Source organism: Corythoichthys intestinalis, chromosome 13, assembly GCF_030265065.1.
Source record: "Corythoichthys intestinalis isolate RoL2023-P3 chromosome 13, ASM3026506v1, whole genome shotgun sequence".
Classification (NCBI taxonomy): Eukaryota; Metazoa; Chordata; class Actinopteri; order Syngnathiformes; family Syngnathidae; genus Corythoichthys; species Corythoichthys intestinalis.
The window spans coordinates 5,937,461-6,483,794 of record NC_080407.1 but is presented as its reverse complement, the minus strand read 5'-3'; the positions used below and the strand labels follow the sequence as shown (position 1 = coordinate 6,483,794).

The window sequence follows — 546,334 nt, the reverse complement described above, 5'->3', positions numbered from 1 at the left end:
GCTCAGATATTTTAATATTTCATGTTCCTTATCCGATTACTCGATTATTCGAACTGAGTAGTAGACCATCGATTAATCGACTACTAAAATATTCGATAGCTGCAGCCCTAGCTAAGATTACACGGACGATACGCAGCAAGAAATTGAAGAAATTGAAGGAACTTGAAGCTAGTTAAATTTCACAGCAGCTGTATTTCGCAAGAGCCCGAGAGTCAAAAGAGAACGCCACAAAGGCTAGTTGCGAGATTGTTGAAATTATTAATTAAAAACAATAATAAAGAAAATGTGACACACAGAATGGCTTGCTAAAATTTGCTTAAATATGTTGTTCTACGTAAAGGATGTCAGCCAGGATCGGCCCCCCACATTTTTACCGCACCAAATCTGGCCCCATTTGCAAAAAGTTTGGACACCCCTGCCTTACGGGTTTTACTTGTGACCTGACACAAGCCTGCCCATTTGGAAAAGCAAAATAAAAAGTATGATCGAGGGAAGTTTATCTTCTTGAAAACGACTTTTCAACTCCACCGCAACAGTGATCAAACCACTATATCGAAATTCAGCAGTTGCTCCCCCTTACATGCATAATACATGAAGCCATTAGTCGAGAATAAATTGAACAATTATTACACACAACCATAACAGGAATCCCATTCATCTTGAGACCCGCCACGGGAGTGAGCGAACATTTACTTGTAATGTGTTTGAATATTTGAAGAGGGCAGCAGCTGCTTTCGTTTTTACACGTGAAGTGCTTTTTCATTCATGTGTATAGGACTTACAGTTAAACCTTGGCAATGATTCAAAAAGTAAAGGAAAACTCCTTAAATGGGTTCATCGCAAAGAGACGTCCAGCCCATTTGAACTTGGAGGGTTCGCAGCAAATGAACGTTCACATTAAGTTGTACTGCAAGTACGTTTACTTGTAGAAATACTAGTACGAAAAGTACATGTATTTGAGTGCACTTGTACTACAAGTACATATTTGCATGGACTTGTACGACAAGTACGTGTACTTACGTGTACTTATACATGTGTACAGCACAGCACAGCAAAGCAACCCATGCAATTTCTCCGGAAATATTATATAGTGAAGGAATCTGACCTTCTAGGCAGAGCGCCAGAGCCGTGCCAGCCAAATCGCCGGACCAGCGCTGGCGCAGCTCCAACGACCCGGGCCGGCGGGACTCCGGCAATTCGGCCAAAAGGCCAAACTCCACGCATTCACCCTAGTCTTAAAACCCTTTGTAATGACTCGATTTTGAAAGGTTTAAAGAGGCTCACACAAAACAAGTTGGCAATTTATTCAGGTCGACAGCGATTGAAACGGCAAGACGAAACAGACTCAGGGCAAACTCGTTCCAAGGTCACCATATCAGAAGTCAGCAAAAAGTTCCCGAGAAAAATGACAATTAATTAAACATTGTCTTTTGAAGGCTCTCGTGGGGCGGGCCTTAGGCAGGAAAAAGGGTGTGCTTGGGATTATTGTCTGTTTGTGGATTGGACAGGAGGATTCGGGAGTTACTGTTGTCCGGACAACGAGGATTGTGGATTTTGCCACCTCAACGTCAAAGGGGCTCTTGGAATCTTATCAGTTGGATATCGGGCGTTCTCCGTTGTTCCTTGTGTTGAGACAGAGCGTCCCGCCATTTGTTCTGGACAGTCCGGGAGAACTGATTATGAGAGTTGGTGCTTCAGTCTTGCTCAGTCAGTTGTAAGACGCATGCGCTGGGCTTCCGTGATAAGAATGTGTTGTTTATCTCTTATGTCCTATATTCTGCTTATTTTACTTAAACTATGGTATAAGTGCACTTTATTTTATATTGGGTGTGTTAGAGAACGACAAAGTTAGACGGTGCCTACGAGAAAAGGTACCATCTCCTTTAATAGTATAAGTATATGCATGTACGTGCACTTGTCCTGTAGTGCAAGTAATTTTAGTAGATTGCTCAGGCTATTTGCCAATGAATCAGTTAGCTCAGCATCTCATATTCAGAGCATTGACTGGCAATCATGTGCCAAGCAACTTAACATATGCTCTAAACCCAAAAAAAAAAAAACAATACATACTGGTAGTTGTGCTTAAACCACCCAAATTCCATTACTTGATCGACAGTGTCATTGACCTCAGGTCAAAGCCATTATTACAGTTACCTTGGACATGACCTGCACTTTTATTGAAAGTATGGTGGATATTTGCTCCAGCTAAATAGGTTTGTATTCCCCAAATGATTCTTGCAATGAGGCACAGATGTCATTTCTTTAAGGGCAACTATCCTGTCATTTCCAAGGTAAACAGCTTTTCAACAGGCGTATCAAAAACATCACTCCTTCCAATAAGTGTGATGATCCGCCGGAGGGGAACACGGTTAGCTGCGAGCGCATTAAATGAGCAAGCTGCACTATCACGGCTCATCAGTTCTGGTCATAAAGCAGCAGCATTGGTATTTTTAGCTGCAGGATTCACTCAGTTGAGAGACGGTTGGATATTGACCTGGTCCACCTCAACCATGCTGCTCGCATCAATTAGCTGGCCCTTAATGGGATGTTTGTGTTCTTCACGTACTTTCGGTCTCACTTTTGTCCTAATAATTCTTTCACTGCCAGCCAACGTATCGTTACTGTAAACGTCCACAAAAGACTGGCTGCAAACAGTGCCATTGACAGCGGTAGACGTCCAGTTCAGTCAAAATGAATTGGACGTCTAGCGCTGTCAAGTAAACTAATGTAGACACTATTCTAATGGAAGATTTTGGTAGCAACCACTTGGTTCCTTTTTTTAAACAGTGACACCTTTTGAAAACAATATATCGATTTTTGGCGGGATTTTTGATATATTGTCACACTCCTATTGAATATGTAGTATTCACAGAGTATGTATTGTAGTACTTGAGTCAAGATGTACTCTACCCACATCTGCTCACGAGTACACGCAAATACCTGTTTTGGAATCTGAACACAGTACTATTATGAAAAAGCAGTTGAACTTTGTTGCCATCATGTGGCCATTTCGTATTAATACAATTTCATTTTTTTTTTTTTAAATCTTAACAGTACTTGGTAGTTTATTCTGACACTGCAGCAGGAAGACAGCGGCAATATTTACAGTCAACACATTTACACGAGGTTAATTTCAGCTCAGTCAAATGTACAATTACAGTCACAATCTCAGTCATCGAACTCACATTTTCAGGACATATGAAGGTAAGAAATGTTTCATTTACCAAGATGAGGACAAACAGTCAGCAGCAAATGGTGCACGACACAAACTGATTTGTCTATTGTTGCTGTATTAGTAAAGCCTTAAGGCTACAGGTATTTTATGGAAAAATACACAAACCTGATGCCTAATAAAGTGTCTTGATTGGCAAAGTATAGGAAAAAAATAACTAACTCAAGGCCGGTCCTGGGTGACTAGGTTCTCAATGTAAATGTGTAGCTAGGAGCACCAACACGACCCCTCAAAATGACTATATATGTATATTTATTATATATTTTGTAAATTTTGTATTTCTAAAATTAAAAGGTGTAGTTTAATAGTTGTAGAGCAAATGAACCACCATGAAGCTTTGAACCAATTGGTTGGAAAGTTTCATTGCTAAAAGAAGCTTCATTTTGCCATCAATATTCCCTAGGGGCTGCGGCAAACGCCTCATGCCTCCCAGCATGCAATGCGGCGCTGTAAATAACATTCAAAGTTCATGTTCTGTGCTAATTTTTCTTCAGTTACCATTCCAGTTGTTTCATTCATTTCAAGTTATGCCGTTTAGTTTGTTGTTATGTGTTCATTTTAGTATTTTTTCTGAAATCTTGAGGTCGAATGAACTGTGCCACAAAATAGCAGGTGGCTCATCCGATCCAGGGCGCAAATTGCAAATATTTTTTTTAACTGTAGCCTATTAAAAAGTACTTGATATGTTAGAAAAAGTTCAGGAAATGTAAAATGAGAACTATTTTCAGAGGTGGGTAGAGTAGCCAAAAATTTGACTTAATTAAGAGTAGCATTACTTCAAAATAATATCACTCGTGTATAAGTAATCATCCAAAAACTGTCCAAGTTAAAAAATAAATTTTTTTTAAAAACAAATTTTGTGAGTAACTGCTTACAGCGTGTTTTTCAAAAAAAAAAAAAATCCCTCTGCACAACATCATTTATATAAACTTATCTTTTTACTACATTATAGCCTATTACATATCTATATTAGGTCAAAATAATGAACAAAAATCAATACTAGAAAAATGAAACATACGTGCCAAGAGCAAGCGTGCCCTCTGGTGGAGGAACAACATATTTCCTACCATGAATTTTTACGGTGCTTTAAAGACGCCAGGTGAACATGCCAGCATGATCATAGGACTTTCGACTGCAAACCTGCATCTGGTCATGTAACTGTATTGTTAGGTCTGATTGGTATATCGGAGTCATTTGATTTTTGATGCGACATCTCATTGGTGAAACTGGTAGAGCCACTGTCGGAATCTCTGGCGAAAATAAAGTCAAATCTGTTATGTAGAAAAGGGGAAAAATGTAACGACTTCTACTCAAGTTACTCTAAAAAGTACATTTTTCTCCAAAACTTGAGTCAATGTAATGCGTTACTACCCACCTCTAGTTTAATGGTGTTTTTCCATCAAAGCAATTGAAACCCCCTACCCTAGACGGCGCCCTAGGCAACAGCCTAGCTCGCCTATACCCAGGGCCGGCCCTGTAAATTTTGACCTTTGTTCTGACAGAGTGTAGTAGCTAGGTAGCAAAAGAGCACAATGCAGCTTCAGTAGTATTTTGGTCCTTGGATTCACACGAACACGACTAGAAAGAGGCAGACAAGGCCAAAAGTGTTGCTGGGGTAGAGAGAAGTCCAATATGAAAGTTCCGGCAAAAACTTTTTTTGGGGAAAATATCAATACACTCCATCCTCGAGAGATCCTTTGGCTTCCCAAATCTTCACTGTGCGATCACTGCGTACGAAGAAATAAAAAAACAACCATAAGTGAAGTGTCAAAAAATGATGAGGCAACCAGTGCTGCAACGAATAATCGATTAAATCAAGTAATTTGATGGGAAAATTGCGTCAAATCAAACTTGGCTGCTTCGATGATTCGTTTAATTAGAGTTCTGTTGTAAGGATTTGTTTGTGTTGCATTTAATTGTATTGATTTGGGAGGATTCAACACCCTCGAGTGGCAAAAGTTAATATGACATCACTCGTCGAACCCGGCTGAATCCAGATGCTCCCTGTTAAGACCAACATGAGGTTTAAGTTTTTGTTTGAGCTAACATGATTGTTTATGCATCCGTAATTTAGTTCAGAGCAGTGGTGTCAAATGTACGCCCCGCGGGCTAGAAGCGGCCTGCCAGGGAGTCCATTTCGGCCTGCAGGATTGCTTTAGTGGATAGGCACGTTGTAGCTCATTCACACAGTACACAGGGTTCGTACATCTTTTTCATGTCCAAATTTAAGCACGTTTTAAGGACTTTCAAAACCAATATTTTTCCAGTACCTTTTAACATGGGCGTTGCCAGACATATATTACAGGAGCATGTGCCCCTGAATTGATCTGAGGTGCCTCAGTATAAATTTCACTCGTAAAAAAAATAAATAAAATACTTTGTGGAGTTTTATGTTCAGAATGTGCATATTTAATATGGTAATTAGGGTTGTTCCGATCATGTTTTTTTTGCTCCCGATCCGATCCCGATCGTTTTGACTGTGCGTAGTGGCACCGATTGATATATCTTCTCTGCGTTGGGAAGTAACATAGGGTGTTAAGGAAAAGATCAACCACTACCGTTCTTCCCCACATTCTTCCCACGATATTTCATATTGTTGAGAGAGGGATTTTAAGGCTTTAGCCAATTAAAAAGAGGCTCCAAAGACTGCCAAAATTCTCTCTACTCATTTTACGCTGCCTGTTAGCTCTATATATAAGTAAAACACCGCCATTATAGATTCAACGCGACATTGCGTGAGTGGGTCGTGCAGCGCATGCATTAATTGCATTAAATATTTTAACGTGATTTATTTTTAAATAATTCATTACCGCCGTTTATGCGATAAATTTGATAGCCCTACTTTAAGCCAAAACTAAAGCTTCTGGATGAATGTAAGACATTTTGTCTGTAACGTTAAATACAATTAGAAAACGATTTAATAAAAAAAATATATATATATATATTTAAAAAAGGCATGTCCGATATTTTTTTGCCGATTCCGATACTTTGAAAATGACGTGATCGGACCCGATCGATTAATGGTAATATTACTCTATTCACCCCGTATACACAATCCGCACAAGACTCCTTAATATGGTATGCACGTAGCTTTGGCTGGGATAGGCGTATGAGTTGATACTTCCGCGAAGCACTTTCGGGAGATATTCTGCGTTCAAGTGTATCGGGAGATCTGAGTTGGAAAATCGTTGTTAAGTCGTAATATGGGAGAAAAACATGGTTGCTACAAAGAAGGGCAGCCTATTTTAATGCTCCAACGATAAATCACAACTTGAGTGACTGTTTGGCAGTTTTCATAGACACCATGGAATGAGATATTAAATTCGAGTGATGACGTGAGCGGGTACCATTTGTTTGTGCTACATTTGCGCTAGTGTTTGTTTGGGACACACCTCTGTTATTGAGACAGTTGATCCGCTCAGCCAGCCATGACGGAGGGGCTGCGATTGACGTCATCGCTCGAAATTAATACCCCAAAAACTATAGCAGTACAAACGAAACTTTCTACAGCAAAAACGATTGACGTAATTTTTATATAAATTTGAGTGTGATGGGGGCCAACTTCACGGAGCATAAACACTTGTTTCTTTGTTTTACATCTCCTTAAAATGTCTTCTGCAACGCATTCAATGTTTGTAATCCAATTACCAGATTATTCGAACTAACTAATCGATGACTTAAATAATGGATAGCTGCAACCCTGACGTCAACGTGTGACTTACTCCGAGGCGGTGAACAGATGACTGTTGTTGGTCGCCAGGTTGTTAATCGGACTGTCGTGGCCTTGCACGTCACCTAGAGGCGCTAGTGAGTCGGCGTGCCACAGGCGGAGGAGTCCTCCTCTGCAAGCGCTTAGAAGTGCAGAAGAGCCCGGAACCACACCCAAAGCGCTGGACCAATCCGTCTGCGCGCTGACTGACTGTTAAACAAACGTTTTCCCATAAAATACAGCAAAAAATGTGACTCATAATTTCCGCAAAATACAGCGGTCGCTTCACCTGCAGCAGTCGCTTATTGGCCAAGTCCCACTTTTTGATGACGTGATCTCTAGAACTGCTGTAGGCAAAGTCCCCATACAATGCTAAGGACTCCACGTTATCCAGATGAGAGGGATCCAACGTGTGGCAGGAGCTGATGCTCCCCTGAGCACCTTCCACCACCTCGAACATCTAGAAATTTGGAGTATTTTGAATTAAAACTCTGATTAATATCACGTCTTCTTCTGCGCGTCGCTCACTTTGACGTGATGGTCTTTGGAGCCGGTGAGCACGAGATCTTGTCCGTGACCGTATTTATCGACTGTCAGACACGTGACCGCTCCTAAATGCCCGGTGAGTTTCCCCGTGGACGCAAACCTTAGACAAGTTTTCCATCAATTTTCCAACTTATTCACAATACAAATGTGACGGACTTACTTCCGGAGATCCCACATGCGCACGGCGTTCCCGGCGGCGGCGTATAGGAAAGAACCGGCGGGATTGATGGCGATTTGGTTGATCTGACATTCTCCTGGAGGGATGGAGAAACTGCTGGTCGAGGAACAGGCGTCGCCTGTGCCGACTTGACCCGAAGCCCTTGAGGAACGGCTAATTTTATGAGCGACTCGTTCGTCAACTTGACGGCTACTGTAGCGTGCGGACTTACGTGAGCGTTCGGATACATTTTGCACAATCCCGAATGTCCCACACTTTGATGTATGCGGTTGAAACAGTAAAAACAAGGCTGGATGTGTACCTGTCGTATTAGAAAAAAAAAAAAAAACATCAGACTAGCGCTTTGTAATTGAGCAAAAGAGAGATTGAAAACCTGACTGAGACGACGCTACTGGGGTGATCCGCTAATGACATGATCTCCTGTCCGGTTACCAAATTCCACACTTTACACGTTCGATCTGAGGGGAAATTTGCCGTTAGAAAGGATGAGGTAAATTTCCGATTTTTGAACATTTACCTTTGGATCCCGTGAAGAGAAGATCTTCCGTGACGTCCACGCTGAGAACGGGCTTAGTGTGACCTTCGGCGACGTGGACACATTGGAGTTTGGACGCACGGTTGGTCTTGGGGGGCGTCACGGGGTTAATAATGCCTCTGGAATATCAATAGGTGAATACATTTTTCAATTAAGTCTACAGAGTGGTTTCAAATTTTCATTCAAATCCAGTACAATTCAGTTGTACTTCAATTTATTTGTATTAAACTGTCATAAACAGCTATTACAGTTTGTCTAAAACATTCTGAATCATTTTGTTTTCCAATTTTTCATATTTGAGTATTGATGTCAAGTTTTAGGGAGCATTTAAGTACATAGAGGTGTATTAAGGTAACTTTTAGGATAATTAGAGTATATATTGGTGTGTTTAACCAACCTTTCGGGCTAACTTGAGTACATTTAAGTGTATTTACAGTGCCCTCCATAATTATTGGCACCCCTAAAAAAGATGTGTTTTTAGCTTCTAATATTTTTTTTGATTCAAATAATATGGGACATTAATGGAAAAAAAGAGAAAAATCAACCCCCTTTTGCCAACAAAACAAGGTCTGGGGACTGAGATGGCCATGGGAGGAGCTTGATTTTGTGTCTGGTGAACCATCTCTGTGTAGATTTGGCCATATGTTTAGGGTCATTGTCTTGCTGAAAGACCCAGTGATGACCCAGCTTCAGCTTTTGGGCAACAGATTTTGATTTAAAATGTCCTGGTTATTTCAAAGCATTCATGATGCCATATACCCTAACAAGGTTCCCAGGGCCTTTGGAAGCGAAACAGCCCCACAGCATCACTGACCCACCCCCATACTTCACAGTGGGTATGAGGTGCTTTTCAGCATGCGCATCTTTCGTGGCACGCCAGACCCACTTAGAGTTTTTGTTGCTTTTTGGCAACAAACACTCTAGTGGGTCTGGGGTGCTAATACTGTAATTGTGACACACATTATTTGATGTCAAATCAATTTTTCTTTATGTGGGATTTTTTCCCCAATGAATGAATGCATTTGTATTGAAGGTTGGATTTTTCTCTTTTTTTCCATTAAGGTCCCATATTATTTGAATAAAAAAATATATATTAGAAACTAAAAAACACATCTTTTTCAGGGGTGCCAATAATTATGGAGGGCACTGTAGGTAACTTTCAGGGAGTATTTGACTACACATAGGTGTGTTTAAGTTTTACGGAGCATATGAATACTGCATTTAAGTACATTCAAGGTGTATTTTTACATTTATATGTTTTGAGGTAACTTTTAGGGAGTATTTGAGTACATTTAGGTGTATTGAGGTTACTTAGGGTGTATTTTAGTACTTCTAAACGTTATATTTAGGTGTATTTTGGAATTTTTATGTGTATTTAAGTGACTTTTAGAGCGTATTTGAGTACATTTAGGTGTATTGAGGTAACTTTTATGGTGGACTCAAGTATATTTAGGTGTAGTTTGGTGTATGTATGTTTATTGATGTAACTTTTAGTGACCATTCGAGTACATTTAAGCGTATTTAAGTAACTCTTAGGGATCATTTAAATACATTTAAGAGTAATTAGGTGGCTTTTAGTCAGGTTTTGAGTACATTAAGTTGTACAGTATTATGTAACTAATAATACTATAAAAGGTACTTGAGTACATCTAAAATTGTTTAGGAGGGTATTTCAGTAAATCCTGTAGTATGTTGCTTGCATTGGTTATGAAATAAGATGGTTATGACAATTTTAATGTCAGTACATTGACCATGTTGGTATGGGTGATGAAAGGTGAAAACATGCTTCTGCCGTGATTTGAAATAAGTTTATCGCTAGTAGATGTCCAATCCATTTGAAGTGGGAGGGTAGCAACGGATAAACAAACCATGTCAGACCAAGCCATAATTGCAATTACTTTACAGAAGTGAGTATGCAATAATTTAGTATTAAAAGAAAGAAAATGTGTATTTGTTTAAAAAAAAAAAAAAAAAAAAAAAAGCAGTATTGGTACACATAGGAGAGCTATAAAATAGTAAAACACTATTGAATATGTCAGAATATTTTGTGATCATCAAGTTACATAATAAAAAAAAAATCCAATTAGATAAACAAAAGCGTCCAAAAGTAGATTTTAACCATTTTGCTGTTGCTAAAGTGTAATGTATATATTATGTATATAGCACAAAAACTGTTATAAAAGAGTACTTGTACCTATGGCTGTCAAAAACAGGAGACTCGTCCGAACTGAAATTAACAAAAACAAAGCAAAAATATTAAAGAAAATAACCATGATGTAATGTTTATAGCAGATATTCTTACAGTGTTTTCGCGTCACTTCGAGTTTGAACAGCTGTTTGTCCCTTTTCTTGCAACCTTCTCCGCATCAACGGCGAGCGCTCGAGCTGCTCCCTCTCGGCGCCGCTTGTCGGTGACATGGCTCGCGAGCTGCGGGAAATTTTGAGTTCAACTTGTGAGGTATTAAAGTTAAACTAGCGAAGATTAGCTAAGCTTAGCTAAGGAGCTAGAGTCTCTGGCTAAGCTAGCTAAGTTTCTTACATGCCAGATGAACTACCCCAGAGAGAAATCGGGGATTTGCGACCCGGGTCCAAAGGCTCGTCGATGGCAAGCAAAGGCCCCGAGAAGTCTCCTACAGGCGAATCTCCTGAAGTGGCGTAGAGAAGCTCCATCTGTGTGGTAGTTCTCCTGCGTGCCTGACGAATCAGCGGTAGCAGCAGTAATTTAAAAAACTAAATTAATTCAATACTGCGTGATGACGTGCAGAACAGTACCTTACTTCTCGGACGGGAGTCGCCACATAACTTCAACATATCTGATGGTGGTGTGCTGAAACATCACGAGATGCCATTTAAGAAATACACATTTTACTGACTAAATGCCTATTAATGTCTTACGTGTATTCAGTTTTTGTGGGTGTGAGACTCGATTTGACTTATGAGGCACTAACTCGAGACTCGACTCGAGACTCAAGTCAATATCGTTCTTGTGATGTAGCCTTTCCTATATGCCTTGGTCTGAATGATGAAATGTAATGTTGGAATAGATCATTAACACCGTAATGCTAGTTTATTCCCTGCAGGCTATACAGCATAGATTTTTTTTACATTGATTTACAGTAAGTTTTCCCTCAAAGATAAACCTAGTGCTTTGTGGGTGGGCTGGGGAACAATTTTGAAGGCCTTGACTAACCTGTGACTTTTACATGACTCGTCTTTACAACCTTGTGTCTTGGTTTGACTTGACATGACATCAAGATTCGACATGACTCCACATAACCTTATAACTCGACTCGACTTCACATAACCTTGTGACTTGACTTGACTTGACTAGACAATCTCGTGACTTGACAACCTTTTGACTTGACAACCTTACAACTATGGGTGCACGATATCCATTTTTGAAACCGATACCGATAACTTCCTGCTCCTCAAAGCCGATACCGATAATAAAAATATAATGTTTTAAATATATAACCTGAGTTTTTGAACACCTGGAGGTTTAAAAAAAAAATAAAAAAATAGTGGTGGATTCAACATAGATTTGCCTTTGATCTCACCAGATTTTTTATAATGACAGGAACAAAACAGTGCGTTTCACTTCTGCACTGCCCGACAGCCAGCTAAGAATTAATGCACTTCCATAAACCACAAGACTTGGTCTTTTCTTGCTTTTATGGGAAGACACTCGTCTTAATATTGTGAAAGTACAACAGAAAAATACACATATTCAATATACAACAAACTGCAAAATACACTTATATACACACGACTATTATATGTATAGCATTGCACACTAGCTTGAGCTACTAAAGCATTGGCTGGCTTCTATAACACAACTTATGAAGTTCTGTACATATGACCCTTCACCACAGAAATAAACATATTTTGCACATCCATGTTATAGTAAACATAAAATACTTACATATATTTCCGAGGCGGAAACGTAACAGAAAGCATTCACGACTGTCAATGCTACCGCTAGACACCGCAATGTGTAAGTGAACCAAACTACTGTAACAAAAAATAGATGCAGTGAATTATTCTGACCAGCAGGTGGGAGCAATGCCCCGCAAATGGTCAACTGATTTCCCATACAAATGTGTAAACTGTAAAGCCAGAACAGTACATATTATCGGTCCCATTATAAATGTTATTGGAATTATCGGGATGACGTCATAATTCCTATTATCGGACCGATAATTATCGGACCAATACTTATCGTGCACCAGTACTAACAACCTTGTGTCTCGGCTCGACCTTATGACTCGACATATCCTCACGACTCGACTCGACAACCTCGCGACTCGACTCAACCTCGCGACATGACTCGACATATCTTCGCGATACGGCTCGACATATCCTCGTGACACTAATCGACGTATACTCGCAACTCGACTCGACATAACCTTGCGACTCGACATATCCTCCGACTCGACTTGCCTACAACAGGTAAGACTCGGGACTTAGTTGTGACTCACATCATAGTGACTCGTGCAATTTTCTGTGTAATACTACCTGCCCTCTGCAGTTGGGCTGGAGGTCGACTCATCGCTGCTGCTTTCATCCCCGTTTTCTACAAAATAAAAACTCACATAAACACACATTTTTAGCCATGAAGTGAAGGTTTGTTAGTTGGTTTCTTAGCATGGAAGAAACTACGGTAGGTCCAAAACACAATAGGTTACAAAGGGAGATAAAAACCCTGTGTGACAAGAAACACTGATACACAACTATAAAGGCGAAAGGGTTTGTCAATAAAAGGGTCAGGCCAAACACACTTGAAGATTTCTTCCGGGAAATCTTAAAGTGAGAACCTCTCGAAAAATCTTACTCACCTGGAGACAGGTAACCTAACTCTTGAGTTCACACAAAAACACCAAAGAGGACAAGAAGAAATCAAAACCCCATCGACAAGAGTCCAACCACACGTTACACCGCAGAAGGTTCCGACCTTGAAGAGCGCTCCCGAGCAGAGCGTCCAGCTCCGGGTTGATCTCGGCTTTCTCCTTCAACATGTGGAAGAGCAACTGGTTCTGCGTGGCGCTGTTGATCTCCGTCTGCTTCAGCCGACCTTCCATCACCTTCAACTGGGAGTCTTTCTGAGCTGCCTGCAGGCCCTAAAGATTCACAGGAGGCCAGTTCTCACATCCAAGGAACATTTCTCCAGCTCGCATACGTCACCTTATTGATGGCCATCGTCATGAAATGATCCAAAAGGAAACGGGCCTCTGATAAGCTACACGAGCTGACCACCGCTGTTAAGTCCACGGTGTCTCCTTCCTCCTGCGACCCAAAATCAATCGAGCATGTATTTTTGGGAAAATGTTTCAAAACTCGTTTACTGTACCTTGGCTTCCTCCATCTGCATAATGTTGGCTTGGCAGTCGGCGATGCCATCATTGATGTAGTCGATGTTAGCGCCCAGAGATTCTAACTCTTCGTTGAAGGAAGCTAGCGAGCGCTCAGTGTCTGTTGCCCCCTCCGCTAACATTTTGGTCTTCTTCCTAGTTACCCGCTCCCTCCGCTTGGTGAGCTCTTCTCTTTGCTAGAATGGAAGCAGAGGTGACAATACGTACTTACAAAACGTTTTGAAAAACATTACCTTCATGAGGCGATTCATATCCGTTTCCATGTTGGAGATGGTCATCCGCTGCATGATGATGTCACTGACGCGCCGCTCCAATGACTGCCATTTGACCCTGGCGGCTCGGGTAAGGTAGCGACTTCCCAGCCGCACTGGAGAACTCCTAGCGCCGTTGGACGTCGACGTTCCCGAGGAATAGGACCTTCCCGGAGCGTTACGAAGGAGTGGATCGGGAAGGGTTTCGGGTACGCTAACTTTTCTGCTCATCTTGCCGGACACTGGCCTCACCTGGCGTCTCAGAGCTGTTACCTGTAGTTCAGTTGAGTTCAATTAAATGAAAGGGATTTATACAAAAAATAATATCAATCACCTCTTCGTTCTTCCGCCGTAGGATCAACTCTTGCTGTCTTTTTTGCGCTTCGAGCTGCTTCACTTGATGCTGGAAGAAAGTTTTATTTTATTTCACAGAATGTTTTTCAGATCCTGTGAGAACTTGACACTTTTCACACCTCAGCTCGACGCTGGTCTTTCTTCAAGGAGGCTATCTCCCGGTTCCTCTTGCACTCGGTAGCCCTGTTACGCTCCTGCTGTTCTTTCATCTGACGCATCAGCGCTACCTACAGTTAGGGATGGGACCATACACTTAAAGTCACGATACGAAGGACATTGATTTGGCGAAGTCACGATACGATACGATATCAATTTTTCAAAAAGTACTACAGAGCTGAAACGAATACTCCAGCAACTCGAGTGACTCGAGTTTAAAAACTGATCCGAGTAATTTTATTCACCTCGAGGAATCGTTTAATTTTGCCAGCTCTAAGCATCACGTTTTGCCCGGACTACATTTAATGCGGGACAACGCGCTGACGTCACGTGCGCAGAGGAAGAAGCAATTTAAAAAAAAAACTTACTGCAGCTGACAGCTGCTACAAACTACGCCGACGATGCTAAAAACTACGCCCGCATGATGCTAGTGTGGTAGCAGGTAGTGTCCGATGCGTCTCATAGATATCGCATGCATTTAGAACTAGATGCGAAATAACAGACTCGGCCGTGTCTGGGCAGCGTTAGTAAACAGCCGCCATCTTTAAGCAGTAGACCTCTCAGCGCTAATAAATGTAAAGTTACTGTCACTCGCACACGTAACGTCAGCCCTTCGGAGGGCTAGGTTTCTTTTGATTATGACCACTGTCGATGCGTGGCTAACGTGTCTTACATACAGGCTTTATCTGTAAAAACACAGTGCTGTAGAGTGATGAAGGTGTAAAATTAAAACATAATAAAGCTAACTGTCAGTTTTAGCTCAGTAGTCATTGCTGAATAAAACACTAAGTAGCACTGGTCCCTAATGTGCTCCAATACAGTAGGTATCATACATTTATTTTGAACACTGCAAAAACTCAAAATCCGATCAGTACTTACAGTTTAGACTAACTTAAAATTTAACTACAACTTAAAAATAGCTTGACACAAATGGAAATTCAATTGAAACACGTGGGAAAAACGCGTAGCTTTCAAGTGATGTGTGTTATCAAGCGTAATTACATTTTTTGGTAAGAAATATGTTTTTTTTTTTTTTTATAAGATCTAGAAGTTTTTTGAGTGAAAGCAGTGATTTTTTTTTTGTCACATCTGAGATGCAATTGTTGGCTGTTTTCAACAATGTACATCGAAAATAAAGACATTGATTGAATGAAAATGGTTCAATATTGGATTAAATGTCTTTTTTTTTCATGTATATTTATAATTGCTCTTTACTTAAAAAAAAAAAAAGTTTTATCCGATAACTCAATTACTCGAGAGAATTTGAATAGTTGAAAGTCCGTGTTGCCCAACGACAGCCCCAAAACATCACTGCTCTAGAGCAGATCTGCACGGAGGAATGGGCCAAAATACCAGCAACAGTGTGTGAAAAGCTTGTGAAGAGTTGAAGAAAACGTTTGGCCTCCGTTATTGCCAGCAAAGGGGTAGGCTACATAACAAAGTATTGAGATGAACTTTTGGTATTGACCAAATACTTATTTTCCACCATGATTTGCAAATAAACTATTAAAAAATCAAACTGTGATTTTCTGTCCCCCCCCCACATTCTGTCTCTCATGGTTGAGGTTTAACCATGTTGACAATTACAGGCCTCTCGAATATTTTCGAGTGGGAGAACTTGCACAATTAGTGTTTGACTAAATACTTATTTGCCCCACTGTATATCGAGTAGAACATAATATTTAATCAGACAATTATTTAAATAAAAAAGAAATATGTGAAAGTAAAGTAAAATAAATTAAGGGTCATTCAGGGGCCACTATGGTCCTGAGACCCGGGACAACAAACCCGGTTGCACCCCCCCGTCGACGGGCTTGCTCATTAGGCAGTCACATGGCAATACATTTCATGTATTTTCCAATTGGATGCGTATCATGACATCTTGTATCGCTATACTAGTATATCGCCAAATTATATTTTGTCCCAAATCTAGAACCTAGAAGACCAACATAGTACTATATTCATAGACATGTATTTTTAAAAATGCCAAACCTTAGTTTTCTTCATCTCAGTGACGTCGAGCTGCAGTTTCTTGAGCTGCTTCTCGTACTGCGACTGGTTCTTGAGCAGCCTCGCGTGCTCCTTCTGGGCTGACTGGAGTTTCTGCAGCTCCTTGTTCATGGAGTTCAGCTTTCTCTCATACTCGGCCTTGATCCGCTTCGCCTTCTCTTCCGTGCCTGACTCAACTGAACCTGCGAAGAGTCAGATATGAAATGTAATGGAAACCAAAGTGGTGCTGGATTCTTTTTGTCCCCCCTCTCACCCATATTATGTAGCACTTTATCCCTCTCTTGCTGCGTGTCTCGGATTTTGTTCTGCAGCATCACCAACTTGTGCTCGTACTGCTGCTTGAGCGTATGGAGGCGCCGCTGGCTGTTCTCCAGCTCGTCGATCAGCTTCTGCTTGATCGCGATCTCGCACGTAATGTTGGCCAGGTCGGCCTGGACGTCGTCTGCCACCAAAAGACTCGTAGAATCTTTCTTTGCATAAATTAGCGTCTCTTTTTTTCTTTACCTTTTTCATCTAGCTCCTCCAATTCAGAGTCCTCGGACGTCTCCTCCCCCGCCGTGTCCGAGTCCTGTTCCTCACCATCGCCGTCTTCGCCTTCTTCGTGGTCACTGCCCTCCTTGTTAAATGGAAGAAAAATTATTTCGTATCAAAATATATAGATAAGTAAGCCATTTCCATCCTTCCATTGTGGATTGGAATGGCTTTATCACGAGTAAACGTCCAATCTTTTTGAAGTGGGAGGACGGCTGTGAAGTTTAGGACCATCAGTGGCAGCCAAAGCCAGGCAACAAGTTCATTCTGGGGTATTTCATGTGTATTGAGGTAACTTAGGGAGTATTTGAGTACATTTAGGTGTACGTTGGTACATTTAGGTGCATTTAAGTAACTTTTAGGGAGTATTTAAGTACATTTTAAAGTGTTGAGGTAGCTTTTCTGGAGCATTACAGTACATACAGTACAGAGTACATTTACAGGCATGGTAATGGGTCAGGGGTTAAAAAGGTGAGAAGGGTGTGGAGGAAATATGTTCCGATACACTGTATAACTCGGGCTGTCCCAAACGACTGATTTTCTCCTGATTAGTCAGCAGACTATTTTTACGATTAGTCGACAAATCTAATAATTTAGGTTTTCCTTTTTTTTTTTTACTAATTTAGCAATGACATTTTTGATGAAGCTTATTAATCCACAAAAACATTTTGGAACACTCAAATTCTTTATGAAAGTACAAATAAACACGTAAATAACAACAATAAATCACAAACAATGAGGTCAAATGCTGATAGCATTAACTAGTGCTAAAGAATGGAATGTAAACAGATTCAGAACACTGACTTCGCCTTTCCATCATGATTCAAAACAGTTCTTAAAAATATCTAGCATTAATATTATAGTATACTACTATATATAATAGTATTATAATCATTGCCAATCAGATTTTTCATAAAGGCCGTCATTTTAAAGCTATTCTTGGTGTAGAATCTGAATTCTTAAGTATGTGGGATTAACTCCAGAAATCGTTATTTATATGATGAACATGACATGCTTTTATTCTGAAATGTTCACCGGAAGTACGTTCGCTAACCGGCTAACCATAAGCTTTACACTCAGCAAAAAAAGCTTTTTGTCATTGCATGTGGTGTCAGTAATTAATTAATTTTCATTTTTTTCATTTGCAAATGCTGTTAAGCAGCGATTTTTCATGTTTGAAGTGTCACCTTTTAACCGCAAGTTTGCGTTTTGGAGAAGACTGCCTATGTTTCATAGCAAACTAATGTAAGTGGTCTTTTTTGCCCCATGAGCCTCAATGTAGCAATGCTAAGGTTTATAGTGTTTAATATAGATGTGGTTTCTTATTTTGTATGTCTGAACTTTAATTCTACAGTGCGTTGATGACCAATAAACATCCGTGAAAGGAACTGAAGTCTCATATGCCATCAGCACGCATGCACAAATGTATGCATGCGAAACGCAGCCGTGAAAATGACCGCATTCATTTTTATTTGCCGTGCGATTAACGGACTCATTGCATCAGGCATAGCAACTTCAATAAAACATGCCGTTAGTTAGATGGACTTACGATCTGCCATCTTGTAATTGTCTTCTTTCGTCCACCCCCCCTTTAAAAATTTCTCCTCGGATCTACACAATTCACGTAGGTCACACGTTTTTACTTCAAAACGGCAAATTTCGCCGAAAGGTGAGATTTTCATGCCTGCATTTAGGTGTATTGAGTTAACCTAGGGACATCTAGTACATCTCAAAGTGTTTAGGTGGCTTTTAGGAAGCATTTAAGTACGGAATTTAAAAACGTGTAGTATCTTGGTAATGTTTAGGAAGTATTTGAGTATATTTACGTGTATTTAGGAAACCTAGGGTGTATTTGAGTACATCTAAAAGTGTTTAGTTTGCTTTTAGAAGGCATTTAAGTACATTAGCTTAAAGATAGCAAAAAAAGATTTTTGTAAGCTTTATTTTTTTTGGACCCTTTTTAAAACGATACATCGATTCTTAGCAAGGAACATATCGATCATCTTTTGGGAAACAAAGTGATTACTGCGTACCTCTGCTTCAGTGCCGCCTCGCTCCTGGTCATTGTCTGGCACTTCTTCCTTTATAACACTTGGGGGAAAAAAAAAAGACTGTTTTAATTCAGATTAATCGGTGTTTAATCATTTTAGGACACAAGGAAAGTAAAAGGTACATGCAATGATACTAACACGTTAATCGGTAACACATAAGAGTGATAATGAGTAATATTACAACCCCTAGCAAAAAGTATGGAATCACCAGTCTCGAACAAGCACTCACTCAGACATTTTATCGTGTAGAACAAGCAAAGATAAAAAGCTTGAAAAAATAATGAATTAGTTCAAAAGTGCAACTGTATAGCATTCAGAAACACTGAAAGAAATGAACAAAAAACATTGTGGTGGTCAGTAAATGTTATTTTTATAGAGCAAGTGCAGGGAAATCACTCCATTCTGAGGAAAAAAAATATGGAATCATGAGAAACAAACAAAGAAATAGCAATCAAAACACATCTCTAGTATTTAGTAGCACCACGTCTGGCTTTTTTGCAGTCTCTGAGGCATGGACTTGATGAGTATTCTTCATCTATTTGGTGCCAACTCTCTTTGATTGCAGTTGCCAGATCATCCTTGCAGGTCGGAGCCTTGCTGTGGCCCATTTTTTTCAATTTCCACCACAGGTTATTAATAAGGTTGAGATCTGGGCTATTTGCAAGCCATGACCTTGACTGGATGAGTCTTTCTCCAATGAATGCTTTAACAGTTTTAGCTCTGTGGCATGATGCATTGTCATCTTGGAAAATGACAAACATATTTTCAATTGAAGGGATAAAAAAGCTGTCTAAAATTTCAATGTAAACTTGTGCATTTATTGAAGATTTACCCACAGCCATTTCTCCAGTGCCTTTGCCTGACATGAAGCCCCATATCATCAAGGACTGGGGGAAATTTTGATGTCTTCTTCAGAGAGTCATCTTGGTAAGTCTCAATGGAACGGCGCCAAACAAAAGTTCCAGCATCATCACCTTGTCCAATGCAGATTCTTGACTCTTGACAAGGTGATTGGACTCATCAAGTCAATCCCTCAGAGACTGCAAGCTGTCATACAAACCAGAGGTGGTGCTACTAAATACTAGAGATGTGTTTTGATTGTTATTTCTTTGTTTCTCATGATTCCATATTTTTTTCCCTTCAGAATGGAGTGATTCCATTACATTTCCCTGCACTTGCTCTAGAAAAATAACATTTACTGACCACCACAATGTTTTTTATTCATTTCTTTTAGTGTTTCTGAATGCTAAAGAGTTGCACTTTTGAACCAGTTCATTATTTTTTTCAAGCTTTTTATCTGAGTTTTTTCTACATGATAAAATGTCTGAGTGAGTGTTCGTCCGAGACTGGTGATTCCATACTTTTTGCTAGGGGTTGTATAAGGTAGCCACACACGAAAAACGATGAAAGAGGGATTAGACACAGGATTTTCCCCTTCCAGGAGAGCAAAGCCACCTATGATTGGGTATCGGAAAAGTCTGGGATTAGCAGTCGTACATTTGTCAAACGGGGGAAATCCCCTGAAATCCTTCAATTCAATTACTCGGTGCATTATTACTCAAGATTACATTTGTTGTTTGCTAACAAAGGGTGGGTAGAGTAGCCAGAAATTTGACAGAAGTAGCGTTACTTCAAAATAATAGTCTTAAATTAAGTCATGCAAAAAAATGTATTCAATTACAAGTAAAGAAGTATTCGGTGAAAAGAATACTCAAGTAACAATGTGAGTAACTGCTTAAAATGTCAGATTTTTCCTCTCTGCACAACGTCATTTATATGAACTGTTATTATTAGAGATGTCGATTGATCGGGTGCAATCACATACGCAGAATATCTCCCAAAAGTGCTTCGCGGAAGTATCAACTCATACGCCTATCCCAGCCAAAGCTACGTGCATACCATATTAAGGAGTCTTGTGCAGATTTTGTATATGGGGTGAATAGAGTAATATTACCATTAATCGATCGGGTCCGATCACGTCATTTTCAAAGTATCGGAATCGGCAAAAAAATATCGGACATGCCTTTTTTTAATATATATATTTTTTAATTAAATCGTTTTCTAATTGTATTTAACGTTACAGACATAATATGTTACACTCATCCAGAGTCTTTAGTTTAGGCCAAAGGTAGGGTTATCAAATTTATCCCGTTAACGGCGGTAATGAATTTTTTAAAAAATTCATCACATTAAAATATTTAACGCAATTAAAGCATGCGCTGCACAACCCACTCACGCATTGTCGCGCTCAATCTGTAATGTAACCTATATATAGAGCTAAATGGCACAGTATAATGAGTAGAGTGAATTTTAACAGCCTTTGGAGCCTTTTTTAAATTGGCTAAAGCCTTACAATCCCTCTCCCTACGATTAGAAATATCGTGGGAAGCAATGTGGGGAAGAAAGGTTGTAATTGATCTTTTTCTGAACACCTTATGTTATTTCCCAACGCAGAGAAGGTATATCAATTGGTACCACTACGCACAGTCATGGTTGCACTTCCCATCATGCATTTGGGCAGAACAGTTAAATGGCTACAGTATCATTTACTGAAAGCTCAACAAATACACTAGATGGTAATATTTAGTCATAATATACAAAGTCACATTTATCCTTTAAGAATTACAAGTCTTTCTATCCGTGGATCCCTCTCACAGAAAGAATGCTAATAATGTTAATGCCATCTTGAGGATTTATTGTCATAATAAACAAATACAGTACTTATGTACTGTATGTTGAATGTATATATTCGTCCGAGTTTTATTCATTTTTTTTCTTAATGCATTGCCAAAATGTATATGAAAAATTATCGGGAATGATTGGAACTGAATCGGGAGCAAAAAAAAAAAAAAGCAATCGGATCGGGAAATATCGGGATCGGCAGATACTCAAACTAAAATGATCGGGATCGGGTCGGGAGTAAAAAAACATGATCGGAACAACCCTAGTTATTATTATTTATACTGCACTATAATTGTAACTTCCTGTTGGTCTTATTTGTCTGAATTTTCAGAGGTGTTGGCTTGTAATTGAAATGAGGTTCAGGTATTTGTTCCCCCGTTTCCTGAAGCGAACCTGGCATCGTGGTAGCGACCGTCGTTGTGGTACTGCATCAGTCTTCGAAGAGAAGGATGTGAGGATGAGAGGTTTAAGTGAGGGGAGTGTGCAACAGTAAAGAGGAGGAGAGTGTTGAAGAGTACTGATGGCAAATAATATCCAAAAATAAATAAGCAGTTTTCATTAGCAACTCCCAGATTCATCTCAATACCTCTTTTTCTTCTTCCTCTTCTTCTTCTTGAGCTTCTCCAGATCTTTTTTGGCCATCTCGATGACATCGTTGGCCTCTTTGTCAGGCGCGAAGAGCGCCGCTGAGAAGGCGGCGGGGCCGGCGTACAGCGAGGAACGAGTGGACGCTCGCGAGAGGTTCTTCCTGAGGTTTTCGTTGAGGGCCTCACTTTCAAGGAGTTTGGCTCTGTGAAGAATGGGAATCTAAGTGTCTTTAATGGCTGAACGGTTATAATGCGCCTCATGGGAGTGGTGAAAATAGAGAACCTGAGTTCCTCGATTTCCTTGATGTAGTTGTGGATCATGTTGCCGATTTCATCGTCGCCTTCGCCTGAAAGCAGACACGTTTTTTTTTAACAATGTACATTTGCTGTTGATTTTCAGTCACTTCCTGTTGATTTGCGGCCCGAAATCAATAGGAAGTGACTTTTTAAAACGATGCATCGATTCTTGTCGGGTGCTTTTGGGATACGACGTATCACGATCTGTCACCATTTTGATATTTTTTCAATTTCCGAGTGTACCATATTTTTCGGACTATAAGTCGCACATGAGGATAAGTCACACCAGCCATAAAATGCCCAACAGAGAGGAAAAAAACATATATAAGTCGCACTGGAGTATAAGTCGCATTTTTGGGGGAAATTTACTTGATAAAATCCAACACATAGAACAGATATGTCATCTTGAAAGGCAATTCAAGATAAAAATACAATAGAGAACAACATGCTGAATAAGTGTACAGTATGATAATGTTACATGATGCATGAACAACGAACCACTATGTTAACGTAACATAGCTATTAAGAGTTATTCAGATAACTATAGCGTAAAGAACATGCTAACAAGTTTACCAAACCATCAGTGTCACTCCAAAACACCAACATAACATGTGAAATGATATAATAATGTGTTAATAATGTCACACATAAGTTTCTCCAGAGTGTAAGTCGCACCCCCAGCCAAACTATTTAAAAAAACTGCGGTACATATCAGCAAACCTGTTTTAGCTAGCGCTTGGTTAGCTCCATCGCTGAGGATTTGAGTAAGTCGGGCTCGCTGGGCGTCGATAGTCTCCTGCATGGCCTTCACCCTCATCCTCAGATTGTTGTTGTCCGTCTGCAGCATGGCGTTTTCGTGAACCAAGTCGTTGATGCCCTCCATGCCATCCTCGCCCACCATGCGCTTTCCCTAAATGTGAAAGCCTACCGTAAGTACCCCCGATTGTGACTTGGGCGCAGATTTTGTACCGTTTTGTACTCCATCAGCTCCATCTGCAAGCGCGCCATCTCCGTTCTCAGAGCGCTAATCTGCTGACTGGCTCGATCCTGGTTCACCACGACCTTATTTTTTATATTCCGTGCCCGGTTGGCGTACTTGAGGGTGTTGAGGGTCTCCATGAAGTCGCGGTCTGATGGGCTGATGCACGCAATCATCATTGTTTGACTGGAAGAAATTGAACAATGGCACGATGGGTTAGATTGTACACAAAAAGGATCTAAAAATGTAGTTCGTTCCAAACCTGTTGCCGCCGAGCGAATCCTGGAGAAGGCGGGTGAGTTTAGAGTCTCGGTAAGGCACGTGCGTGGAGCGTTTACTCCTGTCGCCCAGGGCGCTGATGACGTTCCCCAAGGCCAGCTGAGGAATACAAAAATAGAACGTTAAGTTTGCTGCTGTATACAAGTAGGTGTCCAATGCAATTGAAATAGGAGGCTCGACCCAACAAATTGGACGTCTATCACTGTCAGTGGCAGTCAAGGGTCATTTTACCAATAAAAGTGTTACATTTTGGTCAAATTGAAGAAGATTTGACGATTACAGGAGCTTTTTTTCTATATTAAAAAGTATTTAACAACATTTTTAAGTCCAATAACGGTAGCTTTGCTGTGATGGTCGGTTAACAATTGGACTCGGGTCACTGGGACTCGGGACTCGTCATTGGCATGGACGTACATTTAAAATCAATCAATCATGTATGAATTCATTCTGCTATCTTTTTATTAGGGCTGTCAAAATTACCGCGTTAACAGGCGGTAATTAATTTTTTAAATTAATCACGTTAAAATATTTGACGCATTTAACACATATGCCCCGCTCAAAAAGATTAAAATGACAGCACAGTGTAACGTCCACTTGTTACTTGGGTTTTTTTGGGTTTTGTCGCCCTCTGCTGGCGCTTGGGTGCGACTGATTTTATGGGTTTCAGCACCATGAGCATTGTGTAATTATTGACAACATCAACACTGGTGAGCTACTAGTTTATTTTTTGATTGAAAATTTTACAAATTTTATTTAAAACAAAAACATTAAGAGGGGTTTTAATATAACTTGTACTAATATTTATCTTTTAAGAACTACAAGTCTTTCTATCCATGGATCGCTTTAACACAATGTTAATAATGTTAATGCCGTCTTGTTGATTTATTGTTATAATAAACAAATACAGTACCTATGTACTGTAGGTTGAATGTATATATCCGTCTTGTGTCTTATCTTTCCATTCCAACAATAATTTACAGAAAAATATGGCATATTTTATAGAGGGTTTGAATTGCGATTAATTACAATTAATTCATTTTTAAGCTGTAATTAACTCGATTAAAAAATGTAATGGTTTGACAGCCCCACTTTTTACCATTTGGGAGGAAAAACATGTAATATAATAACATTCAGGAAAAATAATTGTAGGTGTGACATTGTGCCACACGGTGGCGTCTTGATCTCCAGAACGCATTAAAACCTTGCTTGAGTGAAGAAAATTAAAAAATAAAATGCTTTGTTTTACCAGTCCACAGTTGATGGAGATGCCTTCCTTGGCCCGGTCTCCCGTGGCTCCAGTTCTCTTCAACCTCTCAGAACCTGCCAGGTCTACAAAGTGAAACTTGGCCGACAGAGTCTCAAACTCGTCTATGTCCGAATTCCCCACCAGACGGTTGTCCGTGGCGTTATCCTGGACCCGAGACGTTAAAAAAACCCTGCGTTAATGTTGGACTGGTAGTCAATTGAGACGTGCTGCGCTTACATTGTCAGGTGAACACATTCGAACTTGGCACAGGTGGATAGTGAAGATGGCGTGCGAACGAGAACTCTGTACGTTCATCTGGGTGCTGGCCGTGGTTCTAGACAAAGCGCCGAGCTTCAGACACTGCATCATCTAGGAGACGAGGCGGCATTTTGGGCAATACAAAACATCTCTCGAGGAGCGAGCTTTTTACTTGCTCTACACGTGTACTTGTAGTTCAAGTACACGTGCTTGTAGTCTAAGTATACGGAAGTATGTGTGCTTCAAATACAAGTAACCATAGTGGAGTACAAGTACACAACAGATACAGTGGGGCAAATAAGTATTTAGTCAACCACTAATTGTGCAAGTTCTTCTACTTGACAATATTAGAGAGGCCTGTCATACTCAACATGGGTAAACCTCAACCATGAGAGACAGAATGTGGGAAAAAAACAAACAGAAAATCTCATTGTTTGATTTTTAAAGAATTTATTTCCAAATTAGTTCATCCCAGATCAAGGGAGATTATCAGTGGTCTTGTACGTCTTCCATTTCCTAATAATTGCTCACACAGTTGATTTCTTTACACAAAGCGTTTTACCTATTGTAGATTCAGTCTTCCCAGCCTGGTGCAGGTCTACAATTTTGTCTCTGGTGTCCTTCGACAGCTCTTTGGTCTTGGCCATAGTGGAGTTTGGAGTGTGACTGACTGAAGTTGTGGACAGGTGTCTTTTATACTGATAATGAGTTAAAACAGGTGCCATTAATACAGGTAACGAGTAAGCCTGTCGCAATATGCAATAATTCCATTGATCGCACGGTAAATGAAAATGAAGGCGGTAATTTTCCCGCTGCGATTTATCGCCTCACGTGCGTGCGTACGTGCGTGCGCGTGCAGATGTGCGGCGGACGTGCTGTTAAAAGATTGGCTTCCTTGTTACAAACAGCGCAATATGCTGTGATGAGGATTCATTCTGTTTTATTGACTTCTGGGTATGTTCGTTTTACACATTTGAATCTAGCCTATAGGCTACGTTCATACTACAGGTCTTAATGCATGAATCCGATTTTTTCGTGTTTTTCCGACTCCAGTGATGTATTAACTTGACGGCCTGAACGTGACAAGTCGCATAGAGGTGGACCATTTCAAATCCGATCTGGGTCACTTTCGTATGTGGTCTAAATCTGATCTGGGCCACATTTTTCCAGAATGTGGCAGGCGGTCTGAACTTTCAAGTTTCCCAAATTGGATTCAATTCATGCAGCAATGACATCAGCAAAGCGAAACCGGCAGGCAGGACGGGAGCGATGTTGTTGTTGTTGTTTACTGTCATCATCATCATCGGTATCATTGATATTTACAAGATAGCATTGTGATAAGATTAATTTACCCGAAGATTCAAAGACAAGGGCTGACGGGAAAAGCTTGCCTTTTTAAATCCTGTCGCTACCCGATGTAGCTGTGCATTAGCGTCTAGCTTGAACTCTGCTTTTATGCACGAAACGGGCTTGAACACAGTCATAAAAAAAATAAAGAAAAGCATAAGCCTGACAATTTTCGGGCTCCATGGACAAAGGCAGTCGGAACGGGCACGCTAAAAAAACGAGATATGACAAAAAATCGGATTTGTGCATTAAGACCTGCAGTATGAACCTAGCCTTAGTGAAGCCAAATTTTTGTTACAGCTACTTAATTCATCTATTTTTGTTGAAGTGCAATTGTTTGTGTTACTAAAATTTTATACCTCTGTGCCTAAATGCTTAAGTTATTGAAGTGCAATATTTAACTTTCCTTGAAAAAGACATTTATTTTGTCTTTCTGTGCGGTATTGATATGGTTGTATTTTACCTGAAAGAGGCATGGTCTATTGTTTTTAGTTGTGATTTCTTAAAAAGTATTTTTGAATTTAAGAGTAAACGTTTATTGCATTTAAATGGGTGTGCTTGATACTACTAGTATTATTAATATATACTGTATTCTTACTGTGTTATTGTAAATTGGTTAAAACAACTTTTTGGGGAGGGCGCAATAATATCGCATATCGCAATAATTTATGAGAGAATTTATCGCCCACTAAAATTTGTTATCGCGACAGGCCTGGTAACGAGTGGAGCCTCGTTAGAACTCGTTAGAAGAAGTTAGACCTCTTTGACAGCCAGAAATCTTGCTTGTTTGTAGGTGACCAAATACTTATTTTCCACTCTAATCTGGAAATAAATTCTTTAAAATTCAAATGTGATTTTTTTTTTTTTTTTTCACATTCTGTCTCTCATGGTTGAGGTTTACCCATGTTTACAATTAATGGCCTCTCTAATCTTTTCAAGTGGGAGAACTTGCACAATTGGTTGTTGACTACGGTAAATACTTATTTGCCCCACTGTATGCATGTCCTTGTCTTGTACTACAAGTGCGTGTGCTTGTACTGCAAGTGCTTGTACCGGTGCTAACAGTACATGTACCTACTACCAGTACTATAAGCATGCGTACTTGCACTACAAGTAAGTGTACTTGTACTACTCTCCCGCTTACCTCTGCCGCAGATGTGACGCTTCTTGTAGTGACGCCGACCGTGTAGATGCCGCCGCTGGCGTCCTCGTGGATGCGGACGCTGGCCTTCTGCCGCCTGACATCTACGTCCCGTGTTGCGTCGAACAGGTCCACCACCTCCTCGTTGTACAGCTGCCAGTTCAAACAAGAGTCTGACTACTTCCTGGCATCTCTCATTTTTCACCCTCAGCTGTTTTCACAGTTGTTCAAGCTACTTTTCAATGCTCATAAATTAAGCCAGTTGACCGAGGAACCTCCGGGTGACTGTTTAATGGTCCGTAAACTAACTGAAGGAGCATTTGCACTTCAATTATTCATGAAATGGCCCTAATATTTCAATAGACATTAAAGTAACATGTTTTTTGGGAAATACGTCAAACAGTTCTCAATGGTTAAGCTGAGATTTTTTTCAATATTCATATTTTCAAATTTTAAAAGTCAATGTCAACCCTTAAAAGATCCTGTGTTTACAACTCGCATAATTACGAGATATATCTTTGTCTTTGTCCTGATTGCCAGAGTTCTGAAAGCTTCTTAAACTGAAGTTGCAGAAATATGCATATTTGACGTGTACTTTTACTCCACTATGGTTACTTGTACTACAACCGCTTGCACTTGAATGCACTTGCATTACGAGCGCGTGGACTTGCAGTACGAGTGTGTGCACTTGTAGTACAAGTATACGCAAGTACACGTGCACTTTTAGAAGTAATTATCGTAAACTACAAGTAAACAACATATATGCATATTAGGGTTGTTCCGATCATGTTTTTTTGCTCCTGATCCGATCCCGATCGTTTTAGTTTGAGTATCTGCCGATCCTGATATTTCCCGATCCGATTGCTTTTTTTTTTTGCTCCCGATTCAATTCCAATCATTCCCGATAATTTTTCCCGATCATATACATTTTGGCAATGCATTAAGAAAAAAAATGAATAAAACTCGGATGAATATATACATTCAACATACAGTACATAAGTACTGTATTTGTTTATTATGACAATAAATCCTCAAGATGGCATTTACATTATTAACATTCTTTCTGTGAGAGGGATCCACAGATAGAAAGACTTGTAATTCTTAAAGAATAGATGTGACTTTGTATATTGTGACTAAATATTACCATCTAGTGTATTTGTTGAGCTTTCAGTAAATGATACTGTAGCCATTTACCTTCTGCCCAAATGCATGATGGGAAGTGCCACCATGACTGTGCGTCGTGGTACCAGAAATAGCATAGGGTGTTAAGAAAAAGATCAATTACTACCTTTCTTCCCCACATTGTTTCCCGCGATTATGCTAATCGTTGAGAGAGGGATCGTAAGGCTTTAGCCATTTAAAAAAAGGCTCCAAAGGCTGCCAAAATTCACTTTACTCATTTTACGCTGCCCTTTAGCTCTATATACTGTAGAGGTAAAACGGCGCCATTATAGATTGAACGCGACAATGCGTGAGTGGGTCGTGCAGCGCATGCGTTAATTGCGTTCAATATTGTAACGTGATAAATGTAAAAAATATTCACGCCGTTAACGCGATAAATTTGATAACCCTACCTTAAGCTTAAACTAAAGACTCTGGAAGAGTGTAACACATTATGTCTGTAATTTTAAATACAATTAGAAAACGATTTAATAAAAAAAAAAATATATATATATATATATATTAAAAAAAGGCATGTCCGATATTTTTTTAACGATTCCGATACTTTGAAAATGACGTGATCAGACCCGATCGATCGATCTAATGCATATCCTTGTCTTATTTCTTATATAAGACAAGGATATGCATATATGTCGTGGACCTGTGCTGTACTATGGTTACTTGCACTACAAGTGCTTGTACTTGTACTATGTATTACGTACTAAGTACGTGCACTTTTGGTACAAGTACACGAGTACTTGTATCCAAGTATATGCAAGTACACATGCTTGTAGTAGAAGTAATTATAGTGGAGTACAAGTACACAACATATATGCATATCCTTGTCTTCTTTATTTAAGAAAAGGAGCAAGTGAATGTTGTGCGCTTCAGTATGTTGGACCTGGTTGCAGTACCATGTTTTGGCCACCAAGCTTACAGATCGCTCCTTCTGTGTGGTTTTGTACCTCTAAGAACTGAGCGTTGATCTTAAACTCCGGAACTGGCTTTCCCTGCTCGGTGGCGGCCTCGCGGCGCTCCTCGATGCCCCGGAACAGATGGTTGACGGCCCTGGGGATGATTCCCAGCTCGTCCTCACCGATGTTGACATCGAAGCCGGTTCCCATCGTGTACGTCTTCCCTGAACCCGTCTTTGGGGAGGACACGGTATATCTTGTAAAAGCTTTCAACTACCGTAAATTTGGCACTATAGGGTGCACCTGACTATAAGCCGCCACCCACCAAATATGACACAAAAACGGCATTTGTTCATAGACAAGCCGCACTGGACTATAAACCGCAGCTGTCCTCACATATTATTGGATATTTATACCAAAAGACACTAACTGGTAACACATTATTTGACAGCGACATCATAAGACAAGTTAACAAATATACATAAAGCATTCGAAGAATACTAAGACCAAATTAATCACCATGAAGCATTGCTTCAAGAAGCTTCATTTGGCCATGACTCTTCCTTTGGGGGAGACAGTGAACCTCTGCTGCCACCTGCTGTCAACACTGTTGTTGTCCAACATGCCTCCTAGCATGCATTGCAGATGTAAATAACAATCTAAATTCATGTTCTGTGCTAATTATTTCTTCAGTTACTGTTCCAGTTGTTTCACTAATTGCTTGTTTAGGTATTTGGTAACATTTTTTGACAGTAGCACCATAAGACTGTCATTTGACAATCATAATTATGACATGATACTGTAATTAGCATTAATGAATGCTCATAACAGATGTCATTTAGCGTTATCCCGCAAATTATCTCCCTTTTGAATGGATATAAAAGATCCGAGCTGGACATAAATAGATTTAGTGACATAATTTGCCGGAAGAAAATTAATGACATCTGTCATAAGCCTTCACTAATGCTCATATTAGTGTCATGTCATAGTTATGACGGTCTTATGACAGTCTATGATGCCGCTGTCAAATAAAGTGTTACCTAGTAACTCAAATAAATCAACAAATACGCCGCACTGGACTATAAGCCGCAGGATTCATACTGATGGAAAAAAGTAGCAGCTTATAGCCCGAAAATTAAGGTAAATACATTATTTTCTGGGCTATAAGTCACACTTTATATTTCAAAAAAATACTGCGGTAAAAGTACCAATATCTCTGCCTTGAATACATAAAAGCAGGCAGTTAGCGACTGGGAAGATCTATAATAGTACAGAGGGGGGATCAGTGGGAACGGCGTGGTTATCATGGTGATTTCAATGGAATGCGACAAGGGGGCTACTCCCTGCTGGATCCCCTGAAAGAGACGCTGACAGGAGTGTGAGTGTGCGTCGTTGTCAAAACCACACCTGTGTGAACGGATCATTTGTCGGCATGTGAATGCCTATTGAACAGGGTTCAATAAAGGAAAAACATGAACAAAAGGGAGCAATTCTTTTGGTTTAAAAAGCTTCAGCTGGAACAAAAGATTTTAGCTTAGAATTACTTTCAATGAAAACTTTCTCGGGAGAAAACAAATACTGGTATATAAGTTCAAATCAAGATGATGAAAAATAAAAGTAAAAACACACCTGCCCGTATGCAAATATGGTGGCGTTGTAGCCCTCAAAGCAACCCTCAATGAGACTTTCAGTGCAGCGGCTGTAAATGGCGTCCTGCTGGGCGTCCATGTCGAAGACATAGTCATACGTGAAGGCTTTATCCTTGCCCAAAACCACCTGCGGTTCCCCGGGCATCACGTACGTGCAAATGTGGCAGCCCTCGATCTTCTCGCGGGCCAACTGAGGGCGAATCCTGTTACAAATAAGTTTTTTGTTAGGATCACTAGTGTGCTTTTGTGAAAATAACTCAAATTGACTCACAATTTAGGAAACTGAAGGAGATAGTACCTTTTCTCGTAGGCACCGTCTAACTGTTTGCATTATTCTAACACACTCCAGAACAAATGGCAGGACGCGCTGTCCCAACACAAGGAAAACCGGAGAACGCCCGATATCCAACTGATAACATGACTGACAGGACTCCAAGAGCCCCTTTAACACCGAGTTGGAAAAATCTACAACCCTCATTGCCCTGACAACAATAACTCCCGAATCCTCCTGTCCAATCCACAAACGGACAATAATCCTAAACAACGCCTAAACACACCTTTCTTTCTGCCCACAGCCCGCCCGGCGAGAGCCTTCAAAAGACTGATTGTTTAACTAATCGCAGTCATTTTTCTTGGGAACCTTTTGTTGACATGTGATAGGGTGACCTTTCCTTCCTGCCTGAGTGTTTCTATTTCACCTTGCTGTTTTGATCGCTGTCGACCTAAATAAATTGTCAACTTGTTTTCGGTGAGTCTTCTTTAAACCTTTCAAAATGGAGTCAGTACATTGATTCAATAATGCTTGTCGTACAACGTTTCGTCCTAAAATGGCCCTTTCAAAACTGCTTGCAAGCCTTTTCAATGCCACGGACACAAGAGCGTCTATGCAAAGCACACAAACGCACAGTATTTTGGATACAAAGCTTTCATGGAACATGCTACTTTCCAAATCTGCACCATGCAAGTTCCAGTATGTCCAAATAATAATGGTCAAGTCGTTCCACTTTCTCTTTAGGTGACTTCTGTCGTGAGAGGCAAAGCGTTTTCCAGGCAGGAAATGAAGTCAAATGCGACATTTATTCAAGGAGGAGAAATGGGGATTCTTCATGAAATCCAGGGCGGGTTGTGTTTACTCTGTTGAACAGCGAGTGCACTGTGCTGACAAGTTGAAGTACAGTACACACTTGCTGAAGGCTGTGTTTTGAAAACACAATTTACAGACTTTGATCACTCTGAGTTGGAATGAAAGAAGAAGGCAGACTGGTTTGACACATTGATTTCTCCCCGATTCCTCCTGTGCAATATGATGTGCTACAAGGCAACAACTGGATAATTGTCAACCTTTTGCTGTGAATTGGAAAGAATTTAGTACTAGATTGGACATCTATGGCTGTCAGTGGCAATGAGTTCAGTTTGGAGCATTTCAAGTCATTTCCTGTTGATTTTCGCTTACTTCTTGAACATTTTGAGGAATTCATGGGTTACTTTCTGTTGATTTTGGGGCATTTACAGGTCATTTTAAGTCACTTCCTTTTCATGTTGGTGTATTTAGGGGTAACTTATTCATAAATTATATTTGCACATACTGAAACTTGTGGATTTAGATCGTAGCCATGTTCCACGAATGTTTTGAATCCGAAATATTGTGTGTTATGACATTTTAGGACAGCATGTTGTACTACAAGTAGGGTTGTTCCGATCATGTTTTTTTGCTCCCGATCTGATCCCGATCGTTTTAGTTTGAGTGTCTGCCGATCCCGATATTTCCCGATCCGATTGCTTTTTTTTGCTCCCGATTCAATTCCAATCATTCCCGATAATTTTTCCCAATTGTATACATTTTGGCAATGCATTAAGAAAAAAAATGAATAAAACTCGGACAAATATATATATTCAACATACAGTACATAAGTACTGTATTTGTTTATTATGACAATAAATCCTCAAGATAGCATTTACATTATTAACATTCTTTCTGTGAGAGAGATCCACGGATAGAAAGACTTGTGACTTTGTATATTGTGACTAATTATTGCCATCTAGTGTATTTGTTGAGCTTTCAGTAAATGATACTGTGGCCATCCCAAATGCATGATGGGAAGTGGAACCATCCTTTATTCTTAAAGGATAAATGTGACTTTGTATATTGTGACTAAATATTGCCATCTAGTGTATTTGTTGAGCTTTCAGTAAATGATACTGTAGCCATTTAACGATTCTACCCAAATGCATGATGGGAAGTGCAACCATGACTGTGCGTAGTGGCACAAATTGATATATCTTCTCTGCGTTGGGATATAATACAGGGTGTAAAGAAAAAGATCAATTACTACCTTTCTTTCCCACATTGCCTTCCCACGATATTACTAATTGTTGAGAGAGGGATTTGAAGACTTAAGCCAATTAAAAAAAGGCTCCAAAGACTGCCATAAGTCACTCTACTCATTTTACACTGCCTTTTAGCCCTTTATATAGATAAATCAACGCCATTATAGAATGAACGTGACAATGCATGAGTGGGTCGTGCAGCGCTTGCATAAATTGCGTTAAATATTTTAACGTGATTAATAGAAAAAAATTAATTACCGCCGTTAACGTGATAAATTTCATAGCCCTACTTTAAAAACTAAAGACTCTGGATGAGTGTAAGACATTTTCTCTGTAATGTTAAATACAATTAGAAAACGATTTAATTAAAAAGAATATATATATTGAAAAAAGGCATGACCGATATTTTTTTGCCGATTCCGATACTTTGAAAATGACGTGATCGGACCCGATCGATCGGATGACATCTTTAACTACAAGCATTATTGGCTCAAACTTTGGTCAAATCTGATAAATTCTCTTTTTTTCAGGCTTGTCCTTCATGCACTAATCCGCCTTCTAGGGCACACACAAGCTCCTTGTCCAATGTTTTCCCTTCAGAAATCCAACACTGCTGCACCCATAACGCTAACCCCTGGCCGTTGCATGCGCTGTCACAGCCCACAAAGCTACCTGACACATTAATTTGATGGTCTCACTCACGAGCAGAAGATTAAAAGAATACTTTTACTTTCAACAATTGAGGTTCCAGCTCTCAGGCTCATTACTGCGATTATAGAGACGCGCTCACGAGATGAAAGCCCGGCAGAGAACAAGCCAACAAAATCCTTCACCATGACAAAAACGAGGAGTTGCCGGGAAACCAGAGGAAACACGGTGACGTCATCTTTCTGGAAATTGGTGCTGCAATATGTCATCACAGGGACCGAAGTCTCCGGATACCATATTTAATTAAAGTTTCATAGTAATGGAGGATTTTTCAGATTCAATGGCTGTTACTGACAGTGCTAAACGTCTATTTTATTTTGACTGGGAGATGGAACATTCAACGGCAGGCAATGAGTTAAATTTGGGTCACTTTTGGTACATTTTGAGGCATACACTTACTGTACATTTTGGGTCATTTACTTCCTTTTCATTAATCACTTACTGTTGATTTCAGGGTATTTACGGATCACTTCCTATTTATCTCTGGTCATTTCCTGTACACTTTGGGTCCTCTTGATTTGGGGGCATTCACGAGTCTCTTCCTATTAATTATGGGTGATTCCTATTTATTTTGGGTTATTTCCTGTTTATTATTTCGGCATATCCGCGTCACTTCCTGTTCATCAGTCACTCCCTGTTGATTTCGGAGTCGATTCAGATTGATTTCGGGTCACCTTCTATTGATTTTGGGGCGTCAGTTCCAATGTATGGACACAGGATAACTGTTATGTTCACTGTTTGGGCGATGATCTTTGTTAGTTGTAATTTTGCAACACTTACTTGCCAGTGTTACAAAATAAAATTAGAACTTCTAATGTACACTTTTATATAATGAGTGCTTCAATTGCTTTTCCTAATCAACGTGCTTTAAAAAATATCAGCTTACAAAAACGGCTTGAAAGATGGGAGAATTTTAAAATATATATACAGTGCTGGCCAAAAGTATGGGCACCCCCGCAACTCTGTCAGCTAATGCTCAATTTCTCTCAGAAAATAATTGCAATTACAAATGCTTTGGTAGCAATTTCTTCATTTATTTTGCTTGGAATGAAAAAACTCAAAAGAGAATGAATTTTTTTTTTTTTTTTAATCATTATCATTTTACGCAAAACTCCAAAATGGGCCATACAAAAGTATTGGCACCCTCAGCTTAATACTTTGGAGCACAACTTTATAACAAAATAACTGCGAACAACTGCTTCCGGTATCCATCTATGAGATTCTTACAATGCTCTGCAGGAATTTCAGACCATTCTTCTTTGGCCAACTGCTCCAGGTCTCTGAGATTTGAAGTGTGCCATTTTCAGATCTCTCCACAGGTGTTCTATGGGATTCGGGTCTGGACTCATTGCTGGCCACTTTAGAAATCTCCAGTGCTTTCTGTAAAACCATTTTCTAGTGCTTTTTGAAGTGTGTTTTGGGTCATTGTCCTGCTGGAAGACCCGTGACCTCTGAGGGAGACCCAGCTTTCTCACACTGGGCCCTACATTAAGCTGCAAAATTGTTGGTAGTGTTCAGACTTCATAATGGTATGCACATGGTCAAGCAGTCCAGTGCCAGATGTAGCAAAGCAACCCCAAAACATCAGAGAACCTCCACCATGTTCAACTGTGGGGACCGTGTTCTTTTCTTTGAAGGCCTCGTTTTTTGCCTGTAAACTCTATGTTGATGCCTTTTCCCAAAAAGCTCTACTTTTGTTTCATCTGACCAGAGAACATTCTTCCAAAACGTTTTTGGCTTTCTCGGGTAAGTTTTGGCAAAATCCAGCCTGGCTTTTATTATGTTTCTGGGTCAGAAGTGGGGTCTTCCTGGGTATCCTACCATAGAGTTCCTTTTCATTCAGATGCCGACGTATGGTACGGGTTGACACTGTTGTACCCTCAGACTGCAGGACAGCTTGAATTTGTTTGGATGTTAGTCGAGGTTCTTTATCCACCATCCGTACAATCTTTCATTGAAATCTCTCGTCAATTTTTCTTTTCCGTCCACATATAGGGAGGTTAGCCACAGTGCCATGGGCTTTTCACTTATTGATGACACTGCGCACGGTAGACACAGGAACATTCAGCTCTTTGGAGATGGACTTGTGGCCTTGAGATTGCCCATGCTTTCCCCTAATTTTGTTTCTCGAGTCCTCAGACAGTTCTCTGGTCTTCTGTCTCTTCTCCATGCTCAATATGGTACACACAAGGACAAAGGACAGAGATTGAGTCAACTTTAATACATTTTAACTGGCTGCAAGTGTGATTTAGTTATTGCCACCACCTGTTACATGCCACAGGTTAGTAAAAGGTGCTGTTAATTACACAAGTTAGAGAAGCATCACATGATTATTGAAATGTTGCCAATACTTTTGTCTGGCCCATTTTTGGAGTTTTGTGTAGAATGATAATGATTTAATTTTTTCCCCTTTCTCTTTTGTGTTTTTCATTGCAGGCAAAATTAATGAAGATATTACTACCAAAGCATTTGTAATTGCTATCATTTTCTGGCCGAAATTGAGCATTATCTGACAGAATTGCAGGGGTGCCTACACTTTTGGCCAGCAGTGTTTAAAACTGTTATTAACATCCACTGCTATTTTGAGCACTGCCCGCGGGGCTGAGTGCAACTTTTTTACATGATGACACACACCTTGTGTATTAAAAAAACGCCTTTTGGTCCAACACAATGTTGCCAGTATGTAATAACGCCGCATGACTAGAGAGGTACTTTCATTGAGGAGCAACATTTGCTGCTGACACAAAGTCTTTAGTGCAAAACATGTCTAGAAAGATAGGAAGGAAGTACTGTTCTGACTCAGCTGTTTTTTTTTTTTTTTTACTGTCCTTCCATCAAAAGGTCATTTGGAAGTAAACGCAGCGTGAAAACACTAAATAATCACGATTATTGCGAGCTGGGTGATCACATGACGGCCGCTGGCAGATGGCGGGCGGCCTGCTTCGCTTCAGTTCGCTTGGCTGATCATGAATATTCACCGGGGATGACAAATACGCACGTGCTCGCTCGTTGATCTCAAGCACGATGCTTCAATTTGGGAGGGACAAACAACCTCCGCTGTCAACGCTGTTGTCGTACAACGTATTGCTACTGTGCCTCATGCCTCCGAGCATGCAATGCGGTGCTACAGCTCTAACTAAAGTTTAAAGTTTTGTGCTCATCATTTTTTTCTGTTACAGTTCGATTAACTGCTAGTTTTGCATTAAGTTTATTGTTATGTGAGCAGTTTCGTTTGTTGTACTGTCTGTCTACACGTGTTGCGCAACCATTGACCAAGATTGATTATTTTTAGGACGTCTGTTACCATTGCCGGCTTTCGGGTCAGACAAGCTCCCATCTCAAACAACAGAAACGCGATACATTTTCCGACAGAGGACACTCGAATCCGGCTGCTCAATTATTAAAAGCTCGGCTGCTTGCAAGTTTGGACTATGGACGGATTGTTAAATACCATAAGGATGTAAACGCACAGGTAATAAGTGACACGTTTACTCCACTTAAGACATCATTCATAATAAAAGCAAATAAGCTTCAATGCGCCTTTTTGCGGTAATATATATTATGTAATTTGGATTAGACTTTGCAGGTTGTAGCAGGTGCTGACAGGCAACACACACACATACACGCCTAACTTAACTATTAAAAGCTAGGGAGAGGCTTTCACGTGTTGTCAGGCTAGACAGCCTATTAGAATGTCAAAATGTTAAGCACAGCACATAATAGGGCTTGATCACGTTAGCATCCGTGGGAAAGTGTCTTTGAATTAGGGGTGGGAACTTCTCAGTGATACGATTTGTGATACAAGGCTAACGATAACGATGTTCTCAGGATATGGCGAGACAACAATTATCGGTACATTGGTCAGGAATATTACTACTACTAATAAACAGAAAAACAAGTTATTTTCTTCCTTCTACTGTGAGTTTATCACTAGTAGACGTCCACGTCATCGGTCACTGTTGATTTGGGGGCATTTCCGGGTCACTCCCTGTTGATTTTGGGGAATTTACAGGTCACGTTCTGTTGACTTGGGGTTGCTGAAAAGAAAGTGACTCAAGAATGTCCCCAAATCAACAGGAAGTAACCTGTAAATGCCCTAAATTAACGGGAAGTGACCTGTAAATGCCCACAAAAGCCATTGAGGGCGCTAGACGTCCAATTCCGTCAAAATGAGTTGGGCTTTTAGCCCCGGCAATGGCAATGAGCTAACGTAGACACCATTCTAATGGAAGATTTTGGTAGCAACCTATTGGGTCCTTTATTAAACAGTCCCACCTTTTAAAAATTAAATATCGATTCTCGGTATCACGATATATCACCTTTTCGCTATATTTTCACACCCCTACTTTAAATATGCTAATTAGGTAACATAAGAGGTAGTTTGGGGTTTAAACATGTGACTTTGAATCACACCCTCACCCTCAGCGAAACATTGTTGAACAGAATTATATGTCATTGTATTTCTGAGGCTTTTTTTACCTGGTAAAATGACTCCCAGTGGAACTACATTGCTACTAAGGCTATTTCATGAGAACAAAGGAAGCAGTAAATATGGAAACCTGATCCTCTCTCTGCCTTGAAAAAACAAACAAAAAATACTGTCAAACTTCTAGCCAAGTAAGAAGTAGGTACATTTAGATTTGAACAAGGCATACATTCAAATCAATGAAAATAAATGAATAAGAGTAGTAGAGAAGTTGCTAGAACACGAAATCAAAATTCACATTTAAGGAAACTGAAAAAAAATCAGTAATATATTCAAATGAAGATTTTTTTTTTTTTTTTTTTTTTAATCCATTCATCTATAGAACAGGTTATCTGAAAAGTAATCTGGATCACATGACACATCAACATGGCTGCCACCCTGATTACCATCATCACACCCCAGTTCAGGGTATTCATTGACACTATTGTTAGGACCAAGTCTCACCACTGACATCAGATTTGTTGTTTTTCCATTTGGGCTCAATCTTCAGACATCTCTATGCAAAAATCCACTGTCAAGCAATACAACTAACACACATATTCAAGTGAAAGATGCATTTCTATATCTGACTGCTTTTGTGTTTGCAGGTACTTGAAGCATCCTTACCTCAGCGCCACACGCACCGAGCTCTCATCCGGCCCGCCGCTCATTGTGCCCCGGGGAAGAGAATGCACAGTCCGGTTAAAAATAACCCCTTTCGCCCCGTTATCCTCTTATGAGACACTGGAGCGACGTCTTTCCCCTCCTCCTCCGTCGCGTCTCCTTGGAGCTTCCATTGGAGAAACGGTCCACTTAGTCGGAGTTTTTCCACTAAACACCAAGGCGAGGACTACGGTCCATTGTGAAGCTTCATGTCAGCTCTCTTACCGGTTCCTTTGAGATCAGCGTGCAAGAGTACTAATCGACGTGCGAGCGAGGGAGGGCGAAATTGTGACGTCTGCGGACACGCCCACTTTCCTGCAATTAAACGGGGATGACACCTTGAAAGGGAAATAAAACATCATTATCACCATCATGACGTGGAAATCTCTTCATTAGGACACTACAGTGCCCCCAAAACTAATTGGACAGACATAAGAAAATCATTTTCAAATCAATATCAACAAATTTGTGACCTATGTTTACTTCCCGCACGTCATTTAAATATCAAATCATGTTTTTGGTAGTTTGGCTCCGTCTAGCGGTACAGCTAAGGAACGACAGTCTGCTTAAAAACGAATCACGCGTAAAAGCGACATTAAATAAATAAGTGCACCACCATTTTTTGGGGAAAAAAGGCTTAATTGAGCATCACGTGTTACTTTAACACGATAATTCTCATTCAATAAAACAAAGCAGCCTGATAACATCACTTGAGATCATTTTGGAGGACTACCTTTACTTATTCTTTTGAATTAACGCTTGAGTAAAATTTTGGGCAACTCGACCCACCTTTGCCATTGTGATTGCCACGACTATTTGTCTGATTAATATTCTATTTTTACCGATTTATATATGTTTTGTATGTATTATTATACTTTCACCCTCTAATGTAGCTCAATATCTGAACATGTTTTACTGCAAATGAGTTTTATTACAGTTCGAAGGTTGATTTGAGCTACTTTCACACTGGGTAAAATACGTCCCTCAGTGGTTGTTTCAGGTACTTTAGTACTAGTAAGAACAGCGGAACTGTAACTTTGATGTTTTAAAAATGTGTTTTATTCCTTTTTTTTTTTTTAATTCATCACAACAATGATAGGAAGACTGACTGTAAAAATGTGTTTTACTCATTGGCCGACATTGACGGCGATAGACGTCCAATCCCGCGAGTTCATGGGATTGGCGATTACACACAGTATATGCAGGAAATGCATCGACAAACAATTGGAAAAAATGAAAGGATGTTTTCATTTACGCAGTACACAAAAAAACATTTGGTTGACATAGTCATATTCAAATAAATTACATTGTTGTCATTTACCACATGAACCTCTGCGTGGCGGCGCTGTCCGGCCAGCGGAACGTTTTGGTGACAAAGATGTAAAGCGTGGCGGCGTTGACGGCCGTGTACAGCAGGAACTCCAGTACAAGTCTGGGCGTCGACGGAAGCGGCATGTGCAAGCGGTACATCAAGTACGGGATGATGAAGTAACGGAACTCCAGGAGCTTCTGAGGGACGGTGGCGGCCGCGACGCAAGCTAGGAACGCTAACGTCCAGAAGAGCGAGCGTGACTTAAGAGAGTCTTGAAAGTGCCAGGCGGCGAATATGTAGATAGGAATCAGGAGGAAACGCAGTACTTCGTGCCTCTGGAAGAACCGCTTCCAAACGTAGAAGGTGAAGTGACGGTTATCTGCTAGAAGGTACTTGTGGACGGCGGTGAACTTCCACACCAGGAGGACGGAGACGATCGTGGCGAGGAGGAATAGGACGGGTTGCCTTTTCATGGCTTGGAGGAAGCGTCGAACGCGGTGGTGACATAGAGAGACGGGTAATGAGAAGAAGAAGGAGAAGCAGAAGAAGTAGAAAATCTGCGGGAAATTGAGGCAAGCTTCGTGGTTGGCGCGGTCGCCTACGACTACTCCGCCGTTCTGCCATATGAAAACCAAAAACCCGGCGGCGACTGCGGCATACGGCCACGTGACTGATAACACCGACTTCAGGTGTCCGGCAGATGTGAAAAACTCAAGAGTGAAGAACGCAACTCGTTTGAATCCAATCAACGATATCGGAACCTGTAGCTTGGCAGACCTGTCGTCAGTCTTTTTAGAATGCGCCGCCCTCCACGCGTCGTCCATCTGGTTGGCCACTAGCGTCCCGGCGCAGAACGCAACCCACACGATGTTAGTCTGACGGAAGAAGACGGCGCAGGCGGCGAGCAGCGCCGAAGCTTTGTGGCAGCCGTGGAGCGTCATGACGTACGTGAAGAGGGTAAAAAAAGTGGAACCGGCGTCTGTGTAGTACAGGAAGTTGAAGAAGTACAGCACGGGGAAGGTGGAGAGAGACAGCGCCGAGAGAATCCGCCGAGCTGTCGTTCGCGTCTGGGGGGAAAAAAACACATGCAGCCAATCAGCTAACAGACACGATTCAAATGGAGCAATGTTTTTTAACAATGACACTTTCTAAAAATGATACATCCATTCTCGGATAACCTTTCGTGCTACAAAGAATCACAAGATGTCACCTTTTCAAGATATTGTCACACCCTTATTGTCTACTAGGGATAAAGTCATTTCTAGCATGACCCCTACTAAAGGCGACCATGTCAGTAGGGGCATGACACATTAAAGGGTATGAAAACGCAAAGGGGATGTGAGACATCAATAGAACCGTTATGTGCCAAGATAACCAATATTGATAAAGTTAACAAAAAAATCAATCACATTAATGAGCAATTATCGAAAATGACGAACATTTCCGAAAGTGTTCCGGAAACAGCCGAATGGGGCGGAGACGTCATAACAAGGAAACAAAAGGTCGAGGCAGGTGCCATTGTTGTTTATCGACGAGAGAGTTGCGTTCGTGTTTTATCAAAAAATTGCTAAAATGGTTCAAACCTGTCATGCTATGTGGTTTACAAATAGCCATTTGTCGCGAGTTCCCGAACATGAGAAAAAGAGCTGGACTACGCAGACAATGAGTAAAGTTCGTCAGTGCTAAGAGGGCTAATTTTGCAGACCCAACCTCCGGCACGGTTTTGTGTGGTGCGCATTTTACACCTGAAAGCTATACGAACTATGGGCAAATGAAAGCAGGTTTTGCTAAGAAATTGCTGCTGAAAGCAGATGCGGTGCCCCGTGAAAGAGGACGATGACTGGCTCTGATGAGACCACCCCAGGCAAAGCAAAGGAGGGAAATGGACAGAGTGAGTACTCTTTTATAATGAAAAAACATATCACGCATTGGATATAGGATAAATAAATATATATATATATATATAGAACAAATCCTCTAATCCCATTCATATTTGTGTCGGTTGGCAGAGCGAAACCGATGATAGCATATTAAATGATAATTATTCTATACATTACTTTATTTTGCGGTCACGGTGTATCAGCTTCACAAAAAGAAATGCAAAACAAACCATTCGGTGATTCTGTTGCCGCCGGTGTTTCATCAGTGTGATTGCTCCCCTCAATGATCCTTTCATTAGGCTGCATTGGCTTTCGTTTGGGCTCAAATTGATAACCCAAAACACCAAAGAAAGGTTCATAACTCTCCTCGGGTCCTTTTAGCTTGACAATCGACCTAATTTCTATCATTTTCTTGGTGTTGCGATGTGTGTAATTACACGAAGCGGCATGATATGAATTCAAAAGGCATGCGTTGATGGATAAATGATGGAATATTAGCATTTCCACAGGTGTTGTCATACCCTTTAAATATAAGCAATATCTTAAACGCTAACGTCACTACTATCAAGTCAATTTCTCATCACCCGTACCTTGTCCTTTGGGTGCAACCTACAAACAAGCCGGTAGAGCAGGTAGAGGTTGCCACAGTTGAAGAGGAGGTTGATGAAACGCAGCATGGCTGTGGAACACACCACGTCGCCCGTCATGTTGGCGAGGCGCACCACAGGTTTGATGATACCCACGGACACCAAGTAAAGACCAGGGAGGGTCGTAATCATTGGGTCCCACTGCGAAAATGGAGACACTTATTAATAATAAAGTCATTTTTCCAAAATTATTGCACGATGGGAAACGTAGTATCAACTACCAAATATGAGATTATTGTGCGTGATCGCGATGTAATAACATATCACACAAAATTACAGTATAAATAGTTTCTACACGGCATTAAAAGTCAAATATCATAGAGTTGAACGATTTTCGGATTAGCTAATCTGCTAGTCCCAGCTAATCCGCTAGTCCCAACGTTATTAATGAGTCGATCTACCTGGTTGAATTTCCCGTGGCAGTATTTTTGAGCTTGAGGAACATGGAAAATCTCGTCCATGTAAGGTTCTCTTTGCTCCCTGGTGACTTTAGAAAAGATCAGGCAGGACACCAGAAAGTTGGTGCTGCACAACGCGGTGAAGATGTAGCCTTCAAATTTATCCATTATTTTCTTCACGCGATGTTGTCTAAAAAAATGTTGTCGGAAACTAATTTAAATTCCTAACCAGTCGTTTCAATTGCATTACTACCGGATTGAAAAGCAGTATATAATACTACATGGGTGGGCTTTTGTTCAGAATGCAGAAATAAACCGGAAGCGCTACTATCATTGAAAGCGAGTGTTTCGCTTCAAAAATAAAACCGGTAAAATACGTATTGGGAATTAGTTCCTAGGTTAATACTTAAAAATAAAAGCGTAAATTCACTCTAGAATAATAACCGAACGTTATAACACCAACTTAATACATTTGAAAATATTTAAAATACAATTTATAGTCTCGTAAAATCTTTCGTGTTATTAGTCTCCATAAATACGTCAAACTAAAAGCATAAATTTAATCTATAAGAATAAACAAACGCTATAAATCCCATTTAATAAATTTTAAAATATTTAAAATATAATTTATTGTCTCGTAAAATGTTTCGTATAGCGTAACTCTGGTTTCCGGTGTTACAGTGTTATTAGTCCCCCGCACTGTCGCGTTTTCTCCAGTAAATGTGCTCATTTTTTTGTTTCAAAATGCATTCATCTCACACGCTGGAACTCTTCCCCGAGCTCAACGTGACGCAAATTCTTTTTAAAGAAGTCCAAAATGCAGCCGAACTGAGGAAAAACGCAATAGATGGGAAAATCCAGGGCGCTCTGATCAACCCAACTATGGTGAGTTAAATGGTTCTGAATTCAATGCTATCCAATAAACATTATGAATTGAATTTTAACTCTTTTGTAGCTAGTGAGTCCCTTCCAAATGTTGGTGGCTGCTAATAAGGCCGTCCACTTGCAGAAAACGAATAAAATGAAGACGAGAAGCTTGTTTTCGGAAATCATCTTCAATCTGTCACCGACTAATAATGTAAGTTTGCCTTTCTTAATTGATCCTTTCAACCGTAACAAATAATTACTTGACAGATCTCAGAAGCCTTTAAAAGATTCGGTATTTCTGACGGCGACGACTCCGTCCTGGTTGTTCTGATCCATGACAAAGATGAATCCCCACTCGTGACCGACATCGCAACTAAAGTGGATGGACTGCAAATTCCAGTGGATGAGATGTGCTCATTATCAAACTTTGAAAAAATTAAAAAGGTACTCTTGGATAACAGACATTTTATCTTGATTGAACCTTTATATTTTTATTATTGTTTTTTTTTTTAGCTGTACAAAGTAACTCCTCAGGAGGAGAAGTGTGGAACACTCCAGGACGCAGTCATATGCAGAATGGCCACTAAAGATGTTATGTAGCTCTGATAAGTATTTTTTTTAAATCTCAACTACACAGAAATAATACAATAAAAACACATCATACCACTAGATTTCATTTCTATTAATCTGGAAAGTTTGCGAGCTCGTCCTTGCCGAGGTTCCCCCCACTGAGGATGCAAACGACCTTCCTCCCTTCGAGTCGGGGTATTTTTCCGAAAGCCACGGCAGCGAAGGCGGCCGAACCGGACGGCTCCACCACCAAGCCCGCTCGGTACAGCGTCGACACGGCCGCCTTGATTTGGTCGTCGCTCACCAGCACGATTTCCTCAACGTGGCGTCGGCACAGCTCGTAGGGGAGCGCGCCTGTTGAAAAATTGGCGTGAAAACGGCTGTTATTAGCAAACGACGAGGTTTAGCAGTACCTGCAAATGGTGGCGCAAGCCCAGATGCAATGCTGTTTGCGTCCATCCCCATTGGCTTCCTCTCAATGAAACTTTTGTACATGGTGCACGCTGTAGTAAAGCGTGGTGTCAGTTGGGTCATTGAAAAACTAGAAAATGTTGTTTTACCTCCTTCTGGTTCCACACCATAGATTCTGGTTTTCCCACATCCTGACAGCTTGATAGCAGCAGCTACGGCAGCCAGTAGCCCACCTCCTCCACAGCATACCACTACCACATCAGGGTCAGGCACGACCTCCAGGACCTCCAAACCTAAACTGCACAGATAGAAGACTGCAGAGGGTGACAAAAACCGCACAAAAGGTCATCCGTTGGCTACCTTGTCCACCATCTACAACTCTCGGTGCCTAGAAAACGGGATTGTCATTGTGCGTTTCGTGCATGTTGATGAACTCATTTCCTGCCATTGACAACGATAGAGTCATTTAAATTATTCATTTTGAATAGAAGAGGTAGATAAATGAGTGTCCCTGTTGATTTTGTGACATTTGTAGGTCACTTCCTGTTGGTTTGAGGCACTTGCATGTACATTTGTTGAAACATGAATGCCCCAAAATGATCAGGAAGTGACCTGTGAGTACCCGAAATGATATCCTGCAAGGAGGATCATAAAAGACTATACACACCCACCTCTTCAACTCCTTGCCCTACGGCAGCTGCTACAAGGCAATACCAACCAAAACAAACGTAATGAGAGACAGTTTCTTTCCAAGAGCTTTCAACATACTTAAGATTGCACTGAAATGTCACTGTCATTGCACTGCTAATGCCACAACATTGTCATATGCATCTCACTCAGTAATACGTTCTCAGACACGTGTCTCAATCTGGCGTACCGCATAATCTGGGCACAGTAGATGCAATATTTGCACGGCTACATTATAGCATTTTTGCACCGTTATGTCAATATCTATGCCAAAACTGTTATTTGCACTATGATATCAGGATTGTACGAGTACTGTAAATTGTCATACACGCACTGTTGCTCTCTGGTATATTACCATTATTCCCAATGTGTCCCACAGTGTTTAGCATTATTGTGATTTTCTTTTTGGTTTCGTTTGTTATTCTATGCTCACCAAATGATGTTCTAATTTACCTTGCATGTCCCGCTATGAGATCCAAATCGTCATAAGAGTGCAAGAATGTCATGTCTTCGTCCTGAACGCAACGGTTCACCACATTCATCAGACAGGAAGTCGGAACTCGCTCCACGTCAATTCCAAAACTCTTAAAATGAACAAAAAAATGACTAAGTCATGATTTTCGCTTTAATGTACATAACTTCTTACCTGTATGAGGACTGATCTGGACAAAGGCGCAGTTTCCGGCATCACCACTTTGCCTTTGGACCCGTAGTGTTTTGACGCGAACGCAAAGGACTTCCCGTAATTCCCTGCAGACATGGTGACAAAATGGCCACCCTCGGGCCTCCTGGCAAACTGATTGGCGACACCTCGAATTTTGAAAGATCCTGTGGTTAAAAAACATGAAGCCGACATAAAATGATGCGGTGATCCAGATCTGACCCCCGGACCACGGGTTTGACACCCCTGCTCTACGGTTGTACCTGTTCTCTGCATGTTCTCCAGTTTAATATAGATACTTCGAGCCTTGTTGACAGGTAAAGTGGTTTGGCTCCAGAGGATCATGGGAGTGTTGATGACACCCAATGGGCTTCTCCTCACCATCTCCTTGGCTTCTTGTAGAAGCTCCAGGGTTACACAATCTGCAGAAACTTCAGCCATCTATGGAAAAACACTGCAAATATTTGTCTGATTTTTTAAATTGCTTTTTGTTTTTTCTTATTTTCTTCATCAGGTATGTTAGCGATTATGCTAGCAAAGCTCTGAGTTAGTGTCCACTCTGATACGTCTAAATGGCACACTATTAATTAAAAAAAAAAAAAGACCCAAATATTAAAAGTACACTTACGATTGTCGTTATGCGTACTCCCTCTTGTTTTTGAAGTATTTTACTAGCAGTTTACATACAATTTGAGAGGGGTCTGGCTGCTTGGACTTTTCCGGTCTGTTTTACTTCCGGGTCGCAAACTTTCTTAACATTTACGCTGAGGATGAAGTGGCATTGTGAATATGTATCATCTTGAGCTATGAAGGTTAAAACTACTCATAGAAAAGAAAGCACCGCATATATAGAGTCTACCCACGTACCACGTGTTCGCTGTAGGGTTCCGCCCACTTGTCCGTCATTTTGACTCTGTATTTGCATTGTTTTCAATTGATGGCGGAATTTAAAATGCATTTCATGGAAGACCCGGTGCTTTCTGATGCCGCAAACTCACTGGATATGTTGCATAAAAGGCGTTATGAGGAAAAGCTTCGTTCTATACAGTCGCCAGATCCATATTTGATGCCCAAATCGATGTTTTTCGACCCACTGTCTTCGTCCTGTCTGCCTGACATCTGCTACGCTGATATTTACAATGATCTTGTCCACACAAAATCAGCCTATTCTCACGAAAAACTTCAAGAGCTTGGACACTTATAAATACTTCGTTGCTGGTTGGGTGAAACAGGTCCTCGTTTGGCAGGAATCTATCTTGTGCTTGGAAAGGTGAGTTACGAAATTTTCAATTCGAATTATTTTGTTATTGCTAACATCCACTGTCAAGTCTAATGTATTTCATGTCGTTTGTCAATGGAGTTAAGGCTTTTAATGTTTATATGGTTTAGCGATAGCACTCACTACATACATACGTGTATGTTGTCGGCGATTAGCCTAGCAATGATCTTAATTGTGGTTATTTGTCAGCCCCGTAGACGAGGCCAGTTTCTTTTACTTGGTACCAGCTAAATATTATTCAAAAAATAACGATGGTGAAAGAAAGGGAAGTCACAAACATCTTGAATTTGAAACTATGTCGTACTACGTCGTATGTTGTCGGCGATTAGCCTAGCAATGATCTTAATTGTGGTTGTCAGGCCAAAACCCTCTAAATATATATTAAATGCATCTTACCGGATATAAAATGACTACTACATAGTCTGTGGTGATTTTTTGGTGTCCAGTTTTCACGTCGAATTGCAGCCGTCCATTTCGCTCTTCTCTTTGGATCCCTCGGAATACGGTAAAACTTCAAGTCTCTCCTTCCATCTTCTCTGTTAGTGCAACCAACAGCCACACACGCCTTCACCATTTTGATTATTAATGTTAAGGAGCAGAAAACCACGCCGTAAATAGGAGAAATGTACGTAGCCGTAATAGGTTAACACTATGTTTTGACGGACAAGTGGGCGGAACCCTACAGCGAACACGTGGTACGTGGGTAGGCTCTATTAACTGACGTTCTGAGAACGCACACAGTTACTTGAAGGAAAACCAGTTGCAGTTTCACCAAATCCCCACAGGAGGGCAGCTTTGAAACAAATATTGTGCTATCATTTATTTGTAAATATTTTAAGATTTCTATTTTCTACTAGAGTACTTTGCAATTTTACGATTTGGGAAAAGCAGAAAGGAAAAGAAGAAGAAGCACTGTAAAGCATTTTATTCATTAGTTGTCGAATAAAGTTGTCTATTTTATAATCATATTGCTGTGACACCGTTAAAACCCTGTGACCTCTATGGGACGCATCAGACGCGACCATATGGGCGTAGTTTGTAGGAACGTCGCATCATGTGGGCGTAGTTTGTATCGACGTGGCGTGGTTCGGAGCGGCTGCAGTCAGGTTTTATCGTGAAGAGAGTGACGTGAACGCCCCCCAGAACAGGTCGCTCGTCTCGCTTCTCCTCAATTTGAGTTTCTTAACTAAAGTGAAGCCTCGAAGACGAGTCCAGCATAAGCGACTTGATGGACTAAACCATCACTCTGTCAATCCTGAAGTCATTTCGCCGCTCCTTGAAGCTTTGCGGCCTATTTTAGCTTAGCATAGCCTAGCCTAGCCACATCTTCGTTCGTTGCGAAAATGTCCAGAACGACGCAGGAGCAACTTTAATACACACGAGAACCCACAGGGAGAAATCGTTTGTCTGCTCATACGTCATCACTTCTCTACTGTTTGCAAAACAATGCAAGCAAAAGCTGTTCTTCAGAGACTAGAAGGTTCGTTCACTTGGGATTTCTTTATAGTAGTGATGTGGATTCAAACATTCAATGAAATGGGTATATTTTAGGTGCATTTAAGTAACGTTTCGGGAGCATTTGAGTACATCTAAAAGTGTTTAGTTATCTTTTCGGAAGCATTGAAGTACATTTAGATGTATTAAGGTAAGGGATTCAAGAGTGTCCTCAAATGAATAGGAAGTAACTCAAAATCTGGCTGCGAATGCTCTGCTTTCAGTGCCATTGACGGCGCTCCACGTCCAATCCAGTCCAAATGAATTGGATGTCGAGTGCCGGTGTTGAACCGAAAAATGCCCCCCCCCTGCGTGAAATGCCCCCCCTGACGGGAACGCTTATTTATAACGCTTTATTGAGGTGAAAACATCAAATGTTTTCATGGACGCATTACAGTAATGGGTTTACGACTGTAAAATCGGTTTTAAATAAATAAATTACACAAAATAGTAGTAATGTATTTTAGTAAAAAATAGTGGACTGGGCCACATAACCATCTTTGAACAGAAATGTATTCGTCTTCAGGTTTTCACGACCATATCCCAATGACAATCACAAAGGTATGACATTTATTAGTAAAATAGCAGAGTAAAATAATACATATTCACAGTACAAGAAAATCGTTTCCATGTCCGTCGTTTGGTAAGAAAAAGCTGTATGAGTGACATGTGGGCGCTCAATAATCAAATAAATAAGTAAATAAAAAACGCTCAATAAAGCGTTATAAATAAGCGTTCACGCAGGGGCGGCTATTTTTCGGCACAACGCCGGCAAGTGAGCTAACGTAGACACTATTGTAATAGAAGATTTTGGTAACAGTGACACGAGATATCGATTCTTTGTGACAGCATATCGATAACCTTTTGGGCTACAAAGTATCGCGATATATCACCTGTTCCGTATCTTGTCACGCTCTTATTTTACACTGTGATCGGGTTGGGCTTTACCATCTGGCAACTCTGCTAGTCAATTGAAAATGTATGGCTCGTAATGATGCGTAAAGTACGACAACTAGCTGAAGCTGTACAACAAGCAAAAATGGGAAAGAATTCCACCTAGGAAAAGCTTCAACATTCAAAAACAACAACCTCAATTTTTCATAAAGTATATCATTTTTGTGGTGACTTGCAGGTATCAGAAAATATCCTGATCCCGAGCAACTGGAGCTAGGGATTCCTGGCATTCAAGACGAAACGCCGGTTCCCCAAATCAAACAGGAGGAGCCTGAACCCCCTCAGCAGCAAAGGAGAGAAAAGCAGCTCCCAATCAAAAAGGAGAAGGAAGAGCCGCCGTATGTCGAAGAGGCGGAAGATATTAAGTCGACTCGTGAATCCCAAGCAAACCTCCTCATCCCTCCACTCTCAGATAGTGACGATGCCACGTCACCATCCCCTTACACCAAAGATCACGCTGACAAAAGCTGGGAATGTGTTCAGTGTGGAAAAACTTATGGTAAAAAGTCAACTTTGACAAAGCATATGAGAACCCACACTGGGGAGAAAGCTTTTGCCTGCACAGTTTGTGAGAAAAGATTTACTCAGAAGGGTGATTTGAAAATACACACAGTGACCCACACTGGTGAGAAACCATTCTCCTGCTTAGTTTGCAGTCAAAGATTCTCTGTAAAAGCAAAATTAGAAACACATGCAAGAACCCACACGGCAGAAAAACTTTTTTCCTGCTCGTTGTGCGGCAAAGGATTCCCCGCAAAGGCCGATTTAACAAATCACACGAGAACCCACACCGGGGAGAAACCTTTTGTCTGCTCGTTTTGCGGCAAAAGATTCACGCAAAGGGGACAGTTAACGCAACACACGAGAACCCACACTGGAGAGAAACCTTTTTCCTGCTTAATTTGCGGTCGAGCATTTTCCAAAAAGCAAACATTAGCAAGCCACACGAGAATCCACACTGGCGAGAAACCCTTTTCTTGTTCAATTTGCGGTCAAAGATTCACTCAGAACGCAAACTTGAAAATGCACTCGAGAAGCCACACCGGCGAGAAACCTTTTTCCTGCTTGCTTTGTGGTCAAAAATTCACTAAAAAGGCCAGCTTACAAACACACAACAGAACCCACACTGGCGAGAAACCATTCACCTGCTCAGACTGTGGCCAAAGATTCACTCGGAGTGACAGCTTAAAAGTTCATAAGAGAATTCACACAGGAGAAAAACCTTTCTCCTGCTCAGATTGTGGCCAAACATTCACCCAGAAGGAAAGCTTAAAAATACATCAAAGAACCCACACGGGTGAGAAGCCTTTTTCCTGCTCACTTTGTAATCAAAGGTTCACACAGAAGGGAAATTTAGAAATACATAGGAGAATACATAGTAGTCAGTAACCTTATTTTCACTGATTTTTTGTATGCTGTAGACATGTTATTAGATAAATCATAATTTTGAACTGCTGTTCTGTAATGTTGAAATTTGACTTTCAAATTTTTTTTGTTGAATTATAATAAAGTTCTGCTTTTGGGGAAAAAAAAAAGTTTTTAGGAGGGCTATTTCTTGATGTAACTACATAATACGGGTTGAAATCGACCCTAACAACATAATTACCACTAACTTACTACTACAACACATTTTGCATAGCAACCTTGTTGTCAAAATAAAAAAATAATAAAGATTAAGATTAAAAGCATACTTTTAAAAAATTTCAAACAGATGCTAAATCAAGTTGTGAAAGTTAAAATACATATAAGATAATACTGTACAGATCATTTCATTTATGGTGCAAATTACTGATCACAGGCATCGAAGGCAAAAAAAATTTAGTCTCTTTTGTGTACTACTGCTGAAATTAATCCATTTAAAATGTCTGCCTCTACTAGTGACAAAACACAAAATAATAATAATAATTCAAATTCACCATAAATGTAGCAGAAGTTGTCTGGCTAATCACAAATAGTTCATTATTCACAAAGGTACGTGTCAACTGAAGGAAAACACTTAGAAAATTAGTAGTTTATCAAAATAGCTGTCGTGTAACTAATTTTAATGGTAGTTTTGAAAGAAATGACTACATTTTTAGACTTGTTTTACTGAATGAACTCGTTCTAAACCAATTTTGGTTGTTGATTTTAAATCTGCCATTTTTTTCTCAGTATGCTTTTGAATAGTTTGTTAAACAGATTTTTTGGAATATTGTCACCAAATAACATTTTAACTTTTGCATGATTACATCCATTTTACTGATTATATTAGCTACAAAAACCGGTCCCCTGTTGGTGGCAGTATGACGCAAAAATGTCAAAATTCCAAAAGAAGAAGAAAGACTCGCTAAGCCGGACATTTTTCCCTCACACAGTTCTCTTGGCACGCGTCGTTTCTCCTCAGTTTCCATCGTTTTACCTGACCTGAATTCTCGATTATTATTTTACATAGTCAAACATTTTACAATCGGCGCTTGTTGAAGCTTGGCGGCCTTCTTTAGCAAACCTAGCTTAGCTTAACACGTCGTCAAGAAAGCGTCTGACGCGACGTAGTGTCAACATGAGTCCAAAAACAATTAGTCCTGACATCGTGGATCTACGGAAATCACTAAATGGCATGAGAGAAGAAATGAGGAAATTATCTAAACAACAAGAGGAGCTACTACTGACAGTACGACAGCTGAAAGAACAAAATGAGGAAAAAGACAAAGAAATTGCGGCCCTGGCCGGCCGTGTGGCAAATTTGGAGCAGTACTCCAGCATCAATAATGTGATGATTTCGGGATCACCAAGCAAAGGGATCAGTGGTAGGTATTTAGGACATTTTTGTTGTCGTTTCATTAAAACCCATCTCGCTTGAAAGGCCCTTTAAAGTTCAAAATTACAAGCCATAACCCTTTAATCAGCTGTAGATAATGTCCCGCCCTCGACCCCACCAATTGTGTCTTGGTCCAGATTGCTGTAGGCTTCGTAAACTAAGGTTGGAGAAATAAGACTATGCTTAAATGTCGTGCACTTGTACTACATGGTTTTTTTTTTTAACTTATTCAACAAGCACGTATACTTAAAAAAGGGGAACGCGTACATAATATTACTCAACTATGGTGACTTGTACTACAACTTTGTGCACTTTTACCAAAAGTACATGTTTTTGCGTTTACTTGTACTAGAAGCGCGTGTACTTGTACTACAAGTGTGTGTACTTGCATGTACTAGTAGGCATCCTCCAAGCGCGTGTACTTGCGTATACTGGTTCGGGAAGTAGCATGGAAGTACCCTAAATGTACAGGAAGTGACCTAAAATGAACTCTATGGCTTCCATCGACAATGACAGACATCCAATTCACTTAAAATGGTAGGACTGCTCATCTTTCACTGCTTCAGTATGGCGGCTGTTTGATCTTGTTTTGCAGGCATCAGACAATGTCTTGACCCAGAGTCTCCCGGCGTTAAAGAGGAAGTGGAGCTCATCCAAATCAAACAGGAGGAACCTGAGCCCCCTCGCCAGCAAAAAAGAGAGGAGCAACTCCCCGTCGAAAAGGTGGAGGAAGAGACGCAGTCCATTAAAATGGAGAAAGAGGAGCAAGATATCACCAGTTGGACTGGTGAATCCCAAGCAGACAGCCTCATCCCTCCGCTATCAGATAGCGACAACACGTCGTCACACTTGCCTAACAACGAAGATTTGGAAAAGCATATGAAGAGCCTCACCGGAGGAAAACCATTTCCCTGCTCATTTTGTGGCCAAAGTTTCCGTAAAAAGGGACACTTAACAGAACACACGAGAATCCACACTGGAGAGAAACCATTCGCCTGCTCAGATTGTGGCCAAAGATTCGATCGGAGTTTAAAATTACAAAGACACATAAGAAAGCACACGGGAGAAAAACCTTTTACCTGCTCAGCTTGCGGTAAAGGATTCGCTAATAAGTCGGATTTAATAAAGCACGCAAGAACGCACACGGGGGAAAAACCTTTTGCCTGCTCTGTTTGCGGTCGAAAATTCACTTGGGAGGCCAACTTAAGAATGCACGTGAGAATTCACTCTGGTGAGAAACCTTACGCCTGCTCAGTTTGTGGTCGAAAATTCCTTCGGAAGTACGCCTTGAAAATACACACGAGAACCCACGCTGCCGTGTTTGCTGTGTAAATCCCGCTTGTGGCATTACGGTATTCTCGACCACTATACACTGCGAGCTCGTCACATTGCTTTTATGACATTCAAGTCTCGTTTCTCCAGTTGACATTGCTTTTTGAGATACTACGGCGCTGGAAACGAGACGGTAATGCGGAATAAATCAAGTTTGTCAAATGCTGAAACTCCGAAAGGCTTTTTTTTTTTTGCTCAGAAGAACAATTATTTTCGTCAAGATGTGTTTTTATTTGTTATGCTTTTGTCAAATTATTACATAGATTTTAAACATCTCTAGTGTTTGACTTGCACTGTCATTTTTTGTAGTTTTAATAAAATTGAAGCAGAAATAATTTAATTTTATGGCTGATTTAAAATTCCATGGAAAAGAAGAGAAACTGCATGCTGCTGCTAAATGTAATCCACTTAAAATGGCGCTATCTAACGGCAACATGAGGTTCAGTCTTGGCAAGCTTTTAACTGGCCAGAAATGTAGCATGAGTTGTCTGACTCCAGCACCCCCCTCCAAGGACTCTTAAGTGTGGTGAAATACTTTTTTTTTTTTTAATGAACTTATTTCACGATGCACTTGACGGCGCAATGTACGTCATCTCTCGATCGACACCCTCATAGCTAGAGAGCGGGAACGTTAGGAACTAAAACTTCAAGATTTCATACAAGTTGTGTGGAAAAAAAATACTCCCAGATAATTACTAAGGAAGAAGTGTGCCTCCACCTCTGAGTCCTACAACAAATTAGGGGCATGTGTCAATGGCTACATCTTGTCAGAAAACATAGTAATGAAGAACAAATAGGTAAAACACAACTACTGCTATTAGTACTGCAAATAAATCGCTGTATTTAAGTACTGTAGTAGACCAAGGGCGTCCAAACTTTATTTATCAAAGTTCTAACTGTAAGGCCTAATTTTCTATAAAAATGAAGCCAGCTTGATGGGAAAATAAAACATGTGAGTTGTAGTAAACAATCATGCAATCTGTGTAACAGGGCAGTCTTCCGGCTGGTCCAAGAACAGTGTCTGGAACATGTGGTTGTAGAAGTCAGGGTGGTATTTACAAGCCCGTTCGCAGTCTGGGCTGAAGTTAAACTCTAGAATCTGAGGAATCATGATACGATCGCCTGTTGGGTATTACAAAAAAAATACATTATACATACTCTCACTAGAGTAATATGACTAACCATGGTCCAAGATCCTACTTAATGAACAGCAGTCAACAATAATGTCAGCTTTTTTAGAATACTTGCCATTTTCCTCCGTTCTCCACTTCAGCATGAGGTCGACAGCATAGATTGCTCGGGAAGGCGGGTATGGACAAACACCATACGGGGCAGGTCGAGATGAATAAGCCTGGAAGAGCCTCTTGAAAGCTTCAAACAATTGTGCCTAAAAGAAAAAAAATATGACGGCAATTGTCAAAACCCCATGTTTAAAAAAAATAATAAAACTGCCACGCTGCCACACACGCATCTCCAATAAGAACAATCTACTAAAGTCATATTTTACAGACACAAGTGTTAACAACAAGCCCAATAAAGAGCTTGTGTAGCGTCATCCATTTCCACAGATATTTATTATTCATTTATTATGCGTAGTTCTTCCCAGCTTCTCTCTGTATCTGACAAGTAGGGGTCTAAAAAAATCCAGCGCGACCCGGGCCGATCAATTAACTTGATTTGGAGGCCCGAACCAGAAAAAAAAACAAAAAAAAACAGGATTTTATATTTTATTTGTTTGGACTCAAGTGGAGGAGGAAAAGCAGGGATGCGATGCGTGGTTGCGTTTTGTGTGATCACATTTGTGATAATGCCTGTTCATAATGATAACAAATTAAAGCATGTCTTTTGTAACGAATTCTCCCAGCTTTTGTATTTGTGTGTCTATTCTATCGGACAGATATAGTGGATTTGACATTTATTTTAATTTCTTCGAGTTGGCAGAAAAAAACGCAAGTATTTTTAATGTTTAAATAGTCTATATATTTTTATGATCATTATAAATGCATTCACACAACGAAATAACGCTGGAAAAGTTGGTTAAATATATTTCTCGTATGAGAGCAAAGCGTCACATTCGTTTACATTCAGCAAAGCCGACACAGGTTTCTTTATCGCATCTTCAACAATCAATTTGAAGCCTTTCCATGCCCCACTCTCCTTTTCCTACCGTATATGCCGTCTTCAGTTTGTTTTTCACTTCTTATATATTGAAAAGGAAGTACCAGGATGCGGACTCGAAGGGCACCGGGGCGGGATTAAAAAGATTAAAAGATTAAAAAGAGGGCGAAGCCACGGCATTCACGTCTCTCTCCGTTTTATCCAAATTATTTATTTTATAAAAAGTATTCCTTAGTTTAACACCTATACATCGTTTTAGTATACATATATGAATATATATTTACTAAAAAAAAAAAAAGCGAGAGAGAAGTCTGGCGCGACCCGAACGAAAATAATTGACATTTTGGCGCCACCCGGGTAGGATCTATTCTCTACAAAAAAAAAAGCTAGTTGAATTAAAGGTGCAATGCAAAGGAAAATTGATCAGATCTTTAAAAGAAAGGAAAGAGTTGATTTTATTTGGGTGGTTCAGAACACGTTCCATGTTAATGTGTACTTATTTTTGTAAGGCTACTTATTTATTTCCTTAAAATTAAAAAGTCAGTTTGCTTTTTCTTCAAAATATATCCCATTTCACTGTGCATAATATAAGTCATTTCTACTTTTTTTTTTTTTTTTTAAGGAATTTTACTTACATATTTATTATTAAAAAAACAAAAGTCAGTGTTTACAGTATATTATCTTCAATTTTAAAGTATATCCTATGTTCTTGAATACCGGGAGTTAAAATTGTTTCGCTTTTAAATTTGAGGAAATATAAAAATTGGAGTTTTAGATGGAATTTTGTAAATCAGTGAAAAAATACAATTTTGAATGGAAATCGGTTTCTCATTTATGCCTTGTTCCAGTGTAATGCAGTAGCCTAATGCATGTATGAGACCTATTAATTCATTCATTCATTTTCTAAGACGCTAAAGCTCACGAAGTTCACGAGGGTGCTGGAGCCAAGTGAGGTCCGGCAAGAAATTTTAGCCACTTTCACCTCTGGTTAAGAGACACTATTTTTGACAGAGCAGGTGAGCCTGACACAAAGAGGCGCTTTAGTATCTTGGAAAACAAAAAAGCAGCCTACTCTCGCACTATCCACATGCGTGGCGGAGTATATTGCTGTCGCTGCAACTATTCAAGAGTGTTTATATCTTACACAGCTTTTGAGTGGCATTGATGGACATGTATATGGACTGCTCAGATTGTATGAGGACAACCAAGGTACAATTGATTTGACTAAGAGCCTAGTCACTAGACAGCTATGCAAACATGTTGACATTGAGTACCACTTCATTCGTCCCACTCTAACTGGGGGAAAATTATTGTTAGAATATTGTCCAACTGACCAGATGTTAGCAGATGTGATAACCAAGCCTGAAACAAACATGTTCGAGGAATGATTGAAATCTTAGTGATGCAATATGACAAAGAAGCAACTTAGTAAAGGTCGCAGACCCAGCCAAACAATGAAAAAAGTTTGACTTATACATCAGAAAAGTGTGGAACACAAATGTTGTTAGGATAGAATCTCAAACTTTGACGTTGCTCACCTCTACGTCTTTCCATGTATGCTGAGGGTACTGTTTTTCAAACATGGGAATAAACTCATCAAAGTGAACCTGGTAAGAGAGAAATCGATTGTTCAATTCGATATCACCTCATATTAGTGGTTAAATGAACGTTCAAGAAATGGAAATATGATGATCATAATTAAAAATCAGTGCAAAAGCCCAGCAAAATGCATCTCCGGAACTGTCACTGCATTGGCATGTCCTATGATGGCAAATACAAATATGTTTGGTCCACGACCACATATTATGCTCCTTTCATGTGGTGTCGCAGTTATGGTAAATAGCATAGTTGTCCGATGTCGGCCGATAAATCAAATGTTTAAATGCAATTCCACATCATAGCATTCTGCTTCTTTTCAAATCTTACGCAACATCCCAACATCATTTGATTTGATAGTTCAAAATGTATTCATTGTACCTGCTTTAGCTCCACGCCCTCTGTATAGTTCATAACCGTAAAATGTTTCTGGTAGTCATCAAAATGGTCCAGGGAGAAAGGTCTGAACATGTTGATTTGAGTGAAGACATGACAAAATGTTGTATCAGGGTTATTTTGTGATGATGATTACACACCATGAAATTAGGAAGTATTTTATTGAAGTAAAAATAAGGAATAATCATGCAATACCTATTTGCAAAGCGCAACCAGAAGACATTGTAGGCATAGAGACGTAGCGGCTTTACAGAACGCAACATCAACATGTATCGGAAGTCAAACTTCACCGGTCCAATGTCCTCCCTCTCAAACAGCACTGGATCCTCCAGGTATTTACAGACAACCTGAAGTACCCCCCAAAAAACAAATTCTGCATGAAATAGTTACCATCATTGCAAGTTAATGTACACATGCAATGTTAAAACACTTGCTAGTTCAAAAAACATTACCTTTGGTGTACTCTCTCTCTGTCGGATGATGTAGTTCAGATTGTTAGTGATGTGTATGTCCATCCCACGTGCCAAATTCCACGGCTTACATATCCAGTGATTATCTTGACCCCTACATTATAAAAACAATTCTTTTCAGGTTGGTTGTAACAAAAAAAAAAAAAAAAAAAAAAGTTATAAGGGGTTCAACTTTCGATTATTCAAGTAATCGCCACCAGAAGGCAGTGTATCGCCCCAAGTCAATAAAACAAAATTCAACAATTTCATAACAAACCTTTACAACGCCACTCTAATTAAACGAATCATCGAAGCAGAAAAATCTAATTCAAAGTCTTCCCAAAAAATGATGTGATATCCGTTAGGGGTGTGACAAAATATCGAAATGGTGATATATCGTGATACTTTGTATCCCAAAAGGTTATCGATATGCTCCTGTCAAGAATCGAGATATCGTTTTGAAAAGGTGTCAATTAAAAAAAAGAATTCTTAAAAAGGCTGCCATTAACGGTCCTCGAAGCCCAATCCATTTAGACTGGGAACGTTCGTTCATTCAAAACCAGAGTATTCACATTCATTCGGTACGATTTTCGGGGCATTTAAAGGTCACTTGCTGTTCATTTTAGGGCAGACATGTCCAAAGTCCGGCCCGGGGGCCAAATGCGGCCCATGGTCAAATTTCATCCGGCCCCCAGCCTCTGTCATAAAATCAATAACGTCTAGCCCGCACACAGACTTAATAAATTGGTCAGCAGTACTGCAACCAGCATATGAAGTAGCTTACACACGAAATGCTGCTCCTCATCTACCCACTAAATGGCAGCAGCACTTTAACCCTTTATTGCCAAATGTATCACATTTGATACACTTAAATTTAATTTACACTACACTTAAATAATTTAAAGATTTTGAGACTTTTTTAGAATTTTGACATTTCTTTTTGAAAAAAAAAATGATGGATGCAAGTCAACACATGCATCTGCAGGTTCCATGAGAAAAAAACATGATTTAGCATGGGTTATAGATATTAGAGCACTTATTGCACATATTCATTTTGACTTTTCTTTTTACAAATTTGAAAAATAGGTTTCATTAGGACCTTTTTTTCAAATTTTGGGATTCTCTGATAATTGCTTCATGTTGCAGGTATTTAAGGGCTAAGCAACATTACTCTGTGTGACCCATTACTTCCATTTTCTAAAATGGCGACAATCAACAAAAAAAAAGAAAGTTTACTGTGACGGCCGACGCTTCAAGGATAGGTGGAAATTGGACTATTTCTTCACAAAAATACGCAACAACTGTGTCTTGCCTCATTTGTAAAGAGACAGTGGCTGTTTTTAAAGATTTCAATGTGAGGCGATATTACCAAACAAGACACGCTGACATGTACGACAAGATTACAGGGAATATACACAGCGAGAAATTGAAGCAACTTGAAGCTAGTTTAATTTCACAGCAGTCGTGTTTTGCAAGAGCCCGAGAGTCGAAAGAGAATGCCACAAAGGCTAGTTGCAAGATTGTTGAAATTATTCATTAAAAAAATAATAAAGCAAATGTGACACACTGAGTGGCTTGTCAAATTTTGCTTAAATATATTGTTCTACGTAAAAACGACGTGAGCCAAGGTCGGCCCCCCACATTTTTACTACGCCAAATCTGGCCACCTTTGCAAAAAGTTGGGACACCCCTGTTTTAGAGCATTTACAGGTCATTTCCTGTTGAGTTTGAGTCACTGCCTATTCATTTGGGTGATTCCCAGGTCACTTCCTGTTCTGTAACGCATAATAAACAGCAAGTGACCCATAAAATACCCCAAAATTAACAGGAAGCAACTGAAAATCAACAGGTAAATGACCTTAAATGGCCCAAAATTACTCATTGCCTGGCATTGGCTGCCACTGACGGCCATAGACGTTCAATCCGTTTGAAGTGGGAGGGATGGCAGCGAATGAACGAATGTTCATTCGCTGCCACCCTCCCAGTTCAAATGGATTGGACGTCTACTAGTGATAAACTCATTCCAATTCACAGCCGAGGCTTGTTTTTCTGTTTATTAGCTTTTTGTAGAATATCCTAGAATGATTTCCTGCCCAATGTATTGATAATCGTTCTAGCTCTATATCATCAGATCTTTATCGTGAGCTTAGTATCGCAAATCGTATCGTATCGTGAGGTACCAAGAGGTTCCCACTCCTAATATCCGTACCTCTGCTGTCTCTCTTGATAGTGTCTTATAAACTGTGGAAGCTCTGTCTGGAGGTTGAAAGTCTTTGGTATCACATCCAAACCGCTCTGAACTCTTCGGGCCACAGCGGCAAGGCAGTCCTTCACGGTGATGAGGTTCTCACAGGGAAATTGGTTCAGCATGACGTGAGGTCGCTCCACGCTCAGCTTTCTGTCAGAGCAAAGGTAAGCGACATTTTTGGACACGAACATTTATAAACTATTCCCGTTGAACTCAAAACTCACCTGTAGTCTTTGATGTGGTTGTAGCTCCAAATGATATCCGCCTCCTCCTCGTTTTCCGTCAACTCAAAACGCTTGTGCGTCAAATTGTTCGCCACTTGTGACATTTCAGAGTACACCCTGGAAACAAATTTGAAAACATTAATAAAAAGAAAAGTTAATCACCTTGAGTTTTACTAACTGTCGAAGGAATGTTGTAAAAATACAAGACATACTTGAGTATTCTGTCATTGGATAGTGGTGAGGGGTTAATTTCCACAGGAAGCTGCTCTTTGTTCTCCTGCCAAACTGCCTGTATCGATCACAGACACAATACTGAGACCAAATGCATTGAATGATAAAAAGTAGGGTATTTTCCAGACTGTAAGTCGCACTTTTTTTCGTACTTTGGCTGAGTCTGCAACTTCTATAATGTTAAAAAATAGAATTTGGCATCTGAAATGTTATACTGGCTGACCATGGAGTAAACATTTGCCAAAACCTGCCGGGATAGGGCGCTCTTGGCCTGTGATTAAGAAGCCAAGAAAAGTTCTGACAGTATTGACTTTATTTACTAGCTATCAAACCAAACCAGTATCATGATTACATTTGATTTAATTAATAAAGTTCTATGTTCGTAAGTCTGCGAACGTTGTTTATTTCGGACAGAAATATAAGCAGACTAATGTTCGTCATGACTCTTTTTGACAAGAGTTGAAGCTACAAAAAGTAGCTACATAAATATGGACAGTCTAAAATTGTCTCTCCAGCCACGTGAGGAAAGATATGTGGTCTGACATGCGAACGTAATATACACAAAATGTTTTGGAGGCTAGATGGATGACAGCTTGACACTGGAAACGAGTAATTGAAGCCAGGAGTTAATGCAGAGTGTGGGAAGCTGCTACAGCTAGGTAAGCTAAGCTAAGGGGGCAGTAGGTGAGCTGAGTGTTAGCCAAAGACATGGAATATAAGGCTGTATGAATGCTTCAAAAATTGAAAAAAGTTGACAAAGTGGCCATTACTGAGCTAAAGTGCGACAATGTTATAGATTGCTAAGCTAAAGAGTGCTAACATCAGCACTAGCAGCACCACTGCTATTCGTTACAGTGTGCAAGACGGCGGCAACAGTTTTGGAAACTCTTTTTGTGCTGAAGTAATACTGCGTTTCAACTACTTGCCAACAAATTGGCACATTTTTTTGACGCGCTCGACTTACAGTCCACAGCGACTTATAGTCCGGAAAATACGGGAATGGAAATTTGAGGGGGAAAAAAACATTGCTATTTAGAACTCATGCTGCACTTTAACTAGTTTTTTTCAAAATCATAATTTGCATTAATGTTATTGTCCCCACCTCATAGTATGAATCTGGCGGTTCTGTAGTTTTTGGACAAACTGCTTGTAGATCAGCAGGTGTCCATGGTAACAAACGGCACTGTCTAACCAGATGATCAGTCTCGCCGTATGCAAAGTCACGGGTTATTTCATCTGTGCAAATAAATCATTCAAATTGAAAAAAGCACTTTTTTGATCAAAAATATATCATTTATGAATCCGATCTCTGCCAATAGCTGCCATCGCGATATTGGTAAATTGCTATTACATACAGGGGTGTAACGGTACACAAAAATCTCGGTACGTACCTCGGTTTTGAGGTCACTGTTCGGTTCATTTTCAGTTCAGTATAAAACAAAATGCAAAATATAAATGTGCTAGTTGTTTATTACACACCTTTGTGCTTTCAACAATAGGAACATTAGCCTATACAAAGCTAAAATTCTGCTCAAAAAGTAGCGGCTATTTTAAGATAATCCAACAACAATTTGCCTTTCAGACCCCGCGTATTTCTGAAAGAAAGAAGAAAAAAGAAGTCCTGTGCTAAAGAGAAAAGCAATCCCAATGACAAAGATTTTAACATGTAATTTACAAATGAAATGCCTCAATGAATCATTTTTTTCTAATGAACTGTTTTCAAACGCTTTATTGGTGGATTTTTGGTGGAAGTTAAAGCGGCACACAGAAATTAATAAATTTAATTGTGTAAGCTGGATCTGGATTCTTATTATTTAATTACAGGTGTTTTAGCTCATTTCAATTTATTTTATTTAAATGGGCTATTATTTATTTTATTATGTGTTTATATTTTACAAATGTGATGTAGTATTCATTTAAATTGTATGTTTTATGTTGTATAACTTTAGTTCCTATGTGAATATTAGTTCCTACTTTTTTTGTTGTGGTAGGAGGGTTTTGTATTGAACACGGGGCCTTGTTGGTTATTATTATAGCAGAGAAGACAGCAGTAAATCAACAAAGATAAGTCAACTGTGCCCCGATCTACCACTCAAGAGATCTGATGGACTCAAAAAGTGGGTTACGATTGCATATTAGTTTGAAAATCGACCGGATCCACCATATTTTTACACGAGCGACTTCCAGTCTGCCCGATCCTAGCTACCGGTAGTAGCATTGACGCAGGAGGGTGGCGTCTCGCGTCAAATAATAAACTCTGCCGTTCTTTTCGCGTGCGTCGTGTTGAGCCGCTTCTGGGACTCGTCTAACACGCGGCCGCACTACGAATGGTGTGCATCGGCTGATTGACTTTAACGCCCGCATTTCGTTGTCGCGCCGATGACGTTTCTGGGTTATATTGTCCTACCATGTTGGTCCTCATCATAGTAGAGAAGACAGAGTAAATATAATCAACACAAAGAAACTGTAACCCGATCGACTCACAGCCTCAAAAAGTAAGGATTACATTACGTCAGAAACTCGTTCGGTATGCCTCCGTTCCGAACCGAGCACCACGTACCGAAACGGTTCAATACAAATACATGTACCGTTACACCCTTAATTACATATCATAAGAAAAGGTCGTTAACATGTTGATAATGATTAATTAATTCCATTGTGTGAGTGCTTTTTGTAAATTATAAAATTTCATATTTTTCATCCCTAATCTGTAAGGTGAGGAATGCGTGTTTGCCATCACCTTCCACTTGCAAATCTCGAAGAGGCCAGAGTACGGTGAAAGCCACCTGGGCTTCGGCAAAGAAGAATGGAGCCATGCCACAGGTGGGCCGGTCAGAGTGCTGTACTGAACAACCAAACTCATCCATGATGTACCACACTGGAATCTTCTCCTCTGCAGACTGAATATTATATTATATGAAGAATCGGAAAACAAGTGCATGTCATTCAATCCAGGTCATTGTCTTTCTACCCCTTGAGAAAGCTGATAAGTCTGGTTGTAGAGCCACATGTGCTCCATCACGAGCTCGACTGCATTAGCATCACCATTCTTTCCACTAATGTCCAACCCCATGAGAGAGGCCATTCTGCTCAACAGTCCAGGAATCTGCTCCAGGTGCTGACGGGCTTGATCGACACGATATGTCCAAGCGTGGTCTATTAGAAAAATACTGCAAACACCAGTGATTACATGCGTTTCAGTTGAAAGCTAATTTTGAAAAAAAGTATTATCTCAGACTACCTTGTCGGCTGTGAAGCTTGCAATCCACTTTCGCAAGTAACAACCACTTTGGAGCGTATCACTGTGCCAGGCTTGTCCTTGAGCTCACCATTTGTTCCATCATCATTCTCATCATCATTTTGTTGAAACTGGATTATTCCAAACACCTCCCCAGCATCATAAATCTGTCGAAAAATAAAGGGGTGACATTTCTGTGAACAAATTCGACATCTTTAAAGAGTAATTTTTTTAAACAGTAAATGAAGTAAGCTCTAAAAATCGCTTGGACTATGCAGATGTATTTGTGAATCCAAAAACACGTGAAAATTGAATCTTACGTGACAAATCTCTTTACGTATGAGTCTACATTTTACCATCGAATCACCGAAGTTTAAAATATCAGAAATATGACATTAAATATGTCTTTGTTACAAAAAAAATTATAGGCCACTATTATTGAGAACAAAAAAATAACGTTCTGAAATGTGGTCGGATATACACAGTAAGTTGATTAACTTGTTATACAGGTTTAATTAAGGTGACACCTTACATTGCAAAAAACAAAACAAAAAAACTTAAAATGCACTTTTGTTCTGCGAAGTAAATTAGACGAAGTGTAGCTTGTTTTATTTTACAGTATCTTAGAAAGCTATATTTGGTACGTGGCTAGTTAAAGATAGCATGTTATGTGTACTGTATGTCGTCTCTTTTCATTCAGCACCTTCCATTTTAAAAAATATCCAGTAAATATTTCTGCATTATTTATTTTAATGGGCTGTTGCTAGGCATAGTCGTATCGTTAATTATTGAGCGTTAACGTTGCGTTATGGAGTCGAAACTAGTTTAGCATAGCACACTGACCTCATGGGTGAGTTTATGGTGTAGGCTCCTCCAATACGTTTCAGGTATACCCGACCCTTGCAATGCGTTGAGGTAGAAAAGTACGAAGTTCTTGAATTCTTCATCTTCGTCCTTTTTTAACAATTCTCCAGAAATTGCTGACATTTTTATGTCGTTATGTGTTGCTAGGTGTTGCAGTTCAACTGGTTTCCAAATGATTAAACCGCAAATTCCAGATGCGGCCGATATGTCAATGTTTGGCTAGTCCTGTTTCTCGTTCTTGCCGATTCGACAAAACACTACGTCAGTATTGTTCAACCGTAAACAAATTCATAGATATATAAATAAATTAAAATAAACTGGTTGAAGCTGAGAAAGGCTCCAGTTTCAGAAAGTTGTTTCTTAGTTTCAAAAATCAATATTATTTTCTGATGTGAGCTTTCAATTTTTTATTTTATTTTATTTTATCCAGGGCCATTTGTTCTATTTTAAATTCACAGCATACTTAAAATTATACTTTTTAGCACACAGCCTGAATCACAGTAACATTAATACAGTTTGATCCAAATCCGTCCAAAAATAAACAAGATAAGCGTATTTAGTGGATAAAAATCACTCACCTTACGCCCTCCGACGCAAGATGTTCGCCAGTTTCTTACGCCGCCGATGCCACTTTAGCCATCTAGACTTATATGTATGATATCTATGGGAACGAGGCTCCGCAGCATCCCATGCACCACTCGTTTCCATTTGAAATTGGGATTTTTATTTAGAGACAATTTTGCCCTACGATGGCAGAAAGCGAGGTGGATACACCAAGTACACCAATTGAATTTGAGAGCAAATATTTTGAGTGTGATGGGATTCGGTTGCCACCTTTCTGCAAAGGAAAGATGGAGGATATTGCCAATTTCTCCCTAAGGGGTAGCGACATCTGGATTATAACCTATCCAAAATCAGGTACACACGTCTCTTTCATTAGTATGCAAATCGTATTTTTACATATTTTGTGGAAGGATGTCAATAATTTTACATCTTTTGGTTTGTTCATTCTAGGCACCAGTCTTCTTCAAGAGGTGGTCTACCTTGTGAGTCAAGGAGCAGACCCAGATGAAATTGGCCTTATGAACATTGATGAACAGTTACCTGTCTTAGAGTACCCTCAACCAGGCTTGGACATCATTAAGGTATGGTTGGATCAGAGGTGGGTTGGGCCGCTGGCCGGTGCGCCAAGTTCATATGGGGAAATGAGTCAAATTACTGACCAAACAACTTTACTATGAGTAGACACCAGAAGTCAGGGGTCAGAATCATTCAAGTCACGGTTTGAATGAAAATTATGCTATTTTGTCTATTGTTATGTGATGACTAGCAATCAATGTAACAATTCGAACAGTAACTGAAGAAATAATTACTATGTTATTTAAACCTGTAGCGCCGCAACGCGTGCTGGGAGGCATGAGGAATCTGTGTTGTGTTGACAGCAGGTGGCAACAGAAGTTGTCTGTCTGTCTGTTTGAGCAATTACATTGATCTGTGATGGCCAAATGAATTCTTGCAGCCAATTGGTTTGTACATGGTTCAAAGCTACGTGGTGGTTTATTTGCTCTCAAGTACTCTTGAATCCCAAGAGCTCAATAGTGAGAATTCTATGGGTATTTGTTTCAGAAAATGATATGAATGTGCTTGTGTTGTTATATGAATAAAATAAAATAGTTGGGTGTCTTGTATTATTTTCCAACATTATTTGAAAATACACTTCCAGACCTACAGACACTGCATGTAAAAAGTAAGGAACAGTGTTCTTTTATTCCTGCAGGAGCTTACATCCCCACGTCTCATCAAAAGTCATCTACCCTACCGATTCCTTCCCAGAGGAATGCACAACGGAGAGGCTAAGGTTAGCTTCAAATTTGTTTTTAGTAATAAAATATATACAGAGTATGAAGTAGCTAGGCTAGCTTCTGCCAGTCTAGCTGTCAGAACCTCCTCTGTGGTTTTCCACCAGATAATATACATGGCCCGCAATCCCAAAGATCTGGTAGTATCCTACTTTGAGTTCCACCGATCTCTTAGGACCATGAGCTACCGAGGAACCTTTCAGGAGTTCTGCCAACGTTTTATGAATGACAAACGTAAGAATGTTGTTTCCTCGATGAGATTAATTTTCAATTTATCAGCCTAGTTATCTGCAATGCACTCATATAAGATTGTTTTTCATTGCTGTAGTTGGATATGGTTCCTGGTTTGAACATGTTTTAGAATTCTGGGATCATCGAATGGACTCAAACATTCTCTTCTTGAAATACGAGGACATGTATAAGGTAAGATTGACATATTTTCTAAATGTAGCACAGACAAAATGACTGTTTTAGAGTAATTGGCTTCTCTTAGGATCTCGGGGCATTGGTGGAGCAGTTAGCCAGGTTTCTAGGTGTAACTTGTGACAAGCTTCAGCATGAAGCTACGGTGGAAAGCTGCAACCAGCTCATAGAACAGTGCTGCAGCTCAGAGGCGCTGTCAATTTGTAGAGGTGAGTAATGTGGAATGAAAATTTCACTCCGATATACACATTTGAAATACTATGTCCATCATATGCTCCCTGCAGGTCGTGTCGGACTGTGGAAAGACATTTTCACTGTGTCAATGAATGAAAAGTTCGATGCTGTTTACGAACAGAAGATGGGCAAATCCACCCTGAACTTTGATTTCTGTCTTGGAGAAAAATCTGATCCTGCACTTAAGTACCGTAAACAATGAGTGAATTCATTCTACATTCAATGAATACTTTGGTGTGTTTCAAAAATGTAATAATGATATGTATAGTGACATAATAAAAGTATTTATTCCTTTTCTCAAGTTTCTTTCTGTTGCGCCTCCAGAAATTTCAAAGTTGGGGTGGCACTGGCACACTAAATCTAAAAGCCATAATTTCAAATGACTGTTGTCGTAAACCAGGCTGTAGAAAACTATCTGAAATACTTAAACGGACTGACAAAACCTTTATCATCCCAGTTTTTTTTTTAATAAATCGAAAGAACTAATTTTATTTTCCTGATGTGTTTTAGTCATGAACTATGTAAATAAAAGATTGTATTCCGCTAAGTAGCCGTCATTTTATTAAAGTCGGTACTATTCTAGCCAATCAAGTGCGAGTATCCTCGTGACGTCCCATTTTAATATGTAACAGAGTTTTAATATAGACATATTTAAATTTATTTTTCTTTGTGGTTTGCTATTGAGTGTGTAGTTTTATGTATTTGTGAATTTTATCTGTCTGACATATATTTTTTATTCGTTATTTTGTTACTTGTTTTGGACCTGTGCCTTTTACTTCCGGTGCTCCATACAATTTGAGGGTAAGTCGTCCCACTACAGTTGCGATATATTTTAATTGTTTTCTCGGTATATTTAACTTTTTGAGTGCCAACACCAATTGTGTATTGTTCTTGGTGACACGATTTAGCGATGTAGCTGTTTTTATGTTGTAAATACTTTGTGAATTAAATTGATAAGCGTTTTTCCTTGTCGCCGTTTTGGCGCGAACCGTCTTTTGTTTAGTGAGCAACAATGAGAAACAGTCATTTCGTGTTTTAAATACATTTATTATACTCGTTTAGGAAGCAGAGGTGTATGACAATAGAATCAAGGAGACATTTGAAACTTTCTCTCTTCTTTGGGTATGTCTGTTTGATGTTATTTTGGCTTTGTAATTGTGTGACTATTAGGCACTGTCTCATTTTGGCCACATGATGGCGTTGTTGTCCTGCTTATAAGTTCGTTTTTCTAATATGTTCAAACTAAATGCAAAAATGCTGTCTTTTCTTTTTACAATTTTGTTTTAGGGATTTGAAATTCTACTGTATCTATAGGGATATATTTCATTAGAAATGAATGGAATTCATTTTATGTAAATATATGTCAATTTACACATTGTCATACTGCAAAGTGAGGGAAGCCGATGCAGGACAATGGAATGTCGAAGATTTGTCTTGTACAGTGAATCCCTCGATGAATAAAGACTTGGTAAACAGCAAGCTAAAGTTTCCTTTTCTTCACCATTACACATGCTTTAATACTTTGAGCAACTGTCTTTCAAATGAATTTCATTTATAATGTTGTCTGTCCCGTTAAAGAAATGCCTACTGATATAATTTGGCTTATTATGTATTGTATTTAATGTTACTATGGTCTAAAGTGCAATACTAATCATTTTTCTGTACCAGGCAATGTTTAAAACTTTAGAACAATTTTATTCGCCTGTTGCTGTGTTTCGATACTGTTTTTATACTAGTGTATGTAATTTATAAAAGGGGTGAACGGGACCACCTCCTAGTGGCTGATAGTGAATTTTAAAATGGACAGTTTTCCATTAATAATCGACATACAGTATTAATGTGAAATTTTGAAGAAGCAAATCCGCTCAAGCTGCTTTCGTTAAAAAAACGGAAATATAATAATGATTTTTAAGTACAACAACATTTTAAAAATCCGCGTGCCCGAGCAAGAGGATGGGAGCGCGCACGCACGCTGCATAGCACACTACGTCAGTCTCCTCGGTGCTACGTAGTGACTGGCTGACACGTAAAAGGTAGTAAATGTATTTACAGTCCGGGCATTTGTAGGAAGCCAATTCAAATCCGGATTCATTTTGTCTCGTTCAAATATCTATGAACGCGCAGCGCCATTATGTTGTGGACAGCAAACCGTTTTTTCAGGAAATTTTCAACCTCGACGGTGAGTAAAACGTTCCACTTGCTTCTGCGGTATTCATTCATACAAATGAAAACTTCATCGGTTTTTGCCAAGTTTATGTTATTTTCGATTTTTGAAAAATCACTGTGTCTGCATTCGTATTGCTTTGCATTACAGTCGGTGCTTTGCACAGTTCAAAAGGTTGAGGAGTTGCATCAGCACGGTCTTTTTTTTTTTATGTTTTTTTTTTTTTTTTTTAATCGCAACGGCCGAGTTGTCACTGTGCACGTCCATACTAGAATCGTGGAATTACTTTGAAATGGTCATTTTAAGCGATCGCCGCTTTAATATCCGATGGTACTGAAATTCGTTGGTAATAATGTATAGTAACGGTGGATTTAAATGGTACCTGCCTCGTGCACTTGACAGGACCGACTCATGCACTGGAAACTCGAATCCTCCTTTCCCTTTACACGTGTCGGGAACAGATGGGGAGGGTCTATGCGTCAGTGTCATTCAGCCAATAGAGGGCCTTGGCTCTGCTGCTAGCCAATGGGATATTCGGAATTATTTGTACAACGTGTAAGGCAAGAATCTCGCTTCTTGGAAATGTAGTGAAGGGAACCGGTTTAAGGGAGCTGCCTAACAAAAAATATTCACTTTAAGGAAAAGTAATTATACAATGCTGTATAATTTCAGACACATCTTAATGGTGTCATGTTCGTATCAGGTTTACCAATTCATCTTGATTGATTTTACTGGATGAAAAAATCATATAGTATACTCTGGAAAAGGGAATAACTATTTTCCGGCCTATAGGTCGCACTGGAGTGGAGGTCGACCAACCGATACCGAATTTTGAAAAATAAATTAATCCGATTTTGTGAGATGATTTTTTATGCCAATATGCTTTTTTTGTTTTAAAAAAAGCAGGTCGATTATGGCTAGGTTCCTACCACAGGTCTTAATGCACAAATTCAATTTTTTCGTGTTTTCCGACCGGAGTGAGGCATTAACTTGACAGTCTGAAAGGGAAGAGCTGCGTAAAAGTGGACCATTTCAAATCCGATCTAGGTCACTTTCATCCGGGCAGCATTTTTCAAGAATGTGGCTGCGTTCTGAACTCTGAAGTCTCCCAAATCGGAGTTCAGGCGACCGCTGATGACATTAATTTGTATTGCCTAGCAACGGGTGAATTCACGCGATGAAGTAGTGCAGCCATTGCTCCACAAAATGATCAGAGAACCAGAACAAATATATATATAATATATCAATAAAACTGAGAACAATGGACTAAATAGGTATCTGTTAACATAAAATATTAACGGTTATCGCGGCTGCCAGTGTAAAAAAAACAAGTCATACCTGAGTATAAGTTGCATGACCAGCCAAACTGGGGGGGGGGGAGTGCGCCTTATAGTCCGGAAAATACATTCTCTGAAGTTAAAGTGCCATTTAAACATTAAAAAAATAACTATGCGGACATATCTCTTTTCTATATTAAAAGAGAGTAGAAAGCTAATTGATAGCATGCCAGCAGACTGCAAAAATGCTGCAGCTCATTCAGGGTGTGACATCATCATCTGTGTGGAGATTTCTAGTGGGCGCTATTAACCCACCATGAGTTTTAAGTTTCGCTGATGGTGTAGTGGTACATTGAATTGTGTCTTGCCCAGAACTAATATACTGGTATTTGTAATTACAGTATAACTTCCAGAATAAACTGAAAGTGGCTATAATTGGTCAGAGCCTGTTTGGGAAGGAGGTATACAGCAACCTGAGAAAACAAGGTCACAAGGTGGTAGGTGTGTTCACTGTACCTGACAAAGATGGCAAGGCTGACCCCCTAGGTAAGAAAATACATTATTTTTCATGTTTATATAAGTTAGGAGAGAATACAAGCGCCCCTATTTAGGTTATCAAATGCAAAATCTGATAGCGATAGGTCAGACAAGGATGCGAACCTGACACAAAGAGATACCAAATAGAATGAAGCACTGGCACAAAAAGAATGCCTCTAGAATAGTGTTGCACTCAGGGTTTGGTGATTTGTACATCTGAGATGCTGGTAGGTTTTTAGCCTGCTAACACTAACCTTCATGAAGAAGTAATTTGGCAAATAATTAGCTATGTCAAGACCTTTAATAAGATTGTAGGGCTGTAGTAAACTGTGTTCCACATGTTATGGTATCTGTTGACTGTGGTCATGTCACACTGACTGGTCATATCATGTTGACTAACCAATATAACTGATAAGACCCCTCACCAGTTGGTGCACTGGCTCATTAGAAAATACAATTGACCAAGTGATTCCCACAAATTCAGATTAAGTTCTCACTCTTTCAGCCTTGGTGGCAGAGAATGATGGCACACCAGTGTTCAAGTTCCCACGGTGGAGAGTGAAAGGAAAGCCCATCCCAGAGGCAGTCGAGGCCTACATGGCGGTGGATGCTGAGATCAATGTAATGCCTTTCTGCTCTCAATTTATCCCCATGAACGTCATTGATTATCCCAAGCACGGCTCCATCATTTACCATCCCTCCATCCTTCCCCTGCACAGAGGAGCTTCAGCCATCAACTGGTAAGAAGTAGACAATATCTGTCTACTTTGTGAACAAACACTCCACATGAATTGAATACCTATTTAAAAAAAACACCAGTAAAAATGAATTGTCCCGGAGTGACATTTTTTCCCCATTACAAGCTTTCAATCAGTAAAAAACAAAAATATCTTAAATCAATAGGAAGTGACCCAGAATTGCCCTATTTGACTCCAAGAACACTAACTCTGATAATCTGAAGGAAAGCACTAATAACGAATTTCCAAAATGTTGACAAATTATTCCAAGTGGAGAAGTCCAAATTGACAAGAAAAAAGCAACAAAAATGCATGAGTCTCAGATTGGGCAAAAGAGTTTGTGTGTCTCTGGCCAGGGAAATGCTGATTAGCTTCTCTCAGCCGGGAGTTGGGCACGACTGGCTGTCTGGGTGCATGACGTCACCTTAGAGAGTTATGTCCATCAGTTATCATATGGCGACGGTGTGACGTGGTTCGTCAACTGTCTGAATACTGGCCTATTCTTATCACTTACTCATTTTTTGCATACACGGGCTCTTTTTTCTGTCCACACAGATATTCTTTCTCATGCGATCATATTTTATATGTATTTTATTGTTCAATCAATCAACCAATCAAAGTTATTTAAATAGATCGTAGTAACACCATATATTGATGAAAGTTCTAAAAGTGCACTGCCTCCTACAGCATAGCATGAATATTACATCAGAGATCGAAATGGAGCTCCAGTCGTATAAACGCAAACACTCTTAACGCTTAATCGATTTACCGTATTGGCCCGAATATAAGACGGTGTTTTTTTGCATTGAAATAAGATTGAAAAAGAGGGGCTCGTTTTATATTCGCGGTCTAGACATTATACCCATTCTCGACGCTAGATGACGCCAGATATCATTGAAGTGATGTTCTCTTATGACAGATCTCAGCTACTCTCCCCATTTACGACGCGAGATGACGCCAGATATCATTGAAGCGATGTTCTGACGCCAGATATCATTGAAGTGATGTTCTGTCATGACAGATCTCAGCTACTAGTTTAACTAGTTTTAATGTTTTTCCTTATTCAGATTTGTTTCAATACTACAGTTACAGTTAGAGTTTACTTTGATGGTTATTGCAGTTATTGCAATTTTGTTGTTTTATCACAATAGATTGGTTTATTTACATTTCAAAAACCAGAAGCCATTCATTTACGAATGTGATTGCACTTTAGTTTACATATTTAAATGTTCAGATATTAAGATCTGAATGAGGCAAAATAACATGATTTTTCTCTCAAATATATTGTTATAATCATTTCTTTCAGATGTAATTATTTTCTGTATAGAAATTAATTTGGTGTTCAAAAAGTATTTTTTTTTTTCAAACTTGAGTCTTGAACGTCTTATATTCGGGCCAATTCGGTATTTGTTTTATTCTTTGGTTATTTGTCCTTGTGTCATCAGGTCTTTGATCCACGGTGATAAGAAAGCTGGCTTCACAGTATTTTGGGCCGATGACGGTCTGGATACCGGACCGATCCTTTTGCAACGGGAGTGCGCTGTTGAACCCAATGACACTGTGGACACACTTTACAACCGTTTCCTCTTTCCAGAAGGCATCAAGGCAATGGTAATTGTGCAAAGATTATTGTTGTTATTCTGTTCCTTCTGTCAAGCCACGTTATTTTGTTTGTTGTGCTTATATTTACCACCATTGTCGCAGTCAATGAATTAAATACTTTGGGTTTTCCAATGTAGGTGGAGTCAGTTCAGCTTGTTGCTGATGGAAAGGCCCCACGAATTCCCCAGCCAGAGGAGGGCGCAAGCTATGAAGGCATTCAGAAGAAATCCAATGCTCAGGTAAGGTATCACATTTCGTGGACACGTACTTGTCTACTACCTACTTTGTGTATGTTTATTGAAGTACTTTATCGCTATCAGATCAATCTGGCTCAGCCAGCTGAGGCACTCCACAACTGGATACGTGGCCATGACAAAATTCCCGGAGCATGGACAGTTATTGACGGCAAGGTACGTTTCTAACATTCAGTTATGAGATTCTGTAACACTAGTTGTTGTCCATGTTTTTTAATTTCTGAACATATTTACCTGTTTGCTCGTATTTTCAGCAAAAAAAGGGACAAAATATAATTTGACGAGAGATCGCGATACGAAACGTCACGTAACGCATCGAGTTTGGAAAAATTGGATTGCGATACATAGACTAGATGCACATGACATTGGCAATGTAGCTTGTAAATATTTTAATCAATTAGCTGGCCGATCTCGTCACCTGTACCACAAGTGGCCACTGATAATTTAGTGGCGCTCATATGGCAGGGTGGATCAATTTCCACTCACATTATAGTAAGCAGAAGAAAAGGCTTCCACCCTATTCACAAACTGTAACAAGTAATAGCAAGTCATTAACTCAAGGTCATTCAAACTCATGGCTTCAAAACGAAACTAAAATGATCATATAACAACAAACTAAATAGCATAACTAGCAGTAAACGAAAGAACTGAAACAGTAACGGAAGACAGAATTTGCACAGATATGAATGTTGAACTCTTTGGATCTGTAGTGATGCATTGCATGCTGGGAGGCAGAAAGCACGGTCGCAATATATTGTACAACAACAGTGGTTTAAAGCTTCATGTTTTTTTATTTGTATTTTGCTGGCTCTAGATAACATTTGTTCACAGCCCAAAATATTCAAACAAAAAATAAGTATTAATGACATTTTTAAAAATGTTTATTTTATTGTTACATTTTTTATATCGTATCGTGACTGTAGCATATCGAGATGCATCGTATCATAAATTTCAGTGTATTGTTCCATCCGTATTTGGGAGTCACTTATAATATGCCTTTTGCACTTCACGGTATTGTGATATTTTAACCTAACTTGTAATAAACTTTGAACGTGTAAACACGGGTGGACCCTCATGCCACAGTGGTTAAGTATCTGCAACAGAGCGTGGGCAGTAAACCTTTTCGGCCCGGAATAGCTCATAAACCAAGGTAATAAATGACAAATACCATTGAGAAATGTTAAGTACCGTATTTTCCGGATAATTCGTCACTCCGGAGTAGAGGTTTTTGAAATGTTGTTGAGTTAAATGTTTTTCTTCTCACAGCCTGTTACACTGTATGGTTCATCCATTTTGCAAGGGTCAGTGCCAACTGGCCAGCCACTGGACATCGAAGGAGCATCCAGCCAAAGCATGGTTACAAAAAATGGGCTTGTCTTACACGGAACTGATGGAAAAGCAGTGAGTATGACTGCCTCTAGTACATATGTACTTTATTCATGTCCTGGCTGCTGAACTCCAACTGAACATTTTTTAAATCAAGGTTCTGGTGAAAAATCTGCAATTTGAAGATGGAAAAATGATTCCGGCTTCAAAGTACTTTTCCACTGGGGAAACTCACACAGTGGAATTAACTGACAGTGAGAAGGAAATAGTGAAGGAGATGAGGGCAAGTTTTTTGTAAATCCCCATTTTGTCCACACATCCATTTTGTTGCATCTGATTTTTTTCTTCTTTTAATTACAGGATGTATGGAAAGGCATTCTCAGCAACCTCCCAGCCATTGAAGACAGCACAGACTTTTTCAAATCTGGAGCTGCTTCCATGGATGTGGTCAGGTAAGGAGACCAGGATTTCGTGAGTACATTTACCCTTGAAAGACCGCAAAATGACCTGTGACCGACAATAAGTGGCGGTACATCTTTCCAGATTGGTAGAGGAGGTAAAGCAGCGTGCCGGTGTAGTCCTGCAGAATGAGGACATTTACATGGCTACCACTTTCCAAGACTTCATCCAGATGTTTGTCCGTAAAATGAGAGGGGAAGATCAGGAGGATGAACTGGTGATTGACCACGTATGTCAAAGTATTTTCTTACAGTATTCATTACTAATCAATTGTGATGTTCAACTGCTTATAACTACCGGATTTGTTTGACTGATATTAGAAGATCAATTTTCCACCAGGTTATCAAGGAAGTTAACAACATGACAGTGAAAATGCCGAATCAGTGTTTTATCGACGGCAAATTTGTGGATGCTGAAAATGGCAAGACATATGACACTATTAATCCAACTGATGGAACGGTAAGAAATCTGAGATGCTTGAACTAGTTGTTCTCCGTTTGGATTCCAAGTGTTGATCGACCATTTACGCAGATCACAATTTTTACTAGGTAATCTGTAAGGTGTCTTATGCTTCAGTGGGGGATGTGGACCAAGCGGTGGCAGCTGCGAAAGAAGCTTTTGAGCACGGGCCCTGGGGCAGGATGAACCCAAGAGACAGAGGGAGTTTACTTTATAAGTAAGTAGGATATTTTAAAAGTGATATTCTATTACCAGAACAAAATAGAACTTTTGGCATTTGACATACCTTAAAGACTTGCAGATCTGATGGAGGAACATCAAGAGGAGCTGGCCACTATTGAAGCAATTGACTCAGGAGCTGTGTACACGCTGGCCCTGAAGACACATGTGGGCATGTCTATTCAGACGTTTCGCTACTTTGCCGGCTGGTGCGACAAGATACAGGTAGAGTTATTTTCACAATGTTTATGTGAGTTAAGTGGCTGCAACATTTGGGCAAGTTTGGAAAAATCAAATGAAAAACTTCAGACTTTTTTGGAATTGTCCACAACATGTACTGATTTGAACAAAAATGAATAGGTCGCCCCTCGCCACATGGTGTCCCCTTAGTAAGAGTAGACAGCAATGCTACTAGTACGAGGTAGCATCTATAGAATACAGTGGCGGAAGCTGGTCTTTCAGTTAGGGGACGCTCAAAGTGTGTCCGCCAACGACTCGTCTCGTTTCTCTGTCGTGGAATATTGCACTCTCAACTCCAGAGCCTCAGCGGAGTCCGCACTGTTTCAAGGACTGTGAAGCTGGGCGAATGAATGAAAAGCAAGCCCATCGCAACCGATGATAAGAAGCTAATTCTGAATAAAAGTTGAGTGCATTGCAGCGCATATTTAGTCAAAGACAGGCACACACATCAATGTACATTTTAATCACTTATTTTTGGGCTTCCCTTTCAGTGTTAGAGCAATCACCACTTATAGAGTATTTAATGATGTTTTTTCTTTTCTTTGTAACGTACTTGCCTAGTATAAAAATGATTCATATGAAGCCATGCGAATGTTTTTTGCAGGGCAAGACAATTCCCATAAACCAGGCCAGGCCCAACCGGAACCTGACCTTTACTAAAAGAGAACCAATCGGGTAAGAGTGATGGATTATTAACAATTTCGCAGAAATTCTACTGTATTTGTACAGATTATTCTTGCTCTCTGATTGATTTTCCCCTCTTAGTGTTTGTGCTATCGTCATCCCGTGGAACTACCCCCTCATGATGTTGGCGTGGAAAAGCGCAGCCTGCCTTGCAGCTGGAAACACACTGGTTCTAAAACCGGCACAGGTGGTTCATTCACACAATAAAAACTATTCCACATTTAATACAAATTTCAACAGAATGATAAAGATTTGATTACTGTTGCTTAATTTACAAAACACTGAGTAAATAACACCGTATTTTCCGGACTATAGGTCCCTCCAGACTTTAAGTTGAATTTTTGAAGGAAAACGTACCGCGTGTTGTCACAAACGCAGGATCTAGTATTACTTCAGCAACAAAAGAGCAGTTCAAACAATTGGAATCGTTGCCAAAACTACAGCATTGTCATGACAGTGCTGCTGCTAGTGCTGACAGAAGCACGCTTTAGCTTAGCGAACTACTAAATTGCAGCACATAAGCTCAACAACCGCCAGTTCAACAGCTTTCTTTAACTAGGCTTGGTTAATACTCAGCTTACCGACTGACCGGTTAGCTTAGTTTAGCTGTAGCGGCTTTCCATTCTCCGCATTATCTCCCAGCTTCAGTTACTAGTTTCCAGTGACCAAGTTGTTGTCCAGCTTGAACTCTGAACACTTGTCAAAAATAGTCAGAACACTACAACTCCAGCCTGCTTATATTTCCATCCAAATCAAACAAAGTTCCAGACTAGTTGATAGAAACATAGCCAATAATTTAAGACCATTAACATTTCTTGGCTTCTAAATCACAAGCCAAGAGCGCCTTCTGGCGGCCAGTTATGGTTAATGTTTTCTTCATGGTCTGCCAGTTTTACATTTCAGATGTTAAATTCTACATTTTAACATGAAAAAAGTCGCAGGCGCAGCCAAAGTATAACAAAAGTGGGACATATAGTCTGGAAAATATGGTAGTTATCTCACAGTTAAGATAGCAAAGAGAAGTGCAGTCAAAGTTAGCTTGTCTTATTAGCAATGGTTGCTAACACTCCGAACTCAAGACGTTATGGGATTACATCAACAGAACAAGATGGACTTTAGCAAATTACCTACAAATATACAAAATTCAAAACGCTTTTGATTTAAAAGCAACTTTTGAATTGTAGTCTGTATAAAAACATCTTGTATGTCTCACATGTACAGGTAACGCCTTTAACTGCCTTAAAATTTGCTGAGTTGTCAGTCAAAGCTGGTATTCCAAAAGGAGTCATCAACATATTACCAGGCTCAGGTAAAACCGACACACAGAACATTCTCACACGTCATTTTAGCAATTGTTTTTGAATTTCCCATCTAATTGAATTTTCTAGGAGGAATGGTGGGACAGCGTTTGGCTGATCACCCAGATATTCGTAAACTGGGTTTTACTGGTTCGACTCCTATTGGCAAACAAATTATGAAAAGGTGCGGCTTAATAAAAGCATGACTGCAAGATTATAGATTATACCTTACTTGTTCTGCTTTCCCCTTGAAGCTGTGCACTCAGTAATCTAAAGAAGGTTTCTCTAGAACTGGGAGGGAAATCGCCTCTCATCATTTTTAATGATTGTGACATGGACAAAGCTGTTCGTATGGTAAGAAAATCATTTTTAGAAATTAGTTTTTGATTTAAGATGTTGTTGTTTTTTTAAAAAACAGCTAAAAAATTAACTCTTTAAGTCACTGCTTTATTAAATGTTATGATATTTTCATTTATGTTTTCATCCTAGGGTATGAGCTCTGTGTATTTCAACAAAGGGGAAAACTGCATTGCTGCTGGACGTCTTTTTGTGGAGGAGTCAATTCATGATGAATTCATCAGCCGTGTGGTTAGTTTTCTAATTGGTCTTGTTTAAAATCAAGTTTAAAAGTTAAAAAAATCCTTTGAAAACATCAGAAAAAACTAAAAAAAAAACAGGCAAAACTGAAAAAAATGGTACAAAATGGCAAAAAACTGCAAAAACCAGAAACACCGTGGAAATCACAAAAAAACCCTGATTAAAGTAAAAAAAAAAATCTGGCCTAAACACCAGAAGAAACACAAAAGTACAGAAAAAAAATTGCAAAACCGCAAAAGACAAAAAATGGAAAAACAGTTAAAAAAAAAAAAAAAAATCCTGCGGAAAAAAAACAATAACTGAAAAATCAATCAATTTTGCTTAAAAATAAAAGTGTATGTGTACCACAAAATCCTGTGAAAAACACACAAAAACCAGGCATAACTGCAGAAATTTGCCAAAAACTGTAACAAAATATAAAATAAAAAAAAAACCTTCCTCCAAAACAAAACAGCCCTGCCAAAATCACCCAAAGAATCCTGTAAAAATGAGAAAAACACACAAAACAAGACATAATTGCTAAACAGCGAAAATCAGCAAAAAACACAAAAACTGCAAAAAAGTAAATTAAGAAGATAAAACTCTTCCAAACAAAAATAAAACACCCAAATAACCCCGAAAATCATGACAAATCAAAAAATCATGGAAAACTTTATAAGGCACTCAATGGCTGCCATTGACGACAGTAGACGTCCAAACCCTTTGATTGGGAGGGGCGTTCATTTGTCCAATGGCAGTCAATAAGTTACCAAAGAAGTGAACCGAAAAGCTACAGGAACTAGCAAAGCATACCCAGGCAACTTCTCCAGAAATTGGGAATGAGCCAACATTAGTTGGTTGTCTGTTGGTTTAGTTGTTTTTGTCTGTTTTTCCTTTTTTCTTCTTTTCATTGTGTGGACATGAGTATCCCACGAGTAAGGATGCTGGACAATGAGATCAGGGGTGGGACAAAATAAGTTTTTCTTCTTCCCACTCCCTTTCGAGTACAATTATTTTTGTTGAATTATATTGTATGTTTTTTGTTTCTTTTGTGTGTGCATGCTCGAAATAAAAAAGTTTCATCATCATCATCTTCATCATCAATGTCATTTTCTAGTCAAAACCGAATTTTGAAAAATATTATTATGATATATATATATATTTAATTTTTTCTGTCCATTTAAGGTAGAAGAATTGAAAAAGATGAAAATCGGCGACCCGTTGGATCGATCCACAGACCACGGTCCACAGAATCACAAAGCACACTTAGACAAACTGCTGGAGTACTGCGACGTTGGAATTAAAGAAGGAGCGACGTTAGTTTACGGCGGCAAACAAGTGGACAGGCCAGGTAAAATGAAAAAGTGTTTTTACTACTAACAGTGGGAAACTCAAGGTACCTCACGATACGAGTTACGATAACGATTATGAGCTATACAACAAATATCAGGAAATTATTGTAGGATATTCTAAAATCATTTAAGTACATTTAGGTGTATTCTGGTGGATTTGGGTAACTTTAAGGGAGCATTTGAGTGAATTTAGTTGTATTTGGGTAACATTACGGGAGTATTTGAATTGGGGAATGTCCTAAAATGAATAGGAAGTAACCTGTAAATGCCCTAAAATGAACAGAAAAACCTGTAAAAGCCCACAAAAGACTGGCTGTGAATGCTCTGGTTTCAGTGACGTCCAATCAAGTGGAAATGAATTTGGATGTCTTGTGCTGTCAGTGGCACCCACCTAGCTAATGTAAACACTATTCTAAAAAAGGATTTTGGTAGCAACCTGTTTTTTTGTTTTTTTAAACAGTGACACCTTTTTAAAACGATATATCGATTCTTTGTGGGAGCATAACGATAACCTTTTGTGCTACAAAGTATCAAGATATATCACCATTTTGATATATTATCCCACCTTTAGTTACTATGCTACACATGCGAGCTAGCACTATCTTCCCTCTTCTCATTGGTTATTATATGTATCCCCGCCCCACATGGTGTCCCCTTGGAAGAGCGAGTCCTAGCAAAGCTTGCAAAATTACTGACCTTAGCTAAGCTAGCTTGTTCTGCTATGTTATTCACTTTTTTCCTGACAGGTTTTTTCATGGAACCCACTGTGCTCACTGACGTGGAGGACCACATGTTCATCGCCAAAGAGGAGTCCTTCGGGCCTGTCATGGTCGTGTCCAAATTTAAAGACGGGTTAGTGATGAAATCATATCTAGTTGCGAGGTGTGTTGTTTTTGGCATCCTTTTTAATTTTCGTATTAGTTTTATTATTCGTATTTTAGTCATTGCAAAGCGGGTTCGTCTAGTTTTCGTCGACGAACGCTCAAGCAGTTTTCATTTACTTGTAGTCCACAAATACTCAAAACTCGGCGGGAAAAACGGTGCATTATTTACAACTAATGACACTTCCCTGGACCTCACAGACTGTTAACTTTAAGAGGACGCTCGCCACGCTGAAGCTAATGCTAACGCGAATTCTATGCTAATGCTACAAGGAGGACCAAATAGGACAGAATGAAATTAAAAACATCTTTAAATGAATACTTAAATGCATTATTAATTCATTCAATTGGAAATTAAACAAATAAAAGTGTCATTAATTCATTAAAATCCTAGTCCATTTAATGTTAAAAAAAACCAATGAATTCACTATTCAATGAATTATTTCATAGAAGTGTGTTGCAGCACTTCATGAATTTATTTGATCTGTCAATCTCACCCATCAAAGTCAGTGGGAGGAACTAACACTTGATTGGTTGCCCAACACATCGAGTAGCCAAGACGGGTCGATTTTAGATACGTGATATCATGTGTTTCAAAACAAGCAAACACGACAGAAACGCTGTTGCATTTTTGTCTTGTTCGTCGACTGAATGTTTTCGTTTTCATCACCGTTGACGAAAACCACAATGGTGGCAGGTATTGTCAATTTTGTGTCCAATTTGAGCTAAATGAGTCACATTTTCAATGTTTCATCTTCACAATGAGGTATGTGTTACTCTACTATTGTACACTGGCAAATTCCAGGGAGGTGGACGCTGTGCTGCAGCGAGCCAATGACACAGAGTACGGCTTGGCTTCTGGTGTGTTTACCCGTGACATAAACAAAGCCATGTATGTGAGCGAACACCTGGAAGCTGGGACAGTATTCATCAATACGTATAACAAGACCGATGTGGCTTCACCTTTTGGAGGCTTCAAACAGTCCGGCTTTGGTAAAGACTTAGGTGAGTCATTTCATTTATTGATGGTAGCTTTGCCGGTAAGGCAAAAGTTATCTTTGACACCCCAAATATACTGTATCTGTTTGCCCAAAAATGCGGGTTTTTGGGGAGAAAAAAAGGACATTTCAAAACGCTGCTTATCCTAGTTTTTGTCCAAATTATTATATAATTATCATTTACACGTCAAAACTTCTGGATGCTAAGGGACAAAAAAAATTGTATAGTTTTTACCAAAAACCTACGGTTCGGCCATAATTTGCCAAAAGCCTTCCCATTCTTTTCTAATGGCCAAAATTTCTCATTCATTACCCGCCATTCATTTCAATGGCACAAAAACCTTTAACTCTTATTGATTTCCAATCCATACCAGCAAAAATCTGCAATGGCACACCCAAAAATCAATAGGCAGTGACTGTATCAACAGTAAGTGACTCCACAATGCGCCCAAATCAATAGGATGTGGTGCGAAATGCCTCAAAATCAACAGGAAGTGACCCGAGATACCTACCATGGCAGAAATGGCCTTTCCTAGTTAATAAGACTGTAAAATCTGTAAGAATGGATGATTGTTTTATCTTTGTCATTGACAGGAGAGGACGCGCTGATGGAATACCTCAAGACCAAAGCAGTGACTGTGGAATATTGAAAGCCCTCCCAGTACTTTGTTCCACCAGCTTCTAGTCTGTTTTAAACAATACTGCTAATCTGGCTGCTATCTTGGCTCATTTTCTTACTTTCCCAACACATTTTAAATGCATTAGCATCATGAAAAAAATGGTGGATTTTCCAAACATGCTTTCAATCCGAAAAATGGCCAAAATCGTAATGTGAATTTGTGCATTTATGGACGTGTACTCAACATTTTCCTGTCTTTCAAGACGCTGCATTTTGAATACAAATTGTTTTGGAGATTTTTAGAAATAAAAGTTTGCACATCATCCGTTTATTCATTATTGGGAGGAATAGTTCCATATAAGGTTAGCGTAGCGATCATTCAAGTGCATTTTGAACAATTCATCTTCAAACATGTATTTATTTCAATAACCATTGAAGTATTTCCATTTTTATGTCAACATTTATCAGTTTACTTATTTACTCATTGATTTCAATTTTTCATTCAAAAATTTCATTACTTATGCATTTCATTCATTTATGACTTTCTATTTCATCACTTCAATAAGCAGTTCCATTTTTATGCATTTCAACATTTATTTCATTTTTTTATTGCTTGATTTCCTTTTTTTTTTAAATTTCAAAAGGTATTTCCATCTTTATTTGATTTATTTTCAAATCTTATTTATTTTAACATTTAAATTGTTATGTATGGATTAAAAATTTTAAGCATTGTCATTTTATTTAATTTAATTTTTTATTTACTGATTTCAAATTTTATTATTTCAATATGTGTTTCAACTTCATTTATTAATATTTATATAAATGCATTGAATTACAATAATTATTTAATAACTTGAAGATTTATTTCCATTTTTATATATTTCAAACTTTATTTCAAATGTTATTAATTTTTTTCAAGATGCATTTCCATTCTTATATCCATTTTTATTTGAATTTCAATTTTTATTTATTTCAACATTATGTGAATTTTTATTTCAATTTTCATTTAATCATTTCAAGATGTATTTCCTTTTTTCTTTATTCCAACATTTATTTCTATTTTTATTATTTCCATATGTATTTCAGTTTTTATAACTATGTCATTTTTTTTTTGTATATTATAAATCTATGCATTATTATATATTTGTATACATTTATTTGGATTTTTACTCATGAATTTTTAAACTTATTTTTATGGATTAATTTCTATTTTTATTTTAACATAGATTTATGTCAATTTTTTATTGATTTCAATTTATATTCAATCATTTCAACATGTATTTCTAGTTTTATTTCAATTTTTATTGATTTATGTCAATTATTCTTGAAATTGTATTGTATTTTTATTTCATTATATATTGCATTACTTCAACATCTGTTTATTTAACTTCCAAATCTTTTCAATGTGGCGCTCTCGGTTACCTCAAATAAATATTGAAATAAAAAAAATTAAAAAATATATTTTTGCAGATAAATATGGACCTAGAAATTGACCTGGATACTGAAATAGAAGCATTTTAATGACACATGCATTTATTGATGTCATTTTTGTTGTATCCACTCCAAGAACACTCACTCGATTCTATGATTGTTGATTAGCATGTTAGCAAAAATACTTTTTCACTTTAGGCCAGAGTGACGAGGTGAGCGGGCCACTTTCTACCAGCGGACCATTGTTGGACACCATTGATATATAGCCAAAAAAAAAAAAAAAAAAGTCCGAGCTGACCTCTAGCCAAGAGTGTCGCCGGTGGACTTGACGCCTAAAACAAAACCACGAGGTCAGTTGCTTTTAACTAAATTTCTTGTTAGTTGTTAAGCAATCAGCTTTGCAATCTGTCGAAGATTGACGAACAATCCGCTCGTTCATTTGCTGTGCGTTCAACGCTAATTAGTAAATTAGCTGTCAAATTAAGCTACGTTTCAAAGTAGCTGCCGTTATGAATACTTAAGTTTGTGCTTTTCGAAAAGTTGACAAAAGGGCTCTTTTGGGATTCTGCTAGCGGTTGAAATTTCAAAATGTATCTTGTCATAGTTTTTTTTGTCTGAATTACATCATAGATATATGTCAAATACAAAAAAAAAAAAATCAAGGTAAGGCCGTTTATTGTTTCGTTTTCCGGAGGAACGTATACTTCTGGCAAAAATAATAAAGATTATCAAACTATCATTCTTTTCCTATAGGCAAAGTTTAAAAAAAAAACAAACAAACAAACTTGTTTTAACGTTTTTTATTTTGTCAGTTGTCCTGCTCCGACAAAATTATATTTTGCGGTTATTTTTCGGTTTGTTTTTCTGTTTTTTTTTTTTTTTTTTTAACAGTCGTTGCTTAAGTCAAAATTAAAGTGTATAAAAACGGAAATACAGTATACTCACGCATACTCAATAACACTAACGTTTCAAGGGATAAATTCCTTAGTCGTAATGACGGAAATCTGCTAGCAGGGGGCGCTAGAGGTCAATAACGAGATTGGAAAACGGGGAAATTGCTGAACATTTTGTGTCAATTTTAAAGCAATTCAAGGGAGTTTTCTTTTTTTTGTCAAAAGCACCAAGATTTTTTTTTCTGGACTGTTTAAAAAAAAAAAAATGGGTGCTTACAGGTCATGTGTTGATATCAGGTCATTTTTCCCCATTGGATTTGAATGCATCCATTGGAAATATTTGGGAAATTTTGGTAGAACTGCACATTTTCTACATTTGAAAATATATATTTTTTTAACAATATTTTCCCCTCTTTTCATCGTGGACCCTAGCAATGGTGCAGCTTCCTCCTTCCCCAACAATGGGTGTCACCATCACTGGTGAGCTGTCAGAGGACAGGAAGGAAACCCAGGATGGTACTTGCTTTGAATTCCCCACTGCATATTATGAGTACGAAAGCTACATTGAAAACGGACTCATCTGCCTCAAACACAAAGTTCGCAACTTGGAGAAAAAGAAGGTAGGAAGACAAAACTGTGCTGGACGAGATATGTTTTTGTTGTTGTTGTCTTTGCGATAGTTAAAACTGGAACACTACAAGAGACGCCTGGACAGGGGTGAAGCTCTTAATAAAGACCAAGTGGTGAGTTCGGGTTAAACCAAATGAAATTACTATCATTATTAAATGTTTTCTGTTGTTGTGCCTTTTAGGCTGCTGTTGCTACATATGAGCAAGTCGTACACAACTTGGAATTTGCCAGGGAGCTCCATAAAGTTCTGGATAGTTTGACTCAAAGCGTAAGCAGTACGAAATACTACAACAGTACAGTACTTTGCTTTTCAAGTACAAATATCGTGAGCAACGTGAAAATGTGTCCTAAAAGTGACCTAAATATTCTTCAATACTCGCTAAAAGTTATTTGAATACTGCTTCAATAATGTTCTTTTTAAAATAATTGTGTATACTGCATTTACAAGGAACAAATATATTTACCTTGAATAAATATATATATTTAAAAAATATTGGGTGAATAAGTAAGTACATGGAAATATAAATTATATTAAATTGAAAAAAGATAGTAAATATTGGAAAATTCTAAATTAAAAGAAATAAAAATATTTTTATGAATTGAAAAGAATTAAAGAAAATATAGAAGGTTGATTAAAACTTTTTTTTTCCTTTTCGATTTATCATCACATCCCTATTCCAATTTGTCTTTTTCCCACCAGCTTCTGAGATCCCAGAAGAAGGCCTTGAAGAAGGAGCAGCTTGTAAAGATGGAGGCGGACAGGAGACGGCTAAGCACTGTGCTCAAAGTGCAACAAATCCTAACAGTCATCCAAGAGGAGCACGTCCAAAAAGACCTGCTGAACGGACGTAACCAAGCACCTTACTTACCAGAACATCGCTTGAACAGCCTGAGCCAGCTGGCCAATTTGCTCGGAGCGAGGCAAGACGACAGACTCGGGTGATTTACAATATTGAAAAAATGAAAATGACCACACGAATAATTCATTGAATTCTCGGCCGGGGTTTAAGTTCACAGCAACGGATGGAGCGAGCGGCTGGGATATACATGGACCTTTTGGAGGGAAAAGAAGAAGCGGTGGCTGGATCCACATGTACGTGTCAGCGTGGGAAACGTCACGGGAGAAATCGAGATCTCATTTGTTTGTTTTTCCAGTCAAATCCCTGAAAGAAGAGCTTACCAAATTATTCAACTACAATTACTTCTTTCGTCTTCCACCCAAAGCAACTCAAGGTATGTTCAAGCAGTTACAGCGGTGATATTGGAGTATTAGGCCCACAAAACTAGGACTACGAGAACAAAGTTGCAGTATTTTGAGAAAAAAGGTGCAGTAACGCGAGAACAGTCGCAGTATTACGTACTGAGGGGTTTAAGTACAAATCGCACAGAGAAAATAATAGAACTATGAGGTTAAAGTAATGTTACGAGAATGTCGTACGTTGTAATCCAACCAGGGAAAAAATGCAGTATCATGAGAAAAAAATTGTCGTGACATTACGAGAAAAAAGTTGGAACGTTGCATAATACGAGAAAAAGTAATGTTGCGTAATATTACGAAGAAAAGTCGTTATGCTGCGTAATAGAACGAAGAAAAGTCATCACGATAGGTAATATGTGTAAAAGGAATGTGTAAAAGTTGAAACATTTCAAGAATAAAGTCATACTTTGTAATACTACGATAATAAAGTTGGAGTACTGTAATCTTACAACATTGAAGTCGCAGTATTACGACACGAGAGTCGCTGTAATATGTAAAATTACGAGAAGTAATGTTACGTGGTATTACGAGAATGAATTTATAATATTTACGAGATTATTTATATTACTTTCCCTAATATATATGGATGCAGTATTGATAAATGAGGTAAATTATAGGGCTAAATATTATGTTAATTCTATAAAGCTAGGTTATTTTACCTAGGCTGCATAATGGTTCATTTTAATGGAGGTGGTGAAGCATTAGCTAATTTAGCTAAATTAACAAAATGATATGTTAAGTACTTAAAGGTACGTTAGTTATTTTAGCATGACTGCAATATGTTTCATTTTAATGGAGGTGGCGAAGCACTGCCACTAACTAATTTAGCTAAATTAGTCGCACTGCAGCCATACATATTACGATAAAATACGCTATATAATGACTATGATCTCGTAATTTTACAATGTATGACTTAATTCTTGTAATCAAAGTTGGTTTTAAAAATGACTAAAAACTTGTAATTATCTTCTTGTGTATCTTTGTTAGCAATAGTAAAAGTGACACACACTGCAATTTCCAAGGAGGTAAGATCATTTGTTTTTATCAGCTTTTTCAACTGTTTAACTGAACTTCCTACAGTGGAAGTGAAATGTATTCTGTTCTGTAAACATTTTTAACTGAATTGTGTCTAAATATGTTGAAATCATTTGTTTTCGGAGAAAGGCTAGTAAAGCTAAAAGACAGCCATATCCCAAAAGCGTGAGTACAAAATTATTGAAATGGAAAAGAAAAAAAAGAATGACTATTGATACATTTTCTGATATTTTTTTTTTTAGCTGGATGTTCAAAAGGGATTCCCTGGAATTCTGTTCAATTCTTCCACATTACCCAAAGACCCGACCATGAGAAAGAAACACTTGGAGGACTTGATGACAGAGATCCACGGCTCGTTCAATTTCATACAGGTAGCAATTGAACAACTTGGCTCGCTTCTCTAATTTACAGATTTGAAGTTCTAAAGCGTTGCTCCCTAGGATTCTCTTCTCGATTATGATTCGTCTTCAGAAAACGGACATTACAGTTTTACAAGGGAGCCGTCGGAGTTGTCTTCACCTCCAGGTTAGAACTAATCCAATGGAAATGTTCAATCATATTTTTCTACTAAAACTACCCAGGTATGTTCTTTGTCCCAACCAGGAGCTTTAAGAAACTCTATTGATGTTTTGCCCAAAGAAATGCATGTAAGCCGTCTTTCACTCGACAACAACTTGGTCAGTGGAAACGCCTAGCTAAACTGCTTCCTCTGAGAAAAAGCTAGCAACAGCAAAGATTTAAGCCAAATATTCAATCATCAGATATAAAAAAATAGAATTTTGGACTGTTGACACTGCATGAAAACAAATCTGCAGTGCCGAAGATGCATTTCAAAATGTTCTGACTTGTTTCTTTTCCCTTCCGTTCAAAGTCTACCCCGCTCCCTGCCAGGATACTGGACTCTAAAACCGCTCTGACAAATGTGGACCAGTGCCTAAAAAACTACAGGGTGGAGATTTCTTCAAATGTGAGAATCCGTAATACTCCAGTTTCTTCGTGTAACCCTTTATGTTGAACTGTATTTTTCTTAAGGAGTCCCTGCATTTGCCTGAACAGAAAACATTATCATCCCCGTTGTTTTGTACCCAAGAGCCGGCAATCACTGTCAGTTTGAAGTCTCATTTGAAGTCTGATTTTCCGATGCAAAAGATCCATTGAACTCATGTTTCAGTTACTTCAGGTAGAGCCTAAGTGTGCTAATTCCAGCACCCAAACACCACCTGAGTTTGCGGCCTTTGAAGATGACGCGCAAACATGCGTTTTCCAGAGCAATTTCGGGCCGCTATGCGTTTCCAAGGTGAGTAAATGTATGTTTTGTGACGTCATCTATCATAATCCACTGTCTTATACTTTTATATGTTCACAGGACTCTCAGTCTCAACATGTCTGTGGGTGTGGAGGACAGCATCATTCCAGTGGTATGTTTACCATTTGAAATATTTATTTTATTATTTTTATGTACATTTCTTCATTTGCTGTCATCCCTCCCACTTCAAATGGATTGGACGTCTAGCGTTGTCAACGTTTTGGGGCATTTATTGGTTATATCCTATTGATTTGGGAGGATTCAAGTGCACTTCCTGTTCATGTTGTATCACTTCCTGTTCATTTTGGGTCATTCTGTTGATTGTCAGCCACTTCCTTCTGATTTTAGGGCATTTTCATGTCACCTCCTGCTCATTTTGGGTCATCCTGTTCACTTTGAATCTCTTTGTGTTTGTTTTGGGGCGTTTCCAGGTCACTTCCAGGCGTTTCTCGGGCAATTTAAACGCTTTCTTTAAAAAAGACCTTTCTTATCCCCTACTAAAATGCCCTCAGGGCGGCCATGTTGGCACCATTCCCATTGAAAGTCAGTGCGTTGACAGTAAAATGAAGTCATGGCTACTGTATTTCCACAGCTCCTGCAATTTTCCCCCCCCCGTTTGCTCTTGCAGTCTGGCGTAACGCCTCGCAAGTAAGCAGCCCAGACCAGGAAGAAGAATTCACAGCGGTGGATTCAGGACACGGAGATTCCCTTCCAGTCTCCCTCATGGAGGTTCCACACAGTCCTCACAGACACGATCACGCTTCCGTACTTCCCGTGCATCTCTACCCTCTTTCCCAGCCACTTCGAGTTGCTTTCACAGCCTCCCGCACAGCTAATTTTGCGCCGGCCAACCTCGACCAGCCTATAATTTTCGATCAGCTACACAGCAACCTCGGAGAGATGTTCGATACCCACATCGGTCGCTTCACCTGCCCCGTTAACGGAATATACGTTTTCATGTTCCACATCCTGAAGCTGGCTATTAACGTGCCACTTTACATCAACCTCATGTGCAATGAAGAGGTCATGGTGTCGGCGTACGCCAACGATGGCGCGCCGGATCACGAGACTGCGAGCAACCACGCCATCCTGCCGCTCTTCCAAGGAGATCAGGTTTGGTTGAGGTTGCATCGTGGCGCTATATACGGAAGCACCTGGAAGTATAGTACATTTTCAGGTTTTTTACTTTACCAAGACTGAGATTTGTCAAGTAAAGGGCTGGAAATGTTTGGGTGGTGGGTTTGACGTTGACACGAAGAACCGGTTTTTGGAAAATCTGGACCGGGAAGGTCAATTTGATCTCTTGATGTGGTGGAATACAACATGAGCAGTGATTTGCGTGCTTGTTTTCATTTCAAACTTTACTTTTTTAAAGTGTTGCTTTCAAATGAATTTGAATTTACAGTATGCCTACTGTTTGGTCATTATAAACCCTTGATAACTGAATTTACTTTCAACAAATATGTTTAAATACGTAAGTACATAGCAATAGTATTAATACCAAAATAGTAAATTTAGAAAGTCATCTGAAAAAATATAGTTCACTAAAATATATATTTTTCATTCTTATTAAGAATTTTTACTTTTAATTTTAGTTTTTTCCTATTTTTAGTTTAACATTTTTGATATATAATATTTTTTATTTTTCTCTGTCATGTTCCTTCCCACCTAAAAGCATTTGAGCCATCAAAATGACCAAAATTCTAATGTGACTTTCTTTTGACAAACAAAAAATGACCATTCCTCCAAAAGCATGATTTTTTTTTTTTTTTAATTTGAAATTTCAAACTGGCATTTGTCATACGATTTTCATTTATACATCAAAAATTTCAGGACGCGAAGGGGCATAAGGTTTTTATTTTCGCTAAAAATGTAAGGTTCGGCCAAAATTTGAAATGCCTCAAATTAGCAGGAAGGGAACCTGAAATGCCTCCAAATCAGCAGGAAGTCACTCCGGTTTTGCATATGCATTTACAGGTATGTACAATTAGGACATGGAAGTTGGGGTTACTGCTGTTTTTGTTTCTGCTAATCATTGGGGGGGGGGGAATCTGGCTCTGTGGCAACCGTCATGTCAGGGAGTTACGGCAAGAAATTCTAGCCACTTTCTCCCCTGCGTCTATTGCTGTCAATAAAAGACAGAGTTAATGCTTGTGTGTATTAATACTTATGACATTAATTGCATTATGTATAATATATTCAAAAGTATTCCGCACTATTAATAGTCATCTATATTAACTCTCAATGAGACAGTGAGTTAATGCACAGTTAATTCATTAAGAATTGATGCAAATAAAGTTAAGCATTTATAAATGAAGGCAGGGGAATTTATCTTTTTAAGGTTTTTAAATGACCAAAAGTAGTCACATGCTTTATGAAAGGGATAAAGGTCAACTTTGGATAACAGTAAGGGAATCAAAATATATTTTTAATACAAAAATATTGAATAAAAAAAACGAGTGTATTTTTGACATTGATCGAATACATTTAAAACATTTTCAAACATATTAATTTTGTTCTTCTCCAAGACTCAAGATGGCAGCAAACCCCAATAACTACTAGTAAATAAAGCCGTGAATTGTTCGCTCCCCCCCCCCCCCCCCTGGTTTTTTTTTTTTTTTACGTCTGTCGGTGACTGCTTTCCGGCATAGTTTTGCTTGTTGGAATTTTCATGAACCACCGCATTATTTCCTCAATAGATCAGTAGTTCTCGCCAAAACAAGTATTTATTCAAGTCCTTCGTGGAAAATTCAGTCTCTGCATGGGCGACATTTAATGCACGTCCGCGACGTTCATCAGAATAAAGTGAATAGCGTTTGCATGCACTATTTTGGGACCCCGAATTATTAACGACATGGATCCCAACCGAATAATTCAGGCTCTAAGAGGGACTATCGATCCAAATATGAGAAGAAGGGCCGAAGATGAACTCAATCAGGTAGGTGCTGAAAATGGAATGATGACATTTTGGGTCGTGGAGGAGTTGAATGTAGCGCTAAAGCTGTCGAATATTGTTTATCATTGAAGTATTCTTCTTGTTTACCGCTGTTTCAGTCCTACAAGATCATCAATTTTGCACCAACTCTGCTTCAGATCATCACATCAGAGCAGGTGGAGTTTCCAGTTCGGCAGGCAGGTGTGGTAATGTTTATTAGTTCCTTGAAAACTTGTCAAAAATCTATTTTGAAATGACTAAAGAGTTTGTTTTCCCACAGCGGCTATCTATCTGAAGAACATGATTAGCCAGTACTGGCAGGACAGAGAGCCTTCCCTGGGAAAAGTAGTGTTTCCTTTCAATATTCATGAAAATGACCGCCAGCAGATTAGAAACAACATTGTTGAGGGGGTTATCCGTTGTCCTGACTCCATACGGTAAGGAAAATTAATTTTTGTAGTACAATTCAACAAGCTGTAATTTTGCATAACATTACGAGGAAAAATAATTCATTCCGTAATTTTACGAAAAGTTGTCATGTAATTTTACAAGAAAAATGATGTAATATTACAAGCTCAAACTCGGTAGCTCAATGTAATATGCAGTGCTGTTAATTAGCTAAATATTAACGTACCTAAAGCTACGTAAATGACCTTGGCTGGGTAATTTGATTTTCTTATTTGTGAAGACTATTCTTAAATACATTTTACCAGAGGTGGCCAAATACTACATAAAAGACGCAGTAGCTAATTTTGCTCCTACGTAAAACTTTAAACCGATAATGTTATGACTTCATTCTCATAGGCCTGTGTTTTTTACTTAGCCATCTCCACCTAATCTTACACCGGTTATCCCTTGCGTACACTTTATACAGAGCCCAGCTGACCATGTGTCTTCGAACGATCATCAAACACGATTTCCCAGGACGCTGGACTAACATAGTGGACAAGTTAAACTTGTACTTGCAGTCGAACAACAGTGCTAGCTGGTATGGTAGCCTGCTCGCGCTTTACCAACTGGTCAAAACATATGAGTGAGTCACCTATCAGTCAGTGGAATTATTAACCGATCCATTTACCAATGATCCACTTAACTGTGATCTTTCACTACCTGCAGGTACAGGAAAGCTGACGAGAGGGAGCCGTTGCTTACGGCAATGCAGATATTTCTCCCAAGGATGCAGCAACTCATCATCCAGCTGCTAGCAGATGCGACAGTCTTCTCGGTTCTAATTCAAAAACAGATTGTTAAAATATTCCATTCTCTCATACAGGTACGTAGCAGCTAAATTATTACGCTTTATTAGCGCGACTTTTCCTCATACTAATAATAAAAGAGTAACGTTGTTTTATTACTTCATTCTGGGGCTAATGCTAAGATTTTAAACACGTAATACTACGACTTATGTCTTGTACTAACACTATGACTTTGAAGTCGGAATTCTTGTATGGACTGCTGTTAATACTGAAAGTGATTTTCTACCTGCAGTACTCGCTGCCTCTTCAGCTGATCAACAATACAGTGATGACACAATGGATGGAAATCTTTCGAGCTATAATGGACCGTGATGTTCCTGTTGTAAGACTGCTAATACTTGGTGTATTATGAACAAAATTGGAGCATATTTAAAAAAAAAAAAAAAACTTGTATTTTACTAGGTTTGACTTGTATTGTATTTCACTTGACTTGTTAGGAAACTTTGAAACTGGATGAAGATGACCGTCCAGAATTATCATGGTGGAAATGTAAGAAATGGGCACTGCGCGTTATTACCAGACTGTTCAAGCGGTAAGTATTGACTTTTAAAAAGATATATATTTACATATTGCTACTCCATGAAGACAACTAGAAAATGACATTTCTGGTGAAATGGAATTGAATTTTGGGCTATATATTGGTCAATTTCTTGTCAACTTGTTTGATATCCTGCACAGTCAATGGGAATGAAAGATGAGCATTCACAGCCTAACCCTCCCAGTCAACATGGATTGGACATTTACCACTGTCAATGGCCACCAATAAGTGCACTATAACCACTGAAATGAAAATATCTACAAAAATTTTTTTTTTTTTTTTTTTTTTTTTTTTGTAGTTTGGTTGGTTTTGGTGTGTTTTTTCCCTCCTGCACTTTACACAGTTTATCAGGGTTTTTATCCATTATTTTTTGCTGCGCAGCACATACATTGGTGACACAACCAGACACCGCTAAGATGCAGGCTAACTACACATCAAATGAACACGAGACGGAAACTTGCACATTTTCGTCTTGTCTCATCAGACGAAAACTGGCATTAGGCTTGTTATATTTTAGTCTCGCAAAACACAATTTGGCCTTGTTTTTTTTATCTCGTCATCGCCATGATAAAAGTGTTGGTTGACAAAATATTTTCGTTCTCATCATTGACGAAAACAACCCTGCCCACAATGAACAGCAAATGACCGAAAGTCTCCAGGAAGTGACTTATGTTTCAGAGAAATGGCATTTTCTAGTAGTAATAGTTTTATTTAGGTCTGATTTTATGATTCCTTTTGTTTTTTCAGGTATGGAAGTCCGGGCAATGTGACAAAAGAGTACTTGGAGTTTGCAGATTTCTTCTTGACGACATATGCAGTGGGCTTACAGCAAGTAATTATTTGCCATCTGGGATTCAAGTCAAAGTATTTCGTCTGTTGATTTGTCTTTTTCTGTCTTCCCCAGGTCTTGTTGAAAGTATTGGATCAATACAGACAGAAACAGTACGTTACTCCTCGAGTCCTCCAGCAGTCTCTTAACTACCTCAACCAGGGGCTTTCCCATTCTCTGACATGGAAACAGATGAAGCCCAACATGCAGGTAAGAATAGGTCGTTTTTGATCGAAGACTTACAAATATAAACTGATTTTGGTCCTTTACAGACTATTTGCCAGGAGGTGATATTCCCTCTTATGTGTTATAAAGATGAGGACGAGCGTTTGTGGCAAGAAGACCCGTTTGAATACATCCGCATGAAGTTTTGTGAGTATTTTAATCGCAGCAATATGGATTTGTTGTGACTTGGAATGCCTTTTTTTTTTTTTTTTTTTTTTTAAATTAATTTACTTATTTATTTATTTATTTGTAGACCTCTACGACGATCACGCCCTTCCAGCCACCGCTGCGCAGAGCCTTTTGTGCAATGCTGCGAGAAAGAGAAAGGAGGTGAGGTGAAGAATAGACTTTATTCTGTGATTTAAGGGCATTCGCTGACCAATTACTATGGATTTGCAGTCGATATCTGCTGGTTTTAGGGCATTTTTGGGTCACTAGCTGTTCAGTTTGGGCCGTCGTGATCATATCAAGAGTGGGAGGGTTCGTTCATTTCCTGCCAGCCCTCCTACATCTAATGGATCGGATGTCTACTCGTGATCAATTCATTTCCATTCACGGCAGGAGCACGAAAAGACATTTCATCGGCCCTACCAACATGGCCGCCCTGTGGCACATTTCCTATTAAAGTCAAAGCATTAAAAATAACATGAAGTCAAAACTAGCTTATTTCTCAACCCATTTATAAAAGATTTCAACAATGTCAAAGCATTTTACTATTTACTCATCGGATGCCATTGACATGATGTCCAATCCATTGGAACTTTTTTTTTTCTATTTCAAGGTTTTGCCTCAAATGATGGAGTTCTGCTGTCAAATACTGATGGATCCCACATGTGACTGCCGAAGGAAAGACGGAGCATTGCACTGCATCGGAGCACTCGCCGACCTACTACTCAAGGTCATCATACAAATATCCTGCATATAGTGTACAATTTTGTTTTCCGTTCCCAGCTTGTTCATGAAGGCATCTGTGGTAGAGCCTAGTTCGGGCCTAAAAAATCCAGCCCGACCCGACACGGCCCGCTGGTATTGAGGCCCGACCCGGCCCGAGCTCGATCACTTAACTAGATTTGCAGGCCCGAGCCCGAAAAACCCGATTTTTTTTTTTTTTTTTTTTTTTTTTTTTTTGAGTGACGCGGAAAAAACGCAGCAGCAGCAATTTATTTTCATTTCTTCGAGTTGGCAGAAAAAAACGCAAGTTTTCTTAATGTTTAAATAATCTACATATTTTTTTGAGAATTATCAAAGCATTCACACAACGAAATAACGCTGGGAAAGTTTGTTAAATATATTTCTGAGTGTGTGGGATATTGTTCTCACATGGACGCGCCTCTCTGACAAGGAAATGAAAAAGCGGCCGGCGCCACGCCGTTCGTGCACACGCAAAAGCGCAATACAGAGAGCCTGCTCTCCATTTATTTATTTTTTTGGAGTGACGCGGAAAAAAACGCAGCAGCAGCAATTTATTTTCATTTCTTCGAGTTGGCAGAAAAAAACGCAAGTTTTCTTAATGTTTAAATAATCTACATATTTTTTTGAGAATTATCAAAGCATTCACACAACGAAATAACGCTGGGAAAGTTTGTTAAACATATTTCTGAGTGTGTGGGATATTGTTCTCACATGGACGCGCCTCTCTGACAAGGAAATGAAAAAGCGGCCGGCGCCACGGCGTTCGTGCACACGCACAAGCAGAAGTGCAATACAGAGAGCCTGCTCTCCAATTTTTTTTTTTTTTTTTTTTTTAAATAATTTATTAGTCCGGCATGGCAGCCCGACCCGAACTGACCCGAACGTGAATGCTTAAAATGTGGGCCCGACCCGACCCGACATTCGGGTCGGGTCGGGTCGGGTTCGGGTTCGGGCACAAAATCTAACCTCTAATCTGTGGGGCTTTTCTACAGAAGCAGATTTACAAGGAGCAGTTGGAGTTGATGCTGCAAAACTATGTCTTCCCATTGCTCAACTCTCGATTGGGTTACTTGCGAGCCAGGGTAAGTAAAGAGCGAGTGAAGGTCAAAGGTTAGAATATCTATAAGGTCAAATTTGACGCCAGAAATGGAATCTTTGTCGTCCAACGACATTCATTTTGGATGAACAGGACCAGGCGTTGCCGAGATATTTGAGAAGAAAATTGGCAGGAAAGGTCAAAAGGTCACCATGTCATATCTTTATAACTCCTGACCTGATTTTGCAGAAATTTTTGGTGGGGCATTTCTGGGTCACATCTTTTTTAACACATTGGCTGCTATTGACAACTGTAGGCGAAAGTTGGTTCATTCGCTCTTTCTAGTCGACATGGATTGGAATTCTGTTGCCGTCAATGGCAGCCAATAATGACTCAAACTGTAATATCGACTTAATGTAGCAATCGTTTATCGTGTTATTTGTGTTTTTTGCAATTTTTCACAGCTTTGCCAATTTTGGGGTGTTTTTTTTTTTTTTTTTTTGCGATTGGACATCTAGTGCCGTCAATGGCAGTCAGTGAGTGCCCTGTAACCAGTAAAATAACTAAATCAGCTTTTTAGGGGGGTGGGGGATTCAGTTTTACCAATGTCTTGTGGACTTTTTTTTTTTTTTTTTTTTCCCCCAAGGTTTTAGACGTTCTTTTTAGCTATTTTGGCGTTTTTTTCTGTTTTTGCAGGTTATCTGCCTTTCTAGTGCAGTTTTTTTTTTTTGTAGTTTTGTGGGGGGGTTTTGGGCGGGGATTGTTTTTTACCTTTTTTTTTTTTTTGTGGCAAAGCATCCCCACATTTACATGTTTTTGTTTTCCAGTCGTGCTGGGTCCTCCACTGTTTCAGTCAGTTGAGTTTCCACAACGCGGTGGCTTTGAGGAACGCCGTGGAGTTAGTCCGGAAGGACCTGGTGGACGAAAATGAAATGCCAGTCAAGGTGGAGGCGGCCATTGCTTTACAGTTGTTGGTCAGCAATCAGGAAGAGGGTACGTCGAGAAATATCCGCTTACAAAATACTTTTAATATAACAGAAAAAACTATTGTGCGCTCAGCAAAGCTATACATCCGGCCGTACGTCCGAGCCGTTATGCAGGAGCTGCTACGCGTCGTCAAAGAGACGGAGAGTGACGATTTGACAAACGTCATTCAGAAAATGATCTGCGAGTACAGCGAAGATGTTGCAGTCATCGCTGTTGACATGACACAGAACCTGGTAAGATGTGGCGAGACTAAATGGCCACCGAATGACTTCAAATTGTTTTAAAATATTGACCTTCCTAGGCGGAGATCTTTAACAGGGTTCTTCAGAGCGATGAATATGAGGAGGACGAGGACAAGACGGTCACGGCTCTTGGCATTCTGAGCACCATCGACACCATTCTCACGGTTGCTGTGGACCACAAAGAGGTGGCTCATGCACTTCTGTTGTAATGAGAGAAATACGTCGTTGTTGGAGACGCAGATCAAATGGCAACAAACAATGCACTGCAATAACTGAAAAAAATGGGCAAAAATATGAAAAAAAAATTGGGAAAATAAAATGACTGTGAAAAACCCCCAGATTTGGCAAAACTGCAACAAAAAAAGTAGAAAAAATTTGAAAATAATACATAGAGAACGTGAAGAAAACGCCAAACTGAAGAAAAGAAAAATTGCATTGTAAAAAATGCACACAAAAACTGGCAAAAAAACAAAACAAATCGATTATCAAATTTGTTGCCAACTAAATTATTAATCGATTAGTTGATGCAACCTTGGTGTGGATGTCTGAGCGTCAGTTTCAAACAAGTGGACCTGAAAATCTCCCGAAATTAATAGGAAGCGACAAAAAATCGACACAAAACTAAATCTAGAACAATAAATGTATTGTGCAAAGCAATTTATAGTATAAGTCGATTATTGTTTCTCTCCCTTAGATCACTCAACAACTGGAAGTTATCTGTTTGCAGTTGATTGGACTTGTCTTGCAGAAATCTATCATAGGTATGTCTATGCACCCCCCCCCCTCAAATGTCACTACTATGCAAAAAGTTTGTCTTGTTGACAGAATTCTATGAGGAGATTTTTTCTCTGGCATTTGGACTTACGTGCCAGACCATCTCCCCCCAGATGTGGCAGCTGCTCAGCGTTCTATATGAGGTCTTTCAGCACGACTGCTTTGACTACTTCACTGGTTGGTTGGTTGGTTGTTCTCGCCTAACTACACGATAGAAATGAAAACAGAGTTTATAAATGGTGATTTTAGTCAACAAACAAGTTCAAAATGAACTACCAATGAAAAATATGTCCTAAATTCCACTTCAAACATGTAGGAACCCTGTTTTATACATATCCTAGTATATTGTTTGACCAAAAAAAAAAAGCCCAATTAATTTTATAGCGAATTCATATTATTTACAGATTTAAAAAAAAAAAAGGTATTTCAAGGCACACAACATTTGTCAAGTAATAGTAAAAAATTCAACAAAATTTGATGAAAAGATTCCCATTTCTTTCCAATGCAGGAAAAAAAATAACCCAATATCAAGGAGGTGACCTGAAAAAGCCCCAAAATATAGAAAGAAGTGACCCAGAAATGCCCCAAAAATAGCAGGAAATGACAACTGAAGAGGAAGTTACTCTGGAAAAATTCCTAACAATTCTTATATTTGCGATCCAGATATGATGCCACTTTTACATAACTACGTCACAGTGGACACAGATGTCTTCTTATCCAACCCCAAGAACTTGGAGATAATCTTCAGGATGTGCAAAAAGGTATCTCATTTCTAAAAGCAAACTGTCTGTGGTTTGCAACTTCATCTGCTCGCTTATCCGTTGTAGGTTCTGATTGCAGATTCGGATGAAGAAGCAGAGTGTCATGCTGCTAAACTCTTGGAAGTGATTATACTGCAGTGCAAAGGAAGAGGAATAGACCAGGTACTGAGCTTTCATGTCTTATTCAATGCATCTAATCGTTCCAAATACAATATAATATGTCTGACAGACAGTTTTCTTTTGCAGTGCATCCCTCTGTTTGTGGAGGCGGTACTAGAGCGTTTGACACGCGGCGTCAAATCCAACAAGCTTCGGATCGTGTGCCTGGAAGTGGCGATCGCTGCTCTTTACTACAGTCCGGCTCTTCTCATGCACACTTTGGAGAACGCGCACCTCTCCCAAAATCAAAAGTCCGTCACCGCCCACTTCATCAACCAGTGGATGAACGACACAGAGTTCTTCCTCGGGTGAGTGATTACAATGAATCTCGTCGTCTAGTCTTGTCATTTTGATGCAATCGCAGGCTCCATGACCGTAAGCTGTGCATCATCGGCTTGACCGTGCTGATGGAGCTTCCGAGCCGTCCGACGGCGCTGGAGAGTGTCGTCGATCAAATCCTTCCTTCAGTACTGCTGCTCTTTTTGGGCCTCAAACACTTGTCCGCTTCGCATCACATCAACAGAGCGGACCGGCTAACCCACTCGAAGGCTATGGATGAAGATCAAATCCGTGAGTTGGCACAAGTTCCCCTTTCTTGCTTGTGTTTGCTACCAACATGGCGTGAACTTTCCCCAGCACTTGTAAAAACAATTTGTACAACACGGTGAAGTCGAGATTTGCCCGTTGCAAAATTCAATTATCATCACGGAAAAGTTATTGTTTCGATTCTGTTTATAAGGGATGTCCCGCCCTCCGTCCACTAATCGGCCAATTACGAGATTAATATTTTGGTCCAGCTGTGTACATGTCCTACAGTGCATCAGCACAATGCAGCAAAGCTTCTCACGCAATATCTCCAGAAATCTCCTTTTCTAGTTTCTGATTGAAATGCAACATCGATATAATGCAACTTCATTCTCCATTGCGAAGCACTTATCTGGTAGCCCAAAGTTGGCACTTTTAATATTTTCATCTTGGTTGCAGTACCATTTTTGGACACTCCTCTTTTTGAGCTAACCTGGGTAGTTGATGGCACTGTGTCAGTGTGTTTCAAACTCGTACTTCATGTTGTACCTTTAAAAAATTGGGTCGCAAATGATCATGTTTTTCATCTCCAGAGGAGATTCCCAGCGATGAGGATGAGGTGAATGAGGAATGCGGTGTCACGCAGCAGCAGTCCAGCGAGCCAATGGGTCTCGGAGATGAGAGTAATGATGATGATGACGAAGACTGGGATGAGGGGAATTGCTTTGAAGGAACACCACTGGAAGAATACAGCACTCCCCTCGACTATGACAACGGAGAAGACGAATATCAGTTCTTTGCATCTGCTCTGCTAAGTAAGTCTTATGTCGTGTCCTGTAACGATACAAGGTCACGAGTCGACTGTTGAATCTCTCCGACAGGGGTGCAGAATACAGATGCGGCTTGGTACCAGTCTCTGACTGCCACCCTCAGTCATGACCAGAAAGCCCAACTGCAGGAGATTTACAGCATCTCACAACAAAGAAGGAGTAATGCCAGCAAAGGTCAATAATAAGGAACATAGCTTTTTTCTGCTCAATTTTTTAATTGTGTATACATTCAAAGTAATATTGCCAAGTGAATAAGAAAATGACTGAATTTTGAATTGAGCAGGAAAATGACTGCATTTTGAACTGAGCAGGAGAAAGGTTTCTCAACAGTATGTATTCTAATGTGTATTAATAAACAAGCTTCAAAACTTGTTCCTTTGTTAGCTGTTAGGCTATGCTAGACTAAAGTAACGAGCGCCAAGACAGTTTAAAGATTATTAGTTTGATATGCCGGACATGTCGTCAAAGCTTCGGTTTGGTTAAGTGACTGAAATTGAGGAAAAATAAGACTCATAAAAAAAGAAACCTAAATCAGTGAGATACTGCACTTTTTAACTTTTGTGACCAATCAAAAGGTGGCAAAGTTTAGGCCACCCCTAGAATACGTCGCGAGTTGCTAATCACTCACTGTTGCCGTGATCGACCCGTCCTCCCAAAACCTGTCCCTTATTTCTCCAATTTTACTTTGTTCCTCAGCTTTTCTGTTAAATACCCCAAAATCAACTGGACGTGACCAGTAAATGCCCCTAAGGGATAAGGAAGTGGGCGAAAGTAAAAACGAATTGACCTGTAAATGCCTCGAAATCAATAGGAAGTGACCCATAAATCAACAGGAAATGGTGTGAAATGCCCCAAAATGAACTCGATTCCCAGCATTGGCTGCCACTGAACGTCAGAGGTCCAAATGCGATCGAAGTGGGAGGGATGGCAGTGAATGAACGAACGTTCGTTTTCAAGTGCACCATGAAATTCGGCGGCTTATTAGCCTAGCTGCTAACAAAGAGAACAAACGAATTTTTGGGGAGCAAGAAACTATCAATGTCAGGTGCGGTTTGCTACATAAGAACACATACTGGAGGGGGGGAGCCTTAATCTTGATCAGATGACAAATGTCCTCCAAATTTATACACAAAACAATAATGAATACAACTTGAACACAAATGGAAAGTTAGTGTTTCTAATTGGTTGAAAAAAAGTTTGTATGCTTTTGTCTTATTAGATAAATGAACTGCTGTACTTTAGTGTTGAAATTGTGTTGTCATGAAATATTTTGGTCACGTTTTGTCATCTGGCAAAATAATACAAAAATATGGATTAGGCCGAATGTTGAAAAATATTTTAAATATACAGTTCATTGACTGCAACATAGTTAACATTAACAAATATTGAGGAAAATAGGATTTTATCATGTATATGTCTGTGCTAACGGTTAGCTTAGCTTGAACGATACAGTATTTATGAAGACTTACCGCTATTATGTTCCGCTATTAATTTGGAGTTATTTTATATATGTGTACAGTATATTCATCTATTTTTTGCCATAAATATTTCCGACGTGAAAAGTTGTAGCGTCATTTCACCACTAGATGACGATCTTGTACTTTGAACATGCGCAAGACGTGTCATTAAAATTTTTTTATGTGATCAAATTACTGGCAAACGTGTTTTACTGCTCAATTGCTGTTTGTATTAGCAAGCTAGCTGTTCTTCGTTAAACGTTTTAGACTCAGCAGTTGAACTCATTTGATTTTTTTTTGGGGGGGGGGAGTTTGGGGGTATAGTAAATATCTGCTCTGTATTAAAAAATAAAAACTTGAGTGTTGTAGTTTTAATCATGTTTTTCACTTTAATATGGACTTATTTTATGGCGTTTAAAATTGATAAGATTTGTATTTTTCAACTTTTTACCAATTTAGCACATTTAATTGCATTAATATGTGTGTATATTCAAATACGTATTCTTTTGTAAATTTCTATCTTTGTAAATATTTTTTTCACAGTATTTTAATTAAATTTCTAGCATTTTTTTTCTAAAATTAATACTGTTTTAATGTATTTATTTCTCCAATACTTTTTACACGCAAATTTAGGCATTTTTAGCATCTGCTAATAGACTGGGATTTGCGCATGCGCGTAAAAGCGGAATTTTAGCTCTCTTCCCGAACATAGTTTAAACTCGTACATACAAACATTTTGTTCGTCATTTACGGGTTAGTTCAACTATTTTTGAAGGGTGGCAGTCGTTCCCCTTTACCTTTTTTGTGAATTAATAAATTGATTGAGTAAACGCATTTCAGTCATAAAATCTTTTCGTTCCTTACTTTCTTCGCGTACTGAAGGATGTTTTCCGATAGTACCTGAAGGCAGCACAAACCAACGAACTGTCCTCTTAAAATTCACCTCTCTTATGGACACTCCCTCGGCTAGCGGAATGGCCGAATTCTTTCGTTTCCACTTATTTATTTGGCTTCTGGAGAAACCAGGGCTGACATGACAGCCCCGGGAAGAGAGAGAAGCTCCCCGCAGCATCCCGTTCGACAAGCGAAGGGATGCACGGCGAGTCTGTATGCGGTTTTGGTCGCACTATGTGTGTTATGCTACAGCAACTCTATCCATGGCGAGTTGGTGCACGACGATGTTTGGGCTATTATCAACAACCCAGACGTCCGACCGACTTCAAGTCTCCAAAACATCTTCCGGAACGATTTTTGGGGCAAGAGGATGTCTGATAATTCCAGCCATAAATCCTACAGGCCGTTTTGCATCCTGACCTTTAAGTAAGTTCTTCTTTGGAAGCCGATACTAGCGTAAATTCATCATAAGTGGACACTCAGGATACACCAATTGTGGTGAACAATGAGCATTCACCACTAGTCCTCGCAGTAAGAGTAAATTGGACGTCTATCGTTGTCAATGGATGCCAAAGCGTTAATTCCGAGTCATTTCCTTGTAATTTATAGGTACTTTGAGGTCACTTCCTGTACATTTATTTTCTAGGCATTCCGGGTTGACATCCTGTATATTTTCTGTTGGTTTGGGAGCATTCCCATGTCTCTTCCGGTTGATTTTGGACCATCCTGTTCATTTTGAATCCCTTCCTGTTGATATTGGGGCATTCCCGGGTCACTTCCTGTTGATTTTGGCCCATTCTGTTCATTTGGAATCCCTTCCTGTTGATTTTGGGGCATTCTAAGGTCACTTCCTGCTCATTTTACAGCCATCCTGTTTACTATTAATCCCTTCCTGTTGATTTTGGTGCATTCCCTGCTGATTTTAGGGCATTCCAGGTCACTTCCTGCTGATTTTGGGGCATTTCACGTCACTTCTTGTTGATTTTGGGCTGCAAAGCTACAGAAAAATATAGAATTTGTACCCCCTCAACATTTGAAGTAAACACTGCCGGTAGGAGAATTTTATGCTAGGTGTTGTGGGAAGCTTACGGTTAGTTAGAACCATGCAAACACTCCTCCATAATGCTAACTACACGTAACTGCTTTCTCTCAGATTGGTGAAGTCCTAAGACTCCTAACCAATAAATGAACCAGCTAACATATCTGTCATCATCAGGTTGAATATCCTTCTGGGTGGAATGACACCGGTGTACTTCCACATGGTCAACGTGTGTCTGCACTGCGCTGTAACCTGCTTGCTGATGCGCACCTGTAAGCTGTGTGTGTTTGAAGAATCACATCTGGCCTTCATCACAGCCGTCCTGTTTGCAGTACACCCTGTCCACACAGAGGCGGTAAGTTCATGACACTCAAAAGAACATTCAACATGCTTAGTTTAGCTTTTTTTTTATTTTCTTAAACATCACCTTTTGCTTTGCAGGTCTCCGGCATCGTGGGTAGAGCTGACGTATTAGCTTGTCTTCTCTTCTTGCTAGCTTTTCTTTCCTATATAAGGTAATAGATAGTAAATTAGCATAGAGCACATGTTATTAAACCAGGACTAATGGCTATCAGAGCTAGCATAGTGGCTAGCCGTCCTATTTAAATGTCAAAGCACCCACGGCTAGGCTTGAACTGTTATTCTACAATAGCATTAAGCATTGGCCAGCTAATCGACACTAGCATACAGAGCAATACTAAATTAAAAGTTGATATCAAAATGATTTCTGCCTACTTCTCCTCATCTCAGAAGTGTTGGTGTGATGACGTCTGAAGACTCGACACCCTGTACGGCGTCAGCAGGGTCTTTGCTCATCAGTTTGCTCCTGGGGACCTGCGCCATGTTGGTGAAGGAAACTGGCATTACTGTGTTCGGCGTGTGCATGTTCTACGACGCCCTCGTGCTCTGCGGCAAGCAGCTTTTCAGGTAAGCACTGAGGAACTGTCTAGGAACTGTGACAACAGCCTTGCAAGTGTTCTGTGCCCACTATCAATACTTGACTCTTGCTGGAAATAGTTTGTTATAGCTAGCTAGCTATAAAAAAGGTAGATTAGCTTTTGTTTAAAAAACCCTTGCATTATTTTTGGCTAGCCCATGAAAATGACTCTAACTAAAAAACAAAAATAAAATAGGCTAGTTACTTTTTAGACAGTCCAAATACAGGTTACAACACTTGCTGCGTGAACACAAATCCACATATGTTCTACACGCAAGCTAACACGCTGAAGCTAGCAGTGCAAAAAAGCTAAAATTGTCACCTAACATGATTAGCTCGTTATTAGAAAAAATGGTCGCTAACCAAATTTTTTCTTCATCCTAAACGACAAAACACTAAAGCATCATTCTATATTTTCCTCAGTCACCTGTCTGGATCTGGCGTTAGACAACTTGTTCATATCTGGAAACCCTTCTTTAAGCGAGCCTTTGTGGTGACTACTTATGTGAGTATTAATTCTCATTCTTATCCATGTTTGTTCTTCTAACTTAGTAATTTTGCCCATTTTAGGTATTGGCCATTTTATCAATCAGACTGTGGTTAATGGGAGGTTCGATGCCTCTTTTCTCTGAACAGGACAATCCTGCATCCTTTGCACCTTACTTGCTTACTAGGTCAGTGGTACAGGGACTCATTTTTTTCCAAGTTGCATTTCGTTGAACTCATTCCATTCATTATCTCCCTGTCAGAGTTTTGACATACTCTTACCTACTGTACTTCAACACCTGTTTGCTGCTGGCCCCCATTGTACTGTGCTACGACTGGCAAGTGGGTAGTATCCCTCTTGTTGAGTCACTGACAGACATTCGCAATCTGGCCACCGTGTTGCTCTCTGTGGTGATGTTTGCCCTCTGCCGCCATTGCGTCCATTCGCTGAAGGTAAATATATATTTTTACTTCATATTATATGATACCGACACCGCAGAAATGTAAAGGTCATTGACCTTATCGTCAGGAAATGTGTCCCGTTGAAAACGATGATATTTAAACTAAATTCTCCCAGGGTCAAACTCTTTTTCACTCATCATATAACCACCAAATATGCAAATTTCACTGTCAGAATGACAATTTTTCCTTTTCTTGCATTCTCAAGACCTCATGACCCCAAAATTTACACATCTCTTCTGTTTCGTATTACAAACATATCCTGCTAGCTTGCCAATAATCTCTATTCGTTCTTGAGTTATCCTTAAATTTCTTTTCTGACCGCTGACATTTGCCTCATTACTCCAAAGTACAATCATGCTTTCTAATACAAAATATACTGCAAGCTTGATCTTCATCCCTTCTTCATTCTTGAGTTATCGCAAAATTAATTTTTTTCGGGCCTCTGTGACCTTTGACATCTGACCTCACTACTCTAAAATTTAACTTTATCCTGAAAGATTGATAATAATAGTTATCCCTGAAACTACTTTTCGCAAACCTCGACCTCTGTGACCTTTGACCTCATTATTTTCAAAATATATTCACCTCTTCCACTTCGTAATACAAAATATCCTGCGGGTTCTCGAGTATCAGCAAAATTTCTTTCCTGAATTCTGTGACCTTTGACCTCATTGCTCCAACTTTAACAACCTCTTCAAATTCATAAAACAAAATGTTTTCTAATAATCCCTTAATTTGTTTTTTTGTGTTCTCAAACACTTGACTTCTGTGACCTTTGACCTCATTAGCTCAAAATGTAATCTCTAATGTTTCATATTGGAAAAAAAATATCTTGCAAGTTTGATATGAATCATTTTATTAATTCTTGGGTTATATTGGAAACAAACTTCTGACATTTTACCTAATGGTGGCGTAAAAAAATGCTTTAAGTACTTTCTCTATGGAGTAATTCAGTAAAGTAAGGCATTACGGTGGAAAATATGACTTTTTTGAGTTACGAGCCTCAATACTATTTGTGACAGTGTTTTTATTAAACCAGAAACTTAACACTATGCTAGCATGCAGCTAGCTGGATGCTTTCACGAACGTGAATTGTTGAAATTCCTCCTCTATTTGGATCCATTTTGGTGGTGTTCATTTCCCAGAATATGGGAATTTTCTCCAAATATTTTTTCTTTTATTCCAGAAACGAAAGAACGAAGTGTTGATGGGAATCTTGTTTTTAGTATTTCCTTTCATTCCTGCAAGTAATCTATTCTTCAGAGTGGGATTTGTTGTGGCTGAAAGGGTCCTCTACATGCCAAGGTTAGTATCTTAAGTTGTAAGGTGTGTGATATTTTTCTAAGAACTGCTTCAACTTCAAATCCTGTAGTATGGGTTACTGTATCCTGGTGGTTCATGGATTTAGTCGGCTGGTTTCTTTGGCTGGCCGTTGGGGCACCACGTTCCTCAGTGCCTCAATGCTGTTGCTGCTGCTGCTCTTCTCCTGCAAGACTGTTCAGCAGAACAAAGTCTGGCTTTCCAGGGAAGCCCTCTTCAGGTGAATATGAGGCACTGACAGTTTCCAATTGGTTTAAATGCATAGCTTATGACTGAATTTGTTTCAGTTCTGGTATCTGGACTCTGCCACATAACGCCAAAGTCCATTACAACTACGCCAACTACCTGAAGGACAACACTCGACACCAAGAAGCCATTTACCACTACAGCATCGCTCTCAGGTCTGATTCAGACTGTTGAAAGTTCAAAGTATCGCGATATTTCACCTTTTCTAATTGTCACTCCCCTATTCCCTATCACAATGAATTCAAAAGTAGTAATTAGAATTTTCATTTAAATGTACTGCAGCATTGGCCGCCATTGATGGCGATAAACCTCCGATCCATTTGAACTCAGAAAATGATCGCTGCCATCCCTCCTACTTGAAATGGATTGGACATCTAATCGCCATCACTGGCAGAGATTAATAGCGCTTAATCGCATTTAGCATGAAGACTAAGTGGACAGGTTTTTAGAACAAAAGGAAGTGCCATGTTTTGTATTTTTATACACAGTATTTGTAAAGTTCTCCGGGCCTGATTTTTAAAATTTATTTTTTGACACACGATCAGATCAGGACACCCCGAATTCCTATAATCCACTACTATAGTTGAACATCATCAACAGTTAAAAAGCATTGTTTTGCTTTCCTGTCACATGTTCTGATTGAATTTAAAATGACTCTACCAGGTTGTACCCCCGCCATGCCAGTGCGATGAACAATCTTGGCACTCTGACGCACAATCCAGAGGAGGCTGAGCGCTACTACAGGAGAGCACTGGATATCAATCCTCAGCATAATCGAGCACTCTTCAACCTGGGAAATCTTCTCAAGTCAGTTGCAAAATGAAAGGATGTGCCCATATATATGTGAATGTTCTGTTGTGTTCCTAGTTTTTGCCTTAAACTCCATAGCATTTGTGATAGTTGTTAGTTTAAATGGAGCATTTAGAATGGCGTGGATGTTGGCTAAAGACGTTTTTAATCCAGGTTACAGGGGAAGGAGAAGGAAGCGGAGACATTGTTGTTGGACTCTATACACTATGGTCCACATTTTGCAGATGCTTATTCCAGTCTTGCTTCACTCTATGCTGACCAGGTAAATTTTTACCTCGCATACAAATATTTATTAAGTGAATTCTGAGCTGTATTAGATAGGTGTTAACATAATAATGTCACTGCAGCATAGTAACTGAAGCCTGGAGCTAAAACAGCCCGCGAAGCCACTACAACTAAGCTAAGCCACTACAACTAAGCTAAGCTAACGGCGCCATCATTGAGCTGATATCCAAAACTGGGGGGAAAAATGCTATGCTAGGAAGTTTCAAGAAAGCTGACTAAAGTGGTCGCTGTTTTGCTAAAATTCTGTAGCTTGCTAAGCTAATGGAAGCGTATGTTAGTACTAGCCTTCTTCAAAGTATTAAATCTGATTTTTTTTAATTTTTTTTAGAAACGCTATCCCGAAGCCCATGAAATGTATCTAAAAGGTATAGAGAATTGTCCTGACAACTCAGACCTGCATAACAACTATGGTGTATTTCTGGTGGATACTGGTAAGTTAACCATTGTTGGTTTATACATTCAAAAACCTGTTGCTTCCTTTTTACACTTCTTTTCCATAGGAAAGGAGGAGCTGGCAGCTGCTCACTATCAGCAAGCAATACAACTCAAACCATCTCACTACGTTGCCATGGTGAACTTGGGCCGTCTTCTCCGCTCCTCCAATTTGAACAAAGAGGCCGAGTTCTGGTATAAGAGGTGAATTTTGTTTTGTCAGAACATCTTGCTAGGTTCTGCACAATTCATTTCAATCCCAACAAAATCAAAAATATGTATTTTAGCATGGTTGTAAATTTCAGGAACAGTTTGAGGGCTATGTTAACGAATGAGGGTATTTACGAGTCACTTCCTATTGATTTTGGCTTTCTGCGTGTACATTTTGGGTCACTTCGGGTTGATTTTGAGGCATTTTTGGGTAACTTTTTGTTTGTCCGTCACTTCCTATTGATTTTTGGGCATTTCATCTTAACTACCTATTGATTTTGGGTCACTTCGTCTTGATTTTGAGTTACTGAAAAGGAAGTGACTCAAGAATGTCCCTAAATGAATAGGTAGTGATCCAAAATCAACAGGAGGTAACATGTAAAAGCCCCTAGTTTGATTTTGGGGCATTTCACGTCATTTGCTGTTAATTTCTGGTCACTTCTTTTTCCTTTTGGGAGATTTACGGGTCAGTTCCTGTTGATTTGGGGACATTTCACGTCATTTCCTGTTGATATTGGGTCACTTTTTTTTCCCCTTCCGGGGCATTTACGGGTCACCCCCTGTTGGTGTTGAGTTACTGAAAAGGAAGTGACTCAAGAATGTCTCTAAATGAATAGGTAGTGATCCAAAATCAACAGGTGGTAACCTGTAAAAGCCCGTAAATTGATTTTGGGGCATTTCACGTCATTTGCTGTTAATTTCTGGTCCCTTTTTTTCCTTCTGGGGCATTTACGGGTCACCCCCTATTGGTGTTGGGGAAGTTGCAATCGCGCCAAATAGCCTCTGACAGTGTTTTACATTAAAATAATTTGGAAAAATTAGAAATAAACTTTTTCCCATAGAGCACTTCAAGTGACAAGAACGGTGGAGATCCTCGCACCACTTGGGGCACTTTACTACAACACGGGGCGCTACGATGCAGCGCTGCGTGTTTACAGAGAGGCTGTTAGCCTACAGCCGGAAAACACCGACATATGGCTAGCACTGGTTAGCATACACAATTAAATTTGTACAGCATGCCCACATACCGGAATGCAATTTTTCCAACCAGGCACAGGTGTTGACTATGGCCGGTCATACGAACGAATCGGAGAAAATGACCCGTGACATAATTTCTAGAGGGAACAGCTGCATTGAATGTTACCGCCTCCTGTCTTCCATCTATAGCAAACATGGCAACCATGCCGAGGTGAGTACTGTATTAGTCAACTGTTAGCGTCGATTTTGAAAATATGTTTGCATCAGGCTCTTGAAGCTCTGAACGGGGCTCTCCAGCTGAATCCTAATGATCTCGCAGTGAAAGCGGAGTTATATTTCTCCAAAGGGAACCAGCTACGAGAGATGAACCAGTTGGACCTAGCTTTTGAGGTACTGTCTGTGAACAGCATATGTTTTGAGCTATTAACTATATTGTTTACTTCAACAGAGCTATAAATTAGCTGTGGAGCTCAAACCTGATCAATCACAAGCCTGGATGAACATGGGAGGGATTCAACATATTAAGGTATCTCTCTAAAAATCAAAATGGCCAGATTTGAACGGTAGCCTTATCATAGCAGCATCGACGTAGCAACTTTTGCATGTCCGTTCTTTTTAAATCTGCCTAACCAATCGTGGCTAGCATGAAAATGTGTGCTTGTTTGCGCAGGGAGACTATGCAGCAGCTCGGATGTACTACCAGAGAGCCTTGAATCTAAATCCCGGTTCCAAACTACTAAAAGAGAATCTGGAGAAGCTGGATCGGCTCGAGAAGAGGATAACAGGGGTGCCGTAGTCAGACCACGGGACTTTGCCATGAATTGCCCTAATGTCCTTTTTCATACCCGGATGTACTACCAGAGAGCTTTGAATCTAAATCCCGGTTCCAAACTACTAAAAGAGAATCTGGAGAAGCTGGATCGGCTCGAGAAGAGGATAACAGGGGTGCCGTAGTCAGACCACGGGACTTTGCCATGAATTGCCCTAATGTCCTTTTGCATACCCTAAGCAAATCTGTTTCCTTACTATGTTTCTCACAGTGGAAATGGACCGCTTAAATCTTTAAGAGGGATTGTTTTTACCCCTTCCTTAAATAATGTTTTGTCAGACCACGGAACATTGCTATGAATGTCCGAAATCCAAACGTGCTTTTGCATATCTTATGCACGTCTGGTTCCTTACTATGTTCCTCTAATTGGAATCTTGCAGCTGAAATCCGGTTAGATGGATGTTTTTTCTCCCTTCCCTTAAATTATGACGTTGAACTATCTTTGCTTTCAGGTCATTTGAGAAGTGTTTTAAAGCCCTACTCCTCACTGGAGATTCAAAGAGAAACATTTAATTGGCTTGCTAAGCTTACGAGTCAATTTGGTTTCCAATGCTAAAGGTATTCAAATCAAAATGACTTTTTCATACCACTGTATTATTACCTGCAAATATCTACTGTATTATACATTATAATGTACTTATAATAAAATATTTGGGAGTACTTTTATTAACATTTCAGAGGACAAATAAATGTGTTGGGGATGGGTAATACGACACTGAAAGGATTCAATACAATACAGATGAGATTAGTTGCTGGCGAGGCATGAAGTGTAACTATAGTTACCAATTTCTAAGACAAAGTGGTGTATTTTTTTTCCCAATAAAGTCCTAATAAAATTAAAAAATTTTAGAACCATTCTTGTACAAGTTTTTTATCACAATGTATGATTATGTGAAATGAGAATTTTTGCCACATCCAATATGGAAGACGCACTGGCGTATTAAACCGACATGGATGTTTGGGAGGGTACGCTTAATTTTAAGTATGGATATAGTTTACTGTATCCCTGACGTTTATAAAAGTAAAACCAATTTATAACTCTTCAAAGTACACGCTCCATTGACCGTAATGTGTTTATCTAATAGCACCGACACAAAATGGATGAAAACCATCGGATCTATTATTTTTTTTGTCTACGTCTGTCGCGAAGGCGAAAATATACCCGTAGAAGAAGAGTCATCCTGACTTCAGTCGTTTACGGAAGTCGAGTCAACATGGATAATTTGCTTTACAGCAATAATTCATCGATTAATTCATCACTAAAAGACGGTAAATTAGGTCATGCAGCAGCTACTATTTTAGAATAATATGTTAGGCATATTTCTGCTATTTTGGAATAGTTTACTTGATAGATATTTTGCTCTATTTGCAGAGTTCTATGCAGATTTCCTTGCTAAGGATTTTGATGTTAAGATATACACTGCCCAAGCTATCCATCATGCTGTTATTGCTGAACAGCTAGCAAAACTGGCACAAGGAATCAGTCAACTTGACAAAGAGCTTCACAGCCAGGTATGAACGCAACGCGCACTACAACACGGTGATTTTACGCTGTACAATCTGCTAGCATGGCACATTACGTTTTAAATTCTCTTGCCAGATATATGTCCATACTACAGGATTTCCAATTTAATAATCAAAGCCCCAAGTTCATCATTTCTTTAAATTAGAATGTCATATCACATTAATACATACGCTTACTTTAGTGTTAACACGTATGCTAGCAGGGGCTTTCCGTTTTCACATTTTAAAAAGATGTTCATAAGAACATAAGAAAATTCACCGTTACAAGAGTAGGGCAACTGGAAATGAACTCTCGACTATTGCTAAGCATCGAAATCAACGGGAAGCGACCTGTAAATGCCCCAATATGTACAGGAAAGGACTCAAAATCAATAGGAAGTCGCCTGGAAAATTGAAAAGTTCTGGAAGAGACCCAATATCAAAAGAAAGTGACCCGGAATGCCCCAAAATCCAGAGGCAGTAACTCCTAAATACCCCAGACTTAATAGGAAGTGAAACGATATTAGGAAGTGACCCAAAATAAAAAAATGCAATCGCACAGGAAGTGACCTGATGTCAACAGGAACTGACCAGGAAATGTCCCGTCATTGTTGACTGCACTAGACGTCCAATTTATTTTGATCGTATTGTTTTCCGTAGGTGGTTGCCAGACATGAAGACTTGTTGGCTCAGGCAACCGGAATAGAGTCTCTTGAAGGTATTATACTAAAAACATCATCATTTTGGATAAACTAATGATAGTATCTTTGTTTTCAGGGGTCCTCCAGATGATGCAGACGAGGATTAGCGCGCTACAAGCCGCAGTCGACAGGTTAGCATGAGTTCGGAGTGGCTTTTCATCACAGATTGCAAGCGTGTCCTGATTTTTTTACGTTTATTTTCAGGATAAGAACCAAAATAGTTGACCCGTACAATAAGATCACAGCCAGGATCACCCAATTGAGCAGATTACAGGTACATTCTCAAATAGATTCAGAGGTTCGCCGAAACATGGCAACGCTTTCCGTCCCTTCAGGTGGCTTGCGATCTTCTGCGGAGAATTATTCGAATCTTGCACCTCAGCAAAAGGCTTCAAGTTCAACTGCAGGGCGGCAGTCGGGAAATAACCAAGGCTGCACACAGTCTCAACGAGCTAGGTCAGAACATGCGTTGATTCATTTTATTTATTTGCAATGTTTGTGTATAGAGTAGACGCTCAGTGGTCCGTTTAAGGACACTGCCAAAAATAGGGACATTTTGGACTGAACAATTGACCCGTTTTGTTAGACTTGACCATTGATGTTGACATTTCCTGGTCCTCTGACAGCAAAAGCTTTATAAATGCATACATTTTATTCCCATTTTAGATTATCTGTCTCAAGGAGTCGATTTGAGTGGCATTGAGGTGATTGAGAATGACCTGGTACTGATCAGTAGAGCAAGGCTGGAGGTGGAGAACCAGGCCAAACGATTACTGGAGCAGGGCATGGAAATTCAGGTTCCATTCAACCCAAATATCCTAGTGTTAAGCTAATTCAAAGATACTGAAATTCCATTGAAAGTAATGAAGCTAATTTATGAGCAACTTCATCTTGAATTCCTCCTAATTAAAAAAAAAAAGCATTTTATTATTTTAAATTTTTATGTATTTTATTATATATATTTTAGGGCTGTCAAACGATATAAATTTTTAATCGAGTTAATCACAGCTTAAAAAATAATCGTAATTAGTCGCAATTCAAGCCATCTATAAAATATGCCATATTTTTCTGTAAATTATTGTTGGAATGGAAAGATAAGACACAAGACTGATATATACATTCAACATATGGTACATAAGTACTGTATTTGTTTACTATAACAATAAATCAACAAGATGGCATTAACATTATTAACACTCTTAAAGCGATCCATGGATAGAAAGACTTGTAGTTCTTAAAAGATAAATGTTAGTACAAGTTATAGAAATTTTATATTAAAACCCCTCTTGATGTTTTTGTTTTATTAAAATTTGTAAAATTTTCAATCAAAAAATAAACTAGTAGCTCGCCATTGTTGATGTCAATAATTACACCATGCTCACTCAATGTAAAATAAAATCATTTGGACCCAAGCGCCAGCAGAGGGCGCCAAACACAAAAAAACAAGTAACAAGCAGACATTACACTGCTGTCATTTTAATCTGAGCAGGGCATGTGCGGTAATTGCGTCAAATATTTTAACGTGATTAATTTAAAAAATTAATTACTGCCCGTTAACGTGATAATTTTGACAGCCCTAATATATTTACATTTTTTTTTCTATTGAATTTAATCATTTTACATTCATACACACTAACTGAGCAGAGGTGCATGTAGTAATGAGTTTTAACAACCTAATAAGGAAGGGCAGGAAATTTGGGATACTTAGACTTGATTGGCTTAAATATTACAAACAATGACAGGTCTAGCGCTACTTGATGCTAATATTGGCTTTTTAATAATGTTTTTTTTCCTCCTATTACACATTAGAAATATGAAATTATTTTCCTTGTGTCAGAATCCAACGCAGGTTGGCACAGCCTTGCAGGTTTTCTACAACCTCGGTAGTCTGAGGGAGACCATCAGCGCTGTTGTGGGCTCTTACCAGAATAGCATACAAGACAACATCGTCAGTGCTCTGGACATCAAGGGTCTGACGCAATCAACAAACCCCAGAGGTAAACTTAAATCAATAAATACGTATATATCTACTGTATGTGTATTTGTAATGTGACCCAAAAATGCCCCAAATCAACAAAAAGTGATGCGGATACTTCTTTAAAGTAATTTAACTGAATGTGTTTCCTCAGGCGCCCCTGGAAGAGCAGTTCTCCCAACCCCAGGCAGCACGGCAACTTTTCGCGCTGCTCTTTGGACAAACTTGGAGAAACTCATGGACCAGATATGCGCCGCGTGCAAACAAGTGAGGACCTTCCAATGCCATTGACGGCGCAGGACATCCATTTTCAAGCACCCAGTTACTAAACAAGACCTAAAAATCTTCTTAGGTGCAACATCTTCAAAAAGTCCTCATGAAGAAGCGAGACCCCGTCACTCATAGGTGTTTCATCGATGAGCTTATTAAGGTGCAATAAATAATGCATCCAAAATTAAACACTAAATCACACACTAAAGTATTTCATTTCAGGATGGCGACCATGATATCCTCTACACCTTTTGGACTGACGTAACCACCAAACTAAGAGAAGAATTTCACGCAGCAACTCAAGGTATTTTCAGTTTTTTAAAAAAAATTTATTTAATGGACTTGTTTCAAGATCGGCTGATAAATAGCCAATATAGACATCGACAATCGGCTGAATATTTTTTTTTTTTTTAATTGGTTTCGGCATTGGCCTTTAAAAAAAAATCCATCATCGGTAGACCCCTAATCATAGGAGCAAAAAGAAAACTAGTTCATTTTCTGGATAACAGCCTCGTCATTCCTGAAGCAAGCGTTTGAAGGAGAGTATCCCAAATTGTTGCGACTCTACAACGAGCTTTGGCGCCGTCTCCAGCAGTATAGCGCTAGCTTGCACAGCTCGCTGATGAACACTAGCGGTACAGATGCTACTCTGGAGCCAGAAACGGACAACTTTGATTTGTTCTCTCAGGGTAAACCAGACTACAAGTAAGTGTTTTTTATCAATATGAAAAACAACTTTCTGATCGCGGTTTAATAATGTCAATTGCTTCATCGTCGTCTTGGTCTGTGTAGCCCGGAGAAGGTTCTGAAGGATTCTCTTCATCCGTATGAAGCGGCATACTTGTCCAAGTCTCTTTCTCGTCTGTTTGATCCTATAAATCTCGTATTCCCAATGGGTGGGCGCAACCCACCTTCCAACGATGAGTTGGAGAGCATCATCAAGACCATCAGTAGGTAAGTACCATAATTTACACTATAAAGCGCACTTGACTATGCGTAAATACATCCCACTCATGTTCTGTCAGGTAGTCTGAAAGCTTAAAAGCACTTACGAAAAACATGTCACTAGATTTTCAAAGAAAACAAAATCCACTTTACTCTCAAAAATACTCGAGGCTAACAGCTATCAGTGCTAGCGCGAGCTGTGTTGTAGCACACTGCGGCTATCCTATTCAAATCTGTCAAAACACTTATATATCCTTAAAGGCACTATGAAATACTGCAGCAAGGAACTTTAAAATGGTAGCATAGCATATTTTAGCACTAATCCATCCAAAAAAAAGTGACATAATAATGAAATTGGATGCTAATTAGTCTTCTTTTCTCAGCTCACCTAGCCCCGCCCACTAAAAACTAACAGAAGATGTCACACCCAGAATGAGCAGCAGATTTTTGCTAGCATGCTATCCATAGGGTTGCTATTCTTATTTGCTGTCATTCTGTTAAAGATGTACTAGCTTGTAACGCAGTACTAGAAAGCTAAAAATCATCATCAGTTCTGGATGTGCTGTCACAACCAGAATTGCTGAACAAAAAGGGACATTCTCCTATCAAATAGTAAACAAACAGCTAGATTTGAGTGCCACATTAGTTTTCTTCATGTAAAATAACATTGGTGCAGTCATGTTTTGACAGGTTATCATTTCATAGCACTTTAAACTATTCTTCTGTCATGGCATCAAGTCAAAACAGCTAATCTGCGCTATTATAGCATCCACTCGTCATAGCAAATCACCTCAAATAAGTTACTCATCCTTTTTGTAGCATTTTCTCTGGGATGAAGCCATATTCAACGTCAGCTGGCAAGCTTTGTCGATGCTAGTAGCAGCCAAGATGTCTAACAATTCAAGTAGCATCAAACATCTTCTCTATTGGAATGCTAACTAGGGCGGCGGCCGGCCCCGGTACCAATCAGAACTTCCCAATTTCTGGGTTGTCCCGGGCAATCCGGGACTGTTAGCAACCCTAATGCTAACGCAATGCTGACGATGCATTTGCGTCGGCGTGTGTGAGAGTGCAAGAATGTTGCACTAGTTGTTAGGTACTTGACATAGCGCTTGATTTTAAGATGGCGGTAACTGTTAAATACAACCTACATAATTTTTCCAACATCCATTAGCTCAATGCTAATAGACAATTGAAGACTGCATTTATGCACCGTTGGAAATTAGCTTGATTTTCCCGTTTTTGAATAAAATGCTAAAAAACTCTCTAGTTTCTTATACATTCATAGCTGATTCTTCAAAAAAAAAAAATTTAAAAAAGAAACGGTGAGTACAATTGAGTTGTGTTTGTTTACAGCGAATTAAATGTAGCATCTATAGATTCCGATCTCTCGCTTGCTGTTGCCAAGAACGCGGCCAAGACCGTGCAGCTCTTCTGCGTCAAGTCTGAACAACTGGTACGTTTCTTTTTTAATACTTTTCAACATTCTGTGATTGCTAGAACGATAATTACTTTCATGTTTGTCTACTTTTATAGTTGTGTACTCAGAGTGATGCCAGTCAGGTGATCGCGCCATTAACTGAAGGTCAGAGACGGAACACTGCAGTGGTCAACTCACTTTACCGTCTACAGCAGGCTGTTGCCAAGGTAAAGGGAGCTTTCTGAAGTTCCTGCATTATGGGATATAGTCTGACATGACACTTTTGGCTTTCGTTTTTAGATTATTTCAGGTTTGGGGTCAAATCTGGTAGCTCCAACAGAGGCTCTTTCTTCTTCTTTGGAGGTAAATGAAACTTAATTTGGAGGTAAATGAAACTTAATTTGACCCTGAAAATTGCTTTAGAATTGTAAATGACAAAATAAAATCTGGATTCACTAACACAGGGGGTCTGCAAGTCCTGTCCTCGAGAGAGATTTGATAAAATAATCTTTTAATGCCACCCCCCATTAAAATTCAGATTACAGGTAATATCATTTTGAGGTTAATTTGTGCATTCTAATGTCAGCAGCGGCATTGAAACAGAAAATTAGTTCATAATAGATTATTAAATTTTACATGTAATCAATAGCTTGCTAATAAATGACTGAGATTAATCAAAGGATTTATTATAATATTTTGCTCCTTCTCATTTTTTTTGTGTATTCCAACTCACCCAGTGACGTGAAACGTGATTGGCAGTGATTTAAAATGCAATTTATATTCCGGTATGATATACCTTTTTTTTCCCTCTTCATTGTGCTTTTTTGGGCTGGTGCAATTTATACTCAGGCGCCACTTTGTCCGAAAAAAATGGTCATTGATGGATTCTGTCAACACATTTACGATTAATCAAACTCTTGACATGTCAGTGGCACTAAAATGTGATCATCGTGTGATCATTTGCATACAGTTAAGCCTGAAATTGGCACAATTTTCCGAGAGCGTGTTAAAAAAGTGCAGCAATCTAATTTATAATTGTTTTCAGGAAGTGCAGTCCTTGATGAACAGCGCAGTCCATCCTCTATTGCAGTCAGTAAGCGATTCCATAGAGGCCATAATTATCACGTTACACCAGGAGGACTTCTCAGGGTCAGCCATTTTTATAGCTAGCTAAAATCTAGCCATGTTTTTTTTTAAACCGTGAAATAATTTGAATTGTTTTTGGTTTTGTTGATTTCAGAAAGCTGCCAGAGTCGGATAAGCCTGATGTCCTCTGCTCCCTCTACATGAAGGAGTTACAGGGCTTTATTTCAAGAGTCATGACAGACTACTTCAGACATTTCGAGTGTATAGATTTCATCTACGAAAGCACGGAATCCATAGCTCAGCGTGCCATCGAGCTGTTCGTACGACATGCTAGCTTGCTCCGCCCACTGGGCGAAGGTGGGAAGATGCGGTTGGCGGCTGACTTTGCACAGGTTAGGGCTTCAATATTTTAGTAAAACTATTGTGGGAGAAAAAAAATCCTGCAATGGGACTTTGATCTGCAACTGTTATTAATGAGATTAAAATGCAATTCATCTGGTTTATTTCATTGCAAAGTTGCTACTTTTGGGGGCGAATACTGTATTTGTATGCCATTTTTTTCCCCAGATGGAGATGGCTGTCGCTCCACTATGCAGACGAGTGTCTGATTTGGGCAAACCTTACAGAGTGCTTCGGTCCTTTAGGTATGTCACAGTTTGGGTGCTTTAACTTCCACTCAAATTTGGAAAAAAATGATGATGTATGGTCAAAAAAAAAAAAAAAAAATTGGGGGGGGGGGGTTAAAATGTGGTAAAGCAGCTTCATAGTCTCAAAATACTGTACTAAAATTGTCCACTCAATACATAATTTTTTTGTTAATGATTTCAGTGTAAATTCATTGGTGGTCATTATTTTGGACAAAAAAAAAAAAATCCATGATTTTTCCCAAAATGAAGTGACCCAGGCAATGCTAATGTAAGCCTCCTTTAGCATAACAAGCTACGACGTTATACTTCAGCTAAACAATGGCTTCTTGGCTAGCAGTTATGACTAATACTTAGCTCCCTGACAGTTAGCTTAGAGAATTGACCCAGCTCATGTTCAATAAACTTCCTTTAGCATAGCAAGTGATGATGTTACACTTCAATTACACACCAATAGACTTATACGTAGCTCAGCGAATTGCCCGAAAATTTAAAGTGACCCGGGTAGTGCTAATATAAGCGCCCTTTAGCATAACAAGCTACAATAATGACTCCTTAGCTATCTTACTTCAACTTTCCTAGCATGTTAAGTATCTTTTTATCAGTTTTGGCTAATACTTAGCGACTCTGTGGTTCTTTCAGACCGCTGCTGTTTCAGGCGAGCAATCTGATTGTCAAGAGTCCAGCTGTGGGTGACTTGATCCCTTACAGCACCGTGCTTCACTTCCTGTTCTCAAGAGCGCCACCTGAACTTAAATCGCCTCACCAGGTATGGAAAAGAAAAGTTTAGAAGAGCCTTTTTTAATTTTTGAAATTTGTCACACACAGAGAGCAGAGTGGTCCATCGCACGCTACTCCCAGTGGATGGACGATCATCCCTCAGAGAGGGATCGTCTCGCGCTTATGAAGTAATCAGATTAATCACTCTGGACATGATCGTGTTTGGAGGAAAAAATAAAAGTAAATAAATCTTCTCTTTCGAAGGGGAGCTTTGGAGGCGTACGTCCAGTCCGTAAGGGCTCGCCAGGGAAAGGAATTTGCGCCGATATATCCCATAATGCTCCAGTTGTTGCAGAAAGCTACTTCATCGGAAGCACATGGATAACAAAATTAACAACCAGTCAGTGTGGTTGATAATAATGTTATGGTCATTTCTGTTGCTATGCTACATTTGGAATGAATTAAAAATACTGTACAACTAAGGGAAATGAGCATGCTAGCACACTTCGAATGAAGGTACAAATGTGAGGAATAGTTTTGCGTATTTATTAGCGATTTGTTTTTGTTTTTTCAAATAAGTGTTTTCAGATGGGCCATTTCCATTGGTTGGGAGGTGGCTCTTCAATCAGTGGCTCCCATGATTTCCACTCGGCCATCTTTCTTGACAAAGCCAACTCGCACTCCGCCTGTAAACATCACATTCATGGTTACACTCATTCATAACTGTTAGCACCACTGTTAGTATTACCTGGAATATCACTTCTTCAATCTGTCCACCATTGATCTTCTTCTCCAACTTCTCCACATCAGTTTCCTGTTTGGGAAAGCGTTAGTATTGTCAAGGCAATCGCACCTAAAGTTCAGACTTACAGTTTTGACATGGTTAAACCGCTCGTTGACCAACTGTTCCGTATACTTCCTGTATGCGGCGTCTGGCGGAATGGCCTGCAAGGATGTCAGGATTTTGGAGTACAGAATCCTCAGTCGCTAAAACACAGAAGTGTAGTTTTAGAGGAATCTAGATGTCACTCATTCTGGTTCACAAGTCACAATTGCAATTGGATCTCATTAACAAATAAAACAAGCGTATGCGGTTTTTACTAGACACAATCAAGTTGTAGCGCATCAACAATTTTCTAATTAAACGTATATTCATGCATGTGTATATTTGATTTGAATCGTTCTGACAAAAATGTTAAAAAATTGGGGACTGAGGTTAAAATGCGATTAATCAGGATTAATTAGAAAGTCCAGTAATTCGATTTCTTAAAATCAATTACCAACACTATTAATAATAGTATGTTAGCATTTTTAAAAAGATATGTTCTTCTCGACTATGTCACGCAACGTCTTCTTACCTCATGTGGATTGTGGGAGACTGCCAAACCAACTAGGCCGGTTGTCTACAAAAAAAGCATTTGAGATATTTTGAAACGACTCGTGCAGCTAAATAACAAACAAGCTAATCTCCACGCTCGCTTTTAACTATGCAAACGGACTTTTAGGTAGCAATGCAACAAAACACACAATTCAAGCTTTAAAGTTACTCGTTTTTATCAAAACCACAAACATTGACCTTTATTTGTACCTTTTTCAAGAGTCCGGCCATCGCGTATCAACACAGGACGGCGTTAGCTGCAATATCCGGCCACTGATTTTGACGTCACGTGGATTCGCGGCACGTTTTCATTTTTTTTTTTTTAAACTGAACAATATACATACAAAACAAAGCACTCAAGTATCTACAGCAAATACAATATTACAGATTGAGCATAACCGAACAACCAATAGAAACGACAACAACAACAAACACAAAAGTAAACAAATTAACTTTTTTCTTTTGAGAGAGGACTTACTAAACCAACTTAAAATGTTTGAATAAAGAAAACAAATGATGGGCCTTCCCATCGATCACATCCAAGACTTTGCAATATATAGAGAACTCATTTCTCCAGTAAGCCATACACGGTTTGGTTTTAAAAAACCTACACTTATGGACAAAAGAATTCCTCATTAGCAATATTACATTTAAAACAAATTCTAAATTTTTATCCTTTAGATAAACACCAAATAAAATTGTGTCCTCTGTCAGGGGTACATCGATATTCTTAGATTGCAGCCAATCGTTTAATTGACTCCAGAAGGAATGAACAGCATTGCAGTGAAAAAATATGACTTAAAATTTCTAAATCCACATCGCAAAAAGTACAGTTATTGGCTTCAAAACCAAATTTCAATCTTAAAAATTCTTTCGTTGGGTAAATTTCGTTCAAAGCTTTTAATTTGACCTCCTTAGCTTTAGGAGGTACTAGAAATGAAAATAATTTCCCCATATACTTTTAATCTTATCGATCTCAAATAATTTCAAAATATGTATCTTCTTAATTGGATTCGGATACGTTTTCATTCTTGATTGTTCGTTTTTGTGATCATGTTCATAAAAAAATGAAATTCTCCGTTATGCCAAATTTTTCATTCACAAACAAAAGTAATTTAAAGAAACTTCCTAAATTTGCATTTTTCCAATGAGTAATAGTTAGTAAACGGGTGAAAATATGCCATTTTCCCCCCTGAAGCCTCTGGTCGAAAATTCGATATCATTTTTACATGTTAAACTGTATGTATGTGTTTTTTGTTGTTGTTTTTTTTTTTGTTTTTTTTACTGTCTTTTATAGTGCAAGGATAATGTAACCGTCTTGATTGCATCTGTATGTGTCATTTTTGTTGTCAACTGTTTTGTGAAGCAGATGTTTATGTATGCTTGTATGTTCGAGGGAAAACAAATAAATACCTGACTGCAGCTGCTACAAACCACGCCACGACGTGGTGGCGTCTGATGCGTCTCATTGATATCATTAACTTTACCAACTATATTTTTAACAGGGTGTCACAGAACAACTCCATTCAACAGCTGATAAAATGCTTATAACTGAAAACCTTTGTCTTTTCTATGGCTGTATCTTACTATGAAAATGCATTGTAAGTGGAAAAACCATTCAACATGGATACGTTGTTTTCACTCCAGATGAGATGTGAAACGTTTCAATTTAAATGTGAAAAAAACAAGTCTGCTTTTATTTTGAATTCATAACTTCATTGCGACTCATAAAACTTGATAGTTTCATTTTAGACAGTATGTTGATGGATTTTAACATTTCTATATTTAAATAATACGGGACTTTGGTCTTTTCAGTAAAGAAAATAGTTTTTGCTCTCTAATATACGGCGAAAAACACGGCGAAACGCTTAGGCGCGAGGAGAAAACTGAAGTCGTTAGTGTAGTGAAAGGGTTGCGTCATCAACTAGCGTCTGCATGATGACGGCAAACTGACGGTCAGCACTGTGGATGCAATTACTAAAAATCCCCACAGGAGGGCAACCGTGAGACATTTCGTGTTTGTTAATATTTAAGACATTCCTCGCCATTAATACAAAACGAATTTTAAACTTTTTACAAACTTTTTAAATGAGTATATATCATATTTAAGTACTACACCGGTATAGGGCAAAAATGGCATGTTATAATCCGTTACGAACGCCGAAAACAAACCGCAAAACGCATCTCTCCCCCATATTAGATATCTTTATTTGTCTCAATAAACGGCTGTTACAAACAAAACGAATTTTTTTGGCCCCAAATATTAGGCAGTACTTTAGTATGGCTTGTGATGAATCCCAGGTGTAATTCGTATTGAGAATTGGAGCAAATTGCTTTTAAAATTGACGAAATACGAATTTTTCGTCTCAGGGTTGCTTTCCTGTGGAGACTTTGTGCAACTGCATCCACTGTCGTGGCAGTAAGCGCACTACCGTTTCGAAACGGTGGATGGAAAGACGTTGTGGCGCCAAGAGGGGCACCTGACGTTGTGCCGAAACTAATCACAAAGTGGAAGTGGAGACATTGAGCACACAATTTGAATCTGGTGTACCAAATGAATTAACATGTGAGATGATGACATGATATGATATTATTAGATCTGATAAAGTCAGTGTTCTCATCACTTCACTTTCATGGGACAAGCCTAGGGGGAAAGTGGTTATTCATAGAAAGAATGCACTTTATGAGTGAATGCCTTTACTGTCATTGAACAATTGTATTTAAAAAAAAAAAACAAAAAAAACGGAGGTGCACTTTACACTGCAGACAGTAAAAGTTCAAATGAAATATAGTAATCTTGAAAATTTTACGAAAAAATGATAGTAGTGATTTGTTGGAACTGTAAATGGTTATTTCGCAAGTACATTACCGTGCTTTAACTACATAAACACAATACGTTACAATGCTGCCCTCGTGTGGGAATAATTTGAACGACAATACGTTTTTCTAAGAGAAAATGCGCTTTATGAATGAATGCCGTTGTTGCCATTGGACAATTGTACCAAAAAACAAAAACAAACGTGCTCTTAACATTGATTCTTATTTTCCTTTCGGCTTTTCCCAAATCAAAAAATTGCAAAGTATTGTAGTAGAAAACAGAAATCCTGAAATATTTACCACACACAAAAAAAAATGATAGCACAATATTTGTTTCAAAGCTTCCTTCCTGTGGGGATTTGATGGAACTGCAACTGCTTTTCCGACAAGTTTATTTATTTATTTATTTATTATTACCACTATTATACAGTATACAAAGAAAAAACGGTCTCTTGACAGTATTATAACAAGTAACAACAAATAACACTACATCACATCCTGCAAAATACTACTTGCTTGCCATATGTACTGCACATTGCATGCGTTCTCAGAACGTCAGTTAGTATCTGCGATGATTTTGCTTTTCGATGAGTGGTTTTAAGCTTCATATCGCAAGATGATACGTTTGACACATTTTCACAATGACACTTTATCCGCGGCGGAGATATCAGGAAGTTTGCGACCTGGAAGTAAAACACAGACCGGAAAAGGAAACGAGTAACAGTTTTGTTTGGCGTGTTGTGTAAACAGTTTTGTTTGGCGTTTTGTTGATTTGTACACGTTCATTTTCCGTGCTTTTACACATGATCTGAAACTGTGATTATTCCTTTTTGATGGATTACGAGGGCGGATGTCCAAAAACAAGGAGTTACTACCACGTCGTCGGCTGCCGTCCGTCAACCTGGACAACAAAAGGTAAGAATCGCTGCAGTTTTCTACTCCATGACCGTTTGAATGTATGTTTCTGATAGAAAAGACCCATCGTCGTCCCTTGAGCTTGTTCCTCGGTGGTCTTGATCCCATCAAAGCGTGATCTATTCAGTAATCCAAACCACGCTTCCATCAAACCATAAGTCATGTTGTTTTCCAGTTATTCAACCACCTGGCAAAAAACTGACAACCTATTTGGAGTCATCTCAGATATTTACATTGAAATGTTTTTAAGATCACACTACGAGGACAAGGGCTGAAGAAAAGACGATGGGATGAAATGCTTGAAAACTGAAGTGTTTTGACCGGCGTTCTATTCACGTGTGGGTTGAAGTTGTGCAAAGTAGTTCGTTTGTGGCGCTGTCGCGTGGGCGCGTTTGTAGTGTTTTTAGGGCGCTGTTTTTGTGCAACTGGGCGGAGCTATACCCATCGAAGGCAGTCGAGTGGGCGCGGCTACCGCAGCGCTCTCGGCGCATGGCTTGGAAGGCAAGCGGATTGTAAGGGTTTGAGTCGAAGTTTGGTCTCTGGTCCGAGTTGGAGAGCTCAGCTCATGCTGACGGCTAAAGTGGCGACTTGGAAAATGCATGAAATGACGGAAACTGCTTGGATTTAAAGGCCAAACTGCTTCTCCACACGCTCAACTGTCACTTGCCATGCATTTGACGCCTGAAAGTTGGACAACTTTATTTTATAATATGCTAAGGGATTGCTTAGCTCCTCCCACCAGAAAACATTCTCTCCATTTCATGCATTTTCATTCTCAAATATGTTATTGGAGTGCAAAATTGTATGCAAGCTTTGTGTCCCTATTGTCCACTTTGAGCCCCATGTGTACTTTTTGAAATAGTCCAAATTTGATGTACAAAATTGGCCATGTGTACATAGTCAGTTGGCTTCAGTAGCCAGATGTCATGACTCATGGATGGTCCATCGATATCTACCCAATGTACATAAACGGGAGTCACAATTTAGTGCCCCCAAAGTGTACAGAGTGAATTGTTCTGCCGTCAGAGATTAACTGCCCACTTATTATGTCATGTGTGGCGATGAGAGTGCCCCCCGCCCAAGTATAACTAATGACATGACCAAATTGGTCAAAATATTAGGTATATACTGATTGTTTATTTTCTTACTTATGTGTTCAGGCTATCATATTGTGGATGGAAAATTCATGTGTTATCAGCCCCCCCCCTCCCCCCCCCAAGTGTAACTAATGATATGACCAAATTGGTCAAAATATTAGGTACATACTGATTGTTATTTATTTTTTACTTATGAGTGGAGGCACTTATGAGTGCAGGCTATCATATTGTGGATGGAAAATAATTCATGATGTGTTATCAGTTTGCCCCCCCACACACACACACACACTTACACCCCAAGTGTGACAAATGATGGTTCCCATTTGTCCAAAATATTAGGTAACCCTCGGTCTTGTTACAGCTTCGCAGATATTGTCATGTGTGGATAATTATATGAGTGGTCTGTCCCAAAAGTCTCAAAATTTTAAAAATGGACAAAATGTTAAGTGCACCAAAGGTCTTGCGTCATGAAATGTGCAACAGTTAATGGTGTATAGTAGTGATGCACGATAATACATTTTTCAACCGATATCGATAACCGATAATTTCCTGCCCCATCCACCCGATAACCGATAATGTCACGCCGATAATTCTATTCAAATATGTATGTAAAATTTTAAAGTATACAAAGATCAAATGTTACTGTGCAAAAATGTAATTTAGTGCTGTTTTTTTCCACATCAAATGTGAACAAGTAGTAAATTCCAACAACTAAACAATGGCAATGACGTTGTGTAATGGTAAGCTTTTGGCAATAATTACTTAGAGAGTAAACACACAAGTTGCACAAAAATGCCTTTAAAAGTAAGCCATTCCTAACATATATCACATTACTACACAGCAAAAACACCTCCTTAAAACTAGCAGAATTGGACAAAACTGTTGATTGCGCACATTTGGAGGCTAAATCAAGTATATAATTATCGAATTGCATTATCGGTTGAATTTCGTTTTATCTGGATTATCTGTGTGACGTCATGATTGCCATTATCGGCCGATAATTATCGGTGACCGATATTATCGTGCATCTGTAGTATATACGCTTACTTGTTATTGTCTGGAAAGCTATGTTGTTTTCTATCATGTGATACAGACACAGAGAACATCACTGACTGCTCTTCTTTTTGTTTTCATAGCAGGACCGGAGAGGTTTCGGATGAGCACGCGGCCGCCAGAAGCGGCGTCGGGTCCGCTTCAGGAAAAATGCGAACGCACTCACCTGGTATGTGATGGCACACATCTCCTACAGCAACGTAACATTGGCGTCTACTGCGGTTCTGGTCATGTACGGCATGTGAAATTCTCAAAAAAGCTGCTGTTTTTGTACAATATATTGTTCAACTTTAATTGGAGTCTTTGTCTTTTCTTGCTTAATGCACCCCTACTAAGTTTAAAATAGATTTTGTTAGTGAAAATGGGTCTTTTTTGGGTCTAAAATGCATTGAAAGCGGAGCTCTCAGAAGGCTGAGAAAAACTGGCCTCGGAGAGCCCAAAAATCTGCCCGGCAACCCAAGCTGTCAGAATTTTGTCAACCAATCAGCGCGCTTAAAAATTTTTGTGTAGCCACACCCAAGGCATTTCTTAGGCCCGCCCAAGCCACGCCCACCATATGAGAACCAATTAGAGAACAGTATTTGCTTAGCCACACCCCTCCTCCGAAATTAACCAATCAGAAAAGAGTAGCTTTCATAACCACGCCCACTTCACGCTTAAAATATCGATTTTTTGACATAACCACACCCACTTTCCCCCCAAACCACGCCCACAAAAGTTAATTCTAATGTAGCCCCGCCCATCAACTGAGAACCAATCGGATTGCGGCCAGGTTCGTTATTTGCAACACCTCACCCAATCATAATTTTCTATTTATGTAACTCCACCCACTTTTCCTGAAACCCACCAATCAGCTTGCTACTTGCTAACTCATTTGCATAGCCACACCTCCCATTCGTAGATTTTTTTTTTAAAGCATTCATTTAAAACATTTAGATTTTTTTCGTATTTTAGAATTTTTTTGTGATGCGTTTGAAAAATGAGAGCTCAGATGAGTTTTTTTTAATCTTTTATTTTTCATTTCAGACAAGCACACAAGGAAAAATACAATTCTTTCTCGTCGGCAAATGGTAAGATCAGACCAGCGTGGGGATCTAAAGACAAAAAAAAAAAAAAAAAAAATTGGTAAGTCAAAAGTCAGTGATTTTTTTGTGCAGCAAATGAAGTCTTCAGCCGATATGAAACTCACCTGTGAGGAAGACGAGAGGACACGTTTGCCTGCGGAAGAAAATTTGAAGTCATGAGGATTGTGGGCTCAACAACTTTTCATGAGGTGAACACACGTTTCCTTCTCCAATAGGCTCTTTGATAGCAGTCGATGCCTGGATCAGATCATTGAGTCGTGTGGAACTAAAAACAAAGACCACGGTGAGTGAAGTTCATATTTGTGCAGCAGATGTGTTTGACGAGCGACTGAACTCACATGATCTCAATGGCGTCAATTTCTCGATCCCCAACAGGTTGAATCAAGGCAACCTTTCTGGAAGCGGTAATTGAACTGGATGCGGACGTCCGCCTGAAAAGAGAACATTCAGTGTAAGCAGTCTGCAGGCAAAAATAGTTTTGTCATTTCTTTTAGATCTTGTATGTCTCACAGGAGGAGGATTTGACGGTCCGCTCCATGACAGCAAGACGCCCTGCACACAGAAGAAGCAGGTGAGCGTAATGCAAATGAAGGGGAAATTACCCACTTACTTGAATGAAACTTTGAGTGGCCTGGGGGAAAAAAAGCTCCAAGTCCATGGTAAAAAATGTTCACATCAGCCATTTTGTTTTGCAGCGTGCTCAAACCTAGTGGACGAGGCCTCCCACGTTGATCTTGATGAAATCTAACAAGTCCGCTCTCGTGACTGCACACAAGGGGAAGATTATTATTATTTTTTTCTAGAAATGGCCATTGCAAATCATTCCAGGCGTCCTTACCTTGGACATTGTAGCTCCTCGACATATGCTGAAACAAATTAAAAGACAAAATGAGATTTGCACGTGTTAGTGTTTGCTTGGCTCACCTGTGATAAGAGGCGGACATTTTGACAGTGGCCTGCAACAGAAAAGGTAAAACAATTGGTAAGCTAATTCGATCGATTAAGGTCAATTTTCCCATTCGCTTTAAGACGTGAACCTGCGGAAAAAAATAAGACAATCCTGAGTTTCCCTCCGTAGTTTACCTCTTGTTAAACGGCGCTCTTTTCCACAGTAGTCAAAATGTTGGCGTCATTTCACGCACAGATTCGATGCATTTCAGTTTACCTCATTTAGTTAAACGCTTGCATTTGTTTGTGGTCGTCGAATGAATGTCTTTTTAGCACGCGCTCCCTCGACGTCGACGGCCGCCGTCCTGCAAAGAAACATTTTTAAGAAAACGCAGGCAAGCTTTTAGCACGCTCTAAACATGAATTAGTGTGAAATAAAAGTGAAAAAAGTTGCAGTCAGGAGGTTAAAGAATTATTTTGATGACTTTGTGGTAAAGTGCGGAGCGCAGCAATCAGGTGGCGACGGGAGCTGGCAGCAGCTTTGAAAAGAACGATTGCTCAATTTCTTGCTGTTTAAATAAGTTTCCGGTAATTACGTCATCGTTTATGAGGGGGAAAAAAGGTAAAAGGTGAATTCAGCAATGACGACATCGAGTGGAAAAGAGGTGAGGAAATTAAAGAGATCATGTAAGTTTCGAACTTAGCTCTTCCGCTTCAGAGGTATTGTCACGAACCGCTGATCTACTGGTCTAGATGACGTCAGCAGCCCCTTTTTAAGTATTAGTACCACTCATTAGTTAAGCCACATCACCAGGGGACTTAGAAAAGAATGAATATGACTTCAGATATAAGATTGGCAACTAAGTGATGGCCTAATGGTTAAATTTTTCGTTTTAATCGTCTATGTATCCGGGTACGAATCCTAACAGCTCTGACTGGCGACTATTTTCTGTACCTACACTTATCTTGACCGATGCAAGACTATATAGGAATCGAACACGGGTCGCCTCAGTGGTAGTCAATGTTTTTAACCATTAGGCCATCAGAGATGGAGCCTCGTGACAAAATTATTTCAGATTCATGGAATAAACTACCCCTATGGCACATACACTAGATCCGATGTTACAATTCATGAATTGACGATAGATCACCTTTTGCCTCAACTCCTTCGGCCATGTTACACTCAACCAGTGCATACAACCGAGTCTCTCGCTCCTCCCTTAACTCATGAAACTCCACTTTAGTGAAGGACCTCATCCCTGACATGGATAGGGCATGACACCCTATTCCCATTGAGGACGATACGCTCATATTGGAGGTGTTCATTCTCAGCCCAAGCGCTTCATAACTGTATACATATGGAGTGTCTCAATAAATTGTCTCTTCCCCATTAGTATGTGTGTTGTGTTTGTGATGTGGACTCTTCACTTGTTGGCAGTATATGTAGCGCTCAATCCTTAAACAGACACGCCATTGTAATTTATCCTCATGTGTCTGTGGTGAACTCAGACGCACGTCCAAGGTATAAATATTTTTCTTCCCCTTTTGGGCGGATGCGATTTATTTCTCCTGACAACACGGTGTCGGGCGCCAAAAGTCCGAAAACCAGAAAAGCCGCGTGTGCTTGTTGTGAACCCCATTGTCGACGGTCTGGAATAATAGGTGTCGAGCTGAGCTGATGTCGCAATGATGCGGTTTGTTTGGATTGCGAACGCCATCGTCTCAGTGGTCGATGAGGAAAAGTTACGGATTAGCCGCGGGAAGTCCATGTTTTCCATGTCTCCCTCCTCTAACAAACGTGAATCAACTAATCAGGATCGTTATCAGGCTGCTGCAGAGCTTGCTGATGAGCCGATCATTTGATTCAGGCGTGTCAAAGGAGGGAGACATGGAAAACAAGCTGGGTAAGGGCTCTCGAGGACCGGGATTGGGCACCCCTGGGCTACGGCATCTATTTATGGTACAGTACACTTTAATATTTTTTCATCTTTAGATTTCACTACCATTGATGACGGCAGATCGACGTACGGGCTCACCGTCGATGGCAATGAAACATCAAAAGTGGGATTTCCATCAAAAAGCGTTGCCTCAAAGACCGAACATTTGGCAATCCCTCAACAGCAGAAACGAACAACCTGAAGGCATTGGACGTCTATCGCCCTCAAACGTCACGATTTGGAGTTCTGTCAAGAAGAACAGCCTCAAAGATCAAACATTTTGCAATGCCTCCAAAGCAAAAGAACAATGTTAAGGCATTGGAAGTCTATGGCAGAGAACATGTGAAAATAATGGAAATGTTTTGTGTCAGGTTGTGAAAGAATGAAATTGTTTTGTGTCAGGTGTTATTAGGATAAAGACCAGACGCTGATGAAATCTCATCACGCAGCGTGGCAATGTCTCATGAAAGCCAGGCATTGCCTTTGTAATGTCATGTTGGCCATGTGATTTCAACAACCAAGGTTTTTCCAAACAAACCTGTGCATTGAACCTTCTCATTTGTTCTCTCTCCATAACCCTCCGTTCCCCAAAACTGGAGTCAGCTGTCGTCAAACCGGTGCTCTAATTGCATACCGACAGTTGACTGCATGGGACTTTCAGCAACTTGTGTTATCCAAAGAGGCATTCTTTCCTCTGTTTCTCGACCTTGAAAATCCATACAACGGTCAGAATGTGCAAAAAACATAAACACACAGTATGTTCTCAAACCTTCAGATAGTCGGCCATCTTGGATGTATCCCACAATGCACTGTAGGTATAAATAGACCAATCTGAGTCTGGAACTTTCAGATTTAAATGACTTATATATGAGCCCAATTTAGTGGCTCTATTAATCAATCTGCTGAGAATATACATCGATGGGGGACAGTCAATCCATTTGAAGTGGGAGTGTGGCAGCAAATAAACCCTCCCACTTTAAATTGTTGTTAAAACGTCTATGTCTGCCGATGGCAGATCTAGCCAGATATAACATTTTAGTCGCATAAATGATGTGTTAAGATAAAATCAATACAGATTGACTCAACATTTATTGAAAGATTTTAAATTCTTCTGCAATAAGATTTTTTTGTTTCATTGTTGCCCTCCTGTGGGATATTTGCGCAATTGCATCCAATTAGCTATACTGGTAGGCGGAATGACTTCTTTGCCTTCAAAAACTTTGGCTGTAGTCAATTTTCCGCCCTTTATAGCAACTGGTGAATATTTCACATTATCGTTTGGTTGTATTACAAAATGAAAACAAAAATAAGAGCAACTATATTTTAACAGGGTGTCATAGCCATATGGTTATGAAATAGACAACTTTAGCCTATTCTGACAATTAATGAATAAAATGCTTCAAACATTTTCTTTGGCTGTGCCTTACTAGTGGAAAAACATCCTACGTGGACACAAAACATTGTTTCCGCTCCAGATGACATGCGAAACATATTTTAATCTATATGTGAAAAAACAAATCATCTGCTTTCTTCATTTTGAAGTCATAACTTCATTTTAATTTGATTCATACTTAATTCAGTTTTCTTCATTTTAAACAGTACGGTGATGATGGATTTAATTTTTTTTATAGTTAAATGAGGAAGAATAATGCAGGACATTGGGCTCTTGAGTAAAGAAAATAGTTGTTGAAACGCTTTTGGCGCGAGGAGAGAACTTATAAAGTCGTTAGTGTAGTGAAAGAGTTGAACTTTTACTGGCTGTGTTATCAGTACCCGTGTATCATTCGTCCATCTGTTTTAGAATCCAAAATCGGAAAACGGATAACGACTTGTTATTTCATTCCTGATATTGTTTCTTTGAAAAGAAGAAATGAAATAACAAGCCGTTATCCGTTTTCCGGTTTTGGATTCTAAAACAAGAAATGAAATAAGTCGCATGGCTGCATGCTGACGGCAAGCTTACTGTCACCTCAGTGGATGCACTTACTAAAAATCCCCACAGGAGGGCGGCAGTGAGACAAAGATTTTGTGTTTTGTCATTTTTTAAAGAAATTCCTCACCGTTAATCCAAAACAAAGGTACTATTACAAATGAATATTGATCATATTTAAGTACTACCCGGTATGAGGGCAAAAATAGCATGTTATAATCCGTTACGAACGCCGAAAACAAACAGCGAGAGGCTTCTCCTCCTTTTATAAGATATCTTAATTTGTGTAAATAAACGGCTTTGTTACAAACAAAACGACTTTTTTGGCCCCCATTATTATGCAGTACTTTAGTATGGTTTGTGATTAATCCTAGGTGTAATTCTTAATGAGAACGAGCGAGGAATTTCTTTTAAAAAAGACGAAATACGATTTTCGTCTCACGGTTGCCCTCCTGTGGATACTTTGTGCAACTGCATACACTGTCGTGGCAGAAAGCTAGCTGTTACCAACTACTGGTGGGCGCAGGGACGTTGTGGCCCCAAGAGGCCACCAGACGTTGTACCGAAACCAATCACAAAGTGGAAGTGAAAACATTGAGCACATAATATAAATCTGGTGTCAAATTAATTGTTAAATCATGATAAGACTCGATAAAATGGCAACACTTTCACACGTCTGAAAAAGCCCGTTTTCTCGTGACGTCACATTCATGACACGCCGAGGGATAAAGTGGTTATTCATAGAAAGAATTCACTTTATGAGTGAGTGCCTTTACTGTCAGTGCACAGTTGTATTAAATAAAATGAGTTGTTCTTTACAGTGAAAATAGTAAGATTGCAAAGTAATAGAATACAGAGATGTACACAAAAAATGAAAGCAGTATCTTTCTCAAAGCTGCCCTCCTGTGGGGATCTGATGAAACTGCAACTGGTTTTCCGGCAAGTAACTGCATAAAAGTGAATGCGTTAAATGCCTTCTCAGAACGTCTGTTAATATCTTCGATGCTTTTGCTTTTACCTGAGTAGTTTTAACCTTCACCGTGAAAGATAATACGCTTGACACGTATTCACTAAAATGACACTTTACCCGCCGCGTACATATAATTTTAGGAAAGTTTGCGACCCGGAAGTAAAACACGGACCGGAAAATGAAATGAGCATCTGTTTTGTTTGGCGTGTTGTGTAAACAACTTTATTTGGCGTGTTGTTGATTTGTACACGTTCTTTTGGGGTTGCTTTTACACATGATCTAAAACAGTGTTGTTACGTTTGGCGTTATCTTTTACTGGCTGTGTCGTCAACTAGCCTCTGCATGATAACGGCAAGTTTACGGTCACCACAGTGGATGCAGTTACGAAAACTCTCCACAGGAGGGCAACCGTGAGACAATTATTTCGTGTTTTGTCAATTTTTAAGAAATTCCTCACCGTTAGTAAAAAACAAATGTAATCTAAGAAATGAAAATTGATCATATTTAAGTACTACATTGGCATGAGGGCAAAAATAGCATTTTATAATCCGTTACGGACGTCAAAAACAAACCGCGTTAGGCATCTCTTCCTCTTTTAAGAGATCTTAATTTCTCTAAATAAACGGCTCTGTTTCGAACTAAACGACTTTTTATGTCCCCGTTATTATGCAGTACTTGAGTATGGTTTGTGATGAATCCCATGTGTAATTGTTATTGAGAACGAGCGAGGAATTCTTTAGAAAATTGACGAAATACGAATTTTTTGTCTCACGGTTGCCCTCCTGTGGGGACTTTGTGCAACTACATCCACTTTCGTGGCTTGTTAATAGTGGGTGTATGGAGCTAGAACTTTAAGAAGGTAGCTATAATAAAGTGGACATCCAGAAAAACATGATGCTGATTTTGTATTTATTCCAAACAGCACTAACAAACCACAATATCGAAACAATATGTTTCACAACAATCCAACCACAATCCATTTGCACAAGCTGCAGAGATATAAAAGCTTGGCTTTCCTTCTCAAATTAAGCAGGACTTGCGTGACTATATATCAATTTGTGCGCATATATATATTGTATGGCGGAAAACACAAACGAGGCTGAAAAAGCAGTTTCTGCTCTTTCACCCCTCTAAAATAAACTGTATTTTAAGCCAAAAGAACAGTTGTGTTTGATAGAACAATATGTCTACATGCTGCCATAGCAGATTCATGGCGCATTAAGTCCCCGAAATATTTTTAATTTGTCCTTTTTACCCTGGAAGCCCACGTTTACAGACGTCGTGCAACCGCTTTTGTTTCAACCTAGCCATAAAAAGAAGGTAGGTAATCGTATTTATTATTCGAAATGTCTGTCATTTTTAGCTTGGAATCATAAATTGATATCTAATATTTAGTTAAAAAAAAAAAAAAAAAACGACTTAAAAAAATTATTCACTTGCATATTTTAAACTTTTAAACAAATTGCAATGAAAAAATGCGTCTGTAAATAAGTCACGGATATCTACCTCCTGTCGCTTAATTGTATTTTTTTTCTGTTACTGTCGTATTTTCCCCAATATTTTATATGATAAATACCGTTTTGGCCCGAATATAAGACAGTGTTTTTTGCATTGAAATAAGACTGAAAAAGTGGGGGTCGTCTTATATTCGCGGTCCGGACATTACACCCATTCACGACGCTAGATGGCGCCAGATATCATTGAAGCGATGTTCTGTCATGACAGATCTCAGCTACTCTCAAGTTTAACCAGTTTGTATTATTTTATTGCAATGTTTTTCCTTATTCAGATTTGTTTCAAGACTACAGTTAGTCAGACCTCACTTTGATGATTAATGCAGTTATTGCAATTTTGTTGTTTTATCACAATATATTGGTTTATTTACATTTCAGAAACCAGAAGCCATTCATTTACGAATGTGATTGCACTTTATTTAAATGTTCAGATATCAAGATTTGAATGAGGCAAAATAACATGCTTTTCCTCTCAAATATATTGTTATAGTCATTTGTTTCAGATGTACTGTGATTATTTTCTGTATAAAAAATAATTTAGTGTTCAAAAAGTCTTTTTTTCAAACTTGAGTCTTGAAAAAGATGGTGTCGTCTAATAATCAGGGCTGTCTTATATTCAGGCCAATTGATTGGAAAAAGATTGGGAAAAAAAAAAAAACGTTTGAAAGGGTAAATATATGAAAAAGAAAATCTCGACCACTCCTTGATCTCTGCAATTTCTGCATCGTGACCCTGTTATATTACCATGTTTCACCCATAAAATTCCCCCAAAAATCTGGTTGTGGCCATTCACAGCTGTGTCTTGACACTCGGTGATAGATGCTACATAGAGTTTTTGGATTGAAAAGAGGTAAGTACGCGATAATATCTCGTTAAAATCATGGCGTCTTTAATTATGCTCTTGCGTGCTCTCACTTCCAGTTAGGGTTTTGTGGTTTATTTTTTTAAAGGCCCCCGCTCACAATTTTTCTTCCCAAAGAAAATTGAGATTTTAAGCTTTCCAATGATGTATCACACATGCATATAGGGAAAATTTTAAAATTTGGCCAAATCGGGGGTCTCAGAACGGAACTTCAAGTCACCTGAGTGTTTTCCGCCATAGACATATAAGCAAACACACCTATTTCTTGTGCGTGCACGTATACATAGAGTGTGCCTCTATATAGTGCGTGTATATATACAGCAAGCGGTTTCACTCTATAAAATACTGTATATACATACAGTATATGTATATCGCGTTCTTGCCCTATAAACTAGCTGTATTTGTAGATGTGCTCAGTAGATATAATAACGCTTGCTCTATATATACTGTACATATACATGCACAAGGTTAGGTTATGCATACATATTAGGGCAGTCAACATTATCGCGTTAACGGGCGTTAATTAATTTTTTAAATTAATCACGTTAAAATATTTGACGCAATTAACGCAGATGCCCCGCTCAGACAGATTTAAATGAAAGTACAGTGAAACGCTCACTTGTTAATTGTGTTTTATGGAGTTTTGCCGCCCTCTGCTGGCGCTTGGGTGCGACTGATTTTATCAGCTTCAGCACCCATGAGCATTGCGTAAGTAATTATTGACATCAACAATGGCGTGCTACTAGTTTATTTTTTGATTGAAAATTTTACAAATTTCATCAAAACGAAAACATTAAGAGGGATTTTAATATAAAATTTCTATAACTTGCACTAACATTTTTCTTTTAAGAACTACAAGTCTTTCTATCCATGGATCGCTTTAACAGAATGTTAATAATGTTAATGCCATCTTGTTGATTTATTGTTATAATAAACAAATACAGTCCCTATGTACTGTATGTTGAATGTATATATCCATCTTATCTTTCCATTCCAACAATAATTTACAGAAAAATATGGCATATTTTATAGATGGTATGAATTGCGATTAATTATGATTAATTAATTTTGAAGCTGTAATTAACTAAATTTTAATCGTTTGACAGCCCTAATATATATATATATATATATATATATATATATATATATACATGCTTGCACAAGTCCATCTTCATCTAGGTCCTTTTGGACCTGCAATATTTGGCAAATTGTTTCTCGTTACTATACAGAATGTGTTCATTTTGTGCATAAATAGCAAAATAAAGGCATAAATACTGTATAAAACCCCACAATTGACCATGTTTTGAAGATTTCAGCAGAACAGCAAATACAGCATGTAAACCAGTCTTACAGATTTTGCTCGGGGGTGACAGTTTAACTGTTGTTGTTTTTTTTCTTTTGTGCAGACGGCAGAGTTGAGAAGCCAAAATAAAGTTGATTATATCCATTTTGAGGATTGGGGATGATCTCTTTACCTGGATGTCCCTCTTTCTCACTATAGCGGGAGCATGCAGATTGGAGGCCTCTATAATGAGCCAGGTTAAGGGCTCTCTAGGGAAAGGTTGAAAAATGTTTTAAAAACTGGCATGGTCACACCTCATCTTTCCAAGTGGCATCAGCACATCACCAAAAGCAGCTGAGGGCATTTTTGTGGTGAACCATGCTGAGAATACAGCCGTAGGAAGATGACCATTTCAAAGGAATAACAATTGAAGAAATTGTGTCCATCTAGTCCCACTTGAAAGTCACATGGAAGTGTTTGAATGCTTTCTATTTACAATCTTTTTGAGTCAGGGTTCCAGCACTTACGTTACACTGGGCGTTCCCTTCCCGCAGATTTACAGACATTCCATTTACAGTACCTGTACAGCAGCATGACATGACCTTATTTGTGTCATCAAAATCTTCAACAATGTGCATATTTTTGTTTTGATTTCTAGGCATGGCATGTGTTTCTATATGTTTTCATAGTACTAGGAAGGATTCTACAGTGGGGAGAACAAGTATTTGATACACTGCCGATTTTGCTGGTTTTCCCACTTGCAGGCCATGTAGAGGTCTGTAATTTGTATCAAAAGTTCTCTTCAACTGTGAGGGACGGAATCTAATACAAAAAAAAAAACAACAACAGAAAATCACGTTGTATGATTTTCAAATAATAAATTTGCATTTAATTGCATGAAATAAGTATTTGATACATCACAAAAATCGAACTTAATATTTGGTACAGAAACCTTTGTTTGATTTTACAGATACCAAACGTTTCCTGTAGTCCTTGACAAGGTTTGCACACACTGCAGCAGGGATTTTGGCCCACTCCTCCATGCAGATCTTCTCCAGAGCCTTCAGGTTTCGGGGTTGCTGCCGGGTAACACTGACTTTCGGCTCCCTCCATAGATTTTCTATCGGGTTCAGATCTGGTGACTGGCTAGGCCACTCAAGGACCTTAAGATGCTTCTTACGGAGCCACTCTTTAGTTGCTTTGGCTGTGTGCTTTAGGTCGTTGTCATGCTGGAAGACCCAGCCACGACCCATCTTCAGGGCTCTCACTGAAGGAAGGAGGATGTCAGCCAAGATCCGTCCTCCCCTCAATACGGTGCAGTCGTCCTGTACCCTTGGCAGAGAAGCGGCCCCAAAAAATGATGTTTCCTCCTCCATGTTTCACAGTTGGGATGGTGTTCTTGGGGTTGTACTCATCCTCCTTTTTCCTCCAAACACAACGAGCCGAATTTAAACCAAAAAGTTCCATTTTGGTCTCATCCGACCACATGACCTTCTCCCATTGCTCCTCTGGATCATCCAGATGGTCAGTGGCAAACTTCAGACGTGTCTGGACATGCACTGGCTTCAGCAGCGGGACCTTGCGTGCGCTGTAGGATTTTAATCCATGACGTGTTTCCGATGGTTTTCTTCAAGATTGTGGTTCCAGCTCTCTTCAGGTCATTGACCGGGTCCTGCCGTGTAGTTCTGGGCTGATCCCTCACCTTCCTCATGATCTGTGATGCCCCACGAGGTGAGATCTTGCATGGAGCCCAAGAACGAGGCAGATTGACCGTCAACTTGAACTTCTTCCATTTTCTAATAATCGCTCCAACAGTTGTTACCTTCTCACCAAGCTGCTTGCTTATTTTCCTGTAGCCCATCCCAGCCTTGTGCAGGTCTATTATTTTATCCGTGATGTCCTTACACAGCTCTTTGGTCTTGGCCATTGTGGAGAGGTTGGAGTTTGTTTGTTTGAGCATGTGAACAGGTGTCTTTTATACAGGTAACAAGTTCAAACAGGTGCAGTTACTTCCGGTAATGACTGGAGAACAGGAGGGGTTCTTAAAAAAGAACTAAGAGCCGAAATATTTACTAGTTGGTAATGTATGAAATACTTATTTCATGCAGTTAAATACAAATTTATTATTTAAAAATTATACAATGCGATTTTCTGGATTTTTGTATTAGATTCCGTCCCTCACAGTTGAAGAGAACTTATGATATAAATTACAGACCTCTACATGGCTTGCAAGTGGGAAAACCAGCAAAATCGGCAGTGTATCAAATACTTGTTCTCCCCACTGTATATTAGGGCCACACTGTAAAAAAAAAGGGGGGCAAAATTTCATGGATTGAGTTCTAGAGGAAAAGTCAAAAATAGGGGACATAAAAAAGTCATAATTTGACAATAAATTAAAAATCAAATAAACTATGACCAGCAAACATGATTGATGTTATTTAATGTCTCTAGTCAATGACTATTTTCACTTTATTGCTCGACTGTGGCGCTAATCTTCCTCCGCATAATATCAAAAGAAAGCCTGAATATTGGACCACCTCGGAAGCAGCTCGCACTGTGGTGTTCCTACAAATCCATCAGAAGAACATTCATTCAGATAGGAGAGAGCTGACTCTGTACATCATTGCTAATTGAAAATAATGACCTCTATTGGAAGGTCAAGTGCAAAAAAACACTAATATCCTTTACTTTGAAGCTGGAGTGGTTGCAAATGTACAAAGAAGTGTCAGACCTACCATCTGCAAAGAATGCTCACGTAAGAGCATGTAATGCACGTCACAGTTTGATGGAGTGCAGGGCTGCCACGATTCGTCGACAATTTCCTGCAAGTCTGTCGGAGAGCGCTGTTATTACCGTCGCATCTACAAGCGGAAGAATGAAGATAAAACTAGTGTTACTTGTCAAGAAGTCCATCCAGTCAAAAGAAAATCAAATGAAATGCTCTCTTTCATTGGAATGGACAAAGCAGTTGAAATCATTCTTGCCGTCTCGCGGCAATGTTTTGAAGACAGTGAACTAGAAAATAAGGAAGGAATTCCGGGCGAGCCCACGGGTGGCGCCGATGAGCTCCAGTGTTTTGAAATCCGGCGCGCCCGAGTCTCGTTCCTTCCGCCCGAAGACCTGCTTCGGCCAAAAACGACTTGACATTCTTCCGAGTTTGCTTGATAAACGAAGCCCGTTGGCCGGCTAGCTAATCCAGCCGCAAGTAGGCGGGTGTGGAGTAGTTGAACATGAGGAAGTCCAGCTTGTACAACTGGTAGAGCCGCTGCCGCTGCTCAGTGCTGACGTTGGCGAAGAACTGAGCCGTCATGGCGTCGGTGGTGCGGGTGGATTTGGCGTAGCTGGGGAAGCGCAGCGCCTCGCCCGCTAACCGAAGCACGTAGTTAGCGTCGTCCTCCAGGGTTTCGTACTTGCCCACCAGGTCGTAGCGGATGTGGCACGGGTGGCACAGCTGGTAGACGGTCTGCCAGTGCTCGTTGAGCGGGCCGTCGCGGCGCGTGGCCGGGTCGGCCAGGTACTCGGCGAACTCCTTGAACGTGACGTCGGCGCCGTTGGCCAGCGCCTCTGCCGTGGCGTTCTTGCGGTAGCGCCTCACGATGCGTGTGCCGAAGCGCTTGTGGAAGGACGAGTTGTACTTGAGGGTGAATTTGTTGCGGTAGGCAGACACCAGACGCTCGAAGGGCTCGCGCACAAACAGGAACTTTAGGTAGGTCTTCAGACGCCGGTTGATCTCGGCGATGCTGTACTGGTTCAGGGTCTTCAGGTTGGACGGCACGTGGGCTTCGTTGGACGGGATTTCCATGGGGTCGCTAGAAATAACCGGAAAAGGGTCATTCGTCCGACGTGGAGCATTTCTCCACGTCATTCTCACCTGTATTTCCCGTGACCCGTCAGCACCATCATGACCCGCTTCCAGTTGGTGCAGGCCACTTTCGGGACGTAGCAGTAAAGGAGCTCGTGCTCCTCGTCCACCACCAGATGTTTGAGATCTCCGGGCGTCAGGACTCTTCGCTTTCGGCTGGACGCGCTGTTCGCCCGACACGCGTCGGCCACCCGGTCTCGTCGGCTCTGGTGGAGGACGGCCGGTCCGGACAGCTCCGGCTGCGGGGCGATTTGGAAAATGTCATCAATAGCTTTTGACAGACATCGCTCTATGGGCGCTAAGTCCGAAACACCAACGCATTATCTCCGTCGTCGACTAATCACCACGTAATTAACTCTTAATCGCTCTCGTTGTCTCCCAAAGCAGGGCCGGCCCAGGCCATTTGGGGGCCCGAAGCAAAATAATGCCAAGGGGCCCATATTTTTGGCCCACCATTTCGTCACAGTGTACTGTGAAACCCATACATGCAATCCAACCTATATGTCCATATTTTGTATATTAATCAGATTTTGTTGCACTGCATTCTTCAAACTTCTCACCAGTGGCGCCTCCAGAAATTTTTCATGGGGGTGGCCAGATGGGGCCACTTAAAATCTTGGGGTGGCCAAAACTAAAAGCCATAATTTTAGGTTTTCATTATATTATTGCAGTAAAAAGATCAGGGGAAAACTATCAGAAAGACTTAAGGACACGGCTACTGATATACTTTGGTGTATTGTGTAATATTTGATGTTACTAACGATTTAATGTGCATAGTCCATAACTGTCCAGTCAATATTTTGAGTTCCACAACAATTCTGTTTTATTGTGTTATGTATATATTAGGCATAAGGTGTACATTTAACTAGGGCTGTCAATAATCGAGTTAACCACAGCTTAAAAATTAATTAATCGCAATTAATCGCAATTCAAACCATCTCTAAAATATGCCATATTTTTCTGTAAATCATTGTTGGAATGGAAAGATATATATATCAACATACATATATACATTCAACATACTGTACATAAGTACTGTATTTATTATAACAAATCCACAAGATGGCATTAACTTTATTAACATTCTTTCTGTGAAAGTAATCCACGGATAGAAAGACTTGTAATTCTTAAAGGATAAATGTGAGTTTGTATATTGTGACTAAATATTGCCATCTAGTGTATTTGTTGAGCTTTCAGTAAATGAGACTGTAGCGACTTAACTGTTTTGCCCAAATGCATAATGGGAAGTGGTGCAACCATGACTGTGTGTGGTGGCTGCAAATGCTATATATTCTCTGCGTTGGGTACACTACAGGGTGTTTAGAAAAAGATCAACTCCTGTCATTCTTCCCCACGTCGCTTCCCACAATATTTATAGTTGCTGTGGGAGAGATGACAAAGCTTTTGCTAATTAAAAGTACGGCCCCACTCACTTGACACTGCCTCTTATCTCTGTATATAAGTAAAACAGCGCCATTGTCGGCTGTTTGCGGCAATGCACGAGTGAGTCGTACCGTGACTGCGTGATTAATTTTAAAAATTAATTACCGCCCGTTAACGCGATAAATTTGACAGCCCTACATTTAACAAAACAAAATAAACGCATTCATTTGGGATGAAATGCATAACTGATGCTGCAACAATCTAACGATATACTGGCAAGCAAGGTGGCCAGTGAAGTGGCCAACCAATTTATAGGGGTGGCCGTGGCCACCCCTGGCCACCCCATGGTGGCGCCACTGCTTCTCACCCCAAATGATTGTCAGTACTTACAGTAGATAACGCCAAACCTTTTTCTAAAAGAGGAAAGAAAGAAGGAAGAACTTTTATTTTTTAAGCTTGTAATCAAGTATCAAAACGCAATCAATCAATCAATCAAATTTATTTATATAGCCCTTTACAAAACCCGAAAGGCCCTCAAAGTTCTTTACAACAAAACATGGTTCAAGATAAATAAAAGGCAGGAAAATATTATACAATGACATTTTAAAAAATAAAACAAGAAATAAAACAAAAAATAAAACAAAGACGGCGCATCGCGATAAAAGTCCAACAAATAAAACAATAAAACCGATAAAATCCAAAGACATTAAAAAGACCCTTAAGCAAATAAAACAAACAAAGCAAAACTCACAAAAGTCAAACAAAGCAAACTGTAGTAAACAAAATTGAATATAAATTAAACAATTGCCAGATTGCCCCCTATCTGGGCCCCCTAGTGGTCAGGGGCCCTAAGCAGCTGCATAGTCCGCGTATAGGCTGGGCTGCCCAAAGCGAATGTATCATTTTGCTTAGCTGCCTTTCGCGAGGGTAGACGTCCAATCCATTTGAACCGTGAGGGACTGGAAACGTGATCGCTTTCCTCGATTATCACTCGGCAATTTTTTTCATGTGTTTCAGAATAGAACCGGGCGGTCGCCAAAAGCGTTAAATGACAAACCTCCCAAATTCTTTGGGGCCATCTTCGCCCTACCGCATGACAAAAGCGGCGCCGGGAGGTCACCAAAGAGAAGCGAGACTTTGATACTCCTGCTGTAATGACATCTTCCATCTACGCGCGGGCTACAAACACGGCTGGCATGTGAAGCCCTCGCGTGCACGCCCACATCCGCAAGTGCGCTGTGGTACAACAGATGTTCAAACACAACTTTATTCTTTCATATATTACTCAAATGTACAGTAATATGCACCTTCTTCTTTCATGAAATATTTTCCAAAACTTGAAAGTTGCAGCTTCTACAACCCCTAGCAAAAAGTATGGAATCACCAGTCTCGGACGAGCACTCACTCAGACATTTTATCATATAGAACAAACTCAGATAAAAAGCTTGAAAAAAATGAATTAGTTCAAAAGTGCAACTATTTAGCATTCAGAAACGCTAAAAGAAATGAATAAAAACATTGTGGTGGTCAGTAAATGTTAATTTTCTAGAGCAAGTGCAGGGAAATATATATAGAATCACTCCATTCTGAGGAAAAAAATATGCAATCATGAGAAACAAACAAAGAAATAACAATCAAAACACACCTTTAGTATTTAGTAGCACCACCTCTGGCTTTTTTGCAGTCTCTGAGGCATGGACTTGATGAGTCCAATCAAGTGTCAAGAGTCAAAAATCTGCATTGAACTAGGTGATGATGCTGGAATTTTTGTTTGGTGCCGTTCCAGTGAGATTTACAAAGATGATTGCCTGAAGAAGACTTCAGAATTCCCTCAGTCCTTGATGATATGGGGCTGCATGTCAGGCAAAGGCACTAGGGAGATGGCTGTGGTGAAATCTTCAATAAATGCACCAGTTTACATTGAAATTTTAGACAGCTTTCTTATCCCCTCAATTTAAAATGTTTGTCATTTTCCAAGATGACAATACATCATGCCACAGAGCTAAATCTGTTAAAGCATTCCTTGGAGAAAGACTCATCCAGTCAATGTCATGGCTTGCAGATAGCCCAGATCTCAACCCTATTGATAACCTGAGGTGGAAATTGAAAATAATGGTCCCGAGTGTGATCTGGCAACTGCAATCAAAGAGAGTTGGCACCAAATTGATGAAGAATACTCAAGTCCATGCCTCAGAGACTGAAAGCTTTCATAAAAGCCAGAGGTGGTGCTACTAAATCCTAGAGATGTGTTTTGATTGTTATTTCTTTGTTTGTTTCTCACGATTCCATTTTTTCCCCCTCAGAATGGAGTAATTCCATGTATATTTCCCTGCACTTGCTCTAGATAATTAACATTTACTGACCACCACAATGTCTTTATTCATTTCTTTTAGCGTTTCTGAATGCTAAATAGTTGCACTTTTGAACTAATTCATTATTTTTTTCAAGCTTTTTATCGGAGTTTGTTCTACATAATAAAATGTCTGAGTGAGCGCTCGTCCGAGACTGGTGATTCCATATTTTTTGCTAGGGCTTATACACTCACCGGCCACTTTATAAGGTATAACTGTCCAACTGCTCGTAAACGCTTAATTTCTAATCAGCCAATCACATGGCGGCAACTCAGTGCATTTAGGCATGTAGACATGGTTTAAGACAATCTCCTGCAGTTCAAACCGAGCATCAGTATGGGGAAGAAAGGTGATTTGAGTGACTTTGAACGTGGCATGGTTGTCGGTGCCAGAAGGGCTGGTCTGAGTATTTCAGAAACTGCTGATCTACTGGGATTTTCACGCACAACCATCTCTAGGGTTTACAGAGAATGGTCCGAAAAAGAAATATATCCAGTGAGCGGCAGTTCTGTGGGCGGAAATGCCTTGTTGATGACAGATGTCAGAGGAGCATGGCCAGACTGGTTCGAGCTGATAGAAAGGCAACAGTGACTCAAATAACCACCCGTTACAACCAAGGTAGGCAGAAGAGCATCTCTGAACGCACAGTACGTCGAACTTTGAGGCAGATGGGCTACAGCAGCAGAAGACCACGCCGGGTGCCACTCCTTTCAGCTAAGAACAGGAAACTGAGGCTACAATTTGCACAAGCTCATCAAAATTGGACAATAGAAGATAGGAAAAACGTTGCCTGGTCTGACGAGTCTCCATTTCTGCTGCGACATTCGGATGGTAGGGTCAGAATTAGCATGGATCCATCCTGCCTTGTATCAACGGTTCAGGCTGGTGGTGGTGGTGTAATCGTGTGGGGAATATTTTCTTGGCACTCTTTGGGCCCCTTGGTACCAATTGAGCATCGCTGGAACGCCACAGCCTACCTGAGTATTGTTGCTGACCATGTCAGTCCCTTTATGACCACAATGTACCCAACTTCTGATGGCTACTTTCAGCAGGATAATGCGCCATGTCATAAAGCTGGAATCATCTCAGACTGGTTTCTTGAACATGACAATGAGTTCACTGTACTCACAGTCACCAGATCTCAATCCAATAGAGCATGTTTGGGATGTCGTGGAAAGGGAGATTCGCATCATGGATGTGCAGCCGACAAATCTGCACCAACTGTGTGATGCCATCATGTCAATATGGACCAAACTCTTCGAGGAATGCTTCCAGCACCTTGTTGAATCTATGCCACAAAGAATTGAGGCAGTTCTGAAGGCAAAAGGGGGGTCCAACCCGTTACTAGCATGGTGTACCTAATAAAGTCACCGGTGAGTGTACGAGCTCTAGTTTGTATCATTAGATGCATTGCGGGTTTGAAGCCAGCCCATTTGGAGTCCGACAGTGACGGAGTGTGCATTTTTGCAATTCCGTGCGGCCTCCATTAACTTGAAAAGCATTCCCTTACAGACTCCACTCGAAGCCGAGTGCGCTCCGGAGACGTTCAGGTTTGAATAAGAAACAGGACAGTTTGCTATCTTGCCGCTGAGATGAAGGCAAATAGTGTCAGGGGAATTGAGGTGGACTTTTAGACAATATAGGAAGGACTTGTGTGCTGTATTGTTCAACTTTTGACTGTGTGTGTTTGTGGGCATCTGTAATTCCCCGCTTGTTCTCGTTAATGGCAGCTTGTGAAGAAAGCACAGCACAAAGACTCAAGATCTTATTATTTTTTGGGGGAAAATATTTATATCCAGAACTTATCAAGTTGAGTGTCGCTACGGATAAGCCAACAAGGTGCACACTAGCATTGCCACGATTTGATTTGGTAGCGGGTAGAGATGTCCAGATCGATCGGTATCCCGATCAATCGGGTCCAATCACGTCATTTTCAAAGTATCGGAATCGGCAAAAAAATATCGGCCATGCCTTTTTTAATATATATATATATATTTTTTTTTTTTTTTATTAAATCGTTTTCTAATTGTATTTAACGTTACAGACATAATATGTTACACTCATCCAGAGTCTTTAGTTTAGGCTTAAGGTAGGGTTATCAAATTTATCCCGATAACGGCGGTAATTAATTTTTAAAAAAATTTATCACGTTAAAATATTTAACGCAAGTAATGCATGCACTGCACGACCCACTCACGCATTGTCGCGCTCAATCTGTAATGGCGCCGTTTTACCTATATAGAGAGATAAAAGGCAGCGTAAAATGAGTAGAGTGAATTTTGGCAGCCTTTGAAGCCTTTTTTTAATTGGCTAAAGCCTTACACTCCTTCTCCCTACTATTAGAAATATCATGGGAAGCAATGTGGGGACGCAAGGTCGCAATTGATATTATTCTTAACACCTTATGTTATTTCCCAACGCAGAGAAGATATATCAATTGGTAGCACTACGCACAGTCATGGTTCCACTTCCCATCATGCATTTGGGCATGGCTACAGTATCATTTACTGAAAGCTCAACAAATACACTAGATGGCAATATTTAGTCACAATATACAAAGTCACAAGTCTTCCTATCCGTGGATCCCTCTCACAGAAAGAATGTTAATAATGTAAATGCCATCTTGAGGATTTATTGTCATAATAAACAAATACAGTACTTATGTACTGTATGTGGAATGTATATATTCGTCCGAGTTTTATTCATTTTTTTCTTAATGCATTGCCAAAATGTATATGACCGGGAAAAATTATCGGGAATGATTGGAATTGAATCGGGAGCAAAAACAAGTAATTGAATCAGGAAATATCGGGATCGGCAGATACTCAAACTAAAACGATCGGGAGCAAAAAAACATGATCGGAACAACCCTAGTAGCGGGTGAATGGTTTCGAGACCATTGCCGACCTAAAAATTTGCATTGGCATTCACTGAGCTCATTTTGACAGCAGAGATTCAAGCAGAATGCACTCAGACGTTAATTAAGAGCCACACTTTTAGGCGTTAAAAACTTTCATCGGCGAAGTCTCCTACCACCGGCAGCTATTTTGGTACATTTAAATCTGCTTTATAGAAAGATGACTCATGAGAGAAGGAAGGCTCTCCGGGGAAAACAACAAAACGCGCAATTCAAGGCAAATGAGATTGGCCACGCGCCAAAATCAAGATGCGCTGGGTTAATTAGGAGACACTGTTTAGCGGGGGAGGAAAATTTCAACGCGGGCATGGCCGTACGTTTCACCGAGCGGCCGTCAAAGTCAGCCGTCACTTAAGAGATGTATCTGAAGGCTAAACAGTCAGCATTGTTCCTCGTCCTTAAATCTGCAGATGTTTTTCACCGCTTGGCGCTGCAGCGAGGAAATGAAAAAATGGGACATATGGAGCCAACTTGCCTTGGATTTTGAACTGGAAATGAAATAGTCTTTGTTGCTAAAGGAGGGCGAGCAAATCGGGCCCTAATTGTTTTCCGCCGGCCGGTGGGAACAACTTGACCGGGCCCAAGGTCGGCGACCTCTATCAAGGCTTCCCCGGCCGCCGTATCGACCCGTCACACTCATTCTCTTCACGAGAGGAGATAATACCATTTTCCCCTTTCTCGTTAATTACGACGTTTGCCCTCCTTCCGTGCTCGCGGCTCCTTTTGTGTGAATTATAGTGTCACGTGAAAGCAAGAGAGAGACGAGAAGGAGAAAAAAAAGGGAGATTTTTCATCTAGGCTCTTTGTGGCATGAATAGGAAGACGTTCGCAAAAGCTTTGAACGGGCTCGTTTGATGTGATATGACAGCGAAAGCAGAGCAAAAAAAAAAAAAACTAGTTTATTTCAGGTTTAATGGGATTTGGACACAAGTTGGACCCAATTTGTACTTCACTATTTGACTAAGACGTCCGTAAACCATGCTATCCAGCTAAAGCTATAGAGAGGATTATAAATACAGTGGGGCAAATAAGTATTTAGTCAACCACTAATTGTGCAAGTTCTCCCACTTGAAAACATTAGAGAGGCCTGTAATTGTCAACATGGGTAAACCTCAACCATGAGAGACAGAATGTGGAAAAAATGCTGAGAAAATCACATTGTTTGATTTTTAAATAATTTATTTGCAAATCATGGTGGAAAATAAGTATTTGGTCAATACCAAAAGTTCATCTCAATACTTTGTTATGTACCCTTTTGTTGGCAATAACGGAGGCCAAACGTTTTCTGTAACTCTTCACAAGCTTTTCACACACTGTTGCTGATATATTGGCCCATTCCTCCATGCAGATCTCCTCTAGAGCAGTGATGTTTGGGGGCTGTCGTTGGGCAACATGGACTTTCAACTCCCTCCTCACCCCGTGGCGTCAAAATGATAACAAGAACGGTGAGCAAAAATCCCAGAACCACACGGGGGGACCTAGAGAATGACCTACAGAGAGCTGGGACCACAGTAACAAAGGCTACTATCAGTAACACAATGCGCCGCCAGGGACTCAAATCCTGCAACGCTAGACATGTCCCCCTGCTGAAGAAAGTACACGTCCAGGCCTGTCTGCGGTTCGCTAGAGAGCATTTGGATGATCCAGAAGAGGACTGGGAGAATGTGTTACGGTCGGATGAAACCAAAATAGAACTTTTTGGGTGAAACGCAGGTTCTCGTGTTTGGAGGAAAAAGAATACTGAATTGCACCATACCCACTGTGAAGCATGGGAGTGGAAACATCATGCTTTGAGGCTGTTTTTTGGCATAGGGATCTGGATGACTGATCGGTGTAAAGCAGTGCTTCTCAATTATTTTCTGTTACGCCCCCCCCAAGGAAGACGTAAATGTTTCGCGCCCCCCCAAACTCTGTAAATAGTATCATTTGTCTATAATATTACTATTAAAAGTACGCCTCTGCCTCACATTGTATCCTTTTTTTCTACTGGAGAAAATAACAGAGATCAACTTATAAAGTATAACTTTATTAACATTGTTTTGTTTGTAACAGAAAAGACTTAATGCGCATCAATTTGCCTGAATTAAAAAAAAAAAAAAGTCACATCCAAACTGTAAAAATACACTCAAGGTACATTTTTGACCATTTGATACTGAAAAATAAAATCAGTAAATAATAACAAATTCAAATTGATTAGAAACATTAACTCATATGACAGCACACCCTGTGGCGAAACAATGTAGTACAGTTCCAATCAGTCGTACAATAACACTCAACAGCTGGTTAACAGCAAAAAGCACGTCATGTTCGTCATATAAATAATGATTTCTGGAGTTAATCCCACATACTTCAGAATTAATATTATAATATGTTGAGTAAATACTACATAATACAGATTCTACACTAAGAATAGCTTTCAAATGACACACTTCATGACAAATATGATTGGCAATGAATAATTATTATACTACTATTATATATAGTAGTATACTATAATAATATTGCTAGAATTTTTTAAAGAATTGTTTTGAATGTTGGAAAGGCAAAGTCAGTGTTCTGAATTTGTTTACTTTCCATTGTTTTGCACTAGTAAATGCTATCAGCATTTAACCTCATTGTTTATTTGTGATTAATTATTGTTATTTACACGATTATTTGCACTTTAATAAAGAATTTAAGTGTTCCATAATAGTTTTGTGAATTAATAAGCGTCAACAAAAATTTCATTGATAAATTAGTAAAAAAAAGAAAATTATTAGATTAGTCAATTAATCGTAAAACTAGTCGGTTGACTAATCAGGAGAAAATTTGTCGTTTAGGACAGCCCTAGTGTACCAGAACATATTTCCTGCACACCCTTCTCACCTTTTTAACCCCTGACCCATGAAGAGGGCCCCTGGATATGTTCGCCTTAGGCCCCAAAATTGCCAAGTCCACCACTGGTGACAGGGCATTATATTTTCAAACAAACTGAGCGTTTATCCCCGTCACTTGCCGTTGATTTATCATCAAATCTTAGCACTAAGTTCTCCCTCTGGCCTTTTCCCAGTCAAAGTGATTCTCACAAAAGACACACAGATACACCTCTTTCCTGACCTCAAGTTTACTCTAGCTGCGGCCAAATTCACCCCTCCCGCGCACCTATCAATGGGACTTCACATGAGCGCGGACGTGTGGAAAAAACCCAGCCTCGCGCCATGACGAAGCAGAAAAAAAGATCCAATCCATCACTGTGATAGCATCACCTTGGGCCGTTTGCCCATCAGACACTCTGCCGAACGAGCTGCCACTTAACTGGGTGTCTGACGAAGCCGCAAAATACGGGCAAAGTGAATTCTATCATAAAGCGTTTATCGCCTAGCGTGAGAGCGTTACGGGTTTGGACAATTAGTTAGGATGAAAAACGGCCTACCTGGGAGGGGTCGTAGAGTTCCCGAAGGGCGCTACGGGTGCCTTTTCCGCAGCAGCCTTCTGCCACAAAGGGATTCCGGCGCATGACTGCAAAACAGACAGAAATGCAGATGTAAGGACACAAAAATTCAGGCTGAAAAAAAAAAAATGCAAAGTTGGATAGTCAGCAAATAAGTCGACAACACGTGTCCTCATCTTACTTTAAATGAAAAATCTTTGCTTTGTGAGGCAAAAGGAAAGAACATAATCCGCTAATGAGAATCCTCATGTTCATGGATGAGCATATGCGGCTTCCAACAAGACACCTGCATTATAAATGATGCGCTTTCACATTTCTGGATGAAGTTCCTTGAACTCATTCACCGCAATACACGACTAATCCACCCGGGGAGGCCGGCAGTGTGTGATCGCTGCCATCCCTCCCAGTCGTCTATCGCCGTCATACGCGTGCACACATAGATGCCAGGTGGTGCTCAGGACCTCTTAACCGAGCAAGTGCCCTTATTAAGGTTATTAAGTCAATATCATGATTGTTAGTAATGCGTGTGACCTCCCAAGCACCACAGCCAGAATTACTGTGAGAGCGCCCTCTGTCCTCCAATCCCGCAAACACACTCCCTCCTGTGAACGCACAGCGCGGACACGGATGCGGCACATTAATCGAAACAGAAGCAACATAAACAATTAACAGCTACCATTCACGCCCTCTCCTTGCCCCAGCCTGCAGCCCCTACGAAGAGGTAACACATAATAAGTCAGATCTCGAGTGTATGTGTGTGCCCCCTAAACCTGAAGTAGCCTTTGTCTCTGTGCAATTCTCTAAATTAGCCTGCTGCACAGTCCCACCTGTTAAACAAGCTAGGCTAACCGCTCGTTGTAATTCAATTAATAGATCTAACGTAACGACCAGTTTTCTACCAAGTGTCGGTAGAAAAAATAAATAAAATCATACATTATAGCTCAATATTTAGCAATGTGTTTGCATGTTTACTACAAGTACTGCTACTTTGTGAAAAGGTTGCTGCTTAACCAAAGACTAATAAGAATCAAAATAGACACACACACAAAATATATATATACCGTAATTTTCGGACTATAAGCCGCTACTTTTTTCCTTCATTTTGAATCCTGCGACTTATAGTCCAACGCGGCCTATTTGTTGATTTATTTGGGTTAATAGGTAACACTTTATTTGACAGCGGTTTCATAAGACCGTAATAATAATGACATGACTCTATCATGGGCGTTACTGAATGCTTATGTTATTAAGTATCATCCAGCAAATTATGTCGCTAACACCATTTATGTCCAGCTCTGATCTTTTACATCCATTCAAAAGTGAGATCATTTGCCGGTTAACACTAAATGACATCTGTTATAAGCCTTCATAAATGCTCATGACAGTGTTATGTGATCATTATGAAATTGTTTTTGGTTTAGGTGTTACCTGTGGTAACTTCATCACAAGGGACAAAATTTGTTATAAAAATGTATATGTGTAAAACTGTTTGGACTGATTTTTTGGTGGCCTACATTCTGGAAGGAAGTAGCAAGAACTTTTTATTCTTAATTAGATAAGAATAGGTGTAGGATTAAATAAGTTTTCTTCTTCCCACTCCTTTTCAGGCATGTAGTTGATGTCGCAATGTTACTTAGCTTTGCTGCTCTTTTTTGTTACTTGATTATATGAGCTGTATATATTTGTTGTCTTGACAAGGAATAATGGCCTGAAATAAACGAATGAAATGAAATGAATGAAATGATTGTCTAATGACAGTCTGATGGTGCCACTGTCAAATAAAGTGTTACCAAATACCATAACTAGCAAATAATGAAACAACTGGAACAGTAACTGAAGAAATAATTAGCACAGAACATGAATTTTGATTGTTATGTACATCTGTAGCGCTGCAGTGCATGCTAAGAGGAATGTTGGACAACAACAGTGCTAACAGCAGGTGGCAGCAGAGGTGGACTGTCTCACCCAAGGGAGCAGTGATGACCAAATGAAGCTTCTTGAAGCAATGAACCAATTGGCTGTTAAGCTTTATGGTGGTGGTTCATTTGGTCTTATGACAGTCGTGTGATGCCGCTGTCAAAAGAAGTGCTGTATCCCAAAATACAATGAGGACAGCTGCGGCTTACAGTCCAGTGCGGCTTATCTATGAACAAATGCCATTTTCGTGCCAAATTTGGTGGGAAGCAGCTTATAATCAGGCGTGCCTAATAGTGCGAAAATTACGGTAATTGACTGGAGGAACTGAAACTGAGTGTGTGCAGTAGAAAGTGAATAAGCTCCAAGAAAACTGTAGGCTCCCTCGTTTGAGCACCGGCACACAGATACACTGTTATTATAACAACAATGCAGGTTTAAAGCAGGCTACAAGCATCTTTTATTTGCTAAATTCCAAAGTTAAAATTAGCGGTGTAGTGTGTGTGCCCTGCTGTAAAGTCACTAAGCAGGCTTATTCATATTTGTATATATACAGTGGTATGAAAAAGTAGCTGAACCTTTTGGAATTTCTCATATTTCTGCATAAAATCACCATCAAATGTGATCTTGTCAAAACCACACGGATGAAAAAACAGTCTGCTTTAACTAAAACCACACAAACATTTATAGGTTTTCATGTTTCAATGAGGATAGTATGCAAAGAATGACAGAAGGGTGGAAAATAAGTAAGTGAACCATCATATTTAATATGTTGTGGGCCCAAACAACTTTGGTTTCATCAGTCCACAAAATATTTTGCCAAAACTTCTGTGGCGTGTCCAAGTGCCTTTTTGCTAACATGAAACGAGCAACAATGTTTTTTAGACAGCAGTGGCTTCCTCTGTGAAGTCCTCCCATGAACACCATTCTTGGCCATAGTTTTACATATAGTTAATGTGTGCACAGAGATGTTTGACTGTGCCAGTCATTTCTGTAAGTCTTTAGCAGACACCCTAGGGTTCTTTTTTACCTGTCTGAGTATTCTGCGCTGAACTCTTGGCGTCATCTTTGGTGGACAGCCACTCCTTAGGAGAGAAGCAACAATGCCAAACTCTCTCCATTTGTAGACAACTTCTCTGACTGTCGATTGATGAACATCCAGACTTTTAGAGATGGTTTTGTATCCTTTCCCAGCTTTATACAAATCAACAATCCTTGATCGCAGGTCTTCAGACAGCTCTTTTGACCGAGCCATGATACACATCAGACAATGCTTTTCATCAAGACAATTCTTACTGAGTGTGTGTTTTACAGTGGGCCGGGCAGCTTTAAACCACTCATAAGTGATCGTACACACACCTGACTTAAATTGGTTGGTAAAAATTGGTTTCAATTGCTCTTTAAGTCTCCTTAGGCAGATGGTTTATTTACTTATTTTCCCCTTTCTGTCATTGTTTGCACGCTATCATCATTAAAATATGAAAACCTATAAATGCTTAGGTGGTTTTAGGTAAAGCAGACACTGTTTTCACATCTGTGTGATTTTGACAAAGATCAGATCACATTTGATGGTGATTTTATGCAGAAATGTGAGAAATTCCAAAAGGTTCAGATACATAGTGTTTTGTTGACCCTTGCAAGTTTGGAAAAGGTTGCTATTTATTTCAATATATAAATAAATACGTAATCACGCAAGACAGCTGAAATGTTTTTTCTTTTGAAGGGAAAAGGTACCGTAATCGCACACACCATATAATTATTTGCATTAGTCTAACACATTCATCTAACTATTGTTTAAGCAGACTCCACTACATGCCCTTTGACACAGTAAAGTGAATCACCTTATCCGGGCTAATGAGGGGGAGATGAGAAAAATGGTACAGTTTCTCGTAGGCACCGTCTAACTGTTTGCATTACTCTAACACATGTAATATAATTAATCAGGAAATAGTATCATTTTCATATTTACGGTAGGACTGCACTACTAATATAAAATAAATAGCACACCATAGTTTAATGAGAAGAAATAGAAGAGATACACAATGCCGTCTTATCACAGAAGCCCCATGCGTGCGTCACGAACAAGATTGACGCACCAACTCTTGCAATCAGCTCTCCCAGCAAACTCCAAGGACAAAGCGCTTTGTCCTAAAACAAGTAGAGACAGCCCGGACAACAAGGTTGATAGCGGGCGTCCCATCCGCGCACGAACCTAAGCCGCCCAAAACCGGCCACAGAGGGGAAGACCCAAAAGCAACGCCCAGACACACCTTCGGACACACCTTCGACACGGCCCGCTTCACCAAGGACTTTAAAAAGACTAGACACTGAGATAACACAGATTTTGCTGCTCGGAAACATGTAGCCTTGTTTTGGATCCGTCGTCTGTTTTGGCCTTGTTTTTGACCATTGTCGACGAATAAATTGTCAACCTGCTTTCGGCGAGTCTTTTTCAAACTTTTGGAGCATAGAGTCAGTACAAAGGGTTAATATCAGAGGTGGACGCGCGAAGTTCTGCCTTCCCGGTTGGCGCGCGCGGGGGCAGCATCGGCAGAGCGACACTTTGTTCGGCTGTCGCTCTTTCCGTGCGCCTTGGCCGGGGGGGGGGCGAATTTCAACAGTTGGTGACCCTGACGTGATAGACCCAGACGACGGAGGGGATGGACGAGGTAAAAAGACGTTTGGTTGACGTTTAAAAAATTCCCATTGTTCTAACGAGGCAGCCGCCCCCCCAACCCCCCGAGCACCTGCCCCCAAATTGTCTGTGCACGCCACTGATCAACGTCGATGGCATGCTTTGTATTCATTCATGATACAACAGTAGTGTTGTGTTTCCTTAGTTTTGGTGTCATACGTGGTAGTATGCCAAAGTTACTGTGTGGTCAATGTGAAAACTATTACCGTCATTGGCAGCCAATGAGTTAACTTGAAACTTTTTCCTTTGGTTTGCGGGAGCATGAAGCAAAAGGCTTTACAGAAAAGGCTGCGGCGTTCAGCCAAACTTAATTATAGGCTTCGACTGAATATGAGCACCTTCATTTTATTGCCACCGCACTCTACATATGTTGGACAAATGTCATTAAAGTCCACCCTGGTCATAAATAACACAGGCAAATATGAACGCAAGCCAATTTGAAATGCCGGCGAGAGTCAAAAAGCAATTAAAGGAAGCGGGACACGCTCTCAATTCAAATGCGCATCTGCCACGTCACGCTGCCGGAATCTATATTTGCTCTCTCTGCACACCTGCTGGTGCGTTTGGCTGTCAATTTACAAATCTGTTGACTGCAAACACGCAAATCTGGCTCGCTATTGGCACACTAAGGCTGTGAAATTCCACATTTCGCTTTGACGCAAGGCTTGGAAATTTGAAGAATAGCAAATGAAGGTGAGGATGCTGGCGTGTCCAAGCGTCTTAAAAAAATGGAAGCTTCCAATAAATAACACACTGAGCTGTTGAATCACCGGTGAAAAGACAAGTTGTATAATGAGTATTCCTGCCAATATGGGTCACGTAGCGACGTTGACGCTTATCTGTTCGCAACAGCCAGTCCGCTGCTAATGATGATGGATGTCAAAATAAATCAAGATAACACTCATTTCACTCAATCGCACTACATTTTTGATGCTTTGCTGACCAAAACTGTGAAACGGCAGCTCAGTACAAAAGATTCTAAAGCTGTTCTTATTAGATATTAATTTATGTTGTTTTCCACCAACATCTATGTCAAAACGAATTCCTAGGTGGGCATGTGTTGCCTGTAAACGTGACCAAGAAGCAGGGAGGGACACACGCTACAAAAAAAAAAAAAAAAAAAAAAAAAAAAAAAAAAGCTCATCTTTGTAATCCCTTTGTTCTCAAAGCATGCATAGCAACACTGCTTAGGCACACACCGGCATCCAAATAATTGAAATATGTCCACACACAATGCGTCACGATGCTTTCAGGAGCAACACCACACACAAACACAAGATTGGAGAATACTAATCTACACTCACCTGTCCAACTGCTCGTTAACACTTAATTTCTAATTACATGGCGGCAACTCAGCGCATTTAGGCATGTAGACATGGTTTAAGACAATCTCCTGCAGTTCAAACCGAGCATCAGTATGGGGAAGAAAGGTGATTTGAGTGACGTTGAACGTGGCATAGTTGTCGGTGCCAGAAGGCCTGGTCTGAGTACTTCAGAAACTGCTGATCTACTGGGATTTTCACTCACAACCATCTCAGAGAATGGTCCGAAAAAGAAAAAACATCCAGTGAGCGGCAGTTCTGTGGGTGGAAATGCCTTGTTGATGCCAGAGGTCAGAGAATGGCCAGACTGGTTCCAGCTGATAGAAAGGTAACAGTGACTCAAATAACCAACTGTTACAACCAAGGTAGGCAGAAGAGCATCTCTGAACGCACAGTACGTCGAACTTTGAGGCAGATGGGCTACAGCAGCAGAAGACCACGCCGGGTGCCACTCCTTTCAGCTAACAACAGGAAACTGAGGCTACAATTTGCACAAGCTCATCGAAATTGGACAATAGAAGATTGGAAAAACGTTGCCTGGTCTGATGAGTCTCCATTTCTGCTGCGACATTCAGATGGTAGGGTCAGAATTTGGCGTCAACAACATGAAAGCATGGATCCATCCTGCCTTGTATCAACGGTTCAGGATGGTGGTGGTGGTGTAATTTTCTTGGCACTCTTTGGGCCCCTTGGTACCAATTGAGCATCGTTGGAACGCCACAACCTGCCTGAGTATTGTTGCTGACCATGTCCAACCCTTTATGACCACAATGTACCCAAGTTCTGATGGCTACTTTCAGCAGGATAATGCGCCATGTCATAAAGCTGGAATCATCTCAGACTGGTTTCTTGAACATGACAATGAGTTCACTGTAATCAAATGACCTCCACAGTCACCAGATCTCAATCCAAAAGAGCATCTTTGGGATGTGGTGGAACGGGAGATTCGCATCATGGATGTGCAGCCAACAAATCTGCACCAACTGTGTGATGCCATCATGTCAATATGGACCAAACTCTCTGACGAATGCTTCCAGTACCTTGTTGAATCTATGCCACGAAGAATTGAGGCAGTTCTGAAGGCAAAAGGGGGTCGTTACTAGCATGGTGTAGCTAATAAGTGTATATTGCATTAGTACTGATTTCACAAAAAACTAGTGCAACCATGGAAACCTGATCACATCCATTGGCTAAAATACAGATAGTCCCCAGGTCACGAACAAGTTCCCTTCTTATGCTGGTGATGTAACCCAAATTTCCGCGTAAGTCGAAAGTAACCCTTTAAGTACCCCTACAATATAAAGTCCCAAAGTTTTTTGTTTAATAATGGAGGATACTCTGCCCTGTGGTGGAAGAGTTGGGTCTGGCTGGACTGTCGCCTTGTATGACTGAGAAGCAGACACAGATGTCTGACATGGATGAAGAATAGCTGCTCTCTGCTTTGGCCCACATAAAGCTGTAAGTTGTTTGTGTAGGCATTTGTAATTAAGTTTACGCTAGAGTTTGTTGAGTTACGTGTGAGCGATTTGCTATGAGAATTTAAATACTTTTTAGCATTCGTCGCATTTAAGATAGCAGACTTTTGTTAGGCAATTAGGCTAATTTCATCTACTAAATTTTCATATTGATCAGACTAGATGGACATTTCAACACCAATTGTTTTGTGTCAGATCGCGTCGTTTTGAACAGAAGTGTACATATGTGTGTTACAGCTTTAAAAATTGTCAAAAGCAATGGAAGTCAAAAGCTACAAAAAGCACAATATCCTTGTTTGCTGTCTGTAAAGCTGAGCAACTTCACGTTTAGTGAAGACAGAATATGTCAAAGTAAAAAATAAGATACTGTGAGGTACAATAAGGTACTGTTTATGCAACAACAACAAAAAAAAAGACTGGAGACAAAATGGCGGATGAGAATCTGGCGTCATAAAGTCGAAATCGCATAAATTGAGTACGTCGTAACCCGGGGACTACCTGTAGTACCAGCACTGATCACCGCTTTCTCCAAATACAAAAAAATGAAATTCTGTGATTTTTCAATTTAGTTCGCCCAGATGATAAAGCTGTCGTCTGTTGCTTTAAATCAGGGCAATTGGCACATGTGATGTTCGCACTTAGATCATAGTAGAAAACCCCCTCGAAAACATGCTCAGTCAGAAGTCTGCAATCACGCGCCACATCTGCCACCATCTATCAGAGGGGGATTATGGGACTCTGCGGGGAGATTAATTTGGGACTAATCTTACCTACGCAGGGCGGAGAGCCACTTCAAGTGAGCCACACGCACATCAAAATGATGATTGGGATTAAACGCCGGTTTACTACTTGCAGTATACCCCGATTGCCATTAGCTGCTTTCGCACTATAGGAACTATCCGACGTTCCTCGAACCTTTTGGGGGACGATGACAACATTCAGGTTATTCACACATGAAGGAAGTGTGGACCAAGCACCCGAACAGTTTTAGTTCCTACTCTGAGGTAGGGACTTTCAGTTCGGCCATAGGAAGTGAATCACGTAGGATACTACGGCCCTTCCATAATCGCGCATCTCGAGGAGCCGCCATATTTAAAAAAACTACCCTGTGCTTGTGTGCTCTTCCAGTCTCGTCGTTAGAAGCTAAATTTGCCGCTGATGGACTATTCCCTCCAACCATGCAAGAATTGTCGCCGTGTCCTTGAAGGTCTCCATTTCGTTGTTTAGCGTTCATCTTAGTTTTCGTGGTTTTATTTTGCCAGAGGTGAGTGTGGCGAGTAAATAATGCGTCACTGGCGCAGACTACAATGTCAGTTGGTATCAGGTGCAGTACCCATGTTCGAACTCGACAGGCCTATAGTTATAGGTACTAAGTACAGGTAGTCTCCAGGTTACGACGAACCCGACTTACGTGATTTCGAGTTTTCGACACTGGAGTCTCGTCCATCCTTTTTTTCTCCAGTCGGTTAAAATAAAAAAAAATTTTTTTAATCCATCCACAGAGGCAACGCCTGCCTATAACACTTTTTATCGTGTTTATTGTGCGTTTTCAATTGTGGTCGAACACTTGGGGCGAGTTTGTGTAATTGTTTTTGATGATGTGCGGACGTTAATTGATACATGCTAATCGTTTGTGTGGATGGCTATTGCTGTATCAGTAGCAATTTACAAACGCAAATTTGAATTGCTCGTATTGAAGAGAAGACTGATTCCATTTCATTTTTATTTTAGTTCCATTCTGCAAGTGTTGATGTCACGAGCAGCTGAATAAAGTCAGCAAACCACACGGACGTCTGACATTCTCATTTCGGAGCTTAGCTCATTGTCTAGATAGGACTTAGCTCCAAAGTCCTGGCAAGGACAGTACAGTGACATACACTCACCGGCCACTTTATAAGGTATACCTGTCCAACTGCTCGTTAACACTTAATTTCTAATCAGCCAATCACATGGCGGCAACTCCGTGCATTTAGGCATGTAGACATGGTTTAAGACAATCTCCTGCAGTTCAAACCGAGCATCAGTATGGGGAAGAAAGGTGATTTGAGTGACTTTGAACGTGGCTTGATTGTCGGTGCCAAAAGGGCTGGTCTGAGTATTTCAGAAACTGCTGATCTACTGGGATTTTCACGCACAACCATCTCTAGGGTTTACAGAGAATGGTCCGAAAAAGAAAAAATGTCCAGTGAGCGGCAGTTCTATAGGCGGAAATGCCTTGTTGATGCCAGAGGTCAGAGGAGAATGGCCGAGCGGTTCGAGCTGATAGAAAGGCAACAGAGACTCAAATAACCACCCGTTACAACCAAGGTCGGCAGAAGAGCATCTCTGAACGCACAGTACGTTGAATTTTGAGGCAGCAGGAGAAGACCACGCCGGGTGCCACTCCTTTCAGCTAAAAACAGGAAACTGAGGCTACAATTTGCACAAGCTAATCGAAATTGGAAAATAGAAGATTGGAAAAACGTTGCCTGGTCTGATGAGTCTCCATTTCTGCTGCGACATTCGGATGTCAAGAAACCATGGATCAATCCTGCCTTGTATCAACGGTGGTGAAGTAACGGTGTGGGGAATATTTTCTTGGCAATCTTCGGGCCCCTTGGTACCAATTGAGCATCGTTGGAACGCCACAGCCTACCTGAGTATTGTTGCTGACCATGTCCATCCCTTTATGACCACAATGTACCCAACTTCTGATGGCTACTTTCAGCAGGATAATGCGCCATGTCATAAAGCTGGAATCATCTCAGACTGGTTTCTTGAACATGAGTTAACTGGACTCAAATGGCCTCCACAGTCACCAGATCTCAATCCAATAGAGCATCTTTGGGAAGTGGTGGAACGGGAGATTCGCATCATGGACTTGCAGCCGACAAATCTGCACCAACTGTGTGATGCCATCATGTCAATATGGACCATACTCTCTTAGGAATACTTCCAGCACCTTGTTGAATCTATTCCACGAAGAACTGAGGCAGTTCTGAAGGCAAAAGGCGGTCCAACCCGTTACTAGCATGGTGTACCTAATAAAGTGGCCAGTGAATGTATAATGCATCTTTTTGGATCGGTATTTTGAGATTTAGGGGTACTTGAAGAGTTAATTCCGATTCACGTGGAAATTCAGGTAGCGTAGGAACGGAACTCGTTCGCAATCCGGGGACTACCTGTACTCAGATTCCTACAGTCTGAAAGCGGTTATTGATAGCGAGAGACGTCTGATCCATTTCAACTGGGAGGTCTTGTTGCATTCTCACTACCCGTAAAATGATGAGCCACCTGCGCCATCAGCGCTGGTTGGATACAACACCAAGTGAGTAAGCACATCGCACATCTGTTCTTCTCATTGGCATCTTTTTTTCAAAAACCTCTGTCTGGTCTCGAAAGTGACGTCAGGCAGGGCCCGCTTTTCCCAGGACTCCAAAGCTGCCCACTCACCGCCTGACTCACTGAATCCCAGCCAATCGTCAGCACTACAGTACCGCAGATGTTTGGAAAACTCGCACAAGCGGTAGACGCGTTGACGAGCGCGCAATTATTGGATTTTGACAAGGAAAATTGCTTTCATAGAAGCCATTTTAGTCATCTAACAGCAATGGAGGAGCGGTCAAAGTCGGTCAAGCGTGAGTCCACTCAAGCGTGGAAGGGTCCCGGTCACATGAGACGCGTCGGCTAGAGGGAAACGGAGCAGACGGCACCGAAGAGAAAAAAAATAACACGAGACGGCGTGATGCAGTCGCCGCGGGGGTCACGAGAAAAGAAGGAGTGCCCCCACTGAAGTCACTCAGCCGTTTTTAGTCACGGCGAAGGGGTGCGAAAAGTGCAGTAACACTTAATTCAACTCAAAGGGAAAATCATTTGAGTTCTCCCCGGTGCTCTGCGTCGCCACTCGGGGCTCCTTATGCATAAAACATCTAAAGCGGGATTGAAAAAAGAAAAAGAAAAAAAACGCTCTCAGTAGCAGAGAGAATGTGAGTAATTCATGAGCTCTAAGACCTGAGATTCCTTTAAGGAAGGCTTTCTATATTGAGTCGGCGAGGATGATGCTAAAAGGACCTTAGCAAATCAAAAACATATTTAGTTGTCGCCAAATATCCTATAATGGCTTCTGTTCAAGTCAACATTGCCCAAAACACTTCTCATCATTTTACAGTCATCCAGCCTTAGATTCAGGGTGGATTTTATTTTATATTTAAGACAATGCGTTGATTCAATCGGAAAGTTTCTGAAAGTTTTCTCTAGTTTTTATTTCACCCTTTATTTGGCAAAAATGATCAATTCTGCCAAACAAAAATTGGCTACACATATACCAAAGGCATTTGACCACAAAAATGAACTTGCAAAATACATATTGACCTACTTTTTCTTTTTTGTGTGTGTAAGTTTTAGTCTCTTGTGAAGTTTTATAAGCAATTCACATCCTTTGTTGTAAGATTTAGAACATTGCCGCTGGTGCTGGATTGAAAAACACAAAAAAAAAAACAGTGAAAAACATGATCATCCATAATAAGAAAAACTTTTGAATTCTCAGTGAGTCATCCCAAGTTTGTTGGTACTCTGGCAGCCTCTTTCAGTCATAATGGATTGGACGTCTATCGCCGTCAATGTCAAATGAATATTTGTTCCTTCGCCCTTCCCGGTCAAAATGAATTGGACGTCTACAGTGGTATGAAAAAGTATCTGAACCTTTTGGAATTTCTCACATTTCTGCATAAACTCACTATCAAATGTGATCTGCTGTTTGTCAAAATCACACAGATGAAAAACTGCTTTAAGTAAAACCACCAAAACATTTATAGTTTTTCATATTTTAATAGGACAGCATGCAAACAATGATAAAAGGGGGGAAATAAGTAAGTGAACCCTCTGCCTAAGGAGACTTAAAGAGCAATTGAAACCTATTTTTACCAAACATTTTAAGTCAGGTGTGTGACACGACACATGACTAACCCTCAGCCAATCACGATCACTTCCATCGCATCTCTCGAGGGGCTGCATTCAGGTAGGTTCGTTTCCCGACAATTCACGTCACCTTCAAAGCGTCTGCCGTCTTCAAGATGGAAGCATAATTATTGCTGGCTGACAGTGGGAGATGGGAACGAGGCTAGCATCAGGTGTAGCAAACACAGAAACGTTATCAAACTTTGGAAAGCATTGTCTAATTCAGTACTTCTCAAATAGTGGGGCGCGCCCCCCTGGGGGGGCGCAGAGCGATACCAGGTTTTTTTTTTTTTTGCCGTACTGGAATAAAGTGTACTTGCACATCCACTCAGTAGGTGGCAGTGGCGCTCTCATTTTCAGAGTGCGCGCAGTATTTTTGAACTAAGGAAGAGCACTCAGCACACACAGACAACAGATAATGAAGAGCAGTGTGCTACCGCCGTTTTCGAAAGCCGTTTTCCGACCGGACTCACTCACGCAGCGACCCACTGTCTTGTCCGGTTCTCACGTCGCCGCCCGAGAAGTGCCATTTTCGGCTTGGGATCGGCACGACGACCGCCCTCACCTACGGTTCTACCTCGGCCGCCGTGAATGCGCTTTTTTCGTGCCGTTTGCCTTTTAGCTTTGACTTTTAATACAGTGGGTGATGATGGAAAAACTACTGTTTACTGTGTCTAAAAATAATTATAGCAGACAACCAGAAGCCAAATCAATTAAGACGCCACTTAAAGACATTAGACCCCAATCTCATTGTTAAGCCGCTTGGTTTTTTCAGTGAAAACGTGCCGAATATTGCCAACAATCGTCCTGCTTTGTCAGTGTCCCATCAGTAAACCAGTGAGCATTGTTAGCATGCTCATTGCAAAATAACTCCACACCATTGCAAAGGAGGTAAATACTGTGAGCAGCAAAAATAAAAACTGTCCTGTCCAAGGACACTTTTTTTTTCTTCTTTTATTCAGTTTTGTTTTTTTCGGTCAAATTTTTTGGCATATTGTCCTCATGAGTGAATGTTTCTAATCAATTTTAATTTGTTATTATTTACTGATTTTATTACATTTTATTTTTCTGTATCAAATGGTCAAAAATGTACCTTGAGTGTATTTTTTAGTTTGGATGTGAATTTAAAAAAAAAAAAATTCAGGCAAATTGATGCACGTCAAGTCTTCTCTGTTACAAACAAAACAATGTTAATTAAGTTATACTTTATTATAAGTTGATCTATGTTACTTTTTTTCTTTATTAGAAAAAAAGGACAATGTTAGGCAGATGCGGATTTATAACAGTAATTTTATAGACAAATGATACTATTTACAGTGGCGGCAGAGAGTTTGGGGGGGCGCGAAACATTTACGTCTTCTTTGGGGGGGGGCGTGACAGAAAATAATTGAGAAGCACTGGTCTAATTGAATGAGCAGGGACAAACAGCTTGGAGTCAGAAGTACGTGCGCTAATCTCGAACCTGAACACACCCCAAGTCTTGGACGACAAATCAACAGAGCAGAGAGTCGACTCGACACGGCTGGTAGTTTCTTCAATTTATTCAGAGTAAGTAACGCACCGCTTTTGACAGTCAGTAATGGTAACGGCGTTGTAACGGCGGAAAAAGTAATTAGTTAGATTACCCCGTTACTGAAAAAATAACGCCGTTACGTAATGGCGTTATTTATAACGGCGTTACTCCCAACACTAAATATTTTAACGTGATTAATTTAAAAAATTAATTACCCCCTGTTAACGCGATAATTTTGACAGCCCTAATCAAAATCTATAAATGTTTGGTAGGTTTTACTTATAGCAAGTTTTTTCATCTGTGTGATTTTGACAAAGATCAGAGCACATTTGATGGTGATTTTATGCACAAATGTGAGAAATTCATAAGGGTTCAGATACTTTTTCATACCACTGTAAGTTAAATATGAAATGGCTTTCAAATTGTATGAGGCCATTAGCGAAAACTTTAATAAAATATTTTCAAGATGAGACCAGCATTCCAAATGGCATCAAATGATGAAACAAAGGAATGCAGCCTATTTGTGAAAAACCTCCTGATTGTCTCTGCAATTACTCATGCTTGTATTTATGGATACGGGCGCGACAGTTTTCGTTTCCCTGACAAACTCGTCATTCTCATCCGAATGCATCGCACTTATCTGGAAACGTTGAGACTTAGTCAACGAGGGGGAGAAAAAATGAAGCATTTTACGACACTCCTGACCTCTGAGCCCCGATTGGGGTTTTATTGTCGCTAATTAGACACAGTGATTGGAGGATAATTAAAAAAGCACTGCGCTTAATACCCAGACGGTTGCAGACTCCCGCTCATAATCACGGCGACATTTTCCAGCACAAAGCTTTGTAATAACCCAAATGGTTTTCAACGACTTAATGAGACAGGAGTGCTCCCCTACACAACAACGCCGCCGCCGCTTTAGCAACGACGCTTTTCTCGGGAGAGATAAACAAGCATAATACCAGACTTAATGATGTACTTACATGAGGAATCTGGATTAAAAAACAAACACAAGCGCAAAAGAAATCTGCATTAGCGAGGTTACACAAGGCTAACATTTTGGTAAGTCAGTTTCAGCGATCATCCGCTGCCAGCCTCTCCCAGTCAAAATGGATTGGACGTCTTATCACTGTCAGCAGAGGCGTCGCATCCCATTAGGCAAACCAGGCATTTGCTTAGGGCCCCCAGGCAGATGGGACCCCCAGAGGACCAACAGATTAAGTACACGCAGCTTGACTGTACTGTCACAGTGACAAGTGTAAGGAGAGTTTCAATACAATGGAATCATTTACTAGATTATCTAACAATTATGTTGTCAATCCCAATCAGCACTAACCATGTCACATAGATTATATATGTTAAAGAAAGTCCAATCAGCTATTAATACCACATGACATGATTGTTTAAAGAGTGACTCACCAAGTACTCTCTGGAAAATCCTTGCCGAGTTGTTTTACATTGAGTTTCATAGGCCACCTTATTATTCATGTGACTACTGTACTTAAAGAAATGGTGATTTTTCCAAAAAAGTCTATTAATGCGTCTATCGTATTCCTCGTCGAATACTCTATAAGAAAAATATAACATATATGCATCTAAAATGATCCAAAACGATTTTTATTAGCAATTTTAATACTCCTTTTAGCAAGGTTTCTTGGGTATGCGTACGTTCCCGTTGCAACCAGTCCTGTTATTGTCCTACATCCCAATAATGCAATGGGGGGCACTTTGAGTGTTCTAAAAGGTGCTCTATGAGAGTGAGGCGTTATTAGACTTCTATTAAATATGCTATTGCTCCAAGTCCAACTGTCCCCCTTACTAGCACACGCTTGAAGAGCCCCATGTTGCTTGTTGCCTGGGGCCCCCGGGGACCCTTGCTACACCTCTGGCTGTCAGTGACAGTCAATGAGGGGAATATTCTGCCTCTTTCTGAAATATTATTAATTAGACTTCCATTGAATCAATGAATTGTGTTCCACAGGGATCCCCCGTAGGGCCTATTTGTTTTTTTTTTTTGTCTTTCGTCGTACATTGAAATGTAACACTACATCGATGTGGATCGATAGATTGATTGGTTAAGCCCGATCCGATTAAACTTAAAAAAAATAAATAAATAAAGCCTCTTTTAATTAGCTGTTAAAACGCACCACTGGTCATCAGAGGCGTAGCAAGGGTCCCTGGGGGCCCCAGGCAACAACCAACATGGGGCCCTTCGAGCGTGTGCTAGTAAGGGGGACTTGGAGCAATAGAAGAAAGAGTAGCAACTCAAAAATACCACCACCGGATGCGGAGGTACACACCTTTGTGTGAAATCAGTAGTGAGTTTGGCCCTACGACCCACCAAATTCAAATTATTCCGTAAAAAACACTGACTGGTTGAATACCGACCGAAATGAGTATTAAATTTGCTAATAAAATTGTTTAGGATTATTTTAGATGCATATATGTTATATTTTTCTTATAGAGTATTCAACGAGGAATACGATAGACCCATTAATACACTTTTTTGGAAAAAAAATCACCATTTCTGTAAGTAGTCACATGAATAATGAGGTGGCCTGTGAAAATCAACATAAAACAACTCAGCAGGGACTTTCCAGCCAGTACTTGGTGAGCCACTCTTTAAACAATCATGTGGTATTAATTGTTGATTGGTCTTTCTTAAACATGTAAAATCTATGTGACATGGTTAGTGCTGATTGGGAATGATAACAGTCGTTAGATAATCTGCCAAATGATTCCATGGTATTGAAACACTCCCTATACTTATCGCTGCGACAGTGCAATAAAGCTGCGTGTGCTAAATCTGTCGTCCCCCTGGGGGCCCCTGCTGGCTGGGGGCCCTAGGCAATTGACTGGTTTGCCTAATGGGACGTGGCGCCTCTGCTCGGCATCTTATTTGGCCAACTTTCACAAAATGGATTGGATGTCTTATCGCTGTCAGTGACAGTCAATGAGTGGAATATTTTGCCTTTCTGAAATATTAATTAGACTTCCATTGAATCAATGAATTGTGTTCCACAGGGATCCCTCGTAGGGCCTATTTGTTTTATTTTTGTCTTTCGTCGTACATTGAAATGTAACACTACATCGATGCGGATTGATAGATTGATAGGTTAAACCCAATCCGATTAAACTTAAAAAAATAAAAATAAATAAAGCCTCTTCTAATTAGCTGTTAAAACCCACCACTCGGCATCTTATTTGGCCAACTCTCACAAAATGGTTTATGTGGGCTGCCATTACCTTGAATTGCTTTTTACAATGCATCCTGTGGAGATGCGAATTGTCTTTATAGACTTCCTGGGGTGCTCCGGAGCCACATTTTGTACTAAAGGAGAGTCAGCATGTTCAATTTCCCTTGCAAAGCATAAATGTCTCATTCAAGGCGAGTCAGAAAAGGTGAATGATCCTGAAAAAAGCAACTTGTTTAATGAAAATTATTTGGATTTAGGTATCCCGTGTGTTTTGCGGCTTTCCTTTAGGCCGGCGTCATGGCTATAGCCCCACGTGTTGACACAACGCCTTCATGTACGTCAGCCGGTGCGCGTCTACAGAGAGCCTTTCAAGAAGAGCGAGCACCGACCGGGTGCGAGTGGAAAGCCCGAGTCAGCAGAAAAAGGCAGGGTGTAAAATATCTGACGACATTCTGACAAAGTAGAAGAGTGTGTAAGCGGAGCCGTATTTCAGACACTCTCTCACACTTGGAAAGACACCTGAGGACTTCACCTACTATTTTTTTTTTAAAATTATATTTGGATGGATGATAATGAAGGTAATAATGGTAATATTTTTCAGCAACAGGGGCTGCCACAAACGATTATTTTGATAGTTATAAAGTACACTACTAAGCCGAAAATCTCATTTTGATTAATCACAAAGATATTCACCTGTTTTGTATTGAGGACTACATACAGAAATCACTTTAGGAAAGTTAAAGTGACTCTCTTTCGTTTTTTATAACACATGTGCTAACACTAATGTAGCATATCATTATTTTTATATTTTTTATCTTTTATTTTGCAATGATAATATAAACATGCATCTGTATGTGTCAGGTTTTTGTGAAGTATTTTATGAAGCAAAAGTTTCTATGCCCCTAAGTTAAAAACACTAATGTAGCAGAGCATAGCCGCTCGGCCAAGGGCGGGGTCGCTCCCTCGCAACTCAATGCCGAGCAAACTGGAGTATTTAAAATTCACAGGGAAAAATAAATCATGAAAGGGAACCGCGTGGCATTCCAAGTCACACAGGAGTGCTATCGCTCTCACTTTCGTAACTTTTTGGACTGTCGAATTGTCTACACTTCTAGTACAGCGAGACTCATGAAACAGCTGCCCCAAGAGGCTCCGCCTGTCTCGGCCAGTCACTCTCACATGATTCGTTTAGTAACAGCATGCAAAACACAATCGTCAGATTAGAACCCGATTCTGTGTATTAAATGCAACTGCTCAGTGCAGCACAACAACATTTGGACATAACTAATCGTCTGTCATCTTGCCATTGTTGATGCTGCTTCCAAGGATACCCTGCGTGTATCGTTACAGCCGAGAGCATCACAGCTCCACAATCTGATGCTGCTCATAAAGTGGTAAAAGCGCACCCTGCTCCGGTTGCATTCAGAAGCGAAGCAGGGTGGGCTTAAAGCGGACCGAGACCCACAATTTTTGAGCAGACCAGAGTTCGGTTGTTTAGTCCGAACTAAAGTTCGGATGTGCGTTTACATTTACAAAACAAAGCGGACTATCTGGGAAAAAGAACTCTGGTCAATTTAAACAGTGCTACTGTGAAAGTGCCCTAAGATGATAGTCACCGCGCTACATACTAATGAGAACGTGAATGCTAAGCTAACGCTCCTAGCCAGTTATCATCCTGTTTCAACGGCGTCACCATCCCTTTCCTTCCTATCCCTCCCAGCTATGATATCTTCCAGGCAGCTGTGATAAAATCAGACAACTTGCACCTCATTCAACCAAATTGTAGTAACACGCCCCCTTCACCTATTCAGTAACGGTAATGGCTTTGCAAAGATGGGAAAAGTAATTAATTACATTACTAATTAGCAGGGCTGTCAAAATTATCGCGCTAACGGGCGTTAATTTTTTTTTTTTTAAATTAATCGTGTTAAAATATTTGACGCATTTAACGCACATGCCCCGCGCAAACAGATTAAAATGACAGCAAAGTGTCATTTCCACTTGTTACTTGTGTTTTTTTGGTGTTTTGCCACCCTCTGCTGGCGCTTGGGTGTGACTGATTTTATGGGTTTCAGCACCATAATTATAATTGACATCAACCATGGCGAGCGGCTAGTTTTTTTTTGATTGAAAATTTTACAAACTTTATTAAAACCAAAACATTAAGAGGGGTTTTAATAAAAAATTCTATAACTTGTACTAACATTTATCTTTTAAGAACTACAAGTCTTTCTATCCATGGATTGCTTTAACAGAATGTTAATGTTAATGCCATCTTGTTGATTTATTGTTATAATAAACAAATACAGTACTTATGTACAGTATGTTGAATGTATATATCCTTCTTGTGTCTTATCTTTCCATTCCAACAATTTACAGAAAAATATGGCATACTGTATTTTATAGATGGTTTGAAAAGCGATTAATTACGATTAGTTAATTTTTAAGATGTGATTAATTCGATTAGAAATTTTAATCGTTTGAAAGCCCAACTAATTAGTAGAGGTGTGCGAAATTTACAATTCTTAGATTATTCGCGATTCGGCCAAGGAAGATTTGAGAAAGATTCACAAACATCCAAATTCCAATTATTTAATTATACCAGGTAAAGCGGAAGTAAAACACAGTAGGCGTGGTCTTTGGGACGCAATGAAGAACGGACCGAGAGTAGATATCATGTTCAACTCATGCCACTTGATAAAAAAAAAAAACAATCATACCTGAATGCGGCCGACAGCCGCTACAAACAACGCCCAGTTGCTAGTTGCTAAAAACATACGGCTACAGTAGATATCATATATATGTAGAACTAGATGCAAACTGACAGACGACGGCGGTGTTAGAACATGTATTATTGAACAGAGATGCTAAATGACAGACTTGCCGGCGTTAGTAAACAGCCGCCATCTTAAAGCAGTAGACTTCTCTAGAAGGCTCTTTTGTAGTGAACCTAATGAACTTTTTATCTAAAATACTCCTAAATCGGCAAAATCTTGTCTTGAATCTATCTTTAAATGATGAAGCAGTTTTAAAACTTTGACATGTCAAAAGTAGACAGGAGGGAAATTATGGAATAACACAACATTAAATTCATTGAATGTAGTTTAAAGCTGCTGATACAGAATGGGAACTGGAGTATTTTATTTATTGTTATTTTTGTATATTTGTTTACTGTTATATGTTAACTTGATACTGAAATAGTGGTTTGGTTTAGCCTGAGAGGATTTTTTAACAATTTTGGAACTAACGTACAAATCATTAAAAAAAAAAAAAAAAAAAGGGGGGGTGCATCAATAATCGTTTCATAATCGAATCGGAGCCTCTGAATCGTAATTGTAATCGAATCGTTAGGTGCCCAAAGATTTCCAGCTCTACTAAGGGTTAGGGTTAACGTCGTTATTAACATCACTGTTCATGATAGCTGTCATAAGCATACATTAATACTTATGACAGTATCATGTCATCATTGACGGTCTTATGATAGTCATATGACGCCACTGTCAAAGTGTTCCCTAATATGTTTTCACAGTCAAATATATACTATGAAGAGGCTCAAAAAAAACCCAATTTGGATCCTTTTTAGACGAACAATTGCTACCGACTAATTTGATCTGTGGTCATCCATAGTAGCAACAATGGTTGAACTGTATCACAAATCCATAAACAAAGGTTATACTGTTTGGCTCCCATTTGATTTCTTGGATACACACTTGTTTGCCTATAGCATTCTGTGGGGTGCGGCCCGTGGCGCGCAAGCGATAAAGGGGGTTTTGACAGGAGAAGGAGGAGTAGAGTCAAACCTCCAGAGGCGCAGCTGGCCTCAGGGACTAAATTTAGAGGTGGAGAGAGGGAAAAAAAAGTCAAAGGGCTTTGCAAAGCAGAAGCGAAAAACACGCCGTGAAAGGGAGAAGAGATTGATTTAGATAAACCACAAAGGCAGAAACCCAACAGAGAAAAAAGATAGTTATGAGTATTTTTTTTTTTTTTTTAATCAACACAGTCAAGTAGGGGAGAATTACAGCTCTGCTACCGTCAATCTTTTCAATCTCACAACACTTCAATTGACTTAGTTTCACTTATTCAATGTCAAAAACCATCCAAATGAGAAGATACTTCATCACTCAGGCGGATTACATAGAGGGCAAAACTCCATTCCGCTAAGCAAACGGGCTCACCTGTACATCAATGCAGTTGACGTTATTGATTTTACTCAAGCGCACTCTCCCCGAGCCTTTGAATACCATCAAAGGGTCAAGCCAATGACGTTGGAGTATTGAGGTCGCGAATGGAAAAGCCGAGCGACAGAATGAATCGGCCGCCAAAGCCGCGCTCGACTTTGCTTTTGCCCACTTTACAGGGTCAATTTACCCGTTTTATGAAACTGGAACTTTTTGATTTTCCTCTTTTAAAGTTGCAGCTGGAGCTTTGCGCTTGTGTGTAATTAGCTGGCCTTTTGTGCAGAGACGCCCATCCATTTCTATTCGTTTCTTTACTAATAATGCGAGTTGGAGCAAGTGGGAGCTTTGTCATCTTGCATTGTGTGATCAGAGGCCGTTTTGTTTGAATCAACGTCGCATAAACAAAGCCGACTCATGTAAAATGCATGAGCTCCTCCAGCGAGAACAAAGTTCCCAATTTAGCACTAAAAATCAACTTTTACATCCCAAATAACCTCTTAAAGAGAACGTACGCTACTCACGAGTCACTTCAAGATGAAAAGTTGAGGTCTGTGTGACCATTGCGCTTGACTTTCTATATTTTGACAACACGCTGTAATTACTCAGAGCAAAAAATAAGCAGGAATGAGGATGATGATGATGTCACACTAAATGACTTGGAGCCAGGCTGCAATTATAGAAAACCCTAATAGGCAAGTGCATGAATATACATTAAACAGTATATGGAACATGATTTAATGGCAATAACTTACACTTACAATGGGTTTAAAAGCAGAGCATGTGGTTTGGCCTTGTAAAATTAGTATGTGTACTTGAGGAAAGCGGGTGTGTACACTTGCACATATGATGGGATAGAATGGGGGTCAATTGCAGTGTTGTCAGTAACGCGTTACTGTAATCTGATTACTTTCGTTCAGTAACGAGTAATCTAACGCGTTCAATTTTTTGAAGCCAGTAATCTGATTAAAGTTTGTTTCCTTAGTGTCTGTGCGTTACTATTTTGTTTTTTCCTCATAATGTATGTAGAATAAAGAATACTGTAGTCATGTACGAAGAGAATCTAAATAGGAAATATTGCTCGAGTTTGGCAGTGACATCGGATGTCACGTTTTCTCATCGGGGGGAAAAAAACGGGTCACGTGTATTACCATGCTATGAGCGCTGTTGGCGGCTAACAAACAACTGGCTACCTCTCAGGATGCTAACAGTGGAAGACGTAGGAGAAGAACCACAAACGGCTGCATTTGCTTATTGGACATACAGCCATGACTTCACATTTCTCTCCAATAAAGATGACCAAAAATATTTCTGTGCGTCGCAAACTTTGCACTGGCTCAAAAAGGCAGTCGACCGCTAATAACTCTACATCTAATTCAAGGAACCACTCGGAATTATAGCACAACGCGACAAAAATCGAAATAAAGCCATCAGGTAACGAGACAGCCAGCACTTTTACAGTTTGTAACCAGCCTTTACGTACATTTTATAGTTATAGTTTGTAACCATAGGCGGAGTGCGACTTTGTGTGTGTGTGTGTGTGTGTGTGTGTGTGGTGGTGGGGGGACAAAACAGCGAGTCAAAAGTCTGGACACGCCTCATCATTTGTGCTTTTTATATATTTTCACTACTATTGTAAATTCTCACTGAAAATATCAAAACTATGAATGAACATGAGGAATTATGTACTTGAAAACAGGTTTTTATATTCTACATTCTTCAAAGTATCCACCCTTGAGGTGTCTCCAAACTTTTGGCCGATACTGCATGTATTATGAAATACTTTATGAATTGTTTTTGTTGTTTGTTTTATTGCTTTACAACTTTTATAGACAGCATTTTAACGGCTAGGTCTTTATCTTAAAGCAGATATGTCCAAAGTCCGGCCCGGGGGCCAAATGCGGCCCGTGGTCAAATTTCATCCGGCCCCCAGCCTCTGTCCTAAAATCAATAATGTCTGGCCCACATACAGACTTAATAAGTTGGTCAGCAGTACTGCTACCAGCATATGAAGTAGCTTACACACTAAATGCTACTCATCATTTACCCACTAAAAGGCAGCAGCACTCTAAGCAACATTTCCCCATGTGACCCTTTACTCCCAATTTTCTAAAATGACGACAATCAACAACAACAAAAAGCTGTCTGTGACGGCCGACGCTTCAAGGGTAGGTGGAAATTGGACTATTTCTTCACTAAAATCCGCAACAACTGTGTCCGCCTCATTTGCAAAGAGACAGTCACTGTTTTTAAAGAGTTCAATGTGAGGCGATATTACCAAACAAGACACACTGACATGTACGACAAGATTACAGGGAAGATACGTTGTGAGAAATTGAAGCAACTTGAAGCTAGTTTATTTCACAGTAGTATTTCGCAAGAGCCCGAGAGTCGAAAGAGAACGCCACAACGGCTAGTTGTGAGATTGTTGAAATTATTAATTAAATAATAAAAAAATAATAATAAAGCAAATGTGACGCACAGGATGGCTTGCTAAAATTTGCTTAAATATATTGTTCTTAGGGCTGTCAAACGATTAAAATTTTTAATCGAGTTAATCACAGCTTAAAAATTAATCATAAATAATCGCAATTCAAACCATTTATAAAATATGCAATTTTTTCTGTAAATTATTGTTGGAATGGAAAGATAAGACACGAGACCGATATATACATTCAACATACTGTACATAAGTACTGTATTTATTATAACAATAAATCAACAAGATGGCATTAACATTATTAACATTCTGTCAAAGCGATCCATGGATAGAAAGACTTGTAGTTCTTAAAAGATAAATGTTAGTACAAGTCATAGAAACTTTATATTAAAACCCCTCTTAATGTTTTCGTTTTAATAAAGTTTGTAAAATTTTCAATAAACTAGTAGCTCGCCATTGTTGATGTCAATAATAATTATGGTGCTGAAGCCTGAAAGTGCTGAAACCCATAAAATCAGTCGCACCCAAGCGCCAGCAGAGGGCGGGAAAACACCAAAAAACACAAGTAACACGTGAAAATGACATTTTGCTGTCATTTTAATCTGTTTGAGCGGGGCATGTGCGCTAAATGCGTCAAATATTTTAACGTGATTAATTCTAAAAAATTAATTAACGCCAGTTAACGCGATGATTTTGACAGCCCTAATTGTTCTACGTAAAAAACGTCAGCCAAGGTCGGCCCCCCCAAATTTTTACGACACCAAATCTGGCCCCCTTTGCAAAAAGTTTGGACACCCCTGTCTTAAAGGGAGAGTTCAGAAATTTTGACATTAGGCTTAATCTTCGAGTTAGCGGGGGTTTAATTAGTCGTTGGAGTTGTTTTGAACAAATTCCGTGCAGTTTGTCAGTTATTTGTTAGTTTCAGGGCTCCGGAGTGGCTGAGCTAGCGCAAGTCAATGGTGGTTGAAATCAACTCCATCGACTAACATTTCCATTTTAACATTCCATCGACAACATACCCTGCTAACTCGAGGATAAAGCCTTATCTGAAAAATTAAATTACATGCGATGAAATTTTTCTGTTGAGGCAGCAAAAAGAGAAAAATTGGGAAAAGGAACTGACAAATTACTTTTAAAGTAACTTAGTTACTTTGATAATAAAGTAATCAGTAAAGTAACTAAATTACTTTTTTGAGGAGTAATCAGTAATTAAATTACTTTTTCAAGTAATCTGTGACAACACTGGTCAATTGTAGTTGGCTTCAAAATTAAAACACGATTTGATCATTCGATGAATTGTTGATTCGTCGATGAATGCCTACTTTAAACTGTTAGTGTGAATATGTTTTCTAACATTCTCATTTATTTAAATCTTTTGAGCTAACATTCTTAATTGCCTTATCACCTTTTAACAGGGTCATTTTAAACATCTCAGAAATGTGCTCACACATAACCAAACCAAGATTTCAGTTTTCTCCGCCGTCTCATGGTCTCTCGCTCGGATACCCTTAGCGATGCCTGCTGCAGCTCAAATTTATGCACTTTTAAATTATAGCGTGTCCGTGTTTTTTCCAGTTGCCTCCTAAAATAGACAGCGCTGGAAATTATAGGTCTTGAGTGTCCGCGGGTTGGCGTCTGTATGTGTGCGCGCGCCAGCTTGTAGAAACGCAAAATGTAGCTTACCTCTTGTCTTTAACTCACTTTCTGCCATTGATGACAATAGTAGCCCTTCCCCCAATCGCCATGGCAACCCTAACCGTTCCCCAGCCTTCCATCATCCCACCTTGGTGGTAGTAAATATTTCCCGAAACAGGTGAACATCCTGCACGTGTAGAGTATAAAAATGCGAGCGTATGCAGGGAAGACAGATGGGCCCTCTTAGATGTCGAATGACAGATGAGCCTCTCCAGGGGCCCGCCTGGCCGAGGCGCCGACGCCAAGAAATGAGTGATTACAGGAAAGATGTAATATCCGCTCCGAGACATTTGTACGTCAGAAACATGTTTTTTTTTGGTGGTATAGACATCACTTGGACAACCGGCGTTAAGAAACCTTTATCTGCGGAGCACATGGCGGGAGGAGTGTTAGCCGGTAGCGATTGTTTCCGTCACATTCATCTGTCTGTAGTCAAGAGGAAGCGATGGTTCTTTGCAACACAAAGGCAAAACGTGTTCTTGGCAGGAAGGAGCGACAGGCATCATTAATCGTCTCAAACGGCAACAAGATTTAAGACCGACTGAGATACATTCATGAATCTTGTAGAGGTAGCAAAATAGCTGCAAAAATCCATCTCATTAATATTACATAAATTCACTTTTGACTTGAAATAAGTGAATTCATCAGCCAATAAAATAAGATGGGGAAAATATTTGGACTACATTTAAAAGAAAATAAACCTTTTTAAGATGTCATGAATTTGCAGTGCATGCCCAGAATATCAAGTGTGTCATTGTCAAGCGCTAATTTAACGCAGCTAATTTCGTTTATGAAATATAAATAGATCCACTTCATTACGGCACTGTGTTAATGTGGAGCTACTACTCGCTGAGTCAGTTTGTCTCCTGCCAACACGTCCGCTCCAACCCCATTTGGAGGACGACGCGTCCAGCCGGGCCTGACTGCGGCGCGGAATCTTCAGGGAGGATGGCGGCGGTCGGGAAAAAAAAGAAACCATTGGACAGATGGACACGCAGTAATAAGAAGAGATGAAAAGGAATAGGGTAGGTTTATGGGAAGCATTTAATCCAGGCGTGTTAATCAACAGTTTTTTCCAACATTTTAAAATGGCGCAATAAAAGTAATGTGTCACATTATGAGATACTAAAAATAGGAGCAATCACATTGGCTCTATTGGTCTGTTAACCCATTTGGAAAAGATAGTTGAACTTTATAAGTTTTAAATATATATATATATGTTTGTATGTAAAGCATGTGACACTAAAACCACATATATGATCCTTAGTAAATTTGTACAAATGAAACTTGATGAGCGCCCCCCTTGCTGGAGCTGCACTGGCTCACCCCCGATTGACTGGGGAGGGGCCATGGCCCTGGGGTGGTCCCCGCGAAGAATTTCAACTTTTCTGCAGGACTATCACACGTCAGATGGGATTTACGCATGACTGGGTGCAATTAGACACACTCAAGTAGAGAAAATATCGGTGCCAGGATTAGCGATCAGTCAGCATAGAATAGGATGTCAACATATTGACACTGACAAGTGATTCACATACTACTGGGTTCCACACCTCACATTGCTGATTGTTGTAAGCTCCACCCCAACTAATCACATCTCTTTCTAACCCCCCCCCTCCATTTTCCCCTCGGTCATCAGGCCCCCCACATGGTTTCAACCGGAAATACAATTGGCTAACGAAAGCACTACTATATGTATAGTTAGCATAAGCGTTGAAGGTATTTCTTGTCGTTGTTTGTTCTTCTTTTCTGTCTCTCTCTCCTTATATATACATATATATATATATATATATATATATATATATATATATATATATATATATATATATATATATATATATATATATATATATATATATGAGTCTGGATAGCTCAGTCGATAAAGCATAATCTCCCTGCAAAATATATACACGTCAAAAAGTTTTAAACTTTTTTTTTTTTTTTTTAAAGTGGAAAAACTTTTGGACGCAGTTTTTTTTTTTGAAGTGGAAAAAGTTTTGAAGGCACTTTTTTTCGATTGAATCATTTTGACACAAAGATGCAATTTTGACACAAAGATGCAACTTCAACGCTACTTCCGGCATGTTTGAGTGGCAAGTGACTACGCCAATTACATTAAAACATGAAGCAAGAATCATGGCCATCAGGGCTCCATCCAGCCATCGGACTCTGCTACTCGAGTCTAAGCCGAAAATAGGGCACCGGTACGAGGGTGCTACAGCATGGCCTCACTGGAGTGCCCGCGACGGTTCGGTGGCAAGAGGGGACGCACCACCAACCCCACGCCCATCCCTAACCCGTCCACCCACCCGGGCCACAAGCCGCCGCCGCAGCCCCCCAGCCGGCGCAGCACGCCACGGGGCCCCCAGCGGCCCACCAAGCCCAGGGCAGGGCAGGGTCCCCCGCCGTTGCAGGCAACATCCAGCCAATAAGTTGCCGACCAGCCAGCGATCTGCGGCGGAGCACAGGGCGGATACCCAGTTAGAGAAGAGAAGGGAAGGCGGAGGCAGGAGAACGCCGAGGAGCCACCGAGGAGCCGCCGTGGGGCGACGCGAGACCGGAGCCCCGACCTCCCCCCACTCCCACGGCCGGCAGCCCGGGCAGAGAGGAGGCCACGCCTCGGGAGCCATACAAAAAAAAAAAGTGTGGGACCCACCTACCACCCTATTACTGTGGCTGTCAGGTTCCCAGCACCGTGATGGGATTGTGATATACACGTCATATGTGAAACTTCAACTTCAAAACTTATGAAACATCAACGCAAAATATAATTTCGCCATATATTTTCCTTTTATACCACATATACAATTTTTACTTGTTTCATACTCAAATTCTTTAACTATTTTGTATGAAAAGAATGCAAAAGTAGCCACTTTCAAGAATAAATCACAGTATGAGACTTACTACTAAAGATTTATTTCTGGAATTGATGTAAAATGTTTTTTCGATTTCTTTTCCGTATGGAAAAGCCAACGGTAAGTGACCCAGAAATGCACCAAAATCAATAGGGAGTGACCCAGATTTTTTTTTTTTTTTTTAAATGAGAAGAAACACAAGTATGAAGAATGAGTTAACATTATTAGGACCTAAGATTGATCCCTGTGGAACACCATTTATCCAACAGGGAAGGTTGGCAGCGCACTCCCAGTCACAATAGATTGGAAGGACGTCCATCACTGTCTATGGCACTGAAGCATAATCTATCACTGCCAGCCTCGGATGAATTTTGTCACATTTTAAAACTGCCTCAACGTCATAATATGAACAGACCTCACACTCAGTGTCACTTCCTGCCTAACGGAAAGTTTCCATGTGTCGTATAACCTTTAATGTAGAAAAAAAGTAGGCCACAACGCAAGTGGAAATTGCGACACACAAAAAAATCCTGAAGTGCCTTGAATACCAAAGCCTGGTAGCATTTATCAGAATTTAAAGAGCATCTTAGGGTCTATTCAATTCTGTCCTTAGTGGGAAAAGTCCAATATTTAGAGTGGAAAATCAGTTCTGCTTCCCAGTAGCCAGCTACTGTAGTTTGAATGTTCCTCAGGCAGACGTTTAATGAGTCGTGGCTTGGCGCACGTCCTCTTAATTAAAGCTATGATTCACTTCTCTTGCACCATGCTGTCTACATGTGGCAGCTAAGGACACGCGCTGTCAACACGCAACACTTGCAGCGTCGCTCAGTTTTCAGAATACTACCGCCAAGGCTAAACGCGAGGATGTAAACGTGCAAGATTTCAAAAAGTCTGCGGAAACACCCTCCATATCTACACCCTAATTTAACAAATGGGTCTGTTAGCATCGGTCGTAGCAACATCATGTATCTTGGGAGCTCATTAGTTTTTGTGTGGTCACTATTGCTCGTTTAAAAAAAAAAAACACATAATGAGGTTTGCGAGTTTCCCGCGGAGATTCGAGGAGAGATGTCCAGCCTTTCCCCTCTGTGTGCAGAAACACACAAATGCAACATTTATCAGGCTTCAAGGAGACGCAGTCACAGGCGGGTGCGAGCAGAGAGAGCAAGGTAAGCGTAAAAAAGCCACCGCAAGGACTTAACAATCGCTCGTGAAAAAAAACTACCCGCCTAAACTGAAATAGAAAAATGGTTCGACACGATACAGAACATTTACAACTCACCTTTTACTATAAAACATGTTTTTTATGACTACGACAGAGCAAGAACAAACAGCAAAAGCAAGTCAAATGCGCTTATGTCTGTCCACTGTTTGGGAAAATAAGCATTAAACGACCTAATCTGCATTTTATGATGTTTTGGGGGCAGATGCGGAGCAGCAGACTGCACATTGCTGACTCGCCAAGTTGCCATCATTAATGTCAGCGCCTCTGATGCATTGGAGACCACCCGTACAATATGTCACACATGAGTGCACCTGAGGAGGAAATCGATATGTCTCTACACTTTTGATCATTTCACTTACCAGCAGTGCTGTTTTTGGCAGCCCTTTTAAGTTTCGTCTTAGTCTTTGGGACGATAATAGTTATTTGGACGCTCGCCGTTAGCATTAGGCTAATGCTATGCTAACGCTACGAGTTACATTTAGTGTGTGATGATTACCCAGCACAGACCTTTAAAGGCAAAAGCAACATTCTCTCTGGCCAAAAAAAAACAAATCTTACCGTGCCTGCAAGCCTTGAGAAGCGAGTACAAGGGATGGGGGGGGCGTAGCACGTCAAATGAGTGACACAACCAGACACTGCTACGATGCAGGCTAACTACATATAAAATGTCATTCATTGTGAACATGTGACGGAAACTATTGCGCATTTTTGCCTCGTTCTTGTCTCGTCAGACTAAAACTGGCATTCGTCTGGTTATGTTTTAGTCTCCCGAAACACGTTTTTAGCTCGTTATTGTCTCGTCGTCGTCATGAAAAAAAGTGTTCGTTGATGAAATATTTTTGTTATCGTCATCGTTGACGAAAACAACACTGCTGACTAAGGGAGTGCCAAAGAATAGATTATTAGATGCATCGCTATTCGACAAGTGACGATTCGATTAAGATTCACAAATGTTCAAAAACAATTATTTTGCCTATTAACTTTATGACAGCCGCTCGTAGCGGAACGAAATTCAAGACACGTCTGCCGCCCGGAAACCATTAACGGACGCACGCACAACGTGATGAATGCTACCGGTTACTGAGTGAGAGATTTACTCCTTTTCAAAAGACTGGAAATAAATTTGTGTATGAGACAGGCAGGGACCTGGCGGTTGCGCTTCTGTGCGCAAGTTATTTTTAGAGCGAGAGGGGGAGATAGTTTGTTGCTCCTAGTCTTTCAGTTGTCCAGCAGTAGTTTCAAGTCATGTCAATTGAAAAATGTCCTGCGTGTGTTGCTGAGTCCCATGCGCGTCTACAAGAGGTAAGTACACGAACCCACTTGTACTGTTTAGCCTTTATTGTTGTTTTTAAGATGTTAACAGTTAGCGCCGAGCGCTAAGCTAGTTAGCGAATCATCTAAATTTGATGTCCATTTGTTCTTTGTTGGTGAACGCAAGTTACTCTAAATGCAGAACGTGAAAAACCATGATTTAAGTACAGCAATAACATTACAAACACGTGAAATAGTACAGAAATCTGTGAAAACAAAGTATATTGGTTCAAAGAAGTCCTTTTTCTAAAAGTCATTTTGTTTCCAGAAAATGTGGAATTCATTCCACCTGTATAGGTTTTATTGTATTGTTGAGAGAAATAAGTACTGCCTTTGAAATAGCTAATGTTTTTGCACCTTTTTGTGAAAAAGAGCATCTCAAGGTCAGCTGTGTGTTGTATGGACATGTTGAGAAATACGTACTGCCTTTCCATCGTTCCTGTTGAATCATTAAGATATTTTAAATAAATAATGGACATAAATTTGCTAGGCTACTTGATTAATTAGTAATGTACAATGCATCGATAATCGAGATAATCGAGATAAGTAAAGACCCGATCGATCGGGTCCGATCACGTCATTTTCTAAGTATCGGAATCGGCAAAAAAATATCGGACATGCCTTTTTTTAATATATATATACATATATATATATATATATACACACATATATATATATATATATATATATATATATATATACATATATATATACATATATACATATATATATACATATATATATCTTAATCAAATCGTTTTCTAATTGTATTTAACGTTACAGACAAAATGTCTTACATTCATCCAGAGTCTTTAGTTTTGGCTTAAAGTAGGGCTATCAAATTTATCGCGTTAACGGCAATAATTAATTTTTAAAAAATTAATCACGTTAACGCATGCCCTGCACTACCCACTCACGCATTGTTGCATTCAATCTATAATGGCGCCATTTTCCCTGTATATAGAGCTGAAAGGCAGCGTAAAATGAGTAGAGAGAATTTTGGCAGCCTTTGGAGCTTTTTTATAATTGGCTAAAGCCTTACAATCCCTCTCTCAACAATTAGCAATATAGTGGGAAGCAATGTGGGGAAGAAAGGTAGTAGTTGATCTTTTTCTTAACACCCTATGTTATTTCCCAACGCGGAGAAGATGTATCAATTGGTGCCAATATGCACAGTCATGGTTGCACTTCCCATCATGCATTTGGGCAGAACAGTTAAATGGTGACAGTATCATTTACTGAAAGCTCAACAAATACACTAGATGGCATTATTTAGTCACAATATACAAAGTCACATTTATCCTTTAAGAATTACAAGTCTTTCTATCCGTGGATCCCTCTCACAGAAATAATGTTAAGAATGTAAATGCCATCTTGAGGATTTATTGTCATAATAAACAAATACAGTACTTATGTACTGTATGTTGAATGTATATATTCGTCCGAGTTTTATTCATTTTTTTCTTAATGCATTGCCAAAATGTATATGATCGGTAAAAATGATCGGGAATGATTGGAATTGAATCGGGAGAAGAAAAAAAAAATCGGATCGGGAAATATCGGGATCGGCAAATACTCAAACTAAAACTATCGGGATCGGATCGGGAGCAAAAAAACATGATCGGAACAACCCTAATCAAAACAAACCTCTAGTATTTAGTAGCACCACCTCTAGCTTTTTTGCAGTCTCTGAGGCATGGACTTGATGAGTCCAATCAAGTGTCAAGAGTCAATAATCTGCATTGGACAAGGTGTCAAGGGTAGGTTTAGGGTTAGGGTTGGCAGATGCTCAAACTAAAACCATCGGGATCGGATCGGGAGGAAAAAAACATGATCGGAACAACCCTAGAGATAAGCGTGATCATTGTTCAGTAATCGAATCGTAGCATAATGAATCGTAATCGAATCGAAACGTGGGGTGCACACCCGTACTGCTGACCAGAAATGAAAAGAAAATGCCTCAAAATCAACAGGAAGTGACCCAGGAAGGACCCAAAATCAACAGCAAATGCACAACGGGGGTTTCCAGACCAGTGCTGCCAAGCAATTCCTGTAGAAATTGCATTTTCCAGTTTACAATGTGGTGACTTGTGAACTAATTTAATAACAGGAGACAAGCATGAAAACTCCCTTTTACGAGGGTGAGGCAGGCCTGATACGCGTTTGCTGGAGCTTTGATAATCTGCAAGGATTAGTCATGAATGGAGATGCTGGAAAACTCACGGGTTCATCTCTCCCTCCCTCCCCCCGCCACGCCGCAACGTTAGATGTGGGATTTAACGACACAGCTGGGCAGGACTAGCGAAGATCACACACACAAACAGGACGTCCTGGAAGAGATGCAAAGTCCAATTTTAATGCAGAAGAAAGTACCAAGTGCTTGTTGCCACGTGTAGCCCTGGAGCTGCAGGTTGTCCATCATTTCAATGGCACACAGAGAGTCAAAAAATCTAGTTTTATGTTTTATTACAATTACTGTCATCCCGTGTTTGACATTCCTGACCCTCGCTGTCAACTCCAGCTGACGATGCGGCAACGCCGGGTGAGGAATTTCAAGTTTTACGTCGAAATTCCACAGGCGGAACCTTTCATTTTTTGCCCAAGACGTGCTCAGTCGTTGCTTTGGGAGCGGTGTAGCTTTGTCACCCGAATCTCCGTTGAGCACGCATGTGGCGTGGCGGTGCGAAACGGACCAGATCTGCAACCTCAGCACGTGCGAGCACAGAAACGTCATACCCTTTTCGGAGGTATTTCAACAAGGAAACCAAATTTTATAGACTTCTGTCGAGGTCACGATGATGAATCTTATGATTTCACTCAATGGCGTACCACAAGCAACACGTCACTTCCGTTCATTAATATTCATGACATTAGCTACTGTTGCTAAGTAGGGACAAGCCAACGTTTGTCCCTAATAGGAAACGAATGGAAATCGTGTATGAAGGAGATGTTTAGAGACCTAAACCTACCAATTCTCTCCAAAAATGATGTGCCTGGTGCCAAATTCACTGGCAAAGATGTGGAAGAACATAAAAATGTTCAGTTAAAGCAGTACTTCTCAAATGGTGGGGCGCGCCCCCCCAGGGGGGCGCAGAGCGATGCCAAGGGTGGCGCGAGTGACCTCGGGGAACATGCTTTTTTTTTTTTTTTTTTTTTTTTTTTTTTGCCGTACTAGAATAAAGTGTACTTGCACATCCACTCCGTGGGTGGCAGTGGCGCTCTTATTTTCAAAGTGCGTGCAGTATTTTTGAAGTAAGCAAGAGCACGCGGAAGAGACTCATGCAGAGCTGGACTCACCAGCGACCCACTGTCTTCTCCGGAGTCCGGTTCTCACGTGTCCGGCCAAGAAGTGCCGTTTTCGGCTTGGGATCGTCACGACCACCGCCCTCACCTACGGGTCTCCCTCGGCCGCCGAGAATGCGCTTTTTTCGGGCCGTTGCCTTTTGGCTTTGACTTTTAATATAGTGGGAAATGAGGAAAGACCACTGTTTACTGAGTCTAAAAATGATTATAGCGGAGAGTCTGAAGCCAAATCAGTTAAGACGCCACTTAAAGACATTAGACCTCAATCTCATTGATAAGCCGCTTGATTGTTTTTCAGCGAAAACGTGCTGAATATTGCCAATTGTCACAATCGTCCCGCTTTGTCAGTGTTATATCAGTAAACCAGTGAGCACTGTGGTGAATCAGCAAAAATAAAAACTTTCCTTCTGTCTAAAGACACTTTTTTCCCCCCTTCTATTCAGTTTTGTTTTTTTCGGTCAAATTTTTTTGGCATGTTGTCCTGAAGAGTAAATGTTTCTAATCATTTTGAATTTGTTATTATTTACGGATTTTATTACATTTTATTTTTCAGTATCAAATGGTCAAAAATGTACCTTGAGTGTATTTTTAGTTTGGATGTGACTTTTTTTTTTTTTTTTTTACTTCAGGCAAATTGATGCGCGTTGTCTTTTCTGTTACAAGCAAAACAATGTTAATAAAGTTATACTTTATTATAAGTTGATCTATGTTACTTTTTTTCTTTAATAGAAAAAAAGGACACAATGTTAGGCTGAGGCGTACTTATAGTAATATTATAGACAAATGATACTATTTACAGTGGCGGCAGAGAGTTGGGGGGGGGCGCGAAACATTTACGTCTTCCTTGGGGGGGCGTAACAGAAAATAATTGAGAAGCACTGAGTTAAAGAGATGGCTTGAGTGTCGAAGGCTGAAAAAGACGAAAAAAACGAGCCGACCTAAGCATAGCTTTAGCTTTTTTATCAACGCGACTGACAATGACATTCTCCTGTTTCAACAAGCTATCCTTTACCATCAGCCCTGTCTTTCTTATATATCCTCTGGTTGTCCTACGTCTCTTACTGTTGTTGGGGGTAATTTAGTTAGCTTTGTGTAGTGATCGCAAATGCTACTCAGTGACAGCCAACGAACACTTAATTTTTTCATTGATAACACATCTTAAATTCTATAATTTATTTACAATTCCCCCTTACTAAAGTTGTTTTTTTATTATAAATATAACAGAAACGGTAACAGTGGCAGTCAGATACCATTGTAATTCTTTTCAGGTCATTCATTGTCAAACAGAAGCAATACGGCACAATGTTACGCAAAAAAAATAAGTTAAAAATATAAAAATGGCTTACCTCTTTGTCCTCTGAAAGACCATGCCAACCCAACAAAACGTTTACTGCATATGAAATGTGAATGGATCACCGAGCTGGTGTTAAAGTCCGCGCAAGTTGATTCGGTCTTCACATTTTTTCCTCCCGAGTTTTTGGTTTCCGGAAACATATGAAGAAATCATCCTTCATGTGTCGTAATGTCTAGAGTCGCTTCTACAAGTTCCAAAAAAGCAATGTGTCATCGGCATGTCTGTTTTTGAAAGCTTACCGGCGAAAAGTAGCACAAATTACATTGTTTCTATGCGAGGGCGGGTCTACAAAGTCCTACTTCGGCTTTACTTCCGCTTTACGATGCGACGTCACGGTCTAAAAATAGCATGCGTGCGGTACGCCATTCCCAAAGACAAGTTACAATTTGAAGGAAAATCATAGCCGCGTTGAAGAATGTTAGCAATAGCAATTTGATTTTTTTCCCTATTTTTTAATAAGAAAAAGTATACAAGTCTAGAAAATAAGAAGACCAAAGAAAATCTGCACTCAATTTGCATTATCGCCAAATCAAGATATTGTCAAGCTGGATGACTCACAAGCCGCCGGGCATCTGCAGGAATCATTTTTTTACAAAAAAATTCCAATAAGATCAGATAATACACCAGCGTGGAAATTGAAGTGGCATAATCCGACCCCCAAAACGTGCTGTTTATTGGAGGGATCAGGTGCAATCTTGAAGCGAAAAAATCAATTCTGACAAGTAACATTCGTTGTTCTCTCGTCCCTGTCATTTTAGTCAGATGTCCCTGCGATTTTTATTTGGATGACCACCATCAGCTTTGGATGCCATATGATTAACTCTAGTTAAAATGCCATTGTTTGACCCTACACACGAGACGGTATAATTACCGCCACCACATGATGACAACCTGAGGCACACAGGGTATGTGTGATGGGGGAGGCTGGCAACAGTCAGGTCTCCAACAAAGCCATATGGAGGAAAACGAGTCTCCGAGTGGAAATGACACTGACTGGACCAGAGACAACGGCTGTCTGCGCGATGCCGCCGCGTCTGCTTAACGAGAGGTCGCGACCCCGGCGAGTCCTGGGAGAGAGGCGAGAGTTTAAACATGCCACAACCATAGCGACGCTGGTCCGGGAAGGTTATCTGACAAACGACAATGGTGCCGTGTGTTTCCAGGAGAAAAGAGAACGTCAACCGAGAATGCAAATCACACAATATAAGACATGAATACAAATAGTATGTCTTGTTTAAATCTCAAATATCCTGCTTCACATGCAGATAACACTAAAACTCAATGACCTCTCTTAGGTAAAACCCTGAGAGAATGAGCCTATACAAAAAACAAAAACAAAAAAACTTTCCATCAAACCCCTGTCCCTTTACACTACTGACAAACATGAGCAATTCCTTTTGGCAGAGGTAGCGCACATAAGCAAAATTCAATCAAGCTGATATAGCGCCAAGGCAAAACAAGCGTTACCTCAAGGCACTTTTGATATGGATCAGATCCAACACCACGCCGCTCACATATTAAACAGAAGTGGCAAAACACCACATGAGCGAGTGCTTGGGGAAGGGGAAAACCCTTCCTTTTCATATAAGAGATTCTAAAGTTGACCTCGGAAAATTATATTTGGTCAAAGAATGTCAATTGACAATAGGGTTACTGGTTTTGACCACAAGGTAGTCTGGAGACGCCAATGATCATGATGAAAGCATGTGAACTTCAATGAAACTTCACAAGGAGCAATTTGTCAGTGTGAAGAGGTTTTTCCCCAAAATAATCAAAATGCCATTGATGACCTAACCAGTCTAGTATTCAGGTTCCCTGCGGCAAAGGATATTTGAACGCAAATGGTGCAGCAACACGTGGACAATGACAATACTCACAAGCCTACATTATTTTGTATGTCAAATCATCTATAGCACAATGATATGCTGTCAATTGATAAGAAATGTAAAAAAGTGTCACGATTAAGGGCCTTCTCTCTAGTGCTGCAACGATTAATCGATTAAATCGAGTAATTCGATTAGAAAAAAGCTTTGAATCAAATTTTGCTGCTTCGAGGATTCGTTTAATTAGAGTTGTAATGGTTTGTTATGAACGTGTTTGCATTTATTCATTTGGGTGGATACACTGCCCCCTAGTGGCAACAGTGAATATGAAATCTAACATGGCTGGATCCAGCTGCTCCTTGTTAAGACCAACATAAGGTTCTTTGTTCGAGCTAAGATGATTGTTTATGCATTCATAAATTACTTTAGAGGCATAATCAGCATTTTGAGGCAATATTTCTTTGAACGATTTGTTAAGAGCATTGCAAAGAAAAAAAACCACTTTGTAGCATTTAAGCTAGCGGACCTTTGCTATGCAATTAGCCAATTGTTCTTTTGTTGTACTTCGATCTTCATTTATTATTTTTTTTATACCGTTTGAGGCTAAGTTCAGGTATTTGAATTTAATTTTAAATGTATTCATTGCTCTTGTGAAATGAAGTGCAATTCTGCATAGTTTGAAAACACACTGGGGAATTTTATTTTGTATTCGCATTTAATGCTCTTTTGAAAGTGCAATCTTAGCAAGCCCTTGTTTTACATCTCCTAAAATTTATTCTGCAACGCATTAAATGTTCCTTATCTGTTTACTCATTGTTCGAACTAATTGATACATTAATTGATGAATTAATCGATAGCTGCAGCCCTGCTTCTGTCAATATAATGCAGTATTATGAGTTTCAATCAATTTTAACGGATTGTTGCTTATCCAATCGATGTATTCAGATCGACTTATCCCCTGTGGCATTAAGGTCCACTGAATTTCAATTCAATCATTTATAGAATACAATTGTATTTCTTGTTAAAAAGACAGGGCATGATTTATTTACCCATTTAAGTTTCGAATAATACCATTTCTATTCATTTTAATAGTGAAAGATAGGTGTTATTTTGAGTTACCAGCGTTGTCACGGAGGGAAAAAACTCCGAAATCAAGGCAATGCTGTATATCCACACGCTCAATGGAAGCAGCAGCTGCTTTTTTTTGTTCCGCGTGGACATAACCGGCACATGCTTTCCATCTTCTCAAAGCCGCGCGCCTCTGAGGGGGTCGTCCCGACTCCTGTGCGCCACCCTTTACGCATCTTTTACCGCACAAAGCCACGCTTCGACCGGCATATGTTTAAAAAAACGGATCGATGTGGACTCCGATCGATTCCGAGACTGCGATTCCCGAGAGAGAAGCCTGCTCCGGCATCAAGTCGTATCGATTAGGATGCTGCTGCAAAACACGCGCGCATAAAAGAGGAGACAAGAGGATCCTACCTGGTTGGAACATACTTTGGAAATAAAAGATGACCAGAATAAAGGATCCCAAACAAGTGGCGAGTACCATCCGGCATATCCTGCTCATCCTCATGAGTTCGCTTAAAGTCTGTTTCATGGCCGAGGAGAGGCGAGAAAAAAGGAGACGGGGGTGGGAGGGGGGAGCTTCCGAACACTCCAACCTTTTTGGTGGGGCTCTGCCGGTACTGATGGGGAGTCGGGAGGACCGGCCGCCGGTCATTGAGCTCAACGCATCCTACACGGAGCGTACCATCGCTGGGCGGCGCGCGGGGGGGAGGAGGAGCTGCTCGGCGACAGTGGAGGAAATGAGCGCGTCCACTTCAGCGCTTTTTGTGACTCACGTGGAATTATACAAAACATCTGCTTAATGAGTGTATTACAACGCCATTGACGGCGATAGACGTCCTATCGAGGTCTGTTCGCTGCCATTCAAAATGGATAAAACCAGGGGTGAAAGTGGCTAGAATTTCTTGCCGGAACTCCCCGACGCGAAGGTTGCCACGGAGCCAGAAATGTTATTTATTTATATATTTTTTTCCTTTTTTTTTTTTTTTTTTTTTTTTTTGGGGGGGGGGGGGTGTCAAACCTCTTACACTACTGATATGCAAAGAAAACTGTTTTAAGACAGTTATTTCTATAACACATACAAAAACTGATTTTCATTCAAAATTGTATTTTTTTTCAACAAAAACAGCAATAATCCCAACCTCCAGCTCCTAATTTTCATTTTCCCTCATTTCCTCACATACTACATGCCAAATCTCAATTTTAACTACTTAAAAACATAGGATGTATATTAAAGTTGAAGTTGATGTAAACATTTACTTTTTGGTTGTTTTTTTTAAATAAAGATATGAGCAACATACATTCAGAAAAGCAAGTACCCTAATTTTCGCACTATAAGGCGCACTTGACTATAAGCCGCAGCCCACCAAATTTGGCACGAAAACAGCATTTGTTCATAGATAAGCCGCACTGGACTACAAGCCGCAGCTGTCCTTACTGTATCATGGGATATTTACACCAAAAGATATTAATCGGTACAACCTTATTTGACAGCTGCATCATACGACTGACTGTCATAAGACCAAATGAACCATCATTAAACTTTGAACTAATTACTGCAAAGCTTTATTGCTTTAAGAAGCTTCATTTGGCCATCACTGCTCTCTTGGGGTAGACAGTCAACCTCTGCTGCCACCTGCTGTTGACTGTTGTCATCCAACATGCCTCTTAGCATGCATTGCAGCGCTAGAAATGTAAATAACAATCAAAAATCATGTTCTGTGCTAAATACTTCTTCAGTTACTGTTCCAATTGTTTCATCAATTGCTAGTTATGGTATTTGCTAACACTTTATTTGACAGTGGTGCCATAAAACTGTCATTACACAATCATAATTATGTTAGGTCTCTGTCCTGAGCATTCATGAATGCTTATAACAGATGTCATTAAGTGTTATCCGGCAAATGATCACACTTTTAAATGGAATGAATGCAAAAGATCCAAGATGGACAAAAATTGAGTTAGTGACATAATTTGCCAAATGACACTTAATGACATAAGCATTCATTAATGTCCATGATACTGTCATGTCATAATTTTGATGATCTTATGACAGTCTTATGACACTGCTGTCAAATAAAGTGTTACCTGAAAAAAAATCAACAAATAAGCTGCACTGGACTATAAGGCACAGGTATCAAAATGAAGGAAAAAAGTAGCGGCTTATAGTCCGAAAATTACGGTACAAATGACATATTATGCAGAGTGAAATGGAATACATTTTGAAGATCACGCAAACATTGACTTTTTTTAAATCATAAGGAAATGAATAGCCTAACATAAATGAACAAATTTAAGTCCAAAGTGCACAGTGACAGCTAAGATGTTCTGAACCTCCCCATCAGAGCAAATAAGACTAAATATGATAAGTAAGCCTCCTCATGTCTTTCGTTGCTCTTAAAGATTTGATCCATTTTATGTTGCATTGCCCTTTTTTGTTGCATCAATTCAACCGTTTTTTGCTGCTTCAGAAAACATGCACATTTGAACCAATCAGAGCTAACTATCTCTGCTGATCACATGTCAGTATGACAGCCAATTGAACGGATAAATGAGTCCAGGCGTTTTGCTTTGCTGCGTGTATTCGCACATTGACTTGACTGATCATCGTCAGACTCAGAAAACTGCAGCAGCTGGGGAAACCTCCATGGCACTCATGGAATATAATAAATATTGGTGGAAACGGATTACGCTACACAAGCACATTATTATGCTTGTTGTTAACACTTGTGTATATAAATCTGATGTTGGTAGATTGTTTTCTTCTTGGAGATGAAATGTATGTGTGGCAGCTTAGCATTTTTTTTTTTACATAGCGTTTTGACAGTTGCCATCATTTTTTCGGAATCAAAGCACCGTGTACCCGAACAGCATTCTGGCCCTGAATCTTATACCGGAACTGCGTTCTGGCCCTGTATCTTATACCGGAACTGCGTTCCTGACCGTTCTGGCCCACTTTCACCTTTGGATAAAACGCACCGCAAAAACACCTCCTCAAAACTAGTTAAATGCCCTTGTTTTCAGTGTAAATCTACTGGAATTAAGTGAAATTATCTGACAGTCCTTCAAGTCAATTTTACTCAGATTTCTTGAAATTAAAAAAAAAAAAAAAGCTATCTGAAAATAATCTTAACAGACTTATTTTAAGCAATAAATTTGTATATTTAATTTTTTAAAACCTTGTTTGTCAGAAATGTTCTTATTCCAAGAAAAGTTATCGTTCAAACATTATTTGAAAGGAAATTTTTCTCGATTTAGGTGAAAAATTACTTACTTTTAGATGTATGGGCTTATTAGTGGAATAATCTTTTACGCATTAAAATGTTAACTAGTCTTTAACACTCAAAACAAGATGGAGAAAATTGTTTGACTAGATTTAAGAAAAATAATCTGATTAGGATGTGATCAATTTGCAGTGTAAAGCTGTCAGTAAATATCATCAACAAAAACAATTTACCTCGCATACATTAAAGTTTTAACCCAACCACTGATCTGGTAAAGGAAAATATGCAAAACACCATGAAAAAGATGCCAATTTTCAAGTAGACATGCTGAGACCGTTATTCCAAATGAAGCTATGGTTTACTTTACGCCGTCTGGCCTTGCTGAACATTGTGGTGGCATAAGCACTAGTGCCAAAAATAGGCAGACAATGGCAACCCACACACACATTTTCTCCATTTTTCCCATTCTGCAATTTTGTAGGCTATCTAAACACTCAGTTAACTTGATTTCCACTAACATACGCAGCTACAGCGGCACCAAGTGGTGACAATGCACCCGAACAGTGATGAATACTATCTTCCTACTGCATCTGAGCATATGTTGAAATCAGATTACCCTCCAGTAGCATTCCCAGGCAAAAAAAAAAAAAAAAACACGCATTGAGGAAATGTGCTAAAATTGCTTTTATACACAAGGCAGTCTGGTCATGGGAAATGCCACTAAGGTGGTCTGTAGATTGCATCGGCCCCCTATTGATAAACACTGAAGCACAGACACGAGATGGCTGGAAAGCGCCTAGTCACTCTGGCAGAATTAAAATGAGGCCCTTGTGTGGCCCACCCGCATCACTGAGGCGTACGATAAACATAAGATTCAGGCTCCGTCCTTCAAGAAATGTATGAGCTCAAGGTAGAACGGAAATAGTACACAAGTGGAAAAGCAAACAGCACCTCAGGAATGCCAGCTCAGTAAAAAAGCGACAGGGATCTATTAAAGGAGGAGCGTTTAAAGATATCGATTTAGATTCCACAATCGCCCTTTAGTTCATTACTGCAAATTAAGTTTGCGGAACCCCTGGGACTCGTAGTCTGGCGATAACATTCTTATCTCTCTCCTGAAGCTTTTAAAATGTCAGCTGCACCTTTTACGGTACATGTGCTGCAAGCTTCGGTATTGCTAATCAGTGCATTGGTGCGATATGAAAGCAACACTAGGTAACTTTTCAACATTTATGAAATATTTTCCAAACATTCGTGATGATATGTCGACGGACAAGTTGAATAACACATCTTTTGTATCACTAACTTTGAGGTGGGTGGCAGGAAGCCTGCTGTATATAGAAAAAAAACCTACAAATGTGCTGACTCTTTTACAGCATACGTCACTTGCTCCTTCCCCCATTCATTATAAAGACGGAAGTGGGTGCTAACGCTTTGGTGCAAATTCTGCAAAAATGGCAGAGCAACAGAAACACCAAAAAAAAAATGTTTTGGGGGGAAGGGAGGCTACCAGGATATACAGAATAAACGTTGGCTCGACTTTTGCTCACTGGCATGACACCCCCCACTCCCAGAGTTTAGGTGGGGAGCTGCTGGAAACAGAAATCTTGTTTAAAGCATCTGCAGGCAACCGGGAGATTGATTTGAAAAAAAAACTTTTTTTTTTTTTTTTGATTGATTGATGATTTTACAACACTGTGCAGGTGTGCACTGGTCCTCATGGGGAACGCAGTCTTCCTTAAGGCAAAACACTACCGCTTTTGTCCACCAGCGTCGCTAAAATCGACCAAATCTGAAAAGTGACCTAGTGTTGCTTTGACTCATAAAAAAGAAAAGAAAATTTTGGTCATGGCAAATGTTGGAGAAATGTTTTTTTTCCCTCACTCATTAACTGCTATTGAAAATTTAGATTTCCAATAGATGGATGAAAAGAGACACATGCAGCTCTGGAGCCCCACGTCTATCATCGTCAACGGCACGTCTATCATCGTCAACGGCACAGAAAGAGTTAAGTGCGTGTCAAGAAGTAGACCGCTGTCAGTCGACAGTCAAGGTCACCTTAACGGCACGCTAGCCGTCCCTGGTTACCACGGAAACAGTGATGGATGGGGCAATTTCTGTGTTTTCCTGTACAGTGTGTTCACCTTGGGTCAATGAGGTGCAAGCAGGGGACTAAAATGTCCTGGCCCACATTAAAATACTCACAATTCAAATTGGGTTTGATATCATTTGGAGTTACTCAATAAAAGATCCAGTCACCTTTGTTTGAACCCTCACTGAATGTCTTATTAATTACATTCCCGACGAGGTCCTAACCCTTTTGATGTGCCGTGGGATTATCAGCCACACAGGTACCGTTGAGTGACGGGCTTTAAAAAAAAAAAAAAATCGTGAATAATTCAGGTCCCACACTGGGAAACTCATTTGAATCCATCTGACATTGACCTCAAAGTTAGCCACGCTTCCTCAAGGACGGACAACCCAGAGGACCTCAGACGGAGTGCGGAATCAGGGCTGGGCGCAACATTGGGATGCGGCGATTGCGGATTTATGGTCAACTTGACATTGAAGCAAAGTCCCAAACACAAATGAAACGGAAATGCAGTTATGAGCTGCCACTTGGTAATGCTTTTTCAGTCATAAATATTTAAAACCGGAGATTTTTAAACATCTGAATATGCAAATAGGGGAACTGTCTTTAAAATGACTCCATGTCCATAGTGCTACTGAAAAACATGTTATCAAACATTGTAAAATACAGTGTATCACAAAAGTGAGTACACCCCTTGAATTTCTGCAGACATTTACGTATAACTTTTCATGGGACAACAGACAAAATGACACTTTAACACAATGAAAAGTAGTCTGTCTGCAGCTTATATGACAGAGTTAATTAATTTCCCCCTCAAAATAACTCAAAATATAGCCATTAATATCCAAACCCCCGGCTACAAAAGTGAGTACACCCCTTAGAAACTACATACATCCCTAAATGTCCAAATTGAGTACTGCTTGTCATTTTCCCTCCAAAATGTCATGTGACTCATTACAGGAGTGTTGTCAGCATTGCTGCAGAAATTGAAGAGGTGGGGGGTCACCCTGTTAGTGCTCAAACCATACGCCGAACTCTACATCAAATTGGTGTGCATGGCTGTCACCCCAGGAGGAAGCCTCTTCTGAAGACGGTACACAAGAGTGTGTTTTGATACTTTTTTTGGGTGTTAAAAATAAATCGATAAAAAAAAATTAAAACACTGTCGTTATATAACTTTGGGAATTAAATATAAAGGTTGAAAAAGGTATATATATTTTTTTTTCTATTAATAACATGGTCAGCACCAGACACCTTGCTTGTTTTTTTCTTTTCAAAAACAGCGAAACCTTCTAAAAGTCAATTCTATGTCGAAAATGAAGATGATTATGCAGGTTCAGACCGTGGAGAACAAATAGGTAAGGCACGCTTGCATTCTAGCCATATCATTGTCTATTGTTGCTGTTGAGCTTCCGACATGCAACGCGGTTTTGGACATTTGTGTGCAATTTATATGAGTGTTGTGAAAAGGGGGTTTTAAACCAAAGCTTATTGGACCTTTTAGGTTTCAAATGTGTTTGTGTGTCATTGCGCCATCTAACTGCGGGCATTTGCATCATAATATACAGGCGCTTTTGTTTTCGATTCAAAAACTTCATCACAGACTGTAGGTGAAATAGAACGCTGTCTTTGTAGCAGCCATGTTGTAGTATGTAAACTACCCAGCATGCACGCGTATTGCCATTGTGCAAGCCTTGAATGGAGAAAAGGCATGGCAAATTTGGACTGAATACGATCGTGAATTTTCTCTTTCTCTCCTAATGGAGCAATTTCCATAGACGTGTTATTAAATTTCACATTGGATTCACACAAAATTTACAATTAATTAAAGGAGTCACACTCAAAGAGAATGTAATTAAAGGAATCAATGCGTCAAATGTTGATGCACTTCGAAGAAACCATGAAACGAGCTTTCAACATGGGTCGCTGTCATCAGTCGTGGCGTTGTTCCACTTAACCGCAAAGCAGAGCTCTGATCCTCCTATTACCATAAGACCATTAATATGATAATTACCCAAGCTCTGCTAAGGCGAAGTGCGTGCCGTTGACTAGATAAGTGGCCCGTGGTGAGTCGAGACTCGACAGGGTGAACTTGAATCGAGAGATGCCTTGCAGTATTGTTATAAGAGACTTACTTCCTCCAGTTTGTTGAGCGCTTTCTGTCCAGTGTCGTCCTACAGCAGGTTGCACAGAGGTGGTAGAGGGGACATGAGGCTGTCAAAGAAGATGGAAAAGTCCATTTGGGTTGCGCCGGAAAGGCCAAGGTGTTGTGCAGTGATGGATCTGTATGTTAAAATTTATGGCACGCGTGGGGGAATCGGTTATCTGCTCCGTTAGTCCCCATCTGTTCAGGGTCAGGTGAGCTAACCGATGGCTACGATGGGTGGAAATGACAGCAAGCTTTAAAATACTTTCTCCTATGGATAGATCTGTGCCAATCGCAACCCTATGATTGTTACACATATTTTAAATTCCTTCATAAAACCTACTTTGTTTTTTGTCGTGCTCCATCACAGTAAGTTCTAAAAGCGTCGTTAACATTGTTGTAGGCCTCTGGGGTAAACAAAAACAAACAAAAAGTATGATTAATGTTTGAATAAAAAAGTCAAGCTCATCACAATCTCGATTTTACATTTCCACACGAAACTTACTTTGTTGTTGTCGTCCTCCATTAGAAGTTCTTAAAACATCGTTAACATTGTTGTAGGCCTCTGGAGTAAAAAAAAAAAAAAAAAGTGGGTTATTATTGTTTAAATAAAAGGGAGTGATGATTATTTTTTGTTATTTCTTGGAAGTCATAGGACACCAACTCCGTGTACCTTTTAGCAGTGGTGGAACAAAGTACTTCATTACTGTACTTAAAGTATATTTTTTTTAGGGGTGTAAAACGATAAAAAATTTTTAATCGAGTTAATTACAGCTTAAAAATCAATTAATCGTAATTAATCGCAATTCACACCATCTAGAAAATATGCCATATTTTTCTGTAAATTATTGTTGGAATGGAAAGATGAGACACAAGATGGATATATACATTCAACATACGGTACATAAGTACTGTATTTGTTTATTATAACAATAAATCAACAAGATGGCATTAACTAACATTCTGTTAAAGAGATCCATGGATAGAAAGACTTGTTGTTCTTAGAAAATAAATGTTAGTACAAGTTATAGAAATTTTATATTAAAACCACTCTTAATGTTTTCGTTTTAATAAAATTAGTAAAATTATCAATCAAAAAATAAACTAGTAGTCCGCCATTGTTGATGCCAATGATTACTTACTCAATGCTCATGGGTGCTGAAGCCTATAAAATCAGTCGCACCCAGGCGCCAGCAGAGGGCGACAAAACTCCGAAAAACACAACAAGTACACATTTCACTGTGCTGTCATTTTAATGTTGGAGCGGGGCATGTGCGTTAATCGCGTCAAATATTTTAACGTGATTAATTTGAAAAATTAATTACCGCCCGCGATAATTTTGACAGCCCTCATTTTTTTGTATCTGTACTTTACTTGAGTACAAATATGAAGTGGTACTTTTTACTTTTACTTCACTACATTATACAGCAGGTAGCTGTACTTTTTTCTCCACTACTTTTCAAATTGTCGCCTGCTGTAAGACAAGATTAGGCAGGTGAACAAGATATTGACCAATTTATTAAAAAAAATAAATAAAATAAAATAAAATAAAATCTTGTACAGTAGGTGGTGGTATGGACCTGGTAGTTGCTTGCAAATCTGCCATTAAACTAAGTTTTGGAGTTTTTCTGCTTCTTAAGCTTCTGTTTACAGTGCAGTCAATTTTATTGCTTGTTTTTTTTCCATTCTTCAGAATTTTAAATAAAACGGAGCAGTCAATGAATTTTCAGTTTTTTTGAATATTGACTCAAATATCTGTATTTATGCATGTTTATATGATATATATCAAAGATGTCCCGATCGATCCCGATCGATCGGGTCTGATCACGTCATTTTCAAAATATCGGAATCGGCAAAAAAATATCGGACATGCCTTTTTTTAATATATATTTTATTTAAATCGTTTTCTAATTGTAGTTAACGTTAGACAAAATGTCTTACACTCATCCAGAGTAGTTTTGGCTTAAAGTAGGGCTATCAAATTCATTGCGTTAACGGCGGTAATTAATTTTTAAAAATAATCACGTTAAATAATTAACGCATGCGCTGCACAACCCGCTCACGCATTGTCGCGTTGAAGCTATAAAGACGGCATTTTACCTATAGATAGCGCTAAAAGGCAGCGTATAATCAGTAGAGAATTTTGACAGCCTTTGGAGCCATTTTATATGTGGCTAAAGCCTTACAATACCTCTTAAAAATAACGTGGGAGGCAATGTGGGGAAGAAAGGACGTTAAGAAAATGATCAACTACTACCTATGTTCTTTCCCAACGCAGAGAAGATATATCAATTGGTGCCCCTACGCACAGTCATGGTTGCACTTCCCATCATGCATTTGGGCAGAAGTTAAATGGCTGCAGTTTCATTTACTGAAAGCTCGAATACACTAGATGGCAATATTTAGTCACAATATACAAAGTCACATTTATCCGTTAAGGATTACAAGTCTTTCTATCCGTGGATCCCTCTCACAGAAAGAATGTTAATAATGTAAATGCCATCTTGAGGATTTATTGTCATAATAAACAAATACAGTACTTATGTACTGTATGTTGAATGTATTTATTCGTCCGAGTTTTATTCATTTTTTTCTTAATGCATTGCCAAAATGTGTATGATCGAGAAAAATTATTGGGAATGATTGGAATTGAATCGGGAGCACAAAAAAAAAAAAATCGGATCGGGAAATATCGGGATCGGCAGAAACTCAAACTAAAACGATCGGGATCGAATCGGGAGCAAAAAAAACATGATCGGAGCAACCTAATACGTATATTAAATTTTTGCATCGGGAGAAAATATTTTTACTTTTTACGAGCACTTTGTACTTTTACTTTGGTAATTTTTTCTTAGATACTTGTACTTTTACCTAAAAAAAAGTGAGTACTTCATCCACCACTGCCTTTTAGACTTTCGTTTTTTCTTCTTCTAAGTTTGGAAAACAAAAAAAGCTAAGCACCGTTTCCAGCAGGTCGCCCAGAGCCATCAAGTACGGGATGGAGAAGCGGCTGCTCCACATGGAATGCACCATCCAGTCGGCGCTCGTATCAGGTCGCTCCGGAACCCCCAAACGTCTGGCATCCTAAATAGGTGACCTTACTCAAGACAATTATTATCATTTATTGGAGCTCGTGTCGGACGAGCTGGCTGGAACTTTTCCCAATCGATTATGGAGCACGGACGTATCGTGACATCTGCCTGCTACTGTGAAAATGAATTTTAAATCCGCTCAATTAGATTCAACTGGGAAAAAAATGACAATAAATGAGATATGAAATATTTATTCAAACAACAAAGACATTTACATGGCATCCATACTCGTGCTTCAATGGCAGTGGATGGATGCCAAATCTGACAAATTTGAAATGAAACAAACATGTTGTCAATTGACAAAAACTCTTGAGGCATAAACTGGAATTGAAAACTTCCTGTTTTGCCCACAAGAGACTGAACAAACAGACCGTGCCGAGATGGACAACCATAGAAATGCACACATGCTTGTGGTCACGATGTTACAAGCAGCCAACTTGGGAGTTCAATTTACAAATGACAAGCCATATCCACACAGTGGACTTTTTTTTTTTTTTTTTGCTGGTGTGTTACTGTTAGTCCCCCTTTTGCTTTTCTTTTAAAGTCCAAAGGTGAAAAAAATCTCAAATGGCACCTCCATTTAACCACAAAAAAAAGAGTATTAGTAACATGTAGTCTCTCGTGATACCAAGAGCTTCGGTGCAAAAAAGATGCTAATACGGAACAATTGATTACGTCACCCGGCGTTAGTCGCCTACGTCGCTGTCCTGGTCACCAATGAGCCACAAGAAGTGGAAGCTAAGCGCCAGCAGCGCCGTTCCCAGCAGGTCGCCCAGCGCCGTCAAGTACGGGATGGAGAAGCTGTCCGGGTCTTTGCCGCTGCGCCACATGGAATGCACCATCCAATCGGCGATGCACAACAGCAGCAGAACCTTGCCGTGCGCGCAAAGAAAACAGAAAAGGCATTTCTCCATATTGCGCTAATGGAAAAAGCTTAGTTTGACGTTTCTCCAGAACTTTTGCCGCTCATTATCCCAATTAAGTTAAAACCCGTAGACCGTTCCTGCTGCGCTTACTCAGAAATTCAAGGCGTTCCCTCTCGTGTCAAAGCTAGAAATAATTCATATTCCTTCAGGCGACCCGTAACCAGCGAGCATTGAGATGATGCTCACGTCCCCATCAATTTTGGCTTTAAAGTTTGGAGAGCACACACCACAAACCGCGTGGGATGACGGCCTGTAATTAAAGTGACGCTCGTATATATATCTTAAGCTCACCTGCAGCAGAGCGGCTGCCAAATAAACCGACGTGAAGATGGGCGTCAACGTGGTGTGTCCGCTCTTCATCAGGTGGATGGTGTAAAGGAATATTAGATGCCCGGGGATCACCAGAAGGAGGAGAACCTGAGCCGACCGGTGATTTGCTCCTACGTACAAAAAAACCCAGTTGATCTCCAAAGTGTGGGATTTGAACATTAAGACTGTCATGGGACAGACCGGTTCCAAAGAACGTGCGGCAGGGGTAGTAGCAACCCTTGGCCTCGTCAGGGACCTCCCCAGGGGCGCAGTGGAAGTGCAGGAATGTGGAGATGCGGCTGGACTGAATGGCCACCAAGTTACCGCCAATACCTGCGCAAAACAGTATGAATGTTTCTTTTCGCGTCCACAGACTTAACTCCAAATGAATCATGATAGAATGTTGATTGGAAAGGTGGGTAGTAATGCGTTACATTTACTGTTACATTTACTTGAGTAACTTTTTAAGACTGTACTACAAAGAGCAGTTTTACTCAGCTATACTTTTACTTTAGTAGATTTGTGAAGATGAAACGCTACTTAGTCCGCTACTTTGGGCTACACTAGTCGTTACCTTCTTCCTCTTTATTCTACATATTAGATTTTACCATTTTTGATGCCTGTGAATGCAATGGTGGCTCTACCAGTTTCATCAATGAGACATCGCAACATGACTCCATTATACCAATCAGACTCAAACTTGCCAAGCTATGATCACGCCGGTCTGTCCATTCTCATGGCTTCTTTAAAGCACCGTAAAAACGTGTTTGAAGTAGAGTGCTGCAGTCAACATGACTCAAAAGCGCAGATTTCAATCTCTCTCCCAGTTTTTGTTTGGCACCGATTGACCCCGGAAAACCGGAGATATGATCCTTTTAATTTCATAATAGGAAATGTTTTCTCCACTAGAGAGCACTCATGCTCTTTGGACGAATGTTTCATTTCTGTATTTTTCTCTCGCAGGAATTCAATGTTTTTTTTAAGGTTGTTCCGATCATGTTTTTTTGCTCCCGATCCGATCCCGATCGTTTTAGTTTGAGTATCTGCCGATGCCGATATTTCCCGATCTGATTGCTTTTTTTTGCTCCTTATTCAATTCCAATCATTCCCGATAATTTTTCCCGATCATATAAATTTTGGCAATGCATTAAGAAAAAAAATTAATAAAACTCGGACGAATTTATACATTCAACATACAGTACATAAGTACTGTATTTGTTTATTATGACAATAAATCCTCAAGATGGCATTTACATTATTAACATTCTTTCTGTGAGAGGGATCCACGGATAGAAAGACTTGTAATTCTTAAAGGATTAATGTGACTTTGTATATTGTGACTAAATATTGCCATCTAGTGTATTTGTTGAGCTTTCAGTAAATGATACTGTAGCCATTTAACTGTTCTGCCCAAATGCATGATGGGAAGTGCAACCATGACTGTGCGTAGTGGTACCAATTGATATATCTTCTCTGCGTTGGGAAATGACATAGGGTGTTAGGAAAAAGATCAATTATTACCTTTCTTCCCCACACTGCTTCCCACGATATTTCTAATCGTAAGGAGAGGGATTGTAAGGCTTTAGCCAATTAAAAAAAGGCTCCAAAGGCTGCCAAAATTCCCTCTACTCATTTTACGCTGCCTTTTAGCTCTACATACAGGTAAAATGGCGCCATTACAGATTGAACGCAACAATGCGTGAGTGGGTCGTGGAGCGCATGCGTTAATTGCGTTAAATATTTTAACGTGATAAATATTTTTAAAAATTAATTACCGCCGTTAACGGGATAAATTTGATAACCCTACCTTAAGCCTAAACTAAAGACTCTGGATGAGTGTAACATATTATGTCTGTAATGTTAAATACAATTAGAAAACGATTTAATTAAAAATATATATATATATTAAAAAAAGGAAAGTCTGATATTTTTTTGCCGATTCAGATACTTTGAAAATGACATGATCGGACCCGATCGAGCTTAATGTGGTTATATATAGGTTATAGTGCGGTATCATAATGACAGTTCACATGGACAACTTTGTGCTGAGAAAAAAAAATATCATCAAAAGCAGTTACTCACAATGTTACTCATTACTTGAGTATTTTTTTCCCCAAATTATTTTTTACTTGTACTTGAGTAAATTTTTTTTAGATGACTTTTACTTGAGTAATATTCTTTTGAAGTTACACTACTCTTACTTGAGTCAACTTTTGGGCTACTCTACCAACTTATGGTTGATTTTGACATTTACGTCTCGACCGCAGCTTTAGGCGGCGATTAAATGGCGTCCTAAAAAATTTTGCTCGTTGCTCCCAGACATTGAAAATCATGCTGCTTATGAGCAGATTTGATAAGCAGTTGCATGTGATTTAAAAAAATCATGTTGATTGCAAGAGAGGATTTAACCATAATACCCTTAAGTTTAGCTTATTTTTGTGTTACGGAGACCCTCTAATTCAATAATTAGGACCGCAAGGAGTGGGAAAAATTGCATTGCTTTTTTTCTTGTGTGGTTGAACTATAGTGTAAATGTGAGCTTTATATTTGTCTGGAAGTGATTATAATTAACCCTTTCATTAATGGGGAATATGCATATAAATTCCAGAATTCAAGTTGCAGAAAGAATAGGTGAAATAAAATGTTAGCTATGTAAATAAATAATTGCTGGTTTCAGATTTGGTAGCGTTCAGCCCGGGGGAGGAGAAAATTGGTAGGGGGTCTTAGAAGCAAATGTGGCTTATTCAGGTCACTGGCTTTGACAGGAGTGAGGAAGAGGACAACAAAGGGGTCTACACCGGCGGGGGGTTCAACCTGGCTGGCTCTGCCCGGAGGGATGGCTACATCAACGTGATGTGACGTCTAAAGATGAAATATAATGATGGGGGGGGGGGGGGGGGGGGGGGGGCTCCGATTTATCAGTGGCAGTTGGCTTATCTGAAATCAAAGGTGTGCAGAAGCAAATATGATGAAGTGATGATGAGGAAAAATGTCATCACAACAGCATGTTCAACAACACCATGCCATGTAAACTGCCAAAAAGAAAAAGAACATTCATTTGAATACATTTACATATTATTTCATTCATTTGATGCGTCATAAAACTAAAGCAATTTTGTCACAATCTGTATTTTAAAGCGTTTCTGATGATCAAAGGTGAACAAGCAGCGGGGGCGAACAATTCAATTTGAATGCCGGGGACGCAATTGTTGTACTAACAGACAACGAGCAATCTTTCTGTTGTCATATTTGAAGAAGACAAATTCTTCTTTTTATTCCAGGTATGACACTGCATCTATTGTAGGACAAATTACAGCGCAGTTGACAATTTCATTTAAGCTGTCGTTTCTTATCAATCTGCCGCCGTGCCCCCGCCGACTTCATTTTGGTGGCGCATTTTGACGAGATGAGACACCGGCAACTTTCTGTATTCGTTCTTCGCTGGCTGTTCGTGACCCGGACGGGGTCCTGACGTCTCGTTACCAGTCTTTCTTTATGAAGTCCAAATTAAAACCTTATCTCTTATAGTAGCCTGAAAAACTTTGACCCGAATCTAATATGACAATATTATTAGTTTAAAACGATGCCGCTCTTCATTTGTGCTGATGGAGGTGGATTCCGTTTGCCTGCTTTGAAATTCCTACAGTCACACAGCTTTAATAGCGCTGTTTGCATTAAAAAAATGTGCCGGCTTGGCTAGACTCTGGAAGGGAATGAAATTGCATGTGCCCATTGAAATATTTGAAGGTAAGATGACATACATCCAGTCAACTAAATACATTTTTGCGAGAGATGTCCCGATCGATCGGCATCCCGATCGATTGGGTCCGATCACGTCATTTTCAAAGTATCGGAATCGGCAAAAAAATATCGGACATGCCTTTTTTAATATATATATCTTTTAATTAAATCATTTTCTAATTGTATTTAACGTTACAGACATAATATGTTACACTCATCCAGTCTTTAGTTTAGGCTTAAGGTAGGGTTATCAAATTTACGGCGGTAATTAATTTTTCTTTAAATTTATCACAAAATATTTAACACAATTAACGCATGCGCTGCACGACCCACTTGCGCATTGTTGCGTTCAATCTGTAATGGCGCCGTTTAAACTATATATAGAGCTAAAAGACAGCGTAAAATGAGTAGAGTGAAATTTGGCAGCCTTTGGAGCCTTTTTTTAATTGGCTAAAGCCTTACAATCCCTCTCCCTACGATTAGAAGTATCGTGGGAAGCAATGTGGGGAAGAAAGGTAGTAATTGATCTTTTCCTCAACACCCCATGTCATTTCCTAACGCAGAGAAGATATATCAATTGGTACCACTACGCACAGTCAGGTAGCACTTCCCATCATGCATTTGGGCAGAACAGTTAAATGGCTACAGTATCATTTACTGAAAGCTCAACAAATACACTAGATGGCAATATTTAGTCACATTTTACAAAGTCACATTTGTCCTTTAAGAATTACAAGTCTTTCTATCCGTGGATCCCTCTCACAGAAAGAATGTTAATAATGTAAATGCCATCTTGAGGATTTATTGTCATAATAAACAAATACAATACTTATGTACTGTATGGTTAATGTATATATTCGTCCGAGTTTTATTCATTTTTTTCTTTATGCATTGCTAAAATGTATATGATCGAGAAAAATTATCGGGAATGATTGGAGTTGAATCAGGAGCAAAAAAAAAAAAAGCAATCGGATCGGGAAATATCGGGATCGGCAGATACTCAAACTAAAACGATCGGGATCGGGAGCAAAAAAACAATTGGAACAACCCTAGTTGTTACCTTTTCTGTTGTAAAAAAAAAAAAAAAAAAACTTTAGTAAGGGGGAAGTGTAAATAAATTATAAGATTTGTTATGAATGAAAAAATTAAAAGTGTTCGTTGGCTGTTACTGAGTAGCATTTGCGATCGCTACGCAAAAATAGCAATGTAAATTGCCCCCAAGAACGGTCAGAGACGTAAGACAACCAGTGGATACAACATATAAGAAAGACAGGGCATATGGTGGTAAAGGATAGATTGGTGAAATAGGAGAATGTCATTGTCAGTGGTGTAAGGCAATGCACACAAGAAAAAGGTGTCGATAAAAAAGCTACCTCTGGATCAGGTCGGCTCTTGTCTTTTTCAGCTCTCGACACTGAAGCCATCTCTTTAACTGAACATTTGTATGTTCTTCCACATCTTTACCAGTGAATTTGGCACCAGGGACATCATTTTCGGACAGAATTGGTAGGTTTAGCTCAGGAAGCATCTCGTTCATACAGTATTTCAATGCTTTTACTAATAGTGTCAAACGGGAGGTTGACCCGCTTCGCGACAATTGCTAAAGTCATGAATATTAATGAGCAAAAGTGACGTGTTGCTTGCTGTATGCCATTCATTTTGACTGGGAGTGGCGAGCTGCTACTGACCACAGGTGATGAAGTCCTGGCGTGACTCACCATTGATTACAGGGGTGTATACTACTATTCCAGCCAGGTTGGGGTCTGACACCGTTTTATCCAAGATGAGCCCTCCAATGCTGCAAAGGACAACAAAATTGAATTCACAATATGCTTTGGCCTTCTTTTCTTCTAAACCAGGCCATTTACAAGATAAAAAGTAGCAGGATGTGTTATTTTGACTGTCAACACTTTCCTGTGAAACACATATTGGGACCGCTAACTCTAAGCAGCTCATTAAATTTGTCACAGTTTAATTAACCTTAACAGTAGAAAACACATACAGGAGGACACGCAATAGGCAGCTTCCAGTGGTGGAATGTAAACAAGTAACTTCGTTACTATACTTAATGAATGCTTATGAGTGTCATCAGGGAGATTATATCACTTTTGAATTGGACACTTTATGACATTCATTAATGCTCATGACAGTGTCATGTGATCATTCTGACAGTCTTATGACACATTGTCAAATAAAGTGTTACCTAATTGGCTTCAATGAAAGAAAAAAATGATACATTGTATTTAAAAAAAAAAAAAAAAAACTTTCCTTTTTTGTTCATTGTAAAAACAACAATAAAAAGGAGAATTGCTTTTTCCCCCGGTTTAAAACATTTTTAAAACAAAACAAACAAAAAAGACAATCTATCATGAAGCTCAAAGATGATTTAGACAATTTTTAGGTCAACAATCATTCAAAACTATGACTTTCAAAATAGTTGTCTATTTGTTGTTGCGGCCCTATTTATATAGAAGACCAGCTGTGTTCATAACACATGAGGTTGAGTCATCAGGCAAAGCAGACAAGTTTTCCGCCCTCCCGCCCACTCTCTTTTAAAGTACCTGCTGATGACCATGGCCGTGATGACCGGCTCCCATCCGGAGTAGAGCAGCGTGCGGCTGGCCGGGTGCTTGGAGGAGACAATGATCCACAGAGGCGTCAGACACATGAAGAAGGCACACACCAGAGAGGAAACATACGGGTAGGAATCTGGAGGAGGAAAGGGTGGAAAAGTCACAATGTGCTTTTATTCTCACAAACAAGATGGCGACTGTCCTGCTTGGTAATTAACATTGCATAACACAAAGAAAGTTTAGTCAGAGGAACACCTGCTTCAGGCTGTTACCGGCTGTTTTCCAGGTGGATCTGTTTCACCCCCATACTAAATAACACTTGTTAGGAACCAAGCCAAGATTTATTATCTGTGTGTTTTGAAAAGTGAAAGGCCTCCCTGTTCAAACGTGCTTTAACATTTAATGAGGCACACTGGTAAAATTGGAGCCATATATCTCAGCCTATACAGTGGGACCTCTACTTACGAATGACTCTACATAACGAATTTTCAGGTTACGACACACCTCGACAGTTTTATTGCCTCTTTTTTTCAGGATAGGAAGCGCAAAATACAGTATGGGCTGCTACTGAACGTAACATACTTATTGCTGCTCCGCCATTGGCTATTGCCTAGCATCTTCCTGGCACCCAGTAATCTATGTGTGTATCCCTGCGTCATCTTCATTCGCCCCTTGTGTACGGAGAGTTTTATGTGCGCGTGTTAAATTTTATTACGGTATTTACTCTGTTGTTTTTTACATTATGCACAACTGTCATTTGTGCCCGAGCACTAAGTGTGCGAGAGCACTATTGTGATGCAAAGGATTCTTATTATTTCTTCTCCTCGGCAAATGAAAATGGCCAATTTGGAGGCCTAAACATGCTCAAAAACTCACCAAAATTTGCATATGCGTAAATTACGATTATTTTGCAACATTGTGAAAAAATGTAACAAAACGGCTCAGTGGCGCCTCCTTGAATTAAAAAAAAAGGCCTCTCCATTTAGGGTTTTTTCTTCAACGTAGAGCAATGAAATTTAGGGAGTCGATACATTGTGCGAAACTGCTCCAAAAAAGTCTCTTGCACCCATATTTCAAACCCAACAGGAAATTGGGTATTTTGGATTGAATGTAAATTTTTTTATCGAGTAACAGGGTGCACATTTTAGACCTTGGTGCCTAAAGTGTTAGTTGGATCCTCCTCAAAATTGGTGAGAATGTTCATGAGACAAATGATATCTTAAGTTCTCAAAACTGCAAGTTTTCATTCACGGGCCTGACCTGGGCGTGGTGCCAAAGTCGGCCATTTTTTTGGGCAAAACACCAAATTCAGAAAATGACTAATAACTCCCTCATACAACGTTCGATCTTTTTCACATCTGGCATGTATTAGTATGTAAGGTATCTCAGCCTGAACATGACTGCATTGAAATATTACCCATTAGGCCTGGTGCCCACTAATGGGAACAGGAAATGCCCTTTTTTTAAGAGACAGGCTACTCCTCCAAGGGAAAAAAAATCTATTGACCTCAAACCTGTTTCAGAGAAGCCTTAAGACATGTGTTCAGCTGTCTGATGAAAAATATTGAGGTTTCGTTGAAGCGGAGGGTTCCAAACAGGAAAGTGAAAATGACCGTCGCCATTTCGTCTCGCCACAAATTCTGAACAGTCATAACTTGGCAGACATACAACATATCTGCGCCAAACGCCCCGTGCTTGGTGAGACTGGTATCCAGAAGGGTCGTGTAGCGGTCATTTGCATCAACTCTGTAGCGCCGACTAGTGGCAACAGAAAGTAACTCATTTTACATGTACATGTCCAGTTCTTTTCGGGTTGGTCACTGTCGTTTCAAGACCTTTTCTAAGACTACAATCTAAAGCCCATGTCCACACGTCTGTCTGTTGCCGTGCTGACCCTTTGCTCGCCATTAAAAGGAAGTAGATTTTTTCAGGGACTTAGGCAGCTTATAGAACCACAAAATTTGCCACACTAGGTCGACTTGGCCCAATTAGAAGATTTTTTGGTTTTGAATATGGGCGTGGCTGCACAGCTCAGTAGCACCTGCTTTTTTTGGAGGACTGTCTTTAATAGGGGCTTTTTCACCTAGTTGTGTGACTGTATTTGTAATCCCAAAAAAAGAGGCGAGTTGCGAGAAAGTTAGGTTCTCAGGAGATGATGAAAGGGAGACAATCTGCCACCACCCTGACCTGCGTGCCGTTTAAGTTGTGCCAAAGTGCGAGGGCCCGTTCGGTCCTGCTTGCAGGCCTAGTTTTATGTCTATTGTGCAATAATCTAAGTGGAACATGCGTTTGTTGCATATTTTGATGCAATTTTATGCTTTTTTAAAAAGATTTATGTCTGAATTTTGGGGAACTTGGAACAGATTAGGGCACTTACATGGAAAACGCGTCTCTACTTACGGAATTTTCAGTTTACAAAATTATTTCCAGGACCAAATAATTTCCTAAGTAGAGGTACCACTGTACTTACAAATTTCAACATTAGCAATCAATTGAAAAATCAAAGATATTTTTGGTCATTTCATGAGGTGACATGAAGCAAAACAACGTTCAGAGCTCTAGTTTCTGGCATTGGCGGAGATTGAGGGGGAAGTGCCCCGCCCCCGTTGGCCGAAAAATGTAATTGCATGTAACTGACTTTCCAATAAATTAATTTAAAATAAAGACCAAGCTGTTAAAATGTTGTCAATAAAAGTTGTAAAGCAATAAAACAACTAACAAAAATGAATCAAATGAACAAGAATCCTGCAAAGTATTTCATAATGAGTCAAAATTAATTTTTCAATTCATAATGAGTCAAAATCAAATTGTCAAACACATCATGTGACCCCACCTTAGACACGGTCCTTTGCTTTGCTTAACCAAAACTACACCTGAGGAGGCAAGATGGATATTTAGAATTTCTTTAAACCTAAGCTTTCAAAAGCTTCAACAACAACTGACACAAACAGGGCCAAGCTGTATATACACACATATTATAAAATAATTTCAGTGCTAACACTGCGTTTCGGGGTCATCAACATGTTTTGCCTGCCCCCCTCACATAAAAGTCAAACTCCGCCTATGGTTTCTGGCTAATTTGATACACAGATTTCAAATTCCAAACAATCACATCCAAAATGATTGCTAAACAGGAATATTCATGTCATTTCCCACTCATTATATCCCAACAGTCATGCCTCCTAGAAATTAAAATGGACTGGATGCTCGTGTCTCCTCTAAACTCATTTATTTTTCCTCCCAAAACCCCCTTTTGTTTCGACTTTTCAGAAAAGTGTCACCCGAGGCCGCCCTAGTGAACAACACTGACATTGTTGAAGGAAGAGACACGGCCCAGACACACTCATTACACCGCTCCGCCACGGAAATACGGAATCCGAAGAGAGTTTCATAAATTGAGCCACTGTTTTCCATCTGAGGGAACATCTGCGTCTCCGAGGTCGGGCTGACAGGGTTAGTTTCAATGTGATGCTATATTCAGCGGGAATGCCTCTGACTGTATGCTTGTAATGCAAGCGGCTTTGGGCGTGACATGAATTAAACATGTGGAATGTGCGGCGGGGAGAAGAGAGGAGGTCTGTTTTGAAAAGTGTGATTCACAATGAAGCTGGAGGGACCTCTATTGGCTGCATGCGGACTTGCAATCGTTTAAACAATTGCTGGCGAAAGACGTCCAATCTATTTTGCCTGGGATTGGATTGGACGTCTACAAAGCCAGCCCACCCGATACGCAGACTATGCAGCTGCTTAGGGGCCCTGACCACAAGGGGGCCCCCAATCTGGCAACCTCCTTTTATACGTTGTTAATAGAGTGTTGCGAACAATGTGGCGCGCATTGCCATTTATCTATGCAAACGTCCATTTTCTTGTCATTACAATCTGGCAACCTGGGGAGTGACGTTGAACCTGCTTTACGATGATTGGTGCGCAAACTTGCTTGGAAAATAGATGCACGAATATGTCGAAGAGAATTTATCCTTCTGGAGCAGAGAAACGAAAGAAGAAGAAAATCGGAGAAGAAAAGAAATAACAATATCAAGGTAATAGAGCATGTTGTTGATGTTGTTGTTGTGCAAGACACTCCCACTTGAATGTTGTTGTCAGCTGAGCTTGTCAATATGTCGTACTGATAATTGCAATTAGCTGCAGGGTGAAGGCCTGGAGCCAATCAAGTTGTCACCTGTCGGCAACGGCAAATTGATGGCTTCCGCTGATTGTAGTACAACGAAATATTGGCATAATATTAGGGCTGTCAAAATTATCGCGTTAATGGGCGGTAATTAATTTTTTTAACTAATCACGTTAAAATATTTGACGCAATTAACGCACATGCCTCGCTCAAACAGATTAAAATGACAGCACAGTACAATGCCAACTTGTTACTTGTGTTTTTTGGAGTTTTGTCGCCCTCTGGCCCGCTTGAATGCGACTGATTTTATGGGCTTAAGCACCCATGAGCATTGTTTAATTATTGACATCAACAATGGCGGGCTACTAGTTTATTTTTTGATTGAAAATTTTTATTAAAACGAAAACATTAAGAGGGGTTTTAATATAAAATTTCTATTACTTGTACTAACATTTATCTTTTAAGAACTACAAGTCTTTCTATCCATGGATCGCTTTAACAGAATGTTTATAACGTTAATGCCATCTTGTTGATTTGTTATAATAAACAAATACAGTACTTATGTACCGTATGTTGAATGTATATATCCATCTTGTGTCTTATCTTTCCATTCCAACAATAATTTACAGAAAAATATGGCATATTTTGTAGATGGTTTGAATTGCGATTAATAACGATTAATTAATTTTTAAGCTGTAATTAACTCGATTAAAAATTTTAATTGTTTGACAGCCCAACATAATATGCATTTGAAATGGTGGGCCAAAAATATGGGCCCCCAAATTGCCTGGGCCTCCCATGGACGTCTATCGCCATCACTGTTAGACAGGATTTCATTCACTAACCCAGGCACTTGTAGAGGCCCTGGCTGATCCACGCCAGGATGGCCAACGTGATGAGGTCGCCGAAACTGGCGGCGATAGGCGTGGCCACGTTGTCCGGGTTGATGCCGGTCTTTTTGGAGCCCACGATCACGCCGACCATGATGAAACCTGAAATAAAAGCGGCAAAACAATGAGTCGAACACTTTGTAAAAATCTGTTTGCTCATTTTAGGGCGGTTGTTACCCTGCAGCATAGAGGCAATAAAAGCCGTGGCGACGCTGCTGGAGCACAGCAGCACGGCGTGGCTCATCTGAAACTTCCCCTCTGGAATCCAGCCGAGAACCACCGCCGCCACGGCTGCCAAAAAGCCCACTACGGTGGCCTGAACCTAAACAAAAAAAAAACTCTTTTAATGTGGACATATTGTGACACAAACACATGTTTTTTGTGTGTTTATCTTTCCGAGGGTGTATGATTAACAGTGGCCCTGACAGAAAAAGTCTGATGTCATCCTTTTCCGTAAAACAGTACTAATTACACAAGTCTAAAGTGTGTTTATAAGATCGTGGAGAGGAAATTCATGCAAGAACATGAATTCATGTACAACAAAAAAGGCACAGTAATTTTCGAACTATAAGACGCTACTTTTTTTCTTTATTTTAAATTCTGAGGCTTATAGTCCAATGCGGCTTATTTGTTGATTTATTTGGGTTCATAGGTAACACTTTATTTGACAGCGGCATCATAAGACTGTCATAAGAAAGTCATAATCATGACATGACGATATCATAGGCATTACCGAATGCTTATGACAGATGTCATTAAGGATAATCCAACAAATTATGTCACCAACACCATTTATGTCCATCTTGGATCTTTTACATCCATTCAAAAGTGAGATCATTTGTCGGACATCACTAAATGGCATCTGTTATAAGCATTCATTAATGCTCATGACAGTTTCATGTTATAATTATGATGGTCTAATGACAGTCTTATGTCGCCAATATCAAATAAAGTGTTACCAAATACCATGACTAGCAATTAATGAAACAAATGGAACAGTAACTAAAGAAATAATTAGCACAGAGCGTGAATTTTGATTGTTATTTACATCTATAGCACTGCAATGCATGCTAGGAGGCATGTTGGAAAACAAAAGTGTTGACAGCAGGTGGCAGCAGAGCATGACTGTCTCCCCCAAGGGAGCAATGATGGCCAAACGAAGCGTCCTGAAGCAATGAATCTTTGCAGCCAATTGGTTCATGGTGGTTGGTCTTATGACAGTCTTATGATGCTGTCAAACAAAGTGTTACCTGTTAATATTTTTTGATGTAATATCCCATAATACAGTGAAGACAGCTGCGGTTTATAGTCCAGTGCGGCTTATGAACAAATGCCGTTTTCGTGCAAAATTTGGTGGGTGGCGGCTTATAGTAGGGTGCGCTCTATCTACCTGCTTGAGTGCCAGGTTGCCTATTATTAGATTCCACTTCTCTATTGGAGAATCCATTTTGCCCACGTTCACCTGTGATGGGCAAACACACACAGAAAAAAGCAAATATAAGTGCTTTTGAGTTAGTTGCGACCTTTTCCCACACGGAATGTTTGCTTGTCTATTTGCTCGCCATTGTTTAAATAAGTCTCTACTTCTGGTCCTTTGGTTTGCCATGTTTTGCTCCACGGTTAAAAAAAGGGCACAAAATGAGTAACGACTTCCTTTTGTTTGGAGCTACTTTTAGAGTTCCATAATTACAGACGGCTAGCATCGAAAAGGTAAAAAATGAAAACTCATGCACCGACTTGTTCCCCCCCCCCCCCAAATAAGGCATCTTCCTGGTTAACACCCACGACTGTAATTTTGCCCACTTAGACAAAGCTGACACAATGTTTACTGTCAGACATCTTTTTCCAGGAGGTAAATCCACTCTGCTGTGAATGCGAGGCTTGTGTGTGGGGCGCTGAGGGAGGAAAAAAGCCCCAAAGCAAACAAAGGTGGAATTTTACTGGCGACTTGTTAAGAAGTGAAACTAGAGAATCTACTGAAATGTCAAACGTGCAATGACTATCTATCCAAAGTAAATATATGCTATATCTAAGTATGAGTATAGTTTGTTTTATCTAACCGCCGTCGATAAGCGCGAGGCCAGCGTCATCTCCAAGTTGCCCTTGAGGCCAAGCAGAGCGGGAACCAGGATGAAGATCTCCGTGATGTACTGGAACGCCTCCCAGTGCTGCGTGAGCAAGACAGCAAGGACATTTGATTACACTCGGCTTATCTCTCAAGAAAGCATTTTGTTACACTTAAAGGAAAACACATCAGTACGACCGTCTTTTTTTTGACACTCATTTGACATGTCAAATCAAAACCTTCAATATCATGTAGATGAAAGGGAAATTGTATGATAAGCGTGTGAGGCTGCAAGGCAACCGCAATAAAAGCTAGCGCTAGGATTTTTCTGGCACTGCAACAATAGGAGTCATTAAATCAACAATGTGTACCGACGGCATTCCTCGACTCATTGGAGGAGCGCTACATGACTGTATTGATTTGCTTTAGGATTGCTGTCAATACAGCTGCAACAACTAAATTGATGAAAATTTATTAATAAATTATTTGCCAACTATGTCATTTGATAATCGATTTTTGCCCCGTTTGGATCCTTGTTTGTGTGCAATGTGAGACTGTGCTGAGCCAGGGATTAGTGCAAAAAAGAGAGAGAGTTCACTGCTGCACTACTTCTGCTGTTGGGTTGCTGAATCAATAATATTACTAAGTGTCTAGAGTTTGTCTTTTGCGTTGTTAAATCCGTTGGCCACTTATGGTCTATTCTTTGTTGATGAGATGTTACTACTTAGCACTGAGCGCTAAGCTAGTTAGCAATTATGCTAATTAGTACCTTAAGTGTCCGTTTGTATTATGTTTTGGAGAAGCATATTCGCACTTGAATTATTGTTAAATAGTAAATTTGCCTCATTTCTTTTTATAGAGTCTTAATACAAACTCAAACTAAATTGTCTTCCAAGAGTGTGCTTGGAAACTGGTTGGGCTGTCAAAATTATCGCATTAACGGGCGGCAATTAATTTTTTTAATTAATCACGTTAAAATATTTGACGCAATTAACACACAGGCCCCGCTCAAACAGATTAAAATGACAGCTCACAGTCATGTGAACTTGTTACTTGTGTTTTTTGGAGTTTTGTCGCCCTTTGCTGGCGTTTGGGTGTGACTGATTTTATGGGTTCAGCACCATGAGAATTGTGTAATTATTGACATCAACAATGGCGAGCTACTAGTTTATTTTTTGATTGAAAATTTTACAAATTTTATTAAAACGAAAACCTTAACATAGTATAACATTTCTATAACTTGTACTAACATTTATCTTTTAAGAACTACAAGTCTTTCTATCCATGGATCGCTTTAACAGAATGTTAATGTTAATGCCATCTTATTGATTTATTGTTATAATAAACAAATACAGTACTTATGTACAGTATGTTGAATGTATATATCAGTCTTGTGTCTTATCTTTCCATTCCAACAATAATTTACAGGAAAATATGGCATATTTTATAGATGGTTTGAATTGCGATTAATTTCGATTAATTAATTTTTAAGCTGTGATTAACTCGATTAAAAATTTTAATCGTTTGACAGCCCTAACTTAAGAACAACTATGATAAAGAAAACCGATTCATTACAGTCTGCCTCCTCCTTATTCGATTTAGTTCTTATAAAGAAATGAGTCATTAACACAATTTATATCAGCACTTTGCTCACAAGAAAAAACAACAACTTTGATTTGAATCAACAGGACTTTTGTTTGATTTGTGTACTGAGAAATTATTTTAATGTTTTATACTCAAAACCTTTATTTAAAAACTTTAATGGACTTAAAACAGCACAGTTGCAGACTAACTGTTAAGTCAGGCAGCTGTAGTAAAATTTTATTTTTGAAGGAAATAGCCATCCATTTTGTCTTTATTGTTACTTATAACGTGCATAAAACAACTTCAAGTTAAATTGTGAAAGTAATTGAAAAAAAGTGACATTTTACCGATTAATCGATGAATTAATTGGCTGATTAATTGATAATAAAAATAATCCTAAATTGTAGCCCTAGTTGTCAAATTAATTACATAAATCTTATCCAACACAAACTTCATTTGTTTTGGTGCTACGAAAAATCTTTCATTTGCAGCTCACATTACCTGCACAACATCCAACACCATACCGGCGGACACGGTTCCAAAACCAGCCAATAGGAAAGGCACGAGGATCTGCAAAGCCATGGCCAGCGGCGACTCCTTAGGCAGAATGTGGACAACAGGTTGCACCTCTTCCTCTTCATCCTCTTCCGCTTTATCTCCAGAAAGCCTCCTTTCAGCCAACATGGGCTCCAGTTCTGAGTAGTTTCCATCTCCGGAGTCCGACAGAGTGATGGAGGAGCGAGAAACGCGGTCCAGCAGGCGCCGTCCTTCTAGGTGAGGCGTTTCTTGTCTGTAACCGTTTTGGAGAGCGCCAGTTTCGGGTTTGTCACAGAGGTCTGTCATAGCCAGACGCTCCTCCTGGAGCTTGCTGTAGCCGGTCGGGACCATGGTTTGAAAAAGGGAGCTGATCCGACCCGCGGATTTCAGGGACAGAGAATTTCGGACGCCGCTCAGTCGTACCATCAGGCTAGAGCCCAGGGAGTCCCCGATCGCTCCGCCGAGACTCTCGATGCTCATGATGCGGTCTCGTGCACTGACGTCTCATCTCCCACCTTCTTGTCTCAGAACGGCTTTTATGATGATACCAGTGGGGCGGCCATTTCAAGGGGTTGGAGATGCAACAGTCTTTAGAAAAAGAAAGCCACAGTAAAAATGAGTTCATCTGTTTATCCTTTCCATAGTCATTTACAACAAGCAGCCATTCACACCTCTGTTGACGTTTATGATCAATGCCCCCCCCCCCTAAAAAAAACAAATAAGATTTGAACTCAGAACTGTAAGGCAGATGTGCACTTCGCTGCCCCACTGAATCCATAATACACATTTGTTTAATTAACATTAGGGAAATTTGAAAATGTATAGAATTTTGCAAATGTGTGTAAAAGGAAAAATTAATGGGGGTAAATGATGTTTACTAAAGTCTACGGTAGTTTCCGAGGAAATATTTGCACCACATTATTATTGCCTGAAGCTAAATTTGAATATACAACAAGCAGGCTAATAACTGTTGTACATAAGAATGGAGGGTCTGATTATACGTCTTGGATTTACACTGAAAACCCCAGTTTTACTAATGACACAGGCCTCGATAGTCACGTTCTTAGTAACGGTTGTGACTTACTTACCCGGTGTAAAAGCTTCGCATTGGGTCGGTTTGTTTTGCGAATACTTTTTTCAAAACTCGTATGTTTAGTTGGTCTGCTTTTTGCGTTCGTTAGCATCGTGCTACCTTAGCTGTGTACAACTGAGAAATGTTTGGAAGATCGAACAGTACTCTACCGTTATATATCGGTACATAAAAATGGTACTAACAGTAAACATTAGGGCATCAACGTCTTAATTCAAGCCTTGGCAAAGTAAAGCATGTCATATTCGGGACGTTTACCATGGCGATGCGAAGAGTTTTCATCCAAAATCGAAGATGTTGAAAGACGATGATGACAGGCAGCCAAACAGCCTCGGCAATGAACTGACCAAAGATTTTCCACAAAGCTAAGATGACTCCCTCGCATTCCTTATCGCGTCGCCGTCGTTTCATTACGCATGGAGGAAATCACAGTGGGACGTCTTCTTCAAATGAAATCAAATTTAATATATTGGCCGTTACACAAAAAGCCGAAAGGTCCTCGCAGTGCTTTACAACAACAAAAAATATGGTTCATGATAAATAAAAGGCAGGAACGTGTAAATTGGGGGGGGGGAATCTAAACAAAAACTCAAAACAGCAAATAAAACAGATAAACTCCAAAAACATTAAAACCCTTAAGTAATATATATTCTTTAATAAGAATATAAAGTTCTAGTCATTCAATTTAGTTTTGTAAACGTAATACTACCACGGTTTATTAGATCGATTTTTAAAATATTGACAAACGCTTTTTTCCTTTTAAACAAGCAGTTATCATCCTGGACAATAGAGGGCGCAACATAAACAGTAGCTTCGTTTAATCCTCTAACCCGGATGTTGACCTAAAAAAAAAAAACACGGGCACATTTTTGTTCTCGTGGTTTCTGAGATGGATAAAAACAATCGAAAAAGTTCCCAGGATTTGCTGTCATGTGGCAGCACTGGAAGTGAGTAAAGAAAACGTTGATCATGCTATTAAAAGGAAGGTTAACATGACAATGACGTGCATGTTTTAGAAGTTTTATCGTTTTGCCTTCTCAGGTTTGGCTCAGAAGCTACTCATAAAACCATCAGCGCGCTTAAAGACGGAGAGAGTACCACAAAGCAGTGGTGAGATGATTTGCGTCACTGCATTATTATTTTTAGAATCACTACACGAGAGTTTTTGTTTTTCTTGTTAAACAGTGTTGGATCGGCTACAGAGCTTCCTCCCGCAGATCGCTGAAGCCAATCAAAAGCTAAAGCAGCAGATGGAAGAAACTCCTGCGGGACATTTCAACATCGAGGAAGTCGAGTCAGCAGAGAAAGTGATTGAAATGGTGAGGAGGATAAAAAAGTTCTCGTTCTCATTTTCGCAGTTAACTTTTGACGAGCATGTTGCAATAGTGTGCTAAGGGTGCTGCAGCACCCCCTGGTGTTGGGGGAAAAAAAAGTTTTGGTTGAATTTTTTGTTAAAAACATATTTTCAAACTTGTTCGTGTGTCATTGCGCTGTCTAGCTGCACTGATTCGCGTTATAATACACGGGCGTTTTTAATTCCAATACCAAAACTCCAACACACATTGTAGATGCAATAGAACGCTGTCTTTGTAGTAGCCTAGTAGTATTATGTATGCTGTCCAGCACGCGTTTGTACTGCCATTGTGCACACCTTGTATGGAGAAAACACGCAAGTAAAGATGTCGATCGGGTCCAAAGACGTCATTTTCAAAGTATCGGAATCTGCAAAAAAATATCGGACATGCCTTTTTTAAATATATATATATTTTTTAAATAAGTTTTCTAATTGTAGTTAACGTTAGACAAAATGTCTTACACTCATCCAGAGTAGTTTTGGCTTAAAGTAGGGCTATCAATTTTATTGCGTTAACGGCGGTAATTTTTTAAAAATTAATCACGTTAAATAATTAATGCATGCGCTGCAGGACCCACTCACGCATTGTCGCGTTCAATCTATAAAGACACTGTTTTGCCTATAGATAGCGCTAAAAGGCAGCGCATAATGAGTAGAAAGAATTTTAACAGCCTTTGAAGCCATTTTTAATGTGGCTAAAGCCTTACAATACCTCTCTCAGCAATTAAAAATAACGTGGGAGGCAATGTGGAGAAGAAAGGTAGTAATTGATCATTTTCTTAACACCCTATGTTCTTTCCCAACGCAGAGAAGATATATCAATTGGTGCCCCTACGCAGTCATGATTGCACTTCCCATCATGCATTTGGGCAGAGGTTAAATGGCTACAGTATCATTTACTGAAAGCTCAACAAATACACTAGATGGCAATATTTAGTCACAATATACAAAGTCACATTCATCCTTTAAGAATTACAAGTCTTTCTATCCGTGGATCCCTCTCACAGAATGTTAATAATGTAAATGCCATCTTGAGAATTTATTGTCATAATAAACAAATACGGTACTTATGTACTGTATGTTGAATGTATATATTCGTCCGAGTTTTATTCATTTTTTTTCTCACTAGAAGGAATTATATTGATGCAGAAATGCATTGCCAAAATGTACTGGACTGTCTCAGAAAATTAGAATACACAATATTCTAATTTTCTGAGACAGTCCTGTACATTAATCCACCATTTAAAGCAGGGGTGTCCAAACTTTTTGCAAAGGGGACCAGATTTGGCGTGGTAAAAATGTGGGGGGCCGACCTTGGCTGACGTCCTTTACATAGAACAATATACAGGACTGTCTCAGAAAATTAGAATATTGTGTATTCTAATTTTCTGAGACAGTCCAGTATATCATCGGTAAAAATTATCGGGAATGATTGGAACTGAATCGGGAGCAAAAAAAAGCAATCGGATCGGGAAATATCGGGATCGTTAGATACTCAAACTAAAACGATCGGATCGGGAGCAAAAAAACATAATCGGAACAACCCTACACGCAAGCATGACAAATTTGGACCGATATGACTATTTCGGGATGGGAAACACTTAAAAGATCCTCTGCATGTTGCTTTAGTTCTTTCTGGTGGCTTTCAGGACATCGCATTTGTCGAGTTAAGCGCATCTGACAGTGAATCCGAGGAGGACCTTGAAGAGTCTTCGGACTCGGACGTGGACGAATCGGAGGTTGTTTTAACAGAGCGAAGACTGAAACTACCGGGACACAAAGGGAAGAAGGAAAACATCGACATCCAAGTTATGGATCAGCTTGGGAAATAGATGTGTCATCCCAAGTGGACATATAAGACTTTCTATTTACAATGAGAGACTTTACTTTGCCATCTCAAATTTCTTTAGAGGGCAAAAAAATGCCCCCATATAAACAAACACCCCAATGAGATCAGTTTGTGCTTCATAAAAAAAAAAAAAAAAAAAATCATTGTTATATACTGTATAATGTGTGTTTTTCTTGTTGTGTTTGTAATAAAAGCAGTCATCACACCAACAAATGTCCCAGAAAAGAACTCATGGATTTTTCAATGATAATATACATTTAGTACATGATATAAATCCAGTTAGTTACCAATTCTCACTGTCCAGGCCAGGAGGCTCTGAGGTTAAGGAGTATTAATACATCATTAGACGCCAAGTAGTAAACTCCCAATTCGTTCAAAGCCGATTGCGGCGACGGGTCACCGCTTCCCGACCGATCCCTCGCGCCGTTTGGCAAACCGGACTCCTTGATGAGGTTCTTCAGTAAGATCGCAGAGCCCACGTTGAGGCATAAGATGATGCAGGCTTCCTTCACGCTGGGGAAAAAAAAATAATTTTTAAATTTTTATTTTTTTCAGTATTCATCTACACTTACTGTTTAAAAAAGTTCTCGGGTCTTTTGCAGTAGTGACCAAAAAGCGGAAACAGGTTTCTGGTCATGTCGAATTGAAGCTGAGCTGCGCCTCCGTCGCTGAAATGATTGGACAGAATCACCTGAAAGAGGAGAGTAAATACTGATATGAAGTAATGCCTCAATGATGATAGATGCCGATCCATTTCGACGTAAATCAAATCTTACTTCCTGGTAGAGAAATGTGTCTAATCTTTCTGCAAGGCCCTGCCAAGCTAGCTGGAAGAGAGTCAAACTTAAAACCTGGTTCAGATTCAACAGACAGTCTCTGATACAAAGCATCATGGGACACGCAGAACTGGACAAAGACATAGTGGACATGTCGTGTTGGGACGGATGAGAAAACCACCTAAAAATGCAGAGAAGACGAGTGTCAGCCATTAAAGACCAGCTTAAGCTTTAAGAAGAATGATGCTAACCTATCTTGGCTGTACACTTTGGTTTTTTCCGTAATGTCCCTCATGATACCGTCTAGTAGTCGTCCAATCATGTCATTTCTGAGTCGATCTAGTAACGCTAGCAGTCCTTCGAACAGCGAGCTCTCTAGAGAAGCCAGGCGACCCATCTCCATCACCCCGAGGTTTCCCACTACCGCTTCGTCACCGAGCGAGACGGCTGCTTGTTGGAGCTGCAGGAAAAACTAAAAGAGCACAAAAAGATTTTTTTTCTTGACCCGCATTTTATCGTCCACCTGCTTAGCCCTACCACATTGTCTCCCCAGTCTGTCAAAATGGTGGAAATGTAGTTGACGGCGTTAAGTATGGCACAATAACGTGGGCTGAGCGGGCAACGGGACTCCTCCTTCATCACCTGAATGGAACGGAGTTGTGATCAAAACTGTTCGCGTAAAGCTAAAAATCCTTTTTTTTTTTTTTTACCTGAGTGAGTCGAATGCGGAAATCGTCCACCAGTTCTTTCTGTAGTTCCAGAAATTTCAGCTGAGCGGATGAACAAGGTAATGCCCGGTAGCGGTCTGTGAAAAATGAATAACACCACGATGAAAATCCTATTTAAATGCAGTTTTTGATTAGAACTAGGGCTGTCAAACGATTAAAATTTTTAATCGAGTTAATTACAGCTTAAAAAATAATCGTAACGAATCGCAATTCAAGCCATCTATAAAATATGCCATATTTTTCTGTAAATTATTGTTGGAATGGAAAGATAAGACACAAGAGGGATATAAACATTCAACATACGGTACATAAGTACTGCATTTGTTTATTATAACAATAAATCAACAAGTAGAGGTGTGCGAAATTTCCAATTCTTAGATTATTCGCGATTCGGCCGTGGAAGATTCGAGAACGATTCACAAACATCCAAATTCCGATTATTGAAATATGTCAAGTAAAGCGGAAGTAAAACACACTCAGCGCGCCGCGCGGTCTTCGGGACGCAATGAGGAACGGAGCGAGAGTAGCTAAACATCATGCTTGTCATTACACGGCCCCTCGAGTAATGCCAATGCTCAACTCCTGGCTCTAGCTCAACTCATGCCGCGAGATTAAAAAAAACCCAACAACATACCTGACTGCTGCCAAAAGCTACTACAAAGTACGTCCACAATACATAATGTTAAGGTAGATATCATATTTATATAGGACTAGATGTAAAATAGACTCGGTGGCGATAGCAGCACATGTAGAGAAAGCTAGATGCGGGCGTTAGTAAACGGCCGCCATCTTAAAGCAGTAGACTTCCCTGCAAGGCTGTTGTAGCGAACCTTCCAAGCGAACCTAATTAACTTTTTATCTAAAATACTCCTAAATCGGTAAAATATTGACTTGAATCTATCTTTAAAATAGTTTTAAAACTTTCACATGTCGAAAGTAGACAAAAGGGAAATTATGGAATAACAGGAGCAATTTTAACAACTTTAACGGTTGATTCACAACATTAAATTAATTGAATGTAGTTTAAAGCTGCTGATACAGAATGGGGATTTGAGTATATTATTTATTGTTTTCAACTGTTAAATTGATACTGAAATAGTCGTTTATCTAAAGCCTGCGAGGCTTTTTAAAAATTTTATTAGTTTTTGTAACTAATGTACAAAACATTAGCAGCTTATAGAGGGGGGGTGGGGGGGGTCATCAATAATCGATTTATAATGGAATCGTAGCCTCTGAATCGTAATCGAATCGTTAGGTGCCCAAAGATTCCCACCTCTATCAACAAGATTAAAATTATTAAAATTCTGTTAAAGTGATCCATGGATAGAAAGACTTGTAGTTCTTAAAGGATAAATGTTAGTACAAGTTATAGAAATTTTATATTAAAACCCCCCTTAATGTTTTCGTTTTAATAAAATTTGTAACATTTTCTATCAAAAAATAAACTAGTAGTTCGCCATTGTTGATGTCAATAATTACACGATGCTCATGTGCTGAAACCCATAAAATCAGTCGCACCCAAGCGCCAGCAGAGGGTGACAAAACACCGAAAAACACAAGTGACAAGTGGACATTACACTGTGCTGTCATTTTAATATGTTTGAGCGGGGTATGTGCGTTAAATGCGTCAAATATTTTAACGTGATTAATTTAAAAAATTAATTACCGCCCGTTAACGCGATAATTTTGACAGCCCTAATTTGAATTTACCGGTGATGACTTGGAGTAACGTCATAAAGGTTTCTGCGCAATCCGGAGACTTCAGCTCATCCATGTCTCGGATGTCTTTGTACTGAGAGCTCCACGCTCCCTCGGCCGACAACATGGCGTCCACCTTTTCCACCGCAGCTGTTGGCACATCGACGTTAGAATGATCTCACGCCGGCGGGGAACTTGCAGACTTACTCTTCTTCTCCACGGTGAGCCACTTCTGGAGAACGGCGTCATCCAGCAACAAATGGAGCAGACCGGGCAGCGGCGCCGGGTACGAGTAGTTTCCCCGAAGTTCCTTCTCGAATTGCAGCACCTCTTCTACGAGGTGGCAGAAGAGAGCATCGTCGTAAAGAAGGCGCGAGGCATCACCCGCTACCTTTTCCTGGACTAAAGTTAGAAGACCTCGACACAACTCCACCTGCAAGAGTACACGCAATCCTATTCTTAAATATAAGAAACTAAAAAAACATACTTAATAAAGCAATTAAAATGTATCAAACATGAAAATTATGTGTCTAATGGCTATTTTTATCATAATGTAAGACATTAAATTTAAAAAAAAAAGTATTAACATTGTTTGAAATTTTATTGTTGTTATTGCAGGCACCAGTAGAGGGAGTCTGCATAACACAATTTAATGAACAATTGATTAAAACCAGTTTCAAATCATTCACTCTTTAAACTAGAAAATGCAATTTCTGGAGAAATTGCGATGGTAGCTTTAATTTGGCAGGTTTGGGACCCATTGGGTCACATCCTGCTGATTTCAGGTCAGTTCATGTTGATATCAAGACACTAGTTGTTGATTTTGGGGTATTTCGGGGTCACTTCCTAATGATATTTTGACATACATGGCCGTCAATGACATCGACTTACATATGCGTCAATGAAATCCAAGTATTAGCATCAATAGAATTGACATAGATGGCCGTCATTGGCAAGGACATACCGTAATTTCCGGACACCAGCGCGGCTTATTTGTTGATGTATTTGGGTTAATAGATAACACTTTGAGAGTGGCGTCACAAGACTGTCATAGGATCGTCACAATTATGACATGACACGATCATAGGCATTACTGAATGTTTATGTCATGAAGTGTCATCCGAAAAATTATATCATTATCTCCATTTATGTCCAGCTCGGATCGTTTACATCCATTAAAAAGTGAGATCATTTGCCGGATGGCACAAAATGACATCTGTTATAAGCATTCATTAAATGCTCATGACAATGTCATGTGTTAATTATGATTGTCTAATGACAGTCTTATGACCCCACTTTCAAATACAGTGTGACCAATTTCCATAACTAGCAATTAATGAGACAACAAGAACAGTAACTGAAGAAATAATTAGCACGGAACATGATTTTTTATTTTATTTACATCTGTAGTGCCGCAATGCATGCTAAGAGGCATGTTGGATGAAAACAGTGTTGAGAGCAGCGGGCAGCAGAGGTTGACTGTCTCCCTCAACAGAGCAGTGATGGAAAAATGAAGCTTCTTGAAGCAATGAAGCTTTCAACTAATTGGCTGCAAAGCTTCTTGGTGGTTCATTTGGTCTTATGACAGTCGTATGATGTCAAATAAAGTGTTACCGGTTAATATCTTTTGGAGTAAATTTCCCATAATATAGTGAGAACAGCTGCGGCTTATAGTCCAGTGCAGTTTATCTATGAACAAATGCGGTTTTCGTGCCAAATTCGGTGGGTGGCGGCTTATAGTCAGGTGCGCCTTATAGTGCGAAAATTATGGTACATGGCCGTCATTGGTAAGGACGCACATGGCCGTCAATGGCACTGACTTACTTGGGCGCCAGTTAAATGTCAATGAGCTGTGATGGTAAATGGTCAAAAATCACAAGAACTTGTTTTCCTGCCATTGAAAATGAATGGGAAATCTGGACGTACATGGCTGCCAATGGCATGGATGCGCATGGCTACCAATGGCACAGACTTACTTGTGTGCCAGTTGAATGTCAATGGGATATATTGGTAAGTTTTTGGTCAAAAATCACAACAACCCATGTTTTTCTGCCATTCAAAATGAATGTGAAATGTATGCCATTAGAAATGAATGGAACAACATACGTGGCAATGGCATCCCATTAGAAACGAACGGCAAAGTTTTGGGCAAATTTTGGGGGCACCTTAGATTTTTGAAAAATTCTGTATACAACTTTTATGCCCCTTACCCTCCCCAAATGGTTGATGAATGATTTATGCGAAATGGATAAAAATGGTAGGACTGGATACAATATTAATTTGAATTTGTTTTATTTATTCGAAAGATTCCCTGCATCGCACGAAAATTCCGGTCATTTCGGTATTTGAAAACGGTTGCTTTTGCATCTCATGCAAAGCTACCATCAATAAATACTAAAGTATAGAATATTAAAAATGAGCAGTTTTTGTTTGTTCAATGTTCCCTTCAACAAGACCTTCAGCTGATTTTCTCCCACGTACCTTGGCATTGATGTTGGCATTCGCTCGGTCCAGGATAGGTTGGATCTTTTCCTCCATGAACGGTGTGCTATTCCCAATCCACATCAGCACCTGAGTCAGGTACCACTCCGGCTGCAAATGCATACACACGTAAGTCACTCAGAAAGAGGTATACTAGTGCGTAAGTGTGCCCGTGATAGAAGGAGAGCAACCTTGCTGGGCGTGTTGGTTTGACGATTGCCGTAGAAGTGATATCGGAACCTCTTGCTGAGTGGTACCAGCATGATCTGGATGGGCAAGCAGAGCGGAGGATCTCGTGCTTTTTCTTCTTTAGAGGGAGGCGACGTCCTCTGAGAGATGAGGTCATCACTGGACAGGGAAGTTAAAGAATACGACAGCTCGTCGGATACATTTGGTAGCGTGGGAACGAGGGATACGATGTCTGCAGCGCCAGCAGTTGTGTGACGAGCAGCTCCAGTTGACTGGCCAGCTCTTGCCCATTGGCAACAGGCGTGAGGGATTGGGTGGGCGGGGATGTGATGGGCCAGTGAAGCGCGGTCAACACCTTCTCTAAATCTCTGAAAATAATAAAAGGTTCAGAAGCGACCGGAAAATTGGACGGCATCCAAGTAAAGTGAGTTTACCCCGTCAGCCGATCCTTAATGATCTTGTGCCAGAAGTGAAGAGTTTCTCTAAGGAAGTCACGCAAGTGAGCGCATTTGGATTGACTCAAGCCGGCGTCCATCTTCGCCATGCTCTCCACCGCCCTGATGGCGTCCCACACACTGCTGGTCATCAGACACTGCTGGACGACAGCGCTGTGGGCAGAAAGCGTACGTTAAATCTCTTTGAAGAACACACCACATGTCACTTCTATTACCTGAGCTCTTCAATGTGCTGAAGGCAGCGTAGGTACTTCATGTGTTTCTCCACTATCTCCACTTGGCTCATCTTCTGAGTGAGAGCTTCCATCCACGGCTGAGCATCCTGGAGGTTCTGCAATAGGGACTGGAGATCACTACATGTCAAATAAAAAATAATCCCGCAGTAGCGTGTACCTGTTGGAGTTTTGCGGAGATGCGTTTCTCTTTTTGCAGGAGCTCCTCCATAGAACATTGAGCATCTTCAGCAGCTTTCAGGGCTGCGGACACTTTAGGAGGCACAGAGCTGGGTGACGTCAACACCTAAAGGAAAGACCCGACTATTTAATTCCTGTCGATTCAATTCAAAGATCATTAAATTGTCACCTGTTCTTCTAATATGCGGTTCCCCTCTTTTAATTTCTCCAGCAGACTGTCAACGTTCCTCAGAGATTTGACGTCGCTACCCACCTCTTTCTCTATGAAGCCCACCACGTACTCACGCAGTTCGTCGGATAGTTCCGGACAACAAACATCGTCAGGAGGATCTGTTAAAACTGGGATGGAAGAATCTTCTGAGGGACTTTCGCCAATGTTTTCATCGACGATGGACGCCGCCATCTTGGCTTTGACAGGCAACGATCTTCCTGCCACGAAGCACCGACTACTTCCGCCATATAATAATAATAATAATAAAAGATATATATATATATATATTAAATTAATCTTCATCAAGCTTATGTTACCATTTAACTATTTTATTGAACCTTTTCACTATCTGTTAAAATTAATTGAAGAATAATTATGACGTTACAGCATAACTCTGCCAGCAGAGGTCGACAAAGACCAATAAACGACTTCGACAATGAAATTACTTCCGATTAAAAGACTCTACATACGACGCGATTCAGTCTGTTTATTTTTTAACGCAAATTTACACCATAACTGTGACCATAAATGTTGAATTTTAGCTGTAAATTATAATGCACAGTCATATGTTTAGCTTATTGACATGAACAACTGAACCAAATGACATTTTCCACGATAATACGTTCTCAAATATTGCGAGTCCCCAAATAACTTTTGCACCCTGACACACTGTAATGCCTCCAGGCCCAAATAGTCGTTTTATCAACTCGCTTGCTCCGCAGCAGGTCAGTGAAGAGGACAAGGCGAGGGGACAACGTGCCAGTTGTCGCCCTATATTAATTTGAGCGTGCTGCAAAATCACGTGGAGCATCCCATTCATCATCGGAGGGGGTCATTGAGGAAACCGAGCAAGAGACCTCAAATCACCCCAATTTGTCGAACAAAAAGAAAACTTTGTGATTGTGAAAATACACACTATTAAAAAAAAAAAAAAAAAGTCTACACACCCTGTATTCAATTGTCCCGTGTTGGTGATATAATAACAAGAGCAAGATCAATTATTTTTAGACTCTTAAAATTATACCAGCTATCATTACGTAGAAATTTGTATCTCCAGTACCCAAATTTTTGAACGCGTGGAACCAATTCCGGTCCCGACCCACAGTTTGGAAAGCCCTGATCCAGTGCGTACTTGCGCTGGTGAGTCAACCGCTTACGACACTAATTCAAGAAGTTTGACATTCAGCACACAGCGGCAGTAAAAGCTCTCGTAGAAGGTCACGCATCGGGCCGGTCTTCTCTTCCTGTTAGTGCCCCAGTGCTTTCACTGACCTTTTTTTTTTTGGACTGTACTCATGGGTGTGCCACCTGGCTGCTTAGTACAAATCAACATTTGGGGCCAGTAGGATGACATCCCCGCTTTTAATGATGTCATCGCTTTCATAGGGTGCCCGGGGTTAATTCTGATGGCGCACAGGAAGATACGAAGATACAACACGTGCGTCGCAACACACACGAAAGACATTCGAGTGCATTTAAGGACAAAGTACAATCAGTACAACATACGTATTCTTGATATATCCAATCCATTTACTGGTAAAAGTTATGTCTAGGGTTGTTCCGATCATGTTTTTTTGCTCCCGATCCGATCCCGATCGTTTTAGTTTGAGTATCTGCTGATCCCGATATTTCCCGATCCGATTGCTTTTTTTTTTGCTCCCGATTCAATTCCAATCATTCCCGATAATTTTTCCCGATCATATACATTTTGGCAATGCATTGAGAAAAAAATCAATAAAACTCGGACGAATATATACATTCAACATACAGTACATAAGTACTGTATTTGTTTATTATGACAATAAATCCTCAAGATGGCACTTACATTATTAACATTCTTTCTGTGAGAGAGATCCACGGATAGAAAGACTTGTGACTTTGTATACTGTGACTAAATATTGCCATCTAGCGTATTTGTTGAACTTTCAGTAAATGATACTGAAGGCCATGCCCAAATGCATGATGGGAAGTGGAACCATGACTGTGCATAGTGCTACCAATTGATATATCCTCTCTGCGTTGGGAAATAACGTAAGGTGCTAAGAAAAAGATCAATTGCTACTTTGGTCCCCCACATTGCTTCCCATGATATTTCTAATCAAAGGGAGAGGAATTGTAAGGCTTTAGCCAATTAAAATAAGGCTCCAAAGGCTGCCAAGCTCTCTATATAGGCAAAACGGCGCAATTACAGATTGCGCGCGACAATGCGTGAGTGGGTCATGCAGCGCATGCATTAATTGCGTTAAATATTTTAACGTGATACATTTTTTTTTAAATTACCGCCATTATTGGGATAAATTTGATAACCCTACCTTAAGCCTAAACTAAAGACTCTGGATAAGTGTAACATATTATGTCTGTGACGTTAAATACAATTAGAAAACGATTTATTTAAAACATTTTTTTTAAAAGGCATGGCCAATATTTTTTTTGCCGATTCCGATACTTTGAAAATGATGTGATCTGACCGATCGATCGGGACATCTCTAGTCATGTTCCTTCATTATCTTCTATCTTTTGTGACACTTTGATTTTAATTTGCGGCTAAATTGAAGATTTCAAAAGAAAACACATTGTTATACCACTCTATCAAGCAAGTAACCTTAACTAGTAATTCACAGATAAAATACATTTTTACTGCTCGTAATTCGTGTTACAGGTGAGCTATTATGTTCCCGTTTTATTCAGCGAGTGTACAACGGCAAGCTGTGACATATGATTCATAGAAGTGCCAAGTCAAACGTTTGACTCCTCTTTGACCTCGCCCCTCCCCCTCCTTCTTCTGGACACTATTAAAGACAAGATTCAGAGAGACCCTCGCACTGTCTACTCGGAGAAAGGCGCCTCTCCGCACTTTGCAGGATGCAAGGAAAGCATACATCAGGTACTTCTACCCCTTCACACTTTTCTATCCTTCCCTGTTTCACCTTGTCAACTCCTCCTAGTTTGGGTGTTGCTGGCCGGTCTGACGTTGGGCTGCGGACCGTCCGACGTGGCTTCGGCGCCGATCTGCGGGAACAGTCAGACTAAGTGCCGAGTCCTCTCGCTGGCTAATCTGTTTGACAGAGTCATTCAACACTCTGCTAGGATGCACGGCATCTCTAATGACCTTCATTCAGAGTTGGTAATTTGCATTTTTGAAATGGACTCTTCCTGTTATTATTAATTTAAACACAGTTAATTCCTTTTATTGCCATTGTCATTATACTCGGTAACATTTAGACAACCTTTGATATTTCCCTAACGTATTAGGAGCAGTACTACGTGCCCACTAGGAATCACATCGGAAGGGTCGGCCGCAACTGTCCCACCTCCGCCCTCCTCACCCCCAACGGCAAAGAGAACGCTCAGAGAATCGCGGTACGTTCGCTAACGTTTGACCCTTCTGCGACGCTTTCAAAGCTGTCATTTTCATATTACGAATGTAGCGCGAAGAGCTAACCGAGGTGATCCTGAAACTCCTGGTCGCCTGGAGGGACCCCCTTTGGCACTTTCACCGGATAGCGTCCCACCAGAACGAGTTGGCCAACTTCAGCTCCGACAAAGCCCTCGAAATGAGCGACATGGTCCACGAGCTACGCAAAGGCGTGGAGAAAGTGGCGGAGAAGGTATTCAACGAGACTTTTCGGGTACGTTTCCGGTTTTACGACCGTTTCTCCTGCCTCAGATGCAGTCGCTGGGGATGATAAGCAACTCCATCAGCAGCCTGTCAGCCCTGGAGGATCTACTGCCTTCGGAAAGCGGCGCGTGGCGCCTGATGAAAGACCACGAACTCCTTTACTGCTTTCGCCGTGACTCGGACAAAATCCAGAACTACCTGAAGATCCTCAAGTGTCGCATCGTGCCCGAGCACGGCTGCTGAAGGTGGAAAATAAAAGAACGGCGGCGCGTCAGTTCCGAACTACACCCTTTTTTTCGAATGGGATGTGTAGGAAGCAATAGTGAAAACCCAAAGACTGTGACAACCTTCATTCCAAGTATGATAAAGCACAGATATGTATGAGTGTACCAGTACAATGCCTATCATTTACCTGTAATGCAATAAAAAAAATGTCGAAACAAAACTTTACTCATTTTTGTTTCATGTCATCAACTCACTGACAGCGATAACTTATATCGCCGTCAATGGTAGCCAATAAGATACAGTGCCTTGCAAAAGTATTCGGCCCCCGTGAATCTTGCAACCTTTCGCCACATTTCAGGCTTCAAACATAAAGATATGAAATTTAATTTTTTTTGTCAAGAATCAACAACAAGTGGGACACAATCGTGAAGTGGAACAACATTTATTGGATAATTTAAACTTTTTTAACAAATAAAAAACTGAAAAGTGGGGCGTGCAGTATTATTCGGCCCCTTTACTTTCAGTGCAGCAAACTCTCAGGATCTCTGAATGATCCAATGTTGTCCTAAATGACCGATGATGATAAATAGAATCCACCTGTGTGTAATCAAGTCTCCGTATAAATGCACCTGCTCTGTGATAGTCTCAGGGTTCTGTTTAAAGTGCAGAGAGCATTATGAAAACCAAGGAACACACCAGGCAGGTCCGAGATACTGTTGTGGAGAAGTTTAAAGCCGGATTTGGATACAAAAAGATTTCCCAAGCTTTAAACATCTCAAGGAGATCTGTGCAAGCCATCATATTGAAATGGAAGGAGCATCAGACCACTACAAATCTACCAAGACCCGGCCGTCCTTCCAAACTTTCTTCTCAAACAAGGAGAAAACTGATCAGAGATGCAGCTAAGAGGCCCATGATCACTCTGGATGAACTGCAGAGATCTACAGCTGAGGTGGGAGAGTCTGTCCATGGGACAACAATCAGTCGTACACTGCACAAATCTGGCCTTTATGGAAGAGTGGCAAGAAGAAAGCCATTTCTCAAAGATATCCATAAAAAGTCTCGTTTAAAGTTTGCCACAAGCCACCTGGGAGACGCACCAAACATGTGGAAGAAGGTGCTCTGGTCAGATGAAACCAAAATTGAACTTTTTGGCCACAATGCAAAACGATATGTTTGGCGTAAAAGCAACACAGCTCATCACCCTGAACACACCATCCCCACTGTCAAACATTGTGGTGGCAGCATCATGGTTTGGGCCTGCTTTTCTTCAGCAGGGACAGGGAAGATGAATGGATGAATGAAGATGATGGATGCAGCCAAATACAGGAACATTCTGGAAGAAAACCTGTTGGTATCTGCACAAGACCTGAGACTGGGATGGAGATTTATCTTCCAACAGGACAATGATCCAAAACATAAAGCCAAATCTACAATGGAATGGTTCAAAAATAAACGTATCCAGGTGTTAGAATGGCCATGTCAAAGTCCAGACCTGAATCCAATCGAGAATCTGTGGAAAGAGCTGAAGACTGCTGTTCACAAACACTCTCCATCCAACCTCACTGAGCTCGAGCTGTTTTGCAAGGAAGAATGGGCAAGAATGTCAGTCTCTCGATGTGCAAAACTGATAGAAACATACCCCAAGCGACTTGCAGCTGTAATTGGAGCAAAAGGTGGCGCTACAAAGTATTAACGCAAGGGGGCCGAATAATATTGCACGCCCCACTTTTCAATTTTTATTTGTTAAAAAAGTTTAAATTATCCAATAAATGTTGTTCCACTTCACGATTGTGTCCCACTTGTTGTTGATTCTTGACAAAAAAATTAAATTTAATATCTTTATGTTTGAAGCCTGAAATGTGGCGAAAGGTTGCAAGATTCAAGGGGGCCGAATACTTTTGCAAGGCACTGTAACTGCTGATTTCGCCCATCTGGTATATTTATGTTGTTTAACTGTCAATTTGTCTAAAAGGCTTTTTACAGGAACCCACCAATGTTTGGGCAGCAAAATAGAATAAAAGTTTTATTAACTCGAGTTTATTGATTGCTTTTTGTAACAAAAAAAAAAAAAAAAGTGTGATATTGAGTGGTGCCATTTAGCTTCATGATGCAGCTGCAATGTCGACGATCTCTGACCTCCCGCTGTTCTGTTCCACACAAGAAACATGGAGGGAACCGTCCCTGCAATGCACACACAACAATAGGAGATGCGCACACACTAAACTGGAGACAGTGTTCATAAAAAGGTGGTGCGTACCTTTTCATAGTGACCACCGCGTCCACTTTGTGGTTTTCCTCTTGGGGCTCCAGGTCTCTCAAGATAATCTATCAAATGGGTTCTATTAATTCTCATTGCAGTAGAGTACACTTGAAAAACACATCTCTTTAAAACTAGTTAAATTCCCTTGTTTTCAGGGTAAACCTACTAGAAAACAGTGAAATTATCTGCCAGTGCTTCAAGTAAATTTTACTCAGATTTTTTGAAGAAAAATAAGCTTATTTTTACTATTTTGGGCAATAAATGAGTATGTTTCATTTAAAAAAAAAAAAAAAAAAAAAAGCTTGTTTGTCAGAAATGTTCTTAATCCAAGAAAATATATTCTTCAAAACATTATTTAATATTGTTACTATTACCTAATTTCCCGGCATTGGCTGCAATTGACCACCATAGACGTTCAATCCGTTTGAAGTGGGAGGGATGGCAGCGAATGACCCTCCCAATTCAAACGGATTGGACGTCTACCAGTGATAAACTCATTTTATTCACAGCAGAAGCTTGTTTTTCTGTTTATTAGTTTTTTTGTAGAATATCCTAGAATGATTACCTGACCAATGTATCGATAATCGTTCTATCGCCATATCGTCAGATCGTGAGCTTTTTATCGCAAATGGTTTTGTATCGTGAGGTACCAAGAGATTCCCACTCCTAGTCTCATGTCAATGCATTATGAAGTCTATGACATGGGTTCGATCGAATCCTGTTACGGTACCTTGGCGAGCTTTTCCGGCTGCTCTGATGCAAATCTTTGGTAGATTTCCAAACACAGGGAGGAGAGTTGGCCTTCACCACTCAAGGTGTGATTTCGGCGCGCTGGAAGCGGCAAGCCGGATGGAAGGAGCACGGTGAATGCTTCGCTTCCAGATTCATCTACCTCCTGCCATATGATTGCAAAAAAAAAAAACATGTCAATTCTTGGGGGGGTGGGGGGGGACGACAACAGCACATGATTAGCCGGTGGGTTTACCTTGAGTAGAATATCCGAAGCCGACACATCCACTTGGACGGATTCTTCATCAGAGACTAGGTGATCCCTGCCCACCAACAAACCTGCCTGGAGGGCCGCCCCCACGGCGATGACTTCATCAGGAGGCGCCGAGCTCAGAAGCTCCACGTCGGGAAACACGTCGCGGATCATCTGCTGTAAGCGAGGGATCCGCGCCGAGCCGCCACATAGAACCACCTACGACGTGTACAATTTCAGTGTTAATCTTTAACTTACCGTAATTTTCGCACTATAAGGCGCACCTGATTATAAGCCGCCACCCACCAAATGTGACAGAAAAAACGGCATTTGTTCACAGATAAGCCGCACTGGACTATAAGCCGCAGCTGTCCTCACTGTATTATGGGATATTTACACCAAAAGATAATAACCGGTAACACCTCATTAGATAGCGGCATCATGCGATAGACAGAAGACCAAATGAACCACCATGAAGCTTTGAACCAATTGTTTGCAAAGCTTCATTGCTTCAAGAAGCTTCATTTGACCATCACTGCTCCCTTGGGGGAGAGAGTCAATCTTTTATGCCACCTGCTGTCAACACTGTTGTTGTCCGACATGCCTCCTAGCATGCATTGCAGCGCAACAGATATAAATAACAATCAAAATACGTTCTTAAATGTTCTGTACTAATTATTTTTCAATTACTGTTCCTCTTCTTTAATTAATTGCTAGTTACGGTATTTGGGAACACTTTATTTGACAGTGGCGCCATAAGACTCATTAGACAATTAGACATAATTATGACATGACACTGTCATGAGCATTAACAAATGCTTATAACAGTTATCATTTAGTTTTATTCAGCAACTTATCTCACATTGAATGGATTTAAAAGATCCAAGCTGGACATAAATGGAGTTGGTAACATAATTTGCTGGATGACACTTAATGACATCTGTCATAAGCATTCAGTAATGCCCATGATTGTCTTATGTCATAACTATGACAGTGTTATGACAGTCTTATGACGCCGCTGTCAAATAAAGTGTTACCAAATACCATAACAAGCAATTAATGAAACGGGAACAGTAAATGCATAAATAATTAGCACAGAACACGAATTTTGATTGCTAGGAGGCATGTGTTGCCAATTAACCCAAATAAATCAACAAATAAGCCGCAATGGAATATAAACCTCAGGATTCAAAATGAACGAAAAAAGGAGCGGCTTATAGTCCGGAAATTATGGTACTATCAAAGTGGGACAAACCTTGTTGATGTCACTAGTGGACAGATTGGTCTCCTCCAGTAAACGTCGAATTGACTGGATGCTCTTGTTGAAGAGGGACGAGCAGAGCAACTCAAATCGAGCTCTGAGTTAATAAAAACAATGCTGTGTCATTCAAAATTTTGTTTTGTTACAACTATATTCTTCAAACAAACCTGGAAACATTGCAGTCAAAGTCAGCGCCGTCATGCAAGGAGTCTACAAAGCAATTGGCAGACCCTAACGTAGACAAGGAATGCTTGGCCATGTCTGCTCCGTTCATCAGCTTTAGCATTGCGCGCGCGTTACCGGTCACGTCGTGTTTGAAAGTGCTGCGCAACACAAAAAAGGGGAAGAAAATTGAATCATAAATCCTGGCAAAAATGTCAGAACGTTTAGGTACCGTTTGAACTCGGTGGCCAGATGCTGAGCTAAGGCTTGCGTGAAACTTTCCCCGCCGATGCTGTGGTCAGTGTGGGTGTTGAGAACCTGGAAAATTCCTCCGTTGACTTGCAGCACAGTCACGCTAAGAGAGGTGCCACCTAGTTTGTACACTAGAACATGGCTGCCAAAACAAGAAAAAAAAAAACATCCTTAATTTTACAAAAATATCCTTATTGACATCATGCACAAAAAATGTACCCTCAACAGACCTTTTTGGAGCAGAACAATCATGCCCGATGTTATACGCTAAAAGAGCAGCGGCAGGTTCGTGGATCAACCGGAGGACATTGAACCCCGCGGCTTCAGCCGCCTCTCTGAAAATGAACAACTCCAATCAGCGTGTAACGCAAAAACGAATCAAACATTAATTCATTCGTGACCAACCTTAACGCTCGTTTCTGAAGGGGCCCGAACTCAAACGGGACGGTAATGACGGCGTCAGTCACATCGGAGCCGAGAGCCGACTGAGCAGTTTCTGCAAAATAAACACATGATTTAATTTACAGCACTTTAAAGTGAAAAAATGAGCATTACCTTTCATTTTGTGAAAAATGAGTTTGGCAACATCCTCTGGAGCGACAAATTTAGCGTGTTCTCCCGCTGTAATCTCATAATGCGGCTTCCCGGCTCGGTTGACCACCTGCGTACAGCCAATGAATCTTTTCACTTCACAATTTTAAGTAGAAGATATCATCCAAGCCTAAAAACTCACCTGACACTTTGTCTGGGATTTATGAGCTTGTGTCTCTGCGTCATCAAAGCTGCTCATTGAGAGACATCATCCCATATTAGGAACATTTTTTTTTTACATTGAGACTCATGTTTTGCATGGAAACAAGTAACAACACAAAATTGTTACATCACCTTCTGCCTAGCACTTGCTTGACTTTTTCAATTGTGTTGGCGGCATTGCGGATTCGCCCTTGTTTTGCTGCAATTCCAACCAGCTGCAGCAAAACATATTAAAAACTTTATTCATTTGTAGTAGCACTAAACTTTATGGTGTAGCACAAGTTTATTTACAGAGGGGAAAAAAATTTTAGTCGTGGTTTAACTCAATTTGTGTCTGTGGAATTTTAGTGCAACAACGTACTGTACTCAAGTATTTTTTACCTGTTCATTCTCTCTGTAGGCAACAACAGCTGGAGTTACTCTGTCTCCTGCATCATTGGCAATGACGTCAGCTCGACCGTCCTGGACACACGTGTTAAACGTGCCATAATATAATCAACATAAAAAAAACAACAAAAAAAAAACAACAACACTACGTAGTATGGGAAAAAAACAACACATAACTGACGATACTGTAATGGAAGACATACAGCATCTCAATGGAAGTTAGCATGTTAGCTTTTATCCAAAAAAATGCGGTTATTTTAATCTGAATTCACCATCGTATAACTACTAGTGGAACTTACTTTTATGAGTAATATACCGATAAAGTGTAGTGACTGTTATAAGGACGATCTCACCTTAAATATCGCCACACAGGCGCATGTGTAGCCAAAGTGAACGCCGATGGCTGCCATGCTGAACGAACGGTAGCCGGCGTCACGTGGGACCAACGCACGCACGACATCCGGGAAAGACTTTCACAATTAAAGCATGAAATGTTGCTTACAAAATAAGAGTTTTAACATTTTTTAAACTCATCAATAGAAATGAGCAACTGAGAATTTTCTCTTTTTTTTATGTAACTTCAGAAGCTCAACTTCACAGCTTAGCATAGTTGAGGCCAAAAATGGTGTCAAAACAAATCCAAGTATCCATTAATGTAAAATCACTGTAGGGCTGCAGCTGTTGATTATTTTAGTAGTTGATTAAGCCATCAAATAGTTAGTTCGAATAATCGAGTAATCGGATTAGGAACATTTAATGCGTTGCAGATATATTTTAGGAGATGTAAAATGTTTCTTCAAATTTGCAGAATTGCACCTTCATTTAAAAATATATTAAAATAATTGAGCTTAGCCCCAAACGGTATAAAAATAGGGCTGTCAAAATTATCGCGTTAACGGGCGGTAATTAATTTTTAAAATTAATCACGTTAAAATATTTGACGCAATTAACGCACATGCCGCGCTGAAACAGATTAAAATGACAGCACAGTGCAATGCCAACTTGTTACTTGTGTTTTTTGGAGTTTTGTCGCCCTCTGATGGCGCTTGGGTGCGACTGATTTTATGGGCTTAAGCACCCATGAGCATTGTGTAATTATTGACATCAACAATGGCGGGCTACTAGTTTCTTTTTTGATTGGAAAATTTTACAAATTTTATTAAAATGAAAACATTAAGAGGGGTTTAGATATAATATTTCTATAACTTGTACTAACATTTATCTTTTAAGAACTACAAGTCTTTCTATCCATGGATCGCTTTAACAGAATGTTAATAATGTTAATGCCATCTTTTTGATTTATTGTTATAATAAATACAGTACTTATGTACCGTATGTTGAATGTATATATCCATCTTGTGTCTTATCTTTCCATTCCAACAATAATTTACAGAAAAATATGACATATTTTATAGATGGTTTGAATTGCGATTAATTAGTTTTAAAGATGTAATTAACTCGATTAAAAATTTTAATCGTTTGACAGCCCTATATAAAAAAATAAATACAGTAAATGATCTAAGTACAACAAAAGAACAATTGGCTAACTTGCTTTGCAAAAGTCCGCTAGCTTAAATGCTATAAAAAGATAACTTTTTTTTTTTTTTACAATGCTCTTAAAAAGTCAAACTCCCATATAAAAACAAAAAATGGCTAATGTACCTCTAAACTAAAATACGAACGCATAAAAAAATATTAGCTCAAACAAAAACTTGTGAAATTAGTTATGTCATATTCACCGTCTTCACTAGATGGCAGTGTATCCACCCAAATCAATGAAACTAAATGCAAACACTTTCAAAACAAACCATTACAACGCCAGTCTAATGAAACGAATACTCGAAGCAGCAAAATTTGATTGGAAGCCAATTTCTAATCGAATTACTCGAGTTAATCGATTAAACATTGCAGCACTAAATCAATGTCTTCTTTATTATTTGTGAAGACAGTGACGTTGGTTCATGTGTGTCCAGGCTAAAGGAAGCACATTTAGTTTGGGCCACGCGGCTATTAATAACGCCAAACACTGCACCATGTCGCCGCTTCTCTTTGGGACCCTGCTGCTTTTAAACAAGGTGTCTTGTTCCAAGACTGGAGACTGTGAAGGTTAGAAAGAAATTGGCTGTGATGTTAAACATGACAACTTTTTGAAATGTAATACTGGTTTGTAGTGTGCGTGGGCTTTCTCCACAGACTTTATGGAGGCTTGACGTTGACCCACAAAGAGCTGACTCCAGCACTGGTAGAAGAAGAGCTCTTCCGGGCTTGCTCTGCTGCCCAAGGGAAGGAGGCCAGGCTGGTAAGAACAGAACACTGACACAGTAAAGTGGAGATGAAAGTACAAAAGATAAAATAATAGGAATAAAGAGGGTGGCGGGCAACAATATAGTGTCAAAAAGCGGACAAATAAGTCATATGCACGCAGAAAACAGCATGTCTGTCCATTATGGACTGAGTATGTAGGCTTCTAATGTATGTACAAAATACAATAAATCCCATTAATACACATTTACTATTAAGTAGCATTACAAATGGCATTTAATGTCTTTTATTACATCTTAAGAAAATAAAAGATTGTTTCATATTGTATTTATTACCCAAGGTTACTTGTGAATATGAAACATACCAATGGTGTGTAAAACACCTACAGTGCTAGCCAAAAGTATTAGCACCCCTGCAATTCTGTCAGATAATGCTAAATTTCTCCCAGAAAATGATTGCAATTACAAATGCTTTGGTAGTAATATCTTCATTTATTTTGCTTGCAATGAAAAAACACAGAATGATTAAAAAAAAAAAATTATTATCATTTTACACAAATCTCCAAAAATGGGCCGGACAAAAGTATTGACACCCATTGAAAAATCATGTGATGCTTCTCTAATTTGTGTAATTAACAGCACCTGTTACTTACCTGTGGCACATACCAAGCGGTGGCAATAACAATCACGCTTGCAGCCAGTTAAAATGGATTAAAGTTGACTCAACCTCTGTCCTGTGTCGTTCTGTTTCACATTGAGCATGGAGAAAAGAAAGAAGACCAAAGAACTATCTGAGGACTTTAGAAGCAAAATTGTGAGGACGCATAGGCAATCTCATGGCTACAAGTCAATCTCTAGAGACCTGAATGTCCCTGTGTCTACCGTGCGCAGCGTCATCAATAAGTGTAAAGCCCATGGCACTGTGGCTAACCTTCCCAGATAGAATAGTATAGCCCTTTATTTGTGGACGGTAAAAAAAATTGACGAGAAGTTTCAACGAAAGATTGTGTGGATAGTGGATAAAGAACCTCGACTAACATCCAAACAAGTTCAAGCTGTCCTGCAGTCCGAGGGTACAAATGTCAACCCGTGCTGACCGTCGGCATCTGAATGAAAAGGGACTCTATTGTGGGATACCCAGGAAGACCCTACTCCTGACCCAGAGACATAAAAAAGCCAAGCCGGAGTTTGCCAAAACTTACCTGAGAAAGCCAAAAACGTTTTGGATGAATGTTCTCTGGTCAGATAAGACAAAAACTAGAGCTAAAGGCATCAACATAGAGTTTACAGGGGAAAAAAACGAGGCCTTCAAAGAAAAGAACACGGTCCCGACAGTCAAACATGGCGGAGGTTCCCTGATGTTTTGGGGTTGCTTTGATGCCTCTGGCACTGGACTGCTTGACTGTGTGCATGGCATTATGAACTCTGAAGACTACCAACAAATTTTTCAGCATAATGTAGGGCCCGGTGTGAGAAAGCTGAGTCTTCCAGCAGGACATTGACCCAAAACACAATTCAAAAAGCACTAGAAAATGGTTTGAGAGAAAGCACTGGACACTTCTAAAGTGGCCAGCAATGAGTCCAGACCTGAATCCCATAGAACACCTGTGGATAGGTCTGAAAATGGTAGTTTGGAGAAGGTACCCTTCAAATCTCAGAGACCTGGAGCAGTTGGCCAAAGAAGAATGGTCTAAAATTCCAGCAGAGCATTGTAAGAAACTCATTGATGAATACCTAAAGTGGTTGTTCGCAGTTATTTTGTCTGAAGCAGGGGTGTTCAAACTTTTTGCAAAGGGGGCCAGATTTGGCGTGGTAAAAATGTGGGGGGCCGACCTTGGCTGACGTCCTTTACGTAGAACAATATACTTAAGCAAAATTTAGCAAGCCATTCAGTGTGTCACATTTGCTTTATTATTTTTTTTAATGAATAATTTCAACAATCTTGCAACTAACCTTTGCGGCGTTCTCTTTCGACTTTCGGGCTCTTGCGAAATACTACTGCTGTGAAATTATACTAGCTTCAAGTTGCTTCAATTTCGCGCTGCATATCTTCCCTGTAAACTTGTCGTACATGTCAGCATGTCTTGTTTGGTAATATCACCTCACATTCAAATCTCTCTTTGGAAATGAGGCAAGACAGAGTTGTTGCGTATTTTAGTGAAGAAATAGTCCAATTTCCACCTATCCTTGAAGCGTCGGCCGTCAGTCTACTTCCAATTTTCTAAAATGGCGACAATCAACAAAAAAAAGTTGAGGGCCACACGGAGTAATGTTGCTTAGCCCTTAAATACCTGCAACATGAAGCAATTATCAGAGAATCCCAAAATTTAAAAAATAAGGTCCTAATGAAACTTTTTTTTCAAATTTGTGAAAAGTCAAAATGAATATGTGTAATAAGCGCTCTAATATCTATAACCCATGCTAAATCATGTTTTTTTCTCATGGAACCTGCAGATGCATGTGTCGACTTGCATTCATCTTTTTTTTTTTCCCAAAAAGAAATGTCAGAATTCTAAATTAGTCTGAAAATCATGAAATTTTAGGTGTATCAAATGCGATACATTTGGCAATAAAGGGTTAAAGTGCTGCTGCCTTGTTGAAATTCGCCCCCCCCCCCACCCCCCGGCCAAGGCGCACGGAAACAGCGACGGCCGAACAAAGTGCCGCTCTGCTGATGCTGCCTCCGTGCGCGCCAACCGGGAAGGCGGAACCTCGCGCGTTCTCTCTGACATTAACCCTTTGTACTGACTCCATGTTCCAAAAGTTTGAAAAAGACTCGCCGAAAGCAGGTTGACAATTTATTCGTCGGCAATGGTGGTAAACAAGGTAAAAAACAGACGACGGAGGGACAATTCTGGATCCAAAACAAGGCTACATGTTTCCGAGCAGCAAAATCTGTGTTATCTCAGTGTGCAGTGTTTTTTAAGTCCGGGGGCCGGCCGAAGGTGTGTCCGGGCGTTGCTTTGAGATCCTCCCTCTCTGGCCGGTTTAGGTCTGTGCGTGGATGGGATGTGGTTGCCACAGCGACCGACGCTGTTCTTGACGTCACAAGCGCCTGCTATCAACTTTGTTATCCGGGCTGGCACTACTTGTTTTAGGACAAAGCGCGCTGGTCTTTGTCCTTGAGGACTGATTGCCAGAGTTGGTGCGTCAATCTTGCTCGTGGCGCACACGCTTTGGGTGCTATTCATTTTACATTAGGTGTGTTAGAGTAGTGCAGTCCTACAGTGAATATGAGAAATGATACTATTTCCTGATTGATTATATTATGTGCGTTCGAGTAATGCAAACAGTTAGACGGTGCCTACGAGAAACGGTACCATTTTTCCTTCAGTGGGTAAATGAGAAGCAGCATTTCGTGTGTAAGCTACTTCATATGCTGGTTGCAGTACTGCTGACCAATTTATTAAGTCTGTGTGCAGGCCAGATGTTGTTGATTTTATGACAGAGGCTGGGGGACGGATGAAATTTGACCACGGGCCAAATTTGGACATGTCTGGTCTAAAGGTTGTGCTACTAAGTATTAGGCTGAGCGTGCCAATACTTTGGTCCAGCCCATTTTTGGAGTTTTGTGTAAAATGATTTTTTTTTTTCCCCATTCTCTTTTGTGTTTTTTCATTGCAAGCAAAATAAATGAAGATATTACTACCAATGCATTTGTAATTACAATCATTATCTGGGAGAAATTGTGCATTATCTGACAGAATTGCAGGGGTGCCAATACTTTTGGCCAGCACTGTATATTTAAACAGGTGACTATTCTTATTCATAGCTCATGAGAAATATTGAATATCATTATTGAACGTGTTGTCCTAGTGTTACTACCTCGGCGCCAGCAGTGACGCAGCAACCCGCGTCACAGCGTCCGTGTCTCAGCCTCTCGCCTCCCACGTTCCTGTGGAGAAGATATGCCAGCGTCTGAGCAGCAGGGACACGCAGATATGTCAGCTCAAACACGGTAACGTACGCTCACGCGTTCACCTATTCGATCGTGCAGGCTTTCGAGCCTCAATTTTTTTTCCAGAAGCTGAGCCCAGGGAGTTGAGCGGCGAAGGACTGAAAAAGATGCGAGTGCTGGAGCTCAGGAATATTTTAAATTCGTGGGGCGAGGACTGCCGAGGGTGCTTGGAGAAACACGAGTTTGTTAGCCTCATCCTGGAAAAGGCACCGCTTCATGCACACAAGAGTGAATTGTGAAACAAAACACTATATAAATCTGAACAAAAGACAGCTTTATTCATTTAATAAAAGTGGTTCACAGAAAAGAGGAATAGATCTCAGTTATAAACACTATAGAAAACCTGTACAATTTTACGGGTCAAAGTCCAACAAACATCACATGAAAAACATGTCCTGCTCAGCTTTTGCTCTTCATTTTCTTCTTTTTGTCTGAAGAGGTGTTGGCGGCAGGCGTCGGATTCACTGGCGGAGCTCCCAGTTTCTTGGTTTTAGCCTTTTTCACTTTCTCCTTTATGGCGTTGATGTCTAGCTTGCTTTCCACCGGCGCTGAAAGGGCAAATAATCATTCACGGTTGATGATACACTGTTTACGTAACTTGAGGATACGATTCATACTAGGGATGTCCCGATCCAGGTTTTTGCACTTCCGATCCGATACCGATATTGTTTTGCACTTCCGATCCGATACCGATATTGTTTTGCACTTCCGATCCGATACAGGCCGATACCGGCCTATCTGAGCATGTGTTAAAGTTATTTAGCCTCCTTACTTAGTTGTCAGACTCATGTTGAAAAGGGTTTTAGTACTCTTGATAACAACTAGCCAGCTGAATTAGGTGAGTTTGAATAACACACAACGGTTGGTAACAAGAAACTGACCTGTTTATTCAGTGACAAACACAAAACATTATGAATAACAAACAGAAATGGCATAGTCAGTCAGTAAAACGTGCAAATAACATTGTAAACTGTCTTAAAAAAGCAAAACACACAAACAACCTCAGTGGAAAATCCCACAAACCCCCCCCCAAGCTATTAGATGCTTTTAATGTTTCGTGCATTAGTTGCAATAATTTTATAAAAAGCCTCTCAGGTTTAAATAAACGACTATTTCAGTATCAAGTTAACATTTTAAAACAGTAAATAAAATACTCATGTCCCCATTCTGTATCAGCAGCTTTAAACTACATTCAATTCATTTGATTTTGCGAATCAACTGTTAAAGTTGTTAAAATTGCTCCCGTTATTCCATAATTTCCCTTCTGTTTACTTTTGACATGTGAAAGTTTTAAAACTGTTTTGAAGATAGATTCAAGTCATGATTTTTCCGATTTAGGAGTATTTTAGATAAAAAGTTAATGAGGTTCGCTCGGAAGCTTCACAACAGCCTACTAGGGAAGTCTCCTGCTTTAAGATGGCGGCTGTTTACTAACGCAACTAGTTTTCCATACTTCAATGTTGCTAACGCCGTCGAGTCTGTCATCTTGCATCTAGTTCTATATACATATGACATCTATTATCTACAGTAAAACGATGTTGACGTAGCTTTTTAGCAGCTGTCAGCAGCAGTCAGGTATTCTTGTGTTTTTTATCCAGCGGCATGAGTTGAGCTAAAGCCGTGAGTTGAGCATTGGCATTACCCCGGTCTTCGACAAGCATGTTTACTCTCGGGATGCAATGCGGTCCGTTTCTCATTGCGTCCCGAAGACCGCGCTGTGTATTAGTTCCGCTTTACTTGACATATTTCAATAATCGGTATTTGGATGTTTGTGAATCGTTCTCGAATCTTCCACGGCCGAATCACTCAAGGATGTAATGACGGCTGGACTTGTTGTACCGTGGTTCTAAGTGTTGGATGGTGCGTCTATACTCACGAGAGATAATGGCTCATCATCCAGAATGAATTCTTCGGCAATAACTCGTTATTCCCTGGGCTTTGGGACTGTCGAGTGCCAGTTTGTCACGCATAGCAAAAGTTTCTGCCAGTGTTAGTTGCGTAGGACCTTTCTTTTTGTCTTCGGTTTTCTTAACATACTCCTCATATTGTTTGTGGTGGTATTTCGCTAAATACTTGATTAGGTTGGTTGTATTAAAACTTCTTACAGCTTTACCACCACGCTTGACTTTAATGTGGCATTTGTTGCACTCTGCCTCTTCGTCTTTGTCGTCCTTTAAAGTGAAATAATCCCACACAGCTGACATTTTTACCGATAAAGTCTCTCGGTAAATTGGGAGAGAGTAATGTAAATGTAGTGTGTTGAAGGTGTGCCGTAAAATGCAGACCGGATTTTAGGGAAACCGAAGCAAAAACTGGAATCGACTATGTAAATCGGTGCGCTGGAAAACCCGGACCGGACTTTAAAAAAAAAAAAAAAAAAAAAAAACTGGATCGGAAGTCTGGATCGGAATTTTTCCGTGTTGGCCAATCCGACAACGATGCGCATTTTTTTGCCCATATTGCCGTCCGATCCGATCCAAATATCGGATCGCGACATCTCTAATTCATACCTTTAGTCTGTGTCGGTAGGGGTTTCTCCTTCGGAGGAATAAATGCTTTATTCCTCTGCTGCTGTTTCTTAGTCAGCGCCTCGGCTTGCTTCACCTACAAAAAACAATTTATCATATAATGCTCTTACCTAGCTGGCAAATCAAAAGCGCACATGCCTTTATCTCTTCCATCTTCTTCCTTTTTTTCACGCTCTCTCGAAGGAAGAATTCACCCGAGGCCAGTTCCTTGTCGACCTTTCAGCAGAATAAAACCATTAAATGACGAAGTCTAAATGATACAATTTTAAGCATGTAAAAGTGGGCCAACCTGGCTTTCCGGCTGTTGTGGCGGGAAAGGAGTGTACTCTTTCTTTACACTCTTCTTCTTGGGCTCCTTGCGCTTGGCCAGGTTCTTGTGTCGGAACTTGGGTAGGAAGCGCTCCCAGTTCTGCACGCGGAGCTCGGGGTCTTTGGACAGTTCCCGTTTGATCATCAGGGTCTGGCATAAAGAGGAAGCATTTTAGCAAGCGTTCGAAACGCGACAATAAGACGTGCCTTGTTTCATTTTTGTGCCTTCAGCTCCAGGTTGAGCCAACCGTGGCAGTCAAACCTAGAAGTGTTTTTTTTTCTGTCAGGCAAGTCAGAACAAGGATGAAAATTAAAATCTTCATTAGGCAAAGAAGGGAACGCGTCAGTGAATCCAACAGGTTTTTGGATCGTACCTTTATGTTGTAGATGGGGTGGACGTTTTTCATCGTGTCCATGACAACTTTACGCACCTAAAAAAAATAAAATCATCAATAATCCTGCAACTCTATGATTCCCAGGTACTTCATCAAAATTCTTACCTCCTTTAAGCCATTGTAGGGTCCCAAAGCAGACACGGTGTTGCCTTGAACCATCACGTAGCAATTGGTCAAGAGTTCTAAAGCCTGGAAAAGACAGGGAAAACAAATTGAAAAAAAGTGTCATTAAAATCAATGTCATGCGAATGACTCACTTTTAAAGTGGAACCTTTAGGTCCGATAAGACGTTGTCTTCGCTTCACAAATCGGTCTCTGTTCCTCACCAGGGTTCCTACTTTTATTATGTCACATGCCATGTCGTCTTGTAATATCCGTACAGCCTGGTGGCAAAAAATAAATAAATAAAAAATAAATAAAATTACCATGAATAGAAAAGAAATACACAGAGGTAGTGCTGCAACGATTAATCGATTAACTTCAGTAATTCGATAAAAAAAGGATTCGAATTAAAGTTTGCTGCTTCAAGTATTTGTTTAATTAAAGTGGCGTTGTAATGGTTTGTTTTGAAAGCATTTACATTTAGATTTATTGATTTGGGTCGATACACTGCCTTCTAGTGGCAACAGTGAATATGAAAAACTCATTTCACATGGCTGAATCCAGCTGCTCCCTGTTAAGACCAATATAAGTTTTTGTTTGAGCAAATGTTTTTTAATGCATTCATAATTTAGTTTATAGGTATATTTAGCCGTTTTCTGTGGGAATATGTGTTTGAACTAGGGCTGTCAAAATTATCGCGTTAACGGGCGGTAATTAATTTTTTTCAATTAATCACGTTAAAATATTTGACGCAATTAATGCACATGCCCTGCTCAAACAGATTAAAATGACAGCCGCTTGATACTTGTTTTTTGGTGTTTGGCGCCCTCTGCTGACGCTTGGGTACAAATGATTTTATGGGCTTCAGCACAATGAGTGAGCATGGTGTAATTATTGACATCAACAACGTCTGGCTACTAGTTTATTTTTTGATGGAAAATCTTTACAAATTACAAAAACATTAAGAGGGGTTTCAATATAAAATTTCTATAACTTGTACTAACATTTATCTTTTAAGAACTACAAGTCTTTCTATCCATGGATCGCTTTAATGTTAATGCCATCTTGTTGATTTATTGTCTTAATAAACAAATACAGTACTTATGTACCGTATGTTGAATGTATATATCGGTCTTGTGTCATATCTTTCCATTCCAACAATAATTTACAGAAAAATATGGCATATTTTATAGATGGTTTGAATTGCGATTAATTCATTTTTAAGCTGTAATTAACTCGATTAAAAATATTAATCGTTTGACAGCCCCAGTTTCAACCATTTGTTAAGAGCATAAAAAAAAATGCAAGCATTTTATAGCATTTAAGCTAGCGGACTTTTACTATATAAGTTAGCCAAAGTGGTGTTGTAATGGTTTGTTTTTAGAGCGTTTGCATTCAGTTTTATGGATTTGGGTGGATACACTGCCCTCTAGGGGCAACAGTGAATATGACATAACTCATTTCACATGGCTGGATCCAGCTGCTCCCTGTTAAGACCAACATAAACTATTGTTTGCGCTCATGTTTTTTTTTAATGCAATCATAATTTAGTTAATAGGTATATTTAGCCGTTGTTTGAGGGAATAATTGTTTGAACCATTTGTTAAGTGCATTGTTAAAAAAAAAAAAAAAACGTTAGCATTTTATAGCATTTAAGCTAGTGTACTTTTGCTGTATAAGTTAGCAAATGTTCTTTTGTTGTACTTAGATCCTCATTTATTTATTTTTTTTTACACTGTTTGAGGCTCACCTCAGGTATTTAAATTTTCCATGTTCCTTATCCGATAACTCGATTATTCAAACTAACTAGTTCATCGATTAATCTACTACTAAAATAATCGATAGCTGCGGCCATACACAGAGAGGATAATCACCTGTTCAAATGGAACGCTGCGGGCGAGCAGCTTGATGAGATCCCTGGCTCTGATGATGGAGTAGGGGTCAAAGGTTTTTCTTGTGGTGCAAACAGTCATGCTTCCTTCAATTAGGTCCAGTGTGGCTTTAATATACTGAAGCAAACAAAATTGAAAAAAATCACAGCTTTGAACCGAATTTAACACTGTGACATACTCTCACCATTTCCCCCAAAGCTTTCTCCACCAGCGGCCAGCAATCTTTTAGGTAGGATTCTCTGTATTTTGGGAAGAGGGTGGCGAAGCTGCTCTCCTCCAGCATTCCGCGAGGATTGTCTTCTTTAGTGAAAGGTTGCTCTTTCCAGCCATCAGGGACAGTTAGAAGTTCAGCTTCATCCACTGTGTGACAAGGCAAACTGTCATGAAATCAATTGGTCGTTATATTCCATCACTGCTATTGACGGTGAGAGACGTCCAAGGCAGGTCTGCCAGCGATCATTCGCTGCCAGCCCCTCTAAATCCAAATGGATTTGACGTCTCTCGCCGCCAATGGAACTGACACGAGACAAACGCTGTATATAAACAAGGCAGCACGTTGTTAATGTTAGCTGCAGTGCTAATTCTTGCATGCCTTCCTCACAATATGGCGAAAAAAACAGTATTGATTTCAACACTTCCCATCGAGAGTGCATTTCAACAAAATACAGCAGAATACACGTTTAAATGACCTGGGTTCTTCTCGTTTTTAGACTTTTTCCTAGTTTGGGTTTCACTCATGCCGTCTTTTTCAGTAGCCATCTTTGTAAAGGTGGAAGTGACGCAACATTTTCCTTCTTTGGTGTTTATTTGCCTATTATGGTACACTCCTGCCACCAACAGGCTACGCGTTATATAGCAGCGTACACTGAACTACAATGGAGATTGGACAAATACAGTGGTACCGCTCGAGAACGTCTCTGCAAACTGAATTTTTAGGTCAATTAAGACACGCCTCAACGGGAAAATATTGCCTCGTCAAGGAAAGGAATTTCAGGATACAAAAGGCAAAAATACAGTGTTGCTGCTACTCGCAGCTCCCAGAGTTTACTCAATGTAATGTACTTATATTTGCTCTGCTATTGGCTATTGCCTAGCATTCCTGGTAGAGCTGGGAATCTTTGGGCACCTAACGATTCGATTACGATTACGATTCAGAGGCTCCGATTCGATTATAAAACGATTATTGATGCACCCCCCTCCTTTTTTTTTTTTTTTTTTTTTTAATGTTTTGTACATTAGTTCCAAAATTGTTCAAAAGTACTCTCAGGCTAAACCACACTACTATTTCAGTATCAAGTTAACATATAGCAGTAAACAAATATACAAAAATAACATTAAATAAAAAAAACTCCAGTCCCCATTCTGTATCAGCAGCTTTAAACTACATTCAATTAATTTAATGTTGTGAATCAACCGTTAAATTTGTTAAAATTGCTCCCGTTATTCCATAATTTCTGTTTTGTCTACTTTCGACATGTGAAAGTTTTAAAACTATTTGAAAGATAGATTCAAGTCAATATTTTACCGATTTAGGAGTATTTTAGATAAAAAGTTAATTAGGTTTGCTTGGAAGGTTCGCTACAACAGCCTTGCAGGGAAGTGTACTGCTCTAAGATGGCGGCCATTTACTAACGGCCACATCTAGCTTTTTGTAGATGTGCTGCTCACGCTACCGAATCAATGGTCCATCTAGTCCTATATAAATGATATCTACCATTACATTATGTGGATGACGTACTTTGTAGCAGCTTTTCGGCAGCAGTCAGGTATGTTGTTGTGTTTTTTTATCTCGTGGCTAGAGCCATGAGCTGAGCATTGGCATTACCCGAGGGGCCGGGTAATGACAAGCGTGATGTTTAGCTACTCTCGCTCCGTTCCGTCCCGAAGACCGCGCGGCGCGCTGAGTGTTGTGTACTTCCGCTTTACTTCGCATATTTCAATAATCGGAATTTGGATGTTTGTGAATCGTTCTCGAATCTTCCACGGCCGAATCGCGAATAATCTAAGAATCGAAAATTTTGCACACCTCTAATTCCTGGTATCCAGTTGGATAAGAGAGACCGTTACCGTGTGTGTAACATGCATTTATTACTTGTTTTGATGCATTTTATCAGAATTATTATGGAATGGATTAGGGCATTTAGATGAAAACTGAACACATATATATTGCAGTGATTCACAAACAGTGTTGTTAATAACGGCGTTACAATATAACGGCGTTACTAACGGCGTTATTTTTTTCAGTAGTGGGTAATCTAATTAATTACTTTTCTCATCTTGGCAACGCCGTTACCGTTACTGAGGACGGAAAGGCATGCGTTACTATGCGTTACTATATTGGTCGAAAAGTCTGAGGGAGACGGACTCACCGAGACGACAGAGCAGAGCAGGAGTAGGGAGGAGGCAAAGTTGTGACGCCGAGCAAACGCGATGCTAGGTAGCTCCAATAATACATGTTGTAGCCGATAGCTAGTACAAACTACGCCCGCATGTTATGGTAGATATCATAGACATGGTAGATATCACATGTACGGTACATAGATATAACTAGATGCAAAATGACAGACATGGCACTAAATGAGTTAGTAGACAGCCGCCATCTTAAAGCAGTAGCCTTTTTAGGACGGCTCTGTTGTAGAGAACCTTCCTAGCGAACCTAAGTAACTTTTTATCTAAAATACTTCTAAATAGGCAAAATCTTGACTTGAATCTATCTTTAAATGATGAAACAGTTTTAAAATTTTCATATGTCGAAAGTAGACAGAAGGGAACTAATGCAATAATGGGAGCAATTTTAACAACTTTAACAGCTGATTCAGGGTAAAGGGTAAATTAGGGTAAAGAATTGGGCTCGGGCCAATTGTACCAAAAACCTTCACAAAAAAACTTCACATAGTGTGGCCAATGTTTTTTTTTTTTTTTTTTTTTTTTTTGAGGGGGAAAAAAAAATTATCACCAATTACTTTGCCAAGTAACTAATTACTCTTACATTCAGGTAATTGAGTTACTAACGCAATTACTTTTTGGGAGAAGTAATTTGTAACTATAATTAATTACTTTTTTTCAGTAAGATTAACAACACTGTTCACAAAGCAATAAACCACTGATGACGTTGGTCATTTAATGAGTGGAGGGGACTAGTAGGAGTCATTTTGGAAAGCATTTTAAAAAGGAAACAAACAAGGTAACAGTTTCACATACTTTATTTCTTATGTCGCCGTGCATTAAAAAGCACGATGGCTTTGGCTGCACTCACGGTCAATACTGCTAATCCCAAAATGCCCACTAAACCCGCCACAATGGAGATCATCATCATGGTCTCCATCCCTGAAACAACAAAGTACTGCATATTAGAAGTGGCAATATTGCATCATTTAAATATCTTCACAATCTCAAGTGAGCTCACAGGAAGGTTTTGTGACTTTTGATATCTGCCGCTTGACTGACAGAGGTCCAGCAGACACCACAGCAGCTCGTTTGGATTTGGAGTCCATCAAGATGTTGGCTGCTCTCTTGGCACGCCGAGGGCTGGTGCAGTTCTATCATTCGGAGGAATAATGCATACATTTTGAGAAGTTAGCTTTGCTAATCTACATTGATTTTGGTCAAGAACCTTTGTACAGTTTTCTTTTAGTCCACATATGCTGGCCAAACAGTGAAAATAAAGGGGCAGTTCTTCGGGCATATGGAACATCTGCATGGCGAATCGGCTTTTCTGAGCCACGCCGTTCACAGACAGCCACCGGAATGTGTAGTCGATGGGGCAACTAAAAGGATGATAGAATCAGTGTTTGAACACTTGTACCATTTGGACTAGATGTTCCATTTCCTCACCCGTCCTTGAGGAAAAGACCCTGAACTTCATCCTGTGGGTCGCTGGTCTCCGTAGCCCAGCAGGACTCTACGTGCAATAAGACGTTAGCAGCAAAAGAGAGATCTGCATCCAAGGCAACCTGAAAGTACAAGGTGTCCTCCGGGTCCATGCTCACAAATTCGCTATAACTTTCGCTAAAGGACTTGTCGCTGAACAGATCCATGGTTAGGCCCAGTTGCAGGGAGCTGTTGAACTCTACCACCGAGTAGGCTTTCAACCTACAGCAAAAACTGGTAAATGCGTGCCTAAAGATGAAGCCCTTTCGGTCCGACACAGCTCACCATTTCAAATCGATGCTAACGTGGGCGTCGCGGATATAATGCAGAGGGTAGACGCACTTCCAGATCACTTTCAAATCCCTCCGAGTGATGGCTTTATCTTTGGTCAGGCTGACTGCGAGTGTGTTTTGGAACTCAATGTGGGTTTCGTTGACCTAGGAAAAGTCCATTCTTGGGCTCCATCTGCAGTTTACTTGAAAACATTCACACTCACCCGTCTTTTTGTCCCACATTCCGTGCCATGTCGCAGAGTGCTGAAGTGGAACAGCATTCCAGTTTCCTCCACTTGGCAGGTGGCGTTATTCAGCACGACATCCACCTTCCCACCGATGTACGCATTCAAGTAGGGTTTGGCAACACCGCCGGTCATCACTTTGTCCAGACACTGACTGAAAATGCCTTTCTCTGTGGAGACACGTGACTTTTATAGGTCAGCGGCAGATAGAAATGATCGGACTTTGTAGAGTTGACTCAACTGGACAGTGACAATGCTTGCTTGCTTCTTTTTAAAGGTCAGATTTAAATTTGGGGCAGATGCCGTGATGACAGATTTTTACATTTTTGTTCTCCCTTTTCCAAGAAGTTGAACACTACAGAAAGAAACATTTGAGATATTTGATGATATTTTAGTACCGTTGCAAACAGGGTAAGAGGGTACGGGCCCTTGCAGCACTGCGCTAACATCATAGTAGCCACTTTTGCACGCGCAGTGATGCGAACCCAGAGTATTGATGCACTGAGAGTTCTGCAGACACACCGGTTGAGTGGATGGCGCACAAAGATCAGGACCTGGAGAAGAAAACAATCCATCAACCACAGGACAATAAACAGATCGTAAACAATTCTGTTTTCTCGTACCTTCCCAGTAAATAATTCCGTCCCTAACTGATATGTAAACATCGTCTTTGGACTCGATATAATCCTTGTAAAATTGAACAGGAAGTGGCATGTAATCGTCTTGGTGGGACGAGTCGAAAAGCATCAATTGAACTTGTGTTTTCTTGGTCTCGATGGCAGGTTCCGCCACCAACGCCTCCACACGAATTGGGGGATGGACTTCACTTAAGACTTCCATTAGCTGGAAAACAAAATTAATATTCAAAAAAGTATTTCCTTCCACTAAAAATCTACAAATATGACTCCTCACCAAGTTCTGGACACTCTCCACCATTATGGTTGTGACTTCGGCCATTTCGTCACCCAGGTCATCGGGAATAGAACCTGGCACAACCATTCTGAGCAGGTAAATTTCTTCAGCTAGAGCCAAAAATGCAGCATTAAGAACCGGTCACCATTAAAGTATGTAACAATTAGGATTAAGACCTCGGTCTTCTTTGATGGAGTCAAGTCCAACACCCCTCGCAAGGAAGCCATAGATTGAATCGTCTACTGTGAAACACAACTCGGTCCGTCCAGACACCCAGCGGTTGTCGCACCTTTCCCACAATTCGAGGACGTACGTTTTCCCGGTTTCTAGTCCTGGCAGTTGCAGCTCTGTCTCAGTCACATTTTCTTTTTGGAGGAGGGGACCGTTCTCCAGGGACAGTTTGTAGAAAAATGACAAGGCGGGGCTTTGCGAGCCAGGAATCCATAAGGCTTTAGAGTCGTTGGTGTGGTAGCGGAGTTCTAACACACCACGGGGTCCTGGAAATCCAGAAAATGCAACACTGGCGAGATATATTTTTGAAAAGCCGTTTCTATTGGGTACCTGTATGTACTGGAAGCAACTCAGTGCTTATCAGCACGCCATCCCCGCACAGCGCTTCCACTCTGGCGCGGTAAAATCGGCAAGGCGTCAGCCCCGTGACTACGTAGTCAGTCGCAAAAGTGGTGCCTTGCAGTACGTCTTCGTGGTAGATGTTGAACTTGGAGATGGATGACATGGGGCTCACCATCCAGCTCAGGGTGTAATTTTCAGGGCCGAACGATGTCTGGCGCAAGGCCCCAATGCTGGAGTGGGCTACATTTGTTACAGGTTAGATGTCCGTCATATGAATGCAACAGGAATTGGATCTTACCGATATTTCCGTCAGTCTCAATCATTCCACTGTAGCGGGTCTCCGTACCCGCCTGACAAACTGTCTGCAGGCCAAACAAAACTCTACTGCATGGCTGCAAACCAGACAAGGTGAACACAAAGTCATCCGCCGTGTGCCATACGGGTACTTCCTTCACAAGATGGTTCGATCCGTTGAGATAGAAGGACGTGAGGAAGAAGAAGGAATAGTAGAGGTTCTCAGGGAAGTCCCAGGTCAAAGTTATACTGCTGCTGTTCAAGGAACTGACTTTAAAGTCTCTGGGAATGACTGGATCTGATGGAAAATAAGACTATATTCTACAGTGCTTTTGCTTTTCGTCTCTCAAACCTAGTACACGTCTTTATCAAGTGGCAAAAAGAGCCAGAATAACACACATTTATAAATAAATTCCCTCATACCCGTCAAAGCTGGGAGGCAAGTTACAAGGAAGTTGGCCTCGGTGTCCACACACACCACATACAAAGTACAGGATTTCAGGGAGGTGACATGATGAGGGTTATCTGTCATTTCCTCCCTTTCCAACATTTGATAGAAGTTTTGGTCAGAGTAATACAGGGTCATCATATGAGCATTGCCGACAGGTGCGGGTTGCCCCTCCAACCAGGATAACAGAAGCGTGGTAGGTGAGCGGGATACCACCTTGACACGAAAGCGCACAGTGTGACCTGGAATTAGAAATTCATCAAAAGTATTTGAGAAAAGGACTTGTTCATTAGTTTGACTAACAAAAATGAAGCTATCAGCGTTTTCACCAAAAGCAAGGAAGAAGTTTTTCTCCTGGTAGAAGAACCATGTGTCATTTTCACAAGGGAACACATCAGTAGGAGTCAGCAAATCTAGGATGCTCTACAAAAGAAGTGTGATTAGGCCATGAAATTGTATTAAAAAACCAAGGGCGTAGGTTTGGTCTCAACATTGGTAGGGACAATATTACCGTATTGCACATAATGCAAACAATGATCCAAATAAGGGACGACCAGCTTGACTTGGTTGTTCCTTGTGGAGGCTGACCTGACTGCAGTAGTTTTGATGGTTAGCAAGTTTAATATTATGCTAACTCTGATGCAGGTCGAACTTTCAGTAGCAAAATGAGTGTTTCCCCCACCTACACAACATTGACGTCTTTTTACATGACTCACAGTGGCTGCTGCTGGCCGAAAAAGAAACTTCTAATATACTTCCTCTCCGTAGGGGGCGGAGGAGGCGGCATGTTGTTGACATGAATCTGTCGGGGTTGTGTGAGTATGTCTGTGTCTTTGTGGCGGGACGGGGGGGCTTCAAGTCATCAACCAACCAAATGTTCGTTTGAGAGGGAAAAAAGTGGACTGGCACATTCTGCAAGTGAAAAGGGATAACTAAGTCTTAACATAATGAAAATAATTCACTTAATAATGGTAGGGTCTATTCTACCCTTACAACACATGGTAAGACAATCTAAATTACCTACCATAATGTTCGGACTATAAGCCGCTACTTTTTCCCCCTCATTTTGAATCCTGCGGCTTATAGTCCAGTGTGGCTTATTTGTTGATTTATTTGGGTTAATAGGTAACACTTTATTTGACAGCGGCGTCATAAGACTGCCATGAGACCATCATAATTATGACATGACATTATCATGGGCATTAACGAATCCTTATGACCAGAGGTGTAGCAAGGGTCCCCGGGGGCCCCAGGCAACAAGCAACATGGGGCCCTTCGAGCGTGTGCAAGTAAGGGGGGCAGTTGAACTTGGAGCTATAGAAGTAAGAGTAGCAACACAAAAATACCACCATCGGATGCGGAGGTATATACCTTTGTGTGAAATCAGTAGTCAGATTGGCCCGACGACCCACCAAATTCAAATTATTCTGTAAAAACCACTGATTGGTGGACTACCGACCGAAATGAGGATTAAATTTGTTAATAAAATTGTTTAGGGTTATTTTAGATGCATATATGTTATATTTTTCTTATAGAGTATTCGACGAGGAATACGATAGACCCATTAATAGACTTTTTTTGAAAAATAACCATTTCTTTAAGTAGTCACATGAATAATGAGGTGGCCTGTGAAAATCAACATAAAATAACCTGGCAAGGACGTTCTAGAGAGTACTTATTGTGTCTTTTAACAATCATGTGGTATTAACAGTCGATTGGATTCTCTTAAACATGAACAATCTCCGTGACATGGCTAGTGCTGATTAGGATTGATAACAGAATCATTCGATAATCTGCCAAATGATTCCATGGTATTGAATCACTCCCTATACTTATTGCTGTGGAAGTGCAGTAAAGCCGCGTGTGCTAAATCTGTTGACCCTCTGGGGGCCCCTACTGGCTGGGGGCCCTAGTCAATTGCCTGGTTTGCCTAATGGGACGCGACGCCTCTGCTAATGACAGATGTCATTAAGTTCATCTGGCAAATTATGTCACTAATTCCATTTATGTCCAGCTCTTTTACAACCATTCAAAAGGGAGATAATTTGCAGTTTATTTAATGCTCATGGCAGTGTAATGTCATAATTATGATGGTGTTACGACAGTCCGATGGTGCCACCTTCAAATAAAGTGTTAATAAATTCCATAATTAGCGATAAATGAAAAAACTAGAACAGTAACTGAAGAAATGATGCGCGCAGAACATGAATTTTGAATTTTTATTTACATCTGTAGTGCTGCAATGCATGCTAGAAGGCATGTTGGATGAGAACAGTGTTGACAGCAGCTGGCAGCAGAGGCTGACTGTGTCCCACAAGAGAACAATGATGGCCAAATGAAGCTTCTTGAAGCAATGAAGCATTGGAGGCAATTGGTTCAAAGCTTCATTTGGTCTTATGATGCCGCTGTCAAAGTGTTACCGGTTGATAACTTTTGGTGTAAATATCCTATAAAACAGTGAGGATAGCTGCGGCTCATAGTCCAGTGTGGCTTATCTATGAACAAATGTCGTTTTTCTGTCAAATTTTGTGGATGGCGACTTATAGTCAGGTGCCCCTTAAAGTGCGAAAATTACATATATATCTGAACTCCTTATATATTGAAATAAGGTTGCGTAAAAGTTGGTGGGGATCATCCTGAAAAGTTGCTAGTGTTATTTCCCTACCGTCCCTATGCAAACCTACGCCCTTGCAAAAAACATTATTCCACTACCTGCGTGGATTTTGTTGGCCGTTCTTGAGGTTTATGACTTCCATTAACTTTGGTTTGCTTAGGATCTTAAACAGAAACATCTTGTTAACTGCCATGGACGGCCAGGATAAGCTTATGATTTGTTTGTTTACCTCGAGAAATTTTAAAAGTCCATGAGTGAAGTTTGCCAGCATAACTCAGGGTCACATTGTTTTCTACTGATAGAGGTACGGTCAAGGAAACCACGTCGTCGTGGTTTGTCCAGAGGTTTTTTAAAGATGTGCCGTTGAGCCACAGGTCGCTATTACTAAGAACGCAAAATAGTATTTTAATCAAAAATGACTGTGACCTTAAAAGTGAAGACACTTGATGAAAACAACCAAATAGAGGCACTTACCTTTCCTGAGGGTTGCCCATCCAACATATTGAGAAAACATCCTCAGTACGTACTGTGAAAGGAAATTAGGATTTCTTTTAAATGTATAAATATGGCACAAAATGTTCAAATGACTCTCCAAATGGTATAATTCCCACCTAATGATATCGCTTGAGCAATCAGAGTTAGATGAACGAGAGGAAAATCAAAGGATTTTCTGGAAATAAATCAAAGTCATTGGCATAAAAACATTCCCAATTGCTGATTCAAGTTTTCTTACATTTTCGTCATGATTCCAGCAAAGTGTGTTTTGTTCAGTAAAAAGTAGGCTTTGCTGGAAATGGACAGCCCATTAATGGGTGACAGGTGTGCGATGACGTCACTGAACGTCACCTGCAAGATAAATAGCCGTCGTTGAGTCACATGCAGAGGGGAAAAAGTGAAAATAAATGTACCTTCATCAAACTAAAACAGCTTTACAAGTGCTTCCTATAATAGCCAGTAGATGTCAGTGTTTATCCAAATGTCTATTTGCAGTTCAACATCGGCCTTCATCATTTTTCTGAATCAGATTTGAAATGAAAAATGTGTTTGCCACTTTGCCAGTCATTTTTTTTCAAGTATTGAACAGGTCCAAGTTGTATTATTGAATAAATACATGTTTTATAAAAGCATATATTTATTATTTTAATGATTCATTGAATCTGAATCTCCAACAAGAAGGATGACCTTTATGAATCCGCTGGAGACAATGTACCATACAACCAAATGACATTAAGCAAAGTAAAGGCGATGTGCACTCAATCAGAGCCCAGAATTACAGTGGACAGGACTACCCGTAACATAGAGAAACTTTTGTCTGCTTCATCTTAACAAGTAATTGGAGTCACAAGCCCTTGGTGAGTTTGAGGCTGCAGTCTTGTTGAGAGCTTTGTCTCATCATGCGTTAAGCCGAGCGCGCTGAAAAATATACGTGTTCGTTGGCAAATATGGGGAGGTGGAGGTCTTTGCTGCTGTTGTGTGCACTTTGTTTGTCGGAGACTACCGGAGAGCCGACAAAAAATGATGATGAGGTCAACCTCGTGAGTTTCCTGAGAGGAATCTATGCCGGACTCTTGCTGAGGGATGACCCGTTGGTCCTCAACACGGATTTTGGGATAAACTCACTTGCTTCGGAAAGATCACAGAGCTTCTCGTCCTCACAAGAAAGTGAAAATGAGGACAAAGCAGTCAAAAAGACCGACATTGGCCCATTGGTGATGACCAAAAACGGGCCAATCAAAGGGATTACGACAGACAAGGCCCATATATTCTACGGGATACCATACGCGGACCCCCCGGTTGGGTCATACCGATGGAAGCCACCTAGACCTGTAAGTCCTTGGAAGGCGGTTTATGATGCCACCTTCCCACGGGCTGCGTGCATGCAGGGTTGCAGAGGACCAATTGCTGCGGAGTGTCCACAAAATGTAAGAAATGTAACCCCGGCAATATTTTTGGGGTTGTGATTTGAATGGAATTGAACATCTCACTTAGGTCAGCGAAGACTGCCTCTATCTGAACATCTTTGCTCCCCGAGATGTGAACTTCAGTTCTCCACTGAGTAATCCGCTTCCGGTGATGGTGTGGATCCACGGCGGCGATTTCATCGCCGGTTCAGCCTCAAAACCGCTGTACGACGGTCGCTTCATGAGCAACTTCACCCACACTATAGTTGTCAACCTGGAGTACAGACTAGGTGAGGACATCTCCCATCTCTTATGTGATTAAACCATTCAAATAATGTGTTTTTGGATACTTGACACCGAACGAGAATATACATAATGAGAATGCGTGTGAAAGTCATTATTTGAAAATGGCTGTAAGTAATTACTCCGCCTGCCTCCAAGGAGGAACACATGAGCGGTGATATGTGAAAGATAATTTAGCAAATGTCTGCCACGCCGGAGTCAATTACCGCATTGCTGATCATGTGACTCTGATGCGAAGGCGCCTTCGGATTCCTCGTGTCCGGTAAAGACGCAAAGATGTCAGCGGTGGGAAATTACGGGATTCTGGACCAGCAAGCGGCGCTTCTTTGGGTCCAACGGAACATTGCGACGTTTGGAGGTGACCCCGGCAAGGCGAGTACACTAAGGAATCGTGGCGACGGTTCCGTCGGTTATCCTTGCTTTGTTCTTGAAGCGCTTCCATTTACCGTTTGACATTGTGTCAGGTAACCCTATTCGGAGAGAGCGCCGGTGCTCAGTCTGTCAGTCTTCACCTGATGATCCAAAGCAGCAAACCTCTGTTCAAGCAAGCAGTTCTACAGAGTTTACCTTTCTCCATCCCTCTCAAAACCAGGTTTGGAAGCAAGACTTTAAGCCGATCTACGTACAGTGGGGCAAATAAGTATTTAGCCAACCACTAATTGTGCAAGTTCTCCCACTTGAAAATATTAGAGAGGCCTGTAATTGTCACAATGGGTAAACCTCAACCATGAGAGACAGAATGTGAAAAAAACCCCTAGAAAATCACATTGTTTGATTTTTAAATAATTTATTTTGCAAATCATGGTGGAAAATAAGTATTTCGTCAATACCAAAAGTTCATCTCAATACTTTGTTATATACCCTTTGTTGGCAATAACGGAGGCCAAACGTTTTCTGTAACCCTTCACAAGCTTTTCACACACTGTTGCTGGTATTTTGGCCCATTCCTCCATGCAGATCTCCTCTAGAGCTATGATGTTTTGGTGCTGTCGTTGGGCAACGCATGACTTTCAACTCCCTCCACAGATTTTCTATGGGGTTGACATCTGGAGACTGGCTAGGCCACTCCAGGACCTTGAAATGCTTCTTACTAAGCCACTCCTTTGTTGCCCTGGCTGTGTATTTGGGATCATTGCCATGCTGAAAGACCCAGCCACGTCTCATCGAAGGAGATTTTCACTCAAAATCTCTCGATACATGGCCCCATTCATTCTTTCCTTTACACAGATCAGTCGTCCTGGTCCCTTTGCAGAAAAACAGCCCCAAAGCATGATGTTTCCACCCCCATGCTTCACAGTGGGAATGGTGGAATTCAATTTTCTTTCTCCTCCAAACACGAGAACCTGTGTTTCTACCAAAAAGTTCTCTTTTGGTTTCATCTGACCATAACACATTCTCCCAGTTCTCTTCTGGATCATGCCAATGCTCTCTAACGAACCGCAGACAGGCCTGGACGTGTACTTTCTTCAGCAGGGGGACACGTCTGGCAGTGCAGGATTTGAGTCCCTGGCGGCGCATTGTGTTACTGATAGTAGCCTTTAGCCACTTTCGGACTGTAGGAACCTGAGTACTTAGTTCCTATAACTACAGGCCTCTCCCGAAGTTTTAGGCTCGATCCTTTGCCAGGTAGTCGTGTTGGCAAATGGACCGATACGAACTGCTGTAACGTTGTAGTCTGCACTAGTGACACATTATTTACTTGCCACACTCACCTCTGGCGAAATAAACCCACGAAAACTAAGCTGAACAGAAAACAACGAAATGGGGACCGTCAGGGACACAGAGGCAATTCTTACATTTTTGAACAACAAGACTGGAAGAGCACACAGATTTAGTACAGGGTAGTCATAGACTTCACTATCAGTTTGAATGGAAACGGGGTACGGGGCCACTCCAAAGGGGGCCCATTTTCAAAAACCAAAGCCGCTAGTGACCTAAAACCAAAATAGACACCTCTCTTAGACATATATGAGTCTCCATGAGCAGCGGCATCAAAAAACAATTTTTTATATAAGTTTAAGAAAAATTAAAATGGCTATAAAATTCTCAGATTTTACGCTACATGCGCAAAAAACACAAAATGAGATAATCACCTATATTTCCAGGATCAATAGCAATATTTAACATATAAGTTTTTGCCTGAATTAGCGACTTAATTTTTTTTTTTAATTCTGTGCAATTTTAGTGCAAAAACCCTAACAGCTAATAAATCACTCAATTTTCAAATTTGTTCCCAATATGGCAGCTTCACGAGACGAGCGAGTATTGAAGCGGCATAGCTGTTGATTTCAGCGAATGACCAAACACCTAAGAAATCAAGTTCAAGGGGCTCCACTGAAAGTCACTACCTCAGGGTAGGAACTAAACTGGTCCTCGGAACTTGAGTTCCCTAATCCTACATGTGCAAACACGAAAAATGATGTCATCATCCCCCAAAATGTTCTAGGAACTGCGGATAGTTCCTACAGTGCGAAAGTGGTTTTCGTTACTGTAGTCCCAGCTCTCTGTAGGTCATTCACTAGGTCCACCTTTGTCGTCCTGGGATTTTTGCTCACCGTTCTTGTTATCATTTTGACGCCACTGGGTGAGGAGGGAGTTGAAAGTCCCTGTTGCCCAACGACAGCCCCAAAACATCACTGCTCTAAAGGAGATCTGCATGGAGGAATGGGCCAAAATACCAGCAACATGGTGTGAAAAGCTTGTGAAGAGTTACAGAAAACATTTAGCCTCCGTTATTGCCAACAAAGGGTACATAACAAAGTACAGTGATACCTCAGCTCACGAACATAATTGGTTCCCAGAAAGTGTGTGTAAGGCGAAAAGTTCGTCTTCCGAACATTTATTTCCCATAAGAAACCATTAAAATGAGAATAAGCCGTTCCCAAGTCCCCATAAAACATAATTTTCTACTAAATAAGCCTTAAAACTACACAAAAATATACCTTATTTTCTTTAATGTCTTCTTAGGCTTAACACTAGCCTGAGGTGGGGTCTTTTTCGGTCCCATAATAGCAAAAGTACACTCAATATGGTCCAAAATATCTATCAAACTCAAACCACGTCCGCACTCAAAGAAAGGGAGGGGACGAACTGGGACGCCGTGAGCGTGCGTCAGCTTCTCGTGGCGCTGTTCGACCGCGTGGTTTGGTTCGTCCGCCGAAAACTAGTTCGTCAGCAGAGACTATATGCTCGTGAATTTAATGTTCTTGAGGCGAAAAGTTTGTGAGCTTAAGCGTTCGTGAGCTGAGGTATCACTGTATTGAGATGAACTTTTGGTATTGACCAAATACTTATTTTCCACCATGATTTGCAAATAAATTCTTTAAAAATCAAACAATGTGATTTTCTGTTTTTTTCCCCACATTCTGTCTCTAATGGTTGAGGTTTACTCATGTTGACACTTACAGGCCTCTCTAATATTTTCAAGTGGGAGAACTTGCACAACTAGTGGTTGACTAAATACTTATTTGCCCCACTGTAGTAGCCATCGCTCACTCGCTTTATCCCTCAGACACGACGCCCTGAAGCTCGGAAAGGAATTTGCAAAAAAGACCAACTGCTCCGTCGGCGACATCGTCTGCCTGCTGTCGCTCACGCCGCAGGCCGTCCTGGAAGCGCAGATGAAAACAAGTAGGACGATGAACAACAACGGCACCCGGTTTGCAAACTCGGTTGTTACATAAGCGGCGAGCTGGCCAGTTTATGATGAAAAGCGAGTTTTATCTTGAGTTACGGCATCCCGCGAAGCAAAATAACTCATGAGGAGAGGAACCTTGAAAGCAGCAGTTAGGCTTTACTGCTAAAGTATATCTTTCTGAGGTGTGATAGCCCTGAAACTCCAAAAATACAAAACAAACTGAGATTTATCAGAACTGCCTTTCCGTGTCTGACCTTTGGAAAGTTTGGGGTCAGCTTTCTTCAGCTAGGACTTTGGCAATAACTGGCATTTCTGTGATCTCAGGTTCCAAGCTCGTAAACCCATTCAGATTCCTGGAGGTCTTCGAAACATGGGGTCCCTTCATTGATGGTGAGCTCATCAAGGAGCAGGCGGTCACCGCTTTCCAGAAAGGCCACTGGCACGCGGAAAAACCGGTATTGCTAGGTAAAAAACACACTGTGGGACTCCCAATTTCCCTCGCTTCCCGTAACCACCCTATCCATTTTTCTTCTGCCTTGAAGGTACAACCTCAGAGGAAGGTGTGATCTTTGTGTATGGCGTTTTTAGCAAGCCGGTGTCCGCCTTGGAGTCCATCATGTACGTCACGGCGATCTTCAAACAACACAGCCTGAGGATTTTGCACAAGTATCTGCCTCTCTACAGAGACTCTGATCGGAGAAATATGTTGGCTCAGGTGAGAAAAGGACATGCTGCCGCACAAACCTGAATACTTGTGAAAATGGGTTACGACATGAATGCAACAATAGTTGCTGTAAACATAAAAATCATCTTTCGGTGTCAAGAGAATGTGTTATGCTGCCGATGGAGATAGAATAGTGCCAAAAGAAGTGAGGCTGTAAAATGAAAATTATCCCTGTAAAATGACCAATTTTAACTAAAAAACACTTGTATTTCCAAATTTTGCGTTGTAAAATAAACATGAAAAAAACTCGAAGGAATAAATTGTTCTACAAGTTGTTTTTTTCTGTTTGTAAGTTGTTTTTTTGTTCTACAGGTGTTTTTTCTTCACTACGGGTTAAAAATTACCAATTACAAGTGCACAAGTTTTGTCACATTCTTGTCGAGTTTTATGAGCCAAAAAAGATACTCGTAACCTAGTTTTAAAATTTAAAAAAAATACCTGTAAAATGACTAATTTTAACTTGTAAAACAAAAAAAAAAACTTGTATTTCTAAAATTTTGCGTTGTGAAATAAACATGAAAAAAACAATGTAAAAAAAAAATTTCTACTAGTGGTTTTTTTTTCCGTTTACAACTGATTTTTTTGTTCTTCGGGTGTTTTTTCTTTGCTGCAGGTTAAAAACCACCAATTACAACCTCACGAGTTTTGTCTCCCCCTTGTCGCGTTTTCAGAGACAAAAGTCACTTCTGACCACAGACGAAAAAAACTACTTGTACATCAAAATAATCTGTTGTAAAACACAAACACAAAAATATCATTCCAAGTCGTGGTTAAAAAAAGACGTTAAGAACACAATCTAGTGAATAGTTCTTCGGATGTTTTTTCTTTAACCCTTGTGCCGAATATTACATTATATGTAATTTTTTGATGGTTTTTGTTTTTACATCAAAGAGAAAGCATAGGGAAAAAAAACACTACGAATGTTAAATATTTCCTAGGTTCTTAAAACAGGCAGACGTTCCAAATGCAACTTTGCCCTCATTTCTAAACCTTTGCATTAAGTAGCCAAAGAACTTGAATGCACGTGACTCGAAATTACAAAATATGTAACCAATGACTACCATTATAATGAATAAATTTTGATTTACTGTACACCTGACATATTTTATTGCAATTTTCGTGATTTTCGTATCAATCCTTTCAACGACGGTCAAATGACGTGAGACGGATATAGAGTGTATTTACACCCCTAACCCTGCAGGTGGCGCAAGAGACCACTAAATGATTTTGCATGCAAACTCCATACTGTTTAAAACAGACGTGTCCAAAGTCCAGGCCGGGGGCCAAATGCGGCCCGTGGTCAAATTTCATCCGGCCCCCAGCCTCTGTCCTAAAATCAATAACGTCTGGCCCGCACACAGACTTAATAAATTGGTCAGCAGTACTGCTACCAGCATATGAAGTAGCTTACATACTAAATGCTGCTCCTCATTTACCCACTAAAAGACAGCAGCACTCGAAGCTACATTACCCCATGTGACCCTTTACTCCCAATTTTCTAAAATGATGACAAGCAACAACAAAAAAAAGAAAGTTGACTGTGACGGCCGACGCTTCAAGGATAGGTGGAATTTGGACTATTTCTTCACAAAAATACGCAACAACTGTGTCCGCCTCATTTGCGAAGAGACAGTCACTGTTTTTAAAGAGTTCAATGTGAGGCGATATTACCAAACAAGACACGCTGACATGTGTGACAAGATTACAGGGAAGATACTGTACATTGTGAGAAATTGAAGCAACTTGAAGCTAGTTTATTTCACAAGTATTTCACAAGAGCCCGAGAGTCGAAAGAGAACGCCACAAAGGCTAGTTGTGAGATTGTTGAAATTATTAATTAAAAAAGATAATAAAGCAAATGTGACGCACAGAATGGCTTGCTAAAATTTGCTTAAATATATTGTTCTTAGGGCTGTCAAACGATTAAAATTTTTAATCGAGTTAATCACAGCTTAAAAATTAATTAATCGTAATTAATCGCAATTCAAACATTCAACATTCAAACATAAAATATGCCATATTTTTCTGTAAATAATTGTTGGAATGGAAAGATAAGACACAAGACGGATATATACATTCAACATACTGTACATAAATACTGTATTTGTTTATGATAACAGTAAATCAACAAGATGGCATTAACATTATTAACATTCTCTTAAAGCGATCCATGGATAGAAAGACTTGTAGTTCTTAAAAGATAAATGTTAGTACAAGTTATAGAAATTTTATATGAAAACCCCTCTTAATGTTTTCGTTTTAATAAAGTTTGTAAAATTTTCAATCAAAAAATAAACTAGTAGCTCGCCATTGTTGATGTCAATAATAATTATGGTGCTGAAGCCTAAAACCCATAAAATCAGTTGCACCCAAGCGCCAGCAGAGGGCGGAAAAACACCAAAAAACACAAGTAACAAGTGGAAATGACACTTTGTTGTCATTTTAATCTGTTTGAGTGGGGCATGTGCGTTAAATGCATCAAATATTTTAACGTGATTAATTTTTTAAAAAATTAATTAACGCCCGTTAACGCGTTAATTTTGACAGGCCTAATTGTTCTACGTAACAAACGTCAGCCAAGGTCGGCCCCCCACATTTTTACGACACCAAATCTGGCCCCCTTTGCAAAAAGTTTGGACACCCCTGGTTTAAAAGGTGGATTTTCCGCTACTTTTGGTATTGCCATTCTTGCTGATGGTTGCTCACACCTGGTCGTGAAGAACTATTCACTAGATTGTGTTCTTAACGTCTTTTTTTGACCACGACTTGGAATGATATTTTTGAGTTTGTGTTTTACAACAGATTATTTCGATGTACAAGTAGTTTTTTTCGTCTGTGGTTACAAGTGACTTTTGTCTCTGAAAACGTGAAAAGGGGGAGACAAAACTCGTGAGGTTGTAATTGGTGGTTTTTAACCTGTAGCAAAGAAAAAACACCCGTAGGAAAAAAATATCAGTTGTAAACGAAAAAAAAAAACACTTGTAGAATTTATTTTATTTTTTTTACATTGTTTTTTTCATGTTTATTTCACAACGCAAAATTTGGAAATACAAGTTGTTTTTTTTGTTTTACAAGTTAAAATTAGCCATTTTACAGGTATTTTTAAAATGTTAAAACTCGGTTACGAGTATTTTTTTTGGCTCATAAAACTCGACAAGAATGTGACAAAACTTGTGCACTTGTAATTGGTCATTTTTAACCTGTAGTGAAGAAAAAACACCTATAGAACAACAAAAAAAGACTTGCAAACAGAAAAAAACAACTTGTAGAATAATTTATTCCTTCGAGTTGTTTTTCATATTTATTTTACAACGCAAAATTTGGAAATGCAAGTGTTTTTTAGTTAAAATTAGTCATTTTACAGGGATAATTTTCATTTTACAACCTCACTTCTTTTGGCATTATTCTATCTCCATACTGCCTTCTAGTGGTCTGAATGACACACAAAATAGAAAGCTGGCAGTGATCCTAGCTCAAATGGATTGGACGTCGATCGCCGTCAATGGCTTTGAAACACGCTCATTTTGAACAAAACGCAGCTCACTAACAACCAAAGGGAGTTCTGCTGGCTCGTGTTCTTCAAATTAACTTTAGACTCAAGCCTCATTGCTTGCGTTTCACATTATTGTGCAATTATTTGTAATGTTATGTCGGCTTTTGTGCACAAGCGTGGAGCTGCTCTACGGTCACGTGGAAGGCAAATGCGAAGTGAGGGAATTACAAAGATGGAGTATAATGGAGGAAGGCATCACATGGTTTCTGTTTTATGGGCCAAATGCAAGTTTGGGACATAAACTCGTTCTCTTGTTGTTTTTATGCTAAAAGTGAGAGACGCTGATTACATTCAAACTGTTTAGGTTGGGGTGCACTTTATTGGCTTATTAATAATGATACTTTTGCACAAGTGAGGGCAAAGAAATGAAAAGGGAAAAAATCCGACACTGTGCTTTGGGTAAAGGAAAGCGAGGCAAGCGCTCAAATGAATAATATGGCTTCAATCTGAGCTAGGCAATGAGTGCGAATGGCTTCAAAAACTCAAAGTGACTTGAAAGCTCTGCTGCGGGATGATTTTAATTAAACAGAAGAGACAATAACGTATGCAAATGTGAATTTCCTAGCTTGTAGAGAAGCGGACTGAGGCCAAGTAGTGTGTAAATAAGTCTCTTCATTTTTACTGGGTGCCAATTTTGGTTTGAATTTAGCGTTTTTATCAGAATAGTAGTAGAGTAAGGGTGTAGTGAATAGATGCCTCTTAAGCACGTGCAACCCAGACATCAATAAGCTCCCTTTAGCGCTTGGACAGATGGGTGCTCATGCGTGGATCAATGTCTGGTGTTGCTCGTAGCTCTTTGATTTGTGATTCATTCTGGAAAAAGGTCACACAACTGCTCAAAATTATGGGTATTTATTCTACAGTGTTGCTAGTGAATGATATGTTTCAGTGGCACTAGCAGCGATAGACGTCCAATCCAAATGGGCTCAGAGATGTGAGTAGTCCAAATGGATTGGACGTCTATCGTCAATAATGACCGTGGAAATTTAACTCCTGATTTACTTCTGCCTCCTGTTTATTTTGCATGTAATTTTACTTCCAACCAGTATTTCGCAGCAAACGTTTTTTGCTTCACTTGACGAAAAACAATTTTTTGGTTTACATAGACTATCTTTGCATGAATTTGAAAACGACATATTATGAGCGCTCACTTGTTAACCATGCTAAAATCGGACCATTTGATCCACATAGCATTCAAGTCAATATTGTCTACTTTGAAATAACTATAGATTGGTAAATTTTCAACCGATTTTCAGACACCTTGTTTTGTTATGAACCTCAGAGAGTCTTATGGAGCCCCTAAGGGGACATCGAGCGAAATAAAATACACTTAAACAATCTGGTGCACACCAAATAGTATGAGGTGTGCACTAGAAACAACTTGGTGCGCACCAGAAAATAGAAACTATCTGGTGTACACGTCTCGTGCGCAACAGATAATATGTGGTGCACACTAGAAACAATTTGGTGCGCACCTGATAGTATGTGGTGTGCACTAGAAACAACTTGGTGCGCACCAAAAACTAGAAACTATTTGGTGTACATGAGAAACAGTCTGGTGCGCAACAGATAGTATGTGGTGCACACGAGAAACAGTCTGGTGTACACCAGATAGTATGTGGTTCACACAAGAAACAATGTGGTGCGCACGAGGAACAATCTGGAGCGCACCAGATAGTATGTGGTGCACACTAGAAACAATTTGGTACGCACGAGAAACAATCTGGTGCGCACCAGATAGTATGTGGTTCACACTAGAAACAATTTGGTGCGCACCTGATAGTATGTGGTGTGCACCAGAAACAACTTGGTGCGCACCAGAAAGTAGAAACTATCTGGTGTACACGAGAAACAGTCTGGTGGACACCAGATAGTATGTGGTGCACACTAGAAACAACTTGGTGCGCACCTGATTGTTTGTGGTGTGCACTAGAAACTATCTGGTGCGCACCAGATAGTATGTGGTTCACACTAAAAACAATCTGGTGTGCACCTGATAGTATGTGCTGCGCACTCGAAACAATTTGGTGTGCACCAAAAACTAGAAACTATCTGGTGTGCATGACAAACTATCTGGTGCACACCAGATAGTATGTGATGCACACTAGAAACAATCTGGTGCACACTAGAAACAATCTGGTGCACACAAGAAACAATCTGGTGCGCACCAGATAGTATGGGATGCACACTAGAAACAATTTGGTGCACAGCTGATAGTGTATGGAGTACACTAGAAACTATCTGGTGCGCACCAAATAGTATGTGATACGCACTAGACACTATCTGGTGCGCACCAGATAGTATGTGATACGCACAAGAAACAGTCTGGTGCGCACCAGATAGTATATGGAGTATACTAGAAACTAGGGTTGTTCCAATCATGTTTTTTTGCTCCCGATCCGATCGTTTTAGTTTGAGTATCTGCCGATCCCGATATTTCCCGATTCGATTGCTTTTTTTTTTTTTTTTGCTACCGATTCAATTCCAATCATTCCCGATCATTTTTCCCGATCATATACATTTTGGCAATGCATTAAGAAAAAAATGAATAAAACTCGGACGAATATATACATTCAACACACAGTACATAAGTACTGTATTTGTTTATTATGACAATAAATCCTCAAGATGGCATTTACATTATTAACATTCTTTCTGTGAGAGGGATGCACGGATAGAAAGACTTGTATTTCTTAAAGGATAAATGTGACTTTGTGTATTGTGACTAAATATTGCCATCGAGGTTATTTGTTGAGCTTTCAGTAAATGATACTGTAGCCATTTAACTGTTCTGCCCAAATGCATGATGGGAAGTGCAACCATGACTGTGCGTAGTGGTACCAATTGATATATCTTCTCTGCGTTGGGAAATAACATAAGGTGTTAAGAAAAAGATCGACTACTATCTTTCTTCCCCACATTGCGTCCCACGATATTTCCAATCGTTGGGAGAGGCATTATAAAGCGTTAGCCAATAAAAAAAAGTCTCCAAAGGCTGCCAAAATTCACTCTACTCATTTTATACCGCCTTTTAGCTCTATTTATAGGTATAACGGTGCCATTAAAGATTGAACGCGACAATGCGTGAGTGGGTCGTGCAGCGCATGCGTTAATTGCGTCAAATATTTTGACATGATATATTTTTTAAAAATTAATTACCGCCGTTAACGCGATAAATTTGATAACCCTACTTTAAGCCTAAACTAAAGACTCTGGATGAGTGTAACACATTATGTCTGTAACGTTACATACAATTAGAAAACGATTCAATTAAAAAATATACAATATAAATATTCAAAAAAGGCATGTCCGATATTTTTTTGCCGATTCCGATACTTTAAAAATGACGTGATCGGACCCGATCGATCGATCGGGACATCTCTACTAGAAACTATCTGGTGTGCACCGGATAGTATGTGATACGCACCAGATAGTATGTGATGCACACTAGAAACAATCTGGTGCGCACTATAAACTATCTGGGGAGAACCAGATAGTATGTGGTGCGCAGTATAAACTATCTGGTGTGCACCAGAAACAATCTGATCTTATCGTGATGACGTGCAAGTAATGCAGAAATATCTTTATAGGTTAGGCCAAGATTGAAGTAAAGCTCAACTATCAGATTGTGTCTAAAGCACACCCTTATTATTATAGGCTTTTATTGGAGTAAATCACTAGTTTTGTCCGTCTTAAGACATCTAGCTTTATATATGATATCTCTGGATTACATTCCGGAGTGCAATTTAGACGCTTCTGGTATTTCTGCCTCCCTCTGCGGTGTCAATGAGAGTGCAAGGTGTCTGCGTCAGAGATGACGGCGAGGTGAAGAGGTGATGCTCCGGCTCGCGTTTAGTATTCACTGCCAGTTGGGCCGCAGCTGGAATACACTCACACATGCGCGCACACTTACATGTCATCATAAAGGCCACTTCTCCGGAGGATTTGGGGGGGCATAAATGTCAGCCAGTTCGCCAGAAAGGAAGTGGATGTGGAGCTCAGCATTTCTTTGCCTGAAAGCACAGTGGAATTGGATCAGCAAATTTAGCATGTAGAGCACAGGTTTGGAGGAGGTTGAAGAAAATATTGTGTAAATGTTTTGACAGGAACGCTTATCTTTGAGGGTTGTGTTGCATAACTGCATGCCGAGACTTAGTGTTGAGGCCGACTACAGGCTGTTTTGCTCTCAAGTAAGAACATGTGGAGATAAGTGGATCTGTAGGTGTGTGATTGCACGCCAGCGTGGGTGCAAGTTTATTATTTTTTTCTTTTCCTTTTTAGCTGTAAAGCGAAAAAATAGCTCCTGATGCACTGCCGGCATTTTGGATTTTGGTGAAGTGCAGCTAGAATCACCAAAATATACAGTTGTAGAACTGGTGCTGCAACACAAAAAGAAGGAAATAATACAAGAGCTACGGTTTTCAATTGAACCATATTTGTGTTGTTCTTTCCTCGCTTTAGATAGTCACAGATTTTGTCTTCCTGTGTCCATCACGGAGGTCAGCGCGTGCCGCCACAGAAGCTGGCAGCAAAACGTGGATGTACGTCTTTGACCACGTGACCTCAGACCCCCGCGTCTGGTCCGGTCTGACCTTCTGCTATCGACACGTCTGTCACGGCGCCGAGTTGCCGTTCGTTTTCGACTCGGCCCCCGTGGCCGGCTTCGCCCTGACGCCCGCCGAGAAGCTGCTGTCCAATCGCGTGCTGTGTCACTGGGGCGCTTTCGCCCACACGGGCGACCCGTCCTCAAGGTTCCGTCAGACGACCTTTTGCCGGGAGCAACGCCTGCCCGTGTGGCCTCGCTATTCGGACACGAGCGGATGGCTGGTCATGAACTTGACAGTGCGTTCGCACGCGCAAGTGGGGACCAGGAACCACGTGTGCGATTTCTGGGACCATCTGGGTATTTACTAAGACTGGAAAGTTTTGCTCGGTGTAAATCAGAAAAACTTATTCTTGTCCAGAACATTCCTGAAGTTCCTGGAAGTGGATAAAGTCATAGTGCTAGCGGGCTCTCCCTAGTGGTATAAACAAAGAATTTTTGAATTAAATGCAAATGAAATGTACAACATGATTTGTTTTCAAAAATACAAATAAATGCACTGAAAATTGATTTCCCACAACAGCCCTCTTGTAATTATATTGAATTCCAATTGTCCCAATATTCACAGTGGTATGAAAAAGTATCTGAACCTTTTGGAATTTCTCACATTTCTGCATAAAATCACCATCAAGTGTGATCTGATCGTTGTCAAAATCACACAGATGTAAAAACAGTGTCTGCTTTAATTAACTTTTAAATGTTTTTTTTTTTTTTCATATTTTAATGACACTTTTATTTAACATCTTAAGTGGTATGAAAAAGTATCTGAACCTTTTGGAATTTCTCACATTTCTGCATAAAATCACCATCAAGTGTGATCTGATCGTTGTCAAAATCACACAGATGTAAAAACAGTGTCTGCTTTAATTAACTTTTAAATGTCTGTTTTTTTTTCATATTTTAATGACACTTTTATTTAACATCTTAAGTGGTATGAAAAAGTGTCTGAACCTTTTGGAATTCCTCACAAAAATTCTGCATAAAATCACCGTCAAATGTGATCTGATCTTTGTCAAAATCACACAGATAAAAATACAGTGCATGCTTTAACTAAAAACAACCATACATTTATAGGTTTTCATGTTTTAATGAGGATAATATGCAAACAATGACAGAAGGGGAAAAAATAAGTAAGTGAACCCTCTACTTAAGGAGACCTAAAGAGCAATTGAAACCAATTTTTACCAAACAATTTAAGTGAGGCGCGTGCTCAATCACTGATGAGTGGTTTAAAGCTGCCCTGCCCAGTATAAAACACACACCTGGTAAGAATTGTCTTGATGAGAAGCATTGTCTGATGTGCATCATGACTCAGTCCAAAGAGCTATCTAAAGACCTGCGATCAAGGATTGTTGATTTGTATAAAGCTGGGAAAAAATACAAAACTATCTCTAAAAGTCTGAATGATCATCAATCGACAGTCAGCGAAGGTGTCTACAAATGGAGAGAGTTTGGCAATGTTGCTTCTCTGCCAAAAAGTGACCATCCACCAAAGATGACGCCAACAGTTCAGCGCAGAATACTCAGAGAGGTAAAAAAAGAACCCCCTAAAGTGTCTGCTAAAGACTTACAGAAATCCCTGGCACAATCCAATATCTCTGTGGACACATCAACTACATGTAAAACTATGGCCAAGAATGGTGCTCATGGGAGAACTCGACGGACAAAGTCACTGCTGTCTAAAAAAAACATTGTTGGTCGTTTAATGTTCGCAAAAAGGCACTGTATTAATATTTTGTGGACTGATGAAACCAAAGTTTAATTGTTTGGGAGTAACACACAACGTCATGTGTGGAGGAAAAATGGAACAGCTCAACAACATCAAAACCTCATCACCACCGTGAAGCATGGTGGGGGAAGAATCATGATTTGGGGCTGTTTTGCTGCCTCAGGACCTGGACAACTTGCAATCATCAATGGAAGAACGAATTCGGAAAAAAAGAGGATGGATGCTGCAATAAGACAATAATCCACAACACAGAAGTAAATCAAATTCTGAATGGTTCAGAAAAACAAAATACTCGTTCTGGAATGGCCAAGTCAAAGTCCAGACTTGAACCCCATTGAGATGCTGTGGCATGACCTAAAGACAGCAATTCATGCCAAACATCCCAGGAATCTGACTGAACTACAGCAGTTTTGTAGAGAAGAATGGGCCAAGATTAGTCCTGATCGATGTGGCAGACTGATCTGCAGCTACAGGAAGCGTCTGATTGAAGTTATTGCCACAAAATATTAAATGTGATAGTTCACTTACTTATTTTTTCCCCCCTTCTGTCATTGTTTGCATACTATCCTCATTCAAATATGAAATCCTATAAATGTTTGGGTGGTTTTACTTAACGCAGACAGTTTTTTCATCTGTGTGATTTTGACAAAGGTCAGATCACATTTGATGGTGATTTTATGCAGAAATGTGAAAAATTCCGAAAGGTTCAGATACTTTTTCATACCACTGTAAACACGTCTGCGTACATTAATTTTAATTTGTCTGTTTATTGAGTCCTGTTAAATTTACAGTGTGACACATCAATCATTCATAGCTCATAGCTGCCAGCAAAAATCGATTATCAAATTAGTTGACAACTAATTTATTAATCAATCTAATCGATGAGTTGTCGCAGCCTAATACCATATAATACCATACAATGAATTCCTATAGGAATTCCTATACACTAAAAACTGCTGGGTTAAAAATAACCCAATTTGGGTTATAAAATAACCCAACCGCTGGTTTAATATTGCACCAACCCAGCAGTAGTCAATTTGACCCAGCAAGATGGGTTTCTTCACTATAATCCAACAGATGAGTTTAAAAAATTACCCAAATTCTGGGACAAATTAACTACAAACCAAGGTAAATTCAACTTCATATATGTGTTATATATTCTACCCAAACACTGGGTCAAATTAATGACAATTTTGGGTTGTTTTAACCATATTTACAGTGCCCTCCATAATTATTGGCACCCCTGAAAAAGATGTGTTTTTTAGCTTCTAATATAGCTAATAGAGCTTTTTGGCAACAAACACTCTAAGTGGGTCTGGCGTGCCTTGAAAGATGCGCATGCTGAAAAGCACCTCATACCCACTGTGAAGTATGGGGGTGGGTCAGTGATGCTGTGGGGCTGTTTCGCTTCCAAAGGCCCTGGGAACCTTGTTAGGGTGCATGGCATCATGAATGCTTTGAAATACCAGGAAATTTTAAATCAAAATCTGTTGCCCTCTGCACGAAAGCTGAAGATGGGTCGTCACTGGGTCTTTCAGCAAGACAATGACCCTAAAAATATGGCCAAATCTACACAGAAATGGTTTACCAGACACAAAATCAAGCTCTTCCCATGGCCATCTCAGTCCCCAGACCTTGTTTTGTTGGCAAAACGGGGCTGTACAAACTATTAGTGCTAATAATTGTGACACACATTATTTGATGTCAAATAATTATTTCTTTATGTGGGATTTTTCCCCCACTGAATGAATGCACTTGTATTGAAGATTGGATTTTTCTCTTTTTTTTTTCCATTAAAGTCCCATATTATTTGGGGGGAAAAAAATATATTAGAAGCTAAAAAACACCTCTTTTTCAGGGGTGCCAATAATTATGGAGGGCACTGTATAGTTTATTAATTGTACTTAATGTTGGTTTAAATGTTGGTGTTACTGTGGGTTGTTTTAACTACCTGTATTGTTTATCAACTTTACCTAATGTTGAGTCAAATCAATTGTACACAGCACACTGAAAAATGCTGGGTTATTTTTTTCTACTCAACCAAGGGGTTATGAGATATTTGACTCATTATGGGTTATTTTTTGGTTATTTTGGGTTAAGTGTATGAGATATGGGTTATTTGTTGTGTAACCCATGTGCTGAGTTAAAAATCATACTACCCAACACCCATCGGTTTACTCAGCACCTGGGTTGCTTCTGCCTCGTATGTCATCACGTCAAAGGACGTGCCCCTGCATGGACGTCCAAGACTGCAAACATTTTTTCCCATGATAAGGCAACACATTCTGTGCATATAGATGCGCCTTTCACATGTTTTCATCTCCCACGCTGGCTATATTCCCAAGAGATTTATCATATAATTGGTACAAAAATTGGCGCCGCCCGCAACAGAAATGGCTCGGTCCTGATACCCATTAGTGCAAAGTGGGGAGGCATACAGTGCAATTTGCTCATAAATCACTGAGAATGTTGTTATTCTGTGCTGTAGAGACAAACATAATTGGCTAGATGGTGAGAAAATAACAGTAGCTGTTGTCTCAATTAATGTTTGTTTATGTATTTATGACAATTTAAAAAAATATTTCGACAACTTGGTATCGTCGATCCGAGCTTGATTTTTCTATAGGTAGTCACGGATCAGAAAGGATGCGAATGTTGAATGCTAATCTTGCGTTTACAACTATCACGTATTGAAAGTCTGCAGCTGCTTTGCGCGCCGACTGATTATCACACATAAAGAGGAGATGGCCTAATAAACTAACTTTATTTCAAGGTCCATAAAAGCGTGGCTAGGGGGCCCGCGCGTGATCAGCGCCACACTTATGTTTAAGGTCGGGCAGGTGCGCTTTTATCACTGCTTGGTTATCAGGAAGAGGGCAACCATAAATTAACCCCACGCGGTGATCAACGAACAATCAAACGGATTGGACATCTATTACCGTCAATGGCAGCTTTAAAAAAAAAAAAATTTCTGTCACTCTCCCGACACACTGGCGCACTTCCACCCCCGGGTCCTTGGGGGTTCCGCTCCACTAACCTTCTGTGACAGCCCTCCATCAAACTTCCACACAGATCTCATTAAAGCCAGCCAGCACTGAGTGGTTTATTCCGACCGGCCCCTTCTGAGCCTCAACATCGCTCTACCTGCTACAAACTTTCCTCAGGCCGTTGCTATGGAAACTGGTGGATGGTTTTGGAGTGTCAGCCCCCTCTTCCCGCTTCCACCCACATGTCACTCAGTCCCAGGAGCGGGAAACGCCGGGGCAAACGTGGGCGCCAACTTTTTGAGTCCAGTCCAATATCCGCAGGCGGTTTGGGGGTAGGGCGGGCGGACGCAGGTGTGCGACTGTCGTTTCCTTTTCACGCATATGAGGTGTTAAGAGACTTGGGAACAGAGTGGCTCAACTACTACCAATCGGGGCCGGATGTATGGGGGGACCGGGGTGGGCACGGCCCACCCAGACGTGTGTCGTGCCCACCCAATCAAAATGTGGGGAATATCTATTGTAGCGTCGCACTGGATAAAGAGAACGCACGGAGAGTTGGTCTGACCTACTTTTTTATTGCAGGATTAACGGTTACTGTTGGTCGCAACTAGAGATGTCCCGATCGATCGGGATCACGTCATTTTCAAAGTATCGGAATCAGCAAAAAAATATCAGCCATGCCTTTTTTTAATATATTTATTTTTTAATTAAATCGTTTTCTATATGTATTTAACGTTACAGACATAATGTTACACTCATTCAGAGTCTTTAGTTTAGGCTTAAGGTACCAATAACAGCTGTAATTTCTTTTTTTTTTTTTTAAATTTATCACATTAAATATTTAACGCAATTAATGCATGCATTGCACGGCCCACTCACGCATTGTCGCGCTCAATCTGTAATGGCGCCGTTTTACCCATTTAGAGAGATAAAAGGCAACGTAAAATGAGTAGAGTGCATTTTGGCAGCCTTATTTTAATAGGCTAAAGCCTTACAATCCCTCTCTCAACGATTAGAAATATCATGGGAAGCAATGTGGGGAAGCAAGGTAGCAATTGATCTTTTTCTTAACACCTTATGTTATTTCCCAACGCAGAGAAGATATATCCATTGGTAGCACTACGCACAGTCATGGGTCCACTTCCAATCATGCATTTGGGTTGAATGGCTGCAGTATCATTTACTGGAAGCTCAACAAATACACTAGATAGCAATATTTAGTCACTATATATAAAGTCACAAGTCTTTCTATCCGTGGATCTCTCACAGAAAGAATGTTAATAATGTAAATGCCATCTTGAGGATTTATTGTCATAATAAACAAATACAGTACTTAGGTACTGTATGTTGAATGTATATATATTCGTCCGAGTTTTATTCATTTTTTTCTTAATGCATTGCCAAAATGTATATGATCGGGAAAAATTATCGGGAATGATTGGAATTGAATCGGGAGCAAAAAAAAAAAGCAATCGAATCGGGAAATATCGGGATCGGCAGATTCTCAAACTAAAACGATCGGGATCGGATCAGGAGCAAAAAAACATGATCGGAACAACCCTTACACTGGCTCCCTGTTCACCTCCGTATTGAATTCAAAATACTCCTTCACACCCATCACTGTCTACACGGTGTAGCCCCCACCTACCTCACCGAACTCCTCACATCACATAGTTCAGCCAGAACCCGGTCAGGCCAACAGCACCGTCTACTCCCGGCTCAAGACTGTGGGCGACAGGGCCTTTGCAGCTGCTGCTCCCCGTCTGTGGAACGCCCTCCCAGACCACCTCAGAGCCCCGCAGACGGTGGATGCATTTAAAAAAGGACTAAAAAGTCACCTTTTTAAAAAAGCTTATTCTCGCTAATTTTATTTGACTATCTTATTTTTATCTGATTGGTATCTGATTTTATCTGTGCTTCTGTCTGTTTTGCTTATAGTCTTTAATTCTTAGTCTTTTTATTTATTTATTATTATTATTTTTTTCTGGCAATTTGCACTTTGAGATTTGTTTTTCAAATGTAAAGTGCGTTATAAATAAAATGTATTATTATTTTTATTATTAATTTTTCCGTGAATTACACGGAATTTATTTACATTATCATAATGATTTTTACATTACGTAGTTTTTACGGTGCGGGCTACCAGAGCTGCTAGTATTTTACCTTTTATTTTTTGGGTGTACAGTGATATCTTTTACACTGTCACTGTATGTTTAACGGCGAACTACTGGAAACCACAGCTGCCAGTATTTTACCGTAAACTTTAGTTTTTTTTAAACAGTGTACTTTGTACAAGGGTGTGTGAACCTTGTACATCCTATGTATTTTTCCCTGTGCTGTCATTTTGCGACAATAAAATAAATCATTCACAATAGAAAAACATCTTTGTTTTCCTTTGTTTGCCGGCACTAGCATAATAATCATTCATCTTTGTCTTACGAGCTTGCCACTGAACTGCATCCTTAGTCATAATGTTGCCGCTTTGCTCCTAAAGATACCCGAGAAGACATAGTGACTTGTCATTGGAGACACTGGCAAAACCTGGATCTGCGAGTTTTATGTGTATATATATATTTCCTCATGTGTATTGACTTTGCGCATGACATTGTTGTGCCGTCATCCATTATGTCGGACAGATGGTGCGTTTTCTGCTCGAGTAGATTGATCTGTCTTTTAAATGCATGACTGTAACAAAATCAAGCGAGCGGGGGTTGACATGGTTCTCATCTTATGTTTCCCACCAGTATAATGTCTCGGCTCCTGGCAATGTGTGAATGTGCACGCGAGGGTATTGAATGACAATGGCGAGTGACTTGCCTGAAATGATGATCCGTCGAAATGTACCCGCTTCAACATTTTGAGGGTTTATGAGAATAAAACGTCATTAAGCGTGTTTGGGTGGGCTACAACTCCACGATAGAAGAAAGGCCTCGCTTACAGTAATCGACGCGGTCGGCTGAGCATCACTTTAAGGGGGGGATCAGGTAGCTGTGGTGTAAGCAGGATGTACAGCTGGTTGGTTGCGGGTGCGAGGGAGGGGTGACAACCCCCAAGGGGTCTTCCTCTGTATGCTGAGAGACATATGTTGGAGAAAAAAGACAGTGAGGATTCACTGTTGTTCACATGAAAGACAAAGGAACCTTAAACCACTGCACATGTGGGAAAGAGAAAATTACTGCCATGTTGGTTTAGTGCCTTGGTAGAGACCACCATTACGTGTCATAAATAGCGTGCCACGTTGAGAGTTTGAAGGCGCTTTGACGTCAAACGCACAATAGTTAGAAGGTCCTTGTGCTACGCACTTTCGGGGACCCGCGGCCTCAAAGGCTCAAAGGGGCAACGCAGGCGAGCTGTGCTGACGCAGGACAATTTAATATGTTGTGATAGATGCTCAAAGCTGAAGAAAAGGCTTACATTATACTGAGGCACAGACATTGCGTTTGGAACTTAGAGCCTCACGACAATAAAGATATTTGAGCTTGGAAATTATTATTTTTGGGCAGCATTCAGGTGTGAAAATGTGTAAGATAGCTATATTGAAACACACGCATTGTGCCATTTTCTGCTGAATGTGGTCTTTGCGCTGAAAAGCGACTTATTTTGTGAGAAATAAATACGCGTGAACAGCTGAAATACAATTGTATTTATAAACTAGAAAAAATTCTCTGGGTCTTTGCTGCGTGGAGATACAGATCTTAGCCCTGCCCAGGCACGTTTGAGGACATTTTGGGGACAATATAAAGTCACTTCCTGTTGATTTGGGGACATTTGGGGGCGTGTCCTGGTAATATCAGGTCATTTGGGGACATTTGGGTGATGTGTCCTGGTAATATCAGGTCATTTGGGAACATTTGAGGGGCGTCTCCGGGTCATATCAGGTAATTTGGGGACATTTGGGGGGCGTGTCCTGGTCATCAGGTCATTTGGCGACATTTGGGGGGCGTGTCCTAGTCATATCAGGTAATTTGGGGACTTTTGGGGGGCGTGTCCTGGTCATATCAGGTCATTTAGGGAAATTTAAAGGGCATGTCCTGGTAATATAAGGTCATTTGGGGACAGTTGGGGGGCGTGTCCTAGTCATATCAGGTCATTTGGGGACATTTGGGGGGCGTGTCCTGGTATCAGGTCATTTGGCGACATTTGGGGGGCGTGTCCTAGTCATATCAGGTAATTTGGGGACTTTTGGGGGGCGTGTCCTGGTCATATCAGGTCATTTGGCGACATTTGGGGCGCGTGTCCTAGTCATATCAGGTCACTTAGGGAAATTTAAGGGGCATGTCCTGATAATATAAGGTCATTTGGGGACATTTGGGGGGCGTGTCCTAGTCATATCAGGTCATTTGGGGGGGCGTTACCTAGTCATATCAGGTAATTTGGGGACTTTTGGGGGGGCGTGTTTGGATCATATCAGGTCATTTAGGGACATTTAAGGGGCATGTCTTGGTAATATAATGTCATTTGGGGACATTTGGAGGGCATGTCCCGGTCATATCAGGTAATTTGGGGACATTTGGGCATTGACTTCTATATGCCTCAATGGAATCTGGGACATTTGGGGGACACATTCTATTGATATCTGGTCATTTCCTGTTGATTTGGGGACATTCATTTTTTTCCCATTGAAAATGAATGGGAAATTTGGACGTCCATGGCTGTCGATGGCACTGACTTACATATGTGTCAATGGAATCCAAGTACATTGGCATCAATAGATTCGACATACATGACCGTCAGTAGCATCAATGCAATCTAAATTCCATTGTAAATTGGAATTCATTGGAAGTGAATGGGAAAGTTCCCTTTAAAAATGAATGGGAAAGTTTTTGGCAAATTTCCAGCAAACCGTAAATTTTTTCCAAATTTTGTATACGACTTTTATGCCCCTCACTATCCCGGAATTTTGGATGTCCAAATTATGTGATTTGGTCAAAAATTATAGGACAAGCTACATTTACTTTTTTTTTTTTTTTCAAAAAATCGGTGAAAAATCTGCGTTTACGGGCGAACGGAAAATTTTTCGGGGTTGTTCGAAAAATTCCCTGCGTCGCGTGAAAATTCTGATGAATGGCGCCAATCGGTCAAACGGTTCAGGCTGTGCGGCGCGCCGAAGAAATCCCATTCCCCAAAAAAAACTAGAAAAAAGACTCTTTGGAAAAGACCCAGATAAATATTCTCTCTACATGTACATACTGCATGCATTTTGTATTTACAGTGACAGAAAACAAATGGGATTCGTCATCATTCGAGGCCAGACAATTCGCAAGCATGCCGCCCCAAACTGGTCAGCAGTCAATCGCAGGGCATGTTCCAATCCATTTCTGCTCAAGTGAAACATTGTCCTAGTCACTAATGAACAAGATACAGAGTATGCACCCCCGAGTTTCCATTTGTTCATACATAGAATACATTTCCATATATTGTCAATATCTGCCTGACTCCTAACCACCCGCAGTCCATGCATCAGCACTCTGGAACACGCGTGTCACAATGACAACGCGTGTATATATTATCGCAGGAGGGAGTGAATGCGCAGCGTGCATATATCACGGACAAAAAGACGGCCCGAACTCCTGACAGGTTCGGTAATTGCATTCAGTGGATCATAAAATTGCATGAGTTGCATCACTCTTGCCCCGATGACAAGAGGCAGCGAGGGGATGCGGCCTCGGGTTTAAATGCACTGTGTGTTCTCATGCAGTGTTAATTAAAAAAAAAAAAAAAACATACATGGGCGACTGCATGCATAACAATGCGACAGCTAAGCACCTAGCTTCACCTAAAAGAGTTTCTGAGAGTCATTTAATTTTTTCCACCTCCGACCCAAGGCCGCTTATCTGTGTAAATACACCGGACACACATGGATGTCTCTCAGTCCATTTAGTAGCAAGTCTTGCCTTTGAGTAGCAAATTTGTTTGAGGTGCTCTGCTTTAGCCAGGAAGCAATTACACAATATACTGTAGACAAGGGCTCAGGTTTGGTCTCAATATTGGTAGGGACGATAACCCTAACAAAATAAATAAAAATGGAGACTTCCTTCAAGTAAAACACTACTGCTTTTGTCCACAAGCGCAGCCAAACTCAACAGAAAAAAAGGAATGCCTGTTTCGAATAAAACTAGTTTGGTCAGATGAAATAATAAAGGGGCGAACCGGATCCAGGTGAATTGCCAAAATTTTAGCAAAAATTTTATAATCCACATTCAGTAAAGTAATTGGTCGATATGACGCAGTCAAGATGGGCTTTGTTTTTTTTTTTTGAGAATGAGATATTGTTGCATAATTCAAGGTTTGCGGGAGACACCCTTTGTTTAGAGGGTTGTTGAACATATCAATCAACAAGTGAGAAATTCTGGGAGCTAGTTTTTTTATAAAATTCAATTGGATACCCATCAGGGCCAGGCGTCTTGCCTGAGCTAAGTGACTGGATAGCCCTAAAGCCTGAGTTATACTCCCGCGGTGCAGCGACTACGGCGTCAGTCGACATTCGATAGTTCTGCGGTGAGGGAACGCGTTGCTCTGTAATTCACCACCAAGCCACTAGAGGGGTGTGGCGTTATGTTTGTACGGTTTTGGGGCATGCTTGTTGATTTCCGCTAGTCTAGTTTAACGGAGAAAAAATAAACAACGCAAGATGGAACTCTTGAAAGTAATATTCTGCTTATCAACACTGAATAAATATTGAACATACAAATGTTGAGGGGCAGGCGACGCAGAAGACGGCTTGAGGCGGTCTGGCTGACGTTTGATGCCGCACCGACAGTTTTAGACTCGGGTGGAGAGAGCTAGCTGTGGCGGCTAGCTTCAAACTGGCATCAAGCACTGCGTTCAAGGTCTGCAAAGCCCTCCAGCCCGATTTGTTTGCCGTGTCCTACAACCAGCCAGTGGGAAGCCATAGCAGATTTCTGGCGTCTATGGAACTTCCCAAACTGCGTTGGGAGCCTTGATTTTAACGTTATCATAAAAAGCACCGAGGCACTCTCAATCAGTGAAGATGTATCGTGTGTAAACTGTCTGTTATTGAAAATTAACGATCAAAACAACTCTTTTGACGCCAAATCTGTGCTTTATTCTTCATATACTTGAAGTGTGACTCGTAAATAAGTCACAGACTCACAGCAAACATATGTACACAATAAATGATGAAGTGCACCAACCAAAAATATGACATAAAGTGATAAAAAGTTGGCAGTTTTTGGCCGACTGGGTGGCCGCTTTGTGTGGCCACTCGATTCCGAACACACACGTCTCGGTAGTTCTTCCGTTTTTTATTTTTTTTTCAATCGCCGGCTTTGCCATTTGGCAATCACAATAATGTCTTGACGAGACTTGCTCTTTGATGATACTCCCGTCGGCTTGGTCCATTTTTGCGCGTAGAAAATAATGTTTGATTCTATTCTACAATGGCGGTGATTTCGCGCTGAACCAGAAACAACAGTCTGAGCGGACCAATCACAGTCCGTTTCTGCCACGTCGTACGTGTCTACGCGACGCGAAGGTTAGAAAATTCGAGAGGACCGCGTCAGGCTACGGCGCAGGGTCGTAACTCGGGTCTTCCTTGACGGCGCAGGTCTGACGCGGAAGTATAACTCGGCCTTTAGGAGCTCCTCAGTTGTAATCGGCTGCTCCAGTACATTAGCTACATCTACTCCAATCAATGGCATTGGTAGCGATTGGAAGAAGCCATCCAGTTCTGGGACGCCTGCCGTTATTTTTTAAGTATACAGGTCCTGATAAAAATTCTTGAATTCGTTGTTAAATACTAAGGGGTCTATGGAAGTACCAGTGGATGTTTTGATTTCAGGTAACAAAAAAAAAAAAAAAAAGAGAGAAAGCTCCTTTAGGCTCCTTAAAGACCACATAAATAAAAATAAAAACTTGGGAGAAGGGGATAAACCTTGGTTCACTACATTTCTTACAGTTTAATTAACATTAACAGTAGAAAACATGGAGGAGGATAATTCTCTCAAATCAGTTTCCCCCTAGGGTTCGACAAATTCGTATAGATTAATGTTAAGCCAACTCTGATGCAGGTCGGACATTCAGTAGCAAAATTAGTGGTGTGTTCCCCACCTCCACAACATTGACGTCTTTTTACATTACTTACAGTTGCTGCTGCTGCTGGCGGAAAAAAACTAATATCCGTCGTCTTCGAAATGGGCGGAGGAGGCGGCATGTTGTATTTCTGTCGTCAGCCAATCAAACATGCGTTTGAGGGGAAAACATTCAGCAAGTGAGAGGAGGTCAATGTCAGTCTGAACACAATGAAAGTACAGTACTTTAATAAAATTTAATTCACTTAATAATGGTAGGGTCAATTCTATCCTTACAACAGATCCTATATACCTGAAGTCATTATATAATGCAAATAAGGTTGCTTAAAAGTTGGTGGGGATAATTTCAGCATCCTGAAAAGTTGCTAGTGTTATGTCCCTACGTGATTTTTACAAATTGTTTGTGGACCTTCATGTGATGTAAAGCACTTTGAATTGCCTTGTGTTGAAAAAAAAAATTGCCTTGCCTAGACTTCCCAATTGAGTCTTCCAGCAAATATTCATTTGTTGAAATTGAATTCAAATGGATTGGACGTCTATTCCCGTCAATGGCAGCCAACGAGTTGACTAGCCTTTAAACGCTGAAATGAACTCCAACTGCATAATTGCTTGCTTTGTTTCGGCCTTCAACGCTGATGACACATGCAAATCTGTCAAACAAAGGCAAATTGTCTTTTTTCTTCTTTTTTTTTATTCACCGAAGAAGACAAAAAGAGTTACTGACAGGCACGGACAAGCGGCTGAGCGCAGACTCTTCAATCAGAGATAAAACGCACGGCAGGACAGAAGTCTCTGTGTTGGAATAATAATAATGTTACAGTCTTCAATGTCCAATGGAAAGTATTGTAAACCTTGTTTTGGCTGCTTTAGAAAATAACGCCCCAATGAAGGTTTTGACGGTTAAAAGAAACAAATCAAAACCTGATGGCACATTCAAGCTGGACGCCCACGCGTGTTTTGTCATTCCTTGAAGCTATTTCATAAAACAAAGGTTTTTCTGGAACCTTTTGAGTGTTGCCATTTCCATGGCAACCGCATGTACGGCAGCCGTGAGCGTACTGGAAGTGCCTCAGATTACATGGAGGGTCACGCTGGAGTGGAGCTGAGAAGGGCAAACATTTGGGAAAAAAAATCTTAAAATGCATGCTCTGGTTGAAATTTAAAATGCGTTAGGAAAGCAGACTGACCGCATACCTGTCGTACGGATCAAATGAAAGCGCAAAGAAGAGGTTTTTAACCTATATAAGCCAGAGCGGAACTTAATTTTCTATTCTGTTTGAGGAAAGGCTGGAGAATCAAGTGCTTCTTTGATATTCTGAGTCTTTCTCTGAAGTTTCATCCAAATGCTCTCTGGAAATATAGAAGCCCGTTTCAACCCCTTTTATTACTTAAAGTGAATAAACAAACAGCAGTGGATATGCAACTTCACTTGTCAAATGCTGACTTCGTGAAAGAATTTCTACACTGTTCTCAAGTCACGTGTCTGAACGGAGCAGTGAATAATACATGTGTGCATTTGTACAAGAGACTTTGATGTCAACGCGCATTTGCAGGAAGTAGCCGTTACGGATAGCAAACAGAGCTTCAACAGGTCACATGAATAAATGCATGGCGGAGAAGGTTGAATATATGTGTAATTATTTTCATTTCCATACACAAAGTCCGAAATGCAGAGGTTGGAATGAACATTAAGCAAACGCAGGCAATTTTTAGGGGCCCTAAAACTTTTTCACTAGTACTTCAGTACAATGACTAAATCTCCTGTGTGTGCTTTTTTTTAACTAAGCCACTGGCAGGACAATATATGTATTGTGGTAGTTAAAAGGAAGGAAATTTAGATTAAAAACAGCCTGTGGCGGTAGCCAATGAGGTTTTTTTTATGTTTTAAAATCAAATACTGACATTGAATTAATGGTGTTCCACAGGGGTCAATATCAGAGCCATTTATATTTATTCTAGGGCTGTCAAACGATTAAAATTTTTAATCGAGTTAATTACAGCTTAAAAATTAATTAATCGTAATTAATCGCAATTAATCGCAATTCAAACCATCTATAAAATATGCCATATTTTTCTGTAAATTATTGTTGGAATGGAAAGATAAGGCTCAAGATGAATATTTACATTCAACATACGGTACATAAGGACTGTATTGGACTCGTAGTTCTAAAAAAAAAAAAAAATGTTAGTACAAGTTATAGAAATTTTATATTAAAACCCCTCTTAATGTTTTCGTTTTAATAAAATTTGTAAAATTTTCAATCAAAAAATAAACTAGTAGCCCGCCATTGATGTCAATAATTACTTACACAATGCTAATGGGAGCTGAAGCCTATAAAATCAGTCGCACCCAAGCGCCAGCAGAGGGCGGCAAAACTCCATAGACACAACAAGTGAGCGTTTCACTGCACTGTCATTTAAATCTGAGCGGGCCATCTGCGTTAATTGCGTCAAATATTTTAACGTGATTAATTTAAAAAATTAATTAATGCCCGTTAACGCGATAATTTTGACAGCCCTAATTTATTCATGTGCTTTATTTTGTTCATATTTTAGGGCTGTCAAAATTATCGCGTTAATGGGCGGTAATTAATTTTTTAAATTAATCACATTAAAATATTTGATGCAATTAACGCACACGCCCCATTCAAATAGATTTAAATGACAGTACAGTGTAATGGCCACTTGTTACTTGTGTTTTTTGTCTCCCTCTGCTGGCGCTTTGGTGCGACTGATTTTATGGGTTTAAGCATCATGAGGATTGTGTAATTATTGACATCAACAATGGCGAGCTACTAGTTTATTTTTTGATTGAAATTTTTATAAATTTTATTAAAACGAAAACATTAAGAGGGGTTTTAAAATAAAATTTCTATAACTTGTACTAACATTTATCTTTTAAGAACCAAAAGTCTTTCTATTCATGGATCGCTTTAACAGAATGTTAATAATGTTTATGCAATCTTGTTGATTTATTTATATAGTAAACAAATATAGTACTTATGTACCGTATGTTTAATGTATATATCCGTCTTGTGTCTTATCTTTCCATTCCAACGATAATTTACAGAAAAATATGGCATATTTTATGGATGGTTTGAATTGCAATTAATTGCGATTAATTACGATGAATTAATTTTTAAGCTGTGATTAACTCGATTAAAAATTTTAATCGTTTGACAGCCCTAATTTATTTTTAAAATTTTGGTTTTCTATGTCTCTATATTGGCAAACCATCTATCAGTCTATCTGTCAGTGTCAGGTTGCTATTTGATTGGCCACTGGGCTAAATACTGACTGCCAGCACCTGGGAGAACCAAATGGCCTTCTACTATAAAAACTCATCATTTTGTGTTTGGCAGCACAGCTGTACTTCATCCTCCCTGTGTGTGTTGTAGCAGCCGACTTCAAAAATGGGTAATTTTGGAGCCTTTTTCAGATTTGCTTGCTTTAATGACTTTTTGATACCAATGGCTATGTGTTACTCAGTTTTCCCTTTCCTTTTTATCTAGCATTGGCAGGAAAGAAGGTGCTCATTGTGTATGCCCACCAGAGCTCTGGTTCTTTCAATGCTGCTGCCAAAGACACTGCTGTCGAGGTTCTGACTGCCAAAGGCTGCGCGGTGAAAGTGTCCGACCTTTATGCCATGAAGTTTAAAGCCGCTGCTACAGCCGAGGACATTCAGGGTAATGATTTTAATAGAGAAATTGATGTTTTGAGTCATATTTGGTTTTCACGACCTTAAAATGTGCACAGGTGAGGTGAAGAATGCAGACCACTTCCGTTATGCCGATGAGACCAAAGCCGCATGGGAGAGTAAAAAATTGGCTGTTGACATAACTGAGGAGCAATGCAAGCTTTCAGAGGCTGACCTAATCATTTTCCAGGTAAAGGATCGGCTTTCATTATCTATACTGCATCACTGACCATGAATGCAATGTTTCCAGTTCCCCATGTATTGGTTCAGCATGCCTGCCATCCTCAAGGGCTGGATTGACAGAGTACTCACGCTTGGCTATGCCTACTCTGATGAAAAGCGCTACGGTCAGGGCATCTTCAAGGTGAGCATTACAGGGAATGCGTTGTCGCTAATTGCTCATGAAACTAATTGCCACCCTGAGTTGCTCTAATGGCAACATGGTGGAGCTCAATTTTGGGGGGGAAAATAAGCAGTAACTATTCTTTCAGGACAAGAAAGCTGTATTGTCCTTTACTACTGGATCTGCAGAGTCAATGTTCAGTGCTAATGGCATCAACGGAGACATGAACGTCACACTATGGCCTATTCAGGTCTGTAATGCTGAGGGTAAATTTGTGAATGGACATCAACTAAATGAGTGACTTCTCAACAGAATGGCATCCTGCACTACTGCGGCTTCCAAGTTCTGGCACCTCAGATCTTCTGGGCTCCATCTGGCATCCCCAGAGAGGCCAGTGCTGCCCTTCTCCAGGCCTGGCGCAATCGTCTTGAGGGTCTACTTGATGAAGCCCCCCTGACCTTCACGCCCATGGAGTACTTTGATGGGGAGGCGGGCTTTCGGTTGAAGCCGGAGGTCCAGCAGAAGCAGTCTAGTGAGAAGTTTGGCCTCACAGTGGGCACTCACATGGGAATGGCTGTGCCACCTAACAACATGTTGAGGGCTGGAGTTTGAATTTACATCAACTGAATAATAAAGGCACTTTCAACTTTTCTGATATTTGTACTAATTTTGACCTGTGATTTTATATTTCAATGGAGCCATGTTAAAATATATATGGGGGAGGTGAGGCAGTCCTACCAGAATTAGGAATGTTTTGTTGGCTAAACTGATAAATTTGCGGGAGCACTAATTTGGCTTATCCTGTGAGTGAAAACTTGTTGTTTATTCTACAATTCGAATAATTGGAGTTCAGTTTGCACCAAGCTGTCCCCCTCAGATTTCTGTTGTATCTGACAATGCCAACATGTTACCTCATGACCTCATATTAAACTGCTTACCCAGTTATCAGGATGTGCGCACTTGTGCAACCACATTTGAATAAAGGTATGTAAACTTCTCCAGATTTGCATAATGCAATAAAATTTGCCAAACATGGACTGTTTGTCCTAATTTGCATATTTGGTCCAGATGAACGCAATCAATTTGACACCGGCTGCATGCCACTTATCGCTTTAAATCAGGGTTCACTAAATCTGGACTTCGGTGCCAGTTTTCCATGTGTCCCTCCAACACACCTGAATCAAAATAATCAGGATCATTATCAGGCTTCTGGAGAGGTGCTGATGACATAATCATTTGATTCAGGGGTGTTCGGGGAGAGACGTGGAAAACACGACAGGAAAAAGTGGCACCGAGGTCCGGATTTAGTGAACCCTGCTTTAAATGAACGGCATTGCTGACAAATGCATGCTGGGTAATGAAATTTATCGTAAAAATATTCAAATTTTATCTTCCCAAACAAGTTTTTCTAATTGTTGAATAAAGGCTTGACTGTCTGCTAATTGCCTGCTATTTTAGGTTCTAATTAATGCCGTGCATGTTAACACTGCCGGTCCTTTCATTACATTGTCTGGATGTTGTGACAGGTGCTGGCCACACATTGCCAGTGCTTGGACATGAATAATTGTAGTGGAGGTGAACTTTTGACATTATGTAGGATTTGTACATGCTTATTTCCTGTTTTTTCTTTTTTCCAAATGCCCAAGCTTGTGGTGGAAAGGTCCTCTGGAAATTGCAGTGGATTTCTTAATTGTATTTCATTTTTAATATTCTGATATCAAATAAGAGTAAGGAAAATTTTGCAACATGAAATGTGCTCAACATGTCTTTTAGGTGGACCATTATGTCCATCTATCTGTTTCTCTGTCAGGCTTTCTGGGAGTTATCTGATTGGCCGTTGCTGTAATTGGTGCCGTCCTGCACCTGGGAGAAACAATTGGTCTTCCAGTATAAAAACCCTTCATTTTGTTTCAGACAGCATAGTGATTGTAGATCCCCTCACGCTGTGTTGTGGCAGCAGGCTTCAGAAATGGGTAAGTTGTGGTTGTTTAAAGTGATCTCAATCTTAATTTTTTTCCTTTTACTTCCCCCCTAAACTTTAGCAGGAAAGAAAGTCCTCATCGTGTATGCCCACCAGAGTTCTGGTTCTTTCAACGCTGCTGCCAAAGACACTGCTGTTGAGGTTCTGACTGCCAAAGGCTGCACGGTGAAAGTATCTGACCTCTATGCCATCGGGTTTAAAGCCGCTGCTACAATGGAGGACATTCAGGGTAATGTTTTCATAGACCTCTGTTTGAGTCTCTTTGGTCATTTTTACAACCCTACAATCTGGTCCCTAACTTTGCACAGGTGAGGTGAAGAATGCCGAGCACTTCCGTTATGCCGACGAGACCAAAGCGGCATGGGAGAGCGGAAAACTGGCTGTTGACATAACTGAAGAGCAATGCAAGCTTTCAGAGGCTGACCTAATCATTTTCCAGGTAAAGAATGGGCTTTCATAAAGGTCAGGCAATCTATATAGCATAACTGACCATGAATGCAATATTTTTAGTTCCCCATGTATTGGTTCAGCATGCCTGCCATCCTCAAAGGCTGGATTGACAGAGTGCTCACGCTTGGCTATGCCTACTCTGATGAAAAGCGCTACGGTCAGGGCATCTTCAAGGTGAGCATTACAGGGAATGCGTTTTGGCTAATTGCTCATGGATCAAATTGCCACCCTGAGTTGCTCTAAAGGCAACATGACTGCACTCAATTTTGTGGGGGAAAAAGCGGTAACTATTCTCTTGCAGGACAAGAAAGCTGTACTGTCCTTCACTACCGGATCTGCAGAGTCCATGTTTAGTGCTAATGGCATCAATGGAGACATGAATGTCACACTATGGCCAATTCAGGTCTGTAATGCTGACTGTCAAATTGTGAATGAACATCTACTAAATGTGTGAATTGTCAACAGAATGGCATCCTGCACTACTGCGGCTTCCAAGTTCTGGCACCTCAGATCTTCTGGGCTCCATCTGGCATCCCCAGAGAGGCCAGTGCTGCCCTTCTCCAGGCCTGGCGCAACCGCCTTGAGGGTCTACTTGATGAGGCACCCCTGACCTTCACACCTATGGACTACTTTGATGGAGAGGCGGGCTTTCGGTTGAAGCCTGAGGTCCAGCAGAAGCACTCTAGTGAGAAGTTTGGCCTCACTGTGGGCACTCACATGGGAATGGCTGTGCCACCTAACAACATGATGAGGGCTGGAGTTTGAATCTACATCAACTGAATAATTAAGGCATTTTTGACTTTTCTGATATCGTAATTTTACGACCTGTGAGTTTATATTTCAATAGTGCCATGTTAAAATATATGGGGAAGAGGACTGGCAGTCCTGAATTGCTTAACATCAACTGAAAAATAAAACCGCTTTCACCTGGACTTTTTGGAGTTTTTGTACTAGTATACCGTAGTGGCCCGAATATAAGACTGTGTTTTTTTTGTTTTTTTTGCATTGAAATAACACTGAAAGTCTTATATTTGCGGTCTAATTAAATCCATTCACTGAAGCAATGTTCTGTCATGACAGATCTCTGCTACTCTTTAGTATAACCAGTTTGAATTCTTTTATTGCGATGTTTTTCCTTATTCAGATTTGTTTCAAGACTACCGTTTGACTTTGGTTAATGCAGTTGCAATTTTGTTTTGTCACAATAGAATGGTTTATTTACATTTCAAAAACCAGAAGCCATTCATTTACAAATGTGATTGCATTTTTACATATTTAAATGTTCAGATATTAAGATTTGAAATGAGGCTAACATGCTTTTTCTCTCCAATATATTTTTTTTGAATGTACTGTAATTTTCTGTATAAAAAATAATTTGTTCAAAAAGTCTTTTTAAACTTGAGTCTTGAAAAAGGGGTGCGTCTTATATTTGGGCCAATAAGGTACATTAAAATTAGGGCTGTCAAAATTATTGCGTTAACGGGCGGTAATTATTTTTTCAAATTAATCACTTTAAAATATCTGACGCAATTAACGCACATCCCCCGCTCAAACATTAAAATGACAGCACAGTGAAATGTGTACTTGTGTTTTTCGGAGTTTTGTCGCCCTCTGCTGGCGCTTGGGTGCGACTGATTTTATAGGCTTCAGCACCCATGAGCATTGTGTAAGTAATTATTGGCATCAACAATGGCAGGCTGCTAGTTTATTTTTTTGATTGAAAATTTTACAAATTTTATTAAAACGAAAACATGAAGAGGGGTTTTAATATAAAGTTTCTATAACTTGTACTAACATTTATCTTTTAAGAACTACAAGTCTTTCTATCCATGGATCGCTTTAACAGAATTTTAATAATGGTTGATTTTGTTGATTTGTTATAATAAACAAATACAGTACTTATGTACCGTATGTTGAATGTATATATCCATCTTGTGTCTCATCTTTCCATTCCAACAATAATTAACAGAAAAATATGGCATATTTTTTAGATGGTTTGAATTGCGATTAATTACGATTAATTCATTTTTAAGCTGTAATTAACTCGATTAAAATTTTTAATCGTTTGACACTCCTAATTAAAATGTATTGGGGGGGCAGAACTACCAGAAGTAGGAATGTTGGCTAAATTGATGAAGTCCAATTAAATTGGTGCTCCATGCAAATTTATCTTGTGAATAAAAACCTGTTGTAGGATGCTCTGATTAGAATAATTGGGGTGTTCAATTTATGAAGCAGTGTTTTTGGTCCCCTTGAGATTGCTGCTTTGTATCAGACAATGCCAACATTTTGCCTGTATCAAGATGTGCACACTTGTGCAACCATATTTAAAAAAGGGTGTGGAGACTTCTCCAGATTTGCCAAATGCAATAAAATACATTTGCCAAACATGGATTGTTTGTCCTAATTTGCATATTTGGTTCGGACGGGTTCGGGCCATATCAAATTGCAAAAACGCAATCAATTCGACCCTGACTGCATGCCACTCATCGCTTTAAACGAATGGCACTACTGACACATGAATTCTGGGTAATGAGATTTAACTTTCATTAAAGTAGTTAAAATATTCAAATTTCATCTTTTCAAACAGAGCTATTTTCCTGAGTGTTGAATAGACAAAGTAAAGGCCTGACAGTTTGCTAATTGCCAGCTACTTTTGGTTCTAATTAATGCCGTGCATGTTAACACTGCAGGTCCTTTCATTACATTGTCTGGATGTTGTGACAAGGTACTCGCCACACATTGCCAGTGCTTGGACATGAATAGATGTAGTGGAGTTGAACGTTTGACATTATGTACGGATTTGTATATGCTTGTTATTTACTGTTTTTCTCTGGAAATTGCAGTGGCTTTTTTAAAGAAATGTATTTCATTTGAAATATTCTGATGCCAAAAAAGGGTAAGGAAAATTTTATAACATGAAATGTGCTCAGCATGTCTTGGTGTAATGTTATGTTCGTCTATCTGTTTCTCTGTCAGGCTTCCTGGGTGTTGTCTGATTGGTCATTGCTGTAATTGGTGCGTTCCTGCAGCTGGGAGAAACAATTGGTCTTCCAGTATAAAAACACTTCATTTTGTGTCAGATAGCTCTGCAGTTCTTGATCCCTCACTCTGTGTTGTGGCAGCAGGCTTCAGAAATGGGTAAGTTGAGTTATGGTTGTTTAGAGTCAGCTCTATCTTTTATAATTGTTTTTTTAAACCCCATCCCTCACCAGCTTTGGCAGGAAAGAAAGTCCTCATCGTGTATGCCCACCAGAGTTCTGGTTCTTTCAATGCTGCTGCCAAAGACGCCGCTGTCGAAGTTCTGACTGCCAAAGGCTGCACGGTGAAAGTATCCGACCTCTATGCCAGCAAGTTTAAAGCTGCCGCTACAGCGGAGGACATTCAGGGTAAGGTGTTTTCATAGTTTTATTTGGTCATTTTCACAACTCTAAAATGTGGGGCCCTAACTTTGCACAGGTGAGGTGAAGAATGCCGAGCACTTCCGTTATGCCGACGAGACCAAAGCCGCATGGGAGAGCGGAAAACTGGCTGTTGACATAACTGAGGAGCAATGCAAGCTTTCAGAGGCTGACCTAATTATTTTCCAGGTAAAGGATGGGCTTGTATTATCTATACTGCATAACTGACCATGAATGCAATGTTTCCAGTTCCCCATGTATTGGTTCAGCATGCCTGCCATCCTCAAAGGCTGGATCGACAGAGTGCTCACGCTTGGCTATGCCTACTCTAATGAAAAGCGCTACGGTCAGGGCATCTTCAAGGTGAGCATTACAGGGAATGCGTTGTGGCTAATTGCTCATGAAACTAATTACCACAATGAGTGGCTCTAAAGGCAACATGACTGTGCTCCATTTTGAAACTGATATTTAACAATTCTTTCAGGACAAGAAAGCTGTATTGTCCTTCACTACTGGATCTGCAGAGTCCATGTTTAGTGCTAATGGCATCAACGGAGACATGAATGTCACACTTTGGCCTATTCAGGTCTGTAATGCTGACTGTCAAATTGTGAATGAACATCTACTAAATGTGTGAATTGTCAACAGAATGGCATCCTGCACTACTGCGGCTTTCAAGTTCTGCCACCTCAGATCTTCTGGGCTCCATCTGGCATCCCTAGAGAGGCCAGTGCTGCCCTACTCCAGGCCTGGCGCAATCGTCTTGAGGGTTTACTTGACGAGGCCCCACTGACCTTCACGCCCATGGACTACTTTGATGGGGAGGCAGGCTTTCGGTTGAAGCCTGAGGTCCAGCAGAAGCAGTCTAGTGAGAAGTTTGGCCTCACTGTGGGCACTCATATGGGAATGGCTGTGCCACCTAACAACATGATGAGAGCTGGAGTTTGAATTGTTTACATCAACTGAATAAAAACTTTCAACTTGACTTTTTGGATAGTTGCACTAATTTTGACAAGGGTGTTTAAAATGGCCTCACCTTTACATGGTGACGATACTCAAACTTTTGATCTACTAGTATGTGCATGGAACTCTCGCTCTGATGTCAGCACTGGCTCACTTCACATTTTTTTTTTTTTTTTTTTTTTAAAAACTCCTGGATGCCATTGCCTTTTTAATAAACCAGTGTTGTACCTTTGTTTTAATGATTGTACAAAAAATACGAGAAATTAACACAAGAGAAACAATATGTAGGGGGCTTTGGGTGGGTGTGTTCTTTTCTGGGCTGATTTAACGCAGAATTGTGACATCGTTCAAATGGCGACTGCAGCATGTAAATGCAAACATAAAATTTGTACTCTTGGAGCGTCACCATGTAAATGGCCCCTAAAGTACCACTTATACTATAGGCCACCCCCCCAAATGATTAAAAAGGAAATTTCTACAGTTCCTATACCCACTGCAGTTTTTTTTTTTTTAAATATTTTTTAAAGGGGTGGGACTCGATGTTCCAACCGGAGTGAAAGGGTTAAAATGTGATTTAACTGTGCCAAAAGGAAAAACAAGCCAGCTCCATTGTACCAGAAATGGAAACGTCCTGTTGGCTAAATTGATATCAGTTTGCATTGAGCACTAATTTAGTCGGACAGTGTTTTGTGGAAAAAAAAAAAAAACCTGTTAAAGGATGCTCTGATTAGAAGAATTGGTGTATTTTGGGTCCCCTTTAACCAGCTTGTCTCGTATGCCAACCTTATCACATCAGATTGGCACGCTATATAGACATTGCAGTAACTGCTCACCTAGTTATGAGGGTGTGCACACTTGTGCAACCACAATTTAACATGGCATTTAAACAAAGGTGTGTACTTATATCCACTGATTTGCCTAATGCAATTACCGTAATTTTCGGACTATGGGCCGCTACTTTTTCCCCTCATTTTGAATACTGCGGCTTATAGTCCAGTGCGGTTTAAATGTTGATTTATTTGGGTTAATAGCTAACACTTTATTTGACAGCGGCCTCATAAGACTGCCAGAAGACAGCCATAATTATGACATGACACTATTATGAGCATCAATGAATGTTTAAGACAGATGTCACTAAATGTCATCCGGCAAATTATATCACCAACTCTATGTCCAGCTCGGATCTTTTACATGCAGTCAAACGTGAGATAATTTGACATCTCTCATAAGCATTCATTAATGCTCATGGCAGGGTCATGTCATAATTATGATGGTCTTATGACAGTCTTATAGCGCCACAGTCAAATAAAGTAGCTAACTAACAATTAATGAAACAACTGGAACAGTAACTGAAGAAATTATTAGCACAGAACATGAATTTTTGTTTACATCTGTAGAGCTGCAATGCATGCTAGGAGGCATGTTGGATGAAAACAGCGTTGACACCAGGTGGCAGCAGAGGTTCATCACTAAGTGATGGCAAAATGACACTTCTTGAATTAATGAAGCTTTGCAGCCAGTTGGTTCAAAGCTTCATAATGATTCATTTGGTTTTATGACAGTGTTATGATGCCGCTGTTAAAAAAAGTGTTTCCGGTTAATATCTTTTGATGTAAATATCCCATAATACAGTGAGCACAGCTGCGGCTTATAGTCCAGTGCAGCTTATCTATGAACAAATGCCTTTTTTGTGTCAAATTTGGTGGGTGGCGGCTTATAGTCAGGTGCACCTTACAGTCCAGAAAGTAGGGTAAATACTATACCACATTTGGCAAACATGTACTGTTCACCCTAATTTGCATATTTGGTCCTGACAGATTTGGGCCACGTAAAATTGCAAAAATTGACATTATGTATAAATAAGGGTAAGGAAAATTTTGTGACATTAAATGTGCTCAGCATGTCTTTTACGTAGGACATTATGTCCATCCATCTGTTTCTCTGTCAAGCTTTCTGGGTGTTATCTGATTGGTCGTTGCTGTAATTGGTCCGTTTCTGCACCTTGGAGAAACAATTGGTCTTCTAGTATAAAACCCCTTCATTTTGTGTCAGACAGCACAGCAGCTCTTGATCCTGCACTCTGTTGTGGCAGCAGACTTAAGAAATGGGTAAGTTGAATTGTGGTTGTTTCCTGTGATCTCAATCCGACCTCACCTCCCATAGCTTTGGCAGGAAAGAAAGTCCTCATCGTGTATGCCCACCAGAGTTCTGGTTCTTTCAACGCTGCTGCCAAAGACGCTGCTGTCGAGGTTCTGACTGCTAAAGGCTGTACGGTGAAAGTATCTGACCTCTATGCCATCAAGTTTAAAGCCAGTGCTACAGCGGAGGACATTCAGGGTAATGTTTGCTCAGTGAAATCAATGCTTTTGATTCCTATTTGGGTCTTTTCACGGGCTTAAAATGTTCTTTTTGTTCAGGTGAGGTGAAAAATGCTGAGCACTTCCGTTACGCCGATGAGACCAAAGCCGCGTGGGAGGCTGGAAAATTGGCTGCTGACATAACTGAGGAGCAATGTAAGCTAACGGAAGCTGACCTTATCATTTTCCAGGTAAGAAAGGGCTTTTCATTGGGTCGGTCAATCAAAATTGTATGACTGCACATGAATGCAATGTTTTTTCCAGTTCCCAATGTACTGGTTCAGTGTGCCTGCCATCCTTAAGGGTTGGATCGACCGTGTGCTTACACTTGGCTATGCTTACTCTGATAATAAACGCTACGGTCAGGGCATCTTCAAGGTAAGCTGTAAAATGCATGAATTTTTAGGATGAATATTTACCCATTTTTATTGGCAGGGCAAGAAAGCTGTGCTGTCTTTCACTACTGGATCCAAAGAGTCGATGTTTAGTGCTGATGGCATCAATGGAGACATGAATGTCACACTATGGCCAATTCAGGTCTGTAATGCTGACGGGCAAATCGTGAATGAACATCAAATGATGTGTTAATTGTCAACAGAATGGCATCCTGCACTACTGCGGATTCCAAGTTCTGCCACCTCAGATCTTTTGGGCTCCATCTGGCATCCCCAGAGAAGCCAGTGCTGCCCTTCTCCAGGCCTGGCGCAACCGCCTTGAGGGTCTACTTGATGAAGCCCCCCTGACCTTTACGCCCATGGACTACTTTGATGGGGAGGCGGGCTTTCGGTTGAAGCCTGAGGTCCAGCAGAAGCAGTCCAGTGAGAAGTTTGGCCTCACTGTGGGCACTCATATGGGAATGGCTGTGCCACCTAACAACATGATGAGGGCTGGTGTTTGAATTGAGTAAATAAACTCTTTCAAAGCAGACTTTGCTTTTCAGAAAAATGATTCTACTTTTTGAAGGACACTGAATATTTGGACACTAATAGGAACGCACTGCTTGCAAACACTAATATTAAACCTTTTAAGTTTTCCCTTTATGTAAAGGGAATATTTGATTTTAACCCTTAGATGCACAAGTTACTGGACCCTACTCTTCCATAAGTGGGTCAAAAATGACCCATATTAGAACAATGTTTTTTTTATGCCATTTTGGTGAAGAATAATCACTTTTATATCATATTTAGGGCCACACAAGAATGATTTCATGCTTGAAATGATTCAATTAACATTTTTTGAAAAACAGTAATTTATCCATATATTTTATCATTGAGCTCCCATGCATCTTTTAGATGAGAGAGCGGTGCTAAGCCCTTGAGGAGGCACTGACCGATTTCTGAGGATATTGTGGCTCTGTGTTCTGCCCTGGGCGGGAGGTAATTCTCTCTAGTAAGAGCCCTACCAACTCATTCTGTTGGCCATGATTTGGACACTTTCTTCTCCAGAGGACACAAAAGTGGAATCTTATGAGTCAGATTGATCCTGTTGGATTTCCAGGTGGACAACTGCCACCTGGACAATAGTCTGGGTCCTCATCAACAGAAATTTCGGACACTTGAGTCCTACCCCGTCACTGCCTCTCCATCATCCAACATCTGTAGGACCATTTCAGCTGTAAATCTAGCATTTATGACATTTTGGAGGAGGAACCAAAAGAGTAATGTTTTCAATAGATCAATATGTAGCTGTATAAATAGATATACACGCATACACACTATATATACAGTAATGTTAGCTAACTTAGGCGAAGTTCATACCGCAGGTCTTAATGCACGAATCAGATTTTTTCGTGTTTTTCCGACTCGACTGAACGGGAAAAGTCGCATAAAAGTTGACCATTTCAAATTCGATCCAGGTCACTTTCGTATGTGCTAAAATCCCATCCGGTGTTCTGCCAAAATGTGCTACATCGGCGAAACGTCCTGCATTAGTCGAATTTGACACCTAAAGTACTACCGTGCGCTCTAAACTGGTTTTGTTTAGATGCATACAGGCAGAAGGTAATAAAAAAAAAATGCCTTAAGAAAATACTTAAATGTAGTTATATCAAATAAGGACGGTTTAAATACGCTATGTGACTAATGTTGTCAACTGCTTCAAAGCTAACACAAAAAACACTGGTTAAAAGTATGAGAGGGTAATACATGCAAAAGGTATCTTGTAGGCAATGAAAAGGTTCTAAAAAACTAAATAAAAACAAAAATAGTGAGTACTCGCCGCTTCTAACCGGTGTGCGCATGCGTACGGATGCTTGCGCAAGCGCGCTGAGCATTGTGTAAGACGTTTCGCCGCTTAGTAAGGAATGGCCGAACACCGGGCCACATTTTTCCAGAATGTGGCTGCGGTCTGAACTGTCAAGTCTCCCAAATTGGAATTCATACAGCAATTAACGTCAGCAAAGAGCGAGAGAGACAGGGCGCTACGGCAGCGGTGCAGCTGTGCATTAGCGCCTAGCTTGAACGCGGATTTTGGGGAAGGAGCGGGCTTGACAACAGTCATAAAAAACTAAAATGGGTTGAGAATAAGCCTAACAATGCTCTGTTTTCTCTCTGCTCCAATGCTCCTGCGCATGCGGGCCAGTTTGCTCAGCGCATCTCGGACTGCGAATTAGGGCGCATGTGTGATACTTGAACAGGCTCAATGAACAAAGGCAGTCTGAACAGGCACGCCAAAAAAAACATGAAAAAAAATTGGAATTGTGCATTAGGACCTGCGGTATGAACCTAGACTTAGTTAGCTAGCTAGTTATGAAGTAGTTAATTTGTTAAAAAAAAAATAATAAAAAGAGTCATGAAAGACACACACACACAAAACACTATATGGACATAATACTTACAGTAACATATCAGCTATGTGTTGTGTAAAATAATCTTCTTCAGGGATGTCACTTTTTACAAACCTAGTCTGTGTGGTCCACGGTAAACTTATTCCTGACAGCCAAAGTTAATAAGAATGAAAGATTCCTATTGGATTCCATAGAAAATGCATGTGGGTCATTTTTGACCCACTTGTGGAAGCTTAGGGTAGTAATACAAAAATGACAATTTCTTCAAATCAAAAAGTTCATCCAAAATTTGAATGGTATTATTTCAAAAACATGTTTTTTGAGGAATACCTGGAATATGAATTGATAACAATTTTTCAATCAGAAGATATTTCAAGAAAACAACCTCACCGGGTCATTTTTGACCCACTTATGCATCTAAGGCAGACATGTCCAAAGTCCGGCCCGGGGGCCAAATGCGGCCTGTGGTCAAATTTTACCCAGCCCCCAGCCTCTGTCATAAAATCAATAATATCTGGCCTGCACACAGTCTTAATAAATTGGTCAGCAGTACTGCTACAAGCATATGAAGTAGCTTACACACTAAATGCTGCTCCTCATTTACCCACTAAAAGGAAGCAGCACTCTTAGCAGCATTACCCCGTGTTACCATTTACTCCCAATTTTCTAAAATGGCCACAATCAACAAAAAAAAAAAGAAAGTTGACTGTGACGGCCGACGCTACAAAGATAGGTGGAAATTGGACAATTCTTCACTAAAATACACAACAACTGTGTCTGCATCATTTGCAAAGAGGCAGTCGCTGTTTTTAAAGCGTTCAATGTAGGGCTGCAGCTATCGAATATTTTAGTAGTCGATTAATCGATGGACTAGTCAGTTCGAATAATCGAGTAATCGGATAAGGAACATGAAAAATTAAAATACCTGAGCTGACCCTTAAACGGAGTAAAAAAAAATGTTAAAAAATGAGGCTGTATGTCCAACAAAATAACAACTGGCTAACCTACATAAAAAAAGTCTGCTAGCTTAAATGCTATAAAATGCTAAAAGTTTTTTTTTTTTTTTTTTTTTTTTTTTTTTACAGTGCTCTTAACAAATGTTTCAGACACATATTCTCACAAAAAAACGGCTGAATATACTGTTAGGTCTAAACTTAATACTTGAACTAAGAAAACAACAAAGACCTAGGAAGGGACGGAGGAAGAATCAGACTTGAGACGGAGATACGTTTTTACGCTGATGGCCGTCAGGAGGAAGGTTGATGCGGAGCGAGTGGCTCACAACAAGCTTCTCTCCCTTCCCCCTGAGGAGCGCAGCCTTTTATTGACAAAGTGAGAGAGTTTCAACATACATGTGTGAGTTTCACATCTTGAGAAATAGCTGTTATCTTGAGAGATCGGTGCGGGCAGTTATTTGTCTTGTCTCATTGTGTTGAAACTTTATGGTCAGCAATAGAAACCTAAAACAGGAAATGTGGCCCTTTGGGTCATGCTGGCATCTGTCCTTCAGTTGAATGTGACCTTCCGCGACACATTATTTCTTTTGTAAGGCCTTAAGACTGTTAAATAAGACTGTAGTTATAACTATTAGTTTTAAACACACATTATTAACCTTAGCGTGCAAAAGCATTAAAGCACAACTTACAATACCTATAAACTAAATTATGAATGCATTAAAAAACATTAGCTCAAACAAAAACTTAGCATACGTTGGTCTTAACAGGGAGCAGTTGGATTGAGCCATGTGAAAAGAGGCAGACCAGAGGGCAGTGTATTCACCCTAATCAATTCATCAATCACCATTACAACGCCACTTTAATTAAACGAATACTCGAAGCAACAAAATTTAATTCGAATATTTTTTTCTAATCGAAACCTCGAGTTAATCGATTATTCGTTGCAGCACTAGTTCAATGTGAGGCGATATTACCAAACAAGACACGTTGACATGTACGACAGGATTACAGGGAAGATACGTAGCGAGAAATTGAAGCAAATTGAAGCTAGTTTAATTTTACAGCAGCAGTATTTCGCAAGAGCCCGAGAGTCGAAATAATTAATTAAAAAAATAAAAATAAAGCAAATGTGACACACAGAATGGCTTGCTAAAATTTGCCTAAATATATTGTTCTACGTAAAGGACGTCAGCCAAGGTCGGCCTCCCACATTTTTACCACACCATATCTGGCCCCCTTTGGAAAAAGTTTGGACACCCCTGATCTAAGGGTTAAGAACTGTCAACTGCAAAGAGGGGAATTGTCATGCCTCTGATGTTGGAATTTTTTTTTTTCTCACTAAAATGCTGGTTGCTCACAATCGTCACTTTTCAGCAGTGACTTGCTGTTCAGCCCTGGTGTATTAACAGTGAGACAAAAATAGAAAGCGCTCAGCCAACAACTGAAAATGGATTTGATACAATCGACCTGACAGATGGCAGAAAGTCTAACTCTGAAGGGGAGACAAATATTAATTTGAAATGAAGTCGTAGTTTCTGCGTCACCAAACGGAAGTAAAACGTAGAGACCCATCACAAAAAGCACTTCGCCTTCACGTACACTAATCCGCACGCGTGCACATTCCAAGTCGCCTGGAGATGGAATTAGACAAGATCTAAGTGCAATCCATTATTCATGATGTATCTGAGACGTGGCACGAAGGGAAGGAAACGGCGCTGTGTTTTTAGGTCAGCGCGGCATAGGATGGGGGGAAAAAACAGCTTAACTGTTGCAAAACACTAAAATTCCATTAATCACAAGTGCCGGCTTGACTTGTATAGACTGCAGCACTCAATGACTGGGCATTTTGCCCGCTGAGAGATAAGAAGCGGGCATCTTATTTGGATCATAAAACACCATCAGTGTCATATTGATCCAGTTTTATCAGCGCCATCTATCAGTCAGGGATGAGAGACTCGAAGGGAAGTCCTCACTATTGCTTTTGGCTGAGTAGAAAAGATATAGAAAAGAGTCTTTTGTATGACACTGGTTCATTTTAAGCAGGGGTGTCCAAACTTTTTCCAAAGGGGGCCAGATATGGTGTGGTAAAAATGTAGGGGGCCGACCTTGGCTGACGTCCTTTACGTAGATCAATATATTTAAGCAAATTTTAGCAAGCCATTCTGTGTGTCACAGTTGCTCTCGGGCTCTTGCGAAATACTGCTGCTGTAAAATTAAACTAGCTTCAATTTGCTTCAATTTCTCGCTACGTATCTTCCCTATAATCCTGTCGTACATGTCAACGTGTCTTGTTTGGTAATATCGCCTCACATTGAACTAGTGCTGCAACGATAATCGATTAACTCGAGTATTCGATTAGAAAAAAATATTCGAATTAAATTTTGTTGCTTCGAGTATTCGTTTAATTAAAATGGCGTTGTAATGGTGATTGATGAATTGATTAGGGTGAATACACTGCCCTCTGGTCTGCCTCTTTTCACATGGCTGAATCCAACTGCTCCCTGTTAAGACCAACGTATGCTAAGTTTTTGTTTGAGCTAATGTTTTTTAATGCATTCATAATTTAGTTTATAGGTATATTCAGTCGTTTTTTTGTGAGAATATGTGTCTGAAACATTTGTTAAGAGCACTGTAAAAAAAACTTTAGCATTTTATAGCATTTAAGCTAGCAGACTTTTTCTATGTAGGTTAGCCAATTGTTATTTTGTTGGACATACAGCCTCATTTTTTAACATTTTTTTTTTACACCGTTTGAGGCTCAGCTCAGGTATTTTAATTTTTCATGTTCCTTATCCGATTACTTGATTATTCGAACTGATTAGTCCATTGATTAATCGACTACTAAAATATTCGATAGCTGCAGCCCTACATTGAACGCTTTAAACAGCGACTGCCTCTTTGCAAATGACGCAGACACAGTTGTTGTGTATTTTAGTGAAGAATTGTCCAATTTCCACCTATCTTTGTAGCGTTGGCCGTCACAGTCAACTTTCTTTTTTTTTGTTGATTGTCGCCATTTTAGAAAATTGGGAGTAAAGGGTAACACGGGGTAATGCTGCTAAGAGTGCTGCTTCCTTTTAGTGGGTAAATGAGGAGCAGCATTTAGTGTGTAAGCTACTTCATATGCTGGTAGCAGTACTGCTGACCAATTTATTAAGACTGTGTTCGGGCCAGATATTATTGATTTTATGACAGAGGCTGGGGGCCGGATAAAATTTGACCACGGGCCGCATTTGGCCCCCGGGCCGGACTTTGGACATGTCTGATTTTAAGTCTTAAAGTGCATGTGACACGAAAAAGCATGTTTATTTCATAATACACGTGGTATTTTATGCTCCTGAATGATATGGACCGCTTGGATGTGTGTGGAAGCGATCGCTATATTTAGTTTTTTTTAATCCCGCGCCATGAAAATGAGTGACTTCCGGCTTCGGTCTTGCATTGAGAAGGAGGGCGCTGTGACGTGTACGGGTGAAGGTGTCCTCTTCACTAAACAACCGTACTGTTGTGTATGAGGACTAAGGATTCAGCTGATTTTGCGGATTAATACATTTATTTTTCGCATCACGCCAGCCAAACGGCTGCAGAAAAATCTTGCTTTATGAGGGAGAGGCGTGTGCGCCTTTTTGGAGTTTCAAAAGGGTCCCATTCACCGTGGATATTGGCCAAAACAAGCCCTACTACTGTGGGACCATTGGACTTACGAGGAAGTGAGTAAACATCTTGTTTTGTATGATGTCAAATACGAATACAGCGATTACAAAGTAAACACTACAAACTTTCTTTAAATAAAGGACTACTTATGTTTGATCATTGATAGGCATATAAAAAGCTCTCCTCACACAACAACTGCAGCCGCCCTCCTCTGGGGAACGAATTGTAACTTGCTCTCCGCTGGACGGTTTGCCGATCCGCGAAGACAATCGACAACCCAGTCGTCATGTCAAGTAATCCGGGCTAGTTATGTGTGATTTTTCCGCTTCGAAGACTTTGAGACATCACTCTGTTCGGGTTATCATGTCGGCTAGCTGTCACGCCTCTTGGTTTGTTTACATTCTCCGAAGCCGGGGAAGGGAAATGACATATGTCCGATTTCGGGGTCTTGGATAAAAAGAATATCCTGTAAAAATATTGGAGTAGAGAGACTGAAACAATGACATTTTGCATCTCTCTTCGTCGCGTTTTCCTCGTTCTGAATAATTCCCCCTCAATGGGCTGAATAGTAAAACCGATGAGCCCAGTTACCCGCTGACGTCATCCACCTGCTGGGGACGCTAGAGCCCTATAATGGTAGGCGTGGCTAACCGGCAGATTAAAAAACTAATTTCTCGTCATCTGTGCTTTTCTAAATTGTTGTATATAGTCGAATCGTCTCAAATTATGATTCTAATTCACATAATAATGCTATTTAAGACTTTTTTTCTCCTGTCGTATGCTCTTTAAATTACAAAAATATGAGCCCAAAAAAGCACGTTTAAATATAATTGGGCCATAATCTTTGTCTAATCTATTCCCAGTTAAAATAGACGCCGTCAATGGCCAGTTCAAAGTTTTAGTCCATCCAAGTTTTAATATCTGTGATTTATTGCATGTATTCTACAGTAAGCCCCTTCACAAACTAGCCAAATCTAAAAAAGGAACATTTTCACCGCATGGATTCACGCCAGAGGCTTCGACTCTTTGTGCGCCACCGCTGGGTATCCTAATTATTATTTGGGTGAAGAGAGGCTCATTTTCTGAGATCCGCCCGAGGCCGTCCCGAACACAACGCGGCTATTCTACGCGCTCGCATGCGTGCCGGAGGAATATTAGTAAAAAGTGCACTTGCGGACAATGTAACGTATACATAAGCATTGACAAATAAATGCTTGTGAGCAGGCGGGGACGCACGCCAATGTAGTGTCTGAAATAGCAGTTGTTAATTACACGATGAGTTTTTAACACGTTTGTTGTGGAATATTCAAGTGTGATAGGCTCACCAAATCTATTGAAGCAATCTGCTTAAATAGAAATTTGATACAATGGCCTGTTGCAGAGAGTCCATATGGTTCCTAAACAAATTGCCTAATTAATTGAATCCATCAGTGAGCAAAAAGGTTCCTTTTGTTCCAGAAGAAGCAACTGTCATCCCTTGCCAAGCAGATGGCAAAGCAAAACTGGCCTTCCAACAAAAATGCGTCGACAGTTTCCTCCCTTGGAATAAATGAGGACTTTTCAATGAAAATACAGTAAAGCCAATGTTTTTTTGTCACTTGCACTGAAACAAACCATTATTTTGATAGTTGACTAATCACCAATTATTATCCAGTATTAGCAGACCCATCGACTTATGTAGAAAGCACAGTTAATATACAGTGCTGGCCAAAAGTATTGGTACCCCTGCAATTCTGTTAGATAATGTTCATTTTCTCCCAGAAAATGATTGCAATTACAAATGCTTTGGTAGTAATATCTTCGTTTTAGACCATTTTTCTTTGGCCAACTGCTCCAGGTCTCTGAGATTTGAAGTAAGCCTGAACGATATATCATTTAAACATCGTCATCGCGATGTGCGCATGCGCGATAGTCTCATCGCAAGCACGTGCGATAGTTTTTATTTTTTTTATGCCACATACGCCTTGCTTTCTGCTCTGCGCACAGCCTCACACCCTCCCTCTCCCAGCCCTTTGTTCCTCTCAGTCACTGCTCACTTGCTTATTAAAGTTAATGATGGCTTTGATCTGGCCAAAGAAGCCGGGCAGCAATCTGTCAATCATCGTTTAACTTGTTAAACAGTTTCTGCAAGGAACCCACGCTGGAATGAATGTGTGTGTGTGTGGAGACGTTGGAGACATACAAATGCCAGAAGTGATCATGAGGAGTTTGAAATTTCTACATGTCACTCCAACGGTCACAGCTAAGGTAGATAAACGGAAGCATTTAAAAAAGCCAAGCATTTATCTACTACAGTACTTTATTCTTGTTCAAAAATGATTTGGTTGGGCAGTTATGTTTAAAACTGATCATAATCACTTTGGGGGGAAAAGTGAGAAAAAACATGTCTTATATGTATCTCTTTCCAATGCTAAATCTGAATAAATACACTGAGCACAAAGACACACACACACACACAAAAAAAAAAATTGGTGTGGGGGGGCTGGGGGGATGTGCGCTACTTCGCGGTTTTTCACTTATCGCGGCAGGTTCTGGTCCCCATTAACGGCGAAAAACAAGGGATCACTGTACACTGTGGTGATGGTGAGTCATCCAAAGTCTTTCCAAAAAGCTATTCAAGTCATCTAGTGAAAATTTCTTTTAAAAAATATATATGCATTTATTTAATATTGCAATATAATATCTCAATATATCGCAAACCCCCCAAAAAATCACAACAATTGTTTTTTCCAATATCGCTCAGGCCTAATTTGAAGGCTGCGATTTTCAGATCTCTCCACAGGTGTTCTATGGGATTTAAGTCTGGACTCATTGCACTTTAGAAGTCTCCAGTGCTTTCTCTCAAACCATTTTCTAGTGCTTTTTGAGGGGTCATTGTCCTGCTGGAAGACCCATGACCTCTGAGGGAGACCCAGCTTTCTCACACTGGGCCCTACATTATGCTGCAAAATTTGTTTGTAGTCTTCAGACTTCATAATGCCATGCCAACGGTCAAGCAATCCAGGGCCTGAGGCAGCAAAGCAACCCCAAAACACGAGGGAACCTCCGCCATATTTGACTGTGGGAACCGTGTTCTTTTCTTTTGATTAGATTGGACTATTGCAACAGTATATTTACGGGTCTTGATAAAAAAAAATCAGTCAGGAAGCTGCAGCTAGTACAGAATGCTGCAGCCAAAGTCCTCACAAATACAAGGAAGCTGGACCACATTACACCGGTTTTGAAGTCGCTATACTGGCTTCCAGTGAGTCAAAGGATAGACTATAAAATACTACTGCTCGTCTACAAAACACTTAATGGCCTTGGACCAAAATACATGCTTGACTTGTTAGATTCCTATGAGACATCTAGACCCCTAAGGTCGTCTGGAACCGGTCTTCTGCATGTTCCAAGAACAAGAACCAAGCAGGGTGAGGCAGCATTTAGCTATTATGCTCCTCACCTCTGGAACAAGTTACCTGAACGTCTGAAGTATGGTCAAACTGTTAGCTCTTTTAAATCAGGGCTAAAAACGCTTTTGTTTAGCACTGCATATCCATAACTGGCTATATATTTCAATCTACCTGCTTTCTATTCCTCTTGTCCTTATCTCCATTGCTGATTTCAATTATTATTAGTTGTTGTAGTTTTTGTTTTATTTTTATTTATTTATTTTTATTCTATTTGTGATTAAATGCGATCTTTTGTCTTGGTTTTTACATTGTATTGATTTAAATGTGATTTTTATGATCTTCATGTGATGTAAAGCACTTTGAATTGCCTTGTGTTGAATTGTGCTATATAAATAAATTTGCCTTGCCTTGCCTTTGAAGGGCTTGGTTTTTTTTCCTGTAAACTCTATGTTGATGCCTTTTCCCAAAAAGCTCTACTTTTGTCTCATCTGACCAGAGAACATTCTTCCAAAAAGGTTTTTGGCTTTGTCAGGTAAGTTCTGGCAAACTCTAGCCTGGCTTTTTAATGACTCTGGGTCAAAAGTGGAGTCTCTATCCTACCATAGAGTCCCTTTTCATTCAGACACCGACGGATAGCACATGTTGACAATGTTTTACCCTCGGACTGCGGGAAAGCTTGAACTTGTTTGGATGTTAGTCGAGGTTCTTTATCCACCATCCGCACAATCTTTCGTTGAAATTTTTCATCAATTTTTACTTTTCTGTCCACATCACACATCACATCACATGTGTATGGGTTGGATTGCATGTATGGGTTTCACAGTACACTGTGACGAAATGGTGGGGCAAAAATATGGGCCCCTTTGCATTATTTTGCTAAGGCCCCCAAATGGCCTGGGCCGCCCCTGCGTTCGCTCATGTGTTCAAAATAAACGATAGCCATTGTGCAAAGTAGCAAGTGAGCTGTAAAAATAGCGAGCGTAGTGGCGTGAAAACCGCAGGAGAGCTAAGTGAAGCTAACGAATGGCTAAGCGGAGCCAAGTGATGCTAAACGGCGCTAAATGAAGCTATGCGACTGATACTCTGTCCGTTGTCGTGGAACAGTACATTGTAGTGCGTGTGTGTGGGGGGGGAGATAATACAAATGCAGCATTCAAATGGTTTTCTTTTTTGTTTAGTTATTTGTTTGGTACGGTAACATAATTATACATGACGAATAGTTGGGGGTGCTGCTGTCTCCGGTGGCCAAAGCCGTTGCTCGTTGGGGCAAGCGCAGCTGGTTGGGGGCCCCCTACTGGTTTGGGGCCTAAGGCGATCGTCTACTTCGCCCGAATAGTAGATCCGCCTATGGGCGTCGAGCACTGTCAATGGCAGGCTTTTTTTTTTTTTTTTTTTAAATTGACACCTTTTTCAAACGATATCTCGATTCTTGACAGAAGCATATCGATAACCTTTTGGGATACAAAGTATCATGATATATCACCATTTCGATATTTTGTCACACCCCTAATTTGAATCAAAAACAATACGCGGAAATAAAACTTGAAATATGAATGAACGGTATTATTGTTAACCAAAGTAAAAGCGTGTTTGCAAATATCAGGTTAAAATTTTGAAAAAAAATGAGTGAATTCATCGCGGCAGTCCCAGTTGTTAACAAGGATGGCTGATTGTATAAAAGCAAAAAGTGAAGGCACTGACAGAGAGGGAAACACAGACAGCGAAGGGGAAAAGTCAAGGACGCGCTATAAAAGGCGGCATTAAAAAGGAGACACGGTTATCCATCCAATCAAATTTATAACCCGCACTAAGTACATTTGGCAGGCCGGCTCCCCGAAATTGAAAAATGGTGGAAGCGTGTCCTCTGCCGTGCTTTCGCCGCCCTGACACGCACACACGCGTGCAATATGCTCTTCTATTAAAGCACAGCCAGGTGTAAGTACCGGTTCAGGGTCCGCCATTATGCAAGGGAAATGTCATTAGCCATTTGACAATTTCATGCTTCGGCTTGCGCGTCTCTGGAAAATGGCGGGCTCACCGGAGCCTTGACACCTGAGCTGGACCAAATTCTTCTCAAGTCACAGTCGGACTGATGAGCCTATTACTTTAATTACATCAAATTTATTCCCCACTTTGTTTGAATGGCATTTCACAGCGGTAAGCGCTCTGTTAAATCAAATTTAGACTCCGCAGCAGGCAATTGTGTTTAGTGTTGGAAGGAGGGGTGATAAGACATCTAATGTATCATAACAACCTTCAGGCCGTTTTGCAACAAAACATGGACCCACTCATTTGAATGAGAATGATGACTGTCAGTTCTCCTGCTTCAAATTGTTGAAATTCGCCTCCCCAGACAAACTGCACGGAAACAGCGACAGCTGAACAAAGTGCCGCTCTGCCGATGCTGCCTCCGCGCGTGCCAACCGGGAAGGCGGAATCTCGCGCATTCATCTCTGATACTGACTCCATGTTCCAAAAGTTTGAAAAAGACTCGCTGAAAGCAGGTTGACAATTTATTCGTTGACAATGGTCAAAAACAAGGCAAAAACAGACGACGGAGGGACAATTCTGGATCCAAAACAAGGCTACATGTTTCCGAGCAACAAATCTGTCTTATCTCAGTGTCCAGTGTTTTTTAAGTCCGTGGGCTGGCTGAAGGTGTGTCCAGGCGTTGCTTTGGGATCATCCCTCTCTGGCCGGTTTCGGGCTGTTTAGGTTCGTGCGTGGATGGGATGTGGTTGCCACAGCGACCGACGCTAGTCTTGACGTCACAAGCGCGTGCTATCAACTTTTTTTATCCGGGCTGGCACTACTTGTTTTAGGACAAAGCGTGCTGGTCTTTGTCCTTGTTCGTTTGTCGGCAGGACTGATTGCCTGAGTTTGGTGCATCAATCTTGCTCGTGGCGCACACGTTTTGGGCTTCTGTGATAAGATGGCGTTGTGTATCTATTCTGTTTCTTTAAACTATGGTGTGCTATTTATTTTACATTAGGTGTGTTATAGTAGTGCAGTCCTACAGTGAAAATGAGAAATGATACTATTCCCTGATTGATTATATTACGTGTGTTCGAGTAATGCAAACAGTTAGACGGTGCCTACGAGAAACTGTACCATTTTTCCTTTTCCCCCTCATGAGCGCCGATAAGGTGATTCACTTTACTGTGTTCAAGGCCACTGAGTGGAGTCTGCCTAAACTATAGTTAAATGAATGTATTATACTAATGCAAACAATTATATGGTGTGTGCGAGAATGGTACCTTTTCCCGCTTCAAATGGATTGGACATCTATCGTCATCAATGGCCGCTTTTGAGTTAATGAGGCTGCTTTGGCATCAAATTTTTATTTTTGAAAACAGATTTAATCATTAAATGGACTTCTAGAAGGATCAACCTAAGGGCCTAGTCATATTTATTGATGTGTTTTTCTTTTTTTTTTATCGCTGAAGGTGAGCCGTAAAATATGAAATATTAAACATTTCTTCCTTGAAACACCAAATTTAATCAGATTTATAAAATTGCTTTAGGAATGCGGTCTGGCTGGAAGGTCAGATTCCTTCAATGTGCAATTACACTATATTCTAGAACGGCAAAAAGGACACCAGCGTCACCCCCGGTATCGCCCCACTATTGGAGAAGTACTGAACTAACGTATTTAACCTGCGCATCAAAGATTTTTCAAACACTGCAGCAGCATGTACATTTTTTATTTTACAGAAAGAAAAACCTTTCCTTTATTTTCTTTCGCATCTACCCTAATTAGTCGGCACTGAAAATAATTAAAGTCCTGCTTCTGAGTCTAATGAGCCAGTCAGAGGAATTAAATAAGAACTTGAAGCCCACACAGACATTGCGACATCAATCCAATTATCTTGGTGGCCGTGTCATTTTTGTCCCACTGCGCAGGAACTAAAAAGAAATGTACTCATTAGCCGCCTTTGACGGCAATAGACGTCGTTGTACCGGAAAGGGCTGATTACTTCGTAATGTTACTTACAGTAGGGCAAATAAGTATTTAGTCAACCACCAATTGTGCAATTTCTGCTACTTGAAAAGATTAGAGAGTCCTGTAATTGTCAACATGGGTAAACCTCAACCATGAGAGACAGAATGTGGGAAAAAAAAACAGAAAATCATATTGCTTGATTTTTAAAGAATTTATTTGCAAATTAGAGTGGAAAATAAGTATTTGGTCACCTACAAACAAGCAAGATTTCTGGCTGTCAAAGAGGTCTAACTTCTTCTACGAGGTCTAACGAGGCTCCACTCCTTACCTGTATTAATGGCACCTCTTTTAACTCATTATCGGTATTAGAGCTGAAACAAATACTCGAGCATCTCGAGTTACTCGAGTTTAAAAACTGATCCGAGTAATTTTATTCACCTCCAGTAATCGTTTATTTTGACAGCTCTAAGCATCACGTTTTGCTCGGACTACTTTTAATGCGGGACAACGCGCTGATGTCACGTGCGTAGAGGAAGAAGCAAAAAAAAAAACAAACAAAAAAAAAAAACTTACTGCAGCCGACAGCCGCTACAAACGACGCCGACGTTGCAAAAAACTAGCCCGCACGATGCTACGTTGGTAGCAGGTAGCGTCTGATGAGTCTCATAGAGATCACATGTATGTTGAACTAGATGCGAAATGACAGACTCGGCCGCGTCTGGGCAGCGTTAGTAAACAGCCGCCATCTTAAAGCAGTAGAGCGCTAAGCGCTAATAAAGAGCGCTAAGGGCTAATAAATAAGATTAACGTTACTGTCACTAGCTCACGTAACGTTAGCCTGCGGAGGGCTAGGTTTCTATTAATTATGACCATTGTCCATGCGCGGCTAACATGTCTTACATCCAGGCTTTAACATAACATAGCGTTGTGGAGTGATGAGGGTGTAAAATAAAAACTCAATAATGCTAACTATCAACTTTAGCTCAGTAGTCATTGCTGAATAAAACACCAAGTAGCACTGGTCCCTAATGTGCTCCAATACAGACTGTATCATAAATTTATTTTGAACACTGCAAAAACTCAAAATCCTATCAGGACTTACAGTTTAAAACTTAACTAGAGCTTAAAAATGGCTTGACACAAATAGAAATTCAATTGAAACACCTCCTAACTTTTAAGTGATGTGTGTTATCGAGCGTAACGGCATTTAAATTTTTTATTTTTTTTTTAATAAGATCTGAAGGTTTTTTGAGTGAAAGCAGTGAATTAGTCTTTTGTTTTTTTTATTCTAGTTACATCTGAGATGCAATTGTTGACTGTTTTCAACAATATACATCGAAAATAAAGACAGTGATTGACTGAAAATGGTTCAAGATTAGATGAAATGTCTTGTTTTCTCATGTATATTTATAATTGCTCTTCACCTAAAAATATATTTGTTTTATCCGATTACTCGATTAATCGATAGAATTTTCAGTCGATCACTCGATTACTAAAATATTCGATAGCTGCAGCCCTAATCGCTATACAAGGCACCTGTCCACAACCTCAGTCAGTCACACTCCAATCTCCACTATGGCCAAGACCAAAGAGCTGTCAAAGGGCACCGGAAACAAAATTGTAGACCTGCACCAGGCTGGGAAGACTGAATCTGCAATAGGTAAAACGCTTGGTGTAAAGAAATCAACTGTGAAAGCATTATTAGAAAATGGAAGACATGCAAGACCACTGATAATTTACCTCGATCTGGGGCTTCATGCAAGATATCACCCCGTGCCGTCAAAACGATAACAAGAAGGGTGAGCAAAAATCCCAGAACCACACGGAGGAACCTAGTGAATGATCGTTAGGAAAGCTTCCAGAAATTTCCACGTAAGTAGTATAAGACAAAATAGCGTTCCCTGATAATCAAGTTTGTTTATTCACATTTTATTTTGGGCTCAAAGGTGTTGGAGACGACTGCGGTACATATTGAGCCAACGAGAGAAAAGTTATAGAAGCAAAACTATCCTGGTGAGTGTTCCCATATATGCTAATGGGTTAGCTGTCGATGTGTGCTAAACAATTTGGATATATCCACAGGAAAAATGATAAAATAAAACCAGTCAGGACTGGTTATGGACTGTCATGGACAAAAGATTTGTGATTAGAATTCTGTTATGTCGTTTATGTTGAGTTGTGAAAAAAGAAAAAAGTGTTTAGCGAACTTTTCAATGCTTTTTTTTCTAGCATTGGCACATGAGCTGTGCTTGGGGGGGGTGGTGGGGGGGGGGGGGGGGATAATGGTGTTAACTATGTATATTAGAGTCCAATATATATTTATTTATTTTTTTTGGGCTAATCCATTACTGATATGTGTGTTGCATTGTTTGCACCTTGAGTAATGAACCTGCACATTTTGTGCAGGCTGTTTTTTTGGGGGGGATTTATTCACTTTTGGAGAAGAGACTACCTGCTGCGACCTGGACTGAACCCCTGAACGGACGCCACCAGAGGTGTAGGGGAACAATCTACAGAGGAAAACGCTGACGTTCTTGACCACCTACGTTCGTTGAGGGCGGTAGGACAAAAGGATTCATCAGCAGTCCTTGGATTATTTTATTTTTTTTCCTAAAATCTCAGATTTTCATTTTTTTGGGTCAGGCCTGACACCAGACTAAAGGGAAAAAAAGCGATCGCAATTTAATTTTATTTTTCTCAGTGACTCTAGGTGTCGCTATTTGGGTTAAAAAGTTTTTTCCATTGTATTTATTGTTTATAAATTGTTCAAATTAAAAAATACAGTTGTGTTCCATTACATGTTCTTTTGTCAGTGTGTCTTATGTGGTTGAGTGCCGCTGCCAATCTCCTACGGAACCTAGATTAGTCGAACTCTAAAATTATACCATTTACAACCCAATCACACGGGTAGAAGGGTTACAGTCAGATGAAACCAAAAAAGAAGTTTTTGATAGAAACACAGGTTCTCTTGTTTGGAGGAGAAAGAATACTGAATTGCATCCGAAGAACACCATACCCACTGTGAAGCATGGGGGTGGAAACATCATGTTTTGGGGCTGTTTTTCTGCAAAGGGACCAGGACAACTGATCCGTGTAAAGGAAAGAATGAAACGGGCCTGGGGCCATGTATCGAGAGATTCTGAGTGAAAATCTCCTTCGATGAGACGTGTCTGGGTCTTTCAGCATGACAATGATCCCAAACACACAGCCAGGGCAACAAAGGAGTGGCTTCGTAAGAAGCATTTCAAGGTCCTGGAGTGGCCTAGCCAGTCTCCAGATCTCAACCCCATAGAAAATCTTTGGAGGGAGTTGAAAGTCCGTGTTGCCCAATGACAGCCCAAAACATCACTGCTCTAGAGGCATCTGCATGGCACAATTAGTGGTTGACTAAATACTTATTCACCCCACTGTATAGCATGGCTACAACAACACAACTCAAAAATACTGCATAAATCTAACGTATGGTAAGATTGCAGAAATGTTGCCCAATTCAGTTAAACCTCTTTGTAATTCAATTTACTTCATCACAAGATGAATGGCTGAATCTTAAGCGGTGTCAAAAAGGAGATTGATTTGACAGCTGAATCGTTGAGGCGAGGTCACCTTGTAAATCATTCATCACACAAGATGATCGATGGGGAAGCGGGAGAACACAACACAACCGTCGAAAAAATTGCTTCGAGGGAGGCTAAGCTATTCATTTTTTCATCAACGCTAACCGTGCATATTTGTTTAGCGAGTACAGGATATTTATTTCAAGTGTGCGGTCGCATCGCAACATTAGTGCCATCGCGGCAAGGTTACAAGGGCCCGCAAATGTGCGCATCCATCCTGACAATGTGAATGGAGTATCATCATTACAGCCTCAGAGGTCCCGGCGGATCATTTTAGCCGTGAGCGTTCAGCGCCGATGCTGGGGAAATGTTAATTACCTCGTTCAGCATTCGCACAACTACACGCGCCGTGTGTGCAAGTGTCCTTCTTGCAAAGACGGCGAATGAGCGTGTTAACTTTTAAACGGTTTCAAATGTCTCCGGTCAGACACCGATTGTGAAAAATAAAATTTCAGTCAATAAAATCGATTGAGTGTTCGAGTCTTTCGCTCTTGAATGTGAATCCTCTTATTCATAACCCCTATGACCCAATGGTTATTCAAGGCTAAAGCGTATGTGGGGTGAAAAAAAATCAAAACAAGAGTGTTGCTGCAGCAGCAGCTGTTGCTCCGAGCATAAATTCTGCATCAAAGTTGCGCTGAACACACAGTGTCAGTATGTATCCTGCTGTCTACTAGAGGCAAACGAGGAGTAAATAACATGTATTTTCCCATTTTGTGAGTGTGTTCAAATAAAAATACATATTTTCAAACCACACTATTATTATCATTCGCAGCATTTCATTTGAAATGGATAGGGCGTTTATCGCCGTCAGTGGCTGCATATTAGCTCATTATGCTTCAATTTTTGATTATGAATCAAAGGTGTTCCACAAGGGTCAATCTTAGGGCCTACTCATATTTTTTTAGAGCTGAAACGAATACTCGAGCAACTCGAGTAACTCGAGTTTAAAAACTGATCCGAGTAATTTTATTCACCTCGAGGAATCGTTTAATTTTGCCAGCTCTAAGTGTCATGTTTTGCCCGAACTACTTTTAATGCGGGACAACGCGCTGACGTCACGTGCGTAGAGGAAGAAGCAATAAAAATTTACAAAATTACTGCAGCTGACAGCCGCTACAAACTACGCCGACGTTGCTAAAAACCGCATGATGCTAGTGTGGTAGCAGGTAGTGTCCGATGCGTCTCATAGATATCGCATGCATTTAGGACTAGATGCGAAATGACAGACTCGGCCGCGTCTGGGCAGCGTTAGTAAACAGCCGCCATATTTAAGCAGTACTCAGCGCTAATAAATATAACGTTACTGTCACTCGCTCAACGTTAGCCCTTCGGAGGGCTAGGTTTCTATTGATTATGACCACTCTCGATGCGTGGGTAACGTGTCTTGAATACAGGCTTTATTTAATCTGTAAAAACACAGCGTTGTAGAGTGACGAGAGTGTAAAATTAAAACATAATAAAGCTAACTGTCAGTTTTAGCTCAGTAGTCATTGCTGAATAAAACACCAAGTAGACCTGATCCCTAATGTGCTCCAATACAGCAGGTATCATACATTTATTTTGAAAACTGCAAAAACCAAAATCCTATCAGTACTTACAGTTTAGACTAACTTAAAACTTAACTAGAACTTAAAAACTTGACACAAATGGAAATTCAATTGAAACACGTGGGAAAAACATGTAGCTTTCAAATCAAGCGTATTTACATTTTTAGGTAAGAAATATATAACTTACATATATATTTTTTTAATAAGATCTAGAAGTTTTTTTGAGTGAAAGCAGTGATTTTTTTTTTCTAGTCACATCTGAGATGCAATTGTTGGCTGTTTTCAACAATGTACATCGAAAATAAAGACACTGATTGACTGAAAATGGTTCAATATTGGATTAAATGTCTTTTTTTCTCATGTATATTTATAATTTCGATTAATCGACAGAATTTTCAGTCGATTACTCGATTACTAAAATATTCGATAGCTGCAGCCCTAATATTTTTACATTTTCTTTTTTAGTCATTGACTTTTTAATATGGGTCTTAAAATGAATGACCAAATTAGATGTTTATCGCTGCCAATGGCATCAAATCATTTCCAAACTCCCCAAATAAATCCCAATCCACAAAACAACTCAATCACAATTACTGACAAAAGCGTGGACAAACGTTCCTTTATTCACAGATATTGTCCCCCGCACAATTGACAGTGCATTTGGCTACGGGCGAATGTCCAGTTGACAATGCTGACCCAGTTTGCTGCACAAAGCCCAGTTTGACGAGAAGGACCTTACAGTATCTTGACTTTGACTTCATAGAAAGGAGAAAACTACCACACTATACATCACTGCGCATTATGCAACGCTTGTGAAAGCTGTTTGGAGTGGACCACTGGAGGCTATTTGTCATTTGAATGCCTTACAAGCAGAGCAAAAAGGCCAAACTAAAAATATAAAACCACTAGAGAGATATACTAAATGTACAGCACATAGAAGTCTCCATTTTGACTCTTGCTGTAACCTGAGCCACGGTCCTTCTGTCGCCCTTTGACCCCTAACCAGGAAGTAGCTCTCCCCCCAGACGCCGGCTTTGGACCGACTCCTAGCCGACAGTCAGACAAACGACCGTCTGCCGCGTTCAATCAGAAACGGTTAGCGTCTTCGCCGTGAAGAATTCGCCACAGTAGTAGCGCTGAAACCACATCCTCTTAAGTTATCGCCTTCCCTGTAACTCAGCTGCAGGGTGGAGAGAAATCGGGGGGGGAATTTATTGCAGCCGTGCGTCTGATAAGAAATTAATGAGGGCGATAAAGCAACTGCGGGCTGCCATACTTCCTCTGTGATCAAACGGAGAGCGAGATGACGCCACTGAGTCAGAGGGGGAATTCATCCGCTCTTCGCCACACACAGCTGTGGCAGCCCGTCTGTTTTGACAGGCGTCATATTGAAGAAGACATTTGTCAAATGACATCACAACAACAGTCATTTGACGCCGGCGTTGACACCGACAGACGTCCAAATTGAGAGACAGCGAGAACCAAAAGTGGTATTTGTCATGTGGCAAAATGGATTTTGCCATGTGGCATTTTTTTTGCCATGTGGCAAAATGGATTTTGCCATGCGGCATTTTGTTTTTGGCACGTGGCAAAATGGATTTTGCCATGTGGCATTTTTTTTGCCATGTGGCATTTTTTTTGTCATGTGACAAAACGGATTTTTCCATGTGCCATTTTTTCTTTGCCGTGTGGCATTTTTTTGCCATGTGGCATAATGGATTTTGCCATGTGGCATTTTGTTTTTGCCATGTGGCATTTTTTTGTCATGTGGCAAAACTGATTTTTCCATGTGGCATTTTTTCTTTGCAATGTGGCATTTTGTTTTTGCCATGTGATAACATTGATTTTGCCATGTGGCATTTTTTTGCCGATTTTGCCATGTGGCATTTTGTTTTGCCATATGGCATTTTTTTGCCATGTGACATTTTTTTTTGTCATGTTGCAAAACTGATTTTTCCATGTGGCATTTTTTCTTTGCCATGTGGCATTTTGTTTTTGCCATGTGATAAAATGGATTTTGCCATGTGGCATTTTTTTGCCATGTGGCATTTTTTTGTCATTTGGCAAAACTGATTTTTCCATTTGGCATTTTTTTCTTTGCCGTGTGGCATTTTGTTTTTGCCATGTGCTAAAATGGATTTTGCCATGTGGCATTTTGTTTTTGCAATATGGCATTTTTTTTGTCATGTGGCAAAACTGATTTTTCCATGTGGCATATTTTCTTTGCCATGTTGCATTTTGTTTTTGCCATGTGGAAAAATGGATTTTGCCATGTGGTATTATATTTTTGCCAGGTGGCATTTTTCTGCCATGTGGCAAAATGGATTTTGCCATGTGGCATTTTGTTTTTGCCATATGGCATTTTTTTGTCATGTGGCAAAACTGATTTTTCCATGTGGCATATTTTCTTTGCCATGTTGCATTTTGTTTTTGCCATGTGGAAAAATGGATTTTGCCATGTGGCATTTTATTTTTGCCAGGTGGCATTTTTCTGCCATGTGGCAAAATGAATTTTGCCATGTAGCATTTTGTTTTTGGCATGTAGCAAAATGGATTTTGCCATGTGGCATTTTTGTGCCATGTGACAAAATGGATTTTGCCATGTGGCATTTTTTTTTTGCCATGTGGCATTTTTTTTGTCATGTGGCAAAACGGATTTTTCTAAGTGGCATTTTTTCTTTGCCATGTGGCAAAATGGATTTTGCCATGTGGCATTTTGTTTTTGCCATGTGGCATTTTGTTTTTGTCAGGTGGCATTTTTCTGCCATGTGGCAAAATGGATTTTGACATGTTGCATTTTTGGGGGGCATATGGCATTTTTGAGGGGTATATGGCAGTTTTGCAGGCCATGCACATTCCATGCCATTGATGGCTATGCACGTCCAAATTTTCAATTCATTTTTAATGGCAGAAAAACATGTGTGGCTGTGATTTTTGACCATACACTTTACATTAGAGCGCAATGACATCCAATTAACATCCAAGTCAGGCTATGCCATTGACGGCTATACACGTGCAAATATTCCATTTATTTCAAATGGCAGAAAAACATGTGTGGCTGTGATTTTTGACCATACACTTTACATTAGAGCGCATTGACATTCAAGCGACACCCAAGTCAGGCTAGGCCATTGACGGCTGTGCACGTCCAAATTTCTGTGTCAGCTTTCTTTCTGCACTGATGAATCTTGGGCTTCTGAGCAACGGCAGAGCGTGCGGATGTAAGATAGAAATAATATGCTGACCACACCAGTAGTCAATACTGACTGATTCCTATCACGCCAAAGCGGCCTACCGTTGGCAGTGGTATATCGATCGGAGTGAGACCTCATTTGATAACAGTGACTAAATGGCACATCGTTCGATAGGATCCTTTAAAAAAGCTGTTTAAAAGAGATCTGGACTGTCTGGTGCCTGGGGTATGTTAACTCTTATCTCAGTGGTATCAAGCTTTATCTGCGGTTTGTCGCCCAGGGGCTATTTTCTCAAGCAGAATGGAAACGGTTCCTCACATCTGCCGTCTTGCTCGCCGCCCTCATCGGCGGCAGTCAAACACTCGGAGCTCACTCGGCCGATGCAAATGCCTGCTTGGCGTTGATTGATCGAGACAGCTGTTGAGGAAATACAAAACGTCGGAGCCCACACATGCGTACATCCACACAAATACACACATGGACTGTTTATAGGGGCGCAACCAGAGCCTGGTAGCAGATTAACGACTTTACTTTCCAATTAGCCCACTCAGCAGGAGAGGAAATGGCTCGCACTGGCCTAGTGCTTCCTTTTCTCGTTATTTGTGTGTGTGTTCTGATCTAATTCCGACGGCTACCGCACTGCCCACCGGCCAGTTGCCTTCACTTCACGTTTATGTGAAGAGCCTTATTGCAGTGAGTGATCACAGCCACCCCTCCCAGTCACAACGGATTGGACGTCTATCGGCGTGAATGGCAGTTCATTTTGCCGATAAAAGCATTTCAAAGAGGAAATACAGCGGTATGAAAAGTATCTGAACCTTTAGGAATTTCTCCATAAAATCACCATCAAATGTGATTTGATCTTTGTCAAAATCACACAGATGAAAAAAAGTGTCTGCTTTAACTAAAACCACGTAAACAGTTATAGGTTTTCGTATTTTAATGAGGATAGTATGCAAACAATGACAGAAGGGGGGAAAATAAGTAAGTGAATCATCACATTTAATATTTCGGGGCCCCCCTTTTAGCAGCAGTAACTTCAACCAGCGGCTACTAAGCGGCTAAGTAGCGGCTTATAGTCCGAAATTTACGGTAGACCCAAGTGAACGTCAATCGCCGTCAATGGAATGACCCACAAATTTGGTGATAACATGAATATGAGAAGAGGGTGCTATATATAAATGTCCTGACTAAAATAAGGGGTAGTCCATATACTGAAAAAGGACTGTGACTTAATCCAGACTGTCCTTCAATGCAATGCGGATCACAGGATGTGCGTTTCCGTCTTGCGGTATGTACGCGTGATCACTATAAACGCTGAGCATTACCTCACTCTTACAGTCGTATTTATGGCCGCGTGGGCGATACGAGAAGCCCCGAGGGTGAACACGTTGGTGGTGTTTCATCTTGCAATACTAGAAACGTCTGTGCTTGTTTAGGGTGACTAAAATTAGTAGAACAGAGTTTACTTCTACTTATTTCACAGTGTTAGAATTCCATCCTGTTTTTTTTTTTCTTGGACACAAACGTCCGCTCGACAGTATTGCCATAGAAACCGTCAGTTATGGAGGAACTAATGAAGCACAGAGGGCCGCAATCACGTAGGCTGCCAAAAAAACTAAATGAGGAAAACAATTTGACTAGGTGATGTTTGTTTGTTGTTCAAATGAAAGAAAACGGTTTGGCGACAAGCATCATTTTCAAATGTTCCTCACATTCTTCAGCTGTGTCTCATCATAAACCTAATCTCTTTGGCTTTATTAAATGAACAGGCTGAGCGTGTTTGAATAGTGATACATCATATGAGAAAATATCATATATTTATTCATAAGTAGAGAGTGGCTGCATTCTCCACGGGTGCTCCCGAGCTGCCATGAACGCATCACGAGTGTGATTTATTGAGATAAAAGCCATGCCGGTCGAACGGCACCAACAGCAACGTTAGTTTTGTTTGAAATTTTATGTTTACTATGAAACATAATCACTTGACTCACCCTGAGAAGCATTTTTGGGTACACTGGACTCATCGCCATTTGATCCTAAGGAACAAAAAGCCAAACAAAATGTAATCCACAGTTTACTATATCTCATACGCGATACTTTTGGGGTGTCTTCATAATAGACTTCAAAATGTATTGACATGATACATTCCCCGTTCACAGCGTCACGCCTTCCCGAAGGGGGCCGTCCTACACTCCGCATCATTTATTCGCAGTCGGTCACATGCAGCGATCTAACGCCGGATTTAGGTTGAAAAAGTACAAAAGCTGTACTGCATACAAACTGGAAGGATTGTCTCAGGAGTGATTTGTTCGAGGATTCAAGCTAATTATTACATTTTTCGTCCAATGCATGCATTTTGAAACACTGTGGAAAAAAAAAAATGGGCGAAATTAGCAGCTACAGCATTCACAATAAACTTCGCAATATTTTCGTGTAATAACTGCTAACTGCCTTTTTTTTTTGCTTTTAACCATGAATCGAGGCTGTTTACAGCCATACAGTCGGGTAAATAAGTATTTAGTCGACCAATAATTGCGCAAGTTCTCCCACTTGAAAATATTAGCGAGGCCTGTAACTGTCAACATGGGTAAATGTGGGGCAAAGAAAAAAACCAGAAAAACACATTGTTTGATTTTTAAAGAATTTATTTGAAAATCATGGTGGAAAATAAGTATTTGGTCAATACCAAAAGTTCATCTCAATACTTTGTTGGCAATAAACATTTTCTGTAACTCTTCACGAGCTTTTCACACACTGTTGCTGGTATTTTGGCCTATTCCTCCATGCAGATCTCCTCTAGAGCAGTGATGTTTTGGGGCTGTCGTTGGGCAACTCCCTCCACAGATTTTCTATGGGGTTGAGATCTGGAGACTGGCTAGGCCACCCATTGCAGATTCAGTCTTCCCAGTCTGGTGCAAGTCTACAATTTTGTCTCTGGTGTCCTTCGACAGCTCTTTGGTCTTGGCCATAATGGAGTTTGGAGTGTGACTGACTGAAGTTGTGGACAGGTGTTTTATACCGATAATGAGTTAAAACAAGTGCCATTAAAGTGCATGTGTACACGCGGTATTTTATGCTCCTGAATGATATGGACTGCTTGGATGTGTGTGGAAGCAATCGCTATATTTATTTAGTTTTTTGAATCCCGCGCCATGAAAATGAGTGACTTCCGGCTTCGGTCTTGCATTGAGGAGGAGGGCGCTGTGACGTGTACGGGTGAAGGCGTCCTCTTCACCAAACAGCGGTACTGTTGTGTACGAGCACTAAGGATTCAGCTGATTTTGCGGATTAATACGTTTATTTTTCACATCACGGCAGCCAAACGGCTGCAGAAAAATCTTGCTTTATGAGGGAGAGGCGTGTGCGCCTTTTTGGAGTTTCAAAAGGTTCCCATTCATCGTGGATATTGGCTAAAACAAGCCCTACTACTGTGGGACCATTGGACTTACGAGGAAGTGAGTAAACATCTTGTTTTGTATTGTGTCAAATACGAATACAGCGATTACAAAGTAAACACTACAAACTTTCTTTAAATAAAGGACTACTTACGTTTGATCATTGATAGGCATATAAAAAGCTCTCCTCATGCACAATAGCTGCACGTTAGCAGCACAACAACTGCAGCCGCCCTCCTCCGGGGAACGAACTGTAAATTGCTCTCTGCCGAGCGGTTTGCCGATCCGCGAAGACAATCGACAACCCAGTCGTCATGTCAAATAACCCGGGCTAGTTATGTGTGATTTTCCGCTTCGAAGACTTTGAAACATCACTCGGTTCGGGTTAGCATGTCGGCTAGCTGTCACGCCTCTTGGTTTGTTTACATTCTCCGAAGCGGGGGAAGGGAAATGACATATGTCGGATTTAGGTGTCATAAAATATCGTTCGGGAGGTGCGACAGTAAAGGTGAAGTGAACAGTTTTGACCATTATGGAGTAATTTTGCCATGTCGTCCTGAATAAGTGCATTTTTATGATTTCATATTCCATTTAGCACTAGACTGTTATTTGTCATGACCATGCCATTTATTTAGCAATTGGGGAAAATACTTGCATAAAAAGAATATCCTGTAAAAATACTGAAGGTTTCTTCGTTGCGTTTTCCTCGTTGTGAATAGTTCCCCCTCCACGGGCAGAATAGTAAAACCGATGAGCCCATTCACCCGCTGACGTCATCCACCTGTTGGGGACGCTCGAACCCAATAATGGTAGGCGTGGCTATCCGGCAGATTAAAAGACTAATTTCTCGTCTTCTGCGCTTTGCTAAATTGTTGTATATAGTCGAATCGTCTCAAAATATGATTCTAATTCACATAATAATGCTACTTAAGACTTTTTTTCTCCTGTCGTATGCTCTTTAATACAGGTAATGAGTGGAGCCTCGTTAGACCTCGTTAGAAGAAGTTAGACCTCTTTGACAGCCAGAAATCTTGCTTGTTTGTCGGTGACCAAATACTTATTTTCTACTCTAATTTGGAAATAAATTCTTTAAAAATCAAACAATGTGATTTTCTGTTTTTTTTTTCACATTCTGTCTCTCATGGTTGAGATTTACCCATGTTGACAATTACAGGCCTCTCTAATCTTTTCAAGTAGGAGAACTTGCACAATAGGTGGGGAGTTAAATACTTATTTGCCCCACTGTATCTATAACAAATTCAGGGATTTAAGCATTTATTTACAAGAATTTTTAACAGAAAAAGCTCTTTGTTTACATATGACGGCCACTTATTTGCTTACTGACTAGAATCATAGTTTGCAATATTTATTTAAAATGAATGCTAATTGCACATTTTTTTTTGCTTTTAACCAAGAATTGAGACTGTTTTACATCCATATCCATAAAGAAATCAGGGATTTAAGCATTTATTCACAAGAATTTAACAGAAAAAGCTCTTTGTTTACATATGGCGGCCGCTAATTTGCTTACCGATTAGCATCATATTTCGCACGCTAATTTGCTTACCGACTAGCATCATATTTCGCAATACTTACGTAAAATAAATGCTAACTGCACTTTTTTTGTTGTTGCTTTTACCCAAGAATCGAGACTGTTTTATGTCCATATCTATAAAGAATGGGGATTTAAGCATTTATTCACAAGAATTTTCAACAAGAAATGCTCTTTGTCTATGTTTCCACTCGGTCAGCTTTGACAAAGATAGGCCCCCTATGAATCGGCCCCGTGCCCCGTGTACCGTCAATAAATAATAAAGTCTATGGGTGTCGTTTGACACTTAAAGATGCTTTTGAAGAAAACACTCCCCGATTCCATCGTTAGGAAGGCATTAACAGAATAGTTCAAACAAACACATTTTGGAGTCTATCTAGGTCAACTTCAAACAGGCTAAGTCATCAATGATGAAAGGACTTTTCCCTTTTTTAAGTACTAGTTGCTTCATCTTAAGTGGAAGTCCCATTTTTGTGGAGATGACTTTAACATGGTGTTAGTTTAGGCAGCCTTTTTACATTTTGTCTTTTACACGATAACACTTATTAGTTTTAGTCATCACAAAAAGTGTTTGTCTTCATCTAGTTTTTGTTGACGTTTGCTAAAGATGTTTTTGTCTGTATAATTAACATTTTTTTACTCCCAAAATAAATAGATAAATGTTTCCAACGAGCACATATTGTAGCATCTACAAGGACGACCCCAACTTGGCGATAATACACACTCAGCTGAAAAACAATACATTATTTTTAGGGCTGTCAAACGATTAAAATTTTTAATCGAGTTAATTACAGCTTAAAAATTAATTAATCGCAATTAATCGCAATTCAAACCATCTATAAAATATGCCATATTTTTCTGTAAATTATTGTTGGAATGGAAAGATAAGACACAAGATGGATATATACATTCAACATACGGTACATAAGGACTGTATTTGTTTATTATAACAATAAATCAACAAGATGGCATTAACATTATTAACATTCTGTTAAAGCGATCCATGGATAGAAAGACTTATAGTTCTTAAAAGAAAAATGTTAGTACAATTTATAGAAATTTTATATTACAACCCCTCTTAATGCTTTCGTTTTCATGAAATTTGTAAAATTTTCAATCGAAAAATAAACTAGTACCCCGCCATTGTTGATGTCAATAATTACTTACACAATGCTCATGGGTGCTGAAGCCTATAAAATCAGTCGCACCCAAGCGCCAGCAGAGAGCGGCAAAACTCCATAAAACACAATTAACAAGTGAGCGTTTCACTGTACCGTCATTTAAATCTGTCTGAGCGGCATCTGCGTTAATTGCGTCAAATATTTTAACGTGATTAATTTAAAAAATTAATTAATGCCCGTTAACGCGATAATTTTGACAGCCCTAATTATTTTCTATTAATGATACCCACGTGGCCACCATGAACTGTATGTAAAAAAAGTTATCCGAGAGTTTAAGAGGACGCTTGCTGTTAGCGTTAGGCTAATGCTAATGCTATGCCAATGATACTATTTACTAGGGCTGTCAAAATTTTCGCGTTAACGGGCGGTAATTAATTTTTTAAATTAATCACGTTAAAATATTTGACGCAATTAACGCACATGCCCCGCTCAAACAGATTAAAATGACAGTACAGTGTAATGTCCGCTTGTTACTTGTTTTTTGGTGTTTGGCACCCTCTGCTGGCGCTTGGGTCCAATTGATTTTATGGGTTAGTACCATGAGTGGGCGTGGTGTAATTATTGACATCAACAATGGCGAGCTACTAGTTTATTTTTTGATTGAAAATTTTACACATTTTAATAAAACGAAAACATTAAGAGGGGTTTTAATATAAAATTTCTATAACTTGTACTAACATTTATCTTTTAAGAACTACAAGTCTTTCTATCCAATGATCGCTTTAAGAGAATGTTAATAATGTTACTGCCATCTTGTTGATTTATTGTTATAATAAACAAATACAGTACTTATGAACTGTATGTTGAATGTATATATCCGTCTTGTGTCTTATCTTTCCATTCCAACAATAATTTACAGAAAAATATGGCATATTGTATAGATGGTTTGAATTGCGATTAATTACGATTAATTAATTTTTAAGCTGTAATTAACTCGATTAAAAATTTTAATCGTTTGACAGCCCTACTATTTACATTTAGTGCGTTATGATCACTCAGCACAGACCTTCAAAGGCAATAGCCACATTGCATATTCTCTCAGGGCAAGATTAGAAAACAATTCTTACCGTGTGCGCAAGGCTTGAGAGGAGAGGACACTGGGGAGTTTAGGGTGGGGCGAGGCGCAGAACATCACATGAGTGACACACCCCGACACTGCTATGATGCAGGATAACAACACATAAAATGACAAACATTGTGAACCTGTGACGGAAACTATGGCGCATTTTTTGTCTCATCAGACGAACACTGGTATTCGTCTCGTAATGCTTTCGTCTCCCAAAACACGTTTTTAGCTCATTGTCGTCATCATTGACGAAAACAACACTGATTTAACATGAGTTCATGTTTATCAAAACTTAAAAAGTGCTCATCTGATTGACAGTACTAATGGCTTGAAATCCGATCACTGCCACTGAATGTGATAGGCGTCCAATCCATTTTGACTGGGATGTCATTAAGTCGAAACGAATTGGACGCAATGAGTTCAAGTGGACTGACTGCTCACCTGCGTCCTGGTTGTCATGGAGACGTGGCCACGCTTTAGCACCACATAAAAATGAACCTACAGGAACACAAAATAGCACAAAAAAATGATCCAAGTCTTTTTTTTTTTTTAAATATATATGCATATATTATTCTTCAAAGGTTGCAGTGACCCTGAGCCAAATTAAAAATGAACCCTTTCAAAAGAAAGCCCCGAAAAACAACACTCCGCTCTACTTGCAGAATGCACGGGAACGTCTGAGTGAGGCCGGAGTTAATGATTTATTCAGTGGGGTAAATTGCGAGACGGCGCTCAGTGTTTTGCTGAGGAGCTGAATTCAAACGCTGAAAAAATGTTTTTCATGTGCGGAAGGACACGCTTCTATTTTGCTGTGATTCCGGCACCACAAATCCATGTCGTGGTGATGACTGGACCTCAAAAGTCTGCTTTTGAATCTTATTTTGGGGCTTTTTTTGTGAGGAAATAGCACAAATCTCTTATTTTATGACAACATTATTCATAATTTCCTTTAAGTGCTTCTCAACAATGACCTTTTTAAGCCTTGTCTTCTTTGTTAGTTGATAGATTTGATAATTATATTGACGGGTGACGGGCCAAATTCCCCAGACAGTAGGGGGCCGTCCCACACTCCGCTTCAGTCGGTCGCAGTTATTCTCAAACACATGCAGTGATCCAACGCCGGATTTAGGTTGAAAAAGTACGAAAGAATTTCAACATAGAAAGCTTTTTGTGGTGACAAGGTGGCGCCACAGTGGCTTAAAGACTAGCAGCACATTCTACATTTTTACGTAAAAGTAATGCTAACTGCCTGGTTTTACTGCTTTTAACCAAGAATTGAGACTGTTTTACGTCCATAGCTATAAAGAATTCAGGGATTTAAGCATTTATTCACAAGAATTTTCAACGTAAAAAGCTCTTTGTAGTGATAAGGCGGCGCCACAGTGGCTTAAAGACGAGCAGCACATTCGACATATTTACGTAAAATAAATGCTAACTGCCCGGTTTTTTGCTTTTAACCAAGAATCAAGACTGTTTTAAGTTCAGATCTATAAAGAATTCAGGGATTTAAGCATTTATTCACAAGAATTTTCAATGTAAAAATCTCTTTGTGGTGATATAGCGGCGCTACAGTGGCTTAAAGACTAGCAGCGCATTCGACATATTTACGTAAAATAAATGCTAACTGCCCGTTATTTGCTTTTAACCAAGAATCGAGACTGTTTTACGTCCATAGCTATAAAGAATTCAGGATTTAAGCATTTATTCACAAGAATTTTCAACGTAAAAAGCTCTTTGTAGTGATAAGTCGGCGCCACAGTGGCTGAAAGACGAGCAGCAGATTCGACATATTTACGTAAAATAAATGCTAACTGCCCGGTTTTTTGCTTTTAACCAAGAATCGAGACTGTTTTACGTTCAGATCTATAAAGAATTCAGGGATTTAAGCATTTATTCACAAGAATTTTCAACGTAAAAAGCTCTTTGTAGTGATAAGGCGGCGCCACAGTGGGTTAAAGACGAGCAGCACATTCGACATATTTACGTAAAATAAATGCTAACTGCCCGGTTTTTTGCTTTTAACCAAGAATCGAGACTGTTTTACGTTCAGATCTATAAAGAATTCAGGGATTTAAGCATTTATTCACAAGAATTTTCAACGTAAAAAGCTCTTTGTAGTGATAAGGCGGCGCCACAGTGGCTTAAAGACAAGCAGCACATTCGACATATTTACGTAAAATAAATGCTAACTGCCCGGTTTTTCGCTTTTAACCAAGAATCGAGACTGTTTTACATTCAGATCTATAAAGAATTCAGGGATTTACGCATTTATTCACAAGAATTTTCAACGTAAAAAGCTCTTTGTAGTGATAAGGCGGCGCCACAGTGGCTTAAAGACTAGCAGCACATTCGACATATTTACGTAAAATAAATGCTAACTGCCCGTTTTTTTGCTTTTAACCAAGAACCGAGACTGTTTTACGTTCAAATCTATGAAGAATTCAGGCATTTAAGCATTTATTCACAAGAATTTTCAATGCCACACAATTCCACTCAAAATGGTCTGTCTAAATAACTTAAATATGAAAAAAAAAACTTCTTAGTCAGGGAATTAATAATGGTCTAGTCTAAAGATGCACGATAATATCGGTTACCGATAATTATCGGCCGATAATGGCAATTATGACGACACACAGATAATCCAGATTTTAAAAAAATTCAACCGATAATGCAATCCGATAATTATATACTTGATTTAGCCTCCAAATGTGTGCAACCGAAGCAGTTATGTCCACTTCTGCAAATTATACTATTATGAAAAAGCAGCGAATAGGAAGGTGTTATGGGAGAACAAAAGAAAAGAAACACAAGAAAGAAACAAAACACAAACAATAACAAGAAACACATTGAACGCCTAACTAACTATGAATATGTATGTATGAATATGTATTTCCGGTTGACACCATGTGGGGGGCCTGTTGACCAGGTAAAGAAGGAGAGGAGGGTGGGGAAGTCTCAAATGGGAGGGGTAGAGTGGACACAAATCAACTCTGTGATCTAGAACCCAGTAATCGTGTAAATCCCTTGTGAGTGTAAGCCCTTTGGCAACCGACCCTTGAAGTAAATATTGCCATTTGTTCTCATTAACCCCATCCCAAAAAAATTGGTCATTTTTCACCTAAATCCTGAAAAAATTGCTTTCAAATGTTTTGAACCATACCTATTCTTAAATTAAGAACATTTCTGACATGTTTTTTTAGGATTAAGTATAATAATTTATTGTTAAAATAAGGCTGTTAAGATTATTTTCAGCTCGCTGTTTTTCTTCAAGAAATCTGAGTGAAATATTCTTGTAGCGCTGGCAGATAATTTCGCTTATTTCCAATAGATTTACACTGAAAAAAAGGGAATTTAACTAGTTTGAAGGAGGTGTGTTTTTGCAGGGTTGTAATGTTTTTTGTGAGGAATGGCTTACTTTTAAAGGCATTTTTGTGCAACTTAGGTATTTACTCTGTAAGTAATTGTTGCCAAAAGTTTACCATTACACAATTTCAGACAATCTGTCTTTATTTAGATGTTGGAATTGACTACTTGTTCACATTTGATGTTGAAAAAAGAGCAATAAATTATAGTTTTGCACAGTAATGTTTTCCCTTGCGTATACTTTAAAATTTTACATAAATCTTTTAATAGAATTATCGGCCTGACATTATCGGTTATCAGTTGGAACGAGGAGGAAATTATCGGTATAGGTTGAAAAATGTATTATCGTGCATCACTAGTCTATTTTATCCTTACAACATATGGGAAGACAATCTAAATTACCTATATAACTGAAGTCATATAATGCAAATAAGGTTGCTTAAAAGTTGGTGGGGACAATTTCAGCATCCTGAAAAGTTGGTAGTGTTATGTCCCTATGCAAACCTACGCCCTTGGATTAATCGATTACTTAAATAATCAATAGCTGCAGCCACAATTGTTTTATTAAAGTCTGCCCTCAAATAATTTTCCCACGTAACCCAGGTGGGGACAGTAGTGGCTTTCAAAATGAACTTCACGCAGCCAGTGTGCTTTTGATTCCGGATGAGTCACCGTGCAAGGCTGCGGAACATCCATAAAGCTGACAGTATCGCCGGGGAGGGAAAAAAATGGCCCTATACCTGTCTGCGTGACGGGCGTTTGATTATTACCGGCTGGTTATGAAATACAGGCTGGGGTTGACATGAGAAGAAAGTGATGAAGCGCGTTAGATTTCAGGGTGACATTGAACCGAGCCTCGATATCCTTTTTTGCCCCCCGCTATAACCCTCCTCTCATCACTTCCCACTCATCATCCCGCACTCCATCCCATCTGTGAGGGTCTCAGACGCCTGGTGGCTTCGCACGGGTGCGCGTCCGACACTCTCGCGAGTGTCACAATTATGTTTCCCGTCGACGAGAGCGTGGCAGAAGGATTTTCAGTGAAATTACAGCAAGACAAGAGATGCGATAAGCGGATTCGAAGATGTGGAAGTTGGAAACAGGGGTGTGTAGACTTTATTTTAGGAGACAGATTTAACAAATGTCAAGTGTGTTAGCGTTGTCTTGCAAAAACAAAAGGATGTGATTTCCTCTAAAAGGTCAGGTCAGATTACTACTGATGAGTCATCCTGTATACTTTTGAAATAACACGTAAAATAAGCCAATGAATAATTTTCAAACTATTTTGATAATCATTCAGAGACCCCAAAATTGAGCTTTGAAAGTACCGTAATTTTCAGACTATAGGCCGCTACTTTTTTCCCTCATTTTGAATCCTGCGGCTTATAGTCCAGTGCGGCTTATTTGTTGATTTATTTGGGTTAATAGGTAACACATGACATGATTATGACACTATCATGGCCGTTAATGAATGCTTATGACAGATGTCATTAAGTATCGTCTGGCAAATTATGTCACCAACATTCCATATATGTCCAGCGCGGATCTTTTGCATCTATTTAAAAGTGTGATAATTTGCCGGATAACACAAAATGACATCTGACATGATGTCATTAATGCTCATGGCAGTGTAATGTCATAATTATGATGGTCTTATGACAGTTTTATGGTGCCACTGTCAAACAGTTTTACCAAATACCAGAGCTAGCAATTTATGAAACAACTGGAAGAGTAACTGAAGAAATAATTAGCACAGAACACGAATTTGGATTATTATTTAATATTTGTAGCGCTACAATGCATGCTAGGAGGCACGTTGGATGACAACAGTGTTGACAGCAGGTGGTAGCAGAGGTTGACTGTCTCCCCAAAAAGGAGCAGTGACAGCCAAATGAAGCTTCTTGAAGCAATAAAGCTTTGCAGCCAATTGGTTCAAAGCTTTATGGTGGCTCATTTGGTCTTATGACAGTCTTATAATGCCGCTGTCAAATAAAGTGTTTCCGGTTAATATATTTTGGTGTAAATATCCCATAATACAGTGGGGACAGCTGCGACTTATTGTCCAGTGCAGCTTATCTATTATCTGTTTTCGTGTCAAATTTGGTGGGTGGCGGCTTATAGTCAGGTGCGCCTTATAGTCCAGAAATTACGGTAAATATTCTTTGATAGTCCTCGATGAGAGCTAAGCAGCCAGCAGGCAGCCATGCCTCTTTACACGAACTGCCGTTTGGCTCTTGGGAGAAGATAATCCACGACGTTATCACCCGCAAAAAAGAGGAAGTGAGTCTTTGACAAACAAGAAGGAGGAAAGCAACTGGCAAAAAGACAGCTGTGACCTTGAGTGAAGCTAAGGCAAGTGGGTCGGGATGTTTTGGCTGTGCCAGATCGCCGTTATCACCGGTAGACATTTTGTCACCTGTGGGTGTGCAGGTGTGTCTGGATCCTTGTTTACAGTTGGAAGCATCTGCACGTTTATCATTCGTGTACAGCAAAAACGCAAGAAAAACGGCGCGCTTTTGAGAACCACTCATTTAGAATGAGACATAACTTTAAAACGCATATTTGCAGATGGCGACAAAGCACTTTTTTGTTCTTGTCATTCCTCCCTATAGACAGCTTGCTAATGGCAAATTAGCGGGAACATAACTGCCGAATGGGCATTTAGAAAGACAGCATCATATACAGTTTTATCCCGTCATTGTCGTGATCACTTGACCCAGAGCTGTAGAAAATAACACCATGAAGAAAATTATTTACGGCCACCCTTCATGCACCTGCATGGTTGTGGCGTGTGAACAATCTGTTGAGCCAGATGTCGCGCAATAATAGTTTGACTTGTTTATTTATATTATGTGAGCAACAAAAGCCCCTGATGGTAGCGCGTGATGTGACCGTGATGATCGCGGTGGTGCTGTTTTGGTAACAAGTTCTATTCAGAAAGCGATGCTTAGTTAACATATAGTGAGGCTGACATGGACGGCGATAGACATCCATGATCCTATCCATTATATCTGCAAGGGCTGAGCATTTTTCAGTGCCATTGACAGTGACTGTGTCCTCCAGACTTTCCTTTTGTGAAACATACGTCAGGTACTGCTTGGTAAATTTTCTTTTCTTATCTTGGCTAAGTACAGTGGTGTGAAAAAGTATTTGAACCTTTCGGAATTTATCACATTTCCGCATAAAATCACCATCAAATGTGATCTATCTTTGTCAAAATCACACAGATGAAAAAAATGTCTGCTTTAACTAAAACCACCCAAACAGTTATAGGTTTTCATATTTTAATGAGGATAGTATGCAAACAATGACGGAATGGGGAAATAAGTAAGTGAACAGTCTGTCCTCTGCTATTTTGTGGCCCTCCCTTTGGCAGCAATAACTTTAACCAGACGCTTCCTGTAGCTGCAGATTTGTCTGGCACATCGATCAGGACGAATCTTGGCCCATTCCTCTCTACAAAACTGGTGTAGTTCAATCAGATTCCTGGGACATTTGGCATGAATCGATGTCACAGCATCTCAATGGGGTTCAAGTCTGGAATTTGACTTGTATTTTGTTCTTCTGAAACCATTCTGAAGTTGATTTACTTCCGTGTTTTGGATCATTGTCTTGTTGCAACTTTTTAGCTTCAACTGTCTGACAGACGGCATCAGGTTTTCCTGCAAAAACTTTTGAATTCATTCTTCCATTCATGATTGCAAGTTGTCCAGGCCCTGAGGTAGCAAAACACCCCCAAATCATGATGCTCCCTCCACCAAGCTTCACTGTGGGGATGAGGTGCTGATGTTGGTGAGCTGTTCCACTTTTCCTCCACACATGTCGTTGTGTGTTACTCCCAAACAATTCAACTTTGGTTTCATCAATCCACAAAATATTTTGCCAAAACTTCTGTGGAGTGTCAAAGTGCCTTTTTGCGAACATTAAACAAGCATTTGACAGCAGTGGCTTTGTCTGTGGAGTTCTCCCATGAGCACCATTCCTGGCCATAGTTTTACATATAGTTGATGTGTGCACAGAGATATTGGACTGTGCCACTGATTTCTGTAATTCTTTACTGGACACTTTAGGGTTCCTATTTACCTCTCTGAGTATTCTGCGTTGAACTCTTGGCGCCACCTTTGGTGGACAGCCACTCCTTAGGAGAGAAGCACTCTCCATTGACTCTCAATGGATGAACATCCAGACTTTTAGAGATGGTTTTGTGTCCTTTCCCAGCTTTATACATATCAACAGTCCTCGATCGCAGGTCTTAAGACAGCCCTTTTGACCGAGCCATGATGCACATCAGACAATGCTTCTCATCAAGACAATTCTTACCAGGTGTGTGTTTTATAGTGGGCAGGGCAGCTTGAAAACACTCACCAGTGATTGGGCACGCACCTGACTTCAAATGTTTGGTAAAATTTAGTTTCAATTGCTCTTTTAAATCTCATTAGGCAGAGGGTTCACTTACTTATTTTCCCCCTTCTGTCATTGTTTGCATGCTATTCCCATTAAAATATAAAAACCTATAAATGTTTGGGTGGTTTTAGTTGAAGCAGACACTGTTTTTTCATCTGTGTGATTTTAACAATGATCAGATCAAATTTGATGGTGATTTGATGCAGAAATGTGAGAAATTCCAAAAGGTTCAGATACTTTTTCATACCACTGTAGATTTCTAATCCATTCGAACTGGGAGTGAAACGGCCGTTTAAATTGGTTACACGTCAACTGCCATCAATGGCGGCCATGTAGTTCATATGAAACCTACCGTATGTCCAGTATATACCTAAATAAGTTGTTTCTGTACAAATCGATACACATTCAACAGTCTCCCTTGCTGCAGTCTTCATAACATCATGATGCATAATAAGATTAAAATGGATCCTCGGGCTCTTATTGATTGGAAGAGCTTTATAAACATGAGCGCAGGGGAAAAATCAATGACATACTGTATGATAATGTCAGCGCAGGCATCAGGGACATCATTTGAGACTACCTCTCGCACACTAATGTAATGCACGTGACTAAAATGCATATGAAAATATATCGAAACAATCACTTTCGAGATTTCAAGTCACGTGTATGAAAGCATTCAGTAGCGCCTTTGAGAAGTAATCCCAAATTACACCCCTCCTGGGCAAAAAGGCTCCTCTTACCTCACTGGCTCAAATCACAAAGAGTTGGCCTGGCGAGGAATACGTTGGCGGTCAGCTCACATGCCAAGACACGCAAAGCCATCAACAGCAGCTGACGCCCGGAGGAGTGCTTCAAAGGCGGAGCGCCGCCGCAGCCGCCGGGTTTTTGAAATGCGATGTCAACAGCAGCACAGTGTAACTCAATAATCATGTCCTTCCTCATCTGTTCGCCTCCTTCAAGGACAACAAAGTGGGGAACGATGTTAGTGCCTTAAACTTTGCGAATGACATGACTTTTATTGAGGGACAATTCAGAGCAGCAGATTCATTCAAACAGTCATGTTCTTGCTTTTTATTTGACTTTGGATGAGGTGAAGCGCATTCGTCCCCGAAGAAGCAAAGCAGCCCCAAAAATGAATCCTTCACAGCATGTACCATACTTTTCTTATTTTTGCCTGTTTGTGAGACCAAAAACCCTCTCAGACAAGTGACGATTCAAGTCAGGCGTCGAGCATTAGATGCGACAAGCTAGGCCAGCCGGCAGCCACGCCGTCTTCCCGTGTCACAAAGGATGCTGTCACCGCGCGTGGCGTTTAATCGAATTAGCCCGGATTCACCGGCTTTTTGACACAACACACTGATGGCGCTTCATCTGAGCGCCGGCAACTGGCAGAGAAACCCGATCCCTGCGCTTCTTTTAGACTCGGAAATGAGGTGGGCTCCAACATGAAAGCAGAAACCGCGTTGACCCGTGTGACCCGGCCCGACTTGGACAAACGAAACATGAGCACAGTTTCCTCTTTGTATATTTTTAATGGAATGTATTAATTGGAGGTATGAAAATAGATCTAAAAGGAAAAGAAAACTGACAAGAGCAGAGAGGCATGTCAGTGGGGTGCAGCGAAGGCGAGATAAAGGGCAGAGCTATTACGCCGCGTGTGGGAGATGACAACACTGAGGCATGTGTTAATTCGGCCGCCAAACGCTCTCGAAAAGGCCTTGCACGATTAACATGAGCCACTGGGAAATCAACACGTTGCCGCCTTGTCAAGTAAACGTTTGAAACGCTTGCCAATCATGACACACGTCCCTAAATAACTACAATCAGGGTTAATAATACCTGGCAGATGACACTTGCGAAGGGTTTAAAAATGGTTTTGAACTGGCAATTGGGATCTGTGAACTGAATCTGAGGACAAAATGTTCAAAATAAAGATACAATTTTGGATCCCAAAACACATTTTCAACATCATGAATGAAAAACTGCACTTTGCCGAAATACATCACACAAAATCCCCAAATAGTCTTTAACAAAAACACTACGAAGACCTGCGTCTAGACAGCTCAAAAGACAAATGTACCGTCGTTTACATCGATAACAAAATGGCAGCAGTGTTCCTAACCTCATTCGGTTCAGACGCTAACATCATGTTTAAGACTTCCACACAGGCTACCGTGGCTAATAATCCCACTCATAAAATCATACAAAACGGCATCTGGAAATGAATCTTTGGTTCGATGATACCGAACTACACGCTAATAAGAACAACAGTACAAATAAAGGCTTATTCCCAGTAATGGCCTTCCCATTGAAGACATTGATAGAAAAAAAATATGTACATGTGTAATAAATAATCGCACTGACCGACACTTTTTTTCTCACATGCTTTTTTTTGTTAGTCCATGAGTCTTTAGTGGAGAAGGTCCGTGTATGGGGTGGGTCTAAGGAAAGTTTTTTTTTTTTTGGGAGCATGGGGTACTCATCCAGGAGAATCAGTGCCGATGCAGCAGAGGCAAGAGTCGATAGTCATCCTCCAGTGTCCAATTAACCTGTGGATGGATTCAATTGCAAAGTCACTTGAAATGTGCACTTCATTAACCAGTTCAATTGTCTAGAGAAAATGATTTCCAAACGGTGGTCTGTGTTGTAATTTATGTACATAATGGGATAAAACTCCCATGCAAAAAAAACCCAGAACGTTTTATACACTCCGATTCCATAGCGTTGGAATTTTCAACTTGAGCATCGACATAAAAATGTTATATTAACATGATTATTCAGCAAACGAAGTAAAAAAAAAAAAAATCCTGGAGTGCAGACTTTTTCACGCTGTATATATACAAATTGTTATTAAAAAATGCAAACACTGTAGGAAAACCTTAATTATACATCTCAAAAGCCGGGTACTCCACAAGGGGCAAGGAAGCGGTCCAATTCACGAGGGGATTCCCTAGGTCGTCCCCAGACCCCCCCCCTACCATGACTACCAACCCCCTCCCCTTACCGCAAATGGCGCTCGAATGTCCGCCGGGCAGGTCACGCCACGTTCGGCGAGCTCCGCAGCGTCTTGTGGCTCTGTCCGGGCATGTGGACGACGAGCAGCTGCTGCTTCTGCCGGGTGGACTTGACAGCCAGAATGGCTTGACGGTTTTTATACTGGACCATCTGGAGGGTTATCTCTGCGTTCCAGCCCTCGTCCTGCGGGCACCTGAAGTCGATCTCCTTCCCCTCGGACATAACCACCGTGAAGTAGACGTACTTGCCCTTGCGCTCCACGCAGTCCACCGTCTTCATGTTGGCGAAGTGCAGCTCCTTGACTTTGCCAGCATCTTCCCCGCGATGGTGCGGCTGAGGCGGCTGCTGCTGCGGCTGGTGATCGTGCTGCTTGGGCGGCAGCAGCAGCACGCCGTCCTCGGTCAGGACGCACAGCTTCTTCTTCCACAGCTGCAGAAGGCCATCACTCCTCTTCTCCAGCACACCTTCCTTGAACACCTTCCTGCCGTTTTCCAACATGCTCAGCCCGAGTGCGCCACTTTTTTTTTCCCTTCCGAGCGGGGGGCACAGACGCGGAGGTCTACCCCGGAGAGGACGAACGCATACGGGACGCGCGGGTGACGATCGTTCGGTCGGTTGTGATGGTTGGGGTTGTATTCGGTTGGTTGCCTGAGACAGGCGAGGAGGGGCTTGCGAGCCGGAACGCCCACCCGAAAGACCCAACCTACTACAAAACGTGCGCTACTCCATTCTCATTGGCTGCCATTGACGGACATAGACGTCCAATCCCTTTTGATGGCGAGAGCTAACAACGAATGATCACGCTCCCAATCACACTTCTATCGCCGTCAATGACAATGAGTTCAGTACAGCTCTCATTCCAAAGCAACAGCGCCCTCTGTTGTTATTGACAAAAAAAATGCAATAATCCAACGACTCAGCTCAGTTTGAACATGTTTATGCAATTTATTCATGAACATACACATACAGTAATTGGGAACATTAGTATTTTTGTAGCATAATGATTTGCCTCGACAACAGCTGCTCTCCAGGCAAAAACAACCATTTTAGCAATTTAAATACTGCCTCTTGTCCATTTTAATATTGCGTCCGTTGTGTTTAAAGGGTACAAAAAGTGGGAATATGTCAAGGGTGGTGGGTCATTGGCCTTATCGGGGCTGGCGGCCGTGTCACACGTTCCCTCGTTTTAGTTCACAGTGGTAATCAGTTCTGTAACCAGCAACTGATATAGAAGAGGCAAGTGAGAAAATAGTGCGCTACTGTTTGTGGGGGGGAAAGAAAAGCTGGCACAAAACGGTGGACCCTTTCATACCCTGGTTTTTGTTCAATTCCTTGAGTGTTTCACCAATGGACCCCGATCACATTTGCTGGAATGTTGTACAGGAGTAAGAAGAATACAGCGAAAGCGCTATATAGCGGCCCACCGAGGAAAACGATCCGGTCTCGATCCCAGCTGTTGTCTAAGAGCAAATACCACAAAAACGACTTGACAAGAACTAGTTTCGCAGTGAAGAACATGCTTTATGTCCTATTGTAGAGAAGAAAAAACAGGTCTAGTAAAATACTATATAGCGAGCCACGCAGCTCAAAGTATTATTACCGTGTTTTTAAGGGTTTTTGTAACAAAAACCTCGAAACCTTCAAATTGTCTACCAAGAAAAATACAAAAACATTATAAGGCGGCAAGTAACTAGTTTGTTGTTTTTTTGTAATATATATTTTATATATATACGTTTCCCCTGTTTTTTTTCTTAAACGTTGTTAACAGTGCAGTTGGATCCTGAAGGCAGCAAGGCCACACTTCACTGAGACTTGCACTCAGCTGGGGAGGCCGCGTCCTTCTGCAAGAGGGGGAAAAAAAATGGCATTGAACAAGCTGAGCAAAATTACCACACATCAACTATTCCAAAATACGGCTGCCACAAACGTTTATTTTAATAGTAGATTAATTACGATGAGTCGACTTTACTCTGCTTAGATATAAATCAAGTCATTTACGTCATTTATATTATTCTGGGCGTCTTAACATTTTAGCTGGAAATAAGCATTTACTATCAATATTAAGTCAATTGATTGACAATCACCTACTTTCAAGGACTACATTAATTAGAGAATATTTACTGTTTTTAATTTTTTCAAATTAATGGTAGAAAAGGAAATGTTAGGCTACCTTACTTAAATACAGGAGAATAAGTAGCACTCAAGCCAAATGCTAAAGTGGAAACAGTGAGGGAGGGGTGTTGAAAAGCGTATGTCGGCATTAATTAAAATCTCATCATCACGGAGATGGGGCGTCCTCCAGAGGTGATTGTAGCTGCACAGTGAATTTTCCGTGGCTCCGCGCCATCCGAAGATATTCAGTACAGTGATCCCTCACTACTTCGCAGCTTAACTTAACACTCTCTCATTGCATAATCTTATGTGAATAAAAGTTCTCAAAACGATTCCCGTAATTTTCGGACTATAAGCTGCTACTTTTTTCCTTCATTTTAAATGCTGCGGCTTATAGTCCAGAGCGGCTTATTTGTTGATTTATTTGGGTTATTAGGTTATACTTTACTTGACAGCGGCGTCATAAGACCGTCATAAATATGACATGACACTATCATGGGTATTACTGAATGCTTATGACTAAAGATGTCCCGATCGATCGGGTCCGATCACGTCATTTTCTAAGTATCGGAATTGGCAAAAAAATATCGGTCTTTTTTTAATATAATTTTTTTTTTTTTTAATTAAATCGTTTTCTAATTGTATTTAACGTTACAGACTAAATGTCTTACACTCTTCCAGAGTCTTAAGTTTCACGGCGGTAATTAATTTTTTAAAAATGAATCACGCTAACATATTTAACGCAATTAACGCATGCGCTGCACGACCCACTCACGCATTGTCGCGTTCAATCTATAATGGCGCCGATTTACCTATATATAGCGCTAAAAAGCAGCGTAAAATGAGTAGAGTGAATTTTGGCAGTCTTTGGAGCCATTTTTTGATTGGCCAAAGCCTTAAAATCCCTCTCTCAACAATAAGAAATATCGTGGGAAAGCAATGTGGGGAAGGAAGGTAATAGTTGAGCTTTTTCTTTACACCCCATGTTATTTCCCAACGCAGAGAAGACATATCAATTGGTGCCACTACGCACAGTCATGGTTGCACTTCCCATCATGCATTTGGGCAGAACAGTTAAATGGCTACAGTATCATTTACTGAAAGCTCAACAGATACACTGTATGGCAATATTTAGTCACATTTATCCTTTAAGAATTACAAGTCTTTCTATCCGTGGATCCCTCTCACAGAAAGAATGTTAATAATGTAAACGCCACCTTGAGGATTTACTGTCATAACAAATACAGTACTTATGTACTGTATGTTGAATGTATATATTTGTCTGAGTTTTATTCATTTTTTTCTTAATGCATTGCCAAAATGTATATGATCGGGAATGATTCGAATTGAATCGGGAGCACACACACAAAAAAAAAGCAATCGGATCGGGAAATATCGGGATCGGCAGATACTCAAACTAAAACGATCGGGAGCAAAAAAACATGATCGGAACAACCCTAATTATGACAGATGTCATTAAGTGTAATCTGGCAAATTATGTCACTAACTCCATTTATGTCCATCTCAGATCTTTTACGTCCATTCAAAACAGATAATTTGCCGGATAACACTAAATGACATCAGATTTAAGCATTCATTAAGCTCATGACAGTGTCATGTCATAATTATGATTGTCTTATGACAATCTTATGGCGCCACTATCAAATAAAGTGTTCCCAAATACCATAACTAGCAATTAATGAAACAACTGGAACAGTAACTGAAGAAATAATTAGCGCAGAACATGAGTTTTCATTGTTATTTACATCTGTAGCGCGGCAATGCATGTTTGGAGGCATGCTGGACAACAACAGTGTTGACAGCAGGTGGCATCAGAGGTTGACCGTCTCCCCCAAGAGAGCAGTGATGGCCAAATGAAGCTTCTTAAAGCAATTAGGATTTGCAGACAATTAGTTTAAAGCTTCATGGGGTTCATTTGGTCTTGTGACGCCACTGTCAAATAAAGTGCTACCCGTTAATATCTTCGGTGTAAATATCTCATAATACAGTGATTACAGCTGTGGCTTATAGTCCAGTGCGGTTTATCTATGAAGAAATGTCGTTTTCGTGTCAAATTTGGTGGGTGGCGGCTTATAGTTAGGTGCGCCTTATTGTGAATAGAAGACAGAGTAAATATAATCTACACAAAGAAACTAAGCCGATCGACTCACAGCCTCGAAAAGTAAGGGTTATATTACGTCAGAAACTCGTTCGGTACGCGTCCGTTCCGAACCGACTACCACGTACCGAAACTGTTCAATACTATTACATGTACCGTTACACCCTTAATATATATACAAAAAACGTATTAAAAATAGGGGACAGGGTGACTTACTTTTTTTACTTTACGCGATCGGTACTGGTCTTCGTTAACAGCGAGAAGTGAGGGATCACTGCATTGGATGCTGCTCAACATGTCTAACCCATTCTAACCTCCCATCTATCGTAATCAACGCGTTAATCTGTGGCAATGTTTTCCAGGCGGGAGGATTAAACTCAAGGGTGAAATGGATCTATGAAGTTCCAAACAACACGCAGCCATCGACAAAAAGCAAAAAAAAAAAGACTAACTTCAACATACAGAAATGATACAGGTAAAAATACAGTGCACGCTATGGGTTAAATCCCCCCACCCCCAAAAAAAAATTCAAACAAGTGTTAGTTAGGAAGGAATGGCAGCATGACAGCAAAACTAGACAGCCTCAAAACAAAATGTGGAGGGGGAAAAATTAGAAAGGTGAAGGATTGGCTGATGGTAGTAAGCTGACATTTGACAAGCTGTACCTACCGGGACAGGGTTATTTTTCTACTGTCACCACTTAAACCTAGTGAGGAAAAATTCAAAGAGGAGCTGACAAAATATGCCAAAAAACATGACCGCTTGTAAATGAAGACAATGAGTAAAAGAGGAGGGGGGAAAAAAACTAGTATTGTAGACCGTCTCAAGAGCAGCATGCTTATGGTAGAAACGATGTGAAACATGAATTGATCATAAGACAACAGTGTTATTTTAGCACAGATGCATTGAGATGGTTTGGATTCTGTATGTTGAATTGACATTGACGACAAATTCTCAGTGAACCAGAGGCTTTAATGGCAGTCATGACATGAAGGGATGTCAAACTCAAGAGATGTCACGAGCAAAAATTGCCGTGCCAGGCCACTCACCTTGGGATCGTAGTCGGGGTCGTTTTCTTCATCGGCTTCCTCTTCACCTTCCTAACAGGATAAAAAAAAATTTTTTTATTTTTTTTTTAAGTTTTACACATGTCGTGCCGATGAATCCAATTGGTTCCAAATAGCGTTCGGCCTCACCTCGTCATCGGCCTCCTCTCCTTCTTCGTCGTACTAAAAAACAAAGTATTTTTTGATTTACCAAATGGAAAGGAATCCAATATCAGGTCCCCCCAGGATTGATAAGTCTAAATTCAAGACCTTTTTTAATGCCATTTCAACTGAAAATTAATACTTTTCTCGCACCCATTATTTAGATAGTATTGAATTATATTAAAAAATAAAGTACTGAACATCAAATTTAACCTCAATTACTAAGTGTGTTTGACAAAAAAATGCACATTTATTGAAGATACAATTAAAATATTTAAATATAAGGTCTTTCAGAATTTTTTTTCCCAGGATAAAATGTATTTTACACTATTATTGTAAAGCAACTTCAGAAATTACATTTGCAATACAACAGGTTTCCCTTTTAAGAGGACCTAGTCAAGGTGGTAGGTAGGTGATTGTCAAGTTGGCCACCTTAACTGTAAAGTGCTTGCAATTGGCAGTGAAAGTTTAAAAAACAGCCACTAAATGGCAGTAGTTTACCATTAATTACCACAAAATAAAAAAGCTACACATGACCATTTCCCCTGGTAATTGTTTTTTTCTAATCACATAACAAGAAGTATAAAAAACACATGTTAATCCTTTGTTAGCTATTGAAGACATTTCTTTTAATCAGATAAGAGAAAATCCATACTCTTAATCAAAACATTTAAATATACCAGGAGGTGTTTTACTATCACCTACATCCTTGCGTTAGCACACAGTACTGTGCGATTGCCTGCTGTTGATGCTAATGATGCTAACGGCACGCACGCACGAGGTGCAGCGCATCGTAAAAATTCTACGCGTCATCTTGGATTTAAAAAAAAAAAAAAAACTTCGTCACGGATATAATTTAGGTTGCACTGAAATGTTCTTGAAAATTAAAACCACTGTGAAAAAAATCCAGACTTACGACAGCTAATTTAATGCTTTTAATACCTTTAATAATGGAAAACTAAATTCAATGGTTTTTAAAATACTTTTCATAACCCGCGGGTACCCTGAATATTTTTCCGGAACAGATTCTTACATCATCGTCGTCGTCTTCTATGGCCTCTCCCGTGAAGTACAACACGGCGCGGGGAACGATGCGTTCGCGGATGAAGTGACCGATTTCAAAGTCGGCTGCCAGGACCGCTTCAGAGTCTTCGTCCTTAAGATAATTCCAGAGTTAGCTTAGTGGAAAACTAACCTGTAGCTGGAGAAATTGTTAAAAACGTACCAACTCTCCGTTTTCCGGGACTGCGTTGGGAGATGAAAAACGGCATATTAGAAAACGGCAACAAAAACATGACGTCCATCACCGTTTAAATGAGTAGATAAAATATTCCCTACCCTCTGGTGGGGTGAAGAAATTGAAAAATGAGTCGTTGGGGACCGTTTTTGTGACTGTCCTGACAACGCCGCGGCCCTTGTGCTTCTGCTTCTTCTTGATGGTTTTCAACGTGACGTTTTTGCCTTTTGTCCAGTCGATCGTGGAGCTTTAAAAGAAAAAAAAAATACGTTTGCAACAATCATTTGAACACTATTTCAAAAAATATCGTAGAACATAAGTCAGGCATGAAAATGGGACAGGGGTTAAAAAGGTGGGAGTGTGTGAAGGAAATACACTGTATAACTAGGGCTGTCCCAAACGACTAATTTTCTCCCGATTAGTCAGCTTATTTTTACGATTAGTCAACTAATCTAATAATCCCCCCCCCCCTTTTTTTATTTTTTATTTTTTACTAATTTAGCAATGACATTTTTGATGACACTTATTCACAAAAACATTTTGGAATGCTTAAATTCTTTACTACAGTACAAGTACAAATAAACACAAATAACAAATCTAGAGCTGAAACGAATACTCGAGCAACTCGAGTAACGAATTTAAAAACTGATCAGAGTAATTTTATTCACCTCGAGGAATCGTTTATTTTGACAGCTCTAAGCATCACATTTTGCTCGGACTACTTTTAATGCGGGACAACACGCTGATGTCACGTGCGTAGAGGAAGAAGCACCAAAAAAAAAAAAAAAAAAAAAAAAAAAAAAAAAAAAAAAAAAAAAAAAAACTGACAGCAGCCACAAACGACACCGACGTTGCTAAATACTAGCCCGCACGATGCTACGTTGATAGCAGGTAGCGTCTGATGAGTCTCATAGAGATCACATGTTGAACTAGATGCAAAATGACAGACTCGGCCGCGTCTGGGCAGCGTTAGTAAACAGCCGCCATCTTAAAGCAGTAGAGCGCTAAGCGCTAATAAATAAGATTAACGTTACTGTCACTAGCTCAAGTAACGTTAGCCCTGCGGAGGGCTAGGTTTCTATTAATTATGACCACTGTCGATGCGTGGCTTACGTACAGGCTGTAACATAACATAGCGTTGTGGAGTAATGAGGGTGTAAAATAAAAACTCAATCCATCTAACTATCAATTTTAGCTCAGTAGTCATTGCTGGATAAAACACCAAGTAGCACTGGTCCCTAATGTGCTCCAATACGGCACAGCATTTATTTTGAACACTGCAAAAACTCAAAATCCCATCAGGACTTACAGTTTAGACTAACTTAAAACTTAACTAGAACTTAAAAATGGCTTGACACAAATAGAAATTCAATTGAAACACGTGGGGAAAAATCCTAACTTTTAAGTGATGTGTGTTATCAAGCGTAACGGCATTTTTAGGTATATATACTATATATATATATATATATATATATATATAGTTTTTTTCTAATAAGATCTAATGTTTTTTTTGAGTGAAAGCAGTTAATTAATCTTTTTTTTATTCTAGTTACATCTGAAATGCAATTGTTGGCAGTTTTCAACAATATACATCGAAAATAAAGACATTGATTGACTGAAAATGGTTCAAGCTTAGATGAAATGTCTTGTTTTCTCATGTATATTTATAATTGCTCTTCACCTAAAAATATATTTGTTTCATCCGATTACTCGATTAATCGATAGAATTTTCAGTCGATTACTCGATTACTAAAATATTCGATAGCTGCAGCCCTAAATAAATCACAAATAAACAATGAGATCAAATGCTGACAGCATTAACTAGTGCAAAATAATGAAATGTAAACAGATTCAGAACACTGACTTCGCCTTTCCAACATTATTCAAAACAATTCTTAAAAAAATATGGCATTAACATTATAGTAAACTACTTTATATAGTAGTATTATAATCATTGCCAATCAGATTTTTGATAAAGGGTGTCATTTCAAAGCTATTCTTAGTGTAGAATCTGAAGTACGTGGGATTACCTCCAGAAATCTTTTATACGACGAACATGACGTGCTTTTATTTTAAAATGTCTACTGGAAGTACGTTCGCTAAACCCCTAACCGTAAGCTTTACACTCCGCAAAAAAGCTCTTTTTGTCATTACATTTGGAATCCGTAATCATTTTTTTTTTCGTTTGCAAATGCTGTTAACCAGCAATTTTTTCATGTTTGAAGTGTCACCTCTTAACTGCAAGTTTGCGTTTTGGAGAAGACTGCCAATGTTTTTTTTAGCAGGCTAAAGTACCGTAATTTCCCGAATATAATGCGCACTTTTTTCCCCCCAAAATCAACTTTTAAAATCATGGTGCACATTATACACGGGTACACGGATGGAGACAGAAATATATATATATATATTATATATGGCAGAAAACACTCAGGTGACTTGAAGTTCCGCTCTGAGACCCCCAATTTAGCCAACTTTTAAAATTGTCCGATATGCATTTGTGATACATCATTGGAAAGCTTAAAATCTCAATTTTCTGGGGGAAGAAAAATTTTGAACAGGAGGGCATTTAAAAAAAAAAAAAAAAAAGTTTTTTAAATAGCAAAACCCTATCTGGAGGTGCGAGCACACGAGAGCAGAATTATAGACGCCATGACTTTAACGAGATATTATTGCGCACTTACCTTGTTTCGATTCAAAAACTCCATGTAGCATTTATCACTGAGTGTCAAGACACAGCTGTGAATGGCCACAGCCGGATTTTTGGGGGATTTTATGGGTGAAACATGGTAATATAACAAGGGTCGCGATGCAGAAATCGCAGACATCAAAGAGTGGTCAAGATGTTCTTTTTCATATATTTACCCTTTTAAATGTTTTTTTTTCTATTTTTCTTTGTTTGGAACGATTATTCATCATCTAACATATCGGAGAAATTGCGGCCGTGACAAAAAAAAAAAAAAAAAAAAACAATTAAGTGATACTTATGAGGTAGATATGACTTTTTTACAGACGCCATTTTTTTCATTGTGACATAATTTGCTTGAAAGTTTAATATATGTGAATGAATAATTCTTTAAAGTTGTGTGTTTTGTTTTTTAAACGAAATTATCAATTAATGATTCTAAGCTAAAAACGACACATTTTGAATAACAAATATATTTACCTTAGTTTTATGGCTGGGTAGAAACAAAAGCGGTCGCGCGACGTCTAAATGGGGGTTTTCAGGGTAAAACGGACAAATTAAAAATAGTTTGGGAGCTTAATGCGCCATGAATCTGCTAATGCAGCATATAGACATATTGTTCTATCAAACACAACAGTTGTTTTGGCTTTAAATACAGCAGTTTCTTTCAAAGAGGAGTGCAAGAGCAGAAACCGCTTTTTCAGTCTTGTCTGTGTTTTCCGCCATACATACATAAAGACGGGGTTTTTTTTTTTTTAATTGACACGGCCATGTGTTGAAGAAACGTATGCGGCGATCCGTTGCCGACCAATACGGTACGTGACGTCACCATTTTGTTTCGTTAACACTTCACAGTGGCGCCCCCAGGGGGTGGCCACGGCCACCCTTATAAATTTGTTGGCAACACCACTGGCCACGCCGCTTGCCAGTATATCGTTAGATTGTTGTAGCATCAGTTATGCATTTCACCCCAAATGCAAATCTGCCAGCACCTGCTTTTCCCCAGTAATTATTTGGTTTTGTTAAATGTACACATTATGCCTAATATATACATAATACAATAAAACAGAATTGTTGTGGAACTCAAAATGTTGACTGGACAGTTATGGACTATGCACATTAAATCATTAGTAACATCAAATATTACACAATACACCAAAGTATATCAGTAGCCGTGTCCTCAAGTCTTTCTGATAGTTTTCCCCTGACCTTTTTACTGCAATAATATAATGAAAACCTGAAATTATGGCTTTTAGTTTTGGCCACCCCAAGATTTTAAGTGGCCCCATCTGGCCACCCTTATGAAAAATTTCTGGAGGCGCTACTGACACTTCACTCTGATCGGTCGAATGATTTCGTCCGTATTAAATTCTGCTTTTTTGACTCTTCATAAAGCACAGAATTTTGTTTCTTGAACTCATTTGAGTCAAAGTTTATTGCAGCTCCGCAACTCGTACAATAACAAACGTAACACAACACAGATTTCCTGTGTCCGTCAACTATATCTGTCCCTCGGGAAACTCAAACTCAAATAAAAATAGTTCCTGTTGTGAGTCTACAGCGATGCGCTCTTTCAGATTTCCGACTTAAAAGTTATCAGATCATATTATTATTGTTGATATTGTCAGTTTACGGTAATGTTTTGAACTACCAATGTGCTATGCTTGTGCTGTGTTTCACCAGTCAGTAACATGACATTTCTGTATCTGTACACGAGCTCTGTTCTCTTGTATTCTTCTATTTATTGGTGCTAAAATTAGGGTGCGCGCTATACACGGGTACAATAAATTTCCCTAGATTTTACAAGTAAATTTGGGGTACATGTTATACACGGGTGCGCCTTATATACGGGAAATTACAGTAGGTCGTCTTTTCCCCCTCATTAGCCTCAATGTAGCAATGCTAATTTTTACAGTAGGGCTGTCAAACGATTAAAATTTTTAATCAAGTTAATCACAGCTTGAAAATTAATCGCAATTCAAGCCATCTATAAAATATGCCATATTTTTCTGTAAATTATTGTTGGAATGGAAAGATAAGACTGATATATACATTCAACATACTATACATAAGTACAGTATTTGTTTATTATAATCAATCAAGATGGCATTAACATTAATATTCTGTTAAAGCAATCCATGGATAGAAAGGCTTAGTTCTTAAAAGATAAATGTTAGTACAAGTTATAGAAATTTTATATTAAAACCCCTCTTAATGTTTTCGTTTTAATAAAATTTGTAATAAAAAAAAATAAACTAGTAGCTTGCCATTGTTGATGTCAATAATTACACAATGCTCATTTGCTGAAACCCATAAAATCAGTCGCACCCAAGTGCCAGCAGAGGGCGACAAAATACCAAAAAACAATAAAAAGTGGACATGACACTGTGCTGTTATTTTAATCTGTTTGAGCGGGGCATGTGCGGTAATTGTAGAGCTGCAAAGATTATTCGATTAACTCGAGTATTCGATTAGAAAAAAATATTCAAATTAAATTTTATAGCTTTGAGTATTCGTTAAAGTGCCGTTGGAATGGCTTGTTTTGAAAGTGTTTGCATTTAGTTTTATTGATTAGGGTGGATACACAGCACTCTGGTCTGCCTCATTTCACATGGCTGAATCCAACTGCTCCCTGTTAAGACCAACGTAAGCCAAGTTTTTGTTGGAGCAAATGTTTTTTAATGCATTCATAATTTAGTTTATTGGAATATTCAGCCTTTTTTGTGAGAATCTGTCTGAACCTTTTGTTAAGAGCATTGTAAAAAAAAATAAAAACAGGTTAGCATTTTATAGCATTTAAGTTAGCGTACTTTTGCTATGTAAGTTAGCAAATTGTTCTTCCTTGCTCTTTTTTTTTTTTTTAAATACCGCTTCAGGCTCAGCTCAGGTATTTTCATTTTTCATGTTCCTTATCCGATTACTCGATTATTCGAACTAATTAGTTCATCGATTAATCGACTACTAAAATAAACGATAGCTGCAGCCCTAGTTAATTGCGTCATATATTTTAACGTGATTAAAAAAATTACCGCCCTTTAACGCGAAAATTTTGACAGCCCTAGTTTACAGTGTTTAATATAGATGTTTCCTTATTTTGTATGTCCGAACTTTAATTCTACGGCGTGTTGATGACCACTTAACATATGTGCGGCGATAAAACGCAGCCGTGAAAATTACCACCCCTCATTGTTATTTACCGTTTGATAAATGGACTCATTGCATATCGCGACAGGATTAGCAACTTCAATAAAACATGTCGTTAGTTAGTTAGATGGACTTACTATCTGCCAGCTTGTAATTGCCTTCTTTCGCCTTCCAAAAGTTCAACGGGGTGACGGCGCTTTAAGTGTTCATTCACGGCCGACGTGCAGCCAAGCTTGGCATTGAAGAGACGGGACACAACAGTGTACCCGCCTTTGTTTCGTTGAAAAAAGTCAATGTTTTGGCCACTCTGGTGCGCTTTTTGGGCTTCGTGCCGCTTTCCCCGCTTGCATACCAAGCGTCCGATATTAAAAAGAAAAAAAATCTCCTAACACCCCGACTGCGCGCCCTAGAAAAATTTCACCCCGGACCTACACAATCCACATAGGTCACCCTTTTTGACTTCAAAACGGCGAATTTCGCCGAAAGGTGAGAGATTTTCATGCCTGATAAATGTTCTACTAACGTTCAAAATACAGGCTTAGGGCAGCCCTATTTAATAAGTTGAATCTTCTCACCCCGTGCATGAAATGATCTCTGGTCCGTCAAAAGAGAAAGGGTTCTCGTCGGGCTCTGATCTCATTTTGTATGTTTTTGTCAGAACTGTATTTGAGAAGAATTCATTGGGCTCAAAGTGGAACTCCAAACCAAAGCTCTGCAAGGAAAATCCAAGTTTTTAGCGTGTCAATATTAAAAAAAAAAAAAAAAAAACACCTTTATATCGGGTATTACTTACCATAGGTTGGTCAGGATCTGAAAATTTCACTTTAATATCCTGTAAATGCTTGAGAATGGGCTCGTCGTGTTCCTGATGAGACAAAAAAGTAGAAAGTCAGACTAGCACATGTTGACCAGCAGGTGGCGGTAAACCACAGCTGGTCATACCTGCAGCATGTCACTTAGCAGGTCCACGTTTTTGAACACCGTTAACCAGAACTCGGGAATGCCTTTGGGGTCCTCCTTCTCTTCATCCTTCTTCTCTTCCTCTAGCTTGGCCTTCTCCTTCATTTCATCCTGAAATTAGACGGACATTTTTTTTTTTTTTTGAAATTCCAAACACATCTTTACATTTTCCGCTTTCATACGTAAAACAGGCGCAACAAAGGAGCAGAGGAAGGCATGCGAGCATAAACATCACCTGTACCTGCTTACTTACTGTCAGCTCTTCCTCCTCATCTGCTTTCCATTCGCACTCCTCGTCTGTTGGCTCGTACGCGGCTTTGACAATGTCACTTCTCTGCAAGACAAAAAAAAAAGATGGATGTCAGTAGTCAGTAGTATGAAATTTGTCTTGAAGTTGCGGAGGTGACGTACTTTATCGAAGAATGGTTGGTAAAGCGCGGCGTACTTTCTCTCCAACTCGTGCACTTCTTCGTAGAACTTGGCCTCGATGTGAGCACATTTCACCTGCAGGTTCTTGAGGGCGTTGATGCGTCGCTTAACAACCTTTGGTAAGCTAAAATGAAACCGTGATATTGAGAAAAAAAAAACAGAGGGGCAAATAAGTATTTAGTCAACCACCAATTGTGTAAGTTCTCCTATTTGAAAAGATTAGAGAGATCTGTAATTGTCAACATGGGTAAACCTCACTGTGGAAAAAAAATCAGAAAATCACATTGTTTGATTTTTAAAGAATTTATTTTCAAATTACAGTGGAAAATAAGTATTTGGTTACCTACAAACAAGCAAGATTTCTGGCTGTCAAAGAGGTCTAACGTCTTCTAACTAGGTCTAACGAGGCTCCACTCGTTACCTGTATTAATGGCACCTGTTTTAACTCATCATCAGTATAAAAGACACCTGTCCACAACCTCAGTCAGTCACACTCCGAACTCCACTATGGCCAAGACCAAAGAGCTGTCGAAGGACACCAGAGACAAAATTGTAGACCTGCACCAGAATGGGAAGACTGAATCTGCAATAGACATACAAGACTACTGATAATCTCCTTTGATCTGGGGCTCCATGCAAGATGTCACCCCGTGGCGTCAAAATGATAAGAACGGTGAGCAAAAATCCCAGAACCACACGGGAGGACCTAGTGAATGACCTACAGAGAGCTGGGACCACAGTAACAAAGGCTACCATCAGTAACACAATGCGCCGCCAGGGACTCAAATCCTGCACTGCCAGATGTGTCCCCCTGCTGAAGAAAGTACACGTCCAGGCCCGTCTGCGGTTTGGTAAAGAGTATTTGGATGATCCAGAAGAGAACTGGGAGGATGTGTCATGGTCAGATGAAACCAAAATAGAACTTTTTGGTAGAAACACAGGTTCTCGTGTTTGGAGGAAAAAATACTGAATTGCATCCAAAGAACACCATACCCACTGTGAAGCATTGGGGTGGAAACATCATGCTTTGGGGCTGTTTTTCTGCTAAGGAACCAGGACGACTGATCTGTGTAAAGGAGAGAATGAATGGGGCTATGTATCGAGAGATTTTGAGTGAAAATCTCCTTCCATCAGCAAGGGCATTGAAGATGAGACGTGGCTGGGTCATTCAGCATGACAATGATCCCAAACACACAACCAGGGCAACAAAGGAGTGGCTTCGTAAGAAGCATTTCAAGGTCCTGCAGTGGCTTAGCCAGTCTCCAGATCTCAACCTCATAGAAAATCTGTGGAGGGAGTTGAAAGTCCGTGTTGCCCAACGACACCACCAAAACATCACTGCTCTAGAGGAGATCTGAATGGAGGAATGGGCCAAAATACCAGCAACTGTGTGTGGAAAGCTTGTGAAGAGTTACAGAAAACGTTTGGCCTCCGTTATTGCCAACAATAAAATAAATTCTTTAAAAATCAAACTGATTTTCTGTTTGTTTTTTTCCCCACATTCTGTCTCTCATGGTTGAGGTTTACCCATGTTGACAATTCCAGGCCTCTCTTATATTTTCAAGTGGGAGAACTTGCACAATTATTGCTTGACTAAATACTTAATTGAACCACTATATCTAATAGATTCAAGATGAAAAAACGTTACCTCTCAATGTACCCTGATGGTGAACCGTTAAGGCCGTCAAGACCCTCTTGTAGTGCAGCCAGGATTTGTGGATTCTGCATGAGCTGCTCTGTCAGCTGACGAGCTGCGGACACACACAAACGCTGTCAGCGAGTGAGCAGGCAGACTAATTAGTCTCAATAGTGGAAGCTTGGACCAAATTGGGGCTTGCTTTAAAATGTGATTAAGACATCGTTTTTTTTATCCATTTCAGAGCTTCAATGCTTTCTGGACTATTTAAAGTTAGACGAGTAAATTTGTTTACAGTTGTGTAATGGCCTTTAAAGCAGCAATATGAAGTCATTTCAACATTTCGCTTTTTAAGTGCCTCTGTCGTTGCCATGGGAACCCTGGATCACTTAAAAGTGGGCCACGACAGCTCCGATACACCTCGTGCGGTGTTAGCACTGTGCAATACTGCCCTGTGCAAAGTTACTGTATTTTTTTTAGGTGACTGGAATTGATGTATCTCATGTAGGATACCTTTGCTTTTTGAATTTTCTACAGTCTCCTCCTCTTCTACATCCTCCACATCTTCCATATCTGCCGGGTCCATCTCAGCTTGGTCTTTGCTTTTCAGTGGAAGAAAAACCAGATCAGCAAAATTCGCAAACAAAGAACCGTTACGCTTACTCACTCAACTAACACGCTCTGCCCAATCGAGAATGAGAGATTACTTTTACTAGCACCGTTTTGTACTTGTTCAACAGAGAAGCAAGGTTGTTTTTGTTGTGAACACTGCAACATGACACCATGCCGAGTAGAAGCACTTCAGGAATATTCGACAAAGCGGCTATTCTCACTCGTTAGTCATACCGGTAAATAGTAGAGGTGGGAATCTTCGGCACCTAACGATTCGATTACGATTCAGAGGCTACGATTCGATTATAAATCGATTATTGATGACAGCCCCCCCCCCGCTAGAGGCGTGCAAAATTTCCGATTCTTAGATTATTCGCGATTCAGCCGTCGAAGATTCGATAACGATTCACAAACATCCAAATTCCGATTATTGAATTATACCAGGTAAAGCGGAAATAAAACGCAGTCAGCGCGGTCTTCGGGACGCAATGAGGAACGGACCGAGAGTAAATATCATGTGCAGCTAATGCCGCTAGGTAAAAAAACTCCAATAGCGGCCGCTACAAACAGCGCCCAGTTGCTAGTTGCTACAAACATACGGCAACAAACGGCTATGGTATATATCACATATATCTAGACTAGATGTGAAATGACAGACTTTCCCGCGGTAGTAAACAGGCGCCATCTTAAAGCAGTAGACTTCTCTAGAAGGCTCTGTTGTAACGAACCTAATTACTTTTTATCTAAAATACCCCTATACCGGCAAAATCTTGACTTGAATCAATCTTTAAATGATGAAACCGTTTTAAAACTTTCACATGTCGAAAGTAGACATGAGGTAAATTATGGAATAACGGGCGCAATTTTAACAACTTTAACTGTTGATTCACAACATTAAATGACCTTCAAGCATAGCAAAGGTAACTATGTTTTTGTTTTGTTTTGTTTTTTTAAAATGGGAAAAAAACATGAAAGGTAACACCAGTTACTTACTCAATACTCAAGTTACTTACATCATTAAATTAATTGAATGTAGTTTAAAGCTGCTAATACTGAATGGGGACTTGAGTATTTTATTTACAGTTTTTAACCGGTAACTTGATACTAAAATCGTAGTTTGGTTTATTTAGCCTGAGAGGATTTTTTAACAATTTTGGAACAAATATACAAAACATTTAAAAAAAAAAAAAAAATGGGGGAGGGGGGCATCAATAATTGATTTATAATCGAATCGGAGTCTCTGAATCGTAATCGAATCGTTAGGTGCCCAAAGATTCCCACCTCTACCCCCCGTTATTAGCTGCTTTTAATGTTTTGTACATTAGTTACCAAAAAAAAAAAAAAAAAAAAAAAAGGCTAAAACAAACACTTTTTTTCAGTATCAAGTTAGCAGTTAAAAACAATACTCAAATCCCCATTCTGTATCAGCAGCTTTAAACTACATTCAATTAATGTTGTGAATCAACCGTTAAAGTTGTTAAAATTGCTCCCGTTGTTCCATAATTTCCCTTTTGTCTACTTTCGACATGTGAAAGTTTTAAAACTATTTTAAAGATAGATTCAAGTCAATATTTTACCGATTTAGGAGTATTTTGGATAAAAAGTTAATTAGGTTCGCTTGGAAGGTTCGCTACAACAGCCTTGCAGGGAAGTCTACTGCTTTAAGATGGTGGCCGTTTACTAACGCCCGCATCTAGCTTTCTGTAGATGTGCTGCTAACGCCACCGAGTCTATATTGCATCTAGTCCTATATAAATATGATATCTACTGTAACATTATGTGGACGTACTTTGTAGCAGCTGTCAGCAACAGTCAGGGATGTTTTATTTTTTTTTAATCTCGCGGCATGAGTTTGAGCTAGAGCCTTGAGTTGGGCATTGTCAAGCATGATGTTTAGCTACTCTCGCTCCGTTCCTCATTACATCCTGAAGACCGCGCAGGGCGCTGAGAGTGTTTTACTTTCGCTTTACTTGACATATTTCAATAATCGGAATTTGGATGTTTGTGAATCGTTCTCGAATCTTCGAATAATCTAAGAATCGGAAATTTCGCACACCTCTAATAAATAGCTGTACACAAATATCTAAAATTGACTTGCAATGTCTGTTGAAAATGGCACAGCTTTTGACTTTCATCTACCCCCAAACTGTCAAAAGTTTGACAAACACTCATACTCACTTGTCAATGTCTGCCATCTTAGCTGTCTCAAGTAATGCTAAAAAGAAAAGAAAACAATGAGTAAGACATACAGGAATGACAAATGGGCAGGGAGCTTGAATTATTCATAACGCGACATCATCGTAGTCCCGAGTCTATTGTGACGGCGCAAGCTTATTTGAATGTGTCAACTGTCTTCACGTTTACAGTCGGCGCATAATCATTAGGCTCTGGATGGCTGAGCTAACCTCAGAAAGCCTAAGAGAGATCTATCTACAGACAAAAGAACTAAAAAAAAGTTTTAAAATCTATTTTAATCTTGACGGACGGGTAATACATCCAGAAAAAGTCTCCAACAATACTGCGGATGTACAGACTAATGCAGACATCATATTGATGTGAAAGTGCTGTTGAAGACTAAGTAGCTGCAACTGAAAGGATACATTTTCCGAATACGGTAATGCTATGCAAAATGAGATTACCCAAGCATTTCCAAGTGAGGGTCAATAAACGAGGGATGGACACAGCTAAGATTTTACCACTAGATTCACAACTTTTACATCAACATCAAAGACTACGTTTCTCCTAATAAGCAGACACTGTGAGCAAAATCACTTTGCTCATTATCAGGCAAAAAGACATGTGTGTCCAAGTGGACTTGTCCCAAAAGCCCTTTGCTGATCCTTGTGCGACCACGTGTTGCTCACTCAAGTGTAGCAAACCACAGCTGACCTAGGGGGGCTAAATTCCATCAGGTTAAAGTACATATTGGGACTATCGGTTATCAATAGGGGAAAAGATGGGACGCAGATTCTAGGGCGCTGTCGCCTCACAAAACAGTCTTGCTCACATCGAGCTGATCGGAGCTAACTTTAGCCACCGGCCTTGCGTGTTTCCCCATTGTCGGGTGCGCTTAGCCTGTTAGCCTCGCAACACTATGGGAATATCCGCTTCCATAACATAACGTCGATGCTTTTTATGTATTCATTTATCGTGACAACGTTATATCTTTAACATTTTCCCGCTATTATTCCAATATTTTTGACATAGTACGTTTTCACGCTTCGTTATCGCATTAGTTGACTTCCGTACACGAATCAGCACCCCAAAATAAGGTCAACTCTAAAAACACGTATAGCCAAAATCCGGGGACACATAGCCGATGCGTTGTTGATTTTGACAGTTTTAAAGATGGTTGTCGTTACTGCGTGTGGCGGTGTGTCAGTAATTCCAATGTGAAAACATGGAGGAGGGCGCACTCAATGGCTGCTGCCGTCTCACTTCACTAGCATTAGCCGCCTACCCTCCATTGACGCCGTTGGTTAAATGTCTATTGTGATTAAATGTGACTCTGCAGACAGTGAGTAAAGTAGGGCGTGACTGGTAAAACGTTCGCACACACCGGGGCTTACCGTAGCTCTGTGGCCGGCGGTAATTGCTGTCGAGGCGGGTGCTGCTGCGCAGTGAGTCGCTCCGCGGTGCGGGGAGGAAGAAACACACTCCGCTCGGATGGCGGTAAAAGAGGAGCGAGAGCCCGCCGCCTGCGCTCATATACAGTGACGTCATCACGTAAACCGGTAGTCGCCCTGGCAACGCTGCAGGTGGGTGGGGTCATTGACACCCGCCTCCCTAAATAAGTGGATTTTGATTTTGTTTCGGCAGTTTCATCAAAAATAGGTCGTTTTATTTCATTCATTTTTTTGTGATGTCAATGGATTGTTTGAAATGAAAACGGCAAAAAAGTTGAATAAAAAGAATCAAGATATAATTCCTTTCCAATTTAGTTTTTTATTGTCGCGTTTGTCGATGCGATGCATGAAAATGTAAACAGCATGACTTTGACAAAAACAAAAAGTGTAATAACTAGGGTTGTTCCGATCATGTTTTTTTGCTCCCGATCCGATCCCGATCGTTTTAGTTTGAGTATCTGCCGATCCCGATATTTCCCGATCCGATTGCTTTTTTTTTGCTCCCGATTCAATTCCAATCATTCCCGATCATATACATTTTGGCAATGCATTAAGAAAAAAAATGAATACAATTCAATTCAATTGCTCCAAGTATCTTTTTTTGTTGTCCAACATGACCTTGTTCCACTGCTTTGGATCAAAACAAAGCTTATCAGCACTGCGCCATAAAATATGTAAACAATAAATATGTTAAATAAACAGTTTTTTCCGGTGCCACACTTTGTGAGTGCGACAATAAATGGCAGGGGAGGATGTTTGTTGTTATTATGAACCAATCTTTAAACCAAAACTAAAGACTCTGGATGAGTGTAAGACATTTTATCTGTAACGTTAAATACAATTAGAAAACGATTTAATTAAAAAATATATATATATATTAAAAAAAGGCATGTCCGATATTTTTTTGCCGATTCCGATACTTTGAAAATGACGTGTTCTGTCCCGATCGATCGGGATGTATAAATGCATATGGCGGAAAACAGACAAGGCTGAAAAAGCAGTTTCTGCTTTTGCACCCCTCTTTAAAATAAACTGCGGTATTTTAAGTCAAAAGAACTGTTGTTTGATAGAACACTATGTCTATATGCTGCCATAGCAGATTCATGGCGCATTAAGCCCCCAAACTATTATTAATTTGTCCGTTTTACCCTGGAAACCTCCGTTTACAGACGTCGCGCAACCGCTTTTGTTTCAACCTAGCCATAAAAAGAAGGTAAGTAATCGTATTTATTATTTGAAATGTCAGTCATTTTTAGCTTAGAATCATTAATTGATGTTTAATATTTAGTTTGAAAAAATAAACGACTTTTAAAAAATTATTCACTCGCATATTTTAAACTTTGTAAACAATTTACCTCACAATGAAAAAAATAGCGTCTGTAAACGAGTCACGGATACATACTTCATAACTATCGCTTAATTGTATTTTTTTCGTTAATGTTGCATTTTCTCCAATATTATAGATGATAAATAATCGATCCAAACAAATAAGAAAAAAAAACTTTTAAAGGGGCAAATATATGAAAATGAAAATCTCGACCACTCCTTGATGTCTACGATTTCTGCATCGCGACCCTTGTTATATTACCATTTTTCACCCATAAAATCCGAAAAAAATCCGTCTGTGGCCATTCACAGCTGTGTCTTGACTCTCGGTGATACGTGCTACATGGCGTTTTTGGATCGAAAAGAGGTAAGTGTGCGATAATATCTCGTTAAAATCATGGCGTCTTTAATTATGCTCTTGCATGCTCTCACCTCCAGTTATGGTTGTGCTGTTTAATTTTTTTTTTTGAAATGCCCTCCTGTTCAAATTTTCTCCTCCCCTAGAAAATTGAGATTTTAAGCTTTCCAATGATTTATCACACATGCATATAGGACAATTTTGAAATTTGTCCAAATTGGGGGTCTCAGAGCAGAACTTCAAGTCACCTGAGTGTTTTCCACTATATATATATATATATATATATATATATATATATATATATATATATACACTTTTTTTTTTTTTTTTTGTACAGCCAATTGCTTGATGCTGCTTGATGAATATAAATACATTAACTTTGAGTGCAAATTACAGTTGTACCCAGACTTAATTGATTTGATGAAACTTCAAGTTTACTGTTATGGGAATGCATTACTGTACAATCAACAATCAGTGGGGGACACACTCAAAAAACAAACTAATTCTAATCGAGTGTCTATATAAAATACTTTAATTGTATTTTATAATAAGGTGATGAAGTTCACATGGTCCAGCACACGAGATGTGTAGGGATTGCATATTTGCACACGAAGGCCATGAATTCACCTTAAAGCTGAATGTGTCATTCCAATGTTGAGTCATACTGTCCACTCATAGATGCCTACCCACGTGTGACAATCTTTACGGATATCCACAAATATTTTGCTGACTCATAGTCAGGAATAAATGTCGCACCAGAAAACTGGAGGCGTTCAGTGTTATAGGGAATCCAAGGGCAATTGAAGTTAAAGCTGCTAGCGACGTCGCATGTGGATAGAAGAGATGGTAAAATGCTTTTGCCAGTATTCATCACAGCTTCCATTACAAGACGTGTCAGTCAGCCTTGGGAAGAACATCTGGCAGGGTGACAGAGCCACACACCCTGTGACAATCAACTTGCAAATTGCCACGTCAGTGCCTCCGGTCTTTACTCCCTAATGGATGTTTAACACAACCATCAATTGTAAATGTGGAATTCATTTGCTACCGTTAGTAGAGCCATGCCATGCAAGGACAAATATTATATCCCACCTTGGAAGTGTACCGTTTTACGATAAAATACTTGGCACCATAAGCGGATTTTAAGGGGGGCAGGCCACCCCTGTTGGTCGAAAAGTGTCATTGCATGCAATTGACTTTCCTATATATATATATATATATATATATATATATATATAAAAAGTTGTAAATAGGGTTGTTCCGATCATGTTTTTTTTTTGCTCCCGATCCGATCCCGATCGTTTTAGTTTGAGTATCTGCCGATCCCGATATTTCCCGATCCGATTGCTTTTTTTTTTTTTGCTCCTGATTCAATTCCAGTCATTCCCGATAATTTTTCCCGATCATATACATTTTGGCAATGCATTAAGAAAAAAATGAATAAAACTCGGACGAATGTATACATTCAACATACAGTACATAAGTACTGTATTTGTTTATTATGACAATAAATCCTCAAGATGGCATTTACATTATTGACATTCTTTCTGTGAAAGGGATCCACGGATAGAAAGACTTGTAATTCTTACAGGATAAATGTGACTTTGTATATTGTGACTAAACATTGCCATCTAGTGTATTTGTTGAGCTTTCAGTAAATGATACTGCAGCCATTTAACTGTTCTGCCCAAATGCATGATGGGAAGTGCAACCATGACCGTGCGTAGTGGCACCAATTGATATATCTTCACTGTGTTGGGAAGTAACATTGGGTGTTAAGGAAAAGATCAACCACTCCTTCTTCCCCACATTGCTCCCCACGATATTTCTAATTGTGGAGAGAGGGATTTTAAGGCTTTAGCCAATCAAAAAGAGGCTCCAAAGACTGCCAAAATTCTCTCTACTCATTTTACGCTGCCCGTTAGCTCTATATATAGGTAAAACGGCGCCATTACAGATTGTACGCGACAATGCGTGAGTGGGTCGTGCAGCGCATGCGTTAATTGCATTAAATATTTTAATGTGAATAATTTTTTAAAAATTAATTACCGCCGTTCACGTGACAAATTTGATAGCCCTACTTTAAGCCAAAACTAAAGACTCTGGATGAATGTAAGACATTTTGTCTGTAACGTTAAATACAATCAGAAAACGATTTAATTTAAAATATATATATATTAAAAAAAGGCATGTCCGATATTTTTTTGCCGATTCCGATACTTTGAAAATGACGTGATCGGACCCGATCGATCGGGACATCTTTACCTGACACACTTGTCATAAACAAGAATTTGCACCAGCTAATAAATGGCTTACATACCCAAATACTGAATAAGCTGTTTATTTAGGGTGCTTTAATAGGGTGTGTAGTCATTTTAAAACGATTGCAGTTGCATTTACCACAGTGATAAAAAAAACCTTCACGGTATCCTGGGTGTGATTGAGGAGTTGTCACTTTTCTCCAGCATCAATTAGGAGTTGTGATGTCTCATTAGATGGGAGCATTCGGAGGAAAATAGATGCACCCGAGTTTCACTCACGCGGAGCACGTAAAGTACATGAAGTGAAGGGACAAGTGGTGAAAATGAAGGCAGCGTCCTAGGGGAACACGCACGAACTGATCGAGCTCCGAAGAGAGCCGGCGACGGGTCAACTGGCAGCCGCCGCCTGTCCGCTTACACAAGAGGCTTGATAAATACTTAACTAGCCAGTAGCACATGGCGTAACCCCCTGTTGCATAACAAGCAGGGAATAAGATTTGGGAAGCTGAGGAAGGGGAGGGCTGGGCCGCCGGTATCCAAGGGTTACCAGCTGAGCCGCCAGCTGTGAGGATGTTGCATCACAAGACGACGGGCCCGATATCGGATGTATTCGAAAGGAGAAAGCTTGAAGGTCGGCGCTAAAGTCGCGCTAATCGATAGTGCTAATCGTGTGAAATTGAATCAAGAGGAGGATGGCAAGTGTTGCCACTTGCTCGGCAGCTAGGTTTGGATATTCAGCACGTTTTAGTGATAACAATGATGGATAGCAGTAAACGATCATGTTTCATTGCCATTGAAGTCGATCGCCATCAACGGCATCTTATAAATGAACTAAATAGGCTCTTGTTTTAAGGAAGATTTTCTTTTTCAAATATTTTTATTCAATTTTTCCATGTATATATACAGAAATTTACAAACAAGATAACACAAGATAAACCCTCCCCACCCACAACCCCAAATGTCCTGAATAACTATAGTATTAAGGCTAACAAATACATACTCATGATGAGATAAAAGCAGTGCATCACAGAATAAAAGCTGTTACGAAAAAATAGGAAGAGAGTGATTATAGGGTTCCCTCCGAACATCTGAGCATATCTCATGGCTTTGTTTGAGTATTGTGTAAGTACCTCAGAAAAGGATCCCACGTCGTATGGAACCTTCTCCTTGACCTGGTCAAAGAGAAGCGCAACATTTCTAGTTTGAGGCAAGCCATTAAGTCCCGACGCCACTGGACAAGCGTGGGCAGGGCAGCCCCCTTCCAATGTAGCAAAATTGTGCGACTAGCCAAGAGCAGAGCAAAAGTGACCATACGTTGTTCTGTAGATGACAAGTGATCATTATCTTCACGAAAAATACCAAACAAAGCAAGGGTAGGATTGATGTTAATATTCTTATTTAGTACTGTGGACAGAGTTTGGAAAATATCAAACCAAAATTTCTGCAGTTTGGGCAACAGCAAATACATATGTATCAATGTAGCGTCCCCGAATTTGCATTTATCACAGGTGGACGTTATGTTCGGGTAAAACCTGGACAGTTTAGCTTTGGACATGTGAGCCCTGTGCACCACCTTGAACTGAAGAAGGCAGTGCCTAGCACAGATTGATGATTTATATATTGAAGATAATATAGATTCCCACAGATTATCAGGGAGATACCCCAAATCTTTTTCCCAAGATGCCCTTGCCTTATATATCGCTGAACCCCAATGATAATGAAATGTAGTAATGCAGTTTTGACAGTGCACCTTCAGAAAGCTGATCAAAGGACAGAAACCGGTCGATTCGATTAGGACTGGGTACTGAGGGGAAATTGGGCACATGCGAGCGCACATAACGCCTGACTTGCAAATAATGAAAAAAGTGAGTTCTGGGCAGATTATATTTCTCAGTCAGTTGAGTAAATAATACAAAGTGTCCATCTTCAAACATGTCAGCAAATGATTTGATACCCTTATCGTGCCATATCCGAAAGTTACAGTCAGAAGAAGAGGGAATGAAAAGGTGGTTAGAGGCAATTGGACTCGAGAGAGAATAGTTTGTAGTTAAAGAATCTCCTAAATTGGACCCATATACGAAGGGTAAGGAGGATTTTCAACTTCGCTAATGGCAATTCAAATTGAAGTCACAATTTTTTTTTTTTTAAAGCCAAAGTCGTGAATACAGTTCTGGAACTATTGATTTTTGGATAATGCCTAGAATAGAAAACACTCTGGAACAACGTATGAAGTAAAAAATGATGAATAATTATTGCTTCTCTGCGCAGAATGGTACACACGGATGACCACCAAGTGCGCTTTTCCAAAGCGTGCAGCTCTCCTCTCCGCCAGGCTGCCTTACATAACAATTGATGCATCTTTTGTCTATCAATTTGTCTCATTCAGGACCTCTCAGGAGCTGTAGTGGGCCACATTTTATTACAAATGACAACTAAAAAAAACCTTTTCGTGAAACTAACATATTTGTCTTGACACAAATGATTTGCCTATGTGCAGAGAACAACTCCTGCAAATATTACAGCATCAAAGAAGAGAATGGGCCTTAAAGTGCAAGCCATAAGTATCGGCACCCCTGCAATTCTGTCAGATAATGCTCAATTCTCCCAGAAAATGATTGCAATTAAACATGTTTTGGTAGTAATGTCTTCATTTATTTTGCTTGCAATGAAAACACACAAAAGAGAATAGAAAAAAAATTAAATCTTTATCATTTTACGCAAAACTCCAAAAATCGTCCGGACAAAAGTATTGGCACCCTTTGAAAAATCTTCTCTAATTTGTGTAGTTAACAGCACATGTTACTTACCTGTGGCACATAACAGTTGGTGTCAATAAATAAATTAGGGCTGTCAAACGATTAAAAATTTTAATCGAGTCAATTACAGCTTAAAAATTAATTAATCGTAATTAATCGCAATTCAAACCATCTATAAAATATGCCATATTTTTCTGTAAATTATTGTTGGAATGAAAAGATAAGACACAAGACGGATATATACATTCAACAGTACATAAGTACTGTATTTGTTTATTATAACAAATCAACAAGATGGCATTAACATTATTAATATTCTCTTAAAGAGATCCATGGATAGAAAAACTTGTAGTTCTTAAAAGATAAATGTTAGTACAAGTTATAGAAATGTTATTTTAAAACCCCTCTGAATGTTTTTATTAAAATTAGTAAAAATTTCAATCAAAAAATAAACTAGTAGCTCGCCATTGTTGATGTCATTACACCATTCTCACTCCCCAAACCCATAAAATCATTTGGACCCAAGCGCCAGCAGAGGGCGCCAAACAACAAAAAACAAGTAACAAGTAACAAGCGGACATTACACTGCTGTCATTTTAATCTGAGCGGGGCATGTGCGTTAATTACGTCAAAAATTTTAACGTGATTAATTTAGAAAATTAATTACCGCCCGTTAACGCGATAACTTTGACAGCCCTAAAATAAATCAAACTTGCAGCCAGTTAAAATGGATTAAAGTTGATTTACACTCTGCCCTGTGTCCTTGTGTCCACCACGTTTAGCATGGAGAAAAGAAAGAAGACCAAAGAACTGTCTGAGGACTTGAGAAGCAAAAATTGTGAGGAAGCCCGGGCAATCTCAAGGCTACAAGTCCATCTCCAAAGGCTGAATGTACTTGCGTCTACCGTGTACAGTGTCATCAATAAGTGTAAAGCCCACGGCACTGTGGCTAACCTCCCTAGATGTGGACAAAAAAAAAAAAAGATTTTGTGGATGGTGGATAAAGAACCTTGACTAACATCTAAACAAGTTCCAGCTGTCCTGCAGTCCGAGGGTACAACAGTGTCAATTTGTACTAACCGTCGGCGTATGAATGAAAAGGGGCTCTATGGTAGGATACCCAGGAAGACCACACTTCTGACCCAGAGACATAAAAAAGCCTGGCCGGAGTTTGCCAAAACTTACCTGAGAAAGCCAAAAACATTTTGGAAGAATTTTCCGTGGTCAAATGAGACAAAAGTAGATCTTTTTGGGAAAAGGCATCAACATAGCTTTTACAGGAAACAAAAGAACACGGTCCCCACAGTTAAACATGGTGGAGGATTTCCTGATATTTTGGGGTTGCTTAGCTGCCTCTGGCACTGGACTGCTTGACCGTGTGCATGGCATTATGAAGTCTGAAGACTACCAACAAATTTTGCAGCATAATTTAGGGCCCAGTGTAAGAAAGCTGGGTCTTCCAGCAGGACAATAACCCAAAACACACTTCAAAAAGCTCTAGGAAAAGGTTTGAGAGAAAGCCCTGGAGATTTGTGCCCAGCTATGATCTAGACCTGAATCCCATAGAACAGGGTTCAATAAATCCGGACCTCACTGCCACTTTTCCTTTCGTGTTTTCCATGTCTCTCCTCCAACTCACCTGAATCAAAATATTCCGGATCATTATCAGGCTTTTGGAGAGGTTGCTGATGACATAATCCTTTGATTCAGGTGTGTTACGGGAGAGAGACATGGAAAACACGACAGGAAAAGTGGCACCGAGGTCCGGATTCAGTGAACCCTGCCATAGAAGTATTAAGCTGAGGGTGCCAATACTTTTGTCCAGAGTTTTGTGTAAAATGATAACAATTTAAAAAAAATTTCATTCTGTTTGGTGTTTTTTCTTTGCAAGGAAAATAAATGAAGATATTACTACCAAAGCATTTGTTAGTGCAATCATTTTCTGGGAAAAATTGAGCATTATCTGATAGAATTGCAGAGGTGCCAGTATTTTTGGCCAGCAGATTTGGCCGCCAAAAGCCATACTTTTGCCCACCCCTGATCGGAAATCACAAAATGGATGCCTTGAGGCTATAATACGGTTGCAAACATCACATGTGTGATGAATTAATCATCCTCCTCTGGATGAAATGAGATTATTGGTACATAACAGGCACTGATTCCTCAAAATAGAGTGGATGGGGGTGAAAGCAATCCAAATGAGTGATGAAAAAAAAAGAGCTTTTTTTTCAAGGTTAATCGGCCGCTGTCATCCCAGCCGGAAACTAAAAATTAATAAATGAATAAACAAACGCCCACTCTTGTCTCTCCAGGGTTGATTTGACAGTGCTTAAAAATAGCCCCCCAGTGAAATGAAAAAGCCTCAGCTTTGTGCTGTCAAGCTGCTCTGTAATCCTGTTCACTGGTGTCACTGTACCCCGACCGGCCGTTAAAAATCATTGACATTAATCTTTGCTGACGGGGATTTAGAATATACTTTACAAAAAAAAAACAAAAAAAAAAGATTTCAAAAGTTAGCATCGGAAATGAATGAGTTTGGAACTTTGCGACGTCCGTCTCGGATTCTCCCCGAGAGCAGAATTTAATCGACGGCCGCGCTTTGAAGTCGTTTTTGTATTCACCTCCATGTCTTATTCATGGCCTCTGTGCAGCCATTGGCGTGTGGCCTATTTCTGAGCCATTCTAACTTTATGAATCTAAGAACATACCACACAAAGAATTACAGTGCCCTCCATAATTATTGGCACCCCTGAAAAAGATGTGTTTTTTAGCTTCTAATATATATTTTTTAAATTCAAATAATATGGGACCTTAATGGAAAAAAAGAGAAAAATCCAACCTTCAATACAAGTGCATTCATTCAGTGGGGAAAAAAATCCCACATAAAGAAAAAATTATTTGACATCAAATAATGTGTGTCACAATTATTAGCACCCCTGCTGTTAATACTTTGTACAACCCTCTTTTGCCAACAAAACAAGGTCTGGGGGCTGAGATGGCCATGGGTTGCCTGGCACATTTTTCAAACACTGTGAGAAATAGTCTGGGACCCAGCCCATTAACGGCCTCTCGAGCAAGGTACAAAATCAATCGTCCAATCAGATTCGTTTATTTGCGTGACGTGTTCTTAACGAGTAACGTCACTCTTGCGCGCCGGAAGTCGTCTCAACAACAACACAGATGGCGAACGGGAGAGCCGAGAATATGTTCCAATCCGCGGTAAAAACGTTTTAAATTACCAAAAACACATCAAAACAAGTCATTGACACCAATCAACATGGCTCGCGCTAGCCATGTTGAATAAACTTCTCCGTTCTCCGCTCACGCGAATTACTTGTCGCTTTAACAATGTCACGTCTGCCCGTCGCTGATTGGTCCACTCCGCTGTCTGTTTGCTGTGGCTTGCTGCGCCCTCGGAATTTGATCCGCCAGACGGTCGCCAGACTCAATCGCTGGAACAGCGGTGAGTCTGGTATACCAGGCAAGGCCATGGGAGGAGCTTGATTTTGTGTCTGGTGAACCATTTCTGTGTAGATTTGGCCATATGTTTAGGGTCATTGTTTTGCTGAAAGACCCAGTGACGACCCATCTTCAGCTTTCGGGCAGAGGGCAACAGATTTTGATTTCAAATGTACTGGTATTTAAAAGCACTCATGATGCCATGCACCCTAACAAGGTTCCCAGGGCCTTTGGAAGCGAAACATACCCACAGCATCACTGACCCACCCCCATACTTCACAGTGGGTATGAGGTGCTTTTCAGCATGCGCATCTTTCGTGGCACGCCAGACCCACTTAGTGTTTGGTCCCACATGGTCCCAGTTGAAGCCTGGGACCGTGTGCTTTGGTCAGAGGAGACCAAGATTGAGCTTTTTTGCAACAAACACTCCAAGTAGTGATGGGACGAAATGGGCCGAGGTTCCGAAGCTTGTGTCGAGTAATGGGAGGGGCGTTTCCATGAAGCTTGTAGCGAGGCGCGCGTCATTTTGGCAAAACCTAGAAATGATGACGTGAGAAGCCTCGCCGGCCGGCTGAATCTTATAAACGCATCAGAAGTGATCTGACGTTTGGCGCGCATTGCAAACACAGAAGGCTACAGACTACGGTATAAATAGGTTGCAAAACGCAATGCCGATCGCCTGTTATCTCACATTTTGTGCATTTCGGGCTCCTGTAGTTGTTACATCTGTGCGCAACAGTGCAATCTTTTTTCGAGCCTTGTCCTTTGCTTGCGATGGAACCTGCGCAAAAAAAGCGATCCTCCCCTGTATGGGAACATTTTGATTTGATTGCTTTCAATAAGGTAAGGGAGAAGAACTACATTAATATAAATGTGAATGTGTGTGTACCTATCTGAACCAAACATCAACAGAATGAACAATCCATTAGTGTACTAGGAGGCACAAAAGAATACCTACCCAAATTTATATAAACTGGCACTCACATTTATCTGCACCCCAGCTTCATCTGTGCCTTGTGAAAGAATATTTTCTAAAGCTGGTGAAATATTGTCCAAAAAAGGGAAACCGTTTAAAGCCAGCCACTGCGGGAAAGCTATTATTTCTCAATAAAAATGAACAACAAATTACCCTTAGCACTTGTTGTATTTTGTTCACATACTAAATTACTAACATAAGCACATTCATATCTTTGTCTTTATCAAATAACCATTGAATTCTTAACAATGTTGACCTCTTGGGCTTCTAGACCACTTGATGGCGCCATAGAGTAAATGAAGCACCATGAAGCTTTGCTACATGTGCAAACCAATTGCCTACAAAGCTTCATTGCTTCATGAGGCTTCATTTGGCCATCACTACTTTTCAGCATGCACAAAAATACACACGGTCCCAGGCTTCAACTGGGACCGTGTGCTTTGGTCAAATGACACCAAGATTGAGCTTTTTGGCAACAAACTCTCTAAATGGGTCTGGCGTGCCACGAAAGATGCGCAGGCTTAAAAGCACCTCATACCCACTGTGAAGTATGGGGGTGGGTCAGTGATGCTGTGGGGCTGTTTCGCTGCCAAAGGCCCTGGGAACCTTGTTAGGGTGCATGGCATCATAAATGCTTTGAAATACCAGGACATTTTAAATCAAAATCTGTTGGCCTCTGCCCGAAAGCTGAAGATGGGTCGTCACTGGGTCTTTCAGCAAGACAATGACCCGAAACATATGGCCAGAAATGGTTCACCAGACACAAAATCAAGCTCCTTCCATGGCCATCTCAGTCCCCAGACCTTGTTTTGTGGGCAAAAGGGGGTTGTACAAGGTATTAACACCAGGGGTGCTAATAATTGTGACACACATTATTTGATGTCAAATAATTTTTTCTTTATGTGGGATTTTTTCCCCCACTGAATGAATGCACTTGTATTGAAGGTTGGATTTTTCTCTTTTTTCCATTAAGGTCCCATATTATTTGAATTAAAAAAAAATGAGAAGCTAAAAAACACATCTTTTTCAGGGGTGCCAATAATTATGGAGGGCACTGTATGTGCAGAGGAGTAACAGTACCGTAATTTCCGGACTATAAGCCGCTACTTTTTTCGTTCATTTTGAATCCTGCGGCTTATTTGTTGATTTATTTGGGGTTAATTGGCAATACATGCCTCCTAGCATGCACTGCAGCACTACAGATGTACAAAATTCATGTTCTGTTCCAATTATTTATGCATTTACTGTTCCAGTTTCATTAATTGCTTGTTATGGTATTTTGTAGCACTTTATTTGACAGCGGCGTCATAAGACTGTCATAACACCGTCATAGTTATGACATGAGACTATCATGGGCATTACTGAATGCTTATGACAGATGTCATTAAGTGTCATCCAGCAAATTATGTTACCAACTCCATTTATGTCCAGCTTGGATCTTTTAAATCCATTCAAAGTGAGATAATTTGCCGAATAAAACGAAATGATAACTGTTATAAGCATTTGTTAATGCTCATGACAGTGTCATGTCATAATTATGTCTAATTGTCAAATGACAGTCATATGGTGCCACTGTAAAAAAAAATGTCATCAAATACCTTAACTAGCAATTAATTAAACAACAGGAACAGTAATTGAAAAATAATTAGTACAGAACATTATTTTGATTGTTATTTACATCTGTTGCGCTGCAATGCATGCTAGGAGGCATGTTGGACAACAACAGTGTTGACAGCAGGTGGCATAAAAGATTGACTGTCTCAATCAAGGGAGCAGTGATGGCCAAATGAAGCTTCTTGAAGCAATGAAGCTTTGCAAACAATTGGTTCAAAGTTTCATGGTGGTTCATTTGGTCTTCTGACCGTCGTATGATGCCGCTATCTAATGAAGTGTTACCGGTTATTATTTTTTGGTGTAAATATCCCATAATACAGTGAGGACAGCTGCGGCTTATAGTCCAGTGTGGCTTATCTGTGAACAAATGCCATTTTCCTGTCACATTTGGTGGGTGGCGGCTTATAATCAGATGCGCCTTATAGTGCGAAAATTACGGAAGTCATTTTTTTTTTTTTTTTTTAATTTTTTTTTTTGTTTAATTGTTGTTGTTTGAATGTTTAAAAATATTTATTAGTACGGTATTCTTTTGGAAAATGGATGGTTTCATTTGAAGTAAGAGTAAAATTTAGACAGGTGTTCAATTCAATGGCAGCCATTGACGGCAACTGACGTCCAATCCATTTGAACTGAGAGGGGCTGTCGACGAATGATTGCTGCCAATTCAAAATGGATTGGACATCTGTTAAAAACCTCGATGGATGAAACCTCGACTCTCCAATCGCAATTACAGTACAACAATGATGTACCTGTGTCTGACTTTTCCATTGATTTGAGGGTGAGTGGCCATCTCACCGAGGGGCCTCCAAAAAAGACGGGCTGACAAGTGGCTTCTAATCATCGGGTTCAATGAAAAGTGCAGGATCGGCTGGTTCAGGGGTCATTGTCAGCGGCAAAGGCAGGAATGCAGTAGGTCGGGCCTTGGGTGAACTCTCATCCTATTTCCAACCCACACTGCTGGCCAAAAGTCTGTCAGATAATGCTCAATTTTTCCCAGAAAATGATTGCAGTTACAAATGCTTTGGTTGTAATATCTTCGGTTACAGTATTTTGCTTGCAATAAAAAAAAAAACACAGAATGAAATTTTAAAATCATTATCATTGTACACAAAACTGGGCCGGTCAAAAGTATTGGAACACTCACCCCAGGGCTGGCTCAGCCTATACGCAGACTATGCAGCTGCTTAGGGCCCCTGACCACTAGGGGGCCCCCAATCTGGCAGTTGTTTAATTTATATTCTATTTTGTTTACTACTCTTTTGTGAGTTTTGATACTTGATTACAAGCTTAAAAAAAAAGTTCTTCTTTAACTTCTTTCTTTCCTCTTTTAGAAAAAGATTTGGCGCTATCTACTGTAAGTAATGGCAATCATTTGGGGTTGAGAGGTTTGAAGTATGCAGTGCAACAAAATCTGATTAATATACAAAATATGGACGTATGGGTTGGATTGCATGTATGGGTTTCACAGTACACTGTGACGAAATGGTGGGCCAAAAATATGGGCCCCTTTGCATTATTTTGCTTAGGGCCCCTAAACGGCCTGGGCCGGCCCTGCCTCAGCCTAATACTTGGTAGCACAACCTTCAGACAAAATAACTGTGAACAACCCATTCCGGTATCCATCATTGAGTTTCTTACAATGCTCTGCTGGAATTTTAGACCATTCTTCTTTGGCCAACTGCTCCAGGTCTCTGAGATTTGAAAGGTGCCATATTTAGATCTCTCCACAGGTGTTCTATGGGATTCAGGTCTGGACTCATTGCTGGCAACTTTAGAAGTCTCGAGTGCTTTCTCTTAAAACCATTTTCTAGTGCTTTTTCAAGTGTGTTTTGGGTCATTTTCCTGCTGGGCCGTGACCTCTGAGGGAGACCCAGCTTTCTCACACTGGGCCCTAAATTATGCTGCAAAATTTGTTGGTAGTCTTCAGACTTCATAATGCCATGCACACGGTCAAGCAGTCCAGTGCCAGAGGAAGCAAAGCAACCCCAAAACATCAGGGAACCTCCGCTGTTTGACTGTGGGGACCGTGTTCTTTTCTTTGAAGGCCTCATTTTTCTTTCTTGTAAACTCTATGTTGATGCCTTTTCCGAAAAAGCTCTACTTTTGTCTCATATGACAGAGAACATTCTTCCAAAAGCTTTTTTGGCTTTCTCAGGTAAGTTTTGGCAAACTACAACCTGGCTTTTTTATGTCTCGGGGTCAGAAGTGGGGTCTTCCTGGGTATACTACTATAGAGTCCCTTTTCATTCAAACGCCGACAGATAGTACGGGTTGACACTGTTGTACCGTCGGATTGCAGGAAAGCTTGAACTTGGTTGGATGTTAATTGAGGTTCTTTATCCACCATCAGCACAATCTTTCGTTGATATCTCTGGTCAATTTTTCCCTTCCGTCCACATCTATGGAGGTTAGCCAGAGTGCCGTGGGCTTTACACTTATTTAGGACACTGCGCACAGTTGAAACAGGAACATTCAGGTCTTGGAGAGGGACTTGTAGCCTTGAGATTGCCCGTGCTTACTCACAATTTTGATTCTAAAGTCCTCAGACAGTTCTTTGGTCTTCTTTCTTTTCTCCATGCTCAAAGTGGTACACACAAGGACACAGGACAGAGCTTGAATCAACTTTAATCCATTTTAACTAGCTGCAAGTGTGATTTAGTGATTGCCAACACCTGTTATGTGCCACAGGTAAGTAACAGGTGCTGTTAACTACACAAATTAGAGAAGATTTTTCAAAGGGTGCCAAAACTTTTGTCCAGCCCATTTTTGGAGTTTTGTGTAAAATGATAATGATTTCAATTCTTTTCCCATTCTGTTTTGTGTTTTTTCATCGCAAGCAAAATAAATGAAGATATTACAACCAAAGCATTTGTAATTGCAATCATTTTCCGGGGGAAATTTAGCATTATCTGACAGAATTGCAGGGGTGCCAATACTTTTGGCCAGCAGCGTATCTGCTGAATACTGACTCGCTAAATGTTCCTTATCAAAAAACAAGGTTATAGTACTTATTAGTGCTGCAGCTATCGATTATTTTAGTAGTCGATTAATCGATGAACTAGTTAGTTCGAATAATCAAGTAATCGGATAAGGAACATGAAAAATTAAAATACCTGAGTTGAGCCTCAAACGGTTAAAAAAAAATAAATAAATGAGGCTCTATGTACAAAAAAGGACAATTGGTTAACTTTCACAGCAAAAGTCAGCTAGCTTAAATGCTATAAAATGCTAACTTTTTTTTTTTTTTAACAATGCTCTTAATAAATGGTTCAGACACATATTCCCGCAAACAACGGTTAAAAACACTTATAAACTAAATTACGAATTCACAAAAAAAAAAAAAAAACAGCGCAAAAAAACCCCCTTTGCTTATGTTGGTCTTGACAGGGAGCAGCTGGATTCACCAATGTGAAATGAGGCAGCCCAGAGCGCAGTGTATCCACCCAAATCAATAAAACTAAATGCAAACACTTTCAAAATAAACCATTACAACGCCACTTTAATTAAACGAATACTCGAAGCAGTAAAATTTAATTTGAATCTTTTTTTCTAATCGAATCCTCGAGTTAATTGATTAATCGTTGCAGCACTAGCAGGGCCGGCCCAGGCCATTTGGGGGCCCTAAGCAAAATAATGCCAAGGGGCCCATATTTTTGGCCAACAATTTCGTCACAGTGTACTGTGAAACCCATACATGCAATCCATTCCATACGTCCATATTTTGTATATTAGTCATATTTTGTTGCATTGCGTACTTCAAAGCTCTCACCCCAAATGACATGTAATGACAAGAAAATGGACATTTGCATGGATAAACGGCAATACGCGCCACATTATTCACGATGCTCTATTAACAACGTATAAAATGAGGTTACCAGATTGGGGGCCCCCTAGTGGTCAGGGGCCCTAAGCAGCTGTATCGTCTGTGTATAGGCTGGGCCGGCCTTGAGCACTAGTACTTATTATTATTTTTAAAAAAATCTGTTATTGCCACATCTGGCAACTTTTCGCTGAAATGAAACGTGATCCTCCCAAGGTCTTTGCTCCGTCTGACTTCATCCACACCGAGTCATCACAATAACTTAGATCACGCGTGTTTATCTGTAAACGACCGACATGTACCCTATCAATTTTTTGCTTTCGAGATGAGTGAGTGTGTGAATTTCAGTACGTCAACACACTCGAGTCTATTTATCATGCTTATTTACTCTGAAGCATGCTTGAGCTAATTATGTATCCGCTGCGTGACATGTCATTTTGTCCACTTGAAGCAGCGACGCTATTAATAGCATTTACATAATGTTGAAAAATGTGTTCAGCTTTTCCTCACCTGTACCGTACTAATCTCCTTTTTTCAAGTCGACATCTTTGTGCCAAGGATATAGTGAACTGAATCTTTCAAAGCATTAATATTCAAAGGAAGCCGAGCACTTGAGCAGCATCCTGCCAGCCTACGCAGAAGGTGAGCATTGTTGTTTTTAGACATCCATTAGTAAAGTGGAGAAGACGTGTTCAAATGTCCTGGTAGACTGAAATAGACACTGACATTTTCCAACAGCTTACACCAAATGCGGCCTTAATTTCTGCCGGCGTAACCAAAGCGATGGCAAACATCTGATAAGGCGGCAAAGAGTCAGCAGATTGTCGGCCACACTAGACGGGCGGGCTGGCAACCAGAGGAGACAGTGCCTCAGAAATGTCTGAGTCATCGCCTGCCGTCCTTAGATTGCTTAGCAGCCATTCACCCAACGTGCCGCCACCTCCTACTCTGTTGTCTCGACCATCAATCGGCAGCGAAAGCTTAACACTCAGACAATTTAAGGGATTGTGCCAATTGATGAAAAATGAGGAGAAAGAAAACGGCAAGAAAAACCTGGAGACACCAAAGTGTGCTAGAGCCTTATGCCACCACTCAAGTGCATGTGACACGAAAAAGCATGTTTATTTCAAAATACACGCGGTATTTTATGCTCCTGAATGGTATGGACCGCTTGGATATGTGTGGAAGCGATCGCTATATTTTAGGGCTGTCAAACGATTAAAATTTTTAATCAAGTTAATTACAGCTTAAAAATTAATTAATCGTAATTAATCGCAATTCAAATCATCTATAAGATATGCCACATTTTTCTGTAAATTATTGTTGGAATGGAAAGATAAGACAAAAGATGGATATATACATTCAACATACGGTACATAAGGACTGTATTTGTTTATTATAACAATAAATCAAGATGGCATTAACATTATTAACATTCTATTAAAGCGATCCATGGATAGGAAGACTTGTAGTTCTGAAAAGAAAAATGTTAGTACAAGTTATAGAAATTTTATATTAAAACCCCTCTTAATGTTTTCGTTTTAATAAAATTTGTAAAATTTTCAATCAAAAAATAAACTAGTAGCCTGCCATTGTTGATGTCAATAATTACTTACACAATGCTCATGGGTGCTGAAGCCTACAAAATCAGTCGCACCCAAGCGCCAGCAGAAGGCGACAAAACTCCATAAAACACAACAACTTACAGCGTTTCACTGTACTGTCATTTAAATCTCTCTGAGCGGGGCATCTGCGTTAATTGCGTCAAATATTTTAACGTGATTAATTAAAAAAAATAATTAACGCCTGTTAACGCAATAATTTTGACAGCCCTACTATGATTATTTAGTTTTTTGAATCCCGCGCCATGAAAACGAGTGACTTCCGGCAACAAGTCTCGAGTAGAGATGTCCCGATCACGTCATTTTCAAAGTATCGGAATCGGCAAAAAAATATCGGACATGCCTTTTTTAAATATACAGTGGGGAGAACAAGTATTTGATACACTGCCAATGGGAAAACCCATTGGCAGTGTATCAAATACTTGTTCTCCCCACTGTATATATATTTTGGGGATGTGCGACAAGGAGCATGTCAGCCACAAAACGCAAGCCACCTCCGTATTAAAATGATCCCAGTATTTGACATAATACAAAACAAGATGTTTACTCACTTCCTCGTAAGTCCGAATGTCCCACAGTAGTAGGGCTTGTTTTGGCCAATGTCCATGGTGAATGGGAACCTTTTGAAACTCCAAAAAAGGCGCACACGCCTCTCCCTCATACAGCAAGATTTTCCTGCAGCCGTTTGGCTGGTGTGATGCGAAAAAATAAATGTATTAATCCGCAAAATCAGCTGAATCCTTAGTTCTTCTCATACAACAGTACGGCTGTATAGTGAAGAGGACACCTTCTACCGTACACGTCACAGCGCCCTCTTTCTCAACTCGAGATTAGAGTTGTTCCGATCATGTTTTTTTGCTCCCGATCCGATCCCAATCGTTTTAGTTTGAGTATCTGCCGATCCCGATATTTCCCGATCCAATTGCTTTTTTTTTGCTCCCGATTCAATTCCAATCATTCCCGATAATTTTTCCCAATCATATACATTCTGGCAATGCATTAAGAAAAAAATGAATAAAACTCGGACGATTATATACATTCAACATGCAGTACATAAGTACTGTATTTGTTTATTATGACAATAAATCTTCAAGATGGAATTTACATTATTAACATTCTTTCTGTGAGAGGGATCCATGGATAGAAAGACTTGTGACTTTGTATATTGTGACTAAATATTGCCATCTAGTGTATTTGTTGAGCTTTCAGTAAATGATACTGTAGCCATGCCCAAATGCATGATGGGAAGTGCAACCATGACTGTGCCTAGTGCTACCAGTTGATATATCTTCTGCGTTGGGAAATAACATAAGGTATTAAGAAAAAGATCAATTGCTACCTTGCTTCCCCACATTGCTTTCCATTATATTTCTAATCATAGGGAGAGGGATTGTAAGGCTTTAGCCAATTAAAAAAAGGCTCCAAAGGCTGCCAAAATTCACTCTGCTCATTTTACGCTGCCTCTTATCTCTCTATATAGGTAAAACGGCGCCAATACAGATTGAGCGCGACAATGCGTGAGTGGGTCGTGCAGTGCTTGCATTAATTGCGTTAAATATTTTAATGTGATACATTTCTTAAAAAAATAATTACCTTATTACCTTACCTTACCTAATTAAGCCTAAACTAAAGACTGGATGAGTGTAACATATTATGTGTAACGTTAAATACAATTAGAAAACGATTTAATTTTAAAATATATATATTAAAAAAAGGCATGGCCGATATTTTTTTTGCCGATTCCGATACTTTGAAAATGACGTGATCGGCATCCCGATCGATCGGGACATCTCTATAAAAGACTACTTTCTCGTCATCTGCGCTTTGCTACATTCTTGTATATAGTCGAATCGTCTCAAAATATGATTCTAATTCAAATAATAATGCTATTCAAGACTTTTTATCTCATGTCGTATGCTCTTTAATTCCTAAATTTTCTGTTGTTGAAACTTTTTTTTTCTCGGCTCATGCGAGTGTTGAACCCCATCCCGTCTACACTTGGAGCTACTGTTACATTGAAGTGAACATTTGTTGTTAGTTTTCCTTCAATTCCACAAGTCAGGAGTGCCCAAGTCCGGTCCTCTCGAGCCCCTATCCATCATCATTTGATTCAGGTGTGTTAAAGGAGGGAGACATGGAAAACAAGCCGTATAGGGACTCTCGAGGACCAGACTTGGGCAATTCCTCTCTAAAAATAGCAGCACCTCCTCCTAGAAAGATAGACAACCCTCCGTGTCATTTGAGGTAGATGCCTGCAAAAAAATAGACAACTGGACGTGCTGGACTAATCCAGCGGTGAATGAGAGAGGCTCACTGCAGCAGTTCTTTTCATGCACAGAGATGGGGTGGGTCCGGGATATAAACACCATGCTGAGCCAGCGCAACCTCGCCAGCCATGCTGCACTGCACATTACCTAATTAACCCATTGGATGCTCACCTTGCACACGGTTTTAACACCAGCAGTCGCTGACTGAGATGAGTAACTCCTCTAACTAATTAAACAGCACCCATACCTATAGGTGAGTAATTTAGCACGATCTTCATATATCGGATTAAAAATGAAAACCAGAGCGACTGCTTTGTCGCCGCAACAATGCCATAGGGGAATGGCGTCTGTGTTGTGGTTACATAACGCTACATGAGGTGTTTCCCCTTATCCTTCCCTTTCACTGTCTCCATGGCAACCCTAATCTTACAGTCTTCCCTCTCCTCCCAGTATCCCAAAATGCAAGACATCTGCCTGATGTCTTCTTGCAACAGCGCAACACAGAATCAACACTTTTATTGGAAAATGCAAAATCTAGTTTTAAATCATTTAAAAGGTATCCGAAGCAATATCACAGTGAAATTTTGCTCGCTTGTGCAGAAACAAACATGCAAAATCTAGTTTTAAATCATTTTAAATGAATCAGATGCTGCATTTAAAAAACAGCGAAAGGTGGTTTCAAGAAAATAAATAGCTTATGTTCACTGATTATTATTTTAGCCAACATTTCCATGTCTTACCTTCATCAGCTCTCGGTGAATGACTTGATTTGTGTCTGACGACATCTAGTGGCCAAACGTGTAAAACGACATGTCACTGAAATGGTTGACACACTGCAAAAACACATCATCCTAATTGAAAGTTGTTAAATTCCCTTGTTTTTAGTGTAAATCCAGAGACTTCATAATGGTATTGATGGGTCAGATCGGTCATGCCCTGCGCCTCACCTTCAAGTAGTGGGCCACCCACATCAAGAGGAGCTTTTCACAATATTATTTTGTATTAATAAATGCTAACTGCACGTTTTATTGCTTTTAACCAAGAATTGAGACTGTTTGACGTCCATATCTATGAAGAATTCGGGGATTTAAGCATTTATTCACAAGAATTTTCACCGGAAAAGCTGTTTACATAAGGCTCCATTTACTAACAGACTAGCATTGTAGTTTTAACATATTTACGTAAAATAAATGCGAATTGCACAGTTTTTTGTGTGTGCTTTTAACCAAAAATCGAGACTGTTTTACGTCTATATCTATAAAGAATTTGGGGATTTAAGCATTTATTCACGCTAGCTACATTTACTAATAGGCTAGCATTGTAGTTTGACATATTCACTTAAATGCTAACTGCGAGTTTTTTTTTTTTTTTTTTTTGCTTTTAACCCAGAATTGAGACTGTTTTACATCCATATCTATTAAGAATTCTGGGATTTAAGCATTTATTCACAAGAATTTTCAATGGAACAGCTCTGTTTACGTAAGACGGCCACTAGCTATGTTCACTAACAGACTTGCATTGTACTCTCACATATTTACGTAAAATAAATGCTAACTGCACGGTTTTTTGCTTTTAACCAAGAATCGAGACTGTTTTACTTCCATATCAATAAAGAATTCCGGGATTTAAGCATTCATTCACAAGAATTTTCACCGGAAAAGCTCTGTTTATACAAGGCGGCTGCTAATTACATTCACTAACAGACTAGCATTGTACTTCGACATATTTACGTAAAATAAATGCTAACTGCACGTTTTTTTTTTTGCTTTTAACCAAGAATCGAGACTGTTTCACGTCCATAGCTATAACGAATTCTGGGATTTAAGCATTTATTCACAAGAATTTTCACTGGAAAAGCTCTGTTTACGTCAGGCGGCCACTCGCTACATTCACTAACAGACTAGCATTTATTCACAAGAATTTTCAACGAAAAAAGCTCTTTGTGATTCTACACGGTCAGCTTTGATTGCCTCGCCAACAACGCAGGCCCCCTATTTATCAGCCCCATCTCCCGTCAATACATTATGAAGTTCATGGTAAATTTACTAGAAATAAGTGAAATTATCCACCAGTGCTTCAAGTAAAATTTACTCACATTTCTTGAAATAATAAAAATACTTGTCTGAAAGTAAAATTTCTCAAGAATTTAAGAATAGATATTGTTCAAAACATAATCTGAAAGCAAATTTTCTAGATTTAGGTGAAAAATGACCTCTTTTTAGATGTATGGGCTTGATATGAACAAATAGTAATCTGTACTTCAAGTTGAATAATCTGGCGCATTCATCTATGAACTAGTCTTTAGCACTCAAAACAAGATGGAGAAAATTATTTGACCAGATTCAAGAAAAATAATCTGATTAAGACGTTATAAATTTGCAGTGCAGATTGATGTACATATTGTATGACAAGTTAAAAAAAAGTGCTGCTTGTTGTTGTCATAATAATGCATTGTGAATGGCATTTTAGCAAGGGCGTAGGTTTGCATAAGGACGGTAGGGACATAACACTAGCAATTTTTCAGGATGCTCAAATTGTCCCTACCAAATTTTAGGCAACCTTATATGCATGATATAATGGGTTCAGTTATATAAGTCATTTAGATAGTCAACTATTTCAAACTTACATTTACCCCATTTCACTTGCTGAATGTGCCGGTCCATTTTCCCCCCCCTTCAAATGCACATTTCATTGGCTGATGACTTGACCTACACCCGACACACGCGCTCACACAACCCCAACAGAAATACATGTCAAAAAACATGCCGCCTCCTTCACCCCCTTCGAAGAGTAGGGATATTAGAAGTTTTTTTTCGGCCAGCAGCAGCCATTGTTAGTGATTTAAAAAGACGCCAATGTTGCGGAGGTGGGGAACACACCACAAATTTTGCTACTGAAAGTCCAACCTGCATCAGAGTTAGCATAACATTAAGCCGTGTGAACTTGCTAACCTGCTAAACTCGAGTAGGAAGCTGCTTAGAGAGAAGTGTCCTCCTTTTTTTGTTTTCTACAGTGAACGCTAATCAAACTGTGAGAAATGTAGAAACTCTGCTTAGAGAGAGAGGGGTTGCATTTAGTGTCAAACATCAAAATACGGTAAGTTGCCTATGAATTCACATCATGATCATACTAGGGCTGTCAAATGATTAAAATTTTTAATCGAGTTAATCACAGCTTAAAAATTAATTAATCGTAATTAATCGCAATTTAAACCATCTTTAGAATATGCCATATTTTTCTGTAAATTATTGTTGGAATGGAAAGATAAGACACAAGACGGATATATACATTCAACATACTGTACATAAGTACTGTATTTGTTTATGATAACAAATCAACAAGATGGCATTAACATTATTAACATTCTGTTAAAGCAATCCATGGATACAAAGACTTGTAGTTCTTAAAAGATAAATGTTAGTACAAATTATAGAAATTTTATATTAAAACCCCTTTAAAGTTTGTAAAATTTTCAATCAAAAAATAAACTAGTAGCTCGCCATTGTTGATGTCAATAATAATTATGGTGCTGAAACATAATGCATAAAATCAGTCGCACCCAAGCGTCAGCAGAGGGCGGGAAAAAAAACAAAAAACACAAGTAACAAGTGGAAATGACACTTTGCTGTCATTTTAATCTGTTTGAGCGGGGCATGTGCGTTAAATGCGTCAAATATTTCAATGTGATTAATTAAAAAAAATAATTAACGCCCGTTAATGCGATCATTTTGACAGCCCTAGATCATACAAAACGTATTTAAATAATTTCATTTCTCCTGGAATTGCATTTTCTAGCGCTTTAAATTACGTTAACACGCTCATATTTGAACTTTGGCGTGGAAATAGCAACACATGATAAATGGATCGAATAAATACAAACTGAATTTAATTCATTACAAATTTGGCATCACCTCTAACCATATAATGACAGGAAAGCACACTGGATATCATAATGTTTTTTTTATTATTATTATTATTATTCCGTGATATATTACATGAGACCATAAACGCCCAGGATATTATTATCAGTGCCTTGAGGATACAGTCACACACATTAAGGTACACAGTGTTGCTGGACGGGAGTGGTTTAGTTAATGGCGCTACAACGATGAAGACATGGAATAAAATGGTTATTAAAAAAAAAAAAAAAAAAAAAAAAAAAAACAAGAAAAGTCAAAGCTGGAAAACATGTAAAAATAATAAATAAAACGCTACGATAGACAACAATGAGAAGGAGTGGCGTCAGTATACGGACACCTGTGAATGCGTTACTATGGCGTCGCTTTCCAGAGTCAGGTTCGTTACTAAGGCTTTGTATGGCACGACGAGAACTCATCACACAGCCTTTTCTATTCCAACCTTCTTATGTCCATCCCTTTAAAAAAAGGCACTGGTATTTCTCCACATTCGAACATCTGGAAATCTTGAAGAATAGCGAGGCAATGAGGATAAGAAGATGAACGGTACACACACGGGCCAGCCGGGTTAACTCCCTTCCCCTTTCCCGACCGACATTTTCGTCATCGTCGCTGAACAGTCTGCTGACGGCGGAGGCAACGGGATATGTAAACGTCGACAAGGCTAGTACATCGTCATGACAAACTACTTCCAGATTCATTTGGACACCTCGCAATGTGTACAAAATGTCGTCCCGTTAAGTTATATACACAGTGAATAGGACACCGAACTAAGTCTACACACTGAAATTGGCTGCTACTGACGGAAGCTGGAAATTCTTTTACTTCTAGCTGGTAAAAAGGCTTTTAATCTGCTCTAACTACTTTGGAAAGTGTCTATTCTAGACTTCACGGTGAGCACAAAAGCACTGGAAGAGATGGCGATCAAGAAAGAAACATTTTGCCCGACCTCAGAAGTTCACACGTTTGAGACCTCCGTGAAGTTGGTCCTTCATCGGGGCCAACTTCACGAAGGTCATGTTTAACAGATTTATTTAAGTGCAATAAATTAAAATTCATAAACTACTCAGTTTTGTATTGAATTCAAAATGTACACAATTAAGGAATGTTTCGAGATTTGAACTGGTTTTTAAATACTAAAAGGCAATTTTCTTCAATGGAGCCCTAGATTTTTTTTTTTTTGCCTCACGTAACTCTTCAGCAGACGTCCAATACATTTTGATTATCTTTTACAAACGACATACTGTGAAGTGAATGATTTAATTCCAATCATTTTGCCCGCTTTTCGCTATTAAGAACACTTAAAATAAACCGATTGGGCAGTGCTCACTGTAGTTGAAGAGCTAATAAACATTGAAAAAGGACGTTTCCAGTGTGCTTGTGCAGAAGACAGTACTTTACAAAGCCGCAATGTGTGCTTATCACACGTTTCGAGCTGTACGCCACATTTTTTTAAAACCGCGTAGGAATTTTTGGAGTCAAATTCCAAGAAAAAAGGAAGATTGGACCACTTTGGACGCGAAATTAAAAAATAAATAAATAAAAGAATACAATAACAGGATGAAATGTCATGGCTATTTTGGAGTTTGAAATGTATGTTAGCAGAAGTATTTTCCTTTCTATCAGAAATGAAAATGGCTGTGCTCTCAGTCTTCAAGAGTCCATATGAAATCTATGGATCTTTACGAAATTTTGGACCCGAAACACAATCGAGGAAAAAAATGAATCCGCTAGTGAAACTGGAGTGCGTTTGTGATTAGTCCCTCTGCGATGGCTGCTACTTGAAGACATAGTTAATGACCACCTGCAGGACGATGAGGGCCACGATGACCATGTAGTCGCGCTGCTGCAGGAAGGAGGCGCCCTCCGCTCGGCCTGCCGTGCGACTTCGCAACGCCGTGATGCTCCTTGGTTTTGATATTAAAAGGGAAGTTCAGAATTTTTGACATTCGGCTTAATCTTCAAGTTAGCGGGGGTTTAATTAATTGGTGGAGTTGATTTCAACAAATTCCGTGCGGGATGTCAGTTATTTGATAGTTTCAGGGCTCCGGAGTGGCTAAGCTAGCGTGAGCCGATGGTGCCTGCTTAGCATGCCAATAATTAACAAATCAAACATAATTAAATCAATTCAAATGCAGATTATTGTTCGAAATACCCATGCAGCCAAGACAATGTCACGCCAAACCCCTCCTAATGTTTTCGTTTTAATGAAATTTGTAAAATTTTCGATCAAAAAATAAACTAGTAGCCCACCATTGTTTATGTCAATAATTACACAATGCTTATGGGTGCTTAAGCCCATAAAATCAGTCGCACCCAAGCGCCAGCAGAGGGCGACAAAACTAAAAAAAACACAAGTAAAAAGTGGAGATTGCACTGTGCTGACATTTTAATCTGTTTGAGCGGGGCATGTGCGTTAATTGCGTCAAATATTTTAAAGTGATTAATTCAAAAAATTAATTACCACCCGTTAACGCGATCATTTTGACAGCCCTAATTTTTGTTAAATTATTAATTTAAACAATCTCGCAACTAGCCTCTGTGGCGTTCTCTTTCGACTCTCGGGCTCTCGCGAAATACTGCTGCTGTGAAATTATGCTAGCTTCAGGTTGCTTCAATTTCTCGCTGCTTATCTTCCCTATAACCTTGTCGTACATGTCAGCGTGTCATGTTTGGTAATATCGCCTCACATCGAACCCTTTAAAAACAGCGACTGTCTCTTTGCAAATGAGGCACACACAGTTGCGTATTTTAGTGAAGAAGTAGTCCAATTTTCACCTATCCTTGAAGTGTCGGCCGTCTCAGTCAACTTTTTTTGATTGTCGCCATTTTAGAAAATTGAAAGTAAAGGGTCACACGAGGTAATGTTGCTTAGAGTGCTGCTGCCTTTTAGTGGGTAAATGAGGAGCAGCATTTAGTGTGTAAGCTCATTCATATGCTGGTAACAGTACTGCTGACCAATTTATTAAGTTTGTGTGCGGGCCAGATGTTATTGATTTTATGACAGAGGCTGGGGGCCGGATTAAATTTGGCCCAAATCCGGGCCGAACTTTGGACATGTCTGCACTACATGCTTGATGAAAGCTTTGTTTTTGTGTTTTTTTACTGAGTGTAAAGCTTACAGTTAGTGGCTTAGCAAACGTACTTCCGGTGTACATTTCAAAATAAAAGCACGCCATGTTCAGATTTCTGGAGGCAATCGCATATACTTCAGATTCTACATGGAGAATTAATTTAAAATGACACCCATTATGAAAAATCGGATTGGCAATGATAATATGATGTAATAAATGATAATAATTTGGGTTTAAATTTGTTGCATGCGCACTTTGCAGGACAAGATGACAGTCATTTTGGATCAAATGAACACTTTTAGTAGGCTCTAATTGGAAGGCAAGAAAAATGACATTGGGCTTCTCACCTGTTTCATATTCTGCACTTAACTAGCTTTGAAATGACTGATTATATAGGTGATTTATTTGGATGTAATGTCACTATAATCGTGGTTGAATAGGTTAAAAAAAAAAAAAAAAGGCAATAATATCGCATATGGGCACAAATTTATGAGCCAATAGATTGCCTCCAAAAATTTCTTATCGCGACAGGCCTAGTTCATACTACAATTACTGACATGCAATGGTCAGTTTTAATACCTCTATCCTGAAAACATAGCTAACAGTATTGATTGCATGGGTCATTCTCATGTGTGCATATGTTGTTTTTTATTGGCATGCTAAGATGGGACCATTAGCCACGCCGTAGCCCCGAAACTAACAAATGACTGACAAACTGCACGGAATTTGTCCAAATCAACTCCACCAACTCATTAAACCTCCAAGGACAAATACAAGTTGCCAAATCTAACCTGTTGATATCCTGTTGCGTCTGTTTTATGGATTCAATGGCACTTTGAAGTTCGGTGAAGTCTGCGCCCTTCTTGCGCAGACGGCTGTTATGTTTGCTTTTGTGTCCTGTAACCACACAATTCCAAATGTTACGTTACGCTACGCCACGTTTGTTACAAGTGACAATACTCACGTTCGCTTCCGGAGGAATCCTGCCGGTCAAGCTCAGGCGAAGAGCATCCGCTCTCTGGACTTTTAGCTTTGTCGCTCTTGTGTTTCCTCTTTGGCACCGTGACCTTCATTCATACATAAACACACAAAGAGCTCAGCTAAATTGTTTCATTGGCTAGAAGAGTAAAAAATTTAATTTTAAAGATTAAATGACACGAAAAGCATGCAATTTACACAGAGGACGCTGCATGCTGTTAAAGCACAAGTCCATGGTCGTTCCAGTCAGAAAAAAACAGATGAGGGGCTCAGTAAAAAAGTGATGAAGGATCAGAAAAACAGATGAAGTGATACCAAAAAAAAAAAAAAAGTAGGATGACGGTAATAAAAAAATTGGTGAAGCGACAAAAAAGCTGCGTAGATGGTGGCTGAGGCAGCGAGACGTTTTGGAAAAAAACCTACCTGGCACTTGCAATTGTCCCTCCGCGACCCCTGGTTACTCAGACTAATAAGACTGCCAGAACGTACCATGGGGGTGCGGTGTCGGACCTTGGTCTGGATACAACCGTCTTTTTCAAACTGGATCAGGTCGTTAAGAGGGTCCCATGGCCTCGTGCTGCGAAAAAAAACAACATTATACAGTAAGGGTGTAACGGTACATGCAATAGTATTGAACCGTTTCGGTACGTGGTAGTCGATTCAGAACCGACGCATACCGAACGAGTTTCTGACGTAGTATAACCCTTACTTTTCGATCGGGTTAGAGTTTCTTTGTGTTGATTAAATTTACTCTGTCTTCTCTACTATAATGAGGACCAACACGGTAGGACAGTCCAGACACGTCAACGGCACGACAACGTGGCTGCTGCGAGAACGCAGTGAAACGCGGGCGTTAGAGTCAATCAGCCAATGCACACCAGTCGCAGTGTGGTCGCGTGTTAGATACGTCCCAGAAGCGGCTCAACGTGACGCACGCAAAAAGAATAGCAGAGTTTATTATTTGACGCGAGACAAGTAATGACACGGCCCTCCTGCGTCAATACTACTAGCTAGCAGACCGGTGTTCTACACAGGGCACACCGGAAGTCACTCGTGTAAAAATACGGTGGATCCGGTCGATTTTGAAACTAATATGCAATCGTAACCTACTTTTTGAGTCCATCAGATCTCTTGAGTGGTAGATCGGGCACAGTTTGTCTTTGTTGATTTGCAGCAGTCTTCTCTGCTATAATAATAACCAACACGGCCCCGTGTTCAATACAAAATGCTCCTACCACAACAAAACAAGTAGGAACTAATATTAACATAGGAACTAAAGTTATACAACATAAAATATACAATATAAATGAATACTACGTCACATTTGTAAAATATAAACTAGGGCTGTCAAACGATTATATTTTTTAATCGAGCTAATTACAACTTAAAAATTAATTAATCGTAATTAATCGCAATTCAAACCATCTATAAAATATGCCATATTTTTCTGTAAATTTTATATATATTCTGTAAAATAAATTGTTGGAATGGAAAGATAAGACACAAGAATGATATATATATATATTCAACATACGGTACATAAGGACTGTATTTGTTTATTATAACAATGAATCAACAAGATGGCATTAACATTATTAACATTCTGTTAAAGCGATCCATGGATAGAAAGACTCGTAGTACTTAAAAGATAAATGTTAGTATAAGTTATAGAAATTTTATATTAAAACTAGGGCTGTCAAAATTATCGCGTTAACGGGCGTTAATTAATTTTTTTAATTAATCACGTTAAAATAACGCACTAGGCCCGCTCAGACAGATTTAAATGTCAGTACAGTGAAAGGCCAACTTGTTAATTGTGTTTTATGGAGTTTTTCCGCCCTCTGCTGGCGCTTGGGTGTGACTTGCATATGTTATGTGGCGTAATGTCGCCCTCTGCTGGCGATTCAGTGCAGCTGATTATTTGGGTTTCGGCACGCTTTTCTGACGTGATTATATGTCGACGCGAACTCACACTAATAGACAGTGCTATTCAGACCAGCTAACGTCCGCATCCAGTATTCAGTGGCAGTTCTCATAGCCCCATCACACTGTTTGTGTCTAATACATGCATCGCTTGTGAGTTATATTCCTCCTTTGTTTATATTCATGAGCATTAGATAGTTATTGATGATGTGTATTTGAATTTGTTCAAATATATGGTGAAATGCAGTTACATTGTTAGATGCTTGTGAGCTAATTGGCTAGTGCTACTGCTCAAATGGACACGTGTGTGTACATTTTATGTTATTTTGTGATTTATGCAAGTTATTGACACATTGCCTTGTTATTTTCAGTTTTACAAAAATACAAGAAACGTGCCCCTGTCAAAAAGAGATGACTTCAGTAAAGCCCATGCAACTTTGCCACACCGTCTGATTTCTTTTTGGAACTTCTGTTCGCTATCTGTCAATTTGTGTACTCACACACATTGAGGACAGAATAGGGCTACTAGTTTATTTTTTGATTGAAAATTTTACAAATTTTATTAAAACGAAAACATTAAGAGGCGTTTTAATATAACATTTCTATAACTTGTACTAATATTCATCTTTTAAGAACTACAAATCTTTCTATCCATGGATCACTTTAACAGAATGTTAATAATGTTAATGCCATCTTGTTGATTTATTGTTGTAATAAACAAATACAGTCCTTATGTACCGTATGTTGAATGTATATATCCATCTTGTCTTATCTTTCCATTCCAACAATAATTTACAGAAAAATATGGCATATTCTAAAGATGGTTTAAATTGCGATTCATTACGATTAATTAATTTTTAAGCTGTGATTAACTCGATTAAAAATGTTAATCGTTTGACAGCCCTAGTATGACCATGATGTGAATTCATAGGCAACTTTTTGATGTTTGACACTAAATGCAACCCCTCTCTCTCTAAGCAGAGCGTTCACTGTAGAAAATACAAAAAAGAAGGACACTTCTCTCTAAGCAGCTTCCTACTCGAGTTTAGCAGGTTAGCAAGTTCACACGGCTTAATGTTATGCTAACTCTGATGCAGGTTGGACTTTCAGTAGCAAAATTAGTGGTGTGTTCCCCACCTCTGCAACATTGGTGTCTTTTAAATCACTTACAGTGGCTGCTGCTGGCCGAAAAAAAACTTCTAATATCCCTACTCTTCGTTTTAATAAAATTTGTAAAATTTTCAATCAAAAAATAAACTAGTAGCCCGCCATTGTTGATGTCAATAATTACTTACACAATGCTCATGGGTGCTGAAGCCAATAAAATCAGTCGCACCCAACCGCCAGCAGAGGGCGGCAAAACTCCATAAAACACAATTAACAAGTGAGCATTTCACTCTACTGTCATTTAAATCTGTCTGAGTGGGACATGTGCGTTAATTGCGTCAAATATTTTAACGTGATTAATTTAAAAAATTAATTACCGCCCGTTAACGCGATAATTTTGACAGCCCTAATACAAACACATAATAAAATAAATAATAGCCCATTTAAATAAAATAAATTGAAATGAGCTAAAACACCTGTAATTAAATAATAAGAATAATACAGATCCTGCTTACACTATTACATTTATTAATTTCTGTGTGGTGCTTTAACTTGAGAAAATCCACCAATAAGGCTATTGAAAACCGTTCATAAGGGAAAAAAATGATTCATTGAGGCATTTCATTTGTAAAATACATGTTAAAATCTTTGTCATTGTCAATCTTTGGGATTGCTTTTCTCTTTAGCACATGATTTCTTTTTTCTTCTTTCTTTCAGAAAGAAAGCTGACCAATACGCGGGGTCTGAAAGGCAAATTGTTGTTGGATTATCTTTAAATACCCGCTACTTTTTGAGCAGAATTCTAGCTTTGTATAGGCTAATGTTCCTATTGTCCAAAGCACAACAGTGTGTAATAAACTATATTTATATTTTGCATTTTGTTTTTTTACTGTACCGAAGATGAACTGAACCGTGACCTCAAAACCGAGTTACGTACCGAACCGAGATTTATTATTATATATTATTATACGGTATTTTGACGTGAGAATAGTTAGGAGGCGGACTCACTCTGCGTATTTATAGTGCCACTCTCCAGTGACGGGGTCCTGCTCGAACAAAGTGGGATTCCACTCCTCGCATTTGGCTTTCCTCTCCCGAGCAGACTTCCTCTGGCTTTCCTCCAGAATGAACTTCTCGTTGGTGGCGTCCGTCTGGTCCTTGTTGTTGATGGCCCTCGTCACGTGCTGCCACAGTCTAGAAATAACCGACGGTCAACTACAGCACGTGGTTTTCTAGATTTAAAATCCCACCTTTCCGATTCAAACTCCCCCTGCTCCTCCGGCGGGACGGTGCAACGGGTGAGTCTGCTTTGCCTCAAGTCCGGTGTGGGGTTCCAAAAAGTGTCCACAGTTCCAGTCTTCTTGTCATTGATGAAGATCTCGCTATCCTAAAGGAGGCCCAAGTGACAATATCACATGTTAACATTCAGCTTGTATTTCCAGACCCTACACGAAGTCAAATATTACCCAATGTCCTTCCAAAGTTGCTAGCACTTCCTTCCCTAGCTTTATCTTTCCGGAAACTTGGTTGACGCTGTCACTGCTTCCCAGAAATGGCTGTGAAACACACACACACATCACATCTCTTAAGACGCCATTTCAAAAGATATTCTTATATTACGTGCACTCCTTTTTGCTTTTACCTTGAGTTTAAACTCCAGCTGCGAACTGTAGCCCGTCTTCTCACACGCAATGGTGATCTGACCACCCAGCTCCAGAGTCATGGTGCCATAAAGGATGCCTGGCGTGACACAAAATAGTCAAAATGCTAAGATGTGAACTGGAGGGGCAGTACAAAGGCCTTCGATCCACTTGAACAGACCTTTACAGTGAGCGTAAGGCATATTCATGACATAGTCTTCTCCTCGGTTAAGGAATGTGAGTCGAGCCTCGCCGTCTAAAATGGCTGACAATGAGTTTCCTAAAATCAAACAAACAAAAAAAGACATGTTAGATTAGAAGCAAGGTTTATGTACACCTAGCTTGGCTAAAAAGAACACGCAGGAAGTCAATGTAGCTTTTGTGGAGGTTGGTAGCTGCTCCCCAGCTGCTGTGATAGCAACCTTATTTATTCAGGGGCAAACAATAGGATGGGAAGGGTCAGGAAAGCAACATAGAACATAGTATAGAATACACAGACTACATGTGGGCCACATGGGCCAGGACAAAGCAAAGGCTGACAAGACAGAAGTTATCCGTTCTGGTTAGGGGTGTGATAAAATATCGAAATGGTGATATACAGTGGGGTAAATACGTATTTAATCAACCACTAATTGTGCAAGTTCTCTCACCTGAAAATATTAGAGAGGCCTGTAAATGTCAACATGGGTAGACCTCAACCATGAGAGACAGAATGTGAAAAAAAAAAAAACAACAGAAAATCACATTGTTTAATTTTTAAAGAATTTATTTGCAAATCATGGTGGAAAATAAGTATTTGGTCAATACCAAAAGTTCATCTCAATACTTTGTTATGTACCCTTTGTTGGCAGTAAACGTTTTCTGTAACTCTTCACAAGCTTTTCACACACTGTTGCTGGTATTTTGGCCCATTCCTCCATCCAGATCTCCTCTCCAGCAGTGATGTTTTGGGGCTGTCGTTGGGCAACACGGACTTTCAACCCCCTCCACAGATTTTCTATGGGGTTGAGATCTGGAGACTGGCTAGGCCACTCCAGGACCTTGAAATGCTTCTTACGAAGCCACTCCTTTGTTGCCCTGGCTGTGTGTTTGGAATCATTGTCATGCTGAAAGACCCAGCCACTTCTTCAATCATCTTCAATGCCCTTGCTGATGGAAGGATATTTCCACTCAAAATCTCTCGATACATGGCCCCATTCAGTCTTTTATTTACACAGATCAGTCGTCCTGGTCCCTTTGCAGAAAAACAGCCCCAAATCATGATGATTCCACCCCCATGCTTCACAGTGGGTATGGTGTTCTTCGGATGCAATTCAGTATTCTTTCTCCTCCAAACATGAGAACCTGTGTTTCTACCAAAAAGTTCTATTTTGGTTTCATCTAACCATAACACACTCTCCCAGTCCTCTTCTGGATCTTCCAAATGCTCTCTAGCAAACCGCAGACAGGCCTGGACGTGTACTGGCTTCAGCAGGGGGACACATCTGGCAGTGCAGGATTTGAGTCCTTGGCGGTGCATTGTGTTACTGATAGTAGCCTTTGTTACTGTGGTCCCAGCTCTCTTTAGGTCATTCACTAGGTCCCCCCGTGTAGTTCTGGGATTTTTGCTCACCGTTTTTGTTATCATTTTGGCGCTACGGGGTGAGATCTTGCATGGAGCCCCAGATCGAGGGAGATTATCAGTGGTCTTGTATGTCTTCCATTTTCTAATAATCACTCCCACAGTTGATTTATATACACCAAGCGTTTTACCTATTGCAGATTCAGTCTTCCCAGCCTGGTGCAGGTCTACAATTTTGTCTCTGGTGTCCTTCGACAGCTCTTTGGTCTTGGCCATAGTGGAGTTAGGAGTGTGACAGGTGTCTTTTCTACCGATAATGAGTTAAAACAGGTGCTATTAATATAGGTAACGAGTGGAGCCTCGTTAGACCTCTTTGACAGCCAGAAATCTTGCTTGTTTGTAGGTGACCAAATACTTATTTTCCACTCTAATTTGGAAATAAATTCTTTAAAAATCAAACAATTTGTTTTACAGTTTTTTTTTCCACATCCGATCTCTCATGGTTGAGGTTTACCCATGTTGACAATTACAAGCCTCTCTAATCTTTTCAAGTCGGAGTACTTGCACAATTGGTGGTTGACTAAATACTTATTTGCTCCACTGTATCGTGATACTTTGTATCCCAAAAGGTTATCGATATGCTCCAGCCAAGAATCAAGATATCATTTTGAAAAGGTGTCAATGTCTAAAAAATAAAAAATAAAAAATGAACCAACAAGTTGCTACCAAAATTTTCCACCATAATAGTGTCTCAGTTAACTCTAAGGCTGCATTGACGGTGCTCGCCGCACGATCCATTTAGACTGGGAACGTTCGTTCATTCGAAACCAGCGCATTCACAGTCATTCTGTCCGATTTTCAGGGCATTTACAGGTCACTTGCTGTTCATTTTAGGGCATTTACAGGTCATTTTCTGTTGAATTTGAGTCAGTTCCTATTCATTTGGGTGATTTCCTGTTCTGTAACTCAAAGTAAGCAGGAAGAGAGCCATAAAATACCCCAAAATCAACAGGAAGTAACTGAAAATGAACAGGTAAATGACCTTAAATGGCCCAAAATGACCTCATTGCCTGGCATTGGCTGCCACTACCGTCCATAGACGTTCAATCCATTTGAACTGGGAGGGATGGCAGCGAATGAACATTCGTTCATTCGCTGCCACCCTCCCAGTTCAAATGGATTGGACGTCTACAAGTGATAAACTCATTCCCATTCACAGCAGAAGCTTTTTATCATTCAGTAAGTGCCATAAACAGTCAGATTACTGTATGTTTATACCATAGAATTTGGACTTGGCGAGAATGCTTCCACTGAGGCAGAATCCATCCTTCCTGTTGCTGACATAAAATGCTGACACGGGAGGATGATGCGATACCTGAACATGGATTATAACTGTTATTTTTACCGTCAGAGTTTTGAATGCAACCTAAACTGGAAAGAGAATTCGTTACCTGTTCTGAAATGTAAAAAGTCTTGCTGGTGGTTTTTTGGTGGAGCCACATGCAACGGTAAGTTTCGCCAATAATGGGGTTGTAAGGCTTTTTCAAGCCCTGCGAGATCAAAAGCGAGTTAGCGCACTTCCTGAATGGAAGCAACATCATGGAAGCGTACCTTTGGCTTTTTATAAAAGCCGGAAATGTACCACTTGACCACTTTCTTCATTCGGTTGTAGGCATTTTCCTCCACCGCAGCCTCGGACAAGAAGTCGGCATGGTAGTAGTAGTCCGAGAGTTTATCCAAAAAGGACCTGGGCTCCAGGATGAACGTGGGCAGGACTACTTTAGACAGATCCATGCCTGGTCGTACTTGCTTTAGGAGAGTCCATATGAGCGACTTGTTTTCCTCTGAAACGGTCTCGGTCTGGGCGGCTTCACCTGCCTAGAAGAGGAATGTGTCCAACGTGTACAGTGCTGGCCAAAAGTATTGGCACCCCTGCAATTCTGTCAGATAATGCTCAAATTCTCCAAGAAAATGATTGCAATTACAATTGCTTTGGTGGTGATATCTTCATTTATTTTGCTTGCAATGAAAAAACACAAAAGAATGGGAAAAAAATGTTATCATTTTACACAAAACTCAAAAATGGGCCGGACAAAAGGATTGGCACCCTTTGAAAAATCATGTGATGCTTCTCTAATTTGTGTAATTAACAGCACCTGTTACTTATCTGTGGCACATAACAGGTGCTGGCAATAATTAAATCACATGTGGAGCCAGTTAAAATGGATTAAAGTTGACTCAACCCCTGTCCTGCGTCCTTGTGTGTACCACAAAGCATTGAGATAAAAAAGAAGGTTCAAGAGCTGTTTGAGGACTTGAAAAGCAAAACTGTAAGGAAGCATGGGCAATCTCTAGGCTACGAGTCCATCTCCAAAGACATGAATGTTCCTGTGTCTACTAGTGCTGGGAATCTTTGGGCACCTAACGATTCGATTACGATTACGATTCAGAGGCTCCGATTCGATTATAAAACGATTATTGATGCACCCCCCTCCCTTATTTTATTTATTTATTTTTTTTATGTTTTGTACATTAGTTCCAAAATTGTTCAAAAATACTCTCAGGCTAAACCAAACTACTATTCCAGTATCAAGTTAACATATAGCAGTAAACAAATATACAAAAATAACAGTAAATAAAAAATTCCAGTTCCCATTCTGTATAAGCAGCTTTAAACTACATTCAATTAATTTAATGTTGTGAATCAACCGTTAAAGTTGTTAAAATTTCTCCCATTATTCCATAATTTCCCTTTTGTCTACTTTCGACATGTGAAAGTAAAACTATTTTAAAGATAGATTCAAGTCAATTTTTTACCGATTTAGGAGTATTTTAGATAAAAAGTTAATTAGGTTTGCTTGGAAGGTTCGCTACAACAGCCTTGCAGGGAAGTGTACTGCTATAAGATGGCGGTCGTTTACTAACGGCCGCATCTAACTTTTTGAACATGTCCTGCTAACGCTACCGAATCTATAATGCATCTAGTCCTATATAAATGACATCTACCGTAACATTATGTGGTTGTACTTTGTAGCAGCTTTTCGGCAGCAGTCAGGTATGTTGTTGTGTTTTTTTAATCTCGTGGCAGGAGTTGAGCTAGAGCCGTGAGTTGAGCATTGGCATTACCCGAGGGGCCGGGTAATGAGAAGCATGATGTTTAGCTACTCTCGCTTCGTTCCTCATTGCGTCCCGAAGACCGCGCGGCGCGCTGAGTGTGTTGTACTTCGCTTTACGCATATTTCAATAATCAGAATTTGGATGTTTGTGAATCGTTCTCGAATCTTCCACGGCCGAATCGCGAATAATCTAAGAATCGTAAATTTTGCACACCTCTAGTGTCTACTGTGCGCCGTGTCATCTATAAGTTTAAAGCCCACGGCACTGTGGCTAACCTCCCTAGATGTGGACGGAAAAGAAAAATTGATGATTTCAACGAAAGATTGTGCGGATGGTGGGTAAAGAACCTCGACTAACATCCAAAGAAGTTCAAACTGTCCTGCAGTCCGAGTGTACAACGGTGTCAAACCGTAATATCCGTCGGCGTCTAAATGAAAAGGGACTCTATGGTAGGATACCCAGGAAGACTCCACAAGACATAAAAAAAAAAGTCAGGCTGGAGTTTGCCAAAACTTATCTGAAAAGGCCAAAAACGTTTCAGAAGAATGTTCTCTGGTCAGATGAGACAAAAGTAGAGATTTTTGGCAAAAGGCATCAATATAGAGTTTACAGGGAAAAAAACGAGGCCTTCAAAGAAAAGAACACAGTCCCCACAGTCAAACAGCAGAGGTTCCCTGATGTTTTGGGGTTGCTATGCTTCCTCTGGTACTGGACTGCTTGACCGTGTGCATGGCATTATGAAATCTGAAGACTACCAACAAATTTTGCAGCATAATTTAGGGCCCAGTGTAAGAAAGCTGGGTCTCCCTCAGAGGCCATGGGTCTTCCAGCAGGACAATGACCCAAAAGACACTTCAAAAAGCACTAGAAAATGGTTTGAGAGAAAGAACTGGAGACTTCTAAAGTGAGTCCAGAACTGAATCCCATAGAACACCTGTGGAGAGATCTGAAAATGGCAGTTTGGAGAAGGCACCCTTCAAATCTCAGAGACCTGGAGCAGTTGGAATTACCAGCAGAGCATTGTAAGACACTCATTGATGGATAACGGAAGCGGTTGTTTGCAGTTATTTTGTCTACAGGTTGTTCTACTAAGTATTAGGCTGAGGGTGCCAATACTTTTGTCCGGAGATTTTTTTTGGTGTGTTTTTTCATTGCAAGCAAAATAAATGAAGATATTACTACCAAAGCATTTGTAATTGCAATCATTTTCTGGGAGAAATTGAGCATTATGTGACAGAATTGCAAGGGTGCCAATACTTTTGGCCAGCACTGTATATTAGTTATACAAGTTAATTGCGTACCTCTCCCAGTTCCTCGTGGGATTGCTCCAGGTAGGACGTTTCTCGCACGTGCTCGTTGGGGTCCATGTCGACGTACGAGTCGTCCTGGCGCTCTGACGTGTCGCTGTCGCTCTCCTCGCTTTTCTCCAGGCCTTCCGGGTCCGACTCCTCGTGGTCCGGCTCGCCCTCCCGGTCGGACTTATCGGAGTAAAGGTCCGGGTCTTTCAAATGGTCGCTGTCGTTAAACCTGGTTGGCAAAATGTTACACGTAGTGTCAGCGTGATTGACCAGAAACTGAGTTCTATTTTTCCAGACTTACTGGAAGCCATGAATGTTGTGGGCACGCAGGAGGCTGTAGAAGTTAAGGGAATGTTCTCCTCCGGATGCCACCGTGCTCACGTCTTCCTTTCCCTCACGGATCATGGTTCTTTTTAGCAGGCTGGAGCACTTCAAGGCCAGCTCTAGCGCGTCCATCCAGCAACGGCCTGCGAAAAAAATGGACAATTTGAACATTATTATGTGAGAAAATTCACTTCTGACAAAGCGGTACAGAGCGAACTCATATTTGACGTGTTGAATTAACAGGCACGTTGTGTGAAAACAACATGTTTTACTACCAAGGACACGCAACAGACGTGTTCCGTGTTTCAGCACCGAGGACAGTTATATAAGGCGCAAACAACAGTTGTATGTTTTAGCACCTTGAACGAGAGCTCGTCTCTTACCGTCAGATTCGGAAGCGGCACGGAAGATGAGGTGGCTGCTGGGTAACGGCTGAGTGATGGAGCCCACCGCCTCGCCTTTAGGACCCTGGAAGAACATTTGAAATATTTACACACACTAATTGGAAAGCAAGTGAGAGAGCTATAATCAGTAAACAAGGAGGAAACACTAAAAACGCAATCACGGTTGGAGTGGATTGCATGGTTTGTCTGCACTTAACATTCATGCAGAGAAATCCAAGGATTTGTTTTTAGTGGAAAATATTTGGCATTAAAACAGCACGCTTTGTTTTTACGGAAGGATTACAGTTGAATAATCCAGGATGGGTTTATTGTGAAAAGGATCATTCTGGATTTTAGCCCAAATATTCTAAAAAGGCTTTGACAAGCAACTTTTAGTACAAATGATATGAGGTCAAAGAGCGCTTCGGGGTTTGTCTCAATTTGCGCCGACCTTGACGGCCCAGATGGACTGCTCCAGGGGGTGGAAGAGCTTGAAGCAGAAGCCGTCTTTCTTGGAGGGTCTTTCGATGAGCTCGCAGGCGTTGAGCAGCACCGTGCCCACCCACTGGCCGTTCTTGTGGGTCTTGTAAATCAGCAGGACGCCCGGTTTCAGCACGCACCAGAGTTTGGTCCAGCTTTTCAGGGTTCCGCGGATCTACGGGTATCCATTATAGGTTTACTTTTAATATGTGTGATTCATTTATGGATATTTTCCAGGCTCAAAAGCATCGAGTCAAATTCTTCACCTTCAGCCAGTCAGCCATGACGATGACGGAAGGATCGGTGATGGTACTAAGCAGCTCTTTTGTCGCCCTCTTCTTCTCTTCCCTGTAGTTCTTTTTCTGCACCTAAAGTCAGAGAGTATGTGTTGTGGTCGTTAGTAAAATTATTAAAGATGTCCCGATCCCGATCGATCGGGTCCGATCACGTCATTTTCAAAGTATCGGAATCGGCAAAAAAATATCGGACATGCCTTTTTTTAATATAAATATATTTTTTTATTTAGATCGTCTTCTAATTGTATTTAACGTTACAGACAAAATGTCTTACACTCATCTGGAGTAGTTTTGGCTTTGGGATATCAAATTTATTACGTTAATGGCGGTAATTCTTTTTTTTTTAATTAATCACGTGAAATAATTAACGCATGCGCTGCACAACCCACACACGCATTGTCACGTTCAATCTATGATGACGCCATTTTACCTATAGATTGCGCTAAAAGGCAGCATATAATGAGTAGAGAGAATTTTGAGTGCATTTGGAGCCATTTTTAAGCCTTACAATACCTCTCTCAGCAATTAAAAATAACGTGGGAGGAAATGTGGGGATGAAAGGTAGTAGTTGATCATTTTCTTAACACCCTATGTTCTTTCCCAACGCAGAGATGATATATCAATTGGTGCCCCTACGCACAGTAATGGTTGCACTTCCCATCATGCATTTGGGCAGAAGTTAAATGGCTGCAGTACCATATACTGAAAGCTCAACAAATACACTAGATAGCAATTTTTAGTCACAATAAACAAAATCACATTTATCTTTAAGAATTACAAGTCTTTCGATCGGTGGGTCCCTCTCATAGAAAGAATGTAAATAATGTAAATGCCATCTTGAGGATTTACTGTCATAATAAACAAATACAGTACTTATGTACTATATGTTGAATGTAAATATTCGTCCGAGTTTTATTTATTTTTTCTTAATGCATTGCCAAAATGCATATGATCGGGAAAAATTATCGGGAATGACTGGAATTGAATCAGGAGCAAAAAAAAAAAAAAGCAATCGGATCGGGAAATATCGGGATCGGCAGATACTGAAACTAAAACGATCGGGAGCAAAAACAATGAATTTTTCTTTATCAAAAAGTTATCCTGAAATACAATCCAAATCCAATTTCAAAGTATACACTTGTTTGACAATTCAGTTTGAGTTTGTTTTGAAAGGAGACTCTAAGCTGTTATATGAATGAGTTTATGTATATTGTTTCTTTATAAATAGAAAGGAGACAACGTAACTATCTAACAATAACTACTAAGTGCTAATATGCTTCTCCAGAACTTGATACAAACGGATACTTAAGACACTAATGAGCATAATCGCTAGCTAGCTTAGTACTCCATGCTAAGTCGTAACGTCTCATCAACAAAGATTACAAACAATACAATTGGCTTCACATCTGATGAACGCACACTGGCACACTGGATCTAACGACACAAGAGACAATCCAACTCTTGACACTTACTAATATTATTGACTCAGCAACCCAACAGCTGCAGTTGCAGCGGTGAACTTTCTCTCTCTTGCTCTAATCACCGGCACGCACAGCCTCACATTACACCAAAACAAGGACCCAAACTATTAAAATCAATTATCAAATTAGTTGGCAACTAATTTATTGATCGATTTTAATCGATTAGTTGCTGCAGCCTTAACCACTGGGGACGAAATAAGACTTTTCCACCCATGGTTATCGGGCTTTAAATAACACTTTGGAGCTTTCTGTGCGTCCGGATAAACAATGTGTAAGCTGATTTCAAAGACGGTTTTTACCTTGAGGGACTCCTTCTTGGTGAGCTTGCCTCCAGACGCGGACACGTCCTTGTCGGAGCCATTGTACAGCTTGGTTTCTGACTGCAAACATATCAACATTCTACTTCAATTACGTACATGTCAAAACAGAAGAAAATCTACTTTGATTCCTTGTAAGGCAATGGCTTTTCACAGAAGCCCAAACTTAGCACACGCTGGGCTGAATCAGACCTACTAAACAAAAAATAAAATCCTCCTGTAGGTGTAGGTATGTGTCTGCCAGTTGGCTGCGCCAGCCTTCTCGAGACAGACGCGGATGAGAAGGGATCATTAAGTAGGGTTAAATAAGGCCTGAAATAAATACCCGTTCAAGTTTCGTAATAACAACCAGGCAAAACAAACTCTTTCATAAGGTAAAACCCGCATCATATAATGAGATTGCCGACTTGGTGAGTGTGCGTCATGGTCACCTTGCTCTTGGATATGGAAAGTGAATCCTCTTTCAAAGGCAGCGATAAAAGGTCCTCCTTCCCTCTCTCGAACCCTTCAACGAAAGACCCAAGACGACAAAAGTCAATCAAGTACATGCCTTCATTTAACCAGCAAGTAAAGGCCAAAAATTGACAGTTATGTACTATGCAATAGTACAAAAATTTGGATGCACTATATACAGTGCCCTCCATAATTATTGGATTTATAATAATTATGTGTTTTTTAGCTTCTAATATATATATTTTTCTAAATAATATGGGACCTTAATGGAAAAAAAGAGAAAAATCCAACCTTCTATACAAGTGCATTCATTCAGTGGGGAAAAAATCCCACATGAAGAAAAAAATATTTGACATCAAATAATGTGTGTCACAATTATTAGCACCCCTAGTGTTAATACTTTGTACAACCCCCTTTTGCCAACAAAACAAGGTCTGGGGACTGAGATGGCCATGGGAGGAGCTTGATTTTGTGTCTGGTGAACCATTTCTGTGTAGATTTGGCCATATGTTTCGGGTCATTCATGCTGAAAGACCCAGTGACGACCCATCTTCAGCTTTCGGGCAGAGGGCAACAGATTTTGATTTAAAATGTCCTGGTAGTTCAAAGAATTCATGATGCCATGCACCCTAACAAGGTTCCCAGGGCCTTTGGAAGCGAAACAGCCCCACAGCATCACTGACCCACCCCCATACTTCACAGTGGGTATGAGGTGCTTTTCAGCATGCGCATCTTTCGTGGCACGCCAGACCCACTTAGAGTGTTTGTTGCCAAAAAGCTCAATCTTGGTCTCATCTGACCAAAGCACACGGTCCCAGTTGAAGCCCCAATACCACTTGGCGAACTCCAGACTAGAGCTGAAACGAATACTCGAGCAACTCGAGTAACTCGAGTTTAAAAACTGATCCGAGTAATTTTATTCACCTCGAGTAATATTTTGACAGCGCATCACGTTTTGCTCGGACTACTGCGGGACAACGCGCTGATGTTACATGCGTAGAGGAAGAAGCTTACTAAGAACTTACTGCAGCCGACAGCCGCTACAAATGACGGCGACGTTGCTAAATACTAGCCCGCACGATGCTACGTTGGTTGCAGGTAGCGTCTGATGCGTCTCATAGAGATCACATGTATGTTGAACTAGATGCGCAATGACAGACTCGGCCGCGTCTGCGCAGCGTTAGTAAACAGCCGCCATCTTAAAGCAGTAGAGCGCTAAGCACTAATAAAGAGCGCTAAGCGCTAATAAATAAGATTAACGTTACTGTCACTAGCTCACGTAACCTTAGCCCATCGGAGGGCTAGGTTTCTATTAATTATGACCACTGTCGATGCGTGGCTAACGTGTCTTACATACAAGCTTTAACATAACATAGCGTTGTGGAGTGATGAGGGTGTAAAATAAAAACTTAATAATGCTAACTATCAATTTTAGCTCAGTAGTCATTGCTGGATAAAACACCCAAGTAGCACTGGTCCCTAATGTGCTCCAATACAGCCTGTATCATACATTTATTTTGAACACTGCAAAAACTCAATGTTCTATCAGGACTTACAGTTTAGACGAACTTAAAACTTAACTAGAACTTCAAAATGGCTTGACACAAATAGAAATTCAATTGAAACACGTGGGGAAAAACACCTACTTTTAAGTGATGTGTGTTATCAAGCGTAATGGCATTTTTAGGTAAGATATATATATATATATATATATATATATATATATTTTTTTTTTATAAGATCTAAAAGTTTTTTGAGTGAAAGCAGTGAATTATACTTTTTTTAAACATTTTAGTTACATCTTGTTGGCTGTTTTCAACAATATACATCGAAAATAAAGACATTGATTGACTGAAAATGGTTCAAGATTAGATTCATTCATTCACTCATTTTCCATGCCGCTTTTCCTCACGAGGGTCGCGGAGGTGCTGGAGCCTATCCCAGCCAACTACGGGCAGTAGGCAGGGGACACCCTGAACTGGTTGCCAGCCAATCGCAGGGCACAAGGAGACATACAACCATTCACGCACACACTCATACCTACGGACAATTTAGAGTGTTCAATCAGCCTACCATGCATGTCTTTGGGATGTGGGAGGAAACCGGAGTTCCCGGAGGAAACCCACGCAGGCACGGGGAGAACATGCAAACTCCACACAGGAAGGCCGAAGCCCGGGATTGAACCCTTGATCTCAGAACTGTGAGGCAGATGTGCTAACCACTAAGCCACCGTGCCGCCTAAAGATTAGATGAAATGTCTTATTTTGTCATGTATATTTATAATTGCTCTTCACCTAAAATTATATTTGTTTTATCCAATTACTCGATTAATCGATAGAATTTTCAGTCGATTACTCGATTACTAAAATATTCGATAGCTGCAGCCCTACTCCAGACGTTTGCGTTTATGATTGTGAGTGAGGAAAGCTTTTCTCCGTGCATGCCTCCCAAACAGCTTGTTGGCGTGTAGACAGCACCTCATACCCACTGTGAAGTATGGGGGTGGGTCAGTGATGCTGTGGGGCTGTTTTGCTTCCAAAGGCCCTGGGAACCTTGTTAGGGTGCATGGCATCATGAATGCTTTGAAAGCTGAAGATAGGTCGTCACTGGGTCTTTCAGCAAGACAATGACCCTAAACATATGACCAAATCTACACAGAAATGGTTCACCAGACACAAAATCAAGCTCCTCCCATGGCCATCTCAGTCCCCAGACCTCAACCCCAATGAAAACCTGTGGGGTGAGCTGAAGAGGAGAGCACAGAGGAGAGGACCCAAGTCTCTGGATGATTTAGAGAGATTTTGCAAAGAGGAATGGCTGAAGTTCCCTTTTTCTGTCTTTTCCCATCTTGTGAAACATTATAGGAGAAGATTAGGTGCTGTTTTGTTGGCAAAAGGGGGTTGTACAATGTATTAACACCAGGGGTGCTAATAATTGTGACACACATTATTTGATGTCAAATAATTTTTTCTTTATGTGGGATTTTTTCCCCACTGAATGAATGCACTTGTATTGAAGGTTGGATTTTTCTCTTTTTTTCCATTAAGGTCCCATATTGTTTAGAAAAAAAATATATTAGAAGCTAAAAAACACATTATTATAAATCCAATAATTATGGAGGGCGCTGTATGTGATTTTTGCTATGTTCACGTTCATTGAACAATGGTCCTGTGTCTTGCAATCATGTTAAATGTACTTTTTAGTGATTGATAACTCGTCAAGAGTTATACAAATCCAATGTTGTTTTCACACAAACTAAGTACACAAGTGGACTCGTCAGACCATCTGTACCCACTTGACTCACATCGCCTTGCCAACATTTCGCTGTAAACAAGTCAAGGGCAATTCAAGCACTTATAGATGGCATGACTCAGCATCCTCTTCCTCCATATTTTAATAGACACACCAGGGCATAAGAGTGCAAGTTATTTTCAACTTTGATTACTGCAGCATGCATCGAATGTATCATTTTGCAATCAAAAGCTTCGCACTGGCGTTTCTTTGTTTACAACTTGTTTTTGTCCTTTTTCAAGGAGATAATGGCGACACGGAGGGGTTTAAATCAGGTCACAGTCTCATCTACACAGTGTCCGTGATCCTTAAAAACGTTGCATTTCTATAAACCCAAAACCTTTTAATATTTTAAAAGACTTGAATATGTCGTTTTAGGATTTACAGCTTACAGATTTCGGACTATTGTTAAAAAATGACAATGCAATGAGGACGGCAACAGGTTTTAGGGAGCAGATTGACAGCAATTTGGCTTGTGTGGGGATTTTTGCCAACTGCCTCGTTAGTATTTTGGCAGATGTCTTCAAAAAAAAAAAAAAAAAAAAAAACGCAGCTCCACCAAGGGAAAATGGGAACAAACTCATGTCTGTGGGTGGCATCCAATGTTTAGTATGCACAAAATAGGAGGCAGATTTTGACTTACAGCGTGTAAATCATTCAGTGTACAAAAATATAACAGCAAATAAATTAATTACGAACGGAAGAGACACGTCATCCGCTCAATTTTAGTTTCAAGATAAAAAAAAAAAAATGAAATGACGGCAATCAGAAAGAAGGGATTTGAAAACTACTTGGCTTATTAAATCCTGAAATAAAACCAGCTAGCATGAAATGATTAATGTAGGTCATTTCATATTCTGATGCTGTATGTCAAAAGACATACAAATGTATCTCAAGTAAGTACCCAGAAATTGAAATCCCTCAACAAAACATTCACACAGACAGAAAAACAAAATACAACAAAGCAATAAGAGCGACTCTGCTGCACCAGCTGTCTCTGGTTTGTCTTGTAAAAAAAGCCTGTTAGCGATCCAAAATGAGAAGATGGAGCTCTGGCTGGGGACAAACAATGACTCAGATATCTACTGGCTCAAAGAATGTATACGGCTGGAGGATACGCTGGTGATGAAAGGGTCAAAGACAGGAATTGAAAAGAAATGGCATCATCGAAGAAAGCCACTCAACTGATCAAACCTGACTTCAAAATCATTTATGTCTTTCTATACATAGCCCTCCGCAGATACTGCACGTCCTATCAACAGCTGCCAGCAGATAAAGGACACAGTCTGACAACCAGTCCCAAATTTGGACTACAGGGGACAGGAGGCTTTGTTCATCATCCAGTTGGACCTGCAGTGGTGTTGTCTATGGGAATACGCATCAACTTCCATTCACACAAAGTGGGCTACCCTGTTGAGGTCATAAAAACAAACAAAACATTTACAATGCCCTCCATAATTATTGACACAACTGGTTAAGATGTGTTTTTTAGCTTCTAATTTTTTTAAAAATTCAAATAATATGGGACCATATTGGAAAAAAAGAGAAAAATCCAACCTTCAATACAAGTGGATTTATTCAGTGGGGAAAAAAATCCCACATAAAGAAATAATTATTTGACATCAAATAATGTGTGTCACAATTATCAGCACCCCAGTGTTAATACTTTTTACAACCCCCTTTTGCCAACAAAACAAGGTCTGGGGACTGAGATGGCCATGGGAGGAGCTTGATTTTGTGTCTGGTGAATCATTTCTGTGTAGATTTGGCCATATGTTTAGGGTCATTGTCTTGCTGAAAGACCCAGTGATGACCCATCTTCAGCTTTCGGGTCGTTGAAGCCTGGGACCGTGTGCTTTGGTCAGATGAGACCAAGATTGAGCTTTTTGGAACCAAACACTCTAACTGGGTCTGGCACGCCACGAAAGATGCGCATGCTGAAAAGCACCTCATACCCACTGTGAAGTATGGGGGTGGGTCAGTGATGCTGTGGGGCTGTTTCGCTTCAATAGGCCCTGGGAACCTTGTGAGGGTGCATGGCATCATGAATGCTTTGAAATACCAGGACATTTTAAACCTTAGACCTTGTTTTGTTGGCAAAAGGGGGTTGTACAAAGTATTAACACTGGGGTGCTGATAATTGTGACACACATTATTTGATGTCAAATAATTATTTCTTTATGTGGGATTTTTTTCCCCACTGAATAAATGCACTCGTATTGAAGGTTGGATATTTCTCTTTTTTTCCATTAAGGTCCCATATTATTTGAATTAAAAAAATATATATTAGAAGCTAAAAAACACATCTTAACCAGGGGTGCCAATAAATATGGAGGGCACTGTATATGTTCAACATATTAGTTTATTTGAGAAGTAGTAAATATTTATCAGCTCAACACAGGGCCAACTCCCATTTCCCTCACAAATACCAGGTTCAAAGACTAATAGACGTTGGGTTTTGAACTCATTCCCTACCAATGACGGTGATGTCTATCACACAAAAGTAACAAATGATAACCAAAGTCAACATAAAATGCAGCTTCATGAGTTAGAAATGGATATATTGCAGCAATATTTGGATTTGGGTCACAATTGCACAACATATTTAGAGGCAGCAAACTTTAATTCATTGCACTGCAATGATGACAGTGTTTTGATATATAATCCTGGAAAGAAATTGAGCAAACAGGAACTACTAGACACAAATCACACTTTTTCTAATGACTCACCACCACTCAAATAATACAAACACGTGTCAATCACAAGGATCAACTGAAGGATGCACTAACCCTACTTTCCTTTCCGCCACCCACCTGACAGCGAAATGGGCGACAGCTCGTTATAACCCCCGAAGGAGGCATTGCGGATGAGTTTGCGTCCGTCCGGGTGAGGGGGTCGCAGCGAGGCCGTGCCGCCGCACGTGGAGAAACGGCGACGCCCCAGCAGGCCCTCCTCCTTCATCATGGGGGCCGACGGGCGATCCCTCGGCGAGCGGGGGGAGGAGGGAGGGAGGGTCGGACGGGTGGGGCGTGAAGGTAAAAGGTGGTTAAGAAACCCAGAGGGAGGAGGGTGAAAGGGGGAGTCCCACGGTCCTACGGCGAGCCAAGCCAATGAACCAAAACAAGAGAGGAGACAGCTCAGAGTGGAGTGCGGTAATTCCTCGACGCTTCCCTCAGCTGACTGCTCCCCCTCGCTCTCTCTCTTTCGCTCTCCCTCACTTGACTCTGAGCGACGAGACACGCAGCACTCCGGAAGTATCTCGCAGCCCCTCCTACTCACTCCCCTCTGGATGGGGAGGAGAGCCGCATCCAAGTTGGGGGGGAGTAGACACCCATCTGATTTTCATTATTTGGAGGACTACTATTCATCTAACTTGCCCATCTATATGTTACAAGTAACCAAATAAATGAGGAAAAAATGGAATCATCCAACATAACATAACCCATCATGACGTCAATGTATCATAATGAAAGATTAAAATCAAAATGCTGATATTCACACAGCAACCACATAATTTACACTATGTATTAACGTAGAGGTTTCTAAAATTCTCAAATCTTATGATTTGATTATGATTTTTTCCCATGTGCTAATGCCGTCCAACTGTGTTTAAGTACCATAATTTTTCGACTACAAGCCAAAACTTTTTCCCGCTCATTTTGAATCCCGTAGTTTATGGTCCATTGTGGCTTTTTGTTGATTTATCTGGATTAACAGGTAACATTTGATTTTACGGCGGTGTCATAAGCCTGTCATAATACCATCATAATTATGACATGACACTACTAAATGCTTATGACAGGTGTCATTCAGTGTCATCTGGCAAATTATGTCACTAACTCCATTTATGTCCAGCTCAAATCTTTTACATCCATTCAAAAGTGAGATAATTTGCCAGATGACACTAAATGACATCTGTTATAAGCATTCATTAATGCTCGTGCCAGTGTCATGTCATAATTATAATGGTCTTATGACAGTCTTATGCATCACTGTCAAATAAAGTGTTACCTAATTCCATAACTAGCAATGAATGAAACAACTAGAACAGTAACTGAAGAAATAATTAGCACAGAACATGAGGCGTAGGGTCGGCTGCCGACGGGCTTACACTCACAAGGGATTCACACGATTACTGGTTTCTAGATCACAGAGCTGATTTGTGTACACTCCAGCGCTCCCAATCACTTATCTTATAGACTCCCCCCACACCTTTCTTTCCCTGGTCAACAGGCCTCCCACATGGTGTCAACCGGAAATACATCTAGTGACGATAGCACCAATATATTCATAGTTAGTGTAGGTGTTCAGTGTATTTCTTGTTGTTGTTTGTGTTTCTTTTTTTTCTTTTCTTGTGTTTATTTTATTTTCTTCTGTTCACCCATAACCCCTTCATGTTCGTGGCTTTGTCATAATATACGAGGTATGTTGAATGATCACAATGAGTATGTCATACAAACTGTTCAGACCAACCGGACACTTAGACTTCCATTCTCCGTGTCAAACAGCTGAACAGGACAGGTTTTAAAAAACAAGCAAAAAAAACCCAACAACAACAAAGAAAAAATTATGACATGACACCACTGTTGTTTTCGTCAACGACTATTACAAAAATATTTCGTCGATGAAAAATATTTTCATGATAATGACTAGATGATAACGAGCTACAAACGTGTCTTCGGAGACTAAAATATAACGAAACGAATGCCAGTTTTTGTCTGAAGAGACCAAAACGAAACGAAAATGCGCCACTATTTTCGTCACATGTTCACAATGTGTGACATTTTTATGTGTAGTTAGCCTGCATCGTAACATTGTCTGGTTGTGTCACTCATGTGACGTGCTGCGACCCCGCAACACACCAGTGTAATCTCCAGCCTCCCCATTGCTTGTTATGAAACACACATGGTAAGATTTGTTTTCTTATCTTGTCAAGAGAGAATATGCAATGTTGCTTTATCCTTTCAAGGTCCCTGCTGAGTGATGATCACACACTAAATGTAACTCATAGCGTTAGCATAGCATTCCCGTTCGAGCATCCTCTTAAACTCTCGGACAACTTTTTTTTTTTTTTTTTTTTTTACATACAGTTCGTGGCGTCAAGTGGGTAGAATTAATTGAAAATAGTGTTTTCCTGCTGAGTGTGTATTTTCACCAAGTTTGTGATATATTTGTTGATGCTAGTACAAGCTAAAATATGTGCTCGTCTTTCAATGTTCATTCGAAATAGTCGGAAACCTTTATTTATTCATTTTTTAATTTTACAGGCAAAAACGCTGAGTATACATCGCCTAAAACTAGACGAAATCAGTCTGACTTTTCGTCAACAAAAACTAGACGAAGACAAACACATTTTGAAATGACTAAAATATGACAAAGACTAATAAGTATTATTGTCCAAAAGACTAAGACAAAAATTAAAAGGGCTGCCAAAAACAACACTGCATGACACTGTCATGGGCGTTAATGAATGCTAATGTGATCCATCAAATTTTGTCACCAACTCCTTTTTGTCCAGCTCGGATCTTTTACATCCATTCAAAAGTGAGATATTCAATAATACTCATGACAGTGTCATAATTATGACGGTCCACTAACAGTCTTATGACGCCGCTGTCAAATCAAGTTTTACCGTTTACTATCTTTTAGTGTAAATATCCCATAATACAGTGAGGACAGCTGCGGCTTATAGTCCGGTGCGGCTTATCTATGCACAAATGCTGTTTTCTCGTGTCAAATTTGGTGGGTGGCGGCTTACAGTCAGGTGTGCCTTATACTCAAAAAATTACGGGTAAGTACAGCACAAAACATTTGCAGTTCACAGTTAACATCACATTTCCGACTGAACTTTTCATTTCAATACTTTTTTGGCATCCAGTAATATTAAAGATGAAGATCTCACTTTGGCCTACAGTGCTGGCCAAAAGTATTGGCACGCATGCAATGCTGTCAGATAATGATCAATTTCTCGGCTTGGTAGTAGTATCTTCATTTATTTTGGTTGCAATGAAAAAACACAAACGAAAATGGGGGGGGGGGGGGGGGGGGGAAATCATGATCATTTTACACAAAACTCCAAAAATGGGCCGGACAAAAGTATTGGCACCCTTAGAAAAATCCTGTGATGCTTTTAAATTTTTGCAATTAAAAGCAATTGTTACTGACCTGCGGCACACAACAGGTCGTGGCGATAACTAAATCACACTTGCAGCCAGTTAAAATGGATTAAAGTTGACTCAACCTCTGTCCTGTGTCCTTGTGTGTACCACGTGAGCATGGAGAAAAGAAGACCAAAGAATTGTCTGAGGACTTGAGAAGCAAAGTTATGAGGAAGCATGGGCAATCTCAAGGCTGCAAGTCCATTTCCAAAGACCTGAATGCTCCTGTGTCTACTGTGCGAAGTGTCATCAATAAGTGTAAAGCCCACGGCACTGTGGCTAACCTCTCTAGATGTGGACGGAAACGAAAAATTGTGCGAATGGTGGATAAAGAACCTCGACTAACATACAAACAAGTTCAAGCTGTCCCGCAGTCCGAGGGTACAACAGTGTCAACTCGTACTATCCGTCGGCGTCTGATTGAAAAGGGACTCTATGGTACGATACCCAGGAAAACCCCACTTCTGACCCAGAGACATAAAAAAGCCTGGAGTTTGCCAAAATTTACCTGAGAAACCCAAAAAGGTTTTTGAAGAATGTTCTCTGTTCAGATGAGACAAAAGTAGAACTTTTTGAGAAAAGGCATCCACATAGAGTTTACAAGAAAAAAACAAGGCCTTCAAAGAAAAGAAAATAGTCAAACATGGCGGAGGTTCCCTGATCTTTTGTGGTTGCTTTGCTGCATCTGGTACTGGACTGCTTGGCCGCATTATGAAGTCTGTACTTAGACTACCAACAAATTTTGCAGCATAATGTAGGGCCCAGTGTGAGAAAGCTGGGTTTCCCTCAGAGGTCATGGGTCTTCCAGCAGGACAATAACCCAAAACACACTTGAAAAATCACTAGAAAATTGTTTGAGAGAAAGCACTGGAGACTTGTAAAGTGGCCAGCAATGAGTCCAGATCTGAATCCCATAGAACACATGTGGAGAGATCTTCAAATGACAGTTTGGAGAAGGCATCCTTCAAATATCCTGAGACCTGGACCAGTTGGCCAAAGACGAATGGTCTAAAATTCCAGCAGAGCATTGTAAGAATTTCATTGATGGATGCCGCAAGCGGTTGTTTGCAGTTATTTTGTCTAAAGGTTGTGCTACCAAGTATTAGGCTGAGAGTGTCAATACTTTTGTCCGGCCAATATTTGGAGTTTTGTGTAAAATGGTAATGATTTAATTTTTTTCCCCATTCTCTTTTGTGATTTTTCATTGCAAGCAAAATAAATGAAGCTATTACTACCAAAGCATTTGTAATTGCAATCATTTTCTGGGAGAAATTGAGCATTATCTGACAGAATTGCAGGGGTGCCAATACTTTTGGCCAGCACTGTACTTACCGTACTGTATTACGTTACGCTTGAGAACCACTTATTTATAGGAAAATGAAGCCACCTCAGTGCTCAAAAATGACCTCTCAGTGACATGGCCACAAGTGGATTATAAACCAATGACACCATGCTTCTTCGCTAACAATACAGATAGGTACAACCAAGGTCACGTGCAGGTAAACATGTTCAAGGCAAAAGGCTGCAAGTCGCCCCTGTAAACCCAGGATTAGCGTTGGAACAAAGAAGCTTTTTCAACACTGTCATCCCAGCCCCAGCCACAGTCCACTATCTCGCAAGGAATTGGAAGCGTGGGATGATTAATTAAACAGAGTGCATCTCCCCCATTCAACAAACCCAACAAAACAAGACAAAGGCGAGGATAAAAAAGCACCCGGCTTTCATTCCAGGTGGAATAACATCCAAATTGGCTTACTTTAGATCCACACGGCGTCAGCCCAGGCAAGCCTGCGGCCATCCAAGCAGAGCCAAACCCCAGCGGCCGAAATCCACTCCATCATAGCGTTAAATTGATTTCCACTACTAGCTTCTCTCGTCACCCGGTCGCCCTCGGGACTGCTCATTGGATGCAATCATAGGTAAAAGAAGCAACGCAGCGAGCAGATTGGACGAAGGCGAGGATAACTACCACTCCGTTAACAGGCCGTAATCCCCACAAGCTGAATTTAAATCCGCGTTGACCCCAGCTGATCTCGCCGTCGCTATTGCAGTTTACTTCCACACTTTCTGACTATTCTTCAGTTTGGAAATGTACAAACACATTCATTCCAACCCTTTACACGGCCGGAATCATTATTTCAGGACATCTGGACTTTGAATTTCGTACACCCACTCGCCACAGTCTGGCCCAGACACTAGGGAGAAATGTTCACAAGTGGACAATGTACTTGTTCCACCATGTGTCTCGGGATGACAATTCCACTCTGCAATCATGTAATCATGCCGTCATTTATGTGCTATTATTAATGTTGCACTGAGGTAAAACTTGTAGGAAATCTACTCTAAACCTGCTCAGAAAGAGATTATTTTAAATGTAACAAATGTTAAAAATATGAAAGGGGCTCTGGTACACAATAAAAAATACTATTCATCAGTATCCATATATTGATTGCACAACATACTGCCAGTGTAAATGCATTTTTCCTTTTTACATTGTTTTTATTTGTTTAAAGTATAAAGGAGTTTTTAATGGCATACTTAATTTATTTTAACACTGTATATTTTAGGCTAAAAGAGTGATTTAGTTTTAAATCTACCAACACACATCTTCATAAAAATACAAATAAAATACAAAAATTCCTTCCATGTCATCTGTAAACTGCTAGATCCGATGTCAAGTGCCATTTGTCAATGAAACACAGACACTAACATCTATGATCCACAAGAGGGCGCACAAATACAACAATGTCACGAACAAATGTCTTTTTTGCTTTGTTTTATGCACACTGCAAATTTATAACGTCTTAATCAGATATTTTTCTTAAATCTAGTAAAAATATTTTTCCATCTTGTTTTGAGTGTTAAAGACTAGTTAACAATTAATGCGTCAGATTATTCCACTTAGTTTAAGTGAAAATGACTATTTGTTGTTATTAAGCCCATACATCTGAAAATTGGTCATTTTTCACCAAAATCAAGAAGGCTTTGCTGTCAAATAATGTTTTAAACAATATATGTTCATGAATTAAGAACATTTCAAAGCTTTTTTAAGATTAAATAGATTTTTTATTGCTTAAAATAAGTCTGTTAAAATGAGTTTCAGCTAGCTATTTTTCTTATTTCAAGAAATCTACATGAGTAAAATTTACTTGAAGCACTGGCAGATAATTTCACTTATTTATGGTAGATTTTCACTAAAAACCAGGGAATTAAACTAGTTTTAAGGAGGTGTTTTTGCTTTTGCAGTGCAGGGGCGGTACCTCTACTGAAAAGTGCCATACATTTACTTTGATAAGATGATTAAAGACGGCACCTTATAAGGTAAGGTTACATGCAGCGTTCTGCAACAGTTGATGAGTCATTGCTTCTGTATTTGGTGTCTGGACGAGGTAAAAAAAAAAAGTATATATATATATATATATATAAATATATATATAAATAAAAAGAGGAAGTGCATGACCTTAGCAGCTGGGTGCCAAAATGAGGTCTGTTTCAGATTAAACACCTCATAAAGCACAAGCATAACTTGTTTGGATTTCATTTTGCAGAACAAATATGACTTATTTTAGATTCAAGTAAGTGATAACGAAATCAAAATGGGAAACACTAGAAAGTGTTGTATAAACCGGGATTCACAAAGTAATAATGTGTTTGAAGATGTAAACCTACCGTGGCTGTAGCTGACGCCCGGGCTGAGCGAAGAAGGAGAGGCGGCGATGTGTTCGCGGCTTGGCGTTTGGAGGCCCGCCTCCTTGTCCCTGTCCTTGTCCCGTTCCTTCACCTGGCGCTGGTTCATTCTGCCTGGTGTCAAAGTGACAGCGTCATCACCAGAGACTAAGGATGCCGCTGCGGAGAAACAGACAAACACGTGGTGGTGAACGCGGGCATCTGCTATGACAATTGGAGTAATTTCACAAGAGATATGAACAGGGGCGCTGGAAGTCACTCATAGCATGGGGTGCTGAGGATCTTATTGTTTTCCCCATCCAAAAACAGCCATTTCGGTCCAATTTTGTCATGGTAGTACTTTTTCTCCCTACAAGGCGCACACAAAGGCAGTACACACGCATGCTGGATAGTTTAAAGTGCATACGACAGGATAAAAAGTCTTAAATAGCATTATTATGTGAACTAGAATCATATTTTGAGACGCTTCGACTATATACAACAATTTGGCAAAGCACAGATGACGAGAAATTATGGCTTTTAATCCGCCGTTTAGCCACGCCTACCGTTGTACGGCTCTAGCGTCCCCAACAGGAGGATGACGTCGACAGGGTCATTGTTTCATTTGATTTACTATTCAACCCATTGAGGGGGAATTATTAAGAACGAGGAAAATGCGAAGAGAGCCGCAAAATGTCATTGTTTCAATCTCTCTACTCCAATATTTTTACGGGATATTCTTTTTATCCAAGTGTTTTTTCCTCAATTGCTAAAGATGGTATGGTCATGACTAACAAGTCTTGTGCTAAATGTTAAATATGAAATATTAAAAGTGCATTTACGACATTGCAAAATTACTTCATAATGGTCAAAACTGTCAACATCACCTTTACTGCCGCACCTCCCGAATGATATTTTATGCCACCGTAGTTAGTCTGGCTTTTGTCATTTCCCTGCCCCAGCTTCGGAGAATGTAAACAAACCAAGAGCCAGCTAGCCGACATGCTAATCCAAACCTCTGCTGCGGGCAGAGGGCTCGTTTGAGGGGAAGCAGCTGGACAATGACCGCCAGACAAACTGGCCGACGTCGGAGTAGCGCTGAGCTTCCACAAGGTCAACACGAAAATGGCTTAAAATAATGCTTTACTACACGGCGAATACGTAAACTGTGAGAGAGCGGCGTGCAGTTGTTGTGCAGCTAACATGGCAGGATGTGTCGTCGGAGAACTTTTCTACATGTCCGTCCATGATCAAAGGTAAGTAAATAGTCCTTTATTTAAAGAAAGTTTGTCGTGTTTATTTTGTAATCGCTGTGTTCGCGGCCATTTTCAACACAAAGTTGCAATTTCTGATTGGGTTGAAAATTTGACAGAACACCCGGCACTCGAAGAGGGCAATAAGCCAAGTATAGAGGGGGGGTGAGACAAGCCGCCAGTCGTCGGCCGAGTGGCATTCTCGGTAGACAATCAGCCACATAATGCAAGCCACCTCGGTATTAAAACGTGTGGCATGATCCCAGTATTTGACATAATACAAAATACAATGTTTACTCACTTCCTCGTAAGTCCAATGTTCCCACAGTAGTAGGGCTTGTTTTGACCAATATCCTCAGTCAGTAATGCTTTTTGGTGTCATAGGAACTTTAAGTACTAGTATTAGGCTATTACAAAGGGAGTGTTCGATTTTTTTTAACAACGACAAAAATAAAATCTACCACAAGTTTTTTTTCCTCCACAACACCAGGGGGTGCTGCAGCACCCCACTTCCCACGCCACGTTCCTTTCCGTGATCGCCCTTGTCCCTTCTGATGTGGGAAAATATTACCTTATGCTTTTGTGATGTATGATTGCTTCTGTGACATAGATTGTAACAACTTGTATTGTTTTTCACCTTGTTCCCATAGTTAGGTGACGCGCTTGAGAATCTTACGAGATAACTTGTTTTGCACCATAGTATTGTTTTACTACACGCCTGGGTCCCATAGTTACACGCCTGGGTCCCATAGAGTTAACTTGTTTTGCACCCATAATATTTACCATTTGTTGGCATCTGTTGCAGCACAGCTCATTTGTCCCATGTGAAAAGCCCTTTTTCAAGGGGGCTGAACCAAAAGTAGCTTAAATGTTTGTGATTGGAAGTTGGCCTCTCCGCCTCCGAGGGGTGCGTCCCTACAAAAACCGAACATTTCCGGGTGACCAGTGAAATCCGCTGGTGGATGAAGTACGGATTGCCAGATCTTGTCCTTTAGACTCTTTACTGGAGTGTTGTTGGCTTCCCACTCGTTTGTCACGGTAAACGATTTTCATTTCTAGGGACAACTAGTTGTGCTGTAACGTAACGCGGGGATTCTGAGATTGACAAACTCAAATCGAGCATCACGTTACCATTTGTTTGCTTGTTTTTGATATCTATTTGCTTGCTTTTGTGGGATTGTAATCAATAAATCTCATTTATTCTGCATTTTCTAATCAATAAATATCGTCTATTGAGCAAAAGTGTGCCTGTTACTGATTCACCGCGAACCTGGAAATTTCGGAAAACACCTTCCGATAAAAAAATGTCAGTGGCTTACCAGAGGTGGCATGAAGTTCTCTCAACTCTGCAGGGTGCTGGCAGGTGTGAAAAAAATGTACAAGCGGGACAGGAGGAAGAAAAGCATGGAGCACATGAAAGAGATGGAAGAAAGTAAGATAAGAAAAGCGGGAGGGGATCCAGCGCGCGTCGTCGGCGTTTTGTGCGCAGCGGTCATCGACGGCCGGGGAAGCCGCAGCCAACAATTGCAACCAAAAAGACACACAGAACAAAACAAACGAAAAAAAAAAAACGGACATTAGTTCAACTAAAATAGAAACAGAGGACAGAAAATTTGACATAGCGATGGACCGTGAAATGAGAATATGAGGACTAAATGATGGTGAGGCTTGAATTATTATGGATGCCATACGGTTAATGGTTATACACGCTGCTGTTTAAATGGCAGATTTTTGGAAAATACATAATTACAAAGTTGTGAAGACTTTTGACCAAGTTTCACCTCAAACATCGTTACAAAAATGTTTATGTTTCTCAAATCCTCAGTCAGACAAAACACAAGCAGAAGCAGATCAGCGCGCTGAAAGACAAAGCCAACGATTCCACTGATTGGATATGGACCTAGTCGCGAGGCCGTGATTGGACCAAAGCATTTAGAGCCACTCGCTGAGAGGATCAAGCGGACCTAAGAGGTGCTTAGAGAACAATAAGGCCGAAAGGATTACGGGAACTCTCGATGAGCGTCGCGAGAACTTTTCGGAATCAATTGCTGTATAAATGATCTGATTTTACTAACTACCGCATTACATCATCTGTAATTACGACACATGCAGTGGGTCAAATAAGTATTTAGTCAACCACCAATTGTGCAAGTTGTCCTACTTGAAAAGATTAGAGAGGCCTGTAATTGTCAACATGGGTAAACTTCAACCATGAGAGACAGAATGTGGAAAAAAAACAGAAAATCACATTGTTTGATTTTTAAAGAATTTATTTCCAAATTAGAGTGAAAAATAAGTATTTGGTCACCTACAAACAAGCAAGATTTCTGGCTGTCAAAGAGGTCTAACTTCTTCTAACGAGGTCTAACGAGGCTCCACTCGTTACCTGTATTAATGACACCTGTTTTAACTCATTATCGGTATAAAAAAAGACACCTGTCCACAACCTCAATCAGTCACACTCCACTATGGCTAAGACCAAAGAGCTGTCGAACGACACCAGAGACAAAATTGTAGACCTGCACCTGGCTGGGAAGACTGAATCTGCAATAGGTAAAACGCTTGGTGTAAAGAAATCAACTGTGGGAGCAATTATTAGAAAATGGAAGACATAAGAGACCACTGATCATCTCCCTCGATCTGGGGCTCCATGCAAGATCTCACCCCGTGGCGTCAAAATGATAACAAGAACGGTGAGCAATAATCCAAGAACCACACAAGGGGACCTAGCGAATGACCTATAGAGATCTGGGACCACAGTAACAAAGGCTACTATCAGGAACACAATGCGCCGCCAGGGACTCAAATCCTGCACTGCCAGACGTGTCCCCCTGCTGAAGCCAGTACACGTCCAGGCCCGTCGGTGGTTCACTAGAGAACATTTGGATGATCCAGAAGAGGACTAGGAGAATGTATTATGGTCAGATGAAACCAAAATAGAACTTTTTGGTAGAAACACAGGTTCTCGTCTTTGGAGGAGAAAGAATACTGAATTGCATCCGAAGAACACCATACCCACTGTGAAGCATGGGGGTGGAATCATCATGCTTTGGGGCTGTTTTTCTGGACGACTGATCTGTGTAAAGGAAAGAATGAATGGGGCCATGTATCGAGAGATTTTGAGTGAAAATCTCCTTCCATCAGCAAGGGCATTGAAGATGAGACGTGGCTGGGTATTTCAGCATGACAACGATCCCAAACACACAGTCAGGGCAACAAAGGAGTGGCTTAGTAAGAAACATTTCAAGTTCCTAGAGTGGCCTAGCCAGTCTCCAGATCTCAACCCCATAGAAAATCTGTGGAGGGAGTTGAAAGTGTCCTAGCCAGTCCCCAGATCTCAACCCCATAGAAAATCTGTGGAGGGAGTTGAAAGCGCGTGGCCCAACGACAGCTCCAAAACATCACTGCCCTAGAGGAGATCTGCATGGAAGAATGGGCCAAAATACCAGGAACCGTGTGTGAAAAGCTTGTAAAGAGTTACAGAAAATGTTTGGCCTCTGTTAATACAGAACAAAGTATTGAGATGAACTTTTGGGATAGACCAAATACTTATTTTCCACCATGATTTGCAAATAAATTCTTTAAAAATCAAACAATGTGATTTTCTGTTTTTTTTTTCTACATTCAGTCTCTCATGGTTGAGGTTTACCCATGTTGACAATTACAGGCCTCTCTAATATTTTCAAGTGGGAGAACTTGCACTGGTTGACTAAATACTTATTTGCACCACTGTACCTGGGCTGGCAAGCAATTTACAATATGGTTAGTTCCATTTAAATGAAAATTAATTCCCAAAATCAGCATTATTTCAAAGGCATTCTTGATAAGATTCTTCGAAGATGACGAAAGGCTTTCTTACTATTTAAAAAATAGCCCGTGTTACATAATGTGTAAACATCACCCACAGCTTACAGTCTCTCTGACCTATTTATTTTCAGTGGCTAGAGAACTGCGAGTAATAACTTTTTTTCTCTCCTCCTTTTGAAGGGCAACTTTTGACATTCACCCAAAACTTTGCACAACCTTTTACACACACACACACACACACACACAACCTCCCTGGCTTATGATTGTACGTGTGCACTGCGGGTCATGTAATAAAGCATATTGCAGAAAGATGCCGATGGCGGGGACAGAGAACGCTTGAAAAAGATGAGTCATCCCTGTCCAGAGCTATTTTTCACGGGGCGAATATGTGAATGGGATATTGTCCGGATTGATTTTATAAGTCGCACGGCCAGACAGATGACAAATAAAGTGCGACTTAGTGCCTGAAAAATTAGTTAACTAACATTTACCGGGTACGACTTGGAAAACACAAAATATCACCGGTAAATATTCCCACGACCAGAAGTGGGTAGTAACTAAGGGAGTGCCAAAAAAATCGATTTGACACGTGACGATTCGATTACGATTCATAAATGTTCAAAAACTATGATTTTGCCTTTATGAACTTTATGAAAGCCGCTCGTAACTGAACGGAATGGCGTACCGCACGCATGCTATTTTTAGACCGTGACGTCGCATCGTAAAGGGGAAGTAAAGCCGAAGTGGGACATTATAGACCCGCCCTCGCATAGAAACAACGTAATTTGTGCTACTTTTCGCCGGTAATCTTTCAAAAATGAACATGCCGGTCACACATTGCTTCTTTGGAACTTGTAGAAACGACTCTAGACATTACGACACATGAAGGATGTTTTCTTCATACGTTTCCGGAAACCAAAAACTCGGGAGGAAAAACAGTGAAGACCGAATCAACTTGCGCGGACTTTAACACCAGCTCGGTGAATCCATTCACATTTCATATGCAGTAAACATTTTGTTGGGTTGGCATGGTCTTTCAGAGAACAAAGAGGTAAGCCATTTTTTTATTTTTAACTTATTTTTTTAGCGTAACGTTGTGCCGTACTGCTTCTGTCTGACAATGAATGACCTGAAAAGAATGACAATGGTATCTGACTGCCACTGTTACCATTTCTGTTATAAATATATATAAAAAAAACAACTTTAGTAAGGGGGAAGTGTATATAAATTATAGAATTAAGATTTGTTATCAATGAAAAAATCAAAAGTGTTCGTTGGCTGTCACTGAGTTGCATTTGCGATCGCTACACAAACCTAACTAAATTACCCCCAAGAACGGTAAGAGACGTAGGACAACCAGAGGATATATAAAAAAGACAGGGCTGATGGTAAAGGATAGCTTGTTGAAACAGGAGAATGTCATTGTCAGTCGCGTCGATAAAAAAGCTAAGGCTATGCTTAGGTCGGCTCATTTTTTCCCGTCTTTTTCAGCCTTCGACACTCAAGCCATCTCTTTAACTTAACATTTTTATGTTCTTCCACATCTTTGCCAGTGAATTTGGCACCAGGCACATCAGTTTCGGAGAGAATTGGTAGGTTTAGCTTTGTAAACATCTCCTTTGTACACGATTTCCATTCATTTCCTATTAGGGACAAACGGTGGCTTGTCCCTACTTAGCAACAGTAGCTAATGTCATGAATATTAATGAACGGAAGTGACGTGTTGCTTGCGGTACGCCACTCAAGACACGTCTGCCGCCCGGACACCTTTAACTAGGGGTGTGTGTGACAAAATATCGAAATGGTGATATATCGTAATACTTTGTATCACAAAAGGTTATTGAAATGCTTCTGCCAAGAATCGAGATATTGTTTTAAAAAGGTGTCAATGTCTAAAAAAAAAATCAAAAGGAACCAAGGAATCTGTGCCCGTCTCGTCATCCCTGTGCTGTCATATGTAATTTGCGTTCCGGCACCTTATGATTTACAAATTAAACACTGCGCTACTCTTACTTGAGTCAAATTTTTGGCTACTCTACCCACCTCTGACCCCGACACGAAATCCTATTTAAAGACTAGCAAAGTCTATGTCCTGTTCATTCACATCCCTGCTGAGTGTGAAAACAACAGCAGGTGTCACACTAGCTTGTTCCATCAAGACCTAACACATCTGTTGGCTCAAGTAGGGGTTCAGCCTCAGATTCTCAGACTCTTTTAAGAAGTCATGTGCTGCAATAATTGCAGCTTTTCAGAGAATTCTTCTAAGCACAAAAATTGACCTAACTCGATGGGTAAAAATGGAAGAGGACATCAACTTAATTTACAGCTGTGCTGAAAAGAAACATCCTCGATCAGCATTTCTATTAGAAGTTACCGGAGGTGGTGCGAAGGACAATTTCAACCTGACACTCTCCCCCACGCATGCATTTCATTAGACGATAGCGTTTCAACATGTCTGTCTTCAGAAGAGGACAAACGCGGGAGGTTAAATGAAGTGGGCGGCCTCACGAGATGAGCGACGAATGGCTTGGTGGGGGATTAGCGGTGACAGAGTGGGCAATGTTTGGACTTTTTTTAATCAGCTCATTGGCTGACATTGACGGGGATCGACATCCAATCCATTTCAACTGGGAGGGCTGTTGAAGAATGATCATTCACTCCCGGTCTCTCTGGGTATCTTTAATAGAAATGTAATTCTTTTACTAACTACCACAGCACATACTTTCACTGACTAAAGCGGCATAGCGTTTGATTGACCGTAATTCTAATAAGCCCACCTGGAATATGCTTCTAAAAACAATGCTGTACTTCCTCAATCAAAGATCATCCAATCACAGCTCTTGGCCCTTTTCAAAGTGTACAAAAACACATTCCTCAAGAGCGCCTTCCAGTCACTATTTCCTGTTTGCTGCTTTAACCCCCCTCGCGGAAGCAGATAAAGAAGATGCATACCGTGTGGAGGGGGGCGCGCTTGCTGCTTCTGCTGCGGCGGCGTGGAACGACCGAGCTTCAGTCTTCAACTGAAGGGAGGGAGAAAGTCTCACCCCTTCCTTTCCTCTCATTCCTGTGTTTATTTGTCGCCTCCTCCCATCCACTACTGGGCTCTCTGTTGCTATACTTGTCCTGAATTGGATTCTTTATTACATCACAAACCAACCTCTGACATCATACAAATCACCAGAGCGCCACACGCCGCAAAAACAAGGCAGTGGGCGTTGGGAGAAGAGCGAGCTACAATCGGGACCTTGTCTTGCAGTTATTGCAGCGCTTATGTGTCCTGAGGGACAGCCTCCTCGTGATGATGTTGACTGAAGCCCTTCTGCACCAATAAACCAAAGCCACCACATCAGTCCACGTGCGCGACCACCCAGCGGCAGTTAGCACTGAAGCACTAATGCAAGCTTAAATGCGCTCTGGTACGGTTTCCTTTCAACAAGCCAACTGTTTAACTAACATTTTAAGGAATTTATAAAATGACATACATATTTACGTAAAACCTCAGGATAAGTGGAACTATGACAAAAATGAGACTTTTAGTCCAAAAAATATATTAACTTTGCGCTGTATTTGCTATCGAATTACCTCAACAACCCCTGCACAGCGGTAAAAGCTGTGCTTAATGTATTTTTAATTGTTTCGACTTGGTAAAAGTGACACTTTAATGGCTTCTGTTTAAGGGGGAGCACACACACGCATGTCTTTTGTACCAATGACTGGATCTTTGCGCCCGTCCTTCTCAAGGCAGCGTCAATAAATCCATGTTGTCGTCATTACTGGTCTCCAGCTCAGCACTAAAAGCCTAACTCTGTCAGGGAAAGACTGCCAAGGTACTTAAATTTACCTCCCAACCCCCTTCCAGCCTGTTGACTTCAACTCATTTAATTTAGTGGAATCAATATGTCCTAGCATGGCCGTCGAGTTGGCTTTACCAGCAGAAAAAGCAGAAACAACTTTGTTTTTCACCTTTCCTTTTTTTCCATTGACATTTTTGCAACTAGGAAGAAGAGCGTTGTGCGCCTCGCTTTGGCATTTAGAACTCATTTGTGGTAACTCGGGTTGTTCCGATCATGTTTTTTTGCTCCCGATCGTTTTAGTTTGAGTATCTGCCGATCCCGATATTTCCCGATCCGATTGCTTTTTTTTGCTCCCGATTCAATTCCAATCTTTCCCGATAATTTTTCCCGATCATATACCTTTTGGCAATGCATTAAGAAAAAAATGAATAAAACTCTGACGAATATATACATTCAACATACAGTACATAAGTACTGTATTTGTTTATTATGACAATAAATCCTCAAGATGGCATTTACATTATTAACATTCTTTCTGTGAGAGGGATCCAAGGATAGAAAGACTTGTGACTTTGTATATTGTGACTAAATATTGCCATCTAGTGTATTTGTTGAGCTTTCAGTAAATGATACTGTAGCCATGCCCAAATGCATGATGGGAAGTGGAACCATGACTGTGCGTAGTGCTACCAATTGATATATCTTCTCTGCGTTGGGAAATAACATAAGGTGTTAAGAAAAAGATCAATTGCTCCCTTGCTTCCCCACATTGCTTCCCATGATATTTCTTATCGTAGGGAGAGGGATTGTAAGGCTTTAGCCAATTAAAAAAAGGCTCCAAAGGCTGCCAAAATTCACTCTACTCATTTTACGCTGCCTTTTATCTCTCTATATAGGTAAAATGGCGCCATTACAGATAGAGCGCGACTATGCGTGAGTGAGTTGTGCAGTGCATGCATTAATTGCGTTAAATATTTTAATGTGATACATTTTAAAAAATAATAATAATTACCGCCGTTATCGGGATAAATTTGATAACCCTACCTTAAGCTTAAACTAAAGACTCTGGATGAGTGTAACATATTATGTCTGTAACGTTAAATACAATTAGAAAACTATTTAAACTAAAAGTAGAGAAAGGGTTGCATTTCAAAGGTCTCACTGGCACATTGTTTTGTATTTTCCGCACTATATGGCGCATCAGAATATTTGGCGCACCTTCAAAGAAAGTGCAGACCAAAAAGTTCCATTCTGGTCTCATCCGACCACATGACCTTCTCCCATTGCTCCTCTGGATCAGCCAGATGGTCAGTGGCAAACTTCAGACGTGTCTGGACATGCACTGGCTTCAGCAGCGGGACCTTGCGTGCGCTGTAGGATTTTAATCCATGACGGCGTAATGTGTTTCCGATGGTTTTCTTCGAGACTGTGGTTCCAGCTCTCTTCAGGTCATTGACCAGGTCCTGCCGTCTAGTTCTGGGCTGATCCCTCACCTTCCTCATGATCAGTGATGCCCCACGAGGTGAGATCTTGCATGGAGCCCCAGAACGAGGCAGAATGACCGTCAACTTGAACTTCTCCCATTTTCTAATAATCGCTCCAACAGTTGTTACCTTTTCACCAAGCTGCTTGCTTATTTCCCTGTAGCCCATCCCAGCCTTGTGCAGGTCTATTATTTTATCCCTGATGTCCTTACACAGCTCTTTGGTCTTGGCCATTGTGGAGAGGTTGGAGTTTGTTTGTTTGAGCATGTGAACAGGTGTCTTTTATACAGGTAACAAGTTCAAACAGGTGCAGTTACTTCCGGTAATGAGTGGAGAACAGGAGGGGTTATTAAAAAAGAACAAAGAGCCGAAATATTTACTAGTTGGTAATGTATCAAATACTTATTTCATGCAGTTAAATACAAATGTATTATTTAAAACTTATACAATGTCATTTTCTGGATTTTTGTATTAGATTCCGTCCCTCACAGTTGAAGAGAACTTATGATACAAATTACAGACCTCTACATGGCTTGCAAGTGGGAAAACCAGCAAAATCGGCAGTGTATCAAATACTCGTTCCCCCCACTGTATGTAGGGGTTGAACACATCCTCTCTATTATTTTCCTGAGAGCCCGGTGACACAATACATCGCTCCTAATGAATGATTAGGCGATAACCACGCTGCGTGTGGCATCCCTGGACAGTCAGATAAAAGTCTTAAAAAGGTTAGCAATCAAAAGAAAGAGTTGAATGCCAATTTGACTTTCAGAAGCCTTTCGTCATTAGCGGCTTACTCACGCAAAACGCTTAAAAGAGGACATTAATAATTATTCACGCCGCGCTGAGAAACTCAACACGAGGGCGAAAGGCTCTCAGGTCTGCAACCCAATAATCCCACTGTGTATCTTTTTGCTTCTGGGAGCCATGTAGTGATGTTATCAGGCTATCTGCAATTATAATTGCACTCCCACTCACTAGGAAAAAAAAGCTACAGGGGGATTACGGTGGAGGTGAAACGAAAGGACAGAACGGTAAACCTGGGAGCAGAAAGAAAGGAAGTGCCACTTTATTGCATCGGTGTTGACTGGCGCTCCCATCTGGCACATTAGAGATTTTATGGAAGTCCTTGAAATAGATTGTGAGTTATGCGCTTTCATAAATATTTGTCTGGAGAAAAACATGATCGAGTCAAAGGCCAAGTATGTTCTGAGCAACAATATTGAAACGTACATTGGAGTAAACAGTGTTTTGAGCTTGTTGTTTTTTTCCTCTCACAAAAACAAAGTAATGATTATAATCTTGTTATACAGTGCATGCAGACTGTGCCTGGTTAGCATGAGAAGCATTTTCAGGTAATCATTAAGGCTAATCAAATGTACTTTCTGGAAACAATGTCTCATCAGTGGATGCACGAAGGGAAATGAATGGTTAGAGGAAATCATCACGGTCAACAAGAAATTCACAACAGAGTACTCGCTCTAAGTTCTTGTGAATTTCTGAACCAAAAATTGCACCTTGTATGTTCAGACTCACCAAAGTGGTCTCGGTCTCCTGTTGGGAGTCAGAAGAGGACTTCATGGTCATGTTCAAGCTGAGACGGCGGTCTGTCAGCGCTGCTCAGATAAGTGCATATCTGTCAGGAGAGTGAAGCAATACAAAAGAGTTACCGCTGCAGGAAATGATTACAGCAGCAACTGTCGGATGGTAGATTTCCATCACTCAGAGCAAAGATGTGCCAAACTGTCAGCTGTTTCCGAACGGAAATTCTGATTTCTCTTTGCTTTTTTTTCCTCTCAAGAAGCTGTGAGGAGCAAAGGCACCTTCCATATTAGCGTAAAGGCCGTCCACCATCAGCAGATGCCAGTTATCGATAACTCGTTTAATGTTTCTTTAACATTATAATCTTGACTGTTTGTTAACTGCTGTTTTTATGCTGCTTCAGATCTTAGATATTTCAAAATAAAGCCAGATTTATCCCATTTTGTTGCATTTCCCACCATTCTATGGCAAGCTTAAGTCGTTAGCGCCTGAGATAAAGCTAAGGCACTAATTGCAAGATAAAAGGGTGAGCTAAAAATACTTCCAAGCAGTGTTGTTTTTATCAATGATGACGATAACGAAAATATTTCATCGGCGAACAATTTTTTCGTGACGATGACGAGCTAAAAACGTGTCTCGGGTGACTAAAAGATAACGAGACCAATGCCAGTTTGAGATGTAATTTTGCCATAGTTTCCGTCATGAGTTCACAATGTGTGACATTTTGTTATCATATGTCTAGCTAACACGCATCGTAGCAGTGCTTGGTCGTGTCACTCATGTGACATGCTGCACTCTCCCCACCATCATCCCCCACACTCCCTTATTTACTGGTGTCCTCCAGACTAAATACAGTGGTATGAAAAAGTATAAGAACCTTTTGGAATTTCTCACATTTTTGCATAAAATCACCATCAAATGTGATCTGATCTTTGTCAAAATCACACAGATGAAAAAACTGTCTGCTTTAACTAAAACCACCCAAACATTTATAGGTTTTCATATTTTAATGAGGATAGTATGCAAACAATGACAGAAGGGGGGAAAATAAGTAAGTGAACCATCACATTTAAATATTTTGTGTGCGCCCCCCCCTGTCATCAACTAGACGCTTCCTGTAGCTGCAGATCAGTCTGGCACATCGATCAGGACTAATCTTGACCCATTCTTCACTATAAAACTGCTGTAGTTCTTTTTTTTATTTATTTATTTATTTATTTTATTTTCCCTTCAGGCATACAAATCCAAACAAACATACAGCATTTATATGTGTTTACAATTAATTCAACCCGAAAAGAAAAGGGCTGACGGGAGAAGCTGAAGCTTATTGAAACCCGTCCCCAGTATACCATATAGGACGCAGAAAATATCGAATATCAATTTTTGACATTCAGATTTCGTAGTGATTAGAAGTTTTTTTATTAAAATTTTTTTTTTTTTATAGTAACCATCCCCTCTGATTGTTCATTTTCTCAGTTAGATTCCTCTGACTCCTCGTCTGGCATGAATCGCTGCCTTTAGGTCATGCCACAGCATCTCAATGGGTTTCAAGTCTGGATTGGCTACTCCAGAACGTGTATTTTGTTCTTCTGAAACCATTCTGAAGTCGATTTACTTCTGTTTTAGATCGTTGTCTTGTTGCAGCATCCATCCTCTTTTTAGCTTCAACTGTCTGACAGACAGCCTCAGGTTTTCCTGAAAAACCTTTTCATTCTTCCATTAATGATTGCAAGTTGTCCAGGTCCTGAGGCAGAAAAACAGCCCAAAATCATGATGCTCCCTCCACCATGCTTCACGGCGGGGATGAGGTGTTGATGTTGGTGAGTTGTTCCATTTTTCCTCCACACATGCCATTGTGTGTTACTCCCGAACAATTCAACTTTGGTTTCATCAGTCCACAAAATATTTTCCCAAAACTTCTTTGGAGTATCCAAGTGCCTTTTTGCGAACATAAACGAGCAACAATATTTTTTTTAGACAGCAGTGGCTTCCTCCGTGGAGTCCTCCCATGAACATCATACCATGGCCATAGTTTTACATATAATTGATGTGTGCACATAGGTATTTGACTGTGCCAGTGATTTCTGTAAGTCTTTAGCAGACACTCTAGGGTTCTTTTTATACCTCTGAGTATTCTGCGCTGAACTCTTGGAGTCATCTTTGGTGGACGGCCACTCGTTGGGAGAGAACCAACAGTGCCAAACTCTCTCTATTTGTAGACAACTTTTCTAACTGTCGATTGATGAAAAACCAGACTTTTAAAGATTGTTTTTTATCCTTTCCCGGCTTTAAAGAAATCAACAATCCTTGATCAGAGGTCTTCAGACAGCTCTTTTGACAATTCTTACCAGGTGTGTGTTTTATAGTGGGCAGGGCAGCTTTAAACCATTCATCAGTGATTGGGCACACACCAGACTTAAATTGTCTGGTAAAAATTGGTTTCTATTGATCTTTAAGTCTCCTTAGGCAGAGGTTTCCACTTACTTATTTTCCCTCCTTCTGTTATTGTTTGCATGCTATCCTCATTAAAATATGACAACGACAGCTGAAACGAATACTCGAGACACTCGAGTTTAAAAACTGATCTGAGTAATTTTTTTCACCTCGAGGAATCGTTTAATTTTGCCAGCTCTAAGCATCACGTTTTGCCCGGACTACTTTTAATGCGGGACAACGCGCTGACGTCACGTGCGTAGAGGAAAAACCAATTAAAAAAAAACTTTACTACATCCGACAGCTGCTACAAACTACGCCGACGTTGCTAAAAACTACGCCCGCATGATGCTAGTGTTGTAGCAGGTAGTATCCGACGCGTCTCATAGATATCGCATGCATTTAGGACTAGATACGAAATGACAGACTCGGCTGCGTCTCGGCAGCGATAGTAAACAGCCGCCATCTTTAAGCAGTAGACTTCTCGGTGCTAAAAAATATAACGTTACTGTCACTCGTTCACGTAACGTTAGCCCTTCGGAGGGCTGGGTTTTTATTGATTATGACCACTGTCAATGCGTGGCTAACGTGTCTTACATACCGGCTTTATTTAATCTGTAAAAACATAGCGCGCTAGAGTGATGAGGGTGTAAAATTAAAACATAATAAAGCTAACTTTCAGTTTTAGCTCAGTAGTCATTGCTGAATAAAATACCATGTAGCACTGGTCCCTAATGTGCTCCAATACAGCAGGTATCATACATTTATTTTGAACACTGCAAAAACTCAAAATCCTATCAGTCCTTACAGTTTAGACTAACTTAAAACTTAACTAGAACTTCAAAATAGTTTGACACAAATGGAAATTCAATTGAAACACGTGGGAAAAACATAACTTTCAAGTGATGTGTGTTATCAAGCGTAATTACATTTTTAGGTAAGAAATATGTTTTTTTAATAAGATCTAGAAGTTTTTTGAGTGAAAGCAGTTAATTTTTTTTTCTAGTCACATCTGAGATGCAATTGTTGGCTGTTTTCAACAATGTACATCGAAAATAAAGACATTGATTGATTGAAAATGGTTCAATATTGGATTAAATGTCTCTTTTTCTCGTGTATATTTATAATGTAATAATTTATAATATTTATGTGACAAATTCCAAAAGGTTCAGATTCTTTTTCATACCACTGTATGCCATGTTGATTTAGCTTTTAATGGTCTGTGTTGAATGATCATCACGCACTAAATGTAACGTGTAGCGTTGTGTTAGCATTAGCATTTAGCATGGTGATTGTCGTCTTAAACTCGTGCTCAGTTTGTGGCGTCCAGGTGAGTTTAATTAATTTAAAATAACCTACTGTACAGACGAAAACAAAGAATTCAATGTTAGTCTATACAGTATGTGTGCAAGTTTTCAACAAACATGACCGAGAGATTCCGACCTGCACTTCCTGACTGTAAAGACGGATGTGCAAATCACAGTCCTGCAAGTAGCAGGACTGGTTATAAAGATGCAAATCGTCAGACAGGAGGTAGGAGGACATTTCGGCAGTGAAACGGTCGCCAAGTCAATCGACTAATGAAGAACTCACCTGCTCTGACAGTCACACACAATCACACACATTGCTCTCTCAAGGACCCGCCGCGCTAAGACAGATGCTTCGGCAATCAAGCCTATGAATCAGAACGGAGTGGCAGCCGCAAAGGTGGGAGGAAGGAAAAAATAACACAGCGCCTACATTATACATAAAAATGAACATATGTTTTGGACTATAAGACGGACGCACTAGTAAAAAAAAAAAAAATGTATTGGTAACACTTTATAATAACTATCCGTTTTACTAGTTAATAGATCATTAGTAAACTGTTGATAAATGATTTATTGTTGATTTGTGAAGTATTTGTTAAGAGTTTGTTAAGCATTTACAGGGTGTTCCAATATGGTTGACCCCATTCTAAATGCCCATGCTAGTTGATGGATCTTAATAAAACTATATACACTTTATGTTGAAGGTCTAAGTTTTATTGGTTAAATATACAAAGAAAAGTACAAATATTTGTTGGTTCTATGGCAGATTTTCATAAATGTGCAACATGAGCGCTGCCTGCAAAATGCCTTATCAAATGCCTTTTCTTTTGAAGTGAACGGCATTTCTTAACCTAAAAAGATAGAAATGCCAAACGTTACACACAAAAACCTGAAACGTTTCTACACAAACTGTGTTTCAAGTGAAGAACACCCTGTAACTGCTTAACAAACTGTAAACAAATACTTCACAAATCAACAATAAATCATTTATCAACAGTTTACTAATGATCTATCAACTAGTGAAACGGATAGTAATTATAAAGTGTTACCAATGTATTGATGTGAAATAACTAGGGCTGTCAAAATTATCGCGTTAACGGGCAGTAATTAATTATTTAATCACGTTAAAATATTTGACGCAATTAACGCACATGCCCCGCTCAAACAGATTAAAATGACAGCAGTGTAATGTCCGCTTGTTACATTGCATTGGGTCCAAATGATTTTATGGCTTTCAGCACAATGAGTGTGATTGGTGTAATTATTGAAATCATAATTGGCGAGCCATAGTTTATTTTTTGATTGAAAATTTTACTAATTTTAATAAAACGAAAACATTAAGAGGGGTTTTAATATAAAATTTCTATAACTTTTACTAACATTTATCTTTTAAGAACTACAAGTCTTTCTATCCATTGATAGCTTTAAGACAATGTTAATGCCATCTTGTTGATTTACTGTTATAATAAACAAATACAGTACTTATGTACCGTATGTTGACTGTGTCTTATCTTTCCATTCCAACAATAATTTACAGAAAAATATGGCAAATTTTATAGATGGTTTGAATTGCAATTAATTACGATTAATTAATTTTTAAGCTGTAATTAACTCGATTAAAAATCATTTGACAGCCTTTGAAATAACGTTTAAGAACTTGTAAAATGACATATTTCAATTTCAATACGTTGCTGGACTATGAATAAAAGCACTTTGGAACACATAGTACACAAAATCAGGGGGAAAACCCATTTATATTGCTTGTTCCAATTAAATCATGCGGCTGTCCCAGTTTGGGCAGGTAAATGGAAGCTGATGTAGGTCAGCAAAGGTACAGTTGAATATTAATCAACCCTATGCAAAAGACAAAAATGTCACCAAAAGCATCCTTTAACCCTATATTGCCAAATGTATCACATTTGATACACCTAAAATTTCATGGTTTTGAGACTATTTCAGAATTTTGACATTTCTTTTTGGAAATAAAAAATGATGGATGCAAGTCAACACATGCACCTGCAGGTTCCATGAGAAAAACAAAGGATTTAGATATCTGAGCGCTTATTACACATATTCATTTTGACTTTTCTTTTTACAAATTTGAAAAAAACGGTTTCATTAGGACCTTGTTTTTCATATTTTGGGATTCTGTGATAATTGCTTCATACTGCTGGCATTACAGGGTTAAGGGCAACAAATCAATCAATACGACATGAATATGGATGCTTTGACAAGAAAATCTTCCCAATTTAGAGTGAGCATTTAACCCTTAAATACCTGCAACATGAAGCAATTATCAGAGAATCCCAACATTTGAAAAATAAGGTCCTCATGAAACCTTTTTTTCAAATTGTAAAAAGAAAAGTCAAAATAAATATGTGTAATAGGTAAAGATGTCTTGATCGATCGGGATGCCGATCGATCGGGTCCGATCACGTCATTTTCAAAGTATCGGAATCGGCAAAAAAATATCGGACATGCCTTTTTTTAATATATATATTTTTTTAATTAAATAGTTTTCTAATTGTATTTAACGTTACAGACAAAATGTCTTACATTCATCCAGAGTCTTTAGTTTTGGCTTAAAGTAGGGCTATCAAATTTATCGCGTAAACGGCGGTAATTATTTTTTTTTTTAAATTAATCACGTTAAAATATTTCATGCAATTAACGCATGCGCTGCACGACCCACTCACGCATTGACGCGGTCAATCTATAATGGCGCCATTTTACCGACATATAGAGCTAACAGGCAGCGTAAAATGAGTAGAGAGAATTTTGGCAGTCTTTGGAGCCTCTTTTTAATTGACTAAAGCCTTAAAATCCCTCTCTCAACAACTAGAAATATTGTGGGAAGCAATGTGGGGAAGAACGGTAGTGGTTGATCTTTTCCTTAACACCCTATGTTACTTCCCAATGCAGAGAAGATATATCAATTGGTGCCACTACGCACAGTCATGGTTGCACTTCCCATCATGCATTTGGGCAGAACAGTTAAATGGCTACAGTATCATTTACTGAAAGCTCAACAAATACACTAGATGGCAATATTTAGTCACAATATACAAAGTCACATTTTTCCTTTAAGAATTACAAGTCTTTCTATCCGTGGATCCCTCTCACAGAAAGAATGTTAATAATGTAAATGCCATCTTGAGGATTTATTCTCATAATAAACAAATACAGTACTTATGTACTGTATGTTGAATGTATATATTCGTCCGAGTTTTATTCATTTTTTTCTTAATGCATTGCCAAAATGTATATGAGCGAGAAAAATTATCGGGAATGATTGGAATTGAATCGGGAGCAAAAAAAAAAAAAAATGCAATCGGATCGGGAACATTAGTAATAAGCGCTCTGATATTTATAACCCTTGCTAAATCCTGTTTGTTTTTCTCATGGAACCTGCAGATGTGTTGACTTGCATCCATCATTTTTTAATTTTTTTTCCAAAAGAATTGTCAATATTCTGAAATGGTCTCAAAATCATGAAATTTTAGGTGTATCAAATGTGACATGTTTGGCAATAAAGGGTTAACCTTTTTTTACTATTCACTCAATTATGGAGTCAAAACTTATTGCAGTTCTTCGGGATGCGACGCTGTTTCCAATCACTATAGTGTGATATTTGGCAGACACGCGACAATATTTCACCCCTGCCAAAGTGGAAAAAATTTGCAATGCGGCAAGAAGATCAAATAGCCATAAATAAAATCCAGTCTCACTTCACTGTTACATCAATTACACATCAAAGAAAGACAGCAGCGTGTCACCTTGCGCTATCCCAATGATATCAATGGGAGAGCAACACTCCAGCTACACCGGGACGGGAATTCTGATGAGCAGGATGACGAGGGCTGTCTGACCGAACCCGGCCGGCGAGGTGTCAAGGAGACTCCGATGACCTCAAAACGTCTTTAAATCCTCTTAGCGGGCAAACAATACAGCGGTGAATGTGGACTACAGAGATGTGCTATGTGACGCACGCCGCCTGATTTGAATGTTTCTGTGTGTGCGAGAGAGTGACAACTCTTACATAAGAGCAGAAGAGAGCGTGAGAACACAGGTGCCCGGACAGATGCTGCCACGTTAAGATGTTACCGTCTTTGAATTCAAAACGTTCAAAGGTGAAGAGTTTAAAGGTCTCGGGTGCTATGTGTTCTCCACGGAACGTCCGTCAACTGGCATTTGAAAGCAGCCGTGCAACACAAACTGTGATGTTACTTCTTTAAACGGGATTGGACACGGAACAACAGATGAATTCCATCACATAGATGTGGCATGCACGAGAGTCAGAGAACCTACCTCATGCAGTTCGGGGAAGCAGACGGCACCATAATATTCACAACACAGACCCTAGAAGGAGAAAAAGATACAGAGCTGGAGAGAGAGGGAGAGACATGGAGATGACATCACCATATTTTTTGCCCGCCTCCTATAAAATGTAGGCTGGTGCTGCAGGGCGGCCAGCGTCTGCGGGAGACGAGCAGAGAGCGCTCCCCTCTGTGTGTGCATGTTCTAGATGTACAGTATATGGGGCAAAACATTGAATATTACAGTGTATCACAAAAGTGAGTACACCCCTCGCATTTCTGCAGATATTTATATCTTTTATTATATTATTATTTATAGGGCTGTCAAAATCATCGCGTTAACGGACGGTAATTAATTTAAAAAATTAATCACGTTAAAATATTTGACACAATTAACGCACATGCCCCGCTCAGACAGATTTAAATGACAGTACAGTGCAATGCCCACTTATTAATTGTGTTTTATGGAGTTTTGCCGCCCTCTGCTGGCGCTTGGGTGCGACTGATTTTATATTGCCTGGTACACCAGACTCACCGCTGTTCCAGCTATTGAGTCTGGCCACCATTCAGCGGATACAATTTCCAGGGCGGAGCAAGCCACAGCAAACAGACAGCGGAGTGGACCAATCGGCGACGGGCAGACGTGACGTTAGTAAAACGACGAGGGCAGGACGAGGGACTTGAGGGAATATACGAGGAGAGCGGAGTTTATTCAACATGGCTAGCGCGAGACAGACTGTTGTCAATGACTCGTGTCGATGTGTTTTTGGTCATTTAAAACTGATTTTACCGTGGATTGGAACATATTCTCGGCTCTCCTGTTCACCATCTGTGTTGTTGTGGAGACGACTTCCGACGCGCAAGAGTGACGTTGCTCGTTAAGAACACGTCACGCAAATGAACGAATCTGATTTGTCGATTGATTTTGTACCTGCTCGAGAGGCCGTTAATGTGCTGGGTCCCAGACTTTTCTCTCAGTGTTTGAAAAATACAGGGAGAACAGCCAGGCAAGATTTTATAGGCATCAGCACCCATGAGCATTGTGTAAGTAATTATTGACATCAACAATGGCGGGCTACTAGTTTATTTTTTGATTGAAAATTTTACAAATTCTATTAAAACGAAAACATTAAGAGGGGTTTTAATATAACATTTCTATAACTTGCACAACATTTATCTTTTAAGAACTACAAGTCTTTCTATCCATGGATCGCTTTAACAGAATGTTAATAATGTTAATGCCATCTCGTTGATTTATTGTTATAATAAACAAATACAGTCCTTATGTACCGTATGTTGAATGTATATATCCATCTTGTGTCTTACCTTTCCATTCCAACAATAATTTACTGAAAAATATAGCATATTTTATAGATGGTTTGAATTGCGATTAATTGCGATTAATTAATTTTAAAGCTGTAATTAACTCGATTAAAAATTTTAATCGTTTGACAGCCCTAATTATTTATTTTCACATATGAATGAACTCTATTATATAAGCTGCACACAGACTACTTTTCATTGTGTCAAAGTGTCATTTTGTCAGTGTTGTACCATGACAAGATATACCGTATTGGCCCGAATATAAGACGGCCCTGATTATAAGACGTCCCCTCTTTTTCAAGACTCAAGTTTGAAAAAAGACTTTTTGAACACCATATTAATTTTTATACAGAAAATAATTACAGTACATCCGAAACAAATGATTATAGCAATAGATTTGAGAGAAAAAGCATGTTATTTTGCCTCATTCAAATCTTAATATCTGAACATTTAAATATGTAAACTAGAGATGTCCCGATCGATCGGATCCAACCACGTCATTTTCAAAGTATCGGAATCGGCAAAAAAATATCGGCCATGCCTTTAAAAAAAATTTTTTTTTTTAAATTAAATTGTTTTCTAATCGTATTTAACGTTACAGACATAATATGTTACACTCATCCAGAGTCTTTAGTTTAGGCTTAAGGTAGGGTTATCAAATTTATCCCGATAACGGCGGTAATCAATTTTTTAAAAAATGTATCATAGCGCCGTTTTACCTATATATAGAGATAAAAGGCAGCGTAATATGAGTAGAGTGAATTTTGGCAGCCTTTGGAACCTTCTTTTAATTGGCTAAAGCCTTACAATCCCTCTCCCTACGATAAGAAATATCATGGGAAGCAATGTGGGGAAGCAAGGTAGCAATTGATCTTTTTCTTAACATCTTATGTTATTTCCCAACGCAGAGAAGATATATCAATTGGTAGCACTACGCACAGTCATGGTTCCACTTCCCATCATGCATTTGGGCATGGCCACAGTATCATTTACTGCAAGCTCAACAAATACACTAGATGGCAATAATTAGTCACAATATACAAAGTCACAAGTCTTTCTATCCGTGGATCCCTCTCACAGAAAGAATGTTAATAATGTAATTGCCATCTTGAGGATTTAGTGTCATAATAAACAAATACAGTACTTATGTACTGTATGTTGAATGTATATATTCGTCCGAGTTTTATTCATTTTTTTCTTAATGCATTGCCAAAATGTATATGGTCGGGAAAAATTATCAGGAATGATTGGAATTGAATCGGGAGCAAAAAAAAAAGCTATCGGATCGGGAAATATCGGGATCGGCAGATACTCAAACTAAAACCATTGGGATCGGATCGAGAGCAAAAAAACATGATCGGAACAACCCTAATGTAAACTAAAGTAGGGATGTCCCGATCCAGGTTTTTGCAATTCCGATCCGATACCGATATTGTTTTGCACTTCTGATCCAATACTGATACTGGCCGATACTGATACCGGCCTATTTGAGCATGTATTAAAGTTTAAAGTTATTTTGCTTCCTTACTTAGTTGCCAGACTCATGTTGAAAAGGGTTTTAGTACTCTTGATAACAACTAGCCAGCTGAATTAGGTGAGTTTGAAAAAGACACAATGGTTGGTAACAAGAAACTGACCTGTTTATTCAGTGATAAACACGAAACATTATGAATAACAAACAGAAATGGCATATTCAGTCAGTAAAACTTGCAAATAATATTGTAAACTGTCTTAAAAGAGCGAAACACACAAACAACCTCAGTGGAAAATAAACTATTTACTCAGCATCAGTTCTCTGCTCTTGAACAACTGTACCAAAGCTTTAAAAAAATCAGTGCAAATAATACTGTTTTAAACCAAAAATGGCTTCTACTCCCCAATATTTCCTACACTTTGTTGCTCCATCTCTATCTATTCTGCACACCCCCTTCAGCTGTTTGCCCTGGATGCAGTCCCAGTATGATGGGGAGATTTTTTTTTTGACAAAGACAAGCATTTCAAGATGCTCAGGTGACAGCTGACATTTTTACGAATTAACTTTAAATTTACTAGTACATTGCAGTCATAATGTAGGAGATGCCACGGAGGTAAATTGGGAGACGGTAATGCGAGTGTGCTGAAGGTGTGCCGTAAAATGCGGACCGGATTTTAGGGAAACCAAAGCAAAAACTGGAATGGATTATGTAAATCGGTGTGCAGGAAACCCCAGAGCGGATTTTCCCCCCAAAAAATGGGTCGGGAGTCTGGATCGTCTCCGATGCGCATTTTTTTGCGCATATCGGCGGTCGATCCGATCCAAACTTCGGATCGGGACAACTCTAAACTAAAGTGCAATCACATTCGTAAATGAATGGCTTCTGGTTTTCGAAATTTAAATAAACCAATCTATTGTGATAAAACAACAAAATCACAATAACTGCATTAATCATCAAAGTGAAGTCTAACTGTAACTGTAGTCTCGAAACAAATCTGAATAAGGAAAAACATTGCAATAAAATAATGTAAAATGGTTAAACTTCACCATTTTACATATCACCATTTCGATATTTTGTCACACCACTAATCAACAACATAGTGAGTTAGTAAAAAAAGAATAACACGTATGAAAATTTACCCATTGAAGTAAATAAATTAACAACAACAAAAAAATACAAAATTGGAAACTTGAACGCAGGTAATCAATAAGCAAAAAATGTTAAATCTTTCTATTACCAACAAGCAAACCACTGTTCATTCAATATTTAACACCGCAGCAATGCTTTGACTCATCCCCCGCATAATATGCATAGCACAAGTGTTTAAAAATAGCTTGTGGACAATATGTTTCATGAAGGTGAAATACCATTTTTCAACGTTCATCTTCCAGATTCCACTTGTTTCATGTTAGATGGCAGCCACACAGTCTTCCACAGTCAGATGTTATCACTACGTGAAATACTAAATAACAGGCTACTTTACAAAGAACAGCGAGGGACGCTTTAGTCGCTCATCATCCCCGCATCCGTGTATCAAACAGCTCCATCAAACGCAATGAATCGTGTTCACCTCAAAAGGCCTGCAGCTGTGCACATCATTGAGGAGTCTGCCTGAGTGGATTACAATGTTAGATGAGTTTTGCAGAGCCTCATCTGCCTTGTATACATCAAACTAGGGGGAGTTGTAGTGTAGTGCGTGAGGCATGCTTTGCGCAATCCTAGGTGTGGCCAAGTACTTCATGCTAAGTCACAAAATGGTAAGAAATAAGGTTGCAAATGGGCGCTTGATGACGACGGACACTGAAGTTAATGGTCTGAGACAATTGTAAAAAGCTTTTGACGCGCCTACAAATTTCTTATCCCACCCTCGAAAAATCAATTGTACGAGCAGACCTGAAATAAATCAACCTCAGTACTTGCAAATTTCTTTTTCAACCTCTGTACATTTTTACTGTAACACGAGGACATGTATAATTTCCTCATTTTAACTTCCCCAAAATACAAATAGGCTTCCACTGACACATCAAGACAAACAACTAATAAACAGAAAAACAAGCTTCTGCTGTGAATTGGAATGAGTTTATCACTAGTAGACGTCCAATCCATTTGAATGTCTATGGCTGTCATTGGCAGCCAATGCCAGGAAATTTGGTAATTTTGGGCCATCTAAGGTCATTTACTTGTTGATTTTTAGTTGATTTGGGGGTATTTTATGGGTCACTTCCTGTTTATTTTGAGTTACAGAACAGGAAGTGACCTGGGACTCACCCAAATGATTAGGTAGTGACTCAAATTCAACAGGAAATGACTTGTAAATGAACAGCAAGTGAGCTGTAAATGCCCCGAAAAATCGGACAGAATGACTGCGAATGCTCTGGTGTCGAATTAGAGCAGCAACGATTAATCGATTAACTCGAGTATTCGATAAAAAAAGATTCAAATTAAATTTTGCTGCTTCGAGTATTCATTTAATTAAAGTGGCGTTGTAATGGTTTGTTTTGAAAGTGTTTGCATTGATTTTCATTGATTTGGGTGGATACACAGCCCTCTAGTCTGCCTCATTTCACATGGCTGAATCAATCTGCTCCCTGTTAAGACCAACATAAGCTAAGTTTTTGTTTGAGCTCATGATTAAAAAAAAAAAAATGCATTCGTAATTTAGTTTAAAGGTATATTTAGACATTTTTTATGGGAATATGTGTCTAAGCCATTTGTTAAGAACATTGTAAAAAAGCATTGGCATTTTATAGCATTTAAGCTAACGGACTTTTGCTATGTAAGTTAGCCAGTTGTTCTTTTGTTGTACATAGGTCAGGTATTTTATTTTTTTATGTCCCTTATCCGTTTATTTGAAATAAATAATTCATCGATTGATCGGCTACTAAAATAATCGATAGCTGCAGCCCTATTTCGAATGAACGAACGTTCCCAGTCTAAATGGATTGGGCGTTGAGCACCGTCAATGGCAGCCTTAGAGTTACCTGAGATACGATTATGGTGGGAGACTTTGGTAGCAACTTATTGGTCCCTTTTTAAAAAAAAATTATTTACCGTAATTTTCGCACTATAAGGCGCACCTGACTATAAGCCGCTACCAAGCAAATTTGACAAGAAAACGACATTTGTTCATAGATAAGCCACACTGGACTATAAGCCGCAGCTATCTTCACTGTATTATGAGATATTCACACCAAAAGATATTAACTGGTAACACTTTATTTGACAGCGGCATCATACGATTGTCATAAGACCAAATGAACCACCATGAAGCTTTGAACCAATTGGTTGCAAAGCTTCATTGCTTCATTGCAATAAGCTTCATTTGGCCATCACTGCTCCCTTAGGGGAGACAGTCAACTTCTGCTGCCACCTGCTGTCAACACTGTTGTTGTTCAGCATGCCTCCTAGCATGCATTGTGGTGCTACAGATGAAAATAACAATCAAAATTCATGTTCTGTGCTAATTATTTCTTCAGTTACTGTTCCAGTTGTTTCATTAATTGCTAATTATGGTATTTTGTAACACTTTATTTGACAGTGGCGCCATAAGATTGTAATTAGACAATCATAAATATGACATGACACTGTCATAAGGAAAAAAAAAAAAAAAATCAACTAAAGTGTCACCGATTAACCCAAATAAATCAACAAATAAGCCGCACTGGACTATAAGCCGCAGGATTCAAAATGAGGGAAAAAAGTAGCGGCTTATAGTCCAAAGATTAGAGTACTTATTTTTCTTTTAAACACTTACACCTTTTTAAAACGATATCTCGATTCTTGGCAGGAGCATACCGATAACCTTTTGGGATACAAAGTATCACGATATATCACCATTTCGATATTTTGTCACAGCCCTAATACAGTAGGTTTAAACAATAATTGCATCGTATTATAAAGCTGCCAAATAATACCTATCACCGTCTAAAAGAATGAAATGACAGCAGCTTTTCTTGGCTTTGTTCTAACCAGAACAAAGTGCCACTCGTGAACGGAAGCTCCATTTGCCTGGCAAATGTGCAAGTCTGCTCGCAACACTAATTTGGCATGGAAAGTCAGGGATAACCTATCATTAACAATGCAAAATGTGTGGGTGAATTGGATTGGAGCCTAGTGTCGAAATAGCCTCTTCATGGATTTAATGAAGAATTTAGAGTTCTGCTGTAAAACACAACACATCATAAGAGTTGAGAAAACATTATAAAAGTCGGTAGAGTAATCAAATATTGAAAAGCAAGTATTTTGGCTTGTGCCATCAGATGACTTCACTATTGTTGAAATGCATTACATGAATGCCATTTGCAGGCTCCATCCAAGTGAAAGTGAAACATGGCACCGAGGTGCATCAGTGACACTATTGTGCATGGGAAGTCATGTGAACAGGTAAAGTATCTGTCTTACACACATGACAAAATGTCAACAAAATATCCCCTTGCAGACAGATTGATGCAGGGTTTACTTTCCTTAGATTATTACATAACAGTACAGTCTGCTCCTCTTCTGCAGAGGTGACACCAGCGTAAACATTAGCACAGCTAGTTGCATTTATAGGTGACACATGATTCAAACCAGTGCAACTGGGCGTTGTTCGACGACTTGGTACTCACCTGTGATGAGGACAGCTCACCGGAGGAAAATGCTGACTTGTTATATCAGCGTAGTCTGCATTGAAAGGGTTTTTCTGACTAATGCTAACGATTAGCCGTCGTTCGTAGTCATGTTCGCTTCATGCTCAGCCTAATTCAGTCCGTTTTTCCCCCCACATGTTATTTATTCAATATGTGATTAAAAAATATGGATACAAATGTATAAACGATTGCTAAGAGAACTTGTTAGCAGCCGCTCCATCGGCTCGGCTATGTCAAAATCCCAAGTAGACAGAAGGTAAAATAGCATGAAATATTGCGAGTGCGGGTTACATACATTCAAAATAAAAGATTAAATTCAAAATACTGACTATACATTTCGGTTATACACACATATCTTCTATTAAATTTAACAAGAGTTGATATAAAATTTATACTAGTAAGTTTTGGGGGTGAAATATTGGTTGAACTGTTAGTTACCTAAGCATTGGAGTACTTTATATTGAAATGTGAAAGTTGAGTATCCGTTTCATCTTACGAATCATGGAACTTTGACTACCGTATGACAGTCTTCCTTTCCGCTGATTTGATTTACTTGAACAAAATATAACAGCTTCAATAAAAACCTCCACCACGGTGGTTTATTTGAAATTATTTATCGTGGGTGATGCAAAGCACGGTTCGCAAAAAAACCTGAACCCATTTAAAAACGCTAGGGTTAGATGTTTTTCATATTTCATCTAAATTTCAAAAGATAAATAATGAAAAAACGGGAGTCAATTTTCTAAACATAGATTTATATTATTATTATTTTAAGTAAGAATGAGTGCTTAGATGTTTTTCATATTTCATATATATTTCAAAAGATAAATAATGAAAACATTTTCTCGACATAGACAATTTATATTATTATTTTTTAAAAGTAAGAATAAGCGCTATTAACACGTTCGAATGGATGATATTACATAAACAAATACCCACATATATACATATATATACTAGGGCTGTCAAACGATTAAATTTTTTAATCGAGTTAATTACAGCTTAAAAATTAATTAATCGTAATTAGTCGCAATTAATCGCAATTCAAACCATCTATAAAATATGCCATATTTTTCTGTAAATTATATATATATTCTGTAAAATAAATTGTTGGAATGGAAAGATAAGACACAAGATGGATATATACATTCAACATACGGTCCATAAGGACTGTAGTGGGCATTTCACTCTACAGTCATTTAAATCTGTCTATGCTGTCCTCACTCCGAAGCGTCTACTTTTTCCAAAGCTAGACAGCTAGTGAACGATGACTTAATAATCAGACTTCTTCTTTCTTTTTCATCTGATTTATTAATAAAATGGCCTCAAACCATTGTCCTCTTTAGACTGTCGTAAAACTACAAAAAAAGTACACAAGCATTGCATTAGCAACAACGTTAGCTTAGCACGCTATACAGGTTCACTAAACATAAACAAAAAGCGTCTCATACAAAAAATATAACATTTCGCTTACTAACATAATATGTACATTCTTTACAACAACCATACTTACGGACAAATCTTGTCCAAGGATCATATAAGAACAACATTACAACATAGGCGTCAGCCCGAGACGTTGTGCAGCCATATTGAACTGGCAAGAAAACAATAAACCATGTCGCAAAGCGAGCACAAGAGTTCGCTGTTAGACAGCACAAAAAGCCTTGCTGTAAAACTTACCAAAAGGCAGAATACTGTCTGAGCAGGACATGTGCGTTAATTGCGTCAAATATTTTAACTTGATTAATTTTTAAAAAATCACTACCGCCCGGTAACGCGATAATTTTGACAGCCCTAATATATACACAGCAAACCAGGATGGAAGTACATGTAAAAATAGCGGTACTGTAGTTTTTTGTCGCATAGCTCTCGTATTTATTCTATGCAATAATTGTTTGTAATAAATGTGCTAATGTTGCCATCTAGCGGCTTTAAGGGCTCATTACATGATCTTAACTCTGCACAATATTGAAATTAAAGGAGAGTTATGAATAGATTAGTTAAATAATACCTAAACAAAGCATGAAATGATAGAAATGTGTCTTTGTGTACATTTTGGACAGCTCCAGTCCTCCGTGCCCACTTGACAGCATCCCTCTTCCCACAATGCTCTGCGGGCATCCCCACCAAGATGGCCGACGTCATGGAGGAGTATGAGAAAGAAGCTGGCTGCGTCCCTATTCTCCATCCAGAGGTATGATTTATAATGGCCTCGCTCGGATGCATTTGCTTTAACACGCTGAAGCCTGCTTTGGGGTTTCGGCGGGAAAACGTTTTGTATTCTACCGTGTTTTTAGCCCCAAGTGCCGATGCCCCCTGCATTACCACTAGTGGGGGGGCGTCAGGCTGCTAACGATGCTAAATGCGCTAACAGTGCCCCCTCCCCTTCCTTCTGCTCTTGCTGCATTGCTAGTGCACACATACAGCAGAAATTCATGTCATTCTCACGCAAAAGTGGCTTTTTTCCTTTCTTACTTACCAAACGCACGGCCACTCTAGTGTATTCTAAACGATGCGTTTAGGTGTCGATGAGCGGAACTGAAAATGGTTAATCCTTAGTCGAGTGTCATCATGTAGCTCGCAGCTAAATTGACATGGCTCGCTGTTATACATTTGTCAAACGTCAAAAAGGCCACAATGTAATACAATACTGGAAGGTGTTACTCATCGCAAATTATTATTGCGTCGACATGTCTTGGAAAAACCTGGGCGCAATGCAACGCATCATTCCTTGCTAAGTCATTAATGTACGGATTGGAAATATGCTAATTGTTGCACACTTTCACGTCAACATCCCTTTTCTCGACCAAAATCTTAATAATTCACAAGCAATAAAAATTGACGGACGTGTTTTGACTGCAATGTCTGTGCAGACAATATCAATTTGATCGTTTTCTTTGCTTTCCAGTAGATAAACCAAAACAACATCATTGCCACTGTAAGTTATTATTTTTTAAAAGTTCAACAGTGTAAGAATGATAAAATTAACCGCATGCAATTCAATAGGAGTTGGCTATTTGTCCTTGTCCCAAATCAATATGTCCTATAATTCATGTGTGTGTAATAAAAAATACGACTTTATGATTACCGTATTGGCCCGAATATAAGACGGCCCTGATTAAAGACGACCCCTATTTTTCAAGACTCAAGTTTGAAAAAAGACTTTTTGAACACCAAATAAATTTTTATTCAGAAAATAATTAGAGCACATCCGAAACAAATGATTATAACAATTAGGGCTGTCAAAATTATCGCGTTAACGGGTGGTAATGAATTTTATAAATTAATCACGTTAAAATATTTGATGCAATTAACGCACATGCCCCACTCAAACAGATTACAATGACAGAATAGTGTCATGTCTACTTGTTACTTGTGTTCTTTGTCTCCCTCTGCTGGCGCTTTGGTGCGACTGATTTTATGGGTTTAAGCACCATAATGTAATGTAATCATTGACATCAACAATGGCAAGCTACTAGTTTTTTTTTATTGAAATTTTTACAAATTTTATCAAAACGAAAACATTAAGAGGGGTTTTAATATAAAATTTCTATAACTTGTACTAACATTTATCTTTTAAGAACTACAAGTCTTTCTTTCCATGAATAGCTTTAAGACAATGTTAATAATGTTAATGCCATCTTGTTGATTTATTGTTATAATAAACAAATACAGTACTTATTTACCGTATGTTGACTGTATATATCCGTCTTGTGTCTTATCTTTCCATTCCAACAATAATTTACAGAAAAATATGGCATATTTTATAAATGGTTTGAATTGCCATTAATTACGATTAATTAATTTTTAAGCTGTGATTAACTTGATTAAAAATGTTATTCGTTTGACAGCCCTTATAACATTATATTTGAGAGAAAAAGCATTATTTTGCCTCATTCAAATCTTAATATCTGAACGTTTAAATGTGTAAACTAAAGTGCAGTTACATTCGTAAATGAATGGCTTCTGATTTTTGAAATGTAAATAAACCAATCTATTGTGATAAAACAACAAAATTGCAATAACTGCATTAACTTTCAAAGTGAAGTCTAACTGTAACTGTTGTCTTGAAACAAATCTGAATAAGGAAAAACATTGCAATAAAATAATGAAAACTGGTTTAACTAGTTGAGATCTGTCATGACAGAACATCGCTTCAATGATCTCTGGCGCCATCTAGCATCGTGAATGGGGAGAGTAGCTGAAATCTGTCATGACAGAACATCGCGTCAATGATATCTGGCGCCATCTAGCGTCCTGAATGGGTATAATTTCTAGACCGCGAATAAAAGACGACCTCCTCTTATTCAGTGTTATTTCAATGCAAAAAACACCGTCTTATATTCGGGCCAATACGGTATATTAGGATTGGGAACCTCTTAGTACCTCATGATACGATACAATTTGCGGTACAAAGCTCACGATAACGATGATCTGACGATATGGCGATACAACATTATCGATACATTGGTCAGGAAATTCTTCATTCAATCATAAACAGACAAACAAGCTTCTGCTGTGAACTGGAATGAGTTTATCACTAGTAGACGTCCAATCCATTTGAACTGGGAGGGTTCGCTGCCATCCCTCCCACTTCAAACTGATTGAACGTCTACGGCCGTCAGTGGCTGCCAATGCCAGGCAATGAGGTAATTTTGGGCCAGTTAAGGTCATTTTCCTGTTGATTTTCAGTTACTTCCTGTTAATTTTGGGGTATTTCATGGGTCACTTCCTGTTTATTTTGCATTACATAACAGGAAGTGACCTGGCAATCACCCAAATGAATAGGCAGTAGAGGTGGGAATCTTTGGGCACCTAACGATTCGATTACGATTCAGAGAGTCCGATTCGATTATAAATCGATTATTGATGCCCCCTCCCCCATTTTTGTTGTTGTTTTTTTTGTTGATGTTTTGTAAATTTGTTCCAACATTGTTCAAAAATCCTCTCAGGCTAAATAAACCATACTACTATTTTATTATCAAGTTACCGGTTAAAAACAGTAAATAAAATACTTAAGTCCTACATTCGATTAATTTAATGTTGTGAATCAACCCTTAAAGTTGTTAAAATTGCGCCCGTTATTCCATAATTTCCCTCATGTCTACTTTCGACATGTGAAAGTTTTAAAACTGTTTCATCATTTAAAGATAGATTCAAGTCAAGATTTTGCCAATTTAGGGGTATTTTAGATAAAAAGTAATTAGGTTCTCTACAACAGAGCCTTCTAGAGAAGTCTACTGCTTTAAGATGGCGCCTGTTTACTAGCGCGGGAAAGTCTGTCATTTCACATCTAGTCTAGATATATGTGATATCTACCATAGCCGTATGTTGCCGTATGTTTGTAGCAACTAGCAACTGGGCGCTGTTTGTAGTGGCTGATGGCTGCAGTCAGGTATTATTGTTTTTTTTTACCTAGCGGCATTAGCTGCACATGATATTTACTCACCGTCCGTTCCTCATTGCGTCCCGAAGACCGCGCTGACTGCGTTTTATTTCCGCTTTACCTGGTATAATTCAATCATCGGAATTTGGATGTTTGTAAATCGTTCTCGAATCTTCCACAGCCGCATCGCGAATAATCTAAGAATCGGAAATTTTGCACACCTCTAATAGGCAGTGACTCAAACTCAACAGGAAATGGCCTGTGAATTAGAGCCTAGTTCGGGCCTAAAAAATCCAGCCCGACCCGACACGGCCCGCTGGTATTGAGGCCCGACCCGGCCCGAGCTCGATCACTTAACTAGATTTGCAGGCCCGAGCCCGAAAAACCCGATATTCGCGGAAAAAACGCAGCAGCAGCAATTTATTTTCATTTCTTCGAGTTGGCAGAAAAAAACGCAAGTTTTCTTAGTGTTTAAATAATCTACATATTTTTTTTAGAATTATCAAAGCATTCACACAACGAAATAACGCTGGGAAAGTTTGTTAAACATATTTCTGAGTGTGTGGGATATTGTTCTCACATGGACGCGCCTCTCTGACAAGGAGAGGGAACAGGAGAGGGCGGCGCCTCGGCCGTGCAGTGGGAGGACAAGAAGAAAAAGCGGCCGGCGCCACGGCGTTCGTGCACACGCACAAGCAAAAGCGCAATACAGAGAGCCTGCTCTCCATTTTTAAAATTTATTTATTTATTATTATTTTTTGAGTGACGCGGAAAAAACGCAGCAGCAGCAATTTATTTTCATTTCTTCGAGTTGGCAGAAAAAAACGCAAGTTTTCTTAATGTTTAAATAATCTACATATTTTTTTGAGAATGATCAAAGCATTCACACAACGAAATAACGCTGGGAAAGTTTGTTAAACATATTTCTGAGTGTGTGGGATATTGTTCTCACATGGACGCGCCTCTCTGACAAGGAGAGGGAACAGGAGAGGGCGGCGCCTCGGCCGTGCAGCGGGAGGACAAGAAGAAAAAGCGGCTGGCGCCACGGCGTTCGTGCACATGCACAAGCAAAAGCGCAATACAGAGAGCATGCTCTCCATTTTTGTTTTTGTTTTTTTGTTTTTTAAATAATTTATTAGTCCGGCATGGCGGCCCGACCCGACCTGACCCGAACGTGAATGCTTAAATTGTGGGCCCGACCCGACCCGACATTCGGGTCGGGTCGGGTTCGGGTTCGGGCACAAGATCTAACCTCTACTGTGAATGCCCTAAAATGGACAGAATGACTGTGAATGCTCTGGTTTCGGTTGAACGAATGTTTCTAACTTTCTAAATTGATTGGGCGTCGAGCACCGTCAATGCAGCCTTAGAGTTAACTGAGACAATATTATGGTAGAAGATTTTGGTAGCAACTTGTTGGTTCATTTTTGTTTTTTTTTAAACATTGACAATTTTTTAAAACGATATCTCGATTCTTGACAGGAGCATATCGATAACCTTTGGGGATACAAAGTATCACGATATATCACCATTTCGATATTTTGTCACACCCCTAATTTATATGGTGTTCATTTCACTTAGCTATTAGTATTTTCATCATTCTTGATCAGAAACATGACGGGTGTATTTTTGGAATAGCTTTGTTTTCGATTTAATCGCCTATACCCAAACAGTATGTACAGCCTTGTTAGTAGCAAAGACATTTCTTGACTTCCTGAGGCCCAAGAGTCTTGAATTTCTCATTTTCCACTTGATGGAGTGTACCTGCTAATGAGGATTTAGCACAAAAAAACCTGGAATAATCTGACCTTGGTATCTTCAGGAAATTAAGCCTCAAAGCCACTTCAACCACGGTTACAGCGAACCTGTCAGCCGGAAGAACCACGTAGACGACTACAGCACATGGGACATCGTTAAAGCCACACAGTGAGTACATTAAATCCAATTTGAAATGTCTTCCCAATTCTCATTGATACGATTTGATCTCCCCCACAGGTATGGCATCTTTGAGAGATGCAGAGAACTGGTGGAGGCCGGATTCGACGTCCGGCAGCCAGACAAAGAAAATGTGACGCTCCTCCATTGGGCTGCCATCAATAACAGGGTAGATCTAGTCAAGTGAGTGTCCTTCTTCTCCTGGGTTTGTTTTCTAATAATAGCCGCGAGGCTAATAATACTTTATCACAGGTACTATATATCAAAGGGCGCCATAGTGGATCAGCTTGGAGGAGACCTCAACTCCACACCACTACACTGGGCTACCAGGTATTATTAGAAACTGATTTGTGCCTTCCCCTGCATTATTGATAGTCTTTTTTTTTTTCTTGGCCTTTAAACCCCCCTGTAGTTTTTTTCTTGCTCTCTATGACCGCAGCTTTCTTTTTTATCCTTTTAGACAAGGCCACCTCTCCATGGTGGTGCAGCTCATGAAATACGGCGCCGACCCATCACTGATCGACGGCGAGGGATGCAGCTGCGTCCACTTGGCCGCCCAGTTCGGCCACACCTCCATTGTCGCCTACCTAATCGCCAAAGGACAGGTCAGATGCGGATATTAACGCTTTCAACTGTGAAAACTATTGTTTCAGTAAAATAATAACAAGATTCACCTTCTGGGACACCTTCAGAGATAAATATGCAATATATGAGGAAGAATGTTATTACTAAAATGGGGGAAACAAAATAGAAAATGAGAGGATAGATGAATTGTCAATTTGGATTATTCCACTTTTTTCCACTGGAGGGAGACAACTCCTATTTTCTTCTCTTTGTGAGCTGTCATCTTGCTGCGTTTTCAATATTGTTCTCCTGTTTAAATTGTGTTGCATGCAAAAGGATGTGGATATGATGGACCAGAATGGCATGACTCCCCTCATGTGGGCAGCATACAGGACGCACAGGTGCGTAAAGAAGCATGCTATATTATCAACTGTTAAACGTTACCAACTACAAACATATACTGTAGTCAATTCCAATTATGATTATTATTACGGCCCGAGCACCAACTGGCGCGAGAGCCCTATTGGAATGCAAAGGATTATTATTAATTTTTTTTCATGGCAAATGAAAATGGCCAATTTGTAGGCCTGAATATTCTTGAAAACTCACCAAAATTTGCACATTCATGCGGCTTTGCGTAAATTTCGATAATTTAGCAACATTGTGAAAAAATGTGACAAAATGGCTCAGTGGCACCCTCTTAACTTTTTAAAAAAGGCCTCTCCTTTTTCAACGTAGAGCGATGAAATTTGGGGAAACAATACGTTGTGCAAAACCGCTCCAAAAAGTCTCTTACACCCATATTCCAAACCCAACAGGAAATCGGGTATTTTGGATAGAATGTGAATTTTTTACTGATTTACAGGGTGTACATTTGAAACCTTGGCGCCTAAGGAGTTAGTTGGATACTCCTCAATATTGGTGAGACTGTTCATGAGACATTTTAAGTTATCAAAATGGGGAATTTTCATTCACGGGCCTGACCTGGGCGGGTTGCTAAAGTCGGCCATTTTTTTGGGGCAACACGCCAAATTCAGTAAATGACTAATAACTCCCTGATACAAAGTGCAGTCTTTTTCATATCTGGCATGTATGAAAGGTAGAGGCGTGCGAAATTTCTGATTCTTAGATTATTCGCGATTCGGCCGTGGAAGATTCGAGAACGATTCACAAACATCCAAATTCCGATTATTGAATTATACCAGGTAAAGCGGAAGTAAAACACAGTCAGCGCGGTCTTTGGGACGCAATGAGGAACGGACCGAGAGTAAATATCATGTTCAACTCATGCCGCTAGATAAAAAAAAAGCAATCATACCTGACCCGGGCCGACAGCGGCTACAAACAACGCCCAGTTGCTACAAAACATACGGCTACAGTAGATATCATATATATGTAGAACTAGATGCAAAATGACAGATGACGGCGGTGTTAGAACATGTATTATTGAACAGAGATGCGAAATGACAGACTTTCCGGCGTTAGTAAACAGCCGCCATCTTAAAGCAGTGGACTTTTCGAGAAGGCTCTGTTGTAGCGAACCTAATTAACTTTTTAGCTAAAATACTCCTAAATCGGCAAAATCTTGTCTTGAATCTATCTTTAAATGATGAAACCTTTTTAAAACTTTGACATGTCAAAAGTAGGCAGAAGGGAAATTATGGAATAACGGGAGCAATTTTATCAACTGTAACGGTTGATTCACAACATTAAATTAATTGAATGTAGTTTAGAGCTGCTAATACAGAATGGGGACTGGAGTATTTTATTTACTGTTATTTTTGTATATTTGTTTAATCTTATATGTTAACTTGATACTAAAATAGTAGTTTGGTTTAGCCTGAGAGGATTTTTGAACAATTTTGGAACTAATGTACAAAACATTTAAAACAAAAAAGAGGGGGGTGCATCAATAATCGTTTTATAATCGAATCGGATCCTCTGAATCGTTATCGTAATCGAATCGTTAGGTGCCCAAAGATTCCCAGCTCTAATGAAAGGTATCCCAGCCTGAACACGACTGCATTGAAATATTACCCATCAGACCTGGCGCCTGATAGTGGGAAGAGGAAATGCCTTTTTTTTTTTACGACATAGGCTCCTCTTCCAGGAGAAAAAAAACAATTGACCTCAAACCAGCATCAGGGGAGTCTTAAGACATATGTTCAGATGCCTGATGAAAAATATTGAGGTTTTGTTGAAGCGGAGGGTTCCAAACAGGAAAGTGAAAATGACGGTCGCATTTTGTCTTGCCAAAAATTCTGAACAGTCATTACTTGGCAGACATACAACATATCTGCGCCAAACTTTTCGTGCTTGGTGAGAGTCCCTGAAGAGTGTTGTTGCATCAACCCTACAGCGCCAACTAGTGGCAACAGAAAGTCACTCTTTTTACTTATACATGTCCAGTTCTTTTCAAGTTGGTCGTTGTAGTTTTAAGACCTTTTGTAATTAGGGATGCACGATATCCATTTTTTGAAGCCGATATCGATAAAAAAAAACTAGTGGTGGATTCAACATAGATTTGCCTTTGATCTCACCAGATTTTTCATAATGACATGAACAAAACGGTGCGTTTCACTTCTGCCCTGCCCGACAGCCAGCTAAAAATAAACCACAAGGCTTGGTCTTTTCTTGCTTTTATGGGAAGACACTCGTCTTAATAATGTAAAAGTACAACAGAAAAATAAACATATTCAATACTCAATATTCAACAAACTGCACAATACACTTATATACACAAATATTATACGTATTGCATAGCACACTAGCTTGAGCTACTAAAGCATTGGGTGGCTTCTATAACACAACAACTTATTAAGTTCTGTACATATGACCTTTCACCACAGAAGTAAACATATGGTGCACATCCATATGTTATAGTACACATAAATTACTTACAGACATATTTCCGAGGCGGAAACGTAACAGAAAGCATTCATGATTGTCAATGCGACCGCTAGACAACGCAATGTGTATGTGAATGAGCTTGTAATGTGAACAAAACTACTGTGACAAAAAATAGATGCAATGAGTTATTCTGACCAGCAGGTGGGAGCAATGCCCCGCAAATGGTCAACTGCTTTCCTATACTAGTGTGTAAAGTCACTGTAAACTGTAAAGCCAGCACAATACATATTATCGGTCCTATTAATAATTTTATTGGATTTATCGGGATGACGTCATAATTCCCATTATCGGACTGATAATTATCGGACCAATAATTATCGTGCAGTATTTGTAATGCTACATTTTAAGCTCAATGCACACGTCTCTGTCTGATGCCGTGACGACCCTTTGTTCGCCATTGAAAGGCATTAGAATTTTTTCATTGAGCCACGGAATTTGGCACACTTGGTCCAATTGGCCCAATTCGAAGATTCATTTTGGTTCTGAATAGGGCGTGGCTGCACAGCACAGTAGTGCCCCCTTTTTTGTCGTACTGTCTCCAGTTGTTTTTTTTTTTTTCCTTCTAGTTGTGTGAATGTATTTCTAATCTCAACAAAAGAGGCGGGTTTCAAGCATGTTATGTTCTCATGAGATTATTAGAAGGGGACGATGAGTTTGCGTGACGTCCGAAGGCCTAGTAATTATTTTTTTTTAAGTATACGTTATGAAATTGTTCTGTTCTGACCACAGTGTGGACCCCACGCGATTGCTGCTCACCTTCAACGTGTCCGTAAACCTCGGCGACAAGTATCACAAGAACACGGCGCTGCACTGGGCCGTGCTGGCCGGCAACACCACCGTCATCAGCCTGCTGCTGGACGCCAACGCTAATGTCGACGCGCAAAACATCAAGGTACATAATAATTTTAGTGTTCTGGTGCTCACTTAAGCATTGTTTTTATTTTGCTGCTTTTAAGGGCGAAACGCCGCTTGATCTCGCCAAGCAACGGAAGAACGTGTGGATGATCAATCACTTACAGGAAGCGCGACAGGCCAAGGGATATGACAGCCCGTCTTATTTGAAGAGACTTAAGATGGACAAGGTTTGTGTCGCGATAGAGCTGTAAATAGATTAAGAAAAAAAAGATCTGAAACAGTATTGACTTTTTTTTTCCTACTTGAAGGAGGTAAGACAAAAGGTGATGCTGGGAACGCCATTCCTCGTCATTTGGCTGGTGGGCTTCATCGCCGACCTGGACATTGATTCCTGGCTCATAAAGGGTCTCATGTACGTGGGCGTCTGGGTGGCCGTGCAGTTCCTCTCCAAGTAAGTCAGGGCTAGAGAATTTTTCATATTTCGATTTTTTTTTTTTTTTTTTTTTGGGTCCGTTTTTTAATCATAATTCTCGCCTTTTCCATCCAGGGCTTTTTTTGACCACTCGATGCACAGTGCACTCCCTTTGGGAATCTACCTGGCAACCAAGTTTTGGATGTACACCACTTGGTTCTACTGGTTCTGGAATGATATCCTTTTTTAAATTTGTGCATAGGAGGTTTTATGTATACAGTAAGAGACTGATTTACAGTGCTGGCCAAAAGTATTGGCACCCCTGCAATTCTGTCAGATATTGCTCAATTTCTCCCAGAAAATAATTGCAATGACAAATGCTTTGGTAGTAGTAACTTTATTTATTTTGCTTGCAATGAAAAAAAAACAAAAGAAAATGAAAAAAAAAAAAACAAATCATTATCATTTTACACAAAACTCCAAAAATGGGCCGGACAAAAAAATGAGCACCCGCAGTACTTGGTAGCACAACCTTTAGACAAAATAACTGTGAACAACCGCTTCCAGTATCCAGAGGCATCGCGTCTGTTGAAATTTGCCTCCCCAGTCAAGCCGCACGGAAACAGCGACAGCCAAACAAAGTGCCGCTCTGCCGATGCTGCCTCGCGCGCACCAACCAAGAAGGCGGAATTTCGCGCATTCATCTCTGATGTTAACCCTTTGTACTGACTCCATGTTCCAAAAGTTTGAAAAAGACTCGCCGAAAGCAGGTTGACAATTTATTTGTCGACAATGGTCAAAAACAAGGCAAAAACAGACGACGGAGGGACAATTCTGGATCCAAAACAAGGCTACATGTTTCCGAGCAGCAAAATCTGTCTTATCTCAGTGTCCAGTGTTTTTTAAGTTCGTGGTGTAGTGGGCCGGCCGAAGGTGTGTCCGGGCGTTGCTTTTGGGTCCTCCCCTCTGTGGGCGGTTTTGGGCGACTTAGGTTTGTGCGCGGATGGGACGTGGTTGCCACCGCGACAGACACTGGTCTTGACGTCTCAAGCGCCCGCTATCAACTTTGTTATCCGGGCTGGCTCTACTTGTTTTCGGACAAAGACCGTTTTGTTTCCTTGCAGAACTGATTTGCAAGTTTTGGTGCGTCAATCTTGCTCATGACGCATATGTTGGGCTTCTATGATGTAGTTGTGTATCTATGCTGCTTTTCATTAAACTATGGTGTGCTATTTATTTTATATTAAGTGCAGTCCTACAGTAAACATGAGAAATGATACTATTCCCTGGTTAATTATATTACATGTGTTCGAGTAATGGAAACAGTGAGACGTTGCCTACGAGAAATGGTACCATTTTTCCTTTTCCCCCTCAGGAGCCCCGATAAGGTGATTAACTTTACTGTGTCAAGGGCACTGAGTGAAATCTGCCTAAACTATAGTTAGATGAATGTGTTAGACTAATGCAAACAATAATATGGTGTGTGCGAGAACGGTACCTTTTCCCTTCACGTCCCATTAGGCAAATCAGGCAATTACCTAGGGCCCCCAGCTAGCAGGGCCAACAGATTTAGCACACGCAGCTTTACTGCACTGTCGCAGCGACAAGTGTAAGGAGTGTTTCAATACCATGGAATCATTTGGCAGATTATCTAACGATTCTGTTATCGATCCCAATCAGCACTAGCCATGTCAAGTAGATTATACATGTTTAAGAAAGTCCAATAAGCTATTAATACCACATGATTGTTTAAAGAGTGACTCACCAAGTACTCTCTGGAAGGTCCTTGCCGAGTCTTTTTACGTTGATTTTTCACAGGCCACCTCATTATTCATGTGACTACTTAAAGAAGTGATTTTTCCAAAAAAGTCTATGAATGGGTCTATCGTATCCGCATAGAATACTCTATAAGAAAAATATAGCATATATGCATCTAAAATAATCCTAAATGATTTTATTAGCAATTTTAATGCTCCTTTTAGCAAGGTTCCTTGGGTATGCGTACGTTCCCATAGCAACCAGTCCTGTTATTGTCAAGGCGTTATTAGACTTTTATTAAATTTGCTATTGCTCCAAGTCCAACTGTCCCCCTTACTTGCACACGCTCGAAGGGCCCCATGTTGTTTGTTGCCAGGGGTTCCCGGGGACCCTTGCTACGCCTCTGCCGGTATCCATCAGTGAGATTCTTACAATGCTCTGTTGGAGTTTTAAACCATTCTTCTTCGGCCAACTGTTCCAGGTCTCTGAGATTTGAAGGGTGCCTTCTTCAAACTGCTATTTTAAGATCTCTCCACAGGTGTTCTATGGGATTCGTTGCTGGCCCCTTTAGAAGTCTCCAGTGCTTTCTCTCAAACCATTTTCTAGTGCTTTTTGAAGTGTGTTTTGGGTCATTGTCCTGCTGGAAGACCCATGACCTCTGAGGGAGACCCAGCTTTTTCAAGGTGGTCCCTACATTATGCTGCAAAATTTTTTGCAAAACTTCAGACTTCATAATGCCATGCATATGGTCAAGCAGTCTAGTGCCAGAGGCAGCAAAGCAACCCCAAAACATCAGGGAACCTTTGCCATGTTTGACTGTGGGGACTGTGTTCTTTTCTTTGAAGGCTTGTTTTTTTCCCTGTAAACTCTATGTTGATGCCTTTTCCCAGAAACCTCGACTTTTGTCTCATCTGACCAGAGAACATTCTCCCAAAACGTTTCTGGCTTTCTCAGGTAAGTTTTGGCAAACTCCAGCCTGGCTTTTTTATGTCTCTGGGTCGGAAGCGGGGTCTTCGTGGGTATCCTACCATAGAGTCCCTTTTCATTCAGACGCCGACGGGTCGTACGGGTTGACACTGTTGTACCCTCGGACTGCAGGACAGCTTGAACTTGTTTGGATGTTAGTCGAGGTTCTTTATCCACCATCCGCACAATCTTTCGTTAAAATCTCTCGTCAATTTTTTTCTCCCATCCGCATCTAGGGAGGTTAGCCACAGTGCCATGGGCTTTACACTTATTGATGACACTGCACGGTGGACGAAGGAACATTCAGCTCTTTGGAGATGGACTTGTAGCCTTGAGATTGCCCATGCTTCCTTACAATTTTTCTTCTCAAGTCCTCAGAAAGTTCTTTGGTCTTCTTTCTTTACTCCATGTTCAATGTGGTACACACAAGGACACAGGACAGAGGTTGAGTCAATTTTAATCCATTTTAACTGACTGCATGTGTGATTGTTATTGCCAACACCTGTTATGTGCCACAGGTAAGTAACAGGTGCTGTGAATTACACAAATTAGAGAAGCATCACATGATTTTTCAAAGAGTGCCAATACTTTTGTCCGGCCCATATTGGGAGTTTTGTGTAAAATGATAATGATTTCATTTTTTAAAAATTCTCTTTTGTGTTTTTTTATTGTAAGCAAAATCAATGAAGATATTGATACCGACGCATTTGTAATTGCAATCATTTTCTGGGAGAAATTAAGCATTATCTGACAGAATTTCAGGGGTGCCAATACTTTTGTCCAGCACTGTAACTGTTTTTTAAGACAAGTTGAGCCAAATTGGAATCTAAAAAGAGCCAAAAAACGGAAACATTAATCCAGATGGTTGGAAGGCAGAGCGGAATGTCCAATAAAATGCGTGCAAATGAGCTTGTTAGCCAGTTTTTGTGTTTTGGGATTTATGTAGATGGAGTGGAACAACGGCTGGGTAGACTACTCATGCAATCCTTTTTTTCTGTTCATGGAAGAATTGCCTTTCTGTTTTCTGAGCTGCTAATTGAGAGAGGGAATGCCTTTGAATCATATGCCTCATTGCTGCACTAATAGGGAGGGTGAGGATGGATGTCTTTGACCAGAGATTGTCTTTTGTGCTGCTTTATGGCTTGGTGAAAGAGTGTGCAAACTTTGATTCATTATTTGTATTTTAAATCTTACTGTGTGAAATATGTTGCTTTGAACTGACTCATGCACACCTGCTTGATTTTCTTTTTGCTGACAAATCCACAACTTTTATTATTACTATTGTACTACTTCTATACTGATTTGCTGTAAAACTACTGCTCTTTAAATGTATGATGACCTTGTTCTGTTGGAATTGTGCTTTTTTGTAATAGTTTTCTTAAAGGCGTCATCTTTAACTTTATTGAGTGTGACACTTGAGTGTTGGCCGTGCTCCTTAACCTTGGAGTGCACATCTACCCTTCGCCACGGTCCACCTGCCGTTCCTCATAAATACGCTGGCTCTGTTCTACAACTTTGGCAAATCCTGGAAATCGGACCCGGGGATAATCAAAGCCTCAGAGGAGCAGAAGAAAAAGGTGAAGTAACCACTTTTGTTGCATTAATTGAAGCTGTCCGGTCCAATTTGAGTTGTGATAAGACTACAAAGGTCCCCCCATCCTGTGATTGATGAATATTTTTACTAACTATATCCTGCATTGTTGGGAGCTTCAAACATTTCCCTTCCCACCCGTTGAGTTGCCATAAAAGCGTAGAATTTTGCGTCTTTGTCTTTTTGAATTTATTCCCTTCCCCAGACTATTGTGGAGCTGGCAGAAACGGGCAGTCTCGACCTAAGCATCTTTTGTAGCACTTGCTTGGTAAGATATCACTTCCCCTTACAGTTACAGTGGTATGAAAACGTATTTGAACCTTTTGGAATTCCTCACATTTCTACATAAAATTACCATCAAATGTGATCTGATTTTTGACAAAATCACACAGATGAAAATACAGTGTCTGCTTTAACTAAAACCACCCAAATATTTATAGATTTTCATATTTTAATGAGGATAGCATGCAAACAATGACAGAAGGTGGAAAAGAAGTAAGGGAAACCTCTGCCTAAGAAGATTTTTACCAAACAATTTAAGTCAGGTGTGTGCCCAATCACTGATAATTGGTTTAAAGCTGCCCTGCCCACTCTTAAACACACACCTGTTGAGAAACATAGTCTGATGTGCATCATGGCTCAGTCAAAAGAGCTGTCTGAAGACCTGCGATCAAGGATTGTTGATTTGTATAAAGCTGGGAAAGGATAAAAAAATCATCTCTAAAAGTCTGGATGTTCATCAATCGATAGTAAGAGAAGTCTGCAAATGGAGAGAGTTTGGCACTATTGTTTCTCTCCCAAGGAGTCCAACAAAGATGATACCAAGAGTTCGGCACAGAATACTCAGAGAGGTAAAAAAGAACCCTAGAATGTCTGCTAAAGACTTACAGAAATGACTGGCACAGTCCAATATCTCTGTTCACACATCAACTATATGAAAAACCATGGCCAAGAATGGTGTTCATGGGAGGACTCCACGGAGGAAGCCACTGCTGTCTAAAAAAAATACTGTTGCTTGTTTAATGTTCGCGAAAAGGCACTTGGACACTCCGCAGACGTTTTGGCAAAATATTTTGCGGACTGATGAAACCAAAGTTGAATTGTTTGGGAGTAACACAACGTCATGTGTGGAGAAAAAATGGAAGAGCTCACCAACATCAAGACTTCATCCCCACTGTGAAGAACTGTCGATGTCATGATTTGGGGCAGTTTTGCCGCTTCAGAGCCTGGACAACTTGCAATTATTAATGGAAGAATGAATTCAAAGGTTTATCAGGATGTTTTGCAGGAAAACCCGACACCGTGTGTTTTCCGAAATTTCCAGGTTCGCGGTGAATCAGTAACAGGCACACTTTTGCTCAAAAGACGATGTTTATTGATTAGAAAATGCAGAATAAATTAGATTTATTGATTACAATCCCACAAGAGCAAGCAAACAGATATCAAAAACAAGCAAACAAATGGTAACGTGATGCTAGATTTGAGTTTGTCAATCTCAGAATCCCCGCGTTACGTTACAGCACAACTAGTTGTCCCTTAGAAATGAAAATCGCTTACCGTGACAAACGAGTGGGAAGCCAACAACACTCCAGTAAAGCGGCAAAAGGACAAAGCTGGGCAATCCGTACTTAATCCACCAGCGGACTTCGTACGGATCGCCTGGCTTTGTCCTTTTGCCGCTTTACTGGAGTGTTGCTGGCTTCCCACTCACTTGTCACGGTAAGCGATTTTCATTGCTAAAGGGACATTTTGTTTTGCTGTAACGGTAACGCGGGGATTCTGGGGTTGACAAGCTCAAGTCTAGCGTCCTCGTTGACATTTGTTGATACTTGTTTGCTTGCTCTTGTGGGATTGTAATCATTAATCTCATTCATTCTGCATTTTCTAATCAGTAAACATAGTCTATTGAGCAAAAGTGTGCCTGTTACTGATTCACCGCGAACCTGGAAATTTCGGAAAACACCGTGTGTCAGACAGTTGAAGCTGAAAGAGGATGGATGCTGCAACAAGACGATGATCCAAAACACAGAAGTAGATCAACTTCATAATGGTTTCAGAAGAACAACTCGTTCATTTCCAGGCTTGAACCCCTATTGAGATGCTGTGGCATGACCTAAAGACAGCGATTCATGGCAGACATCCCAGGAATCTAACTGAACTACAGCAGTTTTGTAGAGAAGAGTGGGCCAAGATTGGTCCTGATCAATGTGCCGGACTGATCTGCAGCTACAGGAAGCGTCTGGTTGAAGTTATTGCTGCCAAGGGGGGGCACAAAATAATAAATCTGATGGTTTACTTATTTTTCGCCCTTTTGTCATTGTATGTATACTATCCTCATTAAAATATGTATACCTATAAATGTTTGCGTGGTTTTAGTTAAAGCAGAAACTTTTTTTTCCATCTGTGTGATTTTGACAAAGATCAGATCACATTCGGTGGTGATTTTATGCAGAAATATGATAAATTCCAAAAGGTTCAGATACTTTTTCATACCACTGTAGGAAATTAAAAATCCACATCAATGCATTTATTTATTTATTTATTTCCCAGATAAGGAAGCCTATCCGGTCCAAACACTGCGCTGTGTGCAATCGCTGCATCGCCAAGTTTGACCACCACTGCCCCTGGGTGGGCAACTGCGTGGGTACGTTGTGATCGTAGAAGATAGTGGAGCTTTTAATTGAGAGGAAAAGGGAGTGTGGGGGGAAGTAAGGACTAGGAGCACCAGGGGGCTTCTAGAACCAGATGGTCCGGATGAAGTGGAAACAGATAACACTCCTGCTGTACTGATTCAGAGTAGGCAGGATAGATTATCCATAATAATGAGGAAACACTCACAAAGCCACATTAGACGTGTAAATAGTAGGGCTGTCAAAATTATCGCGTTAACAGGCGGTAATTAATTTTTTAAATTAATCACGTTAAAATATTTGACACAATTAACGCACGTGCCCCGCTCAGATTAAAATGACAGCAGAGTGTAATGTCCGCTTGTTACTGGTTTTTTGGTGTTTGGCGCCCTCTGCTGGCTCTTGGGTCCAACTGATTTTATAGCTTTCAGCACCATGAGTAAGAGGTGTAATTATTGACATCAACAATGGCGAGTTATTAGTTATTTTTTGATTCTGGTTGTTAATCTTACTTAAAAAAAGTAATTCCATTACTTCTCCCAAAAAGTAATTGAGTTCGTAACTCTGTTACCAGAATGTAAGAGTAATTGGTTACCTGGCTACCTTGAATGGATGTAAAAGATCCAAGCTGGACATAAATGGAGTTAGTGACATCATTTGCTAGATGACACTGAATGACATCTGTCATAAGCATTTAGTAATTCCCATGATAGTGTCATGTCATAATTTCTTATGAAACGCTGTCAAATCAAGTGTTACCTATTACTCCAGATAAATAAAAAAATAAGCCACACTGGACTATAAACTGCCGGATTCAAAATGAGGGGGAAAATAGTAGCGGCTTATAGTCGGAAAATTACGGTATTAAAATACAGTTGGACTGCATTAGTACATGGAAAAAAATAGGGCTGTCAAAATTATCGCGTTAACGGGCAGTGATTAATTTTTTTAATTAATCACGTTAAAATATTTGACGCAATTAACGCACATGCCCCGCTCAAACAGATTAAAATGACAGCACAGTGCAATGTCCTCTTGTTACTTGTGTTTTTTTTTTTAGTTTTGTTGCCCTCTGCTGGCGCTTGGGTGCGACTGATTTTATGGGCTTCAGCACCCATGAGCATTGTGTAACTAGAAACTGCAATTTCGGGAGAAATTACTTCTGGTCTTTGCCATGTGGAGATACAGAGCTTAGCCCCAGCCTAGGTTAGTTTGGGGACCATTCGGAGACAATATCAGGTCACTTCCTGTCTATTTGGGGACATTTACGGGGCCTGGTATAATGATATCAGGTCATTTTGGAACATTTGGGAGGCGTGGCCTATTCATATCAGGTCATTTGGGAGTATTTGGGGGCGTGGCATAGTCATATTAGGTCATTTGGGAACATTTAGGGGGCGTCACCTGATCATATAAGGTCATTTGGGAACAGTTGGGGGGGCGTGGCCTGATCATATCAGGTCATTTGGGGGCGTGTCCTATTGATATCTGGTTATTTCCTGTTGATTTGGGGACATTGTTTTTTTTTTGCCATTGAAAATGAATGGGAAAAAATTTGGACGTTCATAGCCGTCAATGGCATCCAAGTACATTGGCATCTATAGAATGGACAAACATGCCCGTCTATGAAATTAAAATGAGGAAATGCCATTGGAAATGAATGGAAAATTTGTAGGTCCATGTCCGTCAATGGCAGCACCCTCTATAATGGAAGCGGGGAAGTTTGGGGGACACGTCCTATTGATATCTGGTCATTTTCTGTTGATTTGGGGAAATGTTGTTTTTTCCCCGTTGAAAATGAACGGGAAAATTTTTGGACGTCCATGGCTGTCAATGGCATCGACTTACATAGGCGTCAATGGAAAGCAAGTACATTGGCATCAATACAATGGAGAAACATGCCCGTCAATGGCATTAAACAAAGTAAATGCCATGAGAAATGAATGGGAAATTCAATCATTGACATTAACAATGGCGGGCTACTAGTTTATTTTTTGATTGAAAATTTTACAAATTTTATTAAAACGAAAACATTAAGAGGGGTTTTAATATAAAATTTCTATAACTTGTACTAACATTTATCTTTTAAGAGCTACAAGTCTTTCTATCGATGGATCGCTTTAAGAGAATTTTAATAATGTTAATGCCATCTTGTTGATTTATTGTTATAATAAACTAATACAGTACTTATGTACCATATGTTGAATGTATATATCCTTCTTGTGTTATATCTTTCCATTCCAACAATAATTTACAGAAAAATATGGCATATTTTATCGATGGTTTGAATTGCCATTAATTACGATTAATGAATTTTTAAGCTGTAATTAACTCGATTAAAATTTTTAATCGTTTGACAGCCCTAGTAAAAAGCAGTATTATTACCTATTTTGAAGTATTAGTAACTTTGGCTGCCACTGACTGTATACAGTACTCTGTATGAGTTGTCATTTCAACTCAAACAAAAGCACAAAAGAAGGAAGTTTTTGTTTTTTCTGTCCACAGGAAGTGGGAACCACCGCTACTTCATGGGTTACCTGTTCTTCTTGCTGTGCATGATCTGCTGGATGATGTACGGCTGCATTTCCTGTAAGCGCTTCCACGAAACTGTCTCGGCGACGTTATATTAATTCATTTGAATTTAGAATTCCAAATATTTCAAAGATATTTGGAGGCTGATGGCAAAAATTGAGGGAGATCAAAACTGGGGTTTTCTGTCTTATTTGTCCTGTAAATCAATTTTATTTTCAAGCCGTGCGTACTTTTTCCGCAGACTGGAGAATTCACTGCGCCACCACTTACGCCAAGGACGGCTTCTGGCTCTACCTGACCCAGATCGCCGCGTGCTCGCCGTGGATGTTCTGGATGTTCCTCAACAGCGTCTTCCACTTCATGTGGGTGGCCGTGCTCATCATGTGTCAACTCTATCAGGTCCGCTCGCCTCATTTCTTTTTATACGTCATCTTCCGTCAAGCCAACTCGCCGACCTTGCATTTTTCTCCCCGCCAGATCGCCGCTCTCGGAATCACCACCAATGAGAGGATGAACGCTCGGAGGTACAAGCACTTTAAAGTGACAGCCACGTCCATCGAAAGCCCCTTCAAGTAAGTATTAAAGGATTCGGGCTTTCGGCTATACAATTTGTCTCTCGCAGCTGCAACCGTGTGGTCAGGCACTGCTTGTAATTTTACAAAGATGGTGATTTTAACGGGACTTCCCTGTGGTTGCCATAAGTACACGTTTGGCCACTCAAAACTTTATTACGTTATGGTTTCTACATTTGAACTGAGGTAGTGCAACAATGCTGAATGTTTTATTTGCATTTTCACTTTCTGGAAACGTTAAACACAAAAGCAGTGCAGTGAAGATCACATTGACAGCTTTTTCATATTTCTGCTTCCTAATTTACAGTGGTATGAAAAAGTATCTTAACCTTTTTGAATTTCTCACATTTCTGCAAATAATCACCATCAAATGTGATCACACAGATGGAAAAACTGTCTGCTTTAAGTAAAACCACCCAAACATTTGTAGTTTTTCATATTTTAATGAGGATAGTATGCAAACAATGACAGAAGGGGGGGGTAAGTGTCAAGTTCAAAAATAGACCCTTAGGTAGACATATGTAAAATTACCCAAAAATAAGGAGAGAAGACACTCAGTTTTCTTGGCCAAGGAGAGCAAAAGAGGGACTAGACAGAGGAATGCTAGATTATGCTGTATAGTCCCCAAAATTGATCTAAGGAAAAACCCTCCTTGCTGTTTTTATTTAGGGGTTTGTCCGAACACAGAAAGGGTGGCGCCCTGAGGGAGGGGACAGCAAGCTGGAGACACCCATGTGATTTTGGTTGGCTATGTGTGAGCATGTAGGTGGAACTAACTAAATACACGTGTGTAAGCAAAGGCACATGTAAACAACGGTCAGAATGACGCAGACACTTCAGTTATGCAACGCTGCGGCCATGGAAGATGTCCTCGAATGGAAAATTGTCCTCGAACGTCTAGACGAAAGTCCAGACGCCAGGTGCTGAAGATGTCTCGGAAGGTCTAGTTACGCAATTATGCGGCCATGAAGCAAGGCAGTTGTCATCCCGACCCTCTTTACTCTTTGTAACACTTAAACATTATACTACAACCCAGTATAGCAAGCAATAATCATTTACTGGTTATATCAATAAGAGAAAAATATGGCAATATGTATTATTTATGGTATATATGAGCACAAGCAAATATTCAATCAATCAAGCAAATATTTAATCAAGAAACCCTCGATAATTACCTCAACAGTAAGTAAGTGAACCATCACATTTAATATTTTGTGGCACCCTCTTTGCCAGCAATAACTTCAACCAGACGCTGCCTGTAGCTGAAGATCAGTCCGGCACATCGATCAGGACTAATCTTGGCCCATTCTTAGTTCAGTCAAATTCCTGGGATGTCTGCCTTGAATCGCTGTCTTCAGCATCTCAATGGGGTTCAAATCCGGACTTTGACTTGGCCACACCAGAACGTGTATTTTGTTCTTCTGAAACCATTCTGAAGTTGATTTACTTCTTGTCTTGTTGCAGCATCCATCCTCTTTTTAGCTTCAACTGTCTGACAGATTGCCTCAGGTTTTCCTGCAAAAAGTCCTGATAAACTTTTAAATTAGTTCTTCCATGAATGATTGCAAGTTGTCCAGGCCCCGAGGTAGCAAAACAGCCCCAAATCATGATGCTCCCTCCGCCATGCTTCACGGTGGTGATGAGGGGTTGATGTTGGTGAGCTGTTCCATTTTTCCTCCACACATGACGTTGTGTGTTACTCCCAAACAATTCAACTTTGGTTTCATCAGTCCACAAAATATTTTGCCAAAACGTCTGTGGAGTGTCCAAGTGCCTTTTTGTGAACATTAAACGGGCAACAATGTTTTTTTTTTCAGACAGCTGTGGCTTCCTCCGTGGAGTCCTCCCATGAACACCATTCTTGGCCATAGTTTTACATATAGTGGATGTGTACACATTTAGCCTGAACGATATCTCGTTTAAACATCGTGATGTGCGCGTGGGCGATAGTCCCATGGCAAGCACGTGCGATAGTTTTTATTTTTTTAATCCACATACGCCTTGCTTTCTGCTCTGCGCACAGCCTCACACCCTCCCTCTCCCAGCCCTTTGTTCCCACAGTAACTGCAGCACTTGCTTATTAAAGTTAACGATGCTCGTTGTCTTTGATCATCAAAGCGGAGCAATGTGTCAATCATCATTTAACTTGTTAAACAGTTTCTGCAACGAAGCCGCGCTGGAATGAATGTGTGTGTGTGTGGAGACGTTGGAGACATATAAAATAAAAGGCAGAAGTGATCATGAGGAGTTTGAAATTTCTACATGTAACTCCAAGAGTCACAGCTAAGGTAGATAAACAGAAGCATTCAATAAAGCCAAGCATTTTTCTACCACAGTACTTTATTCTTGTTCAAAAATGATTTGGTTGGACAGTTATTTTTAAACTGATAATAATGATGACATTTGAAGTGCTTAAAACCCATTTATTTATATACATTTTTAAAATCACTTTGGAGGAAAAAGTGAGATAAAAATATGTCTTATATTTATCTTTTTCCAATGCTTAATCTGAATAAATACATTGAGCACAAAAAACACACACAAAAAAAAAAAATTGGGAGGGGTGGTGCGCTACACATTCATTTTTCCACATTCTGTCTCTCATGGTTGAGGTTTACCCATGTTGACAATTACAGGCCTCTCTAATCTTTTCAAGTAGGAGAACTTGCACAATTTTGGTTGACTAAATACTTATTTGCCCCACTGTACATCTATTAAAATAACCAAGCAGTCATGCCTCACCGATGTTTGTGCGCCCTTTTTCTGCAGCCACGGTTGCGTCCGAAACCTCATCGACTTCTTCGAGGTGCGCTGCTGCGGCCTTATCCGGCCCGTGGCGGTCGACTGGACCACGCAGTACACAATAGACTACGACCAGACGTCGGGCTCCGGCTACCAGCTCGTGTAAGAGAGTGGATCTTGGGGGGTGTCCTCTGTTGTTCGGACCGTCACGCAAAAAAACACGAGGATTAGCATGCTAAGGGGCAATACCCCCCTCCCCCTTTGTCGCCACTATTTGAGGGAGATGGACAACAAAAGTCATAAAATGAAAGCACCTCTGGTACGAGTAGAGATGCAGTTGCAGTATCCCCTCTTCACTTTATTTAAGTGTTTATTTACAGGTAAGGGAATGTCTTTTTATCAAGAGCTCTGGACCGGCAAATATCCTTACGTAAAATCAAATGTGACACAGGTCTATTTATTTTAAATTATCGATGAACTGCTACATCATTTTTTTTTAGCGGAGTAGTTTTTTTTTTTTAAGTGTATACCTGTAGCTGTCAGTTGTTATATTTATTATGGATTATAGGACAGGAAGGTTCATTCCATGTGTTTGTATCAAAAAGCTATCAAGTCTTATGTACGTTTTTTTTTTTGTCTGCCTACAAACTTGCACTGATTTTTTTTTTCTGGCTGTTATTGAACAAAAAGGGCCCAGCAGCACCTTTTCCCTCCCATTGTTTACTTTTATGTGAGGCGGCGAGTGTAAAGAACGTGTACATAAATAACCTGGAACTTTTTTTTGTTTGTCAGTGTACTTTTTAATTCAAATTGAGGGGGACGAAAGGACATGAAGTGACTGTAGCGTTTAGTGATGTCCAACACTGGTGTCCCACACTTGCATGTATGATGCCCTCCTAGGCCCACTGTATATACTCAATGTTATATATTGGCAAGTGCATTCTGTTACATTTATTTTCATAACCTTTAAATCCAGTGTCACGTGAACCCTTCAACTGTGTATTATATTCCATGCTTGTGGACTGTATTCATCCGTTTTCTTTTGTATTATTTTTAATGTCACATATGGCCGGGTTTGTTATACCACTGGATGTACAAATTGTAAAGCAAATACACTAGATGATTTTTTTTTTTCTTTTTTAAAAGCAGAAATATGATCATGCAAAGGGCACCGCCCATCAATACACAAAATACAGCCCCCGTTTCCACGAGTTCTTCCAACAAAAAAGTCGGTTGTGGTCTGGGAATACAGAATATACAAATGCATACACAGGTTAACAAGACTATGATTTCCAGTGCCTCTTTCTCTGCCCACATCACTTTAACTTGCTTCAGATGTAGAACTTACGGGCATGGTTCAGTTTTAATGGCTTTAATAATAAAATACAGTCAGATGTGAACTTTTATTTTGGGGGATGAAGTGTTTTATTTGAGAAGGATTAAAAGCAAACAAGTTGAGGCGACGGCGTTGTCAGTCGGCGTGGACCAGAGCGCCTGCTCCTTGACCAAAACCGAATCCTTTCGGGCCAAAGTTCTTGGCATAGCAAGCTGTACAGACAAAGAGCACATTTAGTTGGGTTCTAAAATGGCATTTTTCAGTTTCAAGCTACTGGAGTCTTTGCTTCCCTCGTGATGCACAGCAACCACTGTCATTTAGAGTATGTGTGAGATTCCAATGTGTGTGTGTCCTTTTTTGGCCTGGTTTTCTTATCTCACTTTGGCGTCAGTGTGAAATTGGAACTGCTTGCAAACACGTCAGAAACAAGCAAACGGTCGTAAACAGTTTGCTGTCCCCGGTACAGTTAATGAAATTGAGTTTTGTTAACATGGAGATATTTAGACAACCAAAATGGAAAGACATTTGACTTGAAATCACTTACAGTGGGGAGAACAAGTATTTGATACACTGCCGATTTTGTTGGTTTTCCCACTTGCAAAGCATGTAGAGGTCTGTAATTTGTATCATAGGTTCTCTTCAACTGTGAGCAGGGCCGGCCCAGCCTATACGCAGACTATGCAGCTGCTTAGGGCCCCTGACCACTAGGGGGTCCCCAATCTGGCATTTGTTTAATATATATTCTATTTTGTTTACTACAGTTTGCTTTATTTGGCTTTTGTGAGTTTTGATACTTGATTACAAGCTTAAAAATATAAAAGTTCTTCCTTAACGTCTTTCCTCTTTTAGAAAAAGGTTTGGCGCTATCTACTGTAAGTTCTGACAATCATTTGGGGTGAGAAATTTGAAGTATGCAGTGCAACCAAATCTGATTAATATACAAAATATGGACGTATGGGTTGGATTGCATGTATGGGTTTCACAGCACACCGTGACGAAATGGTGGGCCAAAAATAAGGGCCCCTTTGCATTATTTTGTTTAGGGCCCCCAAATGGCCTTGGTCGGCCCTGACTGTGAGGGACGGAATCTAATACAAAAAAAACAGAAAATCACGGTGTATGATTTTTAAATAATAAATTTGCGTTTATTGCATGAAATAAGTATTTGATACATCACAAAAAAATCGAACTTATCCATCCATCCATTAACCCATCCATCCTCCCCTCAATACGGTGCAGTCGTCCTGTACCCTTGGCAGAGAAGCAGCCCCAAAAAACGATGTTTCCTCCTCCATGTTTCACAGTTGGGATGGTGTTCTTGGGGTTGTACTCATCCTTCTTTTTCCTTCAAACAGGACGAGCCGAGTTTAGACCAAAAAGTTCCATTTTGGTCTCATCCGACCACATGACCTTCTCCCATTGCTCCTCTGGATCATCCAGATGGTCAGTGGCAAACTTCAGACGTGTCTGGACATGCACTGGCTTCAGCAGCAGGACCTTGCGTGCGCTGTAGGATTTTAATCCATGACGGCGTAATGTGTTTCCGATGGTTTTCTTCGAGACTGTGGTTCCAGCTCTCTTCAGGTCATTGACCAGGTCCTGCCGTGTAGTTCTGGGCTGATCCCTCACCTTCTTCATGATCAGTGATGCCCCACGAGGTGAGATCTTGCATGGAGCCCAAGAACGAGGCAGATTGACCGTCAACTTGAACTTCTTCCATTTTCTAATAATTGCTCCAACAGTTGTTACCTTCTCACCAAGCTGCTTGCTTATTTTCCTGTAGCCCATCCCAGCCTTGTGCGGGTCTATTATTTTATCCCTGATGTCCTTACACAGCTCTTTGGTCTTGGCCATTGTGGAGAGGTTGGAGTTTGTTTGTTTGAGCATGTGAACAGGTGTGTTTTATACAGGTAACAAGTTCAAACAGGTGCAGTTACTTCCGGTAATGAGTGGAGAACAGGAGGCGTTCTTAAAAAAGAACTAAGAGCCGAAATATTTACTAGTTGGTAATGTATGAAATACTTATTTCATGCAGTTAAATACAATTGTATTATTTAAAAATTATACAGTGTGATTTTCTGGATTTTTGTATTACATTCCGTCCCTCACAGTTGAAGAGAATTTATGATACAAATTACAGACCTCTACATGGCTTGCAAGTGGGAAAACCAGCAAAATCGGCAGTGTATCAAATACTTGTTCTCCCCACTGTAGTTGATGGTGGGACATTTTGTGGAAATTAAATTTCATGGTCATACTTTTGATCTGTCACATGGTACAGTGCTGGCCAAAAGTATTGGTATCCCTGCAACTCTGTCAGATAATCCTCAATTTCTCCCAGAAAATGATTGCAATTATAAATGCTTTGGTTGTAATATCTTCATTTATTTTGCTTGCAATGAACGAACACAAAGCGAATGGGGGAAAAAAATTACCGTGATTTTCGCACTATAAGGCGCACCTGACTATAAGCCGCCGCTCACCAAATTTGGCACGACGGCGGCATTGGTTCATAGATAAGCCGCACTGGACTATAAGCCGCAGCTGTACTCTATTGTATGTATTATGGGATATTTTTTACACCAAAAAATATTAACCGGTAACTAGAGATGTCCCGATCACGTCATTTTCAAAGTATCGGAATCGACAAAAAAATATCGGACATGCCTTTTTTTAATATATGTACAGTATATTTTTAATTAAATCGCTTTCTAATTCTATTTAACGTTATAGACATAATATGTTACACTCATCCAGAGTCTTTAGTTTAGGCTTAAGGTAGGATTACCAATTTTAGCCCGATAATGGCGGTAATTAATTTTTTAAAAAATGTATCACGTTAAAATATTTAACGCAATTCATTCATGCGCTGTAAGACCCACTCTCGCATTGTCGCGCTCAATCTATAATGGCGCCGTTTTACCTATATAGACAGCTAAAAGGCAGCGTAAAATGAGTAGAGTGAATTTTGGCAGCCTTTGGAGCCTTTTTTTATTTGACTAAAGCCTTACAATCCCTCTCCCTATGATTAGAAATATCATGGGAAGCAATGTGGGGAAGCAAGGTAGTAATTGATCTTTTTCCTAACACCTTATGTTATATCCCAACGCAGAGAAGATATATCAATTGGCAGCACTACGCACAGTCATGGTTCCACTTCCCATCATGCATTTGGGTATGGCTACAGTATCATTTACTGAAAGCTCAACAAATACACTAGATGGCAATATATAATCACAATATACAAAGTCACAAGTCTTTCTATCCGTGGATCCCTCTCCCAGAAAAAATGTTAATAACGTAAATGCCATCTTGAGGATTTCTTGTCATAATAAACAAATACAGTACTTATGTACTGTATGTTGAATGTATATATTCGTCCGAGTTTTATTCATTTTTTTCTTAATGCATTGCCAAAATGTATACGATCGGGAAAAATTATCGGGAATGATTGGAATTGAATCGGGAGCAAAAAAAAAAGCAATCGGATCGGGAAATATCGGGATCGGCAGATACTCTAACTAAAACGGTCGGGATCGGATCGGGAATAAAAAAACATGATCGGAACAACCCTACTACTAAGTATTAGGCTGAGGGTGCCAATACTTTTGTCCGGCCCATTTTTGGAATTTTGTGTAAAATGATAATGATTTTTTTTCCCCTTCTCTTTTGTGTTTTTACATTGCAAGCAAAATAAATGAAGATATTACTACCAAAAATTTGTAATTGCAACCATTTTCTAGGAGAAATTGAGAATTATCTGACAGAATTGCAGGGGTGCCAATACTTTTGGCCAGCACTGTAGGCGTAAGCTTAATGATGATGCTTACATTTTAAAAAGTTGATGCTAGGCAATTTGCATTGTGGGAGGCAAAAACACAGACTAAAAAAATTGAAAACAACTGACGTCACCATTGCAATAGATTTCTCCTTCGTTGTCCGTCTGGGTGGTGGACTCCAGGCTCTTGCCGCATTTGGCACAGCGGAAGCAGTTCTTATGCCACGGCTGTGGGCAAAAATCATCACAAAGGCATTCATAGGAGGGATTTTGATATATGACATTTGATATTAAAGCGCTTTTCTGATGCCAGGGAGATCCTAACCCTGTACCAAGCAAATGTAAATAGCATAGTAATGAAACACTATCACGAACATGACCTGACAGGAATCAGTTTATCACTAGTAGACGTCCAATCCATTTGAACTGGGAGGGTGGCAGCGAATGAACGAATGTTCATTCGCTGCCACCCTCCCACTTCAAACGGATTGAACGTCTATGGCTGTCAGTGGCAGTCAATGCCAGGCGATTAGGTAATTTTGGGCCATTTAAGCTCTCACTGGAACAGCACCAAACAAAAGTTCCAGCATCATCACCATGTCCAATGCAGATTCTTGACTCTTGACACCTTGACCAATGCAGATTCTTAACTCTTGACACCTTGTCCAATGCAGATTCTTGACTTTTGACAAGGTCATGATGCTGGAACTTTTGTTTGGTGCCGTTCCAGTGAGATTTACAAAGATGATTTCCTGAGGAAGACATCAAAATTCCCTCAGTCTTTGATGATATGGGGCTGCATGTCAGGCAAAGCCACTGGGAAGATGGCTGTGGTTAAATCTTCAATAAATGCACAAGTTTACATTGAAATTTTAGACAGCTTTCTTATCCCTTCAATTGAAAATATGTTTGTCATTTTCCAAGATGACAATGCATCATGCCACAGTGCTAAAACTGTTAAAACATTCGTTGGAGAAAGACTCATCCAGTCAATGTCATGGCGATTAGGTAATTTTGGGCCATTTAAAGTCTCACTGGAACAGCACCAAACAAAAGTTCCAGCATCATCACCATGTCCAATGCAGATTCTTGACATTTGACACCTTGTACAATGCAGATTCTTGACTCTTGACAAGGTGATGATGCTGGAACTTTTGTTTGGTGCCATTCCAGTGAGATTTACAAAGATGATTGCCTGAGGAAGACATCAAAATTCCCTCAGTCTTTGATGATATGGGGCTGCATGTCAGGCAAAAGCACTGGGGAGATGGCTGTGGTTAAATCTTCAATAAATGCACAAGTTTACATTGAAATTTTAGACAGCTTTCTTATCCCTTCAATTGAAAATATGTCATTTTCCAAGATGACAATGCATAATGCCACAGAGCTAAAACTGTTAAAGCATTCCTTGGAGAAAGACTCATCCAGTCAATGTCATGGCCTGCAAATAGCCCAGATCCCAACCCTATTGATAACCTGTGGTGGAAATGGAAAAATATGGTCCACAGCAAGGCTCCGACCTGCATGGATGTTGGCACCAATTTGATGAAGAATACTCATCAAGTCCTTGCCACAGTGACTGCAAGCTGTCATAAAAGCTAGAGGGGGTGCTACTAAATACTAGAGATGTGTTTTGATTATTATTTCTTTGTTTGTTTCTCATGATTCCATTTTTTTAAATTTGATTTTTTAAAATTATTTTTATTTTTAAACATTAACACCTTTTTAAAACGATATCTCGATTCTTGGCAGGAGCATATCGATAATGTTTTGGGATAGAAAGTATCACGATATATCACCATTTCGATATTTTGTCAAAACCCTATTCATTAGGCTACTGCCCTACACATACTGTCACAAGGCATACATAAACTTGATTTTCAATCAAAATTGATTTTTTTTCCCAATGATTTGAAAAAATAACAGTAAAAAAAACCACCAGTTACGGCAACCTCCATCTCTTGAATTTTATTCTCCCTCATTTCCTCGCATCGAAATGCAAAACTTTCATTTTAACTTAATATTTTGCCTCATCTACATCAAATTATTATTCAATAAAGGATGTATAGTAATGCAACCGATTCAGGATGAATTCAGAATGAATAAATGCATTTAAGCTAATGCTACGTCGTAGGTCCCAGCTAATGTACATGTACGTAAAGTGCGTAGCGGCTTACAGCTACATTACCCCTCCGTAATAATCCAATTTCTTTCCCGTAGTCCCCCGCCGCCCCCGTCGTAGTATGGGAATTTGACGTTGGTATATTGTTTTCTCGGAAATGAGATGCGTGTGTGCTCGCCTGGCAGATTTTTGAACACGACGTTTTGACAGTTGCGCAATATTTTCGGGATCAAAGCACCGTTACGGCCCACTATCACCCCTGCGTACCACTCAAATTGTAGTTAGAAAAATAAGTGTCGCGATCATTTTGTTATTAGATGATCCTAGAAGTAGAAAGGCAGAGTCGGCAGGGCTACATCAATAACAGCCATCTTGGGTCGGGGAACTTTCTCCGGCAATGATTGGTTCCCATCAAGTAAAAAAAAGGCGGACATTTAAAATACATTTGTGACAGCTGAGTGAAAAGAGCTACAAGGAAAACGTGGACGAAGTAGTGAGGTCTTCAGCACAAATTTAACCGAATTTTCAGAAAATTCGTAGGTGATATTATTACTGGAGCATGAGCATGAAGTCAATTAATAGACATTTTTTTTCTTTTAATGATTTTAAGGGGCGATTTTCCGTGGCTGGAGTCTCTACTACAGAAATCTTAGGTAGGTTTACTGTACTTCTTGTTTTACTTGATTTATCAGTGTTGTTAATCTAAAAAAAAAAAACATGGGTCCCAATTTTTTTTTAATTTCACCGATATAACAGGCTAACGGTTTACAAAGGGATTAGGTTTTTTTTCCACTGTAAATATAGCGGATTTATATTTCACATTTGATACATTTTTGCTACCATTTCATATTGTTGCTACTCTCATTTTTAGACTATGTGACATCCTAAGGATCTCAGGGCTACGTTTCTCACCATTATGAACCTAATTAATTGATAGCCTAAATCAAGGGTGTCCAAATTTTTTGCAAAGGGGGCCAGATTTGGTGTGGTGAAAATGTGGGGGGCCGACCTTGGCTGATGTCCCGTACGTAGAACAATATATATAAGCAAATTTTAGCAAGCCATTTTGTGTGTCACATTTGCTTTGTTATTATTATTTTTTTAATTAATAATTTCAACAGTCTCGCAACTAGCCTTTGGAGTGTTCTCTTTCGATTCTCGGGCTCTTGCGAAATACTGCTGCTGTGAAATTGAACTAGCCTCAGGTTGCTTCAATTTCTCGCTATGTATCTTCCCGGTAATCTTGTCGTACATGTCAGCGTGTCTTGTTCGGTAATATCACCTCACATTGAGCTCTTTAAAAACGGCAACTGTCTCTTTGCAAATGAGGCAGACACAGTTGTTGCGTATTTTAGAAAAGAAGTAGTCCAATTTTGAAGCATCAGCCATTGCAGTCAACTTTTTTTTGTTAATTGTTGCCATTTTAGAAAATTAGGAGTAAAGTGTCACATGGGGTAATGTTGCTTAGAGTGCTGCTGCCTTTTAGTGGGTAAATGAGGAGCAGCATTTAGTGTGTAAGCTAGCTCATATGTTGGTAGCAGTACTGCTGACCAATTTATTAAGTCTGTGTGCGGGCCAGACGTTATTGATTTTATGACAGAGGCTGGGGGCCCTGATGAAATTTGACCACGGGCCGCATTTGGCCCCCGGGGCCGGACTTTGGACATGTCTGGCCTAAATGATTAATGCAAAATAAATCTGTATTGACCTATACTAACTTTCACACTGCATATTTATAACGTTTTAATCTGTTAATTTTTGTTAAATCTAGTCAAATAATTTTCTCCATCTTTTTTTTGAGTGTTAAAGGCTGGTTAACAGATGAATGAGTCAGATTCTTCCACTTACTTTAAGTAAACATTACTATTTGTTTGTATTAAGACCATATATCTAAAAGTTGGTAATTTTTCACCTAAACCACGAAAACAAAAATTTTAAATAATGTTTTGAACAATATTCTTGAACTAAGAACATTTCTGACAAACAAGTTTTTCTTTTAAGGTTAAATATACAAACTTTTTGCATTTTCAGCTAGCTGTTTTTCTTATTTCAAGAAATCTAAGTGAGTAAAATCGACTTGAAGCACTGTAGCAGTAGCAAAATTAGTGGAGTGTTCCCCACATCCACAACATTGACATCTTTTTACATTACTTACAGTGGCTGCTGCAGGCGGAAAAAAACTTCTAATATCCCTCATGTTTGAAGGGGGCGGGGGAGGTGGTATCTGTCGGGCTGTGAACGCGTGTGTGTGTGTGTGTTTGTGTGTGTGTGTGTGTGTGTGTGTCAGCCAATCAAATGTGCGTTTGAGGGGGAAAAATGGACTGGCACATTCAGCGAGTGAAAAGGGGTCAGTGTAAGTCTGAACATAATGAAAGTACTGTAATTCACTTCATTATGGTAGGAGCAATTCTATCCTTACAACATCTAGGAAGACAATCTAAATGACCTATATAACTGAAGTCATTAAATAATGCAAATAAGGTTGCTTGAAAGTTGGTGGGGATAATTTGATCATCCTGAAAAGTTGGTGGTGTTATGTCCCAACCGTCCCTATGCAAACCTACGCCATTGGCCCTCGCATACAAACCATGTTATTCTGCTTATTTTCTACGTTAATCTTTCAAAAAAGAACATGCTGATCAAGCACTGCTGATATGGAACTTGTAGAAACAACTCTAGACATTACGACATATGAAGGATGTTTTCTTCATGCGTTTCCCAAAACAGAAACCTCGGAGGAAAAAATGTGGAGAATGGATCAACTTGCGCGGACGTCCAAAAGACCAGTTTAATGCCAGCAAGGTGAAGCTATTCACATTTCATAGGCAGTAAACATTTTGTTGGGGGTCATGGTCCTTCAGAGGACGAAGATGTAACCCCTTTTGATATTTTTTACTCATTTACTAGTATGGCGTTTTACCGTGCTGCTTCTGTCTGACAATGAATGACCTGAAAAAAATTAAAATGGAATCTGACTGCCACTGTTACCTTTTCTGTTGTTAAAAAACAAATTTAGTAAGGGGAAAGTGGAACTAAAGTATAGAATTAAGATTTGTTATTATTGAAAAAATTAAAAGCATTCGTTGGCTGTTACCGAGTAGCATTTGCAATCGTTACATAAAAATTGCAATGTAAATTGCCTCCAAGAACAGTCAGAGACGTAAGACAACCAGTGGATATAATATATAAGAAAGACAGGGCATATGGTGGTAAAGGATAGATTGTTGAAAGAGGAGAATGTCATTGTCAGTGGCTTAAGAAAAAGGTGTCTGCTCTTTTTCCCGTCTTTTTTAAGCCCTCGACACTCAAGCCATCTCTTTAATTGAACATTTGTATGTTCTTCCACATCTTTACCATGTGAATTTGGCACAAGGGACATCATTTTCGGACAAAATTGGTAGGTTTAGCTCTCCTTCGTACACTATTTCCATTCATTTTACTATTGGGGACAAACGGGATGTTGACCCGCCTAGCCACAATTGCTAACGTCATGATTATTAATGAGCAAAAGTGACGTGTTGCTTGCGGTACGCCATTGGACCCTAATTGAAAAGGTGAGTATTTTGGGGATGCTGTGGTTGGTAATTATAATAGGAGAGGAAAAAATGAATACATATAGTAACTCTACATTTAAGATGAGCTCACCTTGCCCGCGCCCATAATCTTTTCCGCTGCATACACGGAGTCGCCACAACGACCGCATTTTTCCGATCCTGCGAACTTCTGGGCGAATTTGGACGGGTTCGGGTTAGTGGTGGGCCTGTGACATGACGACCTGTCGGTAGAGGGGTCCGATTAGACAGTAGATAATGAGTGTAATGTAGTCCCCTGGAGCTGAGAGGCCTCTACCACCATTCCTGAATGTAGCCCATTGTGAGCCCAGTGGAGCCTGTTATGTAAGAAAACTCTTTCATAATAATAATAATAATAATAACCATGTCTAGTGGTCGGATAAACAATCTGGCTAGGTGTATGTTTTGCTTATTTTTCCACAATAACATTCTTGGAGGTATTATTGCGTATTGTTCACGGCAATGAATGAAGAGAACAATAATTCTTAGTAGAGGTCATAGGCGGAGTTTGACTTTTGGGTCGGGGGGGGCAAAACATGTTGATGACCCCGAAACGCAGTGTCAGCAATAAAATTAACTTAAAAGAATATTTATAATAGGGCTGGAGCTATCGAATATTTTAGTAGTCGATTCATCGATGGTCTACGTATTTCGAATAATCGAGTAATCGGATAACGAACATGAAAAATTAAAATACCTGAGCTCAACCTCAAACGGTGTGTGTGTATGTGTATATATATATATATATATATATATATATATATATATATATATATATATATTAGGGCTGTCAAAATTATCGAGTTAACGGGCGTTATTATTATTTTTTTTAATTAATCACGTTAAAATATTTGACGCAATTAACGCAGATGCCCCACTCAGAGAGATTTAAATGACAATACACAGTGAAACGCTCACGTGTAGTGTTTTATGGAGTTTTGCCTCCCTCTGCTGGCCATTGGGTGCGACTGATTTTATAGGCTTCAGCATCCATGCGCATTGTTTAAGTAATTATTGACATCAACAATGGCGGGCTACTAGTTTATTTTTTGATTGAAAATTTTACAAATTTTATTAAAACGAAAACATTAAGAGGGGTTTTGAGATAAAATTTCTCTAACTCGTACTAACATTTTTCTTTTAAGAACTACAAGTCTTTCTATCCATGGATCGCTTTAACAGAATGTTAATAATGTTAATGCCATCTTGTTGATTTATTGTTATAATAAACAAATAGTCCTTATGTACCGTATGTTGAATGTATATATCCATCTTATCTTGTGTCTTATCTTTCCATTCCAACAATAATTTACAGAAAAATATGGCATATTTTATAGATGGTTTGAATTGCGATTAATTACGATTAATTAATTTTTAAGCTGGAATTAACACGATCGTTTGATAGCCCTAATTTTTTTGTGCATTTTATTGCTTTACAAGTTTTATATATATATGAAAAGGTCAATTTCATGCAATGACATATTTCGGCCACCAGGCCCCCCCCTTAAAATCTGCTTATGGTAGAGATGTGATGAAAATTGCATAATATGAATTGTATTATTCTTATTGTTGCTTACTGCTCAGGTTTGATTCCCAGTCGCTCCCCTTTGTCCATGTTGAGCGTGCCGGCACCCTGGCCGTAGCCGTAGCCTTTTGGACCGTACTTCTTGCCGTAGCACGACGTGCAGTAGATCTCTCGGTCGTGAATGGCCATCGTGGTACTATCCAGGCCTTTCCTGCATACCACTGATGACATGCAGACAAACAATATTTCATGACTGTTACAACAAAAATAGATACGGACAATGGTTAATCACAACAGTCCAACTACTCATCATCTACACACGTGACAGATCCGCCTTTGTGAGATGATGTAGCATCTTGGCAGCATCTCCGACTGGTACCGGCGTGATCTCATCACCCCTCCCTGCCCGTCCCGTGCACGTGTTTTGTCGGACCCGGTCTTTGTCGCATCACAATACTCACTGCAGAGAAAGCAGCTCTTGTGGAAGCTCTTGCCGTCACACTGCACCTCTTCTGCATGGTACACCATCCCGCCGCACGCCGTGCACTTGTTGCCTCCACCCCAGTTCGGCATCGTGGCTGAAACGTCGTAGGTGTTAAATTTCATGTCTGGAGATTACAGTGCACTAGTGACTTTCCACACGCTGAGTGGAAAAGAAAACTCTCCTTTCCTAACAACCTGGAGCTAAAGGACAGGATAAAGCCGACTTAATACCCTGAGGAATGCCTCAGAGCGATGGGGAGTCGTGGACCGCAGACCTTCCAAAAAAACATTACGTCACAATCGCTCCCTTGATGCCGCCGCTGAACTCGGGTCTGGCTGTAATTACAGAGCCCGGCCCACCCCGAGACGGGTCCTTTCGGGCCATTTGAACACCTTGACGTGACGACATGACTTACTGGGGGGATTATCTGGCTACAAGCTGATGTCTTTTTCGCATCTGGAGCAACACAATGGCGGCTTGACTCAACAGCATAATAGACAACAGAAAGGGTCAAAAGTTCACATGAGCTAGGGTGACCAAACGTCCTCTTTTGCCCGGACAAGTCCTACTTTCACGTAGTATTCTCGTTGTCCGGGCGGGTTTTATAAATTCGTAAAAATGTCCGGGTTTTATGATTTTTCCAATTTTTTCCAATTTGAAGAGAATTCCTCCGGCCGCTGGGTGGCAGCGCATGCATGCGATGACATGGCTCCTAGTAGTAGAGAGGGAAGAAGAAGTTCTTGTTTTTGTTGGCAGTTTACCCCTATCATTAGGCATTACTGCCATCTACTAGGCTGATGATTTGGCCACAACGCCTGCCCAGTTGTTAAGTTTTTTACGATGAATACGTATATAATGGCAACTGTTGACTTCTGTCGAAGCTTTGACTGTAAAATCCCGTTTGGTGTCGCATTGTTGCGCTGCCGATGATTGTAAACCTTTATAGCAAAGTTAGATTTTTGCCTCAGCTAGCTATCAGTAAGCTAAACCACGCTAGGCATTATGGGAAACGTAGTTTTGAACTGCTACGTTTGGAAACATGCTGGTTGAATAGTTTGTCAGTTTATTTCGGTTATTGTTTGCGTGCAATCTAGAACATTGAATAAGAATATCAATTGAATGGGAATAACAATTTGTCAAGGGCAATTGTCGTGATTGTAATTTATAAGCCTACTGTATGTATGTGTATTGACTGGACTACTTTTCCATGGGTCTGCATTATACCCATAAAAACTAATACATATATATATTTATATATATATATATGTATTACTTTTTTGACATTATTATTTAATTTTATTTTTTTCAAACTGTGTTTTTCCATCCAGAGTGAGGGGGCACACTTTAAATATATTAGTGATATAGGCATCTTTGAGTGAACTTCGAGTAAAATTCAAGCATCTTGAGGTCGGGCTGAGTGTCCTATTTTTGGAAATCAAAATATGGTCACCCTAACATGAGCAAAATGACTTTTTGAAGTTCACATGAGGAAAAAGACATCCACGGTTTTGAGAAAAATCTGTTGTAACGGTCACTTCTGTGATCCTGTTTCTGTCTTAGGACATCCACCACACGGTGGCTCCTCTTTATGTTGTATTTTCACTTTCTTCTTCAGTTGCTACCTACTTTTTGGGGAGTCAAGTGTGATCATGTGTGCGTGCTCCGTTGTACTCCCGAGTGACGAGTTGTTGAGCTGGATTTATTTATTTTTTTTGTCTATTAAAAGTGCATAAGTGCTCCCTTTTTTACCTTTTATGCACTCATCTTGCCCTGACACGCGTTACACCATTAAGATTGTGCCTTGTGATATGAGTTTAATTCATTCCCTGACCATAGGTGGAGTTTTGACTTTTGGGGCAGGGGGGGCACAATATGTTGATGACCCCGAAACGCAGTGTCAGGAATAAAATTAACTTACAAGAATATTTATAATATTAAGTTGACAATGAGTGTTTTTGTTTCCCATCATTCTTGAGGGGAATTCTAAATCAGGCTGCTTAGGCAATACTTTTGTTTTCCGAAATTTCCAGGTTCGCGGTGAATCAGTAACGGGCTCACTTTTGCTCAAGAGACAATGTTTATTGATTAGAAAATGCAGAATGAATGAGATTTATTGATTACAATCCCACAAGAGCAAGAAACAACCATCAAAAACAAGGGTAACGATGACGCTAGATTTGAGTTTGTCAATCCCAGAATACCTGTGCTACGTTACAGCACAACCAGGTGTTCCTTGGCCATGAAAATCGCTTACCGTGACAAATGAGCGGGAGCCAACGCTCCGGTTAGGCGGCGATGGAACAAAGCCAGGCGATCCGTACGTGATCCGCTGGCGGACTTCCTTCGCCGCCTTACCGGAGTGTGTTGGTACCCCGCTCATTTGTCACGGTAAGCGATTTTCATGGCTAAGGGACATTTCGTTTTACGGTAACGCGGGGATTCTGGGGTTGACAAACTCAAATCTAGTGTCATCGTTGACATTTGTTGATACTTGTTTATCTTGCTCTTGTGGGATTGTAATCAATAAATCTCATTTATTCTGCATTTTCTAATCAATAAACATGGTCTATTGAGCAAAAGTGTGCCTGTTATTGATTCACCGCGAACCTTGAAATTTCGGAAAACAACTTTTTGCCAAGATCGTCATTCATTGAATATGGTACGCCCGCTGGTGTCGTGCCAATGTAGTTACCACCGTCAAAAATTGTATCCTCTGGGCGGAGCCATATGGAGGTAGATTTGTCTTTATTATTCAATCAAAATATATATTTTCAACCCCAGAAAAAATAGCTTCAATTAAAAAAAATGTGTTTGAATGTAAAAATAAATTAAATTTAAAAAAAAAAAAAAAAAAAGCATGTGAAAGCTATTTTTCTTTGATTTTTTTTTTTTTTCTTTTTTGGATTAAATTAATTAAAAAAAAAAATTTTTTTTTTTGGATTGAAGCAACTTTTTAGTAATGTGGATTTGTGTTTGGGCGACATTTTGGCTAGGACATTGTTGTCTTTATTATTCAATCAAAAATAAGTTGCTTAAAAATTTTATATGTTTAAAGAGAAAAATCACTTCAATCAAAAAAAAAAAAAATGCAATCATCGAAAAAGTTTTTGAATGTGAAAAAATATTTGAGATTGAAAAATTTGCATCTGAACACTTAATTTTTCATTGAAAAAGTGTCTTTGATTGAAGCAATCCTTTTTGTGTTTGGGCCATATTAAGGGTAGGGCATTTTTGTCTCAATCATTCAATCCCTCAAAAAATTTGCTACGGTAAAAAAAAATATTTTCAATCAAAGAAAAAAATCTTTTGAAAAATAAAATTGCCCTCCCCTAATATTTTTTTTTTCAATGAAAATTATATGCAAAGCAAATGACCGTCTAAGGTGCTAGTCACGTGATCTGTTCGAAAAATAACTTTGACCCATTGTAAAAATATATATTTTTTGTTCATTTCATGCAGTTTTATTGCTTTACAGTTTATATATATATATATATATATATATATATATATATATATATATATATAGGAAAGTCAATTACATGCAATGACACTTTTCGGCCACCGGGGGGGCTGGCCACCCTTTAAAATCCGCTTATGTCCCTGACCATACTTACAATACAATAGCTTGCCTCTTAAATTTCTGGGAAACAGTAAAACTTGTCTATCAGGCCCCTCGTATCTCAAGGCAGCACTGCATTTTGTTTAATTGATTCTCAACATAGTTGTATTTAACTGGCATTGAATCTGGAAATGTTGTTTCAACATTTATTTAGGTAAGAATAATCTAATAAACAATGCATTTTTAATTTTACTGCAGTTTTTGTTGAAACTATGCTGATCACTATGGTAGCACTTTCGTACTAGTTCCACGACAATAATAGTGTAGTAAACATTCATTCACTGGGGGGAAATAAATCGCATGCCTGCAAGAGCCAGCGTTTGAAAACAAACGATGCTTATTTTAAAACGGTGAGCAATATACATATAAAATACCTTTTGATGGATGTTAAGACGCCGGCCGTTCCAGATGTTTCAGTGGCAGAATTCCAAAGGACTACGTCGAGTCGAAAGTGCCTCGCCGAAATGTGTGGGTGACGTAGCATTGCTCGTTTTTACTGATGGCGAGTGGGTGGGACCGTAGGGGTTGTGAACGTAACACTGCGCGTTCAGGGTCGGTCGGATTTTTAACATCATTCAGTATGAATGAATTTTATTCCATTTTTTAAAGCACACGAATACTGATATATAAACTTTATTAAATAATGTGAAAGAATCAGTGTCCCACTGCTCATATCAAACGGTAGAGGATCGGTTTTAAAACGTTTTTTACTGATACAGTGCAATAGAACACGGTAAACAAGCATGCGACAATATGAAAACATAAAATGACATCATGTACACACAAACTTTGGTGTGGCCCCCTGAATGGTTCACAGTGGGTTGGTCATTCAAATACATAGCACCGCTTTTTTTTTTTTTTTTTGACAAAGACGTTACCAGAGTAACTCCTTTAACAAGTTGAAGAAAATGTGCCAGGACAAGTTAAAAAAAAAAAAAACAACCATTGAAGGCACTTTTGCCACAAATTAATAAGCCTACATGTGTTTTGGCCCCTCAAAAATGCTTATTAAAACTAGTGAACAAACAGCTCTTTACAGTACAGCAATATACCCTTATGGTAAAGAATTCAAGTACCTGAATGCATCATCAAGTTATTTTCCTTATTTACTTCACAGTAATATCTACTCTAAAATAAGCCACAGTTTACTTGTATACACTGGTGTTCAAATGAAGAACGATACACTTAGTGCTTCAAGTGTTATGTTACAGTCCCTGTAATTCATATAAATTAACTAAAACTACGTAAATGTCACTTGGAACATTTTTAAATTAGTAATTAATCAAATCGCCTGAAAATGAAGGATGTCTAAGAAGGCGGCGAGTGGCTGACGTCGAGTCTCCTCTGCACCGAGCCCCTTTTTCTTAATACGGGTGTTGCGCCGACACCTTCGACGTTGCCCGGAGTTTGGAAGAAAGACCTGGAAGTGGGCACCGGGATCTCTTTTGGCGTGGGCGGCGTCTGTGAAAGAAGAATCTTTTCAGGTTCATTCATAGCTTTACAAATATAGGCATAGGCAGAGTTTGACTTTTGGGTTGGGGGGCACAACATGTTGATAACTCGAAACGCAGCGTCAGCAATAAAATTAACTTACAAGAATATTTATAATAATAAGTTGACAATGAGCGTTTTTTGTTTCCCATCATTCTTGAGGGGAATTCTAAATCAGGCTGCTTAGGCAATACTTTTCGCCAAAATAGTCATCCATCGAATATAGTACGCCCGCCGGTGTCGTGCCAATGTAGTTACCACCGTAAAAAATTGTATCCCCTGGGCGGAGCCATATGGAGGTAGATTTGTGTCTTAATTATTAAATCAAAATATACGTATATTTTAGACCCCAGAAAAATAGCTTCAATAAAAAAAAAAAAGTGTTTGAATTAGGGCTGTCAAAATTATCGCGTTAACAGGCGGTAGTTAATTTTCTTAATTAATCACGTTAAAATATTTGACGCAATTAACGCACATGCCCCGCTCAAACAGATTAAAATGACAGCAGTGTAATGTCCGCTTGTTACTTGCTTTTTGGTGTTTGGCGCCCTCTGCTGGCGCTTTAGTCCAAATGATTTTATGGGCTTCAGCACAATGAGTGAGCATGGTGTAATTATTGACATCAACAATTTTCGCCAAGATCGTCATCCATTGAATATAGTACGCCCGCCGATGTCGTTCCAATGTAGTTACCCCAGTCAAAAATTTTATCCGCTGGGCAGAGCCATATGGAGGTAGATTTGTGTTTTTATTATTTAATCAAAAAATTCAATCCAAAAAAAAAAGTTGCTTCACTCAAAACATATATTTTCAATTTAAAAGAAAGTTTCATTTAAAAAAAAAAAAAAAAAAAAAAAAAAAAGCAAAAATAAATTTGGAACTCAAAAAATACATGTGAAAGCTATTTTTCCTTGATTTAATTTTTTTTGATTGGAGTCGTTTTTTTTTGGTTTTTGTTTTGTTTTGATATGTTGATATGTGTTTGGGCCACATTTTGGCTAAGACATTTTTGTCTTTATGATTCAATCACAAAACAGGTTGCTTCAAAAAATATATATTTTCAAAAAGAAAAATTACTTAAATCAAAAAAAGTTTCAAATTTCCATCATAGAAAACATTTTTGAATGCGAAAAAATATTTGAGATTGTGAGAGAAAATTTGCATTTGAACACTTGATTTTTTGTTGAAAATTTTCTTTGAAGCTTTTTGTGTTTGGGCCATTTATGGGTAGGACATTTGTGCCTAAATCATTCAATCCCCAAAAAAGTTCAATCGGAAAAAAGTATTTTCAATCAAAGAAAAAAATCATTTGAAAAATAAAACTGCCCTCCCTTAATTTTGTGTTTTTAATTTTATGTAAAGCAAATGACCGTCTAAGGTGCTAGTCACATGATGCCCCCACCCCCCCCTCCAAATCTGCTTATGCGTTAAGTGTCAGTAACCTCACCAGTGGTTGCGGTGTGGTCGTCATTTGCGCCGCGCCCATTCCACCACGCCCGCTTTGTTCGGGCGTGGAAGGCGACCGAACGGGCGACACCTCTGGCGCCAAGCCGTACGGTGCGGCTGCCACCATGTAGCGTGCGGGCAGGTTGTAGCCCACTTGGGAGAGGGTGGTGGACGGCACCAGGACGTAGGGCAGCGCCAGTGGGGTTATGGCCCCGGGGGAAAGATGGGCTGAGGGTTGGCCGGAGGGGAGCAGCAAGTTGAGGCTATTCAGACCTGGAAAAGATGGAAACCAGTGCTGCAACGATTAATTCAATTAGAAAAAAAGCTTCGGATCAAATTTTGCTGCTTCGAGGGTTCGTGTAATCAGAGTGGCGTTTTAATCAGTGGCGGACTTGACAATTTTGGGGCCTAAGGCGAACATATCCAGGGGCCCTCTCCATGGGTCAGGGGTTAAAAAGGTGAGAAGGGTGTGGAGGAAATATGTTCCGGTACACTAGGGCTGTCCTAAACGACAAATTTTCTCCTGATTAGTCAGCCGACTAGTTTTACGATTAGTCGACTAATCTAATAATTTTCTTTTTGTTTACTAATTTATTAATGAAATTTTTGTCGACGGTCATTAATTCACAAAACCATTTTGGAACACTTAAATTCTTTATTAAAGTACAAATAATCATGTAAATAATAATTAATCACAAATAAACAATGAGGTTAAATGCTGATAGCATTTACTAGTGCAAAAGAATGGAAAGTAAACAGATTCAGAACTCTGACTTTGCCTTTCCAACATTATTCAAAACAATTCTTAAAAAAAAAATTCTAGCATTATTATAGTATACTACTATACATAATAGTAGTATAATAATTATTCATTGCCAATCATATTTGTCATAAAGAGTGTCATTTGAAAGCTATTCTTAGTGTAGAATCTGTATTCTGTAGTATTTACTCAACATATTATAATATTAATTCTGAAGTATGTGGGATTAACTCCAGAAATCGTTATTCATATGACGAACATGACGTGCTTTTATTTTGAAATGTTCACCGGAGGTACGTTCGCTAAACTGCTAACCGAAAGCTTTACACTCCGCAAAAAAACATTCTTCGTCATTGCTTGTGGTGTCACTAATAGATTTAATTTTTTTTTTTTGTTAGTAAATGCTGTTAACCAGCTGTTGAGTGATATTGTATGACTGATTAGAACTGTACTACATTGTTTCGCCACAGGGTGTGCTGTCGTGTATTTTATGTTCGGTGTGAAGAAGAAGAAGAAAGTTAAAAGAGTCATTAGAGGCCTGTTCTCAACTTCTCCCTCACTGCACTTTGGCTCTCATGGAGAGCACGTTCGGTCATGTGTTCGAAGTAAACGATAGCCGACGTGCAAAGTAGCAAGTCCGCTGTAAAAATAGCGAGCTTAGTAGTGTGAAAAACGCGGGAGAGCTAAGTGAAGCTAACGAACAGCTAAGCGGAGCTAAACGGCGCTAAATGAAGCTAAGCTACTGATACTCAGTCCGACGTCGTGGAACAGTCCATTGTAGTCTCTGTGTGTGTGTTTGTGTGTGTGTGTGTTGGGGGGGGGGGGGGGGGGGGGGTAAAATAAATGCAGCATTCAAATGGCTTTCTTTTTTGTTTTGTTATTTGTTTGTTTGGTATGCTGACATATTATACGTGACGAATAGTTGGGGGTGCTGCTGGCTCCGGTGGCCCAAGCCCTTGCTCGTTGGGGCAAGGGCAGCTGATTGGGGGCCCCCTACTGGTTGGGGCCTAAGGCGATCGCCTACTTTGCCTGAATAGTAGATCCGCCTATGGTTTTAATTAAGAGATGTAACGATTGAGCGGCGTCCCGATCGATCGGCGTCCCGATCGCGTCATTTTCAAAGTATCGGAATCGGCAAAAAAATATCGGACATGCCTTTTTTAAATATATATATTATTTTTTAATTAAATCGTTTTCTAATTGTATTTAACTTTACAGACATCATATGTTACACTCATCCAGAGTCTTTAGTTTAGGCTTAAGGTAGGGTTATCAAATTTATCCCGTAAACGGCAATAATTAATTTTTTAAAAAAAATTATCCCGTTAAAATATTTAACGCAATTAACGCATGCGCTGCACGACCCACTCACGCATTGTCGCGTTCAATCTGTAATGGCGCCGTTTTACCTATATATATAGAGCTAAAAGGCAGCGTAAAATGAGTAGAGTGAATTTTGGCAGACTTTGGAGCCTTTTTTTAATTGGATAAAGCCTTACATTCCCTCTCCCTACGATTAGAAATATCGTGAGAAGCAATGTGGGGAAGAAAGGTAGTAATTGATCTTTTTCTTAACACCCTATCAATTGGTACCACTACGCACAGTCATGGTTGCACTTCCCATCATGCATTTGGGCAGAACAGTTAAATGGCTACAGTATCATTTACTGAAAGCTCAACAAATACACTAGATGGCAATATTTAGTCACAATATACAAAGTCACAAGTCTTTCTATCCATGGATCCCTCTCACAGAAAGAATGTTAATAATGTAAACGCCATCTTGAGGATTTATTGTCATAATAAACAAATACAGTACTTATGTACTGTATGTTGAATGTATATATTCGTCCGAGTTTTATTCATTTTTTTCTTAATGCATTGCCAAAATGTATATGATCAGGAAAAATTATCGGGAATGATTGGAATTGAATCGGGAGCAAAAAAAAGAAAAAAAAAAAAAAAAAAGAAAAACAATCGTATCGGGAAATATCGGGATCGGCAGATACTCAAACTAAAACGATCGGGATCGGATCGGGAGCAAGGAAAACATGATCGGAACAACCCTCGTTTTAATGGTTTGTTTTGAAAGTGTTTGCATTTAGTTTTATTGATTAGGGTTTGCCCTCTAGTAGCAACAGTGAATATGACATAACTAATTTACTATGGCTGAATCCAGCTGCTCCCTGTTAAGACAAACGTAAGGTAAGCTGTTGTTTGAGCTTTATCCGTTCGTTATTTAGTTTCGAAGTATATTTGGCAGGTTTTTGTAGGAATATGTGTTTGAACGATTTGTTAAGAGCATTGTTAAATTTTTTTTTTAAAAAACGGTAGGATTTTATAGCATTTAAGCTAGTGGACTTTTGCAATGCAAGTTTGTCAATTTTTCTTTGTTGTACCTAGATACTCATTTATTTGTTTTTTTTAATACCGTTCGAGGCTAAGCTATTTTAATTTACCGTAATTTTCGGACTATAAGCCGCTACTTTTTCCCTTCATTTTGATACCTGTGGCTTATAGTCCAGAGCGGCTTATTTGTTGATTTTTTTTTTTTTTTAGGTAACACTTTATTTGACAGCGGTGTCATAAGACTGTCATAAGATCATCAAAATTATGACATGACACTATCATGGACATTACTGAATGCTTATGTCATTAAGTGTCATTTGGCAAATTATGTCACTAACTCAGTTTTTGTCCATCTTGGATCTTTTGCATCCATTCAAAAGTGAGATCATTAGCCGGATAACATTTAATGACATCTGTTATAAGCATTTATGAATGCTCAGGACAGCGACATGTCATAATTATGATTGTGTCATGACAGTCTTATGGCACCACTGTCAAATAAAGTGTTAGCAATACCATAACTAGCAATTGATAAAACAACTGGAACAGTAACTGAAGAGATATTTAGCACAGAACATGATTTTTGATTGTTATTTACATCTGTAGCGCTGCAATGCATGCTAAGAGGCATGTTGGATGACAACAGTGTTGACAGCAGAGGTTGACTGTCTCCCCCAAGGGTGCAGTGATGGCCAAATGAAGCTTCTTGAAGCAATAGAGCTTTGCAGCCAATTGGTTCAAAGCTTCATGGTGCTTCATTTGGTCTTTTCACAGTCGTATGATGCCGCTGTCAAGTAAAGTTTTACCGGTTAATATCTTTTGCTGTAAATATCCCATGATACAGTGAGGACAGCTGCGGCCTATAGTCCAGTGCAGCTTATCTATGAACAAATGCCGTTTTCGTGCCAAATTTGGTGGGCTGCGGCTTATTGTCGGGTGCGCCTTATAGTGCGAAAATTAGGGTACTTTTAAATTAAAGTGCAATCCCGCCTAATTTGAAGAAACACTTTATGTTGTATTCGTATTTAATGCTCTTTTAAAAGTGCAATCATAGAAAGCGTTTGTTTTCCATTTCCTAAAATTTATTCCGCAACGCATTAATGTGTTATGTTCCTAATCCGATTACTCGATTATTCGAACTAACTAGTTGATAGATTAATTGACTACTAAAATAATCATTAGCTGCAGCCCTATTGGAAACCAAATTGCAGTTGTCCCCCTTTGTGTTGTCTAATAAACACGACGAATAGTGTGATGGCTATACCTGAATTATTTGGCAAGTAAAGGTAGTGAGACGCGTGATTGCCGGTTTCATCCGATGCTTCCGATGGGCTTTTCTTGAGAGTCACCATTTCCTCTTCCAAGGATTCATTCCTTCTTTTCCTCCGCTCTGCAGGTTCCTCACCGGGAGAACCGGAGCCCTCCGCGACACACTCGGCTTCGCTTGTCACGTCGGGCCGGTTGTACGGCATGACCACGGACGCCTGTGAAAGGCCCGGCAGGTAGGCAAGACAGTGGGCGGACGAGGGTATCGTGAAAAGGCGCTCTTGGTGCAAGGCGGGGAACAGCAGGGTGGGCTGTTGTGAGGACATTACCAGGTTCCTGCAGGGAATGAGTTCGAGACCTCATTTGGACTGCTTTCATGTTATGAATATGTGTAAATTAAAGTAGAACTCACCCGTCATGGCTTCCGAACTGCAGTCTGCAGACTGCCTTGCCAACGCCAGTCTTTTTTGAATAATCCAGAGGCTGAGGTGTAAATCCTGTTCGAAAAAAAAAAAAAAAACAAGATGAACTCACAAATTCAGGGTCCCCCTAGAATTGATAAATCTAAATTCAAGACTTTTAAGACCTTTATTAATGCCATTTCAACTGAAAATTAATAATTTTCTTGCAGCCATTATTTAGATCATATTGAATCATATTAAATAAATAAAACACTGAACATCAAATTTAACCTCAATTACTAAGTGTTTGAAAAAAGAATGCACATATATTGAAGATACAATTAAAACACATTTAAAGTAACATTATAAAGTTTGTCAGACTTTTTTTAAACACGCACACAAAAAGAGAACAGGACTCAGACCGGCCATCTTCTGTAACAGGCTAGCTGCTAGTGCACCTGCCAAGACCCCAGTGAACATGGCTAACTCTTGAGTTAAAACAGCGAAATTCACATTCATTCGAAAGGCAAACCGAAATGTTTAAGCAGGTCCACTGCCTTCGCATGACCCATAAACTGCAACCTAAAGTATCTGGATGTAACTTAAGCCCCTATCACGTACTCCAAAACAACGGGAATATCGCGGGACTTAACCGTGCAGCAGTTGTGTGTGAAAACAATTTCCCGTGTCGACTGACATGGGAAGCAGTGTGCGTGAAAGCAGGCGTTAAATTCCCGGGTCACAGCAGATGGCTAATGACTTAAATATCATAGCGGCGGCTGATGTAACTTCCTCCCTCTTCGCAGTAAGAGGAAAAGCGGTAAGCAAACATCGCAATTATAAACATAGCAAGCTGGAAACCGCTAAATTAAACTGAAAACATGACCAAAATTAAAATGTCAATTATTACGCCGGGCCAGGGTTCTTTCTCGCTAACTTTTTGAAATAACTATATATTAACGATGTATGAATGATAAACTAAAGAATACTTAATTTGGATTAAAAAAAGAAGGCGCTCTATGGTCATTGCAGAGCCAGAGCATGCCTATACACCCTTTCTAATCTTCCCCTCTGCAAGTCCGCAAAACCGCATCTGTTTATTTATATTTAACAAACTTTTCCAGCGTTATTTCGTTGTGTAAATAAATTTATAATGATCATAAAAATATGTAGTCTATTTAAACATTAAGAAAATGTTCGGTTTTTTTCCCCTGCCAACTGAGAATTCGTTACAAAAGACAGGCTTTTATGCAGACATCGTCACAAATGTTATCACACAAAACGCGGGTCGGGCTTTAATACCCGCGGACCAGTTCGGGTCGGGCTGGATTTTTAGGCCGATTTTACCTCTATCTTAAAGTCTTGATGAGCTTAAATTGGCTGCAGTTACGAAGTCGGGAATGCTTCCTCCGGGAAAAAAAAAAAACACAATTTGACTAACATTATGTTTAACAAACTTTTCCAGTGTTATTTAATTGTGTAAATGCATTTATAATGATCATAAAAATATGTAGACTATTTAAACACTAAGAAAATGTGCATTTTTTTTCTGCCAACTGAAAATTCGTTACAAAAGAGACATCGGGAACGCTCCCTCTGGAACAAAACGCAATATGACCAACATTGTGACAGCCGATGCCGACCAAAAATGACGTAATAACCGAACAGATCACCAATGGACTCATTTGAAGAATATGAATGGTGGTCTGTTTTGGTGTTCAGAATCCACAATACTTCTGCCTGCAGGGTTTTCGTTCCACCGACAAACGGACGCGTTCCCGATGCAGAGGTGGGTGGATTCTCCGTTTTGCCGGTTGCGGTGGTTTGGCACGCACGAGTTGCATTTCGATTTGTAGTGCAGTGCATTGTAAAAATTCTATGCGTCATCTTCGTTATGGATTTAAGAAAAAAAACTTCGTCACGGATATAATTTAGGTTGCACTGAGATGTTCTTGAAAATTAAGACCACGGTGAAAAAAATTCCAGACTTACAACAGCTAATTTAATACTTTTAATACCTTTAATAATGGAAAACTAAATTCAATGCTTTTTTAATACTTTTAATAACCCACGGGTACCATGAAATTGTTTCTGAAACGTGGCTCAAAAGAAGAATTCTCACCGTTTATGTCGTTGCGTGGGCTACTTGGCGCCGAGCACACCTGCGGCTGTACGGCCGCAGACGGCGAGGCGATACCAAAAGAGGCGCGTTGTGCCAACTTGACGTTCCTGAGGTCCTGAGCTTCTGGCGGAGAAATCCCCACAACAGATTCTTCTATAAAAGATAACAATAACAAATGAAACATTAGGTGTCATAGAAATTTGGAGATCAATAAATCGAATATACGCACCAGACTTGTTGAAATCAACCGGTCCCAGCCATCTAAAAGCCGGCTTCCGGGCTTGTTCCTCTCGCACGTGCACTTTCTTGATGAGGTTCAAGCTGGTCAGCACATTGGCAATGTCGTACAAACGCCGTACCTTAGCTAAAAGACGTTTAGTTTAGTTTGATGAAACTAAAAACAAAACAAACCAGCAGCGCAGGGGCGTACTTTTGTACTTGCTGTGACTGGACGAGTCCTGACTCTCCTCGATGAGAACCTTTGCCGCCGCCTCCAGGGTTACCGTCTGCGTTCTGGACACCAGGAAGAGCGTGACGAATTTTTGGCTCATGATGCGCAGAGATTTTTCTTTCCTGTTGCCTGGCGCTGCGAACAACATAAACGTTTCAAAATCAGAAGAATAGTAGATAAGACTATTTCATTAAGAACGCTAGAAGAAATCCTCACCATGTCCGCTGTCGTCCTCCCCACCGTCGCCCTCTAGGCTGTGTCCGGGCTCCGTGTGGCGCTGGTAGCCGTGTTGCCGGCCCTGCCGCTGCAGCTCCTGCAGCGTGGCGTTCAGGCGCAGACGCCCGTGCCACGTGTAGCTGTTTTTGGCCATGCGGCCTACCATCATGAGAGACTCCAGAACGTTGACGATGTCGTAGATGCGGCGCCGCTCCACCCCTGAAAATCGGGCAACAAATTAAATCTGTATACCACGTTATAAGAAATACTAATTCTTACCTAGACTGGTTGCCACCTCATCCAGGGAGATCCAGATCGGATTGTCGGACGGAGGGTAATCCGGGTAGAGAGCCAGGAATTTTTGGCACAGCAGACCCAAGCTTTTCTGCTTCCTGCTTGGCTTCTTCTCCCTGTCGTCTTCCTCTTCCATCGCTTCAAACTGTAAGCAAACGGGTTTGATTCAAACTTTCAACTTGGAATAAGTTTCTAAGCATAGTTTTCACCTGACAGGCATCCTCCGGCACTCCGACCTCATCTTTGGCGATATCCGCGCTTTCCGATTCGTTCTCGATGGGCCTGAAGAGAACTTTCCTCATCTCACGGTTTCGGATATCGGGACTTGCGGCGTTGATCAGCATTCTAAGGTTGGCCGTGGGCGACCAGGGCTCTGCCTCGGCAGCCTGTTTGACCGGCGTCATGTCGACCGGGTCCGGGGTCCCGCCTTTCAACTTCATCACAGGTACGCCCGGCTCCGTCGGGGTGCATTTCCTCCACATTGTACATATATTTTCCTGAAACAATGACCATTTTAGAACAATGGTTACCAATGTTAGCTCGGTCATCCCATAGGGCTTACCTTCTGTTCTCTTTTCCTCGGACTTGAGAGATCCACAAGTGAAAGACATTCCCCTTCCATCTTTAGTAAGAAACCTGTTACAAACAAGCATGAGTCATCTCATTTTGAAACAATAACTAGGTTATAAAATGAACTATGCTAGGGAAAAAAACCCTCCAAGGGGTCGTCTGAATTTGGCGCAAAAATAACTAGCCACCGGCAAGTTGCTACAAGTTCCCTTCCTTATCCAAATTTAATCGACCACTATTTTAGTAACACACTTTAAATAACTTTTATCCCATATAAGGCAATCTGGCGTATCATTAGAGCACTTTGATCACATACATGATGTAAAATCAAAGAAGACTCGCTCCAACACAATACATTTGAGTAGTTTATATCTTTGGTTTGTTACGTAATGTTGGCGCCTTGTCCAAATTTGAGAGAACTTTAAAACCTGAAAGTAAACCCCTACCTTGACGCTATACAGGACAAGCGTTCCAACCCGACTCGGTCCACTTGAAGAAAGTCCTCTACTCAAACCGCCATAGCTGCTTATTTTCCCTCTTTAAAAGAAGCAGACAGTCCCGGTAACTACCTGTCCCGGTGGTGGAATGTACGCAGTCCCGGGGAGACTCTCGCATCACCCGCTCAAGCTTGCTTTCTGGCGCTCTCCGGCATCTGGCGCCGATCGGCCAATCGGAGTAGCCCTTGATAGACGTCACCTTAAGTGCGAGCCAATGAGAGAGGTTGTACTTGTTGGGCTCAACCACTTCCACCAATGAGCGCGAATCCTCGACCACGCCTCTTAAGACTTGTGTTGGCGGGGCAACAGGCGCGCTGTCTCAAAGCTAGTAAAGAAACTAAGATGTCTCACTCACAATGTTCTTTAATAAACGTATTGTGCGAATTATAATTCTTCTTAAAACAATCTTATAAGATATACACTTGTTTTATTTTCATTATATTGTCAATATTTTTATTATTTTGTTTTTCGTTGTTTTATTTCGGAGGTGAACTACTGTTATTACTACAGTATGGTGCAATAATTTTGTCAGTCGAGCAACGAATCTGTACAGAACACGATCTTTGTTTCCTCGTCCAAAAAATGCGTGCGCGTCACTTCAGACCCCGCATCATTCTAGAATACATTTTCTAACTTTCAGTATTTTGGTCTTTTGTTTGTTTTGTGCAATGCAATTATAGTTGCGGCTGGAAAAAAAAAGATGGAATGGCTTGGAGATGGGGGTGCATGCATTGGCGCTAAAAGTGCAGGGGTCCTAGCGCCAAAATTCGCAGGGAGAGGGGGTCCCGCCCTGTATGCAAACAGACTTGCGCAACAATCTCCAATACACAAAACTGACTCTAAAAGGACGTTCAGTGCAGAAGGAAAACGACTACTACCCCATTGTTCTCTTAAATAGAATGAAGTTGGGATAAAGCACCTAAAGCTTGCTGTCATATGAATAAGTCAAAACTGAATTATAAAGTTCATGATTTGAAGCCTTTTTTGGGGCTTGTGAGTTTGAGCTGGGGAACATCAAGTGACAGCAGTCTGATTCCGAGAAGTATCTTTTCTACAAGAACAGGGATTCTGCTAGTACTTTAACAAAAGTGCCATTTTCTGTGCTTATGAATTATGTAATTGCCTGAATTTGTCCTTTATCTAGTTAATCTAATCACCTGAAAAAGCCAAACCACCACAGTGAGGCCATGAATAAACATTGACCTTTTGCACTAGATGCTTGACTTCATCATGGAAGTCATTTGCATGTTAAATCCTGCAGAGAATGAACTGTGAATCCAGTAAAATGCTTCATCCTCATCAAACGTCTATAGACGGCCTGACTAGTCAACAGCACATCACGTACTTTGTAGGACTCTTTTGCATAAAAAAATCTTACTCTTCCTCTTTTTGATCTTGGCTTGAAATAGTCTATTTATAAATATTGCTCATCAGTTTACAGCGTTGAATTGGGGAAGCCATGACTTAACCCAACCCTCTGTCTAATTTGTTTTCTCGCGGAGGGGTCGATTGTGTGTGAATGACAACAAAATGGGCAAGTTGCAACTTGTCACCGTTGTCAGGGAAGCCAACCGACACCGCGTGGGCAACAAACAGCCAAAAATGACAGTCACTTCCACCCACATCTGCAAAATATTTAGACATGCACTACTTAAAATAATGGTGTCGCGACGATTAATCGATAACTTGAGTAATTCGATTAGAAAAAAAGCGCAGCTGTCCTCACTGTATTATGGGATATTTACACCAAAAGATAATAACTGATACCACTTCATTAGATAGCGGCATCATACGATGGTCAGAAGACCAAATGAACCACCATGAAGCTTTGAACCAATTGTTTGCAAAGCTTCATTGCTTCAAGAAGCTTCATTTGACCATCACTGCGCCCTTAGGGGAGACAGTCAATCTTTTATGCCACCTGCTGTCAACATTGTTGTTGTCCAACATGCCTCCGAGCATGCATTACAGCGCAACAGATGTAAATAACAATCAAAATACGTTCTTAAATGTTCTGTACTAATTATTTTTCAATTACTGTTCCTGTTCTTTAATTAATTGCTAGTTACGGTATTTGGTAACACTTTATTTGACAGACAATTAGACATCATTATTGCATGACACTGTCATGAGCATTAACAAATGCTTATAACAGTTATCATTTAGTTTTATTCGGCAAATTATCTCACTTTGAATGGATTTTAAAGATCAAAGCTGGACATAAATGGAGTTGGTAACATAATTTTCTGGATGACACTTAATGACATCTGTCATAAGCATTCAGTAATGCCCATGATAGTCTTATGCCATAATTATGACAGTGTTAGGACAGTCTTATGACGCCGCTGTCAAATAAAGTGTTACGAAATAACATAACAAGCAATTAATGAAACTGGAACAGTAAATGCATACATAATTAGCACAGAACATGAATTTAGATTGTTACTTACATCTGTAGTGCTGCAATGCATGCTAGGAGGCATGTGTTGCCAATTAGCCCAAATAAATCAACAAATAAGCCACACTGGACTATAAGCCGCAGGATTCAAAATGAACAAAAAAAGTAGCGGCTTATAGTCCGGAAATTACGGTAGTTTTATTGATTTTGGATACACACCCCTCTAGTGGCAATAGTGAAGAAGACACAACTCCACCTGCTCTCCTGTTAAATTTTTGTTTGAGCTTATGTGTTTATTGAAGGAGATAGTACCTTTTCTCGTAGGCACCGTCTGACTGCATTATTCTAACACACCCAATATAAAATAAATAGCACTTACACCATAGTTTAAGGAAAACAAGCAGAATATAGGGCATAAGAGATAAATGACGCCTTCTTATCACGGAAGCCCAACGTGTGCATCATGCAACTGACTGAGCAGGATTGACGCTGACAAGCCCACATGCAGCCTCTGTTCATGTGAGTGGAAACAATTCGATTTTATTACATTTCTTTAACCCTTAGATGCATAAGTGGGTCAAAAATGACCCGGTGAGGTTGTTTTCTTAAAATATCTTCAGAATGAAAAATTGTTATCAATTCATATTCCAGGTATTCCACAAAAAACATGTTTTTGATATAATGCCATTCAAATTTTTGATTAACTTTATATACATTTGAAGAAATTGTCATCGTTGTATTACTACCCTAAGCTTCCACAAGTGGGTCAAAAATGACCCATATGCATTTTCTATGGAATACAATGGGAATCTTTCATTCTTATCAACTTTGGCTGTCAGGAATAAATTTACCGTGGACCACACAGACAAGGTATGTAAAAAGTGACATCCCTTAAGAAGATTATTTTACACAGCAAGAGCTGATACGTGTACTGTAAGTATAATGTCCATATAGTATTTTGTGTGTGTGTCTTTCATGACTGTTTATTATTATTTATCAACAAATTAACCTACTTCATAACTAGCTAGCTAACTAAGGCTAGGTTCAAACCGCAGGTCCTAATGCACAATTCCGATTTTTTGTCATATCTGTGTTTTTTGGCGTACCCGTTCAGACTGCCTTTGTCCATTGAGCCTGTTCAAGTATCACACATGTGCTCTAATTCGCAGTCCAAGATGCGCTGAGCAAACTGGCCCGTATGCGCAGGAGCATTGGAGCAGAGAGAAAACCGAGCATTGTCAGGCTTATTCTCAACCCATTTTATTTTTTTATGACTGTTGTCAAGCTTGTTGTCCTTCCCCAAAAGCCACGTTCAAGCGAGGCGCTAACGCTAATGCACAGCTGCACCGCTAACGTATCACCCTGTCTCTCTCTCGCTCTTTGCTGTTGTCAATTGCTGCATGAATTCCAATTTTAGGGGACTTGACAGTTCGGACCGCAGCCACATTCTGGAAAAATGTGGCCCAGAGGGGATTTTAATCACATATGAAAGTGACCTGGATGGAATTTGAAAATGGTGAACTTTTATGCGACTTTTCCCGTTCAGTCGAGTCGGAAAAACACGAAAAAAATCAAATTTGTGCTAGTTTTACAGCTGAAATGGTCTTACAGATGTTGGATGATGGAGAGGCAGTGACGGGGTTGGACTCAAGTGTCTGAAATTTCTGATGATGAGGACCCAGACTATTGTCCAGGTGGCAGTGGCAGTTGTCCACCTGGAAATCCAACTGAACAGGATCAATCTGACTCATAAGATTCCACTTATGTGTCCTCTGAAGTAGAAAGTGTCCAAATCATGGCCAACAGAATGAGTTGGTTGGGCTCTTACTAGAGAGAATTACCTCCCACCCAGTGCAGTCCACAGAGCCACAATATCCTCAGAAATCGGTCAGTGCCTCCACAAGGGCTTAGCACCGCTGTCTCACCAAAAAGATGCATGGGAGCTCTTCATCATTGATGACAAAACACAAGGAAGGATGAAGTCTATTGCTGTTCTGTTTTTTTTTTCGCCCCCAAAAATGTTAATTGAATTATAAAGATATTTCAAGCATGAAATCATTCTTGTGTGGCCTTAAATATCATAGTAATTAAGATACAAGTGATTCTTCTTCTTCACAAAAATGGCATAAAAACACATTGGATCTAATATGGGTCATTTTTGGCCCACTTATGGAAGAGTGTAGGGTCCAGTAACTTGTGCATCTAAGGGTTAAACTCAATTTTGTGGCGTCTTTGTTGCATGTTTGGTGCTGAATCACCACTAGAGAGCTCTCTTGACTTTCAGCCGATTCCCTTCACGAGCCACACAGGCAACGACAACTCTGCAAAATTCTGTTTCATAGTCTGTGTCCACACTGTACCCCCACCACAGCACATTTTAATAATATTTTTGTAGCAGTGTGTGGTGCTCGACGGCGTTTAACGTGAGAGCTTATGTCAAATTGTTGGTCTAGTCCCTGAGGATGAACAATCTGAATGATATACAGCCAAATCTGCTGCTCTGCCGAAAGAGTGGGGCCCCCCCGATATACAGCAGCATCCTCATGGAGAGGGCGGGGGTGCTTCATGAAGATGCACACTTGCGACCCAAGATTGATGTGGAAGGTTGCAGGTGTGTGATTTAAGAGCTTGGCAACAGAGTATCAGCTGTTATAAATGTTTGCCAAATGTTCTAATCAGATTTCACACTAAATAAGCACAATATTTTACAAACCCACCAACACCGGTTCGAGTCCGCCATTGGACACCAGCCATCTTTTTCATCTAAATGCATTCTGCTGTAAGCCAGGGTGATGTAGAAGCGCGCTGTATCATCTTGAGACTGCCCTGTGGTTTCGCAGCGCAGCAAAATATAGGTAACGTCTCTCAAAAGTAAAATAAATTACCGGTGAGAGCTGTAGGTTTGAGTACCTGGAGAATTAAAGAAAAAATATAGGGATGTCCCGATCCAGGTTTTTGCACTTCCGATCCGATACCGATACTGGCCGATACCGATACCGGCCTATCTGAGCATGTGTTAAAGTTTAGTTATTTATCCTCCTTACTTAGTTGTCAGACTCATGTTGAAAAAGGTTTTAGTACTCTTGATAACAACTAGCCAGCTGAATTTGGTGAGTTAGAATAACACACAACGGTTGGTAACAAGAAACTGACCTGTTTATTCAGGGACAAACACAAAACATTATAAATAACAAACAGAAATGGCATAGTCACTCAGTAAAACGTGCAAATAATGTTGTAAACCGTCTTAAAAAAGCAAAACACACAAACAACCTCAGTGGAAAATCCCACAAACCCCCCAAGCTATTAGATGCTTTTAATGTTTCGTGCATTAGTTACAAAAATTGTATAAAAAGCCTCTCAGGTTTAAATAAACGACTATTTCAGCATCAAGTTAACATTTTAAAACGGTAAATAAAATACTCAAGTCCCCATTCTGTATCAGCAGCTTTAAACTACATTCATTTAATTTTGCGAATCAACTGTTAAAGTTAAAATTGCTCCCGTTATTCCATAATTTCCCTTCTGTCTACTTTCGACATGTGAAAGTTTTAAAACTGTTTTGAAGATAGATTCAAGTCATGATTTTGCCGATTTAGGAATATTTTAGATAAAAAAGTTAATTAGGTTCGCTTGGAAGGTTCACAACAGCCTACTAGGGAAATCTCCTGCTTTAAGATGGCGGCTGTTTACTAACGTGACTAATTTTCAATACTTCAATGTTGCTAACGCCGTCGACTCTGTCATTTTTCATCTAGTTCTATATACATATGATATCTATAATCTACAGTAAAACGATGTTGACGTAGTTTGTAGCGGCTGTCAGCAGCAGTCAGGTATTCTTGTGTTTTTTATCCAGCGGCATGAGTTGAGCTAAAGCCGTGAGTTGAGCATTGGCATTACCCGGGTCTATGACAAGCATGATGTTTACTCTCGGGACGCAATGCGATCCGTTTCTCATTGCGTCCCAAAGACTGCGCTGTGTATTAGTTCCGCTTTACTTGACATATTTCAATAATCGGAATTTGGATGTTTGTGAATCGTTCTCGAATCTTCCACGGCCGAATCGCTCAAGGATGTAATGACGGCTGGGCATGTTGTACCGTGGTTCTAAGTGTTGGATGGTGCGTTCTCTACTCACGAGAGATAATGGCTCGTCATCCAGAATGAATTCTTCTGCAATGACTCTTGTTATTCCCTGGGCTTTGGGACTGTCGAGTACCAGTTTGTCACGCATAGCAAAAGTTTCTGCCAGTGTTAGTTGCATAGGAGCTTTCCTTTTGTCTTCGGTTTTCTTAACATACTACTTATATTGTTTGTGGTGGTATTTCGCTAAATGCTTGATTAGGTTTGTTGTATTAAAACTTCTTACAGCTTTACCACCACGCTTGACTTTATTGTGGCATATGTTGCACTCTGCCTCTTCGTCTTTGTCATCCTTTAAGGTGAAATGATCCCACACAGCTGACATTTTTACCGATAAAGTCTCTCGGTAAATTGGGAGACGGAAATGTAAATGTAGTGTGTTGAAGGTGTGCCGTAAAATGCGGACCGAAGCAAAAACTGGAATGGATTATGTACATCGGTGCGCTGGAAAACCCGGACAGGACATTAAAAAAAACTGGATCGGAAGTCTGGATCGTAATTTTTCCGTGTTGGCTGATCCGATACCGAAGCGCATTTTTTTGCCCATATCAGCGTCCGATCCGATCCAAATATCGGATCGGGACATCACTGAAAAAATACATTTTAAACAACTCGAGTAAATACAAATTGATGGAGAGAACAGGAGAGGACCCAAGACGGAACCTTGTGGGACACCTTAAGAGAGAACTGCAGCTCCCAAATTGGTGCAAAACTGGCAGTAGTCTTCTATTGCCTGTTGCAATGTAATAAACTTTCTTACCTTCTGGGCTTTTTAGGAGAGCTGCTGCACCATCTACAAACAATAAACACACAAGGCCAGGACAGGAGAATTCTTACATAAATAAATAAAACGGTAAGCCACTTGCAAGTTGTAAAAAGAAGTGGGGAAATACACATACAAAATTCTGCTTGTCAATAAAGATAACAGGGAAAATGAGTATAGGCAAACTGGTTTTGCTTTTATTTACTGCTTAGCTCATGTTTGAAGAGTTGAGGCGACTAAATTCACACCGGCTCATCCTCTCGCATCCTCCCACGCTGACTCTCTTGGCGCTTGTGCAACACGGCCTATCGAGAAGACTTCAAGAGAAACGTTTTGACATATGCACCCCATGTCGAATAACTCCTGCAGATATTTTAATAATTGTGAACATGTCTTTGAGCTGAAGTTGCTTTCAAAAAATACTTATTTTTATGTTTTGAAACTTTAGCCCTAAATAATGTACTTCAGATAATGAAAGAATGGAGGGGACTGAGCATTGAACCTTGAGGGCCACCTTGAGTGAGTGTAACAATTGACATTGTTTTTTCCCTCCTTTTCAAACAGCACTACTCTATTTATCTAGTTTAGAGAGGATTGTTCCTTTCTATCAGCCTCTGAGTCCTTGATGGACCAGCAATTCTTGTAGTTGAAGGTCTCGAGCCCTTTTGAAAGCCCCCTGAGGGATGACAAAGGTGCATAATGTAATGTGAAAGAAGGAACGCACACCACGGTCCGTCATCCGCTATCTATGACCGATGACTGTATCCTCTCTGTGATGTTGGAGACCATCCATCACACCACGGAGCTTTCGTGAGTATTTAAGCGATTCTGTTTTGCTCTGACCTTGTTCTACGCTGTGGCTGACACATGAGGTCAGAACAGGTCAGGGCTTTTTGGTGAGAAATGCATAATGCTCTTTGTTGAGGTTTGGCATTGGAGCGGCCTATGACTGGAACTGAGGAGTCAGCGAGGCACGCGGCTCAACCTAGATAAATCTGTCCTCATCTGATTTATGTCATGTTCCCCAAATTTCTATTTTTTTCTGCTTTCCAGCTCATGATGCAGAGTAATAAAGAGCACGTATAATAAAACTGCTGAAGCAGGGCCAAAGGCCAGCAGCAGCAGCAGCAAACAACGCAGCTCGTCTTGGGGATTCAGTACGGAGCCCCTGTTGAGCAAATGAGTTGAGAAATGGAGCCGCCGGCTGATGATCCATTTCGCGGCGGCAGAGGCACCGAATCTGCCGAGCGGCGCCTCCCGCAGCCTCCCGCCTCTCCTCCATTAGCGATTCATCACATGCAAAAGGCTCAAAGCGGCCGGCTGCCTGGCCGGGCCCCAAATTGCGCCAAATTGTTTTCTTCTGCTTGTTTGCGTTCGCCTTGTTTGGCGAAATCACATCATGCTGCTGATGAGAGGAGCGAGGGGCAAAGTGCGGTGATGGAGATCACCAATCATATTTAAACAGCTTTCTGACGCAGCTTTGCAATTTACTCCGCGAGTCATATTTTCTAGTTCTATTTGTCATTCTACATACTGACCATCTGTCTGTTATTGTTAGGTAAATTAACTGACAAATGTGGATTTTTTTTTTTCATGAAGCACTTCTTCGATACAACATATTTTAATACAACTATCATAACCTTACAATCATAAGAGCCATCAATAGTTAAAAAAATAAAAAAATAAAAAGACTGACAACAGTGCAGAAAACTCACTGGGGAAAAAAAAACATTCACATAAACTACTATAAGCAGTGTGTCCACTTGTGACCATTATTTAATACTCCAACTGAATGCAGGATCACCAAACATTTCATATTTCACGACTTCTAAAAGTGTCCTACAAGGTTCAATCTTAAATCCCCTATTTTTTTCCTCATCTCTTATTCCGCTTAACTCTTAGAGTTTAGCTAAAATGACCTGGCTATGAATTCATTCTGGATTGGTCACCTGTTAATCCATTCACTGCCATGGATGGCACTTTTCTAATGCATATAATTCAAACGGATTGGACGTCGATCATCATGACTGGCAGCCGATGAGTTAAAATGCGTGTACAGTGTATCACAAAATTGAGTACAGCCCTCGCATTTCTGCAGATATTTAAGTATATCTTTTCATGGGAAAACACTGACAAAATGACACTTTGACACATTGAAAAGTAGTCTGTGTGCAGCTTATATAATAGAGTTCATTTATTTTCCCTTCAAAATAACTCAAAATATAGACATTCATATCTAAACCCCTGGCAACAAAAGTGAGTACACTCCTTAGTGAAAGTTGTCAATATTAACATATAACATGTCAACTGTTAATATTTTGTGTGGCCACCACTATTATCCAGAAGTGCCTTTACTCTCCTGGGTATGGAGTTGACCAGAGCTTCACAGGTTGCCACTGGAATGCTCTTCCATTGCTCCATGACGACATTGCGGAGCTGCTGGGTATTTGAGACTTTGCTCACTTCCACCTTCCGCTTGAGGATCCCCCAAAGATGTTCTATTGGGTTCAAGTCTGAAGACATGCTTGACCAGTCCATCACCTTTACCCTTAGCCTCTTCAGTAAATCAGTGGTCATCTTGGAGTTGTGTTTGGCATGCGGAGCACTGCCCTGCGACCCAGTTTCTGGAGGGAGGGGATCATGCTCTGCTGCAGTATTTCACAGTACATGTTGGAGTTCATGTTTCCCTCAATGGAATGTAACTCACCAACACCTGCAGCCTGAGACCATGACACTCCCACCACCATGCTTGACTGTAGGCATGACACACTTATCTTTGTACTCCTCACCTGGTCGCCGCCACACATGCTTGAGACCATCAGAACCAAACAAATTAATCTTGGTCTCATCAGACCATAGGACATGGTTCCAGTAATCCATGTGCTTTGTCGACATGTCTTCAGCAAACTGTTTGCGAGCTTTCTTGTGTTCCGTCTTCAGAAGAGGCTTCCTCCTAGGGTACCAGCCATGCACACTAATTTGATGTTGAGTGCGGCGTATGGTCTGAGCACTAACAGGCTGACCCCCCACCTTTTCAATCTCTGCAGTAATGCTGGCAGCACTCCTGCGACGATCTTTCAAAGAAAGCATTTGGATATGATGCTCGGAATGTGCGCTCAGCATCTTTGGACGACCAACCCGAAGCCTGTTCTGAGTGGACCCTGCTTTTTTAAAACGCTGGATGATCTTAGCCACTGTGCTGCAGCTCAGTTTCAGGGTGCTGGCAATCTTCTTGTAGCCTTGGCCATCTTCATGTAGTGCAGCAATACGTCTTTTAAGATCCTCAGAGTTTGCCATGTGGTGCCATGTTGGAACTTTCAGTGACCAGTATGAGTGAGTGTGAGAGCCGCACTACAAATTTGAACACACCAGCTCCCTATACACACCTGGACCTAGTAACATTAACGAGTCACATGACATTTTGGAGGGAAAATGACAAGCAGTACTCCATTTGGACATTTAGGGATGTAGTTTCTAAGGGGTGTACTCACTTTTGTTGCCAGGGGTTTAGCTATTAATGGCTATATTTTGAGTTGTTTTGAGGGGGAAATTAATTAACTCTGTCGGATAAGGTGCAGACAGACTACTTTTCATTGTGTCAAAGTGTCTTTTTGTCAGTGTTGTCCCATGAAAAGATAAAAGATAAAAAGATACTAAAATATCTGCAGAAATGCAAGGTGTGTACTCACTTTTGTGATACACTGTATTTGTGTTCGGTCTTGTCAAAAGCCCCATTCCCAACGCTTTGTGCTGATCAAGGTGGTTCCCATGGAGACAGCATCCTGTAAAAGAATAGCATCGAAAGCAAAATTTTGTGCCATCAATGGATGGGAAAATACTTCTATTAGTGGTAAAACATAGAGTGGGGCAAATAAGTATTTAGTCAACCACTAATTGTGCAAGTTCTCCCACTTGAGAATATTAGGGAGGCCTGTATTTGTCAACATGGGTAAACCTCAACCGTGAGAGACAGAATGTGGGGAAAAAACAATCGCATTGTTTGATTTTTAAAGAATTTATTTGCAAATCATGGTGGAAAATAAGTATCTGGTCAATACCAAAAGTTCATCTCAATACTTTGTTATGTACCCTTTGTTGGCAATAACGGAGGCCAAATGTTTTCTGTAACTCTTCACAAGCTTTTCACACACTGTTGCTGGTATTTTGGCCCATTCCTCCATGCCGATCTCCTCTAGAGCAGTGATATTTTGGGGCTGTCGTTGGGAAACATGGACTTTCAACTCCCTCCTCACCCCGTGGCGTCAAAATGATAACAAGAACGGGGAGCAAAAATCCCAGAACCACACGGCGGGACCTGGTGAATGACCTACAGAGAGCTGGGACCACAGTAACAAAGGCTACTATCAGTAACACAATGCGCCGCCAGGGACTCAAATTCTGCACTGCCAGACGTGTCCCCCTGCTGAAGAAAGTACAGGTCCAGGCCCGTCTGCGGTTCGCTACAGAGCATTTGGATGATCCAGAAGAGGACTGGGAGAATGTGTTATGGTCAGATGAAACCAAAATAGAACTTTTTGGTAGAGACACAGGTTCTCGTGTTTGGAGGAAAAAGAATACTGAATTGCACCATACCCACTGTGACGCATGGAGGTGGAAACATCATGCTTTGGGGCTGTTTTTCTGCAAAGGGACCAGGACGACTGATCTGTGTAAAGGAAAGAATGAATGGGGCTATGTATTGAGAGATTTTGAGTGCAAATCTCCTTTCATCAGCAAGGGCATTGAAGATGAGACGTGGCTGGGTCTTTCAGCATGACAATGATCCCAAACACACAGCCAGGGCAACAAGGGAGTGGCTTCGTAAGAAGCATTTCAAGGTCCTGGAGTGGTCTAGCCAGTCTCCAGATCTCAACCCCATTGAAAATCTGTGGAGGGAGTTGACAGTCCGTGTTGCCCAACGACAGCCCCAAAACATCACTGCTCTAGAGGAGATCTGCATGGAGGAATGGGCCAAAAAACCAGCAACAGTGTGGGAAAAGCTTGTGAAGAGTTACAGAAAACGTTTATTGCCAACAAAGGGTACATAAAAAAGTATTGAGATGAACTTTTGGTGTTGACCAAATACTTATTTTCCATCATGATTTGCAAATACATTCTTTAAAAATCAAACAATGTGATTTTCTGTTTTTTTTTTTTTTTTCCCCCACATTCTGTCTCTCATGGTTGAGGTTTACCCATGTTGACAATTACAGGCCTCTCTAATATTTTCAAGTGGGAGAACTTGCACAGTTAGTGGTTGACTAAATACTTATTTGCCCCACTGTAAATCCTAATGTCACGGGTGCATGGGTACACTGAGGATAGCAAAATCCCATCAATTTGTAGTGCATTCATTGGAATTGTGATGTTTATTTGTTATCATCTGTCATATAATAAATCAACCTATGATACAGCTCTCCTGCACCCACAAAAGAAAATGACATTTCTAAAGAACTTCACATTATAGAAAATGAGAGAAATGTTGTCATTTTTCTCCTCTGAGATTTTATGTTCAACACTGTCACGATGTGGCTATCAGTTGCAACTGCACCCAAACTCTTTTTGCTGCTGCGAGCGCTCAGACCAGCTCTGGATGTCTTGCAGCGAGGCTGGCTGTTTCCTCCCATCCCCGAGCGACGTTTCCCGGCGACGGCTACTTCGCCACCCTCCGAACAAGCTTTGCGGGAACACATTTGGGAAGGATTCTTTTGACACAAAAGCCACTGGGGATGCGTGTGGATTAAAATACCTAGAGGGGAAAACAGCTGCTTCATTATCAGGTAAAAAAAAAAATTCTATTAAGAAAATTGTGCAAGTTCACGCTAATATATCCAGGTATGTAAACATTATAATTGTTGTCATCCTAATATAATAATTTGACTGTGCTTGTGCAAGGTGCATGACTCAGGTAAGTGATGCTCATCACTAAAGTGTGCTCCAAATCCTCCCTTATTAGTCACTTTTCCATCAACTGAGTGATGCTGCATTTATCTACCGTATTTTTCCGACGATAAGTTGCATTTTGGGGGGAAATTTACTTGATAAAATCCAACAAATAGAACAGATATGTCATCTTGAAAGGCAATTTAAAATAAAAATGCAATAGAGAACAACATGCTGAATAAGTGTACAGTATGATCATGATGCATGAACAACGAAATGCGGACGTGGCCGGTATGTTAACGTAACATAGCCATTGAGTTATTCATAGGAGTGGGAACCTCTTGTTACCTCACGATACGATTTGCGATACAAAGCTCACGATAACGATCTGACGATATGGCGATACAACGATTATCGATATATTGGTCAGGAAATCATTCTAGGATTTTCTACAAACAACTAATAAACAGAAAAACTTCTGCTGTGAATTGGAATGAGTTTATAACTAGTGGACGTCCAATCCGTTTGAAGTGGGAGGGATGGCAGCGAATGAGCGAATGTTCATTCGCTGCCATCCCTCCCCTCTTCAAATGGATTGAACGTCTATGGCCGTCAGTGGCAGCCAATGCCAGGCAATGAGGTAAATTTGGGCCATTTAAGGTCCTTTACCTGTTGATTTTTAGATACTTCCTGTTAATTTTGGGGTATTTTATGGGTCACTTCCTGTTTATTTTGAGTTACAGAACAGGAAGAACCACCCAAATGAATAGGCAGTGACTCAAATTCAACAGGAAATGACCTGTAAATGAAAAGGAAGTGAGCTGTAAATGCCCCGAAAATCGGACAGAATGACTGCGAATGCTCTGGTGTCGAATAAACGAACTTTCCCAGTCTAAATGGATTGGAGTCAAGCACCGTAAATGTCAGCCTTAGAGTTAACTGAGACACTGTTATGGTGGAATATTTTGATAGCAACTTGTTGGTTCCTTTTTTTTTTTTTTTTCACACAAAAATACACACGGTCCCAGTTGAAGCCTGGGACCGTGTGCTTTGGTCAGATGAGACCAAGATTGAGCTTTTTGGCAACAAACACTCTAAGTGGGTCTGGCGTGCCACGAAAGATGCGCATGCTGAAAAGCACCTCATACCCACTGTGAAGTATGGGGGTGGGTCAGTGATGCTGTGGGGCTGTTTTGCTTCCAAAGGCCCTGGGAACCTTGTTAGGGTGCATGGCATCATGAGTGCTTTGAAATACCAGGACATTTTAAATCAAAATCTGTTGCACTCTGCCCGAAAGCTGAAGATGGGTCGTCACTGGGTCTTTCAGCAAGACAATGACCCTAAACGTATGGCCAAATCTACACAGAAATGGTTCACCAGACACAAAATCGAGCTCCTCCCATGGCCATCTCAGTCCCCAGACCTTGTTTTGTTGGCAAAAGGGGGTTGTACAAAGTATTAACACCAGGGGTGCTAATAATTGTGACACAGACATTATTTGATGTCAAATAATTTTTTCTTTATGTGGGATTTTTCCCCACTGAATGAATGCACTTGTATTGAAGGTTGGATATTTCTCTTTTTTTCCATTAGGGTCCCATATTATTTGAATTAAAAAAAAATATTAGAAGCTAAAAAACACATCTTCTTCAGGGGTGCCAATAATTATGGAGGGCACTGTATCACCATTTCGATATTTTGTCACACCCCTCGTTATTCAGATAACTATAGCATAAAGAACATGCTAACAAATTTACCAAACCATCAGTGTCACTCCAGAACATCAAAATAACGTGAAATGATAATGTGTTCATAATTTCACACATAAGTCGCACCCCCAGCTAGAGCTGGGCGATATACCGAAAATTTACCGTTACCGAAATTCTTCACGATAACCGACGTAATTTTGACCATATCGGTAAATTTGATAATTTTGATAAAACAAGAAAATAGTCTTTTTATCCCGCTTTGACTTTGTTGTTCGGCTATGTTCATTCCCCTTTAAGAAAGCAGTCAGTGTGTTTACGTATGAAGTCACATGGTTATCAGGAATTCAAACAAACAGAAGCCCGGTAGGCTAACGCTAGCGGCTATCACTACAAGCAAACGTGATGGAGTCAGGCTTAAGGGAGCTTCGCCAAACTTTCACCCGACATTAAGTCGACTCTTGGCGGCCTCCGAACGGGCTTTCACCCGCTTTCCGCCCTGGTTCTCACGATTTCAGGAGAGGGTGCTTTAACTGCTTTCTACTGGAATCCAGGCCATAGGCTAACGCTAGCTACAAATGAACGTGATGGAGTCAGATCGTGGCTCTGAACTTGTCAAAAGAGCTGAACTTAATGAGTGGATTGGACACGGACTGCATCCAGCAATTAGTGTTACGCGTTATTTTGCATCTGTGTGTGTGTGTGTGTGTGATTTCTTTGACATCCCTTTTATGATGGTAAAGCATACATCAAAAATTATAATCCAACAGTAAAGCCTATAACATGACCATTTAATGACCACAGCTATTCTTTTGTATGTGCTTGCTTTATTCTGTGCAAAATATTAAATGTTTCATTGGCGAAAAAGCAATATAGCTCTAATGTGTGTATGTGTCTGTGTGAGGGGTGCATATGTACAGTACGTGCATGTATTAAAAAAAAGCTCTGGGGAAAAAAAAAACAAACCTTGGCGTAAACACTTGTGTTGAGTAATTATGTCACAGCATCCATTAATAATAAGTTGTCTGTTTGAAGTGTACTGTTCAAACTGTAAGTCATTTTTGTTATAATGACATGTTTGCACATTAGTCGTATTCATTTTTATAATGTTGTCATACAAGCTGTTATAAATGTTCATACTTGAATTCTTATTGTTTACAATAATTTTGTATTTAATGTTTAGAGTGCATGTACAATTATGTTTAAATATGTTAAATTAAAAGCTGGTAAATAAATCAAAGAGAAACAGTATATAATTTATCGTCATTTATCGTTATCGAGGTAAATCTGCTCAATTTACCGTGATACGTACTTAAGGCCATATCGCCCAGCCATACTCCCGGCCAAACTATGGAGAGAAAAACTGCGATTTATAGTCTGAAAAATGCGGTAACTTGATTGATACAGTAATAACAGTTATCGTCATTAAACACATTGTTTAAGATCCATTTATTTCATCTGCCTGTTTTCAATATATTATTTTTCTTTTACTAACTATCACAGTACGTACTCAATTACTGCATCTCTGTGCAGGCAAAAATCTGATAAACATTCAGTTCAAGTGGATTGGACGCTTATTCCCGTCAATGGACGAGTTGAAAGTCATAGTTTGAAGCCTTCAATTCCAGCCTCCGTCATCACTTTGCTACCATTTTGTATGGCTTTCATGTCACCACTTACCCTTTAGGGAACTCCTCCTTTTGCACCCTCTGTGTCGTGTTGCGTTTCCCTACGATCAATGGCGGTTGAAGACAGTTCATTCATCCATCCGATTAAATTAGCGCCGTAGATGAGGCTTTAAACCGTCTTGTGGGAGCGCAACGACGGGCATCGATTGACAACGGAGCCATTTTTGAAAGCCGGTTAACGTCTGTGGCACCGTACCGCCTAAAGGAATTTCGTCTGCAAATGAATATCTGAACACGGCTTTGTTGTTCTCATGCATTATTCCGACTCGGAGACGGGATAACCCAGAAATCTACTTGTGGATGCCATTCAAAAGTAGTCAAACTCGCCTCGCTGTCATGACGCAGCTGACGCTGTGAAGTTGCTCTTTGATGAACTTGAACCAACTTGTCACCACAGATCAATGCTTGAACTCTGAATCCGTTTTGGAAAACTTAATGTCGTATGGCCGAATAGTGTTTTCTTTAATCGGCTCTTGCGATGACTCGTTTGAACTTAAATCGGCGAGGCTTTGATGAACAATCTCGTTGCTGTGACTGGAGCTTGGCAGGACTGTGGACTTGGGTCGAATGAAAACAACTAGGGCTGTCAAAATTACTGCGTTAACGGGCGGTAATAAATTTTTTAAATCACGTTAAAATATTTGACGCAATTAACGCACATGCCCCGCTCAATTAAAATGACAGAACAGTGTCATGTCCACTTGTTACTTGTGTTTTGGTGCGACTGATTTTATGGTTTTAAGCACCATAATGTAATGTAATTATTGACATCAACAATGGCAAGCTACTAGTTTATTTTTTGATTGAAAATTTTACAAATTTTAATCAAAACGAAAACAATAAGAGGGGTTTTAATATAAAATTTCTATAACTGTACTAACATTTATCTTTTAAGAACTACAAGTCTTTCTATCCATGGATTGCTTTAACAGAAGGTTAATGTTAATGCCATCTTGTTGTTTTATTGTTATAATAAACAAATACAGTACTTACCGTAATTTTCGGACTATAAGCCGCTACTTTTTTCCTTCATTTTGATACCTGTGGCTTAAAGTCCAGTGTGGCTTATTTGTTGATTTATTTGGGTTAATATGGAACACTTCATTTGACAGCGGTGTCATAAGACTGTCATAAGACCGTCATAATTGTGTCATGACACTATCATAGGCATTAATAAATGATTGTGACAGCTGTTATTTAGTATCATCTGGCAACTTATGTCACTAACTCCATTTAAGTCCAGCTTTGATATTTTACATTCATTCAAAAGTGAAATTATTGGCCGGTTAACACTAAATGCATATGTTATAAGCATTCATTAAGGCTTTGGACAGTGTCATGTCATAATTATTATTGTCTAATGACAGTCTTATGTCGCCACTGTCAAATAAAGTGTTACCAAATACCATAACTAGCAATTAATGAAAATAAATGGAACAGTGACAAAGGAATGTTTAGCATAGAACAGGATTTTTCATTATTTATATCTGTAGCACTGCAGTGTATGCTAGGAGGCATGTTGGACAACAACAGTGTTGACAGCAGGTGGCAGCAGAGGTTGCCTGTCTCCCCCAAGACAGCAGTGATGGACAAATAGTTTCTTGAAGCAATGAAGCTTTGTAGCCAATTGGTTCAAAGTTTCATGGTGGTTCATTTGGTCTTATGACAGTCGTATGATGCCGCTGTCAAATAAAGTGTTACCGGTTCATATCTTTTGGTGTAAATATCCCATAATACAGTGAAAACAGCTGCAGCTTATAGTCCAGTGCAGCCTATCTATGAACAAATTGTTTTCGTGCCAAATTTGGTGGGTGGCGGCTTATAGTCAGGTGCGCCCTATAGTGCGAAAATTAGGGTATGTACCATATGTTGAATGTATATATCCCTCTTGTCTTATCTTTCCATTCCAACAATAATTTACAGAAAAATATGGCATATTTTATCGATGGTTTGAATTGCGATGAATTACGATTAATTCATTTTTAAGCTGTGATTAACTTGATTAAAAATTTTGATCGTTTGACAGCCCTAAAAATAACGTGTCACTAGATTGAACGGCAGGATAGCGTGTAAGAGAAGAACAAATATCATTCAGCACCCCTCTCATCCTCACAGTAGTGAGAATCAGTCACCTGATTAGTCTCTGTATAAACTTAGAAGTCATGATTTTCCAATTTAATCAAGTTGGAATGGGATGGCAAACAAGGCTCCCATTGTGACTCATTTTAATTAAGAAACAGCATCACCATTTGACATTTTTGCCAAGATTTCCCTGAGGGTTTTATCCACAATCGCAACAATGGGGCGAATCTTGTCTCATGATGCATTTGCACGTGTAAGATTTTGGAGCCGGAAAAGTTGCTGACACCAAGAGGCATCAACGGCACTATCAAAGCGCTGTTTGGTTATTGCGAAGGGGCTTCGCTGCGGGCGGAACGGAACGGCGCGCGCATAAATTGTGAGGTTCCGAGGGTTACGTGAGTTCATCTCACTTCAGGGAGCCCGCGTGCCGATTTCGACGCGTTGAGTCGAAGAACGCTATGCATTCCATTTAGCTCCATACTGGGTTATATAAAGGTTTGTCCATGTCATATTTGGATCAAAAGCTTTACAAAAGCTTTTGGCTGACAATCAAGGCATCTCTTCAGCGGCTGCGACGGAGCCGCCCCTCGAGAGCGCTGACTAACGGCTTGAATCGGCGCCGCGAGAGCGTCCGTACTTATGAGCCAGCAAAATCAACATTCGCTCTGAAGCCATTAATCCTTCCCACACGCTTCAAAGTCTACAATTATACATTGGGGCAAATAAGTATTTAGTCAACCACTAATTGTGCAAGTTCTCCCACTTGAAAATATGAGAGACGCCTGTAATTGTCAACATGGGTAACCCTCAACCATGAGAGACAGAATGTGGAAAACCCCCCAGAAAATCACATTGTTTGATTTTTAAAGAATTTATTTGCAAATCATGGTGGAAAATAAGTATTTGGTCAATACCAAAAGTTCATCTCAATACTTTGTTATGTGCCCTTTGTTGGCAATAATGGAGGCCAAACGTTTTCTGTAACTCTTCACATGCTTTTCACACACTGTTGCTGGTATTCTGGCCCATTCCTCCATGCAGATCTCCTCTAGACCAGTGATGTTTTGGGGCTGTCGTTGGGCAACACGGACTTTCAACTCCCGCCACAGATTTTCTATGGGGTTGAGATCCAGAGACTGGCTAGGCCACTCCAGGACCTTGAAATGCTTCTTACAAACTTCAATGCCCTTACTTATGGAAGTAGATTTTCACTCAAAATCTCTCGATACATGGCCCTATTCATTCTTTCCTTTACACAGATCAGTCGTCCTGGTCTCTTTGCAGAAAAACAGCCCCGAAGCATGAAATTTCCACCCCCAAGCTTCACAGTGGGTATGGTGTTCTTCGGATGCAACTCAAAACTCTGTTACTTGGTTCTCCTGCTTGTGTCTGCCAGGTGTTATTATTCTTTTATTGTACTGTAGTGGTAGCATATTGTATTTATTTTACTTTTAACTTTTATATTTAATTTTATGTTTTTAAATCCTTTTTACTGTAGCAGTTTTTACTATCCTGCACTTTACACTTATCTTTGTTACGGGCGCTGGAAACCAATTTCCCTGAGGGAACTCTCCCAAAGGGATAAATAAAGTTTATTGAATTGTATTTAATAGAATTCTTTTTCTTCTAAACACGAGAACCTGTGTTTCTCCCCAAAAACTATTTTGGTTTCATCTGACCATAACACATTATCCCAGTCCTCTTCTGGATCTTCCAAATGCTCTCTAACGGACCGCAGATGCGCCTGGACGTATACTGGCTTCAGCAGGGGGGACACGTCTGGCAGTGCAGGATTTGAGTCCCTGGCACCGCATTGTGTTATTGATAGTAGCCTTTGTTACTGTGGTCCCAGCTCTCTGTAGGTCATTCACTGGGTCCCCCTGTGTGATTCTGGGATTTTTGCTCACCGTTCTTATCATTTTGACGCCACGGGGTGAGATCTTGCATGGCCCAGATTGAGAGAGATTATCAGTTATCTTGTATAGGGTTGTTCCGATCATGTTTTTTTGCTCCCGATCCGATCCCGATCGTTTTAGTTTGAGTATCTGCCGATCCCGATATTTCCCGATCTGATTGCTTTTTTTTTTTTTTGCTCCCGAATTAAATTCCAATCATTCCCGATAATTTTTCCCAATCATATACATTTTGGCAATGCATTAAGAAAAAAATGAATAAAACTCGGACGGATATATACATTGAACATACAGTACAAAAGTACTGTATTTATTTATTATGACAATAAATCCTCAAGATTGTATATTGTGACTAAATATTGCCATCTAGTGTATTTGTTGAGCTTTCAGTAAATGATACTGAAGGCCATGCCCAAATGCATGATGGGAAGTGGACTGCGACTGTGACCATGACTGTGCGTAGTGCTACCAATTGATATATCTTCTCTGCGTTGGGAAATAACATAAGGTGTTAAGAAAAAGATCAATTGCTACCTTGCTTCCCCACATTACTTCCCATAATATTTCGAATCGTAGGGAGAGGGATTGTAAGGCTTTAGCCAATTAAAATAAGGCTCCGAAGGCTGCCAAAATTCACTCTACTCATTATACGCTGTCTTTTAGCTCTCTATATAGGCAAACGGCGCCATTACAGATGGAGCGCGACAATGCGTGAGTGGGTTGTGCAGCGCATGCATTAATTGCGTTAAATATTGTAACGTGAAACAATTTTTAAAAAATTAATTACCGCCGTTATTGGGATAAGTTTGATAACCCTACACTAAAAACTCTCGATAAGTGTGACATATTATGTCTGTAACGTTAAATACAATTAGAAAACGATTTAATTAAAAAAATATATATATTAAAAAAAGGCATGGCCGATATTTTTTTGCCGATTCCGATACTTTGAAAATGACGTGATCGGATCCGATGCCGATCGATCGGGACATCTCTAGTCTTGTATGTTTTCCATCTTCTAATAATTGCTCCCACAGTTGATTTCTTTACACCAAACGTTTTACCGATTGCACATTCAGTCTTCCCAGCCTGGTGCAGGTCTACAATTTTGTCTCTGGTGTCCTTCGACAGCTCTTTGGTCTTGGTGGAGTGGAGTTTGGAGTGTGACTGACTGAGGTTGTGGACATGTGTCTTTTATACTGATAATGAGTTAAAACCGGTGCCATTAAGGTAACGATTGGAGCCTCGTTAGACCTCGTTAGAAGTTAGACAGAAATCTTGCTTGTTTATAGGTGACCAAATAATTATTTTCCACTCTAATTTGGAAATCTTTAAAAATCAAACAATGTGATTTTCAGTTATTTTTTTTCCCCACATTCTGTCTCTTATGGTTGAGGTTTACCCATGTTGACAGTTACAGGCCTCTTGAATCTTTTCAAGTAGGAGAACTTGCACAATTGGTGGTTGACTAAATACTTATTTGCCCCACTGTTTCTGGATTCCGACACAAAGCAATTTAATAACGGGAAATTAGAGATGTAGAAGCGTCGAAGCAATACAGTAAAACCATTCCATTGTACTTGAATATTAGATATTATCTGCACCATGCGTTAAATCCAGCGAGGCAAATGCCGTAACAACAAGGACCTTATAAAGATCTCATTGCGCCACAGTCCGATTTTATATCTTCGCCAATATATTTAGGACCTCGTATTGCAGTGTTTTTATAGCTGAAAATAAAACTAAATGTCATTGTAATAACACGTGTAAAAGTTTTCATCTTGGCTTTATAGTATGTTTTGATGCTTGTTGTGCCATTTGTCCGAATGCGCCTGGACTGAAGGTGAAATGAAGTATAGCGGTTGTGAGAGAGCAGGATATCAGACGCCCAAGCTGGGATGCTATAGAGTTATTGATTGTTTCAGTAAACTGTGGAATTATTAATAACGACTCCATATGACAACTGTTGGCAGGAACCAAAACATTTTCGTCCTTGAGTCTGAATTGATGGATTTTGTTGCTCTAGTGAGGGGGCATAAAAGAATATAGTACCATAAATAATTCAAGGTGTACCGATAATTGTGTATTGGTGCTAGATTTGTTGAAATGTTGAGAGAACTTCACGATGCATGCAGAATCATAAACAATTGGAGAATGCTTAATGGAATACGTTAGGATTGCCTTGTCATATGTATAATTACAGTGAGGAAAATAAGTATTTGAACACCCAGCGATTTTTTTCAAGTCCTCCCACTTAGAAATGATGGGCGGGTTTGAAAATTTCATGGTAGGTGCTTGTCCACTGTGAGAGACTATCTAAAAGAAAAAACATTAAGAAATCTCAATGAAGTATTATTTAAGAATTTATTTGTATAATGCTGCTGCAGATATGTATTTGAACACCTGTCTATTAGCTAGAATTGTGAGCCTCAGAGACCTGTTAGTCGTTTTTAAAAGGTCCAACGAATAAGTGGAGTGGAGTACTTTTTGACCTGTTTGAGGCGGTTAGCTTCATATAAACACCCGTCCACCCCATACAATCAGGAAGACTCCAATTACTAACATGGTCAAGACCAAAGAGCTGTCCGAAGACACCAGAGACAGAATTGTAGACCTTTACAAGGGTGGAAAGGGTTATGGGGCAATTGCCAAGCAGCCTGGTGATGTAAGATCCACAGCTGGAGCAATTGTTAGAAAATGGAAGAAGCCAAACATGACTGTCAATCTCCCTCAGACTGGGGCTCCGTACAAGAGCTACCTCGTAGGGTCTCAGTGACCATGCAAATGTTCAAGAATCAGCTAAGAACTACACAATAGGAGATGGTCAATGACCTGAAAGTAGCTGGTTCCACCATTTCCAAGGTTACCGTTGGTAATACTCTAAGATGTCATGGTTTAAAATCATGCATGGATGCATTGCTGGGCTGCGGGAGGAGGGATGGGCTGCGCGGAACACCGCCCGCCCTCCCTCCCCGGGCTGGCTGGGTGGGGGCCCTGGGTTGGCGCCCGCGTGGCGTCTCTGCCCGTCTGCGTGGCTGTCGCGCGCCTGGTGGGGGTCGCATGCGGCGGGATGTTCTAGGGCGCGCTCGGGTGGGGGGTCCCGGTGCCGGGATTGGCGATGGGGCAGGGTTGGGTCGGTCGCCAACGGGCTTACACTCACAAAGGATTCACACGATTACTGGGTTCTAGATCACAGAGCTGATTTGTGTACACTCTACCCCTTTCAATCACTTAGCTTATAGACACCCCCACCCCCGTCTCTCCCGGGTCAACAGGCCCCCACATGGTGTTAACCGGAAATACATCTAGCTGAAGATAGCACCAACATATTAGTAGTTAGTCTAGACGTTCAATGTATTTCTTCTTGTAATTTGTGTTTCTTTTCTTTCTTCTCTTGTGTTTCTTCTGTCCCCCCATAACCCCTTCCTGTTCGCTGCTTTGTCATAATAAACGAGGTATGTTGAATGATCACAATGGGGGTATGTCTGACTCTCAATGTGAAACATTAAAACTGTTCAGACTATCCAGGCACTTAGACTTCCGTTCTCTGTGTCAATCAGCTGAACAGGACAAGTTGAAAAAAAAAAATAAAAAAATCATGCATGGGACAGAAGGTTCCCTCGCTGATGGGGGGAAAATATTATGTGATGCCTTAACATTTGCACATTATGCCTTTGTGATGTATGATTGCGTCTGTGACCTAGATTGTAACAACTTCTATTGTTTTTCACCCTGGGTCCCATAGTTAGGGGGGAATCTCACGAGATAACTTGTTTTGCACCATGGTACGCACTTGAGTCCCATAGTTAGGAGGGAATCTCACGAGATAACTTAAATAAACATTCTACTTTAACGGCTGGGAGCCTCAACTGGGGGGGAATCTCATACCCTTGCGGGGGGCGGGGGTCTCATGAGTTCGGGTGGTGCCGCTCATTTGTCAACGGTAAGCGATTTTCATTGTTAAGGAACAGTTTGTTGTGCTGTAACAGTAACTCGGGGATTCTGGGATTGACAAACTAGATCTAACGTCATCGTTACCACTTGTTCTTGTTTTGATACTTGTTGCTTGCTCTTGTGGGATTGTAATCAATAAATCTCATTTATTCTGCATTTTCTAATCAATAAACGTCGTCTATTGAGCAAAAGTGTGCTGGTTGCTGACTCACCGCGAACCCGGAAATTTCGGAAAACACCCGCTTAAACCAGCACATGTTCTGGCCCTTTTTAAGTTTGCCAATGAACATTTGTATGATCCAGAGGAGTCATGGGAGAAAGTCATGTGGTCAAATAAGATTAAAATTGAACTTTTTGGTCTTAATTCCACTTATAGTGTTTGGAGGAAGAAGAATGATGAGTACCATCCTAAGAACACCATCCCTACTGTGAAACATGGGGGTGCGAGCATCATGCTTTGGGGGTGTTTTTTCTGCACATGGGACTGGACAACTGCACTGGATGACCTGGCCATGTATTGTTGGCTTTTGGGGGAATAAGCTGCTTCCCTCAGTTATAGCATTGAAAATGGGTCGTGACTGGGTCTTCCAACATGACAATGGCCTGAAGGAGATGGTCAGAATTACCAAGGAGTGGCTTCGTAAAAAGTATATATTAATAACCCAATAGAAAATCTTTTGAGGAAGCTTTCACAGTGACAGCCCAGAAACCTGATTGATCTAGAGGAGGTCTGTGTGGAGCAGTGGTGCAAAATCCCTCCTGCAGTCTTTGCAAACCTGGTGCAAAGTTAAAAGAAACGTTTGACCTCTGTAATTGTAATCAAAGGCCAGTGTATCAAATACTTTTTTGCAGCATTACAATACTAAAATATCATACACTGTGATTTCAGGATTTTATTTTTAGATTGTCTCTCACAGTGGATGAGCTCTTACCACGAAAATTTCAAAGCCGCCCATCATTTCTAGCTGGGAGAACTTGCAAAATCTCAAGGTGTTCAAATACTGACTTTCCTCACCGTATATAGTGTTCCAGATTTCGTCGAGAAACTGGGAATAGCAAAAACATTTCCCGTTACCACCCATCCTCACGTTCCTTGCACACCATGTGGTACAGCTCCAGCACCATGCAGGTGGAACACTTTATTCATTGGTATTGATCTCTACGTTCCCATCGGGGGTCTTGGTAAAACGCAGGAAGGAATGTGCGACGGGTCAAGCCGCTGAGCCGAGACATGCCGTTTTTTGATCGGCGGTCCCAAAAGACCTTGTCAAGGACATGGCTTGTTCTCTGGCTTTATTGAAGGCGGCAGAGTAACAACAGGGTGTTTGCTCTCCTTTGATGCATAATGTATTAAAGGTTAGTGGCAGCCTCCTTGTCCACCTTTCATGTACGCTTCAATTTTTCATCGATGGCATTTAACCAGGGAGATGAGGTAGGCCGGAGAGCTTAATGAGGACGTCTCATCATTTTTGACCTTCTATAAAATCGTACTCCTGTAACACATAGTACAGTACAGTAGGAGTGGGAACCTCTTGGTACCTCACGATACGATATGATTTGCAATAAAAAGCTCACGATAATGATGATCTGACGATATAGCGATACAACGATTTTTGATACATTGGTCAGGAAATCATTCTAGGATATTCTACAAAAAAACTAATAAACAGAAAAGCTTCTGCTGTGAATTGGAATGAGTTTATCACGAGTAGACGTTCAATCCGTTTGAAGTGGGAGGGATGGCAGAGAATGAACGTTCATTCGCTGCCATCCCTCCCACTTCAAACGGATTGAACGTCTGTGGCTGTCAGTAGCAGCCAATGCCAGGCAATGAGTAATTTTGGGCCATTTAAGGTCATTTACACTATTCATTTGCTGTTTATTTTGCATTACAGAACAGGAATTGACCTGGGAATCACCCAAATGAATAGACAGTGACTCAAACTCAACAGTAAATGCCCTAAGATGAAAAGCAAGTGACCTGTAAATGCCCTGAAAATCGGACCGAATGACTGAATGCTCTGGTTTTTAATGAACGAATGTTGCCAGTCTAAATGGATTGGGCGTCGAGCACTGTCAATGACAGCCTTCTTTTTTTGGACACCTTTTTAAAACGATATCTCGATTCTTGACAGGAGCATATCGATAACCTTTTGGGATACAAATTATCACGATATATCACCATTTTGATATTTTGTCACACCCCTACAGTACAGTAGATCTATCTATTAGAGCTGAAACGAATAATCGAGCAACTCGAGTTTAAAAACTGATCCGAGTAATTTTATTCACCTCGAGTAATCATTTTTGACAGTTCTAAGCATCACGTTTTGCCTGGACTACTTTTAATGCGGGACAACGCGCTGATGTCACGTGCGTAGAGGAAGAAGCAATTAAAAAAAAGAAAAAAAAAACACAAAAAAAGTTACTACAGTCGACAGCCGCTACAAACGACGCCGACGTTGCTAAAAACTAGCCTGCATGATGCTACGGTGGTAGCAGGTAGCGTCTGATGCCTCTCATCGAGATTGCTTGTATGTTGAACTAGATGTGAAATGACAGTCAGCGGCGTTAGTAAACAGCCGCCATCTTAAGGCAGTAGACTTCTAAGCGCTAATAAGTTTAACGCTACTGTCACTCGCTCACGTAACGTTAGCCCCTGCGGAGGGCTAGGTTTCTATTCATTATGACCACTGTCAATGCGTTGCTAACGTGTCTTACATACAGGCTTTAACATAATATAGCGCTGTGGAGTGATGAGTGTGTAAAATAAAAACTTAATAATGCTAACTGTCAATTTTAGCTCAGTCGTCATTGCTGGACAAAACACCAAGTAGCACTGGTGCCTAATGTGTTCCAATACAGCACAGCATTTATTTTGAACACTGCAAGAACTGAAAATCCTATCAGGACTTAGACTAACTTAAAATTTAACTAGAACTTAAAATTAGCTTGACACAAGTAGAAATTCAGTTGAAACACGTGGGAAAAACACGTAGCTTTCAAGTGATGTGTGTTATCAAGCGTAATTACATTTTTAGGTAAGAAATATCTTTTTTTAATAAGATCTAGAAGTTTTTTGAGTGAAAGCAGTGATCTTTTTTTTCTAGTCACATCTGAGATGCAATTGTTGGCTGTTTTCAACAATGTACATCGAAAATAAAGACATTGATTGACTGAAAATGGTTCAATATTAGATGAAACGTCTTGTTTTCTCATGTATATTTATAATTGCTCTTCACCTAAAAATGTTTTATCCGATTACTCGATTGACAGAATTTTCAGTCGATTACTCGATTACTAAAATATTCGATATCTGCAGCCCTACTGTGATTTCATTTTGAAGTACCTCGTGCATCTGCTCCCATCACCTCCCTGCTGCGACTTGAGCTTGAAGACTTTTGCCACTTAAAAGCCAGTCCCCCTTGTGAATTGACCGGTTCAATATATATTTGCACTCTTCCCCCTCTGTTAAGCGCCCGGGTGCTTTCGGAAATGCTTGTAAAGCTTCCTGAGCTAATGCGTAGCGATTTTCCAATGAAAAACAAAACGAGTAATGGTGACATCATTACCTGTCGAGGCTAAATGACGCCATGACTCACAATGTGGCTTTCGCAGTTTTTGGCGCATTGATTTTTAGAAAAATGAAATCCTTGGATTGTAATTCCAGTCATTGATAGGAAATTTGGTGGGCACGTCTGTGATGAATAGAGTGACAAAAAAGACATAAAAGGCAAGGCGCGTCAACCATTTTAGCACCAGGGCCGCAAAGCTCGTTACGCCGTCGCGCCTGCAGACATCTCGCGGGATTTCAAGTAAAGCGAATCGCTTAGCGGTGGCGTGGCGTACTAGTAACATCCCGTAATTGCATTCTCACGATCCATTGAGAATTTTCTTCATTTCACTGGACAAAGCCCCGTAGCCATGCTTTAACTGTGGTGCCACCAAGTCTTCTCTGGTTCCCTCTACCATCGTGCCGCTCTCTCCCAAGGACATTTCCTCGTCCTTTGCGGCTCTCCACTTAACATAAGACTAATGTCTTACGCCACGAAGGAGCGTTTGATGGATTCCTCCATGCGCCTGCGCTGAGATCGGAGGCTTTTGTGTCATCCGCAGACTTCGCCACAGGAGCCGAGACACCGAAAATCAAATCCACAAGGCCGCCTCGCATGTATTTGATTCCGATGCCCATTTTTAGAATCCCGACATCTCTTTTAGATGTGTATCAAATCCCTCTAGTTGCGTCAACGCTCAAGTTTCCACGTTAAAGTGGCGCGGTAACTGAATCAGCCTCCATTTTTGTGTCAAAGTAACAAGGCAGAGGCACCCTAAGTAAACAATACGTAGTAATTTGACCTTAGAATAACAGCTTTGAAATCATTTAATGGCATACTCGCTTGTATTGCGGAGAAGAGAAACTCCTGATGGGTTACTTTAGTGAGAACTGTTTGGACACACATAGAAACCCGACGAGAACTTTTATAGTTGAAAAACTTAATTGTATTAACTCGGAAATCTGCATTGGTTCTCATTTATTTGCAGGGGTGAAAGTATTTTGAATTTCTTGCCGGAAATCCCCGACGTGAAGGTCGCCACGGAGCCAGAAATTTATTTATTTATTTTTTTGGGGGTGAGGTCAAAACTACTGAAATGCAAAGAAAACTGTTTTGGTCAGTTATTTCTATAACACACACAAAACTGATTTTCATTCAAAATTGTAATTTTTCAATGATTTGCAAAATAAAAGTTAACAAAAACAGCTATAACCCCAACCTCAATCTCCAAATTTTTATTTTCCCTCATTTTTTTTTTTTTGCCATGTGGCAAAATGTTTTTGCCATGTGGCATTCTTTTTGCCATGTGGCAAAATGTTTTAGCCGTGTGGCATTTTTTTTTAGCTGTGTGGCATTTTTTTTTTTGCCATGTGGCAAAATTTTTTGCCATGTGGCAAAATGTTTTTGCCATTTGGCATTTTTTTTTTGCCATGTGGCAAAATGTTTTTGCCATTTAGCATTTTGTTTTTGCCTTGTGGCAAAATTTTTTTGCCATGTGGCATTATTTTTTTTTTTGCCATGTGGCATTTTTTTGCCATGTGGCAAAATGGATTTTGCCATGTGGCATTTATTTGGGGTATGTGGAAAAATGCATTTTGGTTTGTGGGGGGTTTATGGCATTTTTGGGGGTATATGGCTGTTTTGCAGGCCATACAAATCCATGCCATTGACTGCTATGCACGTCCAAATTGTATTTTCATTTTAAATGGCAGAAAACGTGTGGCTGTGTTTTTTGACCATACACTTTACATTAGAGCTTATTGACATTCAACTGGAAGTATGGCTCTGCCATTGACGGCTATGCACGTCCAAATTGTATTTACTTACTTTGGTGCCAGTTGAGTGTCGATAAGCTCTAATGTAAAGTGTATGGTCAAAAATCACAGCCACACATGTTTTTCTGCCATTTAAAATGAAAATACAATTTGGACGTACATAGCCGTCAATGGCAGAGCCTTACTTGCGTGCCAGTTGAATGTCGATAAGCCGTAATGTAAAGTGTATGGTCAAAAAACACAGCCACACATGTTTTTCTGCCATTTAAAAGGAAAATACAATTTGGACGTGCATAGCCGTCAATGGCATGGACTTGCATGGCCTGCAAGACAGCCATACACCCCCAAAAATGCCATATACCCCCCCACAAACCAAAATGCATTTTGCCCCAAATAAATGCCACATGGCAAAATCCATTTTGCCACATGGCAAAAAAAAATGCCACATGGCAAAAACATTTTGCCACATGGCAAAAACATTTTGCCACATGGCAAAAAAAATGCCACATGGCAAAAAAAAATGCCACTTGGCAAAAAAAAAAAAAAAAAAAAAAGCCACATAGCAAAAACATTTTGCCACTTGGCAAAAAAAAAAATGCTACATGGCAAAAACATTTTGCCACATGGCAAAAACCACTTTTGGTTTTCGGCCCTGCTGCTTTTTTTTTTTTTTTTAATCTTAAGGAAATGAATAAGTAGCCTAACATAAATGAACAAATAAAAATCCAAAGTGCACATTGAAATGAACAAATAAAAATCCAAAGTGTACATTGACAGCTAAGATGTTCTGAACCTCCCCTAAATATGATAAATAGGCCACTTTAACTCTTTCCTTGCTCTTAAAGATTTGATCCATTTTCTGTTGCATTGCCCTTTTTTATTTTATTTTTGCTGTTTCAGAAAACATGCACTGAATCTTATACCGGAACTGCGTTCCGGCCCTGGATCTTATACCGGAACTGCGTTCCTGACCGTTCCCATCCACTTTCACCCCTGTTTATTTGTTCAAATAAATGACAGTGTTCTTGTCTTATGACAGTCACAAGACCGGACTCGAGCGTCACAAGTTCTATTTTCCACTTCCCTACATTAATCCCACGCGCTGTCCGAATGCCTGTCGTGCCCGTTGTGGGACGTGCGAACAGGTGTACCCCCCAGGTAGCGAAGGGCGACTCGCCAACGTGTGTTGGCTTGCCCGCGGCTGTCTTTGGACAAGGGCACGTCTCTTGCCACTGGAGGAGAATCAGTCATGTAGCACATGCTGGGCACAAACAGACAGGGATGAACAAGAGCTGACGGGGAAAAAAAGGCTTGCAGTCTTTGTCATCTTGAGGCATGTAGAAACCTTTTTGACAATGGCAATACTGCTATTGCGAGGTAGTTTATTAGTGCAAATGTTGCGTGCAAATATGATCAGGGATTCTTTCTGATTTAATTCCTTATAATATGCTTTTAATGTGTGAAGGAATCTGACCTTACAGCCAGACCGCTGGAATCACGGCAGCCGAAACGAGATTCCAACAATCCGGCCAGAAGGCCAAACTCGGCACGTTCACCTTAGTTCAGGGGTGTCCAAACTTTTTGCAAAGGGGGCCAGATTTGGTGCGGTAAAAATGTCGGGGGCCGACCTTGGCTGACGTCCTTAAAGTAGAACAATATATTTAAGCAAATTTTAGCAAGCCATTGAGTGTGTCACATTTGCTTTATTATTCTTTTGAAAATTGAATAATTTCAACAATCTTACAACAAGCCTTTGTGGCGTTCCCTTTCGACTCTCGGCTCTTGCGAAATACTGATGCTGTGAAATTAAACTAGTTCCATGTTGCTTCACTATAATCTTGCCGTACATGTCAGCGTGTCTTGTGTGGTAATATCGGCTAACATTGAAATCTTTAAAAACAGCGACTGTCTCTTTGCAAATGAGGCAGACACAGTTGTTGCGTATTTTAGTGAAGAAATAGTTCAATTTCCACCTGTCCTTGAAGCGTCGGCCATCACAGTCAACTTTCTTTTTTTTGTTGATCGTCGCCATTTTAGAAAATGGAAGTAATAGGTCACTTGGGGTAATGTTGCTTAGCCCTTCAATACCTACAACATGAAGCAGTTATCAGAGAATCAAAAAAAAAGTCAAAATGAATATGTGTAATAAGCGCTCTAATATCTATAACTCATGCTAAATCATGTTTTTTTTTTTCTCATAGAACCCGCAAATGCATGTGTTGACTTGCATCCATCGTTTTTTTTTTTTTTTCTTCCAAAAAGAAATGTCAAAATTCTAAATTAGTCTCAAAATCATGAAATTTTCAAATGTGATACATTTGGCAATAAAGGGTTAAAGTGCTGCTGCCTTTTAGTGGGTAAATGAGGAGCAGCATTTCGTGTGTAAGCTACTTCATATGCTGGTTGCAGTACTGCTGACCAATTTATTAAATTTGTGTGTGGGCCACACGTTATTGATTTTATGACAGAGGCTGGGGGCCGGATGAAATTTGACCACGGGCCGCATTTGGCCCCCGGGCCGGACTTTGGACATGTCTGCCTTAGTTGTAACCCTTTGTACTGATTCCATTTTGAAAGGTTTAAAGAAGGCTCACTGAAAACAAGTTGACAATTTATTCAGGTCGACAGCGATCAAAACGGCTAGGCGAAACAGAAACACTTAGGCGGGGAGGCGAGGTCACCCTATCACACGTCAACAAAAGGTTCCCGAGAAAAATGACAATGCTTAGTTAAACATTCTGTCTTTTGGAGGCTCTCATGGGGCTGGCCATAGGCAGGAAGAAGGGTGTGTTTGGGATTATTGTCTGTTTGTGAATTGGACGGGAGGATTTGGGAGTTACTGTTGTCGGGGCAACGAGTGTTGTGGATTTTGCCATCTCAGTGTCAAAGGGGCTCTTGGAGTCTTATCAGTTGGATACTGGGCGTTTTCCGGTATTCCTTGTGTTGGGACAGAGCGTCCCGCCATTTGTTCTGGACTGTCCGGGAGAACTGATTGCGAGAGTTGGTGCGTCAGTCTTGCTCAGTCAGTTGTATGACGCCCGCGCTGCGCATTCGTGATAAGAAGGCGTTGTTTATCTGTTATGCCCTATATTCTGCTTGTTTTCCTTAAACTATGGTATAAGTGCTATTTATTTTGTGTTGGGTGTGTCAAACACTAAATACGAGAAATGATACTATTCCTTGATTATATTAGGTGTGTTAGAAAAATGCAAACCGTTAGACGGTGCCTACAAGAAAAGGTACTATCTCCTTCATGTGAAACGATTATCCATTTTTCCATTCATTTTGGGAACAATTCCACGGTCGACCACTAGGTGACAGCAGTGAAATTACAGTACACTGTTAAATTGGTAAAAAAGGAAGACAGAAAACCATGCGCGGACATGAAGAGTGTGTGTGTGTGGGGGGGGGGCATGGCATTGTGTGTAATTGACTTTCCTATATATGAAATTAAAATTAAGACTATGCCGGTAAAATGTTATCTATAAAAGTTGTAAAGCAATAAAACAAACATCAAAATATTTCTAGAATGTTTCAAAATAATTTCTCGAATAGATCATGTGACTAACACCTTAGAGACTGGTCATTTGCTTTGCTTAGCCAAAACCACCTGAGGATAGAAGATTGATATACGTAATTTTTTCAAACCTAAGCTTTCAAAAGCGACAACAACTACTGAGCAGAACCAAGGATTGAAGATGTTGACCATGAAATACTGTAGAGAACCACCAAAATGGTGAGTTTCAGTTTGCCCCACTAAAGATGGTAATTGTACAACAGAGCCACCACTGGACGTATCGTATTTAATGGACGACAATATTGGCCAAAAGCATAGCTGTACTAAGCGGCCTGATTTACAATTCCCCTAAAAAAAATGGGAAACAAAAACAAACAAAAAAAACGTTCATTTTCAACGTATGATTATGAATATTCCTGGCTGGAATATTCAGTCAAAAAGGATACGGCGTCTACTTCTCCACTAGGCAAGACAGAAAACGCGCACTCTCAAACACACAACTTGGATGGTGTATGTACGAGCACGGGCTAAGCTACTATCCGAGCATATATCGGTACACAATAAAGCCCGCAAACAGTTTGCTGAAGACATGGCAACAAAGCACATGGAATTCTGGAATCATGTCCTATGGTCTGATGAGACGGGCGGGCTTTCTTCCGTCTTCAGAAGAGGCTTCCTCCTGGGGTGACAGCCATGCACACATATTTGATGTAGAGTGCGGTGTATGGTCTGAGCACTAACAGGCTGACCCCCCACCTCCTCAATCTCTGCAGCAATGCTAACAGCACTCCTGTAACAACTCACATGACATTTTGGAGGGAAAATGACAAGCAGTACTCAATTTGGACATTTAGGGGCAGTTTACATGGCAACTCTGCGACACGAAGACGCAATGACTGTGCTCCGGAGTTGCGCATTTGGTGTCGGCGAAGACGGAAGGGGAAGACGAAAAATTCTGAATCCTGCCTCCCAAGTAGAAGAATTCGATTGCGGGGGATAGAGGGGGGCTATCTCTGCATGCATATCAAGGGCTCCCGCGGCGCGACACCGCGCCGATAATGTCAGCACTCGTACACGTCACATTGGGCGTGCGCAGCGGTGCTACTAAACATTAAAAACAGCAAATATGGCTGAATGTCGGCTTTAATGTACTGTTTTAATAATATTTTAAAATTAAATATGTTGAATGTTTCCATTTTGTGCCTTTTTGAACAAAAGAAAAAATGCCATCGCTTCGAGTGGGCGGGCATATTTTTTTTGGTGAGGTCAAAGTGCATCATTCGCTGTCGCCTTGTAAATCTGCACTGCCCCCTAGAGCCTGGCATGAATACTACATCATATTCATGAGGAAATGTTCGAATAGAGATGGGCCCATATAAATACAAACATGAAATTTTTCGTCTTCTCAGAGAGTCCCCATGTAAACGGCCCCTTAGGGATGTATGTAGTTTCTAAGGGGTGTACTCACTTTTGTTGCCAGGGGTTTAGATATTAATGGCTATATTTTGAGGGGAAAATTAATTAACTCTATTATATAAGCTGCTATTTTTTTCCGGGTTTAGGAGCTTTGGTGGGGTCAAAGTGCATCATTCGCTGTCGCCTTGTAAATCTGCACTGCCCCCTAGAGCCTGGCATGAATACTACATCGTATTCATGAGGAAATGCAACATTGTTCTAATGGAGACGGGCCCATATAAATGCAAACATGAAATTTTTCGTCTTCTCAGAGAGTCACCATGTAAACGGCCCCTTAGGGATGTACGTAGTTTCTAAGGGGTGTACTCACTTTTGTTGCCAGGGGTTTAGATATTAATGGCTATATTTTGAGGGGAAAATTAATAAACTCTATTAAATAAGCTGCACACAGACTACTTTTCATTGTGTCAAAGTGTCATTTTGTCAGTGTTGTCCCATGAAAAGATATACTTAAACATCTGCAGAAATGTGAGGTGTGTACCCACTTTTGTGATACACTGTAGTTTTGCTTCATATTGTGTGAAGGTAAATTTTTAGTACTACTTAATGTCTTTGCCTCATTGTGATAATGTTTTAAAGAAAAATTCTGAGGTGGTAAAAAAAAAAAACCTCATTACCGTTTTTGCCCTTATCATGCTCACAACCAATCACCACAGATTTAGTTTGCCGTCGTAAATGTCAGCCCAGAAAATTAGACTTTGGCTCTATTCTGTCTGATAGGGAAAAGGTCAAAGCCAGCGTTGCAGGTACAGTGCGATGGACATTTCTGCTGAATGAGACAATGAGTTGAGGGTTTAGTAAGATAAAAGTTTGCAAAGAGGTCCGAAATCTTTGTTCCTCTCAACCTGTCGCTCGGCGGCGGCGACGCATGGAGCTCATCGAGCGTCGCCGATGATTTACGCCACGCTGCCGCTCCTTTGACGGATAGCCGCATTACCGCCAAGCGTGTCACGCGTGACAAACGACGACGGTAAATGGATGAGGCTTTTGCCGTCGTCGGGTGTGCAAATGCGGGAGATTGTCTCTCAGGGACCTGATTCCATGCTCGGGGAGTTGCATTTGGAAAGGAACAAAACGACGGGCTTCTTCCACGCTGTACACTTTTTAATACCACAAATCAGATTTAAACACAGCGGGGGTGAAATCGCATTTGCGGGCAGGCCTCAATTTGTTGATGATGCAGTCAGTGGAGCGTTGAAACCTGCTCGGATGGCGGCTTTAACCCTTGTCACGGGACGTTACATCAACAGAATGTCCTCTACCAAGGACGCTTGTTGACTTCATTTGACGTACACGTCCAGTTTAAGCGTGGTCAGAGGTCGTTCATCAGATATGTGCGGGCGGCTGGTGGGATCATCAGCGGGGACCCCCTGCCGGGAGCAAAGCTGGTTTTCCAATGGATCGTTCCAAACTGTGCTTGAGGCACCCAATTGGCAGGGGGAGACTTGAGTCTGTTAACCTTTCTGTAAAAATGTAAAGCTAAAGTTGACATTGTTACAAATGACCTCTGTTCCGTAGGTCTCAAATGGTGTGACATAAGGGTCAAGGGTAACGGGTGGATCCATACGCTTAACAAATTAAAGTTACGCATCATTAACTAGTCTCATCAATAAATGTCAAAAGTCACTTGGAAAATCCATTTGCAACCCCTACAAACACCAATAATACGTTCTTATCGGTCATTATACTGTGACTCAGTGGTACATACTCTACACTGCTGGCACCCCTGCAATTCTGTCAGAAAATGCTCAATTTCTCCCAGAAAATGATTTCAGTTACAAATCCTTTGGTAGTAATATGTTCATTTATTTTGTTTGCAATGGCAAAACACAAAAGAGAATGGAAAAAAAAATAATAGCATTTTACACAAAACTCCAAAAATGGGTTTATAAAATGGGTATAATAAAAGTATTGGCACCCTCAGCCTAATACTTGGTAGGACAACATTTAGACAAAATAACTGCGAACAACCGCTTCCGATATCAATCAGTGAGTTTCTTACAATGCCCTGCTGGAATTTGAGATCATTCTTCTTTGGCCAACTGCTCCAGGTCTCTGAGATTTGAAGGGATTTCAGATCTCTCCACAGGTGTTCTATGGGATTTAGGTCTGGACTCATTGCTGGCCACTTTAGAAGTCTCCAGTGCTTTCTCTCAAACCATTTTCGAGTGCTTTTTTTAAGGGTGCTTTGGGTCATTGTCCTGCTGGAAGACCCGTGACCTCTGAGGGATCTGAGTATCTGCCGATCCCGATATTTCCCGATCCAATTGCCTTTTTTTTTTGCTCCCGATTCAATTCCAATCATTCCCGATAATTTTTCCCGATCATATACATTTTGGCAATGCATTAAGAAAAAAATGAATAAAACGCGGACGAATATATACATTCAACATACAGTCCATAAGTACTGTATGTGTTTATTATGACAATAAATCCTCAAGATGGCATTTACATTATTAACATTCTCTCTGTGAGAGGGATCCACAGATAGAAAGACTTGTGACTTTGTATATTGTGACTAAATATTGCCATCTAGTGTATTTGTTGAGCTTTCAGTAAATGATACTGTGGCCATGCCCAAATGCATGATGGGAAGTGGAACCATGACTGTGCGTAGTGCTACCAATTGATATATTTTCTCTGCGTTAGGAAATAACATAAGGTGTTAAGTAAAAGATCAATTGCCACCTTGCTTCCCCACATTGCTTCCCATGATATTTCTAATTAGAGAGGGATTGCAAGGCTTTAGCCAATTAAAAAAAGGCTCAAAAGGCTGCCAAAAATTCACTCTACTTATTTTACGCTGCCTTTTACCCCTCTATGTAGGTAAAACGGCGTCATTACAGAGGACAATGCATGAGTGGGTTGTGCAGCGCATGCATTAATTGCGTTAACGTGACACGTTTTTTAAAAAATTAATTGCCGCCGTTATCGGGATAAATTTGATAACCCTACCTTAAGCCTAAACTAAAGACTCTGGATGAGTGTAACATATTATGTCTGTAACGTTAAATACAATTAGAAAACGATTTAATTTAAAAAAATATTATATATATATATATATATATATAAAAGGCATGGCCGATATTTTTTTTTGCCGATTCCGATACTTTGAAAATTACATGATTGGGACATCTCTAATTACGACCAAAGCATTTGTAATTGAAATCATCTTCTGGGAGAACTTGAGCATTATCTGACAGAATTGCAGGGGTGCCAAGACTTTTGGACAGCAGTGTATGTTGACATTCTTTAGTTCACTATTAGAAAAGTTGGAGTAAGTATGGCCATGGAAATGGAACTGATACTGGCACCCTTAAATGCTCGGGTTTTGACATGATTAGATATTTTTTGAATAGTGGCATGTGAGATAAAGCAGCAAAAGCCTTTGTTGGTGGGACTGCTGGGGTCTCACCAGGCAGCATCGATATCATGCTGGTGTGCTTATAGATTGGTCTGGAAAACATTGAATAGCAGTTTTGACCTCACGCAACGAGTTCACAAAATAGAAATACTCAAGTAGCAGCAAAAGAGTTAAAATCTTGCATTTTTCCAATAGATTATGTAATCTTCCAGTCTATTCCTTCTCCTAGAACCTTCTTGAATATAAATGTCAAGCCTCTATTCTTGTCACTTTTGCACTGCTGCAGATCATCAAAAATGGGGTGCTAATTGGATTGTCATACAATCACCCAGGGGGATCACAGTTTCCCCTCCTCGATCCTCCTTATTATCCCGGCAAGATTCTACCCACTGCGCAAACCGGAGCTCAAAACTCTAATCTGGTCAAAAAAAAGCATATCTTTTTTTTACACGCCGCTCTATGTCATGTTTTACTGCCGCCTGGAGAGCTGTGCAATCCCTGCCTCCAGCCTTTTTCTGTCTCTGTCAGTCAGGTCAGCAAAGGGCAAAAAACACAAAGGGGGGGGGGTTAGCTTCAAAATGAATCCCCGCGGGACATGACTTGAACTGCTGTAAAATGCTCTATTAAAAGGCAGAGGAAGCATTTTGGCTTGAAAAGATGATTTAATGCCACTCCTAGTAAGTTTACTATCAAAAAATACGACAACATGACATTGCATTAAAATCTTCTAACCGTATCTTCTGTTTAGACGGCTTCGCGGTCGGGTGGTACGCAAGAGCGTTTGAGAAATGAGCGATTACAAGGTGTGGCGCGCGGGGGTGACGTGTGTTATATCTCCCCTCCCCACAGGGGCTGTTATTAGATTCAACTCGTATCTCGGGAGATTAAAGTTTGGGCCGCGTGGGAGTGAACAGCACCGCTTGAGGTGAAAATAATCTATCTGCCTGGAAAGTGTTGATATCAAACAGTCTGTGTCAATTAGGGATGTCCCGATGCAGGTTTTTGCACTTCCGATCCGATACCGATACTGGCCGATACCGGCCTATCTGAGCATGTGTTAAAGTTTAAAGTTATTTAGCCTCCTTACTTAGTTGTCAGACTCATGTTGAAAAAGGTTTTAGTACTCTTGATAACAACTAGCCAGCTGAATTAGGTGAGTTTGAATAACACACAACGGTTGGTAACAAGAAACTGACCTGTTTATTCAGTGACAAACACAAAACATTATAAATACCGTAATTGTCGGACTATAAGCCGCTACTTTTTTCCTTCATTTTGAATCCTGCAGCTTATAGTCCAGTGTGGCTTATTTGTTGATTTATTTTGGTTAAAATTGAACACTTTATTTGACAGCGGTGTCATAAGACTGTCATAAGACCATCATAATTAGGACATGACACTGTCATAGGCATTACTGAATGCTTATGTCATTAATTGTCATCTGGCAAATGATGTCACTAACTCCATTATGTCCAGCTTGAATTTTTACATCCAAAAGTGAGATAATTTGTCAGATAACACTAAATGACATCTGTTATAAGCATTCATAAATGTCATGTGATTATGATATGAGAGTGTCATATCATAATTATCATTGTCTAATGACAGTCTTATGGCGCCACTGTCAAATATAGTGTTACCAAATACCATAACTAGCAATAATGAAACAACTGGAACAGTAAATGAAGAAATAATTAGCACAGAACATGAATTTTGATTGCTATTTACATCTATAGCGCTGCAGTGCATGCTAGGAGTCATGTTCGATGACAACAGTGTTGACTGTTGAATGTTTGGTGTTAATATCCCATAATGCAGTGAGGACGGCTGCGGTTTATAGTCCGGTGTGGCTTATCTCTGAACAAATGCAGTTTTCATGCCAATTTTTGTGGATGGCGGCTTATAGTCAGGTGTGGCTTATAGTGCAAAAATTAGGGTAACAAACAGGCAAATGGCATAGTCAGTCAGTAAAACGTGCAAATAATATTGTAAACTGTCTTAAAAAAGCAAAACACACAAACAGCCTCAGTGAAAATCCAACAAACCCCCCAAGCTATTAGATGCTTTTAATGTTTCGTGCATTAGTTACAAAAATTGTATAAAAAGCCTCTCAGGTTTAAATAAACGACTATTTCAGTATCAAGTTAACATTTTAAAACAGTAAATAAAATACTCAAGTCCCCGTTCTGTATCAGCAGCTTTAAACTACATTCAATTCATTTAGTTTTGCGAATCAACTGTTAAAGTTGTTAAAATTGCTCCCGTTATTCCATAATTTCCCTTCTGTCTACTTTCGACATGTGAAAGTTTTAAAACTGTTTTGAAGATAGATTCAAGTCATGATTTTGCCGATTTAGGAGTATTTTATTTAAAAAGTTAATTAGGTTCGCTTGGAAGGTTCACAACAGCCTACTAGGGAAGTCTCCTGCTTTAAGATGCCGGCTGTTTACGAACGCAACTAGTTTTCAATACTTCAATGCTGCTAAAGCCGTCGAGTCTGTCATTTTGCATCTAGTTCTATATACATATGATATCTATTATCTACAGTAAAACAATGTTGACGTAGTTTGTAGCGGCTGTCAGCAGCAGTCAGGTATTCTTGTGGTTTTTATCCAGCGGCATGAGTTGAGCTAAAGCCGTGAGTTGAGCATTGGCATTACACGGGTCTATGACAAGCATGATGTTTACTCTCGGGACGCAATGCGGTCCGTTTCTCATTGCGTCCCGAAGACCGCGCTGTGTATTAGTTCCGCTTTACTTGACATATTTCAATAATTGGAATTTGGAAGTTTGTGAATCGTTCTCCAATCTTCCACAGCTGAATCGCTCAAGGATGTAATGACGGCTGGGCATGTTGTACCGTGGTTCTAAGTGTTGGATGGTGCGTCTTTACTCATGTGAGAGAATGGCTCGTCATCCAGAATGAATTCTTCGGCAATGACTCTTGTTATTCCCTGGGCTTTGGGACTGTCGAGTGCCAGTTTGTCACGCATAGCAAAAGTTTCTGCCAGTGTTAGTTGCGTAGGACCTTTCTTTTTGTCTTCGGTTTTCTGAACATACTTCTTATATTGTTTGTGGTGGTATTTCGCTAAATGCTTGATTAGGTTGGTTGTATTAAAACTTCTTACAGCTTTACCACCACGCTTGACTTTATTGTGACATATGTTGCACTCTGCCTCTTCGTCTTTGTCGTCCTTTAAGGTGAAATGATCCCACACAGCTGACATTTTTTCCCGATAAAGTCTCTCGGTAAATTGGGAGACGGTAATGTAGTGTGTTGAAGGTGTGCCGTAAAATGCGGACCGGATTTTAGGGAAACTGAAGCAAAAACTGGAATGGATTATGTAACTCGGTGCGCTGGAAAACCCGGACCGGGTTTAAAAAAAAAAAAAAAAAAACTGGATTGGAAGTCTCGATCAGAATTTTTCCGTGTTGGCCGATCCGATACCGATGCGCATTTTTTTGCCCATATCGGCATCTGATCCGATCCAAATATCGGATTGGGACATCTCTAGTGTCAATCCCCAATAATTTAAAAATATTTTTAAGGGTCATAATCAGTGTTGTCAGTAACGCGTTACTACGCATTACTGTAATCTCGTACTTCTCAAATAGTGGGGCGCAGAGCGATGCTGGGGGTGGCGCATGTGATCTTGGGGAACATACCTTTTTACTGTACTACAATAAAGTGTAATTGCACCTCCAATCAGTGGTTGGCAGTTCCGCTCTCATTTTCAGCGTGTGCGCAATATTTTTGAACCAAACAAGAGCACACAGCAAAGAGCACTGAAGCTATGAAAAGCTAAGACAAGGATATATGAAGAAGCGTATGTAGCATTTGGCTTTGACTTTTAGTAAAGTGGGAGATGAGGAAAGGCCAGTCTGTTTACTTTGTTTAAAAATGTTTGCAGCGGACGGCAGGAAATATTTTTTTCAGCCAAAACTTGCCGAATATTGCCAACAATTCTCCCGCTTTGTCAGTGTTACATCACTAAACCAGCGAGCACTGTCACCATCATATAATGTGGCATACCAAGTTGCTCCGTGCAAAATAACCCCCCACCATAAGAAAGGAGCTGATACTGCCTGCAGCAAAAAAAACTGTCCCCGTCCAATGACATTGTCGTTTTTTTTTTTTTTCCGGCCTAATTGTTTGGCATATTGTCCTCGTGAGTTCCTGTTGCTAATCAATTTGAATTTATTATTATTTATTGATTTTATTAAATTTTATTTTTCAGTTTCTCACCTTTTTAACCCCTGACCCGCTTCATGGGTCAGAGGTTAAAAAGGTGAGACCAAACCTACGCCCTTGGAAGGAACAAATGTCAAGCACGAAGGATCAAAGTTGCAGCGATGCGGATCCTCATTGAGCGCCATAGCAACATGAGAAATGTCAGGACATGCCAAGAGTTTGGGGTCGAACATTCCGGGATGTTGGAAAGGAAAAATGACCGATTAAAAGCCATAATTTCAGAGCCAGATAGAAAATCATCCTGAAGACACGACAGAAAATAGAAACTTTGATTGGCAGACAATGATGGCTTGTTCATATTACTGAGCCAAGTCCGAACTGGGACAGTTATACTAGTACTGTAGAATCATTGGCTACATGTCTATTATAATTCTACCTTGGCAAACATTTTTTGTAGAGGCACTGGTAGTGTTTGAAGAGTTGAATTATCCATTCAAATGTATCCTCATTAACAAGGCACATAAGAAATAAGGCCAGTCCATCAATTATAAGGAAACCTGACCTACTTTGCGGCACCGAAAACATGCATCACGTTCAGTTTTTAACTCATTTCAGCAGAGAAACGACAAAAAACCCCACAATTTTCTCACTTAATTCCACCCCTGTTGAACACTTGTTTTAAACGGAAGACGTGCAAACAAGGCACATGATGAATGACTTTGTCGTGCAGGTGAGATTTTAGGCAGGCAAGCTTCTCCATATGGAATAAAGAGGTAGAGACGTGATTAATGGATAACGGTGAACTGGATTTCTCAGCAAGTAAACTTGAAATATCTCGTCCGGGAACAAACTGCGCGGCTCACCGGAGCTCCCGCTGCGTGAGGATGAATCGCCGGGAAACAACTAATTTAGCATATCTGCAGTCTGACAATAAGGCGCTGAAAAATACACTAAATATGTATTCACCCTATTTTACTTTGGAGGTACTTGTCTCTTTTGACTGATGGAAAACAGATATAAGATACACCCAGGTTGGCTTCATTTGACAATTTATTATTACTTTTGGAAGCCGGTCGAGACGTCACTTAATTTCAACCGACAGCCGTGGAATTGTATACACGATTTTGGAGGGTTTCAACTCGGTGGCGCAAACCGCACAGTTCTGGAGATTCCGTGCCGGGAGTTTGCGCGGGAATATTTTGATTGCCGTCCAAAAATGTGATCAATGGAACAAGGAGACAAATCGTGGTGCTTAAGTTTGCCGTGTGAAAAATGCATGAGCTATCAGTGCAGCGTACAAAGTGAATGCATGCATTTTGAATACAAATGCTGAACAAGGAGCACTTAGCGGACCACCCAAGGCTAATAGAGGTGTTCCATTGGTACCGCTGATTGTGCTAAATAGTGTACTTTGAATACGAGTAGAAGTTGTGAGGTTCTCTAGCGCAATTTATGTTTAAATTTTCCTTCGACGTCTAGTCTAAAATTGGTTGACCAAATAACCTCCTGAGACCCTGCATACTCATTTGAGGACATTAGATTTTTGTCTCTGAGATCCATTAAACGTCATTTTTAAAACCTTTGACCACTTGGACACATTCATGAAAGTCTTCAGTACCCTCTTGTAGTGACCATACTACTTCACACCAATTTAAACGAATGAAGAAATGGCATCAAAAGCTTCTCCAGTAGCTCAGCTAAGAAAAAATGGACACTGTTTAGTAAAACAGGCAAAGTATTGTATTTCACAATTTCAATTGGGCGAAGTAGTTCGCTAATTCTACAGTTATTTCATTTGATTCATAGTTCTAACTTGTCTTTCAAGTGTCAAACTTGCTAATTTGTGTGATCAAATAAACTAGGAAAGGGCAAGCTAGCTAATTAGCTAGTAGGCGAAATAACGACACTGTATGATAACCTTATGTCCAGGGATTAATTTGTGCCGGATCCTGCCGGAACAAGATCCGGCACCTCTTGATTTTGGCCTACCTGTGCTCCGGGACTTATTTGGGCTGATCCAGCACCTCTCGTGCATAGAAAATAACAAAACTATAACAATGTTTTTAAAAAATGTAGAAAATAAAATCCCAAGAATTGCATGTTGTTTATAAAATTTTATCACCATCTGAAAGAGTCGGAGATTTGTTGATGCACTGAAAAGACCAACAAATCACGCCCATGACATAAAAAAAAAACCTTTGGAAATTTGCGGCATCTGGGGAGCAAGCAGCCAGGATCAAATGGTATTTCAGCATGCCAAAAAGACGGTTGCATTTGCTGTTTTTTCTAATAAAAAGAAGAAAGATGGTTCAAAACGATTCAGAAAAGCTGCTAGCCAGGTTCATGGACAGCTAGCCAAGCCGGGGCAGGAGGCTGCTACCGTGGCAGCAGCTGATCAGGTTAAGCGCTACCCGGAGTGGGGGCCAGCTACAGCGCCAGCAGTCAGCCAGGTGGACCACCAACAGCCGGAGCAACAGGCCAGTACCCTTATGGGAAATTCGGTGGGAACTTTGGGGCCAGAGAAGACGGGAGGGATGAAACTCGCAAAAGAATGGGTTTGTGTTATTTATTGTAATCTCAGATTTTTTAAAAAATGTTTTACAAATTAGACCTGTTGAGAAACTAATTGCTGACAATCAGCAATTAGTGCCCGTGTGCCCATGCTGTGCAGAGTGTAGCCTAAATAATTGTTGTCGTAACATTTATACCATGAATATTATCTGAAATTGAGGCTTGTAAGTCCGACAGCATGGCAAGTGGGCATTTGCCTGTTGTTTTCAGCACCATTTTCTGCGTACGTTCTGGCACCTGTGCCCGTCTCGTCCTCCCTGTGCTGTCATATGTACTTATGATTTACAAATTATGCACTGCCTATGTCTCTATGAATTTGATTTGAATTAAGAGTCAATTTTGCCATTAATGGGAAAATTCAATGTGTAGACGAACAGTTGATCCCATTTGCAGGGACATGTCCATTCTGACAGTAGACTATGTCCCACTTTAGCCAAATCCAGTGGGAATGAAACATGTTTTGCTAGCTTTTGATTTTTCGGAGAACCACTTATGGTTTGAAACTAAAATTTTGTGTGTTGACTATTTAGATCATTCTGGTCCCAAGCAGCAAATACTGTGTATATATATCTTATATTATAATAAACCCACTGTCCTCTTATGAAGACATCTTTTTATTACAAAACGGCTTCATGTACAAAAACCAAATGTAGTTATGAAATTTAGGAAGTCTTACTAATCTCAAATAGCAAAGAGCAATGAAAAATGCATTGCAAAAAAAAAACAACCTTGAGTTTTAGGAGGATACAGTATCTATGCTTTAAAATCTCATGAATCAAGGCACTCGTATCTCAAGGCACAGCCGTATTCTCTTCTCGTCTCAATTTCCATGACAGCTTTTTATTTTGAAGCCACAATTCACTGTTTTGTTGACATGCTTTGCCGCTGCTCCCAACAGATAAGCGCTCTATTGTCAACTTCTCCAAACAAATTTGCCGACTTGTAAAACAGACAAAATCGGGCTCTTGAGAGGATACAGAGAACAGCGACTAAACTGTTTGCTCCTCTTCTACCAAGCGGTTGTGACCATTTCCACTCTACAAATAGCATCATGCCTCCTTGCAAATTTGTTTTAGGGTGAAAAATCCAAAACCGAGAGCACATACTGTATGCAAAGTGAATAAAAATCCCACAGCGCTTTGGTTAATACATCTGTCACGGATCCAATAAGCTTCGCAGCTATGTGAACCCGTCGCCCGAGGATCTTCCCGGCGCGAAAAAGTGACGCAGGCGCCGTCGTCTGCTCGCGTGTCCCGCCAATTATCCGCCTCTGTAATTATGGCACTGGCAGCGACACGGAAAACAAAAGGCGGCGCAGACCTAGACAAAGTTGCACGGCGTTACGTAATTACCTCATTGCCTTTTGCATAGCTAATGCGGTTGAGTCTGCTTATTCCAGGGTTTTGGAAGACGTTTACAGGCGGTGTGCTGATGCGGCGCTAAATCGGTGTTAAGCGTGTTTCCAGTGACAGGGAAATGAGTGTGGTAGGAAGTGTCAAAATGGTGAAAATGTTGGTAGATTTTGCATTAACATTCTTAAGTCATTGGCTTCTATTGACAGCGAGAGATTTCTTGTCAATGAAAGAGGAAAACACATGAACATTTTGT

The 546,334-nt window shown here is 40.1% G+C and overlaps 34 protein-coding genes and 1 long non-coding RNA gene across 73 annotated transcripts; 19 read left to right on the top strand and 16 right to left on the bottom strand.

Annotated features, from left to right (window-relative positions):
* Window positions 1-1,353: 1,353 nt before the first annotated feature.
* Window positions 1,354-39,894, bottom strand: LOC130928911 (kinesin-like protein KIF21A). Of its 3 annotated transcripts, XM_057855721.1 has the most exons (36): window positions 39,591-39,894; window positions 31,443-31,665; window positions 29,865-30,047; window positions 27,742-27,891; window positions 25,230-25,361; window positions 24,993-25,157; window positions 23,730-23,845; window positions 23,458-23,653; window positions 23,209-23,398; window positions 22,475-22,538; window positions 22,191-22,394; window positions 21,998-22,039; window positions 18,905-18,962; window positions 16,845-16,956; window positions 16,594-16,782; window positions 16,323-16,522; window positions 14,294-14,401; window positions 14,155-14,223; window positions 13,803-14,093; window positions 13,548-13,745; window positions 13,382-13,483; window positions 13,152-13,317; window positions 13,036-13,056; window positions 12,716-12,773; window positions 10,973-11,027; window positions 10,740-10,894; window positions 10,503-10,628; window positions 10,395-10,427; window positions 8,183-8,319; window positions 8,039-8,123; window positions 7,877-7,966; window positions 7,648-7,806; window positions 7,470-7,587; window positions 7,231-7,401; window positions 6,955-7,151; window positions 1,354-4,959 (listed from the first exon to the last, which is right to left on the bottom strand). In XM_057855721.1, exons 1-36 carry the CDS (start codon window positions 39,632-39,634, stop codon window positions 4,902-4,904), a joined length of 4,665 nt encoding a protein of 1,554 aa, XP_057711704.1. In that variant the 5' UTR covers window positions 39,635-39,894; the 3' UTR covers window positions 1,354-4,901. The 3 variants fall into 3 exon arrangements, with proteins under 3 accessions (XP_057711704.1, XP_057711705.1, XP_057711706.1); XM_057855722.1 differs by lacking the exon at window positions 13,036-13,056 and having other exon boundaries at window positions 39,591-39,893; XM_057855723.1 differs by lacking the exon at window positions 21,998-22,039 and having other exon boundaries at window positions 39,591-39,893.
* Window positions 39,895-40,678: 784 nt separating this feature from the next.
* On the bottom strand, window positions 40,679-45,480 carry alg10 (ALG10 alpha-1,2-mannosyltransferase). Of its 2 annotated transcripts, none has more exons than XM_057855597.1 (3): window positions 45,395-45,480; window positions 43,409-43,606; window positions 40,679-42,005 (listed from the first exon to the last, which is right to left on the bottom strand). In XM_057855597.1, the coding sequence occupies exons 2-3, from the start codon at window positions 43,595-43,597 to the stop codon at window positions 40,944-40,946; spliced, it is 1,251 nt and encodes a 416-aa protein (XP_057711580.1). In that variant the 5' UTR covers window positions 43,598-43,606; window positions 45,395-45,480; the 3' UTR covers window positions 40,679-40,943. The 2 variants fall into 2 exon arrangements, with proteins under 2 accessions (XP_057711580.1, XP_057711579.1); XM_057855596.1 differs by lacking the exon at window positions 45,395-45,480 and adding an exon at window positions 43,867-44,201.
* tprkb (Tp53rk binding protein) lies at window positions 44,531-47,681 on the top strand. 2 transcript variants are annotated; one of them, XM_057855610.1, is made up of 4 exons: window positions 44,531-44,748; window positions 44,873-44,941; window positions 44,998-45,174; window positions 45,244-47,681. In XM_057855610.1, exons 1-4 carry the CDS (start codon window positions 44,584-44,586, stop codon window positions 45,328-45,330), a joined length of 498 nt encoding a protein of 165 aa, XP_057711593.1. In that variant the 5' UTR covers window positions 44,531-44,583; the 3' UTR covers window positions 45,331-47,681. The 2 variants fall into 2 exon arrangements, with proteins under 2 accessions (XP_057711593.1, XP_057711591.1); XM_057855608.1 differs by having other exon boundaries at window positions 44,533-44,748; window positions 44,819-44,941; window positions 45,244-45,419.
* On the bottom strand, window positions 45,207-49,010 carry srr (serine racemase). 4 transcript variants are annotated; one of them, XM_057855605.1, is made up of 7 exons: window positions 47,688-49,009; window positions 47,323-47,513; window positions 47,045-47,226; window positions 46,852-46,982; window positions 45,861-46,009; window positions 45,714-45,803; window positions 45,207-45,654 (listed from the first exon to the last, which is right to left on the bottom strand). In XM_057855605.1, the coding sequence occupies exons 2-7, from the start codon at window positions 47,498-47,500 to the stop codon at window positions 45,413-45,415; spliced, it is 972 nt and encodes a 323-aa protein (XP_057711588.1). In that variant the 5' UTR covers window positions 47,501-47,513; window positions 47,688-49,009; the 3' UTR covers window positions 45,207-45,412. The 4 variants fall into 4 exon arrangements, with proteins under 4 accessions (XP_057711588.1, XP_057711589.1, XP_057711587.1 ...); XM_057855606.1 differs by having other exon boundaries at window positions 47,323-47,500; window positions 48,735-49,009; XM_057855604.1 differs by having other exon boundaries at window positions 47,323-47,500; window positions 47,688-49,008.
* A 352-nt stretch (window positions 49,011-49,362) lies between these two features.
* On the top strand, window positions 49,363-52,333 carry LOC130928832 (gastrula zinc finger protein XlCGF57.1-like). The gene is made up of 2 exons (XM_057855598.1): window positions 49,363-49,818; window positions 50,965-52,333. Exons 1-2 carry the CDS (start codon window positions 49,785-49,787, stop codon window positions 52,173-52,175), a joined length of 1,245 nt encoding a protein of 414 aa, XP_057711581.1. The 5' UTR covers window positions 49,363-49,784; the 3' UTR covers window positions 52,176-52,333.
* Window positions 52,334-53,081: 748 nt separating this feature from the next.
* Window positions 53,082-57,253, top strand: LOC130928834 (oocyte zinc finger protein XlCOF8.4-like). The gene is made up of 2 exons (XM_057855603.1): window positions 53,082-53,572; window positions 54,179-57,253. The coding sequence occupies exons 1-2, from the start codon at window positions 53,326-53,328 to the stop codon at window positions 54,913-54,915; spliced, it is 984 nt and encodes a 327-aa protein (XP_057711586.1). The 5' UTR covers window positions 53,082-53,325; the 3' UTR covers window positions 54,916-57,253.
* On the bottom strand, window positions 55,193-66,536 carry ttll12 (tubulin tyrosine ligase-like family, member 12). The gene is made up of 14 exons (XM_057855595.1): window positions 66,259-66,536; window positions 65,419-65,582; window positions 65,149-65,347; window positions 64,918-65,077; window positions 63,280-63,413; window positions 62,159-62,235; window positions 61,947-62,063; window positions 61,684-61,872; window positions 59,478-59,589; window positions 59,221-59,372; window positions 59,011-59,092; window positions 58,572-58,640; window positions 56,164-56,302; window positions 55,193-56,037 (listed from the first exon to the last, which is right to left on the bottom strand). Exons 1-14 carry the CDS (start codon window positions 66,400-66,402, stop codon window positions 55,886-55,888), a joined length of 1,890 nt encoding a protein of 629 aa, XP_057711578.1. The 5' UTR covers window positions 66,403-66,536; the 3' UTR covers window positions 55,193-55,885.
* Window positions 66,537-66,637: 101 nt separating this feature from the next.
* Window positions 66,638-69,296, top strand: sult4a1 (sulfotransferase family 4A, member 1). Of its 2 annotated transcripts, XM_057855602.1 has the most exons (7): window positions 66,638-67,197; window positions 67,294-67,424; window positions 68,057-68,137; window positions 68,246-68,372; window positions 68,467-68,561; window positions 68,632-68,770; window positions 68,846-69,296. In XM_057855602.1, the coding sequence occupies exons 1-7, from the start codon at window positions 67,029-67,031 to the stop codon at window positions 68,995-68,997; spliced, it is 894 nt and encodes a 297-aa protein (XP_057711585.1). In that variant the 5' UTR covers window positions 66,638-67,028; the 3' UTR covers window positions 68,998-69,296. The 2 variants fall into 2 exon arrangements, with proteins under 2 accessions (XP_057711585.1, XP_057711584.1); XM_057855601.1 differs by having other exon boundaries at window positions 66,638-67,424.
* A 1,489-nt stretch (window positions 69,297-70,785) lies between these two features.
* Window positions 70,786-85,058, top strand: aldh1l2 (aldehyde dehydrogenase 1 family, member L2). Its single transcript, XM_057856307.1, has 23 exons — window positions 70,786-70,974; window positions 72,638-72,782; window positions 73,279-73,513; window positions 74,956-75,121; window positions 75,250-75,351; window positions 75,433-75,522; window positions 76,633-76,767; window positions 76,850-76,975; window positions 77,053-77,144; window positions 77,236-77,380; window positions 77,491-77,610; window positions 77,700-77,827; window positions 77,904-78,054; window positions 78,674-78,744; window positions 78,835-78,940; window positions 79,975-80,062; window positions 80,142-80,235; window positions 80,306-80,405; window positions 80,541-80,639; window positions 81,813-81,978; window positions 82,726-82,831; window positions 83,666-83,865; window positions 84,453-85,058. Exons 1-23 carry the CDS (start codon window positions 70,927-70,929, stop codon window positions 84,506-84,508), a joined length of 2,769 nt encoding a protein of 922 aa, XP_057712290.1. The 5' UTR covers window positions 70,786-70,926; the 3' UTR covers window positions 84,509-85,058.
* A 1,055-nt stretch (window positions 85,059-86,113) lies between these two features.
* Window positions 86,114-92,518, top strand: caprin2 (caprin family member 2). 3 transcript variants are annotated; one of them, XM_057855548.1, is made up of 17 exons: window positions 86,114-86,258; window positions 87,234-87,421; window positions 87,482-87,544; window positions 87,613-87,699; window positions 88,132-88,352; window positions 88,442-88,524; window positions 88,587-88,664; window positions 89,677-89,714; window positions 89,854-89,889; window positions 89,967-90,095; window positions 90,165-90,249; window positions 90,328-90,371; window positions 90,596-90,691; window positions 90,757-90,828; window positions 90,896-91,021; window positions 91,091-91,142; window positions 91,659-92,518. In XM_057855548.1, exons 2-17 carry the CDS (start codon window positions 87,236-87,238, stop codon window positions 92,228-92,230), a joined length of 1,968 nt encoding a protein of 655 aa, XP_057711531.1. In that variant the 5' UTR covers window positions 86,114-86,258; window positions 87,234-87,235; the 3' UTR covers window positions 92,231-92,518. The 3 variants fall into 3 exon arrangements, with proteins under 3 accessions (XP_057711531.1, XP_057711530.1, XP_057711529.1); XM_057855547.1 differs by having other exon boundaries at window positions 88,132-88,370; window positions 90,905-91,021; window positions 91,659-92,513; XM_057855546.1 differs by having other exon boundaries at window positions 88,132-88,370; window positions 91,659-92,512.
* A 1,160-nt stretch (window positions 92,519-93,678) lies between these two features.
* Window positions 93,679-104,710, top strand: ipo8 (importin 8). Its single transcript, XM_057856410.1, has 24 exons — window positions 93,679-93,968; window positions 94,085-94,166; window positions 94,246-94,402; window positions 94,840-94,998; window positions 95,082-95,238; window positions 95,454-95,543; window positions 95,659-95,753; window positions 96,507-96,591; window positions 96,664-96,798; window positions 96,861-96,960; window positions 97,067-97,143; window positions 97,595-97,711; window positions 98,718-98,807; window positions 99,589-99,754; window positions 99,821-99,981; window positions 100,050-100,175; window positions 100,685-100,751; window positions 100,816-100,941; window positions 101,428-101,525; window positions 101,592-101,687; window positions 101,772-101,992; window positions 102,049-102,254; window positions 102,803-103,024; window positions 103,091-104,710. The coding sequence occupies exons 1-24, from the start codon at window positions 93,885-93,887 to the stop codon at window positions 103,219-103,221; spliced, it is 3,048 nt and encodes a 1,015-aa protein (XP_057712393.1). The 5' UTR covers window positions 93,679-93,884; the 3' UTR covers window positions 103,222-104,710.
* Window positions 104,711-105,234: 524 nt separating this feature from the next.
* Window positions 105,235-114,246, top strand: tmtc1 (transmembrane O-mannosyltransferase targeting cadherins 1). The gene is made up of 19 exons (XM_057855471.1): window positions 105,235-105,816; window positions 106,607-106,784; window positions 106,871-106,944; window positions 107,180-107,356; window positions 107,790-107,871; window positions 107,937-108,040; window positions 108,116-108,305; window positions 109,501-109,619; window positions 109,687-109,854; window positions 109,922-110,035; window positions 110,544-110,687; window positions 110,844-110,952; window positions 111,304-111,406; window positions 111,476-111,611; window positions 112,460-112,604; window positions 112,669-112,806; window positions 112,863-112,985; window positions 113,044-113,121; window positions 113,266-114,246. The coding sequence occupies exons 1-19, from the start codon at window positions 105,530-105,532 to the stop codon at window positions 113,389-113,391; spliced, it is 2,595 nt and encodes an 864-aa protein (XP_057711454.1). The 5' UTR covers window positions 105,235-105,529; the 3' UTR covers window positions 113,392-114,246.
* Window positions 114,247-114,581: 335 nt separating this feature from the next.
* Window positions 114,582-125,488, top strand: cog5 (component of oligomeric golgi complex 5). The gene is made up of 22 exons (XM_057856342.1): window positions 114,582-114,693; window positions 114,797-114,936; window positions 115,588-115,645; window positions 115,705-115,759; window positions 115,833-115,902; window positions 115,964-116,084; window positions 116,295-116,425; window positions 117,466-117,625; window positions 117,758-117,870; window positions 117,956-118,033; window positions 118,096-118,177; window positions 118,383-118,578; window positions 118,666-118,827; window positions 120,175-120,274; window positions 120,355-120,465; window positions 120,539-120,601; window positions 121,284-121,387; window positions 121,479-121,716; window positions 121,892-121,968; window positions 122,611-122,737; window positions 122,797-122,876; window positions 122,953-125,488. Exons 1-22 carry the CDS (start codon window positions 114,639-114,641, stop codon window positions 123,071-123,073), a joined length of 2,442 nt encoding a protein of 813 aa, XP_057712325.1. The 5' UTR covers window positions 114,582-114,638; the 3' UTR covers window positions 123,074-125,488.
* Window positions 123,221-124,380, bottom strand: ndufa5 (NADH:ubiquinone oxidoreductase subunit A5). Its single transcript, XM_057856343.1, has 5 exons — window positions 124,277-124,380; window positions 124,047-124,091; window positions 123,559-123,675; window positions 123,437-123,502; window positions 123,221-123,374 (listed from the first exon to the last, which is right to left on the bottom strand). Exons 1-5 carry the CDS (start codon window positions 124,295-124,297, stop codon window positions 123,273-123,275), a joined length of 351 nt encoding a protein of 116 aa, XP_057712326.1. The 5' UTR covers window positions 124,298-124,380; the 3' UTR covers window positions 123,221-123,272.
* Window positions 125,489-127,395: 1,907 nt separating the features above from the next.
* Window positions 127,396-135,300, top strand: LOC130927634 (uncharacterized). 3 transcript variants are annotated; one of them, XR_009066464.1, is made up of 8 exons: window positions 127,396-127,798; window positions 130,035-130,117; window positions 130,975-131,018; window positions 131,106-131,316; window positions 131,409-131,484; window positions 131,546-131,604; window positions 131,729-133,825; window positions 133,915-135,300. It is a non-coding gene; the product is annotated as an uncharacterized LOC130927634 (long non-coding RNA). The 3 variants fall into 3 exon arrangements; XR_009066462.1 differs by having other exon boundaries at window positions 127,398-127,798; window positions 130,032-130,117; window positions 133,915-135,298; XR_009066463.1 differs by lacking the exon at window positions 131,729-133,825 and having other exon boundaries at window positions 127,443-127,798; window positions 130,032-130,117; window positions 131,409-131,604; window positions 133,915-135,277.
* Window positions 135,301-142,632: 7,332 nt separating this feature from the next.
* On the bottom strand, window positions 142,633-193,527 carry chst11 (carbohydrate (chondroitin 4) sulfotransferase 11). 3 transcript variants are annotated; one of them, XM_057855125.1, is made up of 4 exons: window positions 193,077-193,527; window positions 154,342-154,427; window positions 144,288-144,517; window positions 142,633-144,225 (listed from the first exon to the last, which is right to left on the bottom strand). In XM_057855125.1, the coding sequence occupies exons 1-4, from the start codon at window positions 193,315-193,317 to the stop codon at window positions 143,607-143,609; spliced, it is 1,176 nt and encodes a 391-aa protein (XP_057711108.1). In that variant the 5' UTR covers window positions 193,318-193,527; the 3' UTR covers window positions 142,633-143,606. The 3 variants fall into 3 exon arrangements, with proteins under 3 accessions (XP_057711108.1, XP_057711109.1, XP_057711110.1); XM_057855126.1 differs by having other exon boundaries at window positions 193,092-193,527; XM_057855127.1 differs by lacking the exon at window positions 193,077-193,527 and adding an exon at window positions 179,709-181,291.
* Window positions 193,528-199,720: 6,193 nt separating this feature from the next.
* Window positions 199,721-221,598, bottom strand: slc41a2b (solute carrier family 41 member 2b). Of its 2 annotated transcripts, XR_009066690.1 has the most exons (14): window positions 221,319-221,598; window positions 219,935-220,558; window positions 217,845-217,952; window positions 217,175-217,246; window positions 215,962-216,106; window positions 215,740-215,886; window positions 210,754-210,901; window positions 209,911-209,990; window positions 204,653-204,784; window positions 204,434-204,582; window positions 203,086-204,088; window positions 200,630-200,689; window positions 200,468-200,531; window positions 199,721-200,192 (listed from the first exon to the last, which is right to left on the bottom strand). XR_009066690.1 is itself a non-coding variant. In XM_057855124.1 (11 exons), exons 2-11 carry the CDS (start codon window positions 220,448-220,450, stop codon window positions 203,903-203,905), a joined length of 1,683 nt encoding a protein of 560 aa, XP_057711107.1. In that variant the 5' UTR covers window positions 220,451-220,558; window positions 221,319-221,598; the 3' UTR covers window positions 203,019-203,902. The 2 variants fall into 2 exon arrangements, 1 of the variants encoding a protein (XP_057711107.1); XM_057855124.1 differs by lacking the exons at window positions 199,721-200,192; window positions 200,468-200,531; window positions 200,630-200,689 and having other exon boundaries at window positions 203,019-204,088.
* A 264-nt stretch (window positions 221,599-221,862) lies between these two features.
* On the top strand, window positions 221,863-224,796 carry nopchap1 (NOP protein chaperone 1). Its single transcript, XM_057855128.1, has 4 exons — window positions 221,863-222,007; window positions 222,102-222,170; window positions 222,246-222,379; window positions 224,064-224,796. Exons 1-4 carry the CDS (start codon window positions 221,950-221,952, stop codon window positions 224,244-224,246), a joined length of 444 nt encoding a protein of 147 aa, XP_057711111.1. The 5' UTR covers window positions 221,863-221,949; the 3' UTR covers window positions 224,247-224,796.
* rint1 (RAD50 interactor 1) lies at window positions 224,477-231,433 on the bottom strand. The gene is made up of 15 exons (XM_057855123.1): window positions 231,173-231,433; window positions 230,984-231,109; window positions 230,806-230,921; window positions 230,570-230,743; window positions 230,363-230,503; window positions 230,138-230,294; window positions 229,947-230,057; window positions 227,673-227,898; window positions 227,478-227,615; window positions 225,750-225,844; window positions 225,577-225,681; window positions 225,291-225,511; window positions 225,040-225,220; window positions 224,836-224,954; window positions 224,477-224,776 (listed from the first exon to the last, which is right to left on the bottom strand). Exons 1-15 carry the CDS (start codon window positions 231,404-231,406, stop codon window positions 224,557-224,559), a joined length of 2,364 nt encoding a protein of 787 aa, XP_057711106.1. The 5' UTR covers window positions 231,407-231,433; the 3' UTR covers window positions 224,477-224,556.
* A 2,626-nt stretch (window positions 231,434-234,059) lies between these two features.
* LOC130929013 (prolactin-like) lies at window positions 234,060-235,258 on the top strand. The gene is made up of 5 exons (XM_057855866.1): window positions 234,060-234,098; window positions 234,160-234,338; window positions 234,467-234,574; window positions 234,643-234,822; window positions 234,882-235,258. The coding sequence occupies exons 1-5, from the start codon at window positions 234,077-234,079 to the stop codon at window positions 235,074-235,076; spliced, it is 684 nt and encodes a 227-aa protein (XP_057711849.1). The 5' UTR covers window positions 234,060-234,076; the 3' UTR covers window positions 235,077-235,258.
* Window positions 235,259-237,000: 1,742 nt separating this feature from the next.
* On the bottom strand, window positions 237,001-241,584 carry hspa14 (heat shock protein 14). The gene is made up of 14 exons (XM_057855739.1): window positions 241,472-241,584; window positions 241,113-241,193; window positions 240,864-240,946; window positions 240,712-240,760; window positions 240,534-240,639; window positions 240,384-240,474; window positions 240,209-240,313; window positions 239,959-240,120; window positions 239,732-239,887; window positions 239,559-239,661; window positions 238,307-238,522; window positions 238,052-238,216; window positions 237,319-237,386; window positions 237,001-237,242 (listed from the first exon to the last, which is right to left on the bottom strand). Exons 1-14 carry the CDS (start codon window positions 241,526-241,528, stop codon window positions 237,164-237,166), a joined length of 1,521 nt encoding a protein of 506 aa, XP_057711722.1. The 5' UTR covers window positions 241,529-241,584; the 3' UTR covers window positions 237,001-237,163.
* A 1,557-nt stretch (window positions 241,585-243,141) lies between these two features.
* cdnf (cerebral dopamine neurotrophic factor) lies at window positions 243,142-247,634 on the top strand. Its single transcript, XM_057855519.1, has 4 exons — window positions 243,142-243,224; window positions 243,290-243,417; window positions 247,196-247,337; window positions 247,404-247,634. Exons 1-4 carry the CDS (start codon window positions 243,152-243,154, stop codon window positions 247,574-247,576), a joined length of 516 nt encoding a protein of 171 aa, XP_057711502.1. The 5' UTR covers window positions 243,142-243,151; the 3' UTR covers window positions 247,577-247,634.
* krr1 (KRR1 small subunit processome component homolog) lies at window positions 247,501-255,084 on the bottom strand. Of its 2 annotated transcripts, none has more exons than XM_057855518.1 (10): window positions 254,933-255,084; window positions 252,748-252,923; window positions 252,546-252,680; window positions 250,827-250,952; window positions 250,675-250,758; window positions 250,549-250,605; window positions 250,155-250,325; window positions 250,004-250,081; window positions 249,848-249,941; window positions 247,501-247,885 (listed from the first exon to the last, which is right to left on the bottom strand). In XM_057855518.1, the coding sequence occupies exons 2-10, from the start codon at window positions 252,844-252,846 to the stop codon at window positions 247,737-247,739; spliced, it is 993 nt and encodes a 330-aa protein (XP_057711501.1). In that variant the 5' UTR covers window positions 252,847-252,923; window positions 254,933-255,084; the 3' UTR covers window positions 247,501-247,736. The 2 variants fall into 2 exon arrangements, with proteins under 2 accessions (XP_057711501.1, XP_057711500.1); XM_057855517.1 differs by lacking the exon at window positions 254,933-255,084 and adding an exon at window positions 253,253-253,373 and having other exon boundaries at window positions 247,508-247,885.
* A 647-nt stretch (window positions 255,085-255,731) lies between these two features.
* On the bottom strand, window positions 255,732-341,467 carry LOC130928002 (uromodulin-like 1). 4 transcript variants are annotated; one of them, XM_057854168.1, is made up of 25 exons: window positions 341,264-341,467; window positions 333,198-333,254; window positions 332,758-332,848; window positions 327,554-327,598; window positions 284,167-284,299; window positions 275,823-275,922; window positions 262,525-262,637; window positions 262,403-262,461; window positions 262,266-262,317; window positions 262,021-262,175; window positions 261,890-261,954; window positions 259,507-259,600; window positions 259,153-259,419; window positions 258,734-259,027; window positions 258,424-258,675; window positions 258,039-258,359; window positions 257,863-257,972; window positions 257,574-257,793; window positions 257,349-257,504; window positions 256,930-257,120; window positions 256,719-256,870; window positions 256,398-256,655; window positions 256,177-256,330; window positions 255,970-256,102; window positions 255,732-255,890 (listed from the first exon to the last, which is right to left on the bottom strand). In XM_057854168.1, exons 7-25 carry the CDS (start codon window positions 262,533-262,535, stop codon window positions 255,766-255,768), a joined length of 3,069 nt encoding a protein of 1,022 aa, XP_057710151.1. In that variant the 5' UTR covers window positions 262,536-262,637; window positions 275,823-275,922; window positions 284,167-284,299; window positions 327,554-327,598; window positions 332,758-332,848; window positions 333,198-333,254; window positions 341,264-341,467; the 3' UTR covers window positions 255,732-255,765. The 4 variants fall into 4 exon arrangements, with proteins under 4 accessions (XP_057710151.1, XP_057710150.1, XP_057710152.1 ...); XM_057854167.1 differs by lacking the exon at window positions 284,167-284,299; XM_057854169.1 differs by lacking the exon at window positions 284,167-284,299 and having other exon boundaries at window positions 332,758-332,845.
* LOC130928003 (cAMP-regulated D2 protein) lies at window positions 255,998-277,177 on the top strand. Its single transcript, XM_057854171.1, has 8 exons — window positions 255,998-263,713; window positions 263,781-263,982; window positions 264,234-264,367; window positions 264,460-264,587; window positions 267,507-267,625; window positions 267,957-268,097; window positions 268,175-268,347; window positions 276,371-277,177. Exons 1-8 carry the CDS (start codon window positions 263,234-263,236, stop codon window positions 276,821-276,823), a joined length of 1,830 nt encoding a protein of 609 aa, XP_057710154.1. The 5' UTR covers window positions 255,998-263,233; the 3' UTR covers window positions 276,824-277,177.
* Window positions 292,566-293,974, top strand: LOC130928005 (ribosyldihydronicotinamide dehydrogenase [quinone]-like). The gene is made up of 6 exons (XM_057854177.1): window positions 292,566-292,696; window positions 292,792-292,965; window positions 293,036-293,166; window positions 293,227-293,340; window positions 293,468-293,569; window positions 293,632-293,974. Exons 1-6 carry the CDS (start codon window positions 292,693-292,695, stop codon window positions 293,929-293,931), a joined length of 825 nt encoding a protein of 274 aa, XP_057710160.1. The 5' UTR covers window positions 292,566-292,692; the 3' UTR covers window positions 293,932-293,974.
* Window positions 295,229-296,682, top strand: LOC130928008 (ribosyldihydronicotinamide dehydrogenase [quinone]-like). 2 transcript variants are annotated; one of them, XM_057854182.1, is made up of 6 exons: window positions 295,229-295,292; window positions 295,362-295,529; window positions 295,609-295,739; window positions 295,811-295,924; window positions 296,052-296,153; window positions 296,216-296,682. In XM_057854182.1, exons 1-6 carry the CDS (start codon window positions 295,289-295,291, stop codon window positions 296,513-296,515), a joined length of 819 nt encoding a protein of 272 aa, XP_057710165.1. In that variant the 5' UTR covers window positions 295,229-295,288; the 3' UTR covers window positions 296,516-296,682. The 2 variants fall into 2 exon arrangements, with proteins under 2 accessions (XP_057710165.1, XP_057710166.1); XM_057854183.1 differs by having other exon boundaries at window positions 295,247-295,292; window positions 295,365-295,529.
* LOC130928006 (NAD(P)H dehydrogenase [quinone] 1-like) lies at window positions 298,730-300,136 on the top strand. Its single transcript, XM_057854178.1, has 6 exons — window positions 298,730-298,891; window positions 298,966-299,139; window positions 299,210-299,340; window positions 299,401-299,514; window positions 299,636-299,737; window positions 299,800-300,136. Exons 1-6 carry the CDS (start codon window positions 298,888-298,890, stop codon window positions 300,097-300,099), a joined length of 825 nt encoding a protein of 274 aa, XP_057710161.1. The 5' UTR covers window positions 298,730-298,887; the 3' UTR covers window positions 300,100-300,136.
* LOC130928007 (ribosyldihydronicotinamide dehydrogenase [quinone]-like) lies at window positions 302,092-303,397 on the top strand. Of its 2 annotated transcripts, none has more exons than XM_057854180.1 (6): window positions 302,092-302,222; window positions 302,287-302,451; window positions 302,532-302,662; window positions 302,736-302,849; window positions 302,907-303,008; window positions 303,070-303,396. In XM_057854180.1, the coding sequence occupies exons 1-6, from the start codon at window positions 302,219-302,221 to the stop codon at window positions 303,367-303,369; spliced, it is 816 nt and encodes a 271-aa protein (XP_057710163.1). In that variant the 5' UTR covers window positions 302,092-302,218; the 3' UTR covers window positions 303,370-303,396. The 2 variants fall into 2 exon arrangements, with proteins under 2 accessions (XP_057710163.1, XP_057710162.1); XM_057854179.1 differs by having other exon boundaries at window positions 302,108-302,222; window positions 302,278-302,451; window positions 303,070-303,397.
* A 1,396-nt stretch (window positions 341,468-342,863) lies between the features above and the next one.
* On the bottom strand, window positions 342,864-363,378 carry nap1l1 (nucleosome assembly protein 1-like 1). Of its 4 annotated transcripts, XM_057854176.1 has the most exons (16): window positions 363,248-363,378; window positions 361,857-361,893; window positions 359,580-359,668; window positions 359,079-359,181; window positions 357,413-357,554; window positions 357,243-357,335; window positions 356,984-357,112; window positions 356,835-356,906; window positions 356,617-356,753; window positions 350,316-350,461; window positions 350,203-350,222; window positions 350,011-350,133; window positions 348,966-348,998; window positions 348,819-348,869; window positions 348,439-348,475; window positions 344,460-345,379 (listed from the first exon to the last, which is right to left on the bottom strand). In XM_057854176.1, exons 2-15 carry the CDS (start codon window positions 361,871-361,873, stop codon window positions 348,470-348,472), a joined length of 1,161 nt encoding a protein of 386 aa, XP_057710159.1. In that variant the 5' UTR covers window positions 361,874-361,893; window positions 363,248-363,378; the 3' UTR covers window positions 344,460-345,379; window positions 348,439-348,469. The 4 variants fall into 4 exon arrangements, with proteins under 4 accessions (XP_057710156.1, XP_057710159.1, XP_057710157.1 ...); XM_057854173.1 differs by lacking the exons at window positions 344,460-345,379; window positions 348,439-348,475 and adding an exon at window positions 342,864-343,072 and having other exon boundaries at window positions 357,255-357,335; XM_057854174.1 differs by lacking the exon at window positions 348,439-348,475.
* On the bottom strand, window positions 342,925-344,169 carry phlda1 (pleckstrin homology-like domain, family A, member 1). The gene is made up of 2 exons (XM_057854184.1): window positions 343,528-344,169; window positions 342,925-343,072 (listed from the first exon to the last, which is right to left on the bottom strand). Exon 1 carries the CDS (start codon window positions 344,034-344,036, stop codon window positions 343,560-343,562), a length of 477 nt encoding a protein of 158 aa, XP_057710167.1. The 5' UTR covers window positions 344,037-344,169; the 3' UTR covers window positions 342,925-343,072; window positions 343,528-343,559.
* Window positions 363,379-368,341: 4,963 nt separating the features above from the next.
* Window positions 368,342-446,852, bottom strand: osbpl8 (oxysterol binding protein-like 8). Of its 13 annotated transcripts, none has more exons than XM_057854926.1 (26): window positions 446,572-446,852; window positions 439,159-439,209; window positions 431,102-431,201; window positions 421,800-421,836; window positions 419,231-419,407; window positions 406,091-406,164; window positions 405,642-405,722; window positions 403,832-403,933; window positions 403,537-403,740; window positions 403,086-403,170; window positions 402,680-402,845; window positions 402,382-402,607; window positions 399,575-399,841; window positions 399,415-399,513; window positions 399,242-399,338; window positions 396,584-396,682; window positions 396,405-396,502; window positions 396,229-396,318; window positions 396,013-396,149; window positions 395,771-395,956; window positions 392,222-392,309; window positions 391,719-391,821; window positions 391,546-391,651; window positions 389,485-389,587; window positions 384,504-384,548; window positions 368,342-368,569 (listed from the first exon to the last, which is right to left on the bottom strand). In XM_057854926.1, exons 3-26 carry the CDS (start codon window positions 431,150-431,152, stop codon window positions 368,465-368,467), a joined length of 2,826 nt encoding a protein of 941 aa, XP_057710909.1. In that variant the 5' UTR covers window positions 431,153-431,201; window positions 439,159-439,209; window positions 446,572-446,852; the 3' UTR covers window positions 368,342-368,464. The 13 variants fall into 13 exon arrangements, with proteins under 13 accessions (XP_057710909.1, XP_057710907.1, XP_057710908.1 ...); XM_057854924.1 differs by having other exon boundaries at window positions 368,344-368,569; window positions 392,156-392,309; window positions 446,572-446,851; XM_057854927.1 differs by lacking the exon at window positions 368,342-368,569 and adding an exon at window positions 375,436-377,008 and having other exon boundaries at window positions 392,156-392,309; window positions 446,572-446,850.
* Window positions 446,853-448,673: 1,821 nt separating this feature from the next.
* On the top strand, window positions 448,674-473,351 carry zdhhc17 (zinc finger DHHC-type palmitoyltransferase 17). The gene is made up of 17 exons (XM_057854387.1): window positions 448,674-448,786; window positions 453,801-453,904; window positions 453,974-454,096; window positions 454,166-454,243; window positions 454,374-454,518; window positions 454,814-454,878; window positions 458,117-458,279; window positions 458,344-458,469; window positions 458,551-458,693; window positions 458,790-458,892; window positions 462,833-462,955; window positions 463,175-463,237; window positions 465,520-465,613; window positions 468,105-468,188; window positions 468,373-468,530; window positions 468,609-468,703; window positions 471,473-473,351. Exons 1-17 carry the CDS (start codon window positions 448,724-448,726, stop codon window positions 471,609-471,611), a joined length of 1,869 nt encoding a protein of 622 aa, XP_057710370.1. The 5' UTR covers window positions 448,674-448,723; the 3' UTR covers window positions 471,612-473,351.
* On the bottom strand, window positions 472,835-488,394 carry csrp2 (cysteine and glycine-rich protein 2). 3 transcript variants are annotated; one of them, XM_057854388.1, is made up of 6 exons: window positions 488,256-488,394; window positions 484,240-484,356; window positions 483,831-483,999; window positions 482,327-482,456; window positions 476,689-476,787; window positions 472,835-472,993 (listed from the first exon to the last, which is right to left on the bottom strand). In XM_057854388.1, exons 2-6 carry the CDS (start codon window positions 484,349-484,351, stop codon window positions 472,871-472,873), a joined length of 633 nt encoding a protein of 210 aa, XP_057710371.1. In that variant the 5' UTR covers window positions 484,352-484,356; window positions 488,256-488,394; the 3' UTR covers window positions 472,835-472,870. The 3 variants fall into 3 exon arrangements, with proteins under 3 accessions (XP_057710371.1, XP_057710372.1, XP_057710373.1); XM_057854389.1 differs by having other exon boundaries at window positions 476,694-476,787; XM_057854390.1 differs by lacking the exon at window positions 488,256-488,394 and having other exon boundaries at window positions 484,100-484,241.
* Window positions 488,395-488,547: 153 nt separating this feature from the next.
* e2f7 (E2F transcription factor 7) lies at window positions 488,548-499,874 on the bottom strand. The gene is made up of 12 exons (XM_057854386.1): window positions 499,694-499,874; window positions 499,240-499,313; window positions 498,887-499,174; window positions 498,663-498,822; window positions 498,384-498,602; window positions 498,147-498,302; window positions 497,946-498,080; window positions 497,717-497,869; window positions 495,606-495,690; window positions 495,192-495,529; window positions 490,820-491,091; window positions 488,548-489,342 (listed from the first exon to the last, which is right to left on the bottom strand). Exons 2-12 carry the CDS (start codon window positions 499,297-499,299, stop codon window positions 489,190-489,192), a joined length of 2,019 nt encoding a protein of 672 aa, XP_057710369.1. The 5' UTR covers window positions 499,300-499,313; window positions 499,694-499,874; the 3' UTR covers window positions 488,548-489,189.
* Window positions 499,875-546,334: the final 46,460 nt, after the last annotated feature.

Excerpts from the sequence above, each read along its gene's own strand:
- LOC130928911 (XM_057855721.1), bottom strand. The coding sequence starts at position 39,634 with ATGAGCGGCGGGCCGGATGAGAGCTCGGTGCGTGTGGCGCTGAG. Across the intron at positions 23,399-23,457 it reads AGCTGATGGAGTACAAAACG|GGAAAGCGCATGGTGGGCGA; the intron begins GTACAAAATCTG and ends TTTCACATTTAG. Across the intron at positions 22,539-23,208 it reads CCAAGCGCTAGCTAAAACAG|GCGAAGGCGACGATGAAATC; the intron begins GTTTGCTGATAT and ends GTCTGCTTTCAG.
- alg10 (XM_057855596.1), bottom strand. The coding sequence starts at position 44,031 with ATGGATAAATTTGAAGGCTACATCTTCACCGCGTTGTGCAGCACCAAC. Across the intron at positions 43,607-43,866 it reads GCCACGGGAAATTCAACCAG|TGGGACCCAATGATTACGAC; the intron begins GTAGATCGACTC and ends CCATTTTCGCAG. Across the intron at positions 42,006-43,408 it reads GGTTGCACCCAAAGGACAAG|ACGCGAACGACAGCTCGGCG; the intron begins GTACGGGTGATG and ends TTTTCCCCCCAG.
- tprkb (XM_057855608.1), top strand. The coding sequence starts at position 44,584 with ATGTGCTCATTTTTTTGTTTCAAAATGCATTCATCTCACACGCTGGAA. Across the intron at positions 44,749-44,818 it reads CTCTGATCAACCCAACTATG|CTAGTGAGTCCCTTCCAAAT; the intron begins GTGAGTTAAATG and ends ACTCTTTTGTAG. Across the intron at positions 45,175-45,243 it reads ACTTTGAAAAAATTAAAAAG|CTGTACAAAGTAACTCCTCA; the intron begins GTACTCTTGGAT and ends TTTTTTTTTTAG.
- srr (XM_057855605.1), bottom strand. The coding sequence starts at position 47,500 with ATGGCTGAAGTTTCTGCAGATTGTGTAACCCTGGAGCTTCTACAAGAA. Across the intron at positions 47,227-47,322 it reads GGAGAACATGCAGAGAACAG|GATCTTTCAAAATTCGAGGT; the intron begins GTACAACCGTAG and ends TTTTAACCACAG. Across the intron at positions 45,655-45,713 it reads GCTTGCGCCACCATTTGCAG|GCGCGCTCCCCTACGAGCTG; the intron begins GTACTGCTAAAC and ends ATTTTTCAACAG.
- LOC130928832 (XM_057855598.1), top strand. The coding sequence starts at position 49,785 with ATGCAAGCAAAAGCTGTTCTTCAGAGACTAGAAG. Across the intron at positions 49,819-50,964 it reads TGTTCTTCAGAGACTAGAAG|GTATCAGAAAATATCCTGAT; the intron begins GTTCGTTCACTT and ends GGTGACTTGCAG.
- LOC130928834 (XM_057855603.1), top strand. The coding sequence starts at position 53,326 with ATGAGTCCAAAAACAATTAGTCCTGACATCGTGGATCTACGGAAATCA. Across the intron at positions 53,573-54,178 it reads ACCAAGCAAAGGGATCAGTG|GCATCAGACAATGTCTTGAC; the intron begins GTAGGTATTTAG and ends CTTGTTTTGCAG.
- ttll12 (XM_057855595.1), bottom strand. The coding sequence starts at position 66,402 with ATGTCAGCAATTTCTGGAGAATTGTTAAAAAAGGACGAAGATGAAGAA. Across the intron at positions 61,873-61,946 it reads AACCACATCAAAGACTACAG|AAAGCTGAGCGTGGAGCGAC; the intron begins GTGAGTTTTGAG and ends TTGCTCTGACAG. Across the intron at positions 56,303-58,571 it reads ATACATGGAAAGACGTAGAG|GCACAATTGTTTGAAGCTTT; the intron begins GTGAGCAACGTC and ends TTTTTCTTTTAG.
- sult4a1 (XM_057855601.1), top strand. The coding sequence starts at position 67,029 with ATGGCAGAAAGCGAGGTGGATACACCAAGTACACCAATTGAATTTGAG. Across the intron at positions 68,138-68,245 it reads TGCACAACGGAGAGGCTAAG|ATAATATACATGGCCCGCAA; the intron begins GTTAGCTTCAAA and ends GTTTTCCACCAG. Across the intron at positions 68,771-68,845 it reads GGCGCTGTCAATTTGTAGAG|GTCGTGTCGGACTGTGGAAA; the intron begins GTGAGTAATGTG and ends TGCTCCCTGCAG.
- aldh1l2 (XM_057856307.1), top strand. The coding sequence starts at position 70,927 with ATGTTGTGGACAGCAAACCGTTTTTTCAGGAAATTTTCAACCTCGACG. Across the intron at positions 75,352-75,432 it reads AGAAGAAATCCAATGCTCAG|ATCAATCTGGCTCAGCCAGC; the intron begins GTAAGGTATCAC and ends TATCGCTATCAG. Across the intron at positions 82,832-83,665 it reads GTGTCCAAATTTAAAGACGG|GGAGGTGGACGCTGTGCTGC; the intron begins GTTAGTGATGAA and ends GGCAAATTCCAG.
- caprin2 (XM_057855546.1), top strand. The coding sequence starts at position 87,236 with ATGGTGCAGCTTCCTCCTTCCCCAACAATGGGTGTCACCATCACTGGT. Across the intron at positions 88,371-88,441 it reads AGGCAAGACGACAGACTCGG|TTCACAGCAACGGATGGAGC; the intron begins GTGATTTACAAT and ends CCGGGGTTTAAG. Across the intron at positions 88,665-89,676 it reads TCCACCCAAAGCAACTCAAG|CAATAGTAAAAGTGACACAC; the intron begins GTATGTTCAAGC and ends TATCTTTGTTAG.
- ipo8 (XM_057856410.1), top strand. The coding sequence starts at position 93,885 with ATGGATCCCAACCGAATAATTCAGGCTCTAAGAGGGACTATCGATCCA. Across the intron at positions 94,403-94,839 it reads CGTTGTCCTGACTCCATACG|AGCCCAGCTGACCATGTGTC; the intron begins GTAAGGAAAATT and ends CACTTTATACAG. Across the intron at positions 98,808-99,588 it reads TGGGTTACTTGCGAGCCAGG|TCGTGCTGGGTCCTCCACTG; the intron begins GTAAGTAAAGAG and ends TTTGTTTTCCAG.
- tmtc1 (XM_057855471.1), top strand. The coding sequence starts at position 105,530 with ATGACAGCCCCGGGAAGAGAGAGAAGCTCCCCGCAGCATCCCGTTCGA. Across the intron at positions 106,785-106,870 it reads ACCCTGTCCACACAGAGGCG|GTCTCCGGCATCGTGGGTAG; the intron begins GTAAGTTCATGA and ends TTTGCTTTGCAG. Across the intron at positions 108,041-108,115 it reads GCACCTTACTTGCTTACTAG|AGTTTTGACATACTCTTACC; the intron begins GTCAGTGGTACA and ends TCTCCCTGTCAG.
- cog5 (XM_057856342.1), top strand. The coding sequence starts at position 114,639 with ATGGATAATTTGCTTTACAGCAATAATTCATCGATTAATTCATCACTA. Across the intron at positions 118,034-118,095 it reads TCATCGATGAGCTTATTAAG|GATGGCGACCATGATATCCT; the intron begins GTGCAATAAATA and ends ATTTCATTTCAG. Across the intron at positions 122,738-122,796 it reads AACTTAAATCGCCTCACCAG|AGAGCAGAGTGGTCCATCGC; the intron begins GTATGGAAAAGA and ends TGTCACACACAG.
- ndufa5 (XM_057856343.1), bottom strand. The coding sequence starts at position 124,297 with ATGGCCGGACTCTTGAAAAAG. Across the intron at positions 124,092-124,276 it reads TGGCCGGACTCTTGAAAAAG|ACAACCGGCCTAGTTGGTTT; the intron begins GTACAAATAAAG and ends CTTTTTTTGTAG. Across the intron at positions 123,503-123,558 it reads GGTTTAACCATGTCAAAACT|GAAACTGATGTGGAGAAGTT; the intron begins GTAAGTCTGAAC and ends TTTCCCAAACAG.
- chst11 (XM_057855125.1), bottom strand. The coding sequence starts at position 193,317 with ATGACCGGCGGCCGGTCCTCCCGACTCCCCATCAGTACCGGCAGAGCC. Across the intron at positions 154,428-193,076 it reads CCAAAGTATGTTCCAACCAG|TCATGCGCCGGAATCCCTTT; the intron begins GTAGGATCCTCT and ends TCTGTTTTGCAG. Across the intron at positions 144,226-144,287 it reads ACGGGTCACGGGAAATACAG|CGACCCCATGGAAATCCCGT; the intron begins GTGAGAATGACG and ends GGTTATTTCTAG.
- slc41a2b (XM_057855124.1), bottom strand. The coding sequence starts at position 220,450 with ATGAGCATCGAGAGTCTCGGCGGAGCGATCGGGGACTCCCTGGGCTCT. Across the intron at positions 217,953-219,934 it reads TGGTGTTGGATGTTGTGCAG|CACTGGGAGGCGTTCCAGTA; the intron begins GTAATGTGAGCT and ends TTGCTCACGCAG. Across the intron at positions 204,089-204,433 it reads TGGCAGCCGCTCTGCTGCAG|GTTCTGCTGCTGTTGTGCAT; the intron begins GTGAGCTTAAGA and ends GCGCACGGCAAG.
- nopchap1 (XM_057855128.1), top strand. The coding sequence starts at position 221,950 with ATGGATAAAAACAATCGAAAAAGTTCCCAGGATTTGCTGTCATGTGGC. Across the intron at positions 222,008-222,101 it reads GTCATGTGGCAGCACTGGAA|GTTTGGCTCAGAAGCTACTC; the intron begins GTGAGTAAAGAA and ends TTGCCTTCTCAG. Across the intron at positions 222,380-224,063 it reads CAGAGAAAGTGATTGAAATG|GACATCGCATTTGTCGAGTT; the intron begins GTGAGGAGGATA and ends GGTGGCTTTCAG.
- rint1 (XM_057855123.1), bottom strand. The coding sequence starts at position 231,406 with ATGGCGGCGTCCATCGTCGATGAAAACATTGGCGAAAGTCCCTCAGAA. Across the intron at positions 227,616-227,672 it reads GCTCACCGTGGAGAAGAAGA|CTGCGGTGGAAAAGGTGGAC; the intron begins GTAAGTCTGCAA and ends ATGTGCCAACAG. Across the intron at positions 225,845-227,477 it reads GTTACTCCAAGTCATCACCG|ACCGCTACCGGGCATTACCT; the intron begins GTAAATTCAAAT and ends CATTTTTCACAG.
- LOC130929013 (XM_057855866.1), top strand. The coding sequence starts at position 234,077 with ATGCAAGGAAAGCATACATCAG. Across the intron at positions 234,099-234,159 it reads GCAAGGAAAGCATACATCAG|TTTGGGTGTTGCTGGCCGGT; the intron begins GTACTTCTACCC and ends AACTCCTCCTAG. Across the intron at positions 234,575-234,642 it reads AGAACGCTCAGAGAATCGCG|CGCGAAGAGCTAACCGAGGT; the intron begins GTACGTTCGCTA and ends TTACGAATGTAG.
- hspa14 (XM_057855739.1), bottom strand. The coding sequence starts at position 241,528 with ATGGCAGCCATCGGCGTTCACTTTGGCTACACATGCGCCTGTGTGGCG. Across the intron at positions 240,761-240,863 it reads AAGCAAGTGCTAGGCAGAAG|CTTTGATGACGCAGAGACAC; the intron begins GTGATGTAACAA and ends CTCAATGAGCAG. Across the intron at positions 238,523-239,558 it reads CCACTAGTGACATCAACAAG|GTGGTTCTATGTGGCGGCTC; the intron begins GTTTGTCCCACT and ends TACACGTCGTAG.
- cdnf (XM_057855519.1), top strand. The coding sequence starts at position 243,152 with ATGTCGCCGCTTCTCTTTGGGACCCTGCTGCTTTTAAACAAGGTGTCT. Across the intron at positions 243,225-243,289 it reads CAAGACTGGAGACTGTGAAG|TGTGCGTGGGCTTTCTCCAC; the intron begins GTTAGAAAGAAA and ends ACTGGTTTGTAG. Across the intron at positions 247,338-247,403 it reads GATATGTCAGCTCAAACACG|AAGCTGAGCCCAGGGAGTTG; the intron begins GTAACGTACGCT and ends TTTTTTTTCCAG.
- krr1 (XM_057855517.1), bottom strand. The coding sequence starts at position 253,322 with ATGGCTACTGAAAAAGACGGCATGAGTGAAACCCAAACTAGGAAAAAG. Across the intron at positions 250,606-250,674 it reads CCTACAATGGCTTAAAGGAG|GTGCGTAAAGTTGTCATGGA; the intron begins GTAAGAATTTTG and ends TATTTTTTTTAG. Across the intron at positions 249,942-250,003 it reads AGAAGATGGAAGAGATAAAG|GTGAAGCAAGCCGAGGCGCT; the intron begins GCATGTGCGCTT and ends TGTTTTTTGTAG.
- LOC130928002 (XM_057854168.1), bottom strand. Across the intron at positions 259,601-261,889 it reads GGCCAACAAAATCCACGCAG|AGCATCCTAGATTTGCTGAC; the intron begins GTAGTGGAATAA and ends CTTCTTTTGTAG. Across the intron at positions 256,871-256,929 it reads AATGTGGGACAAAAAGACGG|GTCAACGAAACCCACATTGA; the intron begins GTGAGTGTGAAT and ends GACTTTTCCTAG.
- LOC130928003 (XM_057854171.1), top strand. The coding sequence starts at position 263,234 with ATGGGGAGGTGGAGGTCTTTGCTGCTGTTGTGTGCACTTTGTTTGTCG. Across the intron at positions 263,983-264,233 it reads CAACCTGGAGTACAGACTAG|GCGCCTTCGGATTCCTCGTG; the intron begins GTGAGGACATCT and ends TCTGATGCGAAG. Across the intron at positions 264,588-267,506 it reads TCCATCCCTCTCAAAACCAG|ACACGACGCCCTGAAGCTCG; the intron begins GTTTGGAAGCAA and ends TTTATCCCTCAG.
- LOC130928005 (XM_057854177.1), top strand. Across the intron at positions 292,966-293,035 it reads TACAGCCGAGGACATTCAGG|GTGAGGTGAAGAATGCAGAC; the intron begins GTAATGATTTTA and ends AAATGTGCACAG. Across the intron at positions 293,570-293,631 it reads TCACACTATGGCCTATTCAG|AATGGCATCCTGCACTACTG; the intron begins GTCTGTAATGCT and ends ACTTCTCAACAG.
- LOC130928008 (XM_057854182.1), top strand. Across the intron at positions 295,925-296,051 it reads ACGGTCAGGGCATCTTCAAG|GACAAGAAAGCTGTACTGTC; the intron begins GTGAGCATTACA and ends ATTCTCTTGCAG. Across the intron at positions 296,154-296,215 it reads TCACACTATGGCCAATTCAG|AATGGCATCCTGCACTACTG; the intron begins GTCTGTAATGCT and ends AATTGTCAACAG.
- LOC130928006 (XM_057854178.1), top strand. Across the intron at positions 299,515-299,635 it reads ACGGTCAGGGCATCTTCAAG|GACAAGAAAGCTGTATTGTC; the intron begins GTGAGCATTACA and ends CAATTCTTTCAG. Across the intron at positions 299,738-299,799 it reads TCACACTTTGGCCTATTCAG|AATGGCATCCTGCACTACTG; the intron begins GTCTGTAATGCT and ends AATTGTCAACAG.
- LOC130928007 (XM_057854179.1), top strand. Across the intron at positions 302,452-302,531 it reads TACAGCGGAGGACATTCAGG|GTGAGGTGAAAAATGCTGAG; the intron begins GTAATGTTTGCT and ends CTTTTTGTTCAG. Across the intron at positions 302,663-302,735 it reads CTGACCTTATCATTTTCCAG|TTCCCAATGTACTGGTTCAG; the intron begins GTAAGAAAGGGC and ends TGTTTTTTCCAG.
- phlda1 (XM_057854184.1), bottom strand. The coding sequence starts at position 344,036 with ATGTTGGAAAACGGCAGGAAGGTGTTCAAGGAAGGTGTGCTGGAGAAG.
- nap1l1 (XM_057854173.1), bottom strand. Across the intron at positions 350,134-350,202 it reads TCCCGGAAAACGGAGAGTTG|GACGAAGACTCTGAAGCGGT; the intron begins GTACGTTTTTAA and ends AATTATCTTAAG. Across the intron at positions 343,073-348,818 it reads ACCCCGACTACGATCCCAAG|GTTAATTGGACACTGGAGGA; the intron begins GTGAGTGGCCTG and ends ATCCATCCACAG.
- osbpl8 (XM_057854924.1), bottom strand. The coding sequence starts at position 431,152 with ATGACCATGAAGTCCTCTTCTGACTCCCAACAGGAGACCGAGACCACT. Across the intron at positions 403,934-405,641 it reads CCAAGAAGGAGTCCCTCAAG|GTGCAGAAAAAGAACTACAG; the intron begins GTAAAAACCGTC and ends CTCTGACTTTAG. Across the intron at positions 392,310-395,770 it reads TGGCACTATAAATACGCAGA|CACGAGGCCATGGGACCCTC; the intron begins GTGAGTCCGCCT and ends TTTTTTTCGCAG.
- zdhhc17 (XM_057854387.1), top strand. The coding sequence starts at position 448,724 with ATGGCCGACGTCATGGAGGAGTATGAGAAAGAAGCTGGCTGCGTCCCT. Across the intron at positions 458,893-462,832 it reads TCTACTGGTTCTGGAATGAT|CTACCCTTCGCCACGGTCCA; the intron begins ATCCTTTTTTAA and ends TGGAGTGCACAT. Across the intron at positions 468,189-468,372 it reads GATGTACGGCTGCATTTCCT|ACTGGAGAATTCACTGCGCC; the intron begins GTAAGCGCTTCC and ends CTTTTTCCGCAG.
- csrp2 (XM_057854388.1), bottom strand. The coding sequence starts at position 484,351 with ATGCCGAACTGGGGTGGAGGCAACAAGTGCACGGCGTGCGGCGGGATG. Across the intron at positions 482,457-483,830 it reads CTGGGAATCAAACCTGAGCA|GTCGTCATGTCACAGGCCCA; the intron begins GTAAGCAACAAT and ends CTCTACCGACAG. Across the intron at positions 476,788-482,326 it reads AGATTATGGGCGCGGGCAAG|CCGTGGCATAAGAACTGCTT; the intron begins GTGAGCTCATCT and ends TTTTGCCCACAG.
- e2f7 (XM_057854386.1), bottom strand. The coding sequence starts at position 499,299 with ATGGAAGGGGAATGTCTTTCACTTGTGGATCTCTCAAGTCCGAGGAAA. Across the intron at positions 495,691-497,716 it reads CCCACGCAACGACATAAACG|GATTTACACCTCAGCCTCTG; the intron begins GTGAGAATTCTT and ends TTTTTCGAACAG. Across the intron at positions 489,343-490,819 it reads CGACCACACCGCAACCACTG|ACGCCGCCCACGCCAAAAGA; the intron begins GTGAGGTTACTG and ends CTTCTTTCACAG.